Here is a 576,716-nt window from a genome sequence, read left to right on the forward strand (position 1 = left end):
GTTCCAGCAAATAAATGGACTTATTTCTGCATACGGTCGCTTTGAAAAGAGACCGTGTTTTAACGTTAGAATAAGCGCGAACTTCCCACAGTGGAGCACTTTGAAGCGCTAAACTTAAAATGGTCGACCCGCCGTGTCATAGGTACTTTCTCTGGAACGAATCGCGGACAATCAACGTAACTAATTATTTAATGTGTTTCAACAATTCATACGCAGACAATGCCCCGCGTGTGTCGCTATGCGTTTTCTTCACCTGTCTCAAATATTTTAGTATTTAGGTTGAGAAAAATTCTTTACGCTGATATTATAACACACCCATTTCGACAGCCCATTAATTGTTTGTTATTTTTTCATTAGACGTTGAATTTTAAATTTTTCATTTCGCAAGGCCTAATGGACATTTTACGATCATTTTTACAACAACACGCCCTTTATTGCGTATTTATTGAATTTATTTCAGTGGCCACAATTAAATTATTTGTGTGTTGTTTCCACTAAAATACCAATAAACCTTTTTATTAAGATGGAATAAAACCGCAAGATGTCTGATAGCCGTCAATTGTTTTAAAAAAGTTAATGTCTAATGTCATTTGCCATTTTGATAGGAGTTTTTGCCACTTGATGTTTCAGAATCGTGGGATTTTTTACATTTTTAAGTGTGAAAATGTTTTAACGGATTTAATTTTTATAAGGCAAATATTTTTATAAAAAAAATACGGAACACTGATATCACAATAATTGTAAGTAACTTTTGGTCAGACGATTCTTCTAAGATTCTTCTTTTTGATTTGTCATGCCAAGGACAGTCGAGGACCAGCGGCCTCATTCACGTATTTTGACAGTCAAAATCTCGTTGACGTTTAGAAGTCGTCCTATTGAAAAACAGTTCTAAATCCGTATTCACAATTCACAAGGCTCATTTCTATAGAACGATTACTCGTTAGGATCGCAACTCAGCGATTTGTTGTCCTTGAAGTTTTGTTACGTGAATAAGGCTACTGAAAGCCTACTGGGTAGGTATGCCCTGGTGCCCCTGGTATACCTTTAGGTACTTACACTGCGAAAGAAGCCCAGAAATCCGTATTTAGCATCATCCATTTAACTATTTATCTTCTTACCACATTACACCAGAATCGCCTAATGTTAGCACTAGACCCAGCATAGCATCTATTTGACCTATTTCTCAAAGATACTTTTGGTAGAGCAAAATATTAACATGTTTAGAAAACAGGATGTTTCCCTTCAAACGCAATAAATGCATTGTGGCCCATGCGATGTGTAATGTCTATAGTCTATAGCGGTGGATCTATACCTACGTATGTACTTATATCTATGTATGCGCAGGCGACGCGCCGCCCGATCGCGGCACGACCGCCCAGTTGTCAATATACTGTCTAACGCTAAACCCGTGTTTCCTTGATACACCTCACTGGCTAACGAGGATTTATTTCGCGTGCAGAAAAATTGTGGCGGTCTGCAATCGTATCGTGTCGTGCTAAAATGTCTATCGGTAAATTGACTGAGTTCAATGTGAGATCGGGAAATTGGACTATGTACGTGGAACGAGCAGAAATGTACTTCAAAGTTAACGGCGTAAAAGAAGAGTTATGGCTACCCACTTTGATCGCGGCGATGGGGGACGAAGCCTACGAACTTCTAAGCAATTTGTCGAGCCCGGATAAACCTAGTGCTAAAGAATATGGTGTGGTGGTTAAGATGATGGCAGATCACCTGCACCCAAAACCGTCTTTTATGGCAGAACGATACCATTTTCGTCAAAAACGACAAGCAGGGGGAGAAACTATTTTACAATACATTTCGGAACTTAAGAAATTATCGAAATATTGTGAGTTCAAGGCAGTATTGGAGGAAAACCTACGGGACCAACTGGTTTGTGGACTGCGAAGCGAGGCCATACGACAGAGATTGTTCGCGGAGGAGCAGTTAACATACAAAAATGCTGTTCGAATTTCGTGTGCCATGGAAGCCGCGGAGCGGGATGCAGCGGCGGTGGAGCGCGCGCCGGAGGGCGAGGCCGCGCCCGTGCACGTGGTGGCGGCGCGGCGGGGGCGCGGGGCCGGCCAGCAGGCGCGCGGGGCCGGCGGCACACGCGGGCGGCACAGTGGACAAGACAACTCGAAAACAAAATGCTATGCGTGCGGGGCGCAAGACCATTGGAGCGACAGTTGCCGGTATAGCAGCTTCGTGTGCGGAGGGTGCAAGCAGAAGGGTCACCTGCGGCGAGTGTGCCCGAAGCGACGGCAAGGAGGCACCGGGGCCAGCGGGAATAACATGGTGGCTCACGTGCATGCGGCGGACAACAGTACAGACCGGTTGGACCAGGCACCACGGTACGGAGACGACGAGCAAGCTGAATCGGGAGAAGAGGACTGGCCTGTTGAAGAAGAGTTACATCAACTCAGTCTAAACAGTTACAAGGCGGTAAGCTTACTTGTGTCAGTAGATGGGGTTCAATTACCTATGGAGATTGATACGGGGTCTTTAGTTTCTTGTATTAGTAAACAAACATATGATACATATTTTGGCAGGATACCTATAGAAAAATCTAATTTAATATTCAAATTTTATGATGGTAGCAAAATATTGCCTTTGGGAGTTATTTATCCAGTAGTAAAATATGAAGGTAGCTCGAAGAAATTAGAATTATTTGTAATAGAGGGTGGTACCACTTCATTATTAGGAAGACAGTGGCTTTCTGAATTAAAAATTCAAATACCCCTATTGCATAATGTTATAAAAAATAAAATAAATTGCAATATTTCCATGAACCATAAAAAAGAACTGTCAAATTTACTCGACAGATATAAGGAGCTGTTCACGGAGGGCCTGGGCCGGTTCAGAGGAGGCGCGGCGCGGCTGCAGGTGCGCGAGGGGGCGACGCCGGTGTTCTGCCGCGCGCGGCCCGTGCCGTTCGCGCTGCGCGAGCGCGTGGAAGCCGAGCTGGCCGCCATGCTGCGCGACGGCGTCATCGAGCCGGTGGACTGCGCGGACTGGGCGACTCCCCTCGTCCCTGTGCGTAAGGCGGACGGTGGACTGCGTATCTGTGCCGACTATAAGGTCACATTAAATCCGGTGCTTAAGATTGATCGATTTCCATTACCGCGAATTAATGATTTATTAGTTAAGTTGAACGGTGCCAAATTTTTTACAAAAATCGATTTAACCCAGGCTTACAACCAGGTGGAGCTGGAGGACCCAGAAAACTTAACGGTAATAAACACTCATAAAGGGCTATTTAAATACAAAAGATTAGTTTTTGGTCTATCCTCGAGCCCAGGTATTTTTCAACGCATCATGTCAAATCTTTTTAATGATATGCCAAATGTAGAAGTGTTCCTTGATGATATAATAATCGGTACTCCCAATATTATTAGTCATTTTCAAGTATTAGAAAAAGTACTTCAACGACTACACAGTAGTGGAATGAAGTTAAAAAAAAATAAGTGCACTTTTATTACTAACGAGGTCAAATATTTAGGTTTTATAATATCAGCTGAAGGCATAAAGGTAGACCCAGAAAAAGTGGAGGGGATATTAAATATACCCCGGCCAGTTAATATAAAAGAATTGCGAGCATTTTTAGGAACAATAAATTTTTATGCCAAATTCGTACAAGATTTAAGTTCAATTCTTGCACCTTTATACAATTTATTAAAAAAAGGGACATCTTGGCATTGGAGTCAGGAATGCGAAGAGGCCTTTAGGAAAATTAAGTCTATATTAATTAGCGCCGATGTTTTAGCACATTACGACCCAAACAAACCTTTATATTTAACTTGCGACGCAAGCGCCCATGGTATAGGTGGAGTGCTGAGTCAGAGGTCGGAGTGTGAGCGAGACGGCGCGATGGCGAAATCAGGTGAGTGCGAGCGGCCTGTCGTTTATGTGTCCCGTGCACTTACTTCCGCAGAAAAACATTACTCACAAATCGAACGTGAAGCATTAGCGATTGTTTTTTGTTTGGAAAAATTACATCAGTATTTATATGGGAGGTTTTTCACTTTACGTACGGACCACAAGCCTCTGGTAGCTATTTTCGGACCAAAACAAGGTATACCTTCTATGGCAGCTAGTAGGTTACAAAGATGGGCAATAAAGTTATCCGCCTATACTTATAATATTGAATATGTGTCATCAAAACAAAACGGGGCGGATGGATTATCTCGCTTACCAGCGATCCCATCTTTTAAACAACAACTCTCACCTGAACTAACTTATTTACATTTTGCCCATAATGCAATGTTGTTAGACTATAATGATGTAAAGAGGCAGACTAGTCGTGATCCATTATTAAGTCGAATACTTAGTTACATTCGTAGTGAGTGGCCTTTTGAAAACGAAATTAAAGCCCTTCAGCCCTTTTTTAACCGCAAGCACGAGTTATATGAAGAGCTAGGCTGTGTTTTGTGGGGCCACAGGGTAGTAGTACCAGAGGAATGTAGATCAAAAGTTTTATTAGAGTTACACGAGAGTCATATGGGTATAGTGAAAACAAAGGCGTTCGCTAGGAGTTATGTATGGTGGCCCGGAATGGACGAAGCCGTCGAAGCGATGTGCCGAAACTGCCGGGTGTGCGCTGCGGAAGGCGACTCGCCTCCGCGACACGTGCCCTGCCCGTGGCCGTGGCCTGACAAACCGTGGTCCAGGGTACATGTTGATTTTCTAGGCCCCATATTAGGAAAAATGTATTTCGTATTAGTAGACGCGAGAACAAAATGGCTAGAGGTCACCCAGGTACCTAGTACGGCAGCTAGTCACAGTATTAAGTTTTTAAGTGATCTTTTTTCACGATTTGGTTTACCGAAACAAATAGTATCAGATAATGGCCCACCATTTACGAGTAGCGAATTTTCAATGTTTTTGCAGTCTATAGGGGTGGAACACCTATTTTCGGCACCATATCACCCTGCATCCAACGGGGCCGCCGAGAATGCAGTAAAAACCGTAAAGAAAACTATTAAGAAAGCCATTAGGGACAACTCTGATATAAATGCGTCTTTGAATACTTTTTTATTGCATTATAGAAACACAGAACACTGCACAACAGGGGAAACACCTGCTTTACTAATGTTTGGTCGTAGGTTACGCACTAAACTCGATGCGCTAAGGCCAGATAGGAGTACTAAGGTTCATAAGGCCCAAAAACAACAACAGGAAAGTGGTGCTACAGGGTCGCGCGCCCTTAGCCCGGGGGACGAGGTTTGGCTGCGTCAATACAGCGGGCGCGATAAGTGGGTGTCAGGGAAAGTTACAAAAAAAATAGGAATTACAGATTATAGGGTTATCGATGAGTTAGGTAGGGAGTCACACAAACACATCGATCAACTTAAGCAACGGAAACGCAGTTCACTAATCTGTCCTTCCAGCCCTCTAGGTCAAAGCACGGATACCTTGGGCAATTCACAAAGCCAGGGGTCGCCTAGTTCGAGCAGGGAGAAGTCGCCTGAAGCGGCGAACAGTGAGTCAGTGGACCGGTTTGAGGATTGCATAGAAGGAAATGTACAGGACACTCCGCCGCCCCCTCGCTCGCCCCTTCCTGAACCGCCCCAGGCTCGCCCGATGAGACAATGCAGAGTAAATAACCCACCTCGTTACAAAGATTTGTTTTAAGTACTTACTATCGTCTTATTTTTATATTGTACTAGCTTTTGCCCGCGGCTTCGCCCACGTGAAATTTGGTTTGTCACGGATCGTCATAAATTGTAGCCTTTATGTTATTCTGGGTTGTGGGCAGTGATACTGTAAAGTTTCATCAAAATCCGTTCACTAGTTTTTGCGTGAAAGAGTGGCAAACATGTTGGCATCCAGACATCCATACAGGATTACAGGCTTTCGCATTTGTAATATTAGTAAGATTAATGTATCATTCATAAAACATCACTTACTTGTATTATCATTATTTGAATGTTTCTACATAACTACTTAAAAACTAACTTTAAAAAAATTACTTATAATAAATATTTTATGTGTTATTTACAAAATATTTACACACAAAAAAAATGTATCAACTATATTGTAATTAGAAGTGTCCCTAGTTATGTTGAGTTCTCCCTGGAGCTAGTTATTAATAGAATATTATTATATAGCAGATTAAAATTACTCGTACACTTATGGTTTATAGTTTTCCGTTTATTGTATTTAAATAAGTAGATTAGATAATCTAGAAGTTTTGCATACTGGCTGTTAATGTCATAGTTAATATAAGTTTTACAGTTAATTAAGGTTGAGCAAAATTTTGGTTTACTTGGTTAATGCTTCTGGTTTCTGGTTTATTACGAAATACCTATAGTATTGATTAAGGGCAGAGATATGTAATGTCTATAGTCTATAGCGGTGGATCTATACCTACGTATGTACTTATATCTATGTATGCGCAGGCGACGCGCCGCCCGATCGCGGCACGACCGCCCAGTTGTCAATATACTGTCTAACGCTAAACCCGTGTTTCCTTGATACACCTCACGATGGTTTCACTCTTTCCATAAATAATTCATGACCGTGTTTAACCATGACCGTGCGAGCCCCCGTGAATAATGATGGGACGGGCATTTCTCCTTTATTAGACACGAGCGATCCTCGTCTTATTTGCAACTGGTGACAAGGAAACTGAAATATGGATAGTGCAAAATACCAAGTAATCATGGAATTCATAATAAAAACAGGAGATTTCTCTGTATAAAAAGTTATCTAGGTACTTAATATTGTCCCATTTGTTTTGGGTGGACTCTCATGATCATTAGATAAATCATTTCAATGATTGAAATCTGTAAATGAACAAAAATTACAAGCTTGAATACGAAGAAAAGTCTCATGCCCGTTTTCACCACCAATCCCTAATTTTTAAGTGACCCCTATGAAAACAAAATTCCTGTTATGTGTTACCAGAAAAATTGCCCTTAAAAATTAGAGATTGATGGTGAAAACGGGCATCAGTCTTTTTTCATATGACCTAATAACGAGAGTCAATACCTACTCCAAACAGCAATACCTATTGGTAGATTGGTAGTATTAGTACACATAAACTTTCACCAACCTATTTCATTATTGCAACAGATCTGTAAAAAACAAACCACAGAAGAATGTGTACAAAGCAAATAAGACCCACATTGGAAATTAAATCGAACGTTGTTTCTCGAACATAACGCAAGTCGGCGGGAGCCAGCTTCGTTAAATAAACTTACAAAACTGGTGTTTTCTATATTTACAGATAGTGCACCTGGGCCGGGAACGATGTCAAAGTCCCAAGGGAGCTCTGTGTGAGTGCAAACTTTCCGATAAATGGATTGCAGTTCTGTTATAATCACGTTGCGGGTCTAGTTTAGCTCGTATTCATTTTGAGGTTGGACTGAAACTTTTCTGAAAAATTGTGAAAGTTCTCAGAGATTGGAACTCGGATTTTGATGGAAGTTAATAGTTTTCGGTTTCGTGATTCGAGTGGTTAGTAGTTTATGGTATTAATAGCAATCTGAGAATACTTATTAAGTATAAAGATCAATTTTATTAGTTCACCGCCGTCTAAGTACCTATCTCTCCATACTTTGAAGGCGTAGGCTAGTCAGCTGGGTAAAATCTCTTTTTTTAGTCTTAAGCTCACATACAGTGATCACTATTACGTAAACCGTTGCAGGGACTATTTAATATTTCAATAATACCAACAAGCAGTTTTCGTCCAAAATTATTCTACGCGTAGACCACCGACTTTTAGTTGGCCGATAATTGGGCCCGATTCTAATTTGTATGGAGAATCGACCGATACCAAATCGGTGTAATGTGCGCACTTCCTACATAGGTACATCTCCGTACTGATCAACAGCCCGAATCCAACTATCGGCCAACTAAAAATCGGTGGTCTGCACCTAGGCTAAAACTATGTATTCAACGTTTGCGGTGTGACCTTACTTGATCTAAAATTCTCACTACGTAGTTTCCCCAGTTGTACTTTTCTTCCCTATTCACTAACTTATGATCTCTTAGAGCAGAGATACAAAACTTCTTTATTAATAAAGTTCTAGATTCTGTAACTGCAGTCGTGCTGCTTGTTCACAGACAACTTAAGGCCGGGTAACAGAGAAAATGGCGAAAATGAGGTTTTCATTTTTCATTTTTGAGGTACTAAACAGTAAAATAAAAGGCTAAGATTTTTTTTGGGCATAGTTGAGGATATTTTCTAGGGCTATTAACGGATGGAAACACGATTTGATGAAGTTGACTCGATAGAATAAATTCCCAAAGTTACCTCTATTCGTTTTCTAATAATGGTTTTATTTTTAAAATAAACGATTTGAGATTCTGAATCTTTTACTAAACTAAAGTTCAGAAATAACTTGAGGGCTTTTAACGGATGAAATTTTTATATTGCGTCTTATTTATTTACTATGTTAAAAAATGTGGAAAAATACGCCCATGACGGCTTGGACAATCTCAATCAGTCGCGCGGTGGCGCTTACGGAGGACGGACGCGTGCCAGTTTTTTGGCCGTGACAGTTCTCGATTTGTCAATATTTTTGACAATGATGACTTTGATGAGTCACAGTATAATAATACCAGTGTTACTGGAGAAAGCTAAAATTTTTGATAATTAAGAATTCTGAATTTTGTCTACCTATTGAAAAAATCGTTGGCATCCTTTTAAACTAAGACTCTACTCATGATACATTCCTCAAATATGAGACAAAACCAATGAGTTAAAATTACATTTTAATAGTACCTACAAACAATCGTCTTCACTCTTTAGAAGAGCACACTGACACAAATAAATAAAAAAAAATTAGGTCAGTGGGTCAAATATAGGGGCAGCTGCACGTCACTGAAAGACGATTCTGTTTACTCGGCATCTGGGCTGAAGAACATGAATCCTTGCTTACAGATGCAGATGTAAATAGAGTTATAATTGGACAAATTTTACATGAAATGTTTAACAGAACTCAGTTAAAAGACACATAATACCAATAAGGTTGCGGAGGGAAAGCTACCTATTATAAACTAGCGGCCGCCCGCGACTTCGTTCGCGTGGACCTCGTTTTACCCCCGTTAGATATGATGTTTTACCTCATTTTACCCATGTTGATAGATGGCGTTTCACGGTTTCCCCCGAATGAATATTTACGAACGTCATACCGTAGTTTGTCCAGTGCTGTAGATTTTAACCAATGACGATAGATGGCGCTTTTAGACACGTCTTATTTATTTATTGAAATTTATTTGCCACATATCGTCATAATGTTAATCTGGGTTATAAATAATAATAATGTAAAGTTTCAACAAAATCCGTTCAGTAGTTTTTGCGTGAAAGAGTAACAAACATCCAGACATCATGACATCCAGACATCCAAACTTTCGCCTTTATAATATTAGTAGGATATTTCACAATCCAAACTAATATTTACTATTTAGCATTTACTTACAGTAAATATTAGTTTGGATCGTGAATTTAAAATAAAAAAAAAGAATAAAACAAAATAGGGTTTCAAATTACCTATCTATAATCTAATATTATAAAGAGGTAAAGTTTGTGTGTTTGTATATTTGTTAAATTGTAAGGGGTAATCTCGGGATCTACTGAACTGATTTTAAAAAATCTTTCACCAATAGAAAGCCACATTATATCTGAGTGTAATAAGTTATATAAAAACCAAAAAATTCCACGCGGGCGAAGCGGCGGGCGGAAAGCTAGTTTATTTATAATTATGTAAGAGCATAATTATTAAAGTCGAAGTCAAACATTCTTTATTTGTGTGGACCTATATTAACGAGAGATTACAAGAGATTACAAGGCGTCAAATATAACAAGAAAAAAATTAAAAACTATTAAAAAGCTAAATTTTGCTCTCATGGAGCCTTTACCTTCTCTGACAAATTAAGACTTAGAGAAGAAACTAGTAATAAAACTATTTAACTGTCCTGCAATGAAAAGCTTGATCGGGTACAACACCTCAAGTTATTTCAGAACTTGATTTCATTAAAAGACTCCGAATATCAAATCGCTTAGGTATCTAAAGTCAAACGATTCTGAAATGTCAAGTGGACTAATGAATAACCCATTAAGATAGTAGCGCCCTCCTGTCAATGACATACCTGGAACGATAGAGTTTTGAACAACTAATAAAAATGCTTTGTCCTAAATGACTGACGGATATCGCAGAGACCTGAAGGTTGGAAGGTGTGTTCTTTTTATGACGTAGGCATCTCATAAGAAAAGATTTTCCGAAATGGGGTCATGAAATGAAGGGGGTGAAAAAAGGGGGCAAAGTTTGTATGGGACAAAGTGATTCCTTGGTTCAATCTACTTGAAATTTAGTTTTTAACAATACCTTAATATAATTCATGAAAGACGTGTGGAACGGGTAGAAAGTAATTTTGGCAGTCATTTTCTTCGAAGTTGATATCAATACTACTTAGTGCCTTTGATGTAATTACTTTTTATTTTTACAAGTGTTTGAAAACTCCATTTCAGATTGTGTTCAATGTCAAGTGAAATCTCAAATTGAAATGTCTCAATCTCAATGAGGAGACTCTGTATTTATTCCTAGAATTCCCCAAACACCGTCAAATTACCCTTTCGAATTCAAGACAATGCAGTTTCCCATCAGTCTGCTTCGTAATGACTATAAACAAAGCTCAAAGTCAAACTCTAGGGACCTCTGCTTAAACTCCCATGAGTGCACAGAGGTACGCAGGTAACCGCGTGTGATGCTTATAGCAATTTTCGATAGGTACAGAACCCCGTACATACGTCATACATATTATAGAAAAAAAACACCCAGACCAATACAAACAAATATGTTTCTGCAATTTTAGTATGATATTTTTATTTATTATTAAATAAAGAGACTGAACAAAATTGATGCGAACCTATACTGATTAATGTTATTAACCACATGCAAAGCTTCGTGAATTGCAACAACTATAATTAAATTTATTATCCAAGCTCTAAATAATCGCTACTAAGAGTAACTTATCATAAAAAAAAAATCCAATCGCTCAAGCTCCCAAGGGCCTACTGATAGGTCGGGTGACGTAATCTTGAAATTCTTTAAGCCGGCGCAGAACTTCCAGAAGGTCGGGCGACGCCACGGCCACTTTGAACAGTGTTTACTTCTGCAGTTATATTTTATATTAATTTATTCGATTCTAGAATATATTCCCAAAAAGTCTGAAAGGTGTTTTAATTTGTATCACTTGGATATGATTTCTATTAGAAAGTGTTGTGAGTGTGACGCTTGAAGGGAAGGAAGTCAACCTAACCTAACCAACTGCGTATTTCTATACTGTGTAGCTGGAAATTGTGGCGGGAGCTCTTTGACGCGCTGTTTTCGGCGAAGAATTGCGCGCGCAGATTTTGACAGCGCGAAATACCTACTTTAGAAGAAATACCAAGCCTTAACTGTTAGATACCGCATTACTAGGTACAACTATTTTCTAGCTCTTACGGCTCTAAATTTTAGTACGAGTAGTTGCTCACAAATCGTCCTATAAGAAAAGGGGATCATGTGTTCTATTTCCACCACAGGCAATTCGATGTTTTCAATTATTTAAATTCTAATTTGAGATGCGACTTAACGCAATGAAAAAGTTTAATAACTTTTTCATTTTAAAAATATTTTTTTAAAGAAGTTATCAAAACGAGTCGATGTAACAAACACGTTGCGTAAAGATGTAACATAACGATTGATAGATATTTTAATTCACATCGAATTAGTAAGCAGTTACAAAACAATAATTTGGAGCAACAAAATTAAGATCTAGCATAGGTATTAAACAGGAAATGCATTCTTGGCATTCCTTTTATGTAGAAAAAATTTTATAAAAAAAAATAAAACCGACTCCAAAAAACCTACACTAAAACGTAGAAAAATAATTACTAATTACCTACTTATTTATTAGGACGAATTATTAATATTTATGTAGGTATACCATGATTGATACTTCTGGAGTCGGTGCCAAGATTATGAAACATGTAAAGTTTGCCTGCACCGACTCCAAAAGTATCAATCATGGTATACCTAAATAAATATTAATAATTCGTCCTAATAAATAAGTAGGTAATTAGTAATTATTTTTCTACGTTTTAGTGTAGGTTTTTTGGAGTCGGTTTTATTTTTTTTTATAAAATTTTACTTATTTCTTGCTTTTTAGTTAACTAATTATTACCTTGATGTTACCACTGAAGGTAGGCAGTACACTGAGACCAAAAAAAATTGGTTCATAATCGGCGGAGATATTGCGTATAAAAAAGTTCATCCCCAATTTTCCACCCTTGGGGGTGAAATATTTTCTTCAAATTCGCATGAAACCACCCTTTTGATAATACCTATTCAACAAAAAAATAATCGTTCAAATTGGTTTATAATCGGCGGAGATATTGCGTATAAAAAAGTTCATCCCCAATTTTCCACCCTTGGGGGTTGTTTTTTTTATTATTAAATTTAAATGGGACCACCCTTGAGGTATTACCTATACGCCGAAAAAAGATTTGTTCAAATCGGTTCATAATTGGCGGAGTTATCGCGTAACAAACATAGAAAAAAAAAAAAAAAAAAAAAAAAACATACGGGTCGAATTGAGAACCTCCTCCTTTTTTGAAGTCGGTTGAAAAATAACTGCTATTTAAAAACTTACAATGTCTTTTCCATAGCCAAATTCCTTTTAAAAGGATGATGGGCATATTGGGCGTTAAACCAACAGAAACAAAAAGTATACTAAATTAAAGCTTAATACTAGTACTTCATTTCATAGTGTGACAACAATCCTGAAATACGCGGGGATACGGAGATAGAGGTCGTTGAATATGCAAAGTTTTCATAGTATTTCACATCACATTAGGGTAATAAAAATAGTATTAGGTCAATTAGATTGCTTTTATCGATCATATTCAGAGTATTGTATCATATCTTACTATCGATTCTATCGATTTAGTAAGTATGTATACCGAATAAATCATAATCGATTATTCGATTGCAATAATCGATTATATTGCTGAAAATAAAGTATTGAGTTAACAATCAAATGATAGTAATGATGGTAATCAATAAAATCGATTAATCGAATTGTTAATCGATAAATCGTTATTTGGCATTATCGATTAATAATCGATCCGTGATCGATTATGCGACAACACTACAACTTAACTGGTAGAAATCCCATTGAAACATGACTGTGTTCATGTCATTTCTCTAAATGGTACCTAGGTATGGTCCTACGCTTATATGTAGAACATGGTTTAAATATACCATTTGTTGGCCCCACTCCTGAACTGTTGGACATAATAATGGATAAATAACTTAATGTATTTAAAATGTAAGTAAATAAGTATATTAATTAATAATATTTTGTGTTTGCGCAATAAAGAACCCATTACTATTACACATTATGTTAATTTCCAAGCAAACCCGGGAGTTTTTGGTAGTTATTTATATGAAAATATATTTCTGATATTAAGTCCTAACAAATAATAGTAGTCACATTTCTGTTGGTTTTAAGCCCAGATTCCATAGAAAAGTGCCCATCATCCTTTCCGATCTCTGATAGAAGAAGTTCACATTGGGAGATATATTTTTAAGACAATGACATCAGTCTTTGGAAAATTGATTTTGAGCAGCATGTTATAGAGTCAACCTTTTCTTGCACTTTAACTACGTACTCTGCACTACGTATACCTAAGTTGTCTGTATGTTTGTTTTATTAGAGTTTCGGAGAAACGTGTGTCGCAATGGGAGGATCTAATGAGGAAGTTTTCGGAGGCGCACAGGGAAGAGTGCAAGTGAGTATTTCTTAGTTATTAACAAACATAAACCGAGTAACTGCAGTTCAACCAAATTAGAGATTGGGAAATAGGTCACCTATTTATTTCGCCTTGAAACAACTAGGTTGAAAAAAATCTTAGATCAAACTCGATATCTGCAACTATAAGAGCTTTGTTGTATCGAAAAAAACCAGCTGTATAGTTAATTTTGTTTGTACTAAGTTGCACTATCAACTTACTTACCATTTATCATACTTGATTAATGTTAGCGTAAAATGGCCACAAATTCTTGCACAATATTTATGTTTGACTTTTAGTACCTACTCTTGAACTATTCGTAGAATATATGGAGCCATTCATTTTTGCTGTGGAGATCATCTTCAACTATAATATTTTACAGCTTTTTACTTGAAAACTTAATCATTACCATGCCAAAAATACTTAAAAGGAAAAAATAATTTGACAGTCAATATTGTTCCGAATATTCTGTACAACCTTTGCTTATTTCAATAAGTTCATAACTTTGGGGTAATATGGTCTGCTCCAATATTGTCTGCAGTCACTATACTTTTCGAGCAAACATTATTTGACACACTTATTTTGAATCGGTCGTGTTAGAATATAAGGATATTGTAGCTTTCACCGATCGAGACGTTTTATCGAAGCGGTAAATCATGGGTTATGGTTTTTATTAGCCATAAGTGCCATAACCGACACATTGGGAGCATAAGAAGGGCTTCTATATGGGACTGGGACAAAGTATTCTGGTTTAAATCCTTTGAGAGATGAGTGGAATGGTTTATTTGCAGCCATTATCGTTTTAAAAACCAAATTTGATATTCGTAAAGCTTCATTTTTATTCATCAACTTTCACTCCATTCATTATGACGCAGCATTATTTATTCCAGTTTTGTTATTGGAATACCCAAATCCTAAAATCCCTTTATAAAATAGAATGTTGCTCTACCTACCTACCCTATATCAACGCATTTGGCTGCTGGCCCGTTTTCTTGATATTACTTTTTATGTTAAGATTGTGCCAATACCCATTTCAATGGCAACTCATTTCGGAATAGGAGGCCAGTGGTAACGTCTCGCGTACCTATAACCTATATTCAAGTTTAATATCTTTACTGTGTAACGGGGCGTCTTAGCTAGCTCAGTCTGACACCCCGCTGTTTAGTACTAAGTCCCAGTTCGCCTTCTGCGATGAGGGATGTGTACCTATCCAGGATGCCTACAGGGATATTTGACCAAGGAAACGCACAATCAATAACACAATGGCACTTTATAATCTGGGTTCCACAATAGTTCACTTATTCTAGTTTCACTGACTCTAAATCGCTATCGTTTAATAATGAGCAAGTTTACAAGTACTTTACAAGTTATATCACAATTTACTAATTACTACAAGAAGAATAACGACGCGCCCGGTTCGCGTCCCGTTAGCTAGCTTTCGTATCCGCGAGAGGGGCGGCGCCCTGTGCGAGGTTTATCGAGTGTTAGTCTGGATACTTATAACTAGGGGGGTAGGATGTGGTCCGATTAGCTCGAGCCAGAGACCGAAGCCTCAATAGTGAGCGCGACCACTGGGGAAAGGCGTTGGACCTACGGGGCGAGGGGGTGTGAAGTTCAGGAAGGGTGGCAGCAGGATTGCTACCGCAGGTTCGGGATGAGTATCTCATGCACTACTCGGTAAGGACGAGAACCGGTTGGCTATCAACGATAGAACGTCTCGACACGACGCTTTATGGCAAGCCGCGGATTAATGACGAGGTATCGGATCAAGCCAAAGTCGAACAGTTAGGGTTAGTAAGGAACAATGTGGATAGCTATTCGCTAGGGACTCTTTGCAATGCAGCCGAGGGAATGATAGACGCGCGCGCGAACGTCTGGCTATTACAATGGCTCCCGAGCGAATGCTAGGCGCCCGCGGTCGCCGCCGTCTCTTATATTAGCTCGGTCCGTGCGGCGTGCGGCCGCGCAGCCGTAGGGTTGTCAAAATCTCTGCGCTCGGTGCTAGGGCTGTCGATGCGTCGCGGGGCGCGTCACAACTGAACCCAAAGTAAATTCATGAAAAAATAGGCAACATGTTTAATAACCTCAGGGTTGGAAAGTACATCTGCATAGCTACGAGAACGGAGAAGAGTTAAACAATGTATAGGATCTATGAGTCGTAGATCACGCTCACGCGCTTTTCAAATTACACTCAGAGAACTTAGATCACTTATATTATGCTCCAAAAATGCGCAAGGATTTATAGTAGAACCTAGTTTATAATATCTGTTTCCTTTTCAGGTCAGTCTCAGTAGACATACCACGTGTGCCTCGATCCGTCAAGCAGTTTCCAACTGGCTCTCAGTATGAAGGCACTTGGGACGTTCTAGGGATGAGCGGCTATGGAACGTACATTTTTCCCAATGGTAAACTTTTTTTCACATTTAAATCAACCAACATTACAAAAAGTAACAAAGGATGATCTAAAACTGTCACTGACAAAACATCGACTTTACACCTATTTCTCCTTAACTTTTTTGACCTTTAGACTAACCAACATTGTAAAAGGTAAAAGGATGAACAAAAACTGTCTGAAACTGAACATCGGATGAAAAACGATTTACAGTGTCGTCGCAAATTGAATATGAGTTAACCTCCCGATAAAAGTATTTTTGAAAGCAAAAATGTTTTGGACATTTCTTTTTATTTTGTTGGTTACACAAACGTATCATAAGGTTTTATAGAAATGTGTTTTAAAGGTTATCCTATAAATATTTGAATATGCAAAAGGTCGGATACTATAGGGTAAGCGAAAGGTCACAGGTTCAAATATGAGGCAATTTTATGTGTTTTTCAAACACTTAAAATAATAATCATAATTTTTAGTTGTTGTTTCTACGTTATGGTTTATGGTTGGCCTGTGCCTCTCGGATGCTTAAAATTAATACTTCTTTCTTTAATTATCAGACGTAATATATGAAGGTGAATTCTACGATGGCATGTTCCACGGCAATGGAGAACTGCGGTACCCGTGCGGCGCCATCTTGCGGGGCAAGTGGAAGCGCGGACTGCTGACTGAGCGGACGCTGATGTTCGCTGACGGACTGGAGTACAGCGACGACGACTGGAAGTACTGCCGCATGCCGGACAGAAGGTTAGTACACTGTTCTTATGAGGCACCTGTAGCGCTATCTTGCGTGGCAAGGGGAAGCGCGGGTTGTTGACTGAACGGACTTTGATGTTCGCTGACGAACTAGAGTACAGCGACGACGACTGGAAGTACTGCCGCATGCCGGACAGGAGGTTAGTACACTTCTTTATGAGGCACCTGTAGGTAGCGCTATCTTGCGTGGCAAGGGGAAGCGCGGGTTGTTGACTGAACGGACTTTGATGTTCGCTGACGGACTGGAGTACAGCGACGACGACTGGAAGTACAGCCGCATGCCGGACAGGAGGTTAGTACACTGTTCTTATGAGGCACCTGTAGCGCTATCTTGCGTGGCAAGGGGAAGCGCGGGTTGTTGACTGAACGGACTTTGATGTTCGCTGACGGACTGGAGTACAGCGACGACGACTGGAAGTACTGCCGCATGCCGGACAGGAGGTTAGTACACTGTTCTTATGAGGCACCTGTAGCGCCATCTTGCGGGGCAAGTGGAAGCGCGGGCTGCTGACTGAACGGACTTTGATGTTCGCTGACGGACTGGAGTACAGCGACGACGACTGGAAGTACTGTCGCATGCCGGATAGGAGGTTAGTACACTGGTCTTATCAGGCACCTGTAACGCCATCTTGCGGGGCAAGTGGAAACGCGGGCTGCTGACTGAACGAACGCTTATGTTCGCTGACGGACTGGAGTACAGCGACGACGACTGGAAGTACTGTCGCATGCCGGACAGGAGGTTAGTACACTGTTCTTATGAGGCACCTGTGTGGCGCCATCTTGCGGGGCAAATGGAAGCGTGGGCTGCTTACGGAGAGGACGCTGATGTTCGCTGACGGACTGGAGTATAGCGACGACGACTGGAAGTACTGCCGCATGCCTGATAGGAGGTTAGTACACTGTTGTGCTGCGGTGCCTATGTGGGGCCATCTTGCGGGGTAAGTAGAAGCGTGGGCTGCTGACGAAGCGGACGCTGATGTACTGGAGTACAGCGACGACGACTGGAAGTACTGCCGCATGCCGGAGGTCAGTACACTGTTCTTCTGACTGTTCACTGCTCTACTATCTGTTAAAAAACTATACCAAATCAAGAAATATTCCAGATAGAAAAGCTTTACAATGGTCACTATTATTTCCACTAACATTTATTTATTTATTTATACTTCAATGCCAAAAATATTAACATTAGGCGAACTTAATGCCATAAGGCATTCTCATCCAGTTTACCTTTGGGTTATGCAGAAAAATTAGTTTGGCGGTATAACAAAAAAAAAAAAAAAATTAAATAAAACAAAGCGACGGCAAAACAAATAAGCTACATATACACATACATAAATAATATATAAAATAATATAATAAATAAATACATACTAAGATGATAGATATAATGATGGATGACGATAAGTTAAAACAGAAACCATTCATGAAGATGATAACATTTGGAGAAAGTGGTTATGGACAGATTTTTTGAACGAAAACTTGCTAGAGGCTTGCCTGATATCTTCAGGCAGAGAATTCCAGAGCCTTATGGCCTGGAGACGGAAGGAGTCGGAGAGAAAACCAGTTCGGTGAAGAGGGGTGGAAAGGACAGACTTATTAGAAGAACGGAGCTGACGTGAGTGCGTTGAACTGAGAAGAGTGAACTGTGACTTGAGATAAGATGGGGAATTTGGATCATTCAGGATCGAGAAAAGAGTACATAAGATTCTGACTTTGCGTCGAAGTGGGAGAGGCAGCCATTGTAGCTGAGATCGGTAAGCGGAGATGTGGTCGTATTTGCGCAAACAGAAAATGAAACGAATGGCGTTGTTGATCAGTCGATCTAGCTTTGTAAGGAGATCTTGATTCAAGTCAGGGTAACACACATCAGCATAGTCGATGATTGGGAGTACAAGTGATTGGATCAAGGTAATTTTTGTTTTAACTGGAAGGAAACATGATTACTTTGTCATGCTGCAATAGAAGCTTAAAGTCCTGCTCTAATAAACATAATATTTTAAATGACTAAAAGCCTGTCCTGTGCAATAACCCCGTGAGAAGTTAAAAAAATTTAAATGCTCTTTCATTTTCCATCCGTTTCTGAAGTAACTCCAAAATGTTTGCAATAAAGTAAAAAGCTACCGCAAACAATGTTTACCTTTTAGAGATAAGATTAAAGTGTCAAGTTAACTTTGTCTCAATCCATAAAAAGGTATCCAAAGGGACGCATTTTCGTATCATTCAGGTAATGGTAATTTTTAATTTGAATAAATCCTCGCAAAGTTTAGGGTACGATCCCAAATCAAGGAAAGTTTGTTCCGACCTCTTTTATTCTTGATTCCGACACACTCAGTGAGTAATTGAGAGGATTTGATACATCAATTTGAGGATAACTACTTTAAACAAGCAAAAGTTACTGCACTGCTAAGTATATTAAAAAGTTATGAATTTCATAACCAATGAGAAGATTAACTTAACTCACTACAAATTGTTTTTCTGTTTCAATTATTATTACTATTAGATACAAAAGTTTGCTCGAGTTATTTTTAAAATGAAAAAGCTCAGTTCTGTTATCCATCGTTTTGAGTGTATACTATGAATTCCATATTTCCGCCTATGTAAATTTTCTTGGTAAAGCTTTTAATGCTTCTTCAAGCCACTTTTTATTAATCTCGTCTAACGGATTGCTTATGTTTATCGTAAACGGTCCATTACTTGAACAACTTACGGTGTCTGCCTAGTCTAGTCCAGTGGTTTGCATATCGGACCACAAAGTGGTCGCTAGTTTGAATCCCGCGGAGAACAAATAATTGACGCTATGGCTTAAGTATTCCTATGTCGGTATTTAAGTAAGTATCTAGTCCGTTATTTATTTAGTCGTCTAATCTACTACGTTTAGGTTAGTTGAAGACCGTAGATGGCAAATGACGTCATCATTATAAGTTGCAAAATAAGCTTTTTGCCGCTCTAATAGTGTAATTAACAATCCTCGGCTCTTTTAGACCTACACTTATTTACAAAATAATCCTTACAGTCAAAAATTAAATGCGTAATGTAGGTTTTATAGCGGCATGTTCACGGCGACACGCTAATGGTCTAGCATTCACGGAATTGAATTAAAAATGGAATTTAGCTCCCTAATGTACGAACTGGGGACTGAGAGTACTAATGTCATTTCACGTCACATGTCGTAAATATGCAGGCCTTTAATAGGTACAAGGCACAAGTTTATAACACCGCTAAAAGCCTTTTGCTTTTTAAAAGCTGTAGAGTCGCTGTAGAGTCAACATCAATCCAAGAATTGATTGCGTCGCCCAATAGTCCGCTCGTGGTGTAAAATATTTAGAGTCGCCAATTCAATCTGCATGAATGAACTGAAAACTAACGGCGAGCTTTGATGAAGTCAATTCTATTACTGAACGAAAGGCTGCAGAAGTTATAAATGAAAATTATTCATGTAATTTTTGTTCTTAGCAATATTCAAGGCTGTATGTAGGTCATCAATTAAACCTAACCTATTTATGAAGTTACAGAAAACTGAATATTTTTACGTACACATTTTCTGAAGAAATCTCTTTTGTGAAAAGAAATACCTACTAAATTATTTACCCCGCATTTGGATGTTAAATTGGTAAATGTAGTCTTCTGAAAATAACTTCTCATCGCGCCTTGTAAATGGTTAGCATAAATTGTTTGCTTCGAAACGTTTCACTATAATTTTTCGTTATAAATGGAGTTTATTTACTTACCTTCTACATCAAAAAACAAATTAAATTACGCACAATAAAATACAGTATATCAATTTAATATTTTTTGTAGTATTTACGATGTTGTAAAAACCTATATTATGAACTCTGAGCGAATGTAGGTACGCAAGAATAACGTTCTATCTACGTTATTCCGTAAGAAAACTCTTACGATATTACTTGCATTAAAAATGATATTCTTTATTACCTCTTGTAGGAATCGTAATGTTATCCTTTTTCATGATACCTACATCAGAAAGCCTCATAAGCTTAGGATTCAAATGCTCATTGCTCACACTTTGGGTACTTAGTAATACCACAGAATAATAATAAGTACTACGTACAGAAGTTTTACTTCGCGAAGGTATTTAAAAAAATGTATGCTCAATGTCATTAACAATATGGTGTAATTTAGCCTGTCTCTAGAGTCAAGCACCATTTTGTTGACAAACGTCAGTGATCGGCACTGCGCCGAAGCTATAGGGCTGACTTCGGTAAAATGATGTGACGTGAGGTGCCAAACTGCGGAAAATGGCGGAAGAAATACAAATTATCATGAATAATATTAACTACTTATTTACCTCTCAGTGTCTTGAGGCAATTTAAAAAAATACATTCTGTGTTTTTATTATTATTTAGGCAGTTAAAGACTGCACAGTATTTAGTACACCATTTTCTTTATTTCGGCGTTTACCCGTGGTCCCCCCAACATGTCCCCCTGGTGGGTCCACGGGTAATTTTTTTTACCCGTTGTCCCACCGTTCTGAACAGTGTTTGCCAGTGGGTCTACGGGTAATTTATTTTAACCATGGTCCCACCGCACTAAGTGGCAAACATTGCTTGTCACCTAGCCTAGGTATCTATAATATTACAAAAAAATCTATAATTAATATAGAAAATAATTATAGGTAGGTACGGCACTATAATATCTTTATACTATCTTCACATCACACATGTGGGTTAAAGTCACTCATATCCTTCTCGGCGTTTGATATTTCATCCCAGACATAGGTGACATGCAATGTTTGCCACTTAGTGCGGTGGGACCATGGTTAAAATAAATTACCCGTAGACCCACTGGCAAACACTGTTCAGAACGGTGGGACAACGGGTAAAAAAAATTACCCGTGGACCACCAGGGGGACATGTTGGGGGGACCACGGGTAAACGCCGCTTTATTTTCTTCCATCATACACAAGAATACGCGTGCGTGAGTCAATGTTCGCTCGTATGTTAGGCCTTGTCGAATAGTATCCTGTAGGTGGGCCATCGTGCGTGTTTTGTTTTCGATGTAAACTCGCGGAGATGAACAGGCCTGGTAATACAGGGATTAAGGCGGTTATCACACTGCGCCGCGCTCCGTCGCGGAGCGCGGGACGACAGATTTAATCATTGTATGCAAATACCTCAGTTTGTATAGAAAACACAGATCACTATATATGCGTGGCACTTTACACTGACAACGCGTCTGCTCGCGTGATTTTTTATATGAAATCACGCGCTCCGCGGCGGAGCGCGGCGCAGTGTGATAACCGCCTAAGTGTGTAGCCGCGATATTTTAATAAACCCTTTTTCAACACGCCCGTCTGGGTTCTTTGTTTCAACCGAAAAATGGGATTATTAAGCTACCTCAATATTTAGTCACTCATATTTAACGAAATGAAAAGCCCACGAATAAACACCGCTTCGTTGTGAAAAATTTGATGATGTGCACAAATTAATGAATGAGCAAATAGTAACTCGTATTTTCATTGTTTTTATTGTGTTACTGGATTTGTATTTCGGTTACCAAATGTTAATTATATAAAGCATCGACCAATGATAGGTACGCAAAAAATATTGCTGGAAAAGCGTCTGGAAAAGAAAGAATAAAATCGCTCAATTGCGTGCAATTTTTCTTTTGAACTCTGGTATTTTGTCGCCAGTTTATATGATTTATTTATTTTCGTTTCAAATGTTATATTACACGGATAGAGATTTAATCCCCAGCTATATTATGTCGACTGTAATAATCAAAGCGAACTTTTACTGTGGGAGCATCAACAAAATCGTAAAACGAGATGAAATGGTCCTTACATAGTCGTCGAGGTAGAGCAATCATTTGTATGGGGTGATGAAAACTTTTTCGCGACTACTGTATTCGTACTTAGTAAGTCTTGTTACTTAGGTAAACATTGTCCTAAATAGCAAGTTACTTAATTTCTGCCATTTGTTATTATGATCCCAGTGTTGCAAGGGAAATAAAAATATATTTTATTTTATTACAACATTGAACTCCTTTTCAAACTATAATGGTGTGAGTTTCATGGGGTAATAAATTTTTGGTATTCACAAAATCGACACCTATATCGACCACTATTAGAAACTATTACACAACAGCACATCAGAATCCATCAGAAGAACCTACTTAAAAATAAATCTACGTTTACGATGTCTTGTTGCTACCTTACATAATACATACATATTTTTATTTCAATCCAGGTTCACTATAGAATACGAGGAGGGAATGCAGCCTTCAGGACTGTCGTACCTCACCGCCGATCAGCCTACGCGGGAGATCCCACCGGGTTACTACGACACCGGCGACGGCTTCTACGATCCCAAGACCAAAGTTGTGTATAAAGCCACTGATCTGTCGGCCATCATCAGGTAAACAACATCATTTTGACCACAGGACAGGACATCCACTGCTGAACATAGGCTTCCCCCAAATATTTCCAGATTGGCCGGTTGGAAGTGGCCTGCAGCAGTGGCGGATTTACCAATAGGCCAAGTAGGCCAGTGCCTAGGGCGGCAGATTTAGAGGGGCGGCAAATTTAGCTATTTTTTTTTTACAGAAAAAAATAATATAATTATTTTATACGTATACACAATCCATATCCCAATCCCAACTAATATTATAAATGCGAAAGTAACTCTGTCTGTCTGTCTGTCTGTTACGCTTTCCCGCTTAAACCTCGCAACCGATTTTGATGAAATTTGGCATAGAGATAGTTTGAGTCCCGGGAAAGAACATAGGATAGTTTTTATCCCGGTTTTTGAAACAGGGACGCGCGCGATAAAGTTTTTCTGTGACAGACAAAATTCCACGCGGGCGAAGCCGCGGGCGGAAAGCTAGTAAAATAATAAACAAAATTGTACTACGCGCATTTGGCAAAAGTAACGTCAAAATTTGGCGCATTTTATAAGGATTCCAAAATAGTACATATAACACTTGGTAAAATCTTGGCTTCTCCACCTCACTTAAGCTGGAAACTTGAATTTTGGGCACATTAGAATAATATTTTTTAACCAAGGTAGATAAAGTTAAAAACGGGATTATTTCCAATAAACAAAAATTGTCGAAAATTGCAGCAATAATTTACCAAGACGTGTTATACCATTTTGGAATCCTTACTAAATGCGCCAAATTATGACGTTACTTGCCAAAGTCGCGTAGTACAAAATTTATCAGTACAGACAGTTTAAACTAGGCAAAATTTTTATTTTAATATTTTTTTTTGGAAATAATGTATTTTTTTCATCCAAGCTGGAGCAGCTGGTTTTGTAACTTTGATCACAATTTAGAGAAGCATTATTCAGGATTACAAAACAAAAAAAATTTTTGGAAAAAGTGAAGATTTGTGGCAAAAGGAGTAAAAAGACCGTCACCGGGAGTAGATTTTTTTGATTTTTTTTAAATGCCTATTATTTTGAAAATATGCCACATAGATTTTTTTTTTATATTTTCTGATAACCAGCACAACTTGCCTCAACACCCAGTTCCAGCTTGATGTTGATTTACGGGACACCTGTATACTTAGGTACTTATGTGATCATGAATTTTAAAATATTCCAATAGGCCAGTAGAATTAAACACAAAAATGAATTAAATCGGAAATAATTCCTACTAAAGATTTTAGTGCTTTAATGGCTTCATTCATAGGTTGCCCATAAAGACTCTCCTAGGTTTTTGACTTCGACGGAGTTGTGCTTAAGTGGTGGGGGCCCCCGAAAGGGGCGCTTTTTCGGTTTTCCGGTTATACTTATATACCGCGTAAAGGACTTACCCTATCGAAAAGTGGTCTTCCTGACGGTTCAAGGGCATTAAATCTTGCATTAAATAAGACCAAATTCATATGTTTAGAACAAACCGTTCTCGTGCAAATGTTCGGCAAAGTAGAAAATATGTGTATAATTAATGACCCTCTCCACGTCCAATGGCTCGTTACCCGCAGGCTTCCAAGTCTTGAAAAGGAGCGCCTCAACCAGTGTAACCCTATCAAGGCTTACGAGCTTGATGCGCCTATCCTTGTTCGTCCCAGCCGTTCCTTAACTGCGGTTGCTGCACCTCTTCCTGGCACTCACCTGAACGACTCTGTGTTACCTACGGTGGCTGCCCCTCTTCCTTGTATCCTCCTGCACGACTACGTTGCCTAGCCGTATGCCTGGTCTAAGGTTCGACGCCAAAAATCAAAAGCTTAATGCTTTATCTCTTTTGTGCATAGAGTCAGAACTTATGAAAAAGATTTCATACGACGATAATTAATGATTTTGCAAATTTAAAATCTCGCAAGAAAATAATGTAAAACTTATTTGATCTCATTGTCTGTCACCATTAACTGTATTGTTAACATGTTATATTTTAATAGAAATTGTTTGTATTGTTTTTAAACTGTTAAGTGCAATAAAAATATTTAACAAATAACAATGTTTACTGACCACACATTATTTTGTCTGTATTCATATTATAGTGTAGGTATTTTTAAGTCATGCCTTTCCCCACCTTATGATTAGTACAATGCTGCTGTTTTTAGGTCAACATTAAACTCTTCAGTACATAGCGGGATGCAATAATAATCTAGTAACTGACAAAAATATCATTAAGTTCACAATCATACTAATAACGGGCTTAAACTAACGTATTGAATTTCAAAAGTCAGTAGGTAGGGGCGGCAAAAATTGAATGGCCTACTAGCGGCAAATTTGTAAATCCGCCACTGGCCTGCAGTGACTGAGGGCTAGCGTCTTAGCACTCGTTGGCTTTACTTTAGAAGTAAGATCCTGTCACTTGCCAGTGGTGCCTACTATTATGTGTGAAAACGATAGGTAGTACTGATTGAGATACGTTTTATAGGCGTAACTACTCATTACAATATGAAAAATTGATATCTGTCCTCATTTATTTGATTTCTATTCGAATTTACAAGCATTTCATTCACGGTGACATCCTGATTAAATATCTCAATTAATAGCAAGTACTCAACAGTTAATTGAAATTGGGAGATTTTCCGCGAAACTGCACTACGCGTGTCAAAAATCGAATCAAATTCCCAATAAGGGCCGTGTATGACTTTAATTAGTGAGCGCCGAAACTCGTTAATTGCCGTGTTAATTGGACTCTCGATTACTCGCTCCCGTTTTAATCTGAAATCGCACTCTTTCGCGCCGTGAAATTTGTTCTTACTTCTTTCTGATTATTCGAATAGGTAGGGATAATTGCCATATTAGGGTTAACTGTGACAGAACCCTTCCTCAAACAATTTCCATCTATCCAATCTTGTCCATTTGCTACAAAGTTCATTTATGTAAACTGATTATGCTACTTTGAATTGTCAAATGTCTCAAATTCGTCAACAGATCGCCGTCGATTCGCGAGCAGAAATGGATAATCGAGAACTGCCGCACCGCGCCCGAGAAGGAGTTAGGCCCTCGACAGGACTTGTACGAAGAGTGGCTAGAACCCCAAGTAGAACCGCAGCCGCCGCCGGCACCCTCCGTCGTCACCCGCATGCCGGTCACTGTCCGCGCCTCGCGGGGACGCTTCGAGAGCGAAGTGGTTAGAACCTAATTCATACAGACTTAGGACACATTAGTGGCTGGAGCCCCAAGTGGAGCCCAGCTAACTCGCCGGTCACCTTCTGCGTCTAGCGGGGGCGCTTCGAGAGCGAAGTGGTTAGAACCTTATACATACAGACTTAGGACACATTATCGCACCACGTCGGAGGAGATGGGCCCATCCAGGACCTGTACGAGGAGTGGCTGGAACCCTCAAGTGGAGACGCAGTCGCCACCGGTAATCTTCCGCGCCTTGCGGCGGCGCTTGGAGAGCGAAGTGGTTAGCACCTTATACATACAGACTTAGATCACATTATTCCATCAAGCCTGAGAAGGACCCCCGACAGGACCTGTACGAGGAGTGGCTGGAGCCCCAAGTGGACCCACAGCCGCCGCAGGTCATCTTCCGCACCTCGCGGGGGCGCTTCGAGAGCGAAGTGGTTAGAACCTTATACATACAGTACAGACTTAGGACACATTATCGCACCACGTCGGAGGAGTTGGGCCCATCCAGAACCTGTACGAGGAGTGGCTGGAGCCCCAAGTGGAGCCGCAGTTGTCTCGCCGGTCACCTTCTGCGTCTAGCAGGGGCGCTTCGAGAGCGATACATACAGACTTAGGACACATTAGACCAAGCCTGAGAAGGTCATTGGGGGGGCACTTGGAGAGCGCCAAGTGGTTAGAACCTTATACATACAGGCATAAGACACATTATTCTATCAAGCACGAGAAGAAGCTGCTGAACCTTAAGTAGGAGTAGCTAGAGCAGTCGGATTAGATCAGAATAGCTATGAGTAGAATAGGACCGCCCCCAATCTTCCTATTGATTTCGTAAATGACTAGGGAAGAAATTTTCTTCCCTGGGAGGAGGAATATTGGAGGCTCCTCTGGTCTGATGTTTACATTATAATACGAACTTCAGGCCTCCCAAACCTAAAAAAAGTTTCTTCCTGATACCTAACAGGTATCAGGTACTTACAAAGTAATTACAATCTAACCTATTTTTAACTTTCTGCAGGAATTGACATTCAGACTTCTTCAGGAAGATTCGACAGATTCTAGCACTCAATCTCAAGCGTCTATTTCGTAGGGTTTATTAGTTTTAGTTATTGCTACAGATTAGATGTTTGTCTCAGTTGTTGAGTTGTTGTAGATACTCTTAATCTTAGTTATTGATTTCGCGTTAATGTTTAATGTTATTCAATTGCGAAGGCTAAAATGATACATAATTATGATTTTTCGTGTATAACTTCTTCTAATGCTATATGAATAAATTAGTTTAATTAATTATTTTGCCTTTTCTTGCAACTTATTCCAACAATACAGTAATATCAATACCGACTGCTTCTGGTTCAGGGTTTGCCCCATTTCCAGTTAGATTTTCTTTAATTTTACTCAAGAAAACTTGCCCTGGTAATTATTACTGTGCTTATTTTATCAGTGAGATTCTTTCATAAACTGACTTCCTTATCAATCAAGTTCTTGTAGGGTTAATATTGGGACGTGTAAAAGCGCTTTTTTAAAGCCTATTTGCAAAAATAAATGAATTTTATGATTTTTTTTAGTTTTTTATTAATTTTAATTTTAGGTCAGCAGTCAAGTTGTAGTTCTGCTACTTTAGGTCAATATTAAAATAATTTCAAATCCCACAGGATGCTATGGACGAAGACATGATCCGAGAACGAAGCAGGCCAAAGAGGTGGTCTTCCATGCTCTCTATGAGATTTAACAAACGCCCCTTCATTTATTACGAAACATCGGCAAGCAAAATTGATCAGTGGGTCTAGACAAAGTGCAAATTATAATCGCAAACCAGTCGCAAAGTGGTCGAAAAGCTCCTTTTTTGTATGGAGTTTTGACGGATTCGATTTTCGATTCGATCAAAAAGTGCGTTTTGTCTAGGGGGGTAGGAATAATTATATTCCAATGTTTATGGTGATTGTAAATTAATCTGTAACTTAATATGCAAATAAAAATGACCTTAAATTATTTTTTCGTGTTTTTTGAAACTCCTTAAATACTTAGGTACCTTTAAAATGTTTATCACCAATTACTTGCCTTTTGTCATACCTCTTCTTCCTTCCGCGGTTCTGGCACACTTTATTCAATTAATTTAAAACAGGTAGATTAAAATCAAACGGGTCAGCTATCAAAAGATAGTTCATGAATAACGTGTAACTTTGTGTCAGAGGTATCGGCATTTACCTAAAACGGAATAAACTTTAGGTCCAATTAAAACTAAATTATGCTGAGGAATGCAAATGGGTTTTTTAAGGTTTCCTTTAAGGTTTAAGGGGCTTGCTCACTGTTCATAGCCCTGAGCCATTTTTGCGTAATTATCTTTCGCAAAATTAATTCAAAGTTCTGTCCGTCACGAGGGAAGCTGTAAAAGCTGCAGACTGACTGATGGCGATTCTTGAAAAATATAATGAACGATTCCAAAACGCTATGGCCCTGGAAAGTCACTGCAGTGCTTGTATTTAAATTAAATAATATATAGGTTTTAATAAATAATTCAGATTCTCCATTTACTCAAGTCACATAAAGTATCTACCTACTTACTGTACATAAGTATTTCCCCCTTTTATTTTATCCGCGGTCCCGCCATATCCCCCTTGTGGGTTCAGGGTTTCTTTTCATAGATCCCATTTTATCCGTAGTTCGACAGACCTACCTAGTACTTACCTATTTTTTGTATTTTAATTTATTTTCAAACTATAACACTCTCTCGGTGATGCCCCGTCTCCGTGGTCACGACGCCTCTGTGCCTCCATCTACCTACCATAAGTAGGATCACAGCTGCTGTACCAAGTTACCAACTTCACCATTCCTTGTTTGTCATGAGTCTCTACATTCCTTGGTAATTGGATCGTGGTACTGTTTGTTAAATCCATGAGGAATAAACAGCCTATTATTGGCTCAAAAATTACAAATTAATTATTAATTTTTGGTAGGTAACAGTAAGGTAGGTAGGTATAGCCTGACCAGGAACATAAAAACCCTCGCCATGTTGCGGAAAACTAATGGTACTAATTTCTTTTAATGGCAACAGTAACTGAAAACTTCATTGTCATGTCACCTTGCATGTCAGTCTATTGCTGTCAAAGTGTAAACAAACTTTATTTTAAATGTGCGCAATTGATTTTGTGAATTAAATTGCTAAAATCTTTTTATAGTCGTGAAAGAAAAGTGGTTTACAATGTGTTAAAGTATTTGTCGAAGAGAAATACTAAGGGTTCGGACAATATTTTCATTGAATAATGTTTCCGACAAAGGTTGTCAAATTGACTGACATGTTTATCGCATATAGTTCCAAAATACTGAACTGTCCTATGCATGACATTGACAGTGGGGCGCCACCGTCAATACCGGATCGCTGGTTCCGATTTTTGCCATGTTGGAAACCATATAGTTGAACGATGGTAGCGCCCCCCTGTCATTGAGTTTGGTGGGACAGTTCAGCGTGGGTCATCTATAGTACAGTCCACTATGAAAATTAGCTGTGGTTTGTTTCAACTACCTATTTTAAAATTTTTTGTCACTTTCTAAGTGTTGAATTTTATGGAATTGGGAAAGAAGTACCGAGTTTGAAGCGTTCATGAGCAAACATTGCAGTTGAATATTCAAGTTCTGAATTTGATTATTGATGAATAATAAAATAAATCCTACTAGCTCGATTGATGGTTTCATTTTATTTATTTAAACCAGGTTACCTATAATAATATTTTTTCGTTAATTTATGAAAATATCAAATTAGCCCGTAATCCTGAATCCTGATACATAAAGTTAGCCTATTAATTTAACACAGGTACGACTGTACTCAGTGTTGCACTATCAAATGCAATTGACGCGCCTCTATGCCAGGGTTTTTATGTTCCTGGTCAGGCTATACTTACCTAAACCTAGGTATCTTTTGTTTAATTGAGTCTACTTTAAGTTTGTACCTATATTAATTTAATTTATTAAGGTGTTAAATTCGGAAGAAACTTTGGAAATATTGAAAAGAATAATGTAATCCTTATTACAAAATATTATGATTAATTATTATTTTATTTAGTATTCAATAAATTATTACCTTTAAATAATTCATTACAATAGTTTCAATTAACAACTAAACGCATTGTCAAAATATTAAATCTAAAGCAGATACAAAACGTTTTGACGTTTATTCTTTTTAGTGTTGTCATAGGAAGAAATATCCACAAATTAAAGGTAAAAGGTAAAAAATTAAATGTTTAAAACAATTATCATGTATACGTCCGGTCCTTAGGAATTTATAAATACATAGGCTTCGTACTAGTATAAAGTTGTATTAGAAGAGTCAATGGCTTTTCCCATTTTTGAAAACAAAGTGTATTCATAAATTATATTTATTTCAGTAATTTTCACGTAGCAAGACTTACCGAATATAAAAAAATTGTTCTCTACTGGAATGGAGTAAGTGTTTTAATGTCAGAACTCGGAAAGTTTACCAGTTTACTTCAAAATTGTTCGTATCATTTGCATATAACTGCGTGGAACGGAACGGAAAAAACTACCCACTTGTTTTTTTACTAAAGGGTACTTGTTGGTATTAAACTGGCAACACACATTAAAAAATAAAACAGCATGGACGTCGTGTCTTTTTCGCTGAAATCTTCAAAATAGATCGATATTAATTTTCAGTAAAACCATGCATAAATAAAGTTCCTTTTTACCGCTGATCTATTATAGTTAAAGTTTTTGCCTTTGATGTTTTAATTGGCGTGTAAAAATCTTACTTATCTATTACCAGGTTATAGTTCGCAAAAAATCCAGGCTGTGAGTGCTGTGAATTTTTTTCAAAGTTTACACATAAAATAATGTTCTTTTGAAATGAAGTGTCACTACGAAGTTCTAAATGTGGCGAAGGAGGCAGGGGCGACGGAGATCAAGAAGGCGTATCGTCGTATGGCTCTGCAATGGCATCCAGATAAAAACTTAGACAACCTGCAGGAGGCGAAAGAGCAATTTCAACTTGTTCAAAATGCATACGAAGTACTTTCTGATCCTCAGGAAAGAGCCTGGTAAGTAATATAATGCTTTTTGTATCCTTTTTTATTCTCATTCCTAATTTTGTACTCTGCATTGTAGAGATTTTTAAACTATTTCAATGTATCAAAATCTTGGCTCTGAAATGAGAATAGGTACATAATAATGGTTGCATCATATTATTTGTTGCATTGAAATTATATTTAAGATGGTGACAGAGCTTTTGTTCTGTTACCTTTAATATAATCAAACTTATTGTAAAACTTTCTTTATTTTGTCATTTAAAAGATTACTATTTAATTTTACAATCAGAAGTTATATTTTAACTATCTATCTTGCATTTTTCAGGTATGATAACCACCGGGAGCAGCTTCTGAGAGGGGCAGGCAGCTCTTACAACGATGACAGCCTGGATGTATACCCCTACTTTACTCCGTCTTGCTATAAAGGGTTTGGTGATGACCCACAAGGATTCTATGGAGTATATTCTGAGGTAATTATTACATTCAATTGACATTTTATATTTTAAAGAAAACACCAACTTTTTCAAATCAAATTTTCTAAAAAAAAGTGCTAATTTTTCTGTATCTCTCTGTAATTATCAAGTTTAACAACTCTTGTTAAAATAACTTTATACCAATTAAATAATAACACTTCATTTGCTTATACTTACAGGTTTTCACAAAATTAGCTGCAGAGGAGACGGACTTCCTTGACGATCCTGAGGATGTGAACAAAATTCCCAAGTTTGGTGATTCCTCCACACCATATGAGGAGGTCCATGAATTTTATGCTTATTGGATGTCTTTCTCCACTAATAAAAGTAAGTGTAAAGTATGATTTTCACACTTTATTGGATCATTCTAAATGTAATGACATGTTTTCCCTGATAATTTTATGAACTCAAAAGGACGATAAGGGAATAAATTTAATAAATTGTTAATAATTGTATTTATCAATGTTGTTTCCAGGTTATGTATGGTTAGACCAATATGGAATACAGCAAGGTGACAACCGTAGGGTCATAAAGCTGATGGAGAAAGAAAACAACAAAATAAGGCAGAAGGCTCGTAAAGAGAGGAATGAGGAGATCAGGCGGTTGGTGAGCTTTGTACGCAGAAAGGACAAGCGAGTCATTGAGCATACCAAGCTCCTTCAGGAGAAAGCTGAAGAGAATAAGAGAAAGGTAAATAAATACATTGTATCTTAGTTAACTTATTATTTTGCTTGACCTTAGTAGTTTTTACTTTTTCTACAATTGTGTCATCCAAAACTTAATAACAAACATGTGGATGGTATATCCTCAATGTCCATACAAATTCTAGTTTAATCCACCATTCCAACATGACAATAACTAGATCATAAGTCAGCTATGTAAAGAGAAACATTTGTTAACTTTTCAGGCAGAACAAGTGAGAAGGGAGAGGATATTACAAAGGCAGAAAGAGATAGAGGAGGCAAAGAAAAAGGAGGGTGAATCATCCTTCATTCAGAGTGATGAATATCAAAAGAAGCTTAGTGAGATTGAGTCGTTGCTGGCAGAAGAGTTCGGGTTGTCAACAGATGACGACACCATCAGTGAGGGAGGAATGGAGAGTAGTAACGAAGAGAGTTCTAAGACTGAAGAGGTAAGCTATTTCTTTTTGAGAATGATGCTACCAGCCAGGCTAGAATACGCGCCATAATAAAATCTTATCAACGAATTTAGACAGATTCCGTTGAGAGACCACACATGACGCGACCAGTTTGAAACCGGTTTGAAATGGTCGCGTCATGTGTGGTCTCTCAATGGAATCTATGGCAGAAACTAAGATGCAACTCAAAAGTAACTAGAAGTAGCAGTTTCGTTGCAATTGCGTTTCTCCGTGTGTTCTGGGCCTAAATCTAAAGAAATAATAATGCTCTAATTATATCTATTTCAGGCAAGTGAAGCATCAAAGGCAACAGCCAAACCATCAACAAAATCAAAATCAACTATGAGGAACCTATACTGTTCTGCATGTAATAAACTATTCAAGAATATCAAATCATTTGAAAATCACGAAAATAGTAAGAAACATAAGGAGAATGTTGCAAATATGTCAATGGAGGAAGATTTAGGGTTATCTGACAATGATGACGAAGAAGAAGAAAATGTTGAAGTGAAGAATGTAGCAGATGAAACTAAAGTCAACGGTCAGCCGGATATTGATAAGGATCCAATAGAAAATTCTACTTCAGATATTGAAGATAATGATTTAAGAGAAACTTTGAGTGATGACTCGGATAAAATACAGGTATGGTATTTACTTATTTTATATTTAATGGCCTAAACCCTATAAAATCTAAATATTGTCTAACCCTATTTATTAGTGGCCTAAAGGGTTGTTTAATTTGGGCATTTAGACATAGCCAGATATAAATTTAGGATTTGAAATCTTGGGATTGTGCAACTGTTTTTTATTATTTAGGTAGTTATGATGACTAATGTATAACTGTGTATTTCAGGCCCTTCCAAAGAGTCAGAAAAAGAAGAAGAACAAGAAAAAATCGTTTATACCAATGCCAGAAAGTGAGGGCAATGACAGCCATGATGAGATGAGCTTTAATGAAATAGAAGGACCCTCAAGGAGTAGGAAAGCCAAGAAGTTTAATATGCTGAAGAGTCAGATTCAAGCCAAGAAAGAAGCAAACTTGAAAAAAGGATCTCAATCTCAAACATCTACAGAAAATCTACATGAAGTCTCCAGTACAACACCCACTGATGATGCATTAGTAGGGGAATCGGCTTTGCCCAAAGACAGGCCCATCCTCCCTAAAATGCAAAGAAATGTAAAACCCAAAAAAACAATGGATAGGAAGCCTCTTAGACCAAAAGCAAGTGAAACAGAAGATTCTAGCACTGCTCTCACTCTTAGGTGTGCTGTCTGTCAAACTGACTTCCCATCAAAGAATAAATTGTTTGAACATCTAAAAAAGACAGGACACTCGATCGCACTCCCTCAAACTAGTTTTTCACAGACTAAAAAAGGTAAGAGGGCGAATAGGTAAACTCGTGCAATGAATTTTAGATAGGGTGAAAAGTATAATTGATCATCGAGAATCATTCTGATTTTCTTCAAATCTCTACAAGTTGTAAAGTGACTTTGTCAATCTATTTATTAAAATTATGATCACTGTCATTAAAGTATGCCTAATAAATTATTTTGTCTTTTATTTTCTAAGAGAAAACACAAGTGCATTATCAGAATCAGATTTATTAAATTCATAGTTTTGTAGGTGACAAGTAGTAATACTTTGGTTTGATACAAATCCACACACCTAACTTTTTAAATAAAATATCAAAGGATGCATTGTGTTAAAGATCAAAGAATGAAGTGATAACCTAGATGAAGATAGACCAATAATTTTGTACAGGTGTTGACATATCAGACTAAAAAGTTATATAGCTGTTTTGCAGCAAAAATGCATTGGCTGATATGCTGACAACTGTACTTATAAAAAGTCACTACTTTTGTGAATCACATTCATAATAACCACTATCAACTTGATAAAAACTACTCAAATTCTGGAATATCTGTAAAACTATAGCCTGGGTATTCTTTATAAGCGTAATAAGCTATCCTGATGTGATAAGCACCTGGTAAGAACATAATTCCACCTAAAATTATCATCGGCCAAAGCCGGTCAGAATACTTAGTGTCTATATGGCCAGTTACTATCAAACTGCCCATTACTAGTAGTACAGTGCCAACGCTAAATAGAAAGGCTGCTAAACTAATAGCTTTCCATGGTACTTTCGGAGGTGGTACTTCAAATTGTGCGTCTGAGAACCCACTGTCGTCACTCGACACCAGTCGATAACCCTCGTGCTGTCTTCCAAACCTGAATCTGGACATTCCGAACTTTCTTATATTATCTGGAAGCGAAATACATAGATTACTGATAAATATTTTCGGGTGAAGGGGTGAATTTTGGAGTCACATTATTAATTCAATTAAACTTACAGTGCCATAAAATAGATGTCAGTTAAGTAAACAAAAAATTGCAGGCTTTACATAGAATTACCACAATTATAAAAATCTATCGGGGTTTGAATTCAAAACGCGATTTTTTGTTTGTTTTGGATTTTTATCAAAAAAAGCATCAGCTGGCTAGCTAGCTGTCAGTCAAATACTGTCATTTTGACAGCTGCTGTCATACGAAGTTGCTTTCTTAAAATTATTTTAGGCAGCAGAATATATTTTATACCGCTTTTATTTGAAATAGTTTTCTTTGTTATCAAACAATATTTATTTATTTTGTACTACAATCTCACTCGATAAATCTTAATTAATTCTGTAAGCGATAAATAAATGTTAACGTACTTACTTTTTTTACAATAAATATAAATACTACGATAAATTGTAAATTAAAAAAAACTTACTTAATTTAAGCATTCCGATAATTCAATACTCAATAAGATTATTGTAATTGTTTCCATAATAATAATTACCTTTAATATGAAGTAAAAACATTTCGAAATCACATACTTTGCCTTTCAGCAAAGTTGGTAACTTAATCTCAGTCACAGGCCGTCATTATTTCTTCCAAGGATGATATCTGAAAATAATTAAACTAAAATTAAAATCACTAGTAACAACAAAACTCAAATTCTTTAAAACATGAAGTCCTTATTCGAAATCGCGAAGAAAAAAGGCATTACGGGACCATACAACATAAATCTACTCAAAAAAGGAAAATATGAAACTCTTTTTGGTAAGTAGAGCTTTCTGAGCTTTGTCCAAAATGCTTATTATGCGTCAATACAAAACACTGCGGATTGTGCATAGTCCTTGACCTAATGCGCGATGCAGCTGACACGTGAAACGGCCCACAGTGCGTGATACACTTGCGTTAACTTTGGCTACGATTTTTTGCCCGCCCACTGCACCAGAATGGTCTAACTAATAAAGTTAGCAGTTAGTAACACTCGCCCGTGATTAAAAATGAACTTTATAATGCTCCAGGACCCGGGTCCTGTTTTTAGGTTTGTCATAATAGCCGGTCCTGTTTTTTGTTTTGTCATAAATCCGTCTTCAGCCTAAGTACCTAGTTACCAAAAGTGGACATTATCAACGTCGGGTCTTAGTCTTGTGGCCCATTTATTTTCGTTTTCAGGAATCATTAGGACCTCATTAGCGTCCATTAAGACTTTCGCTTCGGAAAAAAATCTAGCTAGTGATCTATACGTGCCTACTCTTTTGATCAATTCATGAATAAATTCGTTTCTAGGTTCGTTCGTTCGTTTCAGCTAGAAGACGTCCACTGATGGACAAAGGCCTCCTCCAAGGAAAAGTAATTATGATTTAACTTTTTTCACCTACGCATGTAACGACAGGGAAACGGCCATGCCACATCACATATTATTTTGGCTGAGGTATAAAATATGTTGAGTTATGGCGTGAAGAGTTATCGCCGCACAAAATAGCCGCTGGAGATCCAGCAGGGAGAGCCAAGCAAGGACGGGGTAGACCCACTAAAACCTCCACGACGTTCCGTCATCACCCGAGTGGGGGGTCGCGCTCGCGAATATCCGGTCGTAGCCTTAGACTTCCGCGACACCACCGGCGACAGCCTGCCTACATGGCGGACCCTACACGCCCCCCTTGTGGGGGGCCGACGGGAATGGCCCGAAACGCCAAGTCGTTCCCGTGGCAAAGGTGCCCGCGCACCCCCGGCCTGCTGGCCGCCACCTGGGGGGAGAGTTGAACGGTCGTACAACCGCCTTCTCCACCCCCTTCTCCGCCTGCTGAGCGATGGGGCGAGAGGATCGTTCTCCCGCTCGCGCTCCGCTGCCTCCTTCAGAAGGATAACCTCTTCGCAGAAGGAGGTGACTGAGCCTCACATAACCGACTGGTCCCCCCGCCCCGGGCCAATTGGGTTAATGCATTTCCTGTCGGAATTTACTTTTATTGTATTTTACGGATTTTGTCAACAGAGGTACGCTGACTTCCCGCTTAAGCAAGTTTCAAGAAGCTGTTGGTTCCAGTTCCAGCAATAAGTTATTCACCCGATAAGGCGGAGCTCGAACTCGAAGCACGTCCGATTTAAAGTGTTTCAATGCTTTTATTCTAGATCTCTTTAGAATAAAAAATAACACCAGTTAATTCTAGTACCTACTTTATGTATACGGTATACAGATCTACTTTAGTAGAATAGGTATACAGTATACCTATTCTACTAAAGTAGATCTACACTAGGTAGGTACTGTCCTCCACAGAATTCTTCACCAGAATGTCGAAATAGTAGATCTGTGTATCAATCTGATTATCAACTATGCACATAAAATTAACTACCATTTAGGTACCGATCTTATAAATTACGATCACCAAAACACCAACTTCAAAAAGATTTATTTTCCAACACCTCGCCTACCCTTAGGCGTTTGTAATCGAAAAATGGAAAGTTTTCAAGTTGACAGCAGTTATCGCGTGACCGATCACCGCCGCATTCACGCGATAACCCCCGCAAATAATTTACGATCGTCATTTATTTTATTATGGTTCTTTTTTGCACTTTAGAAAATGTTTTGCACACCCTTTTTCCTGATGAGGGACACAGGATTATGTGGGTTTCTCGTCACGAGTGATCGACAAAAACTTGGCAGGGTGTCAGTCTAAGGTCTAAGCGTACCCACTAAACCATTAAACCTAGCTCGTACTCGTAGATCTCGGCAGATTAGTAGAGCTAAGTCAGCCAAAGTATTTATGGACACAATATTATGACCGGTAATTCGGTATCTAATTGACAATACCAAAGAGTCCCTAAAAGTTTTAATCAACGTTTTCATGCAAATAAAGACTTGTATATTTCTATTTACCACTGCGACCATATTCGATTGTGGCTTATAAGTCTCTATTGTTCATCTAATTCTGCTCCTGCAAGTCATAAAATAATCGGGACATTACAATGCTTTTACAAATACCTAGGTAGAACCTACCGCAGGCTTTCGCCCTTGACCTATATCTAATATGGACAGAGCTCATATTGTTATAAGTGCCATTTAATGTACATATGAGTTATTAGCGGGAATAGCGTGTGCTTAGTAACAGGACGACAGACGCCATTGCTGGAACGTCGCCAAAACAAAGAACATTTCGCGCCTAACAGAGAAAGTGGCGCCAATCGATACCACCCTAGCGGTAACCTACACTAAACAGCTGATGCCGACACCCTGCCCCACCGGTCTCGCATTCCGTCACCTGCCTACCTAGTTATCCACACAATAAAAATCATTAAAGTAAATTCGAGGAGTAGGTACCTACATAGCAACAAAACACTTTTTCTAGGCTCTTAATCCACAAAAGACAGAATCAAAATCTGACACACGCTTGTAAATAAATGAAACACCATTGCAGATACACAGCTTTATCTTCGGGTATCACACGCGTGCCGTGTTTCCAAAAAATGCGTCAAACTTAGTGCATCTCGTGCTCAAAAACAGGAACTATTATAATAGTGGGAAAAGCTCACCTTGGTGTTTATGCAAATGCTGAGTATATGACATGAAGCGTGGCTGACTGGTGGGATCGCGGGCTGAGGGCGCAGGCGCGGTGGTGCAGGCGCGCGCAGCGGCGACACGCGCGGGCTCCGGCCCACTCCGCCGGCAAACCGACCCCGAGGCACACGCGCGCCCATCGCTCGCTACGCGAAGCAACGCCGGCCCCTCGCGGCCAGGAGCCCTCCTCGGCGCTTCTAACACCCTACTACTCTACACAACCACCGGGGGCTACGCCACGGACGCCGGCGTTCGCACACAGGGCTCGCCGATCAAAGGTATACCTTTTTTTATCTCTATCAAATGACATGTACGCCCAGAGAGCTTTTCATTTGACTACAATAGCACATTTAATCGTTCTACAAAAGTACGAGCCGCATACACCTGGACTGGGGTTGCTGCATTATGACAAAGCGCGCTATAAATCATCGTTTCCCTTTGTCGGCTAACATACGGTTAATCCTCTAATTGGCGAAGAGTATTGTGTTTGACCTTCCCTCATTACGGCTTCTACATACAATTTGCAATGTAGCATTCTACGTAGTTAGTACGCATTTTTTATTATTGACTCTACCTACATACAGAGAATGCCTAGGGCCAGACAACTGGAAGCGATCCGATTGATCTGTCGCCCACACTAACACGATTATGTTTTCGGCAAGCATGAACAATTGAATGACACAAATTTTTAAACCTATCTACATCAGTCACAATCGCAAATTCCGATGAATATAAGCTAGTATAAATCAATGTGAACCAGTTAGAACAAAACTATAAGAACAGGACTGTAAAGCTGAAAAAATATGAAAAAATAATGAAAAGAACACTAATTAGATAGTTTCAGCTATTTAAATAGTAATTTAAAAGATTAAAAGTTTATTTTGATCCTTATTCTATTCAGACGAATGCGCCGGTTCCCGTGAGGGTAATGATATTTCGTTTTGCAAAAGGGAGAAATATTTGCCTTTCATTGCGGACGCATGTATACCTAACTAAACAAAAGTTATTTTAATAAGAGCTATAAAACTCTACTTAAAACTTATTCAAACTGCTGAAAATCTGAGGCCCGGGAATCACTGCAGCAATAACAATTTCGGAAGAAAATTTTTACTTAGTAACGTTGCGGACATTTTCCAGAGCATCTTACAAATTCAGGTCAGGCTCTGACAGTAAAAATGTTGTCAGCGAACTTAGTATTTGTAAGTGCGCTGGCCACTGCAGACTTTTTGTTGGAGACGTTTAACCTAAAAACCCAGGGATGTAAAAACTGGGACTTCAAGACTGCAGTAAAAGCATTATAGAGCTTTTACGATCTTCCCGGTGCCGTTTCTCTAACACGTAAAAGAAATGTAGAGGTATCTTTTGCGTCAAACAAAGCGTTAGGGATGACACTTTACGAGTTTTCGGTCTGGTACACTCATCTCTCATCCTAATCCCTAAAATAGTCTAATTTCTTTCGCGTCTAAGTTTATTGGAATCCCTGTTGAATAGCTGTTGGAGGTTTATCAAACACGGCGTTTTATACCAACTACCATATAAAACCGAGGCAACTTTTAGTGAACCGTTCTGGTCAATACCCGGTATCAATGTGGTAGGTACGTTTTAAAAACGGATAAAGTTAATACTGACCTAAAGCATATAGAGTCCGTTCCAGACATTTCGTCGGCCAACGTGTGTATTCCCTACGGACGCTACAGCGTTGATGGCAAATAAATAAATGTGGGCCGACTACCAGATATGATTCGATTTATTTATCGTTATCGCGATAGATTGTTTCGGAATATTCGTTTTCGTAGCAGCTATTCTTCTTATTAATGTAAGTAATGTTTCTTTAATTCATTATGTTGATAACGATGCAAGAAATGATCATAAAAGTAGCTTAGGTATGCCTACTACGCTCTCGCTCAGATGTTATGACGCATTTTTCTTGCGTTAGTTTGTTTATATCCGAAAGTTTGTCAGCAGTCAGCCGCTGTCTTACCCTTATTCTTTTTAGGCACTTTCCCCTTGGGAATCTGATATCATAACGGGATAAAAAGAACTCCTTTGTTCTGGAGAGTTCGACAATATTGGGTGACAAAAAACACCGGGAATTGCTTACGGCAAATAAGTGATAAATAGTGGCAATTCTGTGATTTGTTGTGAGTTTTATCGTTTGTTATGAATGAATAAACAATTAGGTAGATACAAACTAAAACTAGACGTTTGTTTACAAATCCTCGATCTATGAATGGAGCTGTAAGTTACAAATTCTCAATTCAATTTAAATAGCTTAGAGACCTCATTTCTGAATCAGCGTGTTGCGGAACAAGCGTCGGCCGCGGTTAAATATTTATTAAGCTTCGGCACAACGGCACGTTACGTGCCGCACTAACCTATTCGTAGCAACGCGGCATTTCTCGTAGCACATTTCAGCATATTCAGTTACCTACATGCAGTTAAATCTTTACCTCTTTGGTCTAATTGTTTCTTTAGGGTGGATTCGACCAAAAAAGAGTAAATATTAATCTCAGAAAAAATCGTCAGTTTTGACATATTTTTCATACTTACTGAAACTGTCAATGTGTCAGTTATACCAGCAGTTATTCTCGGATAAAAGTTTGGTCGAATCGGACCTTAGTTGGAAACATATACATTTAATATCCAGCGATTTAGGTGTTTACGAGTTAAAAAGTTAACTTACACTATACGTATTGCCATGCCCTACTGTTTAAGTTTTTAAGTTTATGGTGGAAGTAATGATTGAGTACCTACTTATATCGAAATCATGTTCTGTTCACCAAAGTTATATTCGCGGTCAAATAAACCAATGAAAAAGCAATCTAGCCAAACTAGTACCTAGCTATTTTCATTAGGAAACTCAATGGCCGATAACGCCGAAAAAATTATCAGGGATACATAATCTACCGCAAATGGCCTTGACCGACCGTTTTAGTGGTCCGCAGTAAAAAACCTAGTCTATTGTGCACATCCCAGACCTTTAGACCCGATCGATCCCACGGCTAGGTCTGGGCAATCCCAGTGTTCCCATAACGACCACTTTGGCTTACCCTTTGTCTGGCCAACTTTTCTCGAGTTGCGCTTTGCTCTCATTCACGAAACGGATCTATGGAATGGGGCACTGCGAATTTAGATGTTGTAATCTTGTTATCTCCAAGCTAGACTTTTTTTTTCTCTTTATTAATAGGCAATTAATAAGCAATAAAAAATTTGAATTATTTAGAGACTAAAACATAAATGCATTTGCAGTCAATGGACATGGCGCACAATTTTTGTTGAAGATGCCAAAAAAAACTACAAAAAATTAGAATGAATACTGTATTTTTACTTTTTTGATATCTTTAAAAATGACTGAAATATTCAAGCTCAAAGTGCGCTCTTCCGCTAGGAGCGATTTTCCACGCGGATTTAGAATATGTGACGTAGTAACATGAAAAGCTGCATGTAAGATATTATCTGTGTACAATGGTTAGAATGGTTAGTAGGGGAGCCGAAGCGGGGATTTCGGGACTTACTAAAGAGTGGCAGACTAACATACAAGGAAATACTTTGTACCTGGTTGATTACCTCTAAGTATGAATTTTTGATATAAAACGCCATTAATTCATATGCCTCTCACCCAAAAAATACCTCAATTAAGCCCAAATTTGAGACCGCAGCCAAACTTTGAGTGACGATGGAAACTAGCCTAGATGGAGGTCACATGAAATTGAACTTCTGCTTCTTCATTGATAAAGACTTATCATTTACCATACCTTATCATTTTGTATTCCATTTTCAAGTCACTTTTTTTTCGCTTACTGTTTAAACAAAACGTGGGATATTTTTTAAATCTCAGGTCTTTTGAACGCACATCTGAACGATGTCTGGTTTTAATTTCTTCAGTTACTCCGTGACCATGGCGCTTGCAACAGTGCCGAAATATTGGAAACTCAAAACTAAGGTACATGGTAGCAATCCCGTCAGTAATATAATAGGAAAATGTCTTGAAAAATAAGTAAATCGTATATTACTTTATGTAACTAATTTTATTATGTATCATACTTATAACTAATCACTTCATTCAGAACTAGAAAACGAATCCAAGGATTCCACTTTTCTTCAATAGATGATCAAGATAAAGAGTTATTTATTATAAATTGCTCTTCCACCATTTCAATTATTCTATCTTACATCTTACTTGATGAAATCTTTTTTAATTTTATTTACATGGTCATAACATTTTTACCATTCCTCTGCACCAATTTGTGAGGTACACCTGAAACCCCCGATAAAGCAGCTATTATAAGAATAATATTTTAAAAAAACCCTCCTTCTGACGCAGTTAGGTAATAAACTAAATGTATCCAATTTTACTCCAACTTACTGTCAACTCAACGACGCGCTTTAAAACCAAAGATTGACTTTGAATTATGCCTTATTTTACAATACACATTGAAAACAATATGACTTGCTTGAGCTTTTTCGACTTTTTCACAAAAATAACAAATAGGCATGTAGAGATTACAAAATTTCTGCAGCGACTGACAGTTCACTTGATTTACGTGGATAGGTGACAATAAAGCCATAGACATTTGAAATATGAAAGACACACTTTTCCAATATTTTTGTTTGCCATGAGATTCTGGTACACCTATACCTATCATTTAATTTTAATGAAAAGATAAACTAAATTTTTTCAGCACAACGAAAATCTGCTTTGGCGCGTAGCAATGCAACGTGACAACTACAGTTCGGACTTCTTTATGCGTCCACTACATATAAAATAAAATTCGAACTATCGCACATAATATTTTCTTTTTAATTCTAATTCAGTAAAAAATTTTTTTGAAACCTTCATTCAAAATTCAAAAGTTATTATAATAATAATATGACAGAACTTATCACCAGACTATGTACATTGAATAAAATATTTTTCTTTTTATCATCAAGCTTAGCAGTCTAATAAGTTACTATGACACTCGAGCTAATCCACATTCAGCACCACAGCCTCCCCTTCTACAAGGCCCTCTACAAATGTCAAAACGTCACTTAACCCTTTTAGCACCAGTTCTTTTGTTTTTGAGAAGATGTACCCAAATTTTTATATCAATTTAATTATAGTCCAGTCGTTTGGTACAAATTAACGTGGTTACCTGGAAAGTGTTCCGTGAGTTTTGAAAATTGGTGATTAAAATAGATTTCGCTATGCTCTCTGTTAGTCTGTTAGTTAAGTGTGATTGCCGCGCTCGTTGCGAAATTGGAAAAATGCTGCCTTAGAGAAGATTTTTGATAGTTACATTCTTTCCTATTTCGTCGTTCCAAATGACGTTCACTGCTGGACAAAGGCGAGTAACAAACCTGAGACACAGGAATCTTCCTAGTTCAGGTATCAACCCACCAACATTCTTCCTTTTTGTTTTTATTTTTATTGTTTGTTATCATAATATTATCTGTTATGTTGGTGAGAAATAAACATTACTTTACTTTATTTTAAACTTCCAGACATCCAAACTTTCGCATTTATAATAATAGTAGGATACAATTATGTAATGTAGAAACAAACAAGACAAAAAAAAAATGTATACTTCAGCAACGCGAATTTTTTTATACTTCAGCATAATATTTAGGACACCCGGCAGCGTGTCCTGCCATGATCAAAGAAAAAAGAACTCGCAATTTAGCAGGTACATTAATTTGACTGTTTCACAACTCTAAATCTATTTAACTTACATTACATGAAATTTATCACATTTATCAAAGCTTCTTAGCTTGTCTATGTCCCAAAAATTATAAAATGAAAAAAGTAGTTGTCAAAAACCTTTTTTAAGGCGGATTTTTTTCAATAAGGCGGGCGCGCGCGGCTATAAACGAGGTCACAAAATTCGGAAAGAACATAGCGAAATCTATTTATTCACCAATTTTCAAAAATTCCGGAAAACTTTCCAAGTAAAATTAACAAATAACTGGACTATTTACTCGTTATTGAGCACAGAGACACAAACTTGGTTATTTTTCCAGAAAATTTATATTTAAGTGCATAAATGTAAAAATGGCTTCATAGTGCACAAAATTGGCAATAGGTGGCATAATAATGGTTACTTTTATAGCGCCTAGTTTGAAATGTGATTGAACGATGACAACTAACAACAGTTGTCAGTTAGGTAAAACTTTATTTTAGTTGGAAAAAGACAAAAAGTGGTAAATGGGTTAACGTGCGGGGGCTGCAAAATCATGTTGTGACGTCACGCGCGAATATTGGAAATTTTTGAAAATTTTAAAAGGTCCGTAAACTTCTCTAGGCTCTATCTTCGGTAATACTGGATGGATTGAGGTGAAATAAAAACTAGTGTAATGTGTGTGATCTAAACTTTAAATTAAGTCATAATTTAACTTAATATTACAACTTATGCGTGTTGTCCATTACAGTTTTTAAACACTAAGTACAAACTCATAATTATTATGCTTTACAGTCAGTAAATAAGTATACTTTATTGATATTATTTAAGCTTATAATTGTTGCAATATGTTGCAAATACGATAAGTATGTAGGTATGAAGACTAAAGTTAAATAAAATTTTACAAATATGGCATGTCTTTAGTTCATCAATGAAATTAAGTTAAAAACAACACTTTTGCCTGAACAAAGCTTAGATAATTGATTCCTACACATAATGTTCAAGTTCTATCTTGCATTAAAAGCTGGAATATATCTTACTTCATCAAAGTCCAAACTTTGGTACAGACATTCCATTTGCAACTGTCAGAAGTATTGGCTCAAACTGCACCCGGCAAAAGCGCATCTCTATCGATCAAATAGGGGTTGATATTGCAGATCTGGTCTTTATTCATCCCACTGACTTACGACCCTATTTTGGAACCCTCGAAAATGTCCACGTCAAGGTCGCAGCACCCCTGATTAAAATTATGTATGCAGATCCCTCCCGATACCAGATAAAAGATAATGAAGTTGGTACAAAAAATGAACTGATTTAACAAGACAGCTTTTGCGTAGTCACAAAATTCATTAAAACCAGTAACATTGCGTGATACGATTTTTACGTTAAGTAATTCATGTGCGTAAAAAATAATATGTTTACAATGCTGAGAAACTTGTGCCCATTTTCACCATCAATCCCAAATTATTAAGTGACCCCTATGGTAACACATAATAGGAATTTTGTTTGCATAGGGGTCACTTAAAAATTAGGGATTGATGGAGAAAACGGGCGTTAGTTTACTTAGTAAAAGACACATTTATTTACAGTTCCGATTATTGTATGTCTGACATATGTTTTCACACATGTTTATGTAAAAATAAATATCTTTATCCAGCTGAATTAGAAAAATCCAAGACTCTACATTAACATTACGAATGCAGTTTGTCATTGTTCGGATGCAGCTCATGCACATAGTATCACAACTCTATAAGTAGATGCAGATACACATTCGTATCATTGTGTAACATTTTATTGAGGTTAACATTTGTATCGATCAAACCTTATTCATACGGAGACATAATAACGGTTTGTTTCAGCATTGTATAAGAAAAGTGCTATGCTTCTTCCACTTATGGGTTTTAATAATTGATGCTTGAACTCACTTACAATCCATGAATGTAGCTCAATCGAACTTAAATGTTAATCTGTATTCCAAAGCACATCCAAGCCGAACTGGAGTGTTGTTTTAATCTTTATGGTATGATTGACTCTATTTTACTCTAGTTGTTTTTCTTATCTGAACTACAGAACCAATGACAGGTTTGAGTCTTGTGTAGAGAAATTACATTTGATACTTAGTTACCTAACCTCTGCGTAAAAATACCCGTATAATCCCGAGCAATTAAATTATCTTAATAATTCCACCACCACACACTTAATCTGCCTTCGAAACGGCAGATTTAGGTCACGTAACACCCTTTTCACGAAATCTGCATTTGCTAGGCAAGTTTGCTTACAAAGCCGCTTCCATACACCGTCTTTGTACCCATAGATCGCAATGTCATTGCGATGCCCGCGCACGTAGGTGGAAGAATTTAATAACTTAAAAATCCGCCTTTTACGAGTAGCTCAGTGGCTCTATCAGATTTTATCGACAGTCTCACCTAGACTGGTTTTATTTTGCTCAGATGTTTTACTTATGTTTTGTTGCTAAGTTCAGTTAATAAATGTAGGTAGGTAGTTTTTTTTTTATCCGCAACGAGGAAGCTCTTGGCCTGTATCTCACCTGATGGTAAGTGACGACCAGGCCGAAGGTGGAAGCGAGCTTCACCCGGAATCCTCAACCACGGAGGAACTGGCTATCTTACCTCTAACTGCCGGAACACAACAAAGCTGTTAACATTGTTGTTATGGCTACAGACTTAAGTAAGATGGTGGTAGCTAGCCAGGCGGACTTAGAACAAGCCCTACCACCAACCAAACCGAACAGAAAAATCTGCCCCCACTGGGAATCGAACCCAGGACCTCTGCGTCTGAAGCAGGTGGTCTTACCACTAGACCACAGAGGCGGTTAAGTCACTCTTGTAAGTCACTCTTGTAGCGGAGTTTTGGGCTGATACTGTGTAGGTTTGTAGTCGATACGACAAGAAGAAGAATGTATGTTTATTTAACTAATAGTTTTTTTTTTTTTTTTTTTTTTTTTTATGCTAGACATTTTAGTTCAGTTACCTAGGCGTAAGTAAGTAAGTCAGTGGTGCAATTTCGAGCATAAAACCGTTACTTTACCATTACGATTGTAAAATCATCATCAATGAAAAAAGCCTCTACATTGGGAAGAGGATGTTCCTCTAAGTTTTCCACCCGAAATGTTGGCATAAAAAGATAGTCATTAATAACCTTATCATGAACGTTTGCCTCAATGCCCGCACAAAGTTATCTCCACTAATGGAGCCGGCACGCTTAAATCGAGTGAACGTATTTATTCTATCCAAAAATATATCTAAAACCTCAATTGTTTTTCACAAAGCTTTAAAAATACCCTGATATTTTTCATTTGTATAAACTTGTTATTCGTTTGCCTTTTTCTGAAGATAAAAAACTTACTTTACATAATTTGTGCCCAAACAAAACTCCGTTGTGCTTTTTGCTTAGTTACTTCCAGATTGGTCTGATTTATCTGAGTGAAAAATATTATGAAAAATGATTTTGTTTTTTTTTTGTTTCAACCTTTTTTCGGTCGAATAACTGTAGTTAGGAAGGCGACAAATAAATCTAAGCTTACAAAAGCCTTTCAATAAACACTAATGTCATGTAAAACCTTGAGCTGTACAAAAAGACGTTATTGATAGCCTAACAAAAGTGGTCTTTGACAACTTTGTATTTATTTATCAACGCATAACGTGAAAATAATTTATCAAAAGCCCAGAAATGACAGTCACAGTGTTGTACAGTCACCGTCAAAAAATTTAAGGCTGAATTGCACCATCTTACTATAACTTTGACAAACGTAAAAAATCTGTCAAACTCCATACAAAAAGCTCCAGTTATTGATATTTTTACGGTTAAAATAAGGTGGTGCAACTCAGCCTAAGCGTTGAAGTATAATAAGTTCGTAACACGTCGTTGTCACAATTGATTTAAGGTTGTGTTATCTACTTTTTAGCCACTTTGGGTGTCACGAACTATTTGACGCTGACTGTATCCTGGTGTTTGACATTCATATTATTACATTTAACATAAAGTTCAGTGCACATTTCAGTTGGACTCTCTCTCAAACTAGACTGGTCGACGGCCAGTAATTTGGCGTGGAGTTTGACTAATTCGTTGGAATACGTGCCAGAGTTTACCGAGTTCTCTGTTCACTAAGTACAATGTCCGTAAATTATTGCTTAATTTAATACCATTTTCAAAGCATTATTATGACATGGCATGTAATTTATTAAAGTTTTTGGAGGAAAATTAATCTTATCGATTAGGTTTTTAAAATGTTGTATGCTTTAAGTGTTAATCGTATAGATACTATTGTAAATTATTCATAAGTTAGGTACTATCATAAAAATACTATACAAGTTCCGAAAATAACTAACTGAAACTAACTTCGTGGTAGCTTGAGGTCACAGAACTATATCTAGTCACAAGTTCATTCCACCTATTTTCCGACAGCTATTAAAGAAAAACTTTTGGTGTCGCACGATTCAAACCAAACTATAACGGAATAAAGTTACTATAAAAGTCGAGTTGGAGGCGATGTAGTAGTTAGATATGGAACCCAGCCATAGTGAGCTGGTTTCGGAAAGAAACGGAGTCAATAATATTCCAAATTATAATATTACAAGGGACGTTGCGTGATATTATGGCGTGTTAACTTTCTAAGGCACTAAATCTTGATTCAAATACACTTCCTGGGTGAAAATATTGAGTACACTGTGTGGTGGAGTAAAATTAATACACTGTTTTTGGGGTTGTCAAATGACAGTCGTATATTTTTGTTGCAAAATCGATCCTAAAGTACTTTTAAGATTCCGCAGTATTTAGTTAGTATGTTGTGGCACTCGTCCCGTACACATTTGAGAGAATACAGTCACGTATTGTCTAGAATGTGTAATCAATGGAACCGTTAATACATCCTGATCAAGAGTTTTTGATATAGGACCCTGAACTGGGTTATAAGAGTTAGCGCTAGAAATATTACAATATTTATTTGTACACAACTTAACACTTTAATAACAACTACATTTCTTGTTAAACTAAAAGCAACTAAATGAACTTAATTTTATTAAAACGCTCAAAGCGTTCCAGCATTTTTCGCAGTTAGCAGACGGCACCCGGCACCTAAAATGAGCTTGCCTTTGCAAAAAAATATAACATCATTTTTTGACTTGCAACTCTTAGCACTGGACGTTTTCGTTGCATTTAAAATAAGTAAAAGATTTCGCGCGTGTGTAAATTATTCGTTAAACTTAACTTATTAATTTTTGAAACTTTCAAAGTGAAAACGTAAGTAAATAAATACAGCATTTCTACGTCCTTAATAACCTAACCGCTGCTATTAAGCTAATAAAATGTTAGTGTAGGCTGTTCTTGGGAAATTTTAAGCCGCTTAAATTCCGAAAGCTATGATTATAGTACCTTTATAACAATGGTTTATTTATTTAGTTATCCAGATTACTTAAGGTTTTAGGGTATTAATTTCTAGCTACCATTTACAAAACTTGTGCTAATTAATAAAGCTGAAATGAAGAAATAAAAAAAGCTATAGAAACTTTATTTCAAAATAGCATTACCTATAATTGTACCTACCTTTACTACTTACTTAGATATCATATAGTATACATATCTAGTCACAACTATTATGAAGTTATTTATCCCTCAGCACCCAGGTTTATTAGATTCAGAATATAAAACATAATAATAGATAATACACCGAAGAACAATACATTCAAAAATAAACTGCGAAGGATGTAAGGACAAGTTATTCTCTCGCTTCGAAAAATAAATACTTATGAATTTTCTGTAAGAAAAGAAACGAACGGTAAAAAAATACAAAATGTTTTCGGTCCTAAAAACATTGTAATGATAATTCACGAAGATTCCCACAAGAAATGTAGGCCCATTTTCCACACTCCACTATTAACAATGGATTATAAGAAAAAGCTCCGCTTTTCCGAGATAAAATTATTTCTACCTACTTCAGCACAAACGGCTTTTATACTTTGTTAACAAAATATAAACATTTGTTTACAATTTCCTATTTTCTTTTATAAGTTAGGTAATAAGTAATTAAGTAAGTAGGTAGTTTTATTGCTTTATCACTAGTTTTATTGTCATATTTTACTAATCACTCTATTCATTTACTATTTTTCATTTATCACTCCTACTAACTTAATTTCGATTTACAAAACTGTATTATGTAAATTAACTACTTTACATAATTAAATCACTATTAAAGTAACTACTCGTACATAATATCATAATCTAGCAAAGTAATCAGTCTACTGCAGTGATTTATAGTTAAAATGGGAAACTTCAAACTTTTTTCCTAATCACGCAAAGGAATTATCTTTCCCCACATTACTCGTAGCATGTGACATTTTTTTTCTTTTTTCCATTCACGCAAAGGAAAATGTCCTATCTCTAGGCAGTTGGCATGAAGAGAGATCGATAGCAGACGCGTGAGTGGCTGGGCGGCCACTGCAGTGGTTTGGGCCGCAGACTCAAGGGCGCGGGGATAGGGCTGCTACGTTACCGGTCTGGGAACTATTTTCAAATTCAAATTCAAAAATTGAAATTGAAATTCAAATTGTTTTTATTGTGAAATCACAGGTAAATACATAAGTCAGGTCATAAAATGTTTGTAATAGATCAGCTGTATTTATTGTTACGATTTTGAACAAAGCAATAGTAATTTATTTATAAGATGATTTTACAATTCGCGACACAGTCATCAGCAGACTATATCAAATTCAAATCTTTTATGCTTAGCTTAGCTTAATGACGAAATCTTTTTCCTATTACCCCTAAACACGGAGTTTAGCATTGTTATATGTCGTTAAGTTTGTACACAAGATAGGTAATAGTATGATAAAAATTGAATTGAGTTGCCTTTGCAATTAGATTATCATGTCCGTAGAAAGTTGTATCCTTAGGGCCTTATGGGTTTTCGAAATTACCCGCACACAAAAATTACGACTAAAAACTCTGTAAACTAAGTTTAATTTTGTTAATAAAAAGTCGATAATAGGACGTGACTCAAATCCTCACCTAATTCATTCATTACACGAGCTATGGCTTAATCCAGGGATCACGTTTTAATTTCATTTCTATTCTACTGTCCGAACATATTATTCTTTGAATAAATCTTCGCTTAAAATTGAATTCGTTTGCATAATTTACACTGTTTGTGAGAAACAAACATTTTAAGACTGAAAACTGTTCGTATTTCGTAACAACTCCATTCAAGTTTGTCTGTAAACTTAGTCTGGTGCTAACTGCTCAACTAAAAGACAGCTGTTGTTAAGGTGGCAACCCTGAAGGCCTTATCCGTTTCACACGCAAACCGATTTATAACTACGAATAATATGTGCGCTTAATGACGCAAAATGTGTTCTTTTGGATAAAAGTGAAACCGAAATTGCTATAATTAATGGACAATAGGCAGTATTTCTGATTTTGATTTGATAAAACCATTAGATAACCTGATATTAAAGATAAGTAGTAATTAGAACAAAAAAGTAATAATTTTATGTATCATTTTCTCTTTTAGTTTCTTCGTACACATAATTTTTCTGATTTTCTAGGGAAAATTATGTTACTATTGTTTTCTTAAATACTAAATTGCTAAACTATAGTTGGTAACCCTATTAACGTTCTCCTTCTCACGCGAACGGAGTTATAAACGTCGAATAATGTGCATGACGTGATACACATAAATTCATTTTATACCTTACACAATCTCTTCGCATGTCGTTTATGTGATAAAACTAAAGGATTAACCCGTAGAAGTTTCAACACGTTATTAACTTTGGTTGTTTCGTGCGGTTATAACATCACCCTGTAAATGAACTATCTACGATTTTGTATTAGACATTCTCATTTTTACTACTGTCAGAGCTTTCCTAGTAGATTTTGATATGACCTTAAACTTAACAGTGACACAGCTAATTAATTTTTCAACTAAATAAAATTATTTATTTTGAACTACAAGAATGTTTAGCAAAAGGACATGATGTGAGACTCTTGACCTTTGGACTAAACAAATAAACAGTTTTTTTTTCAATAACATATTTTATTAAACACATTCAATAACATATTTTTTTAATGTGGTAGGTATTAACAAAAGCTTGATTTAAAATAAATAAACTAATTTACTTTCTACTACGCTTTCTACGAGCTACAGAGGATTGTAGCTGAAAATGTGGACACAGTTTTCTTTGAAACATTGTCCCAAAGAGAGAAACATAGAGTTACATAGGTATTTATGACATAAATCAAACATGTTCAGTGAAGGTTAATGGTAAGATAAGACAGACAGCTCGTAAGCATACTCAAACAAGACTAAACGCGACATAACGTAGACAATGGCCGCCGGCTGGAGACGACTGAAGTGGTTTGGAGAATGCCCTTGGCGAAATGAGCCTTTTCTTCTTAAGCTCATGTAACCTTCTAAGCTTTAACTAGTTACACAGATATAATAATGGAAAAATTGACACAATTCCAATTCCGAAGCTCTCAACTCTCATAAATATTAATGAGCAGGCCATACCTGTGAAATTAATTTGAGTAACTATATGATCAACATATTATAGTACAACAACAATTTAAGAAGCAATAACTAAGTAAGTTATACTTATTTTGAGAACATCTAAGTGACTGAAGTGTGTTGCCGAAAAAATCTAATTGACTGTTTTCAATATGGTTGTAACTAAAAGTATTTATAAGTACCAATAAGGCTTATTAATAAAGATATAAATAGCAGTATAAGCAAAAAACATTTCAAAAACAATGATACTTACAAAATACTAATTAACTTAATAACATGGAACAAACAAGTACAAAATTGGAAAACAACGTGCCTGCTCGTATTTTATTTATAGAAACGTTATCCTGACTAATGGGGTCGCCCCAGGGCTTGGGAATTGAAACTGAAAGGTTTTTATTAATCTACCCTTAGCTGAAAATGAGCTAATGGCAGGATTAAGTTCCACTGTTTGAAGATAAACTTTGTCTCTGCCTCTTATATTAATGGAACCCGCTTTGTAACTTTACTATAATGCAAGTTGTATTTTAAAGAAGGTACTTACCTTTTTTTTTTTTTTTTTTCGTCAGGAAATGCATGAAATTGCATACCCACTGGCCCGGGGGAACCAGTGGGTTATGTAAGGCTCTCCCTACCAGATGGGCAGGGCCTACTTACTAAAACCTGACGGTGTCCTCCCGAAGTCTTTGGGATGGAGCTGCGAGTTATTGTCGTAGCTAGACGGCCTAGACATTCTTTCGCGGCTCCGCCCCGGACTGTGGCTCGCTCTGTTTGAGCAAGCGACGACTGGCTTCAGGGGAGTAGTACCTCCCCTGGTCTTCGCTAACGGTGCGCGTGAACACATGCGCGCGCCGCCGCCACGGGTCCTCCTTTAGCGGCCACCAAACACCCCCGTGTCTAGTAGCCGAGGACCCTTAAGAGGGGGCATGGAGATGGTAGTGTCTCCTGCGGTGTCCTGGACGTCGGCGACGGTTCGGTGGAGCGTCAGGCGAGGCCTCTCGCTCCCTCTCCGCCGCTTCTTTCTGCGACATGACCTCCTCACAGAAGTGGAGCACCGCATGCCATGCATCTGGGCTCTCTAGCATACGAGGCAGGATGGCCCGTAAGGAGAGATCTTGTCCTACCTGTTCCACGAGGATTTCGCGCTCTGCCACCCAAGCTTGGCACACTTCGAGTGTGTGCTGCGCGGAATCCTCGATGCCCTCTCGACAATGCCAGCAAGTGGCACTTTGCTCCCGTCCTATCCGAAATAGATAGTCGCCGAAACAGCCGTGGCCAGTTAGTATTTGGGTCGCTCTATAAGAGAGACGACCGTGTTGCCGCCGTACCCACTCCTCCAACACCGGATGTATGGCGTTTATGGTACGACGGCCTGATTTACTCTGGGCCAGACGGCGCTTCCATGTCTCAGAAGGTACTTACCTAATCTAACCTAAAATCATAAAGAATTTCAGTTAATTTAAGCTAAGCTAATATTTTAGTTGTGTTGGACATTGGATAAGTAGTTAAATAATCTCTAATTCAGCTCCATTTCAAAAACTTACCTATTCGATACGGATAGAGATTTTGATTTAGGGGAGACTGGCCCAAAGCGGGCACCTTAAGGTAAAGTCGAAAAGAAACACACAAAATAAGCAAAACGGAATAAGTTTTTATCGTGATCAGATACTACATTTATTGTAGTTTGACATGGCGTTTTCAAATCATTCATTTGTCTAATATATATTTTATAAAGAAGGCACTCAAATACGAAACACTACCACTTGCTCACTTTGCCCGAGGGGGTGGCCTAAAGCGAGCACCGGCATACGGGCAAAACGGGCATGCTGAGGGCAATCGTTTTCTTTTAATTTTTACCATATAATTTTGACCTTTGAACAATAAGGAATGTCTCTATTCAAACACAGAGTGAGAATCATACTTTTTATTGCGAAAAAACAGATTCTATACATAAAACTTCGTCAAACAACATAAAACTTAAAACATAAAACTAATCAGAAGGAACTCTCTTTGAAAAATGCAGTCTTGAATCATTATCTTCTAGTATTTTGAAGCTTTTGAACTGAAGTATTGCAGCTTCAGTCTAAGAACCTTGATATGATTTTCTTTTATATTATTATTAAAGTCAAATAATAAGAGATCAATGTCTACACTAAAGTCTGTTTTTATTTGCTTGTCCATTATTGTAAACAATCTTGATATTTCAGCAGACATTTTAATCGAAGTGTTATCTGTGGTGTTATATCCAAAAAATAAACCTGTTAAGCATAACAGTAATCGTATTAAACCAATAAATACTTACCCAAATAGGTCCCGTTTTTTGTCACCGCTTGTACGGAAACCTGAACATATTTTTACAATCTCGAATATTACTCAATCGTGACTAAAGTGAAACGACAGAGCACTCCATTAACTCAGGCGATGTGAGTTGTGTGCTCAGTTTCGACGTTTCAGGGCTGTACAGGCACGACTTTTGTGCTACAGAGAGATAAATCGGATTCGTACTTTTCTTTCACTGAAAAAAGATAAACAATTTGTCCGATTCAAGGTTTTTTTGAAAATTATGCGTCGAATAGTATTCGAATGATCGGCAAAATAAAAGTATAACTAAGCGATCAAAACGAGACGATGTCTTTTTTATTGCACCAGAATCGCTCCTTTCGTTCGACTCAATATTACTTTACGATTACATCATTAAGACATTAGGAATACCTTTGGAGTTATTCTTATAGGAAATATTCTTACACTAGGTAGGTAAGTACTTTTTTGTATAGGTTTTATAGCTTCTAAAGTAACGTCTCTAGGACAATGCAGATTTAACCTTGTGGTTACTAATTGTTAAGGTAAAAAATAGATCGTACATTCTGTCTTACTTTGCAAATTAATAATTAATTTTAATTATACTGTCTCACTCAGTTCCCGCTGTGCAATAATCTGCATATAAATTATTAATTTCACCATTAATAATGTATGCAAATGTCGTTGATAAGTGTACATACATAATGTATAAAATCGTGTGGCAACAGCAGGACTCGATGCGGATGTGACGTCACACGCCCTTGAACCCCTGCACTCGGACTCACCCTCCGTAGGGGGTTTCACTGCAAAATTAATTATACAGCAAACCGATTATTTTAATGATACGACGGTTTGCACTTTCCGAACTACCGTGCTAGCGCAAAAATACTTGCTTTTTAAGCAGGATTAATTAAATAGGCTGGCTTGATTTACTACTACCATAAGAAATAGCATTTTTACGTAAGCTTTTACAACTTGTGGTCTAATGAACTACTTTTTATTATCAAGACAAAATAAACTGTAATTATAATTTTATTATGACTCTCTTGACATTTGATAATACACTACATTAGGTTCTTTCATTACTATTTGACTCTATATTATGTATAATGTATTAACACCTATCTACATACCTACTTACCTTCTTGCTTATTTTTCGATCGATAGTAGTGGCCGATGGGCACATTAAGCTTGGCAACTTATTTAAGTAGTTTTAATACGAGCTACTCTACAACAAAAAGTATAGTCTGATGTAGGTACTGGCGACTGTACTTTAAAAGACTTATTTTACACTCACCTTGGCTTACCTCTTATGCTTCGATGGCGCATAAAAGATAGGTTTAGATCACTATTCGCTTGTCAATCTATTTTTTATACCAAGGGTTCCCAAACTTTTTTACTGTCAGGCCCTTGGAGGCTTGGCATGGGGCTCTTTGAAAATTACTACTGTCATCTCTTTTTTAAGTCCTCATCTTTCTTTAATACGTTTCCATAAATATTTTACTTAGATAGAATTAACGTAGACTCTAAGTAAAATAATATTCGACATAAAGAGGTAGAATATGCAGTAGACTACTACTGCCTACGTAAGTAGGCGTACATAAATCACACATGCGTCTCAATAATAACATACCTAATTACGAGTATAATATTTAAGTAATTAAAATGAGTTCAAACAAGCAATCAGCTGATATTTCCCTATTTTGCAGAAAATAAAATTACTTTTTAAAAGTAGGTAAGTGGAAGATTAATTAGTATCCATCCCTTGAAGATCAATTTTATTCGTACAAAAAATACTTGTCTTCTTACTCCGGCAGCTTGATTAAAAATATCGGAACTTCTTTCATGCCGTCCTCTGAAACCAATCAAAGTTTTATAATTTATCCGTTATTGGTTCGACAAATGAAACCTTTTGATTCCAAATGAAAATTTTATCGAAACTACTTAACAGTCTTTGAAATAAGCCAAAATTTCGGGATATTATGACTGACACATTTTTTATTATCTTGCTTATTGTTTTATGTATTTTTCTTTCATGAAACTATCACATAAAAAAAAAAAAATAAAGAAACAAATTAAATTCTATGAAAGCCTCAGGCATTCAATATCTTTCAAAAATGCTTGCTCATGTATACTTGACTACCCTTCAGAATTGGCTCACCAAAACTTTTAGCTCTGAAACTTGGCATGTTTTGTGTTTCAGAAAGCCAAATGAGTATGAAAGTTGCCAAATAGAATTGCTATAATATTACCTAAGTTTCTATAAGTAACTGCTACAGTCTTTATTTTAACCAAGAAACTATTTGAAAAGTAACAAATAGTTATATTTAGACGTTTATCCACAAACAGTAAGCATCAATTTATAGCTACCTGCCAATAATATTTTTCACAAAATCGCTTGAAAGCACGGAAATTTTTCGTTGTCGCGACAAGATCGGTGTAATGAATTGCAGAAATAATGTACGTTATTGAAATTTGAATCAAGTTATTCAAGCATTATGTTATTTTAGATCTTTACCCTTCATGCTGCTGATTTAATAAGTTATTAAAAACTCTACGCAGAACCGCTACATTAAATACATAAATTGTATCGTCCAAAGCTTACAAGATGGCTACGTTTTTATAAGCACACATGTTTTCCAATAAGTTGTTGCTAGGGACGGAAATTGGGTCTGTCGCTTGTTTAACGTCGAAAATTTATCTTACAGAGTTTTCTCGGCTGTAATATGAGTAGTCATGTACAGAATATTTTATAGTGCTTTACATAATATACTATGTAGACAGTTATAGAGGTAGGATACTCCTTAGGGATAATTACGGTTACGTTTATCTTTATTTACAATAAACAGAATTTTTTTAAACTAACGCAAACTTAACTCTAAACAAAAAAAAGTTATTGTTTTATACTTACTTTATTCTGTTTCTATATTCAGGTCGTACTACAATAGCTACTATTCATTTAATTTAATGAAGTTGTATTAATTATATTACTCGCATTCAACTTACAAAACCATTTTTTTTCTTTTAAATTTTATTGAAATGTTAGGTAAATCGTATTTATTGATAAAGTGTTCAAATGTGTTTAAAAAAAAGTAAAACATTAAAATAAAACAGCTATTTGTAGTAGCTTAAACATAATAATAACACCCTAACCTTGGATTAAATAAAGAAAAGATGCTATCTACCAAATTACAGTACCTACCTAGTTACCAACCAACCTACAAAGCACTAATTTTGCTGCTAATAAAAATGTAAATCGAATTTATAAAAAGAAAACTTCTATGTAATACTTAATTAAGACTACCTTACAAACTGCGTATTTCTTATTAAAATCTGTAATTTAAAATCCGTAGCTACAAAACTACGCTAAATGCTAAACAACATGAAAAATCAAGATAGAGCGGATTAACTTCGTAGCTTCGTAGATACACGTCGTAGCGCGTAGCATAGCGCCAGTAGCTACGAACACATGCATAAAACATGAACATAGCAAATATAATAGTTATGTTTAGTGTGCTAATCTAATGTGTTAATGTAATAATGATTCCTTGATTTCAACAATGAACAAAGAATGCATGAATATAATGAGGAACAAATAAGTATACGAAAGGAATAGAAGAGACACGCTCGTAAAACATTGATCCATTTGCTAAATAACGAAAAAAGACCAAGTAATAGGCAGTCTAAAAGTGTTATTTATTACCATGGATATTCCAATAAGATACGTGATAAAGGCGATAAGAGCACATATCATATATTTAATTTTAACTGCCGTTCTTTATATTAACTTTACTGATACCTACACTATTTCGTTGTTTGTCTCATCTCGCCTTTCCTTATGCTAATACGATGATGAAGTCTAGGATAAGCGCTAGACTATGTCAAGATTAATCCATATACTAAATAATGTATGGGTAGGTAATTCTACGGAATTAGATGTACCTAAGGGTCGTACATTATAATCTTCGTCACACATTAGTCCAGTCAATGAATGCTTTAACGACGGTGTAGAGAGAAATCCGTGGAACACAATTTCTGACCTTGGGACTTTATTTAGACTAGTTAGGAGGTGAACATAGCAAAAGTCCCCGCCCTTAGCCCTTAAGCCGGCGGGGAGAGGGGGGTTTAAAGGTACTACTTTTCGGTTTTTCGCTTAATTCTCGGAAACTATGCGTCCTAGTGACATGACTACTATGAACCAAAAAAAGCTTATTCAATTTGCTACAGGTGAGACAGTCAAGTTTTTCTATATCTTTTATAGTTTTCACGGCATCTGCTCTAGAAGGTCTGAAATGTTGGAAATTTTATTTTTGTCTTACATGTTCCCATCAGGAGAAAATGGACTAAATCAACATATGCGGGAGCATGTTAAGCCTAGTTCCAGGGAGGGGACTGCACCGTGCGTATATTTAGATGACCCAATTGGAGCCACTTTTGACTCCTCATCACTCAAAAACTACTGTGCATTAACACTTCAAATTTGGCTCATGTGTTGAGACTTGCAAGATAAACATCAGCTTCAAATTTCATAAATGTACCTCAAACGGTTATTTAGGTATTGACGTTCAAAAATCGACATTTGGAACACTAAAATCTATCTATTACCTGTGAAATCTTAAAATTTACTGGTTTTTTATTTGTTCCTTTGTATTACTACATCTACCTATCTGGATGCCAAATTTGAACCTTCAAGGTCATCTAGAAGTTGTTTGAATTTGGTCTATAGTTCAGATATGTAGATTTTTGGACGTCAATACCTAAAGAACCGTTTGGGGTATATTTATGAAATTTGAAGCTGATGATTATCTTGCAAGTTTCAACACATAAGCCAAATTTGAAGTGTTAATGCACAGTAGTTTTTGATTGATGAGGAGTCAAAAGTGGCTCCAATTGATTCGTCTAAATATACGCACGGTGCAGTCCCCGCCCTGGAACTAGGCTTAACATGCTTCCGCATGTCTAAAATATTTGCTCAATGTTGATTTAGTCAATTTTCTCCTGATGGGAACATGTAAGACAAAAATAAAATTTCCAATATTACAGACCTTCTAGAGCAGATGCCGCAAAAACTATACAAGATATAGAAAAACTTGACTATCTCATCTGTAGCAAATTGAATAAGCTTTTTTTGGTTCATAGTAGTCATGTCACTAGGACGCATAATTTTCGAGGATTAAGCGAAAAACCGAAAAGTGGTACCTTTAAACCCCCCTCACCCCGCTGGCTCAAGGGCTAAGGGCGGGGACTTTTGCTATGTTCACCTCCTAACTAGCCTAAATAAGGTCCCGAAGTCAGAAATTGTGTTCCACGGATTTCCATCTATAATGCTTTATTGACTGGACTACATAGGTTTTGAGGTATATTTCGAAATATCTGTGGTAATATTAAAAAGTTTAACTTATAATAGAGCATAACATTGTTAAACCATTATTTCATTGTTAGGTGGTTATTATTCTACATTTTAAAGTGGGATCACGTGTTGTTATAGAGTCGATCGTTTCGTTAGTCACGTGACGTTGAAATCCACTTTTGGACAACTTTTTCTTTTAATTTTTGTACACAGATCCCAATGGAAACGTTACTTAATCACTCAATTTAAAACATAATTGGGACTAGAACTTGCATGAATATTGTAAACTAAATTTGACTCTTCTATAATGTAGTACTAAACCAACTCATAGCTTAGATCTTCAAAGGCTTCTAGTCTAGAAATCTGTTACAAATTAATTTTATGTAAAGTACTTACCCAGTTGCTCAGTTTTCGCTAGTTCAACATGTTTGAACTCTGACGTACTTATACGAAGCTCCCAGCTCAAGTTTGACATTTTGTAATACTTCCAAGAGCAAGTAGAAGTAGCGAGTTCGCTGTTATTTTCCTATGAAAACACAGGCGCCTATTCGGCTTAGTGTATATAGCAAAGTTCGTAATTTCTAAAAGAACACGCTCTATGTTTACATTTCATACGGCTTCTACTGGATGTGGGTGTAACACTTTCCACGGGAAGTGGATTATGTTTGTGATAGTTATTACTTACTTACTACATGTTGAGCTAGAACATAACAATTTTAAAATAGTGTGTTTCTTACTCAACAACGTAAACTTCTGAAGAGCTTCTTCTGTTATGAAGAAGTGGGTAAACATAAATAAATACAATACTATTATTCAGGATATAAATGCAGGAAATATTTGTCACCGTTAAATTGTGAATTCCGTCAGAATATAATCTGACGTAGTTATTATCAAACCTAACCTAACCTAACCCACTAGACAGCGTCTGCTGATATAAAAAGTAGGTAAACATAAGTAAATATAATACTATTATTCAGGATATAAAACAGGAAATATTTGTCACCGTAAAATTCTGAATTCCTTCAGAATATAATCTGACTTAGTCAATATCTAACCTAACCTAACTATTAGTTGACAGTCTTACGAGTTATATTATAAACTGACGGAGTTTACAATTTCGCGTTGACATAATATTCCAGTACATGAACTAAACCAGGCATAGAGGTTACCTATGCAAATGAGCTTCATTTATAAATAACCACATAACTTACATTAACAATCGCGACAACTACAACTACGAGTATAAATCTATCCCACTAACAAACACTTCCCCGGCGACATTTAACACCGTCTTACAAAGTTACAAACTAGTTCCTGCAAACAGATGTAAAATAGTTACTGCACTTAACACGTAATGCGCCAAATTGGCCCATTTGCATCACACTGCGTCCGTGCATGCCGCACAGCCGACCCTGACCTGGTGCAGTGTCAGTGATGTACTGCCCACACCCATTGTTTTAACGTCGTGAAATGGTTCCACTCATCACGGTCTCCACGCGATTTAGATTTCAGCCATAAAGTTTGGCTAGATGCTTCATGATATCAAATCGTTTTAGTTCAGCTTGTAGGTCAAAGGCTTTGATTAAGGAAAAAACATACGACATTTTTAATAAACATATTACCACTCCTTTACGTCGCGCAGTCGGGTAAAAAGGCTGATTAACCCCTCTTATAAATTACTACTTTAATAATAACACTATTTTACATGCACTGCCTAAGTACTTAAGTAAAAAAAAGTACATAATATTTTTTCAGATTCATAGGACTTAAAACTCTTACAAAAGTTACACGTAAAAAAGTAAAGTAAAATGAGATATTTACTTTATAACATAATTTATTATCATTATTAATTGTACTTTAAGCTTTATTTTATCTGTTTAACAATGTTTCAACAGCATTTAATTACTTTTACTTAAATTACTAATGAAATTAATTGAATTGAAATGCAAAATATCACAAACAAAGCTTAACTTAAATCTGACGCTTATGCAGATTAACCTTAACAAACTTCGTTCAAGTAAACGAGAAATTTTAATCAGCTAGTGCAGTTTCACAGCGAAATATTACCGCTTTGTGACACTTTTATACAAGGCTAATTATCTTTTCCTTCCTATTAACTTTTTCTGAGCACTAACTACGATTCATTAGGATTCATTACAGATTTTTTGTAAAAGAAATCCTCTAGGTTTATCTGATCTAATTCTAAAAGCTGTTTTGAAATATAAAGCAGGTAGGTATTATATTTTTAATTATATGACAGACTTTATCCATGTTCTGGTAACAATAAGAAGTAATTAATATTATAGGACTCCTAGGCACAATTTTTGCACAGTAATTGAGGTAGTCATGAATTATCTCAAATTAAGTAATGTTCTTAATTAAAATAAAAGGCGTAAAAGTTCATGATAAGTACTCAAACTAAAATTAGCTCTTTAAAGTTTAATATTTCGCAAACGGATCCCTAAATCCAGTTCTTTGTCAGAACTACGGAACCTTAAAACTTAGCTAACATAAATAGAAAGTAGCGTTTTTGATAATAGGTCCTAATTACAACGAATAAGAATTCGTCCATGAGACGTCGGCTAACGTCTTTTAAGGATTTTCTTTAAGACCTAAAATATTCCATCGGACATGTTTTAATTACTTGAGGATCACACAAAAACATATCTTTTGTTGCAGAGATGGAAATCGTGCCCGAGGGAAAAAACTTTCGATTGGTTACAGAAGACGAGCTCCCAGCGATTGCCGATATTTTAGTGCAGTATATGCCTGAATCTCTAAAGGTATGGTATTAAAACGTCACGATTATTAATGTAATTAATCTAATAATTTTAAAAGTTCCGAAATCGTAAAAAACTCAATTAAGGTTAACTAACTACTAGTGCTAATTGTAACTCTCTCGAACTTATTCAAATACTTAGTTACCTTCATTGCACGATAAGTTAAAACATGAGCTAAAACCTAATTGGGGTCTGACAATCTAATCTACGATTTGCCTGGTTCCTCGGAGAGTTACGGCATGGATGAGAAATAAAAAATCTTACTCCGCGTACTTGTGCCAAAGCGAATAGTGCCTTGGGACTTTTTCAATCTAGAAAATAAAACCCAAGAGCGTCGCCTGGATTGCTGCCCATCGAGCCTATTGGAGCGCAGAATTTTCGGTTTATCCAATTCTATTTTTGAACTGCATTATTTATAACGATGTCTGAGCTCACATATAATTTATTTTATTGTCAGACAAATTGAGCTTTTCGAGATGGATTTTTAGATTATTAATGTATTTCAGTCACCGTAGCGTAGGCAATAGTGTTATTGGAATGTTGAAAACAAAAAAGTGGCGTAAATCTTTATCTACTAAACAGGTCACGTGAAAAAATATGAACTTCGTGTTTATTGCTGAAAGCTTATATTATTTAAATGTATATTATTTCTTTTCTTTGCAGTTTCATCAGACGATTCAAACATATCTAAACAACAAGGTGTGGGACTTCCATTTTTATGTAGCGAAGAATTGGCCTGAAGATCCGATTTGTCTCCATTTTCCAGGGTGTACCAGTACGGTGAGTTACAAATTTCTATTGATATACTATGTTGAGTTCTAAATGGAAGCAGGAACAGTAAAAGTTCAGAAGATCTAGCAATTAATAAAAGATTTTTCGCTCTAACGTTTCCAATAGAAGGATGGTGTTACTAGAATTGGCAATTTGTTTTCAAGCGAGCTAATTGCCTGGATCTCTTGAAATACAGACCAAAGTTCCCGGTCATGGAGGGGGAAACAAGGCCAACCCCCACAACCCCTAACACTTGAAGAAATCGAGAAATTTCTCAACAATACTTATTTAGAACATACCTTCTGTTAGGCCAATTTATGAGTAAAAATCCAAGTGGCAGGGTTCCATCAATATTGTTGCGTGAGTCGTTATACCTCACCTCATTCTGGACTGCGAAAATATAAACCAAAAGTTGGTGAGTAATAACATTAAAAGTTATAGACTATGGACGGAAGCGAAAATATTACATCGTCGCTACTGCTCGAAAGTTTATTCCGCCTCTTCCCCCCTTTTTCACCTCATCGTAATTAATGCATTGTGTATAATGGGGAGTTTGAACTTGCGAAACCCTTTAGGTAAAGTTCCAGAAGTTTCGAAAACCGATAACTGTCAAGCTTTTCTTCTACGAAAAGAAATTCGCTAGCACTTGTACAATGTGAGCAGTTCTTTGTATTTTATTTCGATAAACTCTTAAAGCTCTAGCATCTTTGCTAGCGAGCTTTGCTCAACGTTTAGCGGCTTTCGTGGAATTTTCCTCGTTTCGCTATTGAATCCAAGCTCGGCTCAGAAACGTCATGTCGAGATCTTTGCGTCGAGTGATGCTTACCCCGCGGAGTGAAATGTTACCTTTTTGTGTCCCCTCTTGGTTCAGGTAAACATTCATTTGGCGTCGCCCTTTTTAAACGTGGAATTATTTATATTTCTGAATAGTTTGTTTGCTGACGCAAATGCAGAAAATTCTTTCATGAGCAGTTCATTTGAAATGACATGAATTCAAACATAAATTTACCCTCTTAACCTAGATTCAAGCCTCGTGATTGGTTGAATTTAAATATTATTAACACTTAATCACAGCTTGGATTTGTTCTTGATTTTAGATTCATACCTTTGTTGTTGTTGATGATGTAACTTATGTGTCTCTATCTTTGACGTTAATTATTATGATATTCATTACATTAATTAACGCAAGTTTTAGTAACTTGGAAAAAGAACAAGCAAATTGGAAAAAGAACACGCTTGTAAAAATCTGAACGCTCGCCTTTTATTTGTTCTCAGAACCATTAACTTATTCATCCCCCGGGAAATCCCGCTAACGGCCGATGAGCTAATGCGCTTTTAAAACCGACATGTGAAGTCACGCTATGTGCCCATGTTTTTCAAATCTGATTTTTGTTTTTAATAACGATTATGATACCTACTTACTCGTATAACTTACGCCAAAGAGGGCTATCGTTTTTATACTTAACAGTTGGCACTCCTGGCGATTGACAGGACCTTACTCTACAGTGGCGCTAACTGGTGAGCGCTAAAACGATAGCCCTTATTAAAATATTAGGAGCTCAGCTCCTAGCAAGAGATCGTATTTACGTAACAACTTCTTAGAAAACAAATTCTTCTGATTTAATTTATGTTTCGACGGGTTAACTATTCTTCAATTTTAATCGCTCCTTGAATGTTCCAGCCAAACAGGCTCCCTTATGAAAGCGTGACGGTGTTCTGCCCATCCGAGCGCGCCAGCCTGGTCGACCTGGTGACCTCTGAAGACGTGTTGTTGGACCTCACGCAACCCTTGTACCTGAACTTCACCCATGAGGCCATCGTCAACCGGTTCGAGAAGCACTATGAGGCGCACGATAAGATCACCGGTGATGTGTACGTCTGTGATAATCCCCCGGAGGACGCTAGCACTGATGGGTGAGTTTAGATATAATACCCTTCGAACGAAGTACATTCTAGTTAACTAGGTCATTCTCAAGGAAATTTATCTTCTTCTGATTCGGGGGCACTATGAGCTGTCGCTCATGCTGGCATCTCGCTTAGCGTGAGAGGGATGAGAAAATTCGAAACTTTGGATAGTAATGTTGAGAGTAGTCCCGATGTAATAGGCCGGAGGTAAACCTTCATAAGGTGCCTGATGTAGGAATGGTAATCATTGATAAATATTAATCTCCCTCATTATTTCACAATGCTGGTTAAATAAATACAGTCCTCCTTAGAAGATTAAATTCCAATTTTCTTTCCTCAAGCATGAAATGAAGAGTTGAAGTAAAACTTTGCATAATTGTCCACAGACTGCCACCGGACGTGGAGCTAGTGCGGCTGGAGCCCGAGCACATGAAGGCGGTGTACGACCTGTACCCGGCGAGCGACATCGAGTGCCGCGAGGTGTTCGAGAAGCTGGTGGCCGAGCTGCCGGCCTACGGCATCTTCGTGGAGGGCCAGCTCGCCGCCTGGATGGTCCAGTCCTACTACGGCGCCATGTTCTCCATGCAAACGCGCCCCGAGTTCCGCAGGAAAGGATACGGGATCTACCTCGCCCGGCGCCTCACCAAGGAAGTCGCCGCCCGCGGGTACAAACCCTTCGTCGTCATTCGTCCCGAAAACGACGCGTCCCGTTCCCTCTACACGAAACTCGGCTTCGAGAGACGCTTCAGAACGGTGCGCGCCGTTTTGCGCCCTCGCTAACGCGTTGAAAGTTGATCACTAGCAGATTTTATTTTTTTAAGACTTTTGAAAAATCAATCTAGCTTGCGATCTTTGATCGCTTAGTGAATTTTAGTAGTAGCTTTAAGATTAGCGGCTGCCGCTCTCGGTCTGCGGCTCGGTACTCCCGAATGAACAGCAGTTTCTCGATTTCCGTACCTTCAAATCTGCTCTTAGCGTTTTCAAAACTTTTCCCCTCATTCTTACAATGACAACGAAGTTGAAATTTCTAAAATTGTAGCTACGCGTTCTTGTCTTTGCTTCCCGACAGAACCGAGAGCGCCGGCCGCACGCTGCGTTCTCCGGCGCCAGCCTAGTCACTGATCTCAACGATTCTAACGTGCCAAGATCCGTTCCGAACCTGATCATTTTGGTTATGCAACAATGTTACTATGATGCGCAATAAATTGCATTTTCGAGCTCTACAATGATGTAGTTAACGCTAAAGAATAGCACATATGCGAGCAAAATGCGAAAAACAGGTAGTTATAGAAATTAATGAAATGTAGAGTCGACTACGCTGAAATAAAAAATCGTTAATCCATTCGTGACAATAAGTGGTAAAATATATTGTTTGGAAACGTATCGGACGGAACTGCTATAGGTATATGAACAAAGTTAATAAGGTTCCCCAAGCTCTTGGCATCGTTAGCTCATTTAGGCGAACGCTTCATTACCACTCGTTGATCGATCGGAAACTGTTCTGTCTCATGGTTTAAAAAATTTTGGGACCCGTTATGACCTGTGTGATAAAACGTTAGGTAATGTGTACATGTTGAAAGATTACATGTTAAGGTGTGAGTACATGAGAAAGAAAGGTTGCCGTTACTGCACCCCAGTTTGCACAATTCGAAAAAATTTCAAGCACCGTAATGTTATCCTGACTCAGTATGATTACTATCAATACTGTTTTCTGAAATTGTATTTGTCAACAATATTATTTCAATGATTATGACAATAGAACTGTATTATAATTTTGAATACATATACTTAACGTTTGTGTTGAAAAGGTGACTTTGGAAAATTAACTTTTGTCTGTGCAAAGAGAAAAGTTCGAAACTGAAAACTGGCTTCAGTCTTTTGAAAATACTCTCCTCTATTTGTCTGTTTAATTACAACTTTCATGTATAGCTAGTTTTCAGTTTCAACTTTTCAGGGTAGACTGGATTTTTATATAAGTGAAACATTGTTGGAATAAAGTGAAAACATTTAAAATTTCATACGAAAGTAGATAGGTAGGTATTTTAATATGGGAATATATTTTACAACTCTTATTGACTACTTATATATTGAGGTTTGCTATGCATATACCATGCTTAGATATTAATTTTTCATTCAGTTTAATGGAAGTATTCTATTGTGTGATATGATATTGCTTTGGGTTCTTGTTAGTTTACCTTAGATTTTGGAGTAACCCCATAAAGACTGGTGTGTAGGATATACCAAAGATTACTAGAAGAGAGGGTTTGAGAATGACTAGAAAGTGAAATTTAGTTTATTATACCGACGTTTATGAGGTAACTTGGAAATAAATTATATTTTACCACCCCATTCATTAAGTCGTGTATTTTGACTAAGCTCTAGTTTACATCCTAATCTCTCAATTGACTTCGAATTTGATACAATGATTGGTATCAGCACCTATTGTAAGTACTTATTTATTTATCCCTCTTTGTACTAATAATTATTAATATTTATTGTATAATTTAATTTGAATGTAGAGTATTAATTTATTATTTAATGCTAAGTTATATTCGTTTCTCAGACGGACTAAGGTAAAATTGGCAAAGTTAATGTCAAATTTTGCTCAATACAGGGAGCTTCCACCGATATTTGAAATGAAATAAGACTCATTTGAAACGAAATTATTGCCAAATTGTTAACTATCGGCGTCTATCGTTAAATGAATTGTGCTTGTCCTTAGTCGCGAGAAATAAATGGACGAAATCTATCTCCTAGGATAACAATCTTTAAAGATATTCTATGCATTGTTTTATCATCATAATATAAATATCCCGAAAAAGCAGATTGCATTTACGTCCGTACAGTTCATAATTTTGTTGTAAAACTTTTTAAACATTTTACTTTGGTACTTTACAGCCCTTCTGGGTTTTAAATAAAATATTAACTGAATACACACAGACTACCTGTGGCTCGTAACGAAAATAAGTCCCTAGAAAACAAGTGAAATACGTTTTCCATCAAAATTATGAGCTATATGACCCGGTTTAAGACTGATCGTATAGCGTGATCTGCTTATTTGGAGCCAGTCATTAACATGCAATCATGCTACAAGCTTTCCTACTTCCTAAGTAGGTAAATACCTACACGTCTAATAAGTAGTTCGTGATTTCTTGAAATTATTAAATTGTAAGAGCATTTTTCCGTACATTTCCCTCGTAAAACAAAAGGACAGGTGTTCCGTCCTCGCAACTGCAGAGGAGACAGCAATGTTTTAATCTTCTGCGGCAATATAGATGAAGGATGTAGTGTCCATTCTGTATTGTTTATCAGTTTATCACCTACCTACCTTGCAAAGGTATCGGAAACAATAATAAAACAAACAAACAAAATATTGGTTTTATTTCATGACCCATGCACTCTCCCCTTTCAACAAATAGGTTTATCTACCTACCTACCTACCCACCCCTATAGTGATTATGATACAGTGTTTATCGAACTAGATTGAGCTAACCGACAAAGCCAGAGCTTTGCGGGTTCAAATCCCCAAGCTCATGGTTCAATGGTGTTACGAGTAAGAGTTTATTTATCAAATTTTAATGGTAACCATTAAGTACTGCTTGGATAACCAGACTGGTAGGGGATAAGATGATTATGTAGGTCCTTATGTACCCTGAACGAGATGGAGGACTGTTGTGGACGCCCTCTGCCCCATTTAGGGGACATAGGACCATAAGTCAAGTATGTACCCTATGTAATTTAAGAATGTACGAATGGACGTTTACCCATAAGGTGGACCGACAGCAGCGTTGCCAGACGTCCCGATTTTGGCGGGACGTCCCGATTTTTAAATCAAATTTAAATGTCCCGCGCGGGACAGTCTCTGTCCCGCTTTTCGGAGAGAGACACTCACTTCACCAGACTATTGTTTGAAACGCCATATTATTCTAAAGATTTTTTTATTTCGATTTTTGTTTTTTTTTTCTTTTTTTATTCTAAACACGAATTTAACGATTGAGTAAATCTGATTTAAAATATTACCATTTTTTTTGTTAAAATACATTTTCTATGGCTAGTTTTGCTATCTATTGTCACGTAAACGTAATTTTAAGTCAAATAAAAAGATACATATTTGAAAAACCTTTGATTATATACGTTTTTTACTATATCCCGCTTTTGACGGAAGAATCCCGCTATTTTCACTCAAAAAGTACTAAAGTCCCGACTTGGCGAAAAAAAAATCTGGCAACGCTGACCGACAAACTCATAAAGATAGCGGAAATGCGCTCTGAATGCAGGCCGATACCAACCGGGCGATGTAGAAATTATTGGGGGACTGCTGAACATAATATTATTATAGGCCTTATGTTCAGCGGTGGACGTCCTGTGGCTGAAATGATGATGAATTTCCAAATATTAAACAGTGATAAACAGTAGGTAGGATAATCATGGTAAGGTAACATCATTATTATTTCTAATAGCTCACCGCGTTAATAAAAAGGCTTAAACTTAAACGTAACTAGGCACAACTAACCAGTTTTCAATTTCACGATTTAAGCCACCAAAAGCCCCACGAAAGTAAATAAATAATAACAAAGTAGCCTAGTAGTATGGTCAAATATTATAAAAAGTTGGTCAACACAAAATTAAAATCACAATAAATGGTCCTAGTTTTAAAATATGTCATAATTTTGGATGATAAACTTGTCTAAATACCTACCTTATTTTAATCAGCTTTCTAATATCTTTTCTTCTTAAATTAATTTCTCCCAAGTAGTCACTCAGTCTAGCCACGGGTCTAGCGCCGCCAAAAACTTTCTTATATTTTTTTCTCTATTTTTTTAATGGTTTCTCCTAGCCTTTTTTTCTATGAGGTGCCCCACAGATATGGATTAGGTGCCCTGTCTCATCTGTGGAGGTGTCTCTCTTGCCAGTGTCTTGTCTTTGTTGGAGTTTCTTCTTCCACTTCGAGCGAATATTTTAAGAAGTAGTCATAGATGCCTAATATTTTTAAATAACCAAGCCAAGGTAACTTATTAAAGCTGCTAGCAAGCAGCTTTTGACCCTAGAGTAGAGTTTACTTAAAGACAAACTTCTACTGTAACGAACGAAAGCTTAGATGGCTTACAAAAAGTAACAACACACCGACCGATACCGGTTTATCATAGGTGGATAAACACCTTTATTACTTTCTAGATGTTGGCAACCATCAGGGTTGCCAACTCTACGTATTTTTACGTAGATCTACGTATTTTAAGCCTTCCTTGCAAACCTACGAACTTTAGTCCCAGAATCTACGTATTTTCTATCAAATTTGCAAAATAGGCTGAATGGGCATAGTTTCCTTTACTTTCGCGAAAAAGTTCGATCATGGTTCCGATCACGGTTATTTGGCATGTGGCAAAAGTCGGAACTAATGTTATTTTGACATTTCCCCATAGAAAAAATGCTGTACAGCGCCCCCCTGTAAATGTCACTGACGCTATAAAAATATTTCGAACTGAGATTGTGCTAAGATTTCGAAGGTGTTGTTGTATTTCGATATTTTTCAACTTCCTTCCTTCTTTCCAACAAATATAATTATGTATAAATTTAATTTGTCTGAAAATGATACACAATAAAAGTGTACTTTACTACTTTTAGGCTTAGCTTTTAGGGTAATATAAATTGTCGTTTTATTACTTTTACCTACCCCTACTCTCTTCATTTCACTCAGAAAAAAAAGTACGTAGATCTACGTATTTTCTATATGGAAATTGTACCATTTCTACGTAATTTTCTAATCTGTCCTACGACTTTTTCAAAACCCGAGTTGGCAACACTGGCAAACATGACTGTCAAACGAACTTTTTGGCGGGCTTTTGAACGCACTAGGCGCGATTTTCGAAGCCAATTTTGTATTTTTCTCTTTTTGTGTTATAAATAGTTATCTATCTATTGGAAGTCGTTAAGTCAACTTAAAACTCGACTATGCCGGACGGGGACGGTAAGGACCCGCCCAGGGGCAAGGAAAAAAGGAAGGCACCAAACAGAGATCACACCTATACGAGTGCAGATGAAGATTTCTACAAACCGTACGTAAAACCAGGGTATAGAAGGCTATTCGCGGAGAACACGGTGAGTGGCGAGTTTTCTGTATTTGTGGAAAGCACGAAAGATAATGAGAAGATCGGGAACAACAATCCCATCCTGACTACCAACCTTTTCAAAAATGAAATCAAGGGCATTACCAATCTTAAAAGAATTAACGCCAATAAAATATGTGTCACATTTTCCCAGTCTAGTAATGCCAATAACTTCCTGAAAAACGATCCCTTCCTAACCAAACACCAACTCAAGGCATACATCCCAGCCACAGCAGTAGAAACAGTCGGCGTGCTTCGCTTTGTACCCACTAGTATCAGCAATGAGGAACTTTTTAAGAAACTCTCGTCATCATACGAGATCATAGGTGTACGTAGGTTCACCAAAAAAGACAACGGCGAAATAAAGCCCTTCCAATCTGTGTCTATCACATTTTTATCAACTGTGTTACCCGAACATGTGTATCTAGACCTTTTTAGGTTCAGAGTATTCCCATACAACGCTCCATTGTTGCAATGCTTCAAGTGTTTCAAATTCAACCATGGTGCTAAAATTTGTAAATCTGTGCAAAAATGCTCAATATGTTCTGAAGAACATCATTTTTCTGAATGTACTTCAAATAAAATAGCCAAATGCATAAACTGTCAAGGAGCTCATCTTGCGATTTCACGGGACTGTCCTGTCAAAAAACAAAAAATGGAAGATAAAAAAAATAAATTAACTTACGCTAATATGGTCTCCAGCAGTGCTGCGGCTACTAAGAGTAGCCCAGTTATCAAAAACTACATAAGCGAGTTTCCTCTACTGGCTGCTCCTAAAACTAACTTAAAATCTATTGCATCAAGGAAGCCACAAGCTAGCTCGGTTTCAACAGCGACCTCTTCCACTTCAACTAACTCGATGGAAGTTAAAGAAAAAGAACCACTTACCAATGAACAATTAATAGATGAAATATTAAACAATGATTTTATTCGCAAGGGCCTTGTAGGCGCCCTTGTCGCTATTGGCAACGAAACGAGGGCAGTCAATAGTTCTATTATACAGGAAATTCTTATAAAAAGTTTCAAAGGGCTTTAAATGGATAAAAGTTTCATAAGAATCTCTCAATTTAACGTCGAAGGTGTTATTAACAAAAAGCCATTACTTATAAAATTTTTGATTGATAATGATATTGATATATGTTTGTTAAACGAAACATGGTTAAAAGAAAACAGTTCTTTTCGTATTCATAATTACAATCTAGTTAGTAAAATAGGTAAAGAAAAAGAAGGCCGGGGTGGAGTCGCCATCCTAGTCAAAGACACTTTGAAATATTCAGTAATAGAGCTTCCCTTTTATGATTTTCTACAACCTGTAGCTATTAATCTGCGAACTGGCATAGGTAATTTAAGTATTCTATGTATATATTGTCCACCACCTAAAGAAAATAGATCAAGATTCAATGGTAGCAAACTGAAACAGATTATTAACTTACTACCTAAGCCACTTTTGCTATCAGGTGATATTAATGCTCACCACATCGCATTCGGCTGTGCTACTAGTAACGGTCGAGGTAATGAAGTTTACAATATATTTGACGAGAGCGACCTCTGTATCCTCAACTCAGGGGCGCCAACCACTGTTGGTAGATCTGTTCATAATCCTTCGGCTATTGATGTAACATGTGTCAGCCCTTCAGTAGCTCCATTATGTGATTGGAAAGTTTATGATGATCCAATGGGAAGTTATCACTATCCCACTATAACAGATATTCAGACTTCTGTTGATAAATATCAGATAGGTGAACCAGTACACAAATTTATTTACAATAAAGCTGATTGGTTTAAATTTCATACTGAAACAGAAAACATGGTAGGTAATATTAATTTAGATAATACAGATCCATTAAGAATTTATGACGATTTCTATAATCATTTGATTAATATTAGAGACAAATGTGTACCTAAAGTAGTCAAAACCTCTCCCAATTTAATGAAAAAGCCTGTACCTTGGTGGGATGATGAGTGTAATAGTGCAGTTAAAAAAAGTAAAGATGCTTTAAATTTTTATAGACGTAATCCAAGCATTGACAACTACATTGCGTATAAAAAATTAGATGCTGCTAAAAAACTAACTCTTAAGGAAAAAAAGAAAACAGGTTGGAAATCTTTATGTGAATCTTTTAATCGATATACTCCTGTTAGTACAGTATGGAACTATATGAAGAGGTTTAAGCGTGTTTCAATTCCTAAACTGCCGAAGAATGATGAATGGATTCCCTCTTTTTTTGAGAAATATTCCCCTGTATCTCCTCCTGAAAAAGAAGTAAATAATTCATTATTGCAAGCATATTTCTGTCAAATTGGTAACGAAAAAGCAGCTTTTTTATCTCAACATTTTTCTTGGGAAGAGTTTATGACTGCCTTGAAGTCTCGTAGGAACACTACACCTGGTTTAGACAATATTCCTTATGAACTTATTCGTCGCCTACATAGTAATGCCAAAAAACTCTTACTGTACATTTTTAATTTACTATGGCAAACACAGGTCATCCCAGACTCATGGAAGACTCAGTGTATCATCCCTATACTTAAACCAGATAAGCCTCCTGATGACTGTAACTCTTATCGACCAATTTCTCTGTCCTCATGTATAGGTAAAGTATTTGAGTGCATGTTAAAGACAAGATTAGATTATTATGTCGAATCAAATAATATCTTACCAAATGAACAATTCGGATTTAGGAAAGGCCGAAGTGCAGCAGAAAGTTTTACAGCATTGGTCTCAGAACTTAGGAATTCTCTTGACAGTCACTCTGCTACAGCTTGTGTCTTCCTTGATGTACAGGGCGCGTTCGATAACGTGGTCCCCTCAATTTTAATAGCCATCTTATGTGATATTGGAGTACCCGGGGTAGTCTGTAAATGGATTTTCAATTTTTTGTATAAAAGAATAATGTATATAAAATTTAATAACATTTTTCATGGACCCGGATATGTATATAAAGGCACAATGCAGGGCGCTACGATCTCGCCATTATTGTACAATTTATACACTAGTCAAATTAATAAGTATTTAACACAAAGGGATATAAAATTTTTACAATTTGCTGATGATTTATTAATTTATACTGTAAATAAAAATGTAAATACTGCTGTGCATAGTTTAAACCTAGCTTTAGTTGAAATTCATAATTTTTATTCTGGTAAATTAAAACTTGATATTAGTCCCAATAAGAGCGGCGTTATGTTATTCTCGAAAAAATATAATGAATGTAATTCTAATATTTATTATAATAATAATCCTCTTTCATGGATTCAGGAAAAAAAGTTTTTAGGAGTGTGTCTAGATAAAAAACTCACATTTGAAAGTCATATAAAGCTTCTCATTCGCAACTCTTCTAAGGCTTTAAACTTATTACGCTCACTAGCCGGTGTAACTTGGGGTTCTGATCCTAAGATTTTATCAATGTTATACAAGAGTTTAGTGCGTAGTCATTTTGACTATAGTACTTTAGCATATATGAATTGTAGCCCAACCCTATTAAAGAAATTAGATGTTATTCAGAATAAAGCACTTAGAATAATAACAGGAGCTATGTGTTCAACACCTATCAATGCTATGCAATGTGAAACATGCATTCCTCCTTTAGTACTGAGACGTATTCAACTAGCAGCAAATTTTTGTCTCAAACTAATAACTTCAACTAACAAACCAGTACTAGATAGAATCATGCCACCCTTATCTTCCCAAATATGCTCTACTCCTCCTCCTCCAATTACAGGTAATGAGTTAATATCTGGACGCACTCCGGGCTTACTAAGAATTGCATTGTATATTGATTCTCTCACTGTAAATATGTATAAAGATAAGCCATGGCCCATGTACAAAGTTAATTATGAAGATCTTGTTGTAAATAATTTCACCATTTTAAGGGAAAAGATCTCCAATCAAATTGATCTTAATAAATTTCTAAATAAGTCTTATTATAAAGTGTACACAGATGGTTCAAAGAAAGAGAACAGTGTAACCTCTGCATTTTATGATCCACAACTTAAACTTACTCAAAGTCATAAAATTGAAAGCCACTGTAGTATCTTTACTGCAGAAAGTTATGCTATCCTCTTAGCACTTAAACATATCTGTATATGTAATCCACCATCTGACAATATTATTATTCTAACTGACTCTAAAAGCGTATTACTAGCTCTGGAAAATAACTCTTGTAAATATAATTTGAATTATATAATTTATGATATTAAGAAATTAATTAACAACATATATAGACTTACTGGTAAGACACTGCTCTTCCTTTGGGTACCATCGCACCGTGGCATCAGGGGGAATGAAATTGTTGATCTGGCTGCAAGGAATGGCTTTGATGTTGACCATTCTACGTTGTTGAAGATACCTCACACTGACTATCAAGCCGCAATCAGTCAAGACCTGAAAAAGATATGGCATGAGTACTGGACTATTACTAGTATGGAAAAGGGAAAATGGTATGCTAAGATCCAAGGAAGCCCGCCCGCCAAACCTTGGTACCATCGGAGGAATGAGAATATAGATAACAGGAAGTTCATAACCATAATAAATAGGCTGAGATTTGGCCATTGCCACGCTCCCACTCACCTGAAGAGGCTTAACTTGATTCCGAGCGCTGAATGTACATATTGCAATGAAGAGCTTGCCGATATGGAACACATAATCCTGAAATGTAGAAGTTTTGGAATCCAGAGACTGGTCATGATCGATGACCTTCAATCTATTTGTGAACGTGTACCACAGTCGTTGGACGAACTCCTCAAGGATCCGAAACTTTTCAAACCCTTATATACTTTCGTGGTTTCAACTCTGGGAACTATTTGAGAAATTGAGAAGAGTAAGAACTAAGAAAACATCAGTGAATCACAGTGAATCAGTGAAGTGAAGTGTCAAACACAGTTCATGTGTCAAATTCAAACAAAAGTTCAACGGACTTCAAAGACTGGCTTAAAAGGGCATGCACCCAGAGCCGTGAAAAACTATATTAAAAAAAAAAAATGACTGTCAAACTGACATATGTCACTCTACTACAAAATGGCCGTCGAATATTATTTTCATTCATGGTGATTTACGTGATTTTGATGTGTAATTTGTTTGCTGCAAATTATTTCTATAAACCATGACTAGTTTAATTGATAAAATTGAATTACTTATCAAAAGAGAAAAAACAACTCCAGAAAAGAAACAAAAAGATGATTCTACCAAGAGTTCTAGTGAAATTCTTTCTGAACTGTTCAGTGCATTTAACGCAGATCCACCAAAAATTGATGATGTTACGCTAAAAAAGTCTAAGAAAAGCAAGAAGAAACACAAGAAGGAAAAGAAAAAACGTAGCCGAAGTTCTAGCAGCAGTAGTTCAGATGGTAGTGATTACACTCACAGACACAAGAAGAGGAAAAAAAGTAAGTCCAAAAAACGCAAAGATGATCGTTCTCCCTCTCGCTACCGCTCAAGAACCCCTTTGCTAAAACCGGATCCTGACACTAAAGTTAAATTTGAGACTAGTTTTATAAAATCTGAAGATTCAAAGGTTAAGAAGGAGGTAAAACCTGTAATTAAGACTGAAGTAAAACGGGAAGTATCTGTAAAATGTGAGGACAAAAATTCTGCAGATCTTATCGATGCGAGTCTCATTCCTATGCCAGAGTCTCCCAAGAATTCTTCTGATGAAGCTAAAACAGCTGGTAAGAAAAATGACACAAACCAATCGGAAAGTGACAAGTCAAAAGGTAAAATTCAGATCAAAAACTTGAAATTTAGTGCTGTATATGAAGAAACTGTTAAAAAAGCCGAAGAAGAAGCAAGAAAAAGGGCAGAGAAATATGAGGAGGGTGAGGTGAGTGATTCCTCGTGTGAGTCAGTCAAAGAAATTGTGGTCAATTCACAATTTCCCAAATCATCTGACCCGGGCGGGATACTTAAAAAGCAAGCTGTTGAAGAAATTAGAATGTAAGTCCAAAATTTACTTTTTATAATTAGTAAAGTGGTTTCTATTGTCCACTGTTCTAACTTGTAACCCACAAATGTTATGTTAAATTGCAGATCTGAAGAAATTAAAAGCAGTTCAAAGAAAAGTAAACACTCTGATAAGGAAAGCCGCAGCAAATCATCCCGTAAGGACAAGAGCAGAGATAGGAGTAGATCTCGTAAAAGGTATTAAAAACAAACAGTATTTTTAAATCCTATTGGCTAGGCCAGTTTTCATGTCTTTTTTTAAGAAGCTTCCTTGCTAACTTTTTCTTATACTTAAATTTTGATGTTCAAATAACATGCTAATGATCCTATCTATTCTTAGTTGATTCTTTGTTTTAGTATAATGTTCAAAATTAAACTAGGCTTCATAATTTTAACAATCTGACAACCAAATTCCATACTAATGTATTAAACAGAATAATTTGTTAAAAAATCTTAATTTTATTACCAATACCAAATACAGATGCTGCAATGCTATTGTTGATGCCTAGTTAAAAAAAAAACAAGTTTTTTTGCAGCACTAATTTCACGGATTTAGTTTAGTAAATCTTTCACTACCTTTTTACAGCAGATCAAGATCCCGTTCAGCATCCCGCAAGCACCACAGGTCTTCTTCCAAGTCGCGTCACCGGAGTCGGTCTGCGCACAGGGACAGGACGAGGCGGCGGTCGCGGTCGCACACGCGGTCCCGTCATCATTCGCCAAGGCATAGGGGTCGTAGATCAAGGTGTGTATGAAGTTTTTAGTAACCTAGACTAAAGCCTGGTCCGTGAGCACGTAGAATTTTGTCCAATGACCCCAAGCTACCTATCCTTATCGCTCGCGCGTAATTATGTTGATGTCGCACTCGCACACTCAATGCGGCCGCCCCACAGTAGTTTGATTTTAATAAAAGGTGGACATACGATCGAAAGTCATAATTTCACCGAAACAAAAATTGTTTTGGATAGCATTTTGAATGCTGATTAACATTTGTCATTATGCATTTTTCGATAAAACGAGCCTTTCATGCTTAAAAAAAATATGGCAAGAAAATTTGTATGGAGAAAAATCTTTTTTATTTTTTTTCTGGCTACTGTTGCAAACTGTAGCGGTCAAACCTTATGTAGTCGTAAGGACCTATGGTGCCTAACATTACGACATAAATACTTTTTGCGGGCACGCGCGGCGAAGCGAGTAATGGACATGCAAAATTTTAAATATTTTTATTTATTCATTATTGATTTTAATGCACTTAAAGTAATTATTAATAGATAAACATACTTAGTCTAACTTACTACAGACCCCTATTACCTCATTTCACGCTAAAACCTTTCAAACTAGAAGGTAAGTTTATAGGTACTAGGTAGTCTAAGTTGTTTTTATTGTCATTATAATATTCACTATTGGTCTACTGGTTATCGTGTAAGATAGATTAGGTAGATATCAACCCTTTACCTAGGTATATCCTACTTCTTGGCATTTATAATACCGATATACATGATTAAAAAAAGTCTTCAAGCAAGAACCCTTGACTTCAATGGTTATGAAAGATTTTTTAACTTTCTAGAGTAGTCCTGAATAGATCCTTAAATCATTTTGACTGTCATAATCGATTACAATAGGTCGCGGGATAGTTTCAATTTTGACAGAACTGTAATTTCCAGTTCTTCTGTTAACTTTCGCAAAAATATCCTTTTTTATTTGGCTCCTTTAAAGAGGTGTAAGTTTCTTTCCCTTCGTCTAAAAAGATAACGTACATAACACCTTTATAAGTAGCCTCAAACATAAACCATAAAGCATACCTTTACCCAATTATCGAACTGAGAAAAATCTGAAATCCGACATTTATCACCTTCTTCCATTCATGTCTTCAATTATTATCTTCGTTCGAAAAACAAATCAAAAAACGATATTTTAGCCTATTCACTTATCTTGATCAGAGTGTTCAAAATAATCATAGTCACTCACATAGGTACTTACTTTTTCCGAAAGAATCCAATAGGCAGGTTTGCAGTACACCAAAATGCTATCACATTATCTGCACCATGTATCAGCAGTTTTTGTGTACGTTAGCTGGCATATAAAACTATAGGTAGAGGTGTACATAATGGATCTGCAATAATGTGTGGCAATAGGGCTCGGAAACGTGACCTCTCAATATAGGCCTTATAAATAAGCTCAAAATTGCACAACGTGCTATAGAGAGGGCTATGCTCGGTGTTTCTTTACAAGATCGAATCAGAAATGAGGAGGAGATCCGTAAACGTACCAAAGTCGTTGACATAGCCCAACGGATTAGCAAGCTAAAGTGACAATGGGCAGGGCACATAGTACGCAGAACTAATGGCCGATGGGGCAGCAAGGTTCTGGAGTGGAGGCCACGTACCGGAAAGCGCAGCGTAGGACGTCCACCCACAAGGTGGACCTCATAAAGGTAGCAGGAAGGCGCTGGATGCAGGGCAACACCAAGCGGCCATTGTGGGAATCATTGGGGGAGGCCTATGTTCAGCAGTGGACGTTCTATGGTTGAAATGATGATGGATGATGAATAATGTGTAGAAGAGGGTTACGGATATTTCCATTTATGATGGAATTATTTGACTAACTGAATGGAGAGCCATAAAAATGTATTGTTTACTATATGGGTTGAAACCTTTACTGAACCCACTACCTACTGTAATCGATTATGACAGTCAAAATGATTTAAGGATCTATTCAGGACTACTCTAGAAAGTTAAAAAATCTTTCTTAACCATTGAAGTCAAGGGTTCTTGCTTGAAGACTTTTTTTAATCATGTATATCGGTATTATAAGTGCCAAGAAGTAGGTATATACCTAGGTAAAGGGTTGATATCTACCTAATCTATCTTACACGATAACCAGTAGACCAGTAGTGAATATTATAATGACAATAAAAACAACTTAGACTACCTAGTACCTACAAACTTACCTTCTAGTTTGAAAGGTTTTAGCGTGAAATGAGGTATTAGGGGGCTGTAGTAAGTTAGACTGAGTATATTTATCTATTAATAATTACTTTAAGTGCATTAAAATCAATAATGAATAAATAAAAATATTTAAAATTTTGCATGTCCATTACTCGCTTCGCCGCGCGTGCCCGCAAAAAGTATTTATGTCGTAATGTTAGGCACCATAGGTACTTACGACTACATAAGGTTTGACCGCTACAGTTTGCAACAGTAGCCAGAAAAAAAATAAAAAAGATTTTTCTCCATACAAATTTTCTTGTCATATTTTTTTTAAGCATGAAAGGCTCGTTTTATCGAAAAATGCATAATGACAAATGTTGATCAGCATTCAAAATGCTATCCAAAACAATTTTTGTTTTGGTGAAATTATGACTTTCGATCCTATGTCCACCTATTTTTAAAATCAAACTACTGTGCGCCCGTCGCACAGTCGCGACAGCAATATAATTACGCGCGAGCGTTACGGATGGGTAGCTAGGGGTCATTGGACAAAATTGTACGTGCTCACGGACCAGGCTTTAGACTAATTTCTTGCAAAATAATGCTTGTTACAACAATGTAAGGTGTGTAAGGCAACAGTAGCCCAACAGTTTTGGAATAGTGATTCGAGGATTGGCATGGCAATCCTTCATCTGCTGGATTTAGCTGGAGAGGCATGGGTCTAGAGAAATGTTCAGAAGTGGACGTCCTGTGGCTGAAATGATGATGATGATGATGGAGTGGTTAACAGGAATATTAGTAATTAAATAATTAAAGTTAAAAATAATTAAAGAAATATCAGAAATATGTATGTGTATTCATGTGGCAGCAAAATAAACGTTATTCTATTCTATTCTAATTTGTGCAATACCAGTCTTGAAAGATTTTAACTTGATTTGCTGTTGAAACTTGGGACTTCAGTTCTAACAAAAAGAGTATTTATGTTTAACTCCAGCTTATAAGCCTTATCCAGTCTATCTATTCAGCAGTTGACGTGTTGTTGTTGTTGTTTCAGCCGAAAGACGTCCACTGCTGGACAAAGGCCTCCCCCAAGGATTTCCACAAAAACCAGTCTGAAAGTTGATGTGTAATTTTTCATATTTATAATTTTGAATAATTTGTCTATAGGTCACCAACCGGCGTAAGGCTAGCGGACAGCGAGAAGAAGCGTCTCCTAGAAGTGGCTAGACGGAACGCCATCAATATGCTCAAGAACGGCGCGGTGCCGGCCGGCGCCGCCGCGCTGCCGCCGCATACTAGGAACCAAGTCATGGCCGCCATACAGTCGGGTGGTAAGTTTTATTTTTATGTATTTATTAGACAAGAGACCTTTGTTCTTCTCGAGTTTCTTTCGTTCGTTTCTTTACGAGATCGAATCAGAAATAAGGAGATCCGTCGAACTATAGTATAGGCGCTGACATAGCCAGACAAATTAGCAAGCTGAAGTGATTGCCATAGCAGGGCACACAGCACGCAGAACTGACGGCCGATAGGGCAGCAAGGTTTTGGAATGGAGTCCACGTACTGGCAAGTACGGCGTAGGACGTCGTACAAAGTGTACAGACGACCTCATAAAGATTAAAGATAGCAGGTTCGGGTTCGCGCCGTGACCGACAAGAGACTAACGCCCATTTTCACCATCAATCCCTAATTTTTAAGTGCATACAGACAAGATATCGCGACCTTTACTTACCCTTAGACTGTTACTGATAATATAATGCATTTATTCCCAATTTTTTTTTTGTGCAGGTAAATCAGTAGACGAGTTAACAGACTTCTGCAAACATCTATCAAAGAAAGAGGCACTTGGGGAGCTGTCTTCCGTTTCATCGCACGATGACGATATGAGCGAGAACGAAGATACTCTGGCATTCCACCATCCTTTCCTTGTTAAGGAGAAAGCACCTATTGTACTTAATATTAGGGTAAGTTTTCAACTGAGAATTGCAACAACTGTATGATTTTTGGCTAAGAATGATAAACCTTTCTAATTAATTAAGTAAAGAAAAAAGATGAGCATGCTTAAGCTATAAATGTCTAAATACCTTACTTTTACTAAACTTTGGTAGCAAAGCAAAGTAATTTGAATGTTTGACGGCCGAATACTGAAACGCCATTTAAATATTTGACGGCTTCTCAAATAGTTAAGCAGCTCCTAAACTTACATTTCGCATACTCAAAACAATATCTGAGCAGTTCTCAATTTTTAAGCACCTCTCAAATTAAGTTGCACTCAAACGCCACTTAAATGAATTTTCGCATACTGAAACGCCATTCAACGCTAAGCATTACTCAAACAACTGTCAAATCGTCTTAAGCAGCTGTTAAATTTGAGAGTGCTTGCGCGGTATCTTAAATCCTATTCTTATACCTAAATAACCAGCGCCGTGGCCTTCGTCACCGTGGGCCACGGCATATGCTGAGTGGGGTCCCGTTGCAGTGGGCATCTTGTTGGTGAATGGGTGGCACTGCTCAGTTTACTCTTGTTTTTATTTTTTCTTCTTTTATTATTATGTGCCACTGTCATGTCTATGTAATTACCTGTATTTGTGTGATGTCCACTGTAATAAATGTATCTTTCTTTCTTTCTTTCTTTCTAAATCGACCTAAATAGTGGTAAATAATGTGTGTCATCGTTATCATTTCTTTCGAGGCTCGAGGAAATACCTAGATCTAATCGCAGGAACGCAATAAGGCTGAACGCTATTGAAAAATATTATTATTATAATGACATGCAATTCCGAGCGAGGTTCCGCGTCTCTAAAGAAACGGTGTTGTTTCTGGATTCATAATTTGGAAGCTCTTTGAAACCCCTCACCAAATGCCATACAACCAGTGGACCAAATACTTATTATAACCCTACTGTTCTACGCAACGGGAAGTTATGAACGTGTACTAGGTGATATCTTCCACATCTAACAGCCAACTGTGCATCGTATAGTGCACGAAGTAACAACCAAAATAGCTGCTATGAAATCGCTTTACATAAACATGCCTATTTCTGAGGATTAAGGGGACATCGCATAGCAGCATTTCCAAGAGTTGTTGATTTGTCAATTTGATGCTCTGTCAGTCAACAATGATAAATGTCAATTGTGGTTACGTTTCGGTCCACGATCGCCACTTAATAGATTTCAACAATAAAAAGTATCACATTTAAAATTATTTTTTTAATTAAATAAAAATGCAAGCATTAATTTTTTTATATGATAAAACGAGATTTATATAAAGGCACTGGGTCTCTATCAGAAGGAACTCTAGGGGTGGAATCTCCATTGGCGTGGGTTAACGGGCAAGGAGATAATATCTTGGATGGTTGACAATCACTTTTCCTACAATTTAACGTTCCACCAAACTTAACACGCTCTCAAAGATAACCTCGCAGCCGCCTGCTCACACTTGACATGACACAACTGATTGACAGTTATCTTTTTCTGCGCATCAGTCGGGTGTTACGTTTAGGAATCACAAACCTTCTGCTCTACAGATTTCTACAGATAACATAATATTAAGATTGGTACTATTAATCATCAATAATAATTTGCAGCATCTGTGTCCGGCGCCGACATATATACAGGGTGTTTGGCGCATCGTGTGCCAAAATGATTTGGCGGATAGAATGGGTCATTTCCTATATTTTCAGCCCCCATAACACGTTCCATGCCAGGCGGCTACTTTTAAATTAATTTTTTTAGTAATTTCACCAAAATACCCAAATCGCATCATTTAATTTCGATTAAAAAAAAAACTACTAGGCGCAGCCCTAAAGTAAATATTTTTTTTGACGTGCATTAATGTAGGGTTGCATCAAATCTAAATTTACTGGCAAATATCATCTAGTTTTTTTAAAATTCAGCTTTGAAGTTTTCAGAAAAGTTAAAAACGGACTGAACATTTAAGTTTACATGGGTATAATTTTTTTTTTAAAAGAGATAGCGATCTTCGGATTTTATCAAAACTTCTCTAGTCTATCCTCATTCAAACGGTATACTAATCTTGTTTAAATAATAACAACAACTTCACAAATTACTTAAATTAGTGCATTGACTCTACTCGGACTGATTTGCGAAATTTGTGTTTATAGCCCCTTTATGTGTGAATAGCACGTTTAACACCTACAGGTAAAAAATATTTATCTTATGCAATGTAAAAACCTTTTATCTATCGTTTTTCAATGTGGATTTCTTGAAATTAAAGACGAAAATAATTATTTTGATCGTTTATTAATTATTACAAATTTTGTTCAAAATGTCCGCCTCGGCAACGTATACACTCAAGACATCTTCTTCTAATTTCGACTGTTGTCGTATGCAGCCACATTTCTCTTTTTATTACTAATAAGGCGTTTTCTATTCGTTGTAGTTTTTCTATTGTTTGAATCCGTTACGTACACCAGTTCTTTAGCTTGTCCCCAGACGTAAAAATCGAACGGAGTTAGGTCTGGGGAACGTGTAGGCCACTGTATAGGGCCATCTCTTCCAATCCACGAGTAGAAAACGCCTTTGTAGTAATAAAAAGAGAAAATTAGATGAAGATGTCGTGAGTGTATACGTTGCCGAGGCCATTTTGAACAAAATTTGTAATAATTAATAAACGATCAAAATAATTATTTTCGTCTTTAAATTCAAGAAATCCACATTGAAAAACGATTGGGAAAAGGTTTTTACATTGCATAAGATAAATATTTTTTACCTGTAGGTGTTAAACGTGCTATTCACACATAAAGGGGCTATAAACACAAATTTCGCAAATCAGTCCGAGTAGAGTCAATGCACTAATTTAAGTAATTTGTGAAGTTGTTGTTATTATTTAAACAAGATTAGTATACCGTTTGAATGAGGATAGACTAGAGAAGTTTTGATAAAATCCGAAGATCGCTATCTCTTTTAAAAAAAAAAATTATACCCATGTAAACTTAAATGTTCAGTCCGTTTTTAACTTTTCTGAAAACTTCAAAGCTGAATTTTAAAAAAACTAGATGATATTTGCCAGTAAATTTAGATTTAATGCAACCCTACATTAATGCACGTCAAAACAAAATATTTACTTTAGGGCTGCGCCTAGTAGTTTTTTTTTAATCGAAATTAAATGATGCGATTTGGGTATTTTGGTGAAATTACTAAAAAAATTAATTTAAAAGTAGCCGCCTGGCATGGAACGTGTTATGGGGGCTGAAAATATAGGAAATGACCCATTCTATCCGCCAAATCATTTTGGCACACGATGCGCCAAACACCCTGTATAATAGAAAATAAAAATAAACTGTTCTATGTTAAGTTGATTGAGTATATTTCCATAAAAGACAATACATAACCAAACGATGCTGCGTGTAATGGATAAAAGACGTAAAGTTATCATTTGTGTAAATGAAAACATACTTTTTTTGGTAAATGTTGCCATTATGTAAACATTTGAGAGCTGCTTAGCTGATCACGGCTTCAAATCCGTTGAGTAGCGTTTGAGAATACCATTTAAAATTGAAGGATACTTAAATTTAGGAGCCCGTCAGCTGAGTGACAGATTTGAGTAGTGTTTCAGTATTCGGCCGTGAGTTTACTAAAATAGTTCAAGTGTCTCCATTCGAATGTAATCCTATTTTAAATTTGGAGATTGTCAAATTTAATAGCGTATTGACTCTATTTGACACTTTATTTATGTGTATTTTTATAGGGTGCTGCCCCGCTACCGATCAAGTCGTCAACTCTACCCGTGGCCAACAAAGAAGAGCTGCGATTACAATTCCCCGTGTCCTCGGGATCTCAGCACAGAGAGAAAGCATCAGAATGGGTTCCAGTATCACCACCCAAGAAAGACATGGTAAACACATACATATAAATCGTTCGTTTCAGCCACAGATTACAGAAACTAAAGGGAGATGTGACAAGGGGGCGGGGCCGGTGTTGCAGCAATATGCCCAAAAACAGAACACATTGCTGCTAACGACATAATGTAAACCGTTTACATTGCTTGCGTAGTATTAAAGATTATTCGAACGTTGAGTATGATACCGCAGTGGATAATGAGCACATATTTTGATTACTTTGTGTGTGTCAATTTCTAATGCGACACTGAATTTCGAACTCAGCGCATTAGTTGGCATCTCTTTAAGAGCGTTGTAGCAAAAAGTTGGCGTTCGAATTTTAGGTTTTTATTGCTTGACGTCGCGTAGTGAGTGCGCAAACTGCATTTATCTGTACAATTTCAACGCTGCGTCGACTAAACGATCTTAATCCGTAGTTGTATCGTACCTAAGACAGTACATCATATTACATAATAATAAAGAAATAATATACAGGGTGGAATTTTGTAATGCCACCTGGAGGGAAAGTACTCATAATACTGTAGATAGAAAATTTTACTAAAAGAAAACATTCCTTTATTTTTGAAAAGAAAGAGAACTGCATTCAAATATTTTCTAATTTTTTTCGAAAATTCACTACCAACCCATAAAATTTTCTGTAAATAATTACAATAATTTAAGATTTCATGGTTTTCCTGTCATTTGATTTAACAAGTTTGTTAGAGAGATTTCATCCTTATACTTAACCCTAACGATCAATGCAATAAAAATACAGGGTGTTTTAACAAATTTTATTTAGTTCGATTCCCGGGTGTGGCAAGCAAATTTTTAGAAATCTTTGAATGCAGTTCTATTTCTTTTTCTAAATTAAGGAATGTTTCCTTTTAGTAAAATTTTCTATCTACCGTATTAGGAATACTTTCCCTCCAGGTGGCATTACAAAATTCCACCCTGTATAATTTACCTATTTGATTTTTTCTCAGATTAGACTTTTAGCAAAATCAAGTTACGTAATTAATGTATTTTTTACACTAGTAAATCCCGCGACAAGTTTTTAATCTTTAAATTGAGTAAAGTAATAAGTTGATGGGTTTGAAAGAAGTTATTCTTTTTACAGCATCAAAAGCTTGTTTATGAAAAATATTTACTATTTAAATTTTACTGATGCGGGACGGAAAAATTAAAATTAATTCTGATTTTGTGACGTTTCCGCACATAAATATGGATAGGTTAAATAAATAGAATGAAATGTATGAAAACGAGCGTGCCATTTTTTAAACGTTATCTATAATATCTGTGTCCATCAAAGAGCTCGTAACTAAACATCGTAAGCGCCATTCACATTATTATCTAAAAGTTAATAATAAATATTTAGTTTTTGTAAATCTAAACAAGTCAGGAAATCAAAGAGGTAAATACTGATATCATTGTGATTTTATAGAATTTATTAATATAAAGCACGGTCGTATAATGCTAAAAAATCAGAGGTAACTTTAAGATTTTTATCCATAGAGCAAAATTGATCTAATCGTGTTTTTAAACAGTTATCCCATTAGGTACACATGCGTTCTGTAATACAAACCCATCAAAAACAATACTTGTCAAAAAACCAAGTCTCACTACTCAGTTGTTCTACGGTAAAAAGTTGTGAGATCCATGTAATACCAAGTCCAGTCCAGGAAATCATTAACGTTTTACATAAATATATTGACTTGGCCATCGCATGAAAACACGTGTAAATTAAATTATTTAGTGCGAAATGAAACGAAATTTTGCATGCCTGTGTAGACGTGCAAAATTTCAGCTCAATGGGAAAACGGGAAGTAAGTAAATTTTAAGTTGCAAGATCTTACAACTCCAGATGTCAAAGAAAATAAAAGCATGTAGATAGCTTTACAAAGAAAAGAAAGATTTATGAAGAAAATAAAAAGTACTGTCTACGACACATTTGTTAGGCCGTGTTGCACCGTCTTACTTTAACATTGACATCAAAATTTTGGATGTCAAAAATCTGTCTAACATAAAACACCGGTTATTGTCAGTTAGGGTCAAAGTTAGGTGGTGCATCTCAGCCTTAGTGTATTTTAATTAAATTTGATACAAATAAGGATGACGAAAATAATCGATAAGTGATCTCACTCGAATATTTCTTATAGTAGGTATACAAGATGTCGAACAAATAGTTACTTACTGAAAAAGTGCTTCATGAGACCTAGCAAACGGCATCAATAATATGTTTAAGAACGAACTGAATCTATTCAAAAAACCTATATTTCCAGCTTTCATACATTTAATACAGTTACAAACAAACACGAAATCAATGGTTTCTGAGAATTCTGAGTGCCTTAATGCCGTCCTCTTTATCTGTTTATTTAGTATTTATTAATTAGTATCTCTTGATGATATTGTAGCAAGTTAAACCTAAAATCATGTTTTCCGTAAATAATTTAAATAAGAATGCAATTTACGAGTTTGTTGTTTGATTATATTACTCAATTAAAAATTAAAATTTAAAAAATTAACACTTCTAATATGGTAGGTATGGCTGGCGGCATACATTTAGTATGAAATTCGGAAACATTGAATTTTCGCATAGATCCAGTTTATTCTTTGACCTATTTATTGTTATTGTTTTAAAGAGCTCATGAAGCACTTACAGGAACAGTAAACAGTTTCTCGATATCTTGTATAATTAAAAATCAAGTGAAATCACTTATCGTTTCCACCCTGTACCTATACTTTTAAAAATAAACTCATTTTATACGTTCATTTGTATAAGTATCTACAATGGGTGCGCCAAAGTTCACCTAAATTTTCAACTCCGAAAATTGGAAGTCCGAAAATGTTCTTCCTAAAATTTTTCATCCTAACAATCACAATTCCTAACTACTCTGTCTCTAATGTTCATAATTCCGAATCATTCAACTTCATAATGTCATTAGAAATAAACATCTATTACACTTTTATTTGTTCTCCTAGATTTTCTAAACATAACCATATTTTACACTATTATTCAAAGTCATATCTTTTTTGTTTAGATTTCTTTCTTTAAGGGGGTGCAGCGCCGACGAAAAATTACGATTTGCTAGCCGAGATAGCGGTGGCGCAACGAACTAACACGATCGCACACAAACTGCTTTACAGAGTAGAGACAAAAAAGACTCAACACAGAGTAAAAACACGTATTTTCACTAATTTTGCTAAGCAAAAAGTGAATTTATAATACATAAAGGATGGTTAAATATTTTAATTAGGAAAAAAGGAAGGATTTGATTTTTGTTTGTATTGCTGCAAAAATTCTTACACAATTAGAATCCTATATTAATTATTTTGATGAACATAGGCGTTAAAAAAGTTTCGTAAAAGAGTATTTTTCCTAGACGTTCAATTCAAATAGGCTGTGTAGCGGCTTTCCATTCTATACATGGCCAAAACGCAAGGGTGTGAAAATAATCGAGTAATAGTTTGGAAATAACTATTTTACTAATCTCTTTCAAACTATTCTCGGCGTCAAATAAATCGCACCTCCCGCGACAAGCACTTTCAATATTGGTACCATTTGACAGCCTAGTTCTAAACTTCATTTCATTTCAAGGAAAGGTTTTTACCCTAAAAATGTGTCTTTAGAAGGATCCAGTGTCTTTTCTTAAAGCGATAGGTAGTTACGCTTGAGCCAACTTTTATGGTTATAAAACTGTTAAATTGGGATTAATTTCTATCCATTTGTTAAAGAGGACACGTGAGATCATTATTTACTTTTATAACCACAAAAATTGGTCTAAGTGGTCCCAAAGGTGAGCCCCAAGTGAGGCCCCGAGTGACCTTATATGCATAAGTTACATATAAGGTACCTGTTGTTGTGTTTTTATTAAGGTTTTTTTATTGGACTTTCAAATAACACCAATATTTGTGGGGTACCATGATTGTGCCAGAAGAAAATGTTCAAAGTTATTGTGCGATTTATTTGATGCCGAGTGTATATGAGCAGTACGCAAATACCGCTAAATAGAAATAATGTTATGAATTTATTTATTTAATCCTACCAAATAAAATTATTTTGAAAAACCACGTACTTGCAAGTGTTAAAAATCTAGTTTTATATCGATTTGATAAAATAATAAGTAAGTAATAACAAATAAAATTAATCTTAAATGTAATTCCATATTATTATATTTTAACGGAATTTTACTGAATAAGTATCAAACTAAATTTTTAACACTCTTGTCAAGTGTAAGAGGTGAATAATAGTTTGGAGCAAAGACGCGAGCATCCACGATACAAATTATACACGATCAGCCCCCCTAGACAATTTGCATTTTTTTTATCGAATTGAAAATCGAATCCGTTTTTGACACTCTCCATACAAAAAAAAAGGCTTTTCGACCATTTTTCGACTGGTTTGCGATTATAATGTGCACTATGTCTAGACCCACAGTACCCATCAATTACTTAGTTATTTATACTAGCTGGCTTAACCCGGGTGGAATTTAGTTTGTCGCTGATCGTCATAAATTATAGCCCATAATATGTTAATCTGGGTTATAAACAATAATACTGTACAGTTTCATTAAAATCCGTTCAGTAGCTTTTGCGTGAAAGAGTAACAAACATCCAAACATCCAAACTGGCATTTATAATATTAGTGGGACTATTTTCAAACATTTCTATACTGAAACAAAATATTATGAAAATGACAGAAAATGGAATATGGTAAGTTGTAGGTACGGCAGAGAAAGGTTGCAAGGGTTTTCTAGCCATAATATCTAAAATAAGTAAAATATTTTTCGTAACAATCGAAGTCATAACAAAAGAGATACTATTTGCAGGCTCTGCGCTCTACACTACTCTGTAAAGGATTTACAAACACACATTTGACACTTGACAGCTACGATAAAGCAAAACGCCTGTTGATTTCTTCACGGCAAAGTTTTTTTGGGAAAATCAAAAATTCTCAATATTAATGCATTAATACCAACAAAAAACCTAATACTAAAAAGTAGAAAAATAATTACTAATTACCTACTTATTTATTAGGACGAATTATTAATATTTATGTAGGTAGGTATACCATGATTGATACTTCTGGAGTCGGTGCCAAGATTATGAAACATGTAAAGTTTGCCTGCACCGACTCCAAAAGTATCAATCATGGTATACCTACCTACATAAATATTAATAATTCGTCCTAATAAATAAGTAGGTAATTAGTAATTATTTTTCTACTTTTTAGTATTAGGTTTTTTGGAGTCGGTTTTATTTTTTTTATAAAATTTTACTTATTTCTTGCTTTTTAGTTAACTAATTATTACCTTGATGTTACCACTGAAGGTAGGCAGTACATTGAGACCAAAAAAAATTGGTTCATAATCGGCGGAGATATTGCGTATAAAAAAGTTCATCCCCAATTTTCCACCCTTGGGGGTGAAATATTTTCTTCAAATTCGCATGAAACCACCCTTTTGATAATACCTATTCAACAAAAAAATAATCGTTCAAATTGGTTTATAATCGGCGGAGATATTGCGTATAAAAAAGTTCATCCCCAATTTTCCACCCTTGGGGGTTGTTTTTTTTATTATTAAAGGACATTGTCAGAAACCGCCTAAAAACCGCCCAAAAACATTAACCCATCATAATTATTTTCTATTTTTTTTAATACATTAAGCACCCTTTCATTCTAATGGACACTTAAGCATTGAAAAATTAAATAAATAAGTCTTTTAACGTTTATTCTATAATACTATTACAACTTCCGGACGTTTTGGTGCGTGGCATGGTCTAAAACCTATCAAGTTCCATAATTTTTGCCGATAAAATCTGTACGAAGCATTACCGTACTTTATTGCTGGGAGTCCATGTATAGTGATGTTCCTGCGGCCATCATAGACAATAAAATATCGATTTTGAAAATAAAATAAATCGATTAAACTGCTTTGAAGACTAGATTTGCGTTAAAAGCTAAAAAGATATTGACACTATTACAAGAAGCTATCTAAAGTGTCCAACTGGTCGAAGGTCGTAAATAAAATAAAAATAATTAGGACCATAAACTGATATTCATGGTATCATAACTGTAAAAGTGTCAGAATCCGACGTTGAATCCAATGCCAGTTGAAGTGTGAGAAACATATATCAACCTAGTATAGTTGCCAGTCTCTCATAATCTATGCCAATGAGGGTTTTCGCGATTGAAAAATCCGCCAGATGGCAATACGTAGACGTGAGGTCCAAATTCTGCATGATTGGTTATTTTTGACATGACATTGACAGATATCCACCAATCATGCAGCATTTGGACCTCGCGTCTACGTATTGCCATCTCGCGGATTTTTCAATCGCGAAAACCCTCATTCATAGCACATGTATAATAATAGACCAAATGAACTTTTATAGATTGTGAAAGAGAAGATAAAGATTTTATTATTTTATTAAAATCTTGCCACGAAGTAGTTTTTCAGTAGAAACCAGGATTGGATAATCGCTACAGGCAAGTATCAGAACATTTTATAAATATTTTTAATCGATTATATCCTTGTGAATCGTTTTAATAAATTGTCATTTTACTTTTTCAATTAAAACTTTTTCAATCCCTAGTCTTGTCAAACTGTCATAATGTCAACAAATTATAAATGTCACGTCAGTTGACTCAATTTCAGTCTTCTGTGCGTTTATTGTATTTTTATTTCAATGAAATAGTGCTAAAGGGTTAGTACTAAAAGTGAAAGCCTTTTTTCAGAAAGAAAACCAATGTGGTGCCCTTATTATTCATACTGTTTGAAAGTTACAAGTCAGTGATACAGAGTTGCCGACATTATAACTCCGTAGTGATACCATACCAAAGAAGAAGTTTTCCTAAACACTTGTGTTGTTTTTATATGTGATCGAATAAAAAGGATTAATTCTACTGCTCAAATGGAATAACTTATCCCAAGAGACCGAATATAAAAAAAACCTCTCCATAGAAATTATCACCATCACGAGGATGTGAATTTTTTTGAGAATTTGATATTGGTCCTGTAAGAAAAGTAGTTGTATTTCAGTAGTAGAATCAACCCTTCTTGTTTCATCAGCAAGAGTAACTATAAAAACGCCCTGTAGGTAGGTATTATTAAGCTGAAGAGTTTGTTTAGTGTCAAAGACTGTCACACAGTGTAACTTAAATTGGCATATTATGATAATGAACATAAAAACTTAAATAAATATTTATGTTAATATTTTTTCTATTTATTTATTTTCCCAAAGCTTCACAGTGACAGCTGAAACAGCAATACTGTTGTAAAACTAAACTTGGAACAAACTGTTACAAATATTTTACAAATTAAAATAAAACCGCATGTTGCTTTACTTTCTCGTATAGGTAATAAATGTAATTAATGGCTAGATTATTAATGTTACTTTGTTACCCTCAATAGTGAGGAGATTTTATAAAATGGTAACCCTGATTTTCATGTCATTCAAGTGCTCTTCGCATAGGCTTCTGTGATTTGGCCAAGGGCCACACACATTGCGATAACATTATGCGACATTGATTTGACAGCAGCGGAGTGAAGTCTTGCGACTATGCAAAATGATACCCTGTAATCGTAGCGCATATAGACATAGACGGGGCGGGGCACATAGCTCGTAGAGCTGATGGCAGCTGGGGCAGGAAAGTTCTTGAGTGGCGACCACGAGCCGAAAGACGTAGCGTGGGCAGGCCTCCCACTAGGTGGACCGACGATCTGGTGAAGGTCGCGGGAGGTGCCTGTATGCGAGCGGTGCAGGATCGGTCTTCGTGGAAATCCTTGGGGGACGCCTTTGTCCAGCAGTGGACGTCTTTTCGGCTGAAACGAACGAACGAACGATACGTATTACCACTATTTACCAGACATTACTATTTATTGCATACTCGCCGGATTACACGTAGGAGCACGCGCGTAACAGCTTCGGCCTTGCATTATTATAAGATCTTGTTCCGCCCTTTTACGAACTTCCTCCGTGAGGATATCCCCGCCGAATTCTATGATGAACCTATCAAAAGTCATATTCTGCAATGTCAACCCACCACAAGGTGGACCGACGACCTGATAAAGGTAGCGGGAAGGCGCTGGATGCAGGCCGCTACCAACCGTGCGATGTGGAAGTCATTGGGGGAGGCCTATGTTCAGTAGTGGACGTCCTGTGGCTGAAATGATGATGATGATGATGAAATGCCGCTTTAACGAATACGAAGTGCTCATACAATGCGGCGTATTTTCTTCCAGTCTTTAGTCAGGACTTTAGTCGAATTAAAACCCCGGTTGAACGTGATATAGCCGCACTAGAATACGATGCTTTTTTGCATAATCGCAAGACTTCGTTCCGGTGTCGACCGAATGTTATCATGATGTATGTGGCCCAGGGGTTACCGTAGCCGCTAAGGTTTGAAACTTCTTGCTTAAAATATTGTAGTCTTTGGCATCTAATAGACTACGATGGTAGTCATGGAGATAGGAGTTTGTTATCTCGTGTCAGATGTAAATGGTGAAAAGAAAACTCATGATTCGTGTTATTTTTATGCAATATGTAGGTATTTTATAAAAGTGGAACCCCGAGTGATCTCCAAAACCCATTCTATTATTATATACGATTCGGCTTCGATATCTATAATACAATAGGAGTTTATTTCATGTGTCAGATGACAAGGGTGGAAACAACCTACGATTCATGTTGTTTATTTACGTGCAATATGTGGGCATATTATAAAAGTGGAATGCCGAGTTGTATTTCTAAAACTTGTTCTATTATTTTATACTATTTGGCTGCGACTCGGCGTGACGACAATACAAAACATTTTTCGCGAATCGGTGTTCATACATTCACACAATACATTAGACGCCATGTTGTCATAAACGACATATTATAAAATCGCTGTGATTTAATATTCTTAATCATTAATTTTATGGCAAGTGTCCATCAGGAATCATTGTTCTTACACACAGAATCGTATTATTTCGCTTTCGGGTAGTAATATGTCAAAATTGTTGGTTCTTAGGCGAACAATGTATGGAGAACGAACATTGTCCTTTAAATGGGACCACCCTTGAGGTATTACCTATACGCCGAAAAAAGATTTGTTCAAATCGGTTCATAATTGGCGGAGTTATCGCGTAACAAACATAGAAAAAAAAAAAAAAAAAAAAAAAAAACATACGGGTCGAATTGAGAACCTCCTCCTTTTTTGAAGTCGGTTGAAAACGAAAAAGGGGGCGACCTTCAAAATATTAATTTGAACATTTCCATATAAGAATTATTGCTTCATACGTTAAATTAACAAAGTTCTCGAAGAAATAAATTTTCCATATGTCTCCATTTTAAATGTTGTTTATCAATTTTTTACGTATTTATTTAAAATTTCGAAAAGGCGGCGACCTAGAGCAAGGATTGAGCTACCCTAAACAAGTTCATTTGATGTATTTAAGTCACTAATCGCAGAGCACTCGTGATTTAAAAATATGTCAATTTTAAAGTTTCTGTGCAGGACCCCCTTAACGATATATTAAAGTTCAAGTTTGTTGGCATTAGCACGTATACTTGAGTCCCGCTCCAGTCATTCAGTCAAGTTCCAGAAACGAATCGGTCCTATTCATAATTATTGGTTTAGGTTAGGTTAGAACTGTGACCACAACGCACGAGCCGAGCGAGCGAAGCCAGAGTCCCGCTACAGTCATTCAGTCAAGTTCCAGAAACGAATCGGTCCTATTCATAATTATTGGTTTAGGTTAGGTTAGAACTGTGACCACAACGCACCAGCCGAGCGAGCGAAGCCAGAGTCCCGCTCCAGTCATTCAGTCAAGTTCCAGAAACGAATCGGTCCTATTCATAATTATTGGTTTAGGTTAGGTTAGAACTGTGACCACAACGCACGAGCCGAGCGAGCGAAGCCAGAGTCCCGCTACAGTCATTCAGTCAAGTTCCAGAAACGAATCGGTCCTATTCATAATTATTGGTTTAGGTTAGGTTAGAACTGTGACCACAACGCACCAGCCGAGCGAGCGAAGCCAGAGTCCCGCTCCAGTCATTCAGTCAAGTTCCAGAAACGAATCGGTCCTATTCATAATTATTGGTTTAGGTTAGGTTAGAACTGTGACCACAACGCACGAGCCGAGCGAGCGAAGCCAGAGTCCCGCTCCAGTTATTCAGTCAAGTTCCAGAAACGAATCGGTCCTATATAAAATTATTGGTTTAGGTTAGGTTAGAACTGTGACCACAACGCACCAGCCGAGCGAGCGAAGCCAGAGTCCCGCTCCAGTCATTCAGTCAAGTTCCAGAAACGAATCGGTCCTATTCATAATTATTGGTTTAGGTTAGGTTAGAACTGTGACCACAACGCACGAGCCGAGCGAGCGAAGCCAGAGTCCCGCTCCAGTCATCCAGTCAAGTTCCAGAAACGAATCGGTCTATTCATTATTATTGGTTTAGGTTAGGTTAGAACTGTGGCCTTACGTTTCATCGCGAAGAACGTACTTCTGTACGTAGTATTTATTATTATTCTATGGTATGAGTGAAAATATTATGGTAATGTTTAGGAATAAAAGTATTATGATAAAAAACAGTAGGAGTTTAAATATATTTACATAAATGATATTATTAATTACAATTTTCGGAAACATGAATGTTATGAACATCGCCGGTAGCACTACAAATAGTATGAATGAAAACTTTAGGATGAAAAATTTTAGGAAGAGTGATCATTCGGATTTAAAATCGTTAGGAAGAACAATTTCGGGTAAATAACTTCAGGTGAGCCAATATGGACCCATCACAATACAAATACCTAACCAACTTAGTTGACGTTTTATAAAACTATTTGTCTAAGTGTCATCGAGCGACCGCTGGTGGATTTGCCATTTACCTGACCTACCCCTTTATTACTAAACGTTTAATATCAGATGAATAGTTACGCACCAATTTCTTTCATTCAGTCGTCAGTAATTGAACTTTCGGAAAAACATGACGAAGCATTGTGTGACCATACAGACGCTATTCAACTTTTATTAGTAAGGAAGAGTATATTTTATGTTGGTAGAAACACAATAGCATAGACTAATGTTTTGACACCCTGTTAAAATTTTTATTAGTCGTTTATTTTTTCCTGACCAAACAGATACCATAATAATATCTTTTGTCTATTCTACCCATATTCTGTAAGTAAAATAATAAAAAGTTTGAAAAGAAAGAAATTACAAGTCCGATTTACCTAAACAAATAAATTAAAAATACTTGCGGATCAAAAGTACTCAATCATACTACAATTTACGAAAAAATCACGCGTGACGCATATACGTCAGTGGGCAGTCAACTGACATAGACCCGGCGTCTACGAGTGCCAAAGCACGACTGATTTATGCCATTTGATGCACCCGATTTTATAGTATTTTCAAATTAATTTTTCATTTGAAGATTGAAGATATAGCCTGACCAGGAACATAAAAACCCTGGCATAGAGGCGCGTCAATTGCATTTGATAGTGCAACACTGAGTACAGTCGTACATGTGTTAAATTAATAGGCTAAATTTATGTATCAGGATTTAGGATTACGGGCTAATTTGATATTTTCATAAATTAACGAAAAAATATGATTAAAGGTAACCTGGTTTAAATAAATTAAATGAAACCATCAATCGAGCTAGTAGGATTTATTTTATTATTCATCAATAATCAAATTCAGAACTTGAATATTCAACTGCAATGTCTGCTCATGAACGCTTCAAACTCGGTACTTCTTTCCCAATTCCATAAAATTCAAAACTTAGAAAGTGACAAAAAACTTTAAAATAGGTAGTTGAAACAGACTTCAGCTAATTTTCATAGTGGACTGTACTATACGATAAACATGTCAGTCAATTTGACAACCTTTGTCGGTAACATTATTCAATGAAAATATTGTCCGAACCCTTAGTATTTCTCTTCGACAAATACATTAACACATTGTGAACCACTTTTCTTTCACGACTATAAAAATATTTTAGCAATTTAATTCACAAAATCAATTTCACACATTTAAAATTAAGTTTGTTTACACTTTGACAACAATAGACTGACATGCAAGGTGACATGTCAATGAAGTTTTCAGTTATTGTTGCCATTAAAAGAAATTAGTACCATTAGTTTTCCGCAACATGGCGAGGGTTTTTATGTTCCTGGTCAGGCTATAGATATTTTTTCTTTTTCACACAATAATAGTACTATGTTTCTTCTTAAGTATAAAGTAGTTTATGTTGCCAAATGACTTTTAGATTATGAGATGTGACCTGTTTTCTTGCAGTAATTTTCTCGAATTTTTACTATCTTAGACATGATAAAAATGCATTTTAATGAATTAAACATCAAATTTTTCTCTATACACTTTCTTCTTCAGGGTATGCTTATTCTAATTAATACATTCTATCTTCATACTTAGAAATAAATTTGTTGTAATATTAGTTCAAAGTAGTGCCTTCGCGAGTTACCTGGAAATCGGGCTTTCGAAATTCGCTGTTTTCGTAGGCAAAAATCCAATTTGAACGAGATTTTGTCAATAGACATTCCGTAAAAACGTATGATAATTACGATGATATAAGTCAAAAGAAGCTATAACAATAAATTATATGACTAAAATCATTTCGAAATCTGCCAAATTCTCGATTTCTGCATGAAAAATGTGACAACGCTCTTAAATCTCTTTGGTTTCAGCCAAATGACGTCCACTGCTGGACAAAGGCCTACATATAAATACTTATGTATAAGTACACAGTTATTTAACTATTACTACGTATTCCTTTTTCACCAAAAGGCATCTACTGTTAGAAAAAGGCCTCCCACAAGGATTTCCACGGTCCTCCGCTGCCCGCATCGAAGTGCGTTAATCTAGGAGTTCCTCGCGGTCAATTTATGTATCTTTCTTGCTAAATAAAAATGTATATGACACACAACATTATTGTTAGCTTAAAATAATATTAAAGTTTTTGTTATTTTCAGCAAGTGGCAAAACTCAATTCATCGAAATCACACAAGGCTGATATTCCAGCTATAGCTCCAGCAGAACTTACTACAACTTCATCAAAGTAAGTACACAATAAATAAATAAGAACTATTAAAAACAGAATCCAAAACCCATGTATTAAGCATTACAGCAGTTTTATTGGTCCAACTTGTATCACGACTAATTCTGACCTAAAGAACTTAACCAACACTTCATGCCTAAAGTTTTTTTTTTTACCACAAACAACGCTTTCTAATCTATTACTACGTCCCCTGCGTGCCCAAACAACTGCACCCAGGAAGATTTTATGAATGCTACTGACAAAGCCACTCTTTTAGCAGAGCTTTGGGCTAACACAGTGTAGGTTTGTTGTCGACACGACAAAAAGAAGACTAGGTACCTAGTCAATTTATTATTTACATTTTTTGTCAATAGGTCGTCTGGGCCCCTAGCACTACCAGCGCCGCCCACTCCTACGACCACTCCATCTTATATGAAGAGTTTTACGTCCGGCTCGCGTAAGTGTTAAGATGAAAACACCTATTTGTAATATTATCTACATTTGCAAATGATTTAATAATAAATACATAGAGTTATTGGTTAATAACTCTATGAATAAATAGGACTATTTTTAAGACAAATAGGACAGTTTCAATCTCTCGTTCCCACCGCTAAAACTCCTGTGTAGCCAGGATCTACAGCTTGACTGCCAAAAACCTAATTAGTGAAGGCCAAGTTTACTAAGTGCACTAGGGGAAAATTTTGAGAGATAAAAGAATAGAATTCCTTTGCAATTAGCTAACTGACTAGCTGCTAGTCTAGTTAACTATCGTTTTATACTTAACAGTTTGCCACCACTTGCGATTCACATGACCCTACTCTACAGTGACGCCATCCCATCCAAATGCGATAGTTCCAACCGCTTCAGCGCTCACCAATTGGCGCCACTGTCTTCGCTATCATATGACAGTGACCTTAGGCTCGGCGCAAATGGGCCACCAACCACAGCCACCGGTGGCCAGCGACGGCGAATTAACACAATTTTTGTATAGTATCGAGTTGCAGACACTACTGTAGCGAGTGGTACACGTGTGCGGTGCGTCTATACAAAATATATTAAAAAATGTGTTAAGTTGCCGTCGCTGGCCACTGGTGGCTGTGGTCGGTGGTCCATTTGCGCCGATACTTATTCTACAGTGGCGCCAACTGGTGAGCGCTAAAACTATAGCCCTCAATATCTCTCTCACTCACGGCTTGACGTTTCGGCTGCTATGCTGTAGCCGTGGGCACAAACAGACTAGCATAGCAGCCGAAACGTCAAGCCGTGAGTACATAGTGTGGATTATTGATAAACGTCTCGCTTTGAGACCCGTTCTTGCCATTTTAGTTAAAATGGAGCGCGAGTTTAAAATCTTATGTTTTTTTCCATCAGAGTTGACGTCAGTTGTGAATATCCCAGCGCTTCCCGCCCCTGGGCCCCAAGCTTACCCACCAGGGATCGATCCACCGAAAATTGTAAGTATTCTGTTTTAGATGGCACTGAGATTCAGTAAAAGATATCATTTTGAGCTACTTAAAAAACCAATTGAACTTATTGAAGACGAAATATTTAAAAAAACTTCTACTTGGTTGAAGCCTGATTCTTATGTGTTTTTACAGGATATGGCGTCAATAGTGTCTCAAAAGATAGCGATGATACGCAGAGAACAAGAACAGAATGAGTTGACGGGTGTTACGTCACGAGGTGTAAGTAATTTTAGGATAGCAGCATACTATAATATAGTTTCACTAGTGCTTGACCTTATCAACTGTGAGAATGTATGGGAAAAAGTACAGTTTGAAGTGCCTCACTTTTTGCGCTTACCTTCTCGTATCTAAGCTTTAGACACCCTTCAGACTGCAGGATTTTAGTCAGCCGATAGTTGGGTCGGGCTGTTAATCAGTATTAACATGTATAGAAGTGCGCACGCATTACAGAGTTGGTATCGGCCGATTTCTCATAATTAAATTAGAAGCATACCAACCGGACCTAACTATCTGCCGACTAAAACTCTGTAGTATGCGAGGTGTCAACTATCTGTGGCAAACCCAACTTTTTGTTTATTTTTTTACGAACTCTTGTCTAGCACTGGCCCATGTGACTGTCCCGAATCAACGATAGGTTTGGGGCGTGTAAAAGTGCTCTTTGTGAGCCTACTTACAAATAAAGATTTTTTTTGCTTTAAAAATGTCACGTGGCCAAATCTCAAATCTTGTAATAAACTCGAAATTTTTATCCATCTATTTTCCCACATTCTACTCCCTCTGATCTGAGTCCTATTTACTAAAACCAGGCTTTATCTTAATAACCAAGCACGTATCCCCCAGTTCGGCTGGAGCTCCGACACGAGCCTGGGCCAGTTCACGGGCTCGACGGGCGCGCAGATCCTGACGCCGCGCGAACTCGCCAGCGGCACGCAGGCCTGGGCCAAGAAGGTACATCACACATCACACGCGGACGGCAGCACTTCACACGTGGGACTTGCTCTTAAACCACCATTGCGTTTCTTGATTCAGCTGCTTCAAACGTGTATACAGGGTGTTAGGTAAATGGGTATATGAGCCGACACTAGCCCATGTTAACATGGTCATACAAATGGTATGGTGAAGTCAGAAAATTGATATCATCATTTTTTTTTTAAATTTTCATACAAAATAAATTTTATAAAATCCGATTTGTATGAAAATTAAAATAATCTTAAAATGAAGATATCAATTTTCTGACTTCACCATACCATTTATATGACCATGTTAACATGGGCTAGTGTCGGCTCATATACCCATTTACCTAACACCTTGTATATTTTTATTATTGATGATACCCTAGCTGGCGCCATTGGCGAGTAACTTAGTGACTTGCTACAGTAAGACAGAGAAGCGTCTTTAAAGTTCTGTCACTCATTAGTGGCTAACACAATGGCCACAGTCACTGTAGGATAAGAATCCGTCACTCTAAAGGCTAAGAAAATGGCGCCAACTGGTGAACACTGAAGCGGTAGGAGGGCTATCGTTTAAGCGCTTACTAGTTGACGTCACTGATGAGAACGAGTGACACGACCTTACTCTATAGTGGGGCCTCTGTGGAGTATTCTATCAGTCTGGTGGTTAAGGCAGTGGCGCCAACTGGTGAAGATGGAAGCGGTAGGAGGGTATGCATTCAATATAGCACTACAAATGCTATAGTCTTCCCACCGCTTCAGCGCTCACAATAGGCTAGATGACAAATTCAATTATTTGTCCGTCAGACAGATAATTAGAAAATATTACTCATATTTTTTATTTTCTTTCATAATTAAATAATAACAGTGCTACATCGAGTTGAAATTGCGCGATACGTCACGCTTGAGTAGAATTTTTACTCAAAAGTGACGTCACGCGACATTTCAACTCAATATAATACTGTAATTATTCGATTATGAAATAAAATAAAAAATATGTCTCTAAAATTTTTTATTATCTGTCTAACGGACTAAATAAAATTTCGATTTCATTACCCAGTCATCATCCCTATTTGACGCCACTGTCTTAGCCACTAGCCAGTGACCCTACTCGCTAGTAGCGCCAACTGGGGACCGCTAATACAGTAGCCCTATTGCAAAGAATTGTATCATAAAACAAGTAAAATTGTTATCTGCTCTGGTGGTCGAAGAACAGTCCGTATTGAACATTTTAAAGTATCAAAAGAAACCCATATAATGCAATCGTATTTTACATAATTAAATTGAGTATGCACATGTATTGTAAAGATGGCTGGACATTGTTTTCGACCCTACATGTGTCTATGTGTTTCATTTGGGAAACCGACTGCTAAAATAGTTTAGCAAACGTGTTTAAAAATTCAATATTCATTAGAAATAGAGTTATAGGATTACACCTAGCTCTTAAAAAGGTTCAGTTTTACGTTGCCTTTTTCACGTTATCGATAAATGTTGCATTTAAAATATGATTGCCACTAAGAACTGAGGTTTCATTTGATATTTTAAGCCTCTCGAATAACTTTTATTTCAGCTCAAAACGTCTTCGTTCGGGATACGCGTTCACTGATGCAGTTCCGGCGTCACGGTCAGAACTTATAATACATATTGTATTATGCTTTCTGACCAGTTATTGATATTTTCAAGTGGTTACAACAACATAGAAATGTCATTAGATTTGTCAGATTTCTATTGGCCCAAATGAAAATTGACTACCCTATTTCTTTCTCTATTTCAAATGCCCATTTTCAAAGTTCTAATTCAAAGATGAAATGGCAATTTATAGTCTATCCAATATATAGATGAACTACACTGAAATGTCCCACCGACGACATTGACAGAAGGGCGCCACTATCTTCGTTCAACTACATGGTTTCCACCGTGGCAAAAATCGGAACTAGCGATCCGCTATAGACGGTGGCCCCCTGTCAGTGTCAAATAAAGGACAGTTCAGTGTAGTTCTACTCTAGCTTGATTAGAATGACGGCTGTCAAACGAATGTGACTAGTGCTGGGTATGTTTCGTACGGTTCACATAGATGTATCGATAAGTTTTCGAAAAAATGATAAAAAAAAATGCACCCAATTTTTCTTCATATCTTTATTCATAAAAATGACAATTATGATTTAAATTTAAAGACAGTAAAATTTAAAATTCATGTCAAGGGTGTACAACCTAAGTCGTAGTCATTATCATCAGTGTTCTTCAGTGGTTTTTTCCTCTCGATAGAGCAACGGTGCTATGAATACCCAAAAAATTACCGGTGATTGATTTCCGATGTTTGATTATTTAAGAATGAAATGTTTTTTGGTTTTTAATAGTGAACATTTAGAAAAACGTATAACTTGACTTAAATATGTTAAAAAATTAGTTAGAAAAAAATTTTGTTAAATATGTTAAAAAATTAGTTTTAATTTAATATGACATTTGTCGATATGTCCCAACACTAACATTTTTGTAACTCGAGATAACCTTGTAGAGACGTCGTTAATACTCTAGCTTGATTTTTATAATTTCGAATTACAACTTATTGGTGTAATTTAACGCTGCATTTACACGAAATTAACATTTTTATTGGAAGCACTGTCGTCGAAAATATTGTTTGTAGGTCAGACGTGAATTATTTCTTGTCCGCCAATATTTAGCTCTCATTGATCGCTACTACAAAGTTATGTCGTTACTTTTGATGGCAGCTGTCATTCTAATCAAGCTATATTGGATAGACTATAATAATAAATGTAGTATGTTGAGTCCTTTTAAACAAATGCTAAAAAGTTATTGCACAACTCCTTATCATATTACATCAAGTCAAGTTTTGATGTTCCTTAACAAATTCGAAATCTCTAGAAAGTTATGGAAAATTCCCTCTTTCTTTTAACATTTAAAAAAACATGAATTTAGCACATTCATGCTAAAGATTCCAGTTATGCAATATACTTGACCTTGATTGACCCTTATGTCATATTAAAAATGCAAAATCATACTTAATCATGATATCAACGTCATCCGTTAGATAAGCTATACGTGAAATATCAGCTTAATGGCTTTATCAGATAACAATTGATTATATTATCTTTTTAAGAGCTTGTTTATACCTATTTGTCTCTTGCTCTCTAGAAACAATTTTCAGGATCTAAGGACAATTTTAGACACCATTGCCGACTTTATGTGACAAACTAATTAATGTTAGATCATCAATAACTTTAAAACCAAACAAATAAGTAGTTCTACTAACTTGAATAGAAAATTATTTAGAAGGAGAATATGGGATGTAAGGTTATGGTTGGCAAATCAGTGAGTTTTGGTTTCTGTGTTAAAAACTATGAAATACGAAACTGCTCCTTTTATGTCTCCTTTTAATCACTTATACACAAAAAAAAATGTATACTGATCTTCTGGGCAAGCTGAGACTCCTAGATATTATTTTCTCAAGTTCGAAACATTGGTTTAAGTTCGCACTACACATTTTTGCTAACCAGTTCCTTGCACCTTTCTCCCATATTTAAAGAGACTGTTTTAGTCCAGTATGTTGTTGTAACCACTACAAACGTTGTACCGTGTAAAGTGGGAACTCGCGTAGTTCGCTCGTTACACCCACAAATTTTGGCGAGGACGTAATGGTGATTGCCGTGCCATAACTTGGCATGCCATTCACCATTATCACGAATTTGCATACAAATATTCAGTTTTCCCCTCTTTTTATTGACTGACTTATTTTTCAACTCTCTCTTTTTATCTTGTTTAAGTTTATTATGTTTTTGTTTTTCGGATCTAATCGCGAAAGGTCTTGTTTCTTCTGATAACTTCTTATGAATTGGCATCGATACCATGTTGTTGATAATATGAATATTTACATTGTGTTTTCTCGATTTTAAACTGATCGGTGCACAGGCTGATTCCCGCCCTTACTCAGGGAAGGTTGTTACTGTTTAAGAAAACTGTATTCTATCCTAGAACCTTGCTCATTCTTGTGCATGTATGGATGGCTGCCTGTTTCTGTATCTGTATGACTGTATTCTACATCATTTCATGTCTCTATGCTATGTAATAAAACTCCGTTTAAAATAAAATCTGTAAATATCAGTCAGTCATTTTCGTAAATACGTCGAAAGCCTAGCGATTCTTTGAGCAACACTCATCCAATCGAATCGAGTATTAAAAGTGAACAATCGATTGTTACCGAGTGTTTTATTCCCTGCACTTTTCAATAGAGTTGGGAATAAAACTGCTCATAGGATAGCATGGCTTTTTACGGGGAATCCATGAATATTTGTTGCAGCTTTTAAGTGATAAGGGGACGCGCGCACTGAGTTACCGCACGGTCGGCCCATGACACGGGCATGTCTGAACGAGGTAAGTATGACACGTGGATAGAACACAGGTTTTCGAGGCATCGAGTCTTTGAAGGATTTAAAGATATTCAACTCCTATTCTATTCTGAGTATGAATATGTCTTGATAATAAGGTTTTCATCCACTCAGCTGAGATCAATGTTTTAAACTGCAATAATCTTGACCGTTATATTTAGCTACGTACAATATGTATTTCTGCTACCTTTTAATTTTGATAGGTACTTATTTACTTATTTATGGATTTTTTATAACAATTTAGCAAAACTTCACACATCTATCTAATTGACCAAGATATGTAATATTACGTCATGTCATAATTTCTTGGAATGTCTGACATGCGATCATTGAACCTACACATCTAACGCTACATTTACATATAGGATCAACTGGTAAGAGCGGCGCCAGTGGAAGGCGGCATGGGAATGCACCTTCTCCAGAAAATGGGCTGGACCCCCGGCCAGGGTCTGGGCAAAGAGGGCACTGGCACCCTCCAGCCGCTATTGCTCGAGGTCAAACTGGACACCAAGGGTTTGCAGGCCAAAGAAGAGGCTAACAACAGGAATAACAGAGCTGTGAGTATTGTTTTATACGACGTGTAAAAAATGAAAATTCTCTTTAATTTGGACATGACATGATTCATACATATTAACGCCTCCATAGTCTGGTAATAAAACGCTCTTTTGATATTCTATCTAATTACATTTGAATGCTGATGTAGACAAGTAAGACCTTGAAGTCCTTATCATAAAAGGCAATTTATTTATCACATACCTGTGAATCGAACAATAGTAGGGTGATTGCTACAGTTATTGGCCCTTTAAGAGCGTTGTGTAAGTTAACTTGTGTAAAATGTAACAAAAACTCGACTTTTCTTTACTTTTTATATTTTATTATGAGAAAACAATATTGCTGCTATTTAAGCTAGTACCTATTTGGTGTTATACGATAAGAATTACAATAATAATTTTAAAAATATCAGAGATCACATTAAATTTAGCTATTGGCCCCAAAAACACAGTAATTGGCTCCTAGAAGTACAGTTATTAGCCACCGAAAAAAACCCATAAAAATCACTGAAACTTCACGCTTTGTAATCCTAACTCATTTTGTCTTTCCTTAAGATTAGCTAAGAATTCGTCATCAGTATCACTCTTATCGATTTCTTCATCTATCTCATCATCGTCAGTACATTCAGTAACATTGTAACAATTGTGACAAAGATAACTGTCTCCTTCTTCTTCAGGAATATGCTGTTGCACAAGATTTATGAAAGACACGGTGACATTCAGAGCATACTAAAAGTCTAGTCTTTTTATAAGCTTTTTGCAAATATTATAGATTTGATTGGATACAGATACATTATTCTTACTTTTTTTATTTTAGCAGTTTTCTTTTCTTCAGCTTTCCGTTTTCTGTCCTCTCTTTTTTGTTCTCTTTCAATTTTCCGTTCCCTTTTTTCTTTCTCGAGGATTTCTTTTTCTTAAGCTTTTTCTTCCAGAATCCTCTGATATACAGGTTCAGGTTCATCTGTAACTTCCGCTTCCAATCCATTTTGCTTATAATAAATAGTCCCACAAACGATAGAGAATAAAAAAAAAATTGTTTTGCATTTCAGGTATTATTTGTTTTATTTTTTTAACTGATTAAGTGTTTCTGTTCCAACTACTTATACCAACCTTAGTATACTGTGTTACCTACGGCATCTTGTAACAATCTAGGTAAAGTAAATCAATAAAAATAGTTATTGGCCGTGCATAAGTGTCAGTAATTGGCCCCCCGGCTAATTACTGATCCTAATAGGTTAGGACGTTAGTATTTTAATAGCAAATATTTAAGGGTTAAATTAACTTAATCTTGAATAAAAATACAATAAAAGTAAAATTTAATTATTGGCCACCCATGGCCAATAACTGAAATAAATAGAAAACGTGGTATAGTTATTGGCCGGTATAATTTTAAAGTTATTTTGTTCCAAAACAAAGTAACTTAATCTATCTACATAAGCTACCATTTATCTCTTTACAAAAAAACAGTAAATTTACTATAACAAGCAAAAACAATTAAATTACGAACAATATTCATAATTATATTTACCTTAAAATTTTGACAAGCATGCGGCTACTCGGACGACTCGTTGTCGAAAGAAAGCTTCTGCTGTTTAGAGTGCCATCTGTTCTTACTCTGACATACTACATTGGACAACGTATTGCTCAGAGAAAGTATTTGTGTCTCTTTTTCACTCTTAATAACGTACATATGCTTGTTTATTTTTATTTCAGCCAAGGTGGCCAATAACTATGTACAGGCCAATTACTATAGCAATCACCCTACATAAGACATCCTGACATAAAAAATTCGCTGTTACATCTCCAAATCTGGCAGCTAGTCAATCAATATAGTAACTTTAAGCCTAGGCGCAGGCCGCAGACCACCGACTTTTATTAGGTGACCAATTCTAATGTGTATGAAGAATTGGCCGATACCAAATCGGCGTAATGTTCATACATCTCTATACTGATCAACAGCCCGACCCAACTATCGGTTAGCTAAAAATCGGTGGTCTGCGCCTAGGGTCTACTTATAAGATAAGACCGCTTAAATTGTGCCGTTTCTTTTCTGTATTTCTTTCTCTCCTTATCTATCTACTGTCTTCCAACAGAAACAGCTGCAAAGACACAGCCGCGCACGTGGGGGCCCCGCGCCGCTGGTTGCCGGCGGGAAACACCCTGTATCGCTACTGGGTGAATACTGCTCGAAGCAGAAACTCGGACCGCCCGAATACAATCTATGCTTCGAGTGCGGCCCTGATCACAAGAAGAACTTCCTGTTTAAGGTGTCCGTCTGTACTATTCGATATTTATTTATACTGTTGTTATAACCAGTTGTTCTGACTCATAAAGGTTCGGCCAAACCAATGCGATCTGCCTGCGTGCGCGATGGCGATGACAATAAATGCGTTTAAGTCTTATCGCCATCGTGCACGCCGGCTGCACGCGTTGGTTTGGCCGAACCTTAACTTCTTTAAAAACTATTTACTCCAGCCCTTAAAACTGAGTTAGTTGGCAATACAAAATCGCGTGTATCAATTAAATTGACCTGCGGTGTCTATCCACTACGAATATTGCTAGGTGGTCTGGTCTTGGAATAAGATGATAATCAATAAAATGAGATTTTCCCCTTCAAATTCAATATTTCAAGAATAAAATGTACATATTGAATTTATGAATAGGTGTTCCTATACCTTTCATTGTTTTTGCTGTCCTGTGGAGCTAGCTAGTCAGCCACTGATTAAGTTTTTTTAACATTTGAATTTATTTTACAGGTTAAAGTGGCGGGAACAGAATACCAGCCCGCAGTCGCTAGCGCTAACAAGAAACAGGCGAAAGCAGACGCCGCTCAGTTGGCACTGCAGAAAATTGGCATACTAACTTAATTTGTAAATATATATAAAAGTGTAGAATAATTGTAGAATTACATAAGCATGTATGCATTTTCCATTGTGTAAAAGAGCTGTTTTGGTTGTATAGAATAAAATTGGAATATTCAAATATTTAGTTTCATTTCACTAACCTGCATAATTTAACTCAACGAAGTTAACATCTTATTGCAAATTGTATGTATAGCCTGACCAGGAACATAAAAACCCTGGCATAGAGGCGCGTCAATTGCATTTGATAGTGCAACACTGAGTACAGTCGTACCTGTATTAAATTAATAGGCTAACTTTATGTATCAGGATTCAGGATTACGGGCTAATTTGATATTTTCATAAATTAACGAAAAAATATTATTATAGGTAACCTAATTTAAATAAATTAAATGAAACCATCAATCGAGCTAGTAGATTTATTTTATTATTCATCAATAATCAAATTCAGAACTTGAATATTGTCTGCAATGTCTGCTCATGAACGCTTCAAACTCGGTACTTCTTTCCCAATCCCATAAAATTCAACACTTAGTAGTGACAAAATTTTTAAAATAGGTAGTTGAAACAAACCACAGCTAATTTTCATAGTGGACTGTACTATACGATAAACATGTCAGTCAATTTGACAACCTTTGTCGGAAACATTATTCAATGAAAATATTGTCCGAACCCTTAATATTTCTCTTCAACAAATACTTTAACACATTGTGAACCACTTTTCTTTCACGACTATAAAAATATTTTAGCAATTTAATTCATAAAACTAATTGCGCACATTTAAAATAAAGTTTGTTTACACTTTGACAAGGTGACATGTCAATGAAGTTTTCAGTTACTGTTGCCATTAAAAGAAATTAGTACCATTAGTTTTCCGCAACATGGCGAGGGTTTTTATGTTCCTGGTCAGGCTATAAAAAAGTTACAGCCTTTTATATTATTGTCGACATGCGGTGACCTGCGGAAGAAATAATGTATACCTAACCTAAACCAGCGTGCCAGAAGGAATAAATGAAAAGTATAGCCTGACCAGGAACATAAAAACCCTCGCCATGTTGCGGAAAACTAATGGTACTAATTTCTTTTAATGGCAACAGTAACTGAAAACTTCATTGTCATGTCACCTTGCATGTCAGTCTATTGCTGTCAAAGTGTAAACAAACTTTATTTTAAATGTGCGCAATTGATTTTGTGAATTAAATTGCTAAAATCTTTTCATAGTCGTGAAAGAAAAGTGGTTCACAATGTGTTAAAGTATTTGTCGAAGAGAAATACTAAGGGTTCGGACAATATTTTCATTGAATAATTTTTTCGACAAGGGTGTCAAATTGACTGACATGTTTATCGTATAGTACAGTCCACTATGAAAATTAGCTGTGGTTTGTTTCAACTACCTATTTTAAAGTTTTTTGTCACTTTCTAAGTGTTGAATTTTATGGAATTGGGAAAGAAGTACCGAGTTTGAAGCGTTCATGAGCAGACATTGCAGTTGAATATTCAAGTTCTGAATTTGATTATTGATGAATAATAAAATAAATCCTACTAGATCGATTGATGTTTTCATTTAATTTATTTAAACCAGGTTACCTATAATAATATTTTTTCGTTAATTCATGAAAATATCAAATTAGCCCGTAATCCTGAATCCTGATACATAAAGTTAGCCTATTAATTTAACACAGGTACGACTGTACTCAGTGTTGCACTATCAAATGCAATTGACGCGCCTCTATGCCAGGGTTTTTATGTTCCTGGTCAGGCTATAGCTTTGAAGCCTAACGTAAGATTTCAGAATATCGCTTATTGACGTAGAATCATTTACCATATAGGTACAAAACAACAAGTGATACAGGTCTGCATACTAAACAAATAAAAGAAACGACGGATGTAATGTAGAAGCAAGTAGCCAAACAGTACATTATATTCTCTGTGAATGAATGGGGATGGTGTCGGGCTGGCACACAACACACACTCGATATCCCAGGAACGCTAGTTGACCCCGCCGCAGGACTAATATAGCTTAGTACGAAAGGATAATGGGTCATCGCCCTTAATTACGCAGTGGGAAAAATGTCTTTCGCGTAGGTCGTCTGTGTGACGCAATAACGCCAAAGTATGGATCCAACAGGAGTCACCTAGAAACTTACTTATAAAAAATCCTTCAGAATAGTAGGTAGGTATAAAGATCTTGTGACTGTTTATATGCGCGATGCGTTTATGGTAATGATTATTTACGCACTGCGGGAGGCGCGATAAAAAATTTGAATGACAAATCGAGATCCACAAAGCGATAAAAGATAATATTTTATGATAATGACTCCAGGTTAATTATGTTATTTTATTTTATGGTTATTTATAAAAATAAGTTATTACCAACTTTCAGTCATTCTACTTACACCTAGAATGTTCCATTTACTATGTAATATGTTGTTGATTTGATTATATTTTTTTGGATGTGTGCAGGAAATAGGAAATAAATAATGCAATTTTAAATATCTTTATATTTAATTTTCACTAATAATAAAACAACATTTTTATGCATTTGAAGGAGCCTATTCTATGTCTTTGTGTAGACTCAAATTGCCACATTATAAGATTTATAAGTGACAAAACCTCTATCAGCTACTTTCACAAAAGCTACACCTAACAAACAATGTTACAATAGTTTCAAAATATTTTGACTGGTTAAGAATTAAAATTTCTAATTCACGTCTATCTACGTCTTCCCTTTATAAGCCATCACAGATCTGTTCCTTTTTAAGTTTCAATTTTCATTTAATCTTTCTTGTCTGATTGTTGTTTGATTCTGTAGTCAGATAATGCTGCTTTGATAGCATCTTCAGCCAACACTGAAAGCAAAAAATACATGAAAATGGGAATCAATAAGGATAACTTATGTGATATACAGAAAAAGACATTAACTTACTTGAACAATGTAACTTTACTGGTGGCAATGACAGTTCCTTTGCAATGTCTGTGTTTTTAAGCTTGAGTGCCTCATCCACAGTCTTGCCCTTAACCCATTCAGTGGCCAGAGAACTAGAAGCAATAGCAGATCCACAGCCAAAGGTTTTGAATTTGGCATCAATGATCTTCCCATTCTCATCAACTTTAATTTGCAACTTCATCACATCCCCGCAAGCTGGGGCGCCAACTAGACCAGTACCAACACTCTTATCCTTTTTGTCCAGTGAACCAACATTCCGGGGATTTTCATAATGATCAATTACCTGAAAATAAAACAAATTATTGGTAGAAAGAGGTTAGAGGCATAGCACTTAGCAGTAATGTGGAAACAAACAAGGATGGCTTATTGCATTGTATGCGCAACAACGCAATTACGAAATTAGGTATTTGAATAAAAATCAATAGGACAACCTTGACATTGCACGAAAAATACGCAACTTACGTTTGCGTGATACGATGCAGCATGTTGCAGAGTTCCAAAACTGCTGAGATTCTTAAGACTAACGCATCTGCGAATGCTTGAAGCTAAATACGACATGATGATGAAGATTACTGATTAACCTGCACACGGCGAGAATTTAATATTTTAACAAATACAATACAATCGTCTCGTCTCGTATTCGTCGATCGTTCGTAAATAAATTTGACAGAAAAAATTGACGTTGTCAATTATGACCACAGATTAGAGAGTATTATTACGTTCAGGAATAAAATTGAAGTTTTAGGCAGAGGCACAATTAACCTTTTCAGCGCCACGGTCGTCTATAGAAGACAGATTAACGTTTGGTGCCCTTCAGACTACATCTTTTAGAGAAGACAATCTAATCACAACACAAAATAAAAATATATAGACAAGAATGCTTTCTTTATTTTGTGCGTTTTTTACGATTGCCTATAAAACGTGACAAGAGTTATAAGTAAGGCCGTTTTTTGTATGGAGTTACATGACTCCGTGCCGTGAATGGATTCGACTTTCAATTTGATCAAAAAGTGCCATTGTCTAGCTGGCCTACTGGTTATAAACAAGAAAGATTATATCTTGAGCCTAGATAGTGAGCAATATCTACCTAGCGATTGCTTATTACATTTATGTATTTATGAAGTGCATTAAATTGTTAAGAAAAGTGGTGTGGTGACTCGGTTGGACCCCTTGCCTCGACTGTTTAGGGTTATCGTATAAATCCCATTGAATCATTGAGGAAACTTAAGTTTCGCTTTAGAAGAGAGAATAGCAGGCGATAGAATAGAATGAAACTACGCAAAAATAATTGAAGTTATGTTTATAAAGTACAATACATAAAATTAAACATGCAGAAATTAAACATAAATCTGTTGATCTTAATCCGGTAAAAAGCATAATTGATTACAAAATGCATCACTTTAATGTATTGCTGTTGATAAGCGCATGCTATTCACTTCTCAGTTGTCAGTGTTGTCACCTTTAATTTATTATGCTTACACATTACACTTAAACAAAATGTTAATGTTGTTCATATCTACTTTAGTGTAAACTTTTTGATGATCTATTTAAATAAATAAAGCTCTTTGAGAACTCTTCGTTTACTTTTTTACTTCTCAAGAATCTCAATCACTTTGGGAAACTCCGAGCTTAGTACCCTCGTAAAAATTTTACTTATTGTTTTATGAGTTACATTTAATAAGTATTTGTATATTAAAATCTACTTGAGATTTGAGAGCATTTGTGATGTAAATCAAATCAAATATTTTTAAAGGGTTAATGCCACAGATTATAATCTATTCCAAGCAGACTAAAAAAAAATCTGGCAACCCTGTTCCAACTAGATAACAATTTTTCAATTCATTCAAGGTTATTAAAATCATGACAATTGCTTTACGAGCGCTTTCCTCTTTAGTCGTCCCTTTTGTTGGTACTGCAATTTGCCGGTTTCAAACTACTGCAATGTAAGTACATCTCACCTATAAATGGAAACTTTTTACGGCATATTCCATTCCATTCCATTCCAGAATGTCGAAAACAGCTGTCAGTGACAGACTAATCATGACAGCGACTTCGTTTGTGGCTTGTGTTTGTGTCGCACTCGCTTGCACACTCATCAGCTCACCGGCCGCAGAAACCGGCACCTCATAAATACGTGACTAACTATTGATTATTATCGCCCTTCCGTGACTTTCCAGAAAAATGGTTGATAACAATCCAGATTACAAGAGTGCTACATCTATTCACGAATTCACCGTGAAAAATATCAAAGGCGAAGATGTGAAGTTGGATGTTTACAAGGGGCATGTATGTGTAATTGTAAATGTTGCATCCCAATGTGGCCTTACCGCAAATAATTACAAGCAACTCAACGAGCTCTACGAACAATACGGCGAGAGCAAAGGTCAGTAACAAATTATCGAAATTACAACTATACTCCATTGTATTGTTATTTGATTTGTAGGCCTGCTTGAATAACATAACACATTTTATTCTCTAGGTCTTCGTATCCTGGCATTCCCTTGCAACCAATTTGCTGGACAAGAACCAGGAGGCTCTGATGAAATTTGCAGTTTTGCAGAGAAACGCAATGTGAAGTTTGATTTGTTTGAAAAAATTGATGTCAATGGCGATACAGCGAGTCCACTTTGGAAATTTTTAAAGGTACCTATGTTTGTTTTTTGTAGGTTATTACTTTTTTTCCTATATTTAGCATTTCTGGTTAAAATTTTCTATTTGTGTTAGTAGCCTACTCTAAATTGTGCTAGAAAATCACTCAAAAAATTTTACTACTTCTAAATTTCTCAGTTATAAAAGTTCTATCCAGTGCCTCATAGCATAGCACCCAGTTTCATATACACTGACTGCATAAAATAGTTATTAAAGTCAAATCTAGTCTAGTAAAGAAACAGTTTCTACGGCTATTACTTCAACTTCCAATAGCTGAGAATCCCCACTCTGTTTACAGGTAGTTTTGGTATCACCCTTTCATTTCACTTGTGTAAAAGTATCACTAAGTCATTTACATAATATTATTATACACATGGGAAATTGCCAGGTGGCTCAATCAACCTTGGCGTACTAAATAATTCTAGTAATTGTACCTTTTCACCTTCACCTATTTGATTTGAAATGTGAAATCAATATTGCCACCTTCATTAATGGAAAGTTCCTAAATAGATAGTGTTATTGATTCTGATTGGCACGAAGTTTTCACAAGTCATTATCTTATTAAATGTATACTTATCTACTTTATGGTTTGAGAAAGTCATCATTTTGATTGCCAGATTACATATTTTGGTGTTCAAAAATAAATAACTAAATGGACTTTGACCATCAGATAATCTCTTGATATCATGAATAAAATACTGTATAACTTGATTTAAAACTGATTCATAGAATGAGTTGACAGTTTTTTTAACTAATTCCTTTTATGGTAGTACATACTTGATTTGGTGGACTTTGATCTGTTTTTTATAAATAAATCATTGGGAAATGGCCATAGTCCACAGTTTTTTCTGTTATATTCTTGTTTAACATTATGTACCATTCATTGATATTCCTTGATAAATTAGTATGTGTCCAACACCTAGGTGCAGTCTTTATGAATCTTACTTTTTTATCTGCAGTCATATTGACCTTTTCAACTTTATTGATAAACATGTAAAAATAACGCATTATTTTGTTGCCAATTAATTATTTTAAATGTTAAGAAACAGGGACAACAAATATTGTTTCCTTGCTAATACATATTTAATTATATTATTATTATGTATAATAATAGACTGTATTCCGCGCCAATAGAATCCGGCAATTTCCTAAACAAATTATTATATTAATGTTAAAGATATTATTAAAAACAGTTGGTGTAAATAGTTTTTCAGGTATTATAAAGTACTAGCTTTCCGCCCGCGGCTTCGCCCACGTGTAATTTTGTCTGTCACAGTAAAACTTTATCGCGGCGTCCCTGTTTCAAAAACCGGGATAAAAACTATCCTGTCCTTTCCCGGGACTCGAACTATATCTATGCCAAATTTTATCAAAATCGGTTCAGTGGTTTAGGCGTGAAAGTGAGACAGACAGACAGACAGAGTTACTTTCGCATTTATAATATTAGTATTAGATAGTATAGACTATCTTTTGCCCGCGGCTTCACTCGCGTGAAATTTAATTTGTCACAGTTCGTCATAAATTATGTTATTCTAGGTTATAAACAATGTTATAATACTGTAAAGTTACATCAAAATCCGTTCAGTAGTTTTTGCGTGAAAGAGTAACAAACATCCAGACATCCAGAATAATAGAAAATTAATAGGATATCAATTGACTAAGCTGAGGTGACTACACTACCCTACCCTACTGTGACAATAAATTTTCTTATTCTTTTTTTCAGCACAAGCAAGGTGGTACTTTGGGCAATTTCGTCAAATGGAACTTCACTAAATTCATCGTTGACAAGGATGGCGTACCGGTAGAACGCCATGGCCCACAAACTGACCCCATAGATTTGGTGAAATCTCTTGAGAAGTACTGGTGAATGGAAGAGAAACTGGATAGTTGTGTTATTTTTAGGATTATGCTGTTACTTAATAATGCTTTTAAAATGTGGATAGTGTAGTTGTTGTTTTTATTGAAATATTATATGTATTTATTAGAGGTATGCCAGATGTTCGTGATCAGTATGACTGGTCTATTTTTTTATTGTTATTCCGTTAGGCCGAAAGTTCAGTGATTATTGTCAGTCATAGTAAAAAGGCGAATCGTTGCAGCAATCGTCAATAAATTGACGAGATAACATTCACTTTAGATTGAATATTTTATTTCGTAATAAGATGAATTTGGCATTATAAAATTAGTGTGCACTACCTACTTAAATTAGATACTATTTGAAATTAAAACGGCATATAATCTGATTACACTGGCGCCGATTATTAGGCCAAGATAATAATAAGTTTAATAGTATTTTATTTTAATATAGTGCCGACACAATATGACATTAATTACATATTTATAAGAAGCAATGAGCACCGATTACAATTAAAAAGTTAATTGTAAACGGTGGTCGCTGGTTCTTATTGGTCTTGATTAGTGCCAAATAGTGTTGACACTATATTGAATTAAATCTCATTTAACGTTTTATTTGCACTCTTAGCTTAATAATTAACTCCACCGTATAACAAGATTATTGACGTTTCAAATTTCATTGAATATTGTTACTATTTAAATTAAATCACTTTGGTACGAATTAATTTTATTGTGATATGACACGTTTATTTTATTATGACGTAACATATTGTTAATCTAAATTGAACGACATTTGGTCACCTTACTGACGATTTCTGCGACCTTCGTTTTTCGTAAACTTGATTTTTGGTAATTTCTAATGGCTAGAACTTAATTATTTATTATTATTATGAAATGTAAAAGACATGTAATACAAAAAAAATACATAATGAATAACTTAACTTGTCACAATTTTACATAATTAATTTTGCATTTTTTATATTTGTGTTAAGTGTGATTAAGGAACAAAAAATAGGTAGTCTGACATCTGACGTGTTGTTCACTGTATTGAGGTGTCATTTATCAATTTAACACTGTTTAAACTTTTCCCTGTTTTGAGACAGGCTTGCAGACATTGACGATTTGAGTGACATATTTTTATATTTGAAAAATATATATTTGTTAATTGTGTATAATGAATTCGTAGGTACAAAGCGCTAAATAAATATTTATCTTGCACACTTACTTGTATTATTCTATACCTTTATCACCTTTATTCATTTATAAGTCAAAATATAATATGAAGTGAGTAAAAATATTTTCATATTATAGTAGGTTCTAAAATACACGACAGACATAAATAAATACAGTGTAGTGTACCATCAGAATACACGATTTAAACGTCCGCCAAGAAAAAAAAAACGCCCTCTGGCACTTGGCGCCAGCGTTCCAAACCACCGCGCAGAAACCGTTTATTCCATAGAGAAAAGTAATACATAGGAAATAGAGAACCCTCTCTGTCAAATTTTTGAGCCTACTAATTGACAGCCTGGTGTTAAATTCCCTGTACTTAACCTACGTACGTAACGCTCACATACATACATAGTACACGCACACATACATACATAAAGTCCACGCACACATACACACAGTTCACGCACACATAGGCCCTCATAACCTTCAAAGAATTATTGTTTTTATGATGTACAATGTAGAATTTTTTCAAATCCATTATTTTGAAAATATTTATCTTTATGGTGTACGTATTGTATAATTTTCAAAACAATGGATTTGGAAAAATTCTACATTGCACATGGAAATGCAAATAAGTAAACAAAAACTTTTGAATTTAATAATTTTACTTTATTTATGAACACACATAATATTATACACCAAAAGCGTCTTTTCGCAAAGTTTTCAACAACACTAAAAAAGCATTTGCACATTGAGAAAACTCAGATCACTTGTGAACATAACAGAAAGTTTCTTCGCGATTCACGAAGGAACGAACAAAACTCCGATGAACCAGAACAGCAGCAGGTACGAAGGAATGAACTTGAATTTGACTCGACGACTCTTCAATACTTTAATAGGGCCACAGAAAACTTAAATGATGGCTAAGAAAACAAGAATGCATTTAACATAACAAAAACAACACCGGCCATTTTGGAGGAAAAACAAAGTTGCCATATGTTAAATAGTAATTTCTACTACTCTATTATGTAAATTATAACAAAAATGTCAATGTTCAGTTTTAAATTAAAACAAATTAATTTCATTTAAAAAAAGTTTTCACATTGTAATTAACAATATTCTCAAATATATTTTAATTAAGAAAAAAATTAAAATATGAAGGAAACAGGAGCAGCGACATCTAGAGCGTTTTAGGGTAGTTAAAAAGTATTTGAATTTATTCACCGATGTCGCTGTTTGGAAGCAAGTTTCACTTCGATGACCGTTGTATGGAAGTTTCCACACCCTGGTTTATTCCCTTCGTCTCCACTGGTGGGGAACTGGGGACAAATACCTGAATGTCTCCAACTTCCTCATTGGCCCTAGAGCAATTCCAAGTATACCATCAATAAAAGCCTAATTAGAGTCATCAAACCTCTCAGTCATTCAATTAGAGCCATTAGAACTTCATAACTATGAGTTGTTTTCTGTGTGTAAGCTGAGGACACGTGTCCCCAGCTGACACATCTGTATCTTCGTAAATATTTATGCTACGATAATGTATTATACCTCAAAAATTACAGTCGAATCCAAATAGTAGGCTTTCCACTTTTCAAGACTTTAGCTCAAATACTGTTAAAACCACGATCAAAAAACTATGTGCGAGCTGGAGTACCGTGTCTCCAGCTTACACATCTGTGTCTTTGTAAATATTTAAGCTACATCAATGTTTTATATCTCATAAATTAAAGTCGAATAAAAAAACCCGACTTCAAATCTTTCAAAGCTTTATCTCGAACCGTTTTCGAACTACGAACCGATTTGTATGTGTAAGCTGGTGACACGTAACACACGGTGGATTATTAAAACCGTATAAGTTAGAGTTGCGTTTTAAAGATCAAATAATTCGTTATAATTAAAGTACACACGAGACATAATTTCAAATCTCTAGGCCTCTTAGTTTCAGAATTAAAAGCCAAAAACTATTTTCCCGCCAAATAATTCAAATAATGTGGGTCGACTGCGACGTTGCCGTTCCGTGCGTCCACTAGAGCAGTCGAATTTGAACCTAAAAACTAGTAGCGTTTGAATCATTTTTATTTGTAGTTTAAATAATTTAATTTCGATTATAAGAATTTTAGACTAGGAGCCGGCTGATTTGTGTATTGAGTACCTAATAACATAAGTTGAGTCCCGGGAAAGGACGTAGGATAGATTTTATCCCGGTTTTTGAAATATGATAAAGATTTTCATCATCATCATAAATCATCTGAAAATTATAAATAACTTGAAAAAATCGAGTATTCGGGTAGCCCTAGTGATACTCTACCTCTGGGCTTCGGCTTGACAGTACTTTTTGGGAAACCTTGTATATGTCGTTATGTTCGCTTATTCTTTTAGTTAATTTTTTTTTATTTGATTCTTCAACAGAAGAAGAAGAATTCAATGAGGGTTTTCGCGATTGGAAAATCCGCCAGATGGCAATACGTAGACGCGAGGTCCAAATGCTGCATGATTGGTTATTTTTGACATGACATTGACAGATATGTCAAAATCCACCAATAACGCAGCATTTGGACCTCGCGTCTACTTATTGCCATCTGGCGGATTTTTCAATCGCGAATACCCTCATTGTCAACTGTGTTTGTCATAGAGCAAAATCTGTTTGTAACCATAGAGCAAAATATAGTTGTTGCCCATTTTTGCCACTTGACGTAGCAGAATCGTGGGACTTCACGGTATTTAAATAAAAATTAAAGTGGTTGCGTTTAGAAACGCCACAAATATTTGAGCCTTTGGAAACAAGTTCGTTACTTGTATATTAAAATATAATTTTGTTTTACCTAGCTTTTTCTTATTAATAAAATATAGGTTATTAGGTACTCAATACACAAATCAGCCGGCTCCTAGTCTAAAATTCTTATAATCGAAATTAAATTATTTAAACTACAAATAAAAATGATTCAAACGCTACTAGTTTTTAGGTTCAAATTCGACTGCTCTAGTGGACGCACGGAACGGCAACGTCGCAGTCGACCCACATTATTTGAATTATTTGGCGGGAAAATAGTTTTTGGCTTTTAATTCTGAAACTAAGAGGCCTAGAGATATGAAATTATGTCTCGTGTGTACTTTAATTATAACGAATTATTTGATCTTTAAAACGCAACTCTAACTTATACGGTTTTAATAATCCACCGTGTGTTACGTGTCACCAGCTTACACATACATATCGGTTCGTAGTTCGAAAACGGTTCGAGATAAAGCTTTGAAAGATTTGAAGTCGGGTTTTTTTATTCGACTTTAATTTATGAGATATAAAACATTGATGTAGCTTAAATATTTACAAAGATACAGATGTGTAAGCTGGAGACACGGTACTCCAGCTCGCACATAGTTTTTTGATCGTGGTTTTAACAGTATTTGAGCTAAAGTCTTGAAAAGTGGAAAGCCTACTATTTGGATTCGACTGTAATTTTTGAGGTATAATACATTATCGTAGCATAAATATTTACGAAGATACAGATGTGTCAGCTGGGGACACGTGTCCTCAGCTTACACACAGAAAACAACTCATAGTTATGAAGTTCTAATGGCTCTAATTGAATGACTGAGAGGTTTGATGACTCTAATTAGGCTTTTATTGATGGTATACTTGGAATTGCTCTAGGGCCAATGAGGAAGTTGGAGACATTCAGGTGGGACAAATCGCTAATTAAACGAGCTCCACAACCAAAACAAACTTGAAATACTCCTTCAGCATTACGAATAGAATAAAGTTTATTTACTTTTTCCTTCAATATTCTTTGATTTAAAAATATCTGGTGTCTCGTAAAAAGACCTTTTGCATCAGACGTCTATTTTTTCGGTCTATCTACTACTTTTAGAGATCATTTTGCGAATAGGACCGAATGCGATTGGGACCAATTACGAATGGGACAGTTTTTTAATTCGTGACGAAATGCGAATGGGACGGTACAACATACTAGATTCCCATACAACAGACTAGATTTTTTATTGTGTTTTGCTCAATACAATAACGACTACAGGTAGACGCTTCAAATACATACTTTAAAAGGTAATAAAATTAAATAAACTGGTACAATTCTCCCTATTGTTCAAACAATATTTTATTGTATTTTTCAGTATTTCAAAATGTAGCGCGCAAAATGGAACTTAAACACTGCATAAGTTCTACCAACATTAACACAAAAATCCTTATCACAGAGAGAGGGAAAGAGTCGGTTGATCTATTTCCGTTACCTTTTTTCAACCAATCACAGAGCGCGGTTTGAAAACAATTCGAGCGTCGTTGGTGCGTGGTCGCTTGGCGTTGTCGCGGTTCTTTGCGTTCTCCTTGTGTTGTTGTGTTGTGGCATTTTAGCAATAATTTGTGTGTGTTGTTTACATTGAAAAAAAATATCATCGGAGTCAAGAAAACAAAATCAATATTCTTCTAATGTCATTTTTATGATATCGCCCTGATTGATCAAGTAAATATCTTCACGTGTGGTAGTGTTAAATTTAGATACAAAAAAGGCTGGTATAACACGTTGTGTAATTTTATTCCAGCATGTCGACAAGAAGTGGTCGTGTGAGAACAAGTGCTATTGAAACGAGTCCTATTCGAACTCGTAAAGGTGTATCGCCGCCGCGATCCCCCGCCAGAACGCGGAAAACTTCTCCGGCGTCCAAAAGTTCCCCGGCGCGGAAAAGTTCACCCCCCGCGCGTTCATCCCGGAAATCTCCTTCACGAAAATCGCCGAGTCGTAAGCCAGCGTCTAAGTTTCCCGCCCGAAAATCGCCTTCAAGAACTACTAAAGAAACCGCGGAAACAGCCTCCCAGAAGTCACCAACTAAACGTCCGGCTATAAAAACTGATACCAATGTTTCGGTAAAACTTGAAGACCTCTCATCTAAGTTAGAAATTTTCCGCAGCACTCGGTCCAAACGGACTGAATATTCTATCAAGGATGTCATCTCTTCCACATCAAATGATTTGCCCGAACTTGAGAAGGTAAATGGTGTTGATTCAAATGATTTGTTTGGTCTAAGAAATCGTAAATCTGTGGAAGAAGTACCTCCACGCAGATCCAGTCGATTGAAAGAGTTTATGGACAATGTGCCTGACATAAGACGCAGTCTTAGCAAATCTATCAGCAAGTCGGTGAGTAAGTCGATTAGCCAGTCTCTTGACACATATTCAGATGAAGAGATCTCTGAGGAAGAGTTGTTCAAGGATAAAATTAAGCCTGTCACTAGAAAACTTGCTACTCCTTTACGAGGCAGCGAGAGCAAACTTGTCCAGATGGGCAGCCGATGGGAGTTTGGTGGCAGGGTTGGATCTGCATTGCTAATTATTCTGATTCCTGTTGTGGTATTATCGATTTTAATTTCATGTAAAAAATCTTGCTCATTGAAATCTATTTTGAATATAAACGAACACAAGTCTATTGGACAATGGCTAACAGTACATGCAGGAATATTCTCTTTATGTCAATATTTGGTGCAAGCAATATTTGCGGTTGTACCGTTATTTGGAACAAAAGCTGACAGATTAGATGAGACTGGCAATAAATATTGTTTCAATGCATTTTTTGCCAGTGTGTTCACTGTGAATGCACTTTATCTATTGGATTTCTTCGAAATTTATGACAAAGAAGCCTTGTTAAATGAGTACTTGCAATTGGCTGTGGTATCGTACACATTTGCCGTTCTACTTAGCTTGGTTCTGTATGTAAAGAGCAGGAATATTGATAGCACAGAACTAAACTTGTATGGAAGTACTGGATACAAACTGTATGATTTCTTCATGGGACGTGAGATTCACCCTTTTATCAAGAAACTGGATGTTAAAGTTTGGATATCAAGAGTGTCCAATATTAATTCTGTGAGTATATTTAATATTCTTTTTATCAGTTTATCTGAGTCAATTATATTCTCGATGTTCAATGCCATTAGTTGAATTGCATTTACATAGCAATCTAATTAGATTCATGACTAACTGAATTGATTATCAACATACTCTTGCTCAGACAATGTTCTTACAAGTTGAATATACAGTGTGAGTCACGTTAAAGTGTACATATGAAAATAGATAAAACTAGACTTATTTTTATCGACAAAAAAGAGGTCAAAATTTTTTTGAGATTTTTTTAAATTTTTTATAGAATTTTTTTTCTTCCAATTACTTATTGTAAAGAAAACGTAATAACTTTTAAACTAAGCGGTATATCCTAATAAAATAAAAACAGTAATAATGCTAAATAACAGGCGATACTAAAAAAATACATAAAATACACAAAAAAGGCCAAAAAATAATACTTTTTGAAAAAAATCTGCTTAAAAATTCGTGTTTTTTTGGTTATTTGATAAATTTCTCCAAAAAATGCCCCTATAACCGCTGGTTTTTATTACTTTGTATTGTTCTCTATCGTATTATCTTTGTAAAACCAAAAATCGCATGTCTCTATCCCTATCACAACATTTGCTATGATCGTTTGAACAAAGGCCTGCCACAACATTATTCTCCGCTACAGGTAGAGACAATTTTAATTTTAACTAAAATGCTTCTTTTGTTTTTATTTGAAATCTAACTTGTGTTTATCAAAATTACAAATCTAGAGCCATTTTCAGTTTTGTTGTTAACGAAGCGTTGAATGGCGCGCCCGGAGAGGCTTAGTTCAAACGATCATTGCAAACGTTGTGATAGGGATAGAGACATGCGATTTTTGGTTTTACGAAGGTAATACGATAGAGAATAATACAAAGTAATAAAAAGCACCAGTTATAGGGGCATTTTTTGGAGAAATTTATCAAATAACCAAAAAAACACGAATTTTTAAGCAGATTTTTTTCAAAAATTATCATTTTTTATTATTTTATGGCCTTTTTTGTGTATTTTATGTATTTTTTTAGTATTGCCTGTTATTTAGCATTATTACTGTTTTTATTTTATCAGGATATACCTCTTAGTTTAAAAGTTATTACGTTTTCTTTACAATAAGTAATTGGAAGAAAAAAAATTCTATAAAAAAATTTAAAAAAATCTCAAAAAATTTTTGACCTCTTTTTTGTCGATAAAAATAGGTCTAGTTTCATCTATTTTCATATGTACACTTTAACGTGACTCACACTGTATTGTGAAATATTCATGTTATTGTGAACTTACCCATCTACTTTAGTAATAATTTGTTTTTCTTTCAGCTTATTTTCACAGCGTTGATTTTTAAACAAGGATTGCAATATGAATACACAAAAGTTGAGGATCAGAATCTGTCCATTGACAATTTGAAAGTTATGTTACAAAGCGTGCAGACCAAACCAACCATCCTGGTGTTCTCGTTGATGCAACTGACTTACATCCTAAACTTTGTTATGAAGGAACACAAGGTCACAACAACATTTTTCTGGCAATCAGAAGGTGTTGGATACCTCCAAGTCGTATCCAGTGCTTTATACCCATTCTATTTCACATCAATATCTAAATTTGTGGCAGACACTCAGTTATCTCTGTCAACTAACATCTTAATCTCTGCTTCTGTACTATATGTGCTGGGATTCTTCATAATGCTTATTAGTAACAATATTAAACATGAATTCAGGACAAATCCATTACAACCCAGTATGGCAAGTAAGTTGTATTTTTATACATTTATTTATTAGTATCTGTGACTAGAGTCCTAAAACTATTAACATTATTTTATTTATTATACTGATCAACTCATATTCAGTAAACTTCATTACAAAATATCCATCCATAATGATATAAGTAAATCCATAAAGTAGTCAAGAATTTTATTAGCAGTGTACTGTAGCAACCTATCTGTTTCGATTCACATGATAGCACCTAGATAGTAGCCTTATATTGATAGAAACTCATAAGCATTGTTGCTTATTTTCAGATTTGGATTCAATGCCGACGTTCCATGGTAAGAAGCTGCTGGTATCGCGACTGTGGGGCTTGCTTCGGCACCCGAATTATGCTGGCGATATCTTGATACACCTCGCGCTGGCAACGCCTGGTGTTGTGTCGGAGAACTACGTAGCTGCAGCGCCTGCGTTGCTGACTATTTTGGTGTTGCTGCATCGAGCGTGGCGGGACCACGCGCGCTGCGGCCGCCGGTACGGAGCCGCCTGGAACAGATACTGCAAGAGAGTACCCTCCCTCATCATACCAAAGGTACTATAAAAAACAATTGAATTCCAACACCAAACGCTACGAACAAATCGAAATATGCATTTCAAACTACACCCAATTAGATGATGTACTAGATTGTAATGTACATAGTGATTATGTATGAACAAATATTACGTTCAATGTATTAATGATGAGATAATAACTTAACTATCTTAAGAGGGATCTCGAATAGTAAGTAGATTGTTGAAATGTTACATATTATATGTAGTTAGTTAATATGAGATTAATGACATTGCCATATAAACCACCGGATAAATTTTCGAATACTAAATTAGCTCTCTAAATTTAGACAATATTGTTTTATTATTTGTCTTTAGATTAAATTATTTCTATTAGGCTCAAAATCTAGTAATCCTCTTGAGTAAGGTGAAGGCAATTTAATTTTACATGGAAAAAGTACCATAGCATAAGTAAAGATAAATTATTTTATGTGTTACATTATAATGACAATTCAATTATTTAAATATGATAAATTTATCATCTTGAGTTCAATTTTACCTGTAATTTAAATATAGCATTTAGGTATTATGGTTGGTATGAATTTTATAATACCAAAATCTCTACTTAAAATCCTTCAGGAAATGTTATTAGGAATTACAAAGTTCATTTTGATTTAATAATTATTACATATTATTTGGGTGTTCCCATAATAAATAATATTGATGGTAATTGTAATGGAAGGTAAAGAATAAAGTCACACGGTTTTTAATGCCATGTAGTTATAATATTGTATTGTTATAAATATATTTATTAGTATGTATTATGTACTATTGTGTGCCTCATACTTTTATGCTTTTAAAGCACAAAATTAAAATTAAAAGACAAAGATAATGTTGCTCATAGATCGATTTTGAAACTTGTTGCTCAATGCATTTATTCTATGGTTGTACTAAGATACTTATAAATGCTGATTCCGCCTGAATTGGATCATTGTATACTTAAGTTACTTGCCACTAAGTTTTTAAAATTTAACCATAATTTTGTTTAACTTTAAATGCAATATGAGTATTACAGCGCACTTTTTATTAGTATTAATTTTATTATATCAGTATATTTGACGATAACTAATCTTATTATGTATTTTACTTTATTTTTTATAGAAAACCAAAAGATAAGGTATTATAAATTGTACAAAATATTGTAAGTTTTGTATTTTATAATATGTAGAATCTTCATAGACTCGTATTTTTTCAAAGCTGATGTTTTTTTAATAAGCGAATTTCATTGAATCTTCATTTTGACTTTTGAAAGCTATACAAATTGTTTTTTTATAATGCCTAACTAAAATATTGTGTTTAAATTCATTATTCTTACGGAACGAAACAAGATCTGCCTTATTTTTGTGTATGACATGACATTCATTAAATTTAATTAATCACAATGGTTATCTTTAAAAGTAATCTTAACATATCTAATTATCTACTTTGACGAGCTTTAATGTAAATAGAATTCTCAGATATTTCTGAATGTTCATCTTCATCCATTACATTAGGAAAAAAGACTGAACATCACCATAAAAGTATATAACATTTTGAGATTTTATACCTTCAGTCAACTTAGGAAACAAAACTAGCGCAAATGAACATGATATTACGAGCTTAAAATTTGTCATGTAAGAAATTGAGGTAGGTACTATTCTCCAGTACATTATGTATTGTTTATTTTGTAATAATTGATAGAGATACATATTAATGTAATTTAATTTTAAAATAAACTTTATTGAATGCACTATTTGTTTTTTTTCTCGTTCGTCAATTTGCATCAAAAGTCCCAGAGATAGGTCATAATCTAGAGAAAACAAAACACAATCGGTTTTAATTACTTTATTTTTCTATAAAATACACATACGATTTGTAAATAAACAATTCATTGTTCAAATACTTAAATGATTTCTTTCATGAACATAATATTATATTGTTATATTATGTACTTTAATTACTTTCACACTAATTAAATAGGTAAAATTCAATCATAGCAATTAATACCTTACATTATTTTTTATTCATGGTTTACAATAAATCTAAAATAATAAAGTAATAATAAAAAACTTAAAAAATTTGTGAAAAATGGCAATTAGTGACTGATATGTTGTTCTTTTTCTAGAAACAAAACCAAATAAAAATCGATGTTATAAATTGTTGTCAATAGACTACTGATTGATTCTATGAGACTCATATTGAACAAAACAGTCTACAGAGTATTTAACAAAGAATGTAATTCAAACAATTTAGAGAAAGTATATTATTAGTTTTAATAAGGACATTTTTCTTCATTGTGTTCTTTGTAACTGAAAATCCTACAACAATAGCTGCAACAATCGCGTTAGATATGACATCACATGCATGGTAACACACAGTGGGGTCCTATAGGACAAAACAGAGGCTACTCTAACATCAAGTACCTGTAGATTTTACACTAGTAAGTAAGTACATGGACCTTAGACAAAATCGAACTTTAAATTTAATCTCCTAAATAGGCCTATATAAATCCTGAATAAATAACACACACTGCTTTATTAAAAGAACTTGCTTGAAGCATGACATGATTAAATTTAATTAAACCATGACATTTATTTTAATTTCATAATACATTTTCATGAAAGACAGAATTTACACATTCGCCTGTTCGGTAAACATTTGGCACTAATATTTTAGACTTAACACTTATGATAATAAGGTCTGTATTTTTATTTCGAAACTCAACAAAAAAGTTACTGTCTATAATTTAATCAAATCGTTTTTAAGCTTCTATAGGTCAGAATAATAATTCATTCGTAATAAGTACTTTCTACATTGTTTTTATCTAAACATTTTATACTTATCTTCATCATAAGACTTTTTAGTACATAGCTAGTCCATTACAACTGTTCGAATAGGTAAAGGGATAAAAAAGAAACACCTACTTGAATTAATAAATTAATCAAATGGGGTGGAATCTATCTAATAAAACAAAAAGTATTGTAATCATCCTCGATCAAAAACACAAATTAGCAACATCAATTTATTATTCTTATGGTACCTATTTGAACAGTATTATTAACTCTTCATATTACTATACATCGTCTTGTGTGTGAACAAGTCACTGCCAGTTTTAATTTGGCTATTAACCATAAAGGAGAATAGAAACATAATTTGTTTAGGAAGACACATACATAAATTTTCTTATCTATGTAAGCTCGACCAATAATGTTTAAAATTGTACAACAAAATATTTCATGTGGTTTAAATATAAACAAGTAGGTACTTTGTAAGTGCAGTTAAGAAGAATAGTTATTTGAATATCCAACATTAAAAATAAACTTTTAATTGGTAGGTTTACTCTATTCTGTATTTTATCATCACTTCTTTAATCACATTGATTTTTCATAGTAATATTGTTCTTTTAAGTTTGCAAGAAGTTGGTTGGACAATACCATATTAGACAATATTTAATATGCCATCTATTTATTGGTTCCATTTAACATTTACTATGAAAATATACACATTTAATTCTACATTAAATTTTATGTACAAATCTATTTACATGTCTATGATATTATTATCTTAGAAAACATTTAAGAATTCTTTATATGACATAGAAACGTGACACGACTAAAGTAAATAAGCTGTAATTAATTAAAGTGTTTTAAAATTGTTACTTTTATATTTTTCATCTTTTCATTTATTGTCCCGAAGAAAAGGCAAATGAAAAATACATCGAGGGCTCAACTAGTCACGTCCTGCTAACTGATTTTGAAAAGGTATCTAATAAGTATTTTGTAATTTATGGCAGTGTTGTGACCTGTTTTATTTAAATAGGTATGAATTACTTTGCTGAGCCTTAGGCCTTTCATGGATAATCTCATATAGCAAACATATAAGGACCTAATTAACATTATTCAAGACAAGCACAAGATTGCGAAAGCGGCGCTGGGAGGTATATCTTAATGACACAATGCCTAAATAATTATAAATATAAAATATCTAAATCGTCGGTATTATAACCACCTTAAAATGAATATTACAATCTAAACATCTATAAAAAATGGCCGGAACGATTTGAAAAAGAAGAGAAAGCAGAAGGATATAAGAGATGGTCTAAAAGCAGTTCACAAGAAAATCAATAAGTACATACAAGATATAGCGCATTATGTTACTTTCATTTATAGATTTCGAAGTTTCATTTTAACAATGTAGTCAGGAAACGAGTTTAGGTTCTACACACAGTAATCTAAACAAATCTACAAAGAACTGGTTGCAAACATCGATCATTAATATGTAACTGACTGTATTCTGTGGATCATCTAATAGATAGACAAAAGGATTTACAACTGGATCTCTAATATCGATACTCCGATTAAAAACTAGTTAAGATTCTGTTAGATTCACTATAATTTCTAAAAGACCGTGTTTCGGATAGTTTCCGCGAAAATACACGAGTATAGGTACTTATTATTAGAAGAAGTATTAAATCTGCAAACACTTAAAACGTATGCCTCTAAATCAACACATACATAGGAAGTACTTCAGTTAAGGAATTACCTAAGATTCGACGTCTCATTAATTCAAAACTGTCTATCTAAATACTTAGTGTCGTTTAAATTTTATACAAATTAACTAAAATATTCAAATAATATGCATAATTACGTGTTTAATTATACGTACTTACAAAATCTACGGAAGTTAAATTTGTTATACATAATCAAATTAACATTGACACCAATTTATTACACAATTAATCATGTAGAGCCCTATTTTGCAAAACAATACGTCTCAGAAATGAATAAAATATCTACGATTTTAACTTTCAGAACAGTTGTCTGCCATTATAATGTATTTAAAATAATTCGTTACATTCAAATCCAGCCAGCTTCAACACACGCTCGAGTTCCTGAATAGAGTTGAAAGAGCAGTTGCCATTTTTTGCGATGTATTTCATTGTAGATCTTCAACCCCTCATACAAAGCGTCCATTATCATGTACCCTAAGTGACCCAACTACGGAGCGCGACGGAGGGGTGCGCGCGCGCCGCTCGCAGGTCGTCAGAAGTTGCTGTCGAATACGCCCATGGACCGGGAGATGTCTTCGTCACGTAGGCAGCAATCCAGGAATTCATCTAGCGTCAAAACTCCGTCGCGGTTCAGATCCATTTTCTGGAAAATTTAATAGAAATCATTGTAAAACTCTATCCACCCTAATTGAACTCTGGATTAAATTGTCATTTAGTGTGGAAAAGCAATTTTAACCCAGTGTTCATCCTGGGTACCCTCAATAAGGGGGTATAGGATCATAGGATTTTGCACTTAACGCTTAAAACTAAAAAGATCTCAGTGCGTGTTTCGTATTTAATTTGATGTAATATGGCTTTAGAAATAGTAATTATACTTTGAAATGTCTGATTCAGCAAATAAGTAGTGTAAGTAGATAAGCTCCATTTAAACACGCAAGATCAACTGTCATTATGTAGGTACCTATATCAGGTCATCATGATATCAGTAAGTACATACACAAGAATAGATAAAGAATCAAGTCTATTATTGCACAATTGAAACATTACATACATACATATTTATGTTATTACACCTAGTACATACCTACTTATTGTCTATCTACTAGTATGCAAGTATAATTATTATTAGAGGATAAGAGTTCGCTGGCCATGTTTCATTTATAATTAAATGCGGAGGAAGGAAGTTTACATTGCAACTATGTAACTAACTAGGCGCTTGCCGCTCATACTTACGTTTTAGTGGCACGGCAAACGCACCATAGTGGCGCCACTGCAGCGCTTCCTCACGCCTTTCAGTCTCATAAGAAATTTGATGGCGATGACAACGGATCTTTTTTGGTTTCGATGTCCACCACTGAGGGACAGAGCAACTCATTTCTTCTCAGTGTCCACCAGTAGGGCCCAACGGGAAGATTTCAGTAGCGCTGTCCCCCACTGGTGGACATTGCAACTTTTTTTCTCGATGTCCACCAGTGGTGGACAAATAGTGGGGGACATCGGGAATAAACGAGCTAGGCTACCTAGCCATAGGGGGTTCTAGCAGAGGATCATCTAAGGGTATTCGTATTTGTGGAATAAGCAACAAACACGTGTATTCTGATTTGTCATCACTCACCTGAAATAGCCTTTCAACTTTTTCTCGGATAATTTCTTCATCTACCGACGGGTCCACGATTCTGCCCATTAGGTCGTATATCGCGTTGACGATCTCGGTCATTTCTTCTTTAGTGATGTACCCGTCTCCGTTTATATCGTACAAGGAGAATGTCCACCGCAGCTTCTCTTCCAGCGTGCCCCGGGATAGTATCGACAAGCCAGTTACAAATTCCTGTAAGCAAAAATTAATATTAATTTAAAATTTCGACGGGTTCTTCCAGTGTTCAAGTTGCTCAGTTGGAAGAGCAATCGCCCGGCAAACGAAAGGTCGTGGTCGTGGGCAGTGGCGGGGCAACAACTAAATTTGATGTGGGCAAGACAGATTTCGCGAGGCCCTGTTCTATGGCGACCTGAAGACGGATTTCATAAAATAATAAAAACAAACAAAACAATTAACACTGCCAAGTTTTTATTCATAAAAATACAAATTAGATTAATAAGTATTAAATGAAAAATTACAAATCGTTAATATAAAGGTGGAGATATACATTTCTTAAAGTGTATCTTAAAAAACATTAGATTTCTTTATTAAAGGAACAGAAAATAATTTCCTGCTTTTAACGTTACTAAATTCCTTAATTATGGTATCGTAATCCAGCCTAGATGCCAAATCTGATTCAATTGATAAAACAGCCAAAGCTGAAAGTCTTTCTTGGCTCATTGTGTTTCTCAAATATTTTTTTATTAATTTTAATTTTGAAAAACTTCTTTCAGCAGAGGCTGTACTTACCGGAATTGTTAATAAAATTCGGATGACAATGTAAATATTTGGGTAAATTTCTTTCAAGCTATTTTCTGTTATGTATGACAGCAGCTGTTTCACGTCTTTAATGAAGTTGGGTAAATTCGGGATCATTGTATTTAATTCTTCATATAATTCAAATGGTTGGAAGTCACTGCTCTCACCCACACGCAGGACGTTATGTAAATCATTACAGTGTTTTCATTACAGTGTTTTAATATTTGCTCCTGTGGCATATTTTTTAGCGCGCTTAAATCATAGAGAAAACCAAAGTCTTCAAAATGTTGATTTAAAGACGTAAATCTTAATTCCATATTGGTTATTATAGAATCAATCATGGCGTAAAAAAAATCTGTTTGATACCGGATTTTGGGAGACTGTATAGGTTCATCGCTGCTTTCATAATCGAACATCCTTTTCTTTTTGGCTACTCTTTTATTCTTAAACTCTTTTGGCAGGTCATAACAGCTTTTCTCAGTAAATTTCCGAACATCAGACTTCTCAAATCAGGGATTTCTCAAATCCAGTTTCCCGATACTCTTTTATCCATTCACAAAATGTGTGTAAATGTTCAAGAGCAATGCTTAAATGAATTTGTACTGATTGCCATAATTTACTTATTATATTAACACGCAATAATATCTCATACCACACATGTAAAGATACGATAAATTCTAAACTTAACATTTCATTTAGTATTGAATCGCAATCACTGAGAGTGTCTGATTGCTCCGTTTGATTTTTTAAGTTTTTTATGCATTTTTGAGTCGCGAGGCCCCTTGTACCGCGAGGCCGTAGGCGGTGGCCCACATCGCCCACGCTTAACGCCGCCTCTGGTCGTGGGTTCGATTCCCGCCTTAGGCAGTTCGATTTTTTGCCCGATTCGAGATTAGCCCTGCAGAGGCCACTACATTGATAAAGAGTGGTGAATCCATCCATATTCGAATGGCGACTGTACCTATCATTTTCGCGCCTAAACATTATACCGCAGCCACGTGCGCAAAGGCTCGTATGCGGTGCAGTCCTGTTGTCCCCCCTGCTTGGCCCCCCTAGGGGAGCCAACAGGATTTCGAAATCCTGTTGTTCCCCCTGGCTAGGGGAGACAACAGGACTAGATTTTTAATCAATGATTTGAGGACTGTTGTCCCCCCTGGCAAAAATTATTTAAAAGCTATAAAATTTTATAACATTTAAGAAGGACTGGAGTACCTGAATGAATGCCAAATTGTCAAACTGAATACCTAAACGTATGTCAAATAATAATTAACATTTGGATAACGAAAAAAATATAAGTTCTTGGTACCGGTACTATTTCAGACTATTTCAAAATCTGCTTTACTTGCTTTTGACAGAATCGTTATGAATTATCCCTACTAAATAATATTATAAATGCGAAAGTAACTTTATCTTTTTTTATAAATAAATATAAACATATAGCGGACAAAGCGGTAGGCAAAAGCTAAGTACCTCTATTATGCTATTCTCATGTATAAAAAATATTATCTAGGTACTGTAAAGGAGTCATTTGGCTGAAACGAACGAACTGTAAAGTTTATCAAGTGTAAGTAAAAATCCGTTTAGTAGTTTTTACGTGAAAGAGTATCAAACATCCATACTCACAAAGTTTCGCATTTACTTACAACATTAGTAGGTAGGATGCTAAAACTGAATAATTTTAAATCTATACTTAATATTATAAAGCTGCAAAGAGTTTGTTTGTTTACTTGAACGCGCTAATCTCAGGAACTATCAGTACGATTTGAAAAATTCTTTCAGTGTTAGATAGCCCATTTATTGAGGAAGGCTATAGGCTATATACTATCACGCTACGAGTAATAGGTGCAGAGCAAAAATGAAAAATGTTGCGAAAACGGGTTTTCATGCATACGAAGTCGCGGGCACAGCTAGTTAATTATAATATTCAACAAATTACTTGCTCAGTGACAGTGATTCAACTAGCAGCCGCCCGCGATTTCGTCATATTATTTTCAATCATTTAATAAATAAATTTCGTTCTTAGTGGATGTCTACACCCTATAAGCAAACCTACCTGCCAAATTTCAAGTTTGTAAGTGTTAGTTAATACCGGCCGGCACCAATACCTATCAAAATTGTAATTATTACCTTGACAAACGTTTAGGTATTCAGTTTGGCAATTTGGCATTCAGTCAAATAGGTACTTCAGTTTTTCATAAATTATGCTATAAAAATTTATGGCTTTTAAATAATTTTTGCCAGGGGGGACAACAGTCCTCAAATCATTGATTAAAAATCTAGTCCTGTTGTCTCCCCTAGCCAGGGGGGACAACAGGACTGCACCTCGTATGCATGTAGGTATGTCTACCTATAAGACATAATAACGAAGTTTTCTTACCTCAAAACTTAACAGTCCACTTCTATCTTGGTCCAACGTGTTAAACACGAAGTGTGCGTATTGTGCAGTATTTGCTGAAAAAAAGGAAACATTTCTTTTATACTGTGAAAACAGTACCTACATCTTTTATGGAGGGTTAACAATAGGTTATGAAAGGGTTTTTATGAAATGTACTAATTTGTACATTGATGGATTTAAAAACTATAAAAATATACTGACCTGTTGATTCACTAAAGGGTTGTGTTTAGGTAAATATCAATTACAAAAAGTTAAATATATTAGAAAATAATAAAGTGCTAAGTAATTACGAATATTTATTGAAGAACTAGATATTTTTGATATTCATGGGAATTACATTAAAAAGTTAATCTTATTAATCACTACATACATTTAAAATGTTATTATTAATGAAAATAATGTATTAAATGCATTACATAATAATATGTTGGTATTATCAGGAAGTTATAAGTAGACAAATTAAAATGCAGCTAAGTTATTACAATTACTTTATTTCAGAAGGTAGGTACATCATCATTGGAAAGAGACCTCGACAAATTGTATGGACACGGGTCCAATAAATTAGTGTACATACAGAAATTGTGAAATCCTTAGTACCTCAGCATTAACAATACTGGCGTGTCAACTAAAAATTATCACATAATATTGTTGTTACTGTCGCTTTTATTTGGCTTATCTCAATATTCCAACCTAAATTATGGTGAAAATTTCAGGATGCACATAGCTGTGTGGTATGTGTTCAATAAAAGGCCCAGCGTCGCTACTGTGTATCCTAAAAGTTTCTCTAACGTCTTTACGTTTAGATACCAACTTTGTAATTAAAATTAACTTAATGTAATCATGTTTGAGATGGGTACACCACAGCGATCTTCCCATGGGAAATGGACAGTTCCTTATAATACGAATTACACTAAACGCGCTCCACCGGTCTGCTGCTGATACACTTCTATTGTGTCTCCCTCTTCCATTTCCAATGATGTGGGCGTGTCATTCTCATTGATAGGCTGTCCGTCGAATCTGAATCTTACTACTTGCATTGATAGACCCTGTAATAAAAAACAAACAAATCAAAATCCATATTCAATTGATTAAGTATGTTACTTTATCTAGGTGAAAACTTTCATTTGGACACTAGAAGAAATTCTTTGATCATCATTAGCATCAAATTTTTTTTGTTTTTCAATAAAAATTAAGTTTTGACTATGAGAGATTTGGCGAGTGAGGTGAAAAACTGTATGAAAAGCCAGCTAACAAAGCAAAAGTGCTGTTTCTTATTAAGCCTGTAGAAAAGATGTTGACGAAAGAGAGCATATTCATGTTCAAATTGTGTCTTATTAATTAATCCCGGGATAATCTTTTGATACTGAAAGGGTGAATTTAATGTTGTGAAAGCCAATTACAAGATATCAATATTTTAGATAATCAATACCAAGATAAACGATAAAAATGATGTTGATGAAAGAGGGCAGTCATATTCAATTCTATCTCTTTCACAACAGAATCCTGCCTTTGCCTTTTACGATTTGAAAACCTAATGTAATATTGGTGGATAAGTAATTAAATGTTAGGGGGCATATTTTGCAATGAGAACAGGATTTTTTGGTTATACCAGCCAAAAATATTTCCAGGAGTTTGTTTATTTTGATTTAATCAAAACGATTATTGTATCATGTAGACTTCCTGAAGAGGAGTTCTCTGGGAAATTGCACAATGTGCTAAAAACTATGGTAATGCTTACCGCTCTATCACAATACGCATTCATCAGTTTCCTCAACGGTGTGTGCTTCTTTATTTTGAACTGGACAATGGCATTATCCTGACCTAGTACTTTAAGATTAATGTGTTCGCTTTCACCCTGTAAACAATAGAGAATGCATTTTAGAATTACAATCGGTAACCACATTCATGAAACGCCATGTCGGTGAGACACTGTAATGTAACGTTTACTGATAATACATTGACGCACGTACCTTTTTCTCGTCAGACATTTTGGAGAATTGTTTGTTAAGTAACTAATAGCACAAACGCAAGATATTCTTGAGTAAATCCGTAGAATTACACACAAAAGACACACTACTGACACTTCGTACTTCGGTGGCGTGGTAATGGCGTCCGGTCAAAAAGCTTGGAGGAAGCAGTGCTGCCAACACATGCGCAGAAAAAACGACGCAAATGGCGCGCATCTGCGCAATGATGTCAAAACGTTTTGTTTACCACTTGATAACAAATTCAATTAAGAGAATAGTATTTTTGCATGGTTTTATATCATAATTTTACAATTAACTACAAACGTATTTATAAGCAAACTTTTTTACAGCAATCTAAATAATTTTGCATACTTAAAAACGTTTAGTTTTTGCATTGAGTCCGTGACATGGCAGTTTTGAAAATGACATTGCACTTAACTAGCCCTAGTAGTCGACTAAGAAGTCATTATTTAAATACTTAAAATCTTTATTTGATATAATAATGTGACTAATTATAAATAATGACTCAAAAACATTAAAATACTTCATAAATACATCCAATTAGGACTTGTATTATTTCCTAGGGTTTAGCCAACCTACTAAAGTTAACGCTAGGGCTGTCACTTCTATCGATACTTTACAGGAAATGGATAGTGTTGTACCTTATTGACGATGATCGCTTATTGTTGTTATTTTGATGAAACTTGATAAATTATTTTGTTGAGTCTTAGACACGGTTAAAAATCTTAGTTTATCAAAGTAGGAGCAATACATCTTCTTGTTTGGAGCTAGAAAAGTTTAAATGCTTGGAAGAGATACCTTTAACATTTAATTATTAATTTCCTTGACTTCGCTGGTCATATTCACACGATTGATGAACTAAGTAAGTTTATTCTTGAAGCGTTAGATAAAGTTAGATAAGTTAAATTTTATTGAAGAAAATATCACACGGTCTTTAAATACCGTTAGTTTGCTCACTTTACAGTCTCAGTGAGTTTATTAAGATAAATTTTAAGGAAACAACAAACCCACAACGCTGCTTCGCGTTTTTAGAGTTCCGTACCCTGTTACTGAGACTCCGCCTATCTTTCTGTTACCTGGCTGTATACGTATATCATGAACTGTGATAGCTAGACAGTTGTATTGTAACAGATGATGTATCTTTCTGTTGCCGCTGTAACAAAAAATGCTAAAAACAGAATAAAATAAATATTTAAGTGGGGCTCGCTAAAACTATCCCATGGTTAATTTATGAAACAATATTTTTTGCCGCTTTTTTGCTCAAAAATCTTAATTTCAGGAACTAACTATTTACATTACCTATTTGTTTGTACGGAACTTTCGGTGGCCGAGTCTAACTTACACTTGGCCGGATTTTTATGATCAAAGAACGTTAAACATTTGAATTTCGTTTCGCTCCTTGTAAGATTTTCTGTTTTGAGAAATTAAACCTACATACTTAGCTAGGCAAAGAAAAGTGTGAGAGAGATTTAAAAACAAAATCCAAAAATAAATTAATAACGGTACCTAATTTAATAACCTAACGGTCTGGGTTCAATTTTCACGTGTCTTGTTTTAGCTATAAACGTTGTGAAGTTCTCAATAGGTACGGTAGGATATCACGTTCAATGAAAATTCCAAATTACTGTCATTTGTACTAGGTATTTGTGATCGAGTCGACCAGTAGCCACGTTAGGGCAGTTGCGAGTAATGGCCACCAAACCCCTATTTATTGTTCGAATTTAAATTCGAAACGTGACTCGACTCATGGATTAGGCCGGTATTGATACTGAAATTGGCGTTTTGTAATGGTTTTCATTTTACGCATTTGTTTCTAATTGGCAAAAGGGTGTGAGATAAAAATAATAGAAAATATTGTTTATTTTGTACGTAAAAGGAATAATATTTAAGTAACAATTATTAATAGTGTATTACACTTTGACTTCTGGTAAACTTTTCTTTTCTCATTATATTGAAGTACTTATATCCTACTCAAAACAAAATTGAGAATGAATACAGGACAGGTTGGTTTCTAACATTTCTGTTGCAGTTATTTTAGTTTCAGTCACTTCACTTATCAACTTTGTGGCATTGTGGTTGTGACACCTTTTCCCGCGGGGTTAGGGTTGCCAGGCGTTCGGCTTTAGCCGGACATGTTTGGCTTTTTAGGGACTTGTCCGGCCAAATATTGCCTTGTCCGGCCTGTCCGGCTTTTGTTAGGCTTTTTTATTTGGTTGCCGCGCCAGGTGAAAGTCGAGCCACAGAATCATATGAAGCGCACGCATCATGATGTTGGGCAACCGATGATGCGATGATGATAGTACTCACTCATGAGCAATTGCACCCCCCCCCCGTCACATGGTTTATACACATGGCGTTATAGTAGGTAAGTTATGTCCATAGATTTAGCGACGTGCGCTTTTAAATTTTTTAGGGTTCCTTCAGTCGCTATGTCACTAAAAACCTTTTCAAATGGTCATAACTTAATCCTCTGTCAAAGGCCGAGCCTTTTGGGGGTGATTTTTCATAAGGTAAAAAAACCAGCCCTATAAGTTCACAAAAAATATTGACGGAATTTGAGTCGGTACTTAGGTAATTCTATGTATTCAGCGTAGGTATTCAACTAGGTAATACAACTGTAAACCTTTAGAAACTGGTTTTAATTGGCCATTGAATGAAGCGTTTCAATAAGGTCTAGAAACGGGAAACTGGATACCCATTCAACGACGATAAACGCTTATGTAGGACTTTAGGGAGTCAATTTAGTTTTTATTCTGTGGCTTCGTTAACGGTTCTCTTTGCATTCATTCAAATTGCCTTCATCAACGTTCGTTTCTATTTGAATTTGGGAGGCAATTTGCGGTCGATTGCGGTGCGTTCGGCGGACTGGGTTATGGGCAGGTTTTGGAAACTAATCTACAGATGGAAAAAATGTTTTTGTATTCAATAGCAATCAAGAATAGCTCTATGATGCGCAAACGTGCGCTACTTTACGTAGGATAACCATGGTTGAATTTTGTTGAACATGAGATAAAATCTGTCTTCCTTGTCCGTTCTGCAAAATGTAGGATGTACAAGTATGAACGGAACTTCTTTATAGATCAGTGCCACTCCAAATTAAGTAGCCAGATCTAATATTATAAATTATTTTGTAAAAGTATTATTATAAGTTCCTCTTTCTCAACTTTCATGCTTCTTCATAGAGTTCGAAGTAAGCAATGATGGAATGCCTATAACAAACCTCACATTCCAAAATTTCAACCTACCTTTAGCTAGTTAATTGCATATCGATGTCTACGTGGTATGGTATTAGGCCTATTCACGTCCCAGCTATTAACTCCACTCGTTATTGAGCCGTATTTACAAAATCTTGCTGCTTTTAAGTAAATCGGCTTTCAACGGTGGATGCTTTAATAGCAGCTGATCCATTACCATTTCCGTGTCACGAAAACACCGACAATGCTTTTACAGCATCTCTTCAGGCATAAAAGCCTACATTTATGGCAGTATCGATCACACTGGATATTTTTTATCACTTTATTTGAATATTTATACCTTTTTTTGAACATTAGAATTGCGCTATTTCCTGTTAATCAATATTCAAAATAACGGTGCGGATTTTTATTACTTCGGCAGGCCTTGCACTAATAGTTTTGGCAGCGCTTCCACCCATTTCAGTACATCCAGATATAGTTTTTTCTTCCTGTATGCATACAAAAGTGAGAATTTCCCCTTTTTCACTTGCCAGTGCTGTTTTGTTACTGATCATTTACGATTCACCCAAGGACAATTTAAGAGTCCTGAAATAGTCTGCCAAGTGTTTTCTTAAATTAGACTTTATTACATGCGTAGGAGAAATGATTATTGTAGTAAAACGCAAGGGTAAGGCTATTTATTGGACAGCTTGGCCGAATGTAAAGCAGTAACCTAGTGGTGTCCCGTGCCCGACCACTCAACTTGATGGGTTTATATGATTATGTGATGCGTTTTTCATGTCCCCATTTTATTCCTTTAGTACGGTCGGTGTCTTTTATTAACATTCCTCGTGCAGGCGATATTTTGACTCTACCTTGTCTTGGTACGTTTAAGTGAAGTTGTTGAGCGCTGCTTTCTTTTGGAACGTGTTTACAATAGTAATGGCAGGTTTAGCAGGAAAGTTTTACGGAAAATACAGAGTTTATATCATATTTTATTCGGAGAATTTACTGTAATATTATCAAACACTTATATTTGAGAACGTGATAAATGATAAGTATTGAAACTTATTTGAGTGTAAGTGCAAATTAAACTTTTAGCGTGATTCTTTATGCAAAAATTCTGAAACGATATAGTTATCAAGTACTCAGTAACAATCAACTACCGAATAAATACTCCGACAGGTAGGTACGAGTAAATATTCCATAATGTACAGTGTACACCATACATACTACTTTGGTCCTGGCAGGATTCGAACCTGCAAACAGTAAGTTACAAGGAAAGAACCACTTACAATCTAGACTTACTTGTGATACTGCGTCGCCTTCAGTGTTGTACTCGCCGTCGTTACACAAGGTAAATAAATGACACATTTTACTTTTATTTCTTTATTTTTCAAAATCCAATAAGTAGAGTTGGGTTATCCGGTGTCCCTTATAAGCGCGTAGAGCGCTTGTATCAAGGAATTTTCAGGAAGTTTAAAAAGACACAGGTAAATAAATACTGAAAATACACTCAACATCAAATAAACCGCACCTTCCGCGACGCGAACTTTAAAGATTTTCTTCTGACACAATCATGGTGCCCCAACAATATTGGTGTTATTTGAAAGCCCAATAAACAACCTTTAAGAAAAACACATTTAATTTTTTATAAACAATTAACAGGTACCATAAAAGTGACTTGAAAAAAGGCCTCACTTGGGGCTCATCTATGGACCCAAGTAGACCAATTTTTGTGGTTATAAAACGAAATAATGATCTTACGTGTCCTTTTTAACAGATGGATAGCAATTAATCCCAACTTAACAGTTTTATAGTCATAAAAGTTGGCCCAAACGTAACTACCTATTTTTTGAAAAAGTGACTCTGGATCCTTCTAAACACACATTTTTGGGGTAAAAACCTTTACTTTAATGAAATGAAGTTATGAACTAGATTTTCAAATGGTATCAATGTTGGTGGAAAGTGGGGATGCATACGTTTGATAAGTGCTTGTCGCGGGAGGTGCGATTTATTTGATGCCGAGTGTATGTGACTCAAACTGACCGAAAATAAGAGAAAGGCAGGTGGTAGGGCAAAGCGCCCTGGAAAAGGCCTAAGTACTGAATAAAAGCTTTGACTTTGATAGGAATATTAATTTTAGAGTGCCCAGAATTTGAAGCTAACGACTGAATTTAAAATTGTACTCGGCTTTTCCCGTGGCAACGAGAACATTTTGTTTACCACATTTTTTTATTAAGGTAGGACATAAAAATATGATCTTTTGGAATTTCACGCATACTTACATTATTCATTTTTTACATAAAAATGTATTTATTTAAAGTTAATGTTAGAATTTACCATTAACCAATTATAGAGCTTAGTTTTCTTCATTAAAAGTTTTCCAGTCAACTTGAAGTCATATGACTAATGATTTGAAAAAGTGAAAACTCGTTATCTTTGTCATTTATTATACAACTGTCAAGAGATGGATCCTCGAGTTTGTTCGGGCTACATTATTCACGGGGCCATTGTCCCGGCCATCAGCTGGGTTGGAATCAAATGTGTGCTCGTTACAAACGGGCAATTTCGGTAATATCTAAGTTAGCATCTTTAGGACTTCAATTTGCGTCAAGCAAATTTTCCCGCTCCTTTGTGCCGTGACAAATAGCGCACGTTGAATTGAAGCTTGGTGCTTACTCCTAAATTGTATTTGGCAGATAATTTACAGATCGTCATTCAAAGTCATCATTCTTTTGAAATGATTTTTACGAAACTGCGTAGATACCTATATCATAAGAAAAAAATTTGGACCTCACAGGAAATAGTAAGAAAATAAAATGATTTAGAAGAAGGTTAATTTATGTTTTAAGATCTCTTTGAACGGTTTTGGTTTTTAGACTTACCTCCTTGCTGAACTACTGCTTCTTGAAGACTGGTGGATATAGGTACCTAATTTCTCTCTTCTTGTTAAAATTACTTTATTCTCCATTCCGGTTTAACAGAGGGGCCTCTGTATTGAACTCTAGTTCAAAAACTATTGAAATACAAACTTAGATTTGCACGTAACATCTCAGTTCATACTTACTTACCTCATTGAGTAAAGAATTCCGTGTTGTGTATGTAAGTTTGAAGGTGTATTTTTCAACATACTAACGGCCATTCTGCTTCACATCTAACAATTTAACAGCCCAGTGTGGCACACACCTTTTAGTTAAAAATTGTTTTTGTTCATGAACCGTCAAACAGAAGATTCTTTAGGAATCCAGACCCTATCTCTGCAAAGCAGACTTACCTCCTTGCGGGAAGAACTGTGAGTATATGACTTTGAAGGTGTCTTCCTTCACAACTCCAGTGGGGCACTCTGCCTTGAAGCCCCGGTAGAGGCGCTTCAGCTCGGGCTCCGTGAACCGGGTGGCTCGCCGCAGGGCTGCGATCGAGTCCGGCCGGTACCGGGGCAGCTGCTCACCCAACTCCTCGAGTTCGGAATCTGGAAAGAGAGAGAAGATGCGTTGAGGAAACAAATAACAACAAATGCCGCTCGACTATTATGGTGAGCTCACTCGTAACACAAGCATAATTAGCTTACAACGTGGTGAATATTCTTTGAAAAAATGGCGAGTTGGCTTTACCTTAGTTATGACGTATTTTCATAATGTTAGGCTTTAAAAACTGTGCAGGAATAAAAAACTGTGAGCATTTTGCTTTGTACATAGAAGTAAACTTTTAAGCTACTCTTCCCCCGGTCCGTGAGCACGTAGAATTATGTCCAATGACCCCTAGCTACCCATCTTTATCGCTCGCGCGTAATTATATTGCTGTCGCGACTGTGCGACTGGCACCCGCAGTGAGTGTGCGAGCGCGATAGCGAGCGATAAGGATGGGTAGCTTGGGGTCATTGGACAAAATTCTACGTGCTCACGGACCAGACTAAAGACATAGACAACAAAACTACAAAGTACAAATGTAATTTCGTAATCGCTTCGCTCCGGTATTTTTTGTGCTCGTATGTACTAGTTACTTCGCTCCCTGAAGCGATTCCGAAATTAAATGTTACTTTAAAACTGTCTTGAAGTTACTTAATTTGACCGGGCTCTGGTAGGTAGCTTGTATTTTCAATCCAATTTTACAAACACCACGTGTCCAGATTAGAGTTACAATATCACACAAAAACTAATTCAGGCTACGAAGTAATCTTCACCGTGTTCCGACTTGACAACTAGAAACAATTGCTCATGAATACGCCAGTCACGAGCCAGCACAACAGACGAATCATAACAGTACAAAGTTTGCATGGCCCAAATCTAGATTGTCGCAACGATTTCGTGGAGAGAGAGAGCGAGAATCTAATTAAGATCTCAATGTGAAATAAATTAGTTTGCCGTACGTTTTAGTCTAGTGGTGAGAGGGTTGAACTCTACTGACAGTGTTCTAGAGTTCGATTCCCACGTAATTAGTTTAGTTGTTTTTGTTGCCGATTTTATTGTAGAGTTTGATCATTTCGAAGGGGTTCTAATTTCATTTTAGCGGAGAAGCTAAGCTTTTAATCAGTAAATTAGCCGCAAAATTAGATACTCAGCTTCACAGACAAACAACAATTTGAGCCACTACGTAAATTAAGTTGTATATCTGACCAAATTGACAAAGTTATATTGCCGGCCCAAAGGTGTGCACTACTAAAAAGTTGGCGACACCTGGCCGTTGTTTGCCGCAATTGTCTCTTCTCACCGAGACACTACTCCCCAATAATGAGACGCAATGCGGCAGCTACGCGCCCCTGCCTCTGGACCAGGGTTTCTCAAACTTTCGGCTCCACGAACCCCTGTTAGTTTCAGGTGATAGCGAACCCTTTAACTAGCTAATCAAGTCCCCCCTTTTCACTTCTCAAAAAGTCAATTATAAGCTGGAACCATTACGTAAAACTTTTCGCGAACCCCCTACCGTCGAATGTCAAACCCCTAGGGGTCTGACTTTGAGAACTTTGCTCTGGACGAAGGAATACCAGGTGAATTCACAAGTAGCCGTTCGATAGGCAAAGGATTTGTTTGTTTCGTTTATGCGGCGTGCCTTTATCTTTATAGGGACGAGATTTCAGGTTTCATATTCGACGTTTGTTATTTACAGTAAACGTGGGCCAGGAATATTGGGTTTCGTCGGAGGCTCGTGTCGTGATTTGCTTGTAGCCTAGGCAATAACATACGTATGGAAACTGTATAAATAAAGAACAGATTCTAGGGTTACCGTAAAAAGGAAAATAATTTTTAATCTCATTATTTCAGATGCCCAGCAGCAGTGTTTTTTTACTCTTGACAGCGTGTACCATGTGAGTTGTACAGGTTAAAGTTTTCACATAACTTTGACTGCAAAATGCAACATTATATACATAAGTAAGTAAAAGACTCACTTTGCAATAAAAATGTCTCATTAACTCTATGAAGCACATGATGTCGTGGCCTAAGTGCCCGAACAACTGCACGCAGGAGGATACTGCTGAGTTTTAGGCTGACACTGTGTAGGTTTGTTGTCGACACGATAAAAAGAAGAAGAACAAGATAAAAATTCTAAATCACTTTCCCAAAGCAGAACACGACACAACCCAGCAAGATTCGTTTGCCGCTCGTTATGGTAATAACGCTATAACAAGTGTGCGCCGTTCAGGCAACTTCGACGGTAATCACGGGCGGTATCATCGCGACAGCTGCCTACCCGCGTCCCGCACGCGCTGGCCATGAATATCAATGACGTTTGACACTTCGGCTGGTGCTTCAACCATTCTAAGCCTGTATTTTGTCATTTTGCAGTCACTTTTGATTTTCAATATCTGGCGATCACGCTACAATTGAAAGCTGCTTTTACATAACTGAAGCCTACTTTGGTCGTAGTAGCTGAATTATTAAGAGTCATTAACTTATGAAGTATGAACCACAAATTCCATTTTACAACGACCGGTAGAAAATTTGATAGTAATAACTCATAAGTATTTATTCCAAAGCTAATTAAATTTAAATTATCATAACGAAGCATTTAAACGTTCATTACATGCATGATTACCATGAGGGCCCCGTCCTTTTAAATACCCGTTTTAATCGGAACCAAATCCTAAGGGAAGACCTATAATAATTTTGAGTATAATTTAATTTAGTATTTATCCCCGGCTTTCCGGGGACTTTATTTTCCAGGACGCCCCTACTCAATGATGATATTCTATTTACGGATATTTCTACCTCTTTTGTTTCAGTTTTTAAAAACAAATCTTATTTAACAGTATCAAGGGATATGTTTAACAATATTGCGTAGTTTAAACATTTTTTACTTACAACATTCAACAGAGTGTGAAAGAAATGTCACTTACACCCATTTATGACTTACATACCGCAAAACGCAGATTTCAGTTTGTTCCTTGTACGACCAATGTCAAGGTCACAGTGTACGTTTACTATAACATATGAGGGCACCGGGGAATACTCCCCCAAACTATCGGTTTCACACTCTTATGCACGGACAATCACTCATGTGGACACAACGGTATGAATAGTGCTGTCCACGTGACCAAAGTCATGAAAACACCATGAAAGTGTCATCAAAGTCGTGAAGGAAAGTCGATGTAATATTTAAAAATACTGCTGCATTGTTCTTGTTACATTTTTAATTGCGGGTTCCAAGACAGTATATTAAGCTATCTACTTTACTAGTTCATAGAGCTACTTGGGAGGCTATGGTGTAGATCCTGGATATTCAGGATGCCTTCTATGTTAATATTTTTTTGTAAGCTGCCCTATCTGACTAGTACTAGGTAGGATACATGACTTGCCTGGGGCGTCCGATATTGCGATGAGACCAGAGTAAATACAAATAAGTAGGTCATCTTCATAGAAACGTACCGAGCGCGGTTTGTATGTGAGCGCGGCAATACGTATGCGGCGCGCACGCACACACTGACAAAATTTAGCGTGGATTAGCGGGGTGTTGCCATGTTGCGACGAATTTTGTCAGTGTGTGCGTGCGCGCCGCATACGTGTTGGCGCGCTCACATACAAACCGCGCTCGGTGCGTTTCTATGAAGATGACCTACTTATTTGTATTTACTCTGATGAGACTATAGATGTCATACACTTCGTACACTTCTCTTCACTAAGTAAAACCTGGAACATGTCCAAACACGCAATCGGCTTTTTAGTCGATCTTTAAACGGAGTAATGGAGAACATTTCTCGAGAAACAGGACAAAAGCTAACGAATAATAAGACTCCTTGATCTTGGAGATCAAAGAAACGGCTTAAAGTTTACGTACAGTTACTTATCTCGAAATAATCAGTTCTTTAGCATTTTAGAAACTCGTTATTTAAATGTTACGATTGGGAGGTGATAGCTGTTGCTTATTAAGATGCTGTTTCATCAATATTACTTTACAATAATAACCAATATCAAAATGAAAAGATAACCAATTCTACTTAACCGTTGTCCAAATACTAAATACAGAGGCATAGTATTTCAACGAAACTAATAAAATATTTTTCATTCCGTTTGTGAAATTTGTTACAGTCCATTTATCACCAATACATTACGAGCATATCAAACGCAACTCAACTCTACCGGTTTTCCCAATTTGTAAAACTAATAAAATCGCCGATAAAATTGTGCAGTACAAAGCGGAAGCTGACGATCATTAAAAGGCCTCTACGTCAGTAAACCCCGCTTTGAGCAGGGCTGCCAATTCAGACGGAAGTTTAAAAATAATGAGCTGTTAGTAAAAGTTAAACTTTTTGGGACATGTCCATAAATGGAATGTGGCATGAATAGTTCTAGAAGTTTACAAAAACCCTCTCGTTTAGTTTCTATCACACTATAGGTATTTACTTTTTGTCTCATTTTGTGTTAAATTAAGTTTTAACTGCGATGCAGATTTTATGAAATGGATTAAAGAAACTAGCTAGCATATTATGTCTATACCTTTATAACGAATTGTTCAGTAGTTTAGGTTTGCAAAACGTAACGGATAGAGTCGAATGGATTACGATTATGACGCTGAGCATACGAGTACCTATCTTATACAGGGTGGAATTTTGTAATGCCACCTGGAAGGAAAGTACTTTTAATATTGTAGATATAATTTTTTCCTCAAAGAAAACATTCCCTTATTTTTGAAAAGAAATAGAACTGCATTCAAAGAATTCCAAAAATTTGCTTTACACACCCGGGATTCGAACCAACTAAAATCTGTTAAAAATTACACCCTGTATTTTTATTGCATCGATCGTTAGGGTTAAGTATAAGGATGAAATGTCTCCAACAAACTTAATTAATCAAATGAAAGGAAAACCATGAAATCTTAAATTATTTTTATTATGTACAGGAAATTGTATGGTACGTTAGAGAATTTTTAAAATTTTTCGAAAATCTTTGAATGCAGTTCTCTTTCTTTTCAAAAATAAAGGAAAGTATTCTTTCAGAAAAAACATCTATCTACAGTATTAAGAGTAGTTTCCCTCCAGGTGGCATTACAAAATTCCACCCTATATACTCGTAACATACCAACATCATATAATGTAGAACAAGTGAGAGTCGAAAACCTAAGTTGTGAACCCTGGAGTGCCATAAATTACTCGTTATCACCTCTAATGGCACCGAACGGAATGCCACCGTCGGACGGCAATTAGTCTTAAGTCCAATTGCTGACGATTTGTCGCCGCCGAAGGTCGCGTTAACGAAACCATTCTGTCGCTATGGGACCGGTGATTTGCCTATCACAGACACCATGGGCTTTTTACCATTGAGAATTTGAATTTAAAACATTATCCATTTGTTTGGATAAATAACTTAGTTTGTCTGACATAAGAATGCGTGAGTTTTAGATATTTCGGCACAATTAAATGCGCCAGTAGTGTGGACAGGCCTCCCACTAGGAGGACCGACGATTCGACGGTCGCGGGAAGTACCTACCTGGATGCGGGCAGCGCAGGACTAATCGTTATGGAAATCCTTGGGGGAGGCCTTTGTCCAGCAGTGGACGTCATTGGGCTGAAACGAACGAACGAAGGCACCAATAAACTGATGTAACAAAACTATCATGATTCAATTCCGCTATAAATACAGATTAAATTCTCTTGAGTTACTACCAAAATTCAAAACAACAAGTACGTTATTATTGTATTACAAGTACTTATTTGGATTGGTTCATTATGGTATTACTGCGCCGTAACAATCCGATAAGGGTTCAGGATTCTGGTACAACCACTTGTTGAACAAATGCTCCTTGGCTCAGCGAGTAGAATGATGATGATTATGTAAGAGAAGAGAACACCTTTGTAATTATAGGCAGTTTTTCTCTGGCACGTAGTAAGCGATTAACATCAATAGTCTGACTGATTGCATCTCACTTAACATCAGGTGCAATTGCAGTCAAATATCTACTTTGTGCTGCATAAAAAAGTTTTCGTTCATTTTTTTTTATGCAAGACAAGGCAGGTACCTATTTGACCGCAATCGCACCTGATGTTAAGTGAAATGCAGTCTAAGATGGTACATATCTGCCCTGTAAGTGCCTATTTACTCTCGCCTTGAAAAGGCCCAGATTAGTGTTCAGGAAAGACAGAAGCAGGCAGCGAGTTCCAGTCCCTAGCTGTTCGCATTATAAAAGAGTCATCGAAACGTTTAGTGCGAGCTGGTGGAATGTTGACAATGTAGGAAATACTAGATTAGATCTGTATTTTATTTCGTGAGCTAGAAAATTAGTAGAATAAGAAAAGTGCCACATTTTCACAATTAAACTAAAATGTGTCTCAAGTGAACGTGTTACGTTTGTGGCATAGTTTTTATAGATAGAAGAGAATCGTGTCGCTAACGAGATCATTAAAACGGAGCCAAGCTGTGGGAGAATATTAGTAAGAACTATAAACTTAATTTCTACAAAAGGTTTAATCTACCAAGGAGTTTTTATGACGCTATTTCACCGTCTTATCCGTCTGCTGCCGTGTGAAAAATTCAGAGTAAAAAGTAGAAGAGTGTGTGCAATGGATGACGGTGTCTGGGAAATGGACTGTTCGCAATTAATTTCGAAGAAAATATCGTTAAGCTTACTCTGCTTCGTTTTTTGTCACCTTAAAGTTATAGACTGAGTAAAATTAATAACTAGATAAAAGTTCTATAAATATTGATAGCGACGTTCTTACATTTTGAAGCAACACAAACACATGAATGCTTTTTATTAAACACTTATGTAGAAACACAACTTGTTATGAAATGTTTTGAGTTTTGACCGAATAAGAAAAGTATGAAGTTAAGCATTTGTAACTTTTAAATAACTTCGATGGCATCGATCCTTCAACCTATTTATATTCATCCCTTTGCTGAACCTTTCATAAGGAATTAATACGGACCCTTCATCCTTTTGTCCTCCATGTTTAACGTATTCAAGTACTTCCAACAACTTCGAGTTAGAATCATAACTGCTCGGATCTACGGCGTAACGATGTAGCATTTCGTAACATTGCTACGAAAATCGTAGTAGAGCAGCTACGAAAAGGAGCGTATATTCTGTTTTTGATGTTATTCAACAGCAGCGAAGTCTGTCAAAAGTTACATTGAGATGGTTGTGATTTTGAACTCGTTCGAGTTTCCACTTCTCCTCGCTTGCTTTATTGAAATATCCGAATCCGAAGTAGCTAAGTTGAATGAATTCGAAAAGCGTTTCGCTCGGAGCTTGCTACGATGTTGAGTGGTCGAGAGATTGCCAATTTGCCACTCAGTACGAGCTAAGCATCAGCATTTGGCTGGCACTATTTCAAAATACATGATTTAACCCGAGTGTTCGGAATTTACAATCAGTGATTTGAAACAGCGCTTAGCGCGCACGTCGTGAGACGTTGGCGGAGAATCCTAGTACTTGAGCTGAAAGTTAAATATTTGAAATGGAAGAGGCCCAATTCTTGCGATATTATTGTTCAAATAATACGCGCTGCTACTTCGTGCCAGTCATTGTGGGTAGCTTTAATATTTAATACGAAGCGAATATCATTTATATATGAAATAGCAAATTATTTATTCAGATATCGACGAATGGCATTTCCAATAAAAATGTAGCGTTGAATTTCAATTTAGGTAAAAGGTAATAAAATAACACCCGCGTTGCCGTTTCACAATTCTGCGAATACTGTATTGGTTTTTATGGTTCGATTGAAAAGATACCAAATGTAAAATACCGAATCACTTTTATTCGTAACTCGCGCAAACTTTCTGCCATAATAATGATGTTAGCTTAGAGTTAAATTTTATATCCTTTGTAATTTTTGTTATTAGTATAACTATTGAATAGACAGCTAGCTAACTTTTGATAAAACAGTATCTGTAAAATTGATTTTATACGAGTTATTTATACAAAGCTTCATTATAAAACTAACCAAATACCACGGTGTTATTTTTGACGGTGGTTTTTCGTTTGTAAAACAGGCTTTATGACTTTGCGTCTCAAACTATGAAATGTAACAAACTTACAGTTATTATGGTTACATAAAATCCTTATATGTATATAAGCTTGAAGTGCCATCGCCCTTGCCTATTTAGTAGGTCTTACCTATTAAGCCCTACGAATCGATATCCGGACCTACATCATCAGCTATCAAAGCCAACAATCAGGGCATCTTTTTGTCTCTATTATTAATTACATAAAGCCTCCATTGACCTGGCAGGCCCTTTGAGGTGTCCGATAATGATAAGGTCATTGTTCACGTCCATTGTCGAGGTACTAGTTAGTTCTGATCTCTTGGGACCAACAATGGATTGATTTTACGGATGTAAAAAGGTTTAAGCAGAGAGCACACGCCCATACCATAGATAGAGTAAGCTGTAGTAATAATAGTATGATTTTGTATAACTGAGAGAGACTTAGGCTAAGTTTCACCATTTAATTTTGACCGTAACTATTACGATAACCGGTACTTTTTGTATGGAGTTTGACGGATTTTTGACGTTTGTCAAAGTTAAAGTAAGATGGCGCAACCCAGCCTTAATGGATTTATAGTGCACTACACTGGCACTAAGTATGTATTTATATATATATATATTTTTTTTGTAATTGGTGTTTCCTGGGATTACTAATGTTTGGCCAAAAAACGTTTCCCAAATTATCACATCGCAAACAACGTTTCGCAAATTTTCATTTGGCAAAACAACTTATTGCAAACTTTTAATTCGCAAATGTCATTTTTGGCATATTATTGTTTAGCAAATTATTGTTTGGCAAAGTATGTTTTGCCAAATGTTTCATTTGGCAAAAATATTTCACGATAAACTATTTACAAAACAATTTGATTGGTGCATAGAATGGAATACAAATTAGCTTGTGGTTATTATTTTGTTTAGAGGGGAGTTAATAATTTTTTCTAAATAAATTTTCATATTTCATTCTTTTTATCGAAATTTCCAAATGATTCATTAACAATAGAGATGATTCTAGCGCTCGGCGGCCGCTGCCGCGGCACGCTTCGCTCGCCTTCGCGCATTAAGGGTCACTGTTCTAACCTAACCTAACCTACTATTTTCTACAATACCTACTTTTTGCAACCATACTATTTTCTGCAATCTCTCTGTTTTACATAAAATTGTTGTGAAAACCATGACCGTGTGCCTTATGCTTTGATTTGTGGGTAACGGTGGGTACTCGTAAGTATGTGACGTGTCAATTTGACCAAGCAAATAATTTGGGATATAATATTTGGCAAAATAAAACATTTGCTATATAAACATTTGCCAAGTAAAATTTGGCCAAATGTTAATTTGACCAAATGAATTAGTTGCGAAAAGTACAGTTGCTAAAAGTTTATTTGGGAAATGAAACTTTGGCGATAAGTTGTTTGCGAAGTGAAATTTGGCGAAAAGTAATTTGGCCAAACGGAAGGATACCTGTTTCCTGTAATAATGAAAAGGTTGACAAAACCACATAGGCACTTAGGACTGTATGGCAAGCTTTAATTGGGACGTCTATAAGTGCTCTGAAAGGACTAAGTACAACTGAAATATTAAAATTTTGTGACGTTTCGGTGTTCTGGGTGATTTCGTCCGATGTTACATAAAGGATTATATTACGATTTAAAATGATCAACAGATATAGTGAGAAGTATAACAATTTAAACAATCTGTTTTGCAATGCTAATAAACGCAATTCGTACTAAATAACATTCCTATGAATGGATGTATAAAGCTAGATAAATAAGCATTAAATCAACAAATACTAGATGGACATGGTCTTTGTTTACAAATGAATGTTAACGCAATGATAATATTTGATGTGAAATTCAATTTAGAATGTTTTGTAAAAGGATGTGGATAAACTATTTGTATGGCTACTATATTTGGTAGAACGATTAAAAGCTTTTATTGTGGAAAGTTCGCTTTAACTAAAACACTTTTCTACCACCTAGGATAAATAAATAAATGATACATTGTTTTAAGTCTTCCGCAATAACTGTATAAACATAATACAATCTTGTCCATTGCGTAAACAGCTATTAATAGTAATGTGTTACTGACAGAAAATTTAAAACAATAATTTATGGTAAACAAACCATTAACACACCGGTGATCACTTTGATTCAGTCCATTTCCGTGGATTTATTGAGTGTTTAATCACCCAAAATATTGAATATTGATAAATCAAAACAATTTATAAATGTCTCATAAATCCGGACGGTAGTGGACCGTGAGCTATAACGCTCATCGGATTCGATGCAGGACTCAAATTGGGTGATCGATTTTAGACCTTAATATATCAACTTAAGGTCTTTTTAAGTGTTCCGGGGTTGTACAGTCAGCGTCAAATAGTTTGTGACACCTAAAGTAGCCAAAGAGTTCGCAATACGCCTTTGTTACAATTTGGAATACGGTTGTGTCAACTTTTTTGACACTTTAGGTGTCACGAACTATAACGCTGACTGTACACGATGAGATGAAATATAATCCGTACCAGCTAATTACTGGGGTAAGGGACCGATTGGGCTGACCCTTTGTTAGGTAATCTGTGCCTTTGGCTGCATGATTTATCATAGTTCGGGACAACGAGCCCGATCAGCTCCAGCTGTGGTGGGCAAAAAGTATAGTTTCGCGTTTGGAACACAAAATGTATCATGTTAACGACTTGTTGTGATGGCTGGCTTTTTATTTGACTGTACGAAACTTTTAACAGTGTGTCATATGAAAATACAGTAAAATACGTATGGAAAATAAAATTATTTTTATTACATTTTGAATAAGTAACTAAATTGTGTTACTATAATATTTCGTTACAAAACACTGATTAAGGTTTTGAAAAACCTTTTATTTACAATCACAGCCATTAGCATTTTTTTCCGACTGAGTCTACGTTTAAACTCAATTTCACTTGAATTACGTGATGATATAAATACAATAGAACACACCGTCTTTTGAGTAGTTTACTGAAATATTTGAAAACACCCAGAGCTTATAGGAGAGCGGGAAGCTAGAGATCCAAAAAATTTTACGTTTTAGCACACATATTATAATACACTAGTGTTCTAGTCTATGTCCAACATAAACGAAAATCTTTTTAAAATTCATTTTTAAATCAGAATCTCGCCTTGTAACGACATCTAATCTGGTAATAAATCCCGCGAATCCCGAATTTTGCCCGTTCGATCCGAGCGCGGTTGCATTGTGCAAACTTCGCTCAGTTCGCTCTCACCGCGCGCTCCGCTTTATCAACCGAATCAGCTGGCGTGGATTTATGAGCGAATTCAACTTTTTAAGGCTTATTTGTGACTGAGATTTCTTTGGGCCGGCTTTAGAAGTTGGTCTGAGTTATTGACAGGTACTTTGCCGCTAAAAATAAGGCGAATTTCGGTGCTATTTTGTCCAGTATATTTTTAACTTTGATGCACCAATAAAAACAGCATCCACGTGCGATATAGATAGGTCATAAGTTTGAAAAATCGCTCTGCAGTTCTCCACAAATGTTCGGCGTATATCATCTCTGGGAAAATCTAGCCTCACGAACGGTAAGACATTTTATTTATGGTTTGAAATGTATTTTAAAATAGAGTAGGTGTGTGTTAAAATTGGTTATGATGATATTGTCATCATGCTTATGTAAGCATGTGGTTAGTTTTCTGAAATAATTGAGACAGTTTTAACCGATGGGCATGCATTGAGAAACTGTGGTGATAAACTATTGGGCCAACTGCATAAAATATGAAGAATGAGTTAAGTAACTAAGTAGGAGGATTACAGTAAAATAATATCTTCTAGCAATAAATTCACAGTCACTGAATAATCCCAAAGAAATTAGGGTGCGGTTGCACTGTGCAGTTCACCGTGTGAGCGACGCTTTATCAATGAGTTGGCACGGTGCTCTTGCGCTGGATTTATGACTATCCGACTTTAAAATAGGCTGATTTGTGAACGATATGTCTTCAGAAGGTGAGTTATAGTCGTGGTTAAAAAATGTGATGCTGAAAGAGTTTTTATTCAAATATATTTTTGGTACCTTTGTGCAGTGTGACAAATAATAATTAATTAGTTAATATGAATTATTTGCCACACTGCACCGTCGTAAAAAGATTATAAGCTTTAAATTCTTTAGTCTATTTAAATGTCGCGTAAAAAAATTTTCTTTCTTTCTGAATTCATAGTATAAAATACTTTTTAAAAACAAACTTCAGCCACGTCCCCAAATCAAGGCAAGGCCCGTTTACGACACACATTCGTCGCTGTGAATTGTCCGCAAGATTGTCAAAGTGGTGGAAGTAGGAAATTGCTTTTTGCGCCTGCGCGTGTGGCCCAGAGCCAGCTGGTGACGCCGCATGAAGGTATTTAGCATTTTCAAGATCGTTTCGTTAGTGTATAAATCATTTCACGTTTTTGCAAGTTCACGTTATTTATAGTCAATTTAGACATTGCACTGTTCGTTCGTCTTCGTTTCAGCCAAATGACGTCCACTGCTGGACAAAGGCCTCCCCCAAGGTTTTCCACAATGAACGGTCCTGCGCTGCCCGCATCCAGGCTCTTCCCGCGACCTTTACCAGATCGTCGGTCCACCTAGTAGGAGGCCTGCCCACGCTACGTCTTCCAGCCCGTGGTCGCCACTCGAGAACTTTCCTGCCCCAACGGCCATCGTCTCTACGAGCTATGTGCCCCGCCCACTGCCACTTGATTTTAGCAATTCTGCGAGCTATGTCGGTTACTTTGGTTCTCCTGCGGATCTCCTCATTTCTGATTCGATCACGCAGGGAGACTCCGAGCATAGCCCGCTCCATCGCCCTTTGGGTGACCTTGAGCCTTCTTACGAGGCCCATAGTAAGCGACCACGTCTCAGATCCGTATACCATCACTGGCAACACGCATTGGTCAAATACTGCACTGTTAAATGTTAAAAATAGGTACTGTAATAATTCTAATCATTCAATTACTTTTGTAGGACTTGGATGTCCTTGAATCCTTTTCGGGTGCAACCACCTTAACACTTTTCCGGACAGTAACTCAGACACAACAAAAGTTTAATTGTTATGACTGCTCTAACAGCTCACTGTCCAGGAAAGTGTTAATCATAGATGTTATTCTTTACTAAAATCAACAAGTTGGGAATAAGTGACAAAATTCATCCATCACCTACGTAATACATTACATACAGTAGGTACTTACTTAAGCCAGTGCTTACGTAGGTACCTACTGTACGGCTATTCTATGTATATTACAGCTATTCCAGTAGAGCTGTTAGAAGGAAACTTGAATAGGATGCGAAATTATGCGTTTGTATACTTTGTACATCTTGCTGGATAAGGCTGCTCTATGCATGTAACTTTCTCTAAAGGAGCAGCACAGTTTGTCATCGAGCAGAGTGCCGCTGTCGGCTGTAGGACGTAAATGCGTCCGGAACTTTTGTAATGGCCCCCGAGGCGGCAACACGTTATTAGAGGGTTCTACATTCATCAAATATGATAAAAACAGCCCCGCTTTGTTGGGAATATTGGGACTATAAAATGGACGCTGACTCGTGAAAGAATGGAGTTTTAGTTGGGAAAAAGCCCTTATTTTAATATTTAGAAAGATAGAACTTACTTTGTATAACAAGAACATACAAGTAGTATGTACTTAATGTTTTTTTTACTGTCTACAATGAGAATGCTCTTATTATAAATAACATATTATGTAAATAAATTAGTATTTTATTTAGTATTTATAGATTGAATTTTAACTACATTTGAATTAGGCTCAATATGCAATACTTAAATGCTACATAATATTATTGTGCTATAGAATTTTCTTCTCCCTTAGACGATGTTTAGAAATATTCAACAACGTAGGACGTAGGCATATCACAAGAAAAGAAGGCAGGCCTCGTAAAAATCAATCAAAGCTGCTTGGTATAGATCTGCGACTGTTAACCTCACGTGGGCGACATATTCATGCGACACGCGATTCGTTCACGAAAGTCTCAACAAAACTCGTTGCTTTGAAACCTTTTTTCAAATGAAAGCGGATTCCATATTCGAATTCTGAAGCGGAGTTTTTGGCGGGAAAGTAAAACATCATGTTAGCAGATTTGTTTTATTTTTAAAGTGTTTAGCTAAATATTTATCGCTTCATGCGGTTAATAGCCAGTGATAATGTAGTTTGTTCATGTAATCAAGTAGGTGGGTACCAATATTAATTGCTTGACACTGGCTATAATAGAAAAAAAAAACTAAACATGACGCTTCACTTTCCCGCCAAGAAAAAGTGTCCCAAACTTCTTTTTTTAAATGGAAGCGGATTTTGAATTTTATCGGAGTGCGCAACACTGACAAATCTAGACGGCCGAGATTGCATTCCCCGACGCGTTCGCTTGAGCCCGATTATCCGATATGAGTTTCGGCGGAATTGAATTTCGCCATTTTCGGCAGATTTTTCCGAATTCTAAACTGTGGACTTTCTCTGCCAGTTTGGCATAGCAGTGGTGACGGCTCGATTTTAATTAATTTTATTCTAGTTTCACACATTCTATTATTTTTGGTGAAGCAAGAGATGTAGATTCAGTGAATAATTAGATTCAGTATACAGTGTGAGTCACGTTAAAGTGTACATATGAAAATAGATGAAACTAGACTTATTTTTATCGACAAAAAAGTGGTCAAAAAATTTTTGAGATTTTTTTTTAATTTTTTATAGAATTTTTTTTCTTCCAATTACTTATTGTAAAGAAAACGTAATAACTTTTAAACTAAGCGGTATATCCTGATAAAATAAAAACAGTAATAATGCTAAATAACAGGCGATACTAAAAAAATACATACAATACACAAAAAATGCCAACAAATAATAAAAAATGATACTTTTTGAAAAAAATCTGCTTAAAAATTCGTGTTTTTTTGGTTATTTGATAAATTTCTCCGAAAAATGCCCCTTTAACAGGTGGTTTTTATTGTTTTGTATTATTCTCTATCGTATTACCTTTGTAAAACCAAAAATTGCATGTCTCTATCCCTATCACAACATTTGCTATGATCGTTTGAACTAAGCCTCTCCGGGCGCGCCATTCAACGCTTCGTTAACAACGAAACTGAAAATGGCTCTAGATTTGTAATTTTGATAAAGACAAGTTAGATTTCAAGTAAAAACAAAAGATTTCGAAGTAAAATAAGCATTTTAGTTAAAATTAAAATTTTCCCTACCTGTAGAGGAGAATAATGTTGTGGTAGGCCTTTGTTCAAACTATCATAGCAAATGTTGTGATAGGGATAGAGACATGCAATTTTTGGTTTTACAAAGGTAATACGATAGAGAATAATACACAACAATAAAAACCACCAGTTATAGGGGCATTTTTTGGAGAAATTTATCAAATAACCAAAAAAACACGAATTTTTAAGCAGATTTTTTTCAAAAAGTATCATTTTTTATTACTTGTTGGCATTTTTTGTGTATTGTATGTATTTTTTTAATATCGCCTGTTATTTAGCATTATTACTGTTTTTATTTTATCAGGATATACCGCTTAGTTTAAAAGTTATTACGTTTTCTTTACAATAAGTAATTGGAAGCAAAAAAATTCTATAAAAAATTTAAAAAAAAACTCAAAAAATTTTTGACCTCTTTTTTGTCGATAAAAATAGGTCTAGTTTCATCTATTTTCATATGTACACTTTAACGTGACTCACACTGTATAATGCCGTTATTTTGCTTAATACGTGAGACGTCTATATATATTATGAAAATAGCTATTTAGAGAAATCAAAAAGGTGCAAATTCCGTTTTTTTAAATTTGTAAATCTTTACTTTATTTAAATAACAATTTGTATCTTAATTTCAGGTTATTCTTATCATAAATCAAGAGTAAACCAGCATGTAATCTAAGATAAGTTTATCTTTCAAAATAACTGAGTCACAATATTATACAGATCCTGACAATGAGGAAGCGTATTTACCAAAACTCATTCCATTTTCGTGGGAATATTTTTGCGGCGGCGTGTAGCTCGCTTTAATTAGACAATACGCAGGCCGTACTACTTTCCTGGAATTAGCGAAGGAACTTCCCTGTGAGGTATTACCTCCATATTGCGCTTAACTTTTACATTCCGCCCGTGTGTCGTGCTTTAGTTTTAAAAACCAGGAAAAAATAATTCAACATTGTTTTGTTTTCTTTTTTAAATTTTGGCGGTTGGAGCTATTTGACGTGTTTCATTTAATTAAAAACGCCTAATTTTAAGCAAAGTTTTGAAAGACCTGCAAAAAATTCTCAAATTGTACTCAGAATGTTCATAGAGCGTTTTACACTCTGCTAGTATTATATCCCATAAGATCTAGGTTCTCAAACCTGCTGGTTTCATATAAAGCTCGCCGTGTAGTGCAGTGAAGGATGCAAGGATGAGCCGCGGGTGTAATAATATCCGCCCAGGTGCATCCGAGCTTGGAAGCCACGATGTTTTAAATTAATCTACATCATTAGTTCTTAAGATTGCTCAGAACAAATAGGGTGCTTCCTTACTTTTGGAAGTGTAGTAGGTACAACAAAAAAGATCTAAATTCTCCAAAGTGTTCTCAAATTTGTTTTCATATAAAACTCGCCGTGTAGTGTTGTGCCGGATGCAAGGATGAGCCGCGGGTGTAATATCCGCCCGAGCTTCCGAACTTGCGAGCCACGAAAATCGCCGCTATGGAAATGCCACGTGAGCTTAGGGCTACCTTACTTGGATGACTTTTTATAGTTACTAGAAATTAATTTTACTTATGGGTACGTAAAAAAAAAATATTGTCTTGGCCTGATTTAGAACCTGTTTATGTGCCTAATTTTTGTCATCTGCGCAAAACACAGACACAAAAAAAATACCAACCGAATTGAGAACCTCCTCCTTTTTGTTGAAGTCGGTTAAGGAAAAGCTAATACATTTTTAAAAACACACAGGATGTAACAAAAAGACAAATATTGTGTTTTCTTTCTAAGGTAGATCAAAGTCCATTATTTTTAAGAAAAATTGTTTCCATTATTTTAATTCGTTACGCTGAATATAATATTACAACATTTCTCTCTCACTAAAGTGGAAGATGAAAATTGAATACTTTTTCCTAGAAAGGAATCCTGTTTAAAAGGCAGAGAATGTTGCAACTGCCGAGAATAATTGCTTAGTAAAAACTTCAAACGGGCTGTTGTTTAAAATAGTCAGCTGTTGAAAAAGCTAGGATGTTTACAATATATGTTTTCTCTTTTGTTTTGGAGTGGAAGTAATTTTTGATATTTTACAGGTGTAGACAGCATGATATTGTACTATGTGCAGTGATAAGTGCTATTTAAAAAAAATAGTCTGTTGTACTGACGACTCTACAACTACGAGCTACGTTATGTTTTTAGGCATATTTCAAACCGTTTATATTGTCTATGAAATTGTAGAGTTTATTTGGAGGACATAAGATACTGCATTGAGCACATTGTTGTACTTTGTAGTATCACCTACGGAAACCTAGTGGGACGTAAATAGGTTTACTAATTGGAAATCATGGCTCTCACAAAGCGATGCAGTTTTTGCCGCCCCTATAGTAGCTACACGTAAGAAAGGCACACTGGTGCACTCCCCGCCACGGCTACAATATTCAGGCGCACTCTTAGCGGAAGATACAAATTTAATCGCACTGTGGTGCAGCCCTGTACAGAACGGTTTGCTGCATATTTATCATTTACTGGAACGAGCTCTGCTTCCTCGAATGTGGGGAAATCACGGCGTCTTTGTATGTTGCTTTTAAGACCATTCATCTTCAACAGTATCGTATTAAAACGAATTAATAGAAACGTGGCTTACCTTCTCACATTAAAGTCTTGTACTTATTAATGTCAGAAAGAATATCCAGCGAAGTTTTTTCAGACATCAAATCGTTTTCAATTTTCATAATCAAACAACGTCTAATTTAATTAATTTAGACAGGTTTTAACGCGATACGTAGATAGGTAATATTGAATTATTACCTGTATTTGCCTGACGTTTCGACCGGGTTGCACCGGCCATGGTCACATCACAGACTAGTCAGTCATAGATTGGTAAACAACGTCTAGTTAAAGTTCTAATTAACGACAGTCACCATGTTTCTAACGGCGTCTAGAGTTTTGGAATACCTAAGTAATGCGATGAAATATCTTTATCAGATATGAAATATATCTCGAATGAAAATTCCGTATGAACCACAAGTTGCGCGTCACCTCATGCATATCGCAGCACAAATGGTACCATTCAAATCGTTTTCTCGATATCCGACGAACATTATCATAATGCGAAAGAATTGGCTTGAAAAATGCATTTAATTTGTTTTACGATAGTATTGCACGGAATATAGAAATATTTCATGGTACAAAATACATTTATTTGAATAGTTTTGCCAGCGATCTTCATTATAATGTTTGTGAATTGCATATTTTTACATTATTTCTTACTATTTGAGTAAAATTGTCGCATTGCTTTGATTCTGGTAGAGTTTATTTTTAAGTAGGTATAGTCAGTAGCCTTTATAAAATCTTCCTGCGTGCAGTTGTTTGGGCACGCAGGGCATAACGCCATTCTTGTGGCGGAGTTTTGGGCTGACGCTGTGTAGGTATGTTGTCGACACGACAAGAAGAAGAAGTGAGTATAGTTCTGCTTTCTAGGATATACTCGTACATTTTCTTACTCGATATTCACGTACCTAGTTGAGCTGATCGTTCTTACTAAAAGTCCTGTAAGTTGAGGGTTGCCTGACAAAATATTTTCAAATTCAAATCTACGCAATATGTTATGCTAACTCGGGAATTTGTTCGTCCACAATTTCTCTTGGAATTTAGCCAAGAGCTGAATTGAAGGCTTGCGGATTAGATTAAAAGTAATGTCCCTTTTGTAACATGGAGCATTTTTACGTAAATATTGTCGATGAATTCCTTAAAAAGAGAGCGTTCCGTGAAAATTGAAATAGGAAGAACAATAACAGAAATAAACTCGCCTTATTTCTTCCGTCCTAAGAGGAAAACGGTGGAAAAATACATTTAGTATAATATGTGTTGTTAAATCTTAAATGTCGCTAAATTGTGAATGGCTTGTTACATCTGCTGCTGTAACTTTGTCTTTAAAAAACCTAATAAACTTTTAATTTACTATACTCGATGAAAAGACTCGTGGCAGGCGGAGCCATAAGTAATTTTTGAAACAGAGATGCAGACTCGCCAATATTTTATTAATTATTACGTATTATAAATAACGCTATGCCTTTTTTGCGTCGGGAAATGCTTTGCGCATAGTCACTGACTAATGAGGACAGTCAGTCTGTGGGTTATGTGGGATTCTCCCCGCCGGGAGGGCGGGGCCTACCCATTAAAACCTGACTGTAGACTGATCGGGACCAATTGCTGTGGACGTCTAAGTTGTACAAATGAACATTCTTCATAACTAATCTGTGGTCTAAGTGAAAGACCCATGAAAGGACCTTCTGCTGATCATAGTGGTGGGACATGTAAAAGCCATGCTTTTTAAAAGTCAACCTCCTGAGAATAAAAATATGATGTCATCCACCTATTTCCAATTTCGCTGTAATGTGTCTTGAGAGAGATTCCTAGAATATTGAATTCCAGATGAAATACACAAGCCAAATATGAACACAACACTTGTTACTCCTGTTAGGGGAATTCGTTTCCGTGTTTCTCACGCCGAGCTGGTTTCTCTCAAGTAAAACATTTTGCACAGCGAATGCAATTACAGCTTCGAGCATTTTTGCTTCACCTCTGGGTACAGTCGACGGCACATCGGGCTCGAAATTTTTGTTGCAAATTTGTACTTATTACAGGTTTATTAAGTGCCACGGTGTTAAATTGGTACTGCCGTCGTTTGTGCGTTCTTACTTTGTTATTCTTGTTTCAGTTTGAAACAATTTTAACTTAAATGGAAAGTCTTATATTTTTAAATTATGTTGTTGCTGAGTAACTCGCTTGCTACTCATATTATACAACTATAAAAAATTGTAAGTAAAACTTTATATTAAAATAAAGTTAAGTAGCAATAAGTAATTATTATTATGCTCACTGAAATGAAATATTTTTAACAGTTCTTGCGAGGAAATCAGCAAATACAACCATTTTTTTCTTTCGGCAGTAGGCATTTACAAAAAAATTAAGTATATTTTGAGAGATCATGGAGACCAAAAAAGTAACTATCGCCCGTTCTGTCATAAACGTGATATTAAAAGGAGGACCAAGGATAAAAGTGTAATGCTAAAAACAAAACTAAAGTAAACCTTTGCAGCTGTTTCCAAAACAAAGATTCCGGGAGCGCAAAAAAGCGGATGAAATTAAAAACTTCGTTAAAAGCGTAAAGTGGGAGTGAAACAATGGCTTCCAACTGCGGAATAGAGAATTTTAGCGTGTAAAATACCACAGATTATTCTACACTTATTTCGGTATTTAAGAAAATAAACTTACAGCATGTATCGTTTTTAAAACTAACGAGCATGAGATTTTTAAATTGTTTTCACCTAATGTGACAAAATTTAGGGAAATCAAATTAACAATTAGTTGTAAAGTATGATAGTTGGGTTATATCAGACGTATCAGAATGTGCTGTTCCAGACTGAAATGGTTGAAATATTTCTCATTAACATCCTACTAATATTATAAATGCGAAAGTATTATTGTTTATAACCCAGACATATAGGCTATAATTTATGACGATATGTGACAAACTAAATTTCATGCGGGTGAAGCCGCGGGAAAAAGCTAGTATTATTCATAAAACCATGATGACACCATTAGTAAGGTAGGCCTATAGGTAAGTTATTGACACGCAAACTTAATTAACATTAAATTAGCTTTTGGAGACTTATGTTGAAGTTTTAAGGTAATAATAATGTTAAGTTTCCCTCGCTTATTACGGTATCATGCCAGTTAACCATTTGTTGATCGTTTGGCATCGGCTCAAGTAGTGCTTAGCAAGTTGAACTGCGTGCTAGACTGGCAAGCAAAACAGCGATGCTTCTTGCTACAGCCAAGAAAAGCTGTTTTATTGTTTATTTGCTTTAAGTTTTGCAGACTTGCACCAAGTAAAACGTGAACTTGCAAAATAGGTACGTTGTTTTATTGCGATACACAAGATATTGTAGGCACAATGCACATTCTAGAGATCCCTTAAAGAAGAAAGATGCTTGATTTGAGTGTAGAAGACCTTTGTTTAAGTTTCACTACAGCCTTCCCTTTGGGGCGTAATAAAGCTTTCTATATTTGCTTCAAAATCCTGAAACTACTTTGGTTACAGTGAAAACTGCTGGTTTATTCACAAATAGAGAATTGCTTGCTATTTCTTTCGAACAATTGCAGGTAGCAGGTGAACTTTGTATAATGGTGTCGGCCGCAAGGACCGTTGGCACCAATACACTCCGTTGAATGCGATCGCGTGACTGCAAGCAGCGGATTTACTATGTCTGCCTGCAGAAAACGATGTGAACAATCTTGACGAAAACAAATGACAGAAATATTTTGAGGTTTAATGATACGTTTTTCACTTACACCTCAAAATGGTTTTGGTTTGTTAATAAATAAATTGTGGGTTTATACCTTGAGAATTGTTTGGTTTGGTCCTTTGATTGGATTTTTTCTTGTCAAAGTGCCTAAAACTATCGTGCATCCCTTGAGATCTGTGTACCTACCATGAGTTTACGTTAGGTGTGCTCGCTAGCGAGTACGTCAAAAATCTCTATGAAGATTTTGTTTCTTGAAAGTAGCCGCTAGGGGCGCTGCACAATATGTCATACAATTAAATGTCATTTTTTTACGCCGTCGCTAGCGAGCACACCTAACGTAAACTCATGGTAAGCACACTGTACCTATATTCCTGGAATTCTCGAGTAATATATTGTCTTGACTTTCAGGAATATACTCGTAGATTTTGTTTATCGGCAAAAGAACTTTCTGAATTGAATTTAAAGTTTCAAAGACTATTATTTTTTATCTGGTTAACCAAAGTCCATATGTTTACAGAACAATTAACAACGGGTAGACGAGAAAAATCGCCACCAAGACACATTTTCACCTTTTTACAAAGAAGATATTATGTTTTAATTTTGAAACCAAACTCTACGCGTCTTCAGAGCAAAAAGATCTATTTCATGTAGTCGTGAAAGCTCGCCACCAGTCCTTGGCATTGCACTCTACGTGACAGCAGAAACAGTTGCATGTGGCACTCTACACCGCAACAACTTTGCTAAGCCCGGGCTATAACGTCGGTACTATTCGTAGAATCGATAACCTTGGGCTGAGCTATGGGACGACATTATCACAATTCACGGGGTCTATTTGCAGATATTTGAATGTGACCTGCTTGTTTCGAGGCAACGGAAGGTTCTATCTGAAACTATGTAGTATGTTACTTCCGTGCGACAATAAAGCAGGAGGTAGATAACCTAAACTGTGTTTTACTTTGTGAAATGTTCGTGTAAAATCTATATTAGTAACTGATGTAGAGCTATTGAAATCAATGTTTTAAAGGCTGTAGAAAGTATGTAGTTTATCTTGGTGCAAATCATCTCTAGCTTATTGATTGTGTATAAGTACGTTCGACATTCAGCGAGTATTCAGAGTCCATCAGAGTTATTAGACTCTGATGGTCAGAGATAAGACTGACAAAAAACGTTTTTTGATAATCAGGTGATCAATAAAGTGAGTATATAATATCTGTCTGTTATATTCATAAAAGTCAAATGCAAACCTACTTGCCTGCAAAACTACAGAGGCGAGAGCTTTTCTCAGCTTAACCACAGATTATTAATAAGTGTCTTTAACATTAAATCGATAAATTACTGGTTTAAAACGCTTTGTAACTCAATTGGCTTTACCTCACAGAATTCACATTTGATTCATCGGTCCAATAAAACGCACGATAACCAAGACAAAGTATGAATACGCAAATGAAAATTTAATATAATGGCTGTACATGTCTTGGTTTACGAGTGCTGACGTGCTCGTAAAGAAATATTGTATAGCCATGGATTGCGACGTTAGAACATAATTGGATTGCATTCCCGCGCTTGATGAGGTACAGGGGCACGTCAAGCTTACACTGTAGGATCTTATGTAGTTGTAATTAGAGCTATTTTGCAATGAAATTGTAGTTTGATGTGCTGTCGTCTGTTACTCGTTCTTGAATGATAATAATAACATTGTAGGTAGGGTTACACTTCCGTCTATGCGACATACTCGCACTATGAAAATGCGCTGATACGAGAGATGATGTCACAAAAGACAAGAAAAGAAAGAAATATACAAAAGATATGGCACAGTAATTTAGCGGTCTTATCGCAATAAAACGACCTCTTCCAGATAATCTAGCTAGAGACAGTAAAGGTAAAAAAGCATTTGTTTTTTATCTAGCTTTTAAATAAACAAAGGAGTGTCTTTTTGTAGAACAGTAAAATTTCGTAGTTGGTATCGGCCAATTGCTTTTCACTAGATACTTTTATTTTCCCTTTTGCCTATATTCCGGAGGTGTTATCGGTCTAATTCGCGCGCTCGTAAATGGCTGGATTTATGAGAGATGTCTACTCGTAAATCTAGGCTAGCCCATGACGACTATAAAACCTCAATGTGCTGATAGGATCCACTCTATTCTGCTAGAAACGCGTTTATTCTACCGCAGGTAAAAGCCACGACGTTATTAAAGACTTTCGTGACCTATTAGTTCTAAACCTATTGAATATGAAGGAAATTCGATTACTCTTTATGACTACGCGTTCAGTTTTCTATTCAAAAATATTGATTAGTTATCATACTTGGTAGCTTGGTACCTCCTCAGCCTTTATACCTAGTTTAATTTACTTGAATATGTGTATATGGGTCTGGGTAGTTTCAGTAGATATAATCGATTAATTTATGGAACTAGCCATTTTGATAAGCGTTTCAAAAATAAGTACATTTAAAAAAACTAAGTTTTTAAATCCTTATAAAAAGTCATAAAGCCAGGGATGTGACCTATATTGTTCCATCGCACGATAAAATACTTCAAATCAGTAATTTATATCACACGTTGTTTGAATAACGAACAGAACAGAAAATCCCTTCCCCATATCGAAAAAAAATACGCATTCAACTTTTTCAGGCCTCGTGTGACAAATCGTTTCATTTGTACAAACAAATGCTTAGAGCATTAAGCAAATGCGACTGATTCCAATACAAACTCTCTTCTCGAGTTTTCGCTTAGCGAAATTGGTGATGTGCTATCATATCGACACGATCGATAATGTCGATATTTTTACTGACCATTAAAATTATCATTGGCATTTAATTTTTATCATCAACATCATCATCATCACAGCACTTGGACGTCCACTGCTGAACACAGCTTCCCCCTATGCTTTTCATGTTGCCCGGTTAGTAGCGGCATGCGTCCAGCGCCTTCATTTTCATTATTCTATGACATATTATTAATGTTACAGTGAATTCCATTGCATGCACCGAATACAAATAAGATAACCACAATGTCAACTTCATATTTAAATTATTAATATCATAAATTATGGGCCATATTGAAATTACCCTGCTTGCATGCAATGCAACAGACATCTGATATATTTGACATATTTATTAAAGACATTAAAATTTAAATTCCATACCAATTATCTTAGATCTCTATGCATATGTTGAATATAAAGTTGGTTAGATACTAAAGTAGGTATACTAAACTTGGTAGAGAACAAGTTGCAAAAACAAAATCTTTTGATTAATAATGTTTATTACAGCCATATTTCTAAGTTAAGTAATAGGTTTTTTAAAAGAGTCCTATGTCTAAAGGTATGTACTCGTAAAAGCTCAATGCAATGTATGTCGATAGTGTTGAATCACTACATATGTATACGTATATGATCTATCGACAATCGATGACTAGGCAGCCCTAAGCAAATCCGTAAATCCGGAGCTCTCGCAACGTATTGACATTTATTTCATTGCCGACCCGCCTGCACGCAAGTGTGGACCGTAAACACGCTGTTTCATAGTCCGGCCCTGTCGGGCGTTTGATTACAATATGGGAGTCTTACGTTTCATATTTATTTGGGCAATGCTTCCCGCATACTAACAGGGCATAGAATACGGAGGGGAATCCGAAAACCAGGACTTTATGTTTGGTAATAAAAAACAATGAATACACCTGGGAGTGACAAAGAGGTAAACTTTGTAGTCTAGGAAAATATTATATTTGTCTCTGTCACTAAGTAGATATTGTATTATTGTATGTGTATTATTAATATAATAGGTTATTTTTTGAACAATATTCTGAAAACTATAATTACGTTTAGCTTTCACTGTTTGCGGCTTGACACGTGTATAAAGTTAAGCGATGAGTTTACGAGTAATTTAACCTTCCCAGAATAGAATTACCAGTGACTCTATTGAGTCCTATTGGATAACTGACATATTAAGTGTAGAATGTAGATTTCAAGCAGGTTTGGTAGAACCCAAAAGTACATATTTCCAGTAAGTGCTCCTGCACACGACGCCGCCACCGCGCCGCCGCCGCGCCGTCGCCGCGCCCCCTACACTGTTCATGCATCGAGTAAAGCCCGCCGCCGCGCTGCCGCCGCGCCGCCACTGCGCCATCAAAGCATAATTTCGCCAGCGGCGCGGCGGCGGCGCGGCAGCGGGCTTCACGCGGCGCGTATAAACAGTGCAAAGGCGCGGCGGCGGCGCGGCGGCGGCGTCGTGTGCAGGAGCGGTAATACATGTATCTCATTCACGAGTTAAGGCAATTAGAGTCCTCAATCCGCGTCAAATGGGCATTTTGTAAAGCCTACTCCTCTTTTACTATTGGACAAAAATAGTTGAAAAAAATATATGTTATACAACAGTTCAAGAACTACATTTGTGACGTTTGAATTTTCGCTATGTCTCTTTGTTTTGGATTAAAAAAATAAATACGGGACATCGATTTTTTACTTAAATTCCCTACTCCTCCAAAACGGCTATGTTAATTTAAAAGATTTTTGCACGAATAGATTAGGAATTCTTTAATCTTTAAATGACACGTTGCGTTTTTCAATCGAATATTACTTTCATTCATAAATTTTACTTTTGATAAATTCCGAACGTTTTGCTGTTGAGGGGGCCTTCGCGGGGTGCGGGCGGCAGTCGGCCGCGAGCCTTCAGACGGGGAGGTTGTGTCACTCGCTGCAAACTGACATTAGCGATCAAAATGAATTTTTTCTTTGGCTGAGTTGCACCACCTGACGTGACCTAACTTTGACCGTAGCTTTGGCGATAAGCGGTGTTTTTTTGTATGGAGTTTGACAGATTTTTGACTTTTGTCACATTTAAAATAAGATGGTGCAACCTAGTCTTTGTTTGACAATAGTTTTTATGTCAGAGTTGTTCATAGAGCACGTTCAGTCAGACGATACGATTGAATTAAGGCATGCTCGGACGCTATTATCTACCTAAATAGAATCTATTAGTGTAAAAAAATCGACTCCAAAAAAAACGGCACTAGATAAGTAAAAGTTGAAAACATATTCCGTTATTTATTTACTAGGCCTTTGCAATCAGTATCCAAATTAGGAGCGAGTCAGAATCAGTAACTTAATCGATTTACGTGAAGAAAACAATTTATATTTTTCATACTTAGGCTCGGCGCAAATGGGCCATTTAGAATTAGATTTTCAATGTTTCTTCGCGATAATACCACAGTTAAAAAAAATAAGATAAAGTGGTATTGATAAATTGTTCTATAGAGCTTATTAAAAAATGTGGATACTGATTACAAATGCCCGTATATCATGATTGATATTTTCGGAGTCGGTGACAGCCTACCTTTTGGTGATTTGTTTTGGAGTTGGTTTTAAATTTTGGTGAAAATTAATTTCGACTGAAACGAACGAACGAACGAAAATTAATTTATTTCATGCCTTTAGTAGACTATAGGTACTCAATAGACCTTGTTGTTGCCACTGAAGGTGCATAGGTACACAGTACATTGATACCATATTTTTCATGTTAAGTGCAAATAAACTTCCCTAAATTACCTAACCATGAAACGTACCTATAGGCTATAATAATTAAAAAGTTTCGTCGATAAAAACTGAAATCCTCTTATAAGATGATGAATTTGGGGAGCATGTCATGAAACTAAAATTATTAGCATACAAAAACTTGTTTTAAAAAAAGGTTTTTTCTTTTAATTTATTTTTTTATTTATGATGCGGAATTTGCTGCGGCGTAGTAGCAAAGATTTTTCGTTATGTTCGTTCGTTCGTTCGTTTCAGCGAAATGACGTCCACTGCTGGACAAAGTTATGTAGCTCGTAATAATTTCGAAGAATAGGGATGTTTCCTGGGTAAAGCAAGAGTTTGAATTAGTCCGTCGGTCAACTTACCAAAAAAATACTTTAAATGTATTTTTCACTTTTTTAAACTTATGAAAATTTAAAGAGATAAAGCGCGCCAAAGTTCAGAAGAGGCCCATGACATTAAGGCGTGCTTAAAATTGTTGCGATTTGTGACGTCACGCGGAATTTCATCGCATCATAACTTCGTAATTACTTGTTTGTTGACAAATAAAAATATCAATATTTTTTAATAGTGTAATTGACGGACTAAAAGTGTTTTTTTAATAAACTAGCCTATTCCTACGGCCACATTCCAGCTCCATCATCAGACCCTGTTTGCCTTTGAGAATTGAAGTAGGTAGGTAGGTACTCGTGATTTTTAAAGTATACATAATATTACTTACTTATATTTATATAAATAAATACAAATCAAACGAGCCTAAACTCGATGGAATCGTTTAATCCCGGAGTTGCTATGGGGCCACTGGCATTCCAGCTCTATCATCAGATCGACTCCATGTCATCGCAATATTGCATTGTCATCCGAATTACATGTATATCCAAAATTTTAACTCAATCAGTTGTTGAAGGATTTCTAATAAAAAGACGAGATTAAGCACATTTTCAGTTTATCCTTCATAAGTGACACAAAGAGAATGACAATAGACAAAAGAAGAAACATTTGCTTTTTTAAACCATAGACAATACTACTATGTGTTCCAATTGGGTCAGGAAGTTTGTTTGACCTACAGTTGTCGTCAGGAAGTTTGTCTAAAAATTCAGCTTGCAAGATTCCACCCGAAGTTACCTACATATTATTACATGTTCAAATTCCGAGAACGGCTGAACCGACAAAAACATTAGAAATTTACGAAAAAATTAAAAAAAAAATATCCCGTACAAAATGTTCATGGATTGTGTTATTTTTATTAAATACCTTTACGCCTGAGTTAAATGACACCGACATCAAGGTTCATCAATTCAAGTTTAAAATAATAGGCAGTAATGTCATGAAAAAAGAGCTTCAATTCTGTATCTACCTATGCCCGTGTAATTTTGATCGGTGTCAAATCGGAGTTTTCGTGCGGGGTGCGCGGGTGTTTCGCGCGGCGTGAAGGTCAAACGCCCAAGGTCATTGAGGACTCTAATCGCCTTAAAGAAGCCTGAGGGAGAATAAAACCACTTGCAGCCACTTCACCCCGCGTGAGCGGTCGAGAGGTGGAACTCAATTTGAACAGGCCATTGACCCATTCGATGCTCGACATCGAGCACGTTGGCGAGATGACAATCTTCATCGTGTATCGATTATATCGATTATTCACTGCGATTAGTAATTAGTCACTCGGGCAGCACTAACCGTAATAAAGAGTCTGTGCTACAAGTCTCACTAATATGTGTTTATTTTTGGATTGTTTTCAGAGTAAGTAATAAAATAAATACATTTTACAATCGTACCTGGATTTTGTAGTATTATAGTTTTTGCAGTTTTGATATGCTGACAAAGAAGTCTTAAGAATTTAGTTAAATCAAATGTGCTCAACGCGTTATAATTTAATTTCTTTCTTTCCCTGAAAAAAATTGTTACCACCGTAACACCTCCTGTAAAGCCAGCCAGTTTGGCCTTCAATAGTGTAGGTGTCTAATAACTAGTTGCTTTTCTACATTAATTAGAACTTAGTAAAGTACCCGCAGTGGAGAGAGCCACTCTTGGCCTCTTCACCCCGCGTGAACTGTTGAGAGTGGTAGAGTTCTTTCTGTAGGCACATTTCTTATTACACTCTGTAGAAAAACTCTAAACGTAGTGTTATTTATTAAAGATGTACGTAGTTAACTTCTGTCTTAGCTCATTAAGTATTAATAAATACTTTAGTTAGATTCTGTCTGACAAGTTTTCCACTATGTAGCTCTCTTGATTTCTTATTTATTCATAGCTGACGCTTACGAACCTTACTTTCCATTTTGCAAAATGGAGTAAGTTTAACCAGATTCGTGAACATGTTTCAAAGATAATCGTCCGAAAAAATAAAGAAGACTGCAAACAAATTTCATGAAACTGTTGATGTTGTCAACAACGAGCTAGATAGCCGAAATATGGCGCTCGAACACCGTAAGGCCTCGTTCACACTAACGTATTATCTGCCTATTGCGAGCGCACGTTACACGGTTTGTATATTTTATTTATCGTTCACAGCGAACCGACAAACTATGTTGGAACCTTCGTGAGGGAAGATGCTCATGTTCGGCGGACAATACGTCTGTGTGAACAAGGCCTAAATGTAAATTTGGCGTGCGTGGCCGGGAATATTATCACAATTTTGTCGAACCATTGAAACGAGGGGCGTATTTTGTTATTTTTTGGTTGGGAGATATGAAAATTATGGGTAAATAGAGCTATGTTTACTTTGCTGAAATACAGCTTTACGGGCGAACGCGTGCAGTATTTTATATTTTAGGGTCATTAACTTTTTTATATGGCCGCTTGCTTTTAATTTACAATCCTAAACATTAAATGTATTTTCATGGTTTCAAAAAACGTGTGACAAAGTAGGTACTTATATCACACAGTGACAGAGGTGCTTATAATTAATTTCATTTCAGATTATAACGATTCTTATAACTTTTAATTTTACATTCTGAAACTATTAATCAGGATACGTTTTGGAAAAGAATTAATTAGATGGTTGATAAGAGAAAATATACACAGTAAATGTTCTCAAAGGCCATGATTTCAATGTTAATATTATCGGACATGGACCAAGGTCACAACCACGGAGTTTTCCCGCAGAATCGCCCTGGCTTACTAACTTTACGACAGGCTCCGGCTTTATGATTTATATAAATATAACTCTAGTGAAACGCACATTGGCACACTTTGCTGAACGCATGTTGAAATACAAGTTTACATAAAGGTTCGGACAAACCAACGCGTGCAGCGATGGCGATGGCGATGGCGACCACTGCGCGTGCAAAAGTTGTTTCACACTGCCGCGACCGCGATGGCGATCACTGCGCGTGCAGGTTGTCACTGTCACCACAACTGTCACGCATATTGTCAATCACGCCTATTCGGCAAAATGGAAACTGAAATAAATGATTTGTTTGGAGCTTTTGATGCAATTGAGACAATGGAAACACTTTTTCACTCAAGTTTATTCAGGCGGCCATATATTATAGAATGAGACAGGATTACAAGCGGTATAGGTAGTAGGTATTGGTTACTCATAACCAAGCTATATTTCTGGCTTCGTTTGTAGTCCCTAGAGCCCTAACAATACCTTTTAATTAGATTTAAAGAAAGGTTTGATAGGAAGGAGGACTGCACTAAGGCTTTCTTGGCCTCAGTGGGGGAAATGAAACACAACGCGGACGGTTGATATCTGGTTTATTACTGTTATGCTATTGCTTTATACAAGATTTACATAATGTACACAATTCAATGTGCCCAGTCCAATGTGCCATCGGTGTAGAGTGCCTACGGTGCACGTTCGTCCAGGGTTCATGGGCCAGTCGGCTAGCATGTTGTAGGTCGCGGTCGATGCTGACGTGCTCGTACAGTATCCTTGTGGGCAAGTAAGATTATAACCAATTCATCTTTTTCCTTGAGGGTAAAAATTTGCCCCCATTACCTTTTACCATTGTCGTTCTTATCGTTAAATCGCACAAAACTACACAGAACTCAACACAACATCTATCAAAATCAATATTCATTTTCATTTTTGGTGCAACAGTCATCTTGACATTTACTTTTTTTAAGGCAAAGGAAATTACATTATGCACCCAAACCACAGAGTACATAATAGTCCAAATATCTTTTTTGTCTTTAATAATAATAACCCAAAAATACAAAAAACATCAGTTTTGATCAACTAGGTGTTTCTAGTGGCACAAAATTAATGACTGAGACGTTTGATGACTCTAATTAGGTTTTTATTTATGGCATACTTAGAATTGCTCTAGGGCCTTTGAGAAAGCTGCAGACATGTACATTCTCAATTATTTTGTTCTTCAGATAATATCCCAATTTTACTTATAAAGTTGAAGAAGCAGGTTCTCGAGAAAACTAGAATACCTAATTTGTTTATTACATAAAAATAAATTCTGATATTGATACTTTATTCTAAAACCTTTTTTATTATTCAAGTAGGTCAGACTAGTGGTATGTTATGAATAATTCATTTTTAATTGTGTAAAAACTTTTTAACAGATCCTACTTACTATTTATTACATAGATTTTAAAAAACAGAAACGTCACAGTGACAAATGTCGCGTTGATCGCTGATCGCTGCGTGCAGACGCTGCATAGATCGCCGCGACCAATGACAGGACGCGTTGATGTGAACACATCGCTACAAATTCATACACGCTGTCTGGACGCCATCGCCATCGTCATCGTGCACGCCGGCTGCACGCGTTGGTCTGGTCTAACCTTAACTAAAAACATTGCCAACTAAGCCAAAAAAAAGCTGCAACGTGTTTTGAAACTGACAATTTGAATGTAAATAGAATGTCGCTGAAATATGACTCGATATCGTGCATAGTAAAACTAAAATGGACGATGAATACAGTGAAATGGAAAAATAGGAAAAGATTTTTTATACCTTTGTGCAAGCAAAGTAAGTTACAAACTATAAAATTGACGATCAATTTTTTTTAAACAGATCGTGTTTCGCAAAAAACATGTGATTTAATTTCCGAGCAGATTTTCTCGATGCGGGCCGACGTGACATGTGCTGTCATCGATGTCGGTGGCGTCACGTCGACGCGTCCTCACGTTAACCCGTTACGGCACGACGTGTCGGTCCCGTGACGTAGAGTGGGAACGGGTGAAATAGCCTTCACGCGCAGTTCAATAAGTTTCTCGAACATTCAAGTAACTTCAAATTCAATTGAATGATGATGATGATGAATGAACATACCTAGCAGGGTATATTTTCATTTCATAAAGGGACAAACTTGACCTTCACTGGTTGTTTTTTATCAGCAGTCAGCATAAATTATAAGCTTTAGTTCGTAAGTTGTTTACGCTTTTTTTTTTATGTGACAGGAGGCAAACGAGCTGACGGAACACGCTTCACGGCTACTTGACATAAAAATAAAAAGCTTGCAAAATAAAATATGTACATTAATTCAAATTTTCATAATACGAAATTACAATAATAAACTGGTTCATCCTCTTACCAGTAAACTTTTCAGCACTTCAAGCGCTGCCATACCATTAGTTATTAAATTCTAAAGAGGCATGTTCGTTACGAATCCGCACCGTGAAAGCTTTCCATTCGTAATAATATTAATTATTAACGCAGTTCCGCGCGTGTGCTATTAATAATAATCAGAACAATAATCTGCAATCAGTGGGAAATGGCGCGAGGCGGTTATTATGCAAATCATTCGGCCTAATGGCGTGCGGGCGGTGATCAGGGCCAGACAACTGAGGCTGCGGATCGACGCCGCAAAGAAAATATTCGATAAACCTCCACTACAGGGGAACCTTCGCTTAACTGTACATTTTATTTGTTATTCTGCACCATAAACGTTTAGGCCTGCTTTAAGTACACGCAGCCATAACATAAGTAATCGAGCGGTTGCTGGGTAGGTCTCAATGCATCGCCAATGAAAAATACCCAGAAACCGCGCGCGGTTATCGCTTAATTAAACCAATCATAATCTTATAACAGAAAATTTTAATTACCTATCTCTGAATGTCCTTTGATGACGCAATATGTACACGTAATTTTATTGATTTCATTTGTAAATTTAGCACCTCTTATAATGAAATCATTAATCTGCTAGTTGTTGAGGCTACAGGAGAATGCAATACACAATGAAATCATGGCATTAATATTTTCGCTTTCATCAATATTACTAACATAAATGCGGTCTCTATGGTGCCTTATTGCTCTTGGTGACGTAGAATTCGACTGTAGAGCACCGCAACAGGTAACAAGTGCCAACTTGCTTATTATGATTTGATGTCGTTAATAAATCTCGTCTGTGAGATCCGACTAATTGCACTTCAAACTTGTGATGGTAATTTTCACGAGTGAACGTTAAAAGTTACGTTTGCCTTACTTAAGCCGTTATTGATGACTCGTACGTACCTATCTTTATCAGTTCACAAATATATTATTAGTTAGATATAAATACATAGATTTAAGTTACTAATAATATTTTTAACGTAGAATTTAATAAGGTTGGAGTTTGTTACGGATAAAGTACTTGACGAATTTTGAATAATAAATTTTGTAGCTTAGAATAGCGCATAGGCTGTAGTTTTTAACTAAGTATAAGTAGACGAAGTCGCGGGCAATAGCTATATTAATATTACTTACATGAAAATCTTGTAACACACGTATTAATAATCATACCATGTGCTACGAGAATAATTCTCGTAGCAACAGCGTGGTTTGCACTATTACTGCCCGTTCGCGCTAAGTTTGCCGGTCCGTGGAATGTGGGTCCCCTCTCCCAACCGCGATTAAACGCAATTAGTTAGTGATTAAATATCTTATTTTACGGAAATACACAATTTTTATCAATAATAATAAATAAAAAATATTTTAAATATAGTTTGTTAAAGTTATAGACGCTTCATTTCGAGTGACGTCATATCGCCAGCGGCAAACTTAAAGCGAACGGATAGTACAGATAGGTACTCGGACTATGAATTTTACATTAGCGTTATCACGCGTTGTCATCCAATATATTTATAGGTGTCCTATTTGTTACTGTGTTTAATAAAATAATTTGAAGTCTATCACGACATATCCAATGTCCACGTGTCAACTGCAGGCCTGCAACAGGTCGTCGATAACAGCAAGCTGGTAATTGTCGGACGTCCGCCCGCAAACGATATCATATATCGACGGAACAATTCGACTGCCAGCGAATTGATTTCGCGTTGAACAGATGTTGAACCGCTGAATTCTGATTAAACTGAACGTTATAACTTGCGAAAACATGTTGTAAAGCTATAACTATCACTTACATTACCATTCTGTTCTGTTTCAACAAAAAAAAAGAATGATTTATTTGGCACACAAAAAAAGAAACAATAAATCAGGACATTAATAAAAAAAAAAAATAACAATAATAATAATGCTTAAATGTCTATAAAGGCGATGTGCCAAAAAGGACGCCCACTCAGTATATCCAGCCAGCTAAATGCATGGCTGGACACTGATTTTCAGTGGACGCCTTGGGCTTATGGGCATGCTGTGTTATAAAATAATCAATACAACGAGAAAAAATAATAATAACAATAAAATAAAATAAAACAATAATAATAATGAGCTCCAAAGCGTACAACATAATAATTAATAAAGATTCAATGTCAGGGTCACAAAAAAAAAAAACAAAAAAAAATAATAATAAAAAATTAAATCAATTTAAATTAAAACAATATTAATTAATAATAATGAAATAAAATTTGAAATTAAATGTCAAAATTAACAAATTAATAAAATAAAAACGGAACATAACCTTAAAGTAAAACATACAAACAAATAGTTGCATCCATAGCCATTGCATTATCAGCCGTGCACAGAATTCTTCATTTACATTTGGTCTGTGACATTTACATTTTTATTTCCGGGTAACTATCTGTCAAGTTACAATACGACGCTCTGCCATTCGTTCATCTCTCCCTCGTCATCTATTTAAAAAAGATTTTCGCTTGACAAATACCTCACCCAAGGATTCTACAGCAACCTCTCCTGGGTTGCTTTTATTCAGGTGCTTCCAGCGACCGTCATCAGATTGTCGATCCACCGATTCTTTCGCATATACGAGTAATTCGTTATATTCTGTTAGATCTATTTAAACAGTGTTTATTCAAAAAAGTGTTTCAAAAGACGATTCGATTTCAATCTTTCCTCACGTTAAATGTAGATATGCAGTCTAGAAAGTATATTTTTATGTAGATTCTAAATACATAATTTAATTCATTTTTAGTCTACAAAGTTGGAAGGCCTGAGTTAAATAACTAATGTAGTAGAGCGAGTTCTTAATTGGAAGATAAACAGTAGACGATACTCGTGTCTTCACGTTAAATGCATGCTGTGTTTGCCTGTAATAAGTTAATACATTGAACATGTACCTATTCTTCTTAAGATTTATACAATTGTATTGGTGTAATTAACTGTTGGTGAACCAAATAAATAAAATAAAATAAAAAAATAATTAATTCAACAAATAATTCACTGAGAATCGGCTTATTTAACAATAGCCGTTATAAATACAGTATTGTTCTGTTTTAGAGCTAACAAAAACCGGGACAGAAGGCCTTTCGGGACTGGTGTTGGTAATAAATCTCAAAATTCAGGCAGCTAATGCTTAAAAGATGACGAAGGTCATATTTTGCTCATTTGGTAACGAAGAGCAAGACACTTTAGACCGGTTGGTAATTTTATTGACTTCTTATTATCTATACTAATATTATAAATGCGAAAGAAACTCTGTCTGTCTGTGTCTGTCTTGCTTTCACGCCTAAACCACTGAACCGATTTTGATGAAATTTGGCATAGAGATAGTTTGTGTCCCGAGAAAGGACATAGGATAGTTTTTATCCCGGTTTTTGAAACAGGGACGCGCGCGATAAAGTTTTTCTGTAACAGACAAAATTCCACGTGGGCCAAGCCGCGGGCGGAAAGCTAGTTGTCCATAATTTCCATTTTAACTTAATCCGTGGACCTCATCCTTGGAGAATCTGTCACTCTGCAGGCGCAGACTTTGCGTGAATAGAAAGTATCACCATGCCTAACATATGGTTTTAAGTCTGAAACCTGAATTCTTCCTGAACGAATATTACATACCTATCAAATTGGGCTTACAGTAAACATCTGCGCGACAGACGTTGCTTAGTTGAGGGCCTAAGATCTCGTTCACCCCTCCAGCTGAGCTAAATAAAATATGTTTATGTCACGACTTAAGGACTAGGTTCACTACATTGGTCCTATAGTCGATGGGCCTAGCAATATCTTGAACCGGGTAATGTCGCATTATGTAACGTTTTTATGTGCTACTTAGTATACTCGCCGAAAAAGAAAAATGCTCAACGAAAAAGAATACTAAGTTTAGAATTCTAGACAGCATATAACGGCTCAGTTTAGAATCTAGTGCATGGTGTGACAAATAATGCATAAATTGGATTCCCTAAGGCTCTGCAGACTATACGGCAGCCATTGTCTTACGTCAAAGAACCGGCTCCAATGTTGAATGTGAATGAATATTGAAGCGAAAAGAGAGCTGCAGACATGTCAAGCCGCCGCAACTATTTGTTTCTGTGTTAAAAACAGAACGTAACCAAATGTTTATCGACACACATATTACATACAATAATCTAAAGTTGCTCTAGAAAAACCAGTCTGTCGATTCTATAAAATTCGGACAAAAACTCCCATCTCCCATCAATGTCCAGCCTCCCTTCACATTAATTACAAAATGATATTGATTCGGCATTCTGTAAACATCCCTCAGCGCGCGTGATGACGAGTGAGCTGCGAGGCATCTTAGGGATTGACACACGCAACAAAATGCTAGTCGAGTTTGTCGATTTGAGTTTTTAGTGACTGTACAAAATCAATTCAACAAATTGTTGCAATGCGGTGCAAAGCAAAAATGCAATCGTATTTAATATGAAAAATTATTACAACAAGTAGTTACGGTGTAGGTATCTATCTAAATAAATAACACTTAATACATTGATTTAACTTGATGACTCTTAAAATGTCGGATAATGACCATCAATATGTTGTAATACTCACCACCTTTTTTTGGTAAATACATGTAACAAAGACATTAAAAATCTTTAAACTTCAAGTATGCGCGTTTTAATCAAACAGTAAACAACTAGTTCCATCAGCTAACCAGGGTGCTTAGTGCGAGTTTGCATTGAACGTCGTCTCTAGCGAATGCGTCAAAAAATCAATGAAGATTTTAGTTGTTGAAAGTATTCGCTAGAGACGCTGTATAATCTGTCATACATTTCATGTTTTTTTACGCAGTCGCTAGCGATGACGTTTGGTGTAAACTCGCACTAGGCACACAGACAAGATATATTAATCATTAATTATATTAATAATGGAATGGATCTAAGTATACAGAAGTTCTAGTAGCTACAAACACCACACCATTCACCAGTCCAAATTGACTCTAACACAAATAAACTGCTTGTAATGATAATACACACAACCAAGGGTATTGCTAAAGTTTGATAGCTTTTATCAAAGCCTTCTACGGGTAAATCGATTCTACGAACGGTACAAATTGTTTGACTTGAAAGCCTGATATTAGTTTCTGTGGAAACAAAATGCTTTTAAATTCTTCTATAGTTTCTCGCTTTGGACGGTTGCTGAAGTTATTAGTTAATTTTCAATTGTGGTGGCAATTCTGTTAAAACTTTTACTGAAAAAACATTGTTTCTTTTTTCTTCGTGGATGAACGAATTATTTTGTATGCTTTTATTATTTAACATTAAGACTTAATACATGCAGCGTAGGATACAAACAATAAATATTTACAAGTTCATTGTATTAGCAGTACAGGATAGATCAACTTTTTGAGTGGTTAAAAAGCTCTAGAGGTAGAGCTCACTGACTAATAACTTCTTAAAAATCCTTTCGTGAAAAGTCCTTCGGTCAAAATACAAATGTTTAAGTCAAGTGCGAGGAAATCTCTCGAACTTGCGGAAATGTATTAGAATGAATGAGCCGGCAGGTCGGAAACAAGTCGAACTCGCGAATGAATGAATGAACGAGAAGGGATTTTAAAAGGCACGTCCAAGACTATTGATAGGACTTTCTATTTACGGGTTGTAATATCCATGCAAATGAAGCGAACGAAGAATATGCCAAGTTTGGCTATTAGAGTTTATTATTAAGACTAAGCGATTGTCTCCCGACGTTGTCTTTTATTAAATCTTAATGACATCTGACCTTTCTAATAAATTAAAATTTATTTTACACTTATTAGTTAAAGTTTTTTTTTGTAAGTAGGTATTCGTTTTACGGGTTCCAAATAATTCAATGTGGATAGTTAAGGAGTAGGCGCACAGCGTTGATTTTTCGTCGGCCGATAGTTTAGTCGGGCAGTTGATCAGTACTTATAGGCATGTATGGGAGTGCGCACACTACGCCGATTCGATTTGGCCGATTCTTCATACAATTTAAAATCGGGCACAACTATCGGCCAACTAAAAATCAACGGTGTGCGCCTACTCTAATTCCTTGCATCATTCAACAAAAAAAAAACAATGCGTTTTTTAATGACTGCCAGGCAGCATCCCATGACATAAGAGCTGCTTTCACGTATGAACCATTATCTTTTATCATTACTGGCCGCAAAAACTCACATCTCAGAGGAACAAGAAGCGAAATAATTCATATTCGTTCCATTTGCCGTCACATGACGTTAATCCAGAGTGGCGCGCGCATGCCGGTCACGTCGCGAGCGTTTCGGGCACGTGAGCAACAACCTGCAGCAATGAAGGCGCTGATTCTAATTGTATCAGGCTTGGGATCGCTTAAATATTGCGCTGTACGTGCAAATGGACAGCTCTTAATTTGAAATAGGAACGTTTTATGGCGCGATTTTTTTCCTCTTAATTATAGCTTCGTGCGGATTGTAATGGCCAGTGTCAAAGTTAACGTGAGTAACAACCTGCAGCAATGAAGGCGCTGATTCTAATTGTATCAGGCTTGGGATCGCTTAAATATTGCGCTGTAAAGTCGGATTCTTTAGAAATTTCCCTATATGTAAACAAATATGGCCAACTGACATTAAAACATTTTTAATCTGTGCCCTAGTGAGGCGACAAAACCTCTCGTTAATCGCGGATTGAAATTATTGTAGTACTTACGTACCTATAGAAAGAATTTATAATGCTTTATAAAGCAATGCATTAAACAATTAGTAGTACATTCAATGAAGAAAAAATACATTGTTGATTAAGACCCTATTTAAATCTATTTAAATGCAATCAGTAATAAAAATGATTGAATAATTGAAATAAAATCGATTAAATTTACCGACTATTGTCTATGACTTACAGATTACAACACTGATGTGTTAGAGACAACATGGAGATAACAAATAATTTTAAACTTCAAGTCAATTTGACAAGTCTCACAAATTTTCATCGTCCACATATTTTGCTAAAATAATTTGTTTAAAGATTGATTCCAAACTTGTATAATCGTGAGAATAAAGTTGGTTTCATGGGCTTGTGAAATAATGTGTATGATATTATGAACACGTAAGTGATTATGGTGTAATTGTGTGCAGAAGTGTTTGTTTACATATAAGGAAATTTCTAAAGAATTTAGGTATACGTGCAAATGGACAGCGCTTAATTTGAAATAGGAACGTTTTATGGCGCGATTTTTTTTCTTCTTATTATGGCTTCGTGCGGATTGTACATGGCCAGTGTCAAAGTTAACGTGAGCAACAACCTGCAGCAATGAAGGCGCTGATTCTATAGTCTATCCAATATAGCTTGATTAGAATGACAGCTGCCATCAAAAGTAACGACATAAGTTTGTAGTAGCGATCAATGAGAGCTAAATATTGGCGGACAAGAAATAATTCACGTCTGACCTACAAACAATATTTTCGACGACAGTGCTTCCAATAAAAATGTTAATTTCGTGTAAATGCAGCGTTAAATTACACCAATAAGTAGTAATTCGAAATTATAAAAATCAAGCTAGAGTATTAACGACGTCTCTACAAGGTTATCTCGAGTTACAAAAATGTTAGTGTTGGGACATATCGACAAATGTCATATCAAATTGAAACTATTTTTTTAACATATTTAACAAAAAATTTTTCTAACTAATTTTTTAACATATTTAAGTCAAGTTATACGTTTTTCTAAATGTTCACTATTAAAAACCAAAAAAACATTTCATTCTTAAATAATCAAACATCGGAAATCAATCACCGGTAATTTTTTGGGTATTCATAGCACCGTTGCTCTAGAAGAGATGCCCATCGCCCTCTAGCGAGAGGAAAAAACCACTGAAGATCACTGATGATAATGACTACGACTTAGGTTGTACCTACACCTTTGACATGAATTTTAAATTTTACTGTCTTTAAATTTCAATCATAGTTGTCATTTTGGGTGTAAAATTGGGTGCATTTTTTTATATCATTTTTTCGAAAACTTATCGATACATCTATGTGAACCGTACGAAACATACCCAGCACTAGTCACATTTGTTTGACAGCCGTCATTCTAATCAAGCTATATTGGATAGACTATAATTGTATCAGGCTTGGGATCGCTTAAATATTGCGCTGTACGTGCAAATGGACAGCGCTTAATTTGAAATAGGAACGTTTTATGGCGCGAATTTTTTTTTCTTATTATGGCTTCGTGCGGATTGTACATGGCCAGTGTCAAAGTTAATTATAAGTAAAATTTTTTTTGGAAGCACATTTGGAATATACGTGAAGGCTGTATACCTAATTTTGAAATATCTCACGGTCGATAGAGTAAAAATAACGGTTCACTGAATTTACGTGTAACAGAAAAGATAGTAACCTTCCTTTCTAAGCTAGGCTAGGGTACATCAAAATTCTGTCTAACGTTGATAAGGGTATTTTTTCTGACATATTCAACAGCTGTTATGAAATATTGTGTTATTATTCTTATTATTACTAGTTTGCATATACATAGCGATATGAAATATCACGATACAAAATTGACTGACTAGCAAAATCATAGCCATAGAACTACTTACATGACTCTACAAAAATGATGGTGTATCTATTCCATGTCAGTCATGAAACTTCCATAACAAAAGCTTATAGTATGATACTATGAGCCTATGGATTTTCTATAGATTAAAAGCTTATTCTGTCCATAAAGCGGGGTGTCTATTAAATTAATTTAAAAGGTTCCGCGTCAGCAAAAAACAAAGTGGCACTCTTGAAGGCGCAGCGTGACGAGGGTTCCCTTCTGATTGAACCCCTCGATACGTACTTCCTACTAATATTATAAATGCGAAAGTTTGCATGTCTGGATGTTTGTTACTCTTTCACGCAAAAACTACTAAAGGGATTTTGACGAAACTTTACAGTATTAATGTTTATAACCCAGAATAACTTAAAGGCTATAATTTATGACGATCTGTGACAAACTACATTTCACGCGGGTGAAGCCGCGGGCAAAAGCTAGTACACAATAAGTACATATCTTGGACCTATGTGAGTTACATCTTTGACTACATATGTATGTAAGGACTTTATATTAGGTACTACATAGCTCATCAGTATTGTACCTAAGTATAGGTTACCTTTAAGCATAGAGTAAATAGGAATCATCTGGGTAAGTTCGCACTGAGTGTCTGATATAAACAATATAAACATAAATATGTATTAAACGTATAAACACTCAGACCAATGCAACTACAAATGCCAAGGATAACTGTAATCAAGGGCGAGTTCATACTATATTTAGAAATCACATTACGTAGCTTTTTTGTTTTTCAGTTTTGACCGTGCTTTATTTATGTTTTTCTTAGACATAACCTACTCGTATTTATGGGAAATTATTAAACAATCTTTACAGTCCTTTATTTTTTAATTCTTTGCATAGAAGGCCACATTTAACTACGTATTATCTAATCCAAAACAATACCTTTTACAGAAGTAATTTTAAAAGGTAACTCTTTGTTTGTCTGTCACCGTCGCTAGTGTTTCAATGTTAAATTAAAAATGTAAAAGCAGTAATTAGAAGAGTATCGTGTTACATTTTTTAAAAATGTATTTTACCCAAAAGATAGGTTTATACCAGATCATCAAAAACAAAGTGACACTCGAAGGACTGACGAGGGTCCCTCTTGATCCTCCCGCTCGATCACTCTGTCGTCTATTCACTCTTTTTATTAGAGGATGATATCGATTAAAATTAAATTGAATAGCCTCGTTTATAATGCTTTAAAACGAAGTAGACTTTATCACAAAAACATTAAGGTTTGTAGTTGAAAATGTTCAAACTTTGGTCACGCAAAGTGCTACAAAAGTACAAAATAAAATTATTACTGAATAAACAAAAACCCAACTGCGTAAAAATGGACTAAAAATATAAAAACAAGCCTCACAGTGTTCACAAATGCAGTCGGAGACGCTGAAACAACTTTTAGATATTACTAGGTACTATACGAATACATTTATGTTGGTACTGCTCATTTGTATACCCTTTGTCATTTAAATTAACAGTTAATCGATTTTTGTGATATTATTACATTTTATTACTTTTTTTATTCAAAAGAGTACCTTATTAAAACAACAAAGTTACGATTTAAGGGTCATATAATATAATTTTCGTCAAGTCACCGTGATTTTGATGACATCAATTATTGGAGTAGTTAATAACTAAACACCCATATTCACAAACGATGCTTGCTTAAATGAAGCAGAAAATGGAACGCACAGCGTTGAATAGAGCTCTGTGATTGGTTCGTGTGTCACCCTGTGCAGTGTCCACGTCCACGCGCACTACGAGACCTCCTAGTAATGTTTGTGAATACGGGCGATAATTTCCGTCAAGTCAACTGTATTGGAAAAAGTATAATCAAGAAAAAAACATGTCTTTGATGACATCAAAATAGTCGGTAACTAAGTAACGAGTTACGACAGTAGTTACAGTGTGTCTTACTAATGAATTGACTGTCAAAGCTGCCATAAACTAATAAAGATAACAACATGGCAACGGAATGGTGGTTAAGTTATTTTTAAAGTTAACCCTTAACCAGGCTCTGGTGGCCATAGAGCACATCAATTTGAACTTTATGCTGTGAAGATATGGTTGAAAACCAATTTTTTTTACCCTGGTTAAGGGTGAACTGTAGCAACTGGTGAAACTTTATGTTAGCAATAAAATGCCAAGCCGCCATTGCTCCTCTCTTTGGCACAGGAAGCCTGTTTATTTTCAAACTACATAATTGCGCGGCCTGTGGAAAGGTTTTTACTTCAGCAGAAAGTTGCAACTTTCTTCCACTGGTTACATTGTTCAAAGTTTTAACAATAAAACATTATTTGTTTCCCTAGGCAACTTTATTCGGTTGTTGTTACGACTTTTTTCATTTGACTGAATAAACTAATTATATTCCGCGGACCAAACTGTTTGGTTACGTGTAATAAAACTGAAATGGAGCTAGCAGCTACCGATATTTAGATGGAGATTGTAGGCACTGTGTTATCAAATTATTTAATTTCAATTTTAAATTATCAGTGAAAACTTCTAGACTTATACACCGTGTTACTTTGCATTCTTGCCATATTCACAGAGATAAAAGAAGGGAACAATACCTATTATTTAAGATAAACAAGAGACTCCCATAAAGAAAATACACTAAGATTTTAGTAAATTTGGTTTTTCAGTACAAATTGGAATAAACCCATTTTGTCTCGCACGTTCTACAGGCGCAAGTGGAATAAACCTAGTAGGCGTGGCCTAGTTCTTAATAATCTGTTGTTTTATGGCTCTGGGTACCAGCCTTTTTATCCAGTCATAATAATTATTTTAAAATACTCTTCAGTTGATTTCAGATTTTCCTTTCTACTTTACGGGCTTAGGACCGTCAAAAATACGTAATAATTATTAGGGTTTTAATTAATTTTAACTTTGTACCCTATTTTTACAAATTAATAAATTAAGTATGAAATGAAATCACCTTATTCACAATTAATTATTTATTTATAAGTTCCTACTTACAAAGTTTATGTACTGCGAAGCAAGTGTTCAAAGTGTCCTCCGTTCTGATGAAGGCACAGTCTAGCACGGCGAAGCGTAGGTTTTTCGCTTTAGTTTTCGCAACACATAAACGTTTTGTCTAACAGTTTCACTAAAACAATCCTTTCATGTAACGCGTTTACACTGTTTATCTCTTCTGCGCATACCAATCGTTTCAAGTCACTCCAAAAATCCATTGGTATCAGGTCCGAGGATCGTGGTGGCCAAGCTACTGGACCACTCGTCCAATCCACTGTTCACCAAACGTATTATTCGCGCACTTGACGTCCTTATTGTGGGGGAGCACCATCCTGCTGGTAGTAGAGCATTTGATGTAACGCTAAGGGTACGTCATCAAGCATTTCGTCTAAGACGTCTTGCAGACACTCCAAGCACCATTTTGATTAAATTATTCGTTGTTTGAATACACTTCAGACATTTTTGTATTATTTATAACGTGATTTGTGATTGATGGATTTCTCAGTTTTTTACAAGTGTCAAAAAGACATTTTAAAGACAATAGATTGCAAAAGATATTTAAAAATACAATAAAAAGTAAAAAAGTCTTTATCGCCATCGCCAACAAGTGATGTGCATGCGTTACGATAATTAGTGATGTGTTTAACAGATTGTCGATAAAATAAAATACTCAAGATTAAAAAAAAAAATTTTCGGGCATTATTTTTTTACGAATTTGTGTTCAGTATCAGTAATATAGTAACCTCTGTAAATATGGCAAGAATGCAAAGTAACACCCTGTATAAGACAAATTTTTGTATGTTTTATGTTTTCTTAATAAAGAAAAGAAACCATTGCAATCTTTTGCCAATTCTTTGGGCTACATGCTCTAATATTGTTGTTTATTTCGTTTAGGTAGACTAAAACATATTATTATGAACCTAGCTGGTCTGAAACAGACATTTATTAAATACCCCGTGTAATTTATCCAAATTAAAATCATAACAAACGTGTTTGTGTTAATTAGGGTTGACAACGCTGGCGGTAGTTTGAGCTGATTTAAAATAAACTCATCTTTTGTTATATTTTTTTTTACCTTAAAATACTAGACATAGGATTCATTATAATGTTTTATAACATGCAGTGCTATACATAATGCTATGTAGTATAAGACTTGTGGCTATACGTACATATAATATGACTTAAACGCTATCAATAGTAAGTACATAAAATATATATAGGTTGCAATAATCGTTTTTCTTTTGCATTTTGTAGCTTGCCGTATTGTACTGTACTGTAAAACTATTATATTTAAATTTTATTGAATTTTTAGGCTCTGTATTAAACCACTTTTGATCCTATCTGTGAACAATGGTGCTGGTTGCATTGTTACTAAATTTTTAAGTTATTAATATTTAGTACATAAGCCCTCAATGTAACTGTTAATATATCAATACGGCTATTCTTGATTTAAAATAGTCTAAAAAAATGCATTCACTAGTCTGAAATTAGTCTAAATTTTGTTTAGTTCGGTGTAAATGTAAGATCTGGTTTATCTGTGTAATATTCTTAATTTAAGGTGGTTTAATTAATTATTTGTATATGCATGCTGTGCTTACATCGAGTAGGGTAAATCAGTATGAATTGATTTTACATTCATTACTTACTTTTGCATGATATTTGATTGTACCCAGTTTTGTAAGCCAAATAAAAAAATAAAAAAACTGTTTGTTGTCACAAATAAAGAGAAAAAAATCCAAAATTCATTTATGAACCTACTTTTCAATAAAGTTGGTAGCCCTATTGTCCCAGTAAACCTGCCGGGTAAATGAAACAATCATTTTGAATGACATTTAATTGAAATTGCCCTAATGTACCGCGCAAATGACAAAGTTCATCGCAATTTTGGTCGTTTAATCGTTTTTAATCATCATTTATTTGGATGTTTACTAATTAATTTAAATTTTCCCGTTTAAAGCTGTATTGTCTTATTCAAACAATATGATTTGCTGGAAATATTTAGGGGAAAGACCCTATTAAGCGTTAACGATGTCAGCTTTAACGTGTTTATTATATTAACTAGCGGCCGCCCGCGACTTCGTACGCGTGGAACTCGTTTTACCCCCCCTTCATCTATCTTACGCGGTTCAGATTTTTCATACAATTTTTTTTCCCGCTAACTCCCGTTCCCGTGGGAATTTTGCAATATCCTGTTGTAACTAAGCTTTAAGTTTACTAAGGTACCTGCATGCCAAATTTCAAGCGTCTATCTTACGCGGTTTAGATTTTTTCATACAAATGTTTTTTCCCGCTAACTCCCGTTCCCGTGGGAATTTTGCAATATCCTGTTGTAACTAAGCTTTAAGTTTAATAAGGTACCTTCATGCCAAATTTCAAGAGTCTATCTTACGCGGTTTAGATTTTTTCATACAAATGTTTTTTCCCGCTAACTCCCGTTCCCGTGGTAATTTTGCAATATCCTGTTGTAACTAAGCTTTAAGTTTACTAAGATACCTGCATGCTAAATTTCAAGAGTCTATCTTACGCGGATTAGATTTTTACATACAAATGTATTTTCCCGCTAACTCCCGTTCCCGTGGGAATTTTGCAATATCCTGTTGTAACTAAGCTTTAAGTTTACTAAGGTACCTGCATGCCAAATTTCAAGCGTCTTACTTAAGCGGTTTAGATTTTTCATACAAATGTTTTTTCCCGCTAACTCCCGTTCCCGTAGGAATTTTGCAATATCCTGTTGTAACTAAGCTTTAAGTTTACTAAGGTACCTGCATGCCAAATTTCAAGCGTCTAACCTAAGCGGTTTAGATTTTTCATACAAAAGGATTTTCCCGCTATTTCCCGTTCCCGTGGGAATTCCTAAGTATCCTATAACCTGCCCAGGAGTATGAAGAATAATTGTACCAAGTTTCGTTAAAATCCGTCAAGTAGTTTTTGTTTCTATAAGGAACATACAGACAGACAGACAGACAGACAGACAGACAGACAGACAGACAGACAAAAATTTTACTGATTGCATTTTTGGCATCAGTATCGATCACTAATCACCCCCTGATAGTTATTTTGAAAATATATTTCATGTACAGAATTGACCTCTCTACAGATTTATTATAAGTATAGATATAGATAAGAATTATGATATTGTAATATTTAACTGACTAAAAACGTAGCGTGGGACGTCCACCCACAAGGTGGACCGACGACATCATAAAGGTAGCAGGGAAGCGCTTTACGCAGGCCGCTACCAATCGATCAACGTGGAAAGCATTGGGGGAGGCCTATGTTCAGCAGTGGACGTCCTATGGCTGAAATGATGATGATAAACTGACTTCAAAAGAAAAAGAGGTTTTTAATTTGATTGTGTGTTTATTTACCTTAGATTTAAACTTCCACGGTACCTATTATGTATATTGTCTGTTAATTATAACAGAATTTTTATCATAATACGAGTATAGTGTACTTTTTCATCTTGCTATGAGGAGTTTTGATATTGACGAACAAGCGAGTTTTAATAGTAAAAGGATTGTTTTTGCTTGTTAATCCGAAACTATTGTTTTTTCTTCGGTAAAAACCAATGTTAATTTAACAAAACAAAGAACACACCAAAAAGTAGAGCCAATAGAATTAGTTACACTGCTACTTAAAATTGTTTTAGGTGCTCTAAAATGCTCTGCGTGCTAGATTATGTTATGTTAGTGAAACAAAGCATGGTTTTCTGTTACAATAGCCACAATAAAGCGTGGTGCTACAGTGTAATAGTTATTCTGCAAGCAAAGATGCATTCACATTGGTTCGCGCCGTGTGCAGGAAGAACTCATTTGATATTTTTACAAAATTCGCAACTAGTAGTTGTGGTTCTGGCGTCTTCTTTTCAGCACTTGATATACCTATTTGTAGTCTCGAAATGCTAGTAGACTCAAAAGAGTCCTCTTAGCGGATATAGTTCCAAAATACTGAACAGTCCTATCCATGACATTGACAGTGGGGCGCCACCGTCAATACGGGATCGCTGGTTCCGATTTTTGCCATGTTGGAAACCATATAGTTGAACGATGGTAACGCCCCCCTGTCATTGAGTTTGGTGGGACAGTTCAGTGTGGGTCATCTATACCAGTTCTTGACGTTTAAGCTGCTTAATTTCTTTCAAAATGAATGTTTTCCTCTTGACATCTGGCATTTACTTAAGCTTACGTCACATAATGGAGGTTTAGCCAGTGTGAATGTTCCATACTACCACGATATGGAAGCTAAGAGCGTGGATTTTCAATTCGGATGCAAATGCGGTATCTTTATTGTATGAACAAATTCCTGTATCATGTCGGGGACCTGAAAGCCCTGGCTGAATTTACATAAGCGCTGGATGGAGCCCTAGCCCGCATGGCGCAGTGTGGTCCTTACTTCGGTATTATCGTCGAGCTGAGACTGAACCAAGCAATAGCTACCTCCCATGTGGGTCTAGGGCTGCTGCGAACTTTCTAGATTTGTAACCGTCTAATTTAGGTAAAAATGAATATAAGTAGTCCTACTGACATCTGCCATTTACGCTTACGTCACACACTTATCGTAATACCAAATGGAGCTTTTCATAAACAGTGTGAATTGTTCCCTACCGCGATATGGAAGCTAAGAGCGTGGATTTTCAATTCGGATGGAAATGCGGTATCTTTATTGTATGAACAAATCCCTGTATCATGTCGGGGACCTGCGAAAGAGCTGGCTGAATTTACATAAGCGCTGGATGGAGCCCTAGCCCGCATGGCGCAGTGTGGTCCTTACTTCGGCATTATCGTCTGAGCTGAGACTGAACAAAGCAATAGCTACCTCCCATGTGGGTCTAGGGCTGCTGCGAACTTTCTAGATTGGTAGAATTTCACAAGACAATAGTACCTACTTAGAACTTTCTACATTGGTAGGAATTTACAAGACAATACCTACTTATGTTCATGAAATGAAAAAGGTATACAGGTCCTATATGCCTTAGGCTAGCCAGATATTTCTTGCGAATTTGACACATACCTATGCGCAGTACTCCGCACATTATGCTGAGAAAACGCTGTCTATGTCTATAGCATAAAATAAATATTTAAAAAATGAAATAATAAACTAATTAATTAAGTTTTCATAGTTCGTATACTAATTAATTGTAAATCGGAAAACAAAATTAATCTCATATTTCGTGGAACTCTCTTAAGTATCCTGTACGTTGACTTTTTGGAAAGACAATTAGAAAACGCGAGTTATGACGCGTAGGATGCCTAAAGTCGCAGTTAAAAATGCAAGACTCTAGGACTTAATGATATCCAGCTATCTAACTTGTATATGTAAATAAATTGAATTAAAGCCTAAGCCTTGATCTCAACGTGGCGACCCTAGACAAGCGTCTTGGATTTAGTTTTATTGTGTTCCGACGTCGGCGGAACAAGTCCGGATCTACGTTTAAGACTTCAACTTTATGTATTCGCTCAAACGTAACGACAACGTGAAAAGCCCTCAAAATTGACGCCTGTATGAGATGGTGCAGGTTTCACTTTCACCTTTATTCTTACTCAGTATTCTAAAGATATATTCCGTTGATGCATAATGGTAGCAAACTGGATGCAGGCCGGTATCAACCTGTCATTATGGAAATCGTTGGGGGAGGCCTATTTTCAGCAGTGGACGTCCTGTGGCTGAAATGATGATGATAATGATTCAGTTGTTGATATCGCTTATAATAAATCAAATGTGCCACGTACGGTACTGAACATCATCACTATTTTAGTATACGGCACTTCATTCCTGGACCAAAGCTTTTCTTAAGTTTTCTTCATCCAGTCATTGCTAGCATTCTTCTAGAAGTCGTCAGTCAATCGAGAAGAGGCGCGTACTATTTACGACACAAATAGATAAGCGACTTTGTAATACCCAGTAGGTACCTACTTACATGAGTACTATAGAAACTTGTGTAATTAAGAACGTATCTATTTGAATAAGTTGAGACACATGGAAACAACAATCGTGATAGAGGAACAATAATTAAGGTTGTTTACGACCAAGTATTACGGCACATAAAGTTTGTATCAAGAAGTGGTTTCATTGTTATGTGGGTAACTATTAAAATTACTCTCACAAGTCGTACGTTTTGAAAGTAATTGTATTATTAAGGTCTTACAGTAGGTACTCTTACTACGTTGTCACAATACATTATGTACCATCGGCAACAGTGTTATCTATCCATTGTCTGTCATGTCGTCTCGTTCTATCGCAAAGAATCACCATTTCATGAGAGCGAGAGCAAATACGGAAATGGATAGTTAACAGTGTGGCCATGTGTACATATACAATCTGGAAGAAAATTCAAAACAAACTCAGGTGCATTTTCAAAGTACGATGTTTTCGCTACTTATTAGGTATCTGATACTTTTTTAACGGCTTTATGAATTTTAATAAAGTGTTTTTATAAATGAACTTCGAAAGTTAAGAAACTTATACCTACTACCTACTAACAACCATTAAGCCTTCGATAATACTTGGAAGTTTTTTAATAACTTGGCAACAAGACCTGCAAGCATCGAGCGATGAGCACAAACAACGAAGAAATTATAGAAGGGGTTTTTGGGTCAGAAAATTTCGAGAAAATACGTAATTGACTGATTGACGGCTCGAACAGTAATTAAAGAAACCTTTTCACTCAAAATAAGAAAAATATCAAAGTAAATCACGTAATATTGAGTTCAGAATGTGTCACATTGCCTTCAGAAGATGGCATCTCAGATAAATTTTAGGTATATCTCTGTCATCGTCGTCTCGTAGCTAGAGTTTTGTTATAGTTTCTATGTTATTTTCGTTCACTAATGAGCTCTGTCCGAGGCGATCGGCAAAGTCATTTACTTAATCGCCAGTGCTAGTTTAACTTATCCTAAAGTTTCGAAGAACTTTGAAAGAGGAGTTATATTCTAAACAATGCTAAAGACTCGATTCTAAATGAGATTTCTAGTTTAGATAAAACACGCTGGTCCATTACCTGAGCCTTTTGGTAGATTACGATAAAAATCTACACATTTCAGTTGATATAATGTAGGCCTACCTTAAAGATCTAAAATTTCTCTTAAAATTCCAATTGAAAGTCTCTTTAGTAAAGAAAAGCGCGTTTCAGGAAAATTAACACTTCAGTGGGGCTTTCGTTTCTTCGGCTTAACGTCACTAATTAAAAGTTCCCAAATTAGTCCTAAGGGCTAACTTATCCCTACGCCCTTGTCGGATAACTGAATTAGCTAGCACACAGTTTAGTTGGGTAATTCACAGTTGTGTAATAATTCACTCCCTGGGGAATTCACGGGGTTTTCCCGAGCTCCGGCGACCCGAATTAAATGGGGCAAATGAAAATCTGCATTTTAATAATCTTCCCTCCATTTCTGTTGTCAAATACCGACGTTGGAAGGCAGGACGTTATTTTGTTGTCGTCCATCTTGTAAAGAGCTGTGCCTGTAACTTTAATGGGTATTTTTTATACGGTGGATTAGTAATCCATAATAATGTTCATTTGTGTTATGTATAAAATGGATAAAATTGATTAATTCATTAAATAATTTAGTATGGTTTCAAGTGGTACAATTTAGCAGGGTTTATAATTTCAATAGGTATAGTACTTAAATAATACCATAGTATAATAATGAGTACTTATGCTTCCAGTCAATAAACCAAGGATATGAATATAGCTGAGTTCCAATTTGTGCAGTGCGTTCTGCAAACCATGGAATAGGGATGTCTGGATATTTGGCAAAATATTCATGAATTTCGGTAGTGGTTTTATAAGTCTGATTTTTTTTAAGTGGTTTATTGTCCCAAAAACCAACACTGAAGCTAAGCAGAGCTTTTACTATATCGGCATACAAGTAAAGTCCTAAACCAAAACTTAAATCACCACCTAACACGTAAACTTAAAGGCAATTCGCATAAAGCAAGTTTACTTACAGCTAGTTAATTTTATTACAGTTTTAATTTTTACTGCTTGTTTTAATGCACTCTTAAGAGTTTGAGAACAAAATTAATAGAGTGGAGAAGGTCAAACGTAAACAAATTACGACTAGTTAGGTACTTACAGTTAAGTATTTACTCCGAGAATAAAACGTAATCTTAGTTTTGGAGACGTTCTTGATTAATTACTGAGAGTACCAATTAACGGCGAGATGTTATTTGAAAAGTTACTGACTTCTGTTAATTTGACTTGTGCTACTGTAATAATATTCCATATGAAAATAAAAGTTACGATAGTGTAAAGTTGTGAGGATGGCATTAGAGCGAGTGTAGTGTCATCATCACCATCAGATTTAGTCTTCACTGCCGGAGGACGACTCTCTCTACTTTCATCATCATCATCAACATCTCAGGCACAGGACTGACTGCTGAACATAGGCTTCCCCCAATGTTTCCATATCGCCCGGTTGGTAGCTGCATCCAGCGCCTTCCTGCTACCTTTACGACCTGCTTTACCTTTATGCAAATAGAGATGGAAAGTGTTGCTAAAATGTATCGTTTTGTCAAACATTTAAATTAAACTTTCATAATTCTATTAGTGGACATAAAAGGCGAGTTTGCAAAAAAAGCATGGCTACTCGACGGCACTGCCGGTGCATCGGACTGCGAGAGCGCACTCATGCGGCAACTCGCCCGATTTTTCCTGCACTTTTTGCCCGCGGTGTAACGGGCCCATTCAAATCATTTGTACAACGCTGATATAGATCTGATGGCAAACGAAGCGGAATTTCAGTTTTTGAAACCACTAATGAAATGGCTCCGAACGTACTACGGGGAATCGTAAATCCAGAGCGTGGTTTTGTTCAATGCACGTAATCGATACCTACTAGATATTATGATAGGAACGAGGAATATTTGCTCACGTAATAAACCAGTATCGATATTTCCGATTCTCGATGTAATATTAAAGCCTGTTCAATAATATTGCTGTTATGTATTCACGATATCACAAGCAAGGAATCGTTATCGTCGTCGAATTGAGCTGACAATTTGCCTTTTTTTTACTAACATCTAAAGACACAAGCAACCCTGCTAAAATAGAGATTAAAATCTTATATCATACTTAGGATTGCATTTTAAGAAGCCCTTTACATATAATTATTATAACTCAGTAGTCAGTTACTTTAAAATGCATATCACGTAGCTTCAGTTACTACCACGTAAATTCTTTTAGTAATATCACTGGATTGCCTTGGGCCAGCTTCAATCAGATACAATGCCATGCCAGATAATGCAGCGGGTAACGAGCTCGCCACAAAGGTTATTTGTGTTATCTCTTCAAAGGATCCAAGTAGTCGCACTTAGTTATCTATTCGTGAAATTCTTGAAGCGACCTCTTTGATAGTTAGGGCTGTAAGTCTGCATTACATTTCACTTGATTTTTGAAGGGATGTTCTTTAAAGTGCTCTCCAATCATTCAAAGATCATGTCAGAGAAAAGCTATGAAATAAATTTTTCGCCGACTATATTGATTAACTATTTATTGATGCCAAAACTGCTAAAATTTTAAATTTACAGTTCATTGAGCACTTTAGAAAAGTATACGCATTGGAATTGCTGTTTAATAATGACTGACGGTGTCTGATTAGGTGTATGTTATACGAATAAGGAATTATCTTGATATGTAAATAGAAAAACATTTTGAATAAAAATACTTTATAGTGAAATACAAATAAAAACACTTCTGCGATAAGAAATTTGCATGAAAGCTATAAAAACTGTAAAAAACTTATTCATCGCGTGCGAGATATAAAACGGAGTCAATTGATATATAGATTAAAACCACCTGATAAAATTGGACGACATCCTTTCGAATTCGTAATCTTGTGTTCGACACGAAGTTGGAGCGAATGGAAAAAGCTGATTCGAATGGGTATCTATGGGGCCATTCGATTGTAATATCTCATTTTGAGAGGCATACAATTTGAGATAAATCGATGTATCGTGTGTAATCGTGCCGCGATTGGAATCGTAAAACATATTAGTATCGAATAAAATTTATATTTGTAATAACGGCGTGTTCTAATTCAGTAATATAGTTCGCTAGCTGACTAGTAAACACACAATTTCTAAGCCATTTGATTTCCCTCGAGTAAGCCGCTTGTTAATAAATCGTTTGTTCTAGAAATTCAATTTAGAGATACAGAACGTGAAGTTATGTATCTGTTATCGATCGATATGGATAGGTAATAGATACATACCTTTATGATGATGATATTATAAGATGATCTGATATTACACTTTTGCACATACAAACTGTACAGTGGCGGACTTAATGCCAGGTGGCATTATCTGCCAGTCAACCACAGGTCGAGTAGAGAGACTAAGGCGGTGTAATAAATATGACGTTTAATTAATATACTTACATAGCATTAGATAAAATTTTATCCCTGTTTCCCATGGTCACAACGTCATAACTTGAAAACGACTTAAGAGTTTTCATAAAGGATAGTGCCAGGTTCTGGACCAAGTGCTGCCCAGAATCAACCCATAGTGCATTTTGTTCCTCAGGCCAATACTAATGTGTAAACCGAAGCGCACTGAAATCTATCCCTGGAGTTAAGAGAAAAAAAGAGTTTTGTTTTGAATTATTTACATACAAAATATCATCGATATATACGTACTATGCATAAGATTTCGTGATTTTGGCATTAAATAACACTCGTTATATTAAACTTAACCATACTGCATCCGTACACCTTACTTTAGTGCGACTTAGACATTCTTTAGAAGCGATCTAACGCTGTTGCAATAGTTTGGTTAGTTGACAAAAATCATTATTTCCAAAATGAAGCAAGAAGTTTTAGTTCTCTATCCTTGCGAAAAACCAATTTATTGGTGTATTACAATCGATTATTGAAGTTACTGTAAGCTAAAACTTCTTGCTCCATTTTGGAAATAATTAATTTCGGTCAACTAACTAAACTACTGAAACAGCGCTTGATCGCTTATAAATAATGTCGAAGTCGTACTAAAGTAAGGTGTACGGATGCAGTATGGTTAAGTTCAACATAGCGAGTGTTAGTTAATGCCAAAATCGCGAAATCTTATGCGTAGTAGGTATACATCGATGATATTTTATATGTAAATAATTCAAAACAAAACTCTTTTTTTCTCTTAACTCCAGGGATAGATTTCAGTGCGCTCCGGTTTACAAATTAGTATTGGCCTGAGGAACAAAATGCACTATAGTTTCATTCTGGGCAGCACTTGGTCCAACTTCCATACATGGATTGGCACTGTCCTTTCTTTAGATACTCTGTAGAACCAGGCCTGTTCATCTCCGCGAGTTTACATCGAAAACAAAACACGCACGATGGCCCACCTACAAGATACTATTCGACAAGGCCTCACATACGAGCGAACATAGACTCACGCACGCGTATTCTTGTGTATGATGGAAGAAAATAAAGAAAATGGTGTACTAAATACTGTGCAGTATTTAACTGCCTAAATAATAATAAAAACACAGAATGTACTTTTTTAAGTTGCCTCAAGACACTGAGAGGTAAATAAGTAGTTAATGTTATTCATGATAATTCATGCTAAATCATGTATTTCCTCTGCCATTTTCCGCAGTTTGGCACCTCACGTCACATCATTTTACCGAAGTCAGCCCTATAGCTTCGGCGCAGTGCCGATCACTGACGTTTGTCAACAAAATGGTGCTAGACTCTTGAGACAGGCTAAATTACACCATATTGTTAATAACATTGAGCATACATTTTTTTAAATACCTTCGCGAAGTAAAACTTCTGTACGTAGTAGGTACTTATTATTATTCTGTGGTAGAACTCTTACATGTCTCATAATCTCTTTGCCCTACTAGCAGTACTTAGCATCTTAAGGGCGCTAGTTACTACTGCTAGTTTTCATACAATTTCTAGAAGTGTAGTTGCAGTGCCCCTACCGTGACAAACGCAAAAGGTAGTAGCGCTGCAATTACGCCACAGTGACGCCACTGCAGGGCTTCTTCACGCCTCTAATTTGAAGGAACCCTAAACCAACATTTGGCAAGTGCCGAAATAAAGCACCCATGGTCATTTTGTGGGTTTCAGCGGATCCATGGAATCGGTTTACACGCGTAATGAAATTCGACGCAACGCGCGGCGTCCATTGTGATTTGTCAGCGAAAATTAATGGCCGCTTTTTTGTTGCGGTGACGTAAGGTTTTGTTTGGGAATGGCGGTGAAAAGGGAAACAGGTTTATTGATACACAGGTATCATATCAAATTATTTAAATAGCTGAGGCTAGCCAATTAGTACGGAAAACAGCACATCAAGCTTAACACAGTGGCGTCTTATTTTGTTGTATTATGGGCCATCTTGCAACAAAAATGTACCTATACTAAGGCTGGGTTGCACCATGTTACTTTAACAAATATCAAAAATCTATCAAACTCCGTACAAAAACACCGGTTATCGTTATCGGTCAAAATTAGGTAGTGCAACTCAGCCTTAGTCTAATTTGCTGTAGACTACACTTTCAAATGATCTAGCCATCAGTCGTTGTTAAGAAGTTGCAGGTTTGTAAAGAAATATGATTCCAATTCTGTTCATGGTCTGATACAAGAGTTGTGTGTACAGTTTTGACAACATCCTCATGTGGAAAGAACGAATCGAACGAAAAAGTTCTACCAGAATTTTTCTTGTAAAAACGACTTATTACAAAAAGTACTGGCTTAATTTCCACTAAACGTTCCTTTCAGAAGATATTAGTTTATAAAGACTCTAGAAAGTAATGCAAAAGAGAGTCTAGTGCCACACAAGTTTAGCTAAAAGGCTTAATACGGAGAACGCTCTCGGCTAAAATACTTAGTCATACTGAAACCGCTAAGTTTATAAAATCTGTTTACTCCTCGAACATTTGCCGGATTTTAGTAGAGTAGTTTTAGCTGCTTGCTAAACTTCGAAACACTCGCTCAAATATATTTCCAGGAACTTTTACTTAATTTAATTCTTCAAAAATGTATTGCAGTTTGTTTAAGTTTACCGATTTGAGGCCTAAATCAATTATTGTTGGTTGAAAAAAAGAGAGCATTTTGATACCTAGAGTAGCTTTATAAACGGCGCAGCACTTGCAATTAACAAAAGCAACAAAATGCAGCTACCTTTGTTAATTTCAGTACAAATCCTAATTGAATCTGAATAAACAATGCCTTGATCCAGCTTTCCAATTTGCTGATATCCCCAATGCATTGCTGATCCCTGCGCTGGTGTAAAGTAAACAAACGTCCAGCCATCATAACAGCTTAAGAGATCGCTAATAGCATAATAAACGGGGGTAGAAGTAAAAAGCAGCAAATTCCAAGGGAATCCCCGCACTTTTATCTCCGCTGTTATTTAATATCCAGCGGCAGTGAGCAAATCCTCGGCTTAGTGCGCTTGCACTGGGGAAGGACCGGCATCGATAAACTGAACTCAATTTTGAGATCTTAAGGTTTTTATGAAATTGGATTAAGGAATCTTGGTATTTGGATTTGGAATATGAATATGAGACAAGCAACACAGTGAGTTACTTGGCGTGTTGGTTCTAAAATGCACGTAATGCACTTACAATAAATTTTGATATTTAATATTTTTTTTAATTACTTAAATTTTGAAATTAAATAACGCCCGTATTCACAAACATTGCTATGAAGTCTCACAGTGCGTGTGGACGCACAGGGACCAATCACAGAGCTCTATTTAACGCTAAGTATGCGTTAGATTTTCTGCTTTACTTAAGCAAGAATTGTTTGTGAATATGGGCGTGTCTTTAATTGCCGTTAGAATTATTAATCGTCTTTTATAGCTATTTTAGCCAATTTCGAATCGCTACGAGGTGATTCCTGTTGTTTTGTTATTCAACAAGTGCCTTATAACTTCCACCCTAAGGAGCGATGCTATAAGCTGGACATGTGTTTTTGTGTACCTATCAGAAAAGGATGACGTAAGTATGTTAGTTTAAACTGTTAATTGTGAAAAATCTAAAACGCTAAAATAACGGTATCGTTATAGCCAATGAGCTATTGTCATAGTGACATTGACCTAATGCCAATGCCACACTAGGATCAAACGTTAGAATAGTGAGACGCGCGGGGACGACTCCCCGCGCTTTAGATGCTGCTCGTATGTGATAAATTGTATTTTTAAAAGGCAATATAATGTGGAAGTTATGTATCCAGTGTTTTATTTAAGAGAATAGATCTACCGGCCTCTAATAAAATAGACTAGACTAATTGTGAAACCTGCAATATTATTTCTAGTATGAACGTGTATGCATGTGGCTCGATCTAAAATCATTTTACTTTGCCAAAAGGAAGTATTAAAATACTCGGCTAGCGAAACTGCGACAATGCGCCATCTGTCGCACCGACTTGTCGGCCTGGCTTGTGCACTCGCTTGTGAATAAAACATGTGTGTTCTGGCACCCGGCGCGACACTTCAAGTATTTGATATGTGAATAAGGGACCTTTCGACGTTTCCATACTTTCGCAGTTGATATGGCAAACTTTATAAGAACTCTACTAATTGCTAATTGTATCTTTTAATCTAGATATGTACGAGTGTTTGTATCTAAATTGACAATTGTAGAATAAAATTCATTGGCGGATAGCTGACGAAGGTACAAGTCTTCTTTTATTTTAGAAAAATAATTTGTGTTCTGCGAAAAAAAGTACGATAAGTTATGGTCAATATCAGAAGAAGAAAAACAAAGCTATTCATGCAAAAAATCCGTGAAAATGATAGATTGAAAATGTGGACGAAGCAGCGCGAAAAACAACACGAAGAATAAATAATTCCTTAAGCTGGAAATTATTTAAACGGTTGCCAATAAAATATATAAAGCAAACAAAAATAAAACCACAGCTTGTAATAACCGTGACATGAAAAATCTAAGCCAGAGTAGCTCTAAAAGCATTCGCAAAGCTTCTCATGAAAATCAAACAAGTGCCTGATAAATTGCAAAGTCAAGTGGCGTAACAGTAACGGAACTGAGAACAGAATCAAAAATGGTGCAAGCCGAGTTATCGGTTCTTTGCTTGTACACGAGCTCGTGCATTAAACATCTACTGGTACGTAGGGTAGTGCTGGAACACGGTGGATATCGAGACTGAAAAATTATACTGTTTTTGCGTTCGCGTTGTGTGACACTTTATTATCTTAGCTAGCTTGACACGATACATATTACGCCACGCGCCACAGGGACCGTTAAACTGTAAATTATCAATAGTGTCTAGTTAATTTTATGTTCAAGTCCAAGGCGACTTTCCATATCAACATTTTTTCCATGACGACCTTTGATAGATCGCGTCATGTGCTCGCCATCTTATCATTTTATAATTCTCTGGGACTGGTTTACGACATTTTGTAATACACGTATGTCTATTTTTTACCTTTCTTTTCAAACTTTCGATAAAGTTTCAGGCCATCACTAATACTCGTATACGAGATGCAATGCTATGCGTTGCGGGGCGACGGAAGCACCCGTACGCAAACATCGCTGTGTTATTTAACTCTGCTGTACCATCAGTTCAGTTTGTGCTCTAGAGTTCCTGTTCCCAGCATTGTGGATGTTGTAAAGCAAAGGAGAATGGGCGCAGCCCATACAAAAAAAACCCAGGCCCGGCGCAAGTCGAATGTATCTCAAAAAATAGACAATATTGAGGACATAATTAATCCATAGTAGCTTATCCAAAAATCGATGGCTAAAAGTGAGATATTGCTTCAGAGGAGTGGGTACAACACGGGTGTTTGACATGATTTTTGTCTCGTTTATGTTCATTTTAAGACCCACTTGTTGAGAGACTCTACTGAGGCCATCGAGCATTGTGCTTAGATCCTCCATGGCCATGACTACGATATCGTCCGTGAATCGAAGGTGGGTGATATACTCGCCGTTGATATTTATGCCGAATCCGCTTCAGTCCAGAAGCTTGAAAACATCTTCCAGGGCGGTGGTGAACAGTTTCGGAGATATGACATTTCCCTGTCTCACCCCTCGCTGCAGCTGGATGGGTTTCGAGTTCTGATCCTGGAGGCGGACTGACATTGTAGCGTTTTCGTACAAGCTCTTCAACTTGAGGCAGACAAGTTTTAAAGACAAAAAACATTGCCAAGTCCACAAAGATGCATTGTAAAAATCCATAACTACTCCTATGGAAAAAAATAGCAATATCTCACTTTTAGCCATCGATTTTTGGATAAGCTACTATGGATTAATGATGTCCCCAATATTGTCTATTTTTTTAGATACATTCGACTGGCGCCGGGCCTGGGTTTTTTTTGCCCATTCTCCTTTTGACCAAAGTAGGTTGACAAATAGGTAAACAGGAATTTCGGAACGAATGTTAGTAGGTATGTTAACCTACTATTGAAGCGTGAAAGTATATTTTTACAGGAATAAATTGTCGTTTCAGGTGGGACATTTTCACATGTCGCAAATAAACAAAAATTTTGGCGCTTTTCGTTCATTAGGCAAACATGGCCGTAATTTTTTCATTTTCACAATATTATTTTGTTTTCTCTAACAACAGAGAGTTTGTTAATGTTAGGCAATTTTTAAGTAGGTACTTTTACGCAAGCATTTCATATTTTGTCGTCTGCTATAATACTTGTCAATCTGGATCGTCACATTCGGAATTCAAAACAACGTCAGAGCGAAAGAGACAGCCCCATCTTTTGTCCCGCGATCGGAAGCGGAAGTGGAGTGGCGAAACAATGCCTGGCCTGAACATTTCAGGCCCAACTTAGGCTTGTCCGAACTCACAATGGATTGCTTTCGAGTTTTAATAGGGCCCCGGAACAATGATTGAACAAGAAATCAAAGGTTCTGTTGGAAAGTACTGAGTTTGTGTAAACTTTTCGAATTGAAACGCAGTTAGGCTCTTCATTCAATTTACGACAGAAAAATACGTTAATCCGTTTTCTTGGGGTAAGACTTTAAGTTTGGAATACAATTTAAGTAATTCAACATTATCAGTCCAAATAATTGAAACACACAGAATAGGTAGGTATATTTACCAACTAGCGGCCGACGCGTGGATTCCGTTTTACCCCCTTAGGGATGGAGTTTCGTAAAATCCGTTCTTAATGAGTACCTACGTTCTAAAAGGAACCCCATGCAAAATTTGAGACTCCTAGCACTTGTAGTTTCTGAGATTTCATGATGTGTGAATGAGTCAGTCAGTCGGTGACCTTTCGCTTTTATAAATATATTAAACACCTTCCCTGAAAGCAAAGGTAAACATTCCTATTTGATATAAGTAAAAGCCAGAGCTAGAAAATCAATCTCCCCGTACGAAATAAAAGCACGCAGAGCAGACTAGGTGGGACTCTACCTACAATGTTACAATTCGTTGTTTACATTCCGTGCACCGGTGGCCGTGCGAATTTGAGATTTATTTAAAATGGAATGGAATTCAATTTTCCAGAAGATGGAATACGGTTTTTAGTCCGGAACCCGCCGCCAGTGGGGATCAAATGGGAAATTGCTGGGTTCCAATCTTCATCATGAGTTCTAGCGGCATATGGTTATGTCTACTTTGGTCGGTTTGCGATTTCATTTGGCCGTTTATAAAATAGCGAAATCAGTTTTCAATAACTTGTACTTACTTTGTGTTTAAATTGACATTTTGATGACATTTTTATAAAATTTTCAGTACAAAATGAGAAGGGCGTAGAAAATCCAAGGGATCTCAGTTGTGATGGTAATGATGAAGTAAATAGCGAAAAGGTAGCTTAGCTAGACCATGCTAGATTCTAAGGTTTATGTTCTCGTATAATGAAAAGCCTAAAGCCGAGTCTTCTGTTTATGTATTCAAAATAAATAATTGGGTAGACGAGGCCATCAAATTGGATTTTGTCAGAGATTTAAAAAACATCTACCTACTTACACTTTTGGAATAGTAAATTGTCTCGCGCACTTCTAAGATATAAATTCTTACCTACTCGAAAGATACCGTGAAATAGGTTTCTTTCCCCGCATTATATTCTAACAAAGCGGGTAACTCTATTGTGAAAAATGCAAAGAATTGTTGCAATAACAATACATTCAGGTCCACTGCAGCAAGATTGATGACAGTAAAAACGCTTTGCAGATTTTTACAAATCATAATATGCAAAGTTCGGGACGAAGTTCGGTCTTGGGTCATTAGCAGACAATTATACGAACCGACTTCGTATAAAAGATGAATGAAGGAAGTTGCCCGTCAACTATTCGTCCCTAGGGCTGCCGCCATTTGCATTTTATGCAATTCAATTAAGCATTGTTTACATTAATCTGTAAAAGGTTTTCCGCCTGGTGAGGCATGGCTTGGGAAAGTAGGTTAACCTCGTTGTAAAGAGTTCGATGGTTGCGAAGTTGAAGAGCATTTTTTGTTTAGTTTGATTTGTAAGTCAAGGGACAGAGAGAAATGCCATGGGGGAAAAGTTAGTAGTATGTAATGAATGATATATTTCTTACTTATTATAGCTATTTACGCTACAATCGTAATATGGGGTTCACATACTAGATTTTGCGCATCAAAACTAAGCTTTTTACGACATTGACATACAATCAGTGCTCTACCTCGAGGTATTGAATTTAATTTACGTCTGTAATACTACTTAGATTATCATGATTGCATGTGGTTCTACCAATAAAAAATATTTTACTGAGTCCTCTTCAAATAACAATAATAAAATCTGGCAGCCCTACTCTGCACAAGCGTTTTTGTATAAGTAGTCGTTCAACTACAATTAACTACCATGATGAATTAATTGCTCTGGACCAAACTACCCACCAACTACCTTCTTCAAGGCATTAAACTGGAGCGAAAATTACTTCAGAGACGGAGTTTTCTTAGAAATCTGTTATTTACTTCCAACTAAATTTGAAGGTGTCCTTTGTTTAATTATAAAGTGTTGCCTGGGAAACGACTTGACCTGAGCTAAGGTTGTAATTTGTTTTCACATTGAAAATCAAAAAGCAACCTGCTGAAACTAACGTTAGTAGTTTGAAATCTCTCATGGTTATTGCAGTCTACAAGTGCATTAATTCTATTTACTGAGAAATGTTTAATTGTTTTCGTGAGGTTTCATTGTTCTACATTCTAATCTAAGTTATTATTAATGTTTCTTTCTAAAGATCTAATGGCTAAGATTGTGAAAATCTAACATTCTTGGGCAAAAATAAAATAAATATCCTTAGACATTTTACACTGCGCTTCTAGTCCCAAATTAAGCAAAAGTTAGCAATAAATATCTTTACAGACAATAGAGAAGGAACGAAAGGACCGTCATTTAAAACAGATGCAGGTATTTGATTTCTGAATCGCTCTTACAAATGGTTTAATTTCCCCTGAAATTACGTCTGGGATGTGCCAACAAAATCCCGCTGAACCAAACGGTAGAGCTAAGTAGGAAATGTCGTGTAAATAATTTATCTGTCTGCAGCGCGGCCGAGATTGTCGCCATTGAAAAATTAACCCCCACTGAGGTGCCCCTTGTTACTGCAATAAGGCCAGCAAGTTAATAATGGGCTTTATTTTATAACAAAAAACGAGAAAATCGGACAAGCGCGAAGCGGTCTCAAGGTACATCTCACCTATTCTTACGTCTGTTTTCACCTACTCTACTTTTTCAGAACTTTCAGATATTTTTATTCAAGTTGTATTCAAATTGCAGCGTAGGACGTCCACCCCACATGGTGGACCGAAGACCTCATAGGGTAGGCGCTGGGTGCAGGCCGCTACCAACCGGCCTTTGTGGAAATCATTGGGGGAGGCCTATGTTCAGCAGTGGACGTCCTATGGCTGAAAAGATGAAGATGATGATGTATTCAAAACTATGGTGGAAAAAAGCCTTGAAAGACATATGGAAAAAAGGTCATTTTATAAGGGTTCGTATAATTTAGTAAAGAGCTTTATTTAGGACATTTTAAATGTGCCCTGAAAACGGCCTACATTTACTACGAGTTAATAAAGGCAGACCTCCTACTAGGTGGACCGACGATCTGGTAAAGGTCGCGGGAAGAGCCTGGATGCGGGCAGCGCAGGACCGTTCATTGTGAAAAACCTTGGGGGAGGCCTTTGTCCAGCAGTGGACGTCATTTGGCTGAAACGAACGAACGAAATAAAGAATTTGAATTCAATTTGCAGTATTTATTTCACAGCGCCAGAATTATTTAATCAATAATACCGTATCGGGTCCTCTCGTTTATTATTAAGAGGACGAGGCAGTCAGAAGCTTTAAGTTAGTCACTTTAACTTACACTCAACCTTCCCTTCAACCCGCATTGGGCCTTATAAATTCTGCAAGGTGTTTATATTTTATCTCATTTCAGTTGATATTGTTTCTTTTTGTATAAAGCTAAGAATTTATTAAAGAGAACTGGTACCCAATGCCATATTATGAACAAATAAATAAATGTACTGAGAATAGGTAAATATGAAAATGACACAGACAAGAAATATGTGTTCGGACAATGCCTTCATTCTTACTTGATTTATTGTTCTCATACGAGTGTGCAAGAATGGGACTCGTCGGGCCGGTCATCATTCATCACTATAGCCACTTGCCATACGACGGCTTATCAAGCTACACATTGTGCATCTTATGGCACTGTAATAAGAGCGATTTAGCATCAAAAATAGTCTAGATGTCGTGGATCCTTAAGAGCCTGAATAATTAATGAAATGTAACGATTGTGTGAATACAAAAGACATTAGAATTACATTATTTTGTAATGTGTAACGCTGTTTTGAATTTTTCAAATTACATCAAACTTTCATTGTTTGGCTTAAAATACTCAATTTAAAGAAGAACACCGTAAACGACAGATTTAATTTTTGAAATAGTCTTTTTGCTTGTTTGTTATATTCTTTACTATAAGCCAAATAAGTAATTTGACATACCTAGAAGAAGGCTAAATGCTTCAGGTGAAACTACAGGCAAAAACTAGTAAAATAATCGGTAGAAGAAGGAAAGAGTTGCAGAATGAATGTTGCAGGTGAAACCAAATGCAATAACTAGTAAATAATCCGTAAAGAAAGTATACGAGACTCGTATTGATGAACGTTTACGACGTGAAAAACGGATCGGATAATGCAAAATTACATCGTGATTTCCTTATAAAGCGAGAACCTTTTGTTTTTCGATTATCGCGCATGATACCTTGCCAATGGGAACGTCATTATCATTTATGAATTTTAACTAGCCTCGCAAATATCGAGTATTAATCTCCGCCATTGGGAATTGATAATGATGCCGATAAATATTTCATCACCGTGTTTCTGTATAGTTCTCTGCAGTCGACGCTGATTATTTTATTATTTATTATTATTATTTCGCCTATATTATTCATTTTGCTTTGATTTTCATAATTTAACGATGTTTAACATTACGATCCTGTATTATTTTGTTAAATATTTCATCATTAGTAGGTATCAATACTTAAAGTATTTATACCTTCAATTATTCTTCAGAAAGAGCTGCGTTCTCGAGTTTTCCATTAAAATGCTTTTCAGTTGTTTATGTCACTTGCTTAATAACATGGATTATGCAAAATTAATATTCCTCTTCATTTGCTTGCAGGTTGAGATAAAAGGGAATTCATATAAAATGTCGAGGCTAAGTGAGGAGATCCCTGGTGTTATCAAACCCCCCAGCTTAGGTATTAAAAGATACGAACACAAAAGCAAATAGACGATAGCAACGAAGTAAATGTATCGGGGAAAGTGTAATAAGTTTTGCCTTTGAAAACATTTTATGATGAGAAATAACAAGTTTCTTTTAATAAACGTTCTTTTCATTTTAGAAAATATAAAATGTTGCAAGATTGGTCTTGTTAAATAAACTTGTACGTGGAAAAACGTAAATGTTTTTAGCCTTACACAGTATTTTAAAACTGGATTTCATAATAATACTGTAATTACACGCCGCGGTGCACCGCATCAAAGTAACCATCACAGGTAAGGTAAAGGTGAGTACTATAGCATTTACTTGTAATAGAACAACGAGTCGCTTTATGAAATGTTTAGTGTACCTATCACCCGCATTCGCAAGAACGTTACATAGAAAAACTCTACTCTACTACTTAGCGTAAGGAATAATTTAGAACAGTATGTCTAGTAATAATAAAACTTCACGAGCGCCAAAATGATGAGTCAATTGAGTAATTCACCGGCCGGGATATAGGTACTTCTGAATCTTTAATTTCCATTTTTGCATTAGCAGCATACTTAGATAACTTCATGTGACGGTTTACTAAAAGTGCAAAAATCAAATACCTATTAGATAATATTAATCATTAGACTCTGTTAAATGTTATACTTATTCGCTTTTTAAATTCTCTTCAATAATCATATTCATGCCATGTTTTCCTCGTCTCGAGACAAAGGAAGCGTCGCAAACGTGTAATTTCTGTTTCAAACAACAAAGTTGGAGGGAAAGCGCCGTCATTAGCTTTTTAAATTCATTATAACGTTTTGGAAAATGGCCAGTCATTCTTTTTGCATTTGAAACGTAGCCGTGGCAGTGTCATTTACGTTTATTTGGTTTGTTCTGCCATTTTATTTATTAGAAGCTGAAATCTTTTCCTGTTTTGATGATATTTAGATATAATCGGTACATGTTTTGTGACATTTAGATTCATAAAATTGATTTTTTTTGTATACCCACTTATGTGGCTTATTATTAAGCGACAGCACATTAGCTAAAATATTTTTGTTGCAAAAATGCTATAGTGTTTCTGGTTGTGTTTTCAGTGTGCCTACCATGAGTTTACGTTAGGTGAGCTCGCTAGCGAATACGTCAAAAAATTCTATGAAGATTTTATTTCTTGAAAGTAGCCGCTAGGGGCGCTGCACAATATGTCATACATTTAAATGTCATTTTTTTACGCAGTCGCTAGCGAGCACACCTAACGTAAACTCATGGTAGGCACACAGTGCTCAAGTTGTTATGAAAAAGTCGGAAGCTAAAACATAAAAAAAATCTTCATTGATAATTCGGTTTATTCGAGAGAGATAAATCAAATGAATTATTAATAATTACTGTAATGGCAAGCTTGCTCCCAAAATGCGTTTTTGCAAGCGGTTAGTAAACAGGGACCAACGTTCAGACGCCATCTGTTGTTACATCATGGGAACTGTATTCATAATTATTATTTCAAATACGAAGCTACAGCCGACCCCGAATTAATTTAATGTAATTTTCTGACGCCAGGCCAGCTGAAATGGCAACATTTTGCGTCCTTTTTTATTTCGTAACGTAGGTAGGTACTATGACATAGTACTCATACTTATTACTTTACCGACCTCCCGACCTTACCGTATGCCTCTTTTATTAACCATTTCAGTTTATTTTGCGGCAATCGTCAAGCGGACGGGCGTAGAAGTTATTCGTGCATGGGCCCGGTTTGTTTAATCCGGTCGTCACGTCTGGTACTAAAATCCGGTAGTGACATAAACTTGGGACTTTTTTTGTGACAAAAGAGCCATGCACCGTGCTTTCATCATTTTCAGGAATTTGAAAATACGCAGGGTAAGCGCTGTAGCTAGTTCCAAAGATTTGACATTCGTTGTCTCATGCCACGCTATAAAATTTTGGAAAAAAAAACAGATACCTACGTAGAAAGGGACTGAAACGTTCTTTTTACTCTTTTGATGTGGAATTTATTATATACCCATCTTTTTTCTTTTTCATGATTATTTATTTTCATTTGTAATATTTTACGAAATTGATTTAATACGACATTTCTAGTCATTCTAAGTTTTTTGCAAGATGATTTAATTACATTGAGAAAAAATATTTTAGAAACCCTTGAAATTATCCTCAGCAAATGTAATTCAATGGGTCCCAACAAGTCCATTTTGTCCACGGCCGAGTTTACTCTGTTTCTTTTAACGGCTCTTTCAAGAAAAACTTCACAAAATATAAGCTATGACGGCTTTGGAAAAGTTTCCAGAGAAATCTTCATTTAGGCTTATTTGTATAGAACAGTCAACGGTAATAAAGTTAAAATGGATTTTATTCCAATGGAAATAGAGTTGTTTATGAATTTTAGTTAGTGTGTAATTAATACTACTGAAAATAAGATAGTGAATACCTACTTAGGCTGAGTTGCACCATTTTACTTTAACTTTGACAAAAGTCAAAAATGTGTCACACTCCATACAAAAACACCGGTTATCGTTAAAGTTAGGTGGTGCAATTCAGCCTTATTATCTTATTTGTAAACTTGAAGAACGTTAAGTATTTGTAAGTACATAAGATATAAACTATTCTAGTACTTACACTAAAGTCTCGAGCATTATTTCCCTCACGTAGCGCTGTAAATAAGACACTATAGTAAAACTTACGCCCGTGTTCACAAACATTACTATGAGGTCTCACAGTGCGCGTGGACGCACAGGGTGACACATGAACCAATCACAGAGCTCTATTAAACGCTGTGCGTTCGATTTGCTGCTTCACTTAAGCAAGCTCCGTTTGTGAATACGGGCGTTACTAACACAATCACGACTAAGTATTTATGTGTAGTGGTGGCAGGGAAACGATCGGTGTGAACTGTGGTTGGCGCCATCGATCGACAAGGTTGTCAAAAGTTATAAAATATCATATTAGTACTTGCATCAAAACCATTTGAAAGGTGCACAACAAAAAGACAGAATAAAGTTTTTGTCAATAATTATGCAATATTCATGTTATTTGTAAATCATCATAATACATTTTATGTTGAATTTACTAGGTAAAAACAATAATATTGTTTTGAAATGCACCCTTCAAATGTTCATACTTTACGTATTCTTAATCTAATACTTGTTGCTCAGAAACTCTTTAATTTTAAGACAGGCAGTAAAATTATCCAAACTTAAATCTACAATTTAACATCTAAGATAATACTGTGAAAATTACATTACATCGGACACCCAAGAGAAATGAGGACACACAAATGGCAACCCTACTCGTAATCAAACTACGTCATGCGAACGTTCTAAGTGTCTAGTGCGAACACGAGTACAGTTCATAAAACCGACTCAGACATTCAGCACATTAGCGAATGTTTGCTGAGAGTTTGTCTGAGATAATAGCTTGAACCGTGAAACTGTTGGCGCCCTCTGACTCGAATATAATCGTAGTTTCAATAATTTACCACATGCCATTTTCATACAAAGATAGTTAAACTAAGTCATAGTTCAACAGACATAAAGTATTATAAGTGGCAATATTAATATCTAGCTGAATTACCTTTTTATTTGAGCTGAAAGTTCTTTACGGAGTAGTTTTATGTTCATAAGAAGTAGTTTTATTATTATCACTGTCAAAGGCAACAATGTTGTTTGAAAACAAATTATATTTTACATTTTAGTTCATAATAATGTTCCGAAGAGCAGAGAGCGCCAGCTTCTTATCTAACTTCACGGCTTGAACACTGATTTACCTTTTTACGAGAGACTTAGTTAACTCGTAACTCTGCTGCTGCCAGCATATTCCTTTACTTAACAACTCTAAAATATACTATCTTGCAGAAAATATATTCTGCTCTCGTCGAAATTTGGATTTCGCCGACAAATTCATACATTTATCCGAACAGAATCCGTTTTAAATCAGTGTTCGATCAGCTAGCGAAAACAGATTGCGTTAAAACAGTTTCTTTATTCACTGGGTACATGCTAAATGTTTGCAGCGGGCGTCGAAGAGAGAAAAGTTTTAAAAGTTAAATACACTTAGTTGCAGTTTGTATTCTTCCTATCGACATGTTTAAATTGAAAGTGTTTTTCTGAATAATTCTCTGCAACTAAGTGTATTTAGAATAAAATGGAGTGTGTGTTCAGAAATGTGTACTAGTCGAAGGGGTATAATTAATCTACGTACAATGGGTCTAATGGGGTAAAAATGTATAGTAAGTATTGATGATTTTACATGGATTTTGGTACTAGGGTCATGCTTAGTGTTAAATCGGCGCTTACTTTCTGACTGCGTTGTTAGACCTGGGAAATACATAATACAGTTAGCTCTATATACTGGGTAAAGGTTATAGGGGGTTTCAGGGGTCGTAATACGAGGTAGTTAGCATAATTTAGCGGGTAGTAGCTAGTATACAATGTAAATGGTACACTTCGTATAATTCCTGAAAATAAGAGATGGTGACGTTTTCGTGCTTTGAGAACAACTTTTATCGAGACTCATATAAAAATTTCCATTTCAATATCGTAAGAATGATGTGAATGGAAAACCATGGTTGGAAACAGAGTAGAAATTTTTCAGAAACAATAACCTTTGTGTTTTAAGTTTACACTGACCCTATACTGTACGTACATGTTACCCTTTATTTATAGTATTATAATTAACTTAAACACTAAAACCTACAATTATAACAATAGCTATCCCATACCTAAAAGCCATTACCTAAATATAAACTTCTTTGTTTACCCTTGGATAACATTATGTAAAAACCAGTCTGATTCAAGTAAAGGGAGAAGACTCATATATTTATTAGGCACATTCGTCAGGGTAGTCCGGCAACCGCGCACAACGGGATAAAATATATCGAGGATTTGACTGGGAATGGCCGCGGTCTGCCATGTATGGCATGATAATGAAAGGGAAATGATATAGATTAATTATGGGGATTATTGTTTGTTTTTTGCATTGGGTGAAAGTAAATAATAGTTTTTGTAGTTGAAAGCCCTAAATTTTTGTTTCTTGGCAATTTCTATAGGTGCTCGAAGTATGTAATACCTAAAAATAATGAAAATAACGTAGTACCAACTACTGTATAGCTCCTAGTAAGAACAGGTGTATTACACAGTAAGGCTTGGTTGCACCATCTTACTTTAACTTTGGTAAACGTCAAAAATCTGTCAAACTCTATACAAAAAGCACCGGTTATCGTCATATTTACTGTCAAAGTAAGATGGTGCAACCCACCCTAAGTATCTGTATTGCGATAATACCAAAGCATTCCTGAAAAAAATGGCTTTTCAGAAATTCAAACCTAATCCTTTCTCTGATGAAGTATAGGTACATACATAGCACTGAAAACTTTGAAATGAGGTAGTTGTTGGAATATAAGGCTGGGCTTTCGTAGGTACCTGATGAGGTTTGACTCTAGATTTTATTATTTGAACGATGACTGATTTAATCATATGTATTAAGAAAGTTATGGTACCTTGACGTCGCCCTGAAAATGTAGCAATAAAAATATATAACAGAAAAAATATAAAGTCTTATTTTTTACATCCGACCCTTAATTTCACGCCCCATGGAAATATTAGCTGCAGAAAAGGAACAACGAAGTTTTGATAAGAATTCATATTTGTCCCTGGGGCATCGTTCCACACGAGGCACTGCAATTTGGCTGCTTCAAATAAGCTGAAGATAAACCCAAGATGCTTTCGTGTGAGATTTGTAATCATAGATACTGCTAACTCCGACTTAGACATATGTAAAACTCAATTATAGGTGCCTGTCTAGAGTCTGGGTTTGAGAAAAATACCTTCGTTTCTTACTTAAATATTGGCTTAAAATTCAGTTTACCAGACATGACATGATATGACATTGTACCTAGGAATACCTATAGCTTGAGTCATTTACATTTACATACTTGGTAGTCTCAATGTGTTTTTTTGGTCTGTTGTGTTAGTATTTTACGAATATGACCAAAACATTTATAATAAAAATTCGAACGTCCCTCTACTTAAAATAATGACCAATGTTATTTCCCTGATTTTTGTAGAGCTACACTACAACCTTTTTAAAATGAGTAAGGTAATTTTAGCATTACATGAAGATTAGAGAAGATTCAATTCTTCTGACATACTCGTACCTACGATTGTCACTGCTGCCGATCATAGGCTTCCCCCAACTGCCGTTACATTGCGACAGCAGATTTCAGAGGTTATTGAAATCAGTCGAATAGCGTAGTGTACATTAATAAAGCAATCTCTCACGCAAAACCGCGAGCCAGCACGAGTCAATCCAAAATGACGGGTCATCCAAATTTGCCCGTTGTGTGAATTTAAACATTTTGCAAACGACACGGAGGAATTAATGGCGGGCACTCGTTGTAATTATCGTATTTCACGGTTAATGTTTATGTGCTGTACGGTACAGGTACAGCCTGTACCTGCGGATGTGCTGAAATGTGTCATCTGCGTCACGGTAAATGCCTGGAGTTATTTGTTACGAGCCACGGCAGGGGAATTGTAAAATATAAGGCTGGTTTTAGAATCACGCTGACGCTCGCTGACCGTAAGCGCTAACAGCCGAAATGTATGAAGCGTCGGCACCGAGCGATCAGCGTCACTCAGGAACGTTCTCTTCAATTACATACATATTGATCTGTCAGCGCCGACGATCAGCGAGCGGTCAGCGAGCGGTCAGCGCGATTCTAACCCGCCTAAAGGTTCGGCCAAACCCACGCGTGCAGCCTACGTGCGCGATGGCGATCAGATGTCGTGTATGAATTTGTAGCGATGAGTTCACAACAACGCGTCCTGTCATTGGTCGCGGCGATCTATGCACGCGTAGTGATCGCCATCGCCGACGCGAGCTGCACGCGTTGGTTTGGCCGAAGCTTAAGTAGGCAACTGTTACAAAATCTGTAGTCGGCTAGTAATTTCAATTCTTTGTTTTTTAATAAAAAGTTTTAATTACATTGTTCTTTATACAATACAAAAGAACCTTAAAAGATAGTGGGAAAGTAGAGTAAGAACACTGAGTTTCGCAATAGTTAAAATATAAAACTTTTTTCAAAGAAAAAAATATTCGAATAGCGTCTGTCATCTAAGGAAGTCTGAAGTAACGATAAAATGATTGAAAGAGTCTAATATTTAGTGATTTCTAAATGGGCCGGCCCGCCTTGAGTTGACGGGTTCTCTGTAAATAACTGTATTATCAAAGCAATATGTCAAAAGTCCTCTCTTGTAGGGCCCACTTTTGTAGGCCAGCCGCGCTTTAGGGTTGCCAGTTTATAATTTAATCAAATCGTCAAGGCTAATAATTTGTAGTGATTGTAGTGTAAGTTAAAATGATCGACAAACCCGGTAGTTCGTGTACCAGACTACAATGCTAACGGTAGGCTGATTGAAATCGTAGGGAGAATTATGTTACTGTGATAAGCACGAGTATTTTATATAAAGTTGTGGCTTTTAATACTTCTTTAAAGTATATTAATAGAATTTGTTTTGATGGTTTGCCCTAATTTCTTGTAAATAAAAGCAATATGGATTTGTTTTCGCTGTCTTTTCTGGTGGTTGACATCCCTGGCATGACTTATCGCATTTTGCCTTCGTAAATCCATTTTCGTTTTCTTTGTAAAGATTTACGAGATGTAAAGGCGTTTAATATATGAAGGGCACATAGAGATGTGGGCACGAGTTGTGAACACCATGATTTAGGAGGTCCGGCGACAGGAGTCTTTTGTAGTTAGGTTTTACTACATCCATCATTTTTGACTTACTGGTCATATTGATGGGCAATAAAATTGATGTCTGGAAAAATGAATGAAATCATTTAACTTTCAGACTTTGAGACATTAAGGATGAGTTGCACCACCTAACTTTGATCGTAACTATTACGATATCTGGTGCTTTTTGTATGGAGTTTGACAGATTTTTGACGTTTGTCAAAGTTAAAGTAAGAAGGTGCAACCCAGCCTAAGACTTTAGCAGTCCCTGTATAGATATTTTAGGCTAGTCAACAAGACAGATACAAACACAAGCAAAGGGGTTTACTTACATACATATTAAGTACATACATATTTATGTATTTCAGGACTAGGATTTGTTACTTTATTTTGCAATTGACGATGCTCTAAAACCATCTTCAAACGACTAGCATCTATTAACTTTATTACTCTCAATGACGAGTGCACGATAAAATAGTAAAAACCTTCACATACAAAATAGCTTTCGTTTTTACGATTCCCACAATAGTCAGGGCACGCCCACCATTCGTTTCACCATAGCAATTCCTTGAAGCCAAGAGTCACAAACAATCAAACTAAAGTCATAACTTCTGACAAGTAATATAATAAACAATTTCGGTAACGTATAAAACAAGTAATATAAGTAAACGAAGCTTGAACTGAAACGGGAACGGTCAAAATGTTCATATTTCTGTAAACAGAGGAAACGGGAATTTTCCGCTGAGTTACCTCAATGTAATTCACGTTTCAACGTTTCGTTACTAACAGAGCAGTAGCATTTCAATCACATTCAAAAGTCCTTAATACGTATTTTGAGTCGTGATATAATTAAAAAAAGTACATTTCTCTGAAGAATCTTAATTAATTTACTTAAGGCTTGGTATTTCTGCTAAAGTAGGTATTTCGCGCTGTCAAAATCTGCGCGCGCAATACTTCGCCGAAGACAGCGCGCCAAAGAGCTCTCGCGGCTACACAGTATAGAAATACGCAGTTTGGAAATACGCAGTTGGTTAGGTTAGGTTGACTTCCTTCCGTTCAAGCGTCACACTCACAGCACTTTCTAATACAAATCATATCCAAGTGATACAAATTAAAACAACTTTCAAAATTTTTGGGAATATATTTTAGAATCGAATAAACATAGAATATAACTGCCAAAGTAAACACGGTTCAAAGAGGCGTGGCGTCACCCGACTCTCCGGAAGTTCCGTGCCGGCTAAAAGAATTTCAAGATTACGTCACCCGACCTATCGGTAGATCCTCGGGAGCTTGAGCGATTGGAAAAACATTTTATGATCAGTTACTCGTAGTAGCGATTATTTAGAGCTTGGATAATAAATTATAGTTGTTGCAATTCACAAAGCTTTGCATGTGGTTAATTACATTAATCAATAAATACACGTAATCAGTACACGCATCAAATTTGTTCAGTCTTTTTGTTTATTAATAAATAAAAATATCATACTAAAATTGCATACATATTTGTTTGTATTGGTCTGGGTGTTTTCTTTCCATAATTTATGTATAACGTATGTACGGGGCTCTGTATCGAAAATCACTATGAGCAATAAGCATCACACACGATTACCTGGAGTGCATTACCGCAACAAAAAGCTTGCCATCTTAAATGAACGGTATAATATCGAGGTTTCGTCAGTACAGTTGCGAACAAAGGTGTTTGTGTAGTGTAGTTGAGTTGAGAGGTCAGATTATTGAAATAATAAAACGAACATTTTATTTTTTAAATACATTTTAAAAATAATTTACATTACAGATAACAATGAGAGGATGACATTGCAAGGTGGTGCCAGTCCAGTCTTAAATCCGTTGATATATGCTGCATCTGCCATGTTTTTGGCTAAAAGATTCTTCTATCTTGCAGTTTAGACTTTTATTACAGACCTCAGACAGTATTTTTGGAAAACTTTTACGCATGGTGGAGGAAGGGACGCTCTAGAGACTCAGGTCTAGAAGGAGTCACATGAACTCCAAGTTTTAAATCCGTTGACATCTGCTGCATCTGCCATCTTTTTGGCTAGAAGATTCTTCTATCTTGCAGCTTAGACCTTTAGCTACAGACCTTAGACAGTATTTTTGAAACATTCTTACGCATGGTGGAGGAAGGGACGCTCTAGAGCAGTGGTTCTTAACCGGTGGTCCGCGGACCACTGGTGGTCCCTGGAGGCATTCCAAGTGGTCCACGATGTGCACTTGCACACCTTGGTCAAAACCACTTTTAACTGATTTTTGCAGTCAAACTGGTTTTGACCGATTATGAGGTGGTCCCTGACAAGACAGAAATTTGGTAAAATGGTCCCTCATGACTTAAAGGTTAAGAACCACTGCTCTAGAGACTCAAAACTACAAGGATACACATGAACTCCAGTTTTAAATCCGTTGATATCTGCTGCATCTGCCATGTTTTTGGCTATAAGATTCTTCTATCTTACGGCTTAGACCTTTAGCTACAGACCTTAGACAGTATTTTTGTGAAAATTCTTACGCATGGTGGAGGAAGGGACGCTCTAGACACTCAAGTCTACAAGGAGTCACATCAACTCCAGTTTTAAATCCGCTGACATCTGCTGCATCTGCCATCTTTTTGGTTAGAAGATTCTTCCATCTTGCAGCGTAGACCTTTAGCTACAGACCATAGACAGTATTTTTGTGAAAATTCTTATACATGGTGGAGGAAGGGACGCTCTAGACACTCAAGTCTACATGGAGTCACATGAACTCCAGTTTTAAATCCGTTGACATCTGCTGCATCTGCTATCTTTTTGGCTAGAAGATTCTTCTATCTCACAGCTTAGACCTTTAGCTACAGACCTCAGACAGTATTTTTTATTATTTATTTGTGTCAGTGTGCTCTTCTAAAGAGTGTAAGACGATTGTATGTAGGTACTATTAAAATGTAATTTTAACTCATTGGTTTTGTCTCATATTTGAGGAATGTACTATGTATCATGAGTAGAGTCTTCGTTTAAAAGGATGCGAACGATTTAAATTTTAATAGGTAGACAAAATTGAATTGAATTCAAGCTTTCTCCAGTAACACTGATATTATTATACTGTGACTCATCAAAGTCATCATTGTCAAAAATATTGACAAATCGCGAACTGTCACGACCAAAAAACTGACACGCGTCCGTCCTCCGTAAGCGCCACCGCGCGACTGATTGAGATTGTCCAAGCCGTCATGGACGATTTTTTCCACATTTTTTAACATAGTAACTAAATAAGACGCAATATAAAAATTTCATCCGTTAAAAGCCCTCAAGTTATTTCTGAACTTTAGTTTAGTAAAAGATTTAGAATCTCTAATCGCTTATTTTAAAAATAAAACCATAAATAGAAAACGAATAGAGGTAACTTTGGGAATTTATTCTATCGAGTCAACTTCATCAAATCGTGTTTCCATCCGTTAATAGCCCTAGAAAATATCCTCAACTATGCCCAATAAAAATCTTAGCCTTTAATTTTACTGTTTAGTACCTCAAAAATGAAAAATGAAAACCTCATTTTCGCCATTTCCTCTGCTACCCGGCCTTAGCTATTATGGAATTTGTAATCAGTATCCAATTTTTTTTAAAAGCTCTATTAGAACAATTTAACAATAAAACTTTATTTTAATTCGTGATATTATTTTTCGCGAAAAAAATATTGAAAATCTAATTCGCGGGTGCCCATATCTTATTTTTTAAGGTTAAGGCTTATTTTCGCGCACCATTATGTATATTAAGCTTTGCAGTTAACTGTGTGTACGTATTTTTCTATGAACGAAGTAAATTATCCACATATGCTAATTTAGAAATCGCGCACACCTGTTAATATGAAAAAATAATGTTTTTTTTTTTACATAAATCGATTAAGTTTAAATAATAGATTAAGACTGACTCTGAGTCGCTCCTAAAAATTTGGATACTGATTGCAAAATCATTATTAGAATATCTTTTTCTACATGATTTTCAATAATACATGACAATATTATGGCTATAGACTTAAATAATATTTTTTAGTTATAATAGGAACCTTAATGGAAACTTAATCATTTGTTACACCAGACGGCGTTATCTGAACATACGTCAGAGGATTTCACGAGTCCTCCAGAAAAATAAGGTGTCCCGACCGCTACGCAAGAGAGAAACCAACTGTAGTAGGTAATATCTCAACTGTCTGGATGCAGTTACTCGTCTCATTTGAATGTTTGGGAAAAACATATTTTTCCCGAAAAGGAAAAATTTCATCGAACATTTGTATGTTTTTTACTGCGACTACTTAAGGAATGGATGTCGCTGAGATGTTTTTCCCGAATTACAAGTGACTTCTCAAAGATAGACTCTTATAAAAGAGATCTACATTATCTATTTAAATATTAATTACCTGTTCATTGTACCTATACTAAACAAAAACTTACAAAGATTATCTGAAAACTTTTTGAACTGTATGAAGAAGATATTTTAAACGCTTAATTAATTATAAATATTTAGATTTAATCGTTACTTCTTAAAAACAATTAAAAAAGAAACGAGTTGCAATTTAATCCACAAAAAGTAGCACGTGCTAAAATTTTAATAAACCGATCAAATTTCCTTAGAAAAGGAATTAGGAAAACGGGAAAAAAGTCAAGAAAAGCAAAATACGGGAAATAAATTCCCGGTAACGGCTGAGATGGTTTTAAAGGCAAGAATTTGAATCCCTTTCTGTTATTAATTAAATCCGACTGAGTAGATGATCAAACGGGTTGCTTACTGTTGCAGTCTAAATAGAACAGCAAATAAACCCAAATACCATTTTAGTGATTGCAGTATACGATTGTCAATTACTTAAGGTTGGGTTGCACTAACTTAGTTAAATGTAACTTAAACAAACGTCAGAAGTCTGTCTAAGTCCATACAAAAAACACCGGTTATGGTTGTAGTCACGGTTAAATAAGGTTGCAACTCAGCCTTAGGCTGGGTTGCACCATCTTACTTTAACTTTGACAAACGTCAAAAATCTGTCAAACTCCAAAAAGCACCGGTTATCGTTATAATTACGGTCAAAGTTAGGTGGTGCAACTCAGCCTTAGAGTAATAAATTACTGAATATCTAGGTAATGCAGAAAATTAATAATTGACCCCAATTGGTTTTAATTTGAAATCCCTCTACAAGTTGCAGCAGCTTGTGTGAAGATAACGAAGAAGTAATGAAGAGAGTTAAATAAATGAAACAAATAATAAAAAAGTTTTAGACCTTACTGAAAATAGGAATTGGGACAAAAAAAAAAGAGATTCTACGAAAGGGCACAAACAATTTACAGTCGCTATTTTAATGGGTAGCAATTACACTGCAGATGCTTGAACATTTAAATAAATAATATTTAAAAAAATATCAACCAATTTATTTATGAACTTTAAACATAACATTGACTTTGAACATATAGTTAAGTTAATAAACCGTTTCATATGGGCCATGTAACGTTCACGGAAGGGACTAATGGGACATAGGACATGGCCTTCTTCCTTGTAATTAAGCAGGTACCTCATTAAATTACGAAGCTACACATTATGTGACCTTTCAGATTATTATTCTTGGTGGGCAGTTTTAATGCTCGGGGTTTTAATCTGGGGTTAATTGGTTACAAATTGAAGCTCTTAATTAAAAATATGATTCAGTGTTATTTTACAGTATATTTTAATTTCGAATAATGGGAACGTTTAAATTATATGTGCGGACAAAATGTCTCTTTTCTGTACTTTACAGGAGATAAAGACTACCTAAAAGTTAAACTTGTTGGATAATGGTTAGTAAGCTTACATTAAGGCTGGGTTGCACCATGATAATTTATTTAACTTGATAAACGTCAACAATCTGTCAAACTCCATACAAAAAGCACCGTTTATTGTTATAGTTACCGTTAAAGTAAGTTGGTGCAACTCAGCCTCAGATATTAACTAAAATAACTTGAGTAACGTCTAGTGCGTCGGAAAATTCCAATAATTGAGATAAACATTATTGATTCTTAGCTATTGTTATTAATAAATTGTTGGTTAATAGCAAGTATCATATCATTTCAAGTTGGTTTGTCTTACATAAAACGAAGCTTAGTAACTCGTGTGTCTTCCACAGACTCGTCCGACCTGCAATAACAAAGTGACCAGGGCACGCAAGGCTGTAAATTTTACACAAACAACGTTTTTATTATTCGGTTTATAGGGCAATGATTTCGCCATGTACCCACTTTTACGTTTGCACCGACAGCAAAAAAGGAGCTGGCTCCACAAAAACAAAGTTATTAACCGTATTTTGTTGCGTAATTTTTATCACACCTTTCCTGGAATCGGCTGTAAAAATAAAGGAAGACTGCTTTTATTGCCATATTTATAAGGCTTTGGTCTGTAAGTTTTCTATTAGGTACAACGAACTATTTTTTTTATTGCGAAGTCGTACTTATTTCAAGTCGATAAAATGCCAAAATTTTTGTCCTGTTGTGCCGCTATGAGAGATTTTTTTAACCTATATTTCTCATCTAACAAAAATTACATTGTTACTAAAATTATGGTGCTGCTCAAAAGCTAAGGCATAGGTAGTCCTTTCATCATCATCATCATCATAATCTCAGCCATAGGATAGGACGTCCACTGCTGAACATAGGCCTCCCCCAATACTTAGTCCTTTGCAAGCAGAATAAGAATACTCATACGAATGTCCCATTGAATTTCCCAGCGAAATACCAAACAGAAAATGTATCTATTGTCAAAGAACGAAACATAATTGTCAAAGAGCATAAATTAAATTATCACAGAAGCGGCATCGCAAACACCGCTCAACTGGTGACGATTGCATTAACGTAATAACTCCACGGGTCGTAAGTTATTATGGCGAATACGATATACGATCCAGCCAGTAATAGTAGTGTAAGTGCACTTACGTGAGCACTAATAGCTACGCCCAAGGTGGTAGTAATTCGAAATGCTGTTTATATTTTTATTGCAACATTTTATTTCATCTTATGCGCTTATGGACCAATAATTCTTTCACAAACTTGATCTTTATGGAGTCTGTCTATAAATTAAATATTATTGTGTTACCTTATACTTCTTTCTTCCATCGGATTTATCAAGTGTTTGGAGATGACGTGCATTTGAATGATATAGAAAAATCTTGCTGGTTTCTTTAGCGAACGCTATCACTTACATATAATTTAGTTTACTCCCAGATAATACTTAAACAAGCTACAATTTATCAATACGGGTTGTGCGTTTAATTAAAGTTGTTCTTACAATAAAACCGCTAACAAATGGCATCGCCATTAGGCCGCCGAGAATATTGAGAGCGTTACTAAGCGTACACTTAATTAGTTTTGTTTTACGGCGACGTATTTTGGACTAATAATGGTTTGTTGTTGGAGCACGAAAGATGTCATTTGTAACTTTAAAAGGAAGAATTATTATAATACGCTCGTATTTAGAAACATTACTATGAGTTCTCACAGTGGGCGTGGACGCACAGGGTGACACATGAATCAATCATAGAGCTCTATGCGCTGTGCGTTCGATTTGCTGCTTCACTTAAGCAAGCAACGTTTGTGAAAACGGGCCTTGGTCTTCTACTTCAGAAACTAGTTTCAATTTACCGCTTTATAATACCGCTTTAAGCGTCATGCAAGACGTGATTTTTGATATGACCGGTCATGATATGTATAATTTAGGTACATTGAAAAATAGAGTCATGTAGTCACTTCTAGCATGCTTATTATTTTTAAATTTGTCAAACATCGAAGCATAATAAAGAAATAAACATTTTCCCAAAACGATGCTGAAACTTCAGCTGAATTACGTACGCATTTAGTCGTTTCTGATCAAAAGTTAGTTATGCTAGATGGATAGCTGCTATAAAAATGCTAAGTAACCTACATACATAATTAATTCCTGAAACTTTCAGCTGTATTTTCGCTGAAGCAATAAGCGTGGTCAGCAGATATAAGGGAGGAGGGGCCAATGTGCGCATTGAAGAAATTTCCATTCAGTGGCAAATGAAGGGTGCTCGAAAACTGATGACGTGTAAAAATCCGATAGAGCCATCAGGGGTCCGTTTAAATGCCGTCGATGGGACGAGAATCACTTAGTCGCGGAATGTTAAGTCTACGATTAGCAGAGTGACGCCACGTCTAGTGGTTTGAAAGTTGACAGGGTCCTGGGTTCGATTCTTAGGAGGGACATACCTATACATTGAAAAATATTTTTTATACCTAATTGTTTTCAGTATGATTGGGACATTGCAGACTTAATAATAAAGTGATTCCAAAAAAAATAAAATAGGATTCCGTACTTCAGACGGCATGATAATTGATATCTTATAATATTTTGCCTGCATCTCAGACGCCCAGCAGGGCTAAGATGCGCGCCGTGATAAACTGCTATCGCGGCGTTATATCGATTTTGACGTCACTATATCGTTTTATCTACCGGCGCTAACATGGCACCCCGAAAATTATCATGTCATCTGTCAAAATGTGATAGTGATAGATTTGTTTTTTTTTTTGTGATAAACCTGGCAAGCCCTAACATGAAGCGCTAACTATATCATATTTTGACATCACGATAGGATAGGATGTGGTGTTTTTATCGTCCTCGATCCTTGCCCACGATAGCAAGACGATAGGAGATTAACTTTTTTGCAAGCTACTTTAACTCTATTTATTTATCATTTACAATGGTAAATGACATTTTACGATTAATTTGAGGCTAGAAAAATTCAAAGAAAGGAATCTAGCACCTTTGTGATACTTTTACTTCTAGGTGGAGATTGAGTTTTAGTTCAAGAGTTTATCAGAAGCAGCATTTTGTAATTATTGCAATGGATGTGAGGCGAATCTTGCGACAGTTTATAATCATTAACTGCAAAATCTAAGTGCTCCCACAGTCCCACCCACATTTAATTATTACATTACCTACCTTGTAAAATAACCATTACTTACTTACCTACTTAGGTAGGCAGTCAACAACAGTACATCAGACAAATATTAAGTTGCAAATAACGTGAGATACCCCATAGTGTTTAGCTTGATTTAAGTACCTACTGTCATCTGTACATAATCTTGTAAAAATTATTGAAAATGGGGCGGAATGTGGTGACCGAGCTTCTTATGTCTACATTATTTTCAAACAGTGGCAAGGTCATTGTCAGAAATTAGCATTGGGTGGGATATGTAATCAATAAAAAATTGCTATAATAACAATGAGAATAAATGAATTTTACTAATTTTATAACTTGACGGTGATACCATACATACATTCCACATTACTATAAATCTAATTTCTCCGTTTGGACTTTTTTAAGGGCTTTAATGTGACAGGATGATAATCTTGTACAATTTATTCCATTATAATAAATTCATTCATCATCATCTCAGCCATAGGACGTCCACTGCTGTAATGCTTTCCATGTTGCCCGATGGGGCAGCAAGGTTCTGGAGTGGAGGCCGGGTACTGGAATACGCAGCGTGGCACGTCCACCCACAAGGTGGACCGACATCACGCAGGCCGCTACATTCATTCATTATTGCAGTGTAATTTCAAAATAATTCAACCATTATTTACAAAATCTTTATTTGGAAAACTTTTGTTTTACAATAGCTATTGATAATTTCAAACACTAACAGAATTCCATGAATTGGTTAGCCTAGCCAGTATCCTTGAAGTTTTTTGCTGATTGTTATTGTGAATTTTCATGACAGTGAGCGAGACTTGCTTATGTCTGCTTTAGAATGAAATAATCACTCATAATCCCACACTTCTTCATCCACTGTCTGAAAAAAAAAAGAATATTATTTAAACACAATTATATTATTACAATTACATAAACAGTTCATAAATAGAAACATTTACTTAATCCTATTTGTATTTTAAGTTTACATACAAAATGTTGATCATCAATATTATTACACAGTGAAAGAACTATGTGAAATAAATATAGGAAAGAAGATGAAAGCTTATTTGTAGGAATAGATATTTTTCCTTTTATCAGGTGTTATTACTTATGAAAATCAAGATGTGCGGAGTATAGCTAATATTTTAGACTTTAGGTACTTACTTTGCTACTTATGAGTGTAACTTTATTTCTCAAATCTCAATAAACTTTCTGACTGCTTCATGTACGTTGAATAATTACTGTAAACCTCGCATTATGGGATAGGTATAGTTCGGACTTCGGTTATTCTGTTAATTTTGAAGACTTCATTCTTTAATACTGTCGGTATGATTAGGAATTCTTCATTGTTTTTCTTTAACTTGGTTATCTCTTCGTTTGATATTTTCCGTACTTTAGAAATATTAAAAATAAGACTGGAAACATAAAAATACAATTTTAAAAACACAAATACAATCAAGCAGTCATGTAATGTCAACAAATTTGACATAACTTTTTTTTAATGACGTTCTCACTGCTTTAAGATATGTGTTTTAGCCGAATTAATAGCAGAAATGAACGAGATTGAACGAATGAGCTAAAATATTTCAAGGTTGGCCAACATAATAACGCAAATTTTTCTTAATATGGCAACAATTGGGTTATCACGCGATAGCGGTCGATAGACTTTTCTATCGATGGTCCCATGTTAGGGAAAATGATAAAATTATCTACGTGATCGAAAATTGTCTTATCATATCATGTCATTGTCGATGCGCGCATCTTAGGCCTACAGGGCGGCTAAAAAATCTAACATAAGGTTTGTGAGTTGTGACCTTAGTGGTACACCAAGGTATCTTACTTAATATTATAAATGCGAAAGTTTGTATGGATGTCTGGATGTTTGTTACTCTTTCACGCAAAAACTACTGAACGGATTTTGATGAAACTTTACAGTATTATTGTTTATAACCCAGAATAACATATAGGCTATGATTTATGACGATCTGTGACAAACTAAATTTCACGCGGGTGAAGCCGCGGGCAAAAGCTAGTTGATAATAAATACGAGTAATGCTTAAGAGTTACTTAAGAACGATTCTAGACTCTACTTCACTTAAAATCGAATAGCGAATTTCGCACTTCCATAAATATCAATTTATTAAATCCCATGAGAACATATTCCAACACCCGATATTATAACAGTCGAATAAACTCAACAACATTGGCTCCAAAGGAGTGATAAAGTTGGTACATTGCGTAGATCAAATGTTTGCCAAGTTCCCGCCATTGTCCATAGTTGGACTAGTTGTAGCCAATGCCAAGGAACAATGGAGCAAGTTTAACAGATAATACGGGACTGAGATTAGGATTGGAAGTTGGTATTTATTTATTGTGGCGGAGTAGTTATAGTTCGAATAAGTTGATTTTAGATATACAGGATGACTAAATAAGACTACTCATGGTATGGTATACGTACTGGATTTGTCTCATATTTGGGGAAGGTACTATGTATTATGTGTAGAGTCTTAAAAGGATGTGAATAATTTAAACACTCTGTATACTCGTATAAAGAGTTTTTTTGTAGGGAAAACCAAATTTGTGTTAGTAAACGTTCAGTTAGGGGGTAATGCCACAAAAGCCCTAGTTAAGCCTAAATGCTAATGATAAAGACTTTTTTAATCGAAATCTTACTGGGACAAAGCCTGCCTGCGGGCAGATTTTTAAGCACACAGTGAAATAAAATAAATGTCTGTTTGGGAAGTTTTATGTACTTTTTTAAAGATAAGCTTACTAGGCATGTACTCAAATATACCTAATACTGTTCGTGCTTTTTAATATAGATTAATTATATCTTATATGAAATCAAAGTAACACTTTACCTAACAATTAGATTAATCACTATAAGTATTAAACATGCGTTTCATTTTCTAATTGATGAACCACGGAGTCATCTTATTTGTTAATTATACAAAATACTAGACTCGATTATTGCAAAACACAACCAAACTTCATTTTAAACTACAATCTAAACAGCTCAGAATAAACGTATCTACACATTTTCGCACGGATTTCGAAACTATTTTAGCCCGAAACCAAAACAGGGTCCGCTATTTCAGAATGTATTCTCTGATAACAGGGTACAAAGCTAGATAAAACTAGGCTGTTTGCGCTATAGTGTACGCAGGATAGCTGTACACTACAGTACCTCTAGCATGAACAACTTTGATCTTCGAATCGTTTGCGTATTCGACAAAATTCGATACTCAACCTTCGAATGAAACAATAAAGTGACAATTTTGATTTTCAAAATAAGTTTCGTGCAACCATTTTTCATATTTAGTTCACTTTACGACACGTTCACAAGGGCGCTGTTGTAGTTTTCGTAGGTACTAAGTCTTTTGATGGCTGATTGAGGATTGCTGATGGATGATTCGAATACGCAAACAATTCGAACTCTAAAGTTTTTCGTGCTAGACGTACAGGATAGCTGTGACACAGTTTCGGTTGAGTGCCGTTATTGAATTTCCTTCGAGGCGCTGCTGTAATGCAGTTTCGCAGCAACTCATACAACTTGGGCGAGCGATGGGGCCCATCGATACACACGGCACTGATATTGTTTGAGAATTGGACGAGGGTAGTATGCTAGTTTAATGGGTATACACTAGTTTTAACCTGTGGTTTTGCTTGCGAGAATTTTGATCTGGCACAGCACATCTGAATTTGTTTCAAGGCTCTTTTACTTTATGACTAGATCCGCGATTATACCGATTTCTTTCTTACCAAAAGTATTAATTTTCGTAACTTTAACGTAAGAAATGATTACTTCCTTATACAAATTCTCGTAAGTATCCATTTTGTGAAAGCGTATTTCCTTCTAAGAAGTCCTTTATTATCTAGAAATAATTAATTAAAATTGGTTCAGAGGATTAGCTGTGACAAGAAAAATCCTTTACAATAATTGAAAAAGTTAATAAATAAGTATGTTTATTTTTATACTCGTAAAATGGTTTTACATTGAAACGAATGATCAATTTACACGAATAATAAATATCAATTTGGTAATTTTGTGTCTGTACGTGACATACTCGTATAATAATTCGTATAATATCTACTAAAACATGATCGTAAACCGATATGAAATATTTATTACATTTATTAACCTACTCGCTATAGGTATACCTACCTACCTTTATTTTATTGTACGTGTGGGTTTATATAGTTTTATATTACTTTATTAGAAAACATTTCAGTTCAGATGAAAAAAAGGCAATGATATTTTTTATTTTCAATACTTTTAATCTTATTAAGAGCTTTTTTGGAAAAATCGTGGCAGCATTATCGCGATCAAATGCGTAACTATAAAGGTTCCTTTGTTGGCCGTTCAAGGTGATGGCCCGCCATCAAACTGATGAGCGATACAAAACATTTTGACGTAATCCGCCCAGACGTAGTGATGGGCGGGCGTTTTATTTTCGGGATACTGAAAATGGATACTCGAGTACGGCCCGGGTGATGATGGCGTAAATTATGGCGTGAAAGACATTTTTTCAGTTTGCTTTTTCAATGTTTGTATTACATTATTTCAGCTAGCTGTCTTTTTCTTAACTTAGCAAAACTCAAGCTGCAAGAGGAGCTGAAATGCTGAATACGATTGCCTGTGTAGTGTTGTGTGATAATATGGTATCCACTTGAGAACTTATGAAACTTAGACGGTCCTTAAGAAAAACTTATTGCAGTGGACTGCAACTCATATGACTTATAACATTACTTCTCTATCTTGTCGTTTAACCATTCAGTTGTAATATCACATAATACTAACTTAGAACTTTATTATCTTTCAGAAAGTACTCAGTGAGATAAAGTTTGAAAAAATACTATAAAAAACTATGCCGATTCCACGAGTAACTATCGTACTAATGTATCTATTCTCGACACTTGCACATCGCTATAGAGTCTATTTTTAGTTCCACATGACACGATCGATCGCTCGCGTCTTGATCGCATCTCAGACAATAACGTTACACGTTAACCGCGGTTGGAAATTAATCGAATCTTCTTCCTCGATGGAGGAATTTACGAAAAAATGATATTGAAATAAAATGAATTTTATCGTTGACGATGAAACGAAACGAGCATTAAAATTCGCACGCTAATTGAGGGTGCGAAAGTTGTCTAATTTCAAACACTGCTTACTTTTGATAGGCCGAGTCGCCTAACTTTTGAGCGCTATGAGAATGGCGAATATATTTTTATACTGAATAATATTTATTATTGGATATCTTTCGTTTTGTTGTAGACACTGAAACCTACAAGTGCTTTATAATCACTGACTACAGTGGCTATCTAATTTGAAATATAAAAATATTTATATTTAAAAATGGTGTGAATATTTTTTATAAAAAAACACGCTGTAGCTGCAAACACCATAAAATCAAAATACGCCTTTTAGGCAACGCATTACGCATCCCTCCAAGACGGCATACGTCACCCGATTTGTGATTCCGTAACACGCACCGGGTTAATCCTTCGCGAGGATGTTGTGCGATTCATTACGCGTTTTGAAGGTGCTCCAAAGAGATAAATGCCAGGATTTTGGCGGGCTTATTTATGCTCAGGTGGGACTGTGTAAATAATCGTACGACTCGAATTAACAATTAACCTTTTAAATGAAATTAGACAACAATAAAATTTACAGAACTGACAGCCGATGGGGCAGCAAGGTTCTAGAGTGGAGGCCAGAACCCAGAAGGTGAACCGACGACCTCATACATAAAGGTAGTGGGAAGGCGTTGGATGCAGGCCCGCCACCAACCGGCCATTGTGGAAATCATTGGGGGAGGCCAATGTTCAGCAGTGGACGTCCTATGGCTGAAATTAATGATGATGATGAATTTACAGAATGAATAACGCACGTTTGTTTTTCGAATGTTTTTAATGTCGATAGTGAGCTGAGATGATTCTTTGTGGAGTTCTTTTAAACGTGGGCGTTTCACGTGGTCTGCATACCTAGAGCTTACAGTCAAGTGCGGTGCGTGGGATGACGGCTCTCCACTGTGAATAAAATGGACCGACGACGGCGAATCACTCGCTCTTTTGTACTTGTAATAGGGGTGGTTTTGCAAAAAATATAGTATAATGTGTTGCTGCCATGTCGTCTGTACTTTCGGGAATAAAAGTCCTCGTGGGTTTATACAGTATTTTCAAATTACGCGACTGATTTATATGCAAAGCGACTTGCTGTAATACAAAGCCGTGGATCAGACTGATATTCATCAGCAGAAATAAATTTAGTGACGCATTTAAAATAAAATTTCTCTAAGTGATTAGAAACGTATCAAAGGGAAAAGAATACATGGAAGATTGTGATTGTTTTAAACAATGCGCAATGCTTTGGTGGGGGACATGCTTTTTATCGATGAATAAACCTGAGTGATTTTCTATCACTTGACTTGTATTATGAAATTATCGTGTATAAAAATCTTTTGGCATAGATACTGGTCTAAACTAAGTAATATTAATGAACTAAATTATTCACCTAACCCATTCAGTCGGCTACACCGAAACTACATTAATCAAACGGTGAATTCATCTTCGCTGTTGCAATTCTGGAAGCGATCGGCTAGCGGGCGAGCATGACAGCCGTGGGCACTGTCGCTCGCTTGAGAGACAGTTCCAGAATTAGACCTGCCATCAGGGTTGGCCAGTCTGACCAGCGATTATCCTCAATGTAACATTTAAATTAATTATGAAGTGACCACAGAAGTGACAAAGTTAAATATAAGAAATATTTGATTTGGTCGTTTGTTTTTTATGCTATCCCTATTTCTATTAGGTATATCCTCCCTCTGTACTAAAGATACTACCTTTATGCATTACTAACTGAAAAATGACATATAAACACCTAAATTCTAGAGTTATGCGAAGGTACTAAGGTCCATGAGTATCTTTAATCGTTACTGACTTAAAAACCATAATTTATGAAGGTGTTCAAGTCTTGCTTCTTCCTTTACACATCACTGCCTCTGAAGAGGCTGCCCAGAGCAAGTCAAGTTGAAAATAGTCAAAATTGTCTAACGTCAAATTCCGCTCACCCGTAGAAACGCCCTTACTAGCCGAACGTGCAACAAAAACGGGGTGCACGAAAATTGGCCCCTATGCCCCTTTAATTGGCTCGGTCCGTAGCGACGCGTTTTCAAAACGCCATCTGGCGTCGAAATAGACGAACGTTTCCAGAATATTCATTTCGCGGAAAGAACCGAGGTGAAAACTAAAGGCTAAAGGCTAGTTCGCGCCTTTTTTGCTGCACTGTTTTATTAAAAGCACGGACTGTGGGCTTAGATCAATGTGCAAATATTAAAGGGTGGCCTCAAATGAATTCAAATCTACATTTATGATTAAATTGTTTAAGCACATAATGCCTAAAATTATTAGGAAACCTAAGTTGACGCGTAATAATACGAACGACTTGATTACATTGCGGCACATAGCTTAAAACTATGTTATAATGTTGGTACTTAAAACGTGAATAATTACCGGCCCTTTAATACACCGAGTATAATACAATAATTACAATCATAACGTGGCATTATAAAGTTTAGCATAAACATACCTACATTCAAAGTGGCCCTAACTCGATATATTGCGATTATAAAATTATATCATTATGACCCGGCTATCTCGGTAGCGTTTGACCTATGCATAATAATATTGAAGCTTTATTATTTTTTAAATACATTATTCTGCTGATACGATTATTCAAAGTCTGTTTTCTCCTCTCCACCGAGGACTTTATGGTCAGTAAAACTAAATGAAGCACAGCATTAATTCTATTTTATGTTTGCATCAGACATTAAACTGAAATTATGAATCCACTAATATTTAATTATTCATGATACTGGCTAAGCTGTTTTGCTCACGTAAACTATGAGAGCGTTATTGAGCATAAGAATTTTTTTAATGAACATTTTAACGGGCACTTAAAATAGCACTCGTTGGTTTACAATACACAGAAATCTTAATATTATTTGGGGATTAATTTTTAAACAGGCGGAAGCGTGGATTGTTTTCAAGAATATTGGCAAGTTGCAATTTATTCACAATAGCTATGCACATTCCGTATTTTTGAAGCAAACTGTGCGCATCTGCAATATGTTACTTTCACTCGAGTATACTCGGGTATATACAGTGTACAGAAAGAGAGTTTTAGTTTGATTGGTTTACTGTTTATCAGATGGGATTGAGGCTCGGGACGCATGTCAATCGATAGAGCTACGTCGTTTATTTACTTGCTATAGTACGTCCGTCTGGGCCCAGACAATATGCCATGGTAAGTATACATATGTGTCATCAATCAACGTGATTATACATAACGTGCCATTAAACGCAATATTATCGATTAAAACCTTCAATACAACAGAAATGCTGAGTCGTGTGAAAAGATTTCGTCAGGAAGTGATTTGGGAACATAAAAGAACGTTACAAAAGTAAGGGACGGAGCCGGGATCTATCAAGAAGAGTATTATAAGTAGGTGGTATACTTACGCATATATGGAGTCCCTAATAGAGGACCCGATCGATGAATATTTTGAAGGATTTTAACCCTTCAAGCATTATTATAGTCTTGAATGTTTAACACAATAAATAGAATGTTAATAGTTTTTCATTCAGTCCCATTTTCTAAAATTTAGTTTAAGTGTGCTGTTTTTCAGCACTGCACTGCCTAATTCGAAATTATCTAATTATTGAAATAATAATACAATACAAGAACGTTTATTGCTGTTTATATACGAGTACTTACATAAATAAATGCGTCGACAGTCATGAATATTTATGCAATTTCAAAGTGTAATTGTATGTGAGTACACCAAACAAAGTTCTGTTGAACAAAAGTAAAAAGAGCCAAGCTTCATAAATTCTTAGAACATTTTACGTGTATGTTATTCATTTATGTACAATATGTACATGGTGTTAAACTGACACTCTTGTTAAGTGACAAGCTTTTATTGTAAAGCATCATCAAAATCTATCAAGTAGTTTTTGATTGAAATTGTAACAAATTATTTAAAAGTAGGTCTAGTATTATTTAATTTCATACATTCATATTATGTAGACCTGCGTTTGACTTTGATCAATCACACATGATGGTAAGTGATGATGATGTCTACGACACTCAGTAAATACTTCTCGCGTTTTAAGGACTTTTAACAAGCAGGAAACAGTTTTCTACGCAGTTTTACAAAATGTCTGTTCAAGGCGAGAGTGAATAAGCACTTACAGGGCAGATATGTACCATCCTAGACTGCATCCCACTTAACATCAGGTGCGATTGTGGTCAAATACCTGCCTTGTTATGCATAAAAAAAAAAAAAAAAAAAAAAAAAGTTCACCTTAGGTACCTACCAAATAAAAAAGTATAAATAAACAAATAAAATGAGCCAACTTGGCCGGCGCACTACCGTGCCCCCATTCAGTGTTTGCCGAATGAAGTTTGCGAGCGGTTGAATCCCGACCGCGGGGTTTGCTCTTGTGATTGTTGGGAACTTGATTTACAAGAAAGCACGCTTTTAATTGTTTGTACGTGGCAAATATGGCTGCTTTATAAGTCTAGCCGCTGTCTCTGCTTTGACACGACCGCGACGATAGAAAACATTTTAAATTTTTCTTGCTCTGACAAAAAGATTAGGAGACAATTTTATTAAAATTTTTAGCATCTAGGCATTTTCACTTTCAAGGCATTTATACAAGTCTCAATAGAGCTTGTATACTTGTTTGTATACTTGTTATAATGCTTGTATACCATTAGAAATGTTTGAGGTAGGCTACACAAGTGTAGAAGAAAACAATTTCATAGAATCGTATTAATATCATTTTTACATTGTCTACAGTTGGAAGTAGATACTTTTACATTATGATGGTATGGCATTTTATAATTAACTTTTTAAAAAAATAAAACCGACTTCAAATGCGTGAACACAAAAAAAAACTAAAAATTAAAAATATTGCGTATAAAAAAGTTCATCCCCAATTTTCCACCCTTGGGGGTGAAATATTTTCTTCAAATTCGCATGAAACTACCCTTTTGATAATACCTATTCAACAAAAAAAATAATCGTTCAAATTGATTTATAATCGGCGGAGATATTGCGTATAAAAAAGTTCATCCCCAATTTTCCACCCTTGGGGGTTGTTTTTTCTATTATTCAATTTAAATGGGACCACCCTTGAGGTATTACCTATACGCCGAAAAAAGATTTGTTCAAATCGGTTCATAATTGGCGGAGTTATCGCGTAACAAACATAGAAAAAAAAAAAAACATACGGGTCGAATTGAGAACCTCCTCCTTTTTTGAAGTCGGTTGAAAATAAAACACACATCCAAAATATGTTTCGAATGTCGATTTAAAGAATACTCCATCAAATATTTTCTGTTTTCACAATATCAGTCTCTCAACTATACGAAATCATAAGAAGAACAAAGGCTGCTACAGTAATTCCCGCAAAGTACTCGTAGTTCACAATATTTTTTCAGTTGAATTGACGGCAAAGGAATCGACAGTCGGAGTCCATGGATTGTTTTATTTATGCAGCGCCATTCGGATAAAGCTTTTAGCCTGAATCCATTTATGCAAATGCGAATTTCATTTAAAAGGTGACGCTACACAATTCTCAGATCAATGGCTCCGGCAAATGGATCGTCTTTAATTAGGTTTTGGGGATCACTTACGATGGAAATTATGTGTTGGTGAATAAGATAGTTTGGCTGTAACTCTTTAGGTATTATTGAAGTACATAATGATTATACATACACGTACTTACATTAGGTACCTACTATCGGTGAAAGTGACTATTAAGAGGGGTGATTCTCTATTATATTCTCACTACCTATAAGCAATCATTCTTCCATTCTTTAAACTGATTTTTATTACAATAAAGAAAACCTATAAAAAGTAATACTTAATACCTACTTCCACAATCGTAGTATGTACTCGTTTATTCAACTCATCCGCCTTTGTTTAATGCTCTGAGATTTTCCATTGCAAACTCGACAATCTCATTGAAACGACTTTTGAAATTCCCATAAGCCTCAGGCCGGGATAGAGGCAGTGGTCATTAATAAGCGTCAACCTGAGGTAGACGCCGCGGTTCAATCACGAACAAAAGACGCCAGATAAAAGGTAACCAAGTGTCCTCAAGGTCGATACAAATGATCGTCTCCAAAACCAGTCTGGAGTGACGAGGCTTGTTTTCGCCGCGACAAACACAATGGCTTTCGTAAGCCCTGAATGACACCTTCATTATAGGCGCTGACGTTTCTAAAATACTTGGCGAATTGTTTGGAAATGTGGCGCGAAATACAAATGCTGGCGGGCGAGGGTTTAAGTGTCCTCTAAGTATACAAGTTACTCGAGACAATAAATTGAGAGAAGACCTATAATTAGGTACTTTAGGAAGGCGGCTTCCAAGAAAATTGGGTTCTGTTAAATTTGTTTCATTGTTGCGAAAGGAAGGCACATTCCAATGTCTCTGTTGCTAAATTAACCTTTTAATTTACAATTCGATAAAGCTAATTTGTCTCAGTAGGTATTAACGTTTTAGTGAGACTTTGCCTTTTGACTCAAAGTATTACTAGTATAAATGTATACCTACCAATTAATTATAATAGGTATATTATTCTGTAATTAGACGAGTCAATATCTCTAAGTCATTGCCTTATTATTTCAGGATGGTTGAACATTTTTTTGTCATATTGCTAAATCTACTTAGATACTAAGTCAATATGATCTAAAATATTAAATAAGGTAAGAAACAGATTCGCTACCAGTCCAACCACAGCCCTATCTCTGCATGGAAAGTGGAAAAGTTGTCAAAGTTGTTCTTGCACTCTGCGGGAAGTCATCAAGCGATATGTCAGCCAAGCTTCGACTGTCGCATTATTTCAATCGTACGGAAATAAACTTATTGAAACGCAACAACCAAGAAAAAAGGTTGTGAGTAATCGTCAAAACTCTCTTTTGTTTGTACGGAAATATTTTGTGCCTGGCTATACATTTATTATTCCATAAAGGTTAGACCAGACCAACGCGTGCAGCCGGCGTGCACGATGACGATGGCGATGGCGACCAGACAGCGTGTATGAATTTGTAGCGATGTGTTCACATCAACGCGTCCTGTCATTGGTCGCGGCGATCTATGCAGCGTCTGCACGCAGCGATCAGCGATCATCGCGACATTTGTCACTGTGACGTTTCTGTTTTTTAAAATCGATGTAATAAATAGTAAGTAGGATCTGTTAAAAAGTTTTTACACAATTAAAAATGAATTATTCATAACATACCACTAGTCTGACCTACTTGAATAATAAAAAGGTTTTAGAATAAAGTATCAATATCAGAATTTATTTTTTGGAAATAAACAAATTATTCTAGTTTTCTCGAGAACCTGCTTCTTCAACTTCATAAATAAAATTGGGATATTATCTGCAGAACAAAATAATTGAGAATGTACATGTCTGCAGCTTTCTCAAAGGCCCTAGAGCAATGCTAAGTACCTATGCCATAAATAAAAACCTAATTAAAGTCATCAAACGTCTCAGTCATTAATTTAGTGCCACTAGAAACACCTAGTTGATCAAAACTGATGTCTTTTTGTATTTTTGGGTTATTATTGAAGACAAAAAAGATATTTGGACTATTATGTACTCTGTGATTTGGGTGCATAATGTAATTTCCTTTGCCTTAAAAAAAGTAAATGTCAAGATGACTGTTGCACCAAAAATGAAAATGAAAATTGATTTTGATAGATGTTGTGTTGAGTTCTGTGTAGTTTTGTGCGATTTAACGATAAGAACGACAATGGTAAAAGGTAATGGGGGCAAATTTTTTTCCCTCAAGGAAAAAGATGAATTGGATATAATCTCACTTGCCCACAAGGATACTGTACGAGCACGTCAGCATCGACCGCGACCTACAACATGCTAGCCGACTGGCCCATGAACCCTGAACGAACGTGCACCGTAGGCACTCTACACCGACGGCACATTGGACTGGACACATTGAATTGTGTACATTATGTAAATCTTGTATATAGCAATAGCATAACAGTAATAAACCAGATATCAACCGTCCGCGTTGTGTTTCATTTCCCCCACTGAGGTCAAGAAAGCCTTAGTGCAGTCCTCCTTCCTATCAAACCTTTCTTTAAATCTAATTAAAAGGTATTGTTAGGGCTCTAGGGACTACAAACGAAGCCAGAAATATAGCTTGGTTATGAGTAACCAATACCTACTACCTATACCGCATGTAATCCTGTCTCATTCTATAATATATGGCCGCCTGAATAAACTTGAGTGAAAACGTGTTTCCACTGTCTCAATTGCATCAAAAGCTCCAAACAAATCATTTAATTCAGTTTTTAGCCGAATAGGCGTGATTGACAATATGCGTGACAGTGACAACCTGCACGCGCAGTGATCGCCATCGCGGTCGCGGCAGTGTGAAACAACTTTTGCACGCGCAGTGGTCGCCATCGCCATCGCCATCGCTGCACGCGTTGGTTTGTCCGAACCTTTAATGGGAATTTTTCAGCGAATTGTCAAAACCTACAACTTTGTTTTAATCATCAGTGCTAATTCAACTTTGTTTGCAAGTGAACGTGGGCTTGAAGATATCCGAAATATTTTACTTTATGTACTTACTGAAATGAATATTTTGTGACTCATAATATTATTTTACGCGAAACTCAAAGTCGTAGATATATTACTCGTAATACTTGTATGTTATCTACAACGACAAAGTATCAAAGTAACTTACTAGCAATCTGTTTCAGCGCTGTGACAGCAGATTTCAATGTATTCAACGTTCGCCGACGTAAATTCTTCTTAGCGGAAGAAGAAAAGTTCTGCATGTCTATATTCACTGACGTGGTACTTTCGGCTTTCTTCATAGTGATTGGTTTCTTTTAAATCACGGTCGGTTTCTAGAAAGATCACGGTCGGACACTATAGGATCACGGTCGGTTTTTATAAGAGCCCGTCTATTGTTCGACGTTCGGGAACATACTGCGTGTAAATGCATATCAGAACAGTCCTTGACTCCTTGTACGAAAATCAGAACTCTTCAAAACGAATAGGAGAATGCGTGGAGAGGAGTTATTAACTACATTTTACTCGTATTAGCTGTGGTATTAGTAACAATTACAATGTTATGTTTAATCAATCAATTGCGTATTCAGTGACAGTATTTCGATAATGGTACTAATTTTTAACCACTGGAAAAATTAAATCATCCTTAGCAGGCATTGCAGCCTATTTCAGTTCATATGCGAGAAACTTACGTCCTTCTATGATACACAGCTTAGTAGATAAATAATGCTTAATGAACAAAAGTAATTTAACTAAGAAGGTTGATAATTTATTTACTTAGTCCGAGAGAAAAAATGAACTTTACATTTTATTTTGAACACTTTTTAGCTGTCTTAATAATAAATTATTATGTGACAGGGTTAATTCCAATTTAAATGAAAATTCATTGTGAAAAATGTGTGTCTTTTCTTTCTTTAAATTCTAGGCTAGGAATGAATATGGAATGATTGAAACCTACTCAACAGTTTCTCTGTTCTCCCGCGCATTAACACCTGATCATGTTAAGGTCCATCCACCGCGAACGAGTAGCGCTGACGTGCGGTAAACAAGTGCTATTCCCGGCGGCAGATGCCCGCCATACAATCAGGTTCATTAACAATCACGGCGACCTTTGGGGGTTATATAATATTGTAAGTACACAGGTAATGATTTAATTATATAATATTGTAATTATTGTACACAGATTTAAGTAAGTGATGCCGCAATTATGGTTATCTTTAGGTTTATAAGATTAGGGCAGAGATTTTTCCTCTTAAGAGACAAAATAAGGTTTCACTCTCCTTGATATTCGCAAAAATGATGAACGTATAAAACTTAAAACTCATTAAAACTCATTTATTTCTGTAAATAGGCTTAAAAAAAGCACTTATACATAAAGATTGCTAAGCGATTTTCTTTTTTATAGCAATATTGATTCTCGCAGTCCTAAAAAGAAGATCATCATTAGTAGACTTCAAACGGTTAATGATGATGGTGAAGACGATTTGAGCCAGAATAGTGATTATCATCATCAACATTATCGTTTTGGCCGTTGGATGTCGACTGCTAATAATTGGGAAAGGCCTATATTGATTTTCATTGATTGATATAACCTCCTCCTTTTTTGAAGTCGGTTAAAAATGCAATTAGGTACTGTATTTTGAATGATATAACTTTACAATCCAACTTGTTAGTACAGTCAGCGTCAAATAGTTAGTGACATCCAAAGTAGCCAAAAAGTTCGCAACACGTCTTTGTTGCAATAGGAATAAGGTTGTGTTATGAACTTTTTGGTCAAGCAGTACTAAAACAGTGCAGAATAATTTGGAAACTTTCATACGTGGACCAACAAAGTTCCATGTAGAAAACAAAGCACTAAATTCCTGTAATGTTAGCACTCTGTTGTCGACAAACGCATAGTGAATTTTCGTTTCTACGAAGTCGTTTGATTAACTTTTAATCGTTAAAAGCTCGTTTTGTGATTTTGTGGAAAAGATACAGTTAGAAACTCTTTTACCTTTAATTTTACAGTATGTAGAGCTTTATATGTATTATGGTTTGATTTGTGTCTCTTGGTAGGTATTTATTTAGATAAAATCGGTACCCTCGACCTTCTTTAAAAGGATTCTAACGTTGTTTGATAGTGAACAGTTTTGATAAGCTCTGGAAGTGTTAATTCAAATTATAATAAATTTTACAACATCACATCATTACTTTTTCCCGAAAGGAAATATGAAAATTGTATAACATTTATGTAGGCTGAATGTTCTGTAATAACTTTGAAGTGAAATTCAGGCTCGTGGTGCTTCGTAAAGGATGGTAATTAACATAATTGGTACCTACACTAATTACTGCACGTAGGACTGATTTTTCAATCGTCGGATAACTTATAACTGAAAAATATGATTGGCAAATTGACGGTTTCAGTATGGAAAATATGTCAAAATGACAAGTTTATTCTTATGTTAAAAGATATCTGACGACTGAAATATTGAGCAAATAAGTTCTAAGCTTTTGATGGGTATATTACTGAACATGTTCTGCCGCTTGATGGTATAAATAATACCGCCAGCAAGTCTGCCTTGAGCAAGACGATGCATAAATAATTTCACGTTCCGAATCAGCTAATTTGACGTGTTCCTCAAAACACACACGTTGTAAAATGGCACTTAATTATAAACCAATAAAGCTTAGAATGCCGCGTAAGAAGTGTTAACAATGGAAATCGCGTTTTAGATACTAATGTTATTAAAGTATCGCACACGTTAATGGGTTGTAAAGCTATTTGTAGGGACCGTAACGTTTGCAGCCGTTTATTTGTAAACGGCTGGCCGTAATTAAATTTGTTAATTATTCACGCTTGTTTACAGAAAGCCTGAGGATCGTTATATTTCGGAATATCCTCGCGTAAAAAGGAGATCCGCGAAAAAAGTAAACAGAGCCGCTTTGAAGGCTCAATCTGCCTGACATAATGTACGCAAACAATATTTTAATCTCGGATATTCGTACGCATATTTGCACGAGAGGGTTCCTGTAAGTCAACCCAAAAACTCTGCATCCGAAAGAGATAGATTTGCCATTTATTATATTAAATTATATTATATTTTTAAATGTTATTAGTTTTAGTTGACGGAATTTGACATTAAAATTGCTTAAGTGAAGCAGGAAATCGAACGCACAGATAGATAAATAGAGCTCTCTTTGGTTTGGTTCATGTGTCACCCTGTGCGTGTATGGAAAGCTAGACTAGATGTAAGATGCATAAGGTCAGGTGCCATTATTTATATGTATAACATGATATAACTAAGCATTTTTGTTGTCCATTACAAGAATGTTACTATTTTAATTACACAACCAACTAGCCCTTAATTTTTTACACCTTGATCTTGATATAAATTTAAGAAACTCACCTCAAGAGGTGAAAATACATTCCGCCAGGCCAGACGTGACCAATCACAGCTCAGATCTGATAATCTCAAATAATTTCCAAGGGAAAAATTTGACCGACGTGATTTTGATCTTTTGAGGAACAGTGTTTTTAAAGGAGTACGAACAACACAAATAATTTTAAGCAAGTAGGTATTAATGTCTGAGGTTATTTTTCAGCCTCATTTTAATTGCATTATTTTGTAACTGGCAGATAAATATTTACAACTAGCGGCCGCCCGCGACTTCGTACGCGTGGATCCCGTTTTACCCCCTTCATCTATCTTACGCGGTTTAGATTTTTTCATACAAATGTTTTTTCCGCTAACTCCCGTTCCCGTTGGAATTTCGCAATATCCTGTTGTAACTAAGCTTTAAGTTTACTAAGAGACCTGCATGCCAAATTTCAAGCGTCTAACTTAAGCGGTTTAGATTTTTCATACAAAAGGATTTTCCCGGTAATTCCTGTTCCTGTGGGAATTTCGGGAATTCCTATCTTAGTGCACCTCTACGGTACCTAAGCTACGTCCCTTATAAATTTCAAGTGCCTACGTTTAGCCGTTTAGGCTGTGCGTGGGTATGTCAGTGAGTCAGTCATACAAAAGGAATTTCCCGCTAATTCCAGTTCCCGTGGGAATTTTGCAATATCCTGTTGTAACTAAGCTTTAAGTTTACTAAGGTACCTGCATGCCAAATTTTAAGCGTCTAACTTACGCGGTTTAGATTTTTTCATACAAATGTTTTTTCCCGCTAACTCCCGTTCCCGTGAGAATTTTGCAATATCCTGTTATAACTAAGCTTTAAGTTTACTAAGGTACCTGCTTGCCAAATTTCAAGCGTCTAATTTAAGCGGTTTAGATTTTTCATACAAAAGGATTTTTCCGCTAATGCCCGTTAGCGTGGGAATTCCTAAGTATCCTATAACCTGCCCAGGAGTATGAAGAATAATTGTACCAAGTTTCGTTAAAATCCGTCGAGTAGTTTTTGTTTCTATAAGGAACATACAGACAGACAGACAGACAGACAGACAGACAGACAAAAATTTTACTAATTGCATTTTTGGCATCAGTATCGATCACTAATCACCCCCTGATAGTTATTTTGAAAATATATTTCATGTACAGAATTGACCTCTCTACAGATTTATTATAAGTATAGATAAAAAAGCTGCTTTCTTACATAAAACAAGACTGGTACACGCCGTGTATTAATTCATTATTGGACTATGAATGTTAACTAAAAAAGTGTGGTAATTCTATGGTCATACTCCCTATTTGACTTTGATTTCATAAAAATTATCTATTCAAAAGATTTATAAGACACCTCTATGATAAGATCATGTGTGGTTAATTCCTAAACAGCATACATTCCATTTAGCCAGTCCAGTTAAGCTTTACTAATTAGCAGTCTCCACACTAACACACTAATCTGTAACCGACATGATACAGTGTTCTGATGTCCGGTGTTGATCGACAACATACATCAGCGATGTACCAAACACGCACTTGTCAATGTCGTGATGTACTCCCGGTACTGACTTAGCATTCAATCGTACTTGCTAACAGAATAAATTAGTGTTTTGATTTGAAACTTTGTATTTTGTAGATGCCTGGACAGGTGGTACTTAATCACGCGGGTTTCATTGGTCTGATAATAGTTAAAGAAAATGTTATAGTAAGCACAAAAGTAGGTAACTTGAATTAGTAAAACTAGTATTATCATTTTGGTACTTTTATTTCCGTTATCCCGGCAGCAGCTTGGCTAAGCTTAGTTTGGGATTGTCAAAATTGATTAATCACGTAAAAATAAAGAAAAACATCATTAATTACAATATAAAAACTCATACATTTGAATAAATGTAACTCTTTATATTTCAAAACCTTATTTTTACCAGCTATAAAACGTTTAATCTTTGGCAGCGTTTTTACCGCGTTTATCTTCATTAACGCGATATAAATGAACGTTGTAACACATTCTCATCAACGTCGCGCTCGCGTCGACGCATTCTGCCACATTCTGCCACATTCCGCGGTAATCACGCGGATTACGCTGTCCATTGCCAGTGATCGGATTTTGTCAAAGCTTAGTGCTGAAATTAAGGTTAGTAGGTATTTAGGAGGGTTACGCTGAAATCCATAAAATCCTCTTAAGTTACCTAATTAGTTTCACCCTGTTACGTTGCCTGCGGATTAATTTTGCATAGAAATTTGGTAAAGTAGTTCTACTATATGACAGAATGTATGCAAAAATATTTATAGTGTTATGGCAGCAATTATGCTAGGAATATCTACAAATTATGATGACCTGCTTCCAATAAAAATAATCTGTAACCAACATGATAATGTAATGCATAGCTTGTACTTAATACGAAACACATTGTGTGCCACCTCGTGGAAACAGTACTTAGAAAACTTCAGCATTACTCCAATCAAAAATAATGCGAGCGTATTTAGCCGAATATTCGGCGCTACTTTCATCAATATATCACTACTATACTACGATCCAATGTAGCATCGCTACGCTCGCGCTACAACGCGTGACCGCTTCATCACTCCCATTTCTGACGACGCATTCAATCCAGCTACGGTGATCGCGCGGCTTACGCCTGTCCGCCTGTCCAGTCTGTGATCGGGTTTGTCAAAGCTTACCGTTTCGACGCTCCGAAACGCTAATCTCGACGTTTCACTCGGATAATGCGTTTGCAGCGTTAATTAAGGCTAGCGGAATTGGACGAGAGTGAACTTCTATAGTCATAAATAGAATATTGTTACCGTAGTTGATATTTTAGCTTATATGTTCGTGTCGGTATAGTATGATTGAATAACATACGTTAATCTTTGTATAATACCTTATTGTAACACAAGGCTTTTTGCAATCTACTCAACATGTTTTTCAGAATACGTATAAGTCATAATAAGCTTGTTAAGTATACATTTGTAGGTAATTATGTATTTGCAAAATCACTTTGATGAAATTAGTGAAATTTTTGTACGAATTTATAGCATCGACTACGGAGGCTTTTATTGGAATACACTGCTTTTCTCTAAGTAATGTTAATCAGAATTAATTGACTCGCGATAGCAAGCATTACTCATTAGTCATGACTTACGATTGATCACATACAACAAACTAAACCATAGATAATGGACTAACAATCGTTTACACATTCGCTCATTAGCTGTCCACAAGTACAAACAATATGGAAAATGTTGTATGTATAGAGAACGGGGCATCGCGCTAAGCACTGTATTTTATAAGTTGGTTAATCAATAATCTATACTTATAATAAATCTGTAGAGAGGTCAATTCTGTACATGAAATATATTTTCAAAATAACTATCAGGGGGTGATTAGTGATCGATACTGATACCAAAAATGCAATCAGTAAAATTTTTGTCTGTCTGTCTGTCTGTATGTTCCTTATAGAAACAAAAACTACTCGACGGATTTTAACGAAACTTGGTACAATTATTCTGGCAGGTTATAGTATACTTAGGAGTATCCCACGGGAACGGGAATTAGCCGTAAAATCCTTTTGTATGAAAAATCTAAACCGCTTAAGTTAGACGCTTGAAATTTGGCATGCAGGTACCTTAGTAAACTTAAAGCTTAGTTACAACAGGATATTGCAAAATTCTCACGGGAACGGGAGTTAGCGGGAAAAAAACATTTGTATGAAAAAATCTAAACCGCGTAAGATAGATGAAGGAGGTAAAACGGGATCCACGCGTACGAAGTCGCGGGCGGCCGCTAGTGTAAAAATAAACGCGAGAAAAGATATTGATTGACGAAACTTGAAGTATTAACCGAGGATCAGAATTGTGACATTAATAAGTGTCCCGGACTTTGGCCATAAATCAAAACGCTCGGGACGTGTTGTCCCAACATTGCAGGTGTAGAAACAATTAAAAAGTTCCCCCGTTTTCCCGATGCGACGCTAACTTCTGTTTGTGTTGGATTGTTCCAGAAATCTGTTGCGAATGTTATGTTGTAGCTGGAATTTGTAATTTAAGTTGTAATCGCTAGTAATAAATTTAAATTATTGTTCACAATTAATCCGAGGAAAAGCGCGCGAAAGATGTAGTCGTCCACAGATTATGTAGAATTTGACCTTAATAAAGTTGTGTCAAATATTTTAATCGTAAAAAAACCTATAAGTAGTACAAATACAGGTATTCACAATGCACGTTCATGTCCTATGTATTTGTAGAAGAAATAAAAATTTATAAATATTGTAATGTTTATTTATCGTAATTTTTTAATGTGCGTATAGGTATTTTTTGCTGATTTATAAAAATATGTTTAGTACGGTAATGGGCTTATGTATTTTATGATATAATTTATAATACAATGACTAACTAACAGTAATAAATAGTGTGAACATGACTAGTTAATGAAAATAAATGTTGTTAATTTAGAAATTTGTGTCAAGAAATATAGTCATTAAAATTATGCCCATAATAATAAATTAACAGAAGCAATTTAGAAAGGCAGAGGGAAATGATCTATGGCAGACATTATGCCGGGCTAATTCCAAAGTATAGTGTAATAAATTAACACCTTTGCTACTGTTTTATGTTATACCACAGAGTAGTTTTACTTCGCGAAGGTATTTAAAAAAATGTATGCTCAATGCCATTAACAATATGGTGTAATTTAGCCTGTCTCAAGAGTTAAGCACCATTTTGTTGACAAACGTCAGTGATCGGCACTGCGCCGAAGCTATAGGGCTGACTTCGGTAAAATGATGTGACGTGAGGTGCCAAACTGCGGAAAATGGCGGAGGAAATACATGATTTAGCATGAATTATCATGAATAATATTAACTACTTATTTACCTCTCAGTGTCTTGAGGCAACTTAAAAAAGTACATTCTTTGTTTTTATTATTATTAAGGCAGTTAAATACTGCACAGTATTTAGTACACCATTTTCTTTATTTTCTTCCATCATACACAAGAATACGCGTGCGTGAGTCAATGTTCGCTCGTATGTGAGGCCTTGTCGAATAGTATCCTGTAGGTGGGCCATCGTGCGTGTTTTGTTTTTGATGTAAACTCGCGGAGATGAACAGGCCTGGTTATACATATAAGAGAAGGTGGAAGGTGATTTTTGTAACGCTTTTATTTCATAACGAAACAAAATAATGTAAAGATTATGTGATAAATCTTGGCTAGCTAGCAGCATCACATCTATACAAAGTTACTCTATGGTTAACCGTATCTGATTGGTTGATTAAATGGGCTTAAGGTACAAAGTATTTACTTCAATTAGGTAATCTATTTTTATCATACAGAAAATGAAGAAACAAAAGATACCATTAGCTATGATTAGTCCACACTATCTAATGCTATTGTTTTCTATACATTTGAACTGAATTAACCTCCAACTTACGGAAAATAGCTCTTCAAAAACCTTTCCTATAAGTTTAAAACGTTTTGTTCTTACCATAAAGGAACGCCTTAACGTGCGAACCTTTATGCCGTTGACAGTAACAAATCTAGCACAAATGCAATGTGTACCTACACAATGCAGGAACGGATATTGTGCATCCACACCGCGTCGCAGCACAGAAGGGCGGAAACTAAGTCTGAATAGTGTAGAGCATGTCACGAACATATTGCATTTCTAGATCAGAACTGTGACAACTCAAAAATACTAAGGTATTTGTGACTCCTACTATATGAGTGTTACAAAGATATTGCTTTCCTAGATCAAAACTGTGACAACTGAAAAATACTACGATATTGTGATTTACGTTCCGTCCGATAAGCGTTAGTGTCCGAATATTTATTTTAATTACCGATAAAAATAGTCTGACTATTCAACAAGGTGTTTATAATATGAACATTTTGAACACCATAAAATATTATGGTCTAGTTAGACTCATATCTTGATAAGAAGGCTCACTGGTTAGTTGTAAATAAAATCTCAATTTATGGGTTGTGTCAGTTTATTACTAGAACGCAGAAAAAAATAGTGGAGATTCATTGTCGGAGGCCAAAACTCACTTTAAGTGGCTGCGCCAGCTTAGTTAGTCAGTTTATACCACGACATGTTTTTTTTATGCACAACAGGGCAGGTATTTGATCACAATCGCACCTGGTGTTAAGTGGGATTCAGCTCTAGGATTCGTTCGTTCGTTTCAGCCGAAAGACGTCCAAGCTGGACAAAGACCTCCCCCAAGGATTTCCTACGCCGCTCGCATCGAGGCACCTCCCGCGACCTTCACCAGATAGTCGGTCCACCTAGTGGGAGGCCTGCCCACGCTACGTCTTCCGGCTTTAGGATGTTTGAAAAGAAAACCGAGTAGAGACCTCGGAGCCGGAGGCGCCCAGTAAATTAATCGTAAAAGTGGCACGGGCAGATATTAGAGCCAGCAATAAGAAATAGTCTCCACCGTGTAACAAATTGCAGGATCTTTCAAATTCTTTAAGCGGTAAATTAAAGTTGGTACGATGGAGACATTTTTCACTGGAAGCAATGACGAAAATAACAGACATTTGAAACAGATGCGGTACTTAGATTCGGCAGAAAATAAATTTAGGTCATTATTAGTCAGTCGCAATTTTTCAGTGTCAGGGAAAATGATCGGGAAAATTGAGTAGGTAGTTATTGCAAATTGCATTGCAGTCTGGAATGCATGGCGGAATTATTTTTTTTGCAATAGAAGACAGTCTGGCTAAAAAAAAGTAATGTTTAGTGAGCCCAGTGTTATCTTAATATGATTTCTGTTAACGGTTTTGACGTAAGTAAAACTTTTTTATGCAATATTTTTTGATGCGTAACAAGGCAGAGATTTAAGTGACCCACAGAAATGTAAGTAGGCATGTAATATTATGTCCCAGGACATACTCCATCTACAATTTTTATAAAATCAAATTCATTGCTACATTACTGAGCAGTAGTTTGTAACCATGTCATTTCACAAAATATCGCATTCACATAAAATTGTAACCGCTATGTTACATTGCAAGTAGAGTGCAGTAACCGAAGACGTGATTTACTTAAGTTTAAGCCATTGGACTGTAACTCTAGACAGGTTGCTCCAGTTGTTTTATGAAGTATCATAAAATAATCTTACAATCGATTTGTTGAACCAATTCAGAATAGTTTATATTATCAATGTGCGCTGTCAATAGAACTGACTTGCACAAAAGTAATGTGACATTTTTGTCAGGTTCATTATAATGCAGCTTAATTAATTGGTAAAGCACCCATTATCTAAGCAGACACAGGTTCGAGTAGGCTTTTGAATATTTATGATTAAATATTGAACTTCCACCAGAATAAATTCTCTACTTACTGTTAATATAAAAATAATTATGGAAGCTCCGATAAATATTTTTTGCCACGCTACGTTGCGAATAATTTTTCATTAAACCTTTTGTCCAATGAATAATAAAACGCGTGGCCGAACTGGAATTTTGTTTTTTCCACCACACGTATTTTTTAAGCGAAATTGAAAACAGTGGGTAGGTACTTATAGAGATGTGATTGACAACTATTCATTAGTCCGGAACTGTGCCGCAATCGATCCCGCGCATCGGAAATTTCATTAATTCCGCAAAGAGTGAAGTTTGGCTGCGGGGTTTTGCCGGCCCTAGTGATGTAGGCATACGGTGTGGGAATTATTAAATTAATTAAATATTCGCGTTTGACTGTAAATAGCCTAATTTGAAGTTTGACATAAATCATGTTGCAGTGGTCGTGTATTTGATTTAACATGGTTTACATATTCTGGCTAGCACTAGTAAAATGACAACATTATTTAATTGATATGAACCTTTAGGTACTCTGAAAGTATGAAGTTCCAAATCCAATATAATTTCTTACTCGTCGTGTCGACGTATTTTTATGTAGAGTCGACTGAACATCATAATTGTAATACCTATGCGAGTAAACTTACTCAATAGATTTTCATTTACATTAAATCTTTTCCAATAACTTCGAATATAATACGTTTCTATTCGGTCATAGAAAAGCTTAGCTTCTTAAAGGGAGAAAACAGACGAATTTCCTGTTCTATTTCATACAGAATTTTCTCCAAAACATTTTAGTTCATAATATTAAAACAAACCTGTTTTATTAAATGAAATTGTTCCCCTCATTACTGCCATCGGAATTATCATGGTATTTGCACAGTGCGCCGGGTTATTTCATTAATTTAAAAACTTTCTCGAGGAAAATGAACATCTTCGAACTTCAAGATGATTCGGGTACTTAATAGAGAAAGGAAAGTTTTAGCAGAATTGTCTGGGCGAAGATACTAAACTATGAAGTACGTACTATGTAGAGTAAATAAGGAACATTCGCTAGATGCAACTTTAGTTGAAGTTTCAATGTTTAAGTTAATTAATATGCCTACTAGTTGCAGAAAAATTAGGATTTAGTTGTTGCTAAACTGTTATCGATATTCTATCGAAACTCGTGTGACAGTTTCTATGACTGTGCTGTGTCTTCAAAAATTAATAGTTTTCAGTTGCAGAGCGTAAAATAAAACAGTCTTAGCTAATCTTACTTGTCAAAAAGTCTGAAGTCTAAGACCTAGCTAGAGTAATCATTATCAAAAGAAGTTAGCCTGGGACTGTCATTAAATAGTCGCCCATAATGATCGCGGCGTAGGCTACCTAATTTCAAAATTCACTAACAAATGGTGGCACTTTGGTATGTAGTGCAAAGAAAATGAATTCAAAACAAAATGGCGCATCCTCCCGTAAGCCTTCAACATCTTTCTAAACAAGACTTTGTCGTAATCGATTAAGGACAAAATGATGATTAAATTACCGCGCCGGTTAGGATGATCAGTTTTTGATTGGATCCTGTTTGAAGCGGAATTAATTCTGTAAACTGTTCAAACTTCAATGAATTTTGTTCAGAATAACAGCCGGAATATTTTCTTGGAAGATCTCATTATAATGAGGACTACGAGAAATATACAACCCCTTACCTACCACCAGTTTCATGATTTCATCTTTCTGATAACAAGTTGTATTATTGCAACATAATATCTGCGTGTGTGCAATGTGTACTTTGATGAGCACACCACTGTACGAGAATAAATGCATTAGTGATTTTATTTATTTCTTCTATTACTTAAGTAGGTGAATAGATCCTTTTTTGTAAGACTAATAATTAATGGTGGAAATTATTTATAGAACTGACGTTTGAATTTATTATGATTTTCACTGTGTTGAACGTTATATCATTATCCAAGTGACATAGTTTTAACGCAATCTTCAAACGCATTATTCGCAGTAATCACAAACTAAGTGACAAGTTTGCCCTTCATAAAGTTTTGAATAATTAATGTTAGTGCTACAAGTAATTATTAGATTGGCGACACCCATTTTGTGATTATCTTGAATGTCATCTCTGACGCAGTTTAGTTAACTTTACCCTTCACTAGACAGACAGCTTTCAGTTCTACTAAAGCTTCGTTTTGTTATACTAAAGGTCGTTAAAATAATATGAATTGTACTTTTTTCGGTAGGTACTTAACATTATTATTTTTTATGTTTTATTAACCAGCTACTTCGCGAAAACTCTGTAGTGTCTTAATTCAACGCTTTTTAAAAACTAAAACGTTAGAAACCTTTGACAATATTGTCTCTGTGCTGTCGTTTAAAATATTCAAGGATTACCTAAAATAACAACGAAAAGGTTGCTCGCAAAATTAGAAAAGATCGAACGTTTTCAACTTTTAGGCAGATGCCGTGAATAATGCAGTTTACTCTTGCGTAAAAAATCGGCTCGAGAAAAAAAAGGTCAAAGGGTGGCAAACACACGGAGTGTAGGTATTATAAAAAGATAAACTTACGCAATGCGGTCTGTACAGAAGTTCTCGTGCAACTCCAGAGCAAATGGAAGAATCCGACGAAACGCTGCCAAAACGGGACCCTTTCCGGAGACTGATCGTCCGAAAATGTCACCCTTTTCTTCGCATTGCTCCTAATTCTTTTGCCGTTTTTTTTATATTGCGCTAAACTCGACTTCACTTGTTTCACACTCACTCTCCGACTCACTTCACTATCACTCGATCCTTCACCCACTACATTCTTCACCATTTGTTTATCGTTAACGTAAAGCGGTCTTTCTTTAACATTGTGTTTGATCCCACCGATATCTTTCAGCTCCGTTTTAGCTGCTGCAACTACACATTTATTTATATGCGGTTGTGTTTCTGAACAATACTCTCAGACTGCATTATGATTTGTAACAAGTTCACGACACGTTGGCGCATGTTCAAATCAGACTTCAAAACGTTTAAATACGCCCTAAATATGTGATTTACACGTTACAAATCAATGAAGAGCACTAAATGACAGTACGGAGATTGTTTATGATGCCACTTGTTTAACAACAGTCGTACTATACGAGAGCCGTAAGAAACAAAACTAAGAAGTTTGGTTCGGTGCCAAGCTTTTATTAGGCGACAATTTAGACACGATCCAAATGTAAACTAGTCCAAATTATAGTGTTTGTTTAATTAATTTTCGAAGGAAATCCTCGCGGTGTTTACTTTATTAGTTCACCTCGCAGATGGTGCCCGTATATTGCTAGGCGAATGTTATCCCGGTGACTGGGAGATTTACGATAATTACGTTTTGCATTCAATTTATAAGCGTAACAAGATTATGTTATGGTAATTATGCTTTATAATTAACATGCCACGGAACAAAAGCTTTATTTATAAACAAGAATAATGAAAACATTTGATTAAATAAGAACTGCGTTTGTCACGTACCTACCCACACAGTTCAAGTTTATTAAAATATGACTCTTTATTAGAAAGCACGACAAAATAAACATAAATCAAACTTACTTTACAAAACGTACAGTGATAAATACGTATCATTAGATGAGAATAGAACACTCTTAGAATACGTAGTCATTGTGATAGCGGTGCAATAGTGAGACGCAATTCAATATTTGGCAAACACACCGACACGTTGTGCTTGTACGCACTCGAGGGGATTTGTTAATGATTAATGTTTGCCGCCGATATGCTTTATTTTGACATAAAGTTGGGTATAAACTAGCCAACAATTCAGCTCATATGACGCCCAATATGGTCGGCAATAAATCAAAATCAAAAATATTTATTCAGTTTAGACCACAAGTGGCACTATTGCATAACATATTGCTGTATAAAAAGAAAGTGACGGAAATAATCTTACAAACAAATAAATAACTTTACATGTCAGTATGACAGAAAAGTGAAGTGTTTTCTTCTTGAGTCTTGACCTATTTCCAAGTTTGCCTAAATTGGACTACTGGTTTCAGGATAATGCAATACAAGCAAGCAAAGTTTATTGAAAGTATTTTCACACATTCATGACGTGCTGCGTACGCAACGTAGTAACGTGATAATACTTAAAATAGATTGGTCACAAGACTAAGAACTGACTAACTAATATAGATTTTGTGACATAGCAGGTCACAATTTGTCTAAACTTTGTCGCATTGGAAAATTTGCCAGTAAACTAGTGACAGTAGCTGGCAAGATCCGAAACGAATTACTAAGATTTATTTTCGCTCGGGCTATTTGATGTTTCTTCAGCCCTGAACGGATCATTATACGTCTGAGCTTGTTACAATTGCTCAAAGCGGATTTCTTATTCCGCTACCATCAGTTTCTTTTCTCAATCACAAAATAGGTAAAATTGTATAAAGTACTACTTACTTTTGGTAAAATAGACCTTGACTGGGGGTGCAGTCTGTTATTTAAAACATCAAGCCAAACCAGCCAGTATGACGGCCGCTGGGTTCTGAGTCTCACAAACCCTCGGTAAAAAAAAATGTAGTTTTTTTTAAGCAGAACAAGGCAGGTATTTGACCGCAATTATTGGTCTTAAGTGAGATGCAGTCTAAGAAGCTACATACCTTCCCTAAGTCGCCTTAAAAAGGTCTGGATTATAGTCTTCGCGAAAGACAGCAAAAGTAAATATATTTCTAAAAACGTATCCTTTCCGTTGGGGGTTAAAAATAAACAAAGATAAGGAATTTCAAAACACCTACATCTTCCGTAACTTTAGCCCGAGACTTAAGACCTGCCTTATATCTCCGTTACTGAGGGTACACGCAAAGCTACTTAGCCAAATCTAATGTTTACAAAGCAGGTCTTGTTAAACTTTACCTTCAGATCCTCAGAGTTCTCTAATTAAGTACAGTGTTTTTGTTGTTTTCGAAATTTCATTAAGGCGAAGTTTAAAACAAAATGGCTATTGGGACCTTTTAAACTTCAGATCTCTTCAGTCAGGCCTGTACATTTGACACCGGAGCAACCTTTCTCGGAATTGTTACTGAGAGGCAGCACAGTGGGCCAATTCGTACTCGTGGAACAAAATTCCTTGCTATTTCCAAGTTAATAAAAGTTTACTTGTCCCTGTTTCGCAGAAAGTACTTTTTCGAACATTAGGATTCCCGCTTCTATGAAATTTCTTTAGCATATTTAAAAGTTTGCAATGAATTAATATTGATATTCATAAGATGAAAAGTTTTTGTCTACGCTGTAACTATACTCAAGTAAAGTTCTAATGTAAATAAGTTCCTCCTTACTTGGGTTTGGTTCGGAGCACCCCAAAAACCACCATCATTGGACTAAGCAGATAAAAAATCCATTTACAAAACTTTTTCCCACTGACTCACAATAAAGACTCTATCGTAGAGTCGGAATGAACAATTTGGTGCGAAATCCCTTCCTTTCTTCAACCAGGGTGGAAATTAACCGGCTTTAACGACCCCGATCGACTGTTTTCGGCGCACGGTGAAATGTTTCGGCCATTTTCGGCTCTTACGGTCGAATTATTCTTTTAAGAAGATCCCCTTGAGCGCCACTACGCATTTGAAAGGGTGTGAGAATTGTGCCATATTGATAAAACCTAAAAAGTTTCTTGCGTATTGATTGAGTACGGTTTAGGAAGGGGTTTAAAAAGGCCGCTTAAAATATCTTGGAATTTTGAAGTATGTACTTCGGTTGATATTTTTTTGTTGCAATAAAAATCTTATTACGACTACATAGCAAAATAAGTTTAGCTATGTCGAGGACGGTCGCCTCTACAGTTTGGACATTTAAATTATGAATAGTGCGAGCCTACGTGTTTACCGCATTTTGGAGTTATGAAAATTCGTCGTAGAAAAGCATCGGAATATTTTTATGCGTTCTATCCCAAATTAGAGAAAAATTGAAGATAATGAATCCTATTATGTTGATTAATCTTATATGCCTCAGTGGCTGTGTCTGTGTTGAAAAATTTAGCGCAACAAACCTAAACAAACCTTTAAAGGCTTTCTTCGTGGAATATTTCAGTTAACTCTATTTAAACACAATAGATTATCTCGTTAATATCGGAATTGACTTAGTGACTAGTTAAATAGTCTTGTTATTAATTTCATATTATTAACTGAACGATATATTGAATTAATACTGCAGCGTTTAATTGCACTGCGCTTATACCAACATTGCATTGTCCTTTCGCCTCACGAAGCGGGATGGGTCTTATTTGTACACAATCATTTTTATTTGTTCATTTTAATTAAAATCCGTTCTTATTTCGAGCTGTGGTTTTTTGCAAACCTTTCTCGTGACTCTTAACTGCATCGGTCTCTATAGAAGTCATCTTCTTTTGTGTCAACAGCGCTACACTGACCCTAATGCGGTGCCAGACCAATCCAAGTTTTCGTAGTAGCCGGTCCTATCTTGTACAAGCATTGGGATACATATCTACGCGTCTGGAATTGTGAAAGAGAGATAAAAAAAAAATCGAATTTTAACTACAATACTACTAACTTTTACAATTTTAATAGTAAAATAGTACCAACCCGGTGAGATGGAAATCATTGGGGGAGGCCTATGTTCAGCAGTGGACGTTCTGTGGCTGAAATAATGATGACGATGATGAGTAATGTTTTATTACAATGAAAACCACAAGAATGCATCTGATTGTAGCACGCTACAACAAATCTATTTGGTTTAAAATCGAATTGAACATTAATCCATTAATTTGCCATTGGCGTGTTCAAAACAGTGGAAAGCTATTCAGAAACGAATATTGGAGTAAATTTCGAATGCCTGTAGGATGTTACAAACTCCATGTCACAATTAATATCCAGTCCATTTAACTGCAAATGTTAGTACCTTTCTTGCCTAAACCACTTCGTTCGTTCGTTTCAGCCGAATGACGTCCACTGCTGGACAAAGGCCTCCCCTAAGGTTTTCCACAGCATCCAGGCACTTCCCGCGACTTTCACCAGATAGTTGGTCCTCTCGAGAACTTTTCTGTCCCAGCGGCCATCAGCTCTGCGAGCTATGTGCCCCACCCACTGCTACCATTATTAATTTGCCTTTTATTCTGCCTTTGCAGTATTAATAAGGTTTAAATTCCCCTTATTTTTATAAAAATCAATATAACAACAATCTTTAATCTACTAATTGGTGAACCAATAAACTTTTACGCTGAAAGGGCTGTATTTTGTAACATAATTACGTCTATTCCAATACCTACCGAACAAAGCAGGCATTTTCCAAGAACTCCCCAACTTTCACCTGGGTGGCGGAATGTGCCTAAACTCCCGGGAAAGTTTTAATTTATGCCCCGGCGTTTATTTGGGGGACAAAATTATAACTCATAAACAAAAGCAACTCTGAGTCTAAATAGAGTGATAACACAAAGTTACTGCTCTTCTGCGGCTCCTGGAAATAGATTACGGGAATGGAATCATTATTCATTATTTTAGAACTCCTACATTATGATGTATGTTCTCGTATATAATAAACTAGCTGTGTCCCGCGGTGTTACCCACGGTAAAACGTAGCGTGTAGCGTTAATCCAGGGTGTCAGCTAAATCCATACCAAATTTTATTAAAATCGCTCCAGCCGTTTAGACGTGAAGAAGTAACAAACACACACACTCACAAACGTTCGCCTTTATAATATTAGTGTGATTGCAGAATTATGTAGCTTGAGAGTTCGTTGGCTTATAATAAGGCCTTTTAAAAGGCGAACAATAGTATTAAAATGCTTTTGGCATTTTCGTTAGGCTCAATTACGCGCGGTAAAATATCGAACAATAGGACAGCTTATAAATGTCTTAGAGAAGCCTATTTGAAGTAATATTGTAAGATATTTTTTTAACAGGCATTACGTAAGTACCTAGAGGTAACTACCTCGTAATTAAAATTTATCTTTTGTAGATGTCACGACGCCTTATAAATTCGATATCAAGTGAGACGAAACTAAAGCTGGGTTGCACCATCTTATTTTAACTTTGACAAACGTCAAAAATCTGTCAAACTCCATACAAAAAGTATCGATTATTATCGTTATAGTTACCGTTAACCGCAACTCAGCCTAAGGGAAACTTTCTTTACCTGTTTACCGAAAATACTGTGGCTGTTAACTCAGTTATTAAAATCGATAAAGAAAAAGTTCTGCATATTTACCACTACAATGGTTACTTCTATTATGTGGATATTGTTTCATTTTATTACAGCAGAGCATAACTATGAAATCTAACCAGTGTGCTTACCATGAGTTTACGTTAGGTGTGCTCGCTAGCGAATACGTCAAAAAATTCTATGAAGATTTTATTTCTTGAAAGTAGCCACTAGGGGCGCTGCACAATATATCATACATTATAATGTCATTTTTTTACGCAGTCGCTAGCGAGCACACCTAATGTAAACTCATGGTAAGCACACAGATCGTATATTATCTATAATATCTAGATAACCCTAGGGTTAATATCCCCCAACTTTATAGAGACAGCATTAAATTATTCCAACTTTATGAAGTTAATATCAGCCTTAATGTAAACGTAACGGTCAGTAATATTGGAAATTATGAGCTCATACAGAATTATATGGTGGCTTACCTGAAAATTTATTATATTAGTCCGCACCTTGACTTTTTACGGTTACGGTGTAATGTAACAATGATGAAAATGTTGTACGGAACCCGAATATAGAGGCGTTTTAATGCCCGGTGTTATGCCGATACTAGGCTTTACGAGAACACTTTGGGAGGACACTTTATTTTATGTTGCTGCGGCGACGTCGCGGCACTACTGTATTCGATAGGCATCGGCCATTTTGATACCTAAAAATTTTTGTATCGCACATTGAAAAAAAAAATTTTGGTTTTTCGTAATCTTTCAATTTTTGTCGCCCAGTCAGTACACTTCGTTGTCATCATTGTGAATCATGATGACTGATGACCTTTGCTATACGGTGCCATTCCTCGCAAACTGCACCTATTTCCGGATGCTTTCGTTAACCGAGAAATTATGAAAGTAGGATGTAGGCCACATTAATAGTTTGTCCCTTTTCGTTTACAAAAGAAAAAGAGAAGTCAGGTGAATTACCAAAAATGGTTAACCTTATAAAAAATAATTATGATATGATTTGGCATTATGTTTAGAGTAACAAGTAATGAAGCGATATACCTACTATCTAGGTAATTGACTTGGTGATAAATCATAAGAATTGATGAGAATGTAGATTTATTATCTGAGCTTGATTCTATTATATTTCTCATCAAGCATTAATTGTAATGTAAATATTATTTTCTTTGGTTTGTTACAACTAAGAGTTGAATCCGACAAATAAATATAGACTTAAAGCATATAAATGGCAGAGTTGATTTTGATTGTACGCTTCAAGTGCTCGGTTAACCTAGAGTAGATATCTCATTTCAAACATCAAACATTTTCTTTAACCGATGTTTACTTAACAAAAGCTCAGCGATGTGTTAAGTCGGGAATTTGTTCGCAAATTCCTTGCTGAATACTTGGTTGCGTTTCTACATTGTTGTAAGAACTGGTGAAGTTAGACTTGAACTGTGCTCGGAGTACTTAGTATTTACTAGTGTTAATTGTGAAAAATCTAAAACGTTAAAATAACGGTATCGTTATAACCAATGAGCTGCTGTCATAGTGACTTTGACATAGTAATGTCAAGTCAATGTCATACTAGAAATTTCAGAATAGAAAGTCGCGCGTGGACGGCTCCGCGCGCTTTTGTGCTAAGTGATGAATTGTATTTTAAAACACAGTGCGGTAATGAGGCAATAATTATAATGTCCTCTAATAGTAGTGATAAATATATTAGTATTTCCGTGACTTAAGCTATTAAACAAAGCAAAATTATCATTATTCTTTGTGAATCAAATTATAATGTCATTAATCTAATCGATATCAATATTGAAAATGGCTGATTAGGTAGGAACAAATGGTATTATTTAAGAGCCATTAAATTAATAGGTTATGATGACCTAACAAGAGTTATGACACTATGACATGCGTGTAATTGATACTAACCATGTATCTTTTATACGAGACCGTCTCACATTGCAAACCCATTAATGTGTCATAAGGGGTGTACTTATCATAGATTAATATAAAAAATAAGGGTCGGAGTATTATCTGTGATTTGTCATACTAGAGTATTCCTTCAAAAGAACATTTTCCCCTCACTAGTTAGCATAAGTTGGCAAGCAGGGAGCAGGAAAAAGTGTAACAATGCCTCCGAGGACGTACCGACGCAAAAAGAGTAGGGTAAACTCTTTGCCAGACTTATTGTTTTACCTCCGCATTTTCTTGTGAGGTCGTTAGCGAGTTGAATCTCTTTGCTAATTAAAATACCCGTTCGTGGAGTAGATACGGAGTGTATAAGAAGCGAAAAAGGCTCATTTTCTAAGTGTTTTTCCTATCAGTGATTTTTAAGGAGTGAAAGTTTTAGCTTTTTATATTATTATGGTATTCTTTTGCTAACTTGCCGGCCGTTCAAGTAATGCGCATATAGTGGAAAATCCGGCGTAAGCGGCCGTTGCCAGCGGCGGTACACAGGCGCTCTACTTAAGACGTCGAGACTTTTGCTACAATTTAAGACTGAGTTTCTAATCACTGAACATCCCCAGGGTATTTTCATTCAGATACTCGCCTGCTCTGACTAACTAACAGATGATAAGGTTGCTAATAGGTAATATCATCGATATAGCGCAAAATTGATGCCTGTCGCCTCGTCGGGAGCGCGTAAGTATGAACCTAGTTTTCTCTATAGTACACACGTCTCAAAATGTCTCTTAAACTACAAGGGTAATAGTTTTGAGCATCGATATTACTCGTACCTAGAGCAAACTTGACGCCGGTCGAGGCGCTGCGTACATAATGGAAGAGTCGGTGGTAGAGCGGGCGGTGCCGGCGGCGGCGAACAGGCGCGTCCGCGTCGGGCGCGGGCAAGTATGAACCTAATAGTTTTGTCTATAAGATGCACGTCTTAATTTTGTCTCTACATAAACTATGAGTAATAATTTTGGGCCTCGCTATTACCTAGAGCAAACTTGACGCCGGTCCAGGCGCTACGCACGTACGAGTAGTGTAACAGCCGGCGGTAGAGCGGGCGGCGCCGGCGGCGGCACAGGACTCTCTGCGATTCTATTTAGTATTCATAACATAGACGTCCTACTAAGAGCCATGAATTGAACATCCATATTACCTAGAGCAAACTTGACGCCGGTCCAGGCGCTGCGCACGTAGTGAAACAGCCGGCGGTAGAGCGGGCGGTGCCGGCGGCGGCGCACAGGCGCCTCCGCGATTCTCCACCGGTGACGCCTTGCCGTTGCACACCCAGCCTTACACACTTTGCTCAGCAAACTGAGGACTTTGCGAATCTGGTGCGGGTTTTGACTAGGGCCATGAATAATCCGCCCCAGATGGCTCATTTATACTACTTGCTTACTATACTAATGTCAAATTAAATGTCCCTCAATAAACTAAGAATGTTAAGCATCGATATCACTCGTACCTAGAGCAAACTTGACGCCGGTCTAGGCGCTGCGCTCGTTGTGAAACAGCCGGCGGTAGAGCGGGTGCCGGCGGCGGCGCTCAGGCGCCTCCGCGTCGGGCGCGGGCAAGTATGAACCTAATAGTTTTCTCTATAGTACACACGTCTCAAAATGTCTCTTTAACTACAAGGGTAATAGTTTTGAGCATCGATATTACTCGTACCTAGAGCAAACTTGACGCCGGTCCAGGCGCTGCGTACATAATGGAAGAGTCGGCGGTAGAGCGGGCGGTGCCGGCGGCGGCGTACAGGCGCCTCCGCGTCGGGCGCGGGCAAGTATGAACCTAGTTTTGTCTATAATACACACGTCTCAAATTGTCTCTACTTAAACTACGAGTGTAAATCATTTGAGCAACGACATTGATCGTACCTAGAGCAAATTTGACGCCGGTCCAGGCGCTGCGCACATAATGGAAGAGCCGGTGGTAGAGCGGGCGGTGCCGGCGGCGGCGCACAGCCTTACACGCTTTGCTCAACAAACTGAGTACTTCGCGAATCTGGTGCGGGTTTTGACTAGGGCCATAAATACCCCGCCCACGTGGCTCATTCATACTACTCTTTAACCATGCTAATGTCAAATTAAATGACCCTCATTAAACTAAGAATGTTAAGCATCAATATTACTCGTACCTAGAGCAAACTTGACGCCGGTCCAGGCGCTGCGCACGTAGTGAAACAGCCGGCGGTAGAGCGGGTGCCGGCGGCAACGCTCAGGCGCCGCCGCGTCGGGCGCGGGCAAGTATGAACCTAATAGTTTTGTCTATAATACACACGTCTCAAATAAAATTGTCGTCACTAAAACTACGAGTGTAATAATTTTGGGCCTCGCTATTACCTAGAGCAAACTTGACGCCGGTCCAGGCGCTGCGCACGTAGTGAAACAGCCGGCGGTAGAGCGGGCGGTGCCGGCGGCGGCGCACAGGCGCCTCCGCGTCGGGCGCGGGCGCGGGCGCGGGCTCGTCCGCGTCGCCCGCGCCCCCGCGACCCTCCACCGGCGACGCCGTGGCGTTGCGCACCCAGCTTTACACGCTTCGCTCCTCAAGCGAACCGCACCCTTGCACTTGACACTAAACGTACACTCATTGCACATGCATCACTATTCACCACACTTCACTACTTTTTAGTATTATTCACACATTAAAGTTTAAACTTTGATGAGAAAGTACTTTGTTAAAGACTGAAGTAATCAGGTTAAAAAGCTGTTATTCCTTTCTTGTTAAGTTTTCATGCGGCAAGCGTTAGAGGCGGAAATCTGTGAACAAAGAGAGGACTTGTTAGTCAGTTAGTGGCCGGTCGAGATCGAAATTAGTTTGTTTTTGCTAGATTGCGAGCTTATCAAAGAATGCTGCTTCGTCGGGAATTTATGAACTGTTAATTATGCTGGGACTTTTAATGTGATTAAAAGGCGTATGGCTGGATGCTACTTTTTTAATTAACTGCATGAATAATAAGCGCGTCAGAATGTTAATTTATAAATAAAGTCAATTTAGCCGTCATTCTCGGTGGCGGTTTCTCTGTTATGGCGATCCGTTATTAATTACGCATGAGTGATAATTAACATATTGGTTTGTTGCTTCTATTCTGTTTTTAATAATTCAGCCCCGTATCAGATCTCTGTGGTAACATTTTTGTTTAATTAACGTTATAAACTGTTTACTTACTACGTGTTTACGAGTAATTAGTTATTAACCCTCGAATCGATCCCCCTCCTTCCAATATAACTAGCAGTATAGCAAACTTTCATCTCACGAGAGTCCCGTCTATTTGCGTCGCAAAATAAACTTGCTAATTGTGTTTTGCGCGTATTATGGAAACTATTAACGCGAAGTTTCTTACTCTATTAATGTGCGGGAACTTAAATTGGGCTTAGATGCGAGACTATGACGCCCTCTTCTGGTATATAATAATGTAGTAGCATTACACGAGTATAATACATCCAATTAAGGCGGTCGCTGTTTGTTTCGCTGAAAGTATGTCACTAACTCAGATGATATGTGAGAAAATAAAAACGTGTATGATACACTTTTTTGGAACTTTTTCTCTGATACTATGTTATGCGAAGAAGGCTAAATAAACATTTGGGATCAAGGTTTCTATAACAGCATAGGTCCAAAATATTTAACGAATAATGTACAGTGAAGAGGTTTTTACATTCTTGAATTGCTGAGAAATCCTACCAGTTTTTGATTAATGACACAAATATTGTTCAGACAGTCAAGATTGAATTAATTACTAACCCCACATATTCGAACAAAGTATCACACCGAATATTTAATTTTGATTGCTCATGCTCATTACATTGACATTAATTGTCCCCAGCGCAATCTGAAGTTGACACCTTTAAATAGCATTGTAGTCCGGTATTCGAACCCCTATTCGCGACAAAATAAATATTTTATAGAGTATTAGTCTAAAAATTAAAGCCAAAGCCTCAAAAATATTCTCATTCAGATCCGTCGAGTGTCGGCCAAAGAACAGTCCACATTGTGCCCAACCGTCCCTCCCTAACAATCTCTCCAATCGTCCCTGTTTACATCCCGTTATCTATCCTAAGCGGGACGCATTGGTCCTGAGGGACCGCGGGAGCAGCGGGAGAACGCATTGATGTCTGATGATTTAAGGTTTATCTTTAGAGCTACGAGGTTTCCAATATTTATTTTGGTTATGTTTTGTTAACAATTTGAGCGAAATAGGATATCTGAATCTTTAAATCTTTCTGTGAGAGAATCTAAAACACACACTTTTGGTGACGTAGCAGCCTGAAAATATATTTTTTATAAGGTCGCCCGGCAAGCGAAAGGTCGTGGGTTCATTTCCCACCTTAGATAATTCGATTTTTTCAAGTTATTTAAAATTTAGTTTGAGATGCGACTCTTAATACTAGAAAAATATTAAGAAGTAACGCCCGTATTCACAAACATTACTATGAGGTCCACAGTGCGCGTGGACGCACAGGGTGACAAACGAACCAATCACAGAGCTCTATTGAACGTTGTGCGTTCGATTTGCTGCTTCACTTATGCAAGCATAAAAAAAAAAAGCATCGTTTGTGAATACAGGCGTATTACCTAATAATTTTTAACTTTGCTTAAGCGGTTACTTTTTTAACGCGCAATTACTGAATATTATTGTGTGACAATTGACGAAACTCCCAAGTGAAAATGCTGTAGAAAAGACTTCCAACTCAAAGTTCCAAACTATTATAACCAAGACGAACATCTAGAAGTTGTAGAATAGTTCTAATCACCCGCAAGACTGCCTGAAGTCGCCACTTTAATCCAATTCAAAGGGACGAAGTGGAACTCTGTGTTAACTTTGGAGGTTTAATTCTGGCATTTAGTCATGAATAAAGACGCTGTGCGCTGTTTGCGAAGCATTTGCATTAGAATTGGATTCTGCGTAGTTCATGTAAATTGGCGTTTGCTGCGAAAAATCTGCTTTCAGTGAACCTTTTCAAAAATTGAGGTAAGTGGCACGTGAGCTAAAGGCAATACTTAAAGCCTAGTTTTTGTTGACAAAACTTTGGTTGTAATAAAGCAAATTCAAGTTTAGATTTCGCTCGAAATGAATACAGCATGTTTAGAAACATCCAAAAGGCGGGCGAGTTTGTAATTAATATAAGGGTCAGCCAAATTTAATTATTATAACTGAAATAGGTAGAAGAGACTGGGGCTGGTTTTAACAGGGGTAAATACTAACAGCGTAATTACATAGAACCTATTCAACTTACCACGCTAATTCCAACTAGGGTTTCTGCTCGAGCTTTCTCGAACTCGAGAAAACTCGAGAAATTTGGCTTCATTCGAGACGAGAAAAAAATTACCGGAGCTCGAGAATTCTCGAGTTTCGAATTTGAACCTATAATATCCTTGAAAGCCTATTTTCTTAGACAAAAGTAAGTGTTTAATTATTTAGTAGGTTATCGTTGCTTTTAGACTGGTCTAGTCTTTTATTTTTTACCCGACTGCGTGACGCAAAGGAGTGGTAATGTGTTTAACAGCCTATGTATGTATGTTTTTTGAAGCACTATAGAGACCAAACTCCTGGGTCGATTTTTATGATTCGCACGTCAATCGATTCCTCTTAGTCCGGCAAGTGTCACTAAAGACATGACGTTAGTAAAAATTCAATATGGCGACTACTAGACGCCATATTGTAAAACTTAACAAACTATGGCATGTGGGGTGTCGTTAGATTTGTTGTAACTGTGAGAGTGACACTGGGTATATCAAAATTGGAAAATATTAAAATGGCCGCTAGGCGGTATTAAAAAAATATCTGAAAACCTATCGAGTGGGGTATCAAAATAAAGAGTTTTTAAATAGCTTGCAAAATGTATGTTCTTTAACTAAAAGATTAAAATAAAAATATTATTGAAAAAAAACCCAACTAGGTAAAAATGATCTGAAATGATAGAAACAAGACAAAGTGTTCACAAATGCAGTCGGAGGCATCAAACACTTATCATCATCATCATCAACAGCCCTTTACAGTCCAATGCTGGACTATGGAGCCTCCTCCGCGGGAAGAGCAGGGGTTGGTGACAAATGTTTCTATTCTGCCGTCACCACACCGCTTATCACCAACTAATTATCACCAACAAAAAAAAATAGTAATTGATGCCTCCGACTTCATTTGTGAACACTTTGTCTTGTTTCTATCTTTTCAGATCATTTTTACGTAGTTGGGTTTTTGTTTTTTTGTATATTAGATTTTAAAAAACCTGTGTTTTTATCAAATTTCTATCGATTTCAACAATTTTAATTAAAAGACTCGAGAACCGAGAAAACTCGAGAGTTTGGCCTCGAGAATTCCCGAAACTCGAGAAAAAAAATAGGTCGAGAAATCAGAAACCCTAATTCCAACGCACTTTGTGCCTACGAATAAGCGCGAACGTGTCTCGACCTGTCAGTTGCCGGCCAAGCGTCACGGGAGCAGGTTGCGTCAGACGCCTCCAATTTCACAGGAAAATGAACTTTTTACGTGTTTAATTTTTTGCATTACTCTCTAAATATGTATCGTAGAAAATTGGCTTTGGTATTGCATAAATCCGAATTTATTGTATTTTTCATTAATTTCAAAGTTTTAATCGAAAATATAACCGGTAAAAGAAAAACAATAATTTTGTGCAAAATGAGGTCGTGGGGTTGGTTTTAACAAAATGCACGGGGTAGGTTCTAACGCGTTAATATTTGCCTCTAACATTGAGTAAGACTGACTTTTATAACCAAAGTTGTATGTTGATTTATTAGAGGAGTATTTTTTTTTGTTATTTTATTTGATAAAGATAGATTTAGTAAGTTTTAAGTTTATTACACATGTTTAAACGGTAAGGAGCCGAATTTCAATGATAATTTTGATGATCAAAAATTATTTTTTGTTCTTTGATTTGAGTAATGCTGATTGAGTGAGTCAGTTTATTTAACTAATAAAATTTAAGTTTTCTGTTTATTTTATGAACGGTAAGGAACCGCATTTAATTTTATTAGTGTTTCTAATAAACATTGATTATTATTTTGTTGTTTATCTTAGCCAAAATCCCATTCCCAACTATAAATCATTTCTTACCCCCGCTGTTAAAACTTTCCCCAGCGATGTTAAAACCAACCCCAAACCGGGGGTAAGATCTAACAAGTGACTTGTTTGGCAAAACTCGATTTTTCTCAGATATGGTAATTATTATATACATTTTGTTGTACTTTACGTAAAGCTCATTAAATTTGACATCACGTACCAAAAAACCATGTTTCTTGCTAAAGCAGTTTAGAAAATATTACGCTCAAATCAAAATTTGTTAGGACCAGCCCCTGTCTCCCCTAGGTACATTTGAAATTGTTGCGCATTTGAGAGCTAAACACACGAAATCAAGTACCAAAAACATATTGCAATGTGCGATCAGATGAAAGAGTAATTTGTAACTAAAATTTGGTTTATAATATTGTACAATTTTAGTTGATAGCAGAAAAGCAATGAAGCATATCTAATCACCATCAAGGGTTGAACAAACGGATTCCCAACTTGATATAAATAACCCTAAGTCCCTGTTCCGATAAAAGCTTTTGAGCTTATAAAACAAAGGGCTATGGATTTTACTTGAATATAAAAGCATGATTTTGAAAATTTAAGCTAGCGAAACGAGTTAATAGAAAATTTCATTTTCCTGTCAGGATCTACGCCAACTTTTTGATATAAGTCTATTAATACACTAATATCTATGCACTTTTATGATAATTATGAGTATAGTCAGCGTCAATTAGTTCGTGACACCCGAAGTAGCCAAAAAGTTCGTAACACGTCTTTGTTACATTGGAATAAGGTTGTCAACTTTTTGGCCACTATGAGTGACACGAACTATTTGAAGCTGATTGTATATCTATACTTCTATACTAATATTATAAATGCGAAAGTCACTCTGTCTGTCTGTCTTGCTTTCACGCCTAAACCACTGAACCGATTTTGATGAAATTTGGCATAGAGATAGTTTGAATCCCGGGAAAGGACATAGGATAGTTTTTATCCCGGTTTTTGAAACAGGGACGCGCGCGATATAGTTTTTCTGTGACAGACAAAATTTCACGCGGGCGAAGCCGCAGGCGGAAAGCTAGTATCCTATGATATTAATGCAGTTTTGATTACCATTGTGAGTTAAATGAAATCAGGGCATGAAGTCCTATTTTAAATTAACTACAGATCCAATATTGGAAGTGGGTAATTTAATTAACTTCTCCGTTCCTAGAAGCGTCATTATCATTGTAAATGGAATACTGTTGTTTTATTTGGGCGGAGGTTGAAATTCAATCAAGCTTATTAAAATATTTTACTCTGTCAATTAAGGTTCTTTCGGATGAGTTTATTTTATCCGAGCTTTTGCATGTGAGCTTTACACGTGTGCTATTTCTCATCAACCATATCCCTCCATTACAAAAACTAGTTATTTGACAATAATGTGGTTGCAATAATAATAAGAAAGTTTTTGTTTACCAGAAAGTGTAATGTAATTACAACTGTAATTTTAACACAAGATTTCCAAGATTGTATTAATTAAGCCACCAAACTAAATGCAAATAATTCTTAAATATTCCAGTGCAGTTACATTGCAGATTCGTATCTGGCATGTGTTTTTGTCGTATCGCATATGAAGTACTTATTATGGTACAATGCATGCAAATAGCGAAGCTGCTTTGAATTTAGTAGGTTTAATTAGTCGTTGGAATAAACTATTCATTTTAGTACAGGAACATTTATAGTAGACTAGTGTCTAGTGCGACTTCGTACGCGTGAATCCCGTTTTACCCCCTTTGGGGTGGAGTTTCGTAAAATCCTTTCTTACCGGATGCCTATGTCATAACATCTACCTGCATGCCAAATTTCAGCCCGATACGTCCAGTGGTTTGGGCTGTGCGTTGATAGATCACTATGTCAGTCAGTCAGTCACATTTGAGTTATAATGTATATTTAGACTTGATAAGGAGCCAGTTTGGAAATGGGGAAGGAATTTTCTCGCTGCCTTCTAATGGAATTAGTTTTTGGCAGTAAGATGTGTGGTAGGATTACGTGACGCATGACTACGGCTAGGTTGCACCTTCTTACTTTAACTTTAACAAATCATCAAAGTTCATACAAAAAACCCCACTTACTGTCAAGTTACGATTAAAGTAAGATGGTGCAATTCAGCTTAAAAGTCGCAACTTTTTTTTTTTAATAAACAGATATTTTTATCCATTGGAGAACACTCTACTACGCCACCTTTTCTGAACAATGTTAACATGTTAAAAATGTTAACAGACTGAGTTCAAGTTTCCTTCTAAAATTTTTTATTTTAGTAATAATTTCTAGGCATAAGACGAAGACCAATAAAGAAAAAGTATCGAAAGGTGAAGACCTGTAGAGGGCTACATATCAAAACAATGACATATCAAGTTTTCTCCCAAGTAATAACATCCTAATATATTTAGGAAACAGTTAATAAATTGGGAAAGGCGTGAACAAGTCGAGTCATGTTCGAGGGTCGAGCTTAATTTAATGTTTATTAATAGGTTTCATCAACATAAGTATTTAAATAGATAAAATTGAAATAGATTTTCCAGCTGCTATCGGCAATCTAGGTCGTTTATTTCTAGATTTTGAGCCTTTTGGGTGCTCACCAAAGCTAATAGCTTAGAATAAACAATTATAGAGATCTCAGATAAGCTTATGCTAATTCAAACAGCCGTGTAATTGCTTGAACAATTTAGGTAGATGCCTGGCGCCTGGCCAAGCCAACGCGCTGACTCCGTGGAGCCGAGCCCATTCGTCCAGGTGTTTAAAGAAGGCCTTAATAGTTTGAGGGTTATCTTGCCAATTTATTGGGGTCAGGTCGGAGGCTTGGCCAAACAGAGGCCACTTCACGCGTCAAGGAAATAATGCGTATCTAAGGTTCCATCACAAATTATGGCGCAAATGTTTGGAAGTTGGACGTGTTTGATGAGGTTTAAAGTACCTGCATCAAGGAATACTCGTATGCACGTCGAATGCAGTTGCGACATGAGTATATTGAGTCAATTTGATGACATATCATAATAACAGAGTGCCATCTAACTGTGTAAAAAGCTTTTTGAAAGCCTAAATGCAAAATAAATGAATTTGAACTGGCGCATTTTTATAAATGTAGAAAGAAAATTAATAACAAAATGTGATATTTTTTGAAATATCAATATTGTTTTAAAAGTAGTCATTCGCATTAATTCGGTCCCGTGAATATGACAGGTGTGACATGTTTATTTTTTAACGACCAAAGTTAAATAAAATTGAAGTGTTCAAAATAATGTTACGTTTTGGAATATTTTAGTTCTAGGAAACAAATAACACGTGCAGAACTTTATACAGGGTGACTGGAACTGAACCCGCCATAGCTAATAGGCGTATAGAGGAGGTCATTTGCTAATTATTGAACCTTACTTTCTATGGCTAAAGTTTTATAGTTTAGGAGATATGTCAATTTTTATACTTTTTTCAGATTTTTCCGAAATTTGACCTAAAAACTGCTTCAATTTTTTTTCTCGCGTGATTTCAACAGTTTTTTTTATTTGATATTAATATCGAATATGTCTTTATTCAAATAAAATAAATTTCTGATCCAGATAATGATTGAATAGCTAGTTACAAGCCGCCAATCTTCAACAAAAGTACAAACCACGATAAAAAATTCTACTTCAAATTCGATTGAAACAAAAATTAATGGTGATAATGGATTTCCAATAATCTTAAAAATATCTCCAGCTTCTCTTCTTTCCAATGATATATCACACGTTGTAATTGGATATTGAAATTTATCAAAAATTCAAAGTTTATGGAAGAAAATGGAGTAATAATACAAAAATTATCCATACAAAGTTGATTTTGAATTTTTTGAATTTTTTTTTCTTTATAATGTGATTATTATTTTTAAATTCATTTTAAAAAAAAAACACGAAAATAGTTATGAAAAGGAGTATAGCAGAAAATATGAGTTGTTTGAAGAAACTTTGTATGGATAATTTTCGTAAATTACTCCCTTTTCTTCCATAAACTTTGAATTTTTAATAAATTTCAATATCTAATTACTAAGTGTGATATGTCATTGGAAAGAAGAGAAGGTAGAGATATTTTTAAGATCATTGGCAATCCATTATCACCATTAGTTTTTTCTTAAATTGAAATCGAATTTGAATTTTTTATCGTGGTTTGTACTTTTGTTGAACTTTGGCGGCTCGTAACTAGTTATTGAATCATTATCTAGATCTGAAATTTATTTTATTTGACTAAAGGTTTATTCCATATTAGTATCAAATAAAAAAATCGGTTAAAATCATGCGAGAAAAAAAATTCAAGCAGTTTTTAGGTCAAATTTCGGGAAAATCTGAAACAAGTATAAAAATTGTCATATCTCCTAAACTATAAAACTTTAGTCATAGAAAGTAAGGTTCAATAATTAGCAAATGACCTCCTCTATACGCGTATTAGCTATGGCGGGTTCAGTTCCAGTCACCCTGTATAATCTATGCTGACCTGATTTTAACAAAGCTTTTAGCACACGTTTGTACAATAATAATGTAAAAGGTTTTTAGAAACGAAATTAAACAGTTAATACGTAGTAGTATGAAAATTCAAAATGCTTTTGCCACCACCACGGCTTAAAAATAAATGAACTGTTAGGTATGCTTTTTATACAAATACCTAATGAAGATAGAAAAAATATTGCAGCCAAGGAAATTAGGTTAAAACACTTTCCGTGTATAATATCCACTCGACGTCTGTTAAGACTGAACCCTCTCCTAGACTATTTTTCTCGAGGATTCTTACTGTAGTAAAATTTGAGATAAAATATATGATGGAATATAAACATTAATTTTTTCTACGAGTATGTTAACAAATCAAATAAAAAGTGACTCTGGATTCGCTTATTTCATCATCTCACGAATATTAAAAAGAGGAAAGATTTCATAATTTGTTTATATTGAATTAGGCTCCGAAACAACTGGACCGATTTGATAAATTATTTCACTATTAGAATCCTACATTAACTATTTCTTATGAACATAGGCGGTACGAAATTCGCCAGGTCAGCTAGTATTAATATGTATTTAGTACCTGCAAATCGTAGAAAACTTACAAAATGTTTGTTTAAAACTCACACTTACTTATGTGTTGCTTTTAAGAACTTTTTACATGACGTCATTATATTTTTCCTACCACCTCTTTTGACGAAACTTTTTTGTTCCGCCTTACCGATTTACGAAGTCAATATTTCCATCAGGTCGTGATCATAGCGTTCATTTCACAGGCCATTACTGGCCACCGTCCGCGGCCATGACAGTGACGTATACTCTAATTTGTGGACAACGTTTTTATATCACACCCTTATACCTTAATCCACTGAAATAAAAGTCAGAACTGCGTAAAATAGGTGCGGAAAATCGTTGAAAGCTGTACGCCTCTGGGGTGTTGTCCTTTGGAAAATAAAATTTAGATAAGCTTCAACGTAGTGCTTTGATTTATGCTAATCGTTGTTTGTAAACTCGACCTTCAATATTCAAGGTAGGAGAAGCTAAAGTATAAAATGTCCTGGCGAAATCAGATTACCGATCTAAACTAAAACAAATAAAGTAAATTTTATCAGCATTAAACAATTACATATTTTACAATAAGTAGTAAGTATGTCAATAAGTACATATCCTCCATTTTGCCTCTAGTAATTTGGAAAGAGTCGTGTTCTTGCAGTGAAGAATAAATGATGATAATGATTAATGATATTTTTTATTTTTTCCAACTGGTCGTTTGCCTCCTGTCCCATAAAAAAAACATACAGCTAGGTTTGATGGTACGTATGACAATGATGAAGTTAATAAAAGAAGTAATATTCATAATAAGTTTAACTGTGCGGCTCCCTTGGATAACTTTATGAAGTTCATAACCAATTTTGAGTAGAATATGATTCCCGATATCAAAAGCAATATCTGCAATGTACGACACAGTTGCGGCAATTTCCCCACGCCTCAATAGCGCCGCCATTCGGAGGGAGAGTGAACGTCATTCAGTCATTCACGTGGCTTCCGTTGTTCGATAAAAGTGTTTTATTGAAAATTCACTTTTAATAAGTAGGTACCTACCATTAGAATGGATAATCTACGAAGAGGTTATTTACACCGAACGCGGGTTAGAGACAATCTCAAAACGAAAATAATACCTAAAATTTGAATTCACGGCTTTAGACGTTACGTTTTTACGCGCGTTTTTTTTCTATTCGATAATTTAACATCACATTACACGTGCCTACATTAACATGTATGAGTTGCTAAAACTTAATGTGATTATGTATTTTTTATCCATTAGTAACTTTAATAAGTTTGAAGACTTAAGATTTTCATATCACATTAACAAAGCAATGAAATTCCTATGATACTATGAGTTTCTTACCACACCTTCAAAATACTAGAAATAAAAACTAAGTAGGAAGCAGTTAAAGCGTCTTAAGTAGTTATACTGCTTTTGAAGTTGCCTACATTTTCTCTCAGAGCGCTGTGAATATAGGAACCACAATTAAAATTATTACAATTACGAGAGTACTTTGTTCCGAAGTATAAAATAACTAAGACTCATGGACGAAATGTAGCCATTTTACGTTCTCTCGCTCATTTGAAGTGGTACGAAGGAATGCCATTAAATTGTATAATTTACTTATATTTTTATACATTAATCGTTCGTTCGTTCGTTTCAGCCGAATGACGTCCACTGCTGGACAAAGACCTCCTCCAAGGTTTTCCACAATGAACGGTCCTGCGCTGCCCGCATCCAGGTTCCTCCCGCGACCTTCACCAGATCGTCGGTCCACCTAGTAGGAGGCCTGCCCACGCTACGTCTTCCAGCCCGTGGTCGCCACTCGAGAATACATTAATATGAATGCTTTATAGGTAAGCTATACAAAATAAATGTATTAAGGCACGGATGCTGTTTTTTTTCGCTCTATATTTTTAACTTTATTTTTTATGGACTTAAGAGCCATTTCACAAAAAAGTTCCGCGCGTATTTAGGTACAAACTGTCAACGCAACGTCAAAAGAGTAAAAAGAACGCCGAAATGGACAAAAAAATCTTGAGCCGTGACCGTATTAAGACTTGATATAAGTTATTAATATTAAGGTAGAATAAGGTATTAAAACTTGATAAATTAATTTAAAATTTTAATAGAGTTTATGTAATCTTTCAAAAATTTTTATATTTCGATTAATAATAATGAAACACGAATAGGTATAATATGTAAAATATATATTAAGTACAAAATAAAGACAGTCACATAGCGAAAAAAAAATGCCCTCTTACAGCTCTATCATCGGACCCTGGATATCATTTAGGGACGAAGTATTCGTCAAGGCGAATCACACAAGCCCAAACTCCATGGGGTTCTATTGTTTTGTTACGGAGTTGCAATGGAGGTGGCCATTGCAACTCCTCCAGATCCATTATCAGACAGAGCTAAGAAATAAATAAATAAATAATAATAATAATTATTAAACAAATAACTAAAATATTTCATCTAACTATCTTACTTCTTACTAGTCTTACTAATATTAAAAATACGAAAGTTTGAATGGATGTCTGGTTGTTTGTTCCTCTTCCGATACGACTCTAGTGCTGTGTGTAATTATTCTCATGAATACACTGAGTTTATTAATTTCTACGAGTGGATTTCATTTTGCCTGAGACCTACGCCATGAACCCTGAACAAAAAGACCCTGTCGCCAGCGACAGCGACACACTTATCCATCCCTAGCGTTGACCAGAATTGTGCGCATACTCTGGAGCATGCTACATACAACTGGCCGTCGGAGAAGCATAGATTTCCCTTAAGTCTACTCCCGCTACCATACGGCACTCCGCTAAAACTCGTGAGGGCGCCAACACTTGCTTTTGTATCGAAAATTAGTATGAGCAGCGCACGTGGTTGCCCGTTGTAGGCTCTATGCAACTACGCTATTTTAAACCGTGGCCCCTAAGCATGAGATGGGAAACTGCACTCTCTTGAATTCTCTTTAATTTGATGGTATTAGAGGAATCCTAGGAACGAATACAAACTTTACAATGGAATCTCCTCATCAATATTGAGACATTGCGAGTTGCAATGTTACGTTTTCTTGCAATCTGAGGTGGAATTGTGTAAAGCAATCGTAATCATTTGACAGTTCATAACGTACGATAAAGTCAGTTATACAAAGCGTTTGACAGAATAATCGTACGTTATGAACTGTCAAATGATAACGATTGCTTTAGACAATTCCACCTCTGGCCTTGATTTTTCAAACACGTGTCAAAATAAAAAAATAATTTAAATCAAAAGCTCTAAGGAATATTTAATTGACATCAATTTCGAAGCAAGCACAGATCACAGAAACTAAAGGGAGATGTGACAAGAGCCCTTGAGCCTTGAGCCGGTGTCGCAACAATATGCCCAAAAACAGAACATATTGCTTGTGAAAGCAATGATGACAGCAGCGACGTCATAATGTAAACAGTTTACATTGCTTGCATAGTACTAAAGATTATATACTAATACCAGAGTGGATAATGAGCACATATTTTGATTTCTTTGTGTGTGTGAATTTCTAATGCGACATTCTGAGTTTCGAACTCAGCGCATTACTTAGAATCTCTCTCTATGGAAGCAAGTTATCTCCAAAATAACATTCTACACCTTTTTAACCTAGTCAGGTAATAATTTTATTAAAATACGAAGCACTTCATCTACACTGGTCATCACAAAAATCGGCCCACCTACGTTTTACAGGAAAACTCGTTTCTACTGACACAATAATCATGGTTCCTCAACAATATTGGTGTTATTTGAAAGCCCAATAAATATCCTTAAAGAAAAACACATTTAATTTCCTAATAAACGATTAACATATACAATAAATGTGACTTGAAAAACTTGAAAAAAGTCCTCACTTTGGGCTCACCTCTGGGATCAATTAGACCAATTTTTATGGTTATAAAACCAAATAATGATCTAACGTGTCCTCTGTAGCAGATGGATAGCGATTAATCCTAACTTAACAGTTTTATAGCCATAAAAGTTGGCTCAAGCGTAACTACCTATTTTTTGAAGAAGTGACTCTGGATTCTTCTACAGACACATTTTTGGGGTTCTTTCCTTTAACTTATTTTTCACTTTAAATCAAAACAATGTTTTATAGGCATTATGGGAAAGTAACGTTACGCAAAAAACAGTCCAAACTCACTATGCCAAATTATATTAATAAATGATATCAAAACGTTCAAAATGTGAGGCTGTACGTACATGAGCGCTGTACACGAGCCGGTGTTCTCTTTTATGATATTTGTTAGTATTAAGATTACATGATAAAATAATCACTGATAAATGTGATTAATTTATCACTTTTACCTCGCCTGTCGGTAATTATTCATAATAACCAGCGATTATTCATAATTTTCAATTTATCACATTAACCGTAACAGATAAGATACCACTTACATACTTTTTTTAATAATTTATTTATTAAAATAAATACATACATAATATACATAGTTACACCCAGACCCGTCAAAAAAATTCATCCTTTCAGTTTCTGCTCGGCCGGGAATCGAACCCGGGACCTCTCGGCATATTAGTCCGTTTCGAACCACTACACCAAACGGCCGACTTGAAACAGGGACCTCTCGGCATAGTATCAAATGTATTTGCTCGCCGTATAAATCACCGTTTCACGACACGAAAGCACGTAAACGTCATGGCGGGAAAAGTGACACAGGTCCTGCCTTGACGGGCGCTCGCGCCATACTAATCGATGTCGGCTTGCGTATTGTAATTTATACTGATATTCACATCAATATTTTGACAAAGTGGTTACTAATATTTAAACAATAACTGTAGAAATCTATTCTACAATGCATATTCTTTATTTTGGGATACTTTTATTGCAGTTATTGCTGTGTTTTTAAACCAAAAACCACGATCAAAATGTGACGTTAATCTTCAAATTTGCCAAATTATTTTTAAATTTTACTCAATAATGGTAGTGAAATTCAAGAATCCATTTCATTAATGGACAACAAGAATATATGTCCGATGATTACTATATATTTTTAAGCTTATTATATGAGCATAAATAATAGATACAGGACTTTGAAATTGAGTCTGCGGCAATTTTTCCGTAAAATGGTTGTGGGAGATGGGGCACTGAGAATAAAGCAAAAGAGTTTTAGTAAATCCGTTTCATTAATGGTCAACACTAAGGATTGACCTATCTTTCGCAGTTATTCAATAATATCTGGGTGTTGCTTAAGATAGTAATTCATGCTTCCAAAATCTTAGAAATTCGCACGAAAATGTAAAATGGCTCTTAAGACGTACAGCACCACAACATTGTTTTATTTTGTTGCAAAAAAAAAAAAACAAATAAAGACAAACCTATTTATTTGTAAAAATGTTCAGTCAGTTATGTCAGTCATACAGGTTTATGTAAGTGCTTTATAAAGTATTCAAACACCCAAACGCATTCATGGAAATAATAGTTATATTGGACACACCTGGTCTCCATTATTCAGGATATCGTAGAAGCTTACTTTGTACGATATTCGACTATATCTTAAGACCAGCAAATTGGAGCGTATTATGTTGTATCAGACTCGTATAATGGTGCTGGTAAGGGATGGAAAAGATTTGGAAACTTATAAAACGATCCATGTGATCCTTCCGAAAACGTTTTTTATTGATGGGTGGTAACTTTTAGTTTAAAATTAATGAAAAAATCGTGGAATGTTTTGTAATAGATAAATCATCCTTACTTACATATATTTAGTAGCCCTTTACTTTGTCTATCTTTAAAATGCCAATTCACAAATTGTACCTAATTGAAATGTTAGGTATTCCTAGTGAAATCTTACTAGTATGTATGTGCTTATCCTTGAAGGTTACATTATACTTATTTAGCTAGCATAGTAAAGGCAGCAGGTAAAGGTGCCTGGTGTAAACAGTAACAGTAGTGAGCCTGTTTACCTTCTGAATTTTCTTTGTTTGTTCCATTTCAATTATTTTTCAACAGCTTCCATTACGCCCCGCCAGCCCCTGACACGGGTTGCGCAATAAAAGATTCCTGTGGGATGACTTTCGTCACATCTTCGGACCAGGAGTACGTGACTTGAAGACGAAGTGTGGGCTATGCTATTATGGTGAGAGGCATGGTGTGGCTATGGAAGTGACGTAACTGCGAATGATGTGGGCAGGTGACGGGCTTTGTCCTACAAAATTGAGGCAACTTTTACATACATATAGCCCACTTTTAGGCAGTAGAATTACACCCGTATTCACAAACGATGCTCGCGTAAGTGAAGCAGAAAATCGAACGCACAGCGATGAATAGATTGCGTTTATAGCTCTGTGATTAGTTCGTGTGTCACCCTGTGCGTCCACGGGCACTGTACAGTGAGACCTCATAGAAATGTTTGTGAATACGGGCGTTAATAACATCATTTTTATTCTGAACAGATTAGACTACTGGACAGATTGTCACAGCGCGGACGTGCACCGGTTACCTAAACTACGTAAATTAAATTAGTACGAAAATAAAAATATTGTCAGTCGCCATATACGTGCTTTATCAAACATTTTTTTCCGGGCCTCTAGACACATCTGCTCTTTATTAGTTTTTTTAGGGTTCCGTACCTCATAAGGAAAAAACGGAACCCTTATAGGATCACTTTGTTGTCCGTCCGTCCGTCTGTCAAGACCCTTTATCTCAAGAACGCGTGAACGTATCAAGCTGAAATTCACATGAAATACTCAGGTCTATTGTCCCTTTAAGCTGTGAAAATATCAAACTTCTAAGCCAAGCCAATCAAAAGATACAGCCGATTATGTCGATATTTTCAACAAATTTTCGACACTCGCAAAGGAATCAAAACCTACAGGATACTTCCCGTAAACTCAGAATCTTGAAATTTGGCATAAAGCATTGTCATATAATGCAAATATAGGAAAAATTGCGAAAATTTCATTTTTTTAGTTATATAATATAATAAAAATATTTTAATAAAATGAAACTTACTACCTTATTTCTCACGAACGAATAAAGGTATCAAATTGAAATTTATACCAAATACCTAGATCTATTGTCCCTTTAAGAAGTAAAAAAATCAAACTTCTAAGTTAACGCGATCAAAAGATACAGCAGTTTATACCGACACCTTAGACGAATTTCCGTCACACGCTAGGGAATCAAAACCTACAAGGTACTTCCTGTGAACTCAGAATCTTGAAATTCGGCACGAAGCAACGTTATATAGTACAGATAAAGGAAAAATTGCGAAAATGATAAATTTGAAGTTATATAAAATTTAAAATATTATTTTTGCTTACATGACATAAAATATTTTTTTAATAATTATAAACTTACTACCTACCCTTTTTCACATGAACGCGTAGAGATATTAAAGTTGAAATTCATATCAAACACTTCTTAAATCTAATTGCCTCTAAACTGTGAGAAATTCTAAATCAACGCAAAAAATCAAAACGCTGAGGTAGGTACCTACCTATAATGCAAATATAGGAAAAATAAATAAATAAAAAATAATCATACCGCATATTTTGAAATTCGCCACTACTCGCAACGGAATCAAGTAAGTAATTTGATTTAATACGTCATAAATTGTAAACCGCTACGTTTGTACGGCGGAACCCTCGGTGTGCGAGCCCGACTCGCACTTGGCCGGTTTTTTTTTGCATATGTAGATAAAGCAATAACTTTTTTATTTACCAAATGTGACAGTGGAAATGTAATCTGCAAAAAGTGCAATCTGAAGAATAAGTTAGAACCCTCTAACATTACGCCTCGCCTACTTCTGCAATTTTATAGTGAAATAGGCTGTTAATCACATTACCACTCCTTTGCGTCGCGCAGTCGGGTAAAAAATATACCTGAGGGATGACTTTCGTCACATTCTGTGATTCCAGTAGAACGGGACTTGACGACGTAGCTTAGGGCAAAAATGCTATTATGGTGACAGACAGACATGGGAATCGTCGCAAGTGATGTGCAAATATTTTTTTTACCTGGGTAAATAGCGTATTTTTGGTTGATATCTCCCACAAAAACATAAAATATAATGATTTTGTTTTTTGTTAATGTTATACTTACCTGTTTTGTTATTATTACTAAGATATCTTCAAGTCGGCGAATTAAACAAAGCAGGTTTATTGTTAGAAAAATAAACGCCCGTATTCACAAACATTACTATGAGGTCTCACAGTCCGCGTGACACACGAACCAATCACAGAGCTCTATTCAAAGCTGTGCGTTCGAATCGCTGCTTCGTTTAAACAAGTATCGTTTGTGAATACGGGCGTAAATATTGCCGTCAAGACAATGAAAAACCACTCCATTCAATGTTACCAACACGGTATGACGTGAAAAATCAGCGCTATAAAACTAAGGGTGCTCAAAGATAATGTCCATTTTTATCCTTTCCACGAAGAGATAGGGCAAGAAAAAATAGAGGAGTATAAATCTCCAGGCCGATAGTGGGTTGAGGAGTAGCCCGTATGCAAAGATGGTTATGATAACATCTCAGGGGCTTAGAAGGAAACCGCTTCAATGGAGGGATGGTATTAAATTGATTCGAATGTTACTAACAATGTTTTTAAAGAAACGTGTACAGCGATAATAGAATTAGCAATCTTGCAAATAAGGTACTATAATAATTATACTGAATTGTCTATAAAACCATATTTCATAGTACGAGTAAAGCAAGATTGAGAGATTTCAGTATTTATCAAAGAGACTCAATGAAAAAATTTATGAAGTTCACTGGCGCTGACTCTACATTGTTATATTACTTGATGTTTGTGCCTATACTCGTACTAATGTACAAAAATATAATTGTCAGTGTAGTTATGAACGGTGGACACTGTTAGTTGAGTTGCACCACCTAACTTTAACGGTAACTATGACGATAACCGGTGTTTTTTGTATGAAGTTAGACAGATTTTTGACGTTTGTTAAAGTATGTAAAAATAAGATGGTGCAACCCAGCCTTAGTGTAGGTAGAGTGTAACAAATTTTTAACATAGAAATGCGAAGAAAACGATAGGTGCCTTAATGATAAATACTATAATTAATGTGTCTTACATAGCTCGTAAATAATGTGAAAATAGGAATTTACTCCTCGAGTAGTTTTTCAATTAGTCGAAGACTCAGTCCATTTAACAAAGGTATAGTTTCCACATGTGTACCTGCTTGGGACATAAATCCTTCTAGCGATTTAATTTATTGCTTGCCCTCTTCGCAACTTTGTGTAAAAGAACTGATACGAAAATTAACTTCAAAGTGCTAAATAAAAGGAAAATACTCTCTTCGAGTACTACCCTCAGTTTGGATCGAACATAATTAAAGAAAGCTAGTATTGACACTGTAAAGAAGAAGTATTGGATCGCGTCCAAGGACCTAATTTTGCTCTTTCTTTTTACTTTGTACAATTATTTTTCCATTGTTTTTACGTTTGCTTTGGATTTACACCTTTTATATACAGGATGACTGGAACTGAACCCGCCATAGGTAATACGCGTATAGAGGAGGTCATTTGCTAATTATTGAACCTTACTTTCTATGACTAAAGTTTTATGGTTTAGGAGATATGTCAATTTTTATGCATTTTCAGATTTTTCCGAAATTTGACCTAAAAACTGCTTAAATTTTTCTTCTCGGATGATTTTAACAGATTTTTTTATTTGATACTAATATCGAATAAACCTTTAGTCAAATAAAATAAATTTCAGATCCAGATAATGATTGAATAACTAGATACGAGCCGCCAAAGTTCAACAAAAGTACAAACCACGATAAAAAATTCAAGTTCGAAATCGATTTAAAAAAAAACTAATCGTGATAATGGATTGCCAATGACCTTAAAAATATCTCTACCTTCTCTTCTTTCCAATGATATATCACACGTAGTAATTAGATATTGAAATTTATTAAAAATTCAAAGTTTAAGGAAGAAAATGGAGTAATAATATGAAAATTATCCATACAAAGTTTCTTCAAACATCTCTAATATTTTCTTCTATACTCCCTTTCATAACAATTTTTGTGTTTTTGAAAAATGAATTTAAAAATAATAATCACATTGTGAAGAAAAGAGTTTAAAAAAATTCAAAATCAACTTTGTATGGATAATTTTTGTATAATTACTCCATTTTCTTCCATAAACTTTGAATTTCTGACAAATTTCAATATCTAATTACAACGTGTGATATATCATTAGAAAGAAGAGAAGCTAGAGATATTTTTAAGATTACTGGAAGTCCATTATCACCATTAATTTTTTTTAAATCGAATCCGAAGTAGAATTTGTTATCGTGGTTTGTACTCTTGTTAGACTTTGGCGGCTCGTAACTAACTATTCAATCATTATCTGGATCAGAAATTTATTTTATTTGAATAAAGACATATTCGATATTAATTTCAAATAAAAAAAACTGTTGAAATCACGCGAGAAAAAAAATTTAAGCAGTTTTTAGGCCAAATTTCGGAAAAATCTTAAAAAAGTATAAAAATTAACATATCTCCTAAAATATAAAACTTTAGTCATAGAAAGTAAGGTTCAATAATTAGTAAATGACCTCCTCTATACGCCTATTAGCTATGGCGGGTTCAGTTCCAGTCACCCTGTATAAATAGGCCTTTTACTATTTGATTAAATTAAACCATTGAATTCAATTAACTACGTATAATTATATTCGAACCTACATATTTTCGAAAATACACTTTTGGACTGAATCTTAAAATGAATCATGTAAAATATAAGACAGATCTTTGATTGTTAGATTTTTAATAACTTTATTGATTTCTGATTTGGAGGGGACGCCTTTCGCAATGAAAAAATTGACCAAAGTAATCTTGATAAAAAATAAAAGAACAAAAAATCTGTGTCAAAACTTTGAAAAATTGTCGAAAATGTTTTTGTCAGCTACAAAAATAATCCCGGTACGGCTGCCCGGATTCATTAGGGCGAAATAAAGAATGATGGGAACTTGTCGCCGGTTGAGGACGCGACAATGTAATCTTCCGCGTTGCTTTTACGCCTCTTTGGTGATTTATTTTTTTGTAAATGAGAAAAGAACGTTCACATGTTTCTTTTTTGTTTGCTTAAGTTTTAATTTAATAATAGAATAATCGGTTATTCTTTTGTTTATCAAGAGACTGAATAGAGCGTGCTACGGATACCGACTACGAAACAATCGCTACGTCGCGTCGTAGTATCGTAGCTACTCAACTACGAGTCTACGGACTACTGTTCGTTACGACACTGCTACATTGTTGCAAGCAACTCAAGGTCCGGTCGTCCTATCTGTAATAATTAAATAACAAAAATACCACTTACATTCAGTGTAGCTCATTTGCGGGCTTTCGGTCACCTGAAACAAACATTCTAAATCAATAACCTTTCCTATTATTTACTGTATCAACTTTGTGTGGTAGACCCTAATATAATGTATAGTGTATCAGTTGAGAGCAGTTGTATTTGCCAATATTGTACTGGTACAGTCGAGTTCATAAATATATTGGCCGTGCCCAATGTTTCAAAACATTGTAGCGCAGTACCTACTGCAACATGTTAATGAACAGTTTTTTATGATTAAGAGTTTATTATGAGAAATATGTGATCGTTAAAACGCTAGAAATATTTTTAAACATTGTCACTGCCAACATATTTTATGAACTCGACTGTACATAAAAGTAACAGTAATTTTATTTTGCAAATTTTCTGATGTGACTTGAAAATTTCTGATTTAACTGTACATGTAGGCGTATTATTGGGATATTTTAAGACTTCATCTGCCCTCCTCAGGCCACAATAGAAGCGACTCTCGAGCGACAATGAACTCCAATCAGCATGGAGTATCCGTGTCAAGCACCACCACTTGTAAGCTGTCATTGACGGAACCGGAATCACAATACAGATGTTGTTATGTTCCTCTGTTGTATTTTTTGGCTATAATACCTGTCTTTAGAAACTGACAATTTCGTAAGCAAAAATAGACTTGATCAGAGGATTATCCTAAATGGCAATGCCAGATTTTGTATGGAAGGTGGCGTCTTTTTTTTTTCCCGCGGCCATCGACCAAACTTTGTTTTTTGATTACAAAATAGTGTAATAAACCAAACTTACTATGGCATGAAAATGAAAATGAAAATGAAAATGAAAAATGAAAATGAACTTTATTGTGAATGTGAATTTAGGTAAACAATAGCAGATACATGGCTTAATAATAGAAACGCTCCAAATTCTACCTTTTCAGGCGTATTCACAAATTATACAAATATTAATTACATTTAGATTAGAAATTATACAATTTATATTTATTATTCGAAATGCCAATTCCACCAAAATTATTTAAAAGGTCAAGAAATTTATGTCAGCAATGTTACAAGTCAATTGGATTCGATAATGTCAATTCAAAAATGTCAATAATATTAATAAAGAATTAAGAATGATTGATGAAATGAATGATGAAAGAGATTACTGTCAAATTATGAAAACATCGAATTGCAACACAACTTTACAATCAATCAGTGTAATTAATTTAACTTAAATTTATATTTTATTTTCAAAATATTCTTTTAAACTATAAAAACAATTGCTAAGTAACCATGTTGTGATTAATTGTTTAAATGTACTAATTTTTAAATTTTCATCTTTAAATGAATTTGGTAATTTATTATAATAAATTACCAAATTCATTTAAAGACGTCAATACACATATAATTACAATTTTTAGATAGCAAAGTTAGCTTTGAAGGCGGTTTGTATAGATTGTATTCATATTGTGATCTCAGAGCTCTAGAACACACATCCTTTTTATTTTGAAATAAATATTTGTACTTAAACACAAACATACACAATTCCAATATATACAGACATGGCAGAGGAAGGAGTTGATACTTTTTAAAGTATGGCCGACATGACTCCCGGTAGCTCAGTCCAAACATTGCACGTATGCACCGTTTTTGAATCAGGAACAACCTATGCCAATCAGTAGATCCTCCCCATAATACAATACCATAACGTAAAATTGAATCAATGTAACCATTGTATGCAGTAATAGATGCTTGAACTGAGACTACTTGCCTGACCCTTCTTAGCGCATATACAAATTGGTTTACTCTAGAACAGACATTTTTGATATGCTCTTTCCAGTTGCAGCTACAATCTATAGTCAACCCTAAAAACTTGGTGCTTCTCACTTCTTCTAAGCTATGCTCGTTACATTTAACGTTCAATTCTTGCGTAGTAGCTCGTTCAGTATGAAATTGGATAAATTTTGTTTTATTGACATTAATTTGCAAGTTATTTATTGTCAGCCACTCTTTAGCCTGTATTAGAGCGCTTTATATTTTTTGGACATAATTTGGTATCGGAACAGCATCATTGCCCTCTACTATCATTGTTATATCGTCAGCAAACAATAAACAATCACAAGGGAGATTATTAGGTAAGTCATTTATATATAGTAAGAATAAAAGGGGGCCTAGTATACTGCCCTGAGGTACCCCAAAGTTATTGTTTGAGAGTGGTGATTTATACGGTAAAACGCTTTTACTTTGAGAGCAATAATGCACCGTTTCAACACATTGTACTCTGTGTTCTAGATATGATTGAATCCAATCTAATGCTGGACCTCTAATGCCATATTTGGATACTTTTCTTAGTAATCGTTTGTGACAAACGAAATCGAATGCCTTGCTCATATCCAAAAATATAACCGTAACTGGAATATGTTGATCAATGCAGGTCGTTACATGCTTAATTAATTTGAACGCCGCAAGTGAAGTGCTTCTACCCTTCCTAAAACCGTGCTGAGCATTTGTCAATATGTTGTTTTTGTCAAGAAATTTAAGTAGTCTAATATACATAACCTTTTCGTAAATTTTACTAAAAATTGGTATGAGTGTAATGGGTCTATAATTATCCATCCTATTTTTTTCGCCTTTTTTGTATAACGGCTTAACCAGGGATTCCTTCAAACGTTCTGGAAAAGTACCTTGAATAAGTGATAAGTTCAAACTATGCAGTAAAGGCTCTAAAATATTCCTTATATTATGTTTAATTATATCAGTTCTAACTTCGTCAATACCTACTGCCTTTGAGTCACTCAGTGAAAGAATTACTTTTTCTAATTCCTTTGCGCTGACAGGATACAGATATATGCTTTTTCCTATATTATCAATTTGTATGTCATTAAGCTCATTATTAGAAGTACAATTATTTTTCACAATGTCAATAAAATAATTATTAAATGTATTACAAATGTTTTGAGGGTCAATTATATCTATACAATCATTAATTGTCAATTTATCTATGGATCTGCTGGTATTATCTACTTTAGTGTACTTTTTGATAACATTCCAAACATCTTTACATGTTTTCTTGCTCTTATTTATACGATGAGTGTTTTCTGATTTTTGACGTGAAATAATAAACCTTTTCAATGATCTTGAATATTTTTTATAGACTTCTTTGTATTCGGTATTTTTACGGCATTTAAGATATAATTTTCTTTTAATCAGACAACACTTTCGTATATTTTTAGTCAGCCATTTACAATTATTTGTTTTATTTGAAACTTTTAATTTAATTACAGGAAAGCACAACTTATAAAATAAAAGAAACTGGTCATACAAATTATTGAATGCCTGGGAGGCATTCAGGGAGTCAAACACATCAGAAAATGAGAGCGATGATAGGCATTCAAAAAATTTCGCCTGGTTTTCTTGGCTATAATCTCTCCTTAATTCATACCACCATCGGGGTGTAGCTTGTGCCCGTTTGCTTATTGGTATGTGACACGTCTGGGCCGTGTGATCCGATAAGCCGATGTCATGAACTTCTGCTACTGTATGTTCCTCGTTTGTGGCTATTTGATCAATGCAGGTCTTTGATGTGGCAGTTATTCTGGTGGGATCCTGTATAACAACATGTAAATTGTATGATTCCAATATCCTTTTGAATTCAGTAGAGATGTTAGAGACTTTTAAGACATCTATATTAAAATCTCCGCATATAATGTATTTCTTCCGTTTTTGTTGACAAAATTGGTTCAATAAATCCTCCAGTTTATGAAAGAAAATTGAGTTTGGTGAGTTTGGGGTTTTGTTTGTATAAATACATATGATGATCAGTCCGTATGCTTGTATATTTAGTCCACAAACTTCAAATACGTAGGTTTCCGATAAACGGTCTATATCTTTTAGCGGTGTGAATTCGATTTCATTCTTTACGAGAATAGCAACACCACCTTTTTTACTCTGACTTCTAGTGAAGCTGGTCGCTAATTTATATCCTTTTAGTTTGAGGTTAAATTCTGATCCCTTTGTTAAGTTGGTTTCGCATAAACACACTATATCTATGTGTCTGCCTTTATCTTCAAGGTCCAATAATGCACAGTATAGCTCTTCCTGCTTGTTTAATACTCCAGCTATGTTCTGATGAAAGATTCCGATTGTGGCGTCATACTGATTTGTCTCGAAAAAACTTGTTGTTTGATGACTGAGGCTTATCTTCGGACTTAGTACTTGTAGATATTTCAGTGAGTTTTGGGGCTTCAAAAGTTTTCCAATTTTCAATTTGGTATATTTTTTCATTAACATCTCGAAGTATCCTCGTCATTCCATTGTTGTTTAGTTTTCCAGTGCGGTTATGGAACATTGTGTTATTATAGTTTAGATTCATGTTAGAGTCTACTAAATATGCATATTCGTGAGTTGTAATGTCGAGATGCAGGAGGTTGTTAAATACTTCTACTCTCCAGTTGAACAGGTTTGAAGCTTTACAGCATTTGTACGTTGGTAGACACAATATAACATTTGTGTTATTCACGCTCGATAGAGTTTTCCGTAAGAGAGTTACCAACTCCACGTAATCAACAGTAACATTAAAATCTTCGTTGCCTATGAATATAATGCAGTAGTCTTCACTCTGGAAGATCAAATCGAATTCTGTGTATTGAAACAAAGCTTTTGGTAACAAAGGCACTCGTCTTCGAACAAAAAATATTCGTCTCATAATCTCCTTTGTATTTAAAAATAAAAGTTTCACGATACTCGACGACCGGCGCTGTGCGCTGTAATTGGCGGGCGGAGTGTGCTCTCGGCCCAAAGTCGCTTGACACAGATCCAGTCCAACTCGGATTGGAAATGTTTATTTCGGATAATTTTCTGTCGCGCGAATTTGAGCTTAGAGAGCACACTTATTACCACTGCCTTCTGTTTTGGTAACAAGTGTCGCGAACAAAGTGTGGTTCCAAACAATTGCGGCTAGAAAACATGTTTCAATTTGTACTGGAATCAGAACATTGTTCTGTTTTGAATTAATTCAGCGTGAAATGAGGTATTAGACTCGGCCACGCATGATTTCAGTAATTTGTATTGGTTAATCTTTTAATTGTGGATGTAGGTTGTATTTGTGTAAGCTTTGACAATAATTTGTACTTATTACTCGTACTTATGTATGGATGCTCAACTCTGGATTTAATTACGTAAACTCAAGTAAGTAATTCAAGATTTCAATTTCAAATAATCAGAGATCGGAAGTTTTCTTGAGTATACTAAACATTAGAGTAGAAAGAGGGTAGAGAAAGTAGAGTCATACGACAATTTAAATATCTAAGAATAGGTAAATGTAAATAACAACGTTTCACTTGCTTATGTAGGTACTCGATTTCAGTAGAAACGTACGCCGTCTACGTTTATCATTGCAAAGCTAAATCTCTTCGAGGTAGACTGCCTTGCAAAACACAGTTCCTTTAAAGCCCTCTTGAACCGCTTGCGAGAGATGCATGCAAAACTCATGATGCATATTTTATTTCCATGCACGGAGCGTTGCAAATTGAATTTTCTAAGACTGAAGCGTTTCAGTCATAAAATAGATAATAACAGAAGACCTGATGTCATGCCCTGAGTGTCCAAGCAACTGCATTCAGGAGGATTTGATGAGTGCTACTGACAACGCCACTCTTGTGGTGGAGTTTTGGGCTGACACTGTGTAGGTTTGTTGTCGACACGAAAAGAAGAAGAACAGAAGACCTGTATGTACTTTGTTTTGCATACGCGCATTTTAAGCGGGCGGCTTTCGCGCTCGCTCTGGTTTAGAGTGGTTTGCGATTATTGACGACATCGTGTCCGTGAGCGTTGTCTATGTGTGCGTTGCCCGAGCACTTTGTATGTAGATTGTCTTCTGGTCCTATCTATTTTGTGTTTCAGTGAAGAGTAAGCAATCAGCTCGAGTCGCGGTATAAACTGGATGTCACGGGCCGAGACTTAAGTAACTCTTTGGCTTTGTGCTTTGGTTCCAGCCAATTTGAGGTTAAGCTTCGTGTCTAGCTGGGGATCGGATTAGGGCTAGAAAAATATGTATGCTTTTCTTTCTAACCGTGAACAACTTACCTACCTAATATTTAACATACTTGATAGAAAGTTAAGATGTGGGAACGAGTTCGCATCTCGCTGAGGGCAAATTAGTATAATGCGCATGACCATTAGTCGCAGTAAACCTTATTGAGTTATTGTATAAGTAATACGTAGTATTTATGTGTATTTATGTTATTTGGTCCGTCATTTAGTCGCCATAGTCTTAAAATGTTTTTTGCTGAAAATATTTTATAATAATGGAAGATAATTCTACTATTTGATTTAATCAGGAAATGCGAAGCTTGCTGTGAAGATATTATTTTAAAACGCATAATCACAATTAGCACAAGTCTTGGAATTTAGCACAGTTTAGTTTAATTTAGTTAGAAACCACAATCTAATTAGCACAAGTATTCCTCAGTGAGATGATTCCAGCAGTACCAATTTTCTGTTGGTCTGGTTTCACTTCTGTCTTCTTAAAGCAAGAACAATTGCCTAAAAAGATCAAACACGTTTCACCGTATCATAGCATAGCGTAACAAACTTGAATCTTGCCAATCTTTCCGATACCAAAGTTGCCGAAAGAAAGTTTCCCGGGCGAATTTATGAAGTTAAATTGAAAGTGAGCACACTAGACAGCGATTGATGGGCAGGTCATATGAGATTGCACTTCAGCGGTTAGTACTTGAGTGGGCAGGGAAAATGACAAGTCTTTATCGATATAATTATAGACTAATAATTGTGATGTACTATCGTCATGAAAATAGAAAAATATCGATTATATACTTTTACCTTGCCAGTAATTGCGTTTGCGAGGCTAGTTACTAGTTATAATAAGAGTTCAATAAAAAATTTCATTATATTATAACAAAAACAAATAAAATAACATTCGAAAACCCCATAAATATACGAAGGATTGAGCTAAACAGTATCTTTTCATGTGGAACCACAAAGTATGCATCCCCGAGCCTAATATCGTATTATTATGATAATGCCAAAACAAAGGCATGTAGTCGATAAAGGCGCGTCGAAGCAAGGAAATCTCCTCTTTATTCTGATTTCATTCGACTCTACCATAGACATAGAGTTTATCGATAAAACTACCGGGTCGCGCTACGGCCATTTTTCACACGACGACATTTACGTGCCAAGTCCACATTCTCTTTACAATTAATGTAGCCGCTGTAGGCCTTCTTCAAATTGGATAATGTGAAAAGTAAATAAATAAAAAATCGTTTATTGCTTGCTTTACAAAAACTTATTTTCACATTATTGCCTTCATAGTCAAATCTTCATTTACTAAGCAGCAGCATTATTTAGTAAGCAGCTATTATGGCGATTGGCTAATAAATAAACATTGATATTATTGTACGTACTCAAGTCCTATATGAAATATCTTCATACTGTGTCATCGTAATGCATATTAGAAATTCAATGACCCCTGAAGTAGGTAAATGCTTGTGCTTATCACATTGAAACTTGCCCCCAATGTGATTTGAAGCTTCAATATTAGGTATAGGCTTTACAGTCCAGTTTGTAAAACATTCCCAATATCTCGTAAATAGGATGAACCAGTTCATAGAAAAAACCCGATTAATTTATGGTTACAGTTCGATTTAATAAGGTTTCCACAAAGACCTGACCACGGTAAGAGTTACTTGGAAGATCATTGTGTAGCTAACAAAAGAGGATCCTAAAAACGTGTGTTTATGAACTCATCACCTGTTGCTTCCTTAATGGGTGTCGTGATTACTACATCTTCTTCTATTATGTCTTTCTATTTACACGTCTATCCTGGACCTTCCGTGGAAAAATAACTGGCACATCTGCAGCGCGTGAGAAAATACTTTTTCCATCAAATTGATATATTGCACCTACCCCCCAGTTGTGCCGGTTAATCATGTTTTATTGTCCTTGTTAGGGAAGTGCTTATATTGAAAGTTAAGGATAACATATTTTTACAGTTCCGGAACAGTTTTGGGTGACAATAAAAGTCACTTCTGTAGGTAGTTTGTTGCACTTTTGGTTTCGTTTCGTAATAAGGACTATAAAAAGTTGCTTTTTATTGTATTAGAAGCTTTAATGAGGTACTGACTAATGAATACATATTATACTTAATTTAGCTTACATTTTTTATTACGTTTCCTAATAAGGCCTATAAAGAGTTGCTTAATAAGGATTAGAACCTTGATGAAGTATTTAATAGTTTTCATAATGAGTTACTTGACGCAGTAGCTTTCTGGTTCATTAAAAACATTTTCATCCAAAAAGTAGACATTTCTCTAGGGTTTTTACACTCAAAATTTTGCTGTAGTTTTCCAGCAACTCGATGAAAGCTGCCATAATGGTTTTTACCTCTTAAAGCTCTTCTACGGGCGATTCATTAGGCACTTGCATAATGGAGTGACGTCTCAGCCATGAAACGAGAGCCCTCTGTAATCAAGATGCTACAACCTCTAATCTCGAGAACTAAACTGTCAGAGGCCTTTATAGGTTACTGGGTTGACACACCGGCCCTAAGGCTGCTACACACGATCGACATCTTTAAATTATTTGGTGTTTCGTGCTGTGAGTCTGTATTTTATTCAATGTAGAGTGAAATTCGTTCGTTCGTTCGTTCGTTCGTTTCAGCCAAATGACGTCCACTTCTGGACAAAGGCCTCCCCCAAGGTTTTCCACAATGAACGGTCCTGCGCTGCCCGCATCCAGGCTCTTCCCGCGACCTTTACCAGATCGTCGGGCCACCTAGTAGGAGGCCTGCCCATGCTACGTCTTCCAGCCCGTGGTCGCCACTCGAGAACTTTCCTGCCCCAACGGCCATCGTCTCTACGAGCTATGTGCCCCGCCCACTGCCACTTGATTTTAGCAATTCTGCGAGCTATGTTGGTTACTTTAGTTCTCCTGCGGATCTCCTCATTTCTGATTCGATCACGCAGGGAGACTCCGAGCATAGCCCGCTCCATCGCCTCCAGAGTGAAATTAATAGAAAAGATATCAATCTCCTAATCAAATCACCAATTCTTCATTTAGCGTTAATAATCGTAAAATAAACCAAATCAAAGATTTATATATCATTTCTTCATTTTGCGAACAAATATTACCAAGAAGACTTAAACTCAAATCACCAGATGCATGTTATTTGGCTTTATTTTTTAGAAAAAGTTTATTGTTAGAGAATATACCTACAAGTGGTAAATCCATCTACCATCTCCATGTTGCGTAGGTAAAATTATACATTATTAAGTGTTAAGCAGCGCATTATAAATCGTTCGTCTGCGTTTCCCCTAATAAAGACCTCGATTAGTCCTTAACAAATTGGTCCATGTGCCAGCTACAAATTACTTCAGAGCTAATTGTAATGCAGTACGAGATTGGGTGGCTGATAGGCTGAATTTAGGTGCGCGTGTTCTAACAGCACCTACGCTAGTGACAGAACGTAGAGGAATGTATCATATTTGATACAAAATTCGAAACAATCCGGAATTAAAAATAGCTTTAACTTATGCCGTTTTCCGCGCTCACATCAGTGACTAAATAATAAAACATTGAATCCATTTATATGTGCCAAAAGCGTAAAGAAAGGAACGAGAATATTTTATAGGAAAAGTTGACAGCGACTGAAATATTAATATCATGCGGAAGGCTGACTCAACGTATGCATTAGAAAATATTCTAGTAATAGCGGAAAAGATATAAACGAATAATTATGATACGATTATATCCCTACATTAACTAATATTGTTTAGGTAGATTAGTTAGGTATACCTAAAAAAAATTTTTAAAACGAATAGTACAAGTTGGTTTTTCTGAATTTCACGCATTCGAAGCTACCGGCAAAAGCTAGTTATGTAGATATTAATATGCTTTGCCCTTGAATTTTATTACAACTTTCAAAACTAGGTAGACGAGACCTCCGCTCATCTGTCTAGTTACAAAGTAGGTGTAATTTAGGTTTAATTTAGTCTACATAATGACTTATATTAATAAAGGTTAAAATGTAATCTGATGTCGGCTATAGTCATGAAATAATAATACTTGGAACTCTGGCACCCCATTGGTATCTAAATTGAATTCCATGGAATTTAGTTGAGCTGATTTACGTATCAATTAAGGTTTATTATCAAACACGTTTGTGAATCTAATGATAACATGAAATCATTAGTTCCTGTTCCAGTACACTTAGGCTGAGTTGCACCACCTAACTTTGACCGTAACTAAAACGATAACCGGTGTTTTTTAAATGGAGTTTGACAGATTTTTGACGTTTGTCAAAGTTAAAGTATGATGATGCAACCCAGCTTTAAAGTGTTTATAAACAGTAGTTTTATTTTATTGACATAAATAAGAATAAGATTTATTCTTATTCTTATTGATATAAATGAAATGATTCTGCGAATAAAGTCACGTAAAAAATACATAGCTTTACATTACATAATGTTCTGGGGGCGTAGTGTGTGAGTTTACGTCAAACGCATTCGATGTCGATTGCGTAAAAAAATGACATATAAATGTATGACAGATTGTGACAGCGCCCCTAGCGGAAACTTTTAGGAACTAAAATCTTCATATACTTTTTTAACGCGCTCGCTAGTGACGACGTTTGATATAAACACACTAAGCCCTCAATGTGTGTACGATTTTGATACTGTATTCGTTAATATCATGAGCTTACTAAATTCAGCGTAGTCGCTTAATTGGGAGGTATTATTTGTATATTAATAAGGCAGTTCTAATAACTATGCCGGAGCTATTCAATAGAGCAATCCAATTAGTACTCCGTCTGGAATATGGCGTGCAAGTGACAGCCGTACACAAGATGTGACATTACACGGTCGGTCATGTCACCTGGGCCCTTACCATGAGTTTACATGTTCTCGCTAGCGACTGTGAAAAAAATGACATTTAACGTATGTATAGATTGTATAGCGCCCCTAGCCTTCAAGAACTAAAATCTTCATAGATATTTTTGACGCGCTCGCTAGCGAGGACACAATATAAACTCATGGTAAGCACAATGACGCTTCCACCGCCTTTACCAAAGTGAGTTGGGTGTCCTTTGACTTAAAAAGCAGTGGAAAATAACCAAACCGACACCCTTACAAGACCGAAAGCCTTTTATTATTCAGTCTGGATTAAACTTTAAATCTCGTTTAAGTTTGACTGATTATGAATTTTTGCTTTCAAAAAAGTTACATTCAGATGGTTGTATCATTAAATTCAGCTTTTTAAACCATTTTATAATATCATGAAAATATATTTTAGCCCCTGCTAAACGAGGGTGCTAAGCTGTAAAAATTCGACCCAAAAGAGTTAACCGCCTCATCATCTCATATTGCTTGAAGAAACGATGCGTCTCGGTTATGGGAATCTCGCGAGCATCATAAATTGCATGTCTGGAGGAAAAAACGGGCCATTCGTATCAAGTGGCGGCGTTTCGTTGAGTGCATTACAGTATTAGGGTAATGTTACGTATATTTTCGCCGGTGTGTGTTGTGCGTAACAGCGGAGAAATGTGGAAAAATTACGTTAAAAGTGCTTGGCGGCTATATTTGTGTGGTTATTTTTTGAGGATTACATTATCGTTTCATTTCAAAGCGTAAGGTCACTGACTGACTCACTCAATCATCACGAAATCTCAGAAACTACAAGTGCAAGGAGTCTCAAATTTTGAATGGGGGTTCCTTTTAGAAGGTAGGTGCTCACTAGGGCGGGATTTTGGAAAATTCAACCCGTAAGGTAAAACGGGATCCACGCGTACGAAGTTGCGGTCGGCCGCTAGTAATAATAACATCGTGGATGTCGCGTGAGCGACGGTTGTGTCTTGAGCCTACGCGAAATATCTAATTCAAAGACAAGGACTAAGCTATAAGTTAAAATAAGACAGGCATAGTGCACCGAGTTTGGACGTTAAGCGCAAGCGCAGGTTGCGCCGCCCACCAAACATTTCGGGACCGCCCACGCCGTGACTCATTACTATCATTGCCGTCGGCTGATAAAATAGGCCTAAACGATGCAGCGTTCTCCTGTGAAAGCGAAAGTTTATTATGGCTCTGAGCCGAATGTCGCTGACATGAAGGAGAATGTGAGTGTTGGCAGTTGGATTAATGCTCGCCAAAAGAAGACAAAGCGTGTAGAAGACTCAGATAGTGACTCCTGTGCAAGCCATGAGCCCAGGCGACAGAGAACTGACTGTTGCAGCTCGGAAATCATAGGAAAAACGCTAAATGAATTCAACGAGCAAATGAAGACGATGTCGTCGCTACTTAGTTCAATGAAAGAGGAGCAGAGAGTTATTTTCACAAAAATACACACTGATATTTCAGATATCAAAAGCGAGATAATTGATCTTAAAAAAACTAATGAAGAGATAGAAAAAGCGGTAGATTATCTGGGAGGAAAGTGTACAGAGATGGAGAAATCTGGAAAAGAAACGAAGCAAGACTGTTTGAGCAATGAAAACAAATTATAAGATCTGCAACAAAGAAATGTATACATCGAGAAATGTAATAAGGCGCTGGAAGAACGAATAATGAGGCTGGAGCAGAAAGAACTAGAGTTGCAGATTGAACTTATAAACGTCCAAAAGCTGGAAGGAGAAAACTTATTAGCAACGGTAACTAAGATTGCACAGGAATTAAGCTTGAAGATAGAGGATGTTGAAAAAGTCTGGAGAATGCCTGGTGAAAGTAACACTAAGGGACCACGGCCTGTAATTGTCTCTTTGCGCTCGAGAGAAGCTCGTTCAGATTGGCTTAAGGCTTGGTATTTCTGCTAAAGTAGGTATTTCACGCTGTCAAAATCTGCGCGCGCAATACTTCGCCGAAGACAGCGCGCCAAAGAGCTCTCCCAGCTACACAGTATAAAAATACCAGTTGGTTAGGTTAGGTTGACTTCCGTTCAAGCGTCACACTCACAACACTTTCTAATACAAATCATATCTAAGTGATACAAATTAAAACACCTTTCAGAATTTTTGGGAATATATTTTAGAATCGAATAAATATAAAATATAACTGCCAAAGTAAACACGGTTCAAAGAGGCGTGGCATCACCCGACCTTCCGGAAGTTCAAAAGAATTTCAAGATTACGTCACCCGACCTATCGGTAGGTCATTTAATGATCAGTTCATCAGAAAAACATTTTATGATCAGTTACTCGTAGTAGCGATTATTTAGAGCTTGGATAATAAATTATAGTGGTTGCAATTCACGAAACTTTGCATGTGGTTAATTACATTAATCAGTACACGCATCAATTTTGTTCAGTCTTTTTGTTTATTAATAAATAAAAATATCATACTAAAATTGCATACATACCTATTTGTTTGTATTGGTCTGGGTGTTTTCCTTCCATAATTTATGTACAACGTATTACGGGGCTCTGTATCGAAAATCACTATGAGCATCACACGCGGTTACCTGGCGCAGGCACCCGTTCTGAGCACTCATGGGATTTTATGCAGAGGTTGCTAGAGTTTGACTTTGAGCTTTGTTTATAGTCATTACGAAGCAGATTTTGATGGGAAACTGCACTGTCTTGAATTCGAAAGGGTAATTTGACGGTGTTAGGGGAATTCTAGGAATAAATGCAGAGCCTCCTCATTGAGATTGAGACATTTCAATTTGAGATTTCACTTGACATTGATTGCAATCTGACATGGAGTTTTCAAACACTTGTAAAAATAAAAAGTAATTAACTCAAAAGCAGGAAGTATCTAGTATTGATATCAACTTCGACGCAAATGACTCCCAAAATAACTTTCTACCCCTTTCACACGTTTGTCATGAATTATAATATTAAGGAATTGTTAAGCAAAATTTCAAGTAGATTGAACCAAAGAATCACTGTCCCATACAATCTTTGCCCCCTTTTTTCACCCACTTCATTTCATGACCCCATTTCGGAAAATCGGATGCCTACGTCATACAAAGAACACACCTTCCAACTTTCAGGTCTCTACGATATCCGTCAGTCATTTAGGACAAAGCATTTTTACTAGTTGTCCAATACTCTAACGTTCCAGGTATGTCATTGACAGGAGGGCGTTACTATCTTAATGGTTATTTATTAGTCCCAACTTTATGCCACTTGACATTTCAGAATCGTTTGACTTTAGATACCTAAGCGATTTGATATTCAGAGTCTTTTAATGAAATCAAGTTCTAAAATAACTTGAGGTGTTGTACCCGATCAAGCTTTTCATTGCAGGACAGTTAAATAGTTTTATTATTAGTTTATTCTTTAAGTCTTGATTTGTCAGAGTAGGTAAAGGCTCCATGAGAGCAAAATTTAGCTTTATAATTTTTTTCTTGAAATATTTGACGCCTTGTAATCTCTCGTTAATATAGGTCCACACAAATAAAGAATGTTTGACTTAGACTTTAATAATTATTATGCTCGTACATAATTATAAATAAACTAGCTTTCCGCCCGCCGCTTCGCCCGCGTGGAATTTTTCGGTTTTTATATTACCTATTACACTCAGATATAATGTGGCTTTCTATTGGTGAAAGATTTTTTTAAATCGGTTCAGCAAATCCCGAGATTACCCCTTACAATTTAACAAATATACAAATACACAAACTTTACCTCTTTATAAATTAGATAAAGATAGGTAATTTGAAACCCTATTTTATTTTATTCTTTTTTTTATTTTAAACATTTCGTCCATTTGCGACGACACTGTGATATATCAAAAACAGTGGTTTTACAGAAATCGACTTTTTAACTTTTGAATGACCATAACTCTTAAAAGAAGATTAGGATTACCTAATTGTGTATGAAACGTTTAAAGATTAACTATTAATGAATTTAAATATTTATAGTAAGACATAACTTTGCGTCTAAATTTATGAAATTAAAGCGATTGAAAAAAAAAGAGACAACTTATCACGTTGTTCTAGTAAAAAATAATATTTTGAAGATGGTAAGTTCAGTTGTCACGTTGAAGATGATGTAAAAAAATATATTTATATAAGTCATTATTTAGATAACACGTTGATCTTGAAAATTTTTATTTTATTTTAATAACATTACAATCAGTAAAAATGAGGTAATTTTTGGAACAGGCGAATATTTCGCTTTGCCATGTTAAATTGCACTTATAAAAATATTATCTAAGTAGACAGACAGTTGTATACATACAATATTTAAGCTCACATTAAGTTTTCTTATTCTAAAAACGAATGTTTATCAAAATAAACGAAAAACTCTCAAAAGTAAAACCACGTAAACTACTAGTTAAAAAAAAAAACACAGTAAGAGAAACTGTACTAAGTATGTATGTATGCAGAAGAAAAAATTGTAGGTAGGTACCTACTAGGTTAGTAAATAGATGTTTTTTAACTGACTAGTTATGACAATTTAATCCTAAAATTGTCAAAGCAAAAATCGCCGTCTCCGGCGCATAAAATGGCAAAAAAGCAACATTTTGGTACCTTTTAGGGTGTTTTAATTTTTTATACTTATTTAAAATTAAATTTATAAAAGTTATTTAAATAATGTATTAATAGTGAAAAATAACAACCACTATTTATAAATAATGGAACCATTTTATTGGCGTAGTTTTTCTGAAATAGTTATACCTATTGCAATGTTATTATACAAAACAATGTTGCGCCCGCCAAAGTATATTTGGGCAAGAAGCGATAAAATTCCACCAATAAATTGCTGATTATCTGTAATTATATTAAAACATTAAAATACTTTTTTTGCAGAAAGCAAAACATAGCCAATACAGCTAAGTAACATTGAATAATTACATAAATAAATAAATATCTGGGGTCATCCAAAGCATTGCTATTCAAGCATACTTCTACTAATAGATAATTTTGCTAGCTATCGTCTTAGATTAAGCTAATCTAAGGCTATCGTATGTTAATATAAAATATTTTGCTTGTTGTGTCTGTAAAAACAGACAGTCGTATAAGTATGTTTTATTTGCACTGTATTTCTAGTATTTGAACTATTCTTCAAAACGAATGTATGTTTATCAGTCTACATCTACTCATATTAGTTCCGACGTTATTGTAGCTCAAAGAGACACTTTCACAGCGCTCGCATAGCGCTGTTAGTCATGTTCTCGGATTAGGTTGTGGAATTCCTTCAGGCAGTGCATCGCCACAAATGTTAACCTTTGCTTTTTTGCATTGCTAGTTCCCATCTGTAATGATATCTGGAGTTTAGTATTACTGTTTAGCGTATACAACGCGACAAGTAGATATACCATTCAATTTCAATAACATGTATTCTGCAATAACAGAACATCAACAAATGACCTACAACATATTTTCAATATAGGAAAAATTTTCATCATCTACAACGTTACTAGTTAAGATGTCCCGATGATACTTCGATTTTCTTACAAGAATAACGTGACATATAAATAATTTCTCTTTTACTTTGCTTTTTGTTTTACAAGAACACTGTGATAAGTATGACGTGCCACATTGTCGAATAAAATAAGAATATTTTAAAAACTTTCCTTTGTCATCAATACCGCGGTATCCTCTAGATGTCACGTTTTTCTTAAAAACGAAGAGCACCTCACATCTCAAAGCGCAGGTGGCAACTGAACTGTCACAGTGTCGAAGCCAACTAGATCGCCGAACGAGCCAGCGCTATAACGTAATATTTTGTCTCTTTCTCTCATAGTATTGTTGTTTTTGGAGTAACAAATACCCTGTTTTTGGAGATAAAAGAACGCAAGATCGCGGTTCAGAATTTCGGTAAAACAAAAAATCGTATATGTCGAGATGTCACAGTGTCGTCGCAAATGGGCGATTTCACAATCCAAACTAATATTTACTGTAGGTAAGTAAATGCTAAACTAAATTAAATAGTAAAATATTAGTTTGGATTGTGAAATATCCTACTTCCTACTAATATTATAAAGGCGAAAGTTTGGATGTCTGGATGTTTGTTACACTTTCACGCAAAAACTACTGAACGGATTTTGTTGAAACTTTACAGTATTATTGTTTATAACCCAGATTAACATAATAGGCTACACACACATAACACTTATGACGATATGTGACAAATAAATTTCAATAAATAAATAAGACGTGTCTAAAAAGCGCCATCTACCTATCGTCATTGGTTAAAATCTACAGCGCTGGACAAACTACTGTATGACGTTCGTAAATATTCATTTGGGGGAAGCCGTGAAACGCCATCTATCAACATGATATCTAACGGGGGTAAAACGAGGTATATGCGAATGAAGTCGCGGGCGGCCGCTAGTTTATATAGGTAGCTTTCCCTCCGCAACCTTATTGGTATTCCATGTATGTGTCTTTTAACTGATTTCTGTTACACATTTAATGTAAAATTTGTCCAGTTATAACTCCATTTACATCTGCATCTGTAAACAAGGGTTCATGTTCTCCAGCCCAGATGCCGAGTAAACAGAATCGTCTTTCAGTGACGTGCAGCTGCCCCTATATTTGACCCACTGACCTAATTTTTTATTATTTATTTGTATCAGTGTCAGTGTCTTCTAAAGAGTGTAAAGACGATTGTATGTAGGTACTATTAAAATGTAATTTTAACTCATTGGTTTTGTCTAATATTTGAGGAATGTACTATGTATCATGAGTAGTCTTCGTTTAAAAGGATGCGAACGATTTAAATTTCAATAGGTAGACAAAATTGATAATTCTTAATTATCAAAAATTTTAGCTTTCTCCAGTAGCACTGATATTATTATACTGTGACTCATCAAAGTCATCATTGTCAAAAATATTGACAAATCGCGAACTGTCACGGCCATAAAACTGACACGCGTCCGTCCTCCGTAAGCGCCACCGCGCGACTGATTGAGATTGTCCAAGCCGTCATGGACGATTTTTTCCACATTTTTTAACATAGTAACTAAATAAGACGCAATATAAAAATTTCATCCGTTAAAAGCCCTCAAGTTATTTCTGAACTTTAGTTTAGTAAAAGATTTAGAATTTCAAATCGCTTATTTTAAAAATAAAACCATAAATAGAAAACGAATAGAGGTAACTTTGGGAATTTATTCTATCGAGTCAACTTCATTAAATCGTGTTTCCATCCGTTAATTGCCCTAGAAAATATCCTCAACTATGCCCAATAAAAATCTTAGCCTTTAATTTTACTGTTTAGTACCTCAAAAATGATAAATGAAAACCTCATTTTCGCCATTTTCTCTGCTACCCGGCCTTAAGTGCAAGAAAATAGCAATTTCAAATAATAACATTTACAACAATGGAAACAACTCACGAATTTATATAAACGAGCATTTAACCCGTCAAATGCGACAGCTGTTCTGGAGTACAAAAACTAAACTGAAAGAAATATACAAATATATATGGATACAGAATGGGAGAATACTAATTAAGAAGAATTAAAGTGAGAAGAAAGTCTACCAAATAAATTTTGAGAGTGATATTGAAACCTATATTAAGAATAATCAGGAGTGATATAGGATACTTATAGATACTTACCTAAAAACCTACTTAAAATATGGCATCTAACTTTATGTCCAACTACCAAGACCTAGAAGACTATGAATACAATAAATACACGGATTTAAACTTATGGTATAATTCGATAAATAGTAAACAAGGGAAACAGCTACGGATGATACACGTAAACGTGTGCTCTTTACGAAAGCATTTTAGTGAGCTCATAGCCACAATAAAAGCATGTCTACACAACCTAGATATAATATGCCTAACAGAAATTAATATAAAAAATGAAGAATTATGTAACTATCAATTGAGTGACTTTAATTTGCATTCATGGACAAGAGAAAACCGGCGAGGTGGCGGAATATTGATGTATGTGAGGAGCGATATTAATTTTACACCACAAGACCTGATCGTGAACCACTGCGAGATTATAGGCGGAGAGCTGCACACAAGGGAACATAGTACAACCATATTTGTTATCTATCGACCACCCAACACAAACAAGACGAACTTTATAATAGAATTAGAAACATTATTGAGTAAGGTGTCTAAAAAAAATAACGTGATTGTGATTGGAGACATTAATATTAACATCCTTGAGGAGAACCTGGACGGGAGTGCAAGTAAATACCTAGATATGCTGTGCGAAAAAGGATTGCAGTGTTGCATAAGGGACGTCACACGCGAGTGTGTAACTGCGGGACGGCGAGTAGCGTCATGCATCGACCATGTCTTCGTGCGGACTGCGGCGGCGGCGGGCTCACTCCGGGCGTACACAGTAACTAGCAGGGTCGCAGACCACTACATAACGGGTTTATCAGCTGATTTAGACACACCTAAAACGTGCCCATCGCCACGAAAATGCTTTAATAACAAAATGATTAGTGATTTGTTACGCGAAGTTGAATGGTCAGAATTATTAAGTTTAGAAGATCCCATTGAACTATATTGTCGTATTGCTTCGATTTTTCAAGACATTTACAAAAAATCTACAATTCAAAAAACAAGTAGTCAAAGTAGGAACACTCAGCCGTGGGTGAACAGTTATTTACAAAACATGATTGAAAAGAAAGATAAGCTTTTTAGGAAATGGAAATCCAATCCAAAAAATAATAGTTACCGACTAGAATACACAAAACAAAGAAATCTTACAAATAAACGAATAAATTTTGCTAGGAATGAATATAGAAAACAAAACTTAATTAAATGTAAAGGGGACATGCGTAAGATATGGAGTCAGGTAAATGGCTGGTTAGGACGTAGTAAGTTGTCTGTAGACACTGTGATTGAACGGTACATGCTTAGGACAAGGAGTGAGACTGAGATATGTGATGGTTTCTGTTATACATTTACCCAGGAGATAGAAGAAATAAAAAATCAGCATAGATGTCAACAACTTTTTTTAGACCGTAAACAATATGTGACAGAAACAAATTTAAGTTTTAGATTTAAAAGGGTACTGTCAACTGACGTAATAAAAGTTATTAATGGTATGGACTGCAATAAGGCATCGGGGTCGGATGGTATCAGGATGAGGGATATCATAGAAATAAAAAAACTAATTTCTCCTTTGATTGCTCATTTCATTAACTTAAGTATACAAAAGGGATTATATCCGCAAGAACTAAAAATGGCAATCATTAGGCCAATATTTAAACAGGGCTGTCATAATGAATTCACAAACTATAGACCGATAGCCATTTTAAATGTATTGAATAAAATTGTCGAAAAGATAATTGTAGGGCAAATATCAGCATATCTGGAAGAGCACAAAATCATTAATGATACTCAGCACGGCTTCCGCCCGCAAAGGAGTACGGCAACGGTTTTAGCTAAGTTTGCAGATGACGTTAACAACTCATTAAATAAACAAGAAATTGTATTTGCTATATTCATTGACTTTAAAAAAGCTTTCGATACGCTCGGCCACGGTGAGTTATTGCAGTCCATGGAGGAATGTGGGATCAGGGGGCCAATCAATCTGTGGTTCAAGGAGTATTTAAGAGAGAGGAAGCTTAGAGTGAGTGTATGTGGAAGGGAAAGTAGGGAGGGGACTATCATGTTTGGGGTTCCTACTGGCTCGGTTTATGGACCTGTTGGCTACATTATGCATGTAAACAGCATGCCAAATGTCTTGAAGAACTGCAGATCTTATATGTATGCGGACGACACATGTATCATATATAGCGGTAAAAACAAAACAAATATACAAAAAGTAATGCAAGAGGACTTCGACAGTATAGTTCGTTGGGCACATGATAATGGAATTATTATAAATATTAATAAGACTAAGTCGATGTGTATAATATCTCCTTATACTAAAGATAAAAATATTAATATTAGTATCAAGGGCCATAGCTATGACTGCTTGCATAATAAAAAAAGTAACTGTACCTGTGTAGAACTTGAACCTGTAATATCGTATAAGTACCTTGGATTGACAGTAGATAGACACTTCGGTTGGAACTTGCATGCTAACTTGGTTTGTAACAAATTAAGAACAATTTTGGGTAAACTACATAATATAAAATATGCGGTTACCAGGAGCATTATGTATATTCTCTATCATGCGCTAGTGGAGGCTGTAATATCATACGGATTAAATGCCTATGGCCTTACTTTTCCTGTACACATTAATAAAGTGAGATCATTGCAAATAAGGTTACTTAAGCTTTTAATATCAACCAAGGAAAAAATCGCGCTAAAAGGAAACTATGAACAGCTTTTTAAAATGTGTAAAATACTACCAATAGAATCTAAAGTAAAAGTAACAATTCTGACTGAACAATATGATAAAAACGAATTTAAGCAGGAGAGGGAATATACATATGCAACCCGTCAATCTAAAAAACCAAAGCTAGTTGTGCCTAAGATTAAAAACTATTATGGAAAGAGAGAAAGAAGGTGGCTAGTACCTACTCTGTTAAATGAATTGCCCTACGACCTCCATGAAAACATAATAAGTAAAAACCACCTTAAGAGAACTCTGCGAAAGCACTACTTATCGATGTGTCCATGACCTTACGAGTATTATTTTCCTCAGACGGTTACCTATGTTGTGTGTAATACCACAGAATAATAATAGATACTGTTAAAAAGCTAATTGTTATGTTTCTACCATGAAAGGTGAGTGTTTGTGTAGTGTGTACCTATGTGTATGTGTGTATGTGTATGCGAGTGTGAGTGCGTGTTTACAAAGTGTTTTGGTTTAAACACTGGTCTTATGTTTGTGATTAACATTAAGATTTATTTAGTGTAAAAAGTCAGCGGCGGTCACCATTTTATCAGTAAGAAAAGAGGCCTTGGGGTGGGTTGTACCATCTTACTTTAACTTTAACAAACGTCAAGGGTCTGTCAAACTCCATATAGAAGGCACCGGTTGTTGTGGTCGCGATTGGGGTGGGGTGGTGCAATTCAACCTAAGTGTTTTACTTGGCGTGCCGTCGTCTGTACCTATACGTATAATGTTATTTAGAGGCTATGTAATAACAGTATTGTGAGAACTGCTGCCGACAAACTGTGTCACAGTTTGGCAGAAAATATTAATGTTTACTGTGTGTATTTATATGGAAAATAAATAAATTAAAAAAAATAAAAATAACAACAACCTTCAATTTCGAATTTTAATTTATTTTATATTTTTTTGAAATATTCAGGGAAAATAAGAAACTTTGCAAACAATCCTCAGCAAGTTACAAATACCTAGTTTTAAATTAAAATATTTATATTTACGTATTTTAAATAGTTATTTTGACTAAATACCAATAAAACACCAAACTTTGTTATAGAGATCCAAATTCCTACATTTGGTTTACGAGTAATATCGAAAATGTGGATACTCTTCAACGTCTAATCTTCAGTATTAGAAAATAGTAGTTGAAAGATATCAATAAATTTTCATCTAGGTAATGGAGAGGACCTGAAAATATTTACTTAACCTCTTAATAAATTACTTCCCTAAAATTTTGGCGACGAAAATATTTTATCAAGAAACTCTTGAATTTTTTAGAAAAATATGCCTAAATATTACTAATTTGTTCGATACTAATAATTTTATTATTTAGGATCATCAATCAATCATAAATGATGAGCTATCATTTAATTAATTTATTGATAAAAGTTAATACTCAATAGTAGTTAATGCCAAATACTCATTATGTTGTTTTCCGCGAAACAAAGTAATTTTCAATATAATGTTTATTAGTTAAAAAAAATATGAAATTAAGTTGCAAAAATAATCTAGAGTCAATAATAAAATCGTTATAGAAATATAATACTAACGAATAAACGTCGAGTTAACAAAGTTAATGCATAAAATCAGAATATTCCAGAAACGGACATTTACTTTCAAATTAAAATAGAAGCTAAAATGCAGCAACTATGTCACGACAGTATACAGTATCCTCTCAACGAGTACGGACTCCTAACGCCAGTTACAGCTTTGTACACTCACGATCAAAAAATCTGGCCGCAAAACTTCACAGTAAAACGTCTGATATCACAATATCTGAAAAATATTACAGCTTTAAAAAAAAAAAAATGTATTTCAATAGCAATCACTTTCATTCAATAGTAATATGGTCGAATTCCGGAAATAATAGCAGAAAGGTAAAATTATATTGTTCAAAAGTATCAATATTAAATTGTTGTTGCTGTTTGAGTGTTTGACGCAATTCCAGATATTTGACGTTTAGAGTCGTCAATTTCAGTACCTACTAGAATTTCATGTCTGTCGTTTAACTTAACGACTGCATGTATTGGTACCTACTTTGTTTCATCCGACATACCAACCGATAAAGTGATCAATTTCGTTGCTCGTGAGTGTATTTTAAGACTATTTGACGAGCTTTTAGAGATAACTGCCTTGAAACGCTTCCTTTGTACTGTTATTCATTGTTTCGCCTAGTCGAGGAAAACACTCGTACTTGTTCAAGTAACGCCGGTTTTCTTTTGTTTTTCACTGCTGTCAGCGATTGAGAAAACAGTTGAAGATTTAAAAATATTTTAATAACAAACAAAGGAACGCTAGAGTCTTTTCAGGGTACATTATTTCTGAAGGGCGTTTTGCTAATGGCGCCGTTCGTTCCTAATTTATGTTAGCGGATAGATAGAAAGAAAATTATGCTAAAAAGCTATTGAAGATTTTGATGAAAAGAGATGTAGCCTAAATTGAGTAAGTTAGCTGTACGGCTAGCACAAAAAACTTTCGAGTTCGAATCGTTTGGGTATTCGAATCGCCATCAAAAGTTTTAGTACGAAAACTACAACAGCCCTTGTGAACGTGTCGTAAAGTGAACTTAGTATGAGAAATGATGAAGAAAAGATGCACGAAACTTATTTAGAGAATCAAAATTGTCACGTTATCGTTTAATTCGAAGGTTGAGTATTGAATTTTTTCGAATACGCAAACGATTCGAAGACGAAAGTTGTTCATGCTAGAGGTACTGATAATGTGAACTCTAAATTGTTTTTGTATAGAAAGTGTTTAATATTTATCCCTATTATACCGCGTCGGTGAATAAACATTGTCCCAAAAATACATTTCAATTGTAGTGACCGGCGAATATGTCGGCTCGTATAATTAATTGACAGCTCGTGAGTATACATTTATTTTACGAGCGGTAGTTTTGCGTTTTACTATGGTATCAAAATTATTGAAGTGAAAATGATTCCATTATTTGATAACGGGCGACTTTTGAATGAATCATCGTAACATTGTTCAAAGCAAATCTAGCTACTGTTTTATGTGGAACGTTGTTATTAAAAACTTCTATTAATTAAAAAGAACAGTACCTAAAAGCTAAAAGGAGACATTATTGGGGGAGGTCTATGTTCAGCAGTGGACGGGCTAAAATGAAAAAAAAAATGATGAAAAGGAGACAAAAGAATACTACGTGACGCTTCGTGAAATCACTAGACGCTTTTCACAGGGAAAAAATCATAGTAGAGTTACGGTCTAGTGGACGTCAAAGCGTGCGTCTGTTGGAATGCGCTGAGTATTTGTCACTGTTACATTGTGCCAGTAAATAAACACTGTTCCAAAAATACATCTCCATTGAGTGACTGACGATGAGCGAATGTAGGCACAAACAATTAATTGGCAGCTTGTTGTACAAGTTATTTTAAGGGTGTGGTAGTTATACGTCAAGTTCTAGAAATAAGATTATTTGAGTTTGAAAGGATTCTTGGAATTGGTAGGTGTGAAAGATTTGGGTGTTAGGTTTAGTTTTCCTGGAGCTACTTTATCTAGTAATTTACTTAGTTTTTGGAAGATGTGAGATAATAAATAAATGCAAGAGGAGCTTCGGGTAGAGGCTAACTTTAATACATATAACTTGCTCAAGTAGTTATAGGTTCAATTTTTCAACTAAACAAAATTGTCGTCTTTCAATAAAGGTTCCAGGTCCCAGTAAAACACGAAATCTCTTCAAAGTCAAAGTCGAAATTCCTTTATTTGCATGGACTATTAAAAATAGTGCTTACAAATCGTCAAAATATTAATATAAAAATAAAAGATTAATAAAAAAGCTTTACAGTTTTGCTCATTTTTTCCTCTTTATTTTATTTAGGAGCTTAGATCGATACAGTCGAATATGTCAGCTCCATCATAACAAAAACTTAGTATCTAAATCAAGTTTTGATCTTATAGAGCTTTCACATGTCTTATAATCTTTTTGCCCTACCAGTACCACTTTCCACTCACATAAAAGCTCATATTGTTACAGTCTAGTGCACATCAAAGCTCGAATGTGTTCAGTGTTTCGGCATTTATCACAATTACGATATGCCTGAAAATAAACCCTATCCCAAAAATACATTTCAATTAAAGCGGCTGGTGATATACGAATATCGAGCACATAAAACTAATTGACAGCTTGCTAGTTATTTATTTAGAGTGGATATGCGTTCTTCAGCGAAATTGAAATGGTTTAGTTGTAAGGTTAAATTGCAGTTAGAATTATGTATGTTTTAGCATGTAATGGTGGCCCGAGAGCAACTTTGTTTGGTTTTATAGTTATAATTCAAGCAGAAAACCATCAATTACGTTGAAGGATCGAAACATCCACTGATAAAGAAATACTATTACTGAGAGCATTTTGCCACAACTGATAATGTCTTAAAAATGAAATCCCTACTAATATTATAAATGCTCAGTCCGTGTGGCTTTCACGCCTATACCACTGAACCGATTTTGATGAAATTTGGCATAGAGATAGTTTGAAGTCCTATGTCCTTTCACGGGACATAGTTTATATCCCGGTATTTGAAACAGGGACGTGCGCGATAAAGTTTTTCTGTAACGGACTAAATTTCACGCGGGTGAAGTCGCGGGCGTAAAGCTAGAAATAATATTCGGTAAAAATCACTTAAGAAAATACGCTAAGTGAACTCACTTCACTAATCCCTACGATTCGGACTGCATATCTTAGTAATGTAGGAGGTCGTTACCGTTAACACATTTCGATCGTTTCTCCGAGTACAGACGGAGGATAAAAATTCATGAGATTACGCTGATTTTTACACCTCGTTGATTTAACGACGTGATTAGGGCACCGTTGTGCCGGTTAGATGGTTTGACATAGTGGAAGTAGGGGCAGTAAAGTAGGGATGCGATGGAAGATTTGCAGTCCGGGAAAGAACGGGTTTTAGTGATTCACTATTATGGTATGGATACCTCCTTAATAGCCAGTCTTCGTAAGCTATTATGTATGCAGTTCAATGCATACTAGTCGCAAAGAAGGGAAGTCACAGTAAATGTAGTCTAGAACGCCCATCTGCTCGACAGATTGTCATCAGTCTAGAATATAACTAACCTGGACTAGCCGACTGAATAAAAAAAGAGATCGTGCTTTGTGGCGTTCATTGTGAGGAGATTTATGGCAAGCAATTGATTACCATAAGCTGAAAATGATGAAGGAAGAACATAAAGTTAGTTAAAATGTATTGATTATTATCATACGAGTAGAGTATAATGCGATCTATCGCCGACCAGCCGACAAGAGTTGTCCAAATGTCTGTTTTGAAACAAAGCCGCTGGACTTGGTGTGTAGAACTAACAGTTTTGTTCCCAGATCCTACTGATAGTATCTACCCCTCCGAGATTTGAGGTTGGGACGGCTGTTAGCAAGTATTGAGGTAATCTGATTTCTTCTGATCCAATTCATTGAGGGTTTTAACAGAGTGTGTTGAGGCGTTTGGGGCTCCATTTACGCAGTTCTCGGTAATGCATATAATGTTTACTTTTAAGAGAGTATATGACTTCCTAACATCAAAGAAGATTGCTTGTTCGCATCGCAGTACAGCCCCATGGGAGTAATGAACAATTTAAATGTTAAAACGTTTTTATGGGTTACAACAGGTCATTATTTTTTTCGGAGCACCATATTAACCTAGCGCAATGTATTGTTTGATAATATTATGGCGATATTTTACGAAAATTAATATAGGTAAATAAATCTAAAAACCGACTCCAAAAAACATACACTAAAAAGTAGAAAAATAATTACTAATTACTTATTTATTAGGACGAATTAATATTTATGTATACCATGATTGATACTTCTGGAGTCGGTGCCAAGATTATGAAACGTGTGAAGTTTGCCTGCACCGACTCCAAAAGTATCAATCATGGTATACATAAATATTAATTCGTCCTAATAAATAAGTAATTAGTAATTATTTTTCTACTTTTTAGTGTATGTTTTTTGGAGTCGGTTTTTTTTTTTTTATAAAAAATAACTTATTTCTTGCTTTTTAGTTAACTAATTATTACCTTGGTGTTACCACTGAAGGTAGGCAGTATATTCTTCATGTCGAGTGTAAAATAATATTCCCTACAAAATACAGGTTACCATATCGGCAACCTAAAAACACCTTAAACCGTCAGCCTACCTTAAAAACATGAAAGAATACAACTGTTGGGCTATTTGTACCTATAATATTTAAAGAATTATCCTCCAACTCCTAAGCGTTAAGGAGTTGTATCTACCATGACCAGTTCATCGTGATGAGAAGATGGCTATCTGATGCAAACACTTGAATAACTTCAGAAACTATACTTATCTATAAAATTAAGAGAATTATCCTCCAACTCCTAAGCATTAAGGAGTTTTACTTTCTATCATCAGCTCATGAATTTGAGATGATGATTTCCAGGAGCAAATACTTGAATAACTTAAGAAAATGTTTGAAAAACGATATAAGTGCCTATAAAATTTGAGGGTTGCAGTCGATTTCCCTAGGATCCCATCATCAGATCCTGACTTGGTGACAATGGGACCACCTCAGAAGTGTACCCTATCGAACAAAAAAAGAATTTTGAAAATCGGTCCTCAATTGACGGAGTAATCGGTGAACATACATAGAAAAAAAAACATACATACAGTCGAACATAATAACCTCCTCCTTTTTTGAAGTCGGTTAAAAATGTTAATGCTGCGCAATCTCATAAAGAGGAATGTATCTATTATGAAGGTAGGGCCACTGTTAGCGAGTGTAAAACTAGTGAAGAACACACACGCCGCGAACATGTGAACCATGCCCTAACAAAACGTCCCAGAAAAACATTGAGGGCTTTAAACCAATAAATAGGTCGGCAGTCCTCAACCTGGCATTCAGCCCGTAAACCTGCTTCATTATCGAGTCCATGTTTCCAGTTGCCGAGCAGAAATAACGAGCTGTATATGCAGCTTGTAATTAGATATCGGTGTGATCAATAGCCCAGACCATTGTGTGGAAGCGTTAGGAAGAATGTGGAAGAATGAACGCTGTATTGTGGTCGTATAATGATATATGCGGTTCTATTCATCGTTTGATACGGTTGCGCCTTTGGGTCGCAATAAATATTTTGTTTTGACAGCTTTTGAAATTCTAACTGCATTTAAATATCTTTTGAATAGGGTAACGTAAGTTATTGTGTTTTTATATGCCTACCTAGGTACAGATTAATATAATAATTAATATGGTAATGCAGTCTACACCGAATACGGTGACCCATCCACATGAGAAGAAGACTTTTGACATGTTGTCAAAAATTATAGAATTTACGAGTCATCGACATGATTCTTTTGAAATAAAGCCGTCGACACCAGGTCGGGCTGTTGGCGGGCTTGATACATATGTAGAGTTTCCTACTTCCTTAAGATTTTAACGTAGGCCGTTTTTGCTATCACAGATATTACGGTAAATTTGATATTACATACGACAGAAATTTTGCAAATTCTTACGGTATGTTCTGGAAATTAGCATAATAACATGGCGGCAATCTTACTTCGTGTTTTGAGGAGCGCTCAGGCTCCGCCGTAACGAATTATGCGCATTTATCATTCTGCTTTGCAAGTAAACACTGTAAGACGTAATTCACTTCACATTTTCGCGCGTTAAAAATTCGTGCTTATGTCTTTTTATTTTTTTGGGTAAAATTTCCGTATGTATGAATATTGATTTCGAGCGGTAGAGATGATACACGTTGTTAATAAAGTTTGAAATGACACACATTATTCTGAAAAACCTTTAGATTATGTTTGATGAGCTCTAAGACCGTATACGAAACTACACTCATTGTGAACCAATCAAGCAAAAACTTTACATTAACTTTTAACTTCTTCGTTTCGTAAAAAGTGCCCATAAATGTCATTTGGTAATGAAGCGACTCAGTGACTAAAAAGACAAAAAAGAACCTTATAGAATCCAACATGATTATTCTGTACTTTGTTACGTATGCTTGTTAGTTTTATCGTTTTTATACCTCCGAACGTTTCTCGTTGCGTTCAATTCAATGTTTACGAACGCAATCCTTTTTCGGTAATCCTCTCAAACTATTGTTTTCGATTGTCACAACTTTTTTCGAGGAAAACGGGACGGAAAATTAAAAGGTAGTTGTTTTAAAGTAATGGTGTCATCTATCGTTATTTCTTTTAAATAAGATAAAAAATAATACCTTAGCATTTATAGACTTTTTAAAAAGCTACATTTTGCCAATTTCATGATAATAATGACTTTATACTATTGTTTTTTCCACATAAACCTACTCAGCGTTGAAATTCGGTCCAAACCGGAGTGTTTGAAGAATTCCAGGTGTTCATGAATAAAATATACACCGTTTCACACCCGAACGCGCCCCCAGAGAGGCTCTTACGGTCACTCGCTGCTTAACCAAGGTTGAGAATCGTGGACCTAGAGAAAATAACGCCAATTTGACCCGCTCGTACATTTGCTGCAGTACATCAAGATGTTTTGGGGAATACTTTATCTGGAAGTTGCTCAATCAAAGTAAATATTTAGTTTTTAGGGTTAAATAAAAAAATAGGTGAGACTTCATCAAATCAACTCGGTTTATCTGAGGTATGAAGCCTGGATGCGACCAGCGCAGGACCGTTCATTGTGGAAAACCAACCTTTTTATAAAAAAAAACCTTAGTCGACCAGTGGACGTCATTTGGCTGAAACGAACGAACGTACGAATATGAAACATCATCATCATTTCAGCCACAGGACATCCTCTGTAAAACGCAGGCCCTCCTCAATGATTTCTAGTATTTTATAATTCTCTTATTCAATAAAAACTTGATATCCAAAATTACGAGTATAGTCATTATTATCTGTTACATAATAGACATCGTATTCCTTTGTATAAGTAACAAGGAAATTCAATAATGGAGTAACAAGCTTGCAAAACACTGTTCAATTTCATTCAAAAGATCAAGGCTCTAACAGAACACGTGTAAGATACAGCTATTTAATTAAATGGTAATTAGCTAAATATTTATTTCTCAAATGGAAACTTAATTGAAGTAAATAAGAAATACGAAACACGTGGGCTGAGTTGCTCCATTTTACTTTAACTTGAACAAACGTCAAAAATCTGTCATACTCCATACAAAAACCACCGGTTATTGTTAAAGTTACGGTAAAAGTTAGGTGGTGCAACTCAGCCTTAGAATTTAGGTGCCCTACTATAATTTAGATTATTAATAATAATAATTTAGGTCCCACGCGCTCTCCTAGACGTAAGCCTTAAACATAATTCAAAGGTATTTTCCTTTTCAGTCGTACCAAATCCACACAAAAAGGATACCTATCTTAATAATTTTTACTCTATTAAATTTATTTTATACCTAAGTTTATAAGCTTTTTCCCGCGGCTTCGCTCGAGTAATGTTTGAGCCCCATTTCATCCTCTTAGGGGGCAAATTTTGGAAAATCCTTTTTTAGAGGACGCCTAAAGCTTCACCACACCAACGCGTGCAGATCGTCATCGCCGGCGCGATCAAAGGCCAATGACAGGTCGCGCGACCCATGACAGTTCACGCGACCTGTCATTTCCCTATGATCGCGCCGGCGATGGCGATCTGCACGCGTTGGTGTGGTTGAAGCATTAGTCATAATAACTTGTCTTCGTTCAGAGTTTGAACTAGTTGATGTCAGTCAGTCAGTAACGGTTGCCATTTACATACTAACAGTGATAATATTATTATACTGAAATTAGTACACGATAAGTTTAATGCAATTTCAGATGCAGATGCAAATTCGGTGTCCTTTAGAAGATACCGTTACAGTAGTCCCTTTGTATCCACGGCATTGCTTGCTCAAGCACGACAAGGCAACCGCTCATTTGCGTCCCGATTATTCGCCCGATCTGATACCTTTCACCGCCCTGCGCCCGCCCTGCCATTGTTCTGGGCGGGCTGCGGCTGCGCTGGCAAAGGATACAATCTGGAATTAAACTTCGATGCTGCATTTCTAGACGAGAATTGGGGGAGATTAAACTCTTGTTCTTATTAGATTTAGGTATGATTAAATACTGTATTAGTGTCATACAGAATTGGAAGAGTTGATGTACCTATGTTAAAGTAAATGGATAATGATGTTTACTACAAGCCACTCGGAACTGACTACTATGCTAGGTATTTACATTTCAGACCCACGGCGCCCGATACCCCTGGTGATATCGCGGGTCTTTTAAATTTAAACAATAACATCAGTTTAAAGTGTTTTCAATAATTTAAAGATTTAAGTAAGATTAGTGTTTCATCAAAAAATTTGTAGGTTAAACATTGGAGTCAAGAGAAAAATGACGGTTACTATAAGTTTGGCGTGTGTCTGTGTTGTGTCTCTCAAACAAATGAATTGTTTTTTATTAGTTATTTTTATCTCAGAAACTCTGCATTGCCATGAACGGAATTATACCTTAATCCTTATCTTAACTACGGCTTTTTAAAACATTAACACCCACTACCCGCTGGTATTCTAAAGAACTTTTATTTAATCCGTGTACTACATTAATTTACAAGATAAGGCTTCCAAAAGAGGAAAATACGTAAAATTTATCGCAGTAATCTCAAGATAAGGGTGCCATAATTACTTATCATTTATAACCCCAGCAAAGTCCACGATTAATTACTTACGATGATAAGCCCTGGTCAGGATATTCCACTGAATTTTTAATACGTTCTACTTTGACTTCGCGCTTGGCATTAAATATATGAGTGCTTAAAGCTTTGTCTCTGATACTGGACTTAGCTTTTAACGCTGAAAATAGGCTGTAAATAGTTTGTTTGGTAAATGTTACAAATGAGAAACGGAACATTATTACACACAGAAATATTAAATGCGACTTAAAATACAAAGGAGTCAACTATCTATGTGAATATAATCTAGTCCCCATAGTAACAGCTTATTTAGCTACCTAATTGGTTGGTATACTATGTAATTGATATATGTATTCATTTGGTTAGGTACGTAGCTGAAACAATGTAAGTATTATACTATCGGAAATTCAATGGAGTTGAAACTGCCTAATTCGAATATTCGCTGTACGAATTTCAAGTACTACATCGATGGCATTTTACCTACATTTTGTAGCAAAATGGAAATAATTACAATCACATAAGTCAATTTATCAATATTTTTCACACTTAGTCACTGAACCAATCTGGAATAATATAGTTTGTGACCCTGGGAAAGGGAAAACGGCGCGACACTCTTTTTGTCACAAATCCAAATTCACACGGGCAAAGCCGCGGGCAAAACTAGTATTATTAATATTAATATGGACTGGACTTAAAGCCACATTTTGTCCGTGGTCCTCATTTGTGGCGATGCCCGGGTCAACTGCCGTCATTATGGGAGCTGACATTGTACTGCATTGCAATTGAATAGACCCAACAAGTGCCCGGCTTTATTCTGAACTATAGGCGAATCTGTAACAATTGTTTCGAATTTCCTTTCTCTGTGGACTGGCTAAGCTTGTATTATGCAAGCCACCCAGTCAGCATTACCTACTCAGTGATTGGACTAAAACTGTTTGTCTTTCATATTAGGTACATAACAATCCTAATATTTTTCGTATTTTATAGTACGACCCGAACACACTAATGACATTATTACTTCATAGGTCAGTCAAAGAAGTCTATATCTATTTATTTATTGCTTAATCGCCATAATAGCTCTCACATCTGCGCCGCTAAGACGCTAGGAAACTTGGAACAATTTAAGGAGTGCAGGTATAGAGAATTAGAGTTATAAGTACTTAATCACAGTTGCTATCCTAATTAGTTCTTCGTGTTAAGGACGACATCATAAAATAACGGCAACCACACATCCAAAAACTTTTTAAGTAATTAATCAGTTTAACCTTCGGCAGGCAACACTTTTTTTGTATACGTAAAAGGCAACAGGGGTGACCAGTCACCCCACAAATATAATTTGAAATAAAATAGCTTTGTAATGAAAAATCAAACTTATTAATGATTAGATCTATTACTTTGTTTCATTATAAAACTAAAAATGCTTTCATATAACAGTTTGCATATTTTTAATAAATTAATTTTTAACATAAAGCACAGTTAAAGCAAATATCTTTTCGATTTTCAGGGCATGAGGGTAGTAGACATTTTATACGAAATGTCATAACATTTTTGTTCAGTTTTCTTTGACACAGCATTCACCTTGCCTGCTTCTATAACTTTGCTGAAGGTGCACTCTCAGGAGGTCCCTAGTTCATATTTAGAATGCCATGTGTAATTGCTCTATAATTCTCGCATCTCTCGCAAGAGTTGCTATATTTCGTCGAGGTGCTTGACTCCAAGGTGATGAAACCAAGAAGACCAAACATGTCTGTTCTTACATAGTAGCACATTTTGTTTGAATTGTGCTAGTAGAACGTCATCGTCGTAACAATTTTCGCTATTGGAAATAAAGTATTCCTCCTCCGACTGAACTGAGATTATTGTCTTCAATTTTAGAAATCTTATTATCATCTGAGCAGCGTTTATCATAGGAATTGACATCAGCAAGTCCATGAAAGTATTTATCGATTTGGTCATCCGAAAACAAAGCCATTTTTACTCCAAAACCAACCATTTACTTTAGCAACACAAAAAAAATAAAGTATACGTAAAAGGCAACAGGGGTGATGAGTCACCCCAGCAGTGTCAAAATATCGCATGCGACTGATAGCTCTCCCTCCAATTAGAGAATAGACCAAACGACAGAAAGACACAATAACTGCAACTGAACGTATGAAGACTTTTTTGAACTAGTGGGGTGACTGGTCACCCCTGTTGCCTTCCGAAGGTTAACTGACAATGAATGTCCAGCTTTAGTGTGACCACTTTTAAGACTACACGCTCTATGAATAGTTTTGCTGAACAATTCGCAATAATTTCACAGTTCCCATCGAGCACGCGATGCGTGTGACAATGGCGCACAATGGCTGCCGTCGCTGACCTGAGATAGCGGGCAAATGACTGAACGCATTGTTGGCCACGACTGTATTCTATGTATTCTATGACAATGTATTCTAGCCGTTCTCGCGAAGAATACATTTGAAATAGCTCCTTTGTGTTAGGAGTCTCTCCAGTCTTACGCTTGGCGGTAAATCAAAATCTAGTGTGAGCTGGAATTGATGGTGTGGTTTTAGTGTTAATAACCTTTAAACTAACATCTTATAACAAACAAGTAATTTAAAACTGCATGATAAATCCTTATTAGCCTAGGCGCAGACCATGGATTTTTAGTTGGCCGATAGTTGTGCCCGATTTAAAATTGTATGAAGAATCGGAAATTCAATCAAATCGTGGCGTAGGTAGTGTGCGCACTTTCATACATGCCCATACTGATCAACTGCCCGACTAAACTATCGGCCGACGAAAAATCGATGGTCTGCGCCAAGGCTTATTTTTAAGAGAATTACAATCAGAAACAATCAATTGTGTCCACCTCAGCTATATAATGTAATAGCTTTTGTTCTACCAGCACAATACATTTCAGTGGCACGTGCAATGTCGCGATAACTTTTCAGTATTCGGAGACTATTGTCATTCATTCGTTAGCATTTAATTAATTCTATTAATAGAAATGTTAAAAGTTTGAGAGTTTTGTAGAGTTAATCCCACCTTTCGATCAACGGTGTAGCCAGGTATAACTTTGTAGGTTTGTTATTCGATTATAAATTACCGCCCTGGATTAGCGAAAGTTACTTTTGACTGCGCAAAACAGTTCCCGAAGGAACCACGATAACGTCTTTCTTGACAAACGGAGTACCAAGTGTTGTGGATGGAGTTGTTTCCAACGATTTATCAAGATTATTTACGAACAATGTTGGTTTGTTCACTATTTCTTTTCGGATGCATTTAAGTCCAACAACAATTAATAAATTTGGGATGTGTATTCGAAACGTCTGTAAATATAATGATAATTATAAACTCAAACGCGTGTTTCCTTCGCTTTTCCAAAATAACAAAATATTTTTTTTCCAATATCCTACATAGTACAATAATTTTATTTGTATTTTCATGCCTGTATTAAGTATGGTATTATTTTAGATCTTCTGTAGGTACACCCTGTTCAAAAGCAAATATCTTATATTCTATTCTATTTTATTCAAAAATTAAAATACTACGACAATGTTTTTCAAATTGAATGACCCAATTATGGCATAGTCAAAATTACCCTTGGTTCGATCCAGCCAAATAAAGGCTCACGTCGGCTGTCCTTTGTTCGCAGCACAATACGTATTATGGACCCTGCAAAGACACTGATATGGCGCTCGCTATGGTAGTCTAGGTATTTTTGCATGGCTGTCCCAATATTCAAATGCTATTCAACGAATAGAAACGCCAGCATCTGCTACGCGGGTTTTGGTGAAAATCTATGCAAATGAAGAAAGATGGGACGTACCAGAATACCTGGAGAGTTTATTGACCTCAGTATTTTACAAAATACTTGCGTAAAAGTACGAAGGACATAAGTTTTATCATTTTATCTTAAATATCGTCTCAAATAAGTATGTCCATATTAAATGTTTTTATGCCAGTCGAAGGAGTTTTAGTCAAAGGAGTGTCAATTTTATTCTAATTTATAAAAGGCATAATATAAAATTAGGTGAATAGGAAGCCTTAATTTAAATAATAAGTAGGTAGGTAATTGTGTTGTGCTTAGTTTATTCAACATTAGTGTGGAGCTTATTTTTGATTCAATTCCAAAATCATGTCTCGAATAACTGTAGGTAGCTTTTACTCGTACTATGTTGATTTTCGTGTACCTGGATGATGACGCGTAACGCATTTACCTACATCCATTAATTAATGAAATTATATCAAATATTGATGAATGCGCTGTCATAATTGGCTTAAACAGCCAAAACAGTTCGCTATCTCAGTGGACCAGTGAAACAGTCCATGCACACAATTATGGGTGATTTAAGCTCCCAGTACAGGCTGAAAAGCGGCTAACGTCGTTCTTGCCACTGGATTTACTGTTGGATGGAATGTAAACACAATGGGTGTCACTTTTGTGACCATGGTTTTGGGTCTTGTGGGATATTTCGGGACTTGAACTTCCTAGAACAGTGAACAAGGAATTACGTTAAAAACTCATAAAACTCATTTATTTTGCAAGTAGGCCTTTAAAAAGTACTTTTACACAGTATCCCATATCCCAGTAATAACCTATCATTGCTACGGGACAATAAATGGGCCAGTGCTGAGAAGAAGCATCGCAAGAAACTCAGTCACTATTTTCAGCCTAAAGTAAAGTTCCAAGACACAGGCACATTTTTTATGTAGATTCAAATACCTTTTTCTTGATGTCAAAGCGCAATTGGAGAGTAAATAAATATTTTTGGGTTATTAAAACTTTAAATTAATGGGGCCTAATTAACGTCTTCAGCTGGATAAAAATATAAATAGGTAATTCTACTTCAATGGTTTTGAAAAATCTATAGTTTTACAATTCAGTAAGAAATCATAGTATTTAGGTACCATGAGCTAGTAAGTCTATAAATCCTCAAGCGTTTTCCCAACTATCGCATATCACTTGGTCACCCGACCGCCGTCCGTTCGTTTCAGGTTTCGGTCAGCGATTTATGGTCGCCGATAAAATGCGTGGGGTCAGTTTGCTCGCTCATTAGGAGGGTTCGTTGTTTCTCTCACAAATAACCAATACCGCCAATGCTTTCGGTCGCAATTTGCACCTCATTGAATTTATGTACGACTCTGGTCGCTTTGTTTGGCTACATCGAATCTAGATTCGGTCAACAGTGTGGTTTAACGGAGACTTTTGTTGGTTTTATGTTTGACATCTGAAGACAGGCAGTCCAGGAAAATATTGTGACGCACTAGAACTTCCGAGGTTCGCAATAAATAATCGATTACTTAGAAAACAGTCCAGCGATTTAAAATAACGATACAAACTATGTATTATGATTCTTGGGGATAAGTTGAACCAGAAAAATAATAAGTTTCTGAAATGCAATAAATCAGAAATGTAAGTTGTACCGCTGTTTTTAAATTACTTTATTATTGACTAGCGGCCGCCCGCGACTTCGTACGCGTGGATTCCGTTTTACCTACGCTCTAAAGAGAACCTCCATGCCAAATTTGAGACTCCTAGCACATGTAGTTTCTGAGATTTCGTGATAAGTGAGTGAGTCAGTCAGTGACCTTTCGATATAGATTAAATTTAATTGCCTAGAATGATGATAAAAGCTCTTTTATGCGACGTGTCTGCAAATAACTCTTTATTAGAGTAAGTCTGTAACAAAAGGAATTATGAAATTCCCTTATGCACTCCACCAACGCACATTAATGCGCTACTGACGCTTTAATGGACACTTGGAAATCTGATATAACACCAAAGGTTATAAAACCCATTCTATTTGACATTGTCGCTTTATACCCTTTGAATACAGGGTGGAATTTTGAAATGCCACCTGGAGGGAAAGTACTCTTGTATTGTAGATAGAAAATTTTACTCAATGAAAACATTCCTTTATTTTTGAAAAGAAATAGAACTGCATTCAAAGTTTTCAAAAAATTTGCCTGCGACACTCAGAAATCACCCCAACTAAAATCTGTTAAAAATTACAACCTGTATTTTTATTGAGTCGATCGTTAGTGTTAAGTTTAAGGATGAAATCTCTCTAACAAACTTAATAAATTAAATGAAAGGAAAACCGTGAAATCTTAAATTATTTAAATTATTTACAGAAAATGTTATAATGCAATGGTGGTGAATTCTCGAAAACATTTCGGAAATCTTTGAATGCAGTTCTTTTTCTTTTCAAAAATGAAGGAATGTTTTCTTTGAGTATAATTTTCTATTTATAGTATTAAGGGTACTTTCCCTTCAGGTGGCATTACAAAATTCCACCCTGTATAACAATATGTCGACCACATGCTTGTGCCGAAGGCCGCGTTCAGCTATGGAAATCTATTGTGAGTTTATGCGTTCTTTTACTAGAGTATATAAATTTCCTTCAGAATATCGGGTCTTGTTATTCTTGGGGCTTACATGAACAACATCAAATATTTATGTGAGAGCTTTTGAGTTTTATCTAGTAGGTGTAAAGCAGCTGAATACGGTTTTATGTTGGTAAATGAAACTGATAAAACTTTTTCCTGCGGTTCGTTTACCGGTCTAATAAAAATATACTTTCTCTTCCTGTTTGTAATATACATATATGTCACCGTAACATTGTGAATTCCGTCAGATTATAATCTGACGTAGTTAGATTACAATCTAACCTAACTTAACCCACTGTTAGTTTACAATCTCACGCGTTATATTATAAACTGACTATACAACATATATTTATTTAAAGAATTTAACTGTCCCGTAAATTAACTGAAAATGCCTCTTGGAATTATTCTGAAAAGCCGCTCTTAAATTTCTGTAAGAAATATTATTGTTCTGTATCTGGCCTACTTCCAAGCATACCTATGTACGGACGACGGCAGATCAAGCTCTACATAATGGCATCTTATTTAGTTGTAATAGGTTCTAATTTGCAACAAAAATGTAAAGCTTGATGTGCTGTCGGCTGTATGTGTAATATGCACAAGACAATAAAATTTCGGCTTTGTCTGATTTACACGTTTTGCGTTTTAGTGTTTAGTAGGTATATTTTTAACGTTATTGCTGTGGGTATTTATTTTAGTTCTAGAACATTGCTGTTAAACCTATAGTTACTATGTGCTAGCCCTGTAATTATTGTGTGTATGGCATGTAAATACATTTTTTACACCATAATTTGTACCATGTGCTTTCGTTTCAAAAATGCCTTCGACGACTTTAGTACGAGTAGGTAAAAGATATAATAGAGTTGTTTGTTTGTTAATAAAATATGAAGTAATAAAATGGGTAACAAATATTATTCATATCCTGGCTTCTTGATTGATTTTCAAATAAACTCACCGTTGAGTCGCGAAGTAATGCAGCAACTAACCGCAGAGCAAAACAAACTGTTGACCTGAATCCACCAAATCTGGGATCGATTCGCGCCCAACTGACGAATGCTGGCGAAGAATCGGAATAAAAATCGAGATGTATCGGTGAACGCGTGTTTATTACGTTTGGCCGAGTCGAGCCGTAAACATTCGCGGACTGACGAATGTCCGATTTGCTTCACGCTGATTTAGTGGATTGCTTTTTCTTTTGTATTGATTTATTGACAAGGAACCGGCAATTATTTTTTATTATAAACTAATTGTTAAAATATGAATTTTATTTTCTAAAGCTTTCTTCGAACCTTAGCTTCGAACTCCTCCTATGTTCTTCTGATTAATTTTGTTGCAGGTCCAATGACAGTTTAAGTTTCCTGGGACAAACTTGACCTTCACTGGTTGGGTTTTTATTGGCGGTCAAGCTGTAGATCCTGGCTACATAGGAGTTTAAGGCAATAGCGCTAAAAAGTATCAAAAAGTACGAGTGATGACACTTGTTTAACGGTACACTTTAGTGCGTGTTCCATCTGTAAAAGGCAACTACTCAAACAACAAAACAAATTGCACTGAGGCACGCAGCTAGTCATTATCCTCTAAGAAATTATTTTGATCCCCTAACGGGATAAAAAGGGAGGGATCACCGCTAGTACAAGGTAGTTATTTTAGTAGCTGTATTACTATGATAGACGAATCAATAAAAGTACCTAAAGGGAGGCCTTTGGAGACAAAATAAATCTTCCAAAATTTTCAACAGACGTCGGCGGTTCAACTCAAATAACTCAAAGGTAATGACGCAGGAAGGATAAATCTTTTTTTACAATGGATCCAGGTACTTCCAGGCAATAAATTAAGAGCAGATATCAACTTCATTCTTCCCGGGACAGATAGGCTAATCCGAATTTATCGTGCGGTCTCCGCTCGAAACCAATCGGAAGAATTAAAGGATTTACTCGAACCAACTTATTAATGTCCAAGTATTGTCTAAGCTTCTTGACTTTCTTTAGTCGGTGGAACGCGGACATTTTTAAAATCCTTTTCTATAGTTTAGTAGAAGTTTAATGATGTGCTCTTATCGAATATTGTAGTACCTATGTTCAGCTATACCTATGTACCTACTTAGGTTTATTAACATCGAAGTAATAATGATCATCTTATTAAAGAAATGTTTAGCCTTTCATTTTTCATTGGAAATGAGTAGCAACAATTAAAAAGTAAGCCTTAATAAAGATAGGCTATTAAGTATTAACACGAAACTACTAACTTAAAGAACAATAGTTAAAACTTCTTGACTTGAGCCGATAATTTATTATATTTCAGTAAGTTCAAACAAAGCAACAAATAAAGCGGCCCACTCTCGGCACTTCATTGCTCTCACCATGAAATGAAAGTGTATTCACTTTTACGACTATCTTTGGTCCCTAAAACTTTTTCTATTACCTTCCGCGGGACACGCACACATAAATTGTTATTTACTTGCTAATAAAACCGCTTTCTTGTGGCCAAGTATAACACAGTTAATAATGACCCCCTCCCAGTTATACTTTTCAACTTTTATTATTTTGTTTGCGGCATTCTCGATCGGAATATTGTTTGCTCAGGGCTTGTTTATTTTGCTTACTTCGGTAATTCTCGGACCGTTGTAGCAGAAGTTCGTTGTATTTGTTTGGATGACTTTTGTTACTTATATTTTTTTGGAGATAAACAATGTTTTATGAATTTTGCAGTATTTACTTGCTAGAAAGTTACTAGCCTTGCAGATTCTATTTACTAAGGCTGAGTTGCACCACCTTATTTAAACCGTAACAATAACATTATCTGGCGCTTTTTGTACGGAGTTTGACAGATTTTTGACGTTTGTCAAAGTTAAAGTAAGATGGTGCAATTCATGCTTACAATTGCACATTTTTAGCTGAATGCGTCTGAGCGGGTAAAATGTTATAAGTCAATTCTAACTTAAATGGTAGTTCATATAATACTGTTAAAGGAAATTGTGAGGTGTAAGGTGCCTTAATTCGGCAAAGCAAATAATGTAGCACGTATTTGGCCGGAGTTTGAAGAGGTCTCTTCCCCGTATTCTGAAGCTCTCAGTTAATTAAGGCCGATTTAAGGAAGCCGCGCTAAAAACGTGCCCAGGGGTGGGCAATAATGAATATTGCACAAACTCGTCGGTTCACTTTGAGAGAAATACTTGTTGATCGATGAAAATTAAATTGAACTGCCCCAGATTGCGGCAGTAAGCTGTCGCTAAGGCGACCGCTCTTTTTATTCAGGGCATGTTTGACGAGTAAAATCTATATTACCTACGTATGTTCCACGATTTTGCTATACGTATCTAATAAAGTCAAGTTAGTTAAACATTTATAACTCAAGAACGGCTGGACCGATTTCAATTAACTTCGATTTGTTGAATTCCTTTCCACCTTAATTAACAGAATAGCTATAATTATTCACACAGTAACAAAAACAAGGATAAACTTTCCGAGGAATAAGTTTAAGATTTTCGTCGTCCTACTTTAATATTTATATTTAATCTCATGGGTTTGGGTAAAGTAAGAAATGCATTCTTCTTTATTTTGCCACTTTGAGTTTTGCTTTTAAAAGCTGTCAACGACGAGCGCGTGTTAAATGTGTTTCAAATGTTTGATGTCATGTCGTGCACTTGGACTTGAGAGGTGTCTAAAAGCATGTGGATGGCACCAACATGGATCCATCTAGCTTCAAGGGTAAAGAGGTTTTCATCAATAGATAGTCTTAGATGCGAATTCATGCTCGCTTTTGCATAACATTTATCTTCTCTGTAGTGCCATGTCATTTATTATGTGGTGTTGATTATGACCACGGTCCACGGCTGTAACCTGTAGCAATACAGCCGAAACATCAAGATTTTGCTCATTACCTAAAAGTAATTTAGCGTTGGGAGGTGCCTTGATGCGAGTGGCGCAGGACCGGTCTCTGTGGAAATCCTTGGGGGAGGCCTTTGTCCTGCAGTGGACGTCTTTCGGCTGAAATGAACGAATGTAGCGTTAGACCCATGTTCTCACTAGGTACATGAAGCTGCAACTCATGTACTAGTTAAGGAATGTGACATTAGAGACCACTTAGTTTCAATTTTAAATCTTGTAGAACTGGCTGACTAATTTGGGGCACATCTAGCCACAAGCACATAGCTCCAGCTAGCTAATCCACCGGCCGGCTCCGTTCGATAAGCCTTCGCTTTCGGCAAGTCGCGTAGTCGGCTCACGCAGCCACCACGAGCTTAGCTCGCTTAGCTCAGCTCTCTTTTGTGCAACGTGTAATTAAAACGATGGAAACGCTCAGGCTGAGTTCACTATGCAAAATTATACGTAATACAGTTTATGATAAAACTTATCGTTATTGATTAATTAAGAAATTGTTACTTATTTGAAAGAGAGAAAGAGCTTTTTAAAAGCATACTTACAAATATTTTTTTTAAATTTGATTTGTAGCTGTAAGTAATCAAAACAACATAACAACATACTTATCGAATATGATATAACAGTTAAGCTCTAACTTAGCTCATTTTATGTAAAAAATGCTGCCTTTTGAAAAACTACGAAAACAACGTCATGAATGTATAATTTCACTTATTACGTCATTCTTCAGCTCGGCAACTTTTAAAAATGTAGAGCGTAGCAAGGGAAAAGTAATGTGAGAAAAAGAACTGTTGGATATACAAACGTCGGCATACCAGAGTTGTTCTAAAACCGAACGTATTACAATTAAAAAAGGTGCTACAGTTAGTCGACTTCCGTATAGAGACGTAGCAAACTTATAAAGGCAGTTCTTCAGAGATATTAGGCGTGTACAAGCGACGGATTATCCTCATAAAGATGGTCATGCCGACTTCCTTATTCGGTAGAGGAATATTTATCCGGATGTTTTCGATCAAAATGCGACGATGCCGATGCCGGTGCGACTGTGAGTATGAACCTATAAACCTATTAAGTCCTCCTTTCCGAAAATCCGTGCTAGGTTCCAATTCCCCGGTTTCGAGACTCTGTAAGCTTCATAATAAATACTGCGACCAACTATCCCTATTTTGCACATCTATCCACAAAATTAAGCGTCAGATACATCAGTTAGAGTTTGCTTAATTTAATCCCTATTTTTTCCATATCATAAAAAAAAATATTCACTATTAATTGTTGCATTAAAATTTACTTAGATACCTACACTCTTTAACAACTCACTTATGCATGTGGTGTTTACCTACTTATAGTTGTACACTTAGTCCTAATAATTGTATTTGATAAACTAAAATGTATTAGTGTAACAATGTATTGGTGAACCAAATAAATAAATAAAAATAAAATAAAAAAACATCAAAGTAAGTATGAGGTTTGATTTCATTGAGGAAAAATGACCACACGTTTTTTTAGTGCTTTACCCTAGGGACTTTGATGTAGAATGTATCGCTAATTTGGTCTTTAAAATTTTATATTCTCACAATTTTAAGCTACGACAGCTGAACAGTGAAGGTGTTGGACTGGTCAACTCAAGGTTCGAGGATTCGATCCCCGCCGCTCGACTATTGTGGTGAGTCGTTCGTAACACAAACGTATGTATTTACGAGTAGCTTACCACGTTGCAAATTGCTAATGTTCTAAACAAAAAAGTCATAGCTGTCTAAAGCCACTTATAATATTAAATAAGACGCAAAACAGTAATTCACAGCAGTGTTTACTCAAATGACTCACATTCGCATAAAAAGTTGGCAATCCAGCGCTTTATCATTAACCTCTCATTCAATAGCGAGGTGGAGCGGCGCAATTATGTGCTCGTACGATTTTAAATCGGTTAAACGTTTTAAGCTGACCAGTCTTTTGAGAGCCAGTTGTGTGTCGCGCACCACTTAAAATTTTGCTTTACATCCGACATGTTTTAATTCTGCTGTAGTTTTTGGTTTGGTTTATTAAATTCCTTTTTGTCAACCCGAGAGTGGATTTTTATTTTAAACTGGTTTAATGTCAGCTGAATTCTTTTTCTAAATTAAATATTCATTTTCTGTAATAAACGGTATTCGTAGCAATACGTAATTTAACTAAGGAGATATTATGACGTTGAAATATTTCAGTAATGTAATTTTAAAACGGTCTTCTCAGGATAGAGCTCATCTAGGTGTCGAGTGATTTTATTTATTTCTATCGATATTTGGTCTATGCAACCTTTTGAGCAGAGTAGCAGTCATTTGTAACTGTAACCAACATTAACTTAACCACGACAGTAAGTACAAGAATGGTTATTCCATCAACTCGAAACACTACTAACTGTATTACTTTAGAAAACATGAAGGAATCCAAGATAAATAGAATAAATACGTCGAAGTGAATCCTGGCGTGGGCACGTGACAGGAATGAGCATCGGAAACTCTCGTAGTAACTTTTTCAATATATTCGTTAGTATTTTTATCAGTTTTTGTTACTTTTATTCGTTTACTCTAATTTGTTTTGACGACTTAGGAGTTTACGGATTTTTTGCGGTCTCGCAGCTGAGTTGAGCGTTTAGATTGGATCTATTAGTCAAGCAAGTCTACTTTTCTTCCGGGAATATGTCTGATTAGGTATTTTTCATGAAATCTAAATGCCAGAAGTCAGTATTAAAGACTTTATTTCAAAAGAAATACGACTAGTACCTACTTTCTATGGCTTTTGACAACATCTCAAGAATCGACGACAAATATCGGCGGGTTTGATGTGTAAACTGCTTTATATTGTATCAGTGTTAGGCCCCTCATTTACATGTAAAGTAAAAGTAAAGAAAACACATTTAGAGTCAGCTAAATGTAGTCGACTGCTAAGATGTTTTTAGATAACATAAAATATATTTTTTTTTACGCGGAAAGAGTTGCCTTCACGAGTTCTAAATATAAGTTTGTTTTATTCTTAGCTGATATTAATATCATAGATATTTTCATAAACTATATTAACATCGTCAACGATTGCGGAACCACCGGCGCGTGGCCAAATATATTTTTCCCACAATTCCCACTTTAATGTAAGCGAACGTTGAAATAATTCAATTACGGATCGGCGCAGTTCAAACAGCCCAGGCAGTAGCAAACAGCATCATTAGCTCTTCGGCTGTGTACACAAAACCCGTCAGCAATGATATTCAAGAAGCAATTTGTATACAAATTACCTTAATCCAGTGCTCCCTTCAGTTCTATAATTAAAGGCTCGGCATTAACTGTTTTAATGGGTGTAAAGAGAAACTGTATTCAGGGTAACGAGTGCTAATGAAATATTCGACGATATCGCTTCGTTCGCGTCGATATTTCATCCTTTAAGGGCGCAAATACACCGCTGACTTTTTTTGCAATTAACCCTTAATAAGGCTGTGGAAACATAGTTCCCACCACACCTTAATTTTATATCCTTTCAATTTTAAGGCTAACCTTTGCAGTTGTCTTCCAAGACCGATAGGTAAGCGCAGAAGTAGAGCCTGTTAGCTATTAAAGTAAAATATAATATCTTTGGACTTATATGATATCTCACAGGCATTAAATAGCGTCAGCAACCAGGTCTAAGGGAATAAAGTGTATTCTTAAGTTGGGGTATATCTTTCTTATCGTTTAATCACAATCGGCCCTAAAGTTTCACACTTAAATAATTAATCCTCAATTCTGCAAGTGGACCTTAAAATTTGAGATCTATAATATTAACAGATAAACCTTTGAGTCTTTGAGTTTAGAATGCTGAAGTCGCGGTGAGATACAAATTTCGTATTCTGTAACTTAAACTTGGAATATTGTATTTGGTTCGCTTTCTAAGTAGGTAAATACAGTCATAGTGAGGTCAAGTTCGGATGCTTATTTACTTTCGTCGTAGGTACTTTTACTAATAAATTGTTGTGGCATCGTTTCGAATTGAAATAAGTGCTGTTCTGCATTAAAAAATTGGTTATTAAATTTTTTTCGCGTTAAGAATTGCATCTCGAACTATTTTTTTAAATTATTAAAAAAATAAAATAAAAATTGGTTATTGGTGTCAATTAACCAATTACGATCTGACATCAAAACAAGGCAAATATGACATAGTTTGAAAGTTTGACACATCCAAATATTATTATGGCGGATCGTCTTTTTCATTAACTTAAAAGAAGACTTTCCTTTGAGAGGTTAGTGAATGTTTTAACAGAATTTTGATCATTAACACAGCACCAGCTTTTCAAAGGGAAGCCGTGTGGTGTAAGAGTGCCAACGAAATATTCGAGGACATCACTCGATATTTCATCCCGAGCGAGCTTCACTCGTAGACATGGCGAATTAATTAGCCCGATTGCTTTGCCTTGTACGAGTTCATACGGGATTGGACGGTATTTGCATTTTTTGGCAAGGGTTAAGGATTTTTGACGTAGTCAGTAGAAATTTTGTTAAAGATTGTAGAAGCGCAACTTTGACTTACCTAGTCAAAAGTTAATGAAAAGAGGAGGTATCTCGACTTATTTTCAAAGCAAATGAAAAAAAGTTTCATTTTTCAGGTTATGATGGGAGGCATAAGCCTCCTATCTTAACACTGCTGAAAAACAGTTGAACATAAGTTCAGCGAGAGACGTTCTACGGCTTATAATATGATGATGATGACATTTTTCAATAACGCCTTGAAATGTAGAAGCTACTGTAATAACTATGCTACGTACAGTCAGCGTCAATTAGTTCGTGATACCCAGAGTAGCCAAAAAGTTCGCAACACGTCTTTGTTACAATTGGAATAAGGTTGTGTTATCAATTTTTTGCCCACTTTGGGTGTCACGAAGTATTTTACGCTGATTGTACTTCACTATTTATAGAAGGATTAAATTAATCCATTAAAACTTAAAAGGCTCAATTAGTTCAAAGTGTCAACGCGCAAGATGTGTACCTAATGAACTAATGAACCATTAGAACGTTTTTAAAGCCCAAGACATCTAAAGCGCGCCATTAAAAGGCTGAAACTTTTGTAACTCTCGCGACGCGACATTTTTTCCTCGTGTCCGACACCGACGGCCTTTAATACCTTTCGCACGACGTAAATTTGTAAAGGGCGGCATTTATCATTTAACCCTACCCGTAATTAACCTAATTTGCAGTGAAAAATATAAATTTTGTAAAAAGAGGAAGCAATAAAAAAGCAAGCGTTATCTTTACGGTGTCGTGGTTCTTTTTGGCGAAGTAATCGCGGGTATTGAGACAAATCTTGTTAAATAAGGATATTTATACTTTACTTTGTATATTTTTACGAACTTTCAATATTTTTATACTGCAATTGAGAAAAAAATAGTTTCAGTGGACTCCACAGAAGATTTTTGCTAGAGATTTTTTGAAAACATTTAAGTAGGTGTCTGGGTACCAAAATAGCACTAAAAATATCTAGACCCATTTCAAGTCTATCCATCAAGTCGATTTTGCGAAAATTGCCTGTGACAGACCGATAGATAGGCACGTGAGTGATCTTAAAAGGGTCCTTTTTTCAAGCTTCTATGGAACCCTATGACTATGAGTAAAAAATAGAATTTAAGTAACTATAGTTAGTTACTTGGCCTTTTAGGTTATTTTCTTAAAATTATTCGTTAAGGGGCTCATAAACTTTCTTAGTGAAATTCAAAACAACGTGTAAAAATAACAAAGCAATAATTACTATTTTCTTTACAATAACTGCTTCTAGCTTGGGCGAAAGTTAGTAAATTCAAAATTAATTATATTGCTTTATTTACGGAAATTGATATACTTACTCTTATTTATTTTAATAATATAGATTAGTTAAATAACTAACTGAAACAACTCCACCTTTCTGCCTCTAGTTAAATAAAAATGGCCTCTACCTATTTTCAGTCGACCGGATTTAGGCACAGTTGCACTTATACAGTCTGTATCACACCAGACTAATATATTGCAAAATAGCACTTAACACAATTTCATAAGATGCCTGTGTTTTCCTTTCCTTGTCCGTACCTTTTCAAGGATGAAAAAATAATCTATCATCTGTTATCGTTCCAGTTCTTTTATTCGTCCCCACAGACTTATATGGAACAAAAATAGTTCATATTTTATCTGCCATTCGAATTGACCTTTCCTCAGAACAAAATCAATTTGCTAAAAAACCGTCCCCTCGTAAATCGTCTAGGCCGACTGGTGTTAAAAACACGTCCAAAATTTATTTGTTATAGCCATCAATTTATTTAGCAATCTATGTTACCTATAAATATTACCGTTTTGAAATCTTATCAAGGTTTTATAGCCCTATAAATATTGTAACCTTTGAAAAATAAGCTGACTTTTATGGCTAAGTTTTTTGCGCTGCTTCTTCAAAATCTTAATTCCTAATTGGAAAATTTATGACTTAATTTTTTCTTCTCTTTATATCTTAAGATATCCTCCAAGGTATACTCAAGGCATCTGTAAAATTGTTTTTGTTTTCAGGATAAAGGGAATGATCCTAAGATACTCTTCATTATTACGTTATTATAACTTACAGACTGTAAATATTATTATTACTTATTATGTGCGCTCATTCCACTTTATACACATTATAAGCCACTTCAATATAATATAATTTATCACCACGTTATCCTCGGCCTTAACTCTATTTACGGTATCACGGACATAAAGGTACCTCTAAACGGAGGCATTCATCTAAAATTAGCTGTTAAATCTGTTATTATTTATATTGCCCTCGACCCGAGTGTGTAACAGGCTTAACGCTTGCTGGGCTTCGTAGCGTGCGACCCTCAAGACGTATTTATCCGTGCGAGCGTATTACTCATTTAAATTGAGCATTGTATAATGTAACGTAATGTATCGTGTGACGTATTCACCGTGTCACGAGTGGTGTAATGTAAGTAGCGTAGGGGAGAGGGGGGCAGCTTTGGACAGGGGCAGCTTAGAACAAATGAATTTAAAAATCACTGGTTTAGGCTACAATGGTATAAATCATAATTTATATTGCCAGCACTGATGCGCATAGCCGTCACATCTCATTTTTAATATCTAACTGTAGGTTAACCGGCAAAAGTGGTTTTTTGTTTTTGACTGCCAATTTCGAACTTTTTTATTTTGGTTCTAAGGATTTTGTGGGCGTAGTTTTATAAAATAGTGAGTGGTTTGTTCACTATATGGAAGTTTAAATAGTTTCGATGAAGATTTGATAAGAAATTGCGATATAAAAGTATGTTCCGTTATTAAATTTATGTTTTTTTCTGGAAATATACCCATGGGGCAGCTTTGAACGAAATAGTTGGGGCACCTTTGAACTTTATAAATTTTCTTTTTTAAGTGGTATTATGAAACCTTAAGTTTTCTAATACTTCGTAGAAGGTTTTTATATAAAAAATAAGCAGATTACTTTACTGTGACAGACAAAATTTCAAGCTGGGTGAAGTCCGGGCAAAAGCTAGTTTTATTAGTTGATTGATATTTTTTAAATTATGCAGTTTTGTCTTTGATGTGTCATTAAACAGAAAGTTTATTAGTATTTAGTTAATTGATATATCTTATTTTTACTTTTTTTTAATAATATCCCTAAGTTTTGTATTACTTTGTACAGAGTGATGTAAAATAAAATAAACATGTTAAATTGATCCCAAATGACACTGATCATTTAAAATTTTGTTTATTAATTATTTTAAAAATACACATTCATAAATATTCAGTTTTATTTCATTGAAAAAAATACTAATTCAAAACTGCCCCAGGCGTGTTCAAGGCTGCCCCAGTTTGGCAGTTTTGAACGTTTACAGGTCTGTGCAAAAATCTAAATATCTTAATAAGCGTTCATGAATAATTAAGAAGAACATCATTATTTTGTTGTGTGATAACCATGACCTCTATCTAGGAAGAAAAAATTAATGAAATCGTTCAAATTTGGAAGATATTTAATAAAGTATGAAAATTGTTCAAAGCTGCCCCCCTCTCCCCTACATATTTCAAGGGGGATAGCTCTATTACGGATTGAGAGCTCGTTAGGGTTTATAATAAACCGTTTCATACATATTCTTTTTGAAAATTGAAGTAATTTAAATGACACCAGTATACTCGTACTTAGCTAACCACGAGGGGTGAACAGGACTAAATTAAGTTAAAAAATTAAATGCTTCTACTGAAAAGAAAATAATGTTTCAAAACGTAAACACTGATATTTAAACGCTTGATACTACAGATTCTCAAGTATGTCGGAAGTAGTTTACTTAGTAAATTAATGAATTGTCAGTAAACGAATTAGAATCTTGAATAGTTTGTATATTCACAATCCTAAATGAAACTCCCAGATTTGAGACATTTATTCGTTCGCAGAGAAAATATGAGTTCAAATTACGCAAATATGGCCGGGTGCGAGAAATTTAGTAATGCGGGTAAACAATTTGCAGATTTCCTAATGCTGAAGCCACATATTAGAGGTTTAATGTATATTCGGAAACTCACTTAGGGTATCGCAACTAGTGAGAACTAACGTAGTCTAATTGAATCCCAAACCAAAATTTTCTCGCCTCGTTCTCTAAAAGGATTTGCAATCTAAATTATTTCTATAAACTTGTCTGCAATTCTAATAATCTAGATCTATTTTTGAATTTTTAATCGACCAATAAATGTCGTTATCTTTTTGTTTCTTCTATGTTTACATAATAACATTTTTATTTTTTTGAAATAATATGATGAAGAAACACTGGATGGAAGGATTTCCTCTCTCTTTGTAAATCAGACAAGAAAAGTAAATGTATGAATTCTTCATTGGGAAAAGTTTTTCCTGCCAGAAGTATTCGGTACGGTAACAAGGCAAAACATAAATATTCATACTTATTTACAAATAAACGTCTCATTATGGAACCATTTCTCAGTGACTAAGGCCTGCTAAAACAAAATTTTTCCATAGCTGCGACAATCGATAAAATTTGTCTTTCCATAACTTTCCCGAACATTCCTATTTAGTGTGGATTCAGGATAATAATGTTAGGTTTATTCGAGCAGAAGTACATATAATTGCACCGTTATATGTACAGTCACGGAATGAAAAGGTTCGTCAGTTTTCAAATTGATTCCTTCAACAAATCGCGAGCACATATTACCTTTTGAAACTATGTTACAGAATAATCTCGAGTTAGAGAAAATAATCTTTAACTGTTCGCCAGTAAAGTTCAAAATTATTCAGATCAAAGTTGTTTGACGATTTAACTTGTCAAGAAGATTATTATGATTGATAAACTAAAACCTTCTTGTTGGTTCAACCTGCCATTATCTATTAAAAAAAAAACTACATTTTGTAACATTGCTTGCACTGATGGGATAGAAAAATAAACAAGCAAAACCTTATTCGTTAGCAAACGTCATATTTATTTAAATGTTAGCAGCACTGTTTCTTGCACGGTTATGGTTATGTTGGCAGGTTTGACTCTTACAGTAACTAGTGCAAGCGAAAACCGACACTAAGGTGACGAACCTTTTCATTCCGCGACTGTACAATATTACATGGGCTATTGCGGCTTTCGAATGCCCAATTAAATTAAGCCCAATTCATTTAGCTCAAATAAATGATTGATAATATCACTATGTATCGTTCTTCTCCATTTTTTTAACTCTGCAATGGTGCTTTGTTTTTGTGATATCGCAGTTTTAATACTTGTACGATACAGCTATGTTTATTTAGGGACTAGAAGGTGTACATACATTAACAGGGATAGCAAAATGTATTTACAAACAGACATGATTTATAATTTTATTTCTAACTTCTAGTTTTACGATATAGGTCGTAAAGTTAAATCCAATCGAATAGATGTTCAACACGCTTATGTTAATCAATACATTATTTTAGGAAAAACACTAAATAGTTGATTCGCCTATAAAACCTTCTGGTGCCACCCTTGGGTCATTCCTCAGAGAGTTTAGTGGAATAGACACCAGATAGTAGCAGCTGCAAGCTTTGTTTTCGTAAATTCTATCGCGATTTATACCTACATGTGTGATAGAAAATGTTTCATTTCCACTGCTGGGCAAAGGTATATCCTTAAGATCGGTATAATTCCGTTCCATAAGGACTGCTGGGATCCATTGGGTCATCTAAAATTGGGTACATACAATCTATTTTACGTCTAAAAAGGTCATCATCACAATTAATAAGCCTTAATAGACCTCAGTCCATTGTTGTACCTAGAAAGAATGCCTCGGAGAAGCACGTCTCATCATCATCATCAGGTCATTCAGTACCCATTAAAATAGCACGACCCTCTCTTAGTATTTACTAGTGGCAAAAGAAGGAATTGGCCTACCATTGAGCTTTCCCCCGAACTTTTTCCAAACTTGACCTTCACTGGTTGGGTTTTTATTGGCGGTCAAGACCTGGCTACACAGGAGTTGCATCAGTGGGAAAGAGATGTGGGAATAGTCCTTTAATTGTTACCATTGACTCTACCACCAGTTTCAACTGGTTAGTTTTGTAACAATATTTCTATTCTTTGCAGCGTCTATAGAACAAGTTGTCTGAGCTATACTTATTCAGCTTTTATGTTCTTAGAAATTCAATAGCGGACGTAAAGTGATGGAAGTTTCATTTTAGTGCGTATTAGTCGCCACACCCGATGCTGAGGCGTGTTTGCGGGACGAACAGATAAATTATATGGCTGCGTTGGACTTTTAGTGGGTGGACTGAAAGAAAATAGGTTACGATGACATACCCTTAAAAGGAAGACTACAAAAGACTTTTTTAGTACTGCTAAAGCTCTGTGTAACGGTGTGTTCATATCAAATCATTGGAAAATTATTAATCAAATCATATTAATAAAAATTGCCGTGGACGTCATGAACTTTTCACATAGAGAAGGGATGAAACACACGATATAACATGGTGCGTAGGCTAGGTCGTCGTAGCCTCGTAGCGCCCACGCGCCTTTTGATAACCCAAAATAAACATGGCGACTACAGCCCAGAACTTTTTTCAACTAACTTTCAATTACCGCCCATGCGCCTTTCAGAAGGCCATATTATTAAAATCTGTCTAGATTTTTGAAATTTCGCGGCTTAAAGAAATAATTTAATTCGATTTCTGAACGAAATATTAGGGAACAGTTTCCGGTATGCTACCATTGGCTGTCACAATTGACAGATGAGATTTTTTGAAAAATGGCCGGCGGTATGGACGGCTCACTAACACGTAGTTAGTAAATCGCATTTTTTTATGATAATCCGTGGTTGTCGAGTATGTTTTTATGCAAAAAGTTGCTAACGAATAGGTATTACTTAAATAGAGATAATTACTTTGCATTTTTAGGGCAGAAATTCTGCGAAATCTTGGTTTGAAATAATATGTACTTTGTGAAGGCGGTTGGGTCGAAGCTAGTACTAAAAATATCATAATATTTTTAGTTTGTGGCTTTGTGTTATATTGGTTTATGGAATATTACTAATATAAAAATGCAACTTATCTTTCACTAATAATTAATTATTTGTCGGCCGTTTGGTGTAGTAGTTCTAAAAGGGACTACTATGCCGAGAGGTCCCGGGTTCGATTCCCAGCCGGGCAGAAATTGAAATGATGAATTTTAATTTCTGTGACGGATCTGGGTGTTACTAGTATAATATGTATGTATTTAAAACGTATATAATGTAGTATATCCGTTAAGCGAGCACCCATAACACAAGCATATTAATTGCTTACTATGGGGCTAGATAGCGTTATGTGTGAAATTGTTCAAAAATATTTATTATATTTATTATTATTATTAATTTAATACTCTTTACACTACTAATTTTTTGTATTATTTAATTTTACATCACTTAATACTTCCTTTTATTCTAGTATTTGTGGCCCGATGGCCTTTGTAAAGAACAAAAGGTAGACAAATAATTGAATTTAAAAACACATGCTAATATAATCATAATTATACCCTGAAAGTTTCACTTCAAACCGGTAACTCTAACACATACGAATTTCAACTCAAAATCTTGGGCTGATAGGACTATAACTATATGTCCTATAAGAAGGACGGTCGGGTCGTAGTTAAAGAGGATCCAAAAAATCCGTGGGCGCTACGAGGGTAATGTTAAATACCTTTATGAGCCTAAGGGCCAATTATATATCATTACCCTAAATATGATGGAGAAAAACAGGATTTAACAAAGTTAATTTGTTTGGATAAATGAAGACATACCTAAAAACGGAAGATTCCAATAATGACTTATAACGAACAATGTTTCTTTATGGTCCAATGGGTACATATACAAAAATAATAATGTTCTCTTTAATGACACAATATTACTTTATCTTATTAGTTGGAGCTTCCTGTGTCACATTTGTGTTGTTCCATAAATACCTCTTATCTAAGGTATAATAATGTGTATCACTGTAGCCAGATAAAGAGACAAAATACCAAAAAAGATGTGTATCAAAAATGATACAAATTTTGTCCACAGGTAACAAAGAACAAAACGTTTACAGTCAAAGTAATTGATTTCGAATACAGCGTAAGCGCACACCCTATTTTATATTGTGCCTCGGCCACACAAAGTAAAATTATGCTGTCACACACGACAATGGCTGCATGTGACAAGTATTGTTCCTGTGACAAATGAAATCAAACAAAACGGTTGGCATGAAAGCCGTGAAATTGAACCGCACCTCTGCCCTCCGTTATTCTTTCAGGATTTTATGGCATCTACTCTACATATACGTCATATGTTACAAGCGTGTGACCGCGTTTCGAATTAGCAGTCTCAGCAAATTATATGTAAAGCCCCCAAGATATTTGAATTTTTAGGTGAATGATGTATCCATTTAAATATTTTAAAAAGGAACATCTAAATCTAAAAATATATAAAAATATATAGTCCAGTCAATGAATGCCTTAACGACGGTGTAGAGAGAAATCCGTGGAACACAATTTCTGACCTCGGGACTTTATTTAGCCTAGTTAGGAGGTGAACATAGCAAAAGCCCCCGCCCTTAGCCCTTGAGCCAGCGGGGAGAGGGGGGTTTAAAGGTGCCACTTTTCGGTTTTTCGCTTAATCCTCGGAAACTATGCGTCCTAGTGACATGACTACTATGAACCAAAAAAAGCTTATTCAATTTGCTACAGGTGAGACCGTCAAGTTTTTATATATCTTGTATAGTTTTTGCGGCATCTGCTCTAGAAGGTCTGTAAAATTGGAAATTTTATTGTTGTCTTACATGTTCCTTTCAGGAGAAAATCGACTAAATCAACATTGAGCAATCATTCTAGACATGCGGGAGCATGTTAAGCCTAGTTCCAGGGAGGGGACTGCACCGTGCGTATATTTAGACGAACCAATTAGAGCCACTTTTGACTCCTCATCATTCAAAAACTGCTGTGCATTAACACTTCAAATTTGGCTCATGTATTGAAACTTGCAAGATATACATCAGCTTCAAATTTCATAAATATACCTCAAACGGTTATTTAGGTATTGACGTTCAAAAATCGATATTTAGAGCACTAAAATCTATCTATCACATGTGAAATGTTAAAATTTACTGGTTTTTTATTTGTTCCTATGTATTTACATAACTACCTTTCTGGATGCCAAATTTGAACCTTCGAGGTCATCTGGAAGTGGTTAGAATTTGGTCTATAGGTCAGACATGTAGATTTTTGGACGTCAATATCTAAAGAACCGTTTGAGGCATATTTATAAAATTTGAAACTGATGTATATCTTGCAAGTCTCAACACATGAGCCAAATTTGAAGTGTTAATGCACAGTAGTTTTTGAGTGATGAGGAGTCAAAAGTGGCTCAAAGTGGTTCGTCTAAAATATACGCACGGTGCAGTCCCCTCCCTGGAACTAGGCTTAACATGCTCCCGCATGTCTAGAATGATTGCTCAATGTTGATTTAGTCGATTTTCTCCTGAAAGGAACATGTAAGACAACAATAAAATTTCCAATTTTACAGACCTTCTAGAGCAGATGCCGCAAAAACTATACAAGATATATAAAAACTTGACGGTCTCACCTGTAGCAAATTGAATAAGCTTTTTTTGGTTCATAGTAGTCATGTCACTAGGACGCATAGTTTCCGAGGATTAAGCGAAAAACCGAAAAGTGGCACCTTTAAACCCCCCTCTCCCCGCCGGCTCAAGGGCTAAGGGCGGGGACTTTTGCTATGTTCACCTCCTAACTAGTCTAAATAAAGTCCTGAAATCAGAAATTGTGTTCTACAGTTTTCCATCTATAATGCTTTATTGACTGGACTAAAGGAGAAACTGACTGACTGACTGACTGATATATCAACGCACAGCCTAAACGGCTAAACGTAGGCACTTGAAATTTGGAAGGGACGTAGCTTAGGTATCGTAGAGGTGCACTAAGAACGGGCCCCTAAGGGGGTAAAACGGGATCGAAGTCGCGGGCGGCCGCTAGTCAAGCTATCAACACTGGCATCTTAGTAGTTGCAATAAGGGTGATTTTACTACAGGAATGTATAGTCTGATGTGCTGTTGTCTATACACAAAACGGCGAAGAAATGATTTAAAAAGGTTTTCCAGTTTGTTTAGGAGCGGGCTTGATACAACCTTTCCCTCTCATCATTATTTTAAATAACAAACTGTAACGTAGATTGAATCAAATTAAATTGTAGGTAATTGGAACAAAACGTGTCCGTTATTTCAGACAATTCGTTATAATATTCAACTTACAACGTTATTCTCAACGAACTAAATATTATGTATTTTAACATTAGTGAGGTCGAATCCCTTGTTAGCAGAGTACAATTAGTATCGATCTTATTTTTAAGTGTTTTAAGCGCCTTTTTCCTGTGATCCGAAGCGTGTCGCGGAATAGGAAAAACATGTATAAAATAATGAAATGCGGGCTGCCCGCATGCGGATTGCGGACTAGATTCGCACGTGTGCTGAAATCCGCATCACAGGAAAAAAACACTAAGGCGCGGTTGCACCATCTTACTTTTACTGAGACAAACTTCAAATATCTGTCAAATTTCATTCAAAAAGCACTGGTTAACGATATAGTTACGGTCAAGTTAGGTGGTGCATCTCAGCCTAAATGTCATAGGTTCATGTTACCTATTCGCGTCCACCGCTCCATTTCACGTCCAAACGACGGATTACTCTTTGAAAAGCGGGAAATAACCAAACCAATACATTAACAAAACGGAAAGCCTTCTATGAATGCCTGGATGACAGCTAGTTAATTTCCACTTTTAATAAGTGAGTTCTCGTTTGAACGTGGAGCTGGTGACATGACCCTAATTAAAATTTAAACTTTATAAGTATTGAATAATCTTACCTATTACAAGAATTGGTATAAATAGATTACAGAAACACTCTGTTCTTCGCAAAACTCTATTCGGCCCAACAGATTTCTGACCGATATCCTTTACGGATTCTTAGATCTGACACAAGGGATGCCTTGGCTAGACACAGCTTATACAATCACAGAAAAATACTGACGGCTGGCTGATTGTGAGTAAGGAATGCTGTAACGCTATACCTTAGTAATTGTAGAAAATAACTCATATTTATGAGGATCATATCCACGACTGGAACCTTGCCATTATGCCGTAGACATAGTATCACTATCACTACATAATATAAAACGTAAGTCGCTTTCCTATCTGTCTGTCCCTATGTATGCTTCGTCGTCGTCGTTGCAGCCTAAAGACGTCCACTGCTTGACAAAGGCTTTTCCCCCAAGGATTTTCACAAAGACCCGTCCTGCGCCGCTCGCATCCAGGCACCTCCCGCGACCCTCACCAGATCGTCGGTCCACGTAGTGAGAGGCCTGCCCACGCTACGTCTTCCAGCAGATGTATGCTTAGATCTTTAAAGCTACCCAACGGATGATTTGATGCAGTTTTTTTATAGTAGAGTGATTCAAGAGGAAAGTTAAACATGCATATTATAGAGGAGAAAAGCCGAGAAATTGCATTACAACCGTGCGAAGCCGGGGCGGGCCGCTAGTTATATCATAAAAAGGATTAAGTGGAATTTAACCATTAGTTGCGGATTAATAACTGGCCCGTGGTGGGTTTTTGCAGCCTTCTGACGTCACCGCATGGTAAATATAGCTCGGACGGGCACTGGCGCCTCGCTGCACTTTATTTGATAATGGAGTTAATGTGCTACGCGTAATTAACCTACGTATTTTTGGGTTAATCTGTGGTTTGGAGGTGGATAAGTCTGTATATAGCTTCTTTTTAGGCTCTCCGATAACTGAAATATATGTATAATTATGACTTAATCATTTTATAATTTGTGATAAGGCCCGTAGATGTCGCAAAAAGCGACAAAGGGAGGATATGCGAACATCTGCAATTCATAATAATTCATTTTTTCATTGCATCATGCAGTACCTACATTGGATATTTAATTGTAGGTGTCGACATTATTCAATTCAACTTGTCTAGCTATTCGGTGGGAGTGTAGGGCATAACCTCAATTTTGTTTTTGTTGTTTAGTTGTCCCCCTTCAGTGGAGTCTAAATGACTTAGTGATAATAATGATGAAATTCTATGATACTACTTACTTTCACAAAGTTTCTTAACTACGTTGTCAAAAATAGTTGTTTTAGGTACTGATTAAGTCACTAGTAGTGGCTTCTCGCGTATCGGATACCCTAATTTACCTCGGCCAGCGTTTTTTCACATAACAGAATATTATATGAGTCCGTATATTGTTCATAATTACGAGGAGGAGGGCACAATGGGCCAGGAAATTAACGCTCATACCGTTACGACGCAGTACGGGTGACCCCGATACCGCTTATTACTTGTCCGCGTTTTATGGCGCCCCTAATATCGCTGTGTATCATCGTGTATCAAATATTAGCTTGATTCAAACATTTCAGATAATAATATACTCGTACATAGTAGGTACCCTCTATGAATAGAAGATCTACTTTTAAGGAAGGAGCTCTCTGAATGCTTTCGAGTTTTTATACATGAACCAGGAGTTTAACATATTAAATGAGACTATTATAATTTGTTCTTATTTGACTGTGATTAATCGGTCAAAAAGTCAACATAAGTATGACTCTTACCTCTTTGTATATTATCAGCTACTTTGTTTTTGAAGTCTTTCATAACTTTTTAATTTTTTTAATGTTCGTACAAGCGTTCATTTTATAAACGCAAAAGTAATTGACACACAAAGGCGCTGTATTGTATTAATTCAATATTTTTGTCCAATACGTAAAACTCATTTTTTCATAAAACTCATGGAAAGTAAACAAAACTACGTCAGCTCTATAAAACAAGCACATTAACTTCTTCAGCAAAAAGCATCGCCAGTAGGCATTAACGAGACTCTTAACACCAGACGGCAATTTTATACTGATTTTGACGAGACGGCCCCATCAAAGCTCTATTAGTGGAACTTTGTCTCTGTCAGCCGTGACAGTTAAATATCGGGTAATCAGGCCATTGATCGACCCATAAATTTTATCTCACCGTAAGCCGGCTAAATCTAGTCATTAAAAATTCAATCGGGACGACGATTGGCACTTTACCCGCTTTGTCTCTGGATCTAGCTGCTATGTTCGGCATTTGTTTTAGATCTGTGTTGGAAGGGTTAACACTAAGATAGGTGTCAGCTTCTCTACATCATTATCATCGTCATGCTACTGACCTTACCGACACACTGACCGCCATGCTACACACTGGAGAGGCTTTTTTTTTAGTGAATGTTATTGAGATACAAATGACACCTAATTTTGTGTGGCAATTTGAAGCACCACTACGATTTTCCCGAGAACTAGTTTTGACGTAGGTATATTGCAAGGCTAAGCATAAGAGTAAGCGAGTAGGAACATCACTAATTTTAGTTCCATGGACAATCGTATCTGCCTACAGTATGGCCTACAGCGCCAAAATGGTGAAACTCAAATAGGCACAAAAATATTATGACAGCAGCCAGTCCAGTCAGTGTGTATTCATACTTACAGGTCTCTCTTACAGGCTCTTGTACGCTAACGTGTATCTGGTTTAAAAAATGGATTAGTTTTATAATTACTTAAGTAAGGAATTTTAGAAAACTATAAATACCATAACGTGAAATCGGCCCTCTAGAGTTTAACTAAATGATTGATGTAATTTTGATTTCTGTAAAACTGCTTTGAAAGTTTGAAAAACTTAGGCTGAGTTGCACGACCTAACTTTTACGGTAACTATAACAATAACCGGTGCTTCTTGTATGGAGTTTGACAGATTTTTGACGTTTGTCAAAGTTAAAGTAAGATGGAGCAACTCAGCCTTAGTGGGACAAACTTTCACCTTCCAACTACATAACTATGATGTGCAAAACTGCTTATTGATCACGAAACTCAATATGCAAAGTTGTACGTTGCATGAACTTAGAACCATAAATAACCAAAGGAGTGATTCATTAAAAGTTGTGAAAACCGATACTGTTAGATAAGTTTCATAAAATTTTATAAAAATATCAAGTTGGCACCTACTGTAAACTTTAATGAGTTAGATATAAGATAAGTCCGTATTATGAAAGGATATAGTATCTACTCAAAATAACAAATGGGTCCTCGAATGGAGAACACTTCTTGGCAAACATAGTGTAGGATGACCCGCAAGTCAATGGGCCGACTTTCTCAAGAATGTAGTTGGCGAGCTATACAGGGTGCAAACGAGAAGTGATAAACTATACAAAATATCTTAAAACTAGTTTATAACGGTATTAATAATAGGTTACAAAATAAACTGGATCTATCCAAAAAATTTCAACGTTTTCAGCTTCCATACATTTAGTACAGCCACAGTCATGGCACTCAACTCTTGATAATATTTAAGCAAGTAAAGCCTAAAACCAATGTTTTCCATTAATAAATACGAGTAAATAAGAATGCAATTTACGAGTTTATTTTAATATCTTATTATTTTTTAACACTTCTAATATTGTGTGGCTGGCAAGCATTTAGTATGGAAGCTGGAAACATTGAATTTTCTGATAGATCTACATTATTCCGTGATCTGTTTGAAAAGATCAGTAATCAGATTTTCGATAATCTTGTATAGTTTAGAAATTATCGAGTGAGATCACTTATCGTTTCCACCCTGTATAGCGCTCCTGGGACTTTGGGAAGGCTTTTAATATCTAAGAGTGAACTGCCAAAGGCCATAATGATGATGCAAAGCAAAGAAAAACTCGGTTGAAACTCAAGCAGTCTGACATTGGTTAAATTTCAATAACCTTTACCTATTGTTAGTAGGTACTAGTACCTAATAAGGAACATTGAGTTAGTCAATAATTATAATTAGTCCTTTAGCTAGATTGCTTTGTCTAGTTATCTAGCGCGCTAGTTACGAATAAGTTATGTAGTACCTTACATTGGTAATGGAAGTAAATGTGCTAATATAGATTCTATCAGAACCTATATAGCGAGCTGTGCCTTAATTGACATTCGCAAACATTGTGCGGTTTAATTAACGAATTCCAATTAAATTAGGACTCGGCAAAGACTAACATTATGAATGGAACATTCGTAAATGATTGCTTTATCCAAAACTTTGCTTATTGAAAATGAAAATTCGAAATTTTAACTAAGTTTAACTGAGAATTTGATACATTATTAATTAATACACAGGATGAATTTTTGAAGCGGTAAGCGGCGGTAAGTCTGGAATTTTAAACTTGAGTTGGCCGTATTTCTTAGTATTTAATTGTTTCAGTAACTTTCAATATGTATTATTCAATACTGGGTGTATTTTTTTGCGAGTTTTGTGAATAAAATGAATTATAAATTAGATTTTCAATTACTTATACTTTACAGGTTTATTTTTTACTCAATCAGCTCAGATCATTTTTCACTATTTTGTTTAGTCACTAACTTGACATACTATGACTATGACCACACTCTGTATTAGAGTTATCAGATTATGATGTTGAAGATATTTAATAAGGCTTTATTATACTTAATTGAATTAAAACTTTTATTACCCTCAAATTAATTCAATCCTTAGATGCTACGCGAAAAATCCCAACTAATATTATAAATGCGAAAGTAACTCTGTCTGTCTGTCTGTCTGTCTGTCTGTTACGCTTTCCCGCTTAGACCTCGCAACCGATTTTGATGAAATTTGGCATAGAGATAGTTTGAGTCCCGAGAAAGAACATAGGATAGTTTTTATCCCGGTTTTTGAAACAGGGACGCGCGCGATAAAGTTTTTCTGTGACAGACAAAATTCCACGCGGGCGAAGCCGCGGGCGGAAAGCTATATTAAATAAAAGCTAATCAAAGTTCCGGTAAAACCAGACGGTCCATAAAGAATGAGTTACATTCTAATTAATTTAAATTATGGTTTTAAAAAAACTTAATTATGGACCTATTTGTTTCGGTGAAATACCATTAGAGATCATAAAACCTGACTCTTAAAAAAAATACAAGTCGCTCGGCAAGCGAAAGGTCATGGGTTCGATTTCTGCCTTAGGCAGTTCGGTTTTTCAAGTTATTTATAAAGAAATACAAGTTCAAAACACCACAATTTAGACAGATTTGACGCTAAGAAGCTATCTCTACCAGACAACCCACAGAATAATAAGGACTAAGCATAATATTGTAATAATCTGAAGGAATATTGAATAAGAAAGTTTTCTTGGAGTTTCTTTCTTCATAGAAAAAAATTGGTCCAAAAAAAGGCTCATGCGTTTTATCTATTGTAACTGTAATAGTATTTTAGATAAATTCCCATATAAAATCACTCGTAACCTCATTAGGGTCAGATTGAAATCAGCAGGGACTAATCAGGGACAAATTTATTTCTCCCCTGAACCCCAATTTAGGAACAGATGTCGCGGGTATACACTGAAAAAGGAACGAATTTAATATAAGAAACAATCAGATTTTAGAAAATCCTGTACAGCAATAATAAAATGGGAAAGAAAGGGTCCCGACGCACCTAATGTAATCTCATGAGCGGGGTGACCCTTGATTTTCCGGTTATTAAACCGGATATTATTTTTCATTACGTCTTTTAGGCTTATAAATTGTCAGATGAGGCCTTTCATTACAATTCTATACGTATACACATAATGATTATAATATGATTTTTGTGACAATAGATTTTTATAACATCAAACATGAAAAAGTGCACGTCATTTGGAATTCTTTTCGTTATTCCCTACAACCGGTTTTGTGAAACTTTATGTTAGGTCAACTTGACCTTGGCAAGTCCCTTTTAAGCATAACCAGTAATATTATGATGACAGTGGAAAAAAGTAGCAATTGTTTTAACCCTTATTTGTCACTATATTAATAATGAAGTTTGTTTGTGTTCTTAAAACTTAAAACCTAACATAATCCAAGTCTAGGCTCAACGAAACAAAAGATAAAGGCAAAACAAAAAGCAGCGTTAATACATGTAGTATGTAAATACGCCACAACCACTACGAATCGCGCCTTTACTAAATTCACATTTCAGCAAAAGTAACTCCAGAAGAAACAAAGAGAGAAAAGGAATTCTTTATTGACGCTTTTCCGTTTATTTGATGCTCACTTTCACTTGGTTTTAGACGTTTCTGCCATTGATTCCAGAGGGCAATGAAATAAAATAAGTGCCTAATACTGAAGTTACAAGATGTTAACAATAACTTGGAAATAAGTCCAAGGTTTGGCAAGAAGACGAAAATTTGCCATCCTAGTTTAGTGTTCCGTGAACGTTGGGTGGAAACTTTTGTAATAAGATTATTGGCAAATAAACATCAAATCGGGTTAGTGGTGCCAAAAGAGAAACTAATAAAGACACTTTCAGAGCTAATAAATTAATTAGTATCGACTACACTAGAGTGTCTTTTTGGTATACAAAAGTTTTTCTTCTGAGAAATAATGAAGATTTCCACGTATCTAACTCACCGTACTTTAGCGAAAAGGGATCCTTAATACCGAATTACAAGATATTTTTAAAATACTAAGACCCTGGGTCTGCGGGTGTCTATGGGCGCCGGTAATCACTTACCATCAGTGGGTCTAGACAAAGTGCAAATTTTAATCGCAAACCAGTCGAAAAGTGGTCGAAAAGCCCCTTTTTTGTATGGAGTTTTGACGGATTCGATCAAAAAGTGCGTTATGTCTAGGGGGGCTGGTGCTCGTTTGCCTCCTGTCACATAAAAAAAAATGTGTCATTTTTAACTGCCAATATTCTAAACAGTCAAATTCTAAAAAAGGCTGACAAGATGGACTAATGCCCGTTTTCATTATCAATCCCTAATTTTAAGTGACCCCTATGAAAACAAAACTCCTGTAATGTGTTACTATAGGGGTCAGTTAAAAATTAGGGATTGACGATGAAAATGGGCATAAGTTTCTTGAGTTGTGACTTGAATATTCCAACAGATGGGCCTAGCAACAGTGTAGTGTAATACAACCAGACGATTGAACCCGTCGAAATCAATATGCATTATACATTCCTCTCTAGAGTTTCTAATGTACATAATTTGCATTAGAAGCTCCCTTTGAGCCGCTTATTAGCAGCTCTACTATATCCATAGGGCGGGTCTCATCATGCACCCATTTCAATTCAATTACGGCGACTTATAGATATAGAACTGATTTAATATGCTAAAGTCGTCCATTTTCAATATTTTGGATAAACAACTTTAAATATTATACTCGTAACTAAATTCATGAAATTAATTTATACTCATTAGCTACCCTACCCTACTAACTGGAGTTTTTCAGGGCTTAAACGAAATTCAGGTATCCCTCAGACACATTATATGATTTTTAATTTATGTAGGTATGTACATTTGATACGGTTTACGATAAATTGTATTTATATGTTCTTTTCTATTTATTCACATCCTTACTTCCTATGTTCTATCAAAATCTGCAGCATTGAGTTGAAGGCAATAAAGACGACCTTACAGAGGTACTCGTAAATGGTTCTAGAGTTACCTAGAATCTAATTCTACCTATGTACCAGTAGAACTAGAACTCATCCAGTGGATAACACATCTACCCACGGATGCGAGCTTCAAGTTAAATAGAACTCACTGGACTATAGCTCAATCATAATGAACAGTTCACTCGACAAGTATTTTTCTTAATCACAAAGTTGTCACCGTACTGAAAATGTTATTGTTTTTTTTTTTTTTTTTTTAAGATTATTAGCAATTTGTATTGCACAAATTACTAATAGTCCCATTAGACCCTCGTGTTAAGCTAAATAAGCTTGTGTTCGAGTGGACTCACCACAAATTAGTCGTGTGCGATGCGGGCGGTGGATTTCGAACCCGCGTTCCTAGGAACTCGAGTCGGCCAGTTCGACCCCTTCACCGTTAAAATTTGTGAACGACTTCAAGTTTTAAGACATAGTAATAGTAAAAGTTTGAAAAGAAAGACCAGAAATGAAAAAGAAAGTTATCGGGGCATACATAGAGTTGAAGGTGCTAGCAGAGTTCAGGAATAAATGAAAATTGATCCACATACGCATAGCTCTTTATAAAAGAATGAGTTTAGGCCTTCGGAAAGGCCTTTTTCCAGCAGTGGACGTTATTTGGCTGAAACGAACGAACGAGTTTAACACTTGAATCTAACAAGAAGTTCAGGCTCCTTTTGCAATAAGATATCACTGTTCTTACGAGTACCTACAATCTACATATAAAAATGCGTCATTGAGACTCCAACAAGACCACGTCAGATGTTGATAGCAATGCGATATGAATAAGCTGTTCTATTTTGACTGTGCACAATCTCAAGCCGTGCTAGCTTAGTGTGCGTCGCATTTGATTGTGCCTGCATTAGGTGGGGCATTCAATAATGCACCGTGACCCACTACTGGACTAATTCGAGGAAGAAGATGCTCCAGAGATGTATCTTGCTTCGGAAATGAAGGAGAGTTTCATGTAGGGGAATTAGGAAGGAATTCCTGCTCTGCAACTTGAATATTCCCAAAATTTCGAAATAGAGTAGGGTTGAAATAAAGGAATTTAGTATTCATGTACTTTACATTATCAAGATCTTTATTTGTAAAGTTGTACGCAGAAGAGGGGTCAAGCTACGAGTTCATTCGATAGGTTTACAATATCTTTATAGTAACTGACATAGCTCGCAGAATTGCTAAAATCAAGTGGCAGTGGACGGGGCACATATCTCGTAGAGACAATGGCCGTTGGGGCAGGAAAGTTCTGGAGTGGCGACCACGGGCTGGAAGACGTAGCGTTGGCAGGCCTCCTACTAGGTGGACCGACGATCTGGTAAATGGATGCGGGCAGCGCAGGACTGTTCATTATGGAAAACCTTGGGGGCCTTTGTCCAGCAGTGGACGTCATTTGGCTGAAACGACGACGACGACGATGACAATATCTTTATCCTACAAAATCTTTTTTTATGTCATCTAGATTTCCCAAGATAAAATTAATTTACATCTCCGGATCAGTAATAACTTGTTTTTGAAGTATAAAATAGTGACAATAAAATAAAAACATGTAGAGACAAAAGACGCCATGGAAATAATTTGGAAAATAAGCATATGGATGAAAGCACATCAGAATAATACTTTTTGTTGCAAAATCACCACTAATTACAGCTACACAAGATACTTGAGTTTCATGCGTGCACAATGTTCAGTTTGAGTGGTTTGAGCCATCCGCACAAACACGCTTGGAAAGGCATTACAAATACTACCAATATTATCCTGCACACTGGCACAGTTCTAGGATAGAACGGTAGTTATACAGAACCTGGCTGAATCTACGGCTAAAGTAATTCAAATGGCTCAGCTCTGCACGTTGCTTACATTGTAACTGGAGTTCTAATTGATTTTAGTTCCAACAAGCGAATAGAGAGTCAGAAGTCATGCACTGAAAAGGGAAACGTAATGTAGACTGAATAAAAGTGCAATTCCGTGGGCAATTTGTAATGCAATGAAACGATAATAGATAAATAAATAAAATAAAAAAATCCTAATACACAAGTTATGGGAGAAAAATGTTAGTAAAAAACATGAAACAAAATCTAACCGGATATGAATATCACTGATTTTGATTTTGATTTTGATTTTGATAAATAAATAAAATAAAAAAATCCTAATACACAAGTTATGGGAGAAAAATGTTAGTAAAAAACATGAAACAAAATCTAACCGGATATGAATATCACACTTAGTATAATTTCAATATTTAAATTTTGAAGACCGCTGCCGAAAAAATGAATACAAATAATGTAAAAAGAAAATTAAAGGAAAACTGCAAAAACATGTTTCCGCCCGGGATCGAACCGGGGGCCTTCTGCGTGTTAGGCAGATGTGATAACCGCTACACCACGGAAACGATGGTGTATAAGACAGAATACTTCGACCAGTCTTAAGACTGGATTAGTGAAAGTAATAATTGATTAAAATGGGAGATAAGACAGTCACCTTCAAAAGTGTAGCGCTGGTTTTTAATCAGAATAATTATCATCTACGTCCATAGCCATAAAAGTTTATCGATATACAATATAAAGTACCTTAGTCCCCTGTAATAGAAAGCAATATCGCGGTCGCAGACCAATAGGTAATGCTCCCTAGTCTTGTCAACTATTAAGTAATTTGTGGCCGTACATTTGCTAAATTATATGGATACTAAATGGATATTAAGTACTATGTTCCTACGTGGCTAGTACTAATGTAGTACGTATCCGAATGTAAGTAGCATTTTATCTAGATTTAAAAAAAGTAAGAGAATTCAATTTAAATTCCCCATTCCCAGTCGTAAATAGATTCAGAAGTAGTAAAGCCGACTGAGGGATGCCCTACTTTAATATTGAAACGTTGAGTACTGTGGTTCAGCCGCCAAGTCCTATAATTCCCTCGGGACCCGGTGATTTATGTAGGAATTCCAATCGCCACTTTCGTCCTTATCGCGATACCCAATACTCTACACTCGGAGTACATACTCAAGGGTTGCACTTGGAGGAATACTTGAATTGGTATTTTGTTTGTTAAAATGAGCCTTGTGTGCTGAGTTCTATTGTATGTATGTAGGGCAAGTGACCCGGTTGTGGCCACCGACCCCTTTGTGGCCATTTAGAACTTCAAATCGTTATAACTAGGGCAAAGACTAATATATTACTCTATGGTTTACGGGAATAAAAATATCTAATATTAGCAACACTGATAGCGTTAACAGCTTTGATGTGTCAAGCTTCACTTCAATCCAACAAGTCATTATTTTTTGAGAAGCGTTAATTGTTTTAAGTCTTAGCAAAAAGGCTAAGGCGAGCGGGTGAGTAAACAATCATTATTTTCTAAATCCTTCTTATTTTTTTAAATGTTTATGTTAATCCATAATAAAGAATACACTGTCTAAGTGGTACTAATGATATTTTATCGCTATTTGTTTATTAAGGGGTTTATGAGAGGTGGCCACTAATGGAGCCAGAATGAATGAATTTTCCCATCTTTGGCCACATGAATGGCCAAAAGTGGTGCACGAAGAACCCCACTTTTGGCCATTTAATTTTTATAGTGATTTTTCAATTTAATTACTTAGCTATTTTGATATACGTAATCGATTCATTTTCAGAGTTACCATTATAATGCCTCCATCGAAACCAAATACTAAAAAAATCGGTGTTGTGAAAAGAAAATTGTTCCAGTACTAACCGCATAAACTTATACTATAGGTTAATGTTGATTTCAATTCAAGCTGAGATATTATATTTCATACTAGCGGCCGCCCACGACTTCGTACGCGTGGGTCCCGTTTTACCCCCTTCATCTATCTTACGCGGTTTAGATTTTTTCGTACAAATCTTTTTTCCCGCTAACTCCCGTTCCCGTGAGAATTTTGCAATATCCTGTTGTAACTAAGCTTTAAGTTTACTAAGGTACCTGCATGCAAAATTTCAAGCGTCTAACTTAAGCGGTTTAGATTTTTCATACAAAAGGATTTTCCCGCTAATTCCCGTTCCGTGGGAATTTCGGGAATTCCTTGTAACTAAGCTCTAAGTTTACTAAGGTACCTACATACCAAATTTCAAGCGTCTAACTTAAGCAGTTTAGATTTTTCATACAAAAGGATTTTCCCGCGAATTCCCGTTCTCGTGGGAATTTAGGGAATTCCCGTTCCCGTGGGAATTTCGGGAATTCCTTGTTGTAACTAAGCTTTAAGTTTACTAAGGTACCTACATACCAAATTTCAAGTGTCTAACTTAAGCAGTTTAGATTTTTCATACAAAAGGATTTTCCCGCTAATTCCCGTTCCCGTGGGAATTTCGGGAATTCCTTGTTGTAACTAAGCTTTAAGTTTACTAAGGTACCTACATGCCAAATTTCAAACGTCTAACTTAAGCAGTTTAGATTTTTCATACAAAAGGATTTTCCCGCTAATTCCTGTTCCCGTGAGAATTCCTAAGTATACTATAACCTGCTCAGGAGTATGAAAAATAATTGTACCAAGTTTCGTTAAAATCCGTCGAGTAGTTTTTGTTTTTTTTTATGAATTTTGATGGCCAGAACTGGCACATGACTGTGGCCAGAAATGGGGTAAAGCTGGCCAAAAATGGCACAAATTCCCATTTCTTTTTCTTTTCTACAGGATTATTTTTCCATTGAATCATTATGAAAAAAAATGTATCCTTAGGCTAGATCTAAATATATTTAATCACTTTTTACAAGAAATAAGTCCGTGATAACAAAAACTGTAAAATGATATAGCCTCAAAGTCTAAAAAATTCTTAAAATGGCCAAAACCGGGTCACCTGCCCTAACATTAACCTGCTACTAAAAGGAATTTCGCGGTCTTGCAAACAAAAATCCTATCAACCTGTATAGTCAGGGTATACCCTAAGGTCCATTTTCCTCCAAGGCGGAGATGAGAAAAGTCGGGTTAAACACGTTTCGTCTCCGCTTAGTTTCAGTAGGAACTGTTGAGCAGAGCGGAAAGAGATGTGCGGCGTAGTTATCTATATACAAGATACAGCGCACTTAGCAGGACGAAGCACAGCTCCTCTATGATGGAAAACAGCCTTGAGGCCTCCACCAAAGCATAGGAGATTAATGTGCTTGAATAGTCAATCAGATTTCGTTATTTCCATATCAACTTTCCGCTCAGCTTCGGTTCGCTTTCTCCCATTTAGTGGACGATGGCCTTATGGATGTATATCACCATGATTCTGCCACAAACCACATTCCAAGGCCAACGAAGCTCGCGCGTGTCACGTGACTGCACGCATTGCTGCGACATTTTCAGCTCAGCTTCGGTAGAAACGGTTGAAAGAGCGGAGAAGAGATACCTATGCGGCGTTTCCATACAAATTACAGTACACTGAGCAGGACAAAGTACATCTCCGCTCCGCTCCGCTATGGTGGAAGACGGCCCTAAGGCCCAGTTTTTTTCACATCTATTCTTCGCTCAATTTTGTTTCTGAAATTTAATTTTGATTGGTGATTCAAACACACAACTCCTATCCACTTCGCTCCTATGGTGGAAAACTGCCTTACTGTATCATCATGACCCTGTCACGCTACCACATCTCACTGCCAACGAAGCTCGCGCGTGTCACGTGATTGCAGCGCGAGCCGTGACATGGCGTGCATTCGTAATGACCCGGGTATAATGCGCCTCTGTTCATTAGATGATGAGCACTAATTATGTGTGGGTTCCTGTATTAAGACTAACCTTTGGCTTTGTAGTCACAGATAAATAATGAATATTAGTGTGCAAAAAAGGCATACTGAAACGCTGAGCTTATATCCTCACATCATGAATGTATAAGGCTAAATGAAACCACATGCAAATGCTGAGCTAAGTTTTTTGATGTTAATGAACGTTAATTTCATGTCAAGATATTGCATTCAAAAAAGTTGTGTTACTAATTTCTCTGCCAGACTTCAGGAAGAGGCATAATGTTTTCGTATTTGTTCACGAAAAAGGAAGTTCTTTGCTATTTTGTCCTTTATAATAAGAGGGTCCTATGTTCAGCAGTGGACGTCCTATGGCTGAAATGATGATGATGATGATGAATAAGAGGGAGGATCAAAAATCTTTGTTTTATTTGTTTCAGTACGTTTAGAGCAAAATGTCTGACCATTTCTCATTCTGGGCAAGCTAAATTATTATAGTTAACTTGAAAACGAGTATTTAATTTTGTAAAGCTATGTTGCACCACCCAGCCTAAGGCTGGGCTGGTTAAGTAAGATGGTGCATCTTACTTTAACAAACGTAAAAAATATGTCAAACTCCATACAAAAAGCACCAGTTATCGTTATAGTTACGGTTAAAGTTAGGTGGTAGTGAATTTCCTAACATCACAAGCTTTCATTCAAAATTGCACCGAGGCACAAGAACAAACTAAGAGTTACATAGAACACTTTGTACACACTACACACACGCAGTGTAAATTATCCTGTAATTGCAGTGCGCGTTTGTGACACACATGCATTCGTAATGACGCGCGGCTGCGACTGTTGTTGCTGCGTTTTAGTTAATCAGAAGGCTATAAAGTCATATACAGGGTGGAATTTTGTAATGCCTCTTAATACTGTAGATAGAAAATTTTACTCAATGAGAACATTCCTTTATTTTTTTAAAGAAATGGAACTGCATTCACAGAAAATATAGATGGTGGTGAATTTTGGAAAACGTTTTGGAAATACATATTATTATTTGAGTGCAGTTCTCTTTCTTTTCAAAAATAAAGGAATGTTTTCTTTGAGTAAAATGTACAGTATTAAGAGTACTTTCCCTCCAGGTGGCATTACAAAATTTCACCCTGTATACTTTTGTTTATTTGGAAAATATCTAAAACTTAAAAAAATAAATAAAGCGGTCATAGAGTTCCACACACTCTTTCACCTCTTATGACAGAGGTTATGCATATTCGTCTACGCGTTTGCCTAGTGTCCCATAAAAAAATACTCTACTTACATGTTAGAGTAAGTTAGGTGGTTTTCGTCTTTGATTTACCCATTAAAATAACCTAGCCCACGGGGGTACGAAGTACGGACTTCGTTAATGTAGAACGTAATGTATGGGTAACTTAAGTATTTAATAACCTGAATAAATATCGAGCTATTAAATAAACATAATTAAAATAAATTATGTGAGTCTTGGATTAATACAGTATTTCAAGATCCGAGTAATTTAAGAGGCCATTATCATGAAAAAATAAATTGTTTTAGGCTCCTTAGAGCGTGGTATTCGAATAAATCTACGGCTTACCTTATCGAATTCATTTTCGGGGGCACAAATCTCTTAGGCTCTCTACAGAGTGTTTTCGATATTTATGAACTACTATTAGAAATGTAACCCACATAAAATGTCAAATACAAAATCAAATCATGATAACAATAAGCTAATACAAATTTATAAAATTGCGAAATAAGGTGGCACTGTGGCCGACCACATTTATTACAGATTCTATGAAAAGTACAGTAAATGGATTGTTAAACACATCTCTCAACTCCACGGTGGGCGAACCAGGCTTGAAGTAGGCGATTGAGCTTCTTCGAGAAGGTGGCTAAATGATGATGACAAATGAAATATGTAATACTCGTATGTGGTGTTAATTCCACTCGCTTAACAGCTCTCGTCAACCTTCCTGTATGACGCAACTGTAAAAAATAAAAGAGCTTTAGGTATTTGGAATTATATCCCCAGAGAAAATACCTGGGACGGATAGTGAAATTTATATTAAAACGATTAGCATGAAATGAATAACAACAGACTTTCGTAATGCTCTAGTGCCCTAGATATGTTAAAGGTGTACTGCGAATATCAATTTGGAGCAATTTGGATACTAATTATTCAATTTGCCAGCGATCCTATGAGAATGAAGCGTTTTGGCCGCTTGCCAGTTCTAGTACTTGAAGTTAACAAGTAGATAATTTTATTATCGATAATAGGTTTGGCTATGTAGATAACTATTTTACGTTATAAAATTTTTGGCTTTATTGGTAATTGATTTTCGAATGTGTTATTTGTAAAAGCTAGACATTAGGTACCTACGTGTTTCATATTTTGTCCATTAGATATAATTAATATTGAATTTTTCTGTTGAATTCTGAATAACTTTTCGAAACAGCGATATTGTCACTGAACCGTTACTTTCTAAATTCAACGTGAATCTTATTGAAGTAAAAATCCAACTATTCTAAAAAATATAATATTCTATTGACCTATTTTAATTTGATCAGCTTAAAATAGATATCAAGCGCGAAGCTCAAGACAGAACGCGATAGAGGACTGTTGTGGAGGCCCTCTGCCCCATCTAAGGGACATAGGACCTTAAGTCAAGTAAGTCAAAATAGGTATCGAAAATAAATTGATGGGTTGATATTGCCAGCCTAAAGTTTGCGTTCCATAATATTCCAGCCTAGAGTAAAAAATAAGTATTGAAAAATATCGATGTTTTATCGACAAAAAATTCCCCCATCCCTATCCACTAGGTGAGGTTGCTAGTAGGCAGAGTGCCTTCTGCTCGCCGCTATCTGTCCGGGGAGCTGTTGAGGTCACTTGAGCCGACATCGCAGGTGGTCTATTAATGATAGGGTTAATAAACAGAGGGAATAAGTTTGCCTTTACCATATTATGAGAGGCTTGTTAATTCAGACGTGTACTGTAACAGGTACGGATGACAGACAGCACAAGAGACTGTAGATTTTTCTTGCAAAATCTTCCTAAATACAAGTAGGTACCTACAATAAGACGCTACATTTATACACTTAAACACCTACTTCTTGTGAACTAGCTTGGGGGTCCTGATATTATAATACAATCTATATCTATAAAAGCGAAAGGTTACTGATTGACTGACTGACTCACTCACTCATCATGAAATCTCAGAAACAATCTACAAGTGCTAAGTCTTACATTTTGCATGGGGTTTCCTTTTATAACGTAGGTGCTCACTAAGACGGGATTTTGCAAAATTGAACCCCTAAGGGGCTAAAACGGTACCCACGCGTACAAAGTCGCGGGCGGCCGCTAGTCATACTTAAAATTTGAAGTAAGTTAAATAAATAATAAATAATAAAAACGTTTATTGCTTTTTATACATAAAAGGAATTACAAGAAACAAAATTACATTATAAGCTTAAAATAACTTATGCTAAAAGAAAAAGCAAATGGAGGTGGCTCAGCATGTGCCGCCAAGGACTACCTGCCCTAGACAGCGCTGGTTTTCAGCCACCACCATTTCTCTTAAGGTGTTGGTCGAGAAAATGGTCACGGGGGCTTCGAAAAAAAAAATGAGTAAAAAAAATAAATAAACATTTAAACTGACTAAAAAAATAGAAAAAATACACTTTTTCTGCCTGTGTAGTGTAAGTGTGTAGTGTGTGTGTGGTGTGTGTGTGTTTTTGTGTTTTGTACTGTATGCTACGCGAAATAATCTCTTAGGGGCAGTAGTTTCCAGTACCCACGGCGAAGATCTTCTAAGTTCAATTAGGATATTATGTAGGTGTCTTGTGTAGCACATAAAATTACTATTATTTTTTGTCTGATGTCTACACCCTTATAACGTGTAAAGGGAGGAGTCCAAAGCTTAATTATTGGTACGGCATCGAGCGGGGGCTCTGTGCAAGTAGATAAGGAAATAATTTTCTCCCTTCTTCCTCACAGTGGCCGCTTGTTTTAAAGTATACGAGTATATTATGTGGCTAGATGTACCTGGTTACAATTATGGAGTAGTAAGAGCTGTTCTAAGTGTGTACGTAAATACTGGTAAAAGTAGATAGGTAAGTACGATTCATAAAAGAGTAAGGCTGGGTTGTTTGTACCATCTAACTTTAACTTTGACAAACGTCAAAAAGTCAAAAACTATACAAAACACACCGGTTATCGTAATAGTTGGTGGTGCAACTCAGTCTTGGCATATAATTTCAATTGAATATCATAAACTTCAAATAATACAAATAAAGTTATTTTTTACATTTTAGGAACACAAAATTTCTGGCACAATCTCAGTCAGTTAACTAAAAATGTTACTTTCTTGAAACATTCTTGAGAGGATTTTTATGTCTTCTTAAAAGCAAGGTCTAGAAAGGGTAAATTAAGTTAGGCAGATTTTATACGAAAAGGATATTTTAGTTAGCATCCGAGAAGTACTGTATCTTACATTTACTTTCTTATTTACCTTACATAACACTGCATAATAACCGGAAAACAATCTATAAGAATAAAAACATTAATAATAAAACTTAGCCTAGATACATTTGGATCCAGTTAAATTAAGGTTAGTGTGCTAAGGTAAAATTATTAATACCTAATTACTATTATTATTACTTATAGAGTACACAAAGTTATTTGTTTAGATTACTTGATTGAATTTAACCTGACAAAGTAAGGCAAGAACAAAACGCGTTTTCACGGACAATACCTTTAGTGAAGTAATCGTTTCGCCAGTCCGAAGACAAAGGTTATAAATTGTGATGGCGACAGTTTTATTGGCACCCCTATAAATTACATTAGCAAATGCCTAGCAGACGAGTGGGAATGGCCATGGCTCTTAGGAGAAAAGCCAACTAATTGATACTGAAAACAAATTGTAGTAGGTACAAACGTTTTGCAACGAAAATAGAAACTAGATAGGTAAAGACCAAGAGAAAGTGAACTATCAAAAATGATATTTACCTCTGACCTTCAAAATGCAAATTATCTTTGCAAGCTAGAGAAAACTTAATTACGTTTGGAGATGTCTTTCAGAAGATTCCTGAATAATATTTAAAAAAATTCTAGATGATGGTAGATACATAAAACTCATAAAAAAATTTCATAAAACTCATTTATTTCTGTAAATAGCACTTTTACATAAGCTTTGGTGATAACATTTTCTTCAGTTGAACGTGAGAAAAGTAGACATTTTATAACGATAATTTGCTTAAATGTCATTTTATTAACAAGGAAAGTCTTCCAATAGAGGGATTTGATGACCGTATATGAAAGCATACATTTTTGTAGCAATAAAGCACATAATATGACCACTACGAAATATGTTTCATAACTTAGCTTGATGTGCTATACAAAAAGTTATCTAGGTCAACTGGAAACGTAAACATTAACTGCTTGTTTCCCTTTAGCTGTGTAATAGGTCAGCGGTAGACGGGCGACCTTGATAACCTCACGACGATATATCTTGGGGTTTACGCTAGACAGTTGATTGGATTTGACAAAACGCGGACAGTAAAATCTAGTAGCTTTTTTTTCGATTTTGTAAAAATCAAAGGTTTTTATTATCTACTACGGAGAAGCTCTTGGCCTGGATCTTACCAGGCCAAAGATAGCCGAGCTTTACTCGGAATTCTCAACCACAGAGGAACTGGCTACCTTAACTCCAACTGCCGGAACGCAACAATGATGTTAACATTGTTGTTATGACGATATACTTATTTAAGCAGACTTAGGTAAAAAGTATGAGAACTTCAATAATCGTACGCACTTTTTACCTTTCATTAACAGTAACAGCCGTTTTAGTAAGTAGTATTAAACATTTTAAAATGTGATCTCTTTGCAGCTTAATTTATTTATTAAAGGAGCAAAATTAAAGAATACCAAAAAAACAAACTTTCATCTTATTCTTTTTCAACAACGCGAAGTAAATAATAAAAATCTGTCTCCAAAGATCTTGTTCGATTTCAATGCCTCCAATGACGCTTCTGCCATTGACAGCTCCAATTTTGTAAGCACGCAGTTCTTTGGTCAAAAGCATTTGGTATAAAGAAGAGTGGATGGCTAAGGGCCCCATGATTTTTCTATTGTTGAGGATATTTCTGCTAGCTTTTCAGTCAGCTATTAATTTGTTTAAATTGAGATTTTTATTCACAAAGAGGAAGCTCTTGGCCTGCTGGAAGCTCTTGGTCCCTCAACTGATGGAAAGTAATGATTAGGCCGAAAATGGAAGCGCGCTTCATACGGAATCCTCAACCACAGAGGAACTGGCTATCTTACCTCCAATAGTCTTTGAAGGTAAGATACTATTAACTAAAATAAGATACTATTAATAGTTAAGTACCTATTACTTGCTGTCCGCTAACTACTAAAGATCATGGTACTGTTTCTATAATCGACCCGATTATTTGGCCTGTTTAATTTTTAACTATCCGTCCGTTTAGAGAAAACATCGACCCAATGCGATTTTACCCAGGTCGGCAACATTCACGTCACAAGTTTACGGTATAACAACGGTACGTCTCTAACGTGGACAATTTTAGGGGCTTGAGTAGGGACCGAATGACGCAAGGGTTTTCAGCCAAATAGATGAACTTATCAAAGGCAATTTTCAGTTCTCAACTTAATTTATGTTTTTCGGATCGTGTGGTCGCGTTAGCGGGGGCGTTCTGACGTAAAAAGGCTCGGCGCTAGATCGCCGGGTAAATAACTACGTTATTTATTATTACCAGCTGGGTTACTCCGAAAAACGTTATCAGAAGTTTCGAATGCTGCCATCCCTCTTACGCAAAGTGAGGTGCCAACATGAGCGACGGTGACAGAAGACCCGAAACTTCGTAAACAGCGTTTCGGGGTAGCCCTGTAGACGTGAGGCGGGTGTTCGAGCTGATGAAACGAATCTAGAATAACTTAGGCTAGGCTATAAAAATACAGGATAGATAGATTTGTTGTATCCTTCTTTTCATTTTTCATCTCTTAATTTTTTTATAACACGTAGGCTTGCTCGTAAAATTGTTTATAGTTATTTAGTAAAATAGGCAATGTATAAAAAGTAGGTACTTACAAAGGGAACTGACCAGGAACGTGATGAATAAAAGCATCCATATCTGAAACAAAAAGAACATTATGTAAGATGGTAATAATAATGTCATCATACAGGACCACACAACCATAAAGTACCGTGTCTAGGTCTACGTCATAAAACTTTGGATTTACACACACACAAACCTTGGACTAGTGGAATATTTCACGGATAACTTAAAATATGTCCCAGAGATCACATAACTTTTATATGCCACGTCATGTTTTGTAGCAGTAACTTACTTGTAGCTTCAATTTATATGCCTTGCGTAAAAAATTGAAAATAATGCAAGGTATTATTGTTAGTTGTAAACCACTGATATTAATTTTAACTAACTTCCTATTTATGTTTAAATTCTAATTTAAAAAAATAGCTTTTTATTAGAGAGAGATGAATCAATCCACTGACCTCTGACAAGGAAAACAGTGTCTACTGTTTTAAATAGTCAAGACACTATTTTTTTTATTACTAAAAAGTATTTAAATGTGTGTTATTCGCAAGGAGGTTTGCAAAAAATGTCTGCGGCGCAGTTGGTAGTACGGCGCAGGGTCTCCTCCTCAGATCATAGAAAGAGAATAGATATGAAGTCGCGCGTAACTACAACGAGAACCAGTGTCCCCACATTTCCCCCACCACAGCTCCCACACACACATTCAACTGTGTAAAAACAAAGCGACTGTGAGTCTACGACAACATGTGCAACCGGCTTAAAAGTGCTGTGATTGGCCAGAAGGCGTGCCTTATGGCCAATCAATGGCCGCGTTACGTGACGCACACTAAGAAAATGCTAGTGAGAGAACAAAGATAAAATGGAGTCGACAAGATATCGATACTTTAAATCGCTAGGGGCAAGGCTCGAAACTGGTTTCACAAAATGCTTATGTATGAAAACCTTTTTATTATTATACGTTATTATTAACTACTATCACGCATTTACTTTTTAATTATGGCGATCTGCGTACCGCATATGTTTATCAAAAATAATGCCTATATTAGGCTTTCAACTAGCTCTTATAGTAATTACATAGTTGACAGTTACTAATTACTTCTACTGTTATTATTTTTTTTGTAAAATCTTATAATCGCAAGTAACACATCATTTTTTTATTTAAAATTACAAAATAGAAAATTATAATTTACTTCTATTTATCGATAATAGGAAACCGCATTAGAACACGAACACGGCACTATGTTACGACCGGCACATGAGGCCGTACTGTGTATTTTCACACGACAGTGGATATCGGAAGAAATTAAATACATTGCGCAGTAGTTGAGCATGACATAAAGTAGTTGCTAACTAAATCGTCAATGTACAAGTGTGTTAGAATTTTTATCACCACTGATTTCGATATCGCAACTGTTACGGCACTGAATTCGTTCGTAAAAATGTTTAGTTTTTTTTATTTATAAGCAAAATACCAATGGATTTGCAATACTTACATGTAGTAAATGACTCCATTGTTCCTGTAGTTCTTCGTTTCACTTGTTTTATTGCACGTAACGACGCATTATCCAAAATATCGGAGAACATTTCCTTAGTACGACTGAATCGCGACTAACCTAGCTACGCGGCCGATGTTCGTTTCTGGGCATATCGCGGAGACACGCGCCACGCCCCCGTTTCACATCTATTCCCTTCTATGATCTGAGGTCTCCTCGCAATATTAAGTCCATCGAAGCGCAAAATGGAATCCTAGCATTGAGAGTTCAAGTACTAAAGATTGAGATTGAAGGCTTGTTCCCCAACATTTTAAAGCAGGCCACGTCTGAAACAAATAAGTGTACATCACGTGGGGAATTGCAGTCGCTGACCGTGGTTTCGCAATAGGGACAAAACAAAAGTAGGGTCTACCTCTACAAAAGATGTAAACTCTTGCTGAAATTAGGCGCTGATTTTATATCTAAGAGTTTTGGGTGCTAGAGTGATTGATTTGTTAATGAATCATTTTAATTGTCAAGCTTACGAAATTCATTTCTTGTCTATGTGTTGAAGGTAATGAAGGTAATAAAGGCTCATCTGTCTCTTTAGATCATATGGGTACTTTGCTTATGTCTCAATACTTAGTTATGTCATGAACTTTGAAGTTTCATCACCATCAGGTCATTTAGTCTCCGCTTCAGAAGCACAACTATTTAATTTACTTGAAGTAAACAATGATGATGATGATGAAAAATCCATAAGAGTTACTTATTCAGATTCGGAAATTAAAAAAATGGCTGGATTTGATGTGCTGATCAAATTCTATAAACCTGGGGATTAAGAACATGCTGACACTGTCTATACTATAATGGCATCCAGCCAAGACAATAATTGTCGCGGGTTGTAAACGCTCCCTAGGCAGTGCTCTATGCAGTTACAACTTGAAGGTTTGGACACGGCTCATTGATTATGCAGCGCAAAGTTTGTGCATTACACGTGCTTGAACACTAACATATCGTCAACTCGAATACTCTTCAGGGATCTTGCAAGAGCGAGATATTGTCCAGTAATTTGGTACAAAATAATGGTGTTACTTGGAATGTTTTCCGGGAGTAATGAATTTCGATGTGCTCTTTCCGAATTTCAACTTTGCTACCTCCTATCGTTGCCGCGGGCGCCGCCATATTGGAAAACTATTCGTCATATTCAAAGCTCCCGGATAACATTCCAGGCAAAACTACTAAATGACTGGACTAATAGAAAATCAAGTAAGAAGGTTGAGAAATAACAACAACGGTCGACGGAAGCCCTGTTTTCTATTGCTGTAGCCCTTCAAGTACCAGGGAATTGAGACACAATAGAAATCAATTGTTACCGCAGTCTCATGTGACCATTTATGACTTAGGGTTTCACGAGATAAAAAGTCTATCACCCTTTGAAAATTTTAGCGTCTAAGCTACAAAGTTTACGTTGTCGGGATCACATAGTTATCATCACACCTCTCTCATGATGACGATAGAAACCCACAAGATAATTAGCGTCTTTCAATATTATTATGTCATGCGAGTTAAGTAGGTGCTTACCCTAAAATATTTGAAACTTTTGATATCAATAAATTCAAATTCTGATTCAAATGATACCCGCAGCTGGTAATACCTACGTAGCAGATTTTTTAACGACAACAAACAGTGTTAGGCTGGCAGGTGTTATTAAATTAATTGGTTAATGGATGAATAGGATAGAAAGCTATTACTTTTATTAAACAAGCGTGGAACAGTTTTTTGCTGAAATTGCTTTTAGAGTAAAATAACGGATAGCTAAAAAAATATGTTATTTTAAAAATACATATATTAGAGGGCTTTGAGCTAACATAAAATATTCGTTTTAAGGTTTTAAATGAATCGAGCATATTCAATAAAATTCGTTCTAATAGGTACTTGTTAGTCCGTTAGCAGTTTTATTATACGAGTAAAAGATATTGATAAAAAAGATATACCTGTTTGATAAGTAAGTAATATTTTTTGATGTTACAAAAAGATTAGTGAAGATAAGCATAAGTACTAACGATTTCAACACCGAAAACTTTTTGAGTACCAATGAACTAAAATGTAACACAATGCTATCTTTTTACTAGCAGATCGTCGAAATAAATTACAAAGTAGGATACTTTATCCATTTTATCAACCTTTTGTCCGGGTCTGTCTGGGTCTGTCCGATGCGTCTTTCCGTTCTATACATGGCCAGAACGCACCCATAGGAAACTGCTCGTGTATATTTTGTAGTGCCCGTTTGTAAATCTGTGACTCCAAATTATACACGAATTTTGCGTACTGATCGTGTATAGTTTGGAAGAGCTTAGTAAAAGAAGTCATATCCAAACTATACTCGATTAGTTTATACTACACCACTTACACTTGACTAGAGTGTGTTTAGTTGATATTGATTTAGTAAAATATGGAATTATATTTAAAATTACATTTATTCGATATTATTACATAAAATATTATTATTTTACTGAATCTATAATAAATTAAATAAACTAAACTTTTTCCTGTACCTATGTAATATAAAAGCTGTATGTTTCTTTCATCAAATAAATAAATAAATAAATAAATAAATAAATCTAGATTTTTAACACTATTGTAAGTGGTTTTTGAAATTAAATTGATTAGGTAGATTTCAAATTAAATAACAATTATTAGTGTAATCATAAATTCATTTAAAATGAGAGAGAGTGAGATAAGAAAGTTCAACGTGCATTATTAATACATTATGCGAGGCTTTAAATGCTAGGTTTGTATTATCGGCCGTTTGGTGTAGTGGTTCGAAACAGACTACTATTCCGGAGGGAGCGGGTTCGATTCCCGCACAGTACAAACATTTGTGTGCATGAACATATTTGTTTGTATTGGACTGGGTGTTTTCTATGTATAGTAAGTATGTGTTTACAAAAAAAAAAGTATTTAAGTATGTATGTTTAATACTTAGTATTATGTACAAGCTTTGCTTAGTTTGGGACTAGAAGCGCAGTGTAAAATGTCTAAGGATATTTATTAATTATTTATTTTATTTATTAACTTTTATCTCAAGAACAAAATCATTTTGACATAATAATATTTCCATACCTACATAATTCTTAATTTAAGAGTTATTCGAGAATTGGTGAAAATTAAATATCAGCCCCAAAACAAATATCTTTTCTATGGCAGAATGCGTGTCGAAAGATGATTCAATGTTTAAAGTAGACACGTAGATATGAATTAATATGTAATAGAAAGAGAGGTCAATAAAACAAAATGACTAGCATGCAACTACTCGCGTATAAATTGTAATCACGCACTTATTACAATACATACATGATTAGTCCGTATGCGTACAGGCGATGTATGTTTTGGAGTAAGATAATTGACATAAGTCACTACAAAGTATACGCGAGCAGTACGCAGCATAAGCGTACTGGTCGTGTATAGTTTGGAGGAGCTTAGTAAAAAAAGTCATCTCCAAACTATACTCGATTAACTAATCTGAAACTTCACACCCTTGCGTTTTGGCTATGTATAGAACGGAAAGACGCCTGTCCGATACGAAATTGTGATCAATATGTGAAATGAAACGTCTACCTTAGAGTAAATGGAATGGTATGCTGTTGCTCTCGCGTTTCATAAACTGATCGGATCGATGTGCAATTTTCCTGGAATGGTTTCATCCCTTTTGACATTTTACATTTGTTGCATTACGGGTGATTACTGCAATAATTTATCATTGAGCTTAATTATTTTAATAAGATTCTATTTAATGTTTAGTGCAATTAAAAAGATTCTACATGTAAAGGTATTTTCACTTATTTATAACATACTCATTTGTACTAAAACGCCTATATTTGAGCCTTATATTTTTATCTGGAAAATATTTATAGCAGCACACTTTACAAGTTTTACGCAAACTGTTTGTAGTTAAAGATTTTTTTCTTCTACTGTTATATCGCGTAATGTGTTGGTGAAATCATAATTTCTATCAACATTCCTCGACCCTCTTTCATACTTGCACATTTTATGCAAAAAATAAACTTCAAAATGCCTTAGAGCTAATTAGAACCGTTAACACAGCGGCGATGCCATAATGGGGTCAAAAATGCACCCCATTCCCCACTGAGAAATGTCCCCAATTATCTTCCAAACTACCCCCGGAGCAGGTGCCATGAATTGTGTGCGAGAATTCACATTATGATGCTAACCTTTTTGAGAAGAAAGTACACAATGGTCAATATGGAAATCATAGTTATAATATAATTTAGGGACATTTTCCACCTACTGTGTCCCAATTAAAGACAAACGTCTCCCTTAGATCTTTTAAACTATCACGAACTAAAGTATTCCTTCTTATATTTTTTACTAGCTTTCCGCCCGCGGCTTCTCCCGCGTGGAATTTTTCTTATTTTTCGGTTTTTTATAATATAACCCATGACACTCAGCAATAACGTGGCTTTCTAATGGTGAAAGAATTTTTAAAATCGGTTCAGTAGATCCCGAGATTATTAACAAATATACAAACACACAAACTTTACCTCTTTATAATATTAGTATAGATTAGTATAGATAAACATAATTATCAAGTTCAAAATCCATTCAGAAATTATTTCGTAGTAGATATGCCAGCCAGACACGACGCATTTTGATTTACAACCCTTTCGTATAAAAGCAGCAATATGTGGAATGTGGATGTAATATGGAACTTTATCGATAGATGGCGGTGGGTGTAACTTAAATCGCGGTTTGTTTTGATTTTTTCCGGATTTACTAGTATCCTGAGGCAAGCTTCATTCAATAATATTGCTCTAAAGTATTTCTCTACTTTTTACGTTATTCGATAGGGATAAGACAATGTAGGTAATTAGCTATTACATAATTTTTGAAGCACTTCTCTTATCCTATCGGATGTGAGTAGTGCATAGATGTACTTGCCTGGTTATGCAAATTAAAAGTTATATGTACCTATGATGTAATATTAATCTTACTTTTTTTAAAATATGTTTTTATTATTCACAAATGACTGTGTTTAGTTGTATTTTCTCGTCGGTTGTCTCGCAAAAGTGCTTTTTAAAAGCTTACAGAAAATAATTGATTAACTAATAATTCTTCTAGACATAGAATAACTAAGTGTGTATTTAGCGAAAAAGGTAGGAGGTAATTAAAAATATTTCAATGATGAATAAGACTATTATGCCTTAATAATTAGTAATGAATTTTTGTAACCAAGCCTCCACATTAAAGGCATTTATAGTAATAGCAACATGGAGTGGTAAAAAAAGACGATTATGTTTTTTTATCTCTTTACATTTCGTATTATAATTACCTATGGAGAGATAGTTATGCTCACTGCAAGCATTCGCAATTACGTCATAATACTGTTTTGCTTGATCTTATATCCAAAAATGGATTAAACAAAAAAAAAAATACAAAGATAAATTCTTTATGTATTTACAAGTCATCATCATAATGCTCTAAATAAGCCAGCTCTTTCGGCGTTCTAAGTACTTCACCTAAAGACCTGGCTCACATTTTTAATACACTCATACATTCCCTTAATACAGCTATCCCTGAGCGTGAGCGACAGAGTAATTAAACCAGTAATTATGTTGAGTAGGAGCTTACGGTCTACTCTATCTAGAGTAGCCTGTTTGTAATAACCTTGTCGGTCATAACATTTGCTTTTATTTTGCACGATAAAGGGCACGGTAAAGGTTAAAGAAAGCAATTTAGCTGTATAATTGCATATCACTAGCAGAGGTTGAAATAACGCAGTGTAGCTGCTTTAGGCTCTTACGAAGCGCTGTAATAAGATCTTAACCGTAGTAGGTGCTGTGTTGCAAAATGTATAGAATGATGTGATGTTGACTGTTACTAGTTCTGTCTGCCTCTTTGCATCGTAATTATAATGTAAATCTTGCTTTTTCTACATCTTGGTAACCAATGGAAATCGTTTTCTAAATCAAAGCCTTAGATAAAAAGATTACATTGCTTTACAGTCAGCTTTTTGTCCAGCAATGGACGTCATTTGGCTGAAACGACAACGATGATGAAGTCAATCAGTCAACTAAAACCACTCATAGGACTGCAATAGATACTTAAGTAAAACTTTTGTCCAGCAGTGGACCTCATTTGGCTGAAAGGACAGTGACGACGACAGTCAACTAAGATCACTAATATATGACTGTAATAGAGCCTCAAGTGTCGCATACGCCACTGTTGTTCTATTATCCCCATTATAATAACGTCGGCTTGTTACTCATTCCGCGTCCACTCGGGGTGTATTTACACGGCGCGACTGACAGGATAATTAAAGCATGTGCTATTGTTAGAGCGACCTATTTGTGTGGAATCATGCCGGTTATTTAGTTGCGTAGTTTTTCAGTGATAGTTTGAAGACTTCTTTATTGCACTTGAGTTAGGTTATCAAACTATTTGAAGCATTAGATCTTTTTAGATATCAATCTTTGAAAAATTCGCATCAGAAGTCATAAGTGTTTTGTTGAATTAATATTTGTTTCACAGATAACAAATTCTCTTGTACCCCATTGCCTCTAAAGTTGTTCAATAATGGGCGATTCACAAAAATATATTATAAGTTCGTGTCCATTGACAAGTGGCGATGCGTTCATAGAGAATGTATGAAAGAATATTTGGCACTGTTACGTATCTTCTATGTGCGAATATACGTAGTAATACAATATACAACATATTTTTTATTCAAATGATGGTATTACTACTACACTACGAGTATCTAAAACAAAGGTTTATTTCTGAAGAGTAACAGCCTTAAAATGACACACTAAACAAGTTGTCCTGAACACACTTTGTGGTGTAGCATCAGAGTGTGGTTGAGATACGAACAAGCCACAACTCAACAGGTACTGTCACGAAGTAATTTGTGGTCCAACCAATTTGTATTACAAAAATCACTTCACACGGCCAAAAGTACCCCAACTATCTACTGGTAACTAGACATTTCAAAGCCATTTAGCTAAACATTTTTTAGAAAGACAGTTCAAGCACTAAGATATGTGACAGGTCTTAGGCTGAGTTACACCACCTAACTTTAACAGTGACTATAACGATAATCGGTGTTTTTTTGTATGGAGTTTGACAGACTTTTGACGTTTGTCAAAGTTAAAGTAAGATGGTGCAATCAACCCTTAAAGTTCATTTTCCTGCAAGATCCTGCTACGTGCATTTTAAGTATCTGTGCGCCTTTTGCGAGAGCTTTAGAAAATTGCTTTATATCTAAAGCCGCTTCACACAAGCCACAGAAAAGCCACTAGTTTTAGATGCGCTGTAAGTTGTCGCTTCCGAAGCGATCAGCAGTATGTAAAATCTTCCAAACATGCGATATTATAACACGGGACTGTTTATGTATTCTGGTACGTACAGACTCCAGAACTTAAACATATAACAGCCAATTTCGCATGAAAGCACGAAGCGATCAACGCTTCCCATTTGTTCCGTTCTCGGGTCCCGGGAAACAAGCCGAGCACGTCCCTATCGGCGTATTCCCGGTTATAGAATACCCGTATTTGTGTAATAGATTGGTACGAGCTGAGTATCACTATGCATATTCATAAGTTGACGTTTCTGCAGTGTATTATCTGCATGCGAATTTACATAAACATTTCTAATCAGAAGTGATCGAGTCTCTTGATAGAGGTGGGAAATATTAACCAGCATTATATTGTTGACCTTATGTTAGGTATGTTGTTCAATATGGTAAAACTTTGATGATCATGCTTACATCGAGGAGTTAATAAACTTGTGGCACATGTCATGGAATTTAATAACTTCAATACTAAAAGAATATGGACTTCAGAAGACATGTTAGAACTTTCACAGGTCATTGGTCGCATCGGGATTATGACTGTTGGATACTCTATGCTTCAATGCTTTATGTATAGTCAACATCAAATAATTCGTGACACCCAAAGTAACCAAAAAGTTCGCAACACTTCTTTGTGACAGTTGGAATAAGGTTGTGTGTCAACTTATTGTCTACTTTGGGTGTCACGAACTATTTGACGCTGACTGTATCTACTTAATTAAGCGCTTAGATCTAGGCTTTCCATTTCGATTGAATTTCAGATTCAGCTTCAAAGCACTCAAGATTCGCTGTACCGTAAAATGACTGAGCAATTTTGTTTTGAAACAAAACTGCAAGTACTCGTCCATTAAATTAAATTAGATGCAAGCTCCGTGTAGCCAACCGTCGCAGATGGCGGCATATTGTCAAACAACTTCGCCGTCAAAGTCAGAAGCAGCCAGGCATTGTCCGGGCGTAGTAAGTGGATGACAGCCACTTCAACGGTCACTATTTTCTAAAATAGGAACTTAAACATCTCTGAAATGTTTTACTTTGACCAATTTTCTTGCGTAGGACACCCAAAGGAACTCCTCGTACGGTAAGCTTTTAGTTCACTTTGGTATTTTTTTACCTATAGACGGTTCACCTGATGAAGTTTGTATGTTTCATAGATTTTTGGTTCAATCAATTTCGATCCTAATATTTATGAATATTAAACCTTAAAATAAGTCAAACACATTATTTTCCTCGAAAGGCAAAAAGTGGTCAAGCGGCTTTGTTCGCGCACCTATAATTTTAAGATTAATGGTCAATATTAATTGTAAAGTAGACTGTTTTGTTGTAGCTATAATCTGTGGGTGGACGAAGATCGATAGCGTTACCACACTACCGAATCGATGTCGAACTCTTCAAATAAAGTACCTAGTCCATGTCCATTTAATTCAACTAGTTTTATGTGGATCCCGAACTTTCCGAACACTCTGCAATAATATAGCCAAAGTCCAACAAAACTTCAATAATGATTGGGAAGTTTGATCATTATTAAAGTTTTTATGTACACAAAATCCGGGAGGTTTAGTAGAGGTTAATTTATATTTCTCTCTTGTCTTCGATAAATTTTGATTAAGCCAAAGAAAACGTGACGGACATTCATGATTTAGGGTATAATTTGATTGTAACTTAGTTAATCTGGGTACTGCGATTTAGGGACGAAATAAGACCATTGTAATTGGGCAGCCCGAAAGTTAAATGAGCACTAAGTTTATTCGGTGATAAATAAGTACCTTGTAAGGTAAGTTATTCTGTTGTTTGTTGTTTCTTTGAATTATTCTAGGTAGTAAAAGCTAACACAAAAATTACTTACCTGTAGAAACTTCAAGAATCACTGAGCCAGAGTTAGGAATTGTAGCTAAATCAAATATGTAACTCTATCTAACTTTGTCACTGAACTGGTTTAAAAGAAAAAGAGGGTACTTCCTATCATGAAACAACGAAATGGATTTGAAATAAGGTTTGTTGCAGACTAATAACTTTTTAGGGCCTCACTATTATCAGTAGCCGCTTAAATTATTATTTATTATTAGTGAAATTTAAAAATGAAGTTAAGTTACCCAGAAAAGCTATTTGGGTTTAATTTTGCAGAATCCTATAATTTCGGGGAGCATGCTATAGAGATTGGAGAAAAGCTAAAACAAAGGAAAAAAAAATGTCTCAGTCGTGAACACGTTGTGTCGGTATTACTACTTTGTTTTATTTTTAATGTTAACTTTTGCTTTCCCTGCCAGTGACAAGCAGAAAATATCGCGATATTATACATTTTATTTTGCTCGCCAAAAGCTTACCTCAAACGCACACATTTTCTCTGAATTTTGCGAATTTTCATTTCTCAAAACTTTTTTTTCTCCTGTGGCCTAGACTAACAGGCTCTTTTAAAGTATTTAAAGTTTTATTCCAAGTGAAATAAAACCTTCTGGAACGCACTCAAACATTAATTAACCAAGTGCAGATCCTGCTCACAATAGAGGCACTCGCGGCTCGACCGGCTCGTGCTCGGTTTAAATATATCCGTCCCCGCTGGGAATCATAGCTTTCATAATAAATATTTTCTAAGTTTTAATCTGCCATGGAAAATGTAATTGAACGGCTTCAGACAGGATTAGGAATTGCAGCCGTACTCCGGTAAAATTCTAGATTATTGTCAATTGCATACCTTTTGGCTTACCTTTCCAATATTTCAATATATTTTTTTATTTTAGTTAGCCCGATCGATATTCATACAAGTGAGTAAAAGATATTTAGTTTTTCTACTTCAATCCTTGGTTATAAACTCATTTATGCGAGTTGTACAAATGATACGAGTGTATGAACTTAACTATAAAGGGATGTTTCCTGGGTAAAAAAGCAAGAGTTTTAATTAGTCCGTCAGTTAACTTATCAAAAATTACTCTACATGTATTTTTCACTTTTTCAAACTAATGAAAATTTAAAGAGAAAAAGCGCACCAAAGTTCAAAAGAAGAGGGCCATGACGTCAATGAGTGCTTAAAAGTGCAGCACTTTGTGACATCGCGCGGAACTTCAACGCACCATAACTTTGTAATTATTTGTTTGATTGACAATTAAAAATATACGTGTCCAATATTTTTTAATATTAAAATAGACGGATTAAAAACATTTTTTTAGGAAACTAGCCTTTTCTACGAATATGTTAGTTAATTTTATTTTGGTTACATGTAAAAATTTACTGTCAGATTTTAGAATGTTCTAAATTATGTAGGTTGTTAGCTGGACCGTAGCTGGACTGATAACGTGTCCTCTGATCAACAAAATTATCCTTACCTAGCATACTTACAAGGTTTTACTAAAGTTACATTTACATATTATAATCAGCCATACTTAACTTACTCTTGGACATAATACGCAAATATAGTTTCCCACATTCAGAAACTTCAATATTGTTCTTACATGACAGAAAGTCTCAGATATGGTTAGAGCAAAATTGATGCTTTTAACTTTACTGTCATTGCTTGAGTTTATATTAAGAATGTATTTCAATTTACAATAAGTAAGCATTTCATCATCATTTCAGCAATAAGACGTCCCCTCCCGAACATAGGCCTCCCCCAATTATTTCCGTAATGAGCGGTTGGTAGCGGCTAGTATCCAGCGCCTTCTTGCTACCTTTATGAAGATTGTGTTTAATGCTTGTAGTAAACAAATAAACCAGTTTTAGCTCACAACTGCATTAGATACTAAAAGACAAGGACCGCCCACATCAAAGGGTAATGGAATTACCAGTTGCGCAGATCTAATTACTATTGTGCTTTAGATAGCTTAATTAAGCCACCGAGTCACATTACGGCAAAGCTTTGCACATGCAAGGTGTACAGACGACGGCACATCAGGCTTTACATTTTTATTGCAAATTCACCCCTATAACAACTGTATAAGATCCCGTTGTGTTTATTTTGACGTGCTGTCTCTGTACCTACTTCACGATGCTAAGTCTGAGAGAGTCCAAAACTTACTGACTGAATTGAAAGCCCGCAATTTAAATCAAAAATCAAAATCAAAATTATTTTATTCAATTTTGACCAGTGGTGGCACTTATGAACGTCAATAATTAATACAGCAAAAAAGTGGCCCTTAAGTGGAACTTTACATGTCTCCTTATCTTTTGGGCTCTACTAGCGCTTCGAGACAAACACATGGAAATTGCTGAGAAGAAACGCCGGTACAAACTCAGTCACCACTAGTTGCCAGTAATTATTTGAAAAATAGAAATCTTTTTTGTTCTTGATTCAGGGTTAAACATTCATAAAATTTTCAGTTTGAACTCTATACTCGTATGTGATAGTCATAATAAAGAAATAGTTTGTTTATGCCTATTACTTAAATTAAAATTGATACCAAAATAAATATGCGCCGAGTATTTTTGGAATTGATAAAGCCACTGAAAGGCTACGAGCAAATGTGTAAAAGGTTAGTACTTAAAGGAGTTATTTGCGCAGAAGGGTCGAGTGAAGGCTTCAACGGGAATGTATTATTAAAATACGGGCCTTGAATAACTGGAAAAACTTATAGAATATCTGGGAATATATTTATAGCTCAAAGTGTGTATTTATATATACCTAAATTTTATTTCTTAGATCCTTATTGTAAGGCAGATCAAATATGACATATTATTATCTTCAGACGCAGGGTTATCTGGAAAATATTTTTGAAAACGAACCGCAACCGTAATAATACAAAATCGAATTAATCTTTAAATATGTAAGGTGCATGTACGAGTATCTTCACGAGGGCCACGTTTACGAAATCGGCCAACGAATAGCATAAACATAGACATTTTATTTATCTAGATAAGAATCTTTGAAATTTATTTATTCGATGAATATTAAAGTAACAATTCTATATTTACGCTACTTAGGCTTAGTTGCACCACCTAACTTTGACCGTAACTATAACGATAACCGGTGTTTTTTGTATGGAGTTTGACAGATTTTTGACGTTTGTCAAAGTTAAAGTAAGATGGTGCAACCCAACCTTAGACTTATTAATTAATTTTCCATTTCTATTTTTACGTTGAATTACGGTGCCTTTAATCACATTGAATTGCTTTTATCAGCCCTTTTCCATTTCACTTGAGAACGCTTTGCAAATAAAGCTTAGAGTACAAACAGTTTGTAACAGTAAATAAGTTTGTTTGTAATTCAGTAATTGCATTTAGGTGTAGTTTTTTTTCCATTACTTCGGGTCTTAACCACTAATTAAAAAGTAAGTACTTACAGTCCATTATCTTTCTTGGAATATTTTATCAATGAACACACCACAAATTATGGCAAGTCCACCTAAGAAATGTTAAATAACACTGTACAGCTGCTGACAGCACATCACACATATTTATTTATGTATATCATAATATTTTTGTTGCCGAATGGCATCAATTACAGTTTATAAGATGTGCCAGTGTTTAACTTGATAATAATGTGTTTTTTCGATTTCTGAAATCTCTATCCGCTATGAAAAGAGTTCATACCTAAAGCACGGTGTCCATAAGTGGAAATAATAACTAATATAGTTTGAAATTGGAAAACAGAAAACAATATTTCATAGTAACTAATAGAATTAAATCAATATCAGCTTCACAATCGCCAATGATCAATCATGTCGACCCAGTTTTAGCGCAGATTCGTCTTCCCCTTTCACGATATAAATAAAAGAGACAACGCATGTTGCTTGTTTATCTTTCACTATACGCTTGGGATATTTTATTTTCTAGAACTAAAAAAAAATACACTGGTCATCACAAAAATCGACCCACCCGCGACAAGCACTTTCAAACGTATGCATCCCCACTTCCCACCAATATTGGCACCATTTAAAAGCCTAGTTCTAAACTTCATTTCATTAAAGGAAAGGTTTTTACCCCAAAAATGTGTCTGTAGAAGAATCCAGAGTCACTTCTTCAAAAAATAGGTAGCCAACTTTTATGGCTATAAAACTGTTAAGTTGGGATTAATCGCTATCAATCTGTTAAAGAGGACACGTGAGATCATTATTTGGTTTTATAACCATAAAAATTGGTCTAATTGATCCCAGAGGTGAGCCCAAAGTGAGGTCTTTTTTCAAGTCACATTTATTGTATATGTATGTTAATCGTTTAAATCGTTTATTAAGAAATTAAATGTGTTTTTCTTTAAGGATATTTATTGGGCTTTCAAATAACACCAATATTGTTGGGGCACCATGATTGTGTCAGTAGAAACGAGTTTTCCTGTAAAACGTAGGTGGGCCGATTTTTGTGATGACCAGTATATTTCAATCTTTTATGTACAGTCAGCGTTAAATAGTTCGTGACACCCACGTCCCACAGTAGCCAAAATGTTCGCACGTCTTTGTGTTGTCAACTTTTTGGCCACTTTGGGTATCACGAACTATGTATTGACGCTGACTGTACTAACTGAAATAATTTATTATTAATTATTCAAATACCTAGAAATATGTAGAAGTCCTGAATCTATTTTCATTATTATCAAAATTTATGAGCTGAGACTAAATCTCAACTCAATTGAATACTATTTATTGATATTAAAGGCAATTAATATTTCACTTTACAATCACTTGAGAATTAATTGGGCTGTCAGGGTCGAATTTGGTGTTTACTCAGAAGTTTTGACGTGAAATTAGTAGCTAATTTGATTTTAAATCCAGGATTACTTGTAATGAATATGATCGTCCAAAATATTATTTTATCAAATAAGTAGATAGTGTTATCATCAAATAATAATAAATGTTGATTGGAGTTCTTCATCTTCATAATAATTTGAACGTACCACGGCGACAGAGCGGTGTAATTTTGTATGAAGGCGTTTTCCCTTACAAAATTACTCCGTATTTTGCGAGAGGTATTTTTCCCGACAGTTTTTCATAAATGATAAAAGGTTAAGGAATACACGCCTCGCTGAACATGTGTTAACAATGCATCGTGTCAGCTAGAGATAAATGCAAATTTTGTCCTGGTAAAGGTTTCTTCCCGCGACCTTTACCAGATCGTCGGTCCACCTAGTAGGAGGCCTGCCCACGCTACGTCTTCCAGCCCGTGGTCGCCACTCAAGAACTTTCCTGCCCCAACGGCCATCGTCTCTACGAGCTATGTGCCCCGCCCACTGCCACTTGATTTTAGCAATTCTGCGAGCTATGTCGGTTACTTTGGTTCTCCTGCGGATCTCCTCATTTCTGAGAGAGATGTTGAAATTCGATAATGTGTATTCTCCAATTTCATTAAAAATCTTGAAAATCTATAGCTTATGATTACTGTGAAAAATGCTGTTCTACCCAGAGGTCTATGCGCAATACTTTTGTAAGAGATCAATCTTAAGTTATTAAAAATACCAGTTAATTGTTACATCAGTTTCCTAGCTCCAAACTACGTAGAGCTTAAGGTAGCAAACTAAGGAATAATACTTAGCCATATTTGAATATTCGTATACAATATGCTTATAACTTCCGTTATAAATGTTCATGTTCATTACATAACTCATTTAGTTCTAGCGAGATTGGAAGCCGCAACCCACAGCTGGCATTTAGTTCGGTTTATCCGAATTCTACAGGATTATACCTTTGATTAATTTGATAAATGATCGAGTATAATAAATAATAGACTGACAAATTATCAGCGCGGAGCGATGGCAATAAATCAGCCCCGACTGAACGCATCCACAACAAATGGAATTAAACAATTATTCAAATGGCGCGCTGAAATGAGGATGATATGCAAATCTGGAGCCTCCCGAATATTACACTTGACAATTTGTGGGCATCAAATCATATGGTTAAACATTAACAATGACGATTTGCAGTGTTTTGTTTGTTAGTAAAAAAAAGTCTTGAGATTTTTCATCACACTAACATAATAAATAATACTTCGGAACTACGATAGGATGTTAATGATTCACTGACGCCCGTATTCACAAACATTACTATGAGGTCACACTGTGCGCGTGGACGCACAGGGTCACACGAACCAATCACGGAACTCTATTTAACGCGCGCGTTCGATTTACTGCTTCACTTAAGCAAGCGTCGTTTGTGAATAGGTACGGGCGTTAGCAAATAAAGTTAACCTTACTTCTTAAAATGCTTTCTGTTTTTATTATTATAAATGACAATAATAATGATTCAATTTGTGTTTTTACAAAACATTGAAGGAGATTATACTGGCAATCTATGCCAAGAGTTATTTTTCATTGCCATTCTATCATAAGTTCTTAACAAGTAAGTTACTGACTTACTAACTTCTGAATACCACGGCTAGCCACACACCGCTCAGAGAAATTGTCGTAACGACAAATACGGAACAAATTGTACATTCAAATTGTCCTAGAACCAGTTGGAAAACTGAAACTGAAATAGCAGGATTTGTTACAGCTTTGACTAGTTTTTGAGGTACGTGAATATTGTCGTTTGAAACTGTTAACAATGAGTGGTTAGAGTTTTCGAATTCATTTATTACGTAATTTGATAAATAAGTAAAGTAAATAAGCCTGATAAGGTTGAGTTCTTTTTAGACTTGTATTTTTAATAGGGTAGGTTCGCCTAACATGAGTAGGACAATTATCTAGATACTTAGCTAATAAGTTCCACATCAATTCTTCTATTCTATTTCTACATCAATAAGTAGGTACAAATAATATTGTAAAAGATTGTGAATTTGGATTGGTGAAGAAGCCGTTAACGGTAACCTTCAGCGTCAAAGGCGCCACAAAATACCGTATTATTATAATAAAAAAATGCGGTTATAACAATTTATTTATACGAAGTGTGCAATAGATTCCACATTCTAACCTGAAATTTCATAGTAAGCCCTCCTTTATATTTAATAGCCGCATAAATATCGACCCCCAAAAGGTCAAATGATATCTCGCTCTCAGACAAAATTTTTCATTTTGTAAACCATATCCTAGATTTTCCATATTTGTTTAAACCCTTACTTTAGTTTATTTAGGACTTTCATTTCAGCTTCGAATTAATTCCACGTTTGAAGCCATCTTTTCATTTGTAAATTATGTCGGTGCTAATGAAAACATTTCTATTAATAATGTCTGGATACTACTTTAATGAATATTCTCGTGCAGTATTTGCAACAGAGATGAAGCTAGTAGATTAATACTCATGTTGCACTACAAAAAGCTTAGTTTATTATTAAAAATGAAATCTATGTTTATGTTTATGGAACTATGTAGTTACTCAACAATAAACATTTGGAGAGTAGGTATGAATATTTCAAGCTACGTACTTACTGAGCCTTTTATGTAGGTACAATCATGTACAAACGACTGAACATCTAAAAATGTGGTATAATTTATGTATAAATAACAAGACGTGTAGTCTGTTGTAACGCGTGATATATTCGTAATATTTAAAAACTTGCCATTTCGCTATATATCTCAAGAAGGGTTCAGACAGCTGTCATATCATAATAATATTATTTCGGTACTGGAATATAAATAAAAGGTTTTATTTACTTATTACAGAACACAAAAACATTAGGTATGTACAAAAGGGTACATGTGCATATTAAATTTTGTAGCAATCTTATATCAAATGTAGGTATCCTTTAAAGAATATTACATTTTAGAGGTTATAGCAATGACAACTCCAATTTGAAGTCTCAGGCGCTTGGCTTCTGAAATACAGCTAGATTACTTTAAAGGGTTACTTTTAAGTTGAATCGTAAAAATAATGGATTCACGTCGACAATTTTCTTAACCAGCAGTTAAACTTTCAACATTCAGAGTGCTTTGTAATATTATAAGCTTTATTATTGTACAATTAAAGCATAAGTTTCCATAATTGTCTACTTTACCCCCAAGGACCGGGAAAATTTTCCCAGAACATTCACAGGGTATTGAGGGGAATATTTTCTGAAGTATGCTCACCTTCATTTGTCTTCAGAAGGGTTTCATAACAGACTAGCGGTGCCCGCGACTCCGTATGCTTTTACCGCTACTTCGTATGCTTACTTTTAACTTTGAAACATTTTGTACGAATATTATTTTGAAGAAAAATGTTAGTATTAAGTATATAATAGCATACCTACATAGGACTTGAAAAAACTTTTGACTCTTTAGGGTTTTGTAGAATAGTGCAAACGGGACGAAAAATGAATGATAAGAATTATTCAATACCGACTTATGTGGTTTTTTACGTTTTATTGATGTAATAAAATAAATGTATAATAAAAGTTAGTAGGTACATATTATGTTAATTATGATAGATAAACTAGATTTATAGCAGCAGAGTTGCAAGTTGACACAAACGATAGCCATAACAGGCGTTTATTTATGTGTTTACCTCCATCCAACTCCCCAGACTTGGGCTTTACTTTACTGTATAAACAAAATGATCAGTTACTTGCTCAATTAAGACAAGTATATACTTAGAGATGTTGACCAAGCTTTGTTTAGATACTGATTTGGCAAACAGTGCCTACCAATAATAGGAATTTCGTTCGATTTTAGCTCTTAAAACTTCTTAGATTAGAAACTTCTGATCTGATAGGTCACAACGCTTGTAAAGGTTCCTTAACTAAGGCTCGGTTGCATCATCTTAATTGAACTATAAAAAACCTCAAAAGTTTATCAAAACCCAAACAAAAAACTCCGGTTATGGTTTTAGATACGGTTACAGTAAGATAGTGCAACTCAGCCCTAATATAATAACCGTTCTTCAGGAATGTTACGTGAATAAGAAATCCCACCAAAAACATTCTGTAAAAAACTAGCCAAGTCTCGATGGAGCTGCTTGTTTATCTCTAAAAAGTAATGAAATCTAGACAAAGTCGTGTTAAGTCTAGGGTTCCTTACTGCGATTTCTTTATTATTATAGTTAATGTTGTGTGACTTGGCCGTTGAACAATCTTTATTAAGATAATCATACATAACTATTATAAATACGCAGCTTTACTGAACCTACAATTGAATGGTTATTGTTGAATCAACGTTTTCCAAGTGGCAATTTTCCATCGTCAATGGGTAGCGGTTCTGGCGATAGATTGGTGCAATGGTGTCATGGAGCACCTGGTTTTGTCACCCTTCAACGGCCAAGTCACACAACATTAACTATAATAATAAAGAAATCGCAGTAAGGAACCCTAGACTTGGCACGACTTTGTCTAGATTTCATTACTTTTTAGAGATAAACAAGCAGCTCCATCGAGACTTGGCTAGTTTTTTACAGAATGGATTTCTTATTCATGTAACATTCCTGAAGAAAGGTTATTATATTATTACCTGCTCTGCTCTATATTCAAGGGTTCACCTACATTTTATCAAGGGTCGTGCGCGATAAAACAATACGTTATTATGAAAGTCCGCATCGTTCACGCGGTAACCCTAAGATACTCCATCGAGATGAGGTGGGGCACGTGAGAACGACCGCGGCGCCGTTAGCACGTAGACTGTTCAAAATCAAAATCAAAATCAAAAAATATTTATTCAGTTTAGACCACAAGTGGCACTTATGAACGTCAATAGAAAATAATAAAAAAAGAAAAGGTAGCCCTTATGGGGCACTTTACATGTCTCCTTATCTTTTGGGCCCTACCAGCGCTTCGAGACAAACATATGGCAAGTGCTGAGAAGAAACGCCGGAACAAACTCAGTCACCACTTATTGCCAGGAATTATCTAACGGTAAGAATAGTCAAATTTAAGTACATCAAATATGTGCAGACTGAACTGACCACGCATCCTTGTCATCAATATAGTCTCGAACCTTGTAGTACCCTTTGGACATAAGGGTATTTTTTATATGTATCTTAAATTTGTTTATTGGCAATTCGACAAGGTTGTGTGGTATTTTGTTAAATATGGTAATACATTTCCCCAAGAATGAATTACCTATCTTATGCAACCTAAATGATGGAACAGCAAGTTTATTCTTATGTCTCGTGTTAAATGAGTGGACGTCACTTTTCTTAGTAAATAAATGTATATGTTTACGGACATACATAATGTTATCAAATATGTATTGCGAAGCCACAGTCAATATATTGATTTCTTTAAAAACTTCTCTAAGCGAGTCACGTGGTTTAAGACCGTATATTGCCCGAACAGCTCTTTTCTGTAAAATGAAAATTGATTCTATGTCTGCTGCTGAGCCCCACAGTAAAAGACCATAAGACATAATACTATGGAAATAACTAAAATATACAAGCCTTGCTGTTTCAACATCAGTCAAGTTTCTGATCTTTCTCACCGCAAAGGCAGCTGAACTAAGTCTTCCCGCCAAGGCAGCAATATGGGGGCCCCATTGTAATTTACAGTCTAGGGTAATACCTAGAAAGACAGTAGAGTTTATCAGTTCAATGCGTTCATTATTTACTGTAATATTAGTATTAACTTGTTTGACATTAGGCATAGTGAATTTTAAACATTTAGTTTTTTTTGCGTTTAATAGCAAATTATTAGTTGTAAACCAGTCTAATACTTTGGAAAGAGCATTATTCACGTCGTCAAATATTTCCTGACGCCTGTCAGTTTTAAAAATTAAAGAAGTGTCATCAGCAAATAATACTATCTCACAAAGGTCCTTTGAATAAAAAGGTAGATCATTTATATAAATCAGAAAGAGCAATGGTCCCAGTATTGAGCCTTGGGGCACTCCCATTTTTAGGGGGGCGCCCGAAGAGTTAGTTCCGTGAATATTTACTTTTTGTAATCTGTCTGAGAGGTAAGAGTGTAATAGGCTTAAGGCCTTGCCTGATACGCCATAATGTTCTAGCTTAAATAACAGAGTTTGATGATCAACACAGTCAAACGCCTTCGATAAGTCACAAAATACACCAATAGCATCCTTTTTCTCCTGCCAAGCATCGAAAATGTGTTTGATAAGAGCAACCCCTGCATCGGTCGTACTTTTCCCTTTTGTGAACCCATATTGTTTTTCATGAAACAGTTTATTTAAGTTAAAATGAGACAGTAGTTGATTGAAAATAATTTTTTCAAATATTTTACTGAGCGCAGGTAGTATCGATATAGGTCTAAAGTTGGATGGGTCACTTTTGTCTCCTGCTTTAAATAATGGTATGATTTTACTATGTTTCATCAGGGTAGGGAACTGACCTTCGTTAATACATTCATTAAAGATATGAGCTAAATGGGGAGCTATAAGAGGAATGATGGGTTTTATTATGTCTGTTGATATGCCCCATATATCCTCTGTCTTTTTTATATTTAGTTCTTTGAAAGTTTTTATAATAACTATGGGGTCTATTTGTCTAAATTTTAATGGGCTATTGCAAACATCAACACAACCCTCGAGAAGAGACATTGCCTGATATGAACATGAATTAAGATTGCTTGTTGTTATGATTGGTACATTTGAGAAGTAACCTTCGAATGCGTTTGCTACCTTATCATTGCATTTAATATACTTATTATCAATTTTTAATGCGAATGTGTCATCCCGAGATATAATTCTACAAGTTTCTTTATTAATACAATTCCAAGTAGCTTTAATTTTGTTGCCAGAGTTTTTAATTTTGTCACGTATGTAAATAGATTTTGCCATGGTACAAACATGTTGACGTATGACCCCAAGAATTATACGGAATATGCCCCTAATCGGGTACTGTTTCGCGCGAGATTTATTATTCCAGAATATTCCCCACTTTTCCGTACTCACGAATCTTTCACGCCTAGATGGGTATAATCCAATGTGAATGCGTGACGCGCAATATTGAGAGACTTTATCGATATAACTGTCCCGAAAGGTTCGTCTGAACGTTTATCATGTACACTTTTGCTTGAGTTTGTTGTTGAAAATGTTTAGTATTATACATTTTCCGTAGTCACAAACCTTTCACGCCTTGATGGGTATAATTCAATGAGAGTGCGTGGAGCGCAATATTGAGAGATTATATCGATAAAGGACGGTCTTGAAAGGAACGTCTAGGTACACTTTTCCTTATTACATGAGTAATTTGCTGTTGGAAACGTATAAATTACACACGCTTTTCCGTACACACAAATTCTAGCCTAGAGAGGGGAATAATCCAACGCGAGAGCGTGAAGCGCAATATTGAGAGATTATATCGATAAAGGACTGTCCCGAAAGGGTTGTCTGAATGAGTATACATTCATCCTTTGCCTATGATATGAGTAGTTGTTGTTGAAACCGTCTAGACTTATACACTTTTCCGTGCACACAAATTCTAGCCTAGAGTATAATCCATGAAGCGCAATATTGAGAAATTATATCGATAAAGGACTTTCGCGAAAGGTACGTCGAACATTTATCTAGAATTCTAGATACAATTTTGCTTGACATGAGTAGTCTTAGTTGGGAACGTCTAGACCGATACTATGTAAAGAGATAAATAATGTTAAAAAACAAAGGTCGGGTCATAGACCGAGTGATTGATATTGTCAGCCCTCAAGGTTGCTCGCGGTCGATTGGCTGGGTGTGGAGATATTCCACGTAAATGGTAAACCATTGTTATTATAAAGGCGTGTTTTTATCGATTCTATATGGCTTCGTTATATCACAGAGGTGTAAGGTTAAAAAGAGAGATCCTAGGTTATACTCCTAAATAGAGCTTACAAATTTTGAACTGTTTCCCAGTGGGTGTGGGTAGGTCTTAACACGTTGAGTGCGAAACCAGGTCTATAGACCTTGTGTACGTCTCGCTTACCGTGCGGCTAAGAAAATTATAGTCTTCCTTGTCGTGCGAAAGGCATAACTTCAATTGGGTCCGGTGTAGGAAAGTGATGAATATATATCTATGATGTATTCTTAAAATAGAATCCAATGATGTACCTACCTTAATACCAGGTTTTTAGACCTGGTACCGCACGGAAGTAATAAAATGTCTTCACAATGCGAAACCAGGTCGAAGCACCTTGTACCCTGCGCACCTGGTACCGCACCCCACGCTAGCTTCGTGCAACCAGTGTTGCCTCGCATTCGTAAGAAACGCACATGTCGACATGGCGTCAAGAGAAACAAACAAAATCAAAACTGTAAATTGATTATAATTTAATTGCTACACGATTTATTGCTAATTTAAATAATGTTTTTCGTGACAAACATTTGAAGTTGTAATTAAATGTTATTAAATAATATGTTTTCTTTAAATATAGCTTATTTAAGTATTTATGCACGTATTTCTTATTTGTAAAATATTTAGACTAAATTATTAAAACATCTTTGTTTGTTACTTTTTTAAATTTTTATTAAAACTTAATTTAAACTATCGATATTTGTATTTCACATCCCTAGAATACCCACCAGACTTCACTTCAGTGCGGCACAGGGTGCATAAGCCTTGTATTTTGAATATAGCTATAATTTTTATACTAAACAAGTTATTCACGAACGCCTTCAGGTGTATGTCAATAAATGCATTATTATTAATATTCAAAGAAAAAAAACATAATATCTATTAACATGAAGCCAATAATAAAATTAATATATCTTAAATATTACAAGGTCTTTAAACCTTGTGCCGCCACAATGTAAGTTTTAATACCAGGTTTACTGACCTTGTACCGAAGGAATGGAAAGTATTAGAAAGTTACTGCCGCAGCAAAGATGTTAAACTCTTAATTGACCACGTATGAGTATCCCATATCTTACAACAACAAAAAAATACAACAGTGTCGTAACAATTGAAAATAATGAAGATAAATCGATATAATTTGCAATATAACTTTGCTAATGAATATGCACAAAATAAAACTCATTTATTTATGCAAGTAGGCTTCTAAAAGCACTTTTACACGTCCAAGTATTAACCTTACCACTGATTCAGGACAATGAATGGGCCAGTGCTGAAAAGAAGCAGCGCAAGGTACTCAGTATCGAAAGGTAAGCCTCGATTCAAGCAAACGGACTCGCCCAACTTCGTCGATTCCGACTTCCATCGTCACACTCAAATTCTACAGCCATAATAAACCCTAAATTGAGAGACACGCTTTGCATCAGCCGGACCATTGTATTTTATAGTCGCCCGGAATGCTCGGCCCAGAGGAGATCGGACGAATGAGTTCCTAAATGTAATTAAGCCGTGAATTGTGGTCATCATTTCCCAAGTCGGTCAGTGAAAACACACTAGAAATTTACTGTATATTCTGGTGTTTTCGACGCAATTAATTATTACAAGCCCTTTGCCTGGCTCTGACCGCGTAGATTTTGGTTACTGTTTTAAGATCAACACCCGTTGGAAGTTGTATAATATTTTGACTATACCTAAAAAAGTTAAATTATGTACTTATTGCTAGTAAGCAAAGACACTTTTGAATCAATTTTGTTTTTAATTCAAGCCAGGTTTGTTGTGTAGAGATTGCACAATAGGTTGGCAGTAAACACTAATAAAGGTTTTTAGTTTGCAGCGCCCAACAGGGTCCTTAGTGATCTATAACACCTAAATGTACTATTAAAGAAGCAATAAACATATTGAGTATATAGGCCAACTGAATCTTTTACATCGAAGCAAAAAGTTTGTAACTTCTATTGTTTTCCTTTCCTTAAATCCTCAATAACTTCTTTTGATACGTTAACGCCATCGTAATATTTAATAACTGTTCCGTAAGATTAGGGAGATTTTCCTAATACTTCCCATGTATAGCGATATAGTATACCAGCGATGATGGATGGGGCAACATGGCTGGGTTTGCAATACGTTCACAAATTGCTTTTGCCCTTTATGCATTATTTTTCTCTAAGTTGTTTATGAGATCATGGGTCAGATGTTTGGGAATAAGTAGGGTAAATACATGCTGATGCGATGAATATGATTTAGATCTAAAGGCATATAATAAGGGCACAATTTAAGCGGTTTTATCGCTAGGGCGCGATTTCTCCCAGACAAACCGAAAAGAATACAGCTTAATTTGACTCGCTTCAGGTTTTTTCAGGACACAACCTTATCATTGACACACAATTATTTACTTCAATTTTATTATACACCTAACTAGGTAATTCTATTTGTTAAATAAATTTAAAATTAAGTTACCTCGAAATGATATTTTCGGAAAAACCTCAGCTAATCCTTACAAAAGTTGTAACATATACAAAGATTAAAATATCGCAATACTTACTTTGGAGAAATTGATAGGTACTTATCCTAATAAAATTGTTTACCATTCCGTGCCTGGTATGTATTACAAGAAAAATAAACATTGCCTCCAGCTGTTTCAGATAGCTTATTGTTGTTTGCATGAAACGTGAAACGTGGCGTGGGATGTGCCCACATCCTCCTCCACTCCCAAATGTCAAAGCGACCTTTCTTTCGAGACCTCTTGGCATTAGCATTACCTCATCATAGTTCGAATAAGTAATGTCAATATTTTGCCCTAGGTTTAATTTAGGATGAGATAAGATTAATGTTACGGTAAATCTTATTTGTTTAGTCTACTTTTAAATACGTTTTCGTTTACGTATTTTAGTTGTAGCTTTTGCCCGCGGCTTCACCCTCGTGGATATAAAATATCGTTATAAATTATAGCATATATAACTGTTATTCACAATACTGTTAAGTTTAATAAAATCAGTGCAATGGTTTTTGCATAAAAATAACAAACATTCGAGTAATTTCATTCACATTCACAAACTTTCACATTTATTATATTTTATTTATTTTTGAAAATAGGCTTTTAAAAAGCACTTTTACACGTGCCAATATTAACCCTTCCACTGCTTCGGGACAATATATGGGCCAGTGCTGAGAAGAAGCAGCGCAAGAAATTCAGTCACTATTTATTTACCTATTAGCAGGATGGGCTCGAATCTTAAGAGTTCTCGGAATAAAATATATCAAGCATGTAGTTTTCTAAGTAAATACCAACCTACTGAATTTAAATATATTTGAGGACTTTGATTTCGTCGAACCGACATCGCCAGAGTAGGTCAACATGAATTCCACAAAATTTTCAATCATCAATAATAATAATATATTTTTAGATGGATCTCTATTTCGCGGGAATTGGAAATATTGAATTTGGCTTATAATTTCCATATAACCCACATAAGTTTAGGAACACATAACCTACTTATTATCTCGAGCCCATCTTGACCGTATATAATATAAGTAGGTACAACATAATACTTAAGATGATACGTAAGCATCAGCTAGAGGCAATCAAGCGTAACACCGAACGCGTTCCGTATCAGTTTCAATTTGGAGAACGATAACATTCATATCGGACAATAAGTATCCATTTTCCCAATTTCCAGAAGAATCGGTGGAGTTTTATTCCAATAATTTTCCAGAAGTACATTAAGCAAACAAACCAAGATTGGTATCGAGGAAAATGAAGTTTTTTCCGTTTTTTCTGAACCAAAAGAGGGTAAGGGGAAGTACAAAGTGATCTGTACCCGAGGACAATGAAAAAGTTCGTAATCATGCCGTGAACTTTCCCGTGGGCAAATGAGAACCCTTTATTGGCTGTCAATGTGATTCTTTGAAAAGTAATTTATCAAATAATGCTCGATAAGAAAGTTTCGAACTCAATGGAACTACGATCGATGAAATTTGGAATGGATTTCCCTTCTGAGGATTTTGAGTTCGGGGTATTTTACAATTGAAATATACCTACAATGAAAGGTACGCGAAATAAAGTCGACTGTGCCAATAAACAAATAAATAAGGGTAAAGTAAGTTGTATAGTTTTAAATGTGCTTGAAAGTCTCCATATGCTATCAAATATTCAATTCCAAATGTCCAAACACTTGGAAATTGTATTTGACAAGCCGTTGGTTGTTAAAAGAAAACAAGTAACAAAACAAAAGTAATTACATTATGAGGATCAAGCGCTAGACGGTATACATACATAGATATTGGATATACAACTAATAAACAACGCGTAGACGAACGCTACACTCGTACATCCTAACAATATGTGACAACACATAAACTGTACAGTGTATTCATGGGCTCCAATTACGATAACTCCAACCCGGCACAATGTACGCTCATCTCAACCGATATCAGATACAATATTAAACCGAATAACAATGAAATAACTTACCAACTGTCGTATCAACGAAGCAACAATACCGTCTCTTATCTCTGATAACTCTAATCCATCATCGCAGATTTCACGCACTTTTCAACCATGGCAAAGAGTGATAAGGTACACAGTGATGAGGATAAACAGCATAAACATTTTGGGGCACAAGTTTGGGCTTAATGTGAGTGTGAGCGGTGTTCGACGCGCGATCCGAAGGCAGCGGCGCGCGGGCGTCCGGGCCGAATGCGAACACCATACTGAGAGGGATGCTGGCCCGTTGCTATGATACGGCACCCGATTCCACCCCTTAGATCGGCCGCCGCCCTAGAGGAGAATCGCAACCCAGTTTACGTATAGGCGCTACTGTCTGCGTAATAGCTCTTCGGCAATTTCCTGATAAAACGATGGCGATATGCTATTCGTGTGCCACTCATTTCGTTCAGATCGCTCGGTTAGATTGACACGATAATTATTCGTGGCTGTCAAATGAGTCAGGTCCGATTGTAAACGACTTTCAGTATTCATCTATCTTCATAGTAAGTGCTGTTTTTAGAACACGAAGGCTCTATTCGCGGTGGCGTAGATTGCTCATCGATTTTATTCATTGCTGAAGTATGGCTCCTTTCATTTCATTTCTGTTTATAATTACTGTGTGAAGTAAATTAGCTATTTTTGCGCACCGATGTGTTCTTTTACCTGCGGAGTCACATTGGTATTTTTAGTTTTTATCGTAGTGACAAAGTACTGCACTGAAAACTAAAAACACTGTTACAGCTAAAACTAATTTAGTCAGACCATTAGCGTCTTTTTAAAGTGTAAAAACAAAAGCCTAAACATTTTTACTAGAAGTATCAGATTAAAAACAACTAAGTAGGTATTTTCTCCGATATTTTTTACATTCATATTGACGATAAATGAATACTAATAAACTGTAACAGCTTAAACCCATTATCAATCAAAATCAAATCAAAATCAAAAATATTTATTCAGTTTAGACCACAAGTGGCACTTATGAACGTCAATAGAAAATAATAAAAAAAGAAAAAGGTAGCCCTTATGGGGCACTTTACATGTCTCCTTATCTTTTGGGCCCTACCAGCGCTTCGAGACAAACATATGGCAAGTGCTGAGAAGAAACGCCGGAACAAACTCGGTCACCACTTATTGCCAGGAATTATCTAACGGTAAGAATAGTCAAATTTAAGTACATCAAATATGTGCAGACTGAACTGACCACGCATCCTTGTCATCAATATAGTCTCGAACCTTGTAGTACCCTTTGGACATAAGGGTATTTTTTATATGTATCTTAAATTTGTTTATTGGCAATTCGACAAGGTTGTGTGGTATTTTGTTAAATATGGTAATACATTTCCCCAAGAATGAATTACCTATCTTATGCAACCTAAATGATGGAACAGCAAGTTTATTCTTATGTCTCGTGTTAAATGAGTGGACGTCACTTTTCTTAGTAAATAAATGTATATGTTTACGGACATACATAATGTTATCAAATATGTATTGCGAAGCCACAGTCAATATATTGATTTCTTTAAAAACTTCTCTAAGCGAGTCACGTGGTTTAAGACCGTATATTGCCCGAACAGCTCTTTTCTGTAAAATGAAAATTGATTCTATGTCTGCTGCTGAGCCCCACAGTAAAAGACCATAAGACATAATACTATGAAAATAACTAAAATATACAAGCCTTGCTGTTTCAACATCAGTCAAGTTTCTGATCTTTCTCACCGCAAAGGCAGCTGAACTAAGTCTTCCCGCCAAGGCAGCAATATGGGGGCCCCATTGTAATTTACAGTCTAGGGTAATACCTAGAAAGACAGTAGAGTTTATCAGTTCAATGCGTTCATTATTTACTGTAATATTAGTATGAACTTGTTTGACATTAGGCATAGTGAATTTTAAACATTTGGTTTTTTTTGCGTTTAATAGCAAATTATTAGTTGTAAACCAGTCTAATACTTTGGAAAGAGCATTATTCACGTCGTCAAATATTTCCTGACGCCTGTCAGTTTTAAAAATTAAAGAAGTGTCATCAGCAAATAATACTATCTCACAAAGGTCCTTTGAATATATATTATTATTGCTGTCTCTAAAAAAACACAGCCACGAACACAATGTTATCTCGCCATCAGCCGGGAGAAAATTAATCAGTCTTGTCGGAGACATTAATTTCCCAGACATTTCTCTCACACCCAGTCACGCACCGTAATGAATTTTGCGTCAAATTATATCATCGACGGAGGTGGCAGGTAGAAACATAACACAAGAGAATAACATTGCTACTATACTTAACAGACGTCACTGAAACATCTGAAGGGTTTCTGAGTTTATTTTGTCACTTCTTTTCAACATGCCTTTAGGTCGTCCTTGTGGGGCTAGCTTTATTTGGAACGTGTAGGTATAAGTGCCCAGTTAACATTGCTACGTCACTGAAACATCTAAGAGGTTTTTGAGTTTTATCCACTTTTTTCTCAGCATATCGATATGTTGTGTCAATGTGGTGGTAGAGCAAGCTATATTTGGGACATTTATAAGTGTCCTGAAAAGGATCTTAACTAATCATCATCATTTCAGGACGTTTACTGCTGACCATAGGCCACCCCTAATGATTTTCTGACCGGTTGGTAGCAGCCTACATCCCGTGCCTTCCTGCTTATGATGTCGTCGATCCACATTGTGGGAGGACGTCCCACGCTGCTCTTACCGGTACGTAACCTCCTCTCCAGAACCTTGCTGCCCCATCGGTCGTCAGTTCTGAGTGCTATGTGCCCTGCCCAATGCCACTTCAGCTTGCTAATCGTAATTTAATTGTTATCGTCGCGTTTTAATAGACATTTTGAATTGTAGAGAGATTTGTAATTAGCCTTGATCGCATCGCCGTTTTTACTAGTGAAGTTAATTCGGTTATTCATTGAGGCCGTGTGATGGGCCCGTAATGTGTGGCAAAATTAGAAAAGACGGATAACGTCGAGCCGCCGGGGTGACGTCCCAATGAGAGTTTGATTGATCACCGCCGTAGCCGCAACCTACGGAACGCCAATGCGTAAGGAAATGAATTTCCAGATGTATGAAGTTGAGTCAGCAAGAGATGGACATCTCATTAAAGTTCTTTAACTAAAGCAGATGTTGATTTACCAAAATAAAAAATCTACTGAAAACATTGTTATCACAGATTGATATTGTGCTGTGTACTATCCTTAAATAAATAAAAAAAAAATGCAAAATTCTGATTATTTTTTTATATGCAGTATAAAGCAGATATTCAACTGCAATCATACCTGATATTAAGTGAAATGTAGTCTAGGATGGTACGTAATACCTGACCTGTAAGTGCCGATTCAATGGGACATTACTGATTTACACCTTGTTTATTAGGTAACAAGAAAAAAAAGAGCAAAATATGAAGAAAATAAAACACTGAGCATTTATCATTACTTACTAAATCACAAGATTTAAAACAAGTTGTGAAACTAACAAAATGTGGGTTTAATTAAGTTTATATATTTTGATATCGCCAAAGGAAATGTGTGGAAATAGTGTGAAAGTTTTTCACTTAGAAAACTACATCTTCAAATAAACATATCACTGCCAATTTGCAAACTTACTTCATTCTGAAGTTTGTTCGCTCCAAACTTTCGCGAAACGTATATGGAACTTCCTTTAGACCCATAGATTGAAATATATCCAATAATGGAATGCAACAGAGTGGATAGTTTGATGAAATGAAAACAGGATTCTGGAAATTTTTGTAGAAGATTGATGAGTGTGGACGAATCTGATCGGTATTTTTGCGATTGTGATACAATATACGAAAACACTCATAGGACGTGAATGGATGTGTTTTCCGCTATCCCGTGAAGTAGTTATGAAATTATAGGTTCGAAAATATTTTATATATCAGTAATGATGTTATCAGTGGTATATTATTAGGGTTCAATATTTACAACAGAAAATAAATACATTAAATAATATTATTAGTAAATAACTAACTAAACCTAAATAGGTCAATCCGTATTTTGAATAATTCTGTTAATTAAGAATTGACAAATAAAGATGACTTTGCACCTAAAATTTCGTCCTTTCTATAATAGATCCTTCACTTTAATTCGTCCTTCTAATATGATTACTCCCACATACCTACTTTTGTGAAGCGCTTTCTAAAGAACCTAACGATTACCTCAGAAAAGCTTTGTTCTTAAATGAACGTAAACTAAGTAGGTATGTAATTACTTTATACGAAAGAAATCTTGAACGGATTCCCTGGGGTAAAAGAAACGTCACAATATCGAGGTTTGATATAATAACAATCCTAACGTAATAGAAAGAAATGTGGGAAATCTAAATTTATAGTTAAGTCATCAATTTTATTCAGGCATTAATTCATTTTGTCGTTAAATGATTTATGAGAAATGAAAGTCATTTTCTTCTTTAAGGCTGAGTTGTACCATCTTACTTTAGCTTTGACAAACGTCAAAAATCTGTCAAACTACATACAAAATACGCCGGTTATCGTTATAGTTTCCGTTAAAATCAGGTGGTGCAACTCAGCCTTACATTTTTAGTAATTAGAACTTTCAGAGAAGAAGGATTAATATCTGACTGCGCCAGAAAGAGGGTTTAGGCATGAGTTACGCTACGCTAAAATCATTACTCATCAAGGTGGTGATCGTTTTTATATTATGTGACTGCGATGCAAAAAGACGGTCTGTGAATAATATTAGCTCGTTTGTAGATATGTACTCGTATATTTTAAAGAAAATAACAATTTTTCCTCTCAAAGAAATAAAACATTCTGATTTTTTCTGTCAATTAATGTCACTTTATAATTGGTGACATTGTGGGTGACATAAATAGGCGTCTGTGCTTTTCCTTAAATTTTACTGAACATTGAATTTCCCCGAAAATTGCCGTTTTGGCTAACTGGGTGAAACTGCATTAAAAGCAATTCCGCCAGACTAGTTTTCACTCTTGAAAGCTAGGAACCAAACTGAATTTTATTAAAATTTCTGGCTCTGATAGCATTTCTGTTATTCTACGGTATTGGTTCTTTCGAGCTATGCAAATTGTTTCGATTGAGTTAGCTTGAAATGTAGCTCGGAAGATTATTTTTAAGAAATTCTTTTTTCTTAATAAATGGATATTTAATATCTCACGTATGAAATTAATCCCAGCCCAAAGGATTAAAAAAAAAACAAGCGAGTATTTTTTCTATAGCCAGCATAAAAAATTATCACTCGTACATTTATTTCGCAAAGTATACAAACTTCAAACACTATAAACGCCAAGCCGCCTTAGAACAAAATTGACAATATTCCACCAGTGTCTGGTTCACAACTGGCCATGTTGTTGAGCAACATACAACTTTGAACTAGCCGAAATATTCTTGAAAATAGTTAGTGTCTAGGGTTGCTACATTATTTATCTGTTAACAAATATTTTATTTTACCTTTAAGCGATGATAGTAAAAGCAATACTCAGCCAATAAACAGAGAAGAATGAAAGTTCACTGAAGTAAGAAGACAAGATTTCAAAATACGATGCTACGAAAAATGTTATGTGTTTTTCGTAGCACTGTAGTTCGTAGAAACCACAATTTTCGTAGAAGCGTTATTCGTAGTCGTAGCAGCTAGATGTTCGAGTACACAATGTTGCAATGCAACGCAACCTTCTGCAGCCCAGATAGTTTCCAGATTTTTTAAGGACAATCTATTAAATTCTTATACAGTTTTGTCTCTGCCTGCAATGAATATTTTTATAATATAAAACTACACAGGAGTTTTGATGTGTAAGCTAAAAAAATACCTTAGTTTTCCATACAAAACGCCTCTATTTCTCATCGCCATTTACAAGCAATGCATTGCATCGAATAACCTAGTAAAGTAACATCAAAAGCCAATTCTGACCAGATTACACTACATTAAACCCTATCTTGTATGAGGACGAAGCACGTGTCGAGTGAGCGTGTATCTGCATGTGGTAGTACATTATCTAATAATAAAAAGCGAAATACCACTCACTGATTTATTAATTTACTAATTAATTAAAGATCATGTTTATAAAAACACTCACTGATTAATAACAAAATCTCAGAAACTGTAACTTGAAATTTGGCACTTAAAGGGTGTAGACATCTGTTAAGAACGGATTTTACGAAACTCCATCCCTAAGAGGATAAAACGGGATCTAAGCGTACGAAGTCGCGCAAACGAAATAATGTTTTTTTTGATTACCTATTTGAATTTTTTGTATTTTATAAACAGACTTTTCAATGTATCTTTGCGATCTAAAATAGTCTAAATTATTCGTATTTTTTCAGATAAGATTAATATTTTTTCGCTGTTAAGAGTCAGTATTTTCTTCCATCAACACAAAGTTCATTAAGTGTCATCAGATCCCTTTAAATTGAAGTCAGCTTGAATTTCTATCCGAAAACTTGGCTGAAGTTGCTCTTCTAAGAATCTAGACAGGCTATACTCCCAAGTTTAGGGTTTCCCCTAAAGTTTTAATGCCAAGGGTATCGTTTGAGACGGCATATTATGTAATTCTGCATGCCACAAATGAGCACTTGACATTCCTTGAATACTGCGCATCAAAGAAAGTTGAGTTCAAGAACTTTATGTCAGCTTTAGTGCGAAACTTGACTGTTGAATAAGGCGATGATATTTTAGGATTGTCTATAGATTCTACATCGTGTCCCAAAATTCAACGATAAGTGTCATCGCCATAGGGTGGACAAACTGCTTAGTGAATTATAAATGTGAATCAAGGTTTCAGCGTTGTTATTTTCAATTCTAAACATTCTTTCGCCGCGTAAAGCTTTGGCTGAAACTCCAGTGTTACTTCATGCCCTTACTAAGTAAACATTACAGTTTTCTTACGATATTTCCCAGTATTTTATCAGAATACTATGCATTATCACAGTACATCGGGTGTTTTATACTTCAGCTTATTAAAGCGCCCTCTTATCACACCATTAAGAATGTCTGTGACGCACTCCAATTACAAAACGCTGGCGCGTAACGCATCGTGAGTCCTGAGTGGTGCACTCGTACTATGCTCTAAGTGGATGACGTAGGTGCTTGTAGTCATGGAGGTTTACACCTAGGAAAAGGAACTTTAGTGCGAACTGGATTTAAAATGTGCTTAGTCTTAAGTCTTCCATAATTTCTAAGTTACTCTGATAAAGGCCTCACTACATTGAAGAGGCAAATCATAGCGTTAGTTTTTTTTAATGTGTATATTTTTAGTTGTCTTGAATCAGAGATAAAAGGCATGTTTAGTGGTTTCTAAGCTGGTAAGGATTGCGCAGACTTAAATCAAACTTAGTGCCTGGTAATTAAAATGACTTCGGTTTGTAATAGAGCCATCGGTCAGTTGATCAGTTACATTGTAGCCGCTTTTAGGGTAAAAAAGCCCTCACAATAAACAAAGAAGATCGTTTCAACTTTAGCAATGACGCACTGACCTCTCATAAGATGAGCGGAATATTATTTACTATCCACGTAAGCCTTAAAGTTTTGACTGTTATTGAAAGCGCTCGTTATATTTAATATCTTATTGAAACATTTTCCTTGTTCCACCGTAAATCGACAAAGCCAGCAATAAAATGGCAAGAGCCGATAAAACTTGCTCAGGTACGAGCACACCTATTTGTTCGGGACGATTAACTTCTATTTTATCTGTTTACATCTCAGTTGTTTTCTGGGCTTCTACTTCAAGTAAGTACATAACTTTGGGCACTTATCAGTGAAGGAATAGAGAGCAAAATCGAAACGGGAAAAGCGAGCAATGTAGAGATCTACGGAAAAGTCTGAAAGTAGTTTATCTGATTCCAATGCATTGAAGTGAGCATTAAAAATAAGTATTTTTTTTTTTGGAATGAAAGTAACGTACTTATGGGACTATTCCCACATCTCGTTCCCACCGCTGCAACTCCTGTGTAGCCACAGCTTGACCGCCAATAAAAACCCAACCAGTGAAGGTCAAGTTTGTCTCGGGGGAAAGTTAACTGTCATTGGATCCGCAAAGAAATTAATCAGAAGAATATAGGAGGATTTCGAAGTTATGGTTCGATTTCCCTCCATTACAAAGCGGATGACAGGTGACAAACAAAAGTTATGTAACCTTTAAGTTAAAATATGCACCACGGAAATATCGGAAATATGACCTATCTAATGAGCTATTAGCTACCAGCCAATAATATTTTTTACAAAATCGCTCAAAAGAACGGAAATAGTATAAATAACGTACATAGGCATTGTGTTTGTATTTAAATGAATATAAAGGCAAATAATATCAAAGGATATTCGTATAATATACATACATTCATGATTACGTACACTAAGCCATTATTCTCAAAGCCAGAAATATTAAAACTTGAACTACTTTGAATGCTCAAAGCGGCTTTGACCTGAGTTTCAAGTTGGCTGTTGAGGACTAACACCCGTATTCACAAACATTACTTTGAGGCCTCATAGTGCGCGTGGATGCACAGGGTCCCAAAAACCTATTCATAGACGATACTTCAGTGGTGACAAGCACTATGCGTCCCTTAGAATGAACGCAAAGCAAAGGTAGCCAGGGAGCTGTTTTACGCAACGCATAGTGTCTATTTACGTCAAAAATTTTAGGTTATTCTCGTTTTTGAGGTTTGTTTGCTTTATTTATGGTTGTATTCGTTTAATATTATCTTACAATGGATTACAGTAGTGAAGAAGAATTTGATAATTATATCAATGAGCAAAGTAGAATAATAATAAAGTACCAGAAAAGTGATACGGGATTCCCAAAATCCCTTTGATTATTACAGTTCAGACGAATTTAGTTTAGGTTTTCCAATGATGGGGTTCTTTTCATACTTTTACCACTGATAAAAGAAGACCTGAGGAAATTAACTGCGAGGAGGCCTTCCAGTGCCACCTACATAATGTATCAGTTGCTAGTGGCAAATAAAACATAAAGTTTTTAATGAAGTTTTATTTTCATCAATCTTCAATGTCTAATTTAATTTTATGTATTTATCTATATCTATACTTATAATAAATCTGTAGAGAGGTCAATTCTGTACATGAAATATATTTTCAAAATAACTATCAGGGGGTGATTAGTGATCGATACTGATGCCAAAAATGCAATCAGTAAAATTTTTGTCTGTCTGTCTGTCTGTCTGTCTGTCTGTCTGTCTGTCTGTCTGTCTGTCTGTCTGTCTGTATGTTCCTTATAGAAACAAAAACTACTCGACGGATTTTAACGAAACTTGGTACAATTATTCTTCATACTCCTGGGCAGGTTATAGGATACTTAGGAATTCCAACGGGAACGGGCATTAGCGGGAAAATCCTTTTGTATGAAAAATCTAAACCGCTTAAGTTAGACGCTTGAAATTTGGCAAGCAGGTACATTAGTAAACTTAAAGCTTAGTTACAACAGGATATTGCGAAATTCCAACGGGAACGGGAGTTAGCGGGAAAAAACATTTGTAGAGTTACATCATTGTATGTGTGTATAGACCCCCTTCTGGGGACTTTGGTATTTTTGAAGCGGCTATTGAGGATGCTCTTAATAAAACTTGTAACAGCAACAAAAAGGTCTTAGTTTGTGGAGATTTTAACGTCAATTTACTAGATAGCTCATCATCATATTCTGTAAGACTACTTTCCCTTTTTAAGTCATTTAATTTGTTTAGTCAATTTAAGGAGCCAACTAGAATTACGGAAACCACAGCTACTTGTCTAGATAATATTTTCTCTAGCTGTGTCCCTGACAAAAAAGCTGTCATACACAATCTTACGTCAGATCACTGTGGTATTAAAGTAGAATTTATTTTTAATAATTCTAATAATACAAGTAACAAAAATGCCGTATGTAGACCTGTAACCATTAGTCGTCTAGAACGTTTTAAGAATAATCTTGGAAATAAATTGCATTTAGTGCCGTACGTGCAGGGAGACCCAGATGCTCTTTACAATAACCTTTTCGAATGTATTAAAACCGAACATGACAAAGTTTTTACTGTAAAGCCATTAAAACCAAATACCAAATCTAAGTTTAGTGACTGGGCTACTAAGGGAATATACAAAAGTCGAAATACGTTATATGAGCTTTATGGCATGAAAAAGTATAATAATAGTATATCTTTTCTTGAGCATGTGAAAAAGTATTCAAAAATTTTTAAGAAAGTTTGCTTCATGGCTAAGTCTTTTTATATTCGGGACAAGATAGGAAACGCCAGTAATAAAATAAAAGAAACTTGGAATGTTATCAACCGAGAGACTGGTAAACTAAAACCAAGAGATAATGACTTTTCTCTCAAAGTTCACGATAATTTGATATCTGCAGATAAAGATGTAGCAGAAGCTTTTAACAAATTTTTTGTTAATATAGCTTCAGCAACAACTGCCAACTTAAAGTCATCTCCCTCCGAGGCTGAAGAAATATTGAAAACCCACGTGACACCCTGTGACTCGCACTTCTCTTTTAAACATATTACTCCATTAGATATCACTAAAACTTTTAATCTTTTAAATGTAAAGAGTACAACTGATATCTGGGGCATCTCTGTCAAGATAGTCAAACACATTATTGATATAATTTCCCCACAGTTAGCGATAATATTCAATAATTGCATAGAGAAGGGAATCTTCCCCGACCTCATGAAACACAGTAGACTAATGCCATTATTTAAGTCTGGTAGCAAAACCGACCCTGGCAATTATAGACCCATTTCTATCTTGCCCGCTTTGAGCAAGATTTTTGAAAAAATCATACAGGAGCAACTTATGATTCACTTTGGCTCTAATAAACTATTTCATAGTGAACAATATGGTTTTACCAAGGGTCGTTCCACCACCGATGCCGGGGTTGCACTACTTAAACATATCTTCGAGGCTTGGGAAAATTCTCAAAATGCACTAGGGGTCTTCTGTGATCTCTCAAAAGCTTTTGACTGCGTAGAACATCAAACGCTAATTCGCAAACTGCACTATTATGGGGTAAAGGACACGGCTTTGGATTTAATACAATCCTATTTAAACTTTAGAGTTCAAAAAGTCGACATAAATGGTGTTTTGTCTTCTGGGTCACCTGTGAAAATGGGAGTTCCGCAGGGGTCCATTCTGGGTCCATTCTTGTTTCTTATATACATTAATGATCTACCATATTTTGTTAAAGACTCTTGCGAAATCGTGTTATTTGCTGATGACACATCTTTGATTTTTAATATTGATAGAAGTAAAAATAACTTTGACGATGTAAATAATGCACTAACAAGAGTTTTAAGTTGGTTCACTACAAATAATCTACAACTGAATGCAAAGAAAACAAAATGTATAAAATTCTCTTTGCCTAACGTAAAAACAGTTAGTACCCAAATAGAACTTAATAATAATGCAATCGATCTGGTAGAATCTACTGTATTTCTGGGAATTACCCTGGATTCAAAACTCCAGTGGGGCTCCCATATAGAAACTCTGGCGGGAAAGCTCAGCTCAGCGGCTTTTGCAATAAAAAGGATACGGTCATTAACCGATGTTTCGACAGCTCGCTTAGTCTACTTTAGCTACTTTCATAGCCTAATGTCATATGGAATCATGCTATGGGGCAAAGCTGCAGATTTTGAAACAATATTTATTCTGCAAAAACGTGCCATAAGATACTTGTATAAAAAGAAAGCAAGAGCGTCCCTTAGAGAATTGTTTAAAGAAATTGGCATTCTCACGGCCGCTTCACAATACATCTTAAACTGTATTCTATTTATTCAACAAAATATTAATGAATTCAAAAAGAAAAGTGATATTCACCAAATCAATACTAGAAATAAAAATAAATTGGCTATACCCGCTTTTAGACTTAATAAAGTGTTTGCCACCTTTATGGGACAAGGTATCCATTTTTATAACAAAGTCCCTGATAAATATAAAGAGCTACCGTACAATAAATTTAAAGGTATAGTTAAAGATCACATGCTTAAAAAAGCCTATTATACAACTCGAGATTTTCTTAATGATAAGTCATCCTGGGAGTAGGATTATGGTCCTCTCATGCTCGCACTAAAAAGAATTAAAATCGTGCTATGAAAAGTAATGTATAAACTAATCTAATTTTCTAAAATGTTATAGTGTCATGCTTCTCAATCTGGACTGTTATAGCCTGACCAGGAACATAAAAACCCTGGCAAAGAGGCGCTTCAATTGCATTTGATAGTGCAACACTGGGTACAGTCGTACCTGTATTAAATTAATAGGCTAACTTTATGTATCAGGATTCAGGATTATAGGCTTATTTAATATTTTCATAAATTAACAAAAACGTATTATATTATAGGTAAACTGGTTTAAATAAATTAAATGAAACCATCAATCGAGCAAGTAGGATTTTATTATTATTCATCAATAATCAAATTCTGAACTTGAATATTCAACTACAATGTCTGCTCATGAACGCTTCAAACTCGGTACTTCTTTCCCAATTCCATAAAATTAAATACTTACAAAGTGACAAAAAACTTTAAAATAGGTAGTTGAAACAAACCACAGCTAATTTTCATAGTTGACTGTACTATACGATAAACATGTCAGTCAATTTGACAACCTTTGTCGGAAACATTATTCAATGAAAATATTGTCCGAACCCTTAGTATTTCTCTTCGACAAATACTTTAACACATTGTGAACCACTTTTCTTTCACGACTATAAAAAGATTTTAGCAATTTAATTCACAAAATCAATTGCGCACATTTAAAATAAAGTTTGTTTACACTTTGACAGCAATAGACTGACATGCAAGGTGACATGTCAATGAAGTTTTCAGTTACTGTTGCCATTAAAAGAAATTAGTACCATTAATTTTCCGCAACATGGCGAGGGTTTTTATGTTCCTGTGGGTCTAGACAAAGTGCAAATTATAATCGCAAACCAGTCGAAAAGTGGTCGAAAAGCCCCTTTTTTGTATGGAGTTTTGACGGATTCGATTTTCGATTCGATCAAAAAGTGCGTTTTGTCTAGGGGGACTGGTCAGGCTATACTTAGCTTTATTATTAGTTTTTTTTTCTCTAAGAGATAACTTGGTATTGTCATTCTCACTAAAATGTCTCTGGGGTGGTGGCGTAGTGAGGCGGTTCGTTACATTCCCTCTAATATGGTCGAGTGAAGCGATGGCTGGTTCACTCGTCATGTCTGTGAACAGGCGCTGCTTTCGGGGACTGGTCAATCCAAGTTATTCCAACTTATGTATGCGAGTCATTTCTACTAGTATTTGAGTATGTAATCTGTAAGTCTAGATATTAGCACGTCACTACCTTGTTTAATATGCCACGCAATTTTGTATACCCATTCTTATAAGATACACTATACAAGAATGCATGGTAAATTCAGTGAACTGCTCCTGAATCGAATGTACCTACTACTGCTATTTCTATTTATTTATATTAACCGGCAGACAGTGGTGACTGAGTTTGTTGCGGCGCTTCTTCTCAGCACTTGCCAAATGTTGGTCTCGAAGCGCTGGTAGGGTAAAAAGATTATGAGACATGTAGAGGCTCCTTAAGAGCAAAATGACGATTTGTAAGAACTATTTATTAGTCTAAACAAATAAATAAATTTTGACTTTGAATTTGACTTTGACTTTGTATGAAAAAATCTAAACTGCGTAAGATAGATGAAGGGGGTAAAACGGGATCCACGCGTACGAAGTCGCGGGCGGCCGCTAGTAAATCATAAATCTTTTTTTCATGTTCTAACAAATTATTTTCTCTTTCTATCAATATTTTTTCTCTTTGTAGCCCCAACTCGTGCAAAGCCTGGTCTTGTTGTATATTATTCAATGTGGTGCGTTTGATTCTTGTTTCTGTCTTAATCTTCATTCTTGCTACTACTAATCTTAATTTCTTGATACCTGAAAAGCAAATTATGAATTTAATTCCTTTGAGTATATTCTGCTTAGTTATTCCTCATAAATCTACGTACCACTACTACGTACGTTTACTATATATTTTAAAAACATTACTTACTAGTGGGTGTTGAGAACGTTTGATTAATTCCTGAGAAAGTTCTTTCATTCTTTGGGTCTTTAAATTATTCCAGCAGCTTTTCAGTTGATGTGTGAGCCTTTGTGAAACATAAAATATGGTTCAGAATTGTACGCCACTGTTAGAGTTTCCTAGGCCTGCTTCGTCAACTCGATATTTTAGAGAGGATAATAATAATATGTCTTCATTAATAGGCCTTTCTCTAATTATGCTACAATCAGCAGCTCTCTTTCGGAAGAAGAAAACGGCAGCTTTTTTATCTAAAAAATAATGATTGAAACATGATTTTCACTATTATTATTAATCGAAGTATTCATACTAACCTGATAGTTGTAGTTTTATCCATATTTATTTAATTCACAAATCCACAAAATAACGACACATAAAAACCGTCGCACCGTTTGAATGACAGGAATGTCATGTCAGTTAGCGAAGTGAAGTGCGTAACATAAGCGAACCAATCACAGAACTCTATTAAACACTCTGATTTTGCATAGTCAAGGGTCGTTTAAGTATTGTTTATGAATTGAAAGGCTTGTCATATGGAACGCATTGAGAAATGTCTCATTTCGCATAGCGTTGCTGCTTTGCATAGGTAAGTATCGTTTGTGAATACGGGTGTTAGTAATGAACATACCTACCAGAATAGAGTCTAAATGGAATTATTCAGAGCCATTAGAATAACTCTTTGGTAGAATGAGACCAGTTGGAAAATCTTTTCTTTATTTTTTAAGTTAATTTTTGCCTTCTAGGTTTCGGTGACATTGGAATTTTAGAGATAAACCAGTTTTACTTTCAGTTATTTTATAAATATTTTTTATCACAACAAGTTATAAACTGTGAAATATTGTGTTGTGTATAATGTAGAGTCGCCCATTTGCGACGACACTGTGACATCTCGACATATACGATTTTTTTTTTTACCGAAATTCTGAACCGCGATCTTGCGTTCTTTTATCTCCAAAAACAGGGTATTTGTTACTCCAAAAACAACAATACTATGAGAGAAAGAGACAAAATATTACGTTATAGCGCTGGCTCGTTCGGCGATCTAGTTGGCTTCGACACTGTGACAGTTCAGTTGCCACCTGCGCTTTGAGATGTGAGGTGCTCTTCGTTTTTAAGAAAAACGTGACATCTCGAGGATACCGCGGTATTGATGACAAAGGTAAGTTTTTAAAATATTTTTATTTTATTCGACAATGTGGCACGTCATACTTATCACAGTGTTCTTCTAAAACAAAAAGCAAAGTAAAAGATAAATTATTTATATGTCACGTTATTCTTGTAAGAAAATCGAAGTATCATCGGGACATCTTAACTAGTAACGTTGTAGATGATGAAAATTTTTCCTATATTGGAAATATGTTGTAGGTCATTTGTTGATGTTCTGTTATTGCAGAATACATGTTATTGAAATTGAATGGTATATCTACTTGTCACGTTGTATACGCTAAACAGTAATACTAAACTCCAGATATCATTACAGATGGGGACTAGCAATGCAAAAAAGCAAAGGTTAACATTTGTGGCGATGCACTGCCTGAAGGAATTCCACAACCTAATCCGACAACATGACTAACAGCGCTATGCGAGAGCTGTGAAAGGGTCTCTTTGAGCTACAATAACGTCGGAACTAATATGAGTAGATATAGACTGATAAACATACATTCGTTTTGAATAATAGTTCAAATACTAGAAATACAGTGCAAATAAAACATACTTATACGACTGTCTGTTTTTACAGACACAACAAGCAAAATATTTTATATTATCATACAATAGCCTAAGATTAGCTTAATCTAAGACTATAGCTAACAAAATTATCTATTAGTAGAAGTATGCTAGAATAGCAATGCGTTGGATGACCCCAGATATATATTTATTTATTATTATGTAATTATTCAATGTTACTTAGCTGTATTGGCTATGTTTTGCTTTCTGCAAAAAAAGGTATTTTAATGTTTTAATATAATTAATGATTAAACGAACTTAAAAAGTGAAGTTCTATCATAATTATGCGAGGGCTTTGTCCGAAGAGATTAGAAATAAGAACTATGTAGTATCACGTACGGTGATGCCAGTTTACGCACTGTTAGTTGAGGATATTTTTTTTTTTTTTTTTTTGTGGGTATCTCAGTTTACATCCCATTTGACATTGGTATCCGTCGTCAGTTAGTTTGGAGTAGTAATTTGTATTTTTTATCATTTCACTAATATGGGGGTTTGTGTTTTTAATAATATACCTACATATATGATTGTTAAAGACGGGTGGGAGGGTTTCTAATCTCTTCGGACAAAGCCCTCGCATAATTATGATAGAACTTCACTTTTTAAGTTCGTTTAATCATTAATTATGCTCGTGCTTTGTCCTCGAGATTAGAAATAAGAACTATGTAGATTTTGAGAGAACTGATGTGAAATGATAATAAAAACAAAGCTGTTTATTACTTTGCAAAAATAATAAATCATTGGTAAGAATACAATGCTTGTTTTATAATTACTATTAAGTGTGACATAACTGTCATAGTTACCCGAGTGAATACTTTCGTATAATTGATAATTAAGGGTAAGTAATTAAAGGCAAGTATAATTAGCTGTTATATTAGCCATAATGTAAGTGGGAAAGTTAATTATTGTTTCCCAAATCAATTGTCAGTATTAGGTTCTTCTGTCAATTAAATGTTGATTGTTATTTCTGGACGCAATAGGCATTCTGTTAAAGAATTTGCCCAAAGTACCTATTTGAAATAACGCTCCAACCGGGGGTAATTCTGATAATCAAGATTAATTCCTAATGTATATGCTCTAGACGAGGCAGCATGCCTCGTGCTGTGAGTGGTGAATTTCAAGGTGTCAATATCACAAGCCTGCAATGTTAATTGAACTAAACTTGTGACTAAACTAAGTGCTCTTTGTTAGAGCGGTAAAAAATTTCGTAAGCAACACTTTGCACAAAATGCTTGTACATGACATAAATTGTCAAGACAATACCAAGATTGATTGTTGTGCACTTGGGCGCGATGTCGTGATTAGATTGAATATTTGTATGCATAATATTTGAATGCTTCTAAGGAAGGTTTGAACAATGTGTGTAATAATTACACTAACTAATGACAGTAAAATGGCTAATTTCTAAATATTTTAAATTTTTCGGAAACCATAATATCTGATTATGTTTCCAATATGACAGCCAAATTAAAAGACAAGCTTATTACAGCTATCGAAATTCACAATTTTTTATTAAAATAGTGGAATCTAATACCTCAATGAATGATAGTTATGGCAAAAGTAAAACAATTTCCTTGAAATTGTTTAAGGAAATTGTTTTGTACCTACTGCTTGATCATCAGACAATGATGAAGATATAATATCCATAGATAGATGAAGATGTAATCTTCGTTTTATATGAGACATTTAGACACGTGTAGCGTTTTTATTTCTATTCAATTAAAGAAACAAAGCTAGACTACGTTATAAGGGTACTGCTAGTATACCCGTCGCTTGATCACATGTGATTTTTCGCAATGTATGTGTAATACAAAAAAGGAAGGAAACCGCAGAAATAAGCTTGACCTTGTTGTCTTAAAATTTTTAATTGCGTATGCATCGGGTTACCTATCTAATTTGGGGTATATAACGATAACGAATTTAGCAAAATTAACGATGCCACGTTCTCCAAATGTAAAAATGATAAAATGGTGAATTTGGTAATGTCGAGTCCATACTAATATTGAATGGACTCTTTAAGATTCGGTATCTACCATGCTATTATCTAGATAAGATAGATCATTAGATAGGACACATCATTGTGTATTGATGATTATAATGATTTTTCTAGTTTCGCATCATTGCCACAATTATTTTTATTTGTGTTAAGTGGGGGGAAACTGCACGCCACCTATGCGGTGTACAAAACTGAATTTTATTCTGAGAAACTGAGAATTTTGAAGATCCTTAGTAAATACTTTAAGGCCAAGAAAGGTCAATGTTTGGAATCTTTGCAGATTAATTCTTATATTATGTTTTTAATATTAGATAATATTAATAAAATAAAATAGATGTTGGACCATGGGTCCCCAGAAGTTTCCCCATAACACGCCGCCCCCCATCCCGTAGTTGAGACATCGGAGTACTATATTTCGATGGGTGCCTGGAATAAAGCCGCAATCGACAAAACACAATTTTACAGGAGAAGAGATTTAGTGAAATTTTTGAATAATAACTAAACTACGAGGCGTATCCAAATGGTTTGTATATCAAACGATGCGTTATTTTTTCTGGAGTAACATATAATGTGCATAAGGTTATAGTGCTTAGAATATACCTTAAAAAAGGTAGAAATACATATTGCCGCTTCATACTTTGAAAGTCGGTTCCGTAAGAGTCCATTGTGGTTTTATTCCGGTAAAAAGTGCAAAAGTAATCATACAGCAATAGTGCATTGCAGCGTTGTGCGCTGATCTGAAGGATGTATGGCGAATACAGTAATAGCGGTTTGCTTGAATTTAATGATCGACTTGGAAAATGTACTGGTGAATGCTGTGTACATTATATGTTCATATGGTCCGTATCGAAATGAGTACAAAGTTGAATATCTAGAGTGTTTCGTTAATATCTTTATATAAAGTAGTGGAAATCATTAGTACATAATGATAATATTATAATATTACACGCTTTTGCCCGCGGCTTTTTCGTAGTTTAGAAGTTATCAATAATTTTGTAACTTTTTTTCAATTTCATGACCTAGTAGGCTTTAAAAAAACTTATCTTTATTTCGGGTTGACTTATCTCAGATTTCTTTATTTTGACAATATTGCTATTAATTGCAAATGTTTGAAAAAAATATTCACCTTCCTATCTTTGATGCAAGATTCAAAATTTTTGCTAGAAACATAAAAAAAATGCTTTTAGCAGAACATTCTCAAAATTTCAACTTAAATGTTTAAATAATAAAAAATGAGAACTTTCATAGGTCAAAAATAATTTTAAAAACTGCGCAGTTTTCTGAACATTCATAATAATACAAAAAAAACATGTACTTAATAGGCCACTATTTTTGTAATCGCTCCACTAAAGTGGTAAGTCGCTAAATGTTTTTGACTTTCTTAAAGTGAATTAATATGGGCAATCTTCTAAGTTTACATTACGTAGAACAGATTTAGAGACAATAACTGAACAGAACATGTTTTTATTCTCAGCAAGGAAGCTTTTGCCCTTTATCACACCTGGTGGAAACTGTGATCAGGCTCAAGGTAGAAGGAAACTTCAACTACAGAGAAACTATGGCTTCCTACCTCCAATGCCGAAACATATTGTTATTATAAATAAGCTTTAATGAACATAAACCAAATATCCCTCCTTCTTCTCTTCCTAAGTCCCCTTTATCTTCCTAAGTCTGTCGCCATAACAATAATGTTGACAGCATTACTGTGTTCCAGTCCAGCAGTTGTCAGGTAGGTACACAGCATTGCTTAATGTAAATCCAATCAACATATTTTTATTGCATAGAAGAACACCATGAAGTATTATTACTTAAGAAAGTTTAAAGAAATTGTACAAGTAGGTAATGTTTATTGTGACTTGGTACACATAGTTTGTTTCGGGGAACAAAGCCGCAATGGCCGTTACTTGTAGAAGTTTGAAATAAAACTTTTAACATTGAACATGCCACGATTATTCTGGTAAACAAATTTCCGGGAATAACGATTCAATATCCATAGTGCTTTTGGTAAATCAGCCAGTTTCAAAGATAAAATTCTGGAAAAAAATCACAAGGTGTATAGGGACCCCCAGATTACGAAAATCGCTTAATCGGAAAACTGCTGCTATGGCTATTGCGGCTTTATTCCAGGCACCCATCGATTTCATGACACTTAATATAAGTTTATGAATAGCCTGATATAATTGCAATTTTTCTATGTCCGAATATAATCATGTATTATGTGATTTATACTGACATTTATTATTGGTTGTGAGATTGAAATCACATAACTCTATCCTAGTACAACAGAGTCACTTATTACTAGTGACCACTGATGGTAAAAATTTAAAAGCCAACCGACATATTTTACGAGATTCAACTGTTGCGGTTCTGAGCTGGATGCGGCTGGTGCGCTCACGAGCATGACACGTGATGACTGTTATGAAAGTCAGGAGGTCAAGTCCTCTGTTTTCATCGGTTGTCTGCCTTTCGGGGAAGTCCCTTCAAGGTTAAATTCGTATAAGAAAGGACTTTTTTGGTGGCTGCTGATTTGATTTTGGGATTCAATTTCAGATCAGCCCCAAACTTTGAAGTTCGCTAGGCAGTTTTTAGTGTTTTGGAAAGTTTTTATCAAAAGACATGGAGTCAATCTTCGGTGTTTGTAATAAATAAATAAATAGATAAGTCTTTAGAGAATAGATAATTCTTTGAACAATTTCACACAGCGCCAGCTGGCCCCAAAGTAGGTAATAATTGATCTTATCTTTAATGAGTCTAAGTAGAATTACGTTTTTTCTGATAAGGAATTCTTAGTAGACAGTCGAAAAAATGCGATTGGCATCGATAAGAAATTCATATTAAGGTAATTGTGTTGAGGCTTGTCCTACACAGGATCATCACCAATATTACAATCTCATCATGAAGGGGCGCAGCTGTTTCAGACCAACAGCGTTGCAGGTGTCGAATCTAATTGATTTATAGTTTCAGCAGCAGCGGAAACGGCGCAGATGGCAACGAGAGCAGCAGCGTCGGCGGCGGCAGGGTTCGAGGCTAAGGGTTCTGAGTCCAATGTTTCGATAGCTACTAATGGTTTTTCACCTGCTAACGATTTGGCGTGTATCATATCACCGCCCCGTAGTGTGGATATGAACCCATCAAATCATGTCTTATTAAGACAACTCCCAATTTCTAAACAAGTAGGTATGCATTATTGCATTTTTTTTTTTTTTTATTAATGTGATAATGTACTTTTACAAGTATGGAACAGCCCTTTTGACTGCCTGCTAAAATATGTAGCGGGTAGGTAACAACTTAACACGAATTTTCTGCATGCCTAGTAATATTAACGTTTATATCAATTTAAAATTAAATATTATCGCCAAATTGTTATCACCGAAAAACTTAGACTTGAGCTTACTTGACTTGAAGAAGTAAGTAGGTAAGACAGTAAAATTACAACCCGTTGTAGTTGCCCGCAATACCGTAAGTATCGTAATATTTTTAGGATTCTGCGTCTGATTTAGAGGGTAGGTATTGTTGATAATACCGCAAACCATCATATTATAAAAATCACACAGCTCCGCAGTATGGTAGTAGGTATGGGTAATTATTTAAAAAAATAATTAACTTCGAACAACTGATTTAGAAGTAGGTTATTAATGCAAAGTTTTTAGTGCCGCAAACCCTTAGATATAGATAAATCATTACATTACGAACGTCTGATTTGGAGGCAAGTATATATTAATATCGCAAACTGTCAGACAAAAATAACCACACAAATTAAATAACGTGACAACCCGTGTACGGTTGCCCGCAATATGGTAGTATGTGTAATGATAATATTGTATTAAGTAAATAGAATTTACTGTATTCGTCTGAATTAGAGGTAGGTAATAACTCAAACGTTAAAACGCAAATCGTCAGACAAAAAACCACAACTAGCATAACGTGACAACCTGGTATGGTTGCCCGCAATATGGTAGTATGTGTAATGATAATATTGTATTAAGTAAATAGAATTTACTGTATTCGTCTGAATTAGAGGTAGGTAATAACTCAAACGTTAAAAACGCAAATCGTCAGACAAAAACCACAATTAGCATAACGTGACAACCTGGTATGGTTGCCCGCAATATGGTAGTATGTGTAATGATAATATTGTATTAAGTAAATAGAATTTACTGTATTCGTCTGAATTAGAGGTAGGAGTAGAACTCGAACGTTAAACCGCAAACCCTCAGACAAAAAACACAACTAGCATAAGGAGACAACCCGGTATGGTTGCCCGCACCATGGTAGTATGTGTAATAATGGATAGAACTTACTGCATCTGTTTTCTTCTTCGTTTGGTTGAAGGCGATGAACTTGCGTTTTTTCTAATTGTCTGAATTAGAGGTAGGAGTAGAACTCAAACGTTAAACCGCAAACCCTCAGACAAAAAACACAACTGGCATAAAGAGACAACCCGGGATGGTTGTTCGCATTATGGTAATGTGTAATGATGATGTTCTTCTTCTTCTTCTTTTGGTTGAAGGCGATGAACTTGCGATTTTTCCAACTGTCTGAATTAGGGGTAGGAGTAGAACTCAAACGTTAAACCGCAAACCCTCAGACAAAAAACACAACTGGCATAAAGAGACAACCCGGGATGGTTGTTCGCATTATGGTAATGTGTAATGATGATGTTCTTCTTCTTCTTCTTTTGATTGAAGGCGATGAACTTGCGATTTTTCCAACTGTCTGAATTAGGGGTAGGAGTAGAACTCAAACGTTAAACCGCAAACCCTCAGACAAAAAACACAACTGGCATAAAGAGACAACCCGGGATGGTTGTTCGCATTATGGTAATGTGTAACGATGATCTTCTGTTGAACCGCTTGAACGACGTTCAGCACCCAATATCTTCTGCTCCAATTTATTTATTTTCTTCAGCAAATGTTCCTTATCCTCATTTGACGTTTTTCGTTCGGCATTTTGACGACACAAAAACACTATTTTTAACACTGGGTACGTATTTAAGTAGAAGAAGTGCGAACTGGCAGAGCACTGAATCGTGACTGACCGCGGATACCAATGTCAAATGGGATGTAAACTGAGATACCCACAAAAAAAAAAAAAAAAAAAAAATATCCTCAACTAACAGTGCGTAAACTGGCATCACCGTACGTGATACTACATAGTTCTTATTTCTAATCTCGAGGACAAAGCACGAGCATAATTACAGATCATCAGCAATTGATGGAATTTTATCGCATCTTGCCCAAATTTACTTTGGCGGGTGCAACATTGTTTTGTATAATAATATTGCAATAGGTATAACTATTGCAGAAAAACTACGCCAATAAAATGGCTACATTATTTATAAAATAATAGTGGTTGTTATTTTTCACTATTAATACATTATTTAAATATCTTTTATAAATTTAATTTTAAATAAGTATAAAAAATTAAAAGACCCTAAAAGTACCAAAATGTCGCTTTTTTGCCATTTTATGCGCCGGAGACGGCGATTTTTGCGTTGATAGTTTTAGGATTAAATTGTCATAACTAGTCTGTTAAAAAACATCTATTTACTAACCTAGTAGGTACCTACAATTTTTTTTTTCTGCATACATACATACTTAGTACAGTTTCTCTTACTGTGTTTTTTTGTAGTAGTTTACGAGGTTTTACTTTTGAGAGTTTTTCGTTTATTTTGATAAGTGTTAGGTTTTACAATAAGAAAACTTAATGTGAACTTAAATATTGTATGTATACAACTGTCTGTCTACTTAGATAACATTTTTATAAGTGAAATTTAACATGGCAAAGCGAAATATTCGCCTGTTCCAATAATTACCTCATTTTTACTGATTGTAATGTTAGTAAAATAAAAAAAAAATTTTCAAGATCAACGTTTTATCTAAATAATGACTTATATAAATATATTTTTTTATATCATCTACAACGTGACAACTGAACTTGCCATCTTCAAAATATTATTATTTACTAGAATAACGTGATAAGTTGTCTCTTTTTTTTTCAATCGCTATAATTTCATCAATTAAGACGCAAAGTTATGTCTTACTATAAATATTTAAATTCATTAATAGTTAATCTTTAAACGTTTCATACACAATTAGGTAATCCTAACCTTATTTTAAGAGTTATGGTCATTCAAAAGTTTAAAAGTCGATTTCTGTAAAACCACTGTTTTTGATATATCACAGTGTCGTCGCAAATGGACGAAATGTCTCATTTCGCATAGCGTTGCTGCTTTGCATAGGTAAGTATCGTTTGTGAATACGGGTGTTAGTAATGAACATACCTACCAGAATAGAGTCTAAATGGAATTATTCAGAGCCATTAGAATAACTCTTTGGTAGAATGAGACCAGTTGGAAAATCTTTTCTTTATTTTTTAAGTTAATTTTTGCCTTCTAGGTTTCGGTGACATTGGAATTTTAGAGATAAACCAGTTTTACTTTCAGTTATTTTATAAATATTTTTTATCACAACAAGTTATAAACTGTGAAATATTGTGTTGTGTATAATGTAGAGATGATTCTGCAACTAACATACTAATAGTCAAATTTGGTTGCCTACCTGTCAACTGTACTTATCCGTAATGCAGTTGTTTTGATTATTAACAAATTTTTCGTCAAAATCGAAAATAATTTTCAAACTTTTTTTAGTCCAGCTACCAACATTAACTACTTCTATCTATAAGCAATTTTCTCGAAATTACAAGCTCACAGAATCTTCACAGCCTTTTCCTCATTGGAGTTTTTCCCGCCAATATTAATACTCGTAGTTTGCTTTTTGCGGCACTTGGTGCAACGTAATTAGGTGCCGGCGAGCAATTTGTCAGCAAAGTAAACTCTTCGGCCACCGCTCAAGCTCATCCGCCGCGGGGACCCAATTACCTGCAGGTAGCTTCGTCATGTCCTCCCAACATATACGGTACCTACGAGTACCTAAGTCACAGAGGAGATTAAATGCCAAAAGGTGAGGTCATTGTAATATTGGCTTGCAGAATTGTAGAAAGTTGGTAGCCATTAACGATTTTTTAGTTCAAAGTGTTCAGTATACTTACCTGAAGGTATTAAGATCGCCTTAGCATCAAATCTAGCATTACAGAATACATAAATAAATATTAGTTCGCGGGAAGCGTATATTAGGTAATGGACGTCATAAGATCCAATAAAGATAAGGACAAACTTGACCTTCATTGGTTGGGTTTTTATGGCGGTCAAGCTGTAAATTCTGGCTATACAGGAGTTACAGTGGTGGGAACGAGAGGTGGGAATAGTCCCAATCCAATAAAGATGATCACGAATTGAAATTGAAAGAGTCAGTCAGCTTTAGAATCAGTTGGTGCAACAACTTGATTAGATCCCAAGGAATTGGTTACTAAAGTAAACACTTCGACCATCACCGAGGGGACCCAATTACCTGCAGGTAACTTCGTAAAGTCCACCCAACATATACGCCACAGGTAACTTCAGTGTCCTTCCAACTACGGTAGCACCTACTTACCTAGGTCACGTTGGGAATTAAATGCCGAAACGAGGTGAGGAGCTTTCGTAACTCTGTATTGCACTCTAGAATATAGTTTTAAGCTAGTCTACAATCAAATCAAACAGAGATGTTTCTGCTGTGAGAAAAATACAAACGTAGATAACGTTTGTGTTGCTAACAATAAAAGCTACAATTTTGTTTTCCTGAAGAATTTTCTTCACAAATAATAAGTAGATAGTTTTGTATTATAAATAGTACCTATCAGTAATATCGAACTGTGTAATTTAAATTGCCAATTCCGTTTTTACAGCACTTACTACCATATACCACGAATAGAGTATCGTTTTTAACACTATATAAATTTCACTCGAGTCACATCTCTATTTTCTCTTCATCTCTCGTGTACATTGGTAAAGGACACAGCTTTATACCTACATACATTTACGTGTGGGAGTACTCGAAAATATTTACAGACAGACAAATGAATCTAGTACCCAACAAGATGATCGCTTCAAATTACGTACGCGAGCGGTTGGGCCCGTCTTGGCAGATTACCGCTCTCTAATACCGCTTGTGGGTCGGCCGGGTAATCCGGACAAGCTATTTCTTTTTGCATTTCAAATGTGAAATTTTTAGGTTTGTGTAAAATGAAGATGTAGATTATGGGAGCATAACACGGATGTTGTAAGTTATTCGTAGATTTTGGAACAGAGTTACACACTTGGAATAGATTGGATTATAATGATTAAAGACTAAATCTCTTTAGATTCATCTATCTCTACAATTTGATATGTACAGTCGACCGAATACCAAAATATTCATTACGTTGCAAAATAGCCTTACAGAGAAGATAAAACGACACAGTGTTTAGCTTGAAATGTCAGCTTCTAAAAATACAAAAATAGACACATTTGCATTTTTAGATGAAATTGGTAATAATTTCAACTCTTAACGCTACAAAATTTTAATCATTGCGTTACCTCTATTAGAAATGAGACCAATTGACCTCTGGAAGTATGGGTCATACATTAAGGTGTACCCCTTATAATGTTTGCGTTCATAGTGGGGATAAGGGTCAAAATAATTAACGTGTCCCAAGCTTCAACTTCGTGGGGCCTGTTCAAAGTGTTATGGTAAACTTGGCTATCTTATGTGTCACGTGCCAAATGAAACTTTAAATGTACGAACTTGACATGTAAAATCTATCCTTAGTTTCATTTATAACTCATCCATTTGCAAATTAATATTGGGTGTTTTCAAGAAATACTACAAACGGATGGTATTAGAGACTGACTATGCGTTATTCATCTCGAGAAACCAGAATCTTTTTCAGAAACTGTACAACACTAACGCTGTGTTGCATCACCTTATTTTAACCGTAACAATTACAATAACCGGTGCTTTTTGTATGGAGTTTGACAGATTTTTGATGTTTGTCAAAGTTACTCGTAAAGTTAGATGGTGTAACTTAGGCTAAAAGAATTAGAGAGTAGATTCATTGGTAGAAACCCGCTGTTTTATCGTTTTTCTTTAGTCAAAAGGCATAATTTTTAAGTAGGTACAATCGGCAACACAACAACCTTACATTTTACTGAAAAATAGTGCTTAATACAACTGCATAAGATACCACCTTTATGTAGGTACCTTAGCAAACCAGGTAAGTCAATCTTGGCGTGGAAGCTTTAAGGTAATTACAGGGGAGTCCCTGTTATCACAGGGAACACACTCACTGATGGCTGTGTCCTGCGAGTCAAACAAAACTTTTGAATTAAACAGGTGAGGCTCGCCGATGAGTCATGGACTAAGCAACCTCTTATTTATCTATACTAATATTATAAAACTAAAGAGTTAGTTTGTTTATAATGTCACTCAGCTAAAAGGGGCAGAGCAGTAAAGAAAAATGTTGCAAAAATGCCTTTTTGTAATCATCTCAAAGCTTTCTGTGTTTATGAGAAGTCGAAATTAAAGTCCATTAATTGACAAAAAGTAACAACGGATTTATTGAATGTACCTAGGTAAATCTTTTTGAATTTGAAATTACACATTTATTAAAACCAACCATAAAAATCTGGTGATTCGTGTGTTAAAGAAATGAACATTTCACTTCGTAGGCCTATTTTATTACTTTTTTACCGCTACCTAAACATAAATTGAACGCCCCAAATGAATCAGGCTAATAAATAACAACGTTTAATTAAAAGGTTCACAACTTCCTAAAGGAAAACATTTATGAAATACATAAATCCTTTTCGCACACAGTTGTAAAAGCTGACAATGTTCGACGGAATATTTGATCATATCAGCTATACAAAGCACAAGTAAAGTCTACCGGGACAAACCATTCTCAACTATATTTAGTAACACTTAAGAGTTCACTCAACAGCATTGAAAAGTTGGTGTTCCGTAACCATAGCAACAGGTGGCCTCCTCCCAGCTTCCTCGTGAATCAAGCCGTTTGAGTTATAGCCTAGATCATTCTAGAGTTTGCTTGATAGTCCACCATAAGAAGTTATATGAGCATTTTGCGAATTTTTACTATGATAAAGATAGGAATAGTTTTTACGAAAAACGGGATTTGCACTACAGCTTGAATGATAATGAAAATCCAACCAAGCTTGTATGTCTTATACCTAATTATGTACCTAACACATAATGTCACATTGAACCATACGAAGCCTGAATTTCTGAGATTATTTCTTAAGTTTGACTCTATTCTGTAAATTAACTTTAACCATTTTAAAGTCAAATAAAGCAGAAGCTCATTAAAAACAAGATAATGCTTTATTTTAAAAGAACATCTTTTAGACTACGAGAAAAACAAAATACCTCATTATGGCTGGGTGGCACCATCTTACTGTAACAAACGTCAAAATTTTGTCAGACTACATACAAAAAACACCGGTTATCGTTATAGTTACGGTTAAAGTTAGGTGCTACTCAGCTGTTTATTTTATTTTTGTTTTCGAATGTTTTTGTCATGATCCAGAACTCTATCAAGGCCTACATAATGAGGGCTATCGTTTTAGCTCTCACCAGTTAGCGCCACTGTAGAGTAAGGTCCTGTCACTTGTAGCGAAGACAGTGGCACCAACTGGTGAGCGCGAAAGTGGTAGGAGGACTATCGCATTTGCACTCATCAAGATGGCGCCACTGTAGAGTAAGGTCCTGTCAATCGCCAGGAGTGCCAACTGTTAAGTATAAAAACGATAGCCCTCATTACATACTCAAAGGATAGTGCCAATCCATGTATGGAAGTTGGACCAATTGCTGCCCAGAATGAAACCATAGTGTCCTTAGGCCAATACTAATTTGTGAACTGGAGCGCAATGAAATCTACCCCTGGAGTTTACAGAAAAAAAGAGTTTTGTTTTGAATTATTTACATACAAAATATCATCACCATCCTTACAGAACACTCAGGGAATTTTACTGAGTTTCAAGCCACAAACGTGGTAATAACATTGTCACAAAACTTCCCAATTCCAGTGATGGTAGAGAATAAAACTCTAATTATAGGCCCGATCGATGGTTGACCAAAGCTTTCAGTGTTGCTCTTCTATTTTTACCGCTAACCCATTTTCCTCATATTGGTGATTCTGTTCAGAGCTATATCTATGTTTTTATGTGGATAAAGTTATCGTTTATAATCAGACTAGAATGCGCCTATTTCTTTATTTTATCGCATCATTTTTAGCCTGTACTTTAATGATTCAATCTATTAACATATTAAGATTCGTCTGCAGCCTATGTTGGTAATAAGATGTACCCGGAGTACGTAATTACGATGGCAATTGAACAATGCCTTGTTTCACAATATAATTCAGTGATTTATAGGTAGATGACCATTGCAGTATTCTACTTTTAGTTCTGATGGTATTCTTCTTCTCAGTCGGTACACTCTTGTCAGAGTGGTCGTGGTCATATTTTGAATCACTATTCAGAGTGATGTTCCTCGTAATACGGCGCCATTCCTCGCGGACTGCAGCTTTCCGGGTACTTTCGCTAACCGAGCACTTAGTTGCGGCCTTGATCTGGTCCGTCCATCTCATTGGTGATCTACCACGTGGTCTGGTGCCCTCAACTTTTCCCTGTACTACGAGACGCTCTATGGAGTCATTACTGCGCCGAGATACATGGCCGAAGAAGGTTAAAATGCGTGACTGAACCGTGGTTGATAGGCGCTGTCTGATGCCGAGTTCATTTAATATGGAGTCATTGGTACGAAACTCGGTCCACGATATTCCCAGCATCCGTCTCCAGCACCACATCTCCAATGCGTCAATCTTCTTCCTTTCGGTTTCACGAAGAGTCCATGTTTCCGACGCATAGAGGAAAATGGGGAATATTAGGCAATAAACGAGCCTGGTTTTCGTGGCCTTGGTGATGTTTCTGTTGCCCCAAATCTGATGGTATAAGTACTCGTAAATCTACAACAGTGCAGTGCAGTAAGTATGCCTCAAAGACTTCAAAATTTGCGTGGACAGGCGTTACATTAATAAATTATGTTGTAATATTGGCTCGCTACATAACGTATTTAAGCAGAATGAAGAAGAAAACGAAAAGAAAAACGCTCAATGTTAACTATTTCATTCACAAAAGATAAAAAGTAAACGTATAATTTCTGAAAAGTTCAGCAAATTACTTAATTATACATCGATCTTCATTTTCAAGTTCAAGCTGTAAACAAATAAGCTAACTTTACCGGCTTTTACAATAAACCACAATTGTTTACAAATATCGTAAAACTTTACTAAAATGTTTTTCTTTTCGTCCAACTCTTTGACGAAACTTGAGATTCCTACCGCAGTGCGGATATACGGCCCCTATGACGGATATAGCGTTAATCTCTTAGGGCTGAAGGTATAAGGTTCAGTATTGCGTAGCGACTTTGTGGTCGATGTAGGAAAATAGGGGTACGCTTAACTCACTTCACATAGTTGCAAACGAGAAGCCCGAGGATTAGTGACGTGACTAGAACATTTTATTGACTCGGAAATTGCTAGTTTTCTGCATCGAATAAGCTTCTTATGGACTAGGTGATAGGTAGACTGTGTGATAAATTGGTCTCGTAAGTCGGTTCGATTCAACCGATCATCGTTATATGTATGTGCTGCATTTTATTAGACATGTTACTTAATGTATTGGTGTATTTAAACTGGAATCACTGTGATTGAATATTGTCAAAAAATATGTAATGCAGTTTGCGAAGGAAATAAGGCACATCACATTAAATTATCAAATTAAAAATAACTTAATTTCACTACAAATTAAATATTTTTCAAATATCTACATCACATTTAGAAAGACAGAAATCAGGCTTAGGCCATAATTTACTTTTACCCCCTTATTAATAAAAAGTTACACCTAGGGTGAACTCTGGAATTAAAAATATAAGCCAGAGTTCAACTAGAGTGTAACTTTTATCGATAAGGGGGTTAAGGTTTTACATTCCACGCGAACATCGAAGACGTATCAAAAAAAAATAAAAATAAATACGGAATAAAATAACGATTTATTTTTTGTTTTATGTCAAATAAAGATTTTATTCTATTCCTTTAAAAAAACGAAAGATAAATTCAAAAAAAATAGGACAGCAGCAATTAATAGGTACCCTTCGTTCAATATTTCATGGACAGTTGAATTTTTCATGCAATCGGACTTTGAAATATTGAGAGGCAAATCAGATTTAGGTTAACGAATTTATGCTGTGTGCTAGATTTTTTTAGGTCTGAAGTCTGGATTGGTATTGTTTTGGTTAGAATATTGGTTGACCTATTATTTTAATCGTGAAACTGTTAAAAACTTTGTTATAGTATTTAATAACATACATGCTTAGATTCGACAGTGGGACATTGTGGGATGTTTTGAGTCCTGTAGGTAAATAAGGTTGTAAAAGGAAACATTTTTCAGTTATGTTTTCCCTATTGTACTTGAATTTGTTTTAAACAATAAGTAGTGTTGTTATAACAAAAATGTAAATTTAAAGAAGTGATTAACGCCCGTTTAACTTTTTTTAATAAGCCCCTAGATCTTTTTATGAAAATTGACGGTGGGACCAGTTGGTGAGAGAAACAACATAAGACTTACTTACTCACTCTCCATAGAAAATTATCTGGCGTTATAGATGTCAATTAATATAGTTTCTAATTATTCTGATTGCCCTCGATAGTGGTTAATTCATTTGCATAAATCGATGTGCGTATCAAGTCAGATTACTAACTACGAATGGATAAGTCAATTTTCAAATCCGGGGGATTATTGAATTGTAAATTAACTTAGAAACTTAGCTTTTACGCTATTAACACGATATTTGTATTAGTAAGCAGTTATTTACGGCATCAGATTTAGGTACTTTGGTATGGACGAAAATATATCAAGCCAACAAAACTGTGGTGCATCTTATTACTTTGACCAGGTGCGATGTGTTGGAGACTGATAACTTACCATCAGGAGAGATACAGGCCAAGAGCTTCCTCGTTGTGGATAAAAAAAAGTATCCAAACAACACACTACAATAAATTGATTAGGCCGGTGCGCACCCCTAGATTAAATGTGTGATTTTTAGCAAATACCTACCTTGTCTAAAACAAGTTGATAGGTACACCCTAATTTCTTACAGCATCATTCAAAAAGCGTACCATTTTTAAACAAAACAAAAATTAGCAATTAAACCCGACAGCAATAACTTAAAAGAGTATAACGAGCAATCATTCGGATCCAAGCATTTGATCCAGGTCCACTCGATCCCAATCCAATCCCGATCATATGGGACGTCCCACGGGCGCGGTCGGCGACCGGGACGACAGTAAACCGGTATTACAGCTGGAAAACGAGTTGATACCGGACTGGAAATCCAGGGATTCTGAGCTACAATAAACCTAAAAATCTTTAAAAAAAACTGGAAAACAGCGAGCGACATAGATAAGGAAAAATCTTGTAATTTTCGTTTGGAAAATGTTTAGTAATGAATAATAATTGAAAGCTGTCTGATTTAAAGCTGGAAAATCACGAGTTGATACCGCGGACTGGAAATCCAGGGATTCTGAGCTGAGGAATATAAAACATGGCACCTCAGATGGACAGCTACTTTGTTTCGAAAATGTTTACTTTCGCCCTAATGAATAGAACGAGTAAATAAAATCAGCAAATTGGCATCATAATGGCAACTTTCACAGACGATTTTCCCTAAAAAACTTAAGACTGGTTGTTACGACAGTATTTCCACAACTTTGTAACTTAGCTTGCCTTGGCTTTTTTTAAATAGATGCAGTCACAAAAATGTTCATGAAATAATAATAATTTAGATGTATTCAGGTAGTGCCTCCCTGCAAAAATGAGGGTTTATTAAGAAATTAATGAGTTCACATTTTCTGTCCCAGTAACAGTTTACCTACATCGAAATTACTAATTCTCTGAGTATACCAATAATATAATTGGAAGAAAAATTAGATGAGTTAGTATTTGCTCGCGACAAAGCACAAAAAACCTTCATTTTACACCTTTAGACGCTCTGCATTAAACAGTGCCTAAACTTCAAAGAATCCATCCCATCCCACCTGTTTACGATTGGCTTACTTCGACAAAGGATCCCTCAACTGCTGCAACATTGTGACGCAGTTTATGAAGCGGGGCCACTTACACTATATTGTTTCTCCAAGTGTAGCATAAACTGAAAAGTTTTGTTAAGGGATGAACTTTGTACCTGGATGTTACAAGTCTGTAGGATTTAGCTCCAGTTTGGACCTAAAAGCTGTGAGAAGGTATTACTCAAGAGGTTTGATGTTTAAATTTTATTAAAAGGGTTTAAACTAGTAAAATAATGATGATGAAACGAAAGTATGTCAAACTCGATTCATTTTATTAATTTTATTTTTATTTTATTTTATTGTTAGGAAAACAAACAGCATTCTATAACACATATAGAGTTACCAATTAAACTTCACATTTGCCAAATTAATATAAAAGTATTATTTTACAGTTTGAAATTAGATAAATAATCGCGTCACACAGTTTGAATCTAGTTATAAACATCTTTCTTAAAATATATTGTTGCTCAAAGGCGAATATGTGTACACAGATCTAAATAATTAAGACAGTTTTTTATTTTAGATTTTTACTTAGATTTTTTGTTCGTAGTTACTTCGCTCCGAAAACGATTGCGAAATTGAATCTGTCACGAATGCTATCTTCTCTCGAGGTGCTGATTATTATCAAAATATTATTTAACTTGTTCATTCTTCATCATCATCGTCATCTACGTCATCATCGGGGGCGTCATTCGTTGCGTTCACGACGGCTTTCACGATGGTCTTGACGGCCTTCCTCGCGCTCTGTCGTAGTAGTGTTAGCTTGAACTGCATCAGTACGATGAGGTACGTTGACATGAAGGAGATGTTCTGGAAAATAAGAAAGTTCGTTAAAATGTAAGTAAATTTCTTCCAACAAACTACAAGAAGAAAAACTGTTGAAGGATACAGGTTGTTCAAAAACGTATATTATGAAATTTTTAAAACTCGTCTTATAATAAACTACAAAAAGAAAGAGAATTGTGGAAGGATACAGGGTGGTTAAATGTAGGGAGTAATGCTTTTATGGCGAATTTAAACACGAAGTATGGGTTATTTCCAATAGTCTACATTACTGTTTTATTTGCTGAACTTGAACTATGTATTTAACTTGTTTTTTATTTTATTTTAGCCTTGTTCCAATTTTATTATGGTTCATTTTTGTAAGTTAATTCTAAATTAATTTAACAGAATTTTGTGGACCAACTATTAAACAAATTACTAACAAGGTACTAGGCAAATACACTAGGCCGAAAGTTTTAAGCACTCCATTAATATGTTGGCTATTACCTACCTAGTAAATCTCCTGCGATAATAAAGTTTCAAATTACATTATTTGTTACTAATAACTAATAACAATGGAACCTACCACGCCTACACAGTTTGGAAACTCCGGTAATCGAACGCGAAATGTCTGCCTCAACAACTTTGTAAGTTCTAAATAGAGATTATGAAAATCATTAATTACAGGTTGGAAAATAATATGTTACCTGTGATATTTACTGTGGCACAAAAAGCCACTTAGGCTAAGTTGCACCATCTAACTTTAACCGTAATTATAACGATAACCGACGTTGTATGGAGTTGGACCGATTTATGATGTTTGTTAAAGTTAAAGTAAGATGATGCAACCCAGCCTTAATGTACTTATAAAAGTATGAAATGTGAAAAAGAAAAATTACCTAACTAATTTTACCATCATGAAAAACAGATGTGCAAATCGTGTACAGCAGCTTAATCACCACCATTTGGATGATGGTTTGTTAGGAAGCTATAGTAGGCAGATGTGGTTTGAATTGCTTTAAATACTAGATTTAATAGGTTTTAGCAATGACTACTTGGAAATTCGATATCTTTTAACAAACATAATTAGCAATTTATTTTAAACAATTTACTAATAACCCCTCGTAGTAAGATAAATATGCTTGCGTTACGAGTGGGTTCACCACAAAAATATTCCGCTTAAAACCCGCGTTCCTCGGATCACGAGTCAGCCAGTCTGAAATCTTCACCGTTCGGCTATCGTCGCGTAACTGGTAAGTGAAAATTGGGTAAAAAATATTAATTAACTTACAGCAGCAAACAGCTCCCTGTTAATATTGGTGAAGCCGTCCAGGTTCATGATTGGGGGGTTCTTCGCGATGGCCACCAGGAACATTTGCACCTCCCGTTGGGTGCTGCGGTCTATGGTGGTGAGGTTCACGTTCAGAAGACGCACTTGGAATTCAAATCCGACCTAAAAACATGGATGTAAAGTTCAAAATCTATTATATCGTAATTTTAATATTAGAGAGAACCGCTACGGAATTTTAGCGGCCGATAGTTTGGTCGGGCTGTTAATCACAAGAACATAGAAGTACCTACGCACATTACACCGATTTGGTATAGGCTGATTTCTATTACAAACTAGCTTTCCGCCCGCGGCTTCACCCGCGTGAAAAAAGGGCTGTTTTCAGGGTATTCCCGGAAATAATTCGAATTTCTCTCGCAGTAAAAACCATCCTTGGATTTCAACGAACATTGAAAAAAAAAATTGGTAAAATTGGTCTAGGTCACAACGCGTTGTAGAGATGCGCTTACCAACACATTTTGCGATTCATTTTTATATTATAGAATAGAAGCCAATCAAATTGTCGGCCAACTTAAAGACTACTCGTAGTGAGGATTCTGAGGAACAAGTAATGCTGAAGTTCAGTTTGAAAAATTGCATTTTCCGTTCCATAAAATGTTACTACGAGTATCATACTGACTGACTGACCTTTCTAGTAGCGTGGTACGCCTCATTGCATATAATATAGAGCAGGGTCATACAGTACCCTACTATGACGAACAACCCCATCTCTTTGTAACTGAGACCTGAATCCAATATCTCTGATAGAGCCCCATAGAGAGATATGGTGGTCGTGAAGAAGATGACCATGCAATATATTCCGTACATGTTGGAATATGCTCTACCTGAAATGTATGAGATTCATGTGTATTATTTGATAAAAACAACCACCTCTGCTGGAATTCAATCCCATGACCATTCGTTTTGTGATCGTATCTGAGCCTGTAGACTTTCAAGTAAAAAATATTTCTGGTCCAGATATAAGTGTATTAAAATTCGAACTTCGAATTCGAACAAAACATCATTAGCAATAAAAAGAGGATTAAAATATTTATTTGTTAAACTAGTGACCCGCCCCGGCGTCGCACGAGTGCCATTCTTGAATCACTCATCTGTTGCTGAAAACATAAGAAAGAACGCAGCGTGGTACGTCCACCCAAAAGGTGGACCGACGACATCATAAAGGTAGGAGGAAGGCGCTGGATGCAGGCCGCTTCCAACCGGGCAACATGGAAAGCACTGGGAGAGGCCTATGTTCAGCAGTGAACGTCCTATGGCTGAGACGAAATAGGGGAGCGACTTTATTGTAGGCATAGTTATGCTTTGTAGCAAAAAAATGTTAGCAGAATCTTGTGAAAGCTTAAATGGCCTCCTGATAATGATTAATGCCTATATTTACAGTCAATAAAAAATGTAACACCGTTTTTGTTCCGCTAGTACAGAACAAAAACGTGCCTCCAAAATATTGTTTACTGCTTTGATATCTTGTATCGTGGCCATAAAACGTGTCGTTAAAACAAAACACTGGGCCATTGGAAGCACCTGCCACGATATATAGGTGGCGATTTGCGCGGTGTTGGAACTAGTAGGTAATCTTCATTATCTTAGTGCATGCAACTTAAGGACTAAAGCTAATGCTGATTTAACACTCGATGCATGATTAAACTAGAGGTGGATTGAATTTCAATAGGTTTAATGAAGTTTTGAACATCGATTAAGAATTCAAGCAATTCTGTAACTAAGAAATTATGATTGTAAGCGGTCTAGCTATATCGATACAGGTTTAATTAATATGGGTTTGAATAAATACATTTGGCTACCAAGATATAATAATAACACAAACTTTTTGCATAAACCTAAGTCATTTTCAGTACATTTTTTTGTAATCTATGAACCTTATTACAATATGTATAGTGAGCAGGTACACATACAGAATATTGTATGCGATGTTTATGATCGTGAATTTGAACAACTTAAAAAACAGTTATCGTCGGGTAAGTGCATCTATTCTACGCAATTGTAATAAATACTTCCATTTTACAAATATTTTCTCACCAAAAAGCAATCACTCTTCCGTCCCTTTTTCGTCACTTACCTAACTGCTGCATCATGTGGGACAGATCGACCCACAAATGGCGGTACTGAGCCAGCTTCAATGCCGGATGTTCTGCCTCCAGTGCTTTATGAAGGTTCATGGCTAGACCACGGGACGCCGTCCCGAACGCGTTACAATTTATGTACCTGCAATAGTTAAGAGGCTCCGAGAAAAAGGTCTAATACGAAGTGTAATAGCTTCTTGATGTAGAAAGAATATACTGGAAAAAAGGGTAAGTGTGAGAAAAATAGAGCTAAGTGAAAGTTTTCAGGCTTTATTTTGGGTTATTTCGGTGTTAATTGTTACTACTTCAGTTTGGAAAAGGATATTACGATCTCATTGAGTTACACTTGCTAATATTGATACTATGAGTCGTGTTTTATTTAAAATGCCGACCGAGCGACATATTATTATAAGCGTCGATCATTTAGGACACACCAAGCTCGCCGAGAGCCATCGGTATCTGCGGCTTTATTTCAAAAGAATAATTTCGACAATTTCAATGACTTTTAACAAAATGTCAAAAGTCGCCGACTTATATCAGCGGGTCGGTGGCTTTGATGTGTAGTCTGCATATTTTCCACTGTTTTTATTGAGGATACGAATCACCCGTATAGGGTAGTGGACGCAAACACGCCTTGTGACCCTATATCGAGAGTAACCCACCACAAAGAACAGAACCCGTCCAGCATTGCGATGATGTGGTAGTATGCAAACGAGTGCCACAGCTCGAAGTCGTCTTGCAAGTAGTGCTGTGAGAGGATCACAGCAAAGCTGAGGCCCCACGAAAACACGCACAGACCCCATGTCAGGCTGTATAGGTTTGGGAACACTATCGGCGTGCCTGTGATTTTTAGGTATTTCAACTGAAAAAATATGAAATCGTGAAAATCTAATCGTATATCTTAAATGCTTAAAAATACCTACACAAATAGTGTTTTTGAACATATTTTTATCAACAACTATAACTCGTATCGTTTGCTATAAATAAAGGATGTGTTAATAAATTAGTCAATTTGAGCTATTGAGAGGAGCATATATTTCTCTAGGTAGTCGACAGACTAATTATCTTGTTTAATTAATCATGAGTTCATTACGTGATATTGTCCTCAATAAATGAAAAATGTTAAAATTACACACATTAATTGAAAAGGACGAGACGGTAAAAGGGGTAACTCACCTGATAATGTGTCCACATGTTCTTAAATATGGCCACCTGTGGTCCATGGCGCCACGACGCAACGGGCAGCAAGAAATGCGGTATGAGAATACTCAAGAAGATAATGTTGTAGATCACTTCGTCAAAACGCTTGTTTGTGTTCTGTTGGAAGTTCGCTAAGCGCTCTTTGCCCACTATAAAAGAAAAGTCATCATCATTATCATCTTTTCAGCTACAAGGCATTCTGCTGCTGAACATAGGCCTCCCTCAATTATTTCCACATTGCTCAGTTGAGAGCTACCCGAATCTAGCACCTTATTGTGACCTTTATAAGATATTTTAAAGTAACACTTATTAAAAACAATCATTAATTTGACGCGCATCGAGTGCGCAGCCACTTATTTTGTGAACAACTTACTAAAGCGTCTTAGAACTCACATCTCACGTCTGTAAAGGACTTATTTCTTCGAAAACCATGAACGAAAATACAATGAAACCAACATTTAAGCAAATCGCATGAATTAATCATCTCGATTCTAATCTGGATGAACACATGGCGCCCACTAAAATTAAACTACGCCTGAGCCTGCGGTTCTGGAAAACGGAATTAGTCGGACTAATTTTAATTAATCGTCTTACATCTCATAACTGACTTTTAAATGATAGCACTTAGTTGGGCCCTTAGTCGTTTTCCTCCGAACTTCATTAATTAACTTAACTTTTCGAATGAACCTAATACGTCTAATTTCTATAATAAGTATAAATCACTTGTGGGTTGCCTTTTACTTTGTGCTTTATTACACAGTTGAATTTGAGATTTCTTTTCCTATTTTATTTGTTGCATAAGTAAGGCCTAAGAAATAGATTAAATACTAAGAGAACAATTAATTAGCCAAACAATAACATTATACCTCTAACAACGATGATACATTCTAGTCCCCACACCAGGTATGCCCAAAGTGTTGCCTTAGATATCCAGTTGAATGTTGTTCTTTTTGTTGTTTGGGCATCTGTAAGGAATATAAAGTTCTTTAACAACGGCACACGACACAGGTAAATGAGCTGACAGATCACCTATTGGTAATACTCAATAACCACTGAATATGTACCAACAGGGAAGCTGTTGCTGACATGTCCGACATTTTAATTGTAAATTATTTTTACTTGTCTTGTTCATCTACTTAGTAATCATCAGTTCATTTAGTTTTCAGCAAATGACGCAAAGTGAAGTAGAGAGGAGTGCAGGAGCATAATCACAGAATAAGTAATAGTACCTATCAATAATGGAGGATTTCCCTTCCCTATGGGGAGTCCATGCTAGCCAGACGGATATTTTTTTTTTTTATGTGATAGGAGGCAAACGAGCAAACGGATCACCTGATGGTAAGTGATTACCGTCGCCCATAGACACCCGCAGACCCAGGGGCGTTACAGGTGCGTTGCCGGCCTTTAAGGTAAAGATACGCTCTCCTCTTGAAAGCTTGCAGGTCGTATCCGTCCGGAAACACCGCAGACGACAGTCCATTCCACAGTTTGGTTGTACGGGGCAGAAAGTTTCTAGAGAAACGTACTGTTGTGGACTGCCAACCATCTAAGTGATGGGGGTGGAAGTGCTGTCGGGTAGATCGGTGGCGAAAAGTGGCGGCAGGAATAAGTCCGGATAATTCTTCGGAGCACTCCCCGTGATACATGCGATAGAATATGCACAGTGAGGATACATCTCTACGCAGCGCCAAGGGGTCAAGCCGATCCGAAATGTCCTGGCAGTCAACGATTCGAGCTGCTCTCCGTTCAATGCGGTCCAGAGGGAGAAGCTGGTACTGGGGCGCACCTGCCCAAAGATGAGAACAGTATTCCATATGAGGCCGAACCTGCGCCTTGTAAAGTTGCAGACGATGGGCTGGAGTGAAATACCGTCTCGATCTATTGAGCACACCAAGCTTCTTCGAGGCTAATTTAGCCTTACCCTCTAAATGACCACGGAACTGGACTTCGCTCGATATGTCGACACCAAGGATTCCGATATTGGCTGAGGCAGTTAGGGGAGTGCTCTCGAAACAGCGGGATACGACAAACGGCAACTTTTTGGCGGTGAACGCGCAAACTTGTGTCTTTGTAGGGTTAAATTGGACCAAATTGCGTCGACCCCAGTCTGAGACCTCCTTCAAGGAGGTTTCAATGTCGGACACAAGTTTGTTACGGCTCTCAATGACGTTCTCCCGAGAGATATAGATATGGGGAAGCTTGTGTCACCTTTAGTCGCCTCTTACGACATTCACAGTAAGAGTAGGAATGAACCTATTCTAGTCTTGAAAAATTACACAGCAAACCTTTATAGCAAAGTGTACCTTTAGGAACCCTCATGATGGGCATAATCCCCATAATCTGGAACAGTACTAGGAGACTCTTAGTGGTGTGATAGAAGCTGTCGTGTTCATCCAAAAGTGCACCATCCTTGTCCGTGATCTTCGGTCCGTAGATATCCTTCGCATCGTATTCTGTAATGAGAAATTCTTCTCACAATTTCTACTCGAACTACCCTCATCAAAAGGAGGAGCTGCTTTTGAAACTAATTTGACACTGTTATAGCTCTTCCATTGTATAAATATCTTTGCTACTAAAATTTGACAGACGTATTGTGTGTTTAGGTATTGTTTGAAATATATTTTCGTCTCGTTAAATTGTAGCACATAAATAAGTTTCAGAAGTTTAAATGCTTAGATTAAATCTCACAAAACTGTAAGAAGTCTAATTATAAAACATGTACGAAAGATTTCAAATCAAAAACATGTCTTGAAGTTGAAAAAAGAATAAGTATAAAAATACCTCTGACTTTTATGAACGCTTTTAAAGATGTCAGTGAAACAAGTAAAATGTTTTTTGTTACGAAGAAAATATCTATGAACATTTGTATAGTAAAGTTTTGATTCGTTTGACAACTATTTAGCTTTTACTGAAAAATCTTTAGAGTAATTAGTAATTTTAAAATGACATGCCAATCATAAAATGCTGTTACTGCTAAATACCTACATAATATATCCTCCACTTCTAATATTTATCTTTACTCGTATACCGTTAATTATACAATTACCATTTATAGCACGATACTTTATTTGATAATAAACGTACAGTGGTACAACAGCTGGACATCAAGAAGTGGTTAAAACATTGAAAAAGTTTTCACCAAAATCATAAACCCTAAAATGCTATAGGCCGCATTTAAAATGCTAATTTTAATTGGAAAAGTAGATAAGACTGCCGCAATCTTTCACATAAAAGCAAGAGTTTTGGCGGACGTAATCTGAAAAGTTTTCCGTAATAAAGTCCTCCGCGGTATTTTTGTTTCTATTTACCTTCCCTTACTTCGCCGGGGTTTTTCTGTTTCCCGTTAACCTGATTAGTGTTGTGTATACGGAACATTTGTTGTTCCTTGTCCATGTTCGGTTATCTGTGATTGTCGACAGAGATGAGCGTTGGATACGACCGGAGTCGTGGAAGCCGCGACGCAAAATGCGACATAATCAATCATGACCACCCGTCGGCTTACTTGGTTATGCGCGTTTGTAAATGGAAAGTCATGGAGTCGCACCTATGTATTATTTTATTTTGAAGCTATTTCAGATAGAAGCAAAACTTTATATGTACAGAAATTAGGTTCCAGGCTGAAGACTTATGGTATGCTTATATGATTCTTTATGTGTATTGCTTAGTTTCTCAGTGTTAAGTGTTTCTTTAGACTTTCGAGTAACACAAGTGTCTACGCCATGGTTAAAGATGAACAGATTTTAATTATTTTTTGTGTTCTTTAAGACGACAATACTGTTTTGAAATAGCAAGTGAAGTTACAGATAATGCACAGCCGAACACATCTTGGTAACGTAATTATGTTGTGATAGTCGATATTTGCTACAAAAATACTTATAGGCTACTCCACAGCCGGCGCTATCCTGAGATACCTTGCCGTGTACCGATGACGCCGCAGCGTCGCCCGCCATTAATTCATATTTCACACTAATGGCGACTTCGAAAACACTTAACGACCCTAAGTGAGATGTTAGCGGCCTTGCAGACCTCAGCATCAAGTATTCATGGCTTAAGCTGAGCATCCATTATGCAGCGATTGGGGCCATGTAACACTTGATATGCAACTTGAATTGTTCTGTAAAAGTTTAATGATGTGTGTTTTATGTTATAGCAATCGCTATGTGGTTGTACAAGTAACATTACATACTCAAATTCATAATTGAGGGCTTTGCGACTTGTATCAAAATTAATACGTTAGCTACTGTATAACAATTTTATTGTGACAATTGAGTGGCAAGGCAATGACACATAATATTTTAAAAAAAATATTGAAAATTACGTTGTAAAATTACCGTTACTTTTACAGGTTACGGGTATTTTAAACCTTTGGGAAAAACATAGTATTGTTTTTGTCTGGGTATTTGACAGATCAAAATTCACGTGGGTGAAGCTGTAGGCAAAAACTAGTAGCTAGCTATAATTTAAATAATAGCTGGGGTTGAAGATGAACACTGTTAAAGTGTAGCGCCAGCTTTAAAATTACACTAACTGTTATGAAAATCGCTTTTTTGTGAGTTAAGTGGCTTCGCGCGTGTTTCGAATGGAGAGAAGTTTTTCCCGTTCAAATTGAAAGTTATATCTGTTTGAATAAATGCTCTTGTATTATGTGGCAACTTTTGTAATAGTCTTGATCCGGTGTTTTTGTCGGAGATACTGTTTGCGAAAAACCATTTTCCAAAGAGGGGGTGATAGCTAACTCGTGATGGTCTAAGGTTGAATTCCCACTGAGTGCGAGGCGGGCGGAATTTTTATAAATTACGCTAACCAATGTGGAATGTTATGTAGCTTTAGTAAGTGTTACTTCAACAAAATATAATATAATCTAATGTCATGGCGACTGTACATTTCATAAAACACTTATATGAAAGACGCAAAAGCCTTAATTGAAAATTTCAATACTAGGTAAACCTTGTTGACCTTGTCGAACTACTCGGAGACCCTCCAGACTAAAGCGAATGAAAGGTGACAAGAAGTCGGATAATAACACGTGAAATTGTAAACTAACAGAGATTGTAGATTACTACGTCAGATTATAATCTGACGGAATTCACAATTTTACGGTGACTGAAAACCTGTAAAAATAACTTTGCTAAAACCACCTTTAGCACCCCTTTAAGAAAAATTCGTGTTATACTTCGTAGCCTATTTGGAGCACTTATCACAACTGTTACAATTCAAACGACAAGAAGTCCTACCTCTTAGCAATCAAATCAAATATCCAGGATTAATGTATTACGGAGCTATTGCCGCATCATCCGATATTATCAAGAGCGATTGTGGGAAACTAGCGGAGCATTCCAGATTTGGGAATGCCATATCGTAATCTATTAATCATTCAATAGAATTAATACAAATGGCGGCTAATGCGAGCGAGCACAATTATGAAACAGATAATGGATACACGGTGGGTAAAGACGTATACTTTGATGGAATTTATGGGATTGTGGTGCGATTATTTTACTAATAGTACTTAATTCCAAGTAACAAGAGAATACTGTGTAAAAATACTATACGATTAATTAAGCACTGGATTTACTCGTTCACATAGATTGTTAAGTGACCTACCTTCTACAATAAAATAGTACGTATGCTTCTTCTATTTTTTATTACTAGTTACCTTTATGGAAATGTTTTATTTGAAAAAAAGTGAAGGACCCAAATCTCTCCTCGCATTTTACGTAAACCTAACATTGAAATTTATCATTTTTAAGAAATCAGCTATTGGATAAATTATTCGTAGAGCGTTTAAATTTAGTTATCATGCTCCAAGTTTCTTAAATTCCAGTTCAAATTAGTAACAAGTCACAACTCGCAAGTATCTGAAAATTATTTCTGCTGGAAGGTAACTTTTGGCACCAAAAAATACCACGTCGCTAACTGGCTGCATTTGTCGATTATCACTGTCCTGTATTTCTTTAATTCCAGTTAAAATTAATAAATGGAAATTACAAGTCGCAACTCAAAAGCAGCTGAAAAGTATCTTTACTGGAACGTAACTTTTGGCACCAAAAAATGCACATCTATTAACAACAAACCAGAGCGCTCGTCGCTAACTGGCTGCATTTGTCCGAGTCAAGTTGCGACTTATCTGCACTATTTATCACATTCCCCGTTAGCGAGCTGGATTGTGACCCTGATTTTGTGTTTGTGAAAGATATTTAGGGACCTGCAAGGTACAAGATTTAGGTTAAAATACACAATTTAACTAAACTTTGATCTAACTCACAAAAATGTTAACAATTAATATTCATAATTTAGATAATACTAAAAGAATACATAATAGCTAAAAGCTAGACCTTTATGAGTATTGGACCCGAAAATTCTAAGGAAAGTAATTAGGTACACTTAGTAACATAGTTTAAATTTCCTTTCAGCTTCTACGATGCAAGTGGTTCCTGCCCAATCTATCAGATTCCAATATCAAGCAACATTGAAAGCACGACACTAAAGAACGTTATCGTCCGGCTCTATTATCATAACCATAAGGTATAAAACAGAATAGCCGCTACATATCACCCATAACGGTAAATGGAAGCCTGTCGGTAGATAGTGAATTTTATACAGGGCGATCTAGATAAAGGGGAGGATTAATTTCTGGTGAGGGTCATCATTTTAACGAGTTAATCATTTTAAGGTATATGAGGAAGGTCAACTGTTACTATTTAAAATGATTTAGGCTGTCAGCTAGCCTGAAACCTGGATTTAAGATTTTATTAACTATTCTTTTATATCTTTTTCAGAATCGATGATGGGTGAAGTGAACGGTTTCTATTTAGAACCCTGCCGGCGGCAAACGACAGCGAGCGATGGACTGACGATCTGAAATTCAGCTAGTAAGCTGAAATTCAGAACATAGGTTCCGATAAGAAAGGGTTTTTCTTTAAGGGAGGCAATGGAGGGCGCATGGAAAAACTGGATGGTAAAACCTGTAAAAGTGCTTTTTTTAAGCCTATTTACAGAAATAAATGAGTTTTATGAGTTTTATGAAAATCGAATTTATAGCCATTGGACATACCTACGTTAGTAAAAATATTATTGGAGAAAAATACATTTTTAAAACACGACACTACGCAAGCCAAGACAAGGGAAACAAGTAGTGATCTAAAATTACCTGTTACTGTACGCGAGAGCTGTAACAATGTTAGTAAGTACAAGACTTTGTGGGCTGCCATTGGCGTTTAACAAAGCTCATGTAACGACTACTAAAAGTAGACGTAGAACCAAAAGCGATTTAAGCAACAGTTCCACTTGGTTCCACTAAAGATGAGCGAGCTAATTGGGCGATAAGTGAGAGTCTGTAGTGTGCCAGTAATGATTGTATTACCTACTTAAAATGATTCAAAAATAACTATACTTTTTTTGGCATTGGCATTAAAGCAACATCATACCCACATCCATACTTATATAAATCCTTGACACAACAAAAGTCACAAACGATGCTTGCTTATTCACAAACGATGCTTGCTTAACTGAAGCAGCAAATCGAACGCACAGCGTTGAATAGAGCTCTGCGATTGGTTCGTGTGTCACCCTGTGCGTACACGCGCACTGTGAGACCTCATAGTAATGTTTGTGAATACTTTACTTGCCTTTTGTGCGAATCAAATTATCTTACGCCTTTAATTATTCCCAACAAAAGGACAACCTCACATCCTTAAATTAATGGTTTATAATTTTTACTAATTTTGTGTGTTGAATATTTCTTTATAATTTTGTGTGTTGAATACACTAAGGTTGAGTTGCACCAACTTACTTTAACCGTAACTATAACAAAAACCAGTGCTTCTTGTATGGAGTTTGACAAATATTTGTCAAGATGGCGCAACTCAGCTAATTCAAGACCAAAGGGCTGAAAGCTCCACTTGACTTAAGAAAAATATATTGCTAACTGCCCATAAACTAAACCTGTTAGCGAAAATGTGACCACGATCGCGAAAATTTTAACGTAATTTGTGTTACGTGTTGCTACGGAACGTGCTAGAAAATCTTTTTACTTTTAACTGCAATAAAAATATTGACCATATTTATTGCAACTCTAGCTGCTATTAGAACTTTGACATTTTACGTAGTTGTAATTAGAGTTAATTTACAACATGCATGAAAATATTATTTTGTAAAATTGTTTAAAAAGTAGCTAAATACGAGTAATAACTCAACATCCAATTAAATTAATGATTCTGGTAACAAAAACAGATAAAGAAAACAGGTTTTTTAATAAACAATCGAATTACTAAAAGATAATTTCAGTTGATAAAAAATTTTCAGGTAATCTAATAGTGTCTAGTTATTCTACAACAAAATCCAGCCAAACCATCAGTCCTATTTTGATTCATACTTAACTGAAAACCAATGCCATACAAAATGAACACTAAAATTCTTTAAACATTTTTATACATAAGCTCTAACATTCTTCATACCGAATATGAATACAAGCGTCCCCAAAAGAAAGAAAAATGTCCGAACACAAAAGATCATAGACAACTGACATACGGCGAGTGCAAACGGCGCTATGAATAATCCGTGATCCCTCTAGCTCAGTCTTTCCCAAAGTGAGCGATAACGCCCCCTTGTGGGCGCTGCAGGCTTAACCTTCGGAAGGCAACAGGGGTGACTGGTCACCCCACCAGTTCAAAAAAGTCTTGATACGTTTAGTTGCTGATGTTGTGCCTTTCTGTCGTTTGGTCTATTCTCTAATTGGAGAGAAAGCTATCAGTCGCATTCGTCAACATATAGCGTTAGGCTCCTGTTTTTGATATTTTGACACTGCTGGGGTGACTCATCACCCCTGTTGCCTTTTACGTATACTTTATTTTTTCGTGTTGCTAAAGTAAATTATTGGTTTTGGAGTAAAAATGGCTTTGTTTTCGAATGGTCAAATCGAAAAATACATTTATAGACTTGCTGATGTCAATTTCTATGATAAACGCTGCTCAAATGATAATAAGATTTCCAAAATTGTAGACAATATCTAAGTTCAGTCGGAGGAGGAAGACTTTATTTCCAATAGCGAAAAATTGTTACGACGATGACGTTCTACTAGCACAATTCGAACATAACGTGCTACTATGTAAGAACGGACATGTTTGGTCTTCTTGGTTCCATCACCTTGGAGTCAAACATCACCACGAAATATAGTAACTGCTGCGAGAGATACGAGAATTATAGAGCAATTACACATGACATTCTAAATATGAACTAGGGACCTCCTGAGGGTGCACCTTTAGCAAAGTTACAGAAACAGGCAAGGTGAGTGCTGTGTCAAAGAAAACTGGACAAAAAAGTTAAGACATCTCGTATAAAATGTCATCTACCCTCATGCCCTCAACATCGCAAAGATATTAGCTTTAACTGTGCTTAATGTTAAAAAAATAATTATTAAAAATATATAAACTGTTAAATGAAAGCATTTTTAGTTTTATAATGAAACAAAGTAATAGATCTTATCATTAATAAGTTTGATTTTTCATCACAAAGCTATTTATTTCAAATTGAATTTGTGGGGTGACTGGTCACCCCTGTTGCCTTTTACGTATACAAAAAAAGTGTTGCCTGCCGAAGGTTAAAGGGGGGCGGTAAGAGACCCAGAAAAAAAACGACGTTGTGTAGAGGCTTGGGAGGCGTCATCTACTAGGATGATTCTTAGACATCGACTGAGCTCGACTCTTGACTACAAAAATGGGGGGCGCTACAAATAATTTATTCTCAAAGTGGGCAGTAGACTAAATAAGTTTGGGAACCACTGCTCTAGCTTGTTAAAAGTTTCCCTTTGCCACTATGGAGGCTCCCATAGAGTGGGTTAGCTATGAAAAGCTTTTACTTTATAATCCGGCTTATAATTCAACTGCGCAACTAAAATTTGATTACTATAAGAGTTACATTTTGGTCAATAAGAATGAGTGACAGCTCAAAATAAGCTTGGCTTTAAAAAAGCTCTGTCAGAGGACAGCTAGAGTACCAGTAACCAGTAATAAGCTTATTATTGTGAAAACTTATATTAAGTAGGTTTATTTAAAACATAGAATGGATTTACATAATTTATTTACTGTAAAATAAAAATATGAGTTATTTTAATGGAAATTCTTGAATATAATTTACAGCGCACGTAAATATTTCCACAACTTTGTATTAACCTGCGTCATACATTTCATGTAAATATGGAGTCAAAAGAGCCACTCCACTAATACTTAACTGCTTTGAAAAAATATGTATTTGCAGTTATGCTCCTACAAAGGGATCCCTTTAACTCTCTAACTACCAACTATTCGGCATTAACAGTACAAGAAATTAAACTATTACCCAGGCGTTTCAACCAACAATAGTATAACCTGTCATTTGCAGCTCTCTCTGAGGGAATTGTTGGATGTTTGGCGCCGCACAACTCTGATGCCTGATGCAATTATAAGGGTTAATATTTGATTTACTCATTTTGCTCATTGCGGTTGTCAGTTGTTTCGAGTTATGTAATAGAAAGGGATTGAAAATGCTGATTAACTTCTGTTCTGTAAACAAAAGTAGGTACCTAGTAGATAACTTATCGAAGCTAAATGATACGATTTTTGAGAAATATTAGCTTTATAATCTAAATAATTATGTATTACTTATATTGTTCAAAAGCATAGCCGCGGAGCAGGTCGAGCTATGTGCTACAATACCATACACCATAAGATGAAAATGCCTGAACGTTCAAATAGTCCATTCCACCAATTAAACATATTATTAAAAAAATGAGAGTAAAATTCAGCCTGATAATAGTAATATTGCGTTCTAGTAAGTAGGTACCAAAACAAAATAATTTACATTATTTACAAAGCTAAAAGACGAGCCAAAAACGAAAATAAAAATAAACAGCAGTAACAAGACAAGTATAAAATACCTGCGAAACAAAAACTCGGAGTCTAATAGGACCGAAATTATTCTGAAAAGAAGCTTACGCCAATTACCGGACGGTAATTAAGTGGGCAATATAAATCAACAGCGCTCGTCTCGCTGCGATGCGCTTTTATTCACAAAAATGTTGTGAGAAGTCTGCAAGCTTTTAAGGGAATTTTTAATGTATATTTTCCTAAATTATGCATGGGTTGCATTATTTAGCAAGCACATTAAAATAAAATAGATTGTTAAGGCATATAGTGTTGAAAAAATGTCTCTACAATGCAATGTAACGATAATTACTTAGTATAGCATAATAATAATAATAATAATTGTGGCGAGCTGTTGGTGAGTAGCGACACCACGGGGCCAGTTGTTAATCCGAGTGCTCCCGAGAGTCGGTCAAGACCCTCATCTTCGGCTTGCCGAAGTGGAATCCGAGAGGGTCTGCAGGATTTTCACCTCTGGCTTGCCTTAACCGGCCGGCCAGAGTGGAGTCGCTAGAGCTATATGCTCCAGGGGTGGAAGTGTTAAAGGGCATAACGCCGCGAGTAACTTCGGAGAAAGCGCAGCACACCTCTCTACACCCCTGAGCTGGCAGACGCCAATGTTGCCCCTCAGTCCGGTCTATACGACCCATGACGCCAAGGGGGGCCCATTTAGTCGCTGGCTAGTCACCGCCTGCCATTTTTTCAGTCCGAGACTATGAACCAGGCAGGTGACCCGTAGTCTCCATCCATAGCCCAGTAACCAGTCCATCCATCCTTCATCCATAACCCTAGTCCATTCTCCAATAACTGCAATAGCTCCTGTGCACAGGCTGGGGATGGTCTCTGGCTACATCCCATGATATAGTCAGAGACTAGATCCAGCATGTGCACCACTTTCACTTTTGTCGATTATTTTGCGCTTAAAACGGCCTCTACGTGTTGGATCTGTATCCCCACGCAAGCCTTATAAAGGACCGGGCCACTTTTGACCCGTGAGCTCCAAAGCGTACAAACATAATAATAATAATAATTTTTATTTCAATATAAACCTTTTACAAAATCTTTGACAATGGAATCACCTTTTAGGCATAAGGTGTACGCCTGTGTTAGGTGATACCGCTCTTCCCTAGACAAATATAATGTAGGTAGGTATTTTGTATAGAAGTGTGTGTATGTATGTACATATGTATATGTTTGTGTGTGTGTGTGTGTGTGTGTGTGTGTGTGTGTGTGTGTGTGTGTGTGTATATGTGCATGTGTGCGTGAAGGATGTAAGTATGAATGTAAGTGTGTAATGGGTATATGTGTGTTTGTATGATGTGTAATGTGTATGACGATTTATAATGTATTTGCAATGACGAATTCCGTCTCTTCATAACTTAAGTTTTCAAGCCATTTCAAAATTAATTTTTTGCACTGATAGAACTGTTTGTCATATATATGTAGAATTTTATTTACTTTGTTATATAAAATAGCGGATCTGACTGTGTATTGTGTTTTATAGAATTGCGTTTTTGTTATTGGAACCTGAAAAACTAGATACTTTCTCCTTTTAGTGATGATGGAGGGATTATAGGATACTTCTTTGTGTTTCTTTAAAATTACATGAAGCAGATAAAGTTTCCTGACAGACAGGAGTCCAGTAATACGATAGAGATCAGCTGTCGGGAATCTTCTTTTTTTAAAATACATGACCTTTATTATGGCACGTTGCGCGCGTTCGACATCCAAAAACCTTGTTTTTGCTGCACCTCCCCATACCGGGATACAGTATGCCAGGACAGACTGAACCAAAGAGACATATATTTCATTTAATAAGTTTTTCGAGTCTTCTTCTTTTTTTACCGGCACGACGTGTCTCAGTACTCTAAAAATCCACATCAACTTCCTAACTCTAGCCATGACCTGTTCTAAATGGGGGTACCAGGACAAGTGTTGGTCAATCATTACACCCAGATATTTAGTTTGTTCCACTTTACTGATGGACGCGCAGCCACAGCTGTTCCAATTTGTGGATTCATTGCATGCATGAGTTTTCAGATCAAACATAGTTTTCACAGCATACAAATAATAATGAGACTTCTTACACAAATATACATAAGTTACCACAAAGCTTATTTTGCTGTCTTCCGCAGAATAATCAAGCGTTCGATGTAAGTATTAAATGGTTTTAACATAAGTATGTGACTGTAGCATTCTAATTTCACTAAAAATTAGATTCATGATTTTGGACCAACACGAACTATAAAGCTACCATTACTTATTTACGAAATATGTAGTTTAGATGTCTAGACCAAAAATAGCATCAAACTAAGTCAACTAACAAAAGCAGATACAAACAGCTTAATCGGTTCCAGGCGGTGAATTCCAGAGTATCTGGAACAGAACTTGTCCATTACTTGATCGGCTCAATCGATCCGCCTCTACCGTCTGTTCGTTGAGTTAAGACTACTAAAAATATAGTTATTTATACAAGAAAAGCCATGGGTTGAAACCTACAATCATTTTCCTGACGCAAAAAAGAGTTCGATTCGTCATTGAACTACTAACTAGAAATCATCGAATAGTCGGACACTGAAATACGCCTCATACGTAAGTAAGTAGGTACATTTAAATCCACGTCAAACTCATATCTCGCTTTTGGATGATAAGTAGACGCTATAAATGTAGTCTACACACCAAACCCAGCCGAGTCTTCCAGTGACTTGGCCAACTTTTGAGTAGATTTTTGTTCACTTGGTGTTTAATTTATTAATAAAATAAGTATTGAAAGTGGGCCCAGTCACTGGAAGAAAAACTATTTATAAATTCAAACCAGAGACTTGGATCAAGCTAAAAGTGGGCCAAGTCACTAGAAGACTCGACCTGTCGACATGAGTCATAGAAAGTATAAGTCGTCGATATGATTCTTTTGACTAATGCCGCCGACACCACACTTGGCTTGGTGTGTAGAGTCTTTAAGGATGACATAAAGCTGCCGAAACCACGTTACGCTGCCGGACTTGGTGTGTTTCCTTGAGGTTTTTTTTAAATTAAAAATTACCTACCGGACATAATTATCATTAATGCAAAAACCTCAATAGCCATTAAATACATTAAATAAATAGCTCCAGCATACAGTCTGCACTCAATTTGGGGCCCATTTTGTATTCATTTCGCCGGCGGCTCTAATTAGCCCACAGTAATACGAGTATCAAGCCCAATTATGACGTCATAATTGGATGGTACCTACCGCACTGTTTATTTTGTAGTTATAGTTATTACTTTGTAAATTAAATTACAGTACTAATTTAAGTGGCGACCACGGACTGGAAGACGTGGTGTGGGCTGGCGCCCCACTAGGTGGACCGACGATCTGGTGAAAGTCGCGGAAGGTGCCTGGATGCGGGCTGCGCAGGTCCGGTCGTTATGGACATCCTTGGGGGAGGCCTTTGTCCAGCAGTGGACGTAATTTGGCTGAAACGATCGAACGAACTAATGTAAGTATTAATTTTTGTCAGTGAAGTTTCCAATGTTAGGGTAATTTTAGAATTAAAAGCCTGGGTTGCATCACCATCTTTTAGTTAGTCAGTTGACTATAAAGTTTCATATGTGCACTTTTAATAAATTATTAAAATGCCTTCACTTCATTTAATGAATGGAAAATCTTCCCGTGAAGTCCCTTTTTATCATAATATGAAAGCTCAAGTTCTTCATTACATTAATAAGTAACGATGTCGAAGACAATGCCCTTTAGACGTAAGATCCATTGTAATTAGTGCACCGACCTAATTAAGTTCAAATAAAGCCGGGTTGAGCCGCTTGTTGAATTGTTTTGTTATACTAGAAGTACTAGAACCTTGTATACCCATGAACTGACACAAACATTACTATGAGGTCTCACAGTGCGCGTGGACGCACAGGATCGCACACGAACCAATCACAGAATTCAAGGCTGTGCGTTCGATTTGCTGCTTCACATAAGCATCGTTTGTGAATACAGGTGTGAGTAGTTTAAACTAGTATTTTCACTAAAGAGAATAATACAATTTGGTATATTTAATTTTAAATTATTTTAATTACATCCATAATGTTACATTTCACTGGAATATGGGACTAAAAAGTATTTTAAAAAGTTTCAAACTAAAGATAATCTTAGCTCATGCCAAATAATATGTTCAAACGTCTTTGCCAGCGCAAAGTGGCTTGCGTGCTAAAGTGTTCAGCTATCCACACAGTACAGACAAACTCATGTAAGAGTTGCCGCATTTGAACAAGACAGCCAACTTCACAAATTCCTTCCAAATGAATCTCGATTTTTTTAATTAGGTACCTTCTGATTTCGATCTCTGACAAAAAATTAAACCCGCGATCCTTAGTCTGGGTTGCACCACCTTACTTTGACTTTAGCAAACGTCAAAAATCTGTCAAACTCCATACATACATACATACTCGTACGAAATACACCGGTTATCGTTATAGACACGGTCAAAGTTAGGAGGTGCAACTCAGCCTTATGGAAATTAAAACAATTTAGTTTCACTGAATTCATTAAAAATATCGTCAGAAAATAACCTACTTACTATTTGAAATGATTAAAGTCTTGATACGAACTTTTGTGGAAAGTTTCTAAGAAAAACTTATAAAATTAGTAAACTGCACTCCATGAATTTTTTGATAACAAATTAAAATTACAATATTTTACAACGATAGTGATTGCAGCTTTTATATTACTTCTGCTCCCTCTATAACTCCGAGACATCTGTTTCAAATGCTGAGTTTTCCTCGCTCCGGCACAAACATATTGTATCGCTTTCTGAGGATTTTATTTGACGTATTCTAGTATATTTCAAATCATGTTTTAGAAGATTTGTAGTAGACGTGAGTTCGTTTTATGGACGATCCAGCGGACGTAGGAAGGCAAGATGTATTTACAACTGTAAGCTTCTATTTTGTTATGTTACTACATTTGCATAGAGAAAACTAAGTTCTCTATGCAAATGTAGTAAATAGTTTACGAACTCTACTTTCGACTGAAAAACGTGATTGTCTTATGTGGGTTATGATAATACGAAATACTACAACCGTATTTGTTATTTTTTGTACTAAATATTTATTTATACAAGTTTTTTTTAACATAAACTTGTCATTAACTCATCTCTACTCTTAATGTATTTTTTTTATAAATCTGTGTGGAATTGAGTCCGCCAATTATACTTGATTTGTGACGTATAAATAAATAAGTAAGTTAAATAAAATGACGTTGTATATCAGCATACACCCTGTATACCGACTCTCTCCAACTCTTTCCCACTTAGAAGGCGGAAAACAGCTTCCGTACCAAAGTAGCCGTCCCAATCTTGAAACGGATTCGTGCCTCAGTGGATTGAAGATCCTCTACAAAAGTGTGTATGCTACTAGCCTTTGCTCGTGACTTTGTCCGCGTAGATTTCGATAAAAGTCATTTATTTTTTGCAAATACGCAAGCAAGATAACAAGTGTCGTTGATAATTAAAGCCTTGAATGAGTATGTTCTTCTGATTATCTATAAGCAAAGTACATTTCAAAGTTTCGTTTTACTTTTATATTCAAAAGAATTTGAATAAAATATATTGTTTCTTTTTTTTTCATTTCAACATCATAAACATGTCACACTATTTGAATATGGCTGGTTTCCATTCTACAGAGCAAATAAATACTCAAGGTTTTTGTGATGTTGTACAGTTTGTATTATCGGAATACTATTTCAAAAAGCATTCTACTTACCTTTGTATTTGCACAATATTATTGTGTCTCCACTCTACTAGATAGGACATGCTTTTGACTTCAGAGACTGTTTTCCATGAGTTGGTAAAGGTCTTTCCTTAAAATAAATAATCTCCATTCGACAATTAGGCTCCTTACTGTTATTTTTTGAAATGTGAAACGATTCAAAAGTTGCTTAGGTATACTTGTTACGTTTCAAAGTCTACATTATTCATCTAAGAAATAGACAAGAAAATTACGTTACTGAAGGGTGAAATGGTGACACTTAGGGTGGGTTGCATCATCTTTCTTTAACTTTGTCTGTCCATACAAAAAACACTGGTTATCGTCATAGTTACGATCAAACTTAGGTGGTGCATCTCAGCCTTAAACTTTCGCCGCTTACTATTTATCAGTTATCACGGGAACGACAAAGGATTCCCGAATATCGTATAACAGTGGAAACCCATCCTAGAGACCTAATATTCCCCGCAGAGTCAGTTTAAACAGCGTCACACTACCGCGGCCGCCCGTGCGTGCAATACTCCAGGTTTTCTATTCACCGAATTCGCGGTTCGTTTGCGACGGTATATTTGTGGCACATGAGGACTTATGAATAATTCAAAACTGTATCCGACCTTTTTCATGTTGAGGCCACAGATAAAATAAGAGAGACGCCACGTGAGCGTTGATAGTGCGTCGCGTTGGCGTTGCGGTTGCGACGTCTGAACGGTAACGCTCCGTAATCTACACTTCTACACTAATTATAATAAAGAGGAAAGATTTGATTGGTTAGTTTGTATTGAATAGGTTCCGAAACTACTGGACCGATATAAAAAATCTTTGAGCATTAGAATCCCACTTCTGATGAACGTATGTGGGACGAAGTTCGTCAGGTCAGCTAGTTCTACAAAATTAAATAAATCCGAACGACATGCCACACTGTGTGACGAAAGGACGTGCGTGGGTCATGATGGACTAAGAGCTAGGGAGACGAGACGGGAAGGGGATCGAGAGGGGGAGTACTTTGTAGAATGTCAAAGGTGACAGCTGCTGGATCAAAGTCTGACATACCATTTACTAACGCTGGAACGTCGAAGTAAGGCCACCAAAGCGGAGAAGAGAGGAGATGTGTTTGAATAATCAATCAGATTACCGAACCGAAGCGGAGGTGTTGTGGAAATAACGAAATCTCCTCTCCTCTCTGCTTTAGTGGACACCGGGCCTAATGCTTGCTATTGGCGGATCACACATGAATGCACATTTTTTCGGGAACAATGACGATTGTTATCTTGTTCAGTTTGTTAGCAAATTTTCAGGCATAACTGATGGCCATTTCGTTGAATTCAGCAGAAAATAATGTATTTTTTGTACGATACTTTGTTTTTTTTTAAAAAGGCATCGTTAGCTAGATGCTAACGCCCGTATTAACAAACATTACTATGAGGTCTTACAGTACGCGTGGACGCACAGGGTGACACACGAACCAATCACAGAGCTCTATTCAACGCTGTGCGTTCGATTTTCTGCTTAATAATAAGCCAGCATCGTTTGTGAATACGGGCGTAAGTATGTTGGTTGAGCCTGTGTTTCGAAATCAAAATTATCTTTATTTGCATAAATAGACTGTAACTGAATTAGTTCTTACAATCATCAAATGCTCTTAAGGAGACTTTACTTACGTGTCTTATTCTTTTTTTGCCCTACCAGCGCTTCGAGACAGACATTTGGCAAGTGCTGAGAAGAAGCGCCGCAACAAACTCAGTCACACCGTGCCACCACTGTCTGTCAGTTTTAGTAGATGTGTGAACTATAATTAAAAGAACAAAAACTGTGTAAATACGAACCGTAGTAGGTCGATCGATTAACATTATTATAATCAATTGAAATGATTGCCAACATAGCCAACAACATCACTTGACTTAAGTAGATATTTAAATATAAGCTGCAATCTAATTTAATGTACTTCCCCGATAATTTTTGACGCTATATTTAGTTCCGCTTCACCGCATTTTCTAAAGAGAGTGATTTTGACGTTCAAAGCCTCCTTTCTCTAAGGCTATATCTTTATGCCTGGAGGATTTTATGGGCTCTTGTGCCTAATGGATCTTACACAATGAACAATGAAAAATTACGTATTTCGCTGATATTTCTCTATTATTAAAGCCAAGAATCTTGATTCCCATTTTTAACAAAAGAAAATATAATAACGTTAAGTTTTTACCCACGCAGTTTGTAAGTACAACGCTAGCACATTAATTTTTAGTTTTTTGTCGTATAATAGCACTTATTACGTCTGAATAAGATGCTACAATGTTAAGCTTGATGTGCCCTCGTTCTGTGGCCGTAATGAGACAGTTTTACGAGCCAGCATAAGTCACAAAACTAATTTAGTTTACATTATTTCACTTGTATTTTAAGACGTTAAGGTAAGTGCCCCCTACTTCGGTATATTAAGGCTCTTAAGACTTTAACATTTTATTTAAAAATAACCAAGCATGATATCAGTATGAAAGCTTTTGTATGCTAAACTTTGGTCTTTTGACAGTAAGTTAATACATAATTTATAGTTATATAGTTTGAACTTTTTTTTATATTAATTGTTCTGCGGACCTCTTGTTTGGATCCTGTTTCGTGACAAAATTTTGCTCTGTTTCTAAGTTCGTGAACTCATGTCCCCTATTTCGGGATAAGGTTTTATGCATCCAGTTAGGATATTTTAATAATGATTAAGGGTTTAATAAATTTAAAAACGATAATATAAATTTAGAATAAAATAATTGTGTGAAATTGACAATATTACTTACCTGAAATATTCATAAGAAATAATGTGAGTCTAGCTGATTTGTTAATTCTAACAATATGTAAAAATATTTATATAACCATTAGAAATGTAGGGTACGTATGTAAATTTTATGGGTACGAAGGGAGGGGGTGGGGTAAACTTTACACCCCCCCCCCACCCTCCCTTCGTACCCATAAAATTTTGATTTGTTATTTCTAGCGATATGTGAAAATATCGCGCAATTATATGACCATTAGTAATGTGGGGGGGGGAACTTACCCTCCCCCCCTTCGTACCCATAAAATTTTGATTTGTTATTTGTAACGATAAGTATGTGAAAATATTAACACAAGCCATTAGATGCTAGGGGTGGGATTATGAGGAGGGGGGGGGATACCCCCCTTCTCCCCATAATCCCACCCCTGGAGCTGTTTCAAGTGAGGGTAGCCCCCCCCCCTGAAAATAGCCCCAGATACGCCAATGACTCATAATAAAAAGTAAGTAATTAATTTCTTAGGTAGGTAAGCATTAAAAACTAAAAAATATGTCGATTTCTTTGATGGTATGTGTCATAAAAGTACCTAACACCATACATTTATATATCACGAACTTGGAAAAAAGTAACAATAATACGGTTCCTTGTTTCGTGATACTGATTATTCCATATTCCCCAAGTAAAATTCATGGATTATTGTCAAAATGTGTCAATTAACTATTATCTATCCCATATACAATACAAATAAACAAAGATAAATAAAACAAATCGAAATAAAACCAAAATTATGCTGGTACTACTTATGCTAATTTATCCTAAAATTGGTCATTTATGTGAACTTCAAACTCGTGTCATATAAATTCTAGTGAACGAAACATACACCGAATTTAGATCATGAGAAACTTAAATAAATGCATTATTTGTTTCATAACTTACATTTAAATTATCATAAATAATTATTTAAAAACCAGGCATCAAAATGTTATCCATAATATCCTTGAATCGGTAGTGTCACGAAATAGGGGACACCCGAAAAATAATATGTACGCTATTTCGTGAGTCAATTAATCGCAATTTTAAAGGAATGTTACGTTTTCATATAACTTTTTTCTAAGCCAAATCAATTGTCAAGGAACACATGAAACCACTATTACAAGTTTTATTTAAATGGACGTTCCTTCGCCTTTTTATAAGCTTAAGAAGTTGGAGCGCTAACCTTACGGTGAGAGCGACCTTTGCAAGCCGCACGGATGTTTTTGGCTCTCTGAGAGTTTGAAGCTTCGTATTGCTCTCATTTTTGGCGTCACAATGTTGGTACTTGGTTTTTTAGATAGCTTAAATAATAGAGTTTTTGTAGTAATGAAGAATTTTTATAAATTATATTCCATTTGCTTATTATTTGAGCTAGAAAAAAAACTTACGAACTTACGTACTATCACGAACTAGTAGCCGTTTACCTTATGGGGAGGTTGTACTTAATGGCTTCAGGCGCTATCTGCCTCTAAATTAGCCGCGGTAAATAATTGCTTTGCAAAATTATGTTCTAAATTTACTTTTTACAAAGTATGTTTTTCAGCAACAAGATAGAAACATTAGTATTTAAGCTCTTTGAATAAGCTTTACTGATTCAATCGATGACTGAGCACAAAAGCTCGACCCAAACTATGAACATATAAACGGCAGATATAGACAAATTTTATGATAGGATGAAATTAACGGGGCAAAAGGGTCAACCCAAATTTTTCATTTGGTTTCTTGAGATCTCATAGAGCTTTTACAATATTCTCGGATAACGCCATCTCTTAGCGTAGCATGAAAGTACTTCTTCTTCAGCACGGTCTTCAGGTTTGCCACGGTAAGCTTTGCAATGTACATTAGTCATGCTACTTAAACATAGATGGCGCAAAATAAATCTTAACGCATAAAAATATTATCAGCGTACAGTATGTTAACTAATATCATTTTAGATCGAAAGTCATAAATGAAATCAAATCCAAGCACAAATAATAATAATACAAAAGATATTTTTAATTTTTCTCTACGGTACCAACCAAACTAAACAACAACAAGCTACTCGCCGCTAGATGGCGTGAGACGCAAGAGTTATTGGAAATAAAAGAAAGTATCAAATTCAATCATACCCACAAAACTTTTAAAATAAAATTTTAAATTTTAGAAAAGTTTTAGTTGCCAGACCAGTGCAAAATGTGTTTATTATTTAGCAGTTTAGAAACAAGTGTATGTAAGACAAATACATTAACCTAACGCCAACTACGAATTAACAATGCTTCCAATAAACATTTTGTCATCATTACTTAATTAACAAAGAAAAATGTTACTGAAGTCATCATTAAGCCTTGTAGCAGACGAGGCGAAGAAAATCAGCAAGACGTGGAGTGAGATCAATCGCAAAGCTGAAGACCGAACGTGGTGGAGGACTGTTGTGGACGCCCTCTGCCCTGTCTGGGGGACATGGGACCTTAAGTCAAGTAAGTCATCTTTTTTTACCTGATAAAAGTCTAGTATACCCGCGAAAATATGTACGTGTTACCTATTATAAGTTAACATGCCTAAGTAGGTAACTATTTTTAAAATGTTCTTAAAATCATCTACCTTATTTAGTTTATAATATCCGTTGTTCCATAGTAGGTACATGCTTTGCTTAGTTTGGGACTAGAGGCGCAGTGTAAAGTGTCCAAGGATGTCCAAGGACAAGTAAGTGACAAATACCGCGAAAAAAGGTTACTAGGTAGGTTTAAGATAAACCCTAGTTCAGACGCAGGATAACTACGCTGTTACTGGGTGGTTCCCTTTGGCGAGGCACTGAGGTGGTAACAGTTTGATGCAAAAATGCAAATATACGAGAAGCAGCAACCGCGCAGTTCTTGCTGTGTCTGAACCAAGCCTTAGCTAACCATTTCAGTGTGGAGTTCCATTACCTGCGCGCCGCCCTCCAATCGTAAGACCAATGCGCGTGAGTGGCCAGACATGCAAAATTGCACCTCGGGCACTTGAACAAAATTACGAACTGTCCACTCCTCGACACTGCAATTTGCTAAGTCATTACGTTTACCTATACTTATTTACTGCCGTTCTATGTAGGATTGGTTATGTATTAAAGCTTGTTAAATCCCAAAGTATATGGTATGGTTTAAATACTAAACGTTGGTAATTTTACTTAGGGTTATACATACATACAAAAGGATCGCACTAAATCATTTTCATCTCGTTATCATCAAATTTAGTTTATAAAAAAGCAGTTTACCATTTAACTCGTTAGGTGATTAGATTATACTAGATATTAACTTAAATAAAATCTTGTTTTTTATATTAAATAAAATTGCATTTTGATGATTGATTAAAATTCTTTGAAAAACAGAGCAAATAGGTAAGTCTTCCGGATATTCCACCGATATTTTGACTCTTTGCCAAATCTATTTTCGCTGAGTGAAGATATTTAAAGATTGGCTGCATTAAGATACAATTTCCATCAAATAGCGAGAAGAAAGACGTTTTTCTGGTGAGTAAGGTTTCTTTTATTTTGTCTTGTAATTTCCAGCTGAAAGTTTTATTAAATAGTATGTAATAGTGCAAAAGATACTTCAGCTTTGGTAGAGTCCCAAGGCCTTAACTATACCTTCAGACAATGCTTATGAATTAAAAGACGACTGTCTCTGATTTACCAGAGGCCAATGGAAGATTTAGTCTACACTCCCTACATTGGCTAGTTTTATTACAAATCAAAATCGTATATTTGGCTCATATCTGGAGCCACTGACTTGTCAAAATCATTATTTATCTCAATCTTGTTTCAAGACTGTACTCACCCTTCTTCAAGACTGCCGTGTCACAGTACTTATTATTATTCTGTGTCACTTACAAAACAGCTACATATAATAATTGGTAATTTATTTGCAAACTTCAGTCCGTCCATGATTGGTCAGCATTCCACGCCTTCAGCATTTACCCTCGTCTCTAATCCTGCTAATACCAGGTTTGGTTCCCGTCATGAGATCTCCTTGCATCATTAGCGACTAGGCCGGTCCCCGGGCGATTTACCCCGTAATTCCTTAAATATTAATATTCTCATCGGTCGGAATGTCATTTTGTAAATTACTCCTTATTATAAGTCGGGTAATTGGACGGGTCACGCAGCGGAGGAATGTCGGATCTTGTTTGTATCGCTCGATTTGTAATTGCAGTGGACAAATGATCTTTATTACCGACACAATTTGTAAATCGTCCGACAGAAGATGTCATGTTTTGGACTCGTTTTTAACCGGCTTCTAAAATTAAGGAGATTCTTTGTCCACTGCATGTATTTTTTTTTTCTTTTTCATTATTAATCAAGACGTCACTGGTTCATCAACTTTGTGATTTTAACTAATTAATTGTTTTTATTCATGTCATTTTAAGTTTATTGAAAACTAATTTGGATTTAGTTTCATTTTTCAGGCGATCTTTTCGTGTATCATCTAAGTACACAAATAACTTTAAAAAAAATCAAACAGAATGTCATGATTTCAAAGCGTACATATTATTCTTATACCACAAAGTAAGCACTTCACTATATCTACATAAAAATATTTTTAACAACAAACAAAAAACCACCAAACAGGTGTTCTTATAACAATAAAAATAAACAAATCAATCTTAATGGAAAAACCAGTTTACTTCCAAATAATAATCAATCGCCCATTTAATACTTAATGAAACTACCTACGTGACCTCACTCACTTTCACTAGGCCTTATTTATAAACCGGATACAGGTTTGTATTCTTACTTAGAAAAGTATTAAGAACATAGGTATTTGGTAGGGACGTTCCTAGATAGGATTTTAAGCAAAACATAAGTAATTTCAATCGCGCACAATGGCCCAATCATGAGGCTAAGTGCGGTATTCGATTGCCCTGCAAAACTAACTAACTAACTAAGTAATTTCAATGAATTCGAACCTACTTTGATTTAGTATAATAAGTAGAGACGTTTGATCCAACATCATAAGTCAGTGTAGTGGTTTAAACACGCTTTAGCATAAATTATAATTTTAGATGCAAAAACTTATGATGCAAAAAAACGTGTCAACTATTTCATATTGGATTATTTTTGTTATTTTTTGATGCGCAATATTTATATAATTCACTGAAAAGCGGGTTTTAATAAGCTTTAACTGCTTTTCCAGTAAATTCGTGCTGTTAAAACTTCTTGATTGGTTTGTGAATACACACCTTTAGATTACAATATTATCACAATGGACAAGAGGGTAAAGAATAAAGATCCAACAGACGGCAGACGGCTCGTCGCCAGAAATTGAAAGTAGATACGAGTGTAAATTCTTAAAAACATGAGTAATCAATATTGTTAAGCTAGTCGAAGTATTAGAATAAAGTTTACTACAGATAAAGTGTAATTTATTTAAGCTTTAATGCTTTTTGACCATGATTCATCTTATGCATAAATAGGCAAAAATGTATGAGTATATTACGACAACTTTCTTTTCATGAGACTGAAAAACTATACAGGGTGTTAGGTAAATGGGTATATGAGCCAACACTAGCCCATGTTAACATGGTCATATAAATGGTATGGTGAAGTCAGAAATTTGATATCATCATTTTAATTTTTTTAATTTTCATACAAAATAAATTTTATAAAATCTGATTTGTATGAAAATTTAAATAATTAAAATGAAGATATCAATTTTCTGACTTCACCATACCATTTATATGCATATGTTAACATGGGCTAGTGTCGGCTCATATACCCATTTACCTAACACCCTGTATATTCTTTCGTACATAGACAAATAAATAGTTATTATTTATCATTCATTTTCATCTGGATAATAAATAAGTCAGCCCCATTTATCCGAAGAGAAGGATCACGACAAAATTATCAATAGAAATATCAAACCATACCTAATTATTTTGCATGACAATAAGGTAGATGTGGTACCGACTCTTAGAGTAGGCGCACACCGTTGATTTTTAGTTGGCCGATAGTTGTGCCCGATTTTAATTTGTATGAAGAATCGGCCAAATCGAATCGGCGTAGTGTGCCAATCCCATACATGCCCATACTGATCAACTGCCCGACTAAACTATCGGCCGACGAAAAATCAACGGTGTGCGCCTACTCTTATACCCCAAGGACAAAGTCATGGTTTCGACTAATCGATTTATACAAACGATTGTGACGTGCACTTAATTAGACGTAATTTCAATTCATTGCTTATTACAATATCATTACCATTGTTATGACTACTTACAAGCTAGGTACATACTTATATTTATGTCATGGAATGGGTTCAGAGTTGATTTGTTTAAAACTCAACGAATACAAATTGGATTTCAATCCAGTTAACTTTATTTTTATTAAGATTTGTTTATTATAAAATACTGTTTATTTAATTGAGATTCCTTTATTTTAACATTATTCGGTGAAAGATAATTTTACTAGTTCACACAAGTTTCTTGAATTCAAGAATAAGTGAAACCGTAAAATTATAATATAGTTATTTAATTTTTTAGCGTTAAGAGTAGCGTCTCAAACTAATTTGAAAATTATAAATAACTTGAAAAAATCAAATAAATCGTATAATTATAATTATATTATACGTGATTAACATTTTCCTTGATATTTTTAGCATTAACTATGATTTTATCAACTATTTTTCTGCCTATATTTTGTTCAAAGTTTACTGATTCATCTGCGAGACTTTACTTAGGTAGGTGTCGATCGGCAAAAAGTGTAAGTACTAAATTAAAATTCCCACAGTCATCTCAATAAAACAGGTTAGACCATTTACGGTTGCTATAATGTGGTCTTAGTGGCCAATAATCAATCAATTGTAGCTTTTTACCCGTTTACATTCTTCCCTCAACACGTCAAACTTGGGTAAAAACGTCATTTAAAAAACAAAATTGCTGTCATTTACAGAAACCGGGAATATGTCGGTACGGCTCAATAGTAAATAGGTTTTTAATTAGGTCACTGATCCACATCAATTGTTTTTTTATGTCCATAATTGGACGTAATGACGTGCGTACGCGCACGTCGCAATCAGTTCGATTCGAAACTGAAAGTGTGTGAATCGAGCCTATTTGTTTTTTGTCGGATAAAATTGTGTTCAGTTATGTTGATGGTGGAGACGGGATTGACGGATTTCGACGAACTTTTGATCAAGTTCCAGTAATTTGAAGGTTTCAATTCAAATGAAAGGTGACTACCGTTAAGTTACTGTTTGTGGTGACTGGTGAAATAGAGTTATGTATTTGATTATTTTGCTAAATATCTTTGTGAGTCTATCTATAGACTCTGGATGGTTTTGGATTTAAATAATTTATTTAATAATATGCTGAGAACCGCTACGTAGAATCTGAAAACAGCATAAGTTACGTTACGTGGCACATTCAGTAATTCAGCCGAAATTCTTTCACAACAGTGACAAATGATCAAGTGCAGTTAGTAGAAATTATAATGTAGAGTAGGTACCTACTTGTACTTGTGTCTTTAATAGTTAAAATTTAAAACTCACTATAGAAAGTGTATTTTGTACCCAATTTCAGGGAGCGAAGCGATTACGAAATTAAAACGATAACTAAGTAACGTTACATTGTCTAATAAGAGCCTCCGCTATGTCGTGTGACAGATTTTCATACCAGGGGTGCTACAATAGTGGGTAAAGGCCACGCTGATACCATCAGGCCATTTGCTCGGCCCCTCTGACCCGGTCATCGCGTGACTACCGGATTACCTATTAAAAATATTTTAATATAGTATAGTAGAACATAGTTATACTAGTCAAAGAACGCGCGAAACTCCGTTCTTGGAACGTAAATTAGTGATGGGTTAGATTATGATCATAATCTTTTCAAAAGATTTCAATTTTATCTTTTACTGACAACTTTGTATGGAGTTGCAGTAAATTCGCACCCTTCCTGGAATAAGTACGCAAGTGAAAAATGCCAACTTTTCAGGAGCGTAAAAAAACTGTCCTAAAAATTTATTACCATTATTAAAAATATGTGTTATACATCAAAAGATAGCTAAAAATATCTGTGAGGGGCCTATGTATTTATATTTAAAATACACTTAATAAGTTTTGAGAAAAACTTAAAAAAGAGCGTTGCGTACTTATTCCGCGAAACATATTTTAACACTTGTTGTTGTAATTATGAATATTGCATTGTTGACATGTAAAGGAATACATGCTATTTGGTATTATTGCAGATAACCACTTATTGGCGTTCAGATTTAGTCGTGCATTAAACGTGTAAGTGTAGTTTACGTAGTTTTTCCTCGAACTATTCGTATTGAAATAAATTCGTAAAAAGGATAACGTACTTTTACCTTGTGAAAAATTACATTACTTATGGTAGTATGTAAAATTATAGCTTTATTCAAAATCAAAAAGTTACAATATTTTTGCATAACTATATTATAATTTTCGGAAATTGCATTTTTAGGGAGAGACGAGCTATCAAAAGGACTAATGCCCGTTTTCACCATCAATCCCTAATTTGTAAGTGACCTCTATGGTGATACATAACAGGAATTTTGTTTTTATAGGGGTCACTTAAAAATTTGGGATTAATGGTGAAAACGGGCATAAAACTCATTTATTTTTGCAAGTAGGCTTTTATAAAGCACTTTTATAGTTTAACACTCCCCAGTATTAACCCAACCACTGCTTCAGGACATTTTTTTTTTACGGAAGCGGTAGATAGATATTTTGTAAAGTTACCATTTAAAACAGAAAATCCACAATCACCATTTGCAGACACCAAGCCGAGGAATGAACTGCCGTTTGCAGTATTTGCGGACCAATACGACCTAAAACCTTTAAGAGCAGACTCTAATACTTTAAAGACAATCAACGCACCTGTAACTCACCGAGGAGCGGGTGTCTATGGGCGGCGGGTAAACACTTACCATCAGGTGATTCGTCTGCTCGTTTGCCTCCTTTCCCTTAAAAAACCCAGAAACATAACCACTCACAGGTCCGTTCAATTAGAAAGGAAGTTACAGAAATCACTAGACCTGAAAAAAGATTAACGAACACACAGATTTTTTTTATTAAAAAAGATACCTACCTGAAAAAGAAAAAGAAACAAGACTGACAGTATACTTACCTCATTATGCGGTCGTCTGGAATAATACGGAGACAACTCGCGCACGATTATATTTGATGCTTTGTGTTAAGGTTCGATTTATATTTCACTGAATAACGAACTGCTTGTAGGTTCCCAGCTGCAAGAAAACCCGAGAAATATTATAATGAGATGAAACGTGTTTGCTTCATAGATGACATTATGAAGATGATCTTCAGATTTATGTGACAAAAAATGATTTGGATTACCGGAGTACCGATTTCTATAAAATAATAAAACAATATTTTTATATCAACGACCTTTTATCAAGAGTGGACTGGTCAATTGAAGCTATAATGCTATAATTTAATGAGAACTTACAGAGCAGATAATAAAACATCTGATGTGACCATCCACCAGGTTACACTTCAGAGAATGTGCGAAGGAATTACACGTCCTAATTTCACCAGCCCCCTTCCATCATCAGACGCTGGTTAACGTATCATTCCTACATTGTCGACATTCCACCAGCTTGCACTAAGCGTTTCGATATACTCTTTTATAATGCGAACAGGTCGCTGCCTGCTGCTGTCTCTCCTGAGCACTATACCGGACCTTATAGGCACTTACAGGTAGATATCTATCATCTTATACTGCATCTCACTTAACATCACAATATGCAATTGCGGTCAAATACCTTTTGCTACCTAGTTCTGCGTTGAGTTTATGAAGTCAATAGAAGACAACAAAATATCAGCTAGTGCTAAAGTAGTTTTATGAACCTTGATGGAACAGTCCAAGCATTGGGTATTGAATGGAATTTGAGCACAGATTTCAATTCAATGTGAATATACCACAAATTGCAAAACCAACCATGAAACGTAACATTTTATCTGATACATCTGATCAAACTTTTTGATCCCCTTGGCTGGAGCCTGGAGCTTAGCGTTAAGTACAGTCATGGCTAAGATTCTAATGGAAATAGAATAGAAAGTATTTATTTGTTTCAAAACAAAAACATTGGCTGATAAAAAACTAGTAAGGATGGAAAGATAAGTAACTCATTAGAAAAAGATTGGATTAAGATTTGGCAGGATTTGATTCACATTGACAAAATACAGATATAGGTTGGTATACTATCTATAGATAGAGAGAAAAAATACATCATCATCATTTCAGTCACAGGACGTCCACTGCTGAACATAGGCCTCCCCCAATGACTTCCACATCGCGCGGTTGGAAGCACATAGTACGCAGAACTGACGGCCGATGGGGCAGCAAGGTTATGGAGCGGACACCACGTACCGGAAAACGCAGCGTTAGGACATCCATCCACAAGGTGGTCCGACGATGAAGGTAGCGGGAAGGCGTTGGATGCAGGCCGAGTAAAAATACAATATAATGAATTTAGCGATGCCTCTGTGAGTGCAATAAACTGCAGCCGTTCACTATCAACTAGATGAAAGATTTGAAACGAAATTAATTGCTAAAAAACTCAAGTGCTCTCTAAAAACTATTTTTTTTACCACGTCTTGAGCTATGTGGTACTTTGAGTAAACTGGATGAAGCAAATGAGAAGAAGTAATGTGAAGAATACCAACCTCACAGATGTTCGAACACTGTGAACAGGTTTTTCTATTGTGATCGCCTAGCTGTCTGGAGAGACGAATAGGTGGAAATCTATTGTTGCAAACAGCGTCGTGGAGAAAGTCGAAAACATTTATAATAATTAATACTATAATTCATAAGAAAGCTGATAAGGCTCCACATTTTGGATTATCAAGGCGAAACCATTGGCGAGAAAATACGTGCACAGATGTTTCAATTGTGCTAAATTGAATGCTACTGCCAAAGTACAAATAATGGTAGATTTACCAGAACAGCAAGTATCTCAATCTAGACAATTCATGAACAAGGGAGACGATTTTGAAGGACCCTTTTAAATTTTGATGTCCAAGGAAACAAAACTATAGAAGCCTATAATATAGTGATATTTATTGTCTGCATGACTACAAAAGCTACCCACATTGAACTCGTTGGTGACATCACTTCCAAATCCTATAAGGTTCACACACGATCAGCCGGCGTGCAACGATAGCGATTGGCGATCGATGCATTTTAAGATTCGGCCAAACCAACGCGATCAACCGGCGTGCAGCGATGGCGAACAATGCATTTAGGTCTGGTCGCCATCGCTGCACGCCAGCTGATCGCGCTGTGATCGCGTTGGTTTGGCCGAACCCTAAGTCTAATCGCCATCACTGCACGCCGGCTGATCGCTTGAGATTGCGTTGGTTTGGCTGAACCTATAAAGAAAGAAAGAACAGTTTTTATTTGGTCCAAAACTTATAGGTGCTTTTATACGCTTTGTTGAAGAGTGGCCGGACCTGTGAAGCAACCAGAATAGGAACTTTGTCTGAGCGAGGAGTTTCATAAGGCCTGGAAATAAATGCAATTTACTGGACAAATAGTGTCAACACTAGGATAGGCACTACATTCCAGTGGCAAGTACAATCTGTGGAGGTCTGCGAAAGGTTGGCGTGCGGTCGATCAAGTACCACCTGAAAAGAATACAGTCAGTATTCGCTCATCGTACATACGAAAAGATGGCAACAGTTTTGTATCAGGTTGTTGCATTTTTAAACGTCTGACCATTACGAGTATGTCCTTTTGATTACAATAATCCTTAAAATACATATAAACTTGTGTCATTTTATAATTGGTGACACACCTATTGTTGCTTACTGCTCCAAAAGACGTATAGATACATATCTTGTCATGCTGGCAATACACGCATAGTGATAATGAACTCATGCGGCTCTGGAAAGATGAAAATGTATCACGATAACTACGATAACGATTCACTGAAGAGAGAGACAGAATTTAAAATGGATCTTGTACTCATAAAGACCGATAATTTTACCACGTGGTAAGTAATCATTGGGACGAATTTTTGATAAACACAGTCTTACAGGGGTATTTAGTGCAAAAAGTAGTGGATTGGATACCTAAATGACTGAAACTAAGTTAATTTGTGCTTTGTTAATGACTAAATTACATCTAAATAAATGTATCAATATCGGTATAAAATACTACATCGCCAAAAGTTTCGCAAAATATTAGCAACTAGACTTGCACAAAGATATCTACGTAGAAAATAACGTATCAATTGTTATATATTATAATGCGAATAAAAGCTTCGTGGAAGAATTAGGCATCTAGACTTGCACAAAATTACCAGCACAAAAGTTTCGTGGAAAAACTACGCAACTGAACTTGCACTACGACACCCACCAAATAATATCCTAAAATAAGTATGCAACAATAGATACGCGAAAATGTTTTTTAAAGTCTTCGTGGAAGATGTATGTAAATATTAATATGCTATTATTCATACGGAACTTTATTAAACAATTAAATGCAAATATATTTACTTCGTTTTTGTTATGGAAATTTAGATATTTTAATGTTGCAATATTTTACATATTTGTACATAATTTCTTCATTTTTAAGAGAAAAATTATGAAAAAAATTGACAATATGTATTACCTCCTTCTCGATTTTTTAGTGCAATAAAAAAAATATCGCACAAGTGGACTTGCATACTTCTTCCAGGGGGGGTGCGAATTGTGCCTTCTTTCTTTCTTTCTTTATTACAGTAATGTTAATTTTAGACATAAATCTTCATTATTGTAAGCTTTTAACCACGATAGCCGATCGGTGAATGGGTCGGACTGGCTGACTCGAGATCCGAGGAACGCGGGTTCGAATCTCACCGCCGCTCGACTATTGTGGTGAGCCCACTCGTAACACAAGCTTATTTAGCTTAACACGAGGGACTAACGGGACTATTAGTAATTTGTGCATTACAAATTGCTAATAATCTTTAAAAAAATCATTTTTTTATTAATTTGCCACTGTTTCTATTACTCTAGCAAAGAAGAACTAAAAGTAAACAAAATTCGAATCAACTAATTCTCTATTAGTCAGTCCCATTAATTAAAACGAATATACAGAGTTGGCTTTATTAATATTTTTTGGTTAACTTTTAATTATTAAATTCTTATGTTGCTAAGCTATAACTCTTTTATTGTTAAAGGTCATTGGTAGACGATCAAAATTTCCTCCACAGTTTACACAACTGTTTCAAAAGCCTACACTCTACCAGTCGACCTTCGATATTGAGAGTCGCGAATTAATAAGAGAATTCACCTACTTATTTACTAAAGACAATGTATACATAAAATAATCTATAAAAGGCGTCAAAATTACAGTAAATCTCTAAATAAATTAGTAAGGCTGAGTTGCAACATCTTACGCCAGAAGTCTGCCAAACTTTACAAAAACACCGGTTAAGGTTATAGTCACGGTTAAAATATGTTTTTTTCTGTACAATGTAGAGAATATTCTGTAGAGTTATCTGCCACGTCATCTTCATTCGGCAATCATATTTTATAGAATTATTTCTTAAATCAAATTGATTGAGGATGAACTAATAGATTTTTTGCTAACATAAAAACATCCGTGTTTTGTTTATTAAACAAACGTCTGATTGAAATTATATCATACTTCAATTATCTTCTTTGATATTAACGAGAACTATTAATAACGTAACGGTTCTTATCTATAAGTAGGTATTCAAATATCATAAATATCTGAGTGTAGAGCATGAACTTGTTATAACAATTCTGTTAGTGCAAATACATTACTCTGTTTACATAATAATTTATTTAACAAAATTATGGTCTAGCTACTCTACATTTGCTACTTACAAATGAGAATTTATTCATTTACTAGCTTTTCCCGCGGCTTCACCCGCGTGAAATTTAGTTTTTCACAGACTGATCGTCATAAATTATAGCCTATAATATATTATTCTGGGTTATAAACAATAATACCGTAAAGTTTCTTTAAAATTCGTTCAGTAGTTTTTGCGTGAAAGACTAACAAACATCCAGAGATCCAGACATCCAAACTTTCGCATTTATACACTGTACATTTTTGTTGCAAAATAGCCCCTAATTCCACTTCATATGACCCTATAGTTTATCTTGATGCACCGACTGGCTTCTGTACATTTAAGAACATTCTAGAACAAATCTTCATTCAATTTGTTCACATATACATAAGAGATTAAGGTTGAATACAGACTGTAGACTTAATTGTTCAAACATGAGATAGCAAATATAACGTGGTGGTGAAAAATGGTAACCCAAAAGTAGTCATAGTAAAATACCCGATCCCATTTTAATGTTTGCATATTTAATTTACAATTTGGACTGTAGTTATTTTTTCTTTGAATCTGCTAGCCTTGCACGGGACCTTGTAAGGCCTCTGCTTTGTCTTATTAACGCCTAGTACTGCGACCAAGGAGTCTTGATATTTGAATAATTTATTGTATAATGACAACTTTGTCTTTACAGCGATAATAGAGTCTTTAAGTTAACTTATTTTGGTCCAACTCTAAATGAAAGTAGTGAAATAAAACGTCAAATCTCGACTTTAAACGCTCTACAATTTTGGACTCTTCTAAAGTTCAGTCCAGAGCAGATGTTTCACTTCGAGTGAAAGGTGCTGAGTGCGAGTATTCTTATTGAACAAAAAAGTACTTTCAGATTTTTTAGCCTTAATGAGTATCAAAAAATCTCAACATACTCTGAATCTTCTCATAACCATTACACGTTCAAAGAAAACAGATGTTTCCAAGAAAATGTGATAGACGTGAGCTCGAAGCGCACTAATGAATATACACGCAAATAATAGAATTTCTTCTACTAGTATTGCGTTTTCATTCTCTTAGTTAAATTATGAAAGATCTGTGAAGGTCACAATACTATGAACTCTTACGTTATGTTTCTAGAAAATGGTAACGGTAGGTAAATCTCCTGACACGCTCGATGACAAATATGAAACTCTGGAAGAGTATACTAGCCCCCTATTATTTTATTCTCAATGTCTGAACTTACAAAATACTTTAGTATCTAATAACTCAAAAATAATTGATACGTACGGCAGTAAAATATTTTGTAGTCTCATTCCGTACCCGTGCCAAAAATAATAAATGTAAATTACAATTTACGCAAACAGATTTAGACTTTACGCGTCTAGACTCAACATCACGGGAACGCCGTATGTTCTGTGTATTACAATCAACGCGGAATGTAACTCTAGCTACACCTAGAGACAGACTTTACAATGATGAACTTATAAAACAAAACAACAAAAATTTAAGTATATTCCAAAATCTCCAGGCTCCCCTACTATAAAAATAGATGAAGCTAACAGAATTTTACCAAAATTGTAAAACTATATTAAATAAGTAATGTAGTATAACTCTTTTTCGCAATTCAATTGGATAAAATAGAAATAGATAATTGAAAAGCTACTTTAAAAGTAGGTCATGTAAGTAAATACTTCCATTGAAGAAGTTTAAAAGTACTTCCACAAATCGATCCATAAAGTTGTGAAGGACAAAGTATTTTGTAAACTACTTTTTTGACAAAAAAACTAGAAGTTTATTATTCGGTAAAAGTTTCATGAAACTGTAAGTAGCTGTTGGCCTTTAGGCAGGTAGGTGTAAAAAACAAACAAGTTATATTCTACTACTGTTTGAATGAATCACAATCTTGTCTGATACATTCATAAAATTGTGAAACACGACTTTTATGACCGACAAACTGCAACTATCCATAAATCTTAATTAATGAGTTTGAGTAAAACCATCCATTGTTGCGTTGCTTAATGGATTTGTATTGTAGCCCAAGTATTTTGCACTTTGATCATGACTAGAGTTATATCAGAATATTTATTACGTCATAGCAATAACAACGGAACGATGATAAAATAGATTCCATTTCAAGCAATCTATGATTTGAGGAATTTTATTGGTCGAATTTTAACGTTCAGACCAATCACGGTAGAATCTATGACTGAGATTGAATCCAGTTGTAATACAGACCTCAGTCTCCTGGACTATAATGAACTACAGCGCTGATATATGCCGCCATACAAAAATAGATCGAACGGGCAAAGTAGGTGGGCGCTTATTACCTGTAGTTCCGCGGCGAAAGTCGCGCCGACCGCGGTTACGCAATAAGTGTAAAACCTACACGGCCCGAGACAATGGTACCGGTTTTGGCGGCACTATTTTAGCTATTGTACCGAGTTATGATGCTATAGTGTGTAAATCACTGCTTCGTTAGTGTAGTCTCGATAACAACCGGCTTAAGACGTGCAGTTCCGCGAACGGTTTATTTGGCGCACTTTTTCGTCGAGGAATTCGAATTTCGAACGCGTGGCCTTATCAGTGTTTTGATAACAGTCCACGAATGCGCTCGCGTTTCAGTGAAAGCCACGGAATAATCGCCCCAGCGTGCAAGACTTTGTAATCGATATTGGTTTAATTTGGCATAAATAGAAACGGAAGGAAAACGCCCATTTCTGTAACTTTGTTTTTATGCCGATACGGTCTTTGAATATATTTAATTGTGTACGGATTTGACTATCTGAACCGTGTTACTGGTGTGTGATTTGTTACTGTTGCGTTGTGGAATACTTCTTCTGATTCAACGGTGAGTTTTAATTTATTCACTGCAGACAATAACAATCATTACACTCACTAACAACTGTCTCAGTTATGTGCTACTTACTTTTGATTGGAATACTGTTTAGATTAGTTAAACAGTGTTTGTTTTAAGAAGAAATCAGTATTTAATTTTGGACTACATTCGGTGGTAATGATCAAGGTAAAACCGGTTCGATGAACCTGTATTTATCGAGAAGTGATCTCATACAATATTCACGCGTCTGAAAAAAAGACTATTTCCGATTATGTAAACAATCTGAAATCATCAAACTTTATTTATTTATAAAATAATCATGATTAGCCATTTTGTTTAATTGTTTTGGTCAAAGTCAAAATCAAAATTTCTTTATTTGTTTATACTAATAAATAGTTCTTACAAATCGTCATTTTGCTCTTAAGGAGCCTCTACATATCGCATAATCTTTTTACCCTACCAGCGCTTCGAGACCAACATTTGGCAAATGCTGAGAAGAACCGCCGCAACAAACTCAGTCACCAGTTCACCACTGTCTGCCGGTTAATATAAATAAATAGAAATAGCAGTAGTAGGTACATTCGATTCAGGAGCAGTTCACTGAATTTACCATGCATTGTATCATGGTATAGCTCCTATGGAAGAATGCGGAAAATAAAATTGTACATATAGTTGAAAATATTCTTAAGAAAGAAGGTACTACTTATCTATGTAGCACGATGTGCTCATAAATATTAATAGCAATCGTGAGTTTTTCTAAGCGAATACCTACCTACATAGCTTCATATTTCATAGTAAACATCTACACATTTCTACGTTTGAATATGAATATAAATTACTATAATCTGTTCTAACGTTTTACATAATATAGGTACTACATACTATCTATAAAGTTTATAAACCTTCTTCATGTCGTACAACCATAGAAAAACTCTGGTCCAACTCTTACAAAAAACGTAACCAATAAAATTATTAAGAAGGTATAATATGTACCTCACTGTCTGCTGTCTGTAAATCTTAATGCATACAAAGATAATTATGGGTAAGAAGGAAAATGGAACGTAGGTGCTATAACTTTATCTCTGAAACTTGCATTTTTTACCGTATGAAGAAAAATTATAGATTTTTTTATTTATGTAGGACCTTTTATGACCGCAGTCTGTGGAGGAACACTATCTGTGGTCGCGATCCTCATCAGTGAGGGACCGAGGAAGAAGAAGAAGAAGGACATTTTTCCTGGTACGAGCTGAGACTGATATAATGCCATAGAATCTATAACTATAATATAGTGTCAATGTACTCAGCTAACTATAGCATGCGGCGGAATTCAGGTTATGTACTACTAAAAAACTATCGTGGGTTTTGAAAACTCAATAAAAACATTATTTATTAACCGGTTGACAGCGGTGACTGACTTTGTTGCCGCACTTTTTCTTAGCAACTCCAAATGTTTGTATCTAAGCGCCGCAGCGCTGGTAAGGTAAAAGAATAATGAGAAAAGTAAAACCTCCTATAGGACAATTAAATATTTTTTTGTCTTTGACTCTAGTCTAGTTACAATAATTATTGTGACTGTCTTATCACTCAGAGTGGTTTCTTCAAGACAGTCAACTGACTAGCTAACGATGGAATTTGATAAAAATGAATGAGTGTACCTATGGGCAGGGAAGGACAGCTAGACAGTACAGCCAGGGCATAATCTAGATTGTACAGTGCCAATAATTTTGACAACACAACCTTATTCCAATTGTAACAAAGACGTGTTGCCAACTTTATGGCTACTTTGGGTGTCACGAACTATGTATTTGACATATATGTTTTGTATCTTGAGTACTAACTAATCAATTCCAGAATGTTCCTTTCGAAGTTGAATAACTAACTTTTTTCAAAAGCTTGTTTGTAAAAAACTAAACGGCTGAACGTGGTGTTCCATCATTAGAGCGTTTTTATGTATGGTGTTTTTGTAGCCAACTGATAATATAGAGTCATTAGTATGTAGGTGTTGGTTGGTTGTAATAATGTTTACCGATAACTTTGTTTTGGCCTTTGTAAATGTAAGCTCAATCCAGTAAGTCCGGCTATTCATTTTTGTAGCAGAGTCGAACTTATTAAATCTACAATTACATGATGCCACGGACCCAAGTGGTAAAAGTTGACGTGCGTGATCGTCTGTTTTACAATATATGTCCTAGCTACCTCCCTCAATCCATTATTTTGAAATTTGGTTGCATTACTAATTTTTTTGAGAAGATTGATAGGCACACTCATAGATAGTTTATTATTGTAGCTTATACTACTTAGGATGCTGGGGATGGTATAATATCAGAATGGGACTCGTTTGGAAGGTCCAATTGGCTCTATCTCTTTCATTTATGTAGTCATCTGAGAGTGACTGAGAGAGATAAATATAGGTTTCAGTGAGTAAAAATCGCAACTTCACATGAAGCGGGGAATATAAAACGTAAATGTAGAGTCGTGCTTTTAAAACTTACTGGAAATAAAAGAACTTCATAATTTTGGACACTTTTCTTTTAAGTAAGAACGATGTACCTACCAGATTGTAGTGTCAATCATTATTTATGAGTATTTGTTTTTATAGCATAACATAACTGGCACCCATTTAGAATCGACAAAAAAACAAATCGTTAATCGATCGATTAATCTTCTTATTGGCACATTGATTTATGCTTCATTAGATGCAAAAAGTTATCAGCATATTTTGCGGTATCTTTATTTTAATCTAATATGTTATGACCACGTCACTCAAGTATGACTCTACGCTTAAGTTTTTTTATCCACAACGAGGAAGCTCTTAGCATATCACCTAATAGAAAATGATGATCAAGACGATAGGTGGAAGCAAACTTCACCCGGAATCCTCAAACACAGAGGAACTGGCTGTCTTAGTAACTGCCAGAACACAATGCTTTTAACATTGTTATTATGGCGACAGACTTAGGTAAGATGGAGGTAGCTATCCAAACGGACTTAGAATGAGCCCTACCTGGTGGTACCAAACCGAACAGAAAAGTCTGTCCCCAGTGGGACCCAGGACCTCTGGTTCTGAAGCAAATGGTATTTCCACTAGACCAGTCGGTTAAAAGTTTGTAATTGTCCGAACCCGTCTGGCCAGCGAGGCCAAATCCTCCATTTTCCTCTGGTAAATTAGAGAGAGTTCGTGCATCTGCAGTTGAGACCAATGTTCTGATGATGATGATAATAGTCCGAAATATTTATAATTACCCAGTATATGCTTGAATCTTTGCACTGATACTAGAGCGTGAATCGAGTTATGGTCTAATAAATTATCACTATTACGGAATTTGGCAACAAAACACTTTTATAAAGGTTTTTTTAAGAGTTTTGATGTTTATTTGATGCTACGCACCTTTTTTTTAAATCAAGCTAGAGCACAAAGGCTTAGTTATCAGTCCGACTTTACTTTTAACTGTATGATAGTGGTCGTAAATGAAAGCATAAGTACGATTACGTACGTCTATGTAAGAGCATCAATATTGACTCAACTCTTAAATACGGATAATATTTGGTATCTTATGTACTTTAGATAATTGCGATTTCGCTACAAAAAGTTATAGTCTGATGTCTGTACTTAAATCTTATCTCTATCTTTTAAGTCTGAGATGCGATGTTTAAAAAATCAACACAAGATAAAATTGAAGGTTTAGGACGAATACGAACTTAAATATTAATACACTTTTTAAAATGTAGTTATAACTTTTGGCTGTGCTAAATAAATAATGCTATTTTCGATTTAATTCTTATGCAAACACAAGGTAGGTACTTTTAAAGGATTATTTACTTACAGATATATGATGTTGATAGACATCTAACAACCGCAATCTCTTGTATCAAGTTACACACAGTATCATGATAATAATCCAATGATAATCAAATGTAAATTTTACAATAATCAAATATTATCTTCCATTATACCATCATTTATCGATAGGCGATATCAACTTTAATTCTTATCGGTTAAACCGGAGGTTAACACTTACGAATTTTGTGTGTTGAAAAAAGATAACGAACGTACCTTGAGAACTGGAGATTATGTTATAGTTGGATATATTCATAGGTAGTAGTGCGTATTATTGAGCTTAGTTGAATAAAAACTATATCGATTGTAACATATTATAGCAATATTACACAAGTGTGTTATAATTTCACGAAATCAGTGACTCATTTTGAATGCAAACAAAAAATAGTAAAAATAATGCGTTATCATTAATTATAACTAATTATCTTCTGCAAATATTCCAAGTTTATGAGATTCATTTTTGCTCGACAAATATTTGTTTTTAGTTTATGCACTCATGTTAATACAACTAGAAAGGGACATGCAAAATGTAGAATAGGTTATGCATGTACCATAACGACCGGTCTTGCGCTGTCCACATCCAGGTTCTTCCCGCGACCTTCACCAGATCGTCGGTCCACCTAGTAGAAAGCCTTACCACGCTACGTTTTCCGGCCCGTAGTCGCCACTCGAGAACTTTTCTGCTTTGTAAGAATTTAGAAACATCAAATATTTTCCTTTCTCTATAATTCGTCCCTTTCCTTCGGTATAGGTAATTATTTTGAAACTTTAACACATACAGCATATTAAATTAAGTTCATAACGAGTTCTGAAAACTGTTACGGCATTTCAGGGTAGTTTCCGCCCTAAATGACTCATGCTATAACCACCATAACAGTCACAGTGACCTACAACCACCTCCAACCCTTAACACGATTACTCATCGGGGTGAAACGTCAAAGAGTCTGAACAATCGATATGGAGTAATCATGTGTAATTTTTTCAGGTACTAAAATATATGGAGGTTGTGAAGGTTTCGTTTCCTGCTGAAACTTATTAAATATTTTGTTATGGTTGATTATTGATTCATAAAACAGTATGAAACAGTGTTATGTATTCATTTTAAAAGATAAATGAAGCACGTGCTTCCTCTCTTTCCAATTCGTTTTACAGTGCCCGACAGGTTACATAATCTATACAGGGTGTTAGGTAAATGGGTATATGAGCCGACACTAGATTTTCTGACTTCACCATACCATTTATATGACCATGTTAACATGGTCTAGTGTCGGCTCATATACCCATTTACCTAACACCCTGTATAAATAAAAATGAATTGATGTTCGTTAGTCTGATTAAAACTCGATAACGGTGGACCGATTGAGCTGATTTTGGTTTTAAAATGTTTGTCGTAGTCCAGGGTAGGTCTAAACGGTGAGAATATACGCGCGCGATATTGTTTTTCTGTGACAGACAAAATTCCACGCGGGCGAAGCCGAGGGCGGAAAGCTAGTTTTCAGATAAAAATGTGTAGAGTAGGTACATTGTGGATACAATGTTTCGTAATTTCATTTCAATTTTTTAGATTTAAAAAATCAGAGTAGATATATTTCCTAAGCTCCTGCTGTAAGACGTACGTAAATTAATCTTGTACACCATAACATGAGAATTTTTGAACGATTGAAGTAGAGTGAATTAGAAATATATCTTATTTGTAAGTGTTTCTTTTAGACCACCTTGAAATAAAGATACCTTGTAGGTACAGTCGCGGAATGAAAAGGTTCGTCACCTTAGTGTCGGTTTTCGCTTGCACTAGGTACTGTAAGAGTCAAACCTGCCAACATAACAGTGCAAGAAACAGTGCTGCTAACATTTAAATAAATATGACGTTTACTAACGAATAAGGTTTTGCTTGTTTATTTTTCTATCCCATCAGTGGGTCTAGACAAAGTGCAAATTAATAATCGCAAACCAGTCGAAAAGTGGTCGAAAAGCCCCTTTTTTGTATGGAGTTTTGACGGATTCGATTTTCGATTCGATCAAAAAGTGCGTTTTGTCTAGGGGGGCTGTGCAATGCAATGATGACATTGACCAATTGACAATAGTTTTTTTTATTTAAAAGAAATAATAATGGCAGGTTGAACCTACAAGAAGGTTTTAGTTTATCAATCATAATAATCTTCTTGACAAGATAAATCGTCAAACAACTTTGATCTGAATAATTTTGAACTTTACTGACGAACAGTTAAAGATTATTTTCTCTAACTCGAGATTATTCTGTAACATAGTTTCAAAAGGTAATATGTGCTCGCGATTCGTTGAAGGAATCAATTTGAAAACTGACGAACCTTTTCATTCCGTGACTGTACATCAGACACACGAGTAATGTACTTAGCTTCTTTCATGAATGACGCACTCGTATTTACATAATAGAATGTAAACATATTAAAGTATTAAAATATAATGCAAATTAAATTTAAATTAATTTGAAGTTGAAAAACCTTTCTGATTGTCTGGGACTAGTTGGGTGAAGAATATTTGGTGACTATTAATTAAAAATATAAAGTTGTTAGTGTTACCTATGTCATCCAATTCGGTTTAGTAAATTCGGGTCATCATTGGATTCCATCAGATTTGGCTTTGGTATGGCTAAAAATCTCTCATCGCCTACCTAACGATAGGTACTAGAACTAGAATTTAACTGATACTAGAACGATATAATAAATTATCACTTTTTAATAGTCTTTCAACATTGTACTAAACGACATTGACAACCACTGATTAATTTATCAGACATTGTTTATTACCTCTATTATCCTCTATTTATTCACGATGCCTATAATAATCATTTAGTTGTCAGACACGCATCATTTTACCACGAAGTAACACAGTTTTGTCTGAAATATCATAGGTGGTTCAGAAAGTTACATATAAATTTACTTACTTAATATAAAACGATGCACATAAATGTAGTTCATCACAAGGGCAAAACATTTGAAGGAGAACAGAATTCATCCATATTATAAAAACCTAAAGTTGTTAAAATGTCAGATGCAGTGAAAATAGTGAAATACAAGTAGGTACTTACCTACCTTAAGGGCTATATTTCACCGGGGTTACCTACACCATATCGAATTACAAATGATCGAAAATCAAAATATCGAACACGTTTCATCGAACGATCAAAATATCGAACGTTCAGAATATCGAATTTACAAATGATCGAACGATCAAAATATCGAATGATTAAAATATCGAAAAATCAATATAGAGGTTTTAATTAAATGTCATACGATTAATGTAAATAAAACATAAATTCTTAAACACATTTTTTTTTATTTCCCACTTTTGGGTACCATAGTCCACAAGGAACCCTTACCTCCATCTTTCTAATTTCTTTCTATTATACTTTGCAACGTAAGATCGACTTTCGATATTTTAATCATCCGATATTTTGATCGTTCGATTATTTGTAAATTCGATATTCTGAACGTTCGATATTTTGATCGTTCGATATTCTTATCGTTCGATGAAACGTGTTCGATATTTTGATTTTCGATCATTTGTAATTCGATATGGTGTAGGTAACCCATTTCACCGAGACACCATGGCGGCGCAATCAGTCGCCGCTACCAACAAAATGTATGCAGCTTTGCGCAACCAAACGGACACCAGGTGAGTAACTCTCTATAGAGCTGTATACATTTTGATGGTAGCCGGCGACTGGTTGCGCCGCCATGGTGTCCTGGTGAAATATAGCCTTAAGTGTCGTAACTGAAGGAAAATTTGTCATAGAACCGTTAAATTTACATTTAGTCACGTTGCTTGCTTTGTACGTTAGACACAGTGAATTACGATCGGCATGCTAATTTATGACACAGTAAACTTATCGCACGATATACAATATAAATAATACAAATTGACTGGATGACTATGGAGAAACTCTAATAAGGTAACACCTGTAGAAATGAGTCATACACATGAACAACAATCATCATCATTTCAGCCACAGGACGTCCACTGCTGAACATAGGCCTTCACCAATGATAAATCGATTTCTTATTACCTTTAGAACAATCAGAGAGATAAAAAAATGTTTCAGTATGTACCCACTACGAAATCAGGAACCTTTACTGAAATAAAGGACCCCTAGGTTTAGTTAGATAATTAGCCCCCTAACTTGCCATAAACATACGTACCTACCTACTTTTAAAATAAACATAATCCTTGATCGACTTTAGCAATTTAAAAGTTTAAAAGATCGGTAAAACAATGTAGGGTAAGTGCGTTAGTTTTCGTCCAATTATCGGAGTTGCCAACTTTGTGATGCGAAATGAATATCTTAAAATACCCTTACTCATATGTATCATATGTCATTTTAGTCCTTATATAGTCTACTTTACGTTAATATTATATGACAATAAGTAAATACCACGGGTTTTTTTATAAAAAATATTTTATGCAAAAGAGGCGATTTCACTAGTTTTCGTCCAAAAAAATCAGTTTTCGTCCTAGTGTACGCTAGTTTTCGACCACTGTGTAGAAAAAAGGGTGCAGTTGAATTATTAACTTAAAACCAATTCTACAATACAATAACTATGGATTGTGGTATATCATTTGAAAGGTAATTTTGTTAGCTTTCAAATGATATCAAAAAGATTTAAATAAGTTTCTTACCTAAATTTAGGAAAATATTGCAATAGGTCGAAGGACAAATGGACGAAAACTAATCTACAGGAATACCTAATTTTGGTTTTCGTCCACCCCAGTGCTTGCTCATGACGTCATGGACGGAAACACAACAACGTTTAAAGCTGTTTTTTTGTTTTCGTCCACATCTTTTTAACGGTTTTTATGGGTTTATCACTGTTAAAAAGTGGACGTAAACTAAAATGTTTAATGTAATAGCAATAAAGATCATATTGGAAGAAAAAACATTGTATTTTGTAGGTCCATTGAAGTAAAATGATTATTAAAAATATTAACTAGGTGTCAGGGTTTCCGTCCACGTGGACGAAAACCAAAATCTTGCAAAATTGTTATGCTAGTATTAGTCCACTTAATTATCTAAGATTTCTATACAAAAACTTTAATAAACCCTTAAAATAGTGTTTATTATGCTAATAATTAGACATACGTGCCAAAAACATTACGTAAAGTAGCTAAAACAGTAATTAAACATATCATGAAAGTTCCCTACCGGCACGTTTTTTTTCTAACTTGACGACGTTTTCCATTCACCTGTGTGCAGCAGCAACTTCCGTAGATTTTTTTGGAGTTATTACTTGTCAAATTACATTTTTATGCAGGCAGAACTGTTACTTAGATATTATAGATTGTAACAAGTCCAAACTTGCACGGAAAGTTAGGTTTGTATTCTAATTTTCCGTATTTGTTTGTGGCAAGTCGGTCAAATGGACGAAAACAGGAGCTGGACGGAAAACCGGCACAATTACCCTAAATGCCCAAACATTAATTAATGGAGTACCTACTTAAATATTGAATAATTTGTTAAAATAATTCAGTGCACGTCCATGTAGGTTAATTTTCTACAACACTTATCTCGGATATGATAATAAACTAAGTAGTTCATTGATAAAGGTTGCTGTGATCATTCATAAATAGACATGTATGTAGAGACACAAAATAGAAAATGTACCTACAAGCAAGATAGAGATATAAGTCCTACCTAGATAGGTAAATCTTACAAAATAACTATCTTAAATCTAACATTGATAAAAATGTATTAATTGCTCTATTATACTATTTAGTGTTGTAGTGTTTAATGCTAAGTTTTATTAATAAACTCTAAGTTGAAAATGGACAAAAATGTAAACATACAATAATACATTAGCATACTAGCGCTCTCTGTCCATGACCCCACTAAACATTTACAGTGATGCTATTCGTGTTTGCGGACATTGAAAGCAGGGAAGTTTGGTTTTTCTACCCAACAATAGATGGCGTTGTTAGCATATTGCTATAATAACTTTGCAGTGAAATCTTATTTATTCCTCAAAAATAAGTTTTAAAATTTAAATAAATACAGAAAGTGGAACAGTAAAATAAAAAATAAATGATTTCAATAACGATTAACTTCATTTGAAATAAAGATTATTTGAGCTACTTCCCAATAGATGTCACTAGGATCGTGGAAGTAATATTTTATGAGTTTAGAATTTTTAAAAATCTATATAATCGTTATTAATATTTAAAAACTTAAAAAAAGCCTTGAAAATACAGTACAATATTTCATTAAATATAAAATTCACTTTGATTGGTTATTGTTCTGTAGCTAACCGCTAAGTGTTATTCGGAAGTTTCGGCAAAGACAACGAAGCCTACACATAATTTTCGTAATGGTGAAGTTAAACATTTATTTAATATTATTATCGCAAAAATGTGATATTTTTGCTCTACTGATTGTCATCTGGCATTAATTGCAAATCATGATTCTAATCATTACCATCGGTCTTCCGGCTTCCTACGCTCACAACTCTCCCGCTGGAAAATCACTCTCGTAACTTTTTACTGAGTCAAATCCTGGACGTTAATGTTCTCCGAGACATTCCCAGTATTCACCATGAGTCGGGCATAAATTGGCCTGATTAGTTTAAAAACCCCTTAATGAATGCGGCCATTGTAGCGTGTCGTGACGTCGTCGCGCCGCGTTCTGTGAAAAGTGACGCGGCGTGACGTCACGCGCGTGACGCGGGCCAAGGTCACGCCGCGGAAAACGTAACGATACGTCGACGACATTACATAACTTTGTTTGTGTGTATTTTTATACTATACAGTTCGATAATCAAACGGTTTTTAAGTTATTTTTGTCTTTTTGTTTAAAAATAATTTTAGGACTTTTGGTAAACTTTTTGTTGACTACGTCTCTTTGGATTCAATACAGATTTTAAATAGGACGACAGATATTTTTTATGCACAAATTCTTATCTCATCACAAAAGCGATGTCGTTAATTATGTATTAGGTACATTATCGTCATAAAAATAGTAGTAAGTCTATAATAAGAGGACAGAAATTAGTAAATTATATAATAACCTCGACATAGGTCGATGTACTCGAAGATAAACAAGGAAAGGTTATAAAGAATTGAATTAAAGTTATTCCTATTGAATGACTCACACTTAGGGACATGAATTAGAATAATAAATAACATGAATTTATTAAAGTATGCACTATATTCTTTATTTTCCTTTATTCTAACCTGTTTTAGAATTGTTTCGCTAATTTTAGAAAGATATTTGGACCCTTATTATTTTTGACATAGCTTCCTATATTAATACTAAGTGATTCGTCATTCTATGGCTTTTTATCCCATAGGACCATGTCATCAGTGATTCAGTAGCCAAAGAATGCGCTAATATCCTGTGAGAACTCATCTTTGGCATACGTGAGGAAATGCAGAAAACCTCCACGCATTCAAACCGTTACATTCTTAAGTTATGTGTAGGCTTCACTATTTTTTCTCAAAACCTTCGATTAGTGTAATGGGCCATCCCCATGACTGCTTTATTTATTTAATTACTTTCACGACGCCGTCACCTGTAGTTGGAAATTGAAATACAAAGGTGTTGTACTTGCTGTATTTAACTTTGAGTTTACTCATAAGCGTGAAAAATTTGCGAATATAGTTTCTCTAGAATCTAGTGCGTAATACGTATTTTACATCTGTGCTATTTGTATAGCCCAACAGCAGTAACAAATGATATTATATTTAAAAGCAGATTAAATAGGTGATTGTCTTTTTAACCAGCTTACGCCAGAGAAGATACGAACTTATTGTCACAGCCTTAAAGTAAAGAATTGAGAATCTGTCATATTTTTTTATATGATCTATAGGACTAGGACATGAATGAAGGGCAAAGGTACAAAAACTTCCATCAGTGGGGAATTCATCCAAATAACGTCAGTTTAATGATTCATTAAAAAGTCGCTAGCGGAATGTTTTACTCCATTTTCAAGTTTTCCATACAATTTATTGGCTTTGCAATAAACGCATGATTATTCATGCTGGCATAAAAAGTCTATGACAGCGTAAAATAATTCTTAAGTGCGTACGTAATTACAGTAGAAATACATATATTGCTGCAGTGTGTATTCTGTGTATTTCGCTATAATGAATAAATATTTTATATCCTGGAACAAAACGTAGTATTCGTAAATAAGACAAATGCTGTGGAGATAGCAGTTGATTTGCCATTACATTGAGTCCTGTACAAAACTTCGACAATTTTTTTTACTTTTCTAAGTTACACACACTTAAAAGTCAAAATGATGTACACACACAGGTACCTCCTAACCAAAAGTTACCTTAAAATATTAAAGCACATCTTAGGTTATGGTTTTATCGGTACAATTTTCATTAATAATAATAATCGATGTTTATTTAGTAAAAGAAATAAATTATTTATTTTCCTGTTACATTTTATAATATCAATTGATGCCAACTACATTTAAGTATCAACTGGGTACCTACCTAGTTTCTAATACAGGGTGTTACTTTGCATTCTTGCCATATTTACAGAGTTTACTATATTACTGATACTGAACACAAATCCGTAAAAAAATAATGCCTGAAAAAATTTTTTTTTAATCTTGAGTATTTTATTTTATCGACAATCTGTTAAACACACCACTAATTATCGTAACGCATGCACATCACTTGTTGGCGATGGCGATGGAGACTTTTTTACTTTTTATTGTATTTTTAAATATCTTTTGCAATCTGTGGGTCTAGACAAAGTGCAAATTATAATCGCAAACCAGTCGAAAAGTGGTCGAAAAGCCCCTTTTTTGTATGGAGATTTGACGGATTCGATTTTCGATTCGATCAAAAAGTGCGTTTTGTCTAAGGGGGCTGTTGTCTTTAAAATGTCTTTTTGACACTTGTAAAAAACTGAGAAATCCATCAATCACAAATCACGTTATAAATAATACAAAAATGACTGAAGTGTATTCAAACAACGAATAATTTAATCAAAATGGTGCTTGGAGTGTCTGCAAGACGTCTTAGACGAAATGCTTGATGACGTACCCTTAGCGTTGCACCAAATGCTCTACTACCAGCAGGATGGTGCTCCCCCACAATAAGGACGTCAAGTGCGCGAATAATACGTTTGGTGAACAGTGGATTGGACGAGGGGTCCAGTAGCTTGGCCACCACGATCCTCGGACCTGACACCAATGGATTTTTGGAGTGACTTGAAACGACTGGTATGCGCAGAAGAGATAAACAGTGTAAACGCGTTACATGAAAGGATTGTTTTAGTGAAACTGTGATACAAAACGTTTATGTGTTGCGAAAACTAAAGCGAAAAACCTACGCTTCGCCGTGCTAGACTGTGCCTTCATCAGAACGGAGGACACTTTGAACACTTGCTTCGCAGTACGTAAACTTTGTAAGTAGGAACTTATGAATAAATAATAATTAATTGTGAATAAGGTGATTTCATTTCATACTTAATTTATTAATTTGTAAAAATAGGGTACAATGTTGTAAATTAATTGAAACCCTATTAATTATTACGTATTTTTGACGGTCCTAAGCCCGTAAAGTAGAAAGGAAAATCTGAAATCAACTGAAGAGTATTTTAAAATAGTTATTATGATTGGATAAAAAGGCTGGTACCCAAAGCCATAAAATTAAGAACTAGGCCACGCCCACTAGGTTTATTCCACTTGCACCTGTAGAACGTGCGAGACAAAATTGGTTTATTCCAATTTGTACTGAAAAACCAAATTCACTAAAATCTTAGTGTACTTTCTTTATGGGAGTCTCTTGTTTATCTTAAATAATAGGTATTGTTACCTACTTTTATCTCTGTGAATATGGCAAGAATGCAAAGTAACACGGTGTATGTAAATTAATTGTTAATCTATAGTAATATTATAAAGCTGAAGAGTTTGTTTGTTTGTTTGTTTACTTGAACGCGCTAATCTCCGGAACTGCTGGTCCGATTTGAAAAATTCTTTCAGTGTTAGATAGCCCATTTATCGAGGACGGCTATAGGCTATACATCATCACGCTACGATCAATAAGAGCAGAGCAATAATGAAAAATGTTGCTAAAACGGGTTATCACGCGTACGAAGTCGCGGGCACAGCTAGTGTTTAAAATAAAGTACATTTTACAAACTAAAATCAAACAAAAAGTACCAATATCAAATATGTTTAGAGAATATGTTTTAGTAGAGTCATTAATGAAGGTAAGTAGAGTAGTAGTAAGTAGGCTATATTTTGATCAAGTACCACCACTTTAGATGAATCATGAATCTGGCGAATTATTTTTGGACCATGCAGCAGCTGCAGCCGCGTAGTTAAATTCTCTAATGAAAAGTAATAATAAATAAATTAAATTCGTTTAAGAACTAATGCCTTGGAAAAGGGAATTAATTGTGCCAACAATTTTATTATGCTAAACACAACAGTACAAAAATCATAAAAAATAGACATAGGATATTTTATCACATCGTGCAATGAAATGTCTGGGACTGGGAGAACTGCTGATTGAGAAAATGCACTTTAAAACTCTACCTATAAATGGCTACAGGCTCCACAGGTTGTACGTTTGTAAAATGGTCTAACAAGTAATGATTTTCCTTAACAGTATTTGTTAAACAAAAAGTTCAACAAAATATGTAACATCAATGATACAAATATAATAGAAAAGTCCTTCAAAACTGTTTGAGCTCACCAGCGTAGCGTAGAAACCAATTACAAAATTACGTGCGAACTCTCAACTATGATCCTATTGAGAGTAGCATTACTGAGTCACGGTTATCTCATTACAATCTCATTACTTACTCATCTGTGAACATCACTCTGAATTTGTTTCAGGGGAAGCCGGCTAGGTTTTTCCATGTGCGAAACCGTGATGGTGGTAGCGTAGGCTGATTTTATCCGGAAATTCGGCTGGGGCTTGTGTAATAGCGATTCAGGCGTTTGATATACATCGATAGATAACTTTAAAGTTTAATCATACATCTAAGTTCATCATCAACATTTCAGCCATATGACATCCACTGCTGAACATAGGCCTCTCCCAATGATTTCCATAATTGCTTGTCGGTTGGTTACGGCCTGCATCCAGCGCCTTCCTGCTACCTTTTCATGGTCGTCGGTTATGGTCGTCACATCCAAATTGGGGATTTTTATTTTTTACACATGTTTTACTCGAGTTTATCTTCACAGAAATTTTAATATTGTCCTTTCTAAAATGGTGCAAGTGCCATTAACTATATTCATACAACAGGTAGAGAGGTTAGTAGGTAGATATATTATTATCATACAACTTTAATGGCTTCAATCATTTATCTATCTATTTTTGAACATCAAAACATTCTCATTCATTGTTATAAATTGATTTGCTTCAAATTAAAAATATAGTTATGGTCACATAATTGATTTTAGTGTTCATATTTTCACGTGTATTGTGAAATAATGTGAAAGTTAATCTCTAAATATAAACTCTCTATAACGTCACTCGACTTAACGAAACCTATTAAATAACCCTTTATTACGTCGAAATTTCTTGGCTTTGTTGGTTTGCCATGTTATCTATCCGCTCTACCATGTCACTCTATATAACAACAACTCTCTATAACGTCAAAATATGCTCAGTCCCTTGAATGTCGTTTTTAGAGTTTACACTCTATTTAAAACACAAATAAATGGTACATTTAAAACGTGCTGAATAATTCGTCGAATAAGGTTATTAAGTGTTTGAGTTAGTTTATGTTTTGACCCAGATAGGCCGTGATAGCGTTTTATTTTCAATATTAGTCAAACCCCAGCCTTAGGTATATCCGTATCCGATCACTGAGTCAGATAGTACGTACGCACAGCATTGATCTTACAACCGTGAAATCGTGGTTGGTCACGGTGTACGTATACTACTCATACCATTTTAGCAGAATCATTGCAAATTGAAAAATTGAGATCTCTATGAAAGATGTTTTCCTTAATGTAGACAATTAGATTATTGTGATGATGACCAAGTGATATGATGGCGCCGCATGGAGTTTTATTCCATTAAATTATATTTTTAAGATCTTCATCTCGTAGGTATGTTGTCCTTCTCAGTTGTTTAGGTACCTGAAACAAAGAGATCCATCTGTCTAATTAAATTAAACAAAATACATAAATATTTATTTTTCGGAAATCATGGCACAAATAGAGCAGAGCTTGTGGCATTTGTGGTCAGATAACAAATAAACATATTTTTTTTATTATGTTGAGGTGAATAATATTTAAACTACAAATGACCACTACACCAAGTATGAGTTACACTAAAATAAGCCCAAAGTGATATTTAAACCCCCAAACATTAGAAATATATTTCCAGGCTTCTGAAATTGTGATTGTTTTAAAACTTTTCACAAGTTGAGAATTTACAGGGAAAGTTGAAGAGTAGATTTTACTTTCCTCGTGCAACAATAGTTTTAGTTAGTACCTATACTTTTATCTGTATGGAAAACCATTGCCGTCTTACAATGCTAAGTTTAATAAGTATGAAACAATTACTTTTACCTACAGGTAAAAACTAACTTGAAAGTTTTGTTACGTATAGCTGACTAACTTATTTATTTTAATAAGTAGGTACTAGCTTTTGCCTGCGTGAATTTCGTTCTGTCACAGAAAGTTAATGTTTCGGCTTTCTATTGATAAAATAATGTTCGGAATCGGTTCAGTAGATCCAGAGATTACCCCCTACAACCTCATTACTCACACGACTCACAACACAAGTTTATTACGGTGATGGTGGAACTTTTATGCTCCTGTACTCTAATGCACATAATGTAAAAGAAGACACAAAATTATCCAGAAAGAGTATTGAATGCATCGCAAGGAGATCTGCGACAGTATGCTTAAAGATAAAACCACCAAAATTATGATTAAGCATCCGTTTACGAAACGGGAACAAACCGCTAGAAAGAACAAGGGCAGTCAGTCGAATCTGTAATTTATGCGTAAAATTTTACAGCGTGTTTCTTTAGCTGTAAACCAGTTTTGTTGCCCTATAAATGTCACAGCTAAACACGATTTTGTGCTCTTAAGCTTAACATTGAGACGTTGACTCAACGCCTCGCGATTCGCTGGAGAAAGGTTCGATTGCGGTTTGAACAAGATGCAATCTCAGTGTTTACAAAGTGATCAATCGGAAATACCCGAAATAAATTAACACTGTACAATGGCTTGTTCGTGACAGAGTTTAGAAGGTGCCTGTGTATTGACGTCAATCGAATTCTTTTTGTTATATTTCGAAAACCATGACGCGATGTAGGCATTTGCGTGGTCATGTTTCATAGATTTTGACCACGTCCTGCTATGGAGTCAGGAATTGCCATTTTTTAGTTCTTAAGAATCTATTTTATGTATAAGCTGTAAGCTTTTAAGTTCAAGTCCACCTATTAAGTTTCAACTATCAAGTCTTCAGTCAAATCATAAATTAGAACAAAAATCTAAATTAGGGGCCTTAAAAGCAAACTTTGCGACTTGTTGAGAAATATCGAATCTAAGAATAGTAATGTAACATTGAGATCTTGGGTTCAACCTTATCATTTAACAAATAAATTATTGTACTTATCAGACATAGAAAAATATAATTGCTCAATATTACTTAAGATTCTTATCTTTTTATAGCAAATATGAACATCATTATTATGGAATGAGTCAACGTGAAAGCGGCCTTCACACTCTCAGTCAAATACAAAACAAACAAACATTACATCGCTATGTCTGACTCAGGCTGCTCTGTTTTGTATGATTTCAATATTTTTTATGCCAGTGATTTCACGCGGAATGTGAGAAAATCGCATGGCACGAGCTTTAGTAAGCAAATAACCAATCTAACAGATGATATTTTAGTTTGCATTAAAAATGGTGATTCTTTTATGAATGTGGATTCTTGTATGAACTCATTGAAAAATATCTGGAATAAAATTTTCAAGTGTTATTTCTTTTCTTCCCGGAAATCTAGGACGGTTCATATTAATTTTATTTGTTGTCGTTTACAAAATACAAAACAAAATGTATTATCAATAGTACTTACTCGAAGTACGAAGGCCCTTTTTAGGGGATTCATACAAGTCCTACCACCCCTTCGAGACAAAATACAGGCTATTGCTGAGAAGTAGTGACGGAAGAAACTGAGTAGACATTATCATCGATACAGCCTACAGCTTTTCCTTATTATGCGCCTGTTGCTAGGCACATATAGGTTAGAAAGGCCGGTAGTTATTGAATTCCAAACTTGGCATATTTCGAATGTTGGTCACGCAGCCATAGCTTATAAACGTCAATGTAAATTTATCGCGACTCATGCGGCGCCATTATGCGCAGGGTTACCACTTTTGAACAGAAGAGCATCCAAAAATGGACATCCGGAACCAAAAGAATTCGGAAACAAAATGGCTCTATTGACCTTGATTGTAATATTAACGTAAGATGCGTGCGGAGAAAGGATAAAATAAATGACCTTGCGCATGATCATTTCAGTAGTCACCCAACTTAGTGGAACAGCGGCTTGAATCCATCTTTGGCTATTCGACATAAGTTGCCAACAGTTTTTTGTCTTCAAAATATATAAGAAGTAGAGTTGTCTTACTAGTGCATTGACAATCATTGACCGATTTGAATTTTATTAATGGAGTACGTGTAAAGGATTCCTTAGTCAGAGGAATTCTGGAGAAAGCCTAAGGCCTCAGCCTCGAACTTAGCGGGCAGCGGCGCGGGAGCGGCGGCGGGGCGGGAGCGGCAGGATCTTATGCGTAAAATCAAATAGACCGGTTCTCGAAAACAGCGGCGCGGCAGCGGCGCCGGAGCGGGCAACGAGCGGGCAGCGGCGAGGGAGCGGGCAACGAGCGGGCAGCGCACTCCTTCTTTTGCCCACAATAAATCGAGCGTAAGGAATAAATTTGAATCGAAATAAAATTGTCGCCGATGTTCAGACATTTCGTTCGCGAATAAAAACAAATATCTCGACAACACAACCCCGAACACAACACTTCGCCGCTAAAGCGCCGCGCGAGCTGCCCGCTGGTTTCGAGAACGGGTCTGCGTTGCCCGCCCAGCTCCCGCGCCGCCGCCGCCGCCGCCCCGCTGCCCGCTAAGTTCGAGGCTGAGGCCTAATGCTTCATCCTTATAAGATTCAATAATAATCTGCGATCAGATCTTGAGAAATTGGGGTAAGTATGAAGTTGTAATTTTTTTACCGAATGAAAACTTACTCCTTTATGAAACTTAGCCCTACACTTATTGAGATCTATCTTAATTTTTATCCGAGGATATGCGACAGTCTTTCTATAATCTACGGAAGTGGAAATTCGGGAAAAGCTGAAAAAAGTGTTTACAAACAAAACCATTCAAGATAACGATAGCACATCAATTATCAGCTATAAAGTTGTTTTCATCTTTAATTTTTCCGGAACTAGTATAAAAAATTGTTTTTGACTGCAAAATATTTTCATATTCATTGAGATTATTCGTTGCTTAGTCAGAAAAGGTGAATATATCATCCACTCGTGCCATCCACGAGGCATCCCGGGCATGTGCCTCTGATTCATCTGTGTGGCTGCCAGAGATAGTAAATGATATTGAACTCCAACATATACTCTACAGTATATAGGTCATAAGCTCTCGAATTTGGCACATAAAAGCATTCCAATGACTCAGTATAAAGACTCGATGAAGTTTATTGTTAATGTCTTGTTTTTAAAAACAAGTTTCTTTGTGGTAGATATTAGAAGAATATTATTTCCAACCAAGAACTATCATTTATCACTAGTCAGTTCCTGTAATTTGTGAACTAATCGCCACCAAACGTGAAGAAATGAAATTGTTTTTATTGGTTTTTCAATAATGTGTTTGTTGAAAAATACAAAATTTTCATTAGTTCACCTACTTGTATGTAATACAGTTTAATACAGGCATATCAAGACTACTAATGTATTTAACTTATGTGACATCTGCTAGTTAATGTCTCATTTATTTACGCTTTTCTATAGTACCTAATCAAGCGTTAAAACTATGGCTTAGTATTTATTGTATATCCGAAACTGAGCTTTTAAGTTTTCAAGGCAGTCAGTAATTGCTCTTATTGTTAGTGTTCATTGAATGGAATACCTACTTTGTTTATCGATCTTTTTCCAAACTTCTCGGTCACCGTTCTCTATAATTTCCCACCGAAGTTCATCGTTCGCGATCGAAGTGCGCTCGCGCAGTCAAACAACCTCGCCCAAGGTCCATTCATTGAGCGATACGTATAACTACGTCAAGTTCATTGATGAGCGGGGACGGTAGTGTGCGTGTGTACGACCGAACCGAACGTCATGCGTTGCGCTTGCGCTGATCGATAACAAACTGTTTATGTAGACTCAATATTGTCGATATAGGTAAACTCTCGATCGTATTCACTAGCTGTTCCCGCGACTACGTTGCATGAAAATAGTTTGAATAATATTTCCCGTTTTTACAAAATTTTTCTTTATTGCTCCGCCCCTATTGGCTGTAGCGTGATGTTTATAGCCTAAAGCCTTCCTCGATAAATGGGCTATCCAACAAAAAATATTTTTTCAAATTGGACCATCAGTTCCTCAGATTAGCGCGCTTAACCAAACGAACCAACTCTTTTAGCTTTATAATATTAATTTAGATAAAAACTTCCCTAACCCTAGACAAAGTAAAAATTGTTGACGGAGCGAAATGAACATAGAAAAAAAACAGCGAAGCGATTTCGCTTCGATTACAACAGCTGTCGGACCTTGTCTAGGAGCTCAACACCCATTTTAGAGTCTCTATCGACTTAAAACTTACTATCTTATGCATGGAATCGGTTTTTTTTGGTATAGGTAACTAGATTGGGAGCGTGACAAAAATAGTTCTTACCAATTACTACCTACTTACATATTAAAAGGTTTTTTTTGTCTATGTCTGCTCCATATTATTTTGAAGAAAAAGTTAATTGGATTTTTGTAATCACTGTTATTAACAGTAAGTTATAGGACTTGTTGTCTAAGGTTATAAGTAATTAAAAAGTTACATCAAGGTCTACTTTTATGGAATTTGAAACAAGTTTTTGCTTTCTTAAAAATATTATGTTCTCTTTAGTATCGAACGAACATAATAAAATTAGATTCTAGTTATTTTACTTACTGAGCTTTCAAAAAAAACTTTTGTGTGATATGTTTCCATATAATTATTAATAATAATGATGTTAATTTATTATTTATCTATGATAAAAACTAGCCCTTACCTCTTCGAATTGCCAAACTTATAATCCTAAATATTTGCAGAGTTTAGCTGCTGGCAAATGTCTAATTGACTGGAACCTTTGGTTATTAACGAGATTTTCTTTAAATACGCATTTATCAAGTTGCATCTTCAAAAAACTCTTCTAAAACTTCTTAGGCCTATAACTTAAATTTCTAACGGCGCTGTATGTGTGCGTGTGCGCGTACGCACCAGGCAGGACGCGCAACAATAGCCGGAATAGGAAGCGGCGCAAAATGGCGACCGGCTCGCTCCTCAGACGAGTTCCGTAATCGGGTTCTTGCTCTCAACTGATTTTAGGGTTCGTTCGTTTCAACGGGACTATAACATTCCCACCTCTCGTTCCCACCGCTGCAACGCCTGTGTAGCCAGGATCTACAGCTTGACCGCCAATAAAAACCCTGCTCTCAACTGATTTTAGGGTTCGTTCGTTTCAACAAGACTCTTCCCACCTCTCGTTCCCACCGCTTCAACTCTTGTGAAGCCAGAATCTACAGATTGACCCCCAATAAAAACCCTGCTCTCAATTGATTTTAGGGGTCGTTCGTTTCAAAGCAACTATTCCCACCTCTAGTTCCTATCGCTGCAACTCCTGTGTAGCCAGGGTCTACAGCTTGACCCAAAACCCAACCAGTGAAGGTCAAGTTTGTTAGGGGGAAAGTTAAACTATCATTGGACATACAACGAAATTAATCAGAAGAATATCATAGAAGGATTTTGAAATTAAGGTTCGCCTTCCCTGTACGTTTCAGCCAAATGACGTCCACTGCTGGACAAAGGCCTCCCTCAACAATTTCCACAACGACCGGTCCTGCGCTGCCCGCATCCAGGTTCTTCCCGCAACCTTCACCAGATCGACGATCCACCTATTGGGGGCCTGCCCAAACTACGCCTTCCGGGTCTTAAGGGTTCGATTGATGAGAATCGTACGATAAGTGATTGACTCGGAAGAACTCGTTAAAGATGGTTGATATCTATTAAATTGGTAAATAATTACTGGCTATTTGGAATAGCCAGATGCTTAGGTACTTAAATCACGGGTCGTTGTCATGAAATAAATAAATTATTAATATTGGGAATTGGGATAAAGGCATGATATTCTGTGCCATTTATTAAATAATAATTAATGATAATGTAGTATGTTTTTAAGTTTTCCAAAACGTCCTTGTGTCATATTTTTAACAACACATTTTCTGTGTCACTTTTATTATAGGTAAGGTATGCTAACTTTTAGGTCAGTCAGTTTTACAAAATTACATTTATGTCTGACAGCCTGTTAGGTTTTGATATATCTTATGATTTTTTCAATATTATACCGAACCCCAAAGCCGAATCTTAAAACAACATTGGCAGCTTTTTTGCCTAATCCAAAGTTACCTAAAACAATGAGGCATCAGTGGCGGCTCTACGCATAAATAGCACTGCTCTGATTGCCCAACGGAAATCCTGGTCATCCCATAAAAAAACAAATAGGATCAGTCACAGTATAATTTTCGATTGAACACCATTGTTGTTAGCTGTGATTTTAAATTGTTGGTGTATCGTTTATGTTGCTAGCCGGATCTTGTCTTTCGCAAATAGAAAGATAGACCAACTTTTACAGACTGAAATATAACTTAGAGTTCATTGAAGATATCAAATCTTAAGCTGGTTCTCCTCTAGAAGCAGCATGACGTTTAACTTTCCCCTGGGACAGACTTACCTTCACTGGTTGGGTTTTTATTGGGAGTCAAGCTGAAGATCCTGACTACACAGGAGTTGCAGCGGTGGGAACAAGAGGTAGGAATAGTACCTTTTAGAGACAGCCTCGGGTCAAGTGGCTGCTCAAATGGTGACCTGTCTCAACCTGAGGTACGACTCACGACGAGGCGAATTTTATCGCCGCGATTTAGGAGGTTTTTGTTCGCGATCTGGCATCTCCCTCAGTCTGAGCCATGCACTCAGTAGCCTGCCTTAAGCTGCCTCAAGAAGAGGCTGTTCCAGTGGATAAGAAGCTTTATGTATGTTAAGTAATGCATGATCTCCACCATTTATTCACACATTTATTTATCAGCAATTTATATCATTCGTCTGTCCAATGAGCAGCATAATTAATTGCTCACCATGCTGAATTGTTAAGTTTTCAAAATGATTACAGTCTGCAATTACCGAAATTACTCGAAGGTTTCTATACTAGGAAATGCGAAAGTAACTCTGTGTGTCTGTCTGTCTGTCTGTTTGTCTGTCTGTCTGTCTGTCTTGCTTTCATGCCAAAACCGCTAAACCGATTTTGAAGAAATTTGGCATAGATATAGTTTGAGTCCCGGGAAAGGACATAGGATAGTTTTTATCCTGTTTTTGAAACAGGGACGCGCGCGATAAAGTTTTTCTGTGACAGACAAAATTCCACGCGGACGAAGCCGCGGGCGGAAAGCTAGTCTTTAATAAAATAAATTTCTTCGTGATTAAACAGTAGAGCGACTTAAATAAATACATATCCAGCCATAAGTATCAGCTGTGGAAGTAGTGTCTAGAAAAATTCTGTCACAGTACATTAATCACAGAAAATTACAATTTAAAAGACAGTTAAAAACTACTCAGGTGAATTAACTTTAGCACCTGTACAAACCACTTGTCATAATTATTTATTAATTTGCTAGCATAAAAATAGAACTACCTTTTGTAAGAGACAAAACATTATTTATGGAAATGTATAAAATCATTAAAGTAATTTAATCGATCAAGTTGCAATAATTGTGTCTTGTGTGCCGTTTTGTAACATAAATGTATTGTCGATTGTACAAAAGAAATTAAAAACAGATATTTTTATGTTGAAAACGAATATAAAAACGAAACGCATGGTAGGTATAATAATTTTAAACAAGACTTCATTATCATGGAAACAAAAAAGTTATATGAACTTAAAGGGAGAAAGCAACCAAAGTTAACACCATTAGAAATTACGCCAATGACTGACTCTATCATTTCATACCAATAACTGACCTTAGACAATGAGAATAATTACTACATGAACTATTTTCTTCAGAAATTCTCTAGGCGCTTCAACATGTTACATTATCTTTCTAAAATAACTCAAAGGTGACTGACTGACTGACATAGTGATTTATCAACGCAAACCACTGGATAGATCGGGCTGTAAGGCATGCAGGTAGATGTTATGACGTAGGCCTAGGCATCCGCTATGAAAGGATTTTACGAAACTCCACCCCTAAGGGGGGGTAAAACGGGATCCATGTCCATGCGTACGAAGTCGCGGGCGGCCGCCTTTTATTAATATACCTACATTGGTGCAATTTCGTATCCCTACCACATAAGAATGACCACACAACACTATAATATCTTAATGCATTTTAATACGTCATTTTACAATAACAAAAAATGTCTTTTAATATTTGCACAAGTGTCTTTTGAAGACAAAATTTTCCATAAAAAATCATAAATTAACAATTTCTATTATGCACATTCAAAGCAACTGCTGTTTTCATCCACCGATCGTTATTACGTAAATCAAATAGGTATTATATCGCAGACATCTGTTGTTTTTATCATTGTCATTTGTTTTGTTATTGAAGGTATCATTTCACTCGCCAGGTTTTTCCGAAAATGTAATATTCTGCTCGCAAATATTATTTATCGGATAATTATTATCGAGTCAGCGAGTCGGTACAAACACGCGTTGTAGTTTTGCACGCAGTATGTCATGGCATTACAAGATGGACCGACGACATCGTAAAGGTAGCAGGGAAGCGCTGGATGCAGGCCGCTACCAATCGATCAACATGGAAAGCATTGGGGGAGGCCTATGTTCAGCAGTGTACGTCCTATGGCTGAAATGATGATGATGATGTCCACTGGTGAACATAGGCCTCCCCCAATGATTTCCAGATTGAACGGTTGGTAAGTAGCGGCCTGCATCCAGCGCCTTCCTGGTACCTTTTTGAGGTTTACCTGTCCACCTTGTGGGGACAACAGTCAGATAACAATGCATAATTTTAATAATGTTGTAGAAAAATAGTCCAAAAATATTAATACATTATTCAGTCTCAGTATATGAAGAACTAAATCATTTAACAAATTTTAGAGTTGACTTTACTTCTAACACTTTCCCTTAATATTTGACTGAGGTATTTATACCAATCATACAGACTCAAAGGGCAACTGCAGTTTTCGGTTGTAATTTTTTATACTTTTTGTTTCTACAGGTAAGAATAATTATACTATGACCTTACTCATGTTCTTCATGATCGCGTCTGAGTTATGACAGGCTGTAATTTTGCTAATATTGGCCACTATTAATAAAACTGCATCTTTAAAATATTCTACCAACAATATCACCCTTATGTGTTTGGCTGTAGAATTAGATTTTGCTTGCTCTATACTGTAGACGACTCTATGATCAGAGTTCTAAATAATTTGGTTTAGTGTTTAAAAAGTCCTAGGTCACGAAAAGCATTGCGGAGCCCGCGGCGCACCCTAAATACTAAATTACGATCTAAACACAAGCCAATCATTAGTTTAGGTAGCAAAAAACTCAAATTTGAATTATGTTAAGTAAATTAACTATGGATACTATCAATCTTTCGATCAAAGCTGCAAATTAATTGTAGTGTAAAACTTAAAGTTGAAAATTGAAAATCCGATTTATCATAAACTAAGCATTAAAAATATGAAAGTAAATGAAGATAATATCTATGCCTGGACATATTATTATTATTCTAGGACAGCAAAAAATATCTTTTAACGTAAAAACGTTAAAATAAGTAAAGCGTTTCTTAATTTTCATTGAAAATTAATAATAGTTCAATATTTATTGTTACAGATTTAAAGCTGTTGAGGGTCTTCGTGTAAAAAAAGCGGTTTCTGGCCCATCCTACACAGCTCCTAATAAGGTGAGTAAAATTATTAATGGGACTATTAATAGATAAAACATTTATTTTCAAAAAAGTTTCATGTGGTGTTTACTAGCATTCCACCCGCGGCTTCGCCCGGAGTTTTCCGGGAAATTATTCGAACTTTTCTCGCCGTAAAAACCATCATTGGACTTCACGGAACATTTAAAAAAAAGAATTGGCAAAATTTGCGATTCATTTTTATATTATAGATATAAATTCTGAATTCGTGCAAAATAGAATCCAGTTTTTATAGACGGGAATCGAACTCGCAACCGTCTGCACTGCGCTATATCTCCTTACTTTTAATAATAGAACCCTTTGGTCATTATTAATTTTGATATCAGGAGAAAATATTTTGGAATCAGCATTAATCTAGAGAAAATGAAAAAGATTTCATTCGTTGAAACCTCATAGATTTCAGACACACACTGAAAAAATATTGATGTCAGTTTGCAATCTTGTCTATGCTCAATCAAACTGTCATTCGCTGACATTTCACACTGACTTCAGAGCGATAACATCACATAACTTTGTGTAAATGTGAAATTTCGAATTTTTTAATATTTTTCGTGTATCTATTTTTGAAGAAATTATTTATTTACGTGGGGTTATGGTAAAGTATCATGTGTTATAAATCTTTTATGACATTGGACGTTGTATTGATTGGACGCGCGAAGAAAGAAATCCCAGTGCAATATCAGCCATCATGCTGAACGAATGGTGGCAGCGAGAAGCAGAAGAAGTAAACACGAAGAATTTGCAGGTCTCAGTTTCATTCCGTTTTCTTAGTTTCTTTGCCGGTACGGGACGGTATAGTTGAAGTAGGTAACAGAATTTGGTCTCCGTATTTTACTATGACATAGTAAAAAAGCTCTTCACTAGGTATATTGCTTAAATTAGATTCACAAAATAAACTCTAGCCTGCTATAGCTATGAAACTTGATAGTTCTGAATACATATAAAAAAATATAAATGAAAAACCGTTTGCCATTTCGGCGTTATCTGTTTATAAGTACCGCAAGCCCCTCCTTTACAATGGTAATGCTACTAGTTAAATAGCCATCACTTAAGGACTTGCCACACTGGATGCGGTCTGCGGTCATGTCGAAGTGAATGCAGCCCGCATAATGTATAATTGCTTTTACCTGACCGCACACCGCATTCAGTGTGGCAATTTTTTTTTTAACTATAATCCCTAAACAAAAATTAAAACATTATGTACCAAAAAACCCCAGTAAAATACCATTTTCGTTGCACTGTTACTTCTTGCAAAGCTGAACAGTTACATTGAAGCCGGCTCAAATGCCATCACATTGATTTAATAAGGGTCAATAATAGAGATAATTATTAACCCTAAACAAAAATAAAACATTAACTTGATGCTTATTTAAAAACCAAGCAAAATGCCGTTTCAGTTCCATCCGTTTCAAGCCATCTCAAATGCCATCACATTGATTTAATAAGTGTCAAGTGTCAATATCATGTGATATCAACCCTAAACTTAATCAAAAACAGAGTAAAATACCATTTCCTTTCCACTGTTACTTCTTGCAAAGCTGAACAGTTACATTGAAGCCGTCTCAAATGCCATCACATTGATTTAACAAGTGTCAATTTCGTATGATATCAACCCTAAACCTTAATCAAAAACAGAGTAAAATACCATTTCCTTTCCACTGTTACTTCTTGCAAAGCTGAACAGTTACATTGAAGCCGTCTCAAATGCCATCACATTGATTTAATAAGTGTCAATTGCGCGTGATACCATTCCCGTGGTGCCGTCGCTCGAGTGGCATATCTGTTGGTCATTATAGTGTTCTTAGGCCGTAATGCATTTTCCTGTATTCGTATACCGTTACAGTAATTGCCCCACACATGTTGGTAAGCGCCGTCTCCTGATGTTTGTTTTCACACAGCCTGCCTTTCCTTTGGACAAAGAATCGATAGGTCGCAGAAGGGACAAGGAATGATAGAGTTCAATAAGTTTTTTAAAATTGTGTCTTGAAAAAACTATAAAATATCCATTTGCAATGAAAATTTGCCAAATGATGCTTCATTTATTTCATTAAAAATACTTAAATTATACATTATAAGAAATTTCAACCATAGTACAAGAATACAAATTAACATACAAGTCGTTTAGATAAGTAGCTCATCAGCGAAATGAACTTTGTAGTTGTTTCAAAGTCTGACCGTCTCATACATAAAAGACAGCATAATTTAAAGCGTTTTTATGGAGACTGTGACTTAGAAAAAAAGAGGTAGGTATGTTTCAGTAATGTCCTTTCCGCTCGTAAATTTTAATCCATTACGTATTTCTATAAGCTAATTTAATTATCAAATGAAAAAAGATTTTGTATTACGATACTTACTAATAATTAGGTTCACTACCTGTTGAATGCTCTTACTAAGTGAGCGAGCAGTAATTAAGAGTGAAAGTATGATAACCCTGAGAAAATATTTGGTATTTTTCGCGTCGAGCTCGTTAATCCTCACAATTATTAAAACCCTCACTCATAACTGCTGCACTTTTATCTAGTCCATTAGTCAAGTATCCCTACAATTAAGAGACGTTGCGCTTCTGTCGCACATTCATTCTTAGGTAATCGTGGCAAAAAGAGGATCACTTCCCACTCGAGTTTTTACCACCGTAATGACCTTCGATTTTAATTGTAGGGGTAATTACGACATAATTTGACGACGGCGGAGTAATGTTTTAATTGTGCACCCTTCTCTTTGTGTTCTGTTGCCAATTAGATACTAATTATATCATCCAGATAAATGTTTCAATTCGGATTTTATGGTTTTATTAATGAGATGCAGGGCCGTGCGTGATTTTGACGCGATGGCGGCGGTATCGCGTGCTAGTTTTTGGGTTTGTGTTTCGGATTGTTCGGTTTTCGAATTTGGGTGGCAAAAAGTTTCAGCCAACCTCCGGCATGGGCATGCCCACCCATGCCGCCGGCTGCCCCGGCCACAATGCCGCTCGCCGCGGTCGTTGCCAAATACCGCCAATTCCTTTGACATACCTCTCTTTATCCCACAAGACTTATAACTCTTTCGACAATCAAACAACTTTTGACCTTACCACTCTATAATTAAAACTTATAATAGCTCAATGCAATAATAGCTAATTTTCCGACAGAGATAATGATTAAATTGTTTCGGCATGTCAAATCAAACGAAATTATGCTGTTATATCTTGTTTAATAGCGGTACGTTTATTTGTTCGTACATACCTTTGTAGATACCCCCAAGTCAGGTTTCTCCTCAAGAAATCTAATAAATTGAAAGCCTGTATTTGAAACATCTTAATATAAGAAAATACTATTATTACTTATTGCTCCATTTCATGAAACAATATATTTTCGAACGAAAAGAAAACATTTAATCTACTACATATTTTCAGGCATAAATAAAACTTATGTTATTATAATCATAATAATATAAAATGGTTATCAGTTCTTTCAACATTTGGATGTTAAAATAAGTAGTTTAGGAACAAGTAATTAACGAGATATCGTACACCCAAAACAGTTAAACTGAGTCAATTAAAATCAGTATGGCTAAGTGGCTTTCAACCTCCTTCGCTACAATGTTGCAAACCTGTCCTAAGAGTGATACTTTGGAAATTAACATGTAATTAAATATTGGCTCTCGTAAATCAAAGCTAGGTCAATTAAATTTTAATATTATGTACTATTAATAGTACAAATACCACTGAACTGACTCTACATTTAATAGAGCTATTTAACTCGTAAGGGACAATAATGAAGTCTTATAAAGATTCTCTGTAAAAGAGAGTTTATTATGGAGCCTTTCTTCTTAGTTACCACTAAATATTAAAAAAAGTTTATTTAAATAGTAAATCATAAAGTTATTTTCTTTGGTCGCAAATAAAAAGTAGAGCTACATTTTAAACGTAGTCAACATAAATCTTTCGGCATTTTCCTCTGATGCTAAAAGTCACTGATCGCAATAAAATAAACCTGTTTCATGACTTTGCATATTTAATTTCCTCAAACGTACTACGCGGACTCTGTCCATAGTCTAGTACTTACGCAAATGTAATGTTATGGTGTAGTCCAATGACTGTTCGAACAAAGTCCGCTTTATGCATCCTAACAAGCGTGATTCTATAATGTCATGGTGTATTTCATTCATCGGTTGTAAAATAGGGAAACACCACTATCCTAAATAGTTGATGTGACTCATCATTTCCAGCGTAAAACTCTCGTACTTGACCTCCAAATTGAGCATTGGTCCATACAGCCTCTCTGACGTCAATACTATACAGATAATGACAATACGCGGCACGCGCTACGACGCTTTCGATTGCGTTTACGCACATTACACACAATGTGTGCCGTCTACAGTGTGATTTCGAATGAAACCCTCATTGTATACCGAACAACTACTGATGGTCAGTTGGTAGTTTGGCGTATGTGACACAACGAACGTAGAATTTTGTAATCGGCCATTGAGAGTCGATTCCGGTCAAAGTCTGACTCATGCTTTGCGCGGTCTGCGGAGCACTGCTAGTTTTCTCTTCAGATTACACATAATTTGTAGATTAATTTAAAAAATATGATCTACTAGAGATGAGCTGAATGCACGACGTGTTGATTACGTGCTCTAACGTCAGTAATCGAAGGTTGTGTAATTAAATCCGTCCCAGTTTCTTTCGTTCCTTGATCCGTATTCACTTTCGCAATGTCTGTGGATGAATGAGCTAGTCCATGGACGGATGTAAGGTGTTAAATGGCGTCATAATACGTAATCTTCGCAACTTTTTTTAAAGTTTGTAGAATATAAATTATTATCCTTATTTCATTAATTCTCCTATATCGTTTCTGTTATCTGCCAGACATAAAATATGTAAAATATGTATTAAGGTCAACTATATTTTTATTTTTAGAGGAGTCCGTAGGTTTGCAAACGATTTCATTAGCAGGCATACTTATTGGATGACTAATATTGAGAAAAAATGTAGATTCACTCGAGATTACTCAATAATACTCACCTTGAAATCGGCACATTACCGTAACCGAGTCTCATTGGCCTGTCGAAACAAGTCAACGTCTGTTAGTTTTTTTTTATCAACTCAGTTATGAGGGCGTACTATTGACGCGCAATCTATCACGCACAAGCACCCAATGATACATCTTTTCACACCGATTCAAAGCGAGATTTCACGCTGTCCTCTGTAACAACTTAATTGTATTTCGACCGGAGTTTGCCCATTGTCCCCTGTCCTTTATAAGACCGCCTATACATCGAGCACAATGCATCAGTGCAGCAGTGAAAATTTTTGAAGTCGCACGCACCTTTTTGTTTGGACCTCCACGAGGCACTACCGTTAAAGCAAAAACAAAAGACACAAATGCACATTTTAAGGACGATCTGTATTACAAAAGGTGGGTTTATACGGGTCGTATATAACGTAGTGAAAGTTAGAGGGATTGTTTCTATTAGCTAACGGTAAAACAAAACGTTGGGAACGGGACAAAGGTGCCGCTCCTGTTCAGGAGTCGGGGTTTACAAACGCCAATAAAACCGTTTGCAAAATTTTATGGATGTTTTATGGGTCTCATATTTATGGGAGGCAATGGCCATGACGTCTAAATTTGCGTCCATTCGAAATTCGTTTCCAAATTATATGAGAAGTAGCTGTCAAAATTTTTAACCGTAGCGATAAACATGACGATCCGATAGACGTGAAAAAATTAATTACTTTCTTTAATATTAATCATATTTTGTAAAGAAGAAGCAATAAACTACGCTAACTATGCGATAAGAAGAACTGATGCACGTTCGAACAAAATCTATAAATTCTTTTCCTCCTTCTAAATATAGACGGTCAAAGCTATTTATATCCTGTCCTACTGTGATAAAAATAAAGAAATACATCATACAGGTAACAGAACAATGGGTCAAGCTGTTACATAATACTTCCGCACGTGTTTACTTGTTTTGACATTTGGTTATTACTTCTGCCGTTTCGTACAATACAATTAAGTTTTATGGGATAGATACAAAAAATTAAAGCTAACGAATTCTGTAACGAAAAACCACTAAAAAATAAGCAAAGGGTAAATAAAAAACCTCTACTTTAATTTTAAAAAATACTTATAATGAAGAATCTAGGATTATAAGAATTTAGGACTAGTTAAAATATAACAAACTTCTGATTTCCTAGCAAATTAAGCAATGCTTCGGAAGGCATATTAAACTATATGTTTTGGTCAATAAGAACCATGATGTCAGACATTTATGGCAGCTAATAAACTCTGACATCAGGGCCTCAAGAGTAAAAACCATAAATCGCTTTTATCTGTAAGTCTGGTCTATACAAAAATATTGAAGTAAAATTACGTAAACGCGTATCCTTTTATGTCAATGTAAACATTATAAACTTTAGGAAATGCTTGTAACATGCTCTAACACCATCTTAGCACTTAGTTAAATAAGTATGACGTCTCTTGACAAATGTATGAGGTCTGTATTGACTGTCTGATGACTTGACGCCATGACGGCCATCGTAAACCTCTGACCGTATTTGGACCTAACTTATGGGTATTTCTGAAATACCTTTACAATGAATGAAGACTAAAGTAAATAGATTGTACTATTTTCGTCATTCAGTTAGCGCATTGTTCTTAGAAGATGGGTCACCCAAAACGTCATCATCAGACCATCTATCAAGTGCCGTTTTAAAAAGCAGTTTGTTTGTTACTGTTTCTAGGCTACTTTATAAACTTTGGCGATACTAATGCAATTCCAAAGAACCTGATGATTAATCCCTGACTTCCCAATTTTCTTTACCGGTGTAGAAAACTTTTTTCTGTTGAATACGTTTATTACGTAAAAGCTTTAATTACGAAAATATTCCAATAAGTAAATATTGAACTTAGATAAAAGCTTTATCTTTATCTTATTTATGATATGACGTATTCAAGAAAATTAAATAACATAAATATCTGAAACTATACGGTGTGAGTTTGATAATCTTGTATTTATTAGAAAAACTAGGTCAATCAAACTCCAAAAATGATTTAATAGAGTTCCTCATCTGTCAAAAGCCCCATGAAACTTTAACCCAATATTTGCATTATCACATCCGTTATCAGTGTATCATTCAGGACGCATCAAAGTTTCCTGATTCAATCTGAATACTCAACATAGCAAATAAGTGCGGTAATACAAGATAACAGTGGAATACCCAGTTACGGCCGGATGGACGTCACTAGTTCTGTGAACATTCGGCACACCTGCGACCAGGTCCGCATCAGCTTCCTGTTTGATAGCGTGGGTAGTTGCACAGAGTCTGCATCTATTTGTAGGGTGACAATGGTTAGGGGTTTTTGGAGATATGGTTAAGTTGTGGATAAGTTAATACTTTTTTTAAGGAAATCTGTATTTTGACTGGATGATGGTGAATTCTTTATATGACTTGATTTTGTTTTTCGTTATTACAAACGGTTAAGCAAAGAAGTTTCAAAACTCTCGAAGACACATTTTATTTATTCAGCTATCATTGTTAAATTTTTAAAGTATATAGAGCCACAGGACCTCCACTGCTGAATATAGGCCTACCCCAAATGTAGAGCTTAGACAAATGCAAATATGTATTTTGCATTCATAATTTTGAATTCATTCCTAAATTCATTCACGATTTAAATTCATGATAAAAATGAAAATGTTTTTAATTTCGTCTGATTGAAAAAGTCTTAATGTCTCCTCTATACAATAAATTTTGGTGACAGCAATATTCATAATAATAAGCCGTCGACACGCAGTCTAGCCCGAACAAGTATTGTAAACAATTTACACTAATTGCCTACTTGTTTACAACTTACTCTTATCTTGGAGCGAGATTAATATTCGAAGAATGCAATGGGAACTAAAAGACTCGTTGAAATACAATATAACTGACTCTACATCATTTTTAAATTCAGTCAATGTTGTTTTCGAAAATAAAGTAGGTACCAATGTACCTACTTGTACATTACGCCTTATTGATGACAGTACTAAAATGAATTGTACATTTATATGTTTACCGATTTTCAAGGGTATGGTAGTTTTCCGACCTGTCTCTTTAGTGTTATGGATTACATTAGTTAACAAAATAAGTACCCTTTTTAAATAAAGTCAATGATTTTGAATGAACATTGTACGGTACTAAAATGTAATCGACAGAACATCCCATTTTGTCGATGCATGGTGCTAATGCTATGGTGTAAAAAGAAATGATTTAGTTAAGATTGTACCTACTGGTAAATTTTCCGCGTTTTTTTATTTTTGGATTTAGCGAACTATACAGGGTGTTAGGTTAATGGGTATATGAGCCGACACTAGCCCATGTTAACATGGTCATATAAATAGTATGGTGAAGTCAGAAAATAGATATCTTCATTTTAATTATTTTAATTTTCATAAAAATCGGATTTTATAAAATTTATTTTGTATGAAAATTAAAAGAATTAAAATGATGATATCAAATTTCTGACTTCACCATACCATTTATATGTCCATGTTAACATGGGCTAGTGTCGGCTCATATACCCATTTACCTAACACCCTGTATAACCATTTGAAAATTTACTCTGCATAGCACTAGAATACAACATTCATTATTATCTAATTCTTTAGTCCTAGTTCATAGAGTCGAGAAAATCGTCCATATTCTTTCAACAACAATTTTGAAATTCTGTCCACCATAGTTTTTTCACCGCATTTAGTTCGCATACATGAAAAAATGCGCAAATGTCTAAAATTAGAACATAGTCATTCTTAGAGGATATTTCCCATTGCCATCTATAGTGGTCAAACATAGTTAAGTCTGTCACACCACACCTCCGACAAATAATCGTCAACGATGACGTATACGGCATATTTCTTGCACTTTAACTGGAACTTGACGCGGTAATACATCATCCAGTTAATAATATTTGTATTGACATAAAAGGCCAGGTTTGATCACTTTGTTTGTAGCTAAAACTGTTAAAGATGTCACTGATGAATGAAAGGTTTTCTTTGAAATAATGACATGGTTTTGGAATCGGTAGTATACCGGTAAAATGTAGCACTAAAACATAGCACATAATGCTTACTAGATATTTATGATTATAGCATTAAGTATTCAAATATAATTCTTCTGTCGAATAAATCAACGGACTCAAGTGGTAATTTATGAAGGTAGGTCAGTTTTCGAGTAAAAAAGTGTTAAGAAGAGGAAAAATTAAGAACATCATTGTTATACCGTATAAGCTACAGGACATTATAATCCGAAGCTACCTTATTCCTCGATCATTAAGAAGTAAAAGAAATATTTGTAGGCTATTAATAATTAATTAATCGCATTATGATACATTTTTGGAGTGCGTTGACTTAAGCGCGTGTCAGATGAGAACTCCAATGTTATTATAATGTATGGTAATAGTTACTCTGTAGATAAAAAGAGTATAATTCAAAATATTGACCAATTATTGAATTTGCAAAATAGGTTAAAATTTAAGATAATTTTGTGCACTTTACCCTATGTAAATTCAGGGTATAATCTAAATAAGATAAACAAGAACATATTTGATTTAAATATACTTATGTATAACTTGACTTATCGTCATAGCGACGCACTTTTACTTTTTGACATAAATAAATTTATTTCTAGCTTTAAGTTGACTGTAGATACAATGTATCTCTCGAAAAAATTGAAGAATAAATTAGCCTCATTGATTGCATACAATATTAAATGTAATTATGTTCATAAAACTGATCATAGTCAGGGTACTAATAATTTGATATCTCAGTATGTAAATAGTAACAATATTATGACTGTACCTACTACTAGTTGTTTAAACTGAGGCACTCGACAAAGGCCAAGCCCGGAACATTCAAGATTGTTCATCAAAATATTCAAGGCTTGGCCAGCAAAGTCTTAGAAATAGAGCTATTCTTAAAAAGTTTTGATATTAATGTAATGTGTATTACTGAACACTGGCTAAAGAAATATGAAAGCTCTTTCCATATAGATAATTATCAGTTAAGTAGCGCGTTTTTCAGGAAGTCTGCCATTCACGGAGGCTCCTTAATATTTGTGAATAATAATATTAAATATAAAGAACGCAAAGATGTAGTAGGGCTGTCAGTTGAGCGTGTTATCGAAATTTCCTGTGTCGAGCTTGAGAGTTACATCATTGTATGTGTGTATAGACCCCCTTCTGGGGACTTTGGTATTTTTGAAGCGGCTATTGAGGATGCTCTTAATAAAACTTGTAACAGCAACAAAAAGGTCTTAGTTTGTGGAGATTTTAACGTCAATTTACTAGATAGCTCATCATCATATTCTGTAAGACTACTTTCCCTTTTTAAGTCATTTAATTTGTTTAGTCAATTTAAGGAACCAACTAGAATTACGGAAACCACAGCTACTTGTCTAGATAATATTTTCTCTAGCTGTGTCCCTGACAATAAAGCTGTCATACACAATCTTACGTCAGATCACTGTGGTATTAAAGTAGAATTTATTTGTAATAATTTAAATAATAAAAGTAATAAAAATGCCGTATGTAGACCTGTAACCATTAGTCGTCTAGAACGTTTTAAAAATAATCTTGAAAATAAATTGCATTTAGTCCCGTATGTGCAAGGAGACCCAGATGCTCTTTACAATAACCTTTTCGAATGTATTAAAACCGAACATGACAAAGTTTTTACGGTAAAGCCATTAAAACCAAATACCAAATCTAAGTTTAGTGACTGGGCTACTAAGGGAATATACAAAAGTCGAAATACGTTATATGAACTTTATGGCATGAAAAAGTATAATAATAGTATATCTTTTCTTGAGCATGTAAAAAAGTATTCAAAAATTTTTAAGAAAGTTTGCTTCATGGCTAAGTCTTTTTATATTCGGGACAAGATAGGGAACGCCAGTAATAAAATAAAAGAAACTTGGAATGTTATCAACCGAGAGACTGGTAAACTAAAACCAAGAGATAATGACTTTTCTCTCAAAGTTCACGATAATTTGATATCTGCAGATAAAGATGTAGCGGAAGCTTTTGATAAATATTTTGGTAATATAGCTTCAGCAACAACTGCCAACTTAAAGTCATCTCCCTCCGAGGCTGAAGAAATATTGAAAACCCACGTGACACCCTGTGACTCGCACTTCTCTTTTAAACATATTACTCCTTTAGATATCACTAAAACTTTTAATCTTTTAAATGTAAAGAGTACAACTGATATCTGGGGCATCTCTGTCAAGATAGTCAAACACATTATTGATATAATTTCCCCACAGTTAGCGATAATATTCAATAATTGCATAGAGAAGGGAATCTTCCCCGACCTCATGAAACATAGTAGACTAATGCCATTATTTAAGTCTGGTAGTAAAACCGACCCTGGCAATTATAGACCCATTTCTATCTTGCCCGCTCTGAGCAAGATTTTTGAAAAAATCATACAGGAGCAACTTATGATTCACTTTGGCTCTAATAAACTATTTCATAGTGAACAATATGGTTTTACCAAGGGTCGTTCCACCACCGATGCCGGGGTTGCACTACTTAAACATATCTTCGAGGCTTGGGAGAATTCTCAAAATGCACTAGGGGTCTTCTGTGATCTCTCAAAAGCTTTTGACTGCGTAGAACATCAAACGCTAATTCGCAAACTGCACTTTTATGGGGTGAAGGACTCGGCTTTGGATTTAATACAATCCTATTTAAACTTTAGAGTTCAAAAAGTTGACATAAATGGTGTTTTGTCTTCTGGGTCACCTGTGAAAATGGGAGTTCCGCAGGGGTCAATTCTGGGTCCATTCTTGTTTCTTATATACATTAATGATCTACCATATTTTGTTAAGGACTCTTGCGAAATCGTGTTATTTGCTGATGACACATCTTTGATTTTTAATATTGATAGAAGTAAAAATAACTTTGACGATGTAAATAATGCACTAACAAGAGTTTTAAGTTGGTTCACTACAAATAATTTACAACTTAATGCAAAGAAAACAAAATGTATAAAATTCTCTTTGCCTAACGTAAAAACAGTTAGTACCCAAATAGAACTTAATAATAATGCCATCGATCTGGTAGACTCTACTGTTTTTCTGGGAATTACCCTGGATTCAAAACTCCAGTGGGGCCCCCATATAGAAACTCTGGCGGGAAAGCTCAGCTCAGCGGCTTTTGCAATAAAAAGGATACGGTCATTAACCGATGTTTCAACAGCTCGCTTAGTTTACTTTAGCTACTTTCATAGCCTAATGTCATATGGAATCATGCTATGGGGCAAAGCTGCAGATTTTGAAACAATATTTATTTTGCAAAAACGTGCGATAAGATACTTGTATAAAATGAAAGCAAGAGCGTCCCTTAGAGAATTGTTTAAAGAAATTGGCATTCTCACGGCCGCTTCACAATACATCTTAAACTGTATTCTATTTATTCAACAAAATATTAATGAATTCAAAAAGAAAAGTGATATTCACCAAATTAACACTAGAAATAAAAATAAATTGGCTATACCCGCTTTTAGACTTAATAAAGTGTTTGCCACTTTTATGGGACAAGGTATCCATTTTTATAACAAAGTCCCTGATAAATATAAAGAGCTACCGTATAATAAATTTAAAGGTATAGTTAAAGATCACATGCTTAAAAAAGCCTATTATACAACTCGAGATTTTCTTAATGATAAGTCATCCTGGGAGTAGGATTATGGTCCTCTCATGCTCGCACTAAAAATAATTAAAATGGAAAGTAATGTATAAACTAATAATAATTTCTCAAATGTTATAGTGTCATGCTTCTCAATCTGGACTGTTACTTAGCTTTATTATTAGTTTTTTTTTTAAAGAGATAACTTGGAATTGTCATTCTCACTAAAATGTCTCTGGGGTGGTGGCGTAGTGAGGCGGGTCGTTACATTCCCTCCAATATGGTCGAGTGAAGCGATGGCTGGTTCACTCGTCATGTCTGTGAACAGGCGCTGCTTTCGGGGACTGGTCAATCCAAGTTATTCAAATTTATGTATGCGAGTCATTTCTACTAGTATCTTAATATGTAAGTCTAGATATTAGCACGTCACTACCTTGTTTAATATACCACGCAATCTTGTATACCCATTCTTATAAGATACACCATACAAGAATGCATGGTAAATTCAGTGAACTGCTCTTGAATCGAATGTACCTACTACTACTATTTATATTTATTTATATTAACCGGCAGACAGTGGTGACTGAGTTTGTTGCGGCGCTTCTTCTCAGCACTTGCCAAATGTTGGTCTCGAAGCGCTGGTAGGGTAAAAAGATTATGAGACATGTAGAGGCTCCTTAAGAGCAAAATGACGATTTGTAAGAACTATTTATTAGTCTAAACAAATAAAGAAATTTTGACTTTGACTTTGACTTTGAACCATTAGTGAATATGCGTCGTAATATTGGGACCGTCCACGTGATCGCTTCTATTTTTATGTACTTGACTATATTCAAGTTTGGTAACATTAAATCTATACTAATATTATAAATGCAAAAGTAACTCTGTCTATCAGTCTGTCTCGCTTTCACGCCTAAACCACTGAACCGATTTTAATGAAATTTGGTATAGATATAGTTTTTGTCTCGGGAAAGGACATAGAACAGTTTTTATCCCGGTTTTTGAAACAGCGACACGCGCGATAAAGTTTTTCTGTGACAGACAAAATTCCACGCGGGCGAAGCCGCGGGCGGAAACTAGCTTTCCGCCCGCGGCTTCTTCTTTTTAACATATTATAAAGTATAGAAAATCTTCAACAGATAGATACATTTTTCAGTGTTACAACAAGTGCTACGGCAGTGCTACGATATTTTCTGTGTGAGGCAAAAAGCTAGAGATTTAACAATTTTAAAATTAACTGCATAAAGCTCAAAAACGTTTAAAAAGCCATAAAAATAGGCATGTTATTAGTATTAACAAGATTTTTTTACTATTAAGTATTTTCAATTACTCTTGAGTAACTCAAATCTTATTTCAGTAATGATGGTTCTAACATTACTAATTAAATGACTCCTGTGCTTACTAATCACAGGAACAGTCCCAAAACTTTTTTTGCAAGTAGCTAATGTAATGAGTATAATTTTAACGACCTTTATAGTACAAAGGTCATTAACGCAAATTCAATAAGTAGCTGTGAGTTATTACCATCGATTATCTAATCTATTTCACTTACCGTTAACGATTTGTTTTAATTTCTTAAACAACCTTTGCGCAATAACTTATCATAATGACAGTAGGTACAAATAAGATTTTATACAGGGTGTCCCAAAAAGTAGTATCAAGCCGAAGCCCAGAGGTATCATCACTAGAGCTACCCAAATGACCCCCGAAATGTTCTGCGATTTTTGATAGTTTTCGACACCCTGTTTAATAAAAGCTTTAATACTTTTGAACCCTTTTAATAAGTGGCATCTTTATTGATGGGCATTAATAATTGTTTTGTAGAGTCAAAACGGGTGACATTGTTTTAATGAGACTATGTACAAGTAATTTAATTGCTATATTTGATTAGTCTGGATGCGGGCAGCGCAGGACCGTTCATTATGGAAAACCTTTGGGGAGGCCTTTGTCCAGCAGTGGACGTCATTTGGCTGAAACGATTTGATTAGTCATAAAAGTAATTTAATTTCTGCAAATAAGCTTTTATAAGGCGCTTTTACACATCCTATAAATAAAAGAACTATTTTGTAAACTATAACATTTACATTCAATTAAAACTTAATTCTTATTTATTTTTCACCTTTGGAACATAATTACGAATAAATAAAGCATTTCAAGTTTTCTTTGATGTATGTTGAGCCGTGTTCAGAAGCAAACTGTTGCAACGCTTATTACAGTAATATAGGGACGCCGGCACTCGATCTCTGTCGCGAAATTGGTCAATTTTAAACTCGTTTTCCATCTGCTAAAATAAGTTGTGAGATTGCAGTTATAATACTTCATTTTTATGCAATTTTTTTCCTTGGACAAATAAATATAGTATTGTGAACTTTGTATGTTCTGCCTTTGCGTTGTTGGAAGTCAATATTCATTCAATTACATTTACATGTTGATTTATTTTAGTTAAAGAAACATTTGCGATAGCAAAAAGTTGGGAGGTCAATTTATTTAATTAGTAATAGATAACATTCAATTTATGATTGCTATCTTTTCATTCCAGACAAAACGTGAGATAATTTAGCAAAACAGCAACATAATTTGATAACAAATAAACTTAAATTTCTTATCATGTGTCGTGACACCTATCAAAACAATTGAAATTAGATATCCAGACTATAGCAGACTTTACGTCACAAATCTGAAGTTTTGGCGCCAATAATGAATTCATGAATGGGGCGATTCAGGTTTGAAACAGAATACATTGTTACTACGTTGATAAAATAAATAATACCTCAGATTATTTAATATTTAAAATACGCAAACGGTCGTATTCTGGTTAAACCGGCGTATTCTGAAGAGAACTTGTTTTAGATAAGTAGATAACCCATGTTTTCATTTTAATTAATTTCAATCGAAGATTGTTTGAGACTCAAGGAAAAACAGGATAGGTTTCAGCACCCATTGCATTTTGCATGTTACACACGCGCGATTAACTTTATGTGATAGATTAATTTACGAACGAAGCCGCGAGCTAAAGCTCGCTTTTTAATTATTTTTTTTCATGAATTATTGTCAAGTATTTATTGTATTGCAAAAACTAACAGTCCTATTAACCCCTCGTACTAAGCTAAATATTACTATCAACCTACTTGTGTTATGAATGGGTCCAGCGACACCGCGGCGGGTTTTCGAACCAGTGTTCCTCGGATCTCAAGTTGGCCAGCCCGACACCTTCCTTGTTCGGCTATTTTCGCTTCAAAATACATTAAGTTGAATATAATTTGTAATTTTGAAAAATGCTATTAAATCAATGTGAAATGTTGCAAGTAAAAATTCGATAAGTGAAATCAGTATTTATTTCCTGGCTGCTATTAACTCTCTACTAGCAAGCACGGCTTGCATGATTTTATCACAATATTAAATTCTCACGTACGATAATTTAGCCAATACCCAGTTCAAAAGTTCTGGCTGGCATACATAGTTTATATCATATTAGTCATATTAATTTTCATCGGTTCTGCATGTCAAAGACAAGTGTTAACCATTGGTAAACAACAATCACCAGGCTAGACAAACCATCTGAAAAAAAAATAGGTTTGCATATTTATATTTTTGCTTATATTTTAGTATATCCGCAAGCCAACTGAGTCAACAGTTTTCAATGACTAACTGTAAGAAGTTGCGTGTTTGGATGAGTCAAGCTGAAATCAATGGAGATTTTGAAAATCTTCAGTACTAAACAGGTCAATATTGAAAATTTATTTGGAGCATAATAATGATTGCGTCCATTTGATTAAAATTAAAATATATTATTTTTAGAACATTACTGAATTGATTATACAACGGATAAACATTCCTACTTAAATAAATCATAACTATCCATTAACTACGTACATTTCTTATCCGTTTGCATTTCACCTGATGATAAAAGATGATATTCAAAATCATTATTTCATAACATTTACACGAATTTGCAAAATTTACTGCAAGACCAACATAATTAATTCGACGACTTTGTTGGTACTTCTATTTATAGAAGTTTTTTTAATCTGTAAAGTTCACAGATGTAGTAAAAAAATGTAAACATAACATCTTACTACTCCGCTTCTAATGTTCTACCTACTCTATGGACTCGAGCCAAAATTTTATGATCCCTATCACAGTATAATATTTTTAAGTAACCCTGTTTAGTTCTGTTTTATTAAAATCAAACTGAGTATAAAAAAATACCCCAATCTCTACAATAAAATTATTTTCAAAGCCATGCTCTACATATTTTTGCTTCATGACTCTACTATCATACACTAGACTCGTAAAGTTGTTGACATAATGCAGTGTATTGGTGATATCCATATCATTTTAATTGTATGACGCGGATAATTTCAGCGAGCAGCGGATGTAGTGTTAACGAACAGGATAAAATGTGCGTACACGATAACATCTGGGTACAAATTACACGTCATTTTGTTCATTCATTAATAAGTGTGACGTTTCAAAAACATTTCGCGACACACGAAAAGATATAAAAACCATTGATTTGTTTATTTTGCAACACTTTAACTCTCGTTGCTACCATATGTGGTATTTTTATCCAGTTGTTTATTGTATTTTGTTTCCCAGTTCAGTTAAAATGCATAGTAAGCCATTTTAGATGATAATTATTAATATAGTTAAAATTATTTCTTAGAAGCTGCGGTTCCAGGGGAAGTAACTTTTTTAAGATTTTGAAACGTCATACTTCGCTCGTAACCTACGTAATCAATAGCGATCTTAATCATCGGTAATGACGAAATCCATTCTTGAAGTCACTACTCTGTGTGAGGTTTGTCGGGTTTTCCCAAGCGGATGTTTAATTGTAACCGTGTGCAGGTTGCACGTTTTTGGCGGCGGAAAATTACAAAAAGCGTGAAATTCTCAACCCTTATGTGGTTAGGGTACAGGTATATAGAGAGAGTTGCATGGGTGGGCCCGGCGCCGCCCCACGCCTCCATTGGCCGCGTGGCGCCGGCCCGGGAGAGCCCCAGCGGCGATTCGTCATCCGTTCCCCCACTGCGAGCTCGGAACCACGTGCAGTGTACACCTGCCTTTATCTTACGCGGCGACACACCAATTTATTTAGTCTCTCACCCGACACCACGCGTGCGACATCGGATTTTGGGGGATGCAGTAGTTTTCGATCGCTATGGATACGATCGCAATCCCTTCGTGTGCGTTGCATAGGCAGTCGACCACCGTGATAGTTAGGATGAAGGACGTGGAAGTGCCGAGCTGGTGCCAGCCCGAGGAGTGCCCGGCCCAGGGCGTCCCGAGGGTGCGGCACAGACCCTCAGGATGTGAACAATGCAGTAGGACTAGACTAATTAGCCAATACAGTGACTGTGATAGTGGTATAGTGGAAAAATGCAGACCATACAAATCGAGCGCGGCAAGAAGTAGTAAGCATTTTCTTTTTATTATTATAATAGTAATTTTAATATTGGAAATTTTTCAGTAAACAGTAAAAATTTTTTTTGCAAAAATCTTTAATGTTCTGAAAATTTTTTGACATCAGTTTTAGTTTCAGTAGATTGTTTTGACTCTCTTTTCTGAGAAATACTTTAATTAAGAGCAAAAAATTACTGAAGGAAAAAAGTTTACAGCAATCTGAACCAATAACTTAATTTTATCACTTAACTTATAGTTTATTCATCATAACATACGTATCGATATGTGAAAAATGTATCAATATTAATCGATTCCGATTACGAGCCGTACGTAACAGTGGTAATCGTCTGAATAATATATTCAAGTCAACGGTAAATGATTACATCGCGAAGGAAACTGATTAGCAATTGTCTTGCTTTCGTCCCTATGACGCATTACAAATATTGTTATAAGAAATTCTTGCAACGCGCCATAAATTATGACAGTTTCTGGAACTATAGTCAAGAATTTAGATCAGTTTGATTTGCGCATAACTGAGAAATGGCTCTGTGAAGTCAATGTAATTGTTCCTTGTTCCTTTATTTTTTTATTCTTAAGTTTTATCATGAGAACTTTTACAGTTTCACGTTTCAGCTAATAGATTTAGACTATCATTTATCATTATAGCATTTTATCTCCAAAATTAATTCAATAGCTTAGAAAATTTAAATTACTGTTAACTTTTTAATGTAACTTTGTTTTGAATAGTTCGGAATTTCAACGCAATGCAAATTATAACTGTTTATTACTGTAGAGTCGCAATAAACCAGCTGTTTCTCAAATAAAACCTGTGACATATTTGTCACTTTCAATTTGAAAAATAATGCGTTTGTTTTCTTGTAAAAAGGTAATAACAAAGTTATGTAATAATCGATTATTTATCAAAAGCCATTAGGACAAAGGAGGTCATAACGATGAGGCTTCCGGCGACTGGGACCGCAATTAACTGGGACCACGGTCCCAGTTGCCGGATCCGTAAAAATTAAATAATATTCTTCCGGCAACTGGGACCACTCGTAAATGATAACTGAAATCAAAAAATGTACAGTAAAACGAAAATTTTTTAGGTGTTATAATTTAAGAAAAATCCTTTTTAATTTAAAAACATCATTTATTAATATAAAATATTTATTTAAAAACGGCTACCTGACCTTTAAAAATCGACGAGGCTTTAGTCAACTCATACTGCTCAAAACTTATACCGCGGGATTAATTGTCCACATGAATACTTTTATTATTTTTCTTTTGTCATCTCATACCGCTTGCAAGAAAAGATAAAATATATTATATTATTTAAAATATTTGTACATTCATGAATAAAAGTGTCTGGGGAAAAAATTATACGCCATAGCTTGGTTATACTGATTTAATAAAAAAATCTGTCATTTGGCTTATAGTACTTATAGTAGATTTATAGTGGATTTATAGTAGATTCTAAGGGGAAAAAAATAAGCATTAAAATTTGTTGTACTACTACTTAAGCGCATAGTATAAAATCATGTCTAGAACGAGTCAATGATATTAATATAAATAATTTAGAATCTTTTTTCGTATGACTGTACCGATTTTGGCCTGAATAATATATTTTTATAAGTTATCTATGAGTGGTCCCAGTTGCCGGAAGAAAATTATTTATTTTTTACGGATCCGGCGAATGGGACCGCGGTCCCAGTTAATTGCGGTCCCAGTCGCCGGAAGCCTCATAACGATACATCATAAAAATATTCACGCAAATATCGTTCTTATTAGTTCTTTGATAAGGTGAAATGCACTCTCTTTTCAGATATAAACTTTTCAGCACGCCTTTATACCCGCTTAATACCAATAAAAAATATGAATTTCAATTAATTGCCGTTTAAGTTACAAGGAAATATATCATAAGAGAAACAAACTTAACGCTGGTATTTTTTTACAAAGATTTATCTCTCGATTTACCGTTCGTATATCATTAATAAAATTCAATTAGAGCAATAATATGTCATCTAAAACAAAAGCTCTTAGTAATCATATTTCGGTGAAGTCCCCTAGAAATATCACTGTCACATTATTTATTTACAAACACTATATCCGGCTGAACTATATTCGCCCCGTCGGCACAATATCAAGACAGCCATAAAGCTTACAATTTCATTACGCGCAAAAAGCAGCCTCAGCCAGCGATCTCGTCTTTACAATGTTAAACACGAACATCAGAGCACTTAACTAGGCTTAAACCGCAATTAAAGTAACGTACTGTTACCGGATTGACATATCTGACTAAATGTTTCTATCCTTTAACAGTCGCACAGTTACATGACGGGACAGGATTTCGTAAGTGGCACCATCGCGCGCACTATATTAGGGCCGGGAAATTATTTACGACGGGAAAGAAATTGGTAAAAGTAAAATATACAAGACGATTACATTGTAGAGACAACTTATTATGAGACTATATTTTATTAATTTCTCAATATAGTTTTTACTTATAATATTTTTTTTAACTCTACATTAAATAAAAAATCTAAATTACACTTTTAATTATTTTCCATATGTGAAAATTAATATGTCATTAAATCTGTAGTAAATAATAAAGTAATATTTAGCTTGTGCTACACAAATTAACCAAACATTATTAAGCAATAATATTTAGTAATGTTTTTCCCGGAAGCATATAATTGAGTGTGAATATAATTGATACGACTTGTTGAGCACTATTAATAACTCACTAACACAATAATATAACTCTTTAATCCGAATTCTTTTATATTAATGGATCATTGATGACCAAAATAATTAATAATTTGAACATATTTACTTTTGTTCTATTAAAATCTAAAAGTTAAGTCAAATTATGTTTTTAGATATTTATAGACTCATAAACCTTCAAAATTTATAAACATAACATTAACATAATTATAAAGTTATATTTTACATAAATTTCAACACTCATTTAAAAAATTCTAGCCATATTAATAGGTAGAGCGCTAAGATGGGTTACAGTTTAGCTGACAATTACACGCGTTATCTTATTTTTCTAAAAAAAAGTCACTTACGAGAAAGCTATGTCATGTCATTATATCAAAGTACACGCACTGGGCTCGATTTCATGAACTATGTCCGCATCATTAAGGGCTGCGGGCCGCCGCCTCATTAGCAACATTTTCACATAAAACGATGTTCATTTACGCGGAGTAAGGCTGCCGCGTAATTATAAACAGTTATTTCAGTGAGATGGGCGACTCATAATTGCAGTGTTTAGCTGTCACCCTTTTAGTGAGAGACGTCGATCCAAGATTATTTCGCAATCACCTTCAAAGGAATCGACGAGAAAATCACGCAATTCGGATAAGAACAAATTGCGCTGCTCTAAATAAAGCGAGATTCCATTCAATATTACCGAAAAGTAATTGCGTTCATCACTTGTTACCTTATTAAATTTGATTCGAGAAAAATTTGCGCTTGTTTCGTTAATTCGGTGGCCCGATCGCTATTACCATTTAGAGCGATTTTCAGTTAGTGAACTGTGTATCACCGCCGCGAAACGCGCCGCGTCGCGCGTCCCCGCGTCATAATCGCTCTTATTATGCGCAGTCAAATTTTACGAGCGCATCGGTTGTTAGCCGCCACTAACAAAATGATGAACCGACTTAAATTAAACCACTATTATGGCTTTACATGACGCTTTTTCTATGCGACGTCACGCGAACTAGTTACCGTTAAAGACCTACCCCACCCTGTGGGATCCAACTCTGCACTCCTTCGCGAGTCATCGAATCTCGCAAATTGTTACGCATCTCGCGAAAGATCGTTATCACCAAAATAATGATCACATCCACATTTGACGCGTTTATAATCTGAATTTACATAATGATTGCGCTGGCCTGGCGCCCTGTATCGAACTCAACGAGAACTTTTCTCGGTTTTCGAAACGAAATTCTAGTTAGCGGACGCGCGATTTCTTTTTAAAAAGGTTAACAAGATGGTCTCGTTTCGGTCGTTTTTCGTGCCTCCTTTTGTGAACGGGCGAGCTGTTAAAAAATAAACGAACTCTTTGTTTCTCGGGTAGTCGGACCGACCTCCGACGCGGTCCCTACTTTTTTATGCCCTCTTATAACCTGTGTATTACCTACGTGTAGATATCTACGTTTTTTATGGTCGTTCGGTCAGTTCTTCAATGGGCTAAGGAATTCAATCGAGTCTCTCCATTGTTGTTATAGATACAATTAGCTCTTGAAATGTCGTTTCTAATTAATGATACCAGTCACTCTTTGAATTTAAATTCGTGTTTATTTTATTAACGCTTGTTATATTTTTCTTTACATCGATCGTGATTATCAGAGTAATGACGCGTTAAGCATAGCGGTTGTGTGTTTTTATCTTGATGAAGTTGTTTCCCAACGAACTTTCAGATTTGAGTTTCTCAAGAAAATATTTGTCTCAGTGACTCTACGCCTTTTACGATCTGACCTGTTATTTTTTTTGGTTGAACTTTTGACGGCGGTCTCGCGGTTGCTTTTGACCGGCTCACTAATAAAATGTTATGATCGTGTGTTTAACGCGTGTGTGCCGGTGTCGGACCTTCTTTCTGACATGATCGTTATTGCCTCAGTCCACCTTTGCGGTCGGCTTTTGTGCCACGGGTCCTCTAATAAACTGGCGCTTTTATTCAATCTTCGACTTTGTTCTCATAGTTGTAAGCGCGCGGCTGGCGGGTAGCCGTGTATCTTATGTTACAACATTATTATCGTGTCAATTATAGTGCAATATAAAGTCTATAACTAAATCACTCCTAGTTAACGCTGCGGCGTCTCAGAGCTTTCGGCGCTTGTGTATGCAAATCGGTGCGTTTTCGAGTGTGCGAGAGAGTGATATTGGTGTCTCGCTCCACCTAAAAAGGGGGGCGTGTGGTAATCTGGATTCGCAGGCCCTAGTTAAATAATAAGCGGCGAAGCGCCCTATAACTATAATTTGTTTTATTTGGCCGCCGCTCGCCGCGGGCCGACGAAATCGCCGCAAACTGCCTAACGAGTGGCGAAAAAACTCACGCATACATTTGAGCTAATCGTGTGAGTGTATTGATGAATTTGACTTTGAGTTCTTTCCGTTCCCACAGGCTATTATGTACAGTCAGCTATAACATTTTTTAATTTAAATCTAAGAAGAAAGTATTGTATGAAATAAAGGAAAATTGATACCTAAAATTATAGTATAACTTCATGTAAATTTTATGCAAATATTAGTTGACATCTGTAATGGTTTAAAACCCATATGTTTGTAAATACAGCTCATCTACAAAATAGTTAAGATTACGACGCATTAGTCACTCTTGTGTAGACTCAACACTGATTCACACTTGACTCAAAACACTGAATTTTTATAAAAGGCGTGAGTAACCGACTTCATTACTGTGGAGCGAGATGTAGGTAACCTCTCGATGTACCTTTTTATTTTTCATAGCTATTATTTCGGTGTTGATATTGCGTAAAAACAAACACCGCTGTCATCTTAATAAATGACTGGTCTTGAACTCTACAAAATAAAATAAAATTGCTCACTATGAGATCGCTTTATTCATGACACAAATAAAATAAAATACGCTACTGAAGTCGTAAAAATAGCCGTCACATATCCGATCAAAACGAGAAAAGTATCGATTGAAAGTGAACTCGATTATCTGCCGATCGTGAGGCAACAGTAATCGGAAGAATGTCCGGCCGTCTACCGTTAAAAGGCGTGCATCAGTGATTCATATACGTCCACCGGACAATTAGCAAAGGCTGACCACCTCTCGAGTATTTATTCATCGGATGTCCAGCGATTACCATAATCGATAGCATCGCGCGTGCCGCATAAAGAGCGGGGCTGCTTTCGTCAGTTTTTCAATAAATGGCTAGCTTTTAATCGCGGTTTTGTGTGCATCATTAATAGGTAGATTTTTTGTCCAGAATTAAAAAAAAAACTAAAATAAACAGAGTATTTTTGCGTGTTTCATACGCAGAAAACAATTTTTTAATTTTCTTGATGCCTTACAAGACAAGAAAAGTCCCGTAGGATTTTTCTTTTATTGGAAGGAAGAGCTCGGTTACCTATGAATATTAATTTCAGAAAGCAAAACTTTACTGAGATTTTCTTTTTATTGAAATACAAAATCACCTAAAGTCAACCATCAAAATTATTTATTTAACAATCCGTATACAGATTTACATAATTATATTGACTCAGGAAATATTATAAAGTATTGGTGAGCTTATGTCTACATAAAGACTTAACGCGCTAAGAATGGATATAAAAGCGCTAATATAAAGCGAATGTCTTCTCCTACAAGCCAATCTGATTGAAAATATTTAACACTATCCATCTCAAGATAATCCTGGCAAATCTTATTCTACTCCAGGACAGCACTATCATAACTGACGAACCTATTTTATATTTTTCGATAGGATACGCCAATGTTTGCATATTGGTGCCATATAGTTTTCCCAAGAACCCAACTAACGCTCCTCTTCCTCCCCAGGATACGTCAACGTCTGTGCAGCGGTGTGCCTGTTACTTCTCATCGGCGGACTTTCCCCTAGATCGTGCGCGGCGCCGTACCGGAGTCGCGCCATGGACAGACAGAGGCGGGCGGCGGACGAGGAGAACTACTTATGGCGCAACCCTTGCAGCTATAATGATTCTAATGTGAGTTATTGAAAATATTATGAATCTTTTGTCGTAGGCAATAAGGTTGGCTTTAAAAGGGCCAAGTTAGTTAGACTGTGTCACAGCTGTGCCACTGCAAAAGCATCGGCAGCGGCTCTAGTCTAGAATCGCTGAAAATGCGGTGCAGTATCAATACCGAATCTTTAGTCGTAGGAAATAAGGTTGGCTTTTGTTAAAAGTCAAGTTAGACTCTACCACAGCTGTGGTCCCTGTAAAAGCATCGGCAACGGTTCTAGTCTTAAGTCGCCGAAACGCGATGCAGTATCGATACTGTCGTGAGATCTAAAGAAACTAGCTAGTTTAAGGTCTAAAATACATTCATTAATGGCTATAATTTTATGCAAATCGGTGACTTAATTTCTATCTTAAGTTGTATCTGTTAACTTTAACACTTACCTTACAATGACTTAGCAAAATGTAGAATTAGATATCTCTATGTATTTGTGTATTGAAAGAACCTATTGCTACTGAGAGCAGAATTTGTTTTATTGTTACCAAATACCATAATATATCTTTCACCTTTTAGCTTCACTACGTATTGAAAATTGGCCTTTCTGAAATAGTGAACTTTTAGACTTCTCAACTGAATAATATGACTAACGTTATACATTATTCTTTCAGTCCAAATCATCATACTTGCCAAGTAACGCGAAATTCGTCGCACAGCAAGCCAACTACGTGTACCAACAGACGGCGAGCTACAAAGACGAATTCGTAAGTGTTCTTTTTTATTTTTTAGAAATAAAAAGTATGTATTCAACACCTAAGTCATACACGAGGAAGAAAAAACAAAAGAACATCAAAAATTCTCATTACACGAAGAAGAAAAAACAAAAGAATATCAAATATTGTAATTTCAAAAAAGTTTTTCGCTTTCGTTTGTCAATGGCTCGCGATTGGCGCGCGTTCGCGACGTCGCATGCGCTCGCGATCACTATGCGCGGCGCGTGGCGCTAAATAAACGGACGGAGTGGACGAACAGTATCAATACTAATAATAAACGTGTGGAAGCCGCGAGAATTTTTGTTCGATGGGTGTGAAATTTTAAACTTTTTTTTATATAGCGCAATATATCGCTAAATCAATTAGGCTTTAAAGGTTGTAGAGACAATTTCTCAGAGCTATGATTAAAGTTCTTGTAATTTATGTAATATTTTTAACAAGCAAATACATCTAGAAATAAATAAACTGGAACGGAAAGTTAAGCAGCGCGCGCAATGACGCGCTAATACTGAAATTCAGCAAGAAATCAATCAACTTTAAGCTAAATTCAGCAAAGAAATCTATAAACTTAAAGCTCATGACACAAAAAACATAACTCTCCTTCTGGCGCAGTCGGGTAATAACAAATATAAAGTGTAAAATATCGATAGACGATTCTCTGACCCATTAAAGGTCCGCGCGGCGCGTCCTCCGCAGATTGCATCGGCGCGGGCGCCGCGCGGCGCGTCCGGCTACGTTTCCTCCCTTTTAATTATTATTTTGCGATGCATTATTGTTACCATCGATGTAATAAAAGGTAGACGAGCCCTCAAATTATTTTTTTGTAAACATTTTTCTAAGGCAATACATTCTGTTGTCATAATACTTCTTCGTCTTCTTTTTCGCCTTATCCCGTTAAGCGGGGTCAGTTTTCTTAATCAGGCTCTGCCATTTAATTATATCTTGAACGTCTTGTTCGTGGAGTCCCAATACTTTCATGTTCTTTTGGATATTCGTTATCCAGGCTTCTGTATTCAATATAATGCGTGACGTTTAACAGAAAAAAATGCACGCAAGAACTTGTAACTCAATCTAGACATGTCAACCTACATTCAGGTATTCGTAAAACATTCACGAATTCTAAGTAACAAACGCATAGCATGTTAATACAACCATTCATATGAACGTATCTATCATTCCAATCCTAGAAATATTATATTTCCGAATCGGAAGTAAGGTGGGCCGATCAACGAGCAATAATGCGATGTCGAAGTCGCGTCTCGAATCATTTATGGATGACCGTCTACTATCGCATTCAGTTGTACAAATGTGTGAATGTATTTGGATCGTACCTATGTCGTGTTTGGTAGAGACTGTGATTAATGCGTCAAGTGGGTGCGAGTCAATGGATGCGGAACAATTGATAGTGTAGTGCGGGTGCGTTCAGGTATCGATGTAAGCTCGCGTATGTGGTGGCATTGTAATAGTCGACAGTCGTAACGACGGCGACGACGTCCTGTCCGCCACCACCGCCTCGTAAAACGACATTATCGACTCACAGTAGCCGGAACGAGTCAGTACAGGACGGTGTGCGTACGCGTCGAATACTGATTACGAATTAGTATTGCGCGACACACCTGCCCGATGATTTTTTTTTCTGTCTCTCCCCTTAATGTCGGTCATTCGAAGCTAATGTATCATACTTATTGCGATTTAGACCGAACCTTGTGTCGATGAACCGCCATTGTAAGTGATGCCCAAGGCCGTTGATGCTTTTGTTTTCGATGTTTCGCTAACGCATTATGTATTCTTCCTTTAGTCAATACCAGCGTCTTCGGTCGGCCTCATTTCTGTAATTTTACGCGGCTCTTGAACTAAAAAATATTTTGTATTTAAACACGCAACAGGAAAATATACGACTGGCACAGTCGAAGCATAAATAAAAGACAATATCCAAATTACTCGGCTGCGCTTGTGTCGTCAACCCATTCCGTACGTATAATAACTGACCGCGTTACTAAGAACGCAATAATAAATTCAACGAACTCTACCGGTATGTGACTCGCCGCCGGCAACCGTGTGAATGTCTCTCACCTCTCATATTTTTCGGCTGCTGACATATTACCGCATCTTAACTCGGTCCCTAATCTGTTGACATGATGTGAAATAAAAAATGAAACCGCGACATGTAACGCGATCGGTCGCGCGATCGGCCGCGCATCCTCTGCAACTCTTATCTTCGCTATGACGCCATAAACATTGAATTACTCAGTACATACGATATGTACATACTTAGCACAATATCGTGGACTGGGGCGACAGGCCGTCTGCGGCGATGGGTGCGTACGTGTGTCGTAAATATAACATTTGTGCGCTAGTGTGAGTACGTTTATTTGATAAGCTTCCGATGCAAGCTAGGCATTCGGATGTCATCAAATTTCTTACCACCCACAAACCAAATGTTTCACACAGCAGTCATTAAAGCTACAATCATTTGTTTTTTCTAAAACTTCTTCATCTTTTCTTCTCACAATAATTTTGTAATTCTAAAACACAAGGTGAAACGAAATACGTATGTATTAATTTTAATTCGGTATTCGTAAATCTCAATGTAGAGTTGATAGAATTCATGAACCGTATTCACTGTAATTTTTGCGATTTATACAGAATCAAATGAAAAGAATAACATTTTGCAATCATGGAAAACAAACAGTTTATTTGAATCTGAAACTAGAAAGAAAAGCATAGGTTATTCGAATAGGTCTTCAGATTATTAAAATTTGATGATTTTAAATAGAGTTTAATACCTAATGTGGATATCAATGTACCAGGAAACTATAGTATGAACAGAAGTCTCGGACGGAATGTAGGTATTCCTCTGTTATGGCGTGATGGGCCGGACGCGCACCTGTGTGTTTATTTGGCTCTAGCTGACCACCGAAGCACATTGCTTCTGTCCGTGATTCTGCTTACTATGACATTTTTCAACTCTTATTATTCATACTTCAAATTCCGTACGACTTTTTCATAATATAACGAAATAACTGCAAATCAAATAACATAATTACATTGTATTTTATCGTTTCCCTTATCGCACATTTTGGCGCGAGCTATCGAATCAGAATGTCACAATATACACGAAACGATTTATCACACATTTGAATTCTATCGTTTTTGGAATATTGCCACGATCATTCGTGATAAAATTGCACAATACAAATTTCGGGAGATTTAATGTAAAATGCCTGTTTTAATTAGTGGTATTGTTGTCCAACAATTTACTATGGGGACACGAAAATTTTGCCCTGTTAACGTTGCATCTGCCCGGTTCGGCGCGTCCGTCACAAGTTTTTGAACTTTAGCATGGCCGGTTAGGGTTTATTTTGAATTGTGCGTCTTGTCACGTCTGATGATGCCTGGACGCAGTGTCAAATTTTAATGTTGAAACGGTTGTGTGTTACGTGACAAGTCTACAACAGCAGACCTCCGGTTTCGATCTCATCTTTCATGACCTTGGATGATCCATTAAGTATCGCAATGTAAATTAAAAAGTATTTCAATCAAATTGCAAAGAAATATTGAAAAATCTGGTAATAACAGGCAAAAATTTATCTATTCAGCTTCATATTCCATGTCAGTCTTAATGAATAGAATTACAAGGTGCTCAATACATATGATTATCTAGTTGAGAGTTTATCTCCGCTGAGACACACGTTCCACCGTAACTTGCTCTATTAATAGAGTCGCTGGCTAACGGTGCGCAGCTCAACTTATATCGGTCGGTTATCTATAATCTAAGTGCCCTAACGATTGTCATTTCGTGGAACAAATTGCGACAGTAGCTAGTACGTGTAGGCGCTTCAATCTTATAATGTTATTTTGTTGATATTTTTAAACAATATGGCAGGATGTGTACTAAGCACATTAATAATTTATATTTTGACTTAGATTATTCTTGTGAAATTAATAAAACTCAAGTCAGTGCAACAAACAAACTTAGAAACATGTCGAAAATATACTCACATGGTAAAAACTGGTGCTTGGCGCGCTCTACATTGTCACAAAACGTAAAAACACAGAAACAAGCTGGTCAAGCTACAAGCCCTCTACTTACTACCATAGTCCAGGGTCCCGCTCCTTTTATATAAAGACTGGCCAGGATACCTCACTTGTCCACCTTCCGTTCGTCCCGCTGGTTCCATGGAAGTCAATCAACGCTGGGCCTTCTATTTTCACAGTTCAAAGAATTAACGGCACAGTGAGGCTGATTCATGCTGGCACACGCGCCCGTATTTACTACGCTTGTTTGATCTGTGCGTCCTTACGTTTGGTTTTCCAAATAATTTGCGGATTCTTACGTTTGCGATTGCCTTTCTCGCTGCCTTCGACGCTAGGTCAGCCGTTCAGGATGCTTCGCAATCGTGGTTACAATGGTCTTAATGCATTTGATGTAATTAAAATAATGTATATCCAATGTTATTTTCAATCGATTAGGGTGCATTACTGAACATTAATGTATTTACTTGAGCCTGTTTTATTTGATTAACATCTTTATCTGTTTGGTTTATAAGGATACTTAAAACTGAAACTTATCTAGATTTTCTTTTGTTGCAGACAAAGTTGCACAGTTTCGATACGTTCGAAAACTTGCTGAAGGAATGGAAGGACGACTGGCTGAGGAATTTCTCGTGGTTCCGTGAAGAGGTTCTGCCGCACAAGAAGGTTCTCTTCCAAACGGTTCCTGATGAAGACATAGCATCATTAATGGTAAGTAATCATTTTTTCCATTGTGAAATTTAGATTTGGTGGTCCTGGGTTGATTCCCTGGATACAAGTTTAATTGTTTTCAGTCTTTTTTGGATTAATGTACAATTTCATTGTCGATAAGGAAGACGATTCCTTGATTAAACTGTGAGTCCTTTTATATAAGCCATAACATAGTGACATAATAACTCTAGCAACGGATTTGCCACTACCCACGCGTTACAAAGAAAAGTTATTTGTAGGAAGTGCCCTGTATTTTCTTGTTCATGTCAAGTTAATCATAGCTAAACTTCTGGATAACAGAATAAGAAGCGTATCCTATAAGTGAATTATATCGTGAGAATGCCGAAACGAAATCAGTTTCCTAAACGAGAACAATGATCGGGACCGGCGATTCTGCTGACGTCAAAAACGTGCATCCGTATGAGTTTTTCGTTCAGTTCCGAAGAATCGCCTTCGTCGGTGGCACTCATTGTTGTGCCGACGCTTACGTGAGAACACAAACGTTTCGCAATATGGACGTTTTAATCAATATGTCCGATTGCCAATTTTGGATAGATAACGAATTTTGGACGTGGCGAAATTTAAACAAACGATTTCCGATTCGAGGAAATGTTAATTAAACGCCGATATGGTATTATGACAGACATTTTAATTTCTATTAAACACGCAGTCAAATAACTCAACATGGTTGGCGCATCATTAGTTGCTCTACAATACTTTAAATAGATAAAAAATCCTAGCACTGATATCGATAATTTAATCATAAATGAAAGCTAACTAGTGGCGATTGAGTTAGTCCTAGAGAAATGTTGATGTGTCTTCAATTTCCCTAGTTTAAATGCCTTTGCAAGTTTCTAGTTCCTAACAGTCTCTCTTTTTGTCCACAGAGCAAAATTGATGAAGTTCTCCCCTCGATGTACAAGGGCCTGAAGATGATCGTGGCCAGCCTGTACAAGCTCAGTCAGAGCCTGGAGCACGACGGCATCAGCTCGGACGAGGAGCTCGCCAACAACATCTCTCAGACCATGAAGGATGTTAGAGCCGTGCTCTGCTACTTCTACGTAAGTATTATTACGAACTATTTGTCTAACATTGAGATCTAAGGCTATTGCCAATTGTGGTGTAATACTTTTTGTATTAGTAATTCTTGTAAAAAATTGGCCAATGACTTTTCAAATAATGACTCATAACACTTTCATAAAACGTGAACGTGAACAAAAACATGTAACAGAAACTAATTTCAATGTTATTTCTTTTCAGGATCTAATGAAAGCTCGTAACCTGGAAATCCTACCAGTGTACGACTCGGAGATCCCGGTCATCGACAAGAAGAACAAATTGGAAATCGGTCTCTACATTTACCGGGACACGCTTAACTACCTGGAGTACCTGGGACAGGTGTTCAAGAAGATGTCCGAAACTGACCTCCCACCAACCGCTTGATGCAATTGCCTTGGTTGTGCTAGCTAGATTAAAAACCGCTGATGAGGAACTTCGTTTACACTACCCAATAACATAGCTGCTAGTTTTATTTTAACAACGACAAGAAAAGTATTTTGGAGCGCATTGAGGCTGCTCAGATCGCCATATAAAAGACTTTTCGCATTGTACTTAACTTAATTTTAATGAATTTAATTGTCAAATACTCCATCCGTTGTAGATTGTTACTGTATTGAGTCAACTGCGGATTATTCTAAGTTTTGGTCTCATCGTTCCTCAGTTTCAACGTCGGTTGGATGAACTTCTTGTAGTAAAATTGAATATTTGGCTGTTTTTTAGCGAATTAATGTAGTAGAAAAACGTCATTGCCATTACATTGCCATTTTTGGTCTAGAACGGATAAGTTCCTTTTAATGTAAATAGTGACGAATTTAAAAGCTAATTAATTTATTGTCTGCTGATTAACATTCAAAATTTCCCGATTATCCTAGTCAAGGTCTTAACTTATTTATTTCTCATGTAACTCCACTTAGTTTCAATTTCTTTATTATTGATTATTTAATTTAGATTATAGTATTAGTCTTCATTCCACCAGATGATAAATGTTGTATGAGTATGCTGTGTAAATTATTTGAGCGATGTATGATACTTTGATGTGACATTGTGGATTGAGAGGATATTTATTTGTATACAGATGTAGTGATATTATGACGTATCATGGATTCATGACGCAACTGCTACTGTATATTACAATAGTACTCTATTCCTACTTTCTTTAGTATTACTTTGACACTTTGTTAACTATTTATATAACTGTTAAATCCAATGAAATACGACTAGCTTTAATAGAGCTGTTAATTATTATTATAAAGTACAGAGCCAGTGTATTTATATCTTAATCATTATTTGTACAGTTAAAATAATACTTATTTATAACTGTGGCAAACATGGTTCAATGTTTGTGAAATTAAATTATTATTACATTACTTCCGAGTTTATTTTCCTCATTTTTCCTATTCCTTAACAATATTATTCATTCGCATTATTAAGTTTTTCTAAACTAATTGTTTAAACACAAAAGAACATAAAAAATATTAATAAAATTAATAATTGTCAACTTTCAATGACACTGCCTGCATATTAATAACTTGAATAAAAATAATGTTTTCAAATAGAAAGAAAAACAGAATAGAATATAATTTCTTGAAATACCTACTAGCAGAGAAAAATAGAATGGTGTCTTAGGCTGAGTTGCACCACCCTTTTTTAACCGTGACTAACGACAACCGGTGTATTTTGTATGGAGTTTGACAGATTTTTGACGTTTGTCAAAGTTAAAGTAAGATGGTGCGACCCAGCCTTAGTAAAAATATTTTGACACGCAAATAATCCTAAACATAAAAGGATCTATAGGTCATCATTCACAGATGACAATAAAATAGATTCAACGCTCAAAGCTTTCAATTAAGTCCCGTAATATTAGCTCTATCAAAATATTGAGCGACTTCTTTTAACATACTGGGCGAAACTTGTTTTCCAAAACTGGCACAAATTATTATAACAACATTTAGAAATTAATGCAGGTGATTAATTACACTAGTAGTAATAATCTAGTTACTCTTATTACTTATTGAGTAAACCGTATTTACTACCCTCAATAAAATCATAAAAACGTTCCCAGTGCTATAATTTATATTTCACCTTATTTTACTTTATTCATAATATTGGATTTAACTAAATATGTCAAATAAATCATTATCTATTAGATTTAACATCTACAAGTTTCAGCTTTTTATTGTCTGTGGTTTTGAGACTGTTTGGTGATTCGTCTGTGGCGTCATAATAGAAAAAAAAACTGAATAGTTAATTTGATCATTCATTACGAATTAACTTGTGAGTGAAATCATACCCTAAAATCGGAAAGCCACTTAAAATTAACACTTGTGGAGGTACAGAGCACATGAGACTTGTTGGTTCCAAAATCACCTCTATCATTTAGTACATAATAAGAGGCCACCGTGTTAAGCTTAACGTGCTGCCTATACAATGCACACCCCACACTGTCCAGCATTCCTTTCATCATCAGTTCCCATGGTGCGGCCTGGAAACAATTTCACATCTTGACACAACATATTCACGACTTGGCGACTGTTTGTATTGGTGACTTGGCGGACAAATTAGAGCGACGGTGTCTGGAAAAAAGTACACACGACAGCACATCATGCTACCCATTTTTGTTGCAAACTCACCCCTATTACAACTGCACAAGAACCCGCAGTGGTTACGTTGACGTGCCGTCATCAGTACAACAATGATGCTGCGGGAATATAATCTTTGTGATTATGTGACGAAGCGACGTGTTTGAAGTGCGGCGGCTGGGTGGCAAGAGGTAAGGTTGACAATGATATTTTATGTTGTAGGGACATAACAACTTAATATTTTAATTTATTTATCATCGCATCATAAGTTTACAATACAATCTATAGATTTTTTTCATATATACAAATCCTTCGTATAGTAGACAACATTAGAATCTTAGTTTTTGTTGCAATATTGCATCTATTTTTGCATATTATGATACTACTTAGGTCTAAATGTTTACTTTTTCGGTCTACCGTACCTAACCTAACCGTACCTAACCGTAGGTAGGACTAGATACAGATCTAGGTGTATGCAGAGGCGTTACGTTTTAAAATATCTGTCTTAGTGCTTTTTCCTGTGATGCGGATTTCAGCACGCATGCGAATCTCGTTTCTCTTACCTGTGACGTGCGTATGTAATCTCACATTACAGGAAAAAGGCACATAATGCGTAAAAATAATATTGCATCAAAATTTTCACCATCAACGGCTGTCGTTTCTATCACAAAAACAATAAGATGTCTAAAATTTATCGGCCAATAATATGTCCGCATAGATCCAAAAAGTGCATTGACACTGTTCAGCTACTGATCCCGATCGTGAACTGTCAAACGGTGACCGCTATTGACCCAATAAGTTAGAAGGGCCCGCAATAATGCGTCGTCGGTCTCCTCTAGGTGTTTGGCAAAAGGATTAGTTGACCCAAACTTGGACCCCCCTACATGGTTAGCTAATCGAGTTAGAACCTGGTTAATTTTGTAACATAACATAAGTTTGATATGGTTCATATTATGTAGAATGTTACGTTACGATGCATAATTCCTATATGCTTGAGGATTCCGGGTGAAGCTTGCTACTTGTTGCTACTACTCGTATATTCATTTTCCACTAGGTAACGGCTAAATAAAGACAACTTTTCAGGGGGAGAATAACGAGTAAAGCATAAGGCATTTAGCAATAATATTTTAAAATCACAAAAAAGGTGTTTTAATGTGAAAACTACAATGAAAATGTCGCCATAAAAACAATGTTAACAGCATTGTGGTGTTTCGGCAGTTAGAAGTAAGATAGCCAGTTCCTCCGTGGTTGAGGAATCCGGGTGAAGCTCGCTTCCACCTTCGGCCTGATCATCACTTACAATCAGGTGAGATACAGACCAAGAGCTTGGATTAAAATAACATACTTACAAATGCATTAAGAACCTCCTCTTTTTGAAATCTATTAAAAATAAGCAGAAAATATAATGAATAACCAACCGTTCATCCCAAATCGATTTCAGAACTCGCCGGGTCATAATCGATAGTAACTCAACGAGTCGCGTGACTGCGTAAATCCGTGAAACAATATTTACACATTAGCGGCGGACATCGAGTGACCTACCACATTGTGTATCGAGTTGGGTCACATTTTTAAAACGAATACAGATTTACTCACATCAATTATATTGGGTTCAGTATGATGATAATTTACAGTTAAATAAGGTATTATTATCCTTTTTGTCAAAAAATTATCTTGAGCTTATAAATGTAATTAATTGGTCAGTTAATATGTTGCAGAATTAATTGACTCACGCCAAAAATATAAAAAATATAAAGCTAAATTAATTTTAGTTACTTACCAGAAAAATATTTTTTTCTAAATTAACGAAACAAAAGAAGTAAATCTTGACTAATTTGCAAATCACAAAACGAATCGTAAATTAATATTGTATTTAATTGCATAATGAAACTATGAAAATTATCTGAAGTTTCTTCCCTTACCGACCCCTAAGGGGACGAAATATTTCCACATTCGTTTAACGACCCGCGGCACAATCGCGTTTAGGTCGTACCAGCGCATGCGCTTTATCTGGCTCACGTCCCTTGTTTTATTTATTAGAAACATTTATTATTTACCACGGGCTCGCACACGATGTCTCACGACGAAAAAACGGGGTTATGTTAATGTGTCTCCGCACGTGACGATTTTTTTTCGATCGCCCCAAAAAATGTAGTTCGCTTCACCACTTCCTTGCGCCCTTTCAGATACTGCTGTTTTGGGCAATTTACTCGTTAATATAACTTTAATATCACGACTGAAAACCGTTCTATCATTATTTTTTATATTAAATCTTACGGTCAATATTGGCTACCCTTTGTACCTTGCAAAGTCAGGCCATTAACAATTTAAAAAAATAACCGCAAAAAGGTTGCAGTCCTGATATGTACTCGTACATCATAAACGCAATGAAAATAAAAATTACGCAGCCTTGCCTTGATCCTAGGTCGGAAATACCCGCTAGAATAAATAGACCGATACTTAATGCACTTGACCTGTCGAAACCACAAGTCTGCCCTGACCGACTGGACTGGGAAGACAAAGATGGCCGGACATGTAGTCGTGTTTGCAAGCCCTAGAGCAAACAGCAAAACATACTTCACAGCTTGTTGCGTCAAAGCAAGCACATTTGCAGAGATTTGGATCTCTTGAGAAAATTCCCTTCAAACTTATAAATCGATTCTGAAATATTTTTGCTGCTTAAAGTTGTTTGATCAATATTTAACTACAACTGAAACTCTACATTCTGTTGCGTTTTCACAACATAGAACCTACGAGAAGAAGGCTACATGCTGTCGCAAAATATGTATATCTTATGGTGTTTAATGATAGATTCCATTAATTGAAGTTTGCACAGAGAGCAAAGTTTGACGAAAATGTGTCACGAAATTATATTAAATTGTATATTTTATACATATACTTTCTATCATAGACTGAAATCCACGCGGGAAGTGTCGCGGATAAAAACTAGAATAGCTAGTATTAACTGTGTACAGTGCATGACAAATAATAAATACCAATTAAGAAAAAGTATACGTAGGCTTTTAACAATTCAAGGTATGGATAAAACCTTACATTTTAAGGTAAGGTTGAAGTAATTAGAACATAGAATAAAGGACATTGGTGTGTCACCAACAGCATCCTATTACTTATGCGAATGAATAGTGAATCATGCCATTTAGAAAACATTGTGATTTTAATATTACTGACAGGCTTTTGTATAGAAAATCTTCCAAAAACTGAACTGCATTCATATGCATAATGAACAAGGAAAACCCCGCAGCAATAATTATGTATGCGAAATGTAATGTACTATAGACAAATAAATGATTACGCTAATGCAAAACACTTAAGAGATAGCTCACGGTTCTAAATTTAGGTAGCAAAAGGTCGATAACTCAAAGAAGCGAATGTTACACCTACAAATTTAATTTAAGCCCAGACTGGATTTGAGACAAGTGATTGCAAGCAATTATCTTTTCGTCTCCAAAGGTCATATACGTTCCGTTTACGTTCGGCCTCGATTGTCATTTGTCTTCAAATGGCGTAAGTGTCACTTCGAGAAAATCGCATACGACTTTATTCTCCTCATCTGCATCAATTACAAAATTTCCCCCCTCTGAAATGTCGTAAGTCCATCAAGTTTTGTAAGCGCTTTTGGCGTTTTGTTTCGCGTAGTTTCAAAGATGTTAGAGTATAAAGGTCGTATGTGACGTACTATAGTATCAGCTAAGTCGGTTTCGTGCGAGCGAGTATGCCCGCGAAACTATGACAGGAAGTGCGGTGGATGCCTTTCTTCAGGTGTTGCCAATCTTGTGGATTGTTATTGCAGGTGATAATTTGATGATACTAAATATTTCAGGTATGCAGTTTGTTGATGCTGATGTTGCAATACATTGATCAAAATAAAGATTTTTTATTTTAAGTCTTGATTGGTAAGATATAAAAGTATGTTTATTTTTAATTTATATAAATTAGGTTTGGATGTTATAATTTTAAAACTTAATTATTTTAAATGGATTTAAAAAAATATTTAAAGTGATAAATAACTAAAATAAATAACAAACAATGTTCAAGCTGACAGCAAAAGTAAGAAATACAAAATAATCGCAATTAAAGTCGTTGGCTTATATTATTTTAAATCATTCCACTGTTACAAATAGGCACAAAATCTGTGACCTCAATTTAACATTTTGAATAATGGATGTCACATGCAGAAAAAATGCTGTAAAAGCTTTTTTTTGTACAGAAGTTGTACAAGAGCTTAATAATACAAGTATGAGATTATCATAACGACAAACACATTATCCTTCTTTGCGTCGCGCAGTCAGGCAAAATAACATGCTCGGGTACCGCACCATAAGCGCCCCTGGCTTGGACGCGGATTCGTTCTGCGATTATCGGCTGGGTTTACCGAAGGTGCGTAAACCAGTGCTCACTTTAGTTAATGATCTGTGACTGGGACCAGCTTGATGCTTACATAATGCACCGAGGTTTCAGGATGCAATGAGTATAGCAAATTGTTTGGGTTAGTAAAAAAGACAGTGAACAAGCAATTTTATGTGCAGGATGTTAGAGCAAATTAAGCTTATTAAAGTTATTAATAACATTTATTTCGGTATGATGGGTCAAAGGTTGCAACTCATTGATGGTTTAGTTAGATCGTAATAATAAAAGTAAAACAGTTAAGTTAAAAGTTTCTTATGTCTACTATAGCTCAGTGGTTAGAGCAGTTGCCAGGCAAACGAAAGTTGGTTTGAGCCTCATATTAATCAAGCGAAAACCATACCTAGAGTAAACTCTAGGCTTCGGGTAACTTAATTCTAATTTAGAAATGATAATTATGATCATCATCACTTGCCACCATTTTTCACTTACATAAAAGCTTAGTTTGTCACACACTATAGTAGCTTCGAAAGTTTTTTTTATGTTGACCCAGATTTTTCTTTCAAAACATTTATATACTTACATCATTTTACTCTAACCGCAAGTACTTTACCCTATAATATTTTCGTAAAAAATATTATGTTTGGTGTCATAGGTTATCAGGGATCTAAAATGGCAATGAACCGATGCAGTCAATCTAGTTCCAACGGATGGAGAGGAAATTTTTGGTGGTAGGTCAGGGCTCGCGCTCTCACGGCAGGTTAATGAGACTGACTCAGTCTGTCTGCTGATCATTTGAGATTGCTTAAATATTTTCACATATTTTTTGGGGAGTGTGTCACTGGGAATAGTGACTGATGCATTTTTATGCACAGTCTCATCGAAATACTTTATGCTTCTCAATGCTCGCAGAATATCTTGATCTGGAGAGTAATCATAGGTTTCATTCACAGATAAGGGACACAAATATCAATACCTATTACATAAATGTTGATGCCAGTTTGAATAAGGATATTGCACCTTTTATGAGAACGCTTCGAAGAACACTTCCTATTGTACATTTCTGACTATGGTATGGTGTCTCATAAAGTTTGAATCAGGATGGTAACTCGAAGTCACGCAACTTACTGGATATGTAATTAGGCTGATAAAGATAATATACAATAATATCCTTCAAAGCCAAGGTTTTGTTTCTTTTTACAATTCGTCGATCCACACAAGGTCGCCAAAAGTGATGCCACGGCGTGAGTCACACGTCACACACCATAGAGTTCTGAATGGCCACCTCTATCAAAAGATATGAGTAACCTTATATCTATACCATGCATTGATCCGATCAGGCCCGCCCGTTGTGCAAACATTTGTACTGATGAGTGGGGAAATGAGTAATTTTATTTATTTTTGCGTGTGCTATTGTTGAAATAATAGCAATTGTTAAGTCCGATTCCGTTCAACAAGTTGTAGTTAACCCAAATAAATAGTCATACTTTCCCATGAGCTTACATTTCATAACGATGATTAGCATTTTATAGGCGCCAGCATTGTTTCCTTATTTTTAATGGCATTTCATATTTTATTGGTTAAAAATAAACTAGCCAGTTAGTTACTGACAATCAAACACAGTAAAATGATCTCAAACGTTATAAAAATAAGGTTGCATTCCTGCATCCATACCTGTTGCAAAGTCTCTCCTGCAAATCAGTATTCCTTGAAAAATCTAACAAGCATAACTCCCTTGTATAATCACGACTTCCCATCCCATATCCTATTCGCATGAATCATACGTGGGACATTCGTGTGATGAATCATTGAATCACCTGTGCCATCTAAAATGTGGTGGTAATTGCGAAAAAAACTGTCTTTACATAAATAAGTACTTCATAGCCATATTTCATCGCAACATCCGAGTTTCGCGTACGTCATATTAATTATAGTAACATGTGCAGTTCGGCTGCGTACACAGACTAGTAATATACGGCTGTCAAATTGCATTGTTTAAAATAAGGCGTGAAGTAGGTAGGTAATTGCTTTTTCAAATATTTATGTTTTTACCAGAAGCACGTGCCCTTGCCAAGATGAAAACTTGAAAATGTTTATTGACAAATGAACAATTCAACTTTTTTTAAATTTAATATTTTATACATATTTGTGAAATTACATAATTTGTAACAAAAGTATTTAATTATATCCGTCGTCGTGATACACGTTTTTCAACTTTGGGATGAAATCCAACGTTGAGATGAAACTAAAAATTTCGTAAAAGATTTTCAGTTTGATTTCCTTTGAGAATTTTCACTTTCTTATTTTCTTCATTTTACTCGTATTTCACTTTGTAGTACTAACTGAGTTTGTACAATCATTATTTAGTAGAATTTATGCGTCTCTCACTAGAATTACGGAATGGAAAAGCTGTGTTGTTTAGACTGCTGTCTGCGATCGCGGCGTGAATCACCGTTGTATGCAAATACGCGTCTCATTCACGTTTGTTTGTTGAATGACATGAAAATTGATACGATTTATCTAACGAATATTAACGTCATTGTGTTAAACGAGTAGATTAGAGGATTGGGTTTTCAATTGATGTGGTTGGGTTTTCTCGATCATGCTAAAATGATTTTGCGATTGTTTTCAGTTGCATTAAAAAACCTGTTAAAGACTTAATATTGGGTAGATTGCATTCAATTTAACTAATATTTCTAAAAAAATATTGGGACATCTAATCAATTATTCTTTACATAAAAACTAAGAATATTTTATTCCCAAATTCTCATAGAGAAACATTGATCCAATTTCTATTGATAAAGGCTAGAGTCGATACTGAGAATGACAGACAGTTTTAACAGACTAAAATTTTTTGTTGGAAAATCGACCCTATTACAACCAATTAATATACCATAGTGTAAAGCTTTATGGGCTGTCGTGTGTATGAGCCACTTTTTATACGCTGCTGGTGCATACTGAATAAATATTCAGAGGGAATATAAAATCATGACCTATCAGGTATTCACGTAATCAGCTACTGATACAACATTCATGAGACAAACTTACAAAATCAAAAACAACAAGACAAGAATTATAATAATCACAATTTTCCCGGCGTCGTTGCTTGGTTTTCAATATCTTCGTGCTATTTCAGGCCAAATCGATGCCAAAAAAGTAGCTAGAGACTTTTTCACCAAACAAAATTGCTGAAGTTTAGTGGTGACAGAATTGTGAAGCCATTTAGTGTTTAAACACTTGAAAGATTCACTTGCTAGGTAAAGAACAGAACGGCTTGCTTAAAATCAATAAAAAAACATTTCAACGTATAAAAATGACCTAAATAAGAATCATTCTTAGATTAGGCATTTTTATCACAATTTGGTCCATTTGTATTCACTTTCCTCGTGTAATGTCCTTCACGTATCCTTTTTCCTGTTAGAATGCAACCAATACAAAATGTATACACGGTGAGCATCAAACACATTGCTTCACATCTGCGATTGTAATTACATCGTTCCATTTAGCAAGCACAAGATTTGTTTCACAATCGCTTCGAACTAGAATGATGAGCTAAGATTTTCACGCGCAGTCAGAATTAAATGTGTATACGGTACAATTTGATATGAACAATACATTAAAATGTACTTATGAAAAGTGACTTATTCATCATAATCATCATTTCAGCCACAGGATGTCCACTTATGCGCGTATTGTGATGCTTCTGATTTGAAGATAATAAATAGTTGATAGTACTAACTCATGAACTATGGTACTAACCGCACCCTAGATACGCCAATGTGTCCTCTGCTGAACATAGGTCTCCCCCAATGATTTCCACATCAGTTCGTTCTATAAAGTCGTTACCGACGAGCTCATAGTGACCTCTTAAAGTATATTTTTTGTTGTTTTCAGTCAAAGACATCGATTGATGGATGAAGGCTTCCTCCAAGAATTGTCACAACGAGCGGTCCTGCGCTGCCCACATCTAAACGCTTCCCGTAACTTCACCAGGTCAGTCACACATCATAAAATATTTTCCTATGATTTATTTTATATCATAAGTATTACATAACTTTTACTTGACCGAAAAACTGATATTTATAATGATAAATTGGTAGATACTCGTATAAAATCCATAAATGGCAATAAATTCAAAAATCGGCTTTAATCTTTAAATAAGAAGTAAGTACTTGCCTACAGTACAATGAAAGAATGAAACATACCTACTTAAACCGGCTTAAGTCTAAAAAACTCAGTAATTATTTTTAAAATGCTACCTACACAAATAAAGAAAACAAAATTAATCTGTCTTTTGTGCTTGTTTGAGTACATTCAATGTTTAGTCCAAAACAAAGTTATCTCAAACAATGTACAGTCGCGGAATGAAAAGGTTCGTCCCCTTAGTGTCGGTTTTCGCTTGCACTAGGTACTGTAAGAGTCAAACCTGCCAACATAACAGTGCAAGAAACAGTGCTGCTAACATTCAAATAAATATGACGTTTGCTAACGAATAAGGTTTTGCTTGTTTATTTTTCTATCCCATCAGTGCAATGCAATGATGACATTGACCAATTGACAATAGTTTTTTTTATTTATTAGAAATAATAATGGCAGGTTGAATCAACAAGAAGGTTTTAGTTTATCAATCATAATAATCTTCTTGACAAGATAAATCGTCAAACAACTTTGATTTGAATAATTTTGAACTTTACTGACGAACAGTTAAAGATTATTTTCTCTAACTCTAGATTATTCTGTAACATAGTTTCAAAAGGTAATATGTGCTCGCGATTCGTTGAAGGAATCAATTTGAAAACTGACGAACCTTTTCATTCCGTGACTGTACCTTAAAAACACTATCCCTATTTTAAGTGTACAAAAATCTATAGATACAAATATTTTTAAAGTGTAAGAAACTATAAGCGGCTTAAAAAGGAGACATAAAAAGTTAAGGAATAACCTAGGTACTTTTTAATTTGATAACAAAACCAGTAAAAACTACATAGCGGTTAAGGGTATGGGTATTACCTATCTGCCTTTTTTATAATATACTTTACTGTTCGTCATTTCAATTATTCATGTGCTAAAACTACTTTTGGAATCCAGTTAACATGAACGAAACTATTACAGCGTGAAGTTTTCAGAATTGGTCCAGTGGAGACAGATTCAATTGCTCTAATTGGTGATTCAGCGAGAGATACCCCAACAAGCTGGATGACCAACTTTTCAGTTGGTATCAAATTGCAAATTTATTTGACTAGACGTATACGTAAGAAATGATTCATCGGCTGAAAAACTGACAATTAATCTGAGACTTCTTGCAAAACGTTGTGACACTTCCATGAACGAACGAAGCTTCAATTAGGTACTGAGAATATTCAGTGCTGAAACTGCAGTGCACAGCGATTTTCATATGATTTTCCTTATCTTTTGATATATGAAAAGTACCTACAATTACAACCTGGCTTGGCATATGATAGGTCAATAAATAAAAAAAGATGGGCATAGTTTAGCCAAGCGGTTTTCAGCAGACAATTTTCAATACTTTAAAATTAGAAATAACTGGCTTCTGCCCTCAACTTCAATTGGATTGATTTCGATTTATCGCAGGTAGTTTCTAGTGCTCGTGCCACGATTATAAATATTTTTCATACGAACCCAGGAAGTTTATAATCTCCTATACATAGATAAATGAACGTTAGAAGCTCTCTTAAATTTTACCTGTGACTGTTATATGCGTAAGTAGGTCATGTTTTTACCAAGATTATAATCTTTATTCAGTTTTTATCTTAAAAAGTGTAAAAACGTAACAATTACAAATGAAACAAAACTATCCTATAAAATTTAATAAATAATGCAAGTGTAGATTATAATAAATAATGTTCTTATCTAATTCATAAAAAGTAATATTTGTTTTCTTTTTATAGTGGCGACAGATCTCTTTCCCATAACTCTTGTTTGTACAGGCAGCGTTAATTGACTCGTAATGTGCCATCGTGTGAAGCTACGGTTTGTTGTTTTACCTATTTGCACAGAATCAAACCAAATCCTCTGATTCGAGACCCTACCATGAAATGTCACTCGAACGTCACTATAGAACTCGAACTAGTCGATGTTGGCCATTTGGTAGATTTGGGAAATGTTTAAAAATATGAGTCGGTATTGATTCTTAAATTCATAATTTCAAACTTCATAACACTGTTTTCTAAATAAAAAACACATCGGAATAGAACGTTTTTTTTAAGGGACGCGCGTTGATAGCTTTAAGAGCTTTTCCAGCTTTTAAACGTAAAATTTATATTCTGATGTGCGGTCGCCATTACATTGAACATTTCATAAGCTCTGGTAACAAAAAAAAAAGAAAAATACCAGTCTGACACATAAAAAAAGAAAAAATAAAAGATACTGCATAAGTTTTAAAAAATGTCCTTCATCTTTCTAATATAATGACTTGAGGTTATCGTAGTAGGGCCAATATTGTTTTGTTAGGCTGCCGTATGATTTCACATCTCATCGGTTGTTTGCGGTCGTTTGGCACTTTAGCCGGTGGTCCGGTCGCCCTCTAATTTGTAGTTTTTATTTTTTACGAATAGCCGCTCTGTTTCTTTAATAATAGCTCCGAATATTGTCGGCACCGTATGTTTATTTATTTTATGATCGCTCATGTGAATATGGTTATGATAACTATAGCATGATTTTATAGTAGGATGTTTTTATAACGTAAGCCTACTTGTGGCTTAATTAGGTCAGGAATACGAAAAAATACTTTTGATACAAATTCACGCTTTTCTTGATAAAATTATGTTATGGGTCTTTATGGGAAAAGCCACTAGTTTTTCTTTGATAAGCTCACGGATACTGAATTTCACGAAAGCTTGAGAGCTTAGTAGACTATGTTTATTTTCACTTTCAGTTCTAAAACTTTTAATGTGACATATCCTTTATGTAATTTAGTACCTAGCTGATTGTTAATTTTATATTTGAGTACATACTACTATAAAACTTATTAGAAGCCTTAAAATATTATAATTTCCAAAAAGGTATTTATCAAATCTTGCAAAATCACAAACGAAGCCGGAAGGTAATGCGATACTATAACAACAGCGCAAGCATTGTTCGGTAATACACATCGACAATTTAATGATCTGTCTGTACGTAACGTATCGAGTTTCTAGCTTTAGGCGGCGAGCTTTTATGAATCAAATGTAGCGGAAGACTGGCGGTTTTCATAATTTGAACATTTATGTAGTACTATTATGCAATCTAAAAAATTAAAAGGCGTCGTAGTTGTTCTTTAATGCATTTAGCAATGGAAATTGGCGCCAATAGTTATCTACTTATTTGGCGCTTTCGTTGTTACATCTTGAAAAAGAGTCATTATATTATTATTACTTTGCCTACTCTTATAGTTAGTGAAGTAGTAATGTTAATGACTGATCAAAAAGTCTGACAACAAGAAAGTAATGACCATTGCAGAAGATACAACCCTCATAAGTAATCGTTAAAGACTCAACTAGTAATCGGCCAATTTTGTAAATCGATTCAACTCGTCGATAAGGCTTCATAGTGCCGCCAATCCCTCCTTTTATGAATAGGTGTTATCATCCAAAATCTGTATTTGTCAAATAAAAAGTCTTTTCAAACATCCGTGGCACCGCAAAACACAGGATCCCTCGCAGGAATGTCGCGTAGGTCAAATAAAAGAATTGGGCCCTTAACAATAACATAATCGGTGCGCCGGCGCCGACCGGGCGATCGCTTCTACAGCCATTTAAATTTACACAACCTTAACCTATTAACAACCTTATTCGTGCTAACATAAGGTCGCAAAAGAACGATGTAGTATCGCTAACAATGCCCCGAAATATTATAAAATGGATAGCTATGAACGTGTGAAATCAGGATGACACCAATATAACAAACAAAAAATGTTTGACTTCGTTTGCAGTTATGTTTAAACTTTTTTGCTAGAGACGTAACTTATTATAATTTGAACTATTTAATATTAGGTTAACTAGTTGGACTAAATTGTTAACAAACAACATATTGTTTAAAACCCCATTAAAAAAGATTAATATTACACCAATTTTCGGTGCAAAATATAATTCGTTACCACTTTTTCAAAGGTAAAATAGAGTCATCCATAATCCATCCATAATACATAATTTTAAATTATCAAACTTCTTTATTTTTGAAATTGTTAATTACCTGTATCAAATAGTAGCTGATTGATTGATGGATCCATATATCATTATTTATTTCCTGAAAATCCTAAACTTTTCATTTTTTGTTACCACAACAATCATAACTCCTGTATTTAAAATATTTAAGTGAGATATGTTTCCAACTCGTTAATTACATAGGTACTGATTACTTAAAAATAGCACAGCAAAACTAATTGACAGATACCACCCAGCCACTCCTACAAAACTACGTTAGAATATTTAATAAACTCTTAATTAAGTCGAACCAAGCAAATAACCTACCGTATCGAAAATGGCGAGTCAACGCGTCCGACAGACCTTCCCGAAATTAATTGGACATAATTAATAAAGCATCAAAAACAAACTTCTGCCTCCGAGACTTGTACTTCAGATTATTTTATTTCTTACACGCCACAAAAGCTGCACCTCAATCAGCATTTTCGATCGTATCCGAAAGTCATAAGGTACATTTCAAGATAGCGCAGGTGTAAATAAAAGTTTATCATGGTGTGTATCTAAGTCTTTTTTTTTTACAACATTCCGTACAAAACGGGCGTTGTAAAGAGCCTCCGACGATACCACCCCATTCATGAGGACAGTGGTGGTGACCTATTGAGATTTGAGATTGATATCATAATGTGGACATGACTCTACTTTTTTATTATAGTTACTAGTAAGATATTCACAGATGATAATCGATAAGTGTAAATACATTTACAGAGACACTAGCCTGTCTATTAATAGAAGACCATGGTCTGGAAAAGTTAGTGTAGACAGGCCCCCCAATGGGTAGACCGACGATCTAGCAAAGGTCACGGGAAACACATGGATGCGGGCAGTTCAGGACGGCTGTTGTGGAAATCCTTGGTCCCCTAGGACCCTAGGTCTTTGTCCAGCGTCATTTGGTATTTAGTTTAAACGATGGTTGACTGTAGATGAATTACAGTGTAAATTCAATCCGGCTAAGTACCGTCTTATCCATACAATCCTAACGCTAACAAAGCCCACACGCGCGTCCCAAGCATCCTCTTGTAAAATCGACTTTGGGATACTTCGTTCTTTTGTCCCGCGGCCTTGAGAGCCAAATTTACGGTCGCACCTCTCGACTTACCATCAGCACTACTATTAACACCTCGATCTCAATGAACACCGGTAAAAAATCGCCAGAACAACCGTCACAAATTAGGACCCATGCTGATTAAGTAATTTGGGAGATATCTTTGTGGGACTAGTCGACGGCTGCCATTGTTCGAACATGTAGCTCATTGTGTAAGTGAAGTTGTTGAACGAAGTGAGACAATTGCTGAAATATGTCACAGCAATAAAAAGCTACGCTTATTTTAATTTATTGAATCATACCAATTAAATATTCCGAACATAATATTTGGAAAACCTCTGTTATTAGATAAGCAGTTGTAAGTTCATGAGTGTATTCATTCAATTCGATAGATAAAAAATTAATGAGAAAAATCTTTAAAAAATCATTATACTTACATGTCGGTGTAAGATTAATGAGAACACTAAAAATAACTTTTACAAAAACAGTTATTTTGGTTTTTTAAATTTAAATATGCTACCAAGTACAATTAAATAATACTTATACAGTCACATTAGTACGCTTATTAAACCATTCACAGATTCATTCCGTTCCGGTGATTCGAATAATCGCATAACTAACAACCAATTTCGAAATATCGATGCGTATAATTAGCAAATAGTCGGCTCGGTCAACACCACGTCGCCCCACACCTCAACAATAAAATTATTTTTAAAGATTTCCAACATTCACGCGGGCAAAAAACGATATTTATGGTCACTTCACCCCCGCTGTAACCATTCAAAGCCCAATAATTGTATATTCTTTTACAGTAGTGTGCGAGAAAAAGGCATTCAGGGACCAACGCAGGCGCCTGCAATCACCGCTATTGAGATCTATCTCGGATCAAAGGCACGCGACGCCATGACGAAATCAGCCCTCAAAATATTGACATAAGGTACAATTTGGGTGTGAAATCGGTCACGCCTTTTTTTCGGGCAGCGGATGCTCGTGTCAAACGCTTTAGTATTTTGAGTTTGTTTTGAAAATTCTTTTATCTGATGTATTATTTGCTGCTGCTATTGTTGCTGGCTCATCTGCCTTGGGGGAGGTTTGTTGCTGAAACTTACTTGCAATAATTTAGACGTCAAATATGAGTTTTTTTGTGACGTGTCGATCGTTTCAGGGTTATTTATGACTTGACGGGTTTTCGGGTGTGGGCGGCTGCTTTGAAGGCTGCCGGCTCGTTGGTGGCATTTCCGTTTGCTGAGGACTTTTTTTCTAGGTTTGAAATTTTATTGTTGGAGGTGTCAATAAATGAATCCATTATGTACCTACTGAACCATGTAAATTTTAATTCAATTGTGATTTGAATGCTATGTTTTGAATATCGGTAAACTTAGATTTTTAATATACCTACCTACATTTTCACAAGAAATATGTTTACAAAAAACTACTTAGTACTTATATGTAATTATCAAATTCAAACTTAGGTTTAAAAAGTTTGGACATTTTGGACTGTTTCAAAGATAACGACCGCAAGTGTAAAAGACTTCAACGTGCGCGTTGCATTAAATTGGTCTTCATTTAAATTTATTTCATTTGAAGTTTCTTTGAATATGTTAGATGAATGGTTAGATAATATTTTAATTTACAATTATCGGTCTAATATTAATTATGTATCTTCACAGTTAAAATAAATTAACCTAGGTACTTACCTCTCTAAATATATGGATCGTAATAATTTTAAACCGTCTAAGTCTTAAGTCACGCAACACCTTCCAAAATAAAATTCACCTTTAGCAAAAACTCACATGTACATGTGTCCACGCCAGTAATCTCATTAGGGCGCGCATGTCGCGGCACAACACAAAAACAGGACAATTGCACTCATGCGCAGCTGTGCGCGGACAGGTGTGGACAACACAGATTGCGAGCTTCAATGCTATGGACACGTGGTAGGATTGATTTGATATCTTTTGGGCAGAAGATGTGAGGATTTAAACCGTTTTTTCTATGACACCTTGGTTGCAGTTACCAGTTTACCAGCTTAAATAAGTGTAAGAGACAATATTGCCTTTAGTCTTGATACGAATTGTCGGTAAAGAGTGATCGATGTGCCATCTCACTGAAGAAGCTGTATCAAATAGTTCCCAATTTCTGAATTAAAACTGACTGATAACAATTTCATTAAATTACATGTACCTAAGTAGAACTAGAGACACAATAGCAGAATATATCTGCAGAAACTCATCAAGTAGGTATCTTTCAGTCTACGTACCTACCTACCTGTAAAAATGTCTGTAGTGTAACTAATTAATTATAATAAGTAGGTACTTATAAAGTAATCCAACCCACAAAAAATCTAATATGTAGGTACATATTAGATTTTTTTGTGGGTTGGATTACTTTTTATGTTCATTTGTCAGATGCATAGCTATAATATTAAAATACTTAGATGCAAAAATAAAAATGTGAAATATTCGGCATAAAAAATTGCATCAAGCAGCCCGACTGAATGGCGAGTACTTGAGTCACTGCGACTGTCATTATGCCTCAGGAAGACGTCTCTCATTGTAATGATCGGTCACCACTCCCTGGGGAAGCGATCCCTGTGGAGGCTTTCATTCTTATTCATGTAATTGTATGAGAATCCTTTAGAGAACGTCTTGTCTTGAACTACACTTATCTTGTTACAAAAAAAATAATACAAATGCACTCATGCTAAAATGCAATCGTAAGTGTGTCCCTGTCTTTATCGTCACAGAATCAATATCAACAAAATAATTAAATAACTACCAAACCTTGCATATTTTACTCAGTATACGGTAATATTACACAATCACAATTATTACCCTTAAACACCTACATTAAAATGCATGCAGCCACTCTTTTTTTAATTGAGCCGAAGAATTTCCGACCACTTCATGAATGGGACATTTATTCTCACGAAATGTATCTTAGCAGTCTTTCCGCATACTCTAATAATCATAAAACCACAAAACAAAAGCGCATCTCCACAAAAATATCAAGTTACTGTACCAATAAAACCCCTGTCCAAATATTTAGTATCATAAAACCAATTCAAAAATAATATATAGCAGAATCGGCGCGGCCCATTTGTATTCATCCAGTATACGAGTTATAAAAAGATTATGTTCGTCATTTTAACTTCTTTTGTCATTAAAAAGTTAGCGGCCGCTTAGCGACCACGTCACGTATAAACACGTTATAAACTGTGCCTTCAATAAATTAAAAGTATACTTATGTTAGATATAATTTGTTGGCGGGGCTGCGACTGTAATGACACCACCATAAAAACCGTGGCAACAACCTCTCAGGCTCAGATCACACACTTTGAGCGCAAAAAAACGAATCGCAGATAGAAATTCCTGTTCTCGGCAAATACTCTCAAAGACATGATCTAATACATTAACATATGAATAACCATCGTCAATAAAGATCAAAAATCGATTCCGTATCTCAATAAAAAAGACATCAAAATCAATTTACGATCTGGCGAGAAATGACAGTCGTCTGGAGGCTCACCCGCTCGCCACTAAACGCCACTTGTCAAACGCTAGTATTTATAATATTTTGACAATAAAGAAGCATTCATTGAGACAATAGTTCGGGGCTGGAACCCACAATAAATTCTGTTGCGCTCCATTTATCACGGCCGATAATCATCGGTGGGCAGACGAGTCTCGGCCCCGAATTCTTTAGAGGTTTATTCACCCAGTTCTGTCAAATTTATTGTGTTTAATTAAGTTGTTTAACCCCAAATTAGTAATGTTTGCAACGCGCCGATAAGAGTTGTAATTATCAACCTATTGGCAATTTATAGATACTTAAAAGGTTGAGGTTTGTATTATCTGAGAGATAAAACTTTAACACAACACAAATAAAGCAGGTAATCCGCTACCACAATAATCAACGTAACCCTTTTATGTTAACACCTTTTCTTGCTGATTTATTTGTACATAAATAGTTCAAATTGGGTAAATAAAAATACATATTTTTACGTTGACACCTAGATATTGATATTCTTATCTAATTGCACATTCAGTTATTGATATTATTAAAAAAATATATTCATCCTATTGTTAACATAAAAGGTGTAATTTATGTATTTCCCCGTTGCCTATTAAATATATATATGTATAATAATACGACTGTTTTACAAACGTTGTCAAACATAATGATCATTTAAACAAGTAACTAGTTAGAATTAACTAAACGACATCACGCCTACATATCCCGCAAGTGTGAACCAGGCTTAAAAAATTAACCGCAATACCCACCGCTCGCGCCCGCCCAATCAGTGGGGCGGAAACCGTCATACCTACATAACAAAACCACAAGGAGCGAGTTTATACCCCTCGCGGCACCTTGTAGGTATATTAAAGCTCATGCCTATTAATAGTGGGTAACACTAACGCTAAATTACATTAGTATATCCAATCACTATAGTAATAATTATAATTTATGTCTACTCGCGTCGAATAAATTAGAATTAGAACAATACGAGTACAGAGAGAGTACACTTCACTCATATTTTTTGTATCAGTAGTAAGGCACAGATGATCTTTACAGAACGGTAATACCCCATGTGGATATCTTGGGTTTCCCAAGGTAGCAAATTAAGAAAATAAGGTGCTAACTGTTAGTGCTTAAAGAATGCAACTTAAGTTTCCAACGCCCATGAAACTTCGCGAGCTAGCCAAATCGCCGCGCCCACCGCGCGTCAAATGTATGAATATATTTTGCCCACTATATTGGGTCATATTACACGTATGACATAAACTAACTTTTTATGGCCACTAAAGTATGAAAGCGTTTAGTAAACCTTTCACATGCGGCAGCTCATATCACCGGTGCTCATAACTCGACATTTAGTTTTAGGCCCTTCGTACACAAGGCTAACTAAAGCTTCAATAACCGAAGGTTTTATGCCCGTTTTCACCATCAATCCCTAATTTTTAAGTGACCCTTATGGTAACACATAGCATGAATTTTATTTTCATAGGGGTCACTTAAAAATTAGGGATTGATGGTGAAAATGGGAATTAGTCTCTAAAGAGACTCTCTAACCAATGGGTAGGTAACTAATGAACAAAATGCCGGTAATACATTTTTTTATCGGCAATGAGGAAGTTCATGGCCGCATCTCACTTGATGGAAAGTAATAATCAGGCCGAAGGAAGCGAGCTTCACCCGGAATCATCAATCACAGAAGAACTGGCTATCTTACTTCCAACTGCCCGAACACAAAAATGCTGATATGGCGACAGACTTAGCTAAGATGGTGGTAGCTAGCCAGGCAGACTTGGAACAAGCCCTACCACCACATATCTGCGTACAAACCTCTATGAATTTGCATTGTGGTATTAACTTAGAGACCACAATCTTCGTGTATCGAAAATTTTCGTAGCCTTGTGTACGAAGGGCCTTAGCCTTAGCGGCCGTTTTGTGTCGCGAGATGTTCCGTCGCGATATTTTTATGGTGGTGCTTTATTTTGACAGTTCGTTTTTCGGTTTATCGCTTTTGCCACTTTGTGTTATAGCGATGACGCGCCGAACATAAAAGTCAGTGTTTTTGTACGATTGTTATAATCGTTTTTTGTAGAGATCAAATCGTTTTGGTAGAGTAATGTTTGACCTTTTCTACTTTATGTCTTAGAACTCTGCTTACTTTAGCAATGATTCACGTATGACCTACGATGCTTGGATTATTTTGGTAAAAATGTATTTCTTATTCTAAAAATAGACACCTAGATCGTCGCCTAGAGTTAGACTGTCAAGATTGCTGCATAGATAAGAAACAGTTAACTCAATGTGTCGCAGTGACTTGTATGAAACAAAAAACTTGGATTAAATTTATATGAGACGATTTTCAACTGTCAAAAATGATGTTAATACAGTTTCTTTGTGAATTCTGAATACAGACGTCAAAAGTAAACACTGTGTTATTTTATATCGTCGTTAGGTGTCGTCTTGTAATAAAAACTAATTAGTACCTCTACTAAGCAAGACTGCTTAGTAGGTACTAATTAGTTAATTAGACAATTTGATTTCGAATTTTCGACTGTCTCCTCACTCTTTTTAATAGTGGATAGCGAAAGCTCCTTCTACCTTTCATAATGTATTTATAAACATGGATTGTGACGGAGAAAATCATAATAACCTACATCTGTTTCTTAAACGCTTCTTTAACACCAACATTGTCGCTTAAAAAAGAGTTAAGTACTTACCTAGTAACATTGGCTGATTCGAGGGCGTCTGCCGCTCTACAAATTGTTAATAATCGAGTAATTTACTCGTATATGATTTCAGTAAATTTAAATTTTCCCTGTATTTTCACAATTTGATTCTCTTTGAAACTTTTTTACCTCGCACGGTGTGAAAATGCCATGAAAAACTACAAAACAAGAAATGTAAATTTTTCAGGGCATAAAGTCCGAAAAAAACCAGTCGTTTTGTGTAAAAGCCGCATTAGTACCTACGTAATGTGGCGATGATGTTGTTTTGAACTGGTTTACGACAATGCGACCGCTGATCGCTCCCACTCTGATTACCAACTATCCCACAGTGACAGTGACCACTGCATCTCGACTTTTGACCTTGTTGGGTCACTATATTGTATTAAAAATTCTTGAATGTCCACAAGAAACGTATTTTATGACGTTTTTATTTAGTCGTCTGTTCCGATGTATGTCTTGGTTTGCATAACAGCCTTTTTAACACATTCTTATGCAGCTCTACCTTTGCTTGTTTCTTTAGGTTTCTTCTTCTGTCTTTTAGTTGATGTGTGCCTACGCTCTACAATTATGTTATTACATATTTTATTATTAGATGACACATCTTTTACGTGTGCCTAAACATTAAACACATCTTAAATTATAATCATTGTTAGAGGCAATTGATATTTAACAGATTATTTATTAATAAGTATGATTAAACAGTCACGAATTTATACAAATTACAGTAGATTTTTTATGTAAAGTAAATCTCAAAGGAGTAGTTAAGTTTGCTTATTTATGAGTGGGATACTAACATGAATGACCTATTGTTTCTTTATTGCCGTCAAAAATGCAGCAAATAGATTGCTTAATGAACGTTGCGAATGCCCATAAATACATCAAGAATTACAATGTGAATCTCGACCGCTGTAATTTTGTTGGCCGACTATAAATTCTATGGCTGTGACGCATAAGCTCGCCGCTGATTTGAAGCAAAGGCGCCGCTAATGTCTCAATTTCGGGAACGGACCTCCATCGGCAGGAAAACATACCGCCCTCAGGTGCTTCAAGAGGCCCAATTGTTGGTGTGCAATAAATTAATTATCTGACAACAGAGCTGTGAGAATGTCGCAGTTGCCGAGGCTGAACGCCCCGCTGCGACGGACCTCCGAAGGTGCGACGAAGTGTGGCAGACGACAACGCTTGAAGTTAAGAAAACTTTTATTGTAACTATAAAGCACACTTGCGACAAAAATGCAATGGAAGTACAAATCCTACCCTATTGCTAAATTAGTATATCAATTTGCATCTTTGCAAATTTTGATGATAATTTCGATAAAAAACATGATGAGCTGACATCTTGCTAAGAGTTTTTTACTAATATACACCAAATGCTTTTTTTGCCTTAAATATAGGCTACAAAATTTCCCCATTCCTCATATCTATGTACGTGTATGAAATAGCTAATTATGAATTAGTTGATAGAAGGCTTTCCTTTCTAATAAGCTCTACGTAAAGTCGAAAGTGTGCGTCCGTGCCTTTTTGTAGTATTTTTCACTAAAAAAACTTAGCCGGCAGTCGTCGGCGGGCCTTTAATGCGCTCATCATTTTTCACGTCTCATTCAATTATCCGTGCATAGTCGAGATAGTGATCGAGTTTTGAAATATGTCGACGGGACGCAGCATTCCCAAGGATATGGTGTTACTTCGCGTGCGGAATGCCGCCGCAGTTTGGGCAATATTACCCATATACCAACTACATACTTACCTTTCTATATGTGCCTTTACGTGCACGATACTTTATGCACGGCGACTGCGATCAGACTATTCAGAGCGATTCTGGCTAATTCATTACTGTATTACAATTTTCTATTACCTAATTACAACTTCGGCAGCTTTTCTATTAGAAAGCTTAGTGGTTAAGATATTTTATGTGCGTATCTTTTATGCTCTTCAAGATTTACAGGGAACAATAATTTGTGTCTTTAGGTATTTTCAGATGTAACAGAATTATAAAATTTCCATATTGACAATATTTCTATTACGGCTTACGGAACTTTACAGAACTACGAATATTGTTATACAAAATTGTCGTCATACAAATGCGTGCAATGATAAGTTTCCTGAAATTAATTTATTACGTTAGTAAATAAATCATCATAATTCTTGCGGTTAGTTATATCTATTATTAAATTAATTCATGAGTTAAACTAACGTTAAATCTTAATATGGTCGTATAAATGAGTGGTTAAATGAGAGCAAAGTTCAATTGTCTTACGGTGTATTAGATTTTCCAGGTTCGTCATTTTAATATGAATGATAAATGTCGTTTTGTCATGGACGGAAGTTTTCATTGTACAGTCACGGAATGAAAAGGTTCGTCAATTTTCAAATTGATTCCTTCAACGAATCGCAAGCACATATTACCGTTTGAAACTATGTTAAAGAATAATCTCGAGTTAGAGAAAATAATCTTTAACTGCTCGTCAGTAAAGTTCAAAATTATTCACATCAAAGTTGTGTCAAACAACTTGTCAAGATTATTATGATTGATAAACTAAAACCTTCTTGTTGGTTCAACCTGCCATTATTAAATAAAAAAACTACATTTTGTAATATTGCACTAATGGGATAGAAAAATAAACAAGCAAAACCTTATTCGTTAGCAAACGTCATATTTATTTAAATGTTAGCAGCACTGTTTCTTGCACTGTTATGTTGGCAGGTTTGACTCTTACAGTACCTAGTGCAAGCAAAAACCGACACTAAGGTGACGAACCTTTTCATTCCGCGACTGTACTTCTAATCATAATTTTCCTAAATAGATCATTAAACAAGGCGAATCGCTGATGCATAAATAATACTGGTAAAATACGTGCCATTTGCGTACCGTAATTTGAACTGTATTGTGGACTTAACCTATTTTATTTTTATAAGGTTTTTTAATAACCTGGTTGAATAAATTGGTGTCTTTTTGTGATACAAAGTTCCTTGGGATACCTCTGAATGTTCGAAAGTATAACTCAATCAATTTGCATCACTGCACATATTATGTTAATGCCAACGCGTTAAAAGTCTCATAATATCATTTACCTACGACAATAACCAAGCAATACGCTCAAACCCTTTGAGCACAATGGGGCCCAACACTTTGTTTGATTACAATGTAAAATGATTACCGGCGGCTACTTTAACAGATTAACGCCTTTGTCAAACACGTCCAAACTGTTCATTGAATGCAGGTACTGTTATTCTGGTCCCAAAGCCTTGGGCAGATGTTATCTGTAAAACAATACGGTTTGGCCAACCGTTTTCGGTTCAGTTCTCTTATCTGCGAGATTTAAGTCCGGTACTTTGATGGGCCGATTTACATCGTTCACACTTCGCACCTATTTGTTGTGCGTTATCTGTATCTTGGATTTTGGGCACAATTTGTTCTCAATCGGCGCTTTGACTCAGCCGTAATCCCTTGTAAATAGGAAACGCTTCTGAATGAACTTGTGTTTGGTTGTTTAGGATTGCGCACCGGGAAATTGACAACTTTAGTTCGGAAAAAATTTACTACTTCGAGACCAGTACCGTACAGTTTTACTGGGTATTTATTATTTTTATTTAATTTTATTGTTAGGAAAACAAACAGCATACTATAACACACATAGAGTTACCAAATTAACTTCACATTTACCAAAAGAGTTTTCACAAATAAGTAGTTCTTACATTATAATTAGTCTAGTAGGTATTTTTTGTTTTTCATTCATAATTTCCTTAAGCGGTATTGTCAAACCAAATTAATGAATCAGTTAATTGGTATAATGCGGTTTTCCGGTCTATTATCATCGAAATTATGCAAATAGCTCTAACAACCAATAACGCTGAACATTATGGGATTCGGTCACAAAAACTACCTCTATCAATAAGGATAATCAACGACGCGTGTTTTCAAAGGTTTACAAATTAGAAGTCTGGATGCCGACGAATTGAAACCGCAAGGGTATGAGATGTTCCCATGGAATTTATAAGAGGTCTTAACCTTCCACAATGGCCACCGTGGATGGAAAAGCGCGAAAAGAGAAAAAAGCGACGCACGCGGCGCCTCCAGACTCGCCTAACTAAAATCAAATCGACACCGCCCATATCCGGTGGCGCTCGCGTTAGGGCTGCTTACAATGGTTGTGAAAATATGAGGTTCAATCATTAGTATTACATATTTTTTAATGATAGAATCAAAGGTGACGTGTCCCATTATTAGGCAGACTTAACAAAATAGCGGTTTAGTCAAAGACGCTTAGGCCCAGTTGCACCATCTTACTTTAACTTTGACAAACGTCAAAAATCTTTCAAACTCCATACAAAAACCACCGGTTATCGTTAAAGTTACCGTTAAAGTTTGGTGGTGCAACTCAGCCTTAGAACCAAAAACCTTTTACTTAACTCTGGTGACAAAAATATTATGACCGAAATAATTTGCAACTTTTACCTTAATTAGTCAGGCGTATAAATTAAGTTACTATTTATTTTCCGCAACCCACATTTATTAGTATCCTACTAATCTACGATATCATCAAACCACAACGTTGTGTAGATGAGTCACGAGTCCACGTTACACTAATTCTGTAGATCTTATCTCAAATGTAGACAACCCTACGACCAAAATTTAATAAGGATTCCAAACTAACGAATGGTTTATAATCCCGCGGTGAGATGAAAGGGTCGCCGCGATCTGAACCGAGATAAGTCATAAATCCAGTCAGTTTAGACTGGGTAACTGTTAATTTGATCTCAATTTTTATGAATGAACGAGGCCGCGCCGACGGCACTCGGATCATCGTGACGTTACAATGTTTACTTTATGGTTTAATCATATCTATTGCTCTCTTGTTTTAGTTTAAAATTTGGAGGATTTAGAAAAGCAATTGTTAAAACCAAGGAGAAGTGTTATAATAATTATGATGACTATCAAGATGTTTTAATACATTTTAATAAAGTAATTATTCATCTACTAATTCCCTGTGTAAGATTGGTGCTTCATAACCCAGAGACAAAAAGTTACAGACGATAATACAATGTTAAATTTCTTAATAGGTACTTATAGTAAAAAGTAAATAAGGTCCATAAATACCTACCTATTTTTAAAAAAATTAATATCTGAAATTACGAATTATTTTAATTTACCTGTCTTTACACTAAGTTTTAAAGATAATATATTAAGTAATTAAAATTTACACTAAAGTTCATTCAAAATTTGTAAAATATAAAAGGAAATAAAATTTTAATTAATTCATTGAAATTAATTATCGATAAATCTTCATTCCATACATTGAGTACTTCTAACGCCATCTAGCGTTGAGTAGCGGAGACTCCACCTTTTTCCGATAAATTGAATAAAACTGATTATCACTGTAATCCTTAATTGTTTCATATTCAGTCTATTAACATTTATATTTTGTATATATCAGTGATTTTCTAATCAGTGTCTGCAGTGTTGTATAATTCGTATTGTATAGTTCACTAAAACATAGACAGATGTCGCTAGTAATCCTAAGGGCTTAGTGAAAATTTTTATCAGCCTTTCGAGTGCTTATATCACATCAGCTAAGCTAACTAAGCTATGAGTATTACGCTGTCATCAAATTGAAATTAAAGAAACTTTTAATAAGGTTAGATTCAAAGTGCTCCAATTAACACCTTTCTTTTACTTAGTGGTATTTACTTATATAATCACCAGAAAACCCTTTTTATAATTAATTTATGTATAACCAGTGGAATTTACTAGAATCTTAGTGCATTCTAAAATGTCGGCTATCACACTGGCCCTTTATAATGTTACGAGCAAAAAACAGCCAATCCTTTCGACTCTACATAATTCGTAAGGTAACCGACGAGTCCAGAATGTCCACCACTGTCTATTTTTACATTCTGGGTCTTATTTTTTTTTAAATGTTTAACACAAGCAATAAAATACTTAATCCAAAAACACGACTAATGAAATAAGATGGCTATCACACGAGTCAGAGCAAAGGCTCGCGCCGAATATCCTGTCATTTCTCCCATTCGGACTCATTCGAGTCCACAAAAAGAAGCCGAGTTGGGTGTTTATCTTCAATCGGCACCCTGTTACTCGTTTCTCGTGAAGGTTAACACCGATTCGTTAAAAAACGACGCGTGTAGACCCCCAAAAGACTGAAAAAGGACGATGAGAACTGCAAAAAGACTACATTTCGGTTACCGGCGCCTAGCGGGTGCTGCGGCGGCGTCGGTGAATACGGGCCCTTTTACAACACACGACACGATTTTTTAGATGCGGCGATCATTTATTTTTGTTTATTTGCTTATTTGATTTGTAACAACTGCTCCTAAGACAGGTGAGTAATTTTATTTTAGACCCTGGCGATGTTAAATATTTTTTTAGACCCCAAGGATATTTTTTGCTACTGAATTTTTTTTAAAACTTAGGCAACAATCAATTAAAAGCCTAAAGCTTAAATGTCATAATATAAGGATGTGAATTAGTTTCAATTAATTACTCTGCACACTTGTGCTGAAAATTAACTGAAAAAACAATTTAGGCATGACTTTAACACAATATTGTAGTTTACAAAAACATTTTGACAAATTATTCCATTCCAGCCTATTCTTAATGAAAATTGTCTGTAAAAGTTTCAGCGTAAAACCTTAAGCTAATAGTAAAATCTGTTATATTAAACTTAAAAATATATCGTAAGGTCTAAAAGACCCTGTTAGATGTCGGCACTGATATTCGCGGCGTGTAGTTTTGTTGCGTCGTCAGATCCCGCGCATCTAATTTATACGCGTTGACTCCGACACAATGCTCTATTGCGTATGCGTCTATGTTAAATGACTTTCGGTTTGATTTTTTCTTTGACAGTTTATTTTATAGCTTGCTTTACACGAGATATTTGAAAGTGAAGTCTTTTTTCTCTGCGAAAATTTTTAATAGCTGTATTTTTCTTCTATTTCTTGTTTGTAACGGGATCTAACGGTCATGCTTTTGTTTGCATTCATTTTCAAAAACTACGTTTCTCATCTTAGTGGTAGCAAAGTTTTGGGCGCAATAGAGTTTTAACAAAAAGTGCGCGTATTAAAATAATTTATTCGTCTATTACCATTCGTGCAGTGTAAACCGTCCTTGTCCCGCCCCGCGTGTCTGCACGTCACCCCGCGTCCGCAACACAACGAGATATTGTTTAGTTTTGACAGCTCTTATGATGTTCACCGGCGACCATAAAGCCCTGCTGATACCCATCGCGGTCGCCCCGTGTGAATGGGCCCGAATATGATAAATCAACGTTAATAGGCCTTACGTGAATATTGGCCCCCTTTTTGTGGCGTCTGATGTGACAGGTTATTTTGTATGTTAATATCTAATAAGCCGATTTTATTCAAGAATAGATTAAGTCGGTCGATGTTAAAGAATGAGTCGGGAAAATTAGATCCTGATTTACCTACATCAAAGGCATGGGCGGGGTTTTGCCTGATTTTGAATAGCCGAAAAAATTGAATACATATTTATGAAGAATTGGATCTCTTTTATTTCTAATGTAATCAAATTTGCGATCAGCCCCTACACGTATTTTCTAGACTTTTTATTTCTTTCGTGGAATATTTTTGCATCTAATTAATGGGAGTCGTATAATGTAGGTTTACCTTACTGCAGTCCGACCGTAAGCCATATAAGCTGAGACAAATTAACATTTCGTTCTTACTTTTTGTGACATCATTATTCCCCCATAACATCAGCAAAATGCGAGTGCACTTCGAAATGACTTCGCACGTCGTGTTTATCATTAGAATCAATTATTTCTCCATTTACGCGGGTGTAAGGATTCGGCTTCACTGTAAGCGATAAAAGGACAATGTATTGAAGTCAATGTTAAATAGCACCCAAATCAATAAATTATTATTTTTTTGTAAATACATTAGTTACAATTTGCATAATTAAAACTTCTTGAAAGACGATTGTTATGTTTAGCATAAGAATCATATCCTTAGACGGAAGTGCAGCAGGCTGCAGTTTCCATGAAGGAACGGGAAACTGTGTGTTTACTTTTCATATAAATACACAATATTTACAAAGATTTTCTTTTTCCCTCTAAACAAAATTAGAAAACTGTAACTAACTAGGTACAAATTGTACCATTCCTCATAACATATACATATTTTGTTTTTGCTGTAAATGATACAATCAATACGATTAATTTATTTTATTAAAAGGTTTTTCACCTATCGCGTACACTGAAACCCCGTCTCTATGTCGTAAGTCTTCAGTGTCGGTAATTTTGTGGGAACATGATCGCTTTTTATGCGTTTAAGAATATCTGTGCACGTAAAATACTCACATTACCAACCTTTAAATGCCGCTGTTCATATGTCATCGAGAATAAAGTATTGTCGCTTTAAAATACTTTAAATGCTTGCATACCAAAACAACGCTGGAACTTTGAAATTTGTCAATACGTATTAAATCAAACTATTTAGGTATATTGGATTGGGTTTCATAATTTGTTAAAATTGTATAAATGAAATTTATTGACAAAAGTGTAAAAGAAATCAGAAAGCTCTACATAGGAAGAAATTAAAAATAATGAGACAACAGTTCTTTAAACCGTACCTAGATCTAGCGTATGCTGTCTGTGCAAACTTAAGTTGTGATAATACTCAGTATTTTACCACAAACTTATTCTACATGTTTATTGCATTTAGCTGTAAATGTTTACTTACATAAGTAGATGTTTTTTCGATTGTTTTTTCTTACCTTTACAAAAACGAAAATAGCCCTCATTCAACTTACCATATAACATTTACCCCGACTCGCGCTTGGCCAGCCCCAGCGATTGTGTATTCCGCGTGTCGACTCCGGCGCACGTCGTAAAACGCATTGACATACCTAATAACGTTTTATGCGATGAAATGGCGGGGCAAAAACAATGATGGGTGCAATAACATAGGTTTTGTAACAATCCCGCCGGGCCATTGTCTTCAATAACCGTCGCCTCTCTCTCGCGACGGTTTTGACGACCGTATTCACAAACATTACTATGAGGTCTCACAGTGCGCGTGGACGCACAGAGTGACACACGAACCAACCACAGAGCTCTATTCAACGCTGTGCGTTCGATTTGCTGCTTCACTTAAGCAAGCATCGTTTGTGAATACGGGCATCATGAGTATGATGGGATGTGACACCAAAAAGTCGGCAACATTGTAAGTAAAGTGATAGCCTTTGAAGTGAAAATGAAGGGTATGGTTAACATCTGTTTTTAAAAATGTCGATTTGTTAAGAAAATTGGAAAGATATTATACAAATATATTTATCGGTAGGATACGCAAACCATGTGGATTTAAATGTAGACTTAATTAATTTAATTTTAATTCAAGCTTTCCATTGGGGTTTATTATGTTATTTGTGGAAACTCGAACTTTTAGAGTCTAGACTGAAGTGTAGAGCATACTTACCAGATGAAAATCACATTACAATATCTCGTATATTTTTCAGTATAAATTTAATAATAGATCTCTTTATTCTGCGAAGTAGCTTATAATGTATTTAAAATAATCAAACACAACTTTACATCAAATATCTCATCGTTTCGATCAATCGTGTGTACGTGACTTTCCTCATCCAGTAAGGCGTCGCGCACACGTACAGGTTGCGTCCAGACTATAATCGGCCTAATTGTAGACTCTATGTCGTTGGGGTGACTATGACTAAGTATATCCCTACTTGTCTTGCCGCTTGCATCGCATTAAGTAAGTAAATAAAAGTAGCAGTTAATTATAATTATTTATATTTATGAAACTTACGATCGAAATTACTCAAATTACTTACTTACGATCTGGGCAAACCTCTGGCGCCCTGCTTGAGCAGCGTCTTTCCGTTCTATACATAGCCAGAACGCAAGGGTGTGAAACTAATCGAGTATAGTTTGGAGATGACTTTTTTTACTAAGCTCCTCCAAACTATACACGACCAGTACGCATATGCTGCGTACTGCTCGCGTATACTTTGTAGTGACTTAGGTCAATTATCTTACTCCAAAATATACATCGCCAGTACGCATACGGACTTATCATGACATGTATTGTAATAAGTGCGTGATTACAATTTATACGCGAGTAGTTGCATGCTAGTCATTTTGTCTTATTGACCTATGTAATAGAAAGCTATTACATATTAATTCATATCTGCGTGTCTACTTTAAACATTGAATCATCTTTCGACACGTATTCTGCCATAGAAAAGATATTTGTTTTGGGGCTGATATTTTATTTTCACCAATTCTCGAATAACTCTTAAATTAAGAATTATGTAGGTATGGAAATATGTCAAAATGATTTTGTTCTTGAGATAAAAGTTAATAAATAAAATAAATAATAAATAAATATCCTTAGACATTTTACACTGCGCTTCTAGTCCCAAACTAAGCAAAGCTTGTACATAATACTAAGTATTAAACATACATACTTAAATACTTTTTTTTTGTAAATACATAGGTACTTAATATACATAGAAAACATCCAGTCCAATACAAACAAATATGTTCATCCACACAAATGTTTGTACTGCGCGGGAATCGAACCCGCTACCTCCGGAATAGTAGTCCGTTTCGAACCACTACACCAAACGGCCGATAATACAAACCTAGCATTTAAAGTCTCGCATAATGTATTAATAATGCACGTTGAACTTTCTTCTCTCACTCTCTCTCATTTTAAATGAATTTATGATTACACTAATAATTGTTATTTAATTTGACATCTACCTAATCATTTTAATTTCAAAAACCACTTACAATAGTGTTAAAAATCTACATTTATTATAGATTCAGTAAAATAATAATATTTTATGTAATAATATCGAATAAATGTAATTTTAAATATAATTCCATATTTTACTAAATCAACAACTAAACACACTCTAGTCAAGTGTAAGTGGTGTAGTAGAAACTAATCGAGTATAGTTTGGATATGACTTTTTTTACTGAGCTCTTCCAAACTATACACGATCAGTACGCAAAATTCGTGTATAGTTTGGAGTCACAGATTTACAAACGGGCACTACAAAATATACACGAGCAGTTTCCTATGGGTGCGTTCTGGCCATGTACAGAACGGAAAGACGCGCTTGAGCAACTGCAAGAAACTAGTAGCGTCTGGATGAAAATAGCGGTATGATCACTCGCCCGCTACTTGGAACGTCCAGCAGTGGTCTACCATAGGCTGAAAGAATAGGCATGATGACAAAATTTCAATTATTTGTCCGTCAGACAGATAATTAGAAAATATTAGACTCGTATTTTTTATTTTCTTTCATAATTAAATAATAACAGTTCTACATCGAGTTGAAATGACGCGTTACGTCACGCTTGAGTAGTTTTTTTACTCAAAAGTGACGTCACGCGACATTTCAACTCAATATAATACTGTAATTATTCGATTATGAAAAAAGTTAAAAAATGTGTGTCCAACTTTTTTTATTATCTGTCTGACGGACTAAATAGAATTTCGATTTCATTACCCAGTCATCATCCCTGATATAAATGTAAGGAATATCTCGATTAACCGTGTGTACGTGACTTTCCCCATCCAGTAAGGCGTCGCCCACACGCCAGGATGCGCACGTCTGTAATCGGCCTAATTGCAGGCTCCGCTCCAATTGCTCGCCTGCACCGGGGTGCCACGTAGGTGTTGAAGATTTCCATCTCATTCAACACTTCTTTTGTCTTGTGGCTTTGCATTATGTGGAAATGGAATCGGAACTTACATTCTGTTGAAATTTAAAAAAAAATGGGGTTCGATTTTTAAATGAGATAAGATATTATGATAAATCTAGTTTATTATTCAATAATGTGTTTTTGCAATGAAAACAAAAGAGTAGTCGAATGGAGAAACTAGTCCAAATAGTCTTGCAAATAATCAACATTAAAATAAATAAGCATAAGTAGTTTATGTAAGTACATATATTATTTATTTATGAATTCTCAATTTATATTATGTTTCTCATACATAATAACAATGCTAAAAAATTGTGATTATAAAACAATTAACACATAAATACACCTTTTTAAAATACCTACCTATATAGTTTTAGAACAAAAATCAGTCCACTACAGATTTTAAAAGAATAACTTAATTCTACCAAGCGCTTAACTTAATTTAGTGGCCATACGATCAACACTTTGCTAAAACTCCCATAATTACCTTATTATGGGGTCGGCCACGGCCAATAACTTCACGCTTAGTATCTAACAAGCACTCTATAATTTGAATCATCGCCCATGACAATAATTATTATTTATTCGGGTCCAATTCCTACCATACGTCTACGAGAAGTCAGTTAAATCATAAATAATACAAAGTCTCAAACTACTACTTATCTAATGTTTCGTAACTTGCATTAAAAAAGTAAAAAAAAACATACCTACTAGAACAGACTGGAAAAGCAAATGAAATAGAGATTGGCGCAAGTGAAAAACTATTTTTAAATGGTTTTCCTGGCCCTTTGGTTATGTAATAACTGGCACCCATACTATTTAAAGTAAATAGGTACATAATGTGTTTATTTTATATACCTGCGACATTTTATAATACCTACCAAATTTTCCTCTAGTTTTTAACATAACTCTACATATTTCTCGGAACTATAAAATCCTGGAAGCTTAAAAATACTATTAAAAAGAAAACAATGAATCTATTATTTATTTCAGCACACACTTCATTAGCTCCCCCCACTCATCTCTTAGAATATTTATCGTGTCTTTTTTCCCGTACTTTCGTCCTTCCCAACGGCTCGGGGGGTCAACACCCGCAAGTAGGGTTGCCAAATGCTTGGCTTTTTACAGTCATAGAATATTACGTTGAGGACGTTGGGCAACCGATGATGATAGTACTCACTCGTGAGCTATGACACTAATTGTACCCCCCCCCCCCCCCTCAACAGTCCGGCTTTTAGGGTAAAATGTCCGGCCAAATGAAGCACAGAGTCCAGTTTTTGTGTTTTGGACCTGGCAACCCTACCCGCAAGTGATCTCTAATCATGTGAAAGTGTGTAGGTAATATCATCACGCCGTCTGTAACGAAAATACTAACAATGTCACCGGGTCGCGAGTGGGCTTCACCCAGTTGCCTGCTAGCCGTGACCTCTAGATCGACCTTTTTAGGGTTCCGTAGTCCTGATAAGGAACCCTTACTACGGAACCCTTATAGTTTCGATTATGTCTGTCTGTCTGTCCGAGGTATTTCCTGGAAACTATTGGCACTAGAGAGCTGTAATTTTGTGGAGGTATGTATATTTATCACGCCGAAAAAACGGTAAAATAAAATTTGGAAAACAATTTTTTTTTCGGTTGTTCCCCTACAATAGTTTCAATAATGTCTGTCTGTCTGTCCGAGGCTTTCCTTGGAAACTATTGGCACTAGAGAGCTGTAATTTTGTGGAGGTTTGTTTATTAATCACGCCGACAAAACGGTAAAATAAAATTTACGGTTGCTCCCCTACATATTATAAAGTGGGGATGATTTTTTTTTTCATCTTCTACCCCATCGTGTGGGGTATCTTTTAATGGCTTAGGAGTTTCTAAGACTATTTTTCTATTTAGGGATCTGTTTGGAAATTATTAAAGTTTAAAGTGCCAATTTTTGTTCGAGTAGGGCTCTAACTCTAACTAAACTGTTGGCTTGAAAAATCTGGAAAAATTCGTAATAATACTGCTTTTCAAGAACTTTCAAGGAAAACTATAACGATTATGATATGTCAGTCAGTTTAAGAGTAATAGTCATTTGACTCGTATATTATAAAATTTCTTAACTAGTAAAAATTCCTTAGAAGAAAATATTAAAAGTGACTTTAGATGAAGTAATTGCTTGCTTCTGAAATATAGTGTGTTAACGACGGACAACTACGGAACCCTACACTGCGCGTGGCACGACACGCACTTGGCAATTTTTTTTATTTGGGCCTTTCAACCAAGCCCAGTCTGTATTGCCAGTAATTTGTCAGGTTTAGAACTCTGTGTGAAAGAAATTCGTGCAGGCTTTTGAATTTGGAACAAAGAAATGTGTTTTTAGAACAGCTTTAGGTATGTTTTAATTTAATTACTGGCCAGTACCAAACTCCAGTTTCTAAAAGTAGAAAAAAAGTTAAATTTTAACTAACTAAAATTTAAATTCGAAGATCATTATTGCAAAAAAACATCTAATAAATATTTAAAATTACGTCGCAATAAAGTATTGTGTATTTAAAATACAATATTTGGATTTATGTATTTACAAATTAACTTTAATCTAATTAACATTCATTAAATAGTCATGTTTCCTAAGCGTAACATCATACAGATACCGAACATTTTGGGCCTCATGCAACGCGCTCGCTACATAGCACACATAACTCCTCTCCCGTGCTCTAACCGCGGCTAATCTTTGATGCGGCCCCTCGCAAATCACAACCCAAAGATTAACATCCATTATTTTGCATATTATTGACATTTACTACCACACCGCTTTATTTATACACGTCCAGAGTTATTTGGGAAGTATTTTTTGAAGTTGTCCACATAAAAATGTTTGTAGGAAACAAAAAGAAGCGATATTTATGGCTGAGCCGATGTGTGTCAATGCGAAATTTATATTGTTGAGAGATGATTTAAGTTTGGCTGCTTTCCGTTTGAAATACGTTCTTTGTGAGTGACCCTCGTATAAGGATAATGAGAGAACATTATGGGTACGGGAGGTAGATTACAGCGATAAAGTGTGGTAACTTTTAAGGAAAGATACGTGTAAACGGTCGCGTTAGCGAGATGGCGATGTTAGCGCCTGTATTAGGTAAAGCAGACGCGTCCAGTTATTCGGTAATCTCAATCAAATTGGTCCAATTTAGCGCTGGTCGTTATGTGGTCCTTATAAGTTTGATAGCCATTACGGTGAATCGCCATCGCGTTTGGGCAGTGTCCCGGCGCGCCGGTCATTTAGACCTCATTTATCGGCGGTAGGATGACACCGCGCCGCTACCTTTCCGAATTTTAATGGGTTACGGTGGTTCGGAACTTCGGACACAAATGGCGAGCAAATTGAAACGCGACGAAGGTTTTTATATCGCTAATAAGATTTAATTCAGGCAAGTTTTGTGTTTAATTGTAAACGATATTTAAGTTTCATCGTTTTACGGTGTGGTCTTAACACATTTGAAACAAAGCAGTGTGTGTTTATGGCCAAAACCTTTATCGCGTGGAAAAACTTTACCATATGAAATACTGTCTTATGATAAATGGGACTAACATGAAAGTTACTTTGTTTTATACTTATTGTGTCAAATTAAGGCATCCAGATTCTGCTCCATTAAAAGCATAGGTAAGTATCTATCAAGCATCTAATGATGCCTGTATTCATAACTAAATTAACATACCTAATTTAAGTAATCTCAAAACACAAAGCGGCGGAAGAAATTTAGATGCCAATGGTGTTACTCAGACCTTAGTCATGTAAGCACCATGTAAAAAATCTCAAGGAGACCACCAGTAATTGTCTTAGTCCGCACTCGTACAATCGTTAAGATAAATAAAATGTTCTACAGCTCTTATAGCGCTTTTGATGTTGTCATAAAAAAGTATAGCAAACTTTTTTTTTAATGTCTATCTTACGATCTGTCAGAAGAAGACTATGAACAGATTTGTTCTGTGTTTATAGGCGATGAGAGTAGAATCCCCATTGAGACTCCCTCCAAGAATTAACCAAATTCTGGATCTGTAGGAAACTTAGATTTTTATAAATGATAATAACTTCTAAAGGTCATCATTTGACTAGTAACATTCCGTGCTTTTAAATAATGTAATAATGGATATCTTCTTTGATTCGATTCCTCACATACTTTTTTGTACGAGCAGACCAGACAATAATATCTAAACTTTTGTTGAAAAATCTTTAATTTTAAAAGAAAAAAAAGTCACTCTTATTTTAACTTCGTAAGATGCTAGTGTTTAGCCTTTGTGCCTACCCTTGAAACATTAGTGACGCTACGTTTACATTCTAGTGCTTTACAGTTTTGAAATGCTTTCGATGAATGTTTCTTATTCAAGTACGAGAGATCGAGTTCTAAAAACAATCACTCCTTCACAATGTTAGCACGATACATTAACAACCAAACAATTTGTTCCTAAAAACACTATCACAACCTCAAAAGGTTGTCTGCAAAACAAAAATGTAAACATCGACAAAATTGCCGGGTCCATGAACGGTTGTTTGATAGAGCTTATCGCCTAATTTAAGAAGCTTTATTGGTGGCTTTATGGCTCATAAAACTCACCGCTCAAAAAAGCTACTTAGTGCTTTTAAATTAAGACATTCGCCTACTTTCTTGAATATATTATAGAAGGTATATTTTAGCTAGTCGTGGATACACGGGGAAAAGCCTTTAAAGCTAAAAATCCTTAACCCTCGCTTTTTCCATAACAAAGATAAATTAAGTAGATTTTATGTACATAACTACAACATAGCTACATATGTATTACGTAAACACACATCCACAAAATCAAAGGTATGTGGATCTTTAGCTGTAGTGCTCATAGATCATTCGTGGTATGTAGTAAATAATAGAGCAATAATAGAGTCTAATATAGTATAGTGTCGCAAAAGCTCTCTACTATAACACATTAGCAAAAGTAGGTGAGATATCGCAAATAAAACTACTTACCGACATTTTTATTTCAATCTAAATTATCTACTGCCAAATCCTTATAGTTTTATTGCCGCCATAAAACTGTCCACGTTTGCCTTCTGTATAAGCTTGCTCGAATCATGTTATGTTATCAATGTCTATTTTAACTTGTATGACATCAGTAGCCTGAGAACTGGCCAATTATAGTTGAGTGAAAGTTAATTTAACTATTTGATTAAGTTAATTTAATTTATGCTAAGAACCTGGCCAAGTGTTTGTAGTATCTTAATCCCCCGCATATTATTATTGTAATGGGGGTAGATACAGTGGTGTTACTTTTTATTAGTTTAAAGTGGGACTTAACTAAAAGTTAAGAACTAATTTTGACTGTAACACCTACTAGTCTAGCAATGGTACCACTCTCCACTCTGCGTCAATAAAAACACTAATACTTTACTGTTTTTGACCTATGCTCTCTTCATCTCTGGTACGATCCCATTTGAAAATGGTCTCCGTGTCTAATTTGATCTGAAGGAAATTCCAAACAACGAGAAAGTATTATAATCGAACTAGCGGCCGCCCGCGATTTTGTTCGCGTGGACCTCGTTTTACCCCCTTAGTTCGTAAAATCACATGTTCGCATGAATATTTACGAACGTCAAAAACAGTAGCTTTAACCAATGACGATAGATGGCGCTTTTTAGACACGTCTTATTTATTTATTGAAATTTACTTGTCACATATCGTCATAAATTATAGCCTATTATGTTAATCTGGGTTATAAACAATAATACTGTAAAGTTTCAACAAAATCCGCTCAGTAGTTTTTGCGTGAAAGAGTAACAAACATCCAGACTTCCAGATCCACACAAACTTTCGCATTTATAATATTATAGTAGGAAGGATATAGTAGAGAACCCACTGTTACTACCACAATTGTGCAGTTTATCTATCCGTAAGCGGATCAAAGAAAGTACAGGACTAATTACGCCTAATTATTGAATGTAGCGTGTTTTGATTATGCTCGTATTGTAGAAAGAGAGAGTTCCCATTAGCCAGATAAATAATCGTCGACACACTGATATTCAGGCACTCGTAATTATCGCTAGTGGATATATGTTTTAGTAAATTACTACATTATAATTTTCATAAACATGTTTACGAGTATAAGTTATCCAATTTAATAAAACTTGAACGTAAGGTATTTCAGCAGGAACTTTAACAGAATTTTCGTATGTAAGTTTGTTTACAGTACTTATGTGATGATTCAATAAAGGTACTCACATATTCTATTTATTTCCAAGATTAATAAAGATGTACTTACAGATTTAACAAATCAAAGTTATGGAAATGCCATAAAGCCTTCTTTTAACCTCCACAAAATACAAATGAGTGAAAGTTCAAACAAAAAATTACCCTCATCATTTGATAGGCGGCTCTACACAGTGTACAAAGCGTTATAATTTTTAAAATACAAGTTTCCGCTCGTGTAACCCGAGCCGGGTTATGTCGGGCGCGAATGGCTGCAGTGACCCCACCCACGCGAGTCGTTCACTCTATTGGCTACTGGGGAAATGGTTCCGTACGAGGGTAGAATGACTTGTAGGTATTTTAAATTGCTATCATTTACCTACTGAAACTTCGAAATATGGTTCAAGATAAATAAAATTGATGGATAACGTTAAAAATCTAGTTAAGATAAAATTCAAGCGTTTGTTTGAGTTTTTAATAAATATTTTGGTACCACACTCCTTAACGCTGTAGTCTAAGAGCTTTGAGAATAATTTATACTATCAAAATGACTAAGGACAGTTCCACCCCTAAGGGTAGATTCATTTTGGGATAAAAATGTCGATCATCCCATCTCATCTATCGCTAGGACAAAATTAATTACACTTGATATAAGTTTAGCGGTTAGACGAATTAAATATAAGATAGATTGATATTTTAGTTTATCAATACCAATAAACTTTTGGATTTGATGGTTCCTATCCACAGACCCCTAAAAGATATGAATGCCCGTATCGATCTTCATATAATTACTTAAGGAGATGCTTGATTATGTAGATTTTAATCATAAACAAATTATTATATCCGTGAGGTCCGTCCGGATAAGGCTTTACATTTCGTTGACGTATCTCGATCCCGATTCGCCCTCCGACCCGTTACGGTTACCGTTAATTATCATATCTTTATTCGAATGCAGTAACGGTCATCGCCATAAGCGGGACAATTAAAAAGTGACGCATCCCAGCACGAGAACTCGATGCATCGATCGTTTGGCCCAGTATCGAGAACACGTCAAATCGATTTACGATTTTCGCGACTCACCAAATCATACAACCAATTATAACCCGTATTTTATTTAGCAAAGGGTCAAAATCCCTTGCGGTATTTGTAACCCTATTGGTAATATTACACACGCAAATGTTTGGCCCCTTTCGACAGTGACTCGGTTAAGTTATAATCCTGTTTGCTGACTTTGTTTGATGTATGGGATTGTTGAGCAAACTGCGGTCGAGTTATGTGTCCAAGTTGTTAGCAGACAATGTAGAAAGCATTTTGTTTATTGTGGTCGCGTTATTAATTTTCTGCAGTTTAAAAACACGCGAGACATGTTTCGTTGGTATTTTATCTCCTTAAATTATCAAATAAATTGCAGGTACCCTTGTAGACCTTGTAGTTGCGATCCCGGAGGGATTTGCCCTCATTGATTTTTTTATATAATTGTTACAAGCCTCTCAGATTTTTATGTTTTAACGCAATCTTCATAATTTTCATAAATTAACCAAAGCTCAAAGGTCGTTAACACGAAAACAGCTACCATTCCGTTACACCGGCAGCGGTCGCATCATTCTCGCTAATCGAAAATTCTTAAACATGTTATCTTAAATTTCAAGCCTCTCACCAAAATGAATCATGTGCCAAAATAAGGCACCGATAATCGAGCTTCAATTTCGCATGCCTCTGTACAAAGAAAGCACTTTTACTTTTTTATTGCGTTCAGTTCACTTCAGTTTTCTCACGGTGCGCCGGAGCCTGACTCACGTCACTCGTTCGAATTTCATCGTGTGTCGGACCCCTAATTATGACGTCATAACTGCGGCGCGCGTTCCGCGGAGCGTTCGTTTTTCAAATTTCGATTTTTAATTTATTCGCTGACATAGAGGTTGAATATCTCTGCGATCTTGTAAGTCAGTTAAAAGAACAATAGCGGTGAATTATGACCAAACGCCGTTTAAAGCTTTAGAATTAATGTTATTAGCATAAGATAATGAATTGCCTTTCATATTTTTATTACATAACAATCGCAAATAAATAACTCATTGAAAATTATGTTCTGGGTATTAAATGTTTAAGCGATATACGTCCAAATGGGCCGATTTGAAGACAAAATAAGTGTCTTATATCTTCTTAAAGATTACACATTCTTTGCAACATGGACTTTTTCTGCCGCTCAGATTAAAATATTAGCCGCTCAACAAACTAAAAGCAACGAGCAGCGACATATTTGTCATACGTTCTCACAATAAGCACAATGGCGACCATTCCGCGCTCGCCAGCCATTGCAGGGTCCTTGAATAGAATACTAAAGGCACTATAAATAAATATAACTGTCTAGTCCCGAAGAAAGTAGCCTCCGGGGTAGCCCATAAAGTGATGTTACGAGTCTATAAACATTTTCATAAACATATTCAATTTAAGCGCGAACGATGGGAACCAATAAATATTTTAGTGCATTTAAGACGTCATCAAAAAATAATTTGTAGGGTCTTTCCGGATTCTGAAACAGCTTACTGCAAGCAAAATCCTTTTTACATATTTATTTTTATTTTTTACCGACTTCAACAAAAGGAGGAGGTTCTCAATTTGGTTCGTATGTTTTTTATTAGCGAGTTTTCATTTGTTTCCGCACATCTTTGTTACACTATTACCCAAATATGGCACATTGCACAAACTATTATAATATAAAGTGCTTTATTTTATTGTACATCCGCCCTACTTTGGCATCGTAAATGCAGGTGATAATAGTTTTCTAATATAGCTGGACGGTTTACGTTATACGACTATTAGCCAATAAACACTCGAATTATTGATGTAAGCCCCAGCCCATGAAGCAATAAAGATAAGTCTCTAGAAGTCCGTAGATTTATATTGGAACGGTATTACATTCACACTAGAGGTGGCTGGAAGAGTCATAAATTAGTAGCACTACTTATAGAAATGGAGATTTCCAACATAATTATGAATGGGCCACAGAACGTGTAGAAGAATGTAAAAGAGGTTAAACTGAGTATAAAGCCTTTTAAATAAAATTAATACTTATTTACTCCTAAATATTAGGTATGATAAAATCAGCAATTTCATGCGCTAATGGAAATATCACGCGACAACGCGCGACTTTTTCTCAAAGCGTCCGGAATCATCTTGGTCATAGCAACGCAAAGCTGAGCTTAAAGCTCTGATAAGTTTTTTTTTATGTGACCGTCTCACCTGATTTATAATAAGTACTAGACACCTACTTTTTTTTCAAATGGAATACTAAAACACTGTATTCACACAAGTCTATGTTCAAATTAATCTTTGCCATTTTCTTCTAAACCAAAAAAGACCCTTGAAACACTACTAATCATACGAACAGCCTCCTAAATAGTAAATATCAATGAATATTTTACTAAACGATAAAATCGTGTACTTGAACTAATACACACATTAGCAATTTCAATGCGCTAATCGAAATGTCACGCGACAACGCGCGACTATTTCTCAAAGAGTCCGGAATCGCCTCCGAGCTAACGCAACGCTGAGTTATAGCGGTAAGCCGCGCTGATATGTCGCGCCTGAATTATGGCGAGACCCGTTTCATTCAGCCCTCCCATTCACAAAGCGCAGCCTTTAGAATTACTAAAGAGCTATCTTGATGGGTACGCGAGTGTTAGTTGCGATACTTGAAACGTCTGGTTTGAGGACCTACCGGTTTGAAATCGGAGTTCCTGATTTAGGTTTGTAGGTTGGTAAGTGAATAAACCACGGATACTCTCGGCGCACTTAAGGGACTCTTATCTAGGTATAAATAAGACGTCAATTTGTAGGTGACAATTTAATGCTTGACACAGGTTGTCAATGGTTCACACTAGTTGTCAAAGGTTCACAGATGTCAAAATACTCCAGGTATTTAAAGCCAGGGAAAAAAATCTGGACACCGCGGTACAGCTTTACGCGTCTCAAAGTACAGTGACATCTCTCGGCAAATAACACAAACAAGTTTCATGGAAGGTTTATACATATCGCCCACCAAGGACCGTCCTAGGTCCTTAACAACAGGAAAAAACAACCAAATGAAACTTAATGCGAATGCATCGCCCACCATGAAACAGGTTACGGTACACATCAACAATAAAATTAAAAATAAACCATGTAAAAAACCATTGTACCGTAAAATAACAAAAAACATTTTCAATAAACTTAAAACTAAATAAACTAAAATTATTTAGCTATCTATAGGAAGGAGACAAATTTTTTAACCTTGAAACTCTACAACTCCAACATCGTCGTTACCGGGATGGACCACAATCACCCTGCCACTAAGCCAAGACCCGTAGCTAGTTGTCCTTCTTTACGACAACTAAATCGCCAACTTTTAGGTTGACGAATTTGCATAGTCCACCTTTGTTCTACACCTTCGCGACGTTCCTGAAGCTGTGAGTTTTCAAGTCTCCAACCAACTCTCAACTTACTGTTCCTAGCAAAAAAAGGCTTCAAGAATCGGAGAAAACTACGATGGGTAAGTATCAATTTTCGTTTTACCTTTCAACATCAGCACTAAAGTTCTCAGATTGGCATGCAACTAACTAACACAACACATAGCCTTCTGTATCACTACTGATGTTGTATACCCATAGCGTTTCTCAAGCGTATCCTTTTTTTATTTTAACCTTCCCTTTTGTTTCAGGATCTCCGTAGGTCTGCACGTCGACCTTGTAGCGGTATACATCTTCACTTCGGTTCCAGGTAATACCGCCACTTTTTATTATTTCATCAGCTTTCCTTTTCCGGCCATCTTCGTTTCCTTTCCGTTGACTTACTTTACCTTTTTCTTTCGTTGTCTTTACCAAATCTTCATTGTTAGTAGTCAACTTCTGCAACACACATTCTTCTTTACCTAACGTCATATTCATTTTCTCTGTAAAGTTGACTCCCCTGATCGACAATTTCACAACCCATCATGAGATCGTCCACATTAAAATCTGACAATATCTTTTCAGCCGCCGTTGGAGAAACTTCACCATGATCCAAATTCATGTCAACATATTCATTAGTAACCTCTATGTATTTCTGTTTCAGATCGCCATTTTTCAGTCTTCGTTTTAATGAATACATTCTTTTTCCAGATGTTTGCAGAGAATTCTTCACAACAGGATCTTTATTCTTCACCGGAGGACGACGCACAATGTATCGACCAGTGTCATCTCTACGAGTAGTTTTGGTAAAGTATCCTTCGCATGTCTCTTCATTTTCTGTACACTTTCTCTCCTTTGGCAACGGAATTTCATCTTCTAGCTCTTTAAACTTTCTTAGAAGCTGATTATCCTCCACGCTGCAATGCATCACATTTATTGTTTCAGAGGGCTTCGTGAGCGTGTTAACGACACCAGACAAAATCCACCCCAATGACGAACACTGAGCAAGTGGTGAACCAAGCGGTCCCTTGATGACTCCGTTTTGAATAATCCGGCTATATGCTTCTGAACCCAACAACAAATCTATACTATTGGAAGTATAATAGCTCGGATCCGCGAGGACAAGATCCTGAAGTTCCTTCCATTCCTCCGCTCTTATTTTCCGGTTAGGTAAAAGCGTTGTGATGGACCCCAGTACGTAAGCTTTCACTGTGATAATAAAATTCGGATCGACCCGTGATGCTATTTTTATTTCAACCATCGACTTTGTCGTGAGCCCGTTCGTGCCACCTACTCCTACTATTTGCCCTCTAGCTGGTATCTTCTTCAAACCCAATAATTCAACCATGGCCTCTGTAATAAAAGAGGATTGGGACCCTTGATCCAGTAGAGAACGAATAGTATAAGTTTGGCCGTATTTAGAAACAGTATCTACAAGTGCCGTCGCTAGCAAAACCTGGCTGTAATTCAAAGTGTTTCTTGTAGACGTGCAGGAAATAACAGCACCAACTTTCTCGGTATCAGCCGTAACCTCCCCGTTTTGGGGTTCCTGAGCAGCAATCTTGTTCGTAGGATGCAGCAGAGTGTGGTGCTTCCTCTTGCATATGCGACACTTGTATTTACTGTGGCAGAATTTGGCAGAGTGATTGTTTCCGAGACAACAATAGCAAACCGTATTAGATGCAACAAATTCGCGACGTAATTCTACTGACATATCCCTAAACGCCTTACACGTGCTCAATTTGTGCTCCTTCTTACAAACGGGACAGACTAACATGGCAACGTGCATGGTTTTAATTTTATTTACAGGCAAGTTTTTGTTAGGAATTGGTTTGGACTCTGAACTCAAAAATTCAAGGGCGCGGTAACGGTTTTTAAGAAACTGTTCGAACTGATCGTAGGTTGGTAGCTCGGTAGCGTTATTATCCATAATGCTAAATTCCCACTGCCTTTTTGATTCAGGTTCCAACTTCAGCGTTATTATGTGGATTACCAGTACGTCCCAGGTACTCGTATCTATGCCAATATTAGACAGAGCGGACAAACAATCATTTGTGGTGTCCATCAGACCTTTCAAACCACTAGCCGACTCACAAGTTACATTTTTCTGGCTTAGTAGTCTCTTCAAAATATGATGACAAATGTATAGCTTGTTGTTATACCTCTCGTCTAACAAACCCCAACAATGCTCGTAATTACTATCTGTAATCGGAATGTTACATAAAAGTTGCTCGGCTTCACCCTGTAAGTACCCCTTCAAATACAGCAATTTTTGAGCATTTCCCAATGTCTTGTTCGAGTGTATCAAAGACTGGAATAAGTCTCGGAAGGTGTTCCATTCCGAGTACTTTCCTGAGAAGACCGGAATATTTACTTTTGGTAGTTTTACATTAGGCGCCTGTAGAGTGGGCTGGTTAGAATCGGTGTTGGAAATATTTGTGATTATAACGAATTTAGCTAAAGCTCCTTTCAATTTACATTTATAATCAATATAGCAATCTTCTGTTTTGTCACAAGTATCGTCTTGCATATAGGTCGATTCGGATAATAGTTTAGGTTTCGTAGTACGCAACAACTCCTTATGACCCAACAGAAATTCACTCCACAAACCTTCAAGTAGTTCCAACTTTCCTTCTAAATACTCCTTGGTCAAACGATCTTTCGGAACTTTTTGGAAATTCGTCTTAGCCTTTTCTATTCTTGACGCAAGGTCAAACTGACAATTCTCCAAACGTTCCATCATAAATGACAATTAAACTGACATGTAAACAAACTTCCAAAAATAGTAAAAAATTCTAAGTGTTTGACAACTCTAACAGAAATCGGGCATAAGTTCCCCGTAGCAACCGCTTTTTCAAAACTATTCTAAGTCCTAAAATATTAATCTAAAAGTTTTCTAAGTCAATGTAAACAATTTAAAATTTCTAAGTTAAATTACTATTGTAAATAAAGTCCAAAATCCTTCAATCTTCTTCTCAATACTAAAATGCCAAAAGAGTACTCACAGTTGTATCCGTTTCACTCACACACTATCACAATAGACGGCGAACTCTTCATCAAACACGAACTCCTTCGGGCTCCGAACCCGAACTCCTTTCGGGCTCCGACACGAACTGCTTAGGGCTCCAACACGAATCCCGTAGGGCTCCGATCGTGTCTCCACCAGATGGCGCCACCTCAGCGCAGCACCACCGTCATCATCTCCTGATCTTCCTCAACCAGTTGGTTGCCCTGACAGCACCACAGCTGGTACTGTCAAACTGGTGTCAGCAGCTCCTAGCTGACCCAGCTTCTTCACCTGTCCTGTTTGCGACAGCGATCCACTGTCCAGGACGTCACCCCCCTCCAAAAATGCACAAAGTGTGATCGCGGCACCTGCACCGTTACCAGTGCCCAATGGACATCAGTCATCAGCTTCCTGATGATATCCGACTCGACAGGACCATGAATAAACCACGGATACTCTCGGCGCACTTAAGGGACTCTTATCTAGGTATAAATAAGACGTCAATTTGTAGGTGACAATTTAATGCTTGACACAGGTTGTCAATGGTTCACACTAGTTGTCAAAGGTTCACAGATGTCAAAATACTCCAGGTATTTAAAGCCAGGGAAAAAAATCTGGACACCGCGGTACAGCTTTACGCGTCTCAAAGTACAGTGACATCTCTCGGCAAATAACACAAACAAGTTTCATGGAAGGTTTATACAGTAAGCTAAACAGAATAAACAGCCAGATTCAATGATTAAAACATTAGGTAATTTGTTTTTAAACATTAAGTAAAATCCTTTGCATAAAAGTACAAATTAAGCACTAAAATGGTAACGAGAGAAATTGTTTTCAATATACCGTAAATAAGCTTTAATAAAAAATTAATAAACTTTCCTTTTAATGATTATTACTTTATCGAAATAAAGAGAGGCAATCGTCTTTTAATCACAATTTTTAAAATTAATGACAAACTTATTATTATCATTAGTAATCGAAGGTTTTCATTACGCGTTCCGTGTCCCGGCGCAATTTGTCATTTTTACTGCATTTGATTTACCGTAAGACTTACCTTAACTTTATCATATGCAGTCTTAAAATATAGTATGTTAGGATTCAATGCCTTTCTATCCCTTGTTATAAAAACAAAGATAATGTAGAAGTAGAAATAGTCAATTTCTGAAGAAGAGGCTCCTATGAAATATAAAAAAGCGATCTGACGGAATTGAATAACCAATTTCAAAAATATCAATCTCCTAATCGCAATGTTTCCCATAGCTCAAACAAAGGGTTCGAGACTCGAACCCACATACCACTCGGCTATCATCTCACGTGGATCAGCCAACAATCAGCATGGCGCAGCTCTTTGTCCCGACTTATCGGGCTACGAAAAAACATAGAAAGAGCTTTTCAAACAAAAGTCTTAAAAATAATCGTGATAATCTTTTTATTTTATTTAACTAAAGTTCCTAACTAAAATATTATAGCCAACCAGTACTAGAAATGCTGTAAGCTCCAAGACGCTTGGTTTAAGAATGCTGCTAAGGAGGGTTAATATAGCTTGAATATTACCCAGAGGCTCTACAGTGCACAGTGGGCCAAAAACTTTCCATCTATGAAGTGGGATGGTATGGATCAAACATTCATGATTGTTTACTCACTCCTACATTATTTTTCGGTTCCCGAAACTTATATTATTCAAAGACGAAACGATAAAAATAGTTATTCATTAAGGTCAACCGTTTTATTGCAGGAATATAGCTTAAATATTACCCAGAGACTCTACAGTACACAGTGGGCCAAAAACTTTCCATCTATGAAGTGGGATGGTATGGATCAAACATTCATGATTGCTTACTCACTCCTACATTATTTTTCGGTTCCCGAAACTTATATTATTCAAAGACGAAACGATAAAAATAGTTATTCATTAAGGTCAACCGTTTTATTGCAGGAATATAGCTTAAATATTACCCAGAGACTCTACAGTACACAGTGGGCCAAAAACTTTCCATCTATGAAGTGGGATGGTATGGATCAAACATTCATGATTGCTTACTCACTCCTGCATTATTTTTCGGTTCCCGCAACTTATATTATTCAAAGACGAAACGATAAAAATAGTTATTCATTAAGGTCAACCGTTTTATTGCAGGAAGAACAAAACATATTTATTGTTGATAAAAAATTAAAATGACATTGTTATTATGCTATAAACAAGGTTCGATTACTCACGGGTTTGCTACAATATAATGTGGTATTACATGGTTTTATTGCGCGCGTTAAAAAGGACGCGACCACCTAGCGCAGCCAACAAAGGGCGCGGAAGACCGCAGTCGTTATTTAAGGCGGCTGCAAATTTGCGACAATTCTAAAAGTTGAATTGGAAACTTGCTTTAATTCAAAACAAGTGCATAAGTAACTTACACTAGATAAAAACTATCAAAGACTTTGGGAGAGTCCTTTACTTCAAGATTCAGTTATTTTTAATGAACTATGAGCTTTTATGTGTTCCTAAAACTAGTCTAAAATAATAGATTATTCTTTTTCTTGCAGAGATAAAGACAGCAAAAAAGCTTTCGCAAAGAAGCTTTTAAAATTATCTCAGAGTAGGTAGAATTAAAAGCTCAAAGGATATGGTTTACGAAAAGGATGTTTTATACTCGTTTCAATTCCAATCACAGTCGTAAAAGAGTCGGTGGCTTAACGTGTAAAATAATAAAAGCGCATAAATAAATAAAACTTTACAGCTAGTAACAAAATCTTTAGCAGTGTCGAGCCGCTCATAAGTAGGCGATGCGACAAACGTAACCTTACCTGAGGCGGAATTTATATGCGCTAGTTCGCGGCTAAATATAACTTCAACTCAATTTATTTTAGCGTGGAACGTCGGTGAACACATAATTAAATTGCAAAAAGAAATTTAACGCGTGGGTTGGTTGTGGTGCGGTGACTTTTGTGAGGCTTTACCCTTACAATTCAGCCCTTATAGAGCTCTATTGCCAACATAACTTGAATCTTTTTACATAAGTACATAAAACATATTTTTTTTACATGATGAGATCTAATGAAAGATATAATGTTAAAAAGCACAAAATATACACATACTCCTAGAAAGTCCGGTTTATTCAACCTATGAAATCTCTTTCTAATGTACCATTTGAAAATCGTACCTTATGCTCCACTAGGTAGTAAAAAAAATATCTCGCTGCATCATAAATTTCAACAATTGCATACCTATAAATTGTAAAAGCTCGCTATAACCTATCGCTTCCTGCAACCGGAAGGGCCTAGCCGGAAGAACGTAAGATTATCCGGCGTGTGCTTATTTCCTAATTATTTTTAGAGCTTTTATTCTCTAGAAAAGGGATTGCACTCGAATAAATAGGTCATCTTACAACAACCAACTACCGTCCATTGATATCTTCAACATCTGAAGAATTGTTGATATAATATTATTTCCTGGCTTTTCTAGAACAATAAATGTTTATAAATAGGCAAGTAATTTATACTGCAGTAAACACGCTTGTTGATAAGTAATTTCACAACCTATATAGAAAATTAGTGACCGTAAAATAGGTAATAAGATAATAAACACATAAAAATTCATAAAACTAACTTTATTTTTAAAAGTAGGCTTTTGAAAAGCACTTTTACACGTCCCAGTAAAAACCCTACCACTGCTTCGGGACGATAAATGAGTCAGTGCTGAGAAGAAGCATTTTCTGAATTTCCTGTCATTTTTAGGGCCATCTTGGGTTTTCTTTCAAGTTATAAAGTTTTTAATAACGCGAACGTAAAAAAGTTAGAAATATTGATACAGATATTTTAAGTACATATTTACTAATGATATCTAATTAAATAAGTACACTTGACACTACATATTTTATGTACTAGTCAATTTGAAAGTTACAAGTTTACTGTAGTTGGGTACAGTCAGCGGAACAAACTCAAAACTAAACTTAAGTGTAATCATAAGTGTGCATTTTGCTTTCTATTGCTAAGCTTTTGTGAATCATAGTTTTTGTACTACTTACTCTCTAAAATTAACTTTTGATCCAGTGAACATATAAAGACATTTCTTCAACGAAACTGTCTATTCTAGCAGTCTCAGTAGTAAGCAATTACATTGAGCAAACTCCACTAAAGCGTTGTCAGTATTGCCACCTGTTCTCACTCTGATATTGTTAATAATTTTCTTCGAACACTTCCTTGCATTGTATTTTACTCTTTATGTCCCATAAAAATAAAGCTTTCTTCCGATCGGAAGGAACCGATTTAGGGGCGATCAAAGGAAAATTATTTCTATTTTCGTTAAAGTTAGGTTGAAATTAGATCGCGATTCCATAAACTGAAGGCGATGTAGGATAGCGGCCCACGCGTTTTCATTCATAGGAAATCCATAGCTTTGTTTTGTAATGAAATTGTTAGTTTATTTCTTCAAATAACGACGTGTATCGTGAGGGCAGTAGTTCTCGATATAATAAAGGAAGCACGGGTGGTCTGATGTCTTGTTTATTGGGTTAATTCTTTCTGTGTCGTGTTATACGGATGTCATTTAGCACTATACAAAGTTTATTCTCACATTATTTTTGATAAGGCTTTACAGTTTTTAAATTTGTTTCTGATTATGTGTGAGAATTAGTTATGGTAGAATTATGTTGATTTATAATGAGACCTTTATTAAAGGGTGCATGTACCATTCTTATTAGTGATCAATAGAGTTGTCTTGAAGCAATAAATTAATAGGTAAAATTTTACCAAAAAAAACTTAAAAAGATCTCCATTCATTTCTTTGTCTCCACAAGTTCAAACAAGACTTGACTTCAAAAAGCACGTCACGTGGGTATTTATAAAGCGACCAGTTAACACCCAATAGCCAAAGCCCTTCGATTGTCTCAACAAAGACGCAAGTGCCATCGACTCGAGTGTCCTCTGTTTGAACTACGCTTATTGCTTATTGCCCTTTATCCCGTTACAGTGTCCATGTTATAAGTATAATAGGTGAAGATATAGTAGACTCTATTTTTCTCATTAAAAGCTATTTGTTTCTAAGCTCTGTCCAGTACATCCTACTAATATTATATCTAATACTAGCGGCCGCCCGCGACTTCGTACGCGTGGATCCCGTTTTACCCCCTTAGGGGTGGAGTTTCGTAAAATCCTTTCTTAGCGGATGCCTACGTCATAACACATACCTGCATGCCAAATTTCAGCCCGATCCGTCCAGTGGTTTGGGTTGTGCGTTGATAGATCACTATGTCAGTCAGTCAGTCAGTCAGTGTAAGTACTCACGGCTTGACGTTTCGGCTGCTATGCTGCAGAAAGGCTACTACCTCCTCCTGTACTTAGGCCACAATAAACCAACACAAATTAGAAGCATCGTCTGCCGGCCGACCACGCAGACACAGGCTGCATTTCAATTTGTTTACATAAACTTAAAACAAAAGACGAGTCTTAAGCTCTACTACACAGATGTTTGGTAATGATCTAGATCTATCTAGCCAAAAATATTTAACTGACTGAACGGATGTACTTTTGCATAAAGTTAGTTTTTCTTTCGCCTATTTAAAGTATTTTCTAACATTCGGAATCAATAAGTGTTTTTCTTTGTAACATTAGCTGCAACATTTTCCGTGGGATCATAAAAGTTATAATAATACTGCAGTAAAGTAATAATAACACTGAAAACAATGTAGGTAACTGAAAAATAAAACTTGGGTACTTACCTACTACCAAACTTAACTTGGATAACTTAAGATACGGAACTTATAATGTTATGACTGTTTTATAATAAAATATTTTCAAACTCCTTTTAACAAATCCGGAATCATATCCAGTAGATCATATTCCTCGCAGCATCCTACACGCGTGTGGAGATGTTCAAGTAATTCCAAGTGCGGCTTATAATTTCGGCCGCGATGCTATCGCCTGAGAAATGTTGCCTTGTCCGGTGTTCCGCACTAAACTAAATTACACGGTAATGCAAAATTATGTAAGCGAAAATTTCGTTTATCGGATGTTAACATCGAAGTGAGGAAGAGTTAGATTTTAAATCGATATTTATTCCAAAATAAACAAATTCTTTAAACATTATCAAACTCAGACTTTAATATAGTGTGAAATTTAAATAGTTGGCATATTTTAAAATAAGACTACTCATGATACAAACCCAAAGACTGAGAATTGTGTTATTTTAAAAAGTTACCAATGATTACAATTTCACCCTGTAGATTTTGTAGAGTGGCTGTGCTAGTTCAAAGGAGTTAGACTCAATATATCGAACTATTGTGTTCGCTACTGAGTAGAGCAGTAACTTACTTTACTGATATTATTAGTTAATCCTAAGTAAGGTTGTTGCGATTCGCGGGGGCGGGTGGGCTTTACATGTGTGGTGACTCGTTTTCAAAAGTGTTGATAGACATCACATTATCGACAAGTTCATGTACGCGTGCACGCACGGGTCAGGCTCGCCCGCCCTCGTGGGTTGCAGGAACTATAAATGAACGTACCTGTGTCACAGCATAGTCGGACCTCGATATTAATTAATTAATTGAAAATTATACGATTAGGTACTAAATATTA

General features: G+C 35.8%; 13 protein-coding genes, 3 long non-coding RNA genes and 2 other non-coding genes across 28 annotated transcripts; 8 read left to right on the forward strand and 10 right to left on the reverse strand.

The window, feature by feature from the left end:
* The first annotated feature begins 596 nt into the window (after positions 1-596).
* Positions 597-17,093, forward strand: LOC135075932 (MORN repeat-containing protein 5-like). Its single transcript, XM_063970380.1, has 6 exons — positions 597-740; positions 7,229-7,277; positions 13,706-13,780; positions 16,061-16,185; positions 16,727-16,913; positions 16,946-17,093. Exons 2-6 carry the CDS (start codon positions 7,252-7,254, stop codon positions 17,091-17,093), a joined length of 561 nt encoding a protein of 186 aa, XP_063826450.1. The 5' UTR covers positions 597-740; positions 7,229-7,251.
* Positions 17,094-18,376: 1,283 nt separating this feature from the next.
* Positions 18,377-27,752, forward strand: LOC135075933 (uncharacterized). Its single transcript, XM_063970381.1, has 4 exons — positions 18,377-18,537; positions 23,129-23,296; positions 26,267-26,465; positions 27,483-27,752. Exons 1-4 carry the CDS (start codon positions 18,377-18,379, stop codon positions 27,552-27,554), a joined length of 600 nt encoding a protein of 199 aa, XP_063826451.1. The 3' UTR covers positions 27,555-27,752.
* Positions 27,753-31,042: 3,290 nt separating this feature from the next.
* LOC135076081 (dnaJ homolog subfamily C member 21) lies at positions 31,043-34,657 on the forward strand. Its single transcript, XM_063970536.1, has 7 exons — positions 31,043-31,509; positions 31,823-31,967; positions 32,150-32,297; positions 32,446-32,660; positions 32,878-33,102; positions 33,397-33,750; positions 33,962-34,657. Exons 1-7 carry the CDS (start codon positions 31,319-31,321, stop codon positions 34,502-34,504), a joined length of 1,821 nt encoding a protein of 606 aa, XP_063826606.1. The 5' UTR covers positions 31,043-31,318; the 3' UTR covers positions 34,505-34,657.
* Positions 34,658-35,010: 353 nt separating this feature from the next.
* Positions 35,011-35,352, reverse strand: LOC135075969 (transmembrane protein 230). Its single transcript, XM_063970416.1, has one exon. The coding sequence runs from the start codon at positions 35,350-35,352 to the stop codon at positions 35,011-35,013; it is 342 nt and encodes a 113-aa protein (XP_063826486.1).
* Positions 35,353-39,108: 3,756 nt separating this feature from the next.
* Positions 39,109-69,643, forward strand: LOC135076133 (uncharacterized). Its single transcript, XM_063970602.1, has 5 exons — positions 39,109-39,271; positions 63,496-63,599; positions 64,260-64,376; positions 66,049-66,281; positions 66,659-69,643. Exons 2-5 carry the CDS (start codon positions 63,498-63,500, stop codon positions 67,050-67,052), a joined length of 846 nt encoding a protein of 281 aa, XP_063826672.1. The 5' UTR covers positions 39,109-39,271; positions 63,496-63,497; the 3' UTR covers positions 67,053-69,643.
* Positions 47,410-47,481, reverse strand: Trnal-cag (transfer RNA leucine (anticodon CAG)). The gene has a single exon. It is a non-coding gene; the product is annotated as a tRNA-Leu (tRNA).
* Positions 69,644-74,898: 5,255 nt separating the features above from the next.
* On the reverse strand, positions 74,899-77,221 carry LOC135076082 (uncharacterized). The gene is made up of 3 exons (XR_010258175.1): positions 76,947-77,221; positions 76,607-76,760; positions 74,899-75,232 (listed from the first exon to the last, which is right to left on the reverse strand). It is a non-coding gene; the product is annotated as an uncharacterized LOC135076082 (long non-coding RNA).
* Positions 77,222-77,387: 166 nt separating this feature from the next.
* LOC135076108 (protein Son-like) lies at positions 77,388-110,479 on the forward strand. 8 transcript variants are annotated; one of them, XR_010258180.1, is made up of 15 exons: positions 77,388-78,308; positions 78,402-78,512; positions 78,901-79,059; positions 82,412-82,575; positions 83,033-83,208; positions 86,954-87,100; positions 100,063-100,148; positions 100,502-100,584; positions 101,499-101,581; positions 101,726-101,812; positions 102,434-102,541; positions 106,859-106,932; positions 107,312-107,503; positions 109,591-109,764; positions 110,254-110,479. XR_010258180.1 is itself a non-coding variant. In XM_063970566.1 (14 exons), the coding sequence occupies exons 1-14, from the start codon at positions 77,479-77,481 to the stop codon at positions 110,362-110,364; spliced, it is 2,517 nt and encodes an 838-aa protein (XP_063826636.1). In that variant the 5' UTR covers positions 77,388-77,478; the 3' UTR covers positions 110,365-110,479. The 8 variants fall into 8 exon arrangements, 5 of the variants coding, with proteins under 5 accessions (XP_063826636.1, XP_063826638.1, XP_063826637.1 ...); XR_010258183.1 differs by lacking the exons at positions 109,591-109,764; positions 110,254-110,479 and adding an exon at positions 104,114-104,167 and having other exon boundaries at positions 107,312-107,329; XM_063970566.1 differs by lacking the exon at positions 106,859-106,932 and having other exon boundaries at positions 109,591-109,770.
* Positions 110,480-112,844: 2,365 nt separating this feature from the next.
* Positions 112,845-113,951, reverse strand: LOC135075836 (iron-sulfur cluster assembly scaffold protein IscU). Its single transcript, XM_063970297.1, has 3 exons — positions 113,768-113,951; positions 113,285-113,588; positions 112,845-113,207 (listed from the first exon to the last, which is right to left on the reverse strand). The coding sequence occupies exons 1-3, from the start codon at positions 113,861-113,863 to the stop codon at positions 113,134-113,136; spliced, it is 474 nt and encodes a 157-aa protein (XP_063826367.1). The 5' UTR covers positions 113,864-113,951; the 3' UTR covers positions 112,845-113,133.
* Positions 113,952-115,113: 1,162 nt separating this feature from the next.
* Positions 115,114-117,963, forward strand: LOC135076084 (uncharacterized). Its single transcript, XM_063970537.1, has 4 exons — positions 115,114-115,248; positions 115,483-115,688; positions 115,785-115,948; positions 117,678-117,963. The coding sequence occupies exons 1-4, from the start codon at positions 115,166-115,168 to the stop codon at positions 117,819-117,821; spliced, it is 597 nt and encodes a 198-aa protein (XP_063826607.1). The 5' UTR covers positions 115,114-115,165; the 3' UTR covers positions 117,822-117,963.
* Positions 117,964-123,253: 5,290 nt separating this feature from the next.
* Positions 123,254-128,888, forward strand: LOC135076085 (delta(14)-sterol reductase TM7SF2). Its single transcript, XM_063970538.1, has 4 exons — positions 123,254-123,453; positions 123,533-124,850; positions 126,167-126,593; positions 126,865-128,888. Exons 2-4 carry the CDS (start codon positions 123,534-123,536, stop codon positions 127,149-127,151), a joined length of 2,031 nt encoding a protein of 676 aa, XP_063826608.1. The 5' UTR covers positions 123,254-123,453; position 123,533; the 3' UTR covers positions 127,152-128,888.
* A 546-nt stretch (positions 128,889-129,434) lies between these two features.
* On the reverse strand, positions 129,435-324,425 carry LOC135076144 (Kv channel-interacting protein 4). Its single transcript, XM_063970614.1, has 6 exons — positions 324,351-324,425; positions 285,189-285,222; positions 144,877-145,071; positions 136,421-136,494; positions 133,264-133,476; positions 129,435-132,291 (listed from the first exon to the last, which is right to left on the reverse strand). The coding sequence occupies exons 2-6, from the start codon at positions 285,202-285,204 to the stop codon at positions 132,181-132,183; spliced, it is 609 nt and encodes a 202-aa protein (XP_063826684.1). The 5' UTR covers positions 285,205-285,222; positions 324,351-324,425; the 3' UTR covers positions 129,435-132,180.
* Positions 136,913-138,532, reverse strand: LOC135075837 (small ubiquitin-related modifier 3). The gene is made up of 3 exons (XM_063970298.1): positions 138,409-138,532; positions 138,177-138,293; positions 136,913-137,484 (listed from the first exon to the last, which is right to left on the reverse strand). The coding sequence occupies exons 1-3, from the start codon at positions 138,424-138,426 to the stop codon at positions 137,344-137,346; spliced, it is 276 nt and encodes a 91-aa protein (XP_063826368.1). The 5' UTR covers positions 138,427-138,532; the 3' UTR covers positions 136,913-137,343.
* Positions 228,069-228,677, reverse strand: LOC135075838 (uncharacterized). Its single transcript, XR_010258124.1, has 2 exons — positions 228,570-228,677; positions 228,069-228,285 (listed from the first exon to the last, which is right to left on the reverse strand). It is a non-coding gene; the product is annotated as an uncharacterized LOC135075838 (long non-coding RNA).
* A 28,113-nt stretch (positions 324,426-352,538) lies between the features above and the next one.
* On the reverse strand, positions 352,539-352,611 carry Trnav-aac (transfer RNA valine (anticodon AAC)). The gene has a single exon. It is a non-coding gene; the product is annotated as a tRNA-Val (tRNA).
* A 51,918-nt stretch (positions 352,612-404,529) lies between these two features.
* On the reverse strand, positions 404,530-405,235 carry LOC135076162 (uncharacterized). The gene is made up of 3 exons (XR_010258193.1): positions 405,166-405,235; positions 404,825-404,921; positions 404,530-404,709 (listed from the first exon to the last, which is right to left on the reverse strand). It is a non-coding gene; the product is annotated as an uncharacterized LOC135076162 (long non-coding RNA).
* Positions 405,236-424,048: 18,813 nt separating this feature from the next.
* LOC135076159 (gustatory and odorant receptor 22-like) lies at positions 424,049-432,501 on the reverse strand. Its single transcript, XM_063970630.1, is given in 10 exon segments — positions 424,049-424,439; positions 425,683-425,844; positions 426,367-426,563; positions 427,814-427,959; positions 428,480-428,679; positions 428,994-429,166; positions 429,884-429,982; positions 431,321-431,507; positions 432,336-432,476; positions 432,478-432,501. Coding segments are annotated over 10 exon segments (1,494 nt in total). The 3' UTR covers positions 424,049-424,274.
* A 19,415-nt stretch (positions 432,502-451,916) lies between these two features.
* LOC135076125 (uncharacterized) lies at positions 451,917-523,754 on the forward strand. 4 transcript variants are annotated; one of them, XM_063970595.1, is made up of 7 exons: positions 451,917-451,939; positions 490,993-491,062; positions 515,672-515,838; positions 516,481-516,573; positions 521,176-521,328; positions 522,216-522,389; positions 522,589-523,754. In XM_063970595.1, the coding sequence occupies exons 3-7, from the start codon at positions 515,764-515,766 to the stop codon at positions 522,769-522,771; spliced, it is 678 nt and encodes a 225-aa protein (XP_063826665.1). In that variant the 5' UTR covers positions 451,917-451,939; positions 490,993-491,062; positions 515,672-515,763; the 3' UTR covers positions 522,772-523,754. The 4 variants fall into 4 exon arrangements, with proteins under 4 accessions (XP_063826665.1, XP_063826664.1, XP_063826663.1 ...); XM_063970594.1 differs by lacking the exon at positions 451,917-451,939 and adding an exon at positions 464,581-465,083; XM_063970593.1 differs by lacking the exons at positions 451,917-451,939; positions 490,993-491,062 and adding an exon at positions 491,576-491,828.
* The last annotated feature ends 52,962 nt before the right edge of the window (positions 523,755-576,716 follow it).

The sequence above is a fragment of the Ostrinia nubilalis genome, chromosome 11 (assembly GCF_963855985.1).
Source record: "Ostrinia nubilalis chromosome 11, ilOstNubi1.1, whole genome shotgun sequence".
Classification (NCBI taxonomy): domain Eukaryota; kingdom Metazoa; phylum Arthropoda; class Insecta; order Lepidoptera; family Crambidae; genus Ostrinia; species Ostrinia nubilalis.

Coding starts and splice junctions, on each gene's coding strand:
- LOC135076084 (XM_063970537.1), top strand. CDS start 115,166: ATGACAATTGCTTTACGAGCGCTTTCCTCTTTAGTCGTCCCTTTTGTT. Junction 115,689..115,784: donor ACAATACGGCGAGAGCAAAG/GTCAGTAACAAA, acceptor TTTATTCTCTAG/GTCTTCGTATCCTGGCATTC. Junction 115,949..117,677: donor CACTTTGGAAATTTTTAAAG/GTACCTATGTTT, acceptor TCTTTTTTTCAG/CACAAGCAAGGTGGTACTTT.
- LOC135076108 (XM_063970566.1), top strand. CDS start 77,479: ATGACTAGTTTAATTGATAAAATTGAATTACTTATCAAAAGAGAAAAA. Junction 79,060..82,411: donor CATAGGGGTCGTAGATCAAG/GTGTGTATGAAG, acceptor ATTTGTCTATAG/GTCACCAACCGGCGTAAGGC. Junction 107,504..109,590: donor ACAACAGGAATAACAGAGCT/GTGAGTATTGTT, acceptor GTCTTCCAACAG/AAACAGCTGCAAAGACACAG.
- LOC135076081 (XM_063970536.1), top strand. CDS start 31,319: ATGAAGTGTCACTACGAAGTTCTAAATGTGGCGAAGGAGGCAGGGGCG. Junction 31,510..31,822: donor GATCCTCAGGAAAGAGCCTG/GTAAGTAATATA, acceptor TGCATTTTTCAG/GTATGATAACCACCGGGAGC. Junction 33,103..33,396: donor AGAGTTCTAAGACTGAAGAG/GTAAGCTATTTC, acceptor TATCTATTTCAG/GCAAGTGAAGCATCAAAGGC.
- LOC135076085 (XM_063970538.1), top strand. CDS start 123,534: ATGTCGACAAGAAGTGGTCGTGTGAGAACAAGTGCTATTGAAACGAGT. Junction 124,851..126,166: donor GAGTGTCCAATATTAATTCT/GTGAGTATATTT, acceptor TTTTTCTTTCAG/CTTATTTTCACAGCGTTGAT. Junction 126,594..126,864: donor ATTACAACCCAGTATGGCAA/GTAAGTTGTATT, acceptor GCTTATTTTCAG/ATTTGGATTCAATGCCGACG.
- LOC135075837 (XM_063970298.1), bottom strand. Junction 137,485..138,176: donor ATGCGTATTGTGATAGAGCG/GTAAGCATTACC, acceptor TTTTTATTACAG/GGTCTATCAATGCAAGTAGT.
- LOC135075932 (XM_063970380.1), top strand. CDS start 7,252: ATGTCAAAGTCCCAAGGGAGCTCTGT. Junction 7,278..13,705: donor AAGTCCCAAGGGAGCTCTGT/GTGAGTGCAAAC, acceptor TTGTTTTATTAG/AGTTTCGGAGAAACGTGTGT. Junction 16,186..16,726: donor AACGTACATTTTTCCCAATG/GTAAACTTTTTT, acceptor TTTAATTATCAG/ACGTAATATATGAAGGTGAA.
- LOC135076125 (XM_063970592.1), top strand. CDS start 508,898: ATGGATACGATCGCAATCCCTTCGTGTGCGTTGCATAGGCAGTCGACC. Junction 509,151..515,671: donor ATCGAGCGCGGCAAGAAGTA/GTAAGCATTTTC, acceptor CTTCCTCCCCAG/GATACGTCAACGTCTGTGCA. Junction 521,329..522,215: donor AAGACATAGCATCATTAATG/GTAAGTAATCAT, acceptor TTTTGTCCACAG/AGCAAAATTGATGAAGTTCT.
- LOC135075836 (XM_063970297.1), bottom strand. CDS start 113,863: ATGTCGTATTTAGCTTCAAGCATTCGCAGATGCGTTAGTCTTAAGAAT. Junction 113,589..113,767: donor CTGCATCGTATCACGCAAAC/GTAAGTTGCGTA, acceptor TTTTATTTTCAG/GTAATTGATCATTATGAAAA. Junction 113,208..113,284: donor AGTAAAGTTACATTGTTCAA/GTAAGTTAATGT, acceptor TTTTGCTTTCAG/TGTTGGCTGAAGATGCTATC.
- LOC135075933 (XM_063970381.1), top strand. CDS start 18,377: ATGGACAGATTTTTTGAACGAAAACTTGCTAGAGGCTTGCCTGATATC. Junction 18,538..23,128: donor ATTAGAAGAACGGAGCTGAC/GTGAGTGCGTTG, acceptor ATTTCAATCCAG/GTTCACTATAGAATACGAGG. Junction 26,466..27,482: donor GACGCTTCGAGAGCGAAGTG/GTTAGAACCTAA, acceptor AACTTTCTGCAG/GAATTGACATTCAGACTTCT.
- LOC135075969 (XM_063970416.1), bottom strand. CDS start 35,352: ATGTCCAGATTCAGGTTTGGAAGACAGCACGAGGGTTATCGACTGGTG.
- LOC135076144 (XM_063970614.1), bottom strand. Junction 133,477..136,420: donor GTGGACTGTTAAGTTTTGAG/GTAAGAAAACTT, acceptor TTTTGCTTACAG/GAATTTGTAACTGGCTTGTC. Junction 132,292..133,263: donor AAGTTGAAAGGCTATTTCAG/GTGAGTGATGAC, acceptor TAAATTTTCCAG/AAAATGGATCTGAACCGCGA.
- LOC135076133 (XM_063970602.1), top strand. CDS start 63,498: ATGGAAATCGTGCCCGAGGGAAAAAACTTTCGATTGGTTACAGAAGAC. Junction 63,600..64,259: donor ATATGCCTGAATCTCTAAAG/GTATGGTATTAA, acceptor TTTTCTTTGCAG/TTTCATCAGACGATTCAAAC. Junction 64,377..66,048: donor TTCCAGGGTGTACCAGTACG/GTGAGTTACAAA, acceptor TGAATGTTCCAG/CCAAACAGGCTCCCTTATGA.